The sequence below is a fragment of the Manis pentadactyla genome, chromosome 9, assembly GCF_030020395.1.
Source record: "Manis pentadactyla isolate mManPen7 chromosome 9, mManPen7.hap1, whole genome shotgun sequence".
NCBI classification, from domain to species: domain Eukaryota; kingdom Metazoa; phylum Chordata; class Mammalia; order Pholidota; family Manidae; genus Manis; species Manis pentadactyla.
The window spans coordinates 105,492,538-106,069,253 of record NC_080027.1 but is presented as its reverse complement, the minus strand read 5'-3'; the positions used below and the strand labels follow the sequence as shown (position 1 = coordinate 106,069,253).

General features: G+C 43.6%; 2 protein-coding genes across 5 annotated transcripts; one reads left to right on the top strand and one right to left on the bottom strand.

Moving 5' to 3' along the window:
• Positions 1-173,279: 173,279 nt before the first annotated feature.
• On the bottom strand, positions 173,280-279,341 carry BRINP2 (BMP/retinoic acid inducible neural specific 2). 3 transcript variants are annotated; one of them, XM_036916751.2, is made up of 8 exons: positions 279,282-279,341; positions 220,653-220,999; positions 195,325-195,515; positions 194,011-194,219; positions 182,288-182,393; positions 179,546-179,782; positions 176,909-177,131; positions 173,280-175,326 (listed from the first exon to the last, which is right to left on the bottom strand). In XM_036916751.2, exons 2-8 carry the CDS (start codon positions 220,919-220,921, stop codon positions 174,210-174,212), a joined length of 2,352 nt encoding a protein of 783 aa, XP_036772646.2. In that variant the 5' UTR covers positions 220,922-220,999; positions 279,282-279,341; the 3' UTR covers positions 173,280-174,209. The 3 variants fall into 3 exon arrangements, with proteins under 3 accessions (XP_036772646.2, XP_036772644.2, XP_036772645.2); XM_036916749.2 differs by lacking the exon at positions 279,282-279,341 and adding an exon at positions 271,638-272,445; XM_036916750.2 differs by lacking the exon at positions 279,282-279,341 and adding an exon at positions 272,095-272,445.
• Positions 278,264-561,816, top strand: ASTN1 (astrotactin 1). 2 transcript variants are annotated; one of them, XM_036916747.2, is made up of 23 exons: positions 278,264-278,746; positions 383,092-383,279; positions 410,356-410,749; positions 412,205-412,351; positions 413,431-413,538; positions 417,605-417,754; positions 418,704-418,871; positions 426,300-426,384; positions 465,888-465,962; positions 472,650-472,787; positions 473,297-473,447; positions 481,547-481,713; positions 484,713-484,907; positions 486,306-486,433; positions 492,496-492,600; positions 494,779-494,967; positions 529,380-529,648; positions 534,104-534,237; positions 537,804-537,955; positions 538,982-539,117; positions 545,182-545,282; positions 554,149-554,332; positions 558,260-561,816. In XM_036916747.2, exons 1-23 carry the CDS (start codon positions 278,464-278,466, stop codon positions 558,495-558,497), a joined length of 3,885 nt encoding a protein of 1,294 aa, XP_036772642.2. In that variant the 5' UTR covers positions 278,264-278,463; the 3' UTR covers positions 558,498-561,816. The 2 variants fall into 2 exon arrangements, with proteins under 2 accessions (XP_036772642.2, XP_036772643.2); XM_036916748.2 differs by lacking the exon at positions 278,264-278,746 and adding an exon at positions 324,485-324,682.
• The last annotated feature ends 14,900 nt before the right edge of the window (positions 561,817-576,716 follow it).

Sequence of the window (576,716 nt, the reverse complement as noted above, 5' to 3'; positions counted from 1 at the left end):
CCACAGATGTGCAGTGGGCTAGTCAACCAGGGCCAGGTGAGAATCCTGGCCACAGGAACTCTCATTTTATCCACAATACTTGATTTACTTTAATTCGTTTTAATTCTGAGGACCTAACTTTGGCTTGCTTTCTTCCAGAAAGAACTTCTGTTAACTTCTTCAGAAGCTAGGGGACACTTTTGAGTGGGGCTTTGTTACCCCTCTTAGAGGGTCCTGTCTTAATGCTGGTATCTCAAATTGAGTCCCTCACTTTGTAGCACACCCCAGATGTAGTCCCATAGTTCTGCTATTATTGGCATTTGTCCCCATGATACACCTGAATTTGCCACTGCCTTCTGTTCCCCATTTTAGTTTGTTACCTCTCCATCCTTACTTTTATGAGATCCCAGAAATGCTTTTAAAATAATGTTTGTTACTGTTTCTATGGAGTATAGTCTGTCATAGCAGAAAGGCCTCAGAGAGTCTAGTCCACCAAAACATTAATACAACCATTAAATTTTATTCACTTTACTCACAACACAGTACTTAGACTCTTACTCTGGACTCATTTCCCTTTATTTTATGCTTAATTATATGATTTTCAGAGCAGCAGCTGATTCAATGTTTTAATAAGGGGAGAAGAAGGGTTTCTAGATTTATGAAAGAGAAAAGAGATATAGCAGCTAAACCTAGACAGTAAGAGAAAACCAAAAACAGGGAAAATCAGAATAAGAACTCAAAATGACAGGGACTGGGGCTATTTGGTAAAGGAAAAATAACCCAAGTGCAAATGCAAATGCAAAGACCTGATGGCATGGGTGGGGCTCACATAGGTGGGGCCATACCCTATCATAAGGTGCCCCTTCATCCACTACCCTGGGTTTTCCTGAAATACAAAAGGAGAAAAATTGTATCTGTTGGAAAGATGATAGAACGTCAAATCAGTGAGTGATATGAATTGTGAAACATAGGTCACAATTCTTATTTTCTGAAGTTGTTAAAATTCACAACATTTTTATAGAGGTATAAAGTAAAATACTAGATGCCATCTTTTGAGGAGAACAATAGCTCATATCACTCTGGCTTCTCTCCATAGACCTCATTAGTGCCTTGAAGTCTTCATGTGACTATAGAACAGTGCGATCATTTACTGTCCATTTTGTGACCCTGAAGAAAGGTTAAATCGTGCTGTGTTTTGGTAAAAGAATAGGAAAGTGGATAATGACTTTTAGAAGAATTTCTTCCCAAGATAGCTGAAACACAAAATTCTTATTCTTTTTTTCTGGAAAAATGAGAAAAAAATTTTTTTCTGGATGATACTCTTCTGTAGAAATTCTCAATAATGAATTTATTTTGCACTTTTTTCAACCACCTTTCTGTCTTTGCAGGATTAACACACCACCTTAACATTTAGTGGACTTAAACAACAACTGGTGTTTTAGTTTACAACTTGGGCCAGGATCAGCTGGGGATTTCTGCTGGTCTCAACTGGCTTCACGTCTGCATCTAGAATCAGCTGGAGGTTAATGCCTCACTCACATTGTCTGGTGCTGGGCTGGCTGTTGGTTGAGCAAGTAGGCTGTTTGTCTCATCATCCAGCATGTTAGCTGACTTGGTTCACATGATGATGGTCTCAGGGTTACCAAGGGCTCTTGAACCTGAGGCTCAGAACACACACAGCATCACATTTAGTCAACGCAGGTCACAAGGCCAGCCAGATTGAGGGTTAGGGAAATGGACCTCTCTTTATGGGAGGAGCTACAAAGTACTATGGCCAGTTTCACAACCTGGCATTGCCTCTTTGGTGTATCAGTGCCCGTGAGCCCCCTACCTGCAGGCTCTTTGGTCTGCCGTGGGTTTTTTATTAGCACTCTGTTGTACTGGCTCTGCCAGGGCATCTCGCTCCTGTAACACTGGATCATGTGGAGCCTTGAGGTGAACTCTGCTGCTAGGTCTTGGTGAGTAAGGTGGGGGAAGTTCAGACAGCAGGACCCGATTGTAAAATGTAGCTGGCCTTCTGGCTCTTCAAAATTTTCTCTTGATCCGGAAATGCTTTTCGATTTGGGACCACTGCTCCCTCTGTAATTTGTGAATGTTTGTGGTTCCAGGGATGAGCCAAGGGTATGTGTGCTGTGTGTAAGTTCACTTCTCTGAGCAGGTGCGGTTTGCTGTATGGCATGGGTGCGAGGTGGTGGGGGAGCTGTGAGAACAGAACCTCATCCCGCCTGCGTTCTGCCTCTTGAGATTGCTCTCCCTCTGTTCCCACTCCGGGTAGCACCACATGGTGGAAAATCGCAACTTGTCACGTCTTTGGGTGTGATAGCAAAATCCTGGTTCCTTGAATAGAACAGTTTAATGTTAATTTTTAGTCAAGGAGGAATCGTGTATGTGTGTGTGCATGCACACACGTGCATGTGTGCAAATGTTTGTCAGCATTAACAAATGGGTGTTATTACTGAGACCGATTTGAACTAAATCATGCTGCATCTGTGGCAGAAGCAATCAAAAGCTTCCTAAGTCCTCTTCCCCGTCATGAGTTCCATCAGAATGTCATTCCCTTTGCTCATCACTGGCCTCAAATTTCTTTCCTCTCTCCAGCTGAAATCCAGAGATACTCTTCGAGTTTCCTCAGGCAAATCCCCACTCCCCACCCCACAATGTAATTCTCATTTTCTCTTATAGCCACAAACTCTGCCCTTAGCCTCTTTATTTCTCTCTTTGTCCTACCTCACTTTCCTTTCTTTTTCTCATCCTATGTACATTGTGACACTTTCTTTCTATAATAACACACTTCTAAATAAACAAACTAGAGAGGAAGATACAAGAAATAGCAAAATACTAAGAAATAGTTTTGATGAATTTTTCTTCCATATCAGAGCATTAAGAATCTAGCTACAGGCAATCCTGTTGGAGTGATTTACAAAGCAAGTTACATAGATATGATCCCTATTACTAGAAACGTAACACTTCCAAGGTATGTGCTCCTTGCAGCTTTCTTAAATTCAGAGTAGCTGATGGGCATTGAATTCTAGATCAAACCATATGAAATTGCTGATGTTCAACTATTGTTGACCTACAAAAGTGACAATTTCGTAGGGTTCAAACTATTTTATGTTACCTGCTGATACATATTTTTATTACTTATTTGTTGAGGCTTTCTTCTACTGAGTCTAGATTAAGCCAGGGGGATGAAAGATCACTCCTTTTCTCACCTTGCCTCTACTATAGCTTCCTACATGGTTTCTTTGCCTCCGACTGAACTGCCTGTCTTCCCTCTAATCGAATCACTGCCCTCACTAAAAGCATCAATGGTGCCTCAGGAGAAAAACTAAATTATTCAGCCTGGCATACAAGGCTCTTCCTACATGAGGTCCCAGTCTACTTCTTTAGTCTCATACTCTCTCTCTCTCTCTGACCTGTGTACCTTTGGCTTTAGGGTTTGGACACATTTGCCCAAAAACTGAAGAGATGGAGCATACCAAGGCTGTTCTATATCTGTGAGTTAGTTTGTGGTTCCTTTTGCCAAGAATGCTTGTTCTTCACTTGTCTGCTAGAGAAACCTCTATGTATCCTGGGAGGCCTCACTTCTAACATCACCTATTTTTCTCCATCCTTCATTGACCCACTCCTGGGTGGATTAATTGTTCCTTTCCCTGAATCGCCTGAGTTATATGGTACTCTTATAACTGTTACATTATTTTCCCATGATGTTGCCCATATTTGTGAGTTCTTTTCTGTGGTGATTCTGAGTCCTTTAAAGACTCTACCTGTGTTTTAATCCTCTTTGTATCCCTAGTATTTGCTTGGCCCATGGCAAATGCTCCATAAATGTTGGTGAAATGAATCCCTTGTCTGCAAAATTCACCAACATTTTCTTTTTCTATTCGGGATGGGAGAAGGAAATTCAGAGGCAAGAAAGTTGCTAATATTAAAGTTAATGAGTTTGCAGACATTCCATTTAAATTTGGATAGAAAATATTCAAGGCAATCTTTGTTTTCCCTAAACCTTTTACCTGTCCCAGCTGTGATTAGTTATTTTAGGAAAGATTAATATACCTTTAATCCAACTATATCACATATCTCTCAATTTTAAGCACCAGAGGATGCCTTTCAGATCTAATGTTGAGACATGCAATAATTTCTATTTAAGCATCATTTTGTAACCAATGCATTTTAATTTTCTCCACTGATCAAATTTAACTTAATCCTCACAGTACCTCAAGGGAATGTAGCTGGCCAAGAATATCCTGGGGATTTGTTTGTTTTTGTTTGTTTGTTTGTTTGTTTGTTTTTAGGTGATGAAACTCCTGCTTAGTTCTGAGAGACTGAGATTCTTGAATACAAATTCAAATTCAGTTTAGTTTAGAGTGGGCCCAATATGCTAAACCCTGAATCTCAGGACTCTTTTGCTTTCTTTGACTCCTCAAAATCAAGTCTGTTTCAGAGGTGGAAGTGTTCAGCCATGGGAGGTGCTGACTCCAGTGAGGCTGTGGCTCAGCATCCTCCAGCCCTATGGAGAGCAGCTAGAAGCCCTGGGGCTTGGGATGCGGAAGAGCAGGGGTCTGACCCAGTGGGAGGTTATAGCCTGATTCTGCAGCTTTTTCTAAGCTCGGAGGGTGGGGTGGGCATGTGGGCACACAGTGCGGGAACGGAGCAGTTGCCTCGGGTGGAGTAGCAGCAGGACTGACTGGAGTACCACTGCCAGCAGCTCTGAGCTAATGATGCCCTCTTGGCCCCTGCTCAGCAGTAGCTCTGAGGCAGAAAGCAGCAGAACAAGTGTCCCGAAAGGCATCTGCGTGATCGCTCATTTGGTGCAGTGTTTTTCCATTCCGCCCAATAGATTTTTCTTAAAGGAGTATAGAAACTACTATATTCGGGCTATGGCTCTAGAACTATTTAGGGGTGGGGGGCTAGGGGACAGACTGTGTCCCACCCTACCTGGTATTCAGCCTCATTTCTCACTTACTTGAAGTCATTTGGATTGTCTTTTGCAGAAGGAGGACAGGGGAAAGATGGGGTGTTGGAAGTCATATTGATGGTAGGGCTTCTAAAGCTTGGAGATTTAGACTGATTGCTATTTTGGGCTTGCCCGAGGGACCTGGACATCATATAAGATTGCTCATAACTTCCAGGGTCCTAATGTATTTTTTTATAAATTCACTTAAGCAAAAAAATATGTAAGAATTACAGAATCTCAGTCCACAAATTACAATGTACCCAAATTAAATAAATTCATTTTTTATAACTTTAATTATATCATATTTTCACTGATTAGGAATTTAGTATTGGACCATCAAGACAGACACAGTCAATTCAGAGGCCCCCGCCCCACCCGCCCTGCCCACCTCACCCCTGCTCCTTGGAGGCTTCTAGGTTCTCAGGCTCCTATGTAATGGCAGTGTGGTTGGGGGTCACACCTGGTCTTTGGTCTTTGACACATTTCCCCCTGGCATCCACTGAGAAGTTGCTAAATTTGCATTTTCACGTGGTCTGGAATAAGAATTCCACTTGGGTCATTCTGTCTCTTTCTCATGGAAACTGGGAGCCTCTTTAGAACCACCCGCCTTTCACGGGGTACTTCCTCGGCCCTCTTGGGTACATGGAAGAATTCCATATGCTTCCCAGAAGGCACTCCCAAGGATGGCGAATCTCCAGGGGCCACTTTAGGACCATCCTTCCCGTACACGTCACACCCATTTCTACCCTGATGCCTCTGCCTCATGCAGACATGGGGGTCTGTGGTACCTCAGCGCTTTCCTGGACCCTGCCTGGCTCATAAAGTACAGGTCTTCACTGTCTTGATTCTCAAACTTTTCTTCAGTTTCTAACCTGTCCTTCACTAAAACTTGGTGTAGGTAGGGTACAGGACAGAGCTTTTTCTTAGAGAAGTCTTGGTACCTAAGCTCATTACTTCCTCTTTTTGATTATCTTCCCTCACCCCCACTGATGGACTCTTCACTGAGGAGGGAGGGAGGTAGGATGGTCTTGTTGTTCATTTGTTCTCCCCAAGCCTGTATTTATATGGAAAAAAATTTAGTCCCAGAGTCTTGCAAAACTTTGACTTTTGATCAGAAGTCAAAATTTTGGAACATAAAGCCTTTTTTTCCTCAAATAATTGTCTCTTGCAATCATTTCAAAACAGTGTTTTGAGACTCAAAATCTGTATTGTCCTTTAGTATTTCTGTTGTAATAATCTTCCATTGAGGCAAATGGATTATTTCCACTAACTGGGGGAGGGAAGGGCAATAAGGTCATGTGGGTGAGGAGGAAAGGGCCACAGTTAGTATATCAAATTGTTACCTTGCCACACTTACTCAGTTCTTTCTATGTGTTTATGATAGATGCCATGAAAACCACTCTTCTAGATTATACTTCTGAGCTGATCTAGCAAGCATTGTACACTGTTTTAGCAACCTCAGAGGGCAAGACCATGGAGGGTCAGGTCTCACAAGAATATTGAGTATCTGTTTCAAGCTATAGAATGTAGGTATTGCTTGTTCAAATGAGTTTTACACTGCTTTGGACCGCCTAACTTATTCTCAAAGAAGGCACCAGAAGAAGCTAAGGTATGCCCGCAATATGAGCTAGTACTATCTCACCCATCACTAGGCTTCGTCAGACTATGAGCTGGATCCTATCACTGGGATGGGTGTTTAGGCCACTACTTCTAGTTTCTCTTCATCTTAGTGAATATATAGTTCTCAAAACTTCACATTGAAAGAGACTGACCATTAGGGAGAATTTGGAAAAGCCATTTCCCATATGCATTTAGTTTGCCCTCTGTGACAGGAAGTAATGAGAAGGAAGGTGGTGATTGGAACAGATGACCAGAGAAGGTTAAACAGAATGACAGGAGAGCAGGGCTGAGGATAGAATACCAGCACCAATAATATTTAAGAGGAAGGAAGATCCATAAGGGCCCATGAGGTGAAGCCAGAAATGGTGAAAGTTGCCAGAAACTCAAAGTACTTTTTCAAGGAGGAGGAAGTGACCAACAGTGTAAAATGCCTCAGACAAGTCAAGCAAGAAGACTGCAGGATTTCTTACTGGCCTTAAGAAGGGAAGTTCAGGTGTTGTTGGGGGCAGAACTGTTGAGGAAGGAAGGGCAGGAAAACGAATGATGCGTGTAAGTCAGCATCTCCTGAAGCATGTTCTGTATGGTAATTGGCCCAAGCAATGTGCCTTGAAAAGAGCGCTTCTCTCTGGTTTTGAGTATCTTTGGTTGTAGCAAATACTGAAATGGTGGCCACTTTTCAGAATTCTTAAGAGACCCCCATCACTGGGACCTCCCTAAATGTGCCCGACATGAGGACATGGCTGGTCACTTTCAGTTCTCTCTCAGCCTCGCTGATAGGAATCTGACTTCTGATAACCCATCCCGTATTGATTCTTTATCGTAGTCATTCCTTTAACCCAAGTTGAGAGTGAACTCTTGGATAAGGTCTCAAGTTCAGCCTCTTTCCACAGTACCCATGTGGTCTGTGAAAAACATACATCTTTCTCTGCTGACAGTGGCTTCCAGTGGAGAACTTTTTCTTTGCTTGGAGGTCAGGGGAGGATCTGCTAGCCTTCAGGCTTGTGAAGGAAAAATCTGTACGGGGTTAGGGCTGCGTCAAATGGCTTGAGCCATCAGGACTTCAGTTTCAGGAGAAGTCTGAGTGCTTGAAGCAGACTTCCAGTCAAATCAATTAGGTTTCAAGACAGATATGTGTATGTGTGTATAAACCTTGATCAAATTGTTAACATGACAGGAGTGTGTGTATGTGTATAACTCAATCAAATTATTAATGAAGACATTTATGGTGCAATATCTTTTGATTTTCCTTTTTATTCCCAACTGGTCAAATAATTTATCCCAACCATATAGAAAAGATGGTGGCTTTTGTGGTCATGTTTCCATAGTTAGAGAAGTCTCAGCCTACAATTTAGATATAAACTGTGATGTTGGTGGCTGCCCGTAGTAATTGGGTGGCATATTCTCCATCTTTGGACTTTGGAGGAATCCCAGTATTAATTATTGCTTGTTGTTACTGTGCCCTAAAGATTCCACTTCTCTAAAGTCATCACAATGTGAAATGTCTATTTCAAATCACAATGGAGGAACACAAATCATATAAGAAGTGTGTGCCATTAGAGTTCATAACATTTTTTTTTCAGTCCAGATGCTCCCCAAACTATGCCTTTCATTGCCCACTGAGCATTTGAAAAGTATTTTATGTTCTATCACCACACACTAACCCCAGTTTAGCTTCTCTTTTTAGAAGTCTGACATCTTCGTATCCCCACTTTTCGATAAAATTTATGTATGTGTATTCACCTGTCTGTACTTGTGTTCTCTGTTTCAAGTTTCCAGAGGGTTTTCTGGGTTCAGGAGTTTAAAAGTGTGGGAGAGTATGGGTCACCTGTGCCTGCAGTGCAGTGTTGCCTCCCACAGAGTTCCTGCGTGCTTGGGACCTCCTCTCTTTGTTCCCCAGCAGCCTGTACATACCACCACGGAAGCTCTTCTGACCCTGAGCCTTGTCGTTTGCTGACATACATATGCACCCCTCACCCTGACTGTAGGCTTCTTGAGGACAGTGAGTTCATCCTATTAATTTGTGCATTCCCTGCATCAAGCAGAATCCCTGACACATCGTAGGTGTTCACTGTATGCTTACAAGATGACTGGGTTTCACTTCAGTGGCCCAGTGTCAGGGCTTAGATTGGGAATGCTCCCAGAGCTAAGGGCCTCCCGGGATTTTCACTTAGTATTATTTCAGAGAAAGAGTGCCGTGTTTGCATAGGGGATTGTGTTTAAGAAGGGAGCAAGAGTCTTACTACACTGATGGACAGTGACTGCAATGGGGCATGCGGGGGTGACTCGATAATAAGGGTGAATGTAGAAACCACACTGTTTTTCATGTGAAACCTTCATAAGATTGTATATCAATGATACCTTAATAAATATATATAAAGAAGGGAGCAAGGAGAGATTTCAAGAGCAAAGAGAATAAGACTCCTTGGCCCTCTTTATAAATTGAACTGAGAGAGACACTAACTTTCTCCCTATTTTGAACTCCCTTTGCACTTGCTGCCTGTACCACTCATTTGAGTACTTAATTAGCACATTGCCTTAAATTAAAGTCGCCCAGGATCATAGAGGGGTCTAATCTGCATAGTTACCTCAGGAATTCTGTGATGCCATGGCAGATTATATGGGGGTTCTGTGTTCACAAAGTCTCCTAAGTCACTGAGAAGAACTGTGGTGGGACCTTTGGAGAACCCTGGGAAAGAAGGTGCGGGCAAAGCCAGCCCTCTACTCCCCTGGAAAGGTGTCCCAGGAAGTCAGAACATTTATCCTGAAGTGGAAAAAGTCAGAGGACTGTGGTGGACCTCAGATGCCAGGGTGCGGAGCAAGGTTTCTGGTGGATTCGTCTGGGATTTCACCAACTCTTGTCTGCCCCACTCATCTAGAACACCAGAGGTGTTGCAAGCATTTAGTGATTGGCCAGACCATGAGAGGCATTCCCCTGGGTGGGAAAAAATTCCCCTTTTCACTTGGGGAAAGAGGCTCAGGCACCTTCAGCAGAAATGGATGGACAAGACCATAGTAGGGAGAGGTGGTGGGGTGGATGATGTCGATGGGGCCCAGGGCCTTAGAAAAGGGAGGCTGAAGCCTGGAGACCACGATTTCCTTTTACTACTTTCATGAAGTTGCTCTGACACACAGAGGTGGACATCATTCTGCCTTTTGTAGTCCAAAGGCCCCCAGTGGTGATGTTAGTGCATCTTGAGCCAAGGGAAATTTTGGTATAGGCTTGAGTCAACTCCCTCAGCCTGAAATTAAGATGATATTTCTTACTTAATCAAGACCTTTAAGAAGTCCATAAACCATAAAATATTGAGCAAAAAATGTATTTTAGTGAAGTCATCAGGACCCAGATTACAAGCCTCAGCTTTTATCTGTTGTTCTGTTGATGTTGTGATTATTATCATCATTGTCTCCCTCAGGCTTTCTCTGAACAAGTGACTCCATCACCTGAATTTTTAAAAACCCCAATACAACTGATATATATTAAAAAATAGTTATATCTTTTAACCAACACGTATAATTAAACATACAAAACACTCCCTCACACCAGTTTGCCAAGACAGTTGTGTGATGCAAATTATTGCCCAGCACATCCTCTGTTTCCCTCCATAAGCTTTTTCTGATTGTGTTGCCTGGTGCTACATTTTCTCTCTCCTTTCGCTTCCCACAGCCATGTTAGGAAGCAGGGCATGTATAATTTTCAGATGATCTGTTGCTTTTGATTATCTGCACCATTGCTTTCCAACGTTAGCATATGCATATACAAGCGTTGATTTTGTATTTGTCCATTGTGTGTCTTCAGTCAAGTCTGCAAAGGGCAAAGGTGCTCTTTGATCTGTCGAGTGCCTAGAATGGTGCTGAGCAAACCATGGGTACCTCATACATGCTAATTCGGTGCCAGACTGAACACCAGATGGCAGCTTTTTGATTTGGCTCTTTTCAGGTCCATTAAGCCACAGTTCACATCCACTGGGATTTAGATCCCATTTTATAACCCATTCTTCTGATCTTGGTGTGAAGAATGTGCTGGAACAGCTCTTGACTATGATGTACATTAATATTAGAAATCTCCCACAGTGGACAGAGACAGAGCTGAGCTAGGATTTTCCATCCCAGGCACTGGGACACTTCAAGTATTAGCCAGGTTTCCCTTCTTACCTGCAATTGTAATGCCTGAAGTTTCCAACTAGAGTGTCATTCTTTTTATTTCTTTTTCTTTCTGGAATGTGCTGACTTTTAAGTGTGAATTCCCCTAGATAGGTTACATAGTAAATAATTATTAGCCCTTTAATATAAATAAGCTTGAGTACCAAATTCAAATGGAATTTTTGAGATGGGATTTAGGTAGGGGTTGAAAGTTTGCTTAAGTATCAATGGCCACAGGAAACCAAAAGAAATGAAAGCCACTCAGTGTGGAAGGTCTTTAGGGATGAACATAGCCCATACTTTAAAAGGTAGTCAGTGTGTGTTTGTGCGGAAGGGGGAAGTTAGTAGGCTCCAACTTCAAAAATAAAAACAGGGTTCAGAAATAAAATGTAGTTTTTAGTTACCATCTTAAGGGGAAGCATAATTATAACCTAGAGACCAGTGATGTAGAAACTTTGAGGGGTTCCTTAAGATCTGTAACTTCACTGTATTTATTGTCACTGTTAGTTTTCTCGCTGTTTTTTTTCCCCTGGAGTTATTAAAAATAAATCCTTAAAGCCAAAAGGGCCTTTATGGTTATCTTGGGAAAAACGAGGAGGAAAGAGCTGAGCACAGGGATTCCCACAGCACTGCCAGGTCTTTGAGAGAAAAACCACATATAGGGTAGCAGGCATGAGCCTACAAAACAACTCAGGGCTTAACTATAGAAGGCTTGTTTGGCAGCAGAAGACAAAGCTTGTTATATTCACCAGAGGCGACAACCAAGCCAGTTGGTGAGATGGTACTGAAGGGAACATCAGGGAGCCTAGGCTGGCAGAAAGGGCAGGAAAGGGAATCTAGGCTGCCAGGAACTAGGGGAGGTATCACCTCCCTTGTTGGTCTGTTTAAGGCTGGCCTCCCACAAAGCTCAAAGGAGTAACCTCTGAGGTTAAGGGGATCCAAAGTGGAAAGAAAGCACTTGGTTTCAGTTCTAGGCATGCACTTTTCTTCTTGAAGTGAGTTTAGATCACATTTCAGCAAGTGTCCTCCTGCTGAGAAAGGTCTTCATGTTAAAAATAAAGTTCACTGGAGACATACTTGGTATTTCCAGTGGCATTTCTACCTGTCCAGCCCAGGGAGGTCTCAGCTCCATTGTTCCTCCCTGTGTCCCCATACTCCCTCATGCAATTCAAGTTGCTGGGTTTAATCTACAAAGTCTTATCAGTGTGGAGCCTAATTGTTTCTGAGGTCACCCCTGATGCTATGCATTCCCAGCTGGATGGAACCACATTGCCAGTGCCAATTTGAACTTGAGAAGAATAGAGTCGCAGTGTTTTTGATGTCGGGTAAAAGAATGCTGGGGGCAGTGAAGAAGTATCTTTCAACACCCTTTTGTTTCCCGTGTGTTCAAATTCCTGCTGTGCTGCAAACACATTCCTTGTTCTTAGGCAGTGAAGTCAGAAGCCTGGTATCTCAGTTCATCTGCTTCTCTATAGGATTCATGAGAAGGTTTCTTTAAAAAAAGAAAACCTCCTGAACAGAGTGAAACTATTGTTTGGTTGCCTCAAATCAAACTTACCTGTAGCTGATTGGATAAGCATTTTTCATTTATCTGTGGGTTGGCATGAATATACTGTGACAACTTTTGATAAATATCATCCCCTTTTAACCTGGGTTGGGTAGGTATTTCAGACTTTCATGTTGCAATAAAGTGGTAGCCAATAACAACTTTAAATAGACATACTTTCCAAAATTTGCAATGGACTTTGGAGTTTTATAAAATATGATATATTAACAGAGACTATAAAAATAATGAGTGCCATAATGCCACTCATAGAAGGAATGACGTCCTTTGAAAACGGGCTACCACAGCATCCCACCTTGTTTCTTCCCTGCTTTCTTCTTTCACAAGTCATCCCTGTGAACATAGCTTGTAGATGGCCACCCCTGGTTGGATGGAGGGCACATTTGAATACATTATAGACTCCATGAAGGATACAAATGCCCAATGGCTCCACCCCTAGGTGTGAGAACTGAAACCTTGTAAGATCTATCTACACCAGCAGCAAATTAAATAGAGAGGCAGAGTTATCCAATAAATCCTGCCTGGTAGAAAGTGGGCTCTATGTGAGAGGGAGCGGGAGGCCTGTGGAGGGGCTGAGAGACAGTCAGGCCGATTCAGCAGAGGTGGCGCCATGAAAGGTTTGATGAAGATGCTCTCAGAAGTAATTGTCGCTGTTGCTTTTGAACTCCCTGGAAAAATACCTGAAGCACCAAGAGAAATGAATTTTCCCTCAAGTCACTAAGTGAACATATCCTCCAAATGATGATGTTCTTCCTTGTAGTGGGAGAGAGAGAGAAAGGGAAAGAACAGGAAAGAAGGGGTTTTACTCTCTCCTGCTTGGAATTTTGAATAACGACGCCCACAGGTGGGAAAGGACAATAACTGGGTGCAGGGGATGGACACCAGAAGGAACTGATGGGCTGGTATCTGGAGCCATCTCGTTGTAATTTTCATGAGTGAGAACACAGCCCAGGGCCATCAATCCTAGTCAAAACTACCTCCCGATGCCACCTGCAGAGGCTTCCTGCCTCTTTCACCTCCTCTCTCCTGGTCTTACTCCTATTTGAAAAACAGGTATATTATGTGTGACTAGAAATTTGACCTGTTACTTCAATGCTATGTAATTAATTTTTTTATTGTAGTGGTATTTTCTTCAAACTAGTCCTGAATTGTAGTGCATCTGGGTATGACTACTTCTTTCTCTTGAATTTTAACCCAGAATTCTTGCAGACTCACTTAGCAAACATGCATTGAGCAAGAATATATCGCTATATTAAAACCTGCCTGTGAATCCTCCTTCCTGAGGACTAAGTGGTCACTTGCTTAAAATGCCACCTCCTCTTGGAGATACCTGCATTTGCAAAGAATTTGTGGACTGAAGTTATAGATGGGAAGTTACTACTATCTGAGAGAAGAAAGGCTTCCAGGGCTGATTTTTGCTGGGGAGGGTATTTGACATTAGGACTTGCCCTTGTGATCATGGCAGGAGTCGGGGAGATAAGTGGTCGCCTTCCTTCAGCAAGGTGACCTCTGCCTGCTCCCAAGGGGAGGGGCAGTGGAATGACGAGCCTGCACTGTGGCAGGAAAAGCAAATTACTTGTCTAAGACCGACTGTTTGGGGTTTTTCTTTTTAAATCATTGTTTCATTAGTACATCGCTGTCTGTCTCCTTGATCTTATATTTCAGTTTCTGGCAGGTTAATCAGGAGGCTGTGGCTAAATCATCTATTGTCCATGCGACATTGGCCATGCTCAGATGCAGTGCTGTGTGTGAGAGCTCTTTGGCAACGCCAGTTACTTTCTGCCCAGGTCGTCATATCCCAGAGCCCTGCAGCTGCTGGTTACCACGAACGCCTCCTTTGGTTTTGTTCTCAGAATGTCACAGTGACCAGCTTGCAGGTGGCATCCTGCAGTAGATGCTGGCACAGATTTTCAACCATTATGCTGCCTGTACTGATTTATTCCATTATTTGTTGCCAGTGATAGTCATTTTGATCTTCCTCTCCCCACGCGTTGGACTCCTCCTGAATCACTGAGGCTTAACAATCAGAGAAAGAAGCACCTCCTTTAAGGCTAATCCTAGGATTTCTAGGTTTCTTTGGACTCAAATTCTGCTGTGAGAAGCCTAGGCCCTTGTTGAGTCTTTCCTCACTCTATCTCTGGGCTCATGTCCCCTCTCCACACATCTCTGCATCATGCCAAACACAGACATGATTTGCTAGTCCTTCTTCTTTGTTGAATCTGCTGGTTGTGAAAATCAGGTGGATCCCATGGGTGTCAGATCTTGGATTATAACACAACAGGAAGCAGCAACCTCTGAGCAGTCCCAAGGTCCTTACCTTTCTTGCTGCAGTTCATCAAGAACAAGCTGATTTCATGTTGAAATAAATGAGTTTTTCAAGTGCTGCAAATGAAAGGCAGTTACTTGTTTCAGGGAGTGGAACAGTGATGGAACAGTGGGGAGGCAATGGACAGACAAGCAGAATAAGAGATACACACTGACATTTAACAGTTACATGGGGAGGTACTGTGTATAGTTCTCATAGCACCCAAAGGTGATGCTTACAGCCAGCCTTCATTGGGTACTTATTTAGTACCAGGCAATGTTCTAAGTATTATTCATGCTTTATTTCATTTAATGCTCATAGCCATGCTACAGTGAAATACCAGTAGTATCTCCATTTAAAGTGAAGTCCCTTATCTAAGGGACACAGATAGTGAGTGTTGAAATCAAACTTTGAACCTAGACAGCCTGTTTCCAACTTTCACTTTCAACCTATGCTGACTCCATTTAATATTAATACTTCTCTGTCAGTGCCTTTCACATGCAGTATGCTCAAGGCTGGAAAACATACTTGTTCAAGAAAAAAAATAAACCCAGTTAAAGCTTATCAGAGGAGGGAGGGAAGGATACAGGATGCTGTCAGCAGTGACTGTGTCTCCCGAGGACTATAGTCTCAACCGGGTGGGATGCTCAGGGTGGGGATTTTGCACAGAACTGTGGAAAGGATCAAGATGTTCCCTCCATGTCCCAAAGGGTTAAAATTCAGCTTCTCCACTCTAGCCACTCCATACCCTTTACTGTCATTCCTTAGCCACACCATGCATAGTCATGCTCCACACACTGGCTCTTGTCTCTGTTGCTTGGAATTCACTCTTCTTTTTGTCCACGGGGAAAACGCCTAATCATTGTTCAAGGATCACAACTTTCCTGGAATTTTCTTTGACCCCCTCTCCACCCTCCTGATTTAGAAATCTTCTCACATTTCAGTTTCTATAATTATTTATATCCAACTTTACCATTTTGCAATGTAACTGTTGACCATCTGCTTTCCTCACTCAACAGTGAGCTCTTTGCAGGCAGTCCTGTTTCATTGACCTATATATCCACACCACTAAGCATATCCATACTATCAAGCACAGCACCAGATGCATTATGGGTGCTCATTAATACACGTGGCACCAGGTTGGCTTTCCTGTTTGCTGTACCTTTTTCTAGTGTTCTAAAAGCTCAGTGGGCCTGCATGGGTGCTCAGGGCCAGAATAGGTGCAGGGAAGGTGTTACTTGCACCTGACAGTTACCTGTCCATCAGCCATTTGCCCCATGGCAAGGTCAACTTGACTTAAAGGTATGGAGCTGAGTGGCCAAGAGACACATAAAAAGATGCTCAACAGTGCTATTCATCAGGGAGATGTAAATAAAAACCACAGTGAGATACCACCTCACATGTGTAAGAATGGCTATCATCAGGAAGCCAAGAGAGAAGTGTTGGCAAGGGTGTGAAGAAAAGGGAACCCTTAGGCATTGTGGGTGGGAATGTAAATTGGTCCAACCACTATGGAAAATAATGTAGAGGATCCTCAAAAAATTAATAATAGATCTACCATATGATCCAGCAGTTCCACTTCTGAGTATATACCCAAAGGAAATGAAAATAGGATTTCAGTGAGGTATATGCACACTCATGTTTATCGCAGTATTATTCACAATAGCCAAGATCTGGAAATAACCCAAATGCCCATCAACAGATGAATGGATTTAAAAAAGTGTGATACATATGCACAATAGAACATTATTCAGCCTTGAGAAAGGAGGATATCCTGCTGTTTGTGACAACACAGATTGACCATAAACAGATTATGCTAAGTGAGATAAATTAGACAATGACAAGTACTGTATGATATCACTTGTATATGGAATCTAAAAAAGTCAGACTTGTAAAAACAGTAAAATGGTTGTTACCAGGGGGTGTGGGGTGGATAAACTTGTGGTGTTTATGGGTACAAACTTGTAACGAGTAGCATGTAAGCCACAGAAATCTATGTGTAGTATGATGAGCATAGACAATAGTATTGTACAATAGTGATATGATATAAATAACTGCTTCAAAGGCAATCATATTACAATATACAAATGTGTCAAAGTAATATGCTATACACCTTAAATCTACAAAACATAACACACCAACTTTATCAGATTAGGAAAATAAAGGTACAGGATTGAGGAAAAATATGTCATGAACTCGACCAAATGATTTTCTTGCCCAGTGTCAGCCCATTGAACTGTCCCTTCAATTTTAACAGTTCCATCAGCCAAATGGCTTACTCAGCTTTTCAGAGGCCGATTACTTGATCTGAAGACGTTGGCAACATTTAGGCCTCCAATCTGACTTTAAGCCTGTCATGGGATAATGCGTTTTCTTTGGATTAAGTGATGCATCTTGGTTGTATTGGAGGAACATCAGTTATATCTAGGTCTTGGCTAGTGTCAGCCAGAATTGGGAGTGTGCCAGCTTTCACTGCATCGCTAACAGACTCCTTAATTAACCTGCTAAGTCTAGCACAGGCTTCTCTGTTGTTTTAGAAGAGAGATGAATAGTATGTACACTGTTTCTTCCACTACACTTTTTTTAGAATTTGTTCAGGTTTTCAGATAGTCACATTCTCTTGGGTTATGCACTAAACCTTTTCAACAGTAGTGAGGATTTGAGAAACACTCAATGAGGCTTGGTTTCTTTTGACAAGACTTGCTGTTATGGCATTTACCCCTTGATAATTGAGTTCTTCTTTCCTCTGTATTTAAATACATCAACTCACTTAATGTAAAGTGTCTCCTTTCCTTGTAATGTCTCCATTCTGATAAACTGCTATTTGAAAATAAAAGGCTGGAGAAGCCCCTTTGGGGAGTTTTCCTTATCCAGAGGTCTGTGCAGTAGAAATGGAGGCTATGCCTTTTCATGCTTCGTAGCCTATGCATATGCATGCCTCCTGGTTGTCATGCCTGAAATAAATTTGCTACCTCTGTTTTTACTTCATGCTTTGCACATAGTGCCCCAAATTGCTACTCCTCAGGAGGCTAAACCAAGGACATTGTGTTCCATTTTCGTGATGAAATGCAGATTTCCCATTGAACCTAATCAACCTTCATTTCAAAAGGTTGACAAGGCAGATACTTAAAGAATTCAGTTGGTTAAATTTATGGTACTGAAAAGAGACAGTATATTCTGTGATTCTAGAGCTATAGAATTTTTATTTGATTGTGAATTAAATTACATTTTTATTCACTGCAAGTCCTTGCTTCTCAATTTTGTGTGCCTCAAAGAGAGACAAACTTGTTGACAGTCACATTGGTCTCTATAACATTGTCCCAGATTTAAAAAATACACAATCTTGTAGTCATGCTTCCATCAGATGATTTATAAACCAATTGCTAGATCTTAGAATTTTTCATGATCGAGCATGATCTTTGTAGTCAGGAAGGAGAACTAACATACCTTGAGTTGCTAACTGTGTGCCAGGGACTGTGCTAGATTTTAATAAGTGCTAAATCATTTTCTAGCAGCTCTGGGTGGGTGCTATTGTCCTCGCTTCATGGATGAAGGCATCTGGACTCAGAGGGGCTTTAAGCCTAAAACACAGATTGTAAGCAGAATGGTTAGCATTCAGACCCAGGCTTGCCTTTCTCCAGAGCAGTTGCTTTATCTTCATTCTACCAAACTCTACCTTGAAATTCCTTCTTAGTGTGGGTAGGCCATCAGCACTTGGAGTATCGCAGGAAACAAAACCTGCCTGCTTACCCTCAAAGTGACCTCAGAATCCCTCTCAACATAGATAGCATCTAAGTTGCCACAACCAAGCAATTAGTGTAAAAATGCACATTGAGAGTTATTTGCCATCCCTGGCTCTGAAATTATCTACAAAGCCTGCAAGTGTGGATTTTATTGCTAGACCATAAGTATCATAACCCTTACCCACTATACTGGCAAAGGAGTTCTTAAGAAGAGGGAATGCTAATGCAGAGATCTAAGGTATGAAGCCCCATTGACCTGGAGAATCAAGGTGGGTGTCAGCAGGAGGCATTGGTGACACGAACAAGTGACACATACAAAAAATCATCTTGTTTGTCATTCAGCCAGTTTTGAGTTCCTTCTGGTAAAAGTTTCATTAACTTTGAAACTATCCCAGAAGTATATATCAACCAGATTTCTCTCCCAGTCTAATTTACTCTTTCAGGTTAAACATGATATATGATCGTGTACCTGAATGATTCATACATGATTACATGCTTCTTCTCACATAGTTTGCCCATGATTCTTAACATCATTATTTGGTTACCTACCCAGGATCCATTTTCTCTTTGCTAGACCACATCAGCATCCCCTGCTTACCTCTCCTTCTAACAACTTGAGCATCCTACTCACATCCTGTGCATCAGGCCTTCACCAGCACGGAAGATTTGTCCAGGAGGCAGGATATCATGGGGTATGGGTGGCATATATAACCTGAGTTCCAATGTCAAACAGCACGGTTTGTAGATAACATGAGTAGTAAAAGTATACATGCCTTTCTCCTTCACACACACAGTTTTAGAACATGTGACAAACTATTTCTGTCTATCAGGAAGATTTCTTTTCTATCTATAACTCAGCCTGCTTCGAGGCAGGGTTTATACTGTCAACAGCAAGGCCTTGGGTTTCCTGAAGTCTACAACGAACTTGGCTATACAAGGTTGAGGGTACAGCCCTGGAGCCAAGCACAACTGCTTTGCGTAATGAGGAGAAAGAAAGTTGGAGTTTCTGGGGCAGATCCAGGAGTGAGTGACAGGCAAAAGGGCAGTTGTGCAATTAAATGCAGAGAAACCTCCAGGATTGACATGGCTGAGAAGGGAATTTGAGGTATAATTGTGTTCCAATAGGGGCATTTATGACGTTTGCAGTGGTAAGGTATCCTAGAACTCTTACTCTATCACTTGGTGATGTCAGCCCCTATTTGAGTGTGATTGGATTCCTTTGGTGGAATTTGAAGAGATGCTAAGTTCTACTTGCAGGACAAGGCGAAGACAGAGTAGGTTTGTGTGAAGGAGCTGTAGGGATTGGGGTGGGCGTGGGAGACTCAAATGATCTAAGAGATATTTTAGAGTGACGTGGGATTATTTGAGTCAAGGTATTCTACCCTATTGAGTACAGCTTTTCCCAACCTAGGACTCTTTGTCTGAAGCACAGAACCTAGATGGTGACTTGAGGAACTATTTTCTCTGTTTTCTCAAGGTTGGTATGACTAGTATTATTGTAGATGCCCCAGGAAGGGGTCAAGTTATCAAATGCTGTTGATTCTTTCATTCAAGAGTTGACAAACTACGACTGGGGGCCAGATCCAGCCCACTGCCTGTTTTTATAAACAAAGCTTTACTGCAGCATGACCACTCACATTTTGTTTATGTATTATATATGGCAGCTTTCATGCTATAATTGTAGAATCAAGTGGTTGGAACAGAGAATGTATGGCCTACTCTTTTGCATTCTTTTATGAGATGGTCAGTTCAGGTGCTGCCTGCCTCAAGAGAAGACAGAGTTAAAGGTCAGGAAAATGAAGTTTATAATGCAGGTCCCAGAGATAGGAGGCACAGTGCACCCACAGGGCTGCACAGGGAAGATACCAGCGTGGTCAGGAGACAGAAGGCAGGAGCGGGAGAAGCGCTTGCTCACTGCCTTTATTGGGGTTTTTCCTGGAAAGGCAAAGCAGGGCAGTTTTGGATTGGCTAGTCTGGATAATTTGATCAGGCTTTGGGCTGTTGGGGTGGTCTCTAATTGTCTGGTACCTGGTCCTGGGATAAGTAAAGCAGAGGAATATTGCCTCCCTGGGTGCCATATAGAGGAGGTCTCGCTCAGGAGGGCTTAGTTTATACCTCAAGGCACGCTCTAAGCTGGTCCTTTGACTTTCTCTAAGAATTGGCTATCTCAGGGAGGGGCAGTCTCTCCCTAGCCAGAATGTTTTTTTTTTAATGTCAAAACATCATAAAATGCAGAAAATTAAAAGTATGTACACACCCACAAAGCCTAAAATATTTTCTATCTGGCCCTTTAATAAGGTTTGTCAATGCCTGCTTTAGGGCAGTAAATCTTCATTGGGTCTTAATTTTTTAGTGACCCTTGGTTGAGAAAGCTGACCTATTATATCTAGTAGCATCTTGGATTAAGTGGTCAACTCAAAATTGAGCCAGAAATGTTCTTCACCAAGAGGGCCAAACTCTCAAATACACACTACCAGGGAGCAGTGTCTAGCTATACAGGCGATGCTGGCCCAGCCAAAGACTGTAGTTGAGATGGAGTCCTATCTGGAAGAATCTAAAGAGAGAGAAGCATCATGGCTGCAACTTTGCCAGGATGCCAGTCCGTTTAGGTCATGACCTATGAATTTAAACCCAGCTGGGGAAGCATTCTGTTCAAGGAATCTCTCATGGACTCGGATTTAACAGAGCTGAGGGGAAAGTCAAATATACATGCAGTCCTTTTTCTCAGAAAGACAGGGTTCTCCTAGATAAAGACATGAGCAGTGATGGCAGCCCCAAGCATCAGTTGTCTTTGAGACTCCTCTTAACTCATCCTGCACGTATAAAACCTCTTAGTTTGACTTTTCCCATTGGAGCCCTTGCACCTGGCACCTGAGACCAAGTTGAGTGTGAGCTCTCTTTAGAGATACAACCTTTTTGAGGTTTCTTGGGCAGATGTTTATCAGTCCTGGGTCACCATGGCCCCCCATTGCCTTTTCCTGTGGCGCTGTGTAATCCTAAACAATCTGTCTTTTAAGAAGATTTTCACTCTTGCCTTAACATCCCTTTAAGCTAGAGCATTACCCTCAGAAAACTCCTAAACAGAAGTCGCAGTTGACTTTTCTGAAGTCTGTACCCCTAAGCACATCTGCCACATGATTCCTGTTTTCCCTCTGCATTTAGATGTTAAAATCCTTAAGTAACGTTTCTTTCCATCGTAACTTTTCTCTGAATAATGGGATCAGCCTTTAGTGTTTCATTTTTCTTGCTAGTACCCTGTGCCTTTTATAAAGGCTTAGCTGAGGTTCTGACAGTTTAGCTCTCTTCTTTAGCCATTTCCTTTCTTTCTCTACCACGTGGAGATCTGGCTGTATTTACTGGGCCAAGTGCTCTCTTTCCTCTCTTTTTTGACTTCTGGCATAGGCAGGAATGATACTCAAATATTCAACCTTCATCAAAGCTCAGGAACCAACCAATCAAGAGACGCTGACTGTAAAGAAGGCACGTGGGTGTGTCGTCCGCAGCAGTGCAATCTCCCTGAGTACCAGTCTGGCCCCAGAGGTTGGCTGTTTAAAAATTTGTGCTTGCATATTTTTTCTAATGGGGGCCCTTATCGTGAAGCATGAAAAGTCAGTGCATTCTGGTCAGTAAATATGTATTAGTCAAGCAAATACTCTTAGACTTCCCAACCCTGAATTGGTTGGTTAACCTCACCCAGCAGGGATTATCATAGCAGACCAACGTCTACAGCAGCTCAGGACCTTTCCCAGGTCCCTGTTAGTATGTTCTACATGTTCCTCACAGTCCTTTAGAGGCTGAATTTCACATAATTTTGAGCACACTCCAATAGCTACATGGAGCTGGCTCACACAGGCTCACAAGTGCTGATCGTGCACATCTCTTCCCCAAACCATGGCCGGTGATACTGTATTGAAAGCTCAAAATCAGCCATGGAGTATTCATATCACAGAAATAAGCAAACACTACAATAGGGTTTGTTTTCTTTTTTTTTCTGGAGAATGGGTTGTTAAACATTAACCATCACAATGCTGCATCCCACTTAGGATATCTGTGTCATCTTGAAACTCACCCCAGTAATGCTATGAGTATTTATGCTGGTCTTTACTAAAGTTGTCTGACTTTTTTTTCCCTGATATCCTTTATATAATTATCTCAACTTTCAAGAGTGGTTCCCCAATTTATCTTAAAAGTAGAGACTGTCTTCTGCTTTAAAACAAGCAGTTTCTGGATTCAAGCTCCCTGTAGTAAAGCTGGACTCCTGCACTCTTATTTTGTGGGATTTCTTTGGATTGGAGCAAACCTTTTGCATCTAGAATGAGTAAAACGTACCCTTCCCTTTTAAAGTTACCTGTTTTTGAGCAGTTTGGTCCAGGAACATCTTTTTTACCCTATCACATCTGTTTACTGGCCCCTAAGATTTTATTTTTACATTCAGATGGGTCTGGGCAGTCCTCTAAGATTGCCTAAGGGAGAGATTTTATTTCTTTCTCCCAGAACTCCTGGTATGATAATATGATGATGCATATTTTTAAAACAAATTCAGTTTCTTTCCTGACTAAACTTGGTTCCTCCAGACAGAAGCCTTTCTAGCCTTTGAGTATATAATAACAATCACTGAGATTTTTTTCAGTTCCTTAATCCAAGAAGACACTATATCATTTATAAAATAAGGGTTACCATTCTTTTAAAAATGTCCATTAATAAAATCTACCATCTGGGGATCTGATGTACAACTTGATGATTTACAGTTAATACTGTATCACATAGTTGAAAGTTGCTAAGAGGGTAGTTCTTAAATATTCTCACCACAAAAAAGAAATGGTAGTTATTTGACATGATGTAGGTGTATAGCCAACACTACAGTGGTAATCATCTTGTAATGTATAAATGTACCGAATCAAGACATTATACTCTTTAAACTTACACAATGTTATATGTCATTTATATTTTAATAAATCTGGAAAATAATAAAACGTAATAAAATCCACTACCCTTTTGTGGGTGAAGCCATAGTCAAAACCTATGTAATTAATGAAAATGAAGTCTTAGCAAAAACTTCAGTAATTAATAAATCTGGAGCCAACTGATATGATGACACAGGGGATAACCATTGGAAACCTGTGAAGATACTGTGTGATCTATGAAGTTACCCACTTCTTATACTTGGCCCTGAATGAAATTTGAAATAACATAAAGGAGCTGATTTCTAGAATGCACCTTCACCTCTTTTCTCCTAGTTGTTAAATTTAAGCTGAAGTATCACTTCTATAAAGACTTCTCTGACTCCACTGCAGTCTTTCCTCTGTACTTTGTTCATTTATTTTATTACACTTGTATGATAATTTTTTCCTTCTTCTAAAATACTAGGACTTAATCTTAGACTAGGATACCTTTTATTCTTCTTTATGGTCCCAGGACTTAAGACAATGCCTGTTGCATAGCTGGAACTTTATAATATTTGATTAATGCTAGAATGCAGCATTGTTTTCTAAGACTCATAAAGTTCACATAAAAAGTTAAGTGTCATGGAAAACTAAAGTCATTGGACGTAGTGTTCCATTTGAAAGCTGTTGCTGCTTTAGTCTGACCAAGAGTTGAACAAACTAAAGGTAGTTATGCTACCATTGAGATGAAGCCTTTCATTTTCTTGTCCTCTAATGGCCCAAAAATGTATTTTAAATATTACAATTCTGGTTATAATGGTAGATAGATGCAGAGTAGTGTCTTGCTTTGGTGGTTCAATGGCCAGTCCTTAATCTAACTGGCCGGTACACCCATTCTTATATGGCCTAATAAGCCCAGAATTTGAAGTTAGAAAGTCTGGGTTTCCACTCTTGGCTGTGCCAGGTAACATCTCTGTGTCCTTAGGCAAGTCACTTAATTTTGGTGAGCCTTTGTTTCCTTATTCATAAAATGGGCTGAGTAATATCCACATCCAAGAGATAACTTAAGGGTCATATTTGAGACCTTGTAAACCTTTATTACCTAGAAATCAGTGTTTCAATATAAGTGGTTATTGCTAGAGTCAGCTGAAGTTAACAGTGGGCTTGGACCCTGAGCAACTGAGAAACCCTGTATAATTATGAACCGTGTGCCATTTCGCTTCTGACATTTCAGGATATTTATCTTTCTCATCACAAAAAGAGTCAGCCTGGAAATGGCCATGCTTCATAGCTCCTCCTGAAGTGAGGTTTTTTTCTTTCTCTTTTGAAAGTTTGAACTGATACAATTCTACCAGTTTTTCTGCCTCTAAGTCAGACCATATTGGCTTTTTTGCCTTCCAGTCCCCCTCTCAAATAAAATACTTCAATCTCTTTCTTGTGATTGTGTAACTCAGAAACGTCTAAAGCTATAAGCTTCAAACTGGGCAAGGCTGTCATCTTCGCTAAGGAAGAAAACTCAAGGAAAATTTGAAGGAGAAACCTTTTCACTTTATTTCTTTTCTTTTAAGTTAGTTGAATGTAAAAAAAAAATGTGAAGTTGTTGTTTGCATGTTTTCATTCTTGCTAATAACATCATTGTATTGAGTTCAGAGATTCAATATAGCCATCCTATTGACACAGAGGATAGAGACATATTCCCATTCTAATCCAGGATGATGTGTGAAGCTGGTTTTAGTCTTGCAAACAATAAATGCTTTTCATCTTCTGTTAGAGTAATTAGTATCTAGGTCTAATATTGAAGTCAATTATGGTAAGTAAAAGAGGTGATTGCCTTCAGGGTACCTCTCCCTTCCAGAATTCTCTCCTGCTTTTAACACAGATAAAATTCTAACTTAAGATCTTCCTTTATCTAAACAGCTGTACTTTTTGCATAGACTAATGGTAGTTATTACAGATGGACTGCTCTGAATGAATAAAGAATCTGAAAAGAGTTTTTGAAGAGAGTTGGAGGAGGTTGTTGACTGTGTATGTGTAAGATTAGCAAGAGGCTCAGAAGATAGAACAAAGAGAATGGAGCAGACACCATTTGATTGACCTATTTTATATATGAAGGAAGGGACTTATTTGACTTCAGTTCACTTAGAAGGAGTGAGAACTCCAGAAGCCACCCTCAAAAATATAGGAAAGAAAGGAACAGCAAGAGTCTGGATCAAAAGTCTGGGATGGACAGAGCAACATGGGAATGTGAAATGAAGAGCACAAGGTCCTTGGAGGATTTACATCTTGGTTTGTGTCAAACCGAGAGTGACAAACATGGGAGGCATGGCAAGGTTGGCTGGATGAGGTTTCCTGAAGAATGATGATGCCCAGTGTCCCTGGGCAAATTTAGAGTCAGCAGCCAGATCTCCATGTGCTGAACACAAGAGATAGAGTCCAGGTAGTCAGCCTCCAAGTGACCTTTCCTGGAGCTCCTTATCAGGAGTTATTCAGTTTGTAGTTGGTAGAAAGAAAAAAAAAAAAAGAAAGAAAGATTTAAAAACAATAAAACAGATATAGGTTCACAAGAGACATGACTTAAAAATTCTGGAATTCTAACATTTTGTATGTGAGGAACTCATAGTTGAAAAAGATCCCTAGGCCCTTGGGCTGTAGGAAACTTGCTCAGGTTTTCTTAGTAGTGGAAGTTTCTTGAAAGAGCTCACATGGCAATAGAGAAGGCAGTATTCTCATGGGAATCCTGGAACATCATTACTCTTGTTCCTACATAGTGCTGAGCACTAGAGTCATCTCTGTTGTCCCCTTAGGAGCAAGAATCTGTAGATCTGCTCTGACACCATTAACGAGACTTTGTTATCCTACATCTCTTTGTGCCATTTTCTCTTACTATTTGGACATCCAAAGTGACTAAGACAGTAGATTCTGGAGTTAAAACACCTGGTTTCAAACACTAACTCTACTCCTTATTATCTCTGCAAGTTACTTAACCTGAATCTCTTCTTCTCTAAAATAGGGATAATAATGGTACTTACTTAATTGATTATTTTGTTAACTAATGAGTTCCTATCTTTGAAGCCCTTATTATTAATGTATTCTATCAGTTTCCCCCTGTTCTTACTCCGGAGAAAGATACTGGATGTCTTGGAGAATTATATTACTTCTACTGTGTAGAGCTTTCCTTACGAGAGTATCAGATGGGTGGTGCCCAGCATATAGATTGGCCACACTTGAGTCAGATTTCTGTGTTGTCCAACCAGTGGCCAACACCGCAGGGCCATTTCCCTCAGAAGGCTGTGGGTAGATGGTTTTCCTTAGAAGGGATAAATGTGGCAAGCTTTATGAGTGACAAGCGCATTTTAGGAGGGGATGAGTGTAAAGAGGATGCCTTATGTAATTAACTAAATCCATCCTTCATCCTGCTATTAAAATCCCTGACCCTTCTTTCTTTCTCACTTAACTCGTGTAATTACTTCAATTATGCATTTCTTCAATTATTATAATTATGTATCTTTTATTGAAAACATTCTTAGATGGTGTGATGTTTGCAGGATGATCTCCAAATTTCCTTCCCGTCTTGATGTTGAATTAGGATGTCTTCACAGTGATTCCTGTTAATTTTGAGGACAAGGGCTTTGTTGTCTTGTTTATAGCTGTATTCCCAGCATTAGAATAGTGCCTGATGTGTGATAAGTGCTTGGTAAATATTAGTTGAATGAATGAATAAAAAGGACGTTTGGAAGAGGGAAATGGACAGGCTGAGTGATATTGGGCATACGTTGTTTTGGGTCTTCATCTAATAGTTAATGTCTAATGTTCTTCTATTACAAGATAGAAGAATATCCATCTCTCATTTTTTACTGGTATGTTTTTCTTACCAAAAGATATCCTCTGGAGATCAGTGCAGTGAACTAAGTCACACCTTGAACGGGTAGGAATAGGGGATGGAGTTGTTTACACCCAGAAATCGAACTGGTGTATTGCTGATAACTACAGAAACTATCACCAGATTTGCTGTGCAGTTGCCATGGATATCATTTTGGGTGCTCTGAGGTGTGATTACCCAGTGGAAAGAGTCATACAGTTGGGCTCAAATCCCAAGTCTGCTCTTCATTGGCTTGGTGTCCTTCGACAAGTTATTAAACTCTCTAGAGCATGAGTTTTGTCCTTTTTAAAATGCGTAGTTAGCAGAGTTGGACTGAAGGAGGCAATAATAATATTTACCATATAGTAAACATTTTCCATTAGCCAACACTAATCCTCTGCAGTCATTCTGTAAAGTAGGTGTTATCCCTGTTAACAGATGAGACAACCACGGTGCAGAGAGGCAAGCAAATTTGTTGAGATCCCACAACTAGTAAAAGTTGGAGCTGAGAGTTAAACCCAGGTTTGGCCTGAATCTCCTTTCTTGAATAAAGAAATTTATGTAAAGTGCCTGGCACATAAAGGCATTTAGGTGGAAACATTAAGATTATTTCCCAATATGTACTGCTCTCAGGACTTTCTCATCATTATTTCTCCCTGTGTCAGAGAGCTTTTAAGACCCTCTTTTCCACCCCTCCCCATATCCTAATACCAACTCATGAACTTCAAAACCCTAAAGTGAATTGAGACAATAGCCAACACAACTGGCTGTTTTCTAGTCAGTCAGGAAAGGAGAGCCTTGGTTTGAGGATCTTTTGGGGGTTAATATGTATCTTGCAGCTGTGTGTTCAGATCCCTGATAACTGGGCAAAAATGGGTGAGGTAGGCTTCTCTACCCAGATAAACATGCCGAAGTGGGGATGTTAGACCCTCTCTCCCACTCACCATTGTGCATCAGCATTGCCTTTTCAAGCGTTCTGAACTACAGCCATGAGAGATTCTTTATAAAACTGAATTTGATTCTGTTCTGTGTATCAAAGAAATGATTACACCCTGGAGGGCTAAAACTATTATACAAGAAGAAAGGGAAGAAGAGGATAAATGCTGAGATGGGGAATAATTACTGCCAAAGGTGAAGGAGATTGACTGGGAGAATGATACCTGTATAACTGAGGCAAAGCGAATAGGAAAATCTGTGCAAGCTCGTTCCAGCGTGCACACTCAGAGGGCCTTGGCGACCGGGGTGTACCGCAGGGGCGGCGCTTAAAGGTCTGCTTCTCTTGGATCTTTACTTTTATAATCTGCTTTTACAAGGCCTATTTAAGGAGTCCACTTTACTGCTGGCAGGGGAGTAGAGCACAATAAAGCTATATTTAAAAAACAATTCCAGTTATCTTAAATTCCTTATGGTGTTATTTGGGTATTAAATTTGCCGATGAAGGTAACATGCAAATATCTCCTAACCTCAAAACAAATTTCTAATAATCGTTGAGTTTCCCCACATAAATGCAGCTGGTGGAGTGGAATGGGAAAAGCAGAGAACCTGATCAGGACCTACATGCATCGTTTCCTACCTCTGTGGCTTCTGTTCTTTGTTAGAAGTCAAACTTTTTTTTAGGAAGTTATTTCAGGTTATCCTTCTGGATTCTAGAGAGGAAACAGCCAATCAACTATATTGAATAAGGGGCAAGGCAGGGTTGTGGTTGAGATTTTGTCTAAGATCTTGGCTTCTTCATCTACCTCCACTTTCTAGCTTGCCAGTTTCATTTCCATGATGAGCTCTGGGCTCAGTCTGGATGTGGTATCATTTGTTAAAGGGAATGTGCTGCTCTGCTTGAAGTCAGAGTTCACGTGTTCTTCCCCAGCCCCTTTTCCACTTGCTCCTTTTCTCCCTCCTCCTCTTCCCAGTCCTGCTGCTGCTTTTCATCTGCTTCCCCCACTTTCTCTTATTCTTTCCTCAGTATTCTTGTCCATGCTTTATTTTTCATCCACTTCATTTTTCATTTTCCTTTGTTTTCCTCTCTCCACATTTCAAACCTAACTCATTTTTGGTAGTTTTGTCCTGAATATCTCTTCCTTCCCCTTTGATGATATTTTCTGGTTCTTCAAAATATTACTTATTTATCACCTTTTTAAAAGAACATGTATCTTTAATCATCATGAACCCCCAGGGGACAGAAGTGGAGATGAAAAGCTCTGTTCCTCAATATACAGTTGTGCTGACAGGAGGGGGAAATAGAGCACAACAGACTTGCCCCAGGGCACCAGACACATCAGCCTGGGCTGAGCACTGCCTATTCTGAATGGCTCTGTTGGTCCTTCTCAACAGGAGACCATTTTGTCAACTGTCTGACCATTTATACCAAAGCTTTGAATTTATTTGCTATTTTCCGTTCCCTTCCCCAATAAGCCTGTAATTATTTGCTTTTTGAACACAAACATAAATATTGTTAAAAGGCTCCCATAGGGCTTGCCTACTTACCATGCTCAGAAATACAATGGGAATGACAGCAGAGATCACACTGCAAATCATTATTAAGGAAGACTTTGATCCTGAGAGAATCAGAAAATCAGTGATGAGAGCCACTCATATCTGAGTACCAAACAGCAAGAGAAGAAAGGAGCATGGGGCGCAGACGTTGTGAGAGGTGCCTGAAGTGTACTGCATCCAGAACCAGTGAAGAGGCAGGAGCAAAGCCTGTGTGGGTGGTGAAGGACCACGCAGAGGGATAAAGCAGGAAGCGGGAGGTTGGTGAGTCAGAGCACTCAGCTTAGAGGGCTGCGATGTCGCACTGCCCAGTCCTCCTTCAAAGAAGCCGTTGTTGCCCCGGATGCAGGGAGTGCTGTCAGCAGAAAGCCTTCAGCAGTCAGTTCATGTAGGGCTGGTATCAGCGGCAGAGAGCACCTCGCCAAAAGCCACACCTTTGTGAAGTGACCTACACTTAATGACTGATAGAGCTGGGAGGAAAAAGGCCTCCATCTTTGTCTCCTTCCCAGAGAACACAACCAGCAACAGTGGGTGCCATGTCCAAGAAAGCAGGTATTAAGATGGGGTTTTGGAGCTAGATGACTTACTACCCATTTGGCTTGACAATGAGGACTCCATTACTAGCAAGCACAGATAGCTCCTGACACAAGGAGGAAGTTCAGTTATCAAGACTTTTACCAGCTTTGGATGGTATAGCAGTAGAAGAGAATGCTCTGTATCAAATGTTTGAGAAATATGGGAGAAATGTAGAAGAACAATGGAATTTAGTGGCTGATACTAAGTTCAGTTGATGCAGTAAACTAGGGGATAGAAAACCAGGACCCATGGGTGAAATTCTGCCTACTGCTTACTTTTATAAAGTTTGATTGTCATTTACATATTGTTTATAGCTGTTTTTGCACTACAAAGGCCAAGTTGAAGAGCTGTGATGAGACTTTATAGCCTCAAAGCCTAAAATGTTTACTGTATAGCCCTGTCAAGAAAAAGTTTGCTGACCTCTGCACACACACACTAAGAGATTAACAAGCAATTGCAAAACCAAATATGAAACCCCGAAGACTTTTTTGACAGACTACAAAGAGGTTCTCATCTCATCTCCCACCTGTCCCAATTAAGAGCTACCATACTCCGTTTCTTGCTTAACAAAATGCAGAGACTTCTCCCCTGAGAAGCAACATGTGCTCCTCTCAAGATATGCCCCATCTTCCCTCCTGGCCGCTAGACGTATCATTAGCAGCTAGAAGTGTACAGGGCATGCAAAGGAAGGAAAAATACTATACTTGAAAGATGCTGCAGGACTTGGTCAGCATATACTGGCAGGAGTTGGAGGAATATGTGTGGGACTGAATTCTGAGGGCACTTGATTGAGGAGACTGAAATACATGGTTAGTGAAGGGATAGTTTACTGAATTAGGAGTATTCTTCTGAGACAAAGGATTTAGTGCTATGTCAAGAACAGAGTCTGGAAGCATAAAAAATCAATAGCCCACCCTGAGTGAGGTTTAAATGCCAGAATTTCCATGAAAGAAGATGGAGGAACTTATTAAAAGACTTGGTAAAGCTGGCATGCTGAAATGGATGTATCACGTAAAGCCCAAAACGACACCAGATGGTTATGTTCCATGGGGAGACCCAGAGGATATATAATTTACCAAGGCTACAGGAAAGCTCTGATGAGAGGATCACCAGCATCTAGAGCTTCAGTGATGCCTCTCCTTTAAAGGTCATGGGTACTGATGGGAGGAGGCATCCCACAACAAAGCTCACTGACAGCAATGGGATGATGGGATCCCCATAACAATTAGGCCCGGTGGTAGTACTTACTAGTCAGAAGCCAGGTGAATATAATTTTCATAAAGAACAGTAAGGCTGGAATGGCCGCCAAGAAGATGTGATCTGCAGGGAGTTATGAAACTGTTCACAGACTGTGGCATTCCAAGGGGCAGAATAAGTGTGCATCCAACTAAGCTGTTATTCAACTTGTACCATCAGAGGAAATCAAGGATGGATCATCAAGAGGCTGAGGGTAGTCACCCCAATAAAAGTCATGTTTCTTTGCCCATTTTCTGGGCCCGAGCCAGTGTTTAGATCCTAAACTCATGGATTGAAGAGAGAACGGGACCTCTAGGATTAAAGACTGTAACACCATGGCAAGGTGTACAGTAATGATTCGCCCAGTTCTTCCCCAAAGGGATGTAGAGCCAATTTACTCAGGGACATTGTGGGAAGGGGATACTCAAATATTCCAAGGACTCTTGGACAGTGTTGGGGTTAACATTAATACTTGGAGACATGAAATATTTTTGTGGTCCTTCTGTTAAGATGGAGACTTATGGGGCCCAGGTAAAACACAGACTTTGTCAAAGATCTAGCTCATTGTTAGTTCCTTGGGATTGTGAATCACCCTGTGGTAATTTCCCCAAGCCCCTAAAGTATAATCAAACTAGAAAACTTAGTAACTGGTACAGCCTCCACATTGGGTCCTTGGTCAATGGAGTAAGAACTACCTATAATAATGGGAGAGGTCAATTGCAAGTGCCTAAATTTCCCTACTCCTGGGAAAGACATTATGTTAAAAATAAAAATTGCATTCCAAGGATGTGGAGGACAGAATTTACCAGTAAGTCTCTATCATTAAATCTCTAAAGGAAACAGGAGTGTTGGTCCCCATCATATCCCCATTTAAGTCTCAGTTGAAAAATCAGAGTCATCCTTTAATCCCTATTGCAACTGTCATGCCAAATGCGGTATCTTTTGCTAAAAAAAGTTTCATGTGGCCTCAGGTACATGAAATACAACCATTGATTTGGAGAATGTTTGGTTTTCTGTCCCTGCTGAAAAAGAGAATCAGAAACTGCATTTTTATGGATTGGACAGCAATATATACTTGCATTTTACCCCCAGAGCTATGTTAATATTTTTCTGTCATAATACAAACCAAATAAATTTGGGTTATCTGGGTATCCCAAAGAATATCACGCTGATATATCAAAGAAATTATGCTAATCAAGTTGAATAAGCAAGAAATGGCTAGCATGTTGGAGACCTTGGTAAAACTCATGCTCTCAATAAGATGGAAGATAAACTCTATGAATATTCAGGGACCGGAAGTATCAGTAAAATTTGTAGACTTTATATTAAAAGAAAATGAATAATAGCTGCCATGCCCTAGTAATCAGGGGCATTCTAGGAAGTCCCTTCCAAAACAAATGTAAATTATTGCATCTTGCTCCCCCATTAACAAAGAAGGAAGCACAGGTCTATAAACCTTTTCAGGTCCTGGATACAGCATATTTCACACTTGGAAATACTGTTTCATCCATGTAACAGGTGATACAAAAAGCTGCCCATTTTGAATGGGGCTCAGAGCAGGTAAAGGCCTGTTCAGCAAGTGCAGTCTATGGGCCAAGCAGCCACTTGGGTCATAATGCAGAAGACTTTATGGTATTAGGGATATCAGCGTTGATAAAAGATTCCATGTGGTGTTTATGACAAGATCCAATAAGTGAATCACAAGGTACTTTGGGGCTCTAAAGCTGGGGCCATGCTATCTTCAGTGAAGAATTATACTACTTCTGGAAGATAACATCTGATGTGTTCCTGGGCCCTGGTAGAGACAGAATAGAGATGGAGAGTACCAAGTGATCATTCATCTAGAATTTCCCATCCGGATCTGAATTCAGTCAGGCCTACCAAATCATGAGATTGGATAGGTCGCGCAATAGTTCATTGTAAAATGTAGTTATGCATTGTACATCCGGGATCAAGTACAGGAAGCACAGGAGGGCATGAATAAGAAGTATGAGCAGAAGCCTAAATTCCATGTCATCTACCACTGTTGTACCAGGGCCCCTCTCAGTTCATACCAGTGGCCCATGGGTCATCTTACTGGTTCTTGGAAGGAGAAAGTAACTGACAGGGTGGGTCAGTTCTCGAGGTGGGTGTATGCTGAAAATGTACAACAGTTGCAATATATGGTCTTTTGAGACTGGCTACCAAAGACAGTAGCAAGAAAAATCTTTCCAATAGGCAAAACTTCAGTCTAAGCACAGTCACACAGTTTGTGTTGGGGGAAACGTGGCCCAAAGTCAGAAATTAAATGATGGATTGTTGGGCAGTGAAAAATGGCTTGGATGGCTGATGAAGCACCTGAAAGAAAAAAAAAATGTGAATATTGAGACCAGGGAAGTGTGGGATTGAGGTATGTGGGTAAATACATGGGAGTGGACACAAAGTGGGAAGATCATATTAATCTCCACTGGAGAGCATCCATCATGGAAGAAACTCTAAAAACAAGTAGATATAGTGACCTGCCTACCTGGTGTCAACCAGTCTATGACACTGTTACCTTAGTGCTAATCCAATAGTCCCATGAGTTAAGTGATTGTAGTCACAGAAGGAAATTGGAAAAGTTCACATAGATATACAAATTAAACCACACACTGAGTCAAAGCAGAAATCACAAGGGAAATTAGAAAATAGTTCAAGACTAATGAAAACAAAACCAAAACATACTAAAACTTAGGGCATGCAGCTAAAACAGGATGAAGAGGGGAATAGACCGCTGTAAATACCCATATTAAGCAAGAAGAAAGATTTCAAATCAGTAACCTAATTTTTTACCTTAGAGAGCTAAAAAAAGAAGAGGAAGTAAACCCAAAGCAAATAGAGAAATTAACAAAGACGAGTGGAAAAAAATGAAATAGAGAATGGAGAAACAATATAAAAAATTAATAAAATATAAAGTTGTTTATTTGAAAAGATCAAGAAAATTGACAAACATTTAGTTATACTAAACAAGTAAAAAAAGAAGTAGACTCAAATCACTGAAATCAAGAATGATATAGGAACATCATTAACAACCTCACAGAAGTAAAAAAGATTATAAAGGAATAGTATAAATAATTGTATGCTAAAAAATTAAATAACATAAATGAAATGGGTAAATTCCTAAAAAGATTAAAAATGAATGAAGCTGACTCAGAAGAAATAGAAAATAAAAATGGATGTAAAACAAATAGTAAGATTAAATTAAACTTTTTTAGAAAAGCTCACAATAAATCCCAGGGCAAAGTGGCTTCATTAGTGAATTCTAAAAAGTGTTTAAAGAAGAATTAATACCAAACCTTCAGAAAACCTGCCAAAATTTTGGAGAGGAGGAGTTGCTTTTCAACCCATCTCTGAGGCCAGCATTACTTCAATACAAAAATTATCTCAATATGGAGGAGATACCTGAATATGAGAGCTAAAACTATAAAACTCTTAGAAGAAAAGAAAACCTTGAATTAAGCCATGATTTCTAAGGCATAGCTGCAAAACTAGAGCTACAAAAGAAATAAATAAATTGGGCCTCATTAAAAAAAAACTTTTATGCTTTAAATCATCAGGAAAGTGAAAAGACAACTCTACCAATTATGGTAGACTAATTAGAAAAGACTAATTTCTACCAATTATGGTAGAAAATATTTGCAAATTATATAGGGTCTAGTCTCAATAAGGGAGTAGTCCCCAGCATATATAAAAGACTTTTGTAATTCAATAATTAAAAGACAACTCAATTTAAAAATGGGCAAAGGATTTGAATAGAAGTTTCTCCAGTGAAGATATACAAATAGCCAGTAAGTACATGAAATGGTGTTCAACATCATTAATCATTAAGGAGATGCAAATTCCAACCACCACGAGGTACCACTGCACACTCAGTAGGATGGCTACAATAAAAAAGATGTACAATAACAAGTGTTGGTCAGAATGTGGAAAAATATTGCTTTTGGGAGTGTAAAATGCTTCGGCTGCTTTGGAATATAGTTTGACAGTTCCTCAAAAAGCTAAATTTAGAGTTACTAGATGACCTAGAATTTCCACTCATAGGTCCAAGAAAAATCAAAACACATGTCCACACAAACAATAAAGGCTAAACGCAAAGACTAAAAACCAAAGATGAAGCCTTTGAAAAGTTGCATTTTGTGCTGTGTGAATTATAAATAAAGCTGTCCAAAAATATAGAGGCACTTAGCATGTAAAATTTAAGGGGGCACTTATCTCATGCAAGCGCCCCCTTAAATTTTGTGCCTTAGTTATCTTGCTTGCCTCACCCTGTTCCTGGATCTGACACTAAACTTCCCTGCTCAGTTTCCCTCAGAAAGAAAGGCCCACAGAAATGCTAGAGAAGGTGTTCCACAAAAGCATATGCAAAGTGAGACCCAAGTGAGAACAAGGGGTGGACTCAGGACATGGACATACTCCCTCCAGATTTCCTTTAAGAAGCAACTTGTTGCAGTAGTAACAGAACGCGCGCAGTGGTCAGTCTTCAGCTGTCAGCCTCCTCAGAGGTCACCTTACGGCAGGGCTCTTTTGGAGGTATTCACATCCAACAGTGGAAGAAACAATATAAGGGCTCAGCTTTTCAACCCCGTGTGCCATGTCTCTGATGGGCCGTTTTAGCTGCATAGCTTCCCTAGAGAATAGGCTAAGGTTGTCTAGGTCACCATAAAAGCTCAATTTCTCCCACGTCCAATGCAGCTTTCTTCCCTTCCTCCCACTGTTGTTATCCCATAGACACTGGGCACCAAACTCAATCTCAGAGTTTGATTTCATGAGAACCTAATCTGTGATAGGGTCTAAGGGAAATTATAAGCAAAAAATTGATTAACAACAAAAACACAGAATCCATTAGAGGTAACCACTGTCTTTTTCAGAATTCATTTGAGACTGGATAGGTCTGGAAATAGTTTTTATGGAAATAGGAATGTAACACTTATGGTTCCAGGTCCCGGCATTAGAAAATCATCCCACCTCAGTTGTTCAAAAATCATTGATAGAAATAGCCTAATTTTTTTTCAGAATGAAATGGAGGAAGGAGGAGATCAATATGTAAATATTAGAGCAGTGAGTGCAGCACAGATGCTGGCAGGGGTGGTGTGGTGTAGAAGGCTGAGAAAGGATACACCACCTTTCTTGCCCTGAAGGAGCTCACAGTCTTGATAGATGTGGTGATAATGTAATCATATGCCTTGGGTGCAGGGCTAATGATTACAGTCGGAAACTTCTTTTCTTAGAGTTTTTCAGCTACCTCTTCCTGTTTTTTTTCTCTCTCCGCATCACCACTTACTCTATACCCCCTGGTTCCTGCTGTACATATGCTCGCCCTGCGGGCTAGGGTGGCCTCCCAGCGGACCTGTAGGGCAGACCACTGTGTCATGGACTGAGATGCAGCCTCTGGGAGGAATCTATCTGTGATGAGAAGCCACAGGTTTTTGATGAGCAGGCCACAGACCTCAGGACATCAGCCAATATCTTTAATCAACATACTAATGAGGTTTCGTAGAGTTTCCAGTATCTCTCATTCCAAGAACATTGCTTATAGCCTAGTTCTTTCTTACATATGGAATCAAAGAATCTAGACTCTATTACCTTCTTGCCACTAACTGGCTCTGGTCAGCCGTAGGTGTAGACTGAGAGATAACAATCTGAACAGGATTATTTGGTGGATTTGTAAAGGTCCTTTTGTCTATATTCTATCTCCATGTTTAGTAATGCTTTCCTTTCAGGCTTAAGGTTTTGCTTACCCATCCAAGCATAACCTTTTGAAAAATGAAATGAAAAAAAATTTAGAAGAATTTGAATTGAAGTTTCACTGCTTATTGCTTAAAGATTCTGGCAAAATTACAAAACTTTTGTAAGCTAAAGTTTTCTCAGGTATAAAATGAAATGAGAGTAGCTAAGTGGTTCATCTCACAGGGATTATTAGAAAGACAAAGATAATGGAGGCAAGAGTTTCATAAACTGTAAAGCACTGTCAAACTGAAAGAAGTTATTATTTCCAGCTGTTTCCACTTCATTGTAAATATTGTAAATGATATTACCTGTCAATTTCTTCTCTTTATCTTAGGACACTGAAAAAACGGAGTTTTAAAAGGAAAAGAAAGATGATTTGGGAGAAGTTTCACGATCAACTTGTCAAGGGTTAGTCTGGGTCTGTGTCCAACTGGGAGGCAGAATATGCTGGATAAACCCAAAGGATAGTTAACTGGTGATGGGGAATTGCTGATGGCTCTAAATTAATCATCAGTTTTCCAAGAGAGAGCCCCTGGACCATACTCTGTCTAAAAAGAACCAACTGCAAATAACTTCATTCACTCATTCACTCATTCATTCAAAAACATTTAGCCAGTTTTGGATGTGAGGGCAATCTGGCTGTGACATCTGTCACCCCACTGATTGCAAGGGTTGATTCAGCTGATCTGGCTGGCTAGGCGGGTGTCCTCCCTCACTGCCCATGCCTCCCTTCCAAAGCTGCGCACTCAGTCAAAGAGGATGACCTTCCCTGTTAGAGTAGGGACTGTTCTTCAGTCAAGGGTATATGAGTAACTGTGCTCCCCTGCTGGGACCTCCAAGCAAGCTCTTGAAAAGCACGTGGCCAGCTTTCACTGTGTGTTCAACACCGGAGGAGTTGAACAAAACACAACTGCACAAAGTGGAGGTAGAGTTATGCAAATACATCACACATTTCAGCACAATGTGGCAAAGGTAGGTACCAGACAGAGGCAGCATGGCTACAGAAGGAGCACAGAGGAGGGGCATCTGTATTGGATTAGGAAGCTTGAGCAAGGTTTCTTGGAAGAGGTGATGCTTGAGCAGAATTTAGAAGGATGAGTAAGTCTTAGGCGATGTGGGGGCGGAAAGAGTGTTTTCCTGGAAGAGAGAACAGTATGTGCAAAAACTTGGAAGTCTGAAGCAGCTGTTGGATTTTAAGGAACCACAAGTAGTTTCAAATGACTGTTTCGAAGGTGTGTGGTGAAGGGTAGGTGGGAGGAAGAGAGGTGTGTGCGTGGGTGGGAGAACAGAGAAACAGGAGGGCAGAGCCGAAGTATCTGAACTTGATCCCCAGAGCTGAGTGGACTGAAGACATGGTGAGAGTGACACAGTCAGTGACGCAGTTTAGAAGAAGGTAGAGCTGATGGGACGGAGTTTGGCCAGGGGCAGGAAGCTCAGGTAGGAATCTGAACAGCAGCTGTGGGGGCAGAAAGCAAGGCAGCAGCCTGGCTGTGGGATGGAGAGAAGGGAGCAGGGCCAACAGAATCTGCAGAAGTCCATGTGCAGAGCTCTGTGCCCCAATAGGGGACTCTCAGTGGGTCATGTTAGAAGGCCTCTCAGAAGTTGAAAAGTACAGATAATTTGGGTTTGGTCACGTCTTCTACTAAAACCATCCTTTACTATGGGGAATATAAGTATCTGCTGATGGTCAACCTGCTCTCGGGTTCTGGGAAGGAGACTGAGCATCATCTCCAGCTCCATTCAGTTACACAGAAGACCAATCCCACCATCAGTCATGTTCGGTCCGTTATTTACTATAAGGAACTGTGCTCATGCAAAGCACACTTTCACAGAAGCAGCCTCCAGTTTCTCATGTTCTCTGCAAGAGCCCATACCTCCTGCCCTGCTTCCCCGACAGAGCAGTGGGTGGGGACCCAGAGCAGTTGTCCTCATAGGTCAACCTCCCCGGCTTATTCTCCCCACCCCGCCACGCACGCCGTCCTCTGTCAGAAGTGACAGATGACTATTTTGGTCTTGGGATTTCCTCTTCAGTGTGTGTCTGTCACTTCTCCAGTCTGTGATGGATGTATTCTAAGGAACTCAAAGGCTGTTTGACTGGGGCTGAGGCATCTATTTTAGGTTAAGAATTACTGACATCCAGGAGCATTTTTTTTAAAGAGAAGGAAGAATATTAGAAAGAGGTGCCCTGATCTCTTACATAGTAACCTTTCTCTGCTACCTAGTGATCTGGGATGGTGAGGCACACTTCGGAGTTTATCCATTGTGACCTATGGTGGATCACAGAAATGGCCACAGTGTCCCCCCGGGATCCATGCCTTTGCAACATGACTTAGTCATTCCTCCCATCGAGCAGAGATGCCTCTCTTTTTCTAAGGGCATTGAAAGAATGGGAGTTTTAAAGGGAAGGAAGGGAGTGAGGGAGGGAAGAAGGAAGGAAGGATGGGTGGATTTGGGAGAAATTATTTGATTTATCTGGCACAGCCCTCAGGGAGGAAAGGTCTGGGTCTGTGTCTAGCTGGAGGTAGAATGTACTGGATCAACCTGAGATATAAAAAGCTTTGGGAAGTTGCTGGGGAAAATAAACATATCACTTTGCAACTCTCCAAGAGATACCACACAGTGTCCAAAAAAACCCAAATGCAGTAACTTCACTTATTCATCCACTAATTCATTAACTCATTAATTCAAAAAACATTTACCAACCAGCTTTCTGTTTGTATTCCTGAGCTGAGACTGATTAATAGATCACCCATTTAAATATAGTGTGCAATCCTAGCTGAGATTCACTGAGTGAACCCCAGCCCAGGGCAAAAGAACCACTTAGAATAATCTTAAGTTAAATAAATGGTGATGTTTTTAAGCCTCTAAGTTTTGGGGTGGTTGATTGTGAAGCAAAAGCTAACTGAAGCATGATCTAAATCTAAAGGACAGTATTTTAGTCTTCATTTCTGTAGAAAACTCCTCAGGCCTGCTCCTGAAGATGGGTGATGATAAAGTTTAAAGTAAAACTGTTTCATGCAGTGGAGCAGAGCCAGACAACTTCATGCAAGCAGAGGAAAATGCTTGGACCATCACTGTCCAATTCCAAATTTCAAACATAGAACGCACCCAGGATTAATTTGTAAGGGTATGCAAGGAAGGCTAGACCCCAATAACCTTTAGAATTTAGAAGCTTACAAATGTAATTAAAGGTATTTTTTTAGTTTTTTTTATTGCCCCAGGTAATAATTGATGTGGTAATTTTTTTCTATTACCTTTTTATTAAACATTTTTTGCTCATAAAAGCCTTACACTAAACTTATTTATCACAGGAAAATTACCTTTCCATTTCTTCTGGGTAATCTGCTAATTCTATGCACTTTACCAAAATGAACCATGTGATACCCTGGGACAGTGTGACACTTTTAAAGCTTCTCTTTGAGAATAATAAGAGGAAGTATAAGAATAAAACTATTATTGTAAATTCAGCAGGGGCTGGGCACTCGGCTTACGGCTCTACATTTATATTCTCATTCAATCATTTCATCTGCTCATATGAGGTAGAAACCACCCTAAGGAGTAATTCCACTCAGGTAGTTAAGGCTCAGAGACCTCCCACGAGCAAGGAGGTCAGCAGAAGGCAGGATGGCATCCGAGGGCATCGGCCTTGCTGCCATGCCCCTGACCGTGATTGTGTGTTGCTGTGTGTGAGATGGAATCTGCTCCCTGCCATCGCTCTCCATTATCACCCTTTGCCAGCTACTCAAATTCTCTCCACTTCAGTGTTCTTGACTGCGGTGGTAATGTGGGGTTAACAATATACAGATTTAGAAACTGAGGGCTGGAAAATGCCATTTTATATTAGTGTCCTAGCAGCTCCAGAGGAACGTAAGCTCACAGAAGCTCTCTGAGAATGTAAAACAGTACCTTGTGTGAGGTATAAGTTTTGCTTTTGTCTGTACAAAGATTGTCAGAGCAAGCAGTTAGAAGCTGAATCTCAACAGGTCTCCACATTTTTCTGTGTCTTCCTTCTTTCTCCACACTGTATTTGGAGGGTGTTCCATAAATATGAATGCCTTGAACAATTCCTGGTTCTGATCCACTGGAGAGCCCTAGCCATCTTTGACCCTAACAGAAGACAACCCCCCTGTCTAGAGCCCCGGGACCCCAGATGATCTGCATTGTCCTATGAGAGATGCAGAAGCTGGTAGCAGCAAGGATGTTCAATGAGTGAGCATAGAGGCAAAATGTCTGTGAAGGTAAATGGTACTTACTGAGTGGGAAGGTTCCAGAAACTCAGAAATATGGTCAGTGCATACAGTAGTAGATAGCTGTTCCCTTTGTGCTTCCTGAAGAATGTAAACCTGCTTCAGGTGCACAGTGGATGAATGGGGTGGGTGCTTAGAGGAAATGGAATGTTTTCTTTCTGGGACTAGGATTGTCCCATGTGTTATCTGTCCCAAGTAGTCCCAACCACTCAAACAAACACACAAGCACACACGTACACACAGGTGCGAAAGGAAATATGCACACAGACCTGTGTATAGATCACAACAGATGTGTTTAAGCAGTATTCCTCTTTTTTTTTTAATTTAGCAAATATGGCAGAAGAAAAGGAAAATCAATAAATAATACAAGATAAAATGAATCCTCAGTTCCTTAACAAGGTAAAGGGGAAAATGTATAAAATGTTGACGTCAGGCTGAAAGACAATGTTGAGGGCTGTCCCTCTGGTCTCATAAATCCTATGTAACAAGATACAGATTACCAGCCATAAAGCATCTTGTTCTCATGTGGTGTCATTTCCATAAATATGGTATATAAAGAACACAATGATGAGGGCTAACGCAGGTCACTGGGGAAAAGGCAATTGTCCATAAAGAAGCTTATGTTGCCAAAGCAAGATTCTAGGATTTGTCTCCAAAGGATATTACAAACTGCTATGAAGGAATAAGTACACACACATTGGTGTATAAATTTTAAAAATGTGACTAATTATTTTCCTTCAGTATTTCCCCATCAGCAGGAATCCAGACCGCTGAGTAAGGAGGCCACAGGGACATGATCCTTAAGTTCACAGCAGCATTAACTGTTCTTTTTTCCTTACGTGTGTCCTAAATGATATTACTGATGTCTCTTACCTGTCCTCACCTGGGAACTGATGGAATAGTTTAGGCATATTGGATGATTCCTGCCCGGGTCACCTTCTGGTCAGTGATGGTCATTTTGAATAAGTGAACTTCCATCAATATTCCAGGCCCATGAACAAGAGGAAGGGAAGCCACTCTGCAAAGTCTATTATCTCCTAGTGCTTTCAGCTCCTTGTACCTCAGACAGCTCCTAATATTCCAGTCTCACTTCTGGCTCCCTGGGGGTATTTCTTAACTTTGAACAGCTGATTATCTCTAAGCTAGAAATCTTGAGGATGTGGAGACAGCTCGGTCAAACTCCTGCCTCACCTCCAGAAAGCTGTTGGCTGATCCCCGTGGGCAGCTGCAGAATCACGTAGGTGATGCAAAGAACTGTTTTTTTAAGGAAGTTTTCATGTGGGAAGAAACATCTCTCTCCCCCTTTCCCAAAACCAAAACCAAAAAATTAAAAGCAACTCTGCTTGCCTACTTAACTTTTCTACCTGTCTACCTAATCTGCTATTTTATCCTGTGTCCTATGGCAAGAAGATACACCTCACTGTGGGGCTCAGTTGAGCTCCCACAGTCCCTAAACATCCCTTAAGATAGTCATAGTAGGAGTTATAACCAAATTTGGGTATCTAGGGCATCTGGCAATAGACGTAAGTCACTCTTCACTTAAACCTATGTTCCCTCCCTATTTCCCCGTAACCCCAACCCTTGACATCTGCCATCACACACATAAACAATCCATCCAGCGCACAGAGACACCTAGATGACCTAGGTCTTGATCAGAGTTCCAGAGAACTGGGGTTACACATATTCACTTATTTATTCACTCATCTATCCAGTAGAATTTGTCCCAGGTAATGTGGTGGGTGCATATAGTTTCAAAGATAAAGATAATCTCTCTCTGCCCTCAATGAGCCTTAAACTTCGAATGACTTGGGATTGCATTATACCTGGATTTCCCAGATAATGTTTTCAGGGACTTATTAAAAGGGGGAAAAACTCATTAAAAAGGGACCACTGATTTAAAGGAGGACAGCTGAAATGGAAGGATTGGAAAGTGGGGACTATTACGGAAGGCAAGAGGAAGCACTGTTATTTAGCACAGAAAGAAAATGCTGAAGTGATGACTTAATAAGAATATTTAAGTGTCTAGAGGATGGACTCCATTATGGATCTATCATTCGTGAATTTATCTAAAACCCTTTTTGAACCAAGTTATCTTTTTTTTAGTCTGTGCTATCTGTAGGGGTAATGAGTTCCTTATGTAGACTGCCTGCTGTGTGAAATAACACATACTTCTAAATATCTGCTTTTAAGCTCATAGGAACTCCCACTAAATCTGGGTTTCCTGGATTTGGCGGGTAGGTCTTCATGTTATGTACCCTGCCTGTAGCCTGCATGATTTTGCAGGCTTCTTTCCCATCTACCCTCAAGCCCCGCCCCCACTTATTTTTCCTGAATAGTCCCATTTTTTTCCTTGTAGAGAAGCCTCTCACATTTTGTTATCACATTAGCTATACTATTTCCTGAGATTTTACCACCTCTTGTGTGTCTTTTTAGGGGTATGCTAAAAGCAACAAATTGATCAATTAATCTAAAACACACTCCCCGCTACGATGTTTAATTGGCAGCATTTTTTTCCCTTAGGTAAGAAAAGAGAATGGCGTGTCTTGACTGTCATCTTCAATTTCATGAAATATGGTATTAATATACTGTTGGTCTGTGTGGAACAGTGGTTGCTAGGGCACAATGGTAATGTGCATGAGATGCCTCCTGGATGCCCCAGGATGTAGTTAATATGGGTATTTTTATAATGTTCATTGAGGTGCCTTTTTTCCCACCAACATCTTTGTTGTCTCACAGGGCAAGTCAGCTTCTCTGTTATTTAAAATCTTGGTATAACATCACATAGCTGAACACTTAAATGATACTAACCAGTAAGAGTGGAAGCACTGGGATCTGGCTTCAATTCCTAACCCGGTTCCACAGGCTAACCCCCCAGGAGCCCCCCAGCCTCCCACCCACCCTGCCATCGGATCTCTCTAGAAGTAGAATGTCTGTCCCTCATCTTCCCAACCGGGTTTGAAGGTAAAAGCCAAGACAGTGTCAGGATGCTCCCCTGAGTTCCTTGGGCAAAGGAATTGTAGAAAACAGCATGATATCATCATTATTATCATGTTGACCACGTCCCTTGAAATCTAAGCCATTCAGGAGAATGGATTTTTCAGCTCAAGTAATCGGAGCTTAATTGGAGGCAGAGTCTGTTCAGCAAGCTTCTCGGCATGATTCTCCTTTCTAAGGCGGATTGTATTTCACTTTGCATAATGAGGCAATCTTTCTATTTACTGTTTATTTCCTCATATAACTTGATCACTGGAAAGAAGTCACCACGAATACCACAAACAACTGTCTAATAAACATATTTCCAACTCCTGATGTGCAGGGCACCAAAGATGCCTCTCTTGTTTGCAGATCGAAGTTTATGCACACTGTATGTCAGAAGACACATTTTGCCAAGAGGTGAAGTTTACATTCCTGGCATTTTGTAGAGAAGTCCAGAAGGAAAAGAAAAGGATATCATCTCCATGGCTGGCATTTTGAAGGTATGAGGTAGGATATGAAATTCCTAGGGTTGACCTATTAATAGCCCAACTAACATTTGAATAGCACTTTATAATTTCATTTTAATTTGTTCCCCACCACCATGATAGAAATAAGAAAAACAGGTATCTCATTTTATATATGAGAAAAACAATAATTACAGTAGTTGGTTTGCCCAAAATTATAGTTAACAACTGACAGAACCAATAATTGAGTCCAGGTGTTTTGATTTGTAACCCTGAGTATCTTGCTGCCACCCCATGAAAACTACCTGTATTCTGGGCCTTACCAACACTGGGACAGCCATAGCGGCAGCTATGGGTACTGTGTCTGCAGTGATTCAGATAGGGGGCCAAAAGGCTTGTACCAGTCTCCTTAGATAATTTCCGCAATCATCCAGTTTATTTTAGTAGCATAAGCCAGAAATGTTATCTTTCCCCATTATCCCTGTAACATCTCCTTGCTAGTTTTTGGTATAGAACTTACCTCATACGTAATTTTTCTGTGTACTAATCTGTCTGTTTACTATCTGTCTCCCCTGCACATGGATGTATATCATTACATACCCAGGCCCAGCACAGTGCCTTGCACATAGTAGACATCCAACAAATATTTGTTAAATGAATGAATGAATGAAAAGGTGTTTGAAATGGCTAAATTCCTGAATCAAATCAACACCAAAGTTAGCAGCATGCACGTTTATAAGTGAGCCACTTTGCTATAAGGTTTTATTCCCTTGAATAACAAATCTGTGTTCAAGGTGGTCATGGTATTTTGTAGTATCAGTCCCGCATCTTGAATTGCGCTGCCAGGAATCCCATATCATCTGCATTTAATTATACATCTACTGTATTATAAACCTTGGTTATCTGATTACAACTGGAGGGAAATGAAAAGGAATGCCAAATAGCACACTAGGGACCACTGCAGCGATATAGTCTAGACTTCAGAATAACAGTGGCCCTATTTATGGTCTTCCTTCTGGCTTCAAGTACTTTCATAATTCCTGATATTAACTCAATGAATCCTCCAATTTTCCCAAACTTATGTAAGCAACCTTGGTAATGTGGAAGAAAAAAAAAACCTGTATTCAATGTAGCATATATTTTGTACATTCAGCAAAGCTAGCTTTCTCCTCTGGCCATAAACCATCTCTTGTAAAGCTCAGCAAAGGCTCAGGAAAAATCTCTCTCCTCTTTCAATAGCATCAAGTCCCTCTATGCAGGCACTGCTCTGTTGGTCTATGTACTTGTTAAATTGACCCCATGCTTATGTTTTAGTTAGAACTGATGACACTGACAACATCAATATTACTTATCACTATCCTTGATCTCCTCAGGATAGAACCTGCCTGCATCTGCTTCCAAAAGGTTGGACAAACATCCGTAGTAAATAATAAATTATAAATATAGGTCACCTCCTGTTTGGTCACAGCCACTGACAATTATAAGCTTGTTTCCTGGACACCTGAACCAATCATATCTCCTTCCTGTCTTCTTCCAAACCACCTGCTTTCTAAATGTATTACTTTGTTTTTAAAGAAGCTTACTTATCACCAATATAAAAGCACAAAATCTAAATGTACCCTCATCTGCTTCCAGGAATATGATCCCTAATGCTGAAACATTTTGGGTATATACAGACATGTTTTTGCTAAAAAGTAAAATGGCTTAGGGTCTTTGTTAATAAATATGAATTTATGAGTCAACAGAAATGAAACAACGTATTTGACTTGAGAGTCATAGTGCATTTGAGGAAGAGATGTCTGTGGTCATCCATTATGGACGAGGAAATGGAGACCCAGAGATGTGAGTAGCTTGTGCAAGGTCGTGCAGTCACATAAACACAGGAATGGTGCTTCTTTATGTCTAATTCCCTATGACTTGTAGATGCTAGGAAAGAGGGTACAGCAGGCTTTGTAGACGTGTCAGTCTGTGGCTTGCTTTATTCACTGGGAGTTATATTTCTAAAGTTTCTTTCTGAGTAGCCACTCTCAGTTTTTGTGAGCCTGGTTCACTTGAGTACAAACTCAAAGCTGCCTGGAAGCAAGATAGTCTCTGGGAAGTCTAGAGGGTCTTTGCTGTCTTCCTGGGTTTTATGAGTGCAATGCCTAGGGTTGGTGGGGGATGTGGTAGTGGCTAAGGAATGGAGGGAACGAAAGGAAAATGAAGAGAGAGGAGGCATAACCCACAGTGGCAGAGAATGGCTGTTCCTTATTCCAGCTGTGTTACTAGAACAGGCATGAAGAAGAATCCTTTTGTTATAGCTCCTATTTGGCCTGACCCAGGAGTAGGAATGGCTTAAAAGGAAAAATTGACTGTTACATTCATTTTCAATTTCAGGTTAATTGCAGGGCCTGCCCCTCCTGGTCAGTGCCCTTGGTCTCAAAAAGCAGCTTCTCTCTGTGGGGAAGGAAATTTCTAGACACATCTCCATCGTAATTTGGTTAAATCCTCAGGTCACACTTGATAATTTAATGAAAACTACTCTTCCTCATATTCATCCTTTACAATAAAAATATATATATTATGTACTGTATTCATATGCTAGGCCACCACAAAAATTAAATTTCATTCTCCTATTTAAGGATTATCCTCACTTTTAGCTTTGAGGGTAGGGCAGAGTAGAGTTTTTATGGAGGTGGGTAGATGCCAAAGTTAAAGGGGATGTTTCTGCCCTCTGGTTGGTTCATCTCCATCTGACTCTGGTCTTCCCTTATTTCCTAGAAGGATTATGCCTCCAGTACTTTATACTTCTGCGATTTTAGCTATTCTATCTGATTCACATCTTGAGCCACTTTACAGTAAAAAGTGCCAGTGGGCCAAGTTGCATCATTGACTCTGAAGTTTCTTTAAATGTGAGCATGTAGTGACTTCGGGCAGAATTGTCACCATGAAGTGATAAAACTTGGTGCATTCAGCAACTGTGTGAGTCATCCTTAAAAAACATAAAGAAAAAAATAAAACTGGTCTGCTACCTCATGATATAAAATGTTAGTAATGTTCCAAACCGTGATTATGCTGAGGAGAAGCATGGCCATGTCACCAATTAGTCGTGTGTATGAAAGCACTAGAACATACCAGTTCACACTGATCCAGAACTTTCCAGGGTTACTTTGTTGGGGATGAATGTATAGGGTGTAATGAATTGCTTCAGCGGTGTCCTTCATGGTGGTGGTAGGGACCAGCTAGTCTTTTATTAGCCTGGGGCTGATCCTTTGGACATCCAGAACAGGTGGATTTTTAAGAGAAGCTATAGCAAAGTGGTCAAGAGTTTGGACACTGTAACAAGACTGCCTGAATACGAAGTGTGGACCCACTGCCCATTAGACATATGGCCTTAGACAAGCTATTTGAGCCTCAACCTTCTCATCCATTGTCCATAAAAATAAAAACAATAACATCACTAACCTCAAAGGATATTGAAATAGTTAAATGTATCAATACATGTAAAGCACAAGTGCTCAAAAATATCATACTTAGTGTTAATGATAATTAGGTCAAACTCGAACAGCAATGTTAAAGAAGCAGCAAACCATGAGAATTAATCAATTTTTCTTGGCCTTCATGAAAACTGCGCTACAAGTGCCGTTGAGAAATCATTGATTTGGAAATTACCTCCATCTGCGCTATCTTGGGCTCATTACTCCTCTAAGATGCAGTTTCTCATCTGTAAAATGGAATAGTAATATCTGCCTCATAGGGTTGTTATAAGGATTAAACAGCATCATGTATACGAAGCAATGTGTCTGATGCAGAGTGACTGTCAGTGTGTGTTACTTTCCTTTCCTTGCCCTCCCAGTCAGATTGAGTCAATTGGTAAAGACTGCAATGTCTTTGAGTCAGAGTTTTCAAAATGAGAAGGCAAGTTTATTTAATTACTAGTGCAAAGAGTATTTATTGAGAACCTACAATGTACCAGGCCCTGTGTTACAACGGAGAATAGGCCTCACTATTCTCCCCCACTATTTGGAGCTTGAATTGTACTGGAAATGGTCAGCCTTCATAGGCGGGAGATCCTCACTTTGATATTCAGGGTAGAGAAGGAAATGTTGGTGATTTTCATCTCGGAAAAGATTCAAGGAAATTTTTTGTTTGAGAAGCAAGTTGCCTTGAGAGCCTTCTCTTTCCTTGAATTGGACTGCCAAGCTCCATCACACCGTAGCAGCTGGACGAGTGCTTCACTCTCCATGGAGCACGTAGTCTAAGGGAACTGCATGCCACTGATTAGGCTAACTTCAGTGTCCCATCTGTCTGCATGGCTCAAGATCTTCCATTGTAGTTCCAGAATCCTTCAGAACTCAAGACCAAATATTGGCTCTCACTAAGAGCTTCCTGGCTGATTTAGCAGAAATTCGAAGAGGTGGCTGCAGCCCAAAGTGCTTTATAGAGCTAAGAATCACAAAGTTCTTCCCCTGGGAGCTTAAAGTTCAACTTCATCAAAGTCATCCCAAACCAAATGAGGAATTTATGAGAAGAAAAGCTGATCTGTGGGAGGGAGGAGTATGGTAGTGGGGAAGACATCTGAGCTTGGCATTGGATGGATCTGGAATCAGAAGAGGTAAGTGCTTAGAGATACAGGAGCTGGGGTTAGAAATACCTTGGTTCTAGCATCTTACTAGCAGTGTTAATTTGAGGGTGTTACCAAGCCATTCTGTGCCTCAGTTTCTGCATCTGCAACATGGGGATGATAACATTAACAACTTCATTAGGTTACTGGAGAGTCATAGTGCATGTGATTAAGGTCCATTTGAAAATGTTCAAGGGAAGAGCAGGGAGGTACTGTACCAGGATTATACTGGGCAATGCAGATGGGAAGGATGCTACAGGCAGGGGAAGCCACATGTTCATTATCTAGTATATGTTACGTTCTTTGCTGTGTTCTGGGGAAAGTGGAGCTACAGAGAAAAATGAGTGAGTGCCAGACACCCTCCACACATTATTTAATTAAATCTTCACAATATCCTTAGTTGATGGTAACTTACATGATCAATAGTTTGAGGATGAGGAAACAGAGACTCCAAAAGTTTATACAGCCAATAAACAACAGAGCTAAAACTGCTACACCAGACTTAACTTATTCCCCAAATCTACACTGTACCCACTCTTCAGAAGATGAATGACCACATCTTTCTTCCAAAGAGCTTGCAGTCTAGGTCAGTAAAAAAACACTATGATTATAGAGATGGCATGAATTTCATAGTTAGAAACTCTGATGTGGAAATGAAACTTTATTTCCTTATATCTGAATTTACCTTATTTCTTAAATCTCAAATTCAACCAATGGGAGAAATTTTTATCTTACTTATTTAAGGTAAAATCTCTTCGGTCATTTTTTTCCCCATAAGTTTTTTTGATAAATAGTTTGGGCTTTTTATTTCTCTCCCTTAACCCAAAGGTGGTCTACATTATAAGCATTCAGTTAGTTTTCTGGTGTTTTGTCTATCTTGTTTTCTGATCTTGTTCACCTTTGCTGAGGAGAAATCCATCCACCTCATAGGTACTGTTCCTTTGCTGATGCTAATGGTCCATCCACAGTTCAGACCCCATCCCACCATCATGATGGCCAGCCTCCTTCATGACACTCACATGAGTGCCTTTTTGTCCTCAGGCTTTTCAACACATTGCAATTCTTCAGGAAAATATTGGATTCATCACATACAATTGTTGATGATCAGGTGTATAAAATATCAGTCCCCAGGTTGTGACACTGGGCTTCATTAAAAAGCAAAGAACTGTCTGTATCCCTGTACCAAAGAGTCACTTTATTGTCCTACCACACTTACTGAATAGCACTAACTTTCTCTCTTACATCTTGCTCTCCCCACAGAGAGAAAGAGTCTGGTGGTCAAGGGTTTTGAATGTCTGGCACATAGCTCAGTGCCTAGTACATGGCAGTGAGTGCTCAATAAATGTATGAATCAATTCATGAATACTGAAAAAATGCTTGAAAATCCAAGACAGGTCTTCCTGAGTATATGATAGCGATATCCAAGACTTTTTGGTTATAGTATTTTCACTTTAGTCATCTCAAATAACAGAACACAGGCACTAAGAAGAAGGGTAGAAAATCACAATTGGGGAGATTAATTGGGGAAAGAAGCAAGGAGACTGGTATTAAGCACTGACTACATGTGAGAACCAATGTAACTCATCTGCATGAACTCCGTGAGGAACGCTTTGCCGATGTTGATCAAGTTATGGTTAAAAAAAATATAGCTGCCATTTAAAAAATTCTTAGTTCAGACAAAATAATTTTTGGACTTCTTTTTAAATGGCTTTTTACTAAAACACAGTTGAAAATGTCACAGAAAATTGTCTCACCCAGGTAGGATATATACAAGTTTCCAGAAGATAAATGTTAGATTCAAATCTGGATGAGAGCTAGCTACAAACTAGACTTGATGTGAATCTTTCCAAACTATGGCATTTTGAATCAAACTCCCTAAATCCTGAAGCCCAAAGCAGTAAATTATGGCTGGTTTTTCTGTGGTAAATTGTGACTCTGGTAGGGAATGATGTCAGGGGGTTAGCACGACTAACCACACCTTGAACATTAAGTGAAGACCAGGTAAGACTATCCAGGAAAAAGGAGAAGAGAATAATGTTTATCCAGTTGCTGTTAAAACTGGGCATCTTAGGTCATCTCATTCTTACAACTTTATAAATGTGTACCTTATACCCATTCTACAAAATAGAAAAATAAGGCTCAGACAGTTTAGAAAGTTACTCATTTAGTAAGTGGCAGAGCCAGGTTTTTGTGCCTGAGGTCAGCATGTGGAGGATTTAGACATGCTGGGAGGTGTAGCAGGGGCTGGAGCATGAGTTGGAAGGACGGGCTTTATGCTCAGAGGCCAGTTTGACAGGAAGCACAGGTGAAAACATGGCCAGAGCAGACCTCAATATCCAGAATCACAATTTGTGTACAGATGAAGCCTGATAAAGAGTCAGGCTAAGCACAAAGAAAAAAGGCAGACTCCAGACTTTACTAGCTTGGAATAGAGGGCTTCAGGGCTTAGAAACTCCACAGTAATACCTTTGCACTGAGGATTGACCCTGGGACAGGGACTGTGTGCCTATGCCTGAGTTTGAAGTGGCTTTCTTGGTTGGCAGGAACAGATAAGGCAGGTAGGTAGATGAGGCCAGGGCCTACACATGTTCCTCCTCTGAGCAGACCTCATACCTTTTTGGGTGACCCAAAAATGAATTTGATGATATATAGTAGCTTTCTCATTAGAAATGGAAATTTGGGTAAAAGCCTATCTTCAAGATAGGAAGCAGAAATGTGGAGATCTGAGGCAGGGCAGGGCCCATGCATCTGCCTAACAGTAGGTGGTGAGAGTGAGGCCAGTGAAAGAACTCTTGACCTGGTCGTGGAAATTTTGGGAAAGTTCAGTGATGGTAGAATGTGGGATGTAATTTACCTGTCATATACCTGATAAAAAAGGTAGCATTTATAGCTTGGATTTTGGAGGTATTCTTAGTATTACCTGTAAAAGCTAATAACTCCTACTGTTTGTTTTTCAAGGGTTGGTGGCTAAGTAAAATGAGCTGCCTGCTTCAGTGTGAGCTAGTTATAATTTGGTGTAGTGTTATGATGTGGATCATTTGCTATAGAGATGGGGGTAGAAAAAAGAATAGGTTATGGGTCCAGATGCAGAACGGAATGTTCGCTTCACCCTTTGCTTATGACATAGGGGAGTCTTTAATTTAAAAATGACCTAGTTTTTATAAAAGTCTGAATTCCCTGATTTTGGCTGGACTGCTCCTATTTTCCCATTTGAGAAATGAGATGGTGCCACCTTTTATCCAATTAACAGGTAAAATACAGGAAGCCCATCCACTAGGTCATTTTTCAAAGCCATAGCACATCAGGCTTACCAGGTATCAACAGGCTTACCTGGAACTTCCTACATTGAGCGATGTGAGCATGAGCCTTCCTTTAATGGTAGCAAAGCCATCATCTGAAGAAGAATATACCTTGGCCTGGGGGTGGTGGGATCATCAATTTCCTGTGCCATATCCAACTCACAGTCCGGTTCCTTACTGAGCCAGGTGCTGGAGTGTCGCTGTTGGTTTGAGGGGAGAAGTGACATACTCCTAAGGTGGCGGTTGGCACCACTGCACGGCCTTACTGAATGCCAGGCAGAGCTGCAAGTCCCTGCTCTGGGTCTATACATATACCACCAACATTAGGCTTTATTAACAGGGGAGACAGCTACCTAATGAAATATGGCCCTTAACTTCCTTTTTTATTTGGTAATACCCTGAACTCTTTATCCAAATGAAGCATAAAGCACTTACAACTGTGTTTTGCCATTGCACTGACCAAGGAATATATTCATTTGCAGTAACATGGGATTCAATGGAGTGGAAAATAAGCTCTGAAAATTGCTCTTGCCATGAAATTGTATCAATAAATAGGAAAAGCCCATTTCGATTTCACTGACCAATTTCCCCCCTGTGACAGAAATTAATATGGCCAAGTGGTATGTATTGAAGGTAAGAACCAGCAGGCACCAGAGGCTGAACAACCCATGAATCAAAGACTGCCTGGCATAGCTAACCTGTGTTACTGTTCACAGAGCCAGCTGAGTGTGCTTTTTGGAAGAGGGGAGTAGGGGACAATGAGTGGGAGGTGGGCAGAAACCTCTGGGGGATGAAGCTGGAGGAGAGGCACTGGAGGCTCCCTCGTCTGCCATTGACCATGCTCTTACTATTCCAAAGACAACCAGCCCAAGTTAGGAAAAGGAAAGCAGGCTTGTGTTGTACTTCTTTGAGTTGGTGTGGCTTCTCACTGTTCATTTTAATACACCATATTCTCTTAATAAAATTCTAGCAGACACATCTGAAAGTAAGCACATGGTTGATCTGTGGCTTATCCATGTGTAAATGAATAAAACATCAAGTTTAGGTAGAAAGCAGTCAGGATGTTAAAAATTTGTGGAAAAAAACAAAGACTTCTGATTAATGGCATGGAAGTAAGTAAAGCTAAGAGTCAGACATGACAGTTTCTGTGTGATTTAAGGAAATGAATCTCTTGAACTCAGTTGCCACATTTGTAAAATGGACCTAATAATGACTGTGCTGCTTGCTGCTCAGAGTTAAAGTTAAATGAGATTGTGTATGTGAAATTATCTGTGATGATCTGTAAACATCTTATTTCCCTCGACCATCAGCACTGATGTTGAAGCACAGTAATTGTGAAGGTAAGTAACACCTTTCAGAACAAGTAGAGGTAGAAATTTTGTGGCGAAAGATGATGGACCTGGGAATCTGACGTGCTGGGTTCAAGTACTGCCTCTCCTGCCGCACACAGTGACCCCTCAGACAGCTAACAATGTCTCCGTATTTCACATCTATAATGAGATGGCTTTGCTTGGTTCTAAAATTCCTTTCCAGCACCAAATTTTGTATGTCTTTGATCAAAGAGGTATCATAATGGAAACCCTGGTGATAAGCTAAGAATGAAAGAGTATATGTTGTAATTCCTGAACCAAAAAGATGATAGCTCTCTTGTAATTTGATGTTAAAGTACAAGGTCTTGGAGGAAATTTTTAGGCATATTTTAGAGAGCTGTACTCTCTAGCATAAACTTGTCTTGAACCAAAATACATTACTTTTGCTGCTGAAACCTTCAGATTTCTCTCTTTATCTCCCTTTTGAATCATCTGTCCAGTGTCGATGAAACTTACTAGAGGTGGTGGACTCCTTTGCTTTCCAGGTACCCACTGAGATTCTTAGGTCTTGGCAAAGATCTAAGGACTCTGTTTTCCTGTGCCCATTGCTACCCTAGTAGAAACTGGCTGTAATACTTCCTCTCTTGGCCAACAGAGGTGCTTTAGGAGCCTTCTGTTATTCTAGATATGCAGAATGATGCACAGGAGAACATTCCAAGCCTCTTGCATGTTGCCTAAGCCCCCTCCCAGCTTTCTCAATGCTTGTCAGGAAGCCTTAACAAGCAGTAACTCCATGTGGCACTCAGCATGGCAGAACAAGGCCATCTTCTCCCTCTGTGTGCTCTTACCAGACTGCCCTTCCACCCTGCAGGGTTTCCGCCGCTCTCATTAGTCAGAGTCTAGCAGATGATCACACAGACTTGTAGCAGGTGGAAGATGGAAGGGAACATGAACTTGTAGTCTGTGTCCCATTAGCAACGTGGGTGATGAGAGTCTGTGCTGTGTTTCTGTGGCTCCACTTGCCAGTTATATGCTTGCAGAAAGTGCAGCTCCTCAGTCAAACTTTGAGAAAATGTATCAGTGCAGAGTCAGTGGTGCTCAGCACAGTAGGGTGGGCAGGGTTGACCCCAACTTTGGCTGTCTTGGTTAAACCATTCCTGGTATCTCTATAGTCCAGTCAATATTCTTTTGAATCAATGAGTGAAATACATGAAAACGTTCCCTTTGCAACAATCCAAGTGATATAGACAAACTAAAGCCCATTTACTGCCACTCATCATCCCATGTCCTACCTAGAGGAGAATACTGTCAATCGATTAGTTTTTATGAACATATAGCTGTATGTTCCAGGATGATGAGTGGGAGTGCAGCTGAGGTGTCACTGGGGACCTCTCTGCAGGATTTTCTAAGAAGCAGTAGAACCAGCCCTGCTGCCATCTCCCTACAAGTCCCTCCTCATGTTGTATAAGAAAGGAAGTGGAGATGCCGTCTGTGGGTTTAGAGAGAGGGAGTGCTGTTGGGGCTTCCCTTCCATTTCCTTGGGGAATCAGAAGAGGTGCTTTAGCCTAATCCTCAAACTGAGGGAGGAGGGCTCCAAGAGAACTATTATATTGGGAGGGTGTCTGCAAGAAGGGGAGACTGGCCTCTGATTCCCTGATTGAACATCTGCTTAAGGAGTGGACCTGCTGGTCTTCACTCGGCACCTACTTGAACAAGGTGAAAAGAGAATTGGACAGAGAAGGCACAGTGAAGCAGCTCCATGTTGTCTGGCAAGGAGAAAGGAGTTTTCTATGCCTCACTTAGACACGGAGGAAGGTAGCTTGGATGTTCCTATTGTTATCCTGACCATAAGGGCTGATTTCCAGAAGAGGAGACCCAGCGAGAGAATGTGGTTTAAGCAAGTAGGAAGGTTGGTCAGAAGAGGTCAAATATAAGCTTTTCATCTTAACTCAGGAAGAATTCACTCATGTTCCTCGGGAAAAATGCCTGCTAACTCAATGGCATCAAAGGCCAATGTCAACCCAAAGAGGACCTCAGAAGCAGAGTCCAGTTCCACCTGAGCCCTCTAGTGCACTGGAGGAGATAGGGACCTAGAAGAGGAGGAGGGAGAGGAAAAGAAGCAAGGGAACAGACTGGGCATCCTTGATACCCCAAGACCCTCCAGCTGGGGTCAGGATGAACTGGGTAGGAAGAAGCAGTAAATGGATAAGAGTAGTGCTTAATATGTGAAAGTGATCTGAGAGCCACAGGATCTGTCCTGCACACCATTAAGTGTTTGAAAGGGAGATTCAACATAATTAAAGGCAGTTATTGACAAAAAGTAATAAAACAGTTCCATCTTTGTATCTCAGTGAGTCAGATTTTCAGTGAAACCAGTATGTGCAGGTTAGTGTTGTTTGTGTTATAACATTAATAATGTCGTAATGTATATGTCATACTGCAACTTGCTTTTTCTCAGAAGTTCCTCTCAGATCTTTGAATGTCAGCACAGTTGGGTTTTGTTGTTATAACTGCTGCATAAACTTCAATAGCACAATGTTCCTAGAGTTTATTTCGCCATTCTGTAGCTGGTGGGTACTCAGCTGCTGTGGAATAGCCTGATGATGGCTCACTGTTAGGCTGTCAGAGAGGCCAAGATTTGGCATAGATCTCTAAGGAAGGGCCATGCGTCTGGACTGATTAAGAACTTGTCCAGGATTGCTGAATCCCTGGTGCTAAGGCTGGGTTCTCAGTACATGGAGATTAGGAGGAGCTGCAGAATAGGCTGTCAAAATAGTCTCCTCTTCATCTTCTCATAATTGTTCTTCAAAACACGCATCTTACTAAGGAAGAAGTAAAGTCAGTGACTTCATGTCAACATGCTGTTTTCTCACCTAAAAATTGAAATGAATTCATTCTTTCTCCTTCCAAATTTTGGGTTTTGCGGCAATTAACCAATACTTTCAGAAAAGTACTTTGAAAATCTTGAAATGGAGATTCATTGCAAAGTCAAGGATGTATTAAACAAATTCCTTTACCACTTTTATGTATTATTTCATACACCTTTGTCAGACACATGTATTTTAGTATCTAAGTTTTTAAAGTAATACATGCCCATAATAGCAGGATATTTTTTATTGGCCTTTTACAGTCTCCCTCATGAAGCCATAGAATGAGAGTGTCATACTTTCACCCAAAGGAACTCTCTCTGAAATAGCTCTCCCTTATTTTCTCCCAGGATAGAAGAATCTGGCATTGCCTTCCTTTCTGAGTTAGGGTAGTTTTCATTGATTTTCCCATTGTCTTTGTATTTGGGTTTGTCTACCTTCCAAAATCTTAGTGTTATGGGAACAAATAGATTATTGTTATTATCATGTACCTACCAGGTTGCCTGATGGCATGAACATGTTCCTAGTTAATGTTAGGCCACTCCAGATTTGTTCTCCTGGTTTATTCTTATATTTCAGGCTCTCATTTACAGGTGTCAGCCAAGGCCACAGGATGGCCACTGGGAATTTATCAAGTGTGGAAAGGCCTTCTTTCTCCTGAAAACTAGGACCTCAGACAAGCCAGAGATTTTTAGCTTTTTTTTTTCTCAGAGGAAAGAATAAATATGAATCATTTGGCATATCTGAAAGTCTTCTATTAGAAAGATTCATAGATTTACAGGGCTGGAAAGGAATCAGGGGAACCTGTAGAGTCCAGTCTCCTCACAGGGCGGGTCAACAGTTGCCATCCCAAATAGAATGGCTGTCTTCTCTTTTTTGTAGCTTTTCAGACTAAGAGATTCTATTCTCACTCTAGATGAGTAATTCTAATATTTAGCAATCCTCACTGGAGGATGCTTCTCTTTTAATCTCTCTAAGAAGTAGAGTTGGAAACCGTTGACTTCTTGTCTGTATATATCGCCCCTGGCTGAGACTTGGCATCTGTAGGTGAGATAATTTGCTACATTTGTGGTATCTTTTTGGATACAAATATGTTTGTGGTTTGATCATTTTTGTGGTTTTCTTAGATACTTTCTCCTAGTGCCCAGGGTCACATCCAGAAAGGCTGCCACTGACATGAAGCCCAAAAGCTAAGAGGACCCTCAAGATTCCCTAACAATGGGCATATGTGGAAAAGATAGATGACTTCCTTTGTAACTGATAGATTCCCACTGACCAAACATCTGTGATGGCAATGGAAGGTATTTACTTTGAGGTCCCATTTGTATCAGTGGGAAGTCAAATGTAAACTTCTGAACAGTTTCCACAGAGGGTGAAGGCAGAAGGTTGTGTAAATCTGCTGCCTCATTCTGCCCTCCAGCCACCATTTCCCTCATTGTTTGGTGTTCAGCAAAGCATAACTAGCCACCTAAAACTAGTTAGCCATGGGACGCAGATCAGGCTTATAAAAATCATGTAGGGCCACATGGTCTGTGTCCGGGGGTATGTGCCAAAGTACTTTTCCTTTGACATTTTAGCCTCTCACCTTCATCAGCTCAGCACAGAGTTTTATAACTCAGATTTTCTTTTACAATGAAAAATATGTATTATTAATATTAGGGATGCTTATACCCTCTAGCCTAGATTTCTTTCCAATATCAAGGTAACAGAGTACAGGGATAGTAATTTGAAGTTGCTCAGAGCTTAGAGTAAAAAGGAGTTGAAAAGTTTTGCAAGATATGTCACATACTCTACAAACCAGAATTTTTTTTTATTGACCATATTCCTAAGGAACTGTTATTTTGTGTCACACAAGACATAGCTATCTTTAAGAGCCTAGCCAATTAGAGAGGACCTTTAGGTGATACGTAATGTTAAATAGTGTTGTGGGAAGATACTCCAATTCAGGCGTGTCTGAATTGAGTCTTGAAAGATGCGCAGGATCTAACTAGGTAAAAGGGAAGAGTCAGGGCAGGTGTTGAGAAAAGAATGAGCAGCTTCTCCAGAGACCTGCAAATTATCCAGGCGGTGGACCAGAGTGCGAGGAGTGGGGTGAGAAGATATGAGGTGGGGGAGATAGGTTGTATAGGATGGGGAACAGTTTATATAGCACTGGAGAGTTAGCCTGAAGGCAATAATGAATCACTACAGGGTTAGGGCATCCTCATATTTGTGCGTTTAAAAGTCATTTGAATGGTGGGAAGAGAGGTCTGAAGAAAAGTGAATTAATGAAGACAAAGAGGCAAGGAAAGCATTTAGAAGACTGATGAAATAGTTCATGAGATAGATTTGTACTAAGGTCATAGGATTTGTAATGGAGAGATCCATATTGGAGATGGCATTGGAACCAGGTTACCAGGGAGAATTAGTAGAATTTGATTGATTGGCTGTGGCAGTTGAAAGTTTTGGTCTTAGAGAAGAAGACACCAAATTCAGTTTTAGATTTATGAATTGTGACATATCTGTGAGTTACGTGAGTGGCCATATCCAGAAGGTTGGTCTGGAGCTTGATTTGAGAGTCATCAGCATATATCTATACATGAAACCGTGAGAGTGGGTGAAATTGCTCAGGAAATGTGCTAAGAATGTACACTGACTGCCCTTGCTTTTCCTTAGAGCACAGCAATTCAGGTACCGAATATGGCAATGTGTACAGTGTCATTTTCTCTCAGGCAGTGGTGGACAAACATTCTTATATTGTTATTCTGCTTTTTGGACTCTCCAAGCTGTCACCTTCTGTTATTACAATCTTGTCAATATTTCATGATCCATTCTTGTTTTCAGAATGATGTGGACAGATGTCGTCATCTTGACAGCATAAACAGAGGTCTTGATTTGGGTATTAGCCATGCTCATTCACCAAAGTAAAATGAGATTAAAGAAAAACCCTTTCACTGTATGTTGATCCCTCTGAGGCAGCTTCACTGGTGATGATTTCTTGTTATTAGATATGAAGGTGGATGTTTTCATTCTGTTCCTTGATGACCAAAACTGAATTCTGAAACCTTTATCACTGTGTTGGTGTCCACGGAAGAGTCAGTATATTCATCCATGACCACTTGTGAATTGCTGTGAATGTTTATAGAAATGGGGGTGGGGAGAAGAGGAACTTTCAAAACTGGGTTTTCTAAGGCCAGGCAAAAAAGGGTAAATATTTTTAGATTTAAAAAAACCCAAAGAGTTGAGAGCCTCATGTAAATGCATCTCCATGGTCTGGAGATTTGCATGTTCTGGAGGAGGAGGCACGGCACAGCATGTTGGCTTGTCTGTGCCCGCATCCCTGATTCCCTTTGAGGTGCTGGGGACTGAGATGATGCTGAGCACCAAGTGCTCCCAAATTTCTTCTTCTCTTCTGACATAAGTCTTTGCTAGTGGGTCTCCCAGGATGCAGATGCTGCCTTGGTGAGTCAAAGAACATTCTAAATAGAAGCACTGTGTTCTGGGGACCAGCTTCTGCACTTCTAAAATGGGACTCTGTCGAGCAGCCAGTTATGCTTCCCAAAACTCTGAGATGGATAGGATGTGATTCCACGCTCATTTTTGTGCTTTCTTACCCCCTTGTGCTTGATTTGAAGTTCTGTTGGAGTTACATGCCTACATATGAGAGATGAGCCTTGCCCCAGTTTTCTAGACTATTATACCAGTTCTCTGCCTTCTTTGACTAGTGAACGCTGGACACAGCTCTGTCTGTACATGCGGGGCAGTGGGGGCAGGATGGAATTGCTGATGAGAGCTGGAATTCCATGACTCCACCCTAGCTAGTTAGACACTGGGGACATGGCTTCGGTACTAATAAAAAATGTTGCCAGTCAGGGTGTCATACCAAAGGGTTCAGAATGTAGTCTATTTAGATGGTAAAGTGTTAGAAAAAAAAAGAAATGACCCAAGTCTAATAGGCTGATTGAACTCCAGAGAGAGAGAGAGAGCTAACTAGAAGCAGAAGAGGAGAGGGCAAAGGAACAGTTTCTAGGCAGAATGTGGCAGCCAAGATGAGTTCTGGGGGTGGACCAGCCATTTATCATGGACAAAAGAAGGTCATATGAACTCATTTTGGAGTTCAGAGTGGTGCTGGAGTCAGAAATTAAAGAACTGTAAAAATGACTCCATTTTGGTAGGGTGTGTCTGGTTTGGTTCCTGCACCTGAACAGTTAATGACATAGGCTAAGAAATGGCTGGCTCTCTGGAAACCAGGTGGAGGCTGATCACGCTGCCTGTGAAGATGGCAGGCAGCCTTCTGGGCACTGGCATTGCTGGGCATAGCGTTGGTGCCCATCTGCATAGATTTTTATGTAAGTTGTAGTAGCAGTGGGTCAATGTGGTGACCTGAAGGCTAAAAGCAGTCACAATGAATAACTGTCTTTCCTGACATTATTCCCAGGGTCAGCCTGGCAAATGATTTTTTACTTTAGGTTACATGTACTATGGTTGTATGCACTGCTATAGCAGGGCAGTGTTTCAGGTTCAGCCTCTCTTTCTCTTTACCTCTCTCTCTCCCTCCCTCCCTTCACCGCCACCTCACCTCTACCTCTGCTTTTATCATACACACCCCTGCAGGTCACATGGCTTTGGCAGCTATAAGCTCCTCTGGATGATACAGAATTTTGCTAGTATAGGTCACCACAGTGCATGATGTGGCCTGTCTTAGGATAGATCATGACCATCTAAACAGGGGTAGGGGTCTGGAACACTTCTGTAGCCTGGTAGATAGAGAAAGGTCAGCTCAAATTGGAAGATCCACTACATAAACCAGGACAGGGTACAAAATAATTTCAGGTGCTGGAGTCGGAAATGGGAGGAAAACTACCACAGCTCTTTTACCTCTGAACTTCACCCAATTATGTTCATCCTGGCACACGGGGGCGGCTATTATTCTCTGTCTTAGGTTAAAAAGCAGAGCCCAAGTCAGAGATTTAAGTGCACGTGATTTATACAGGAGATGCTTTCAGGAGAAAGGTATGGGGAGAAGTAAGACAGGGCACACGTGGAAAGAGCTAAGCAAACATTTAGTTTCAGCTTGATCCCATAGCAGCCCTGGAACATAAATTGTACCATGGAGTTGTTCCACCCTGCCCTCCCTTCAGTCAGTCCTTGGCTGCCATGTAGATTACAGGATGGAGGTTGATTCATATTTGCCCTATACTATGCATGCAACTGGGATCTATTAGTTAGTGTACATACCAAAAACAGAAATTAAAGCCCTACATGAATCCTCACTCTGACTAAAGTGAACAACAAGGGGCCAAAATTATTCTATGTTGTTAGGACACCATTCTCTGTGGATCTCTTACATTTCCATATGACTGTGAGAAGCAGCATGTACTGCCTTTTTCCCTAACTATCTTTCAGTGACGTTGTAGAGCCAAAACCTTGGAGGTCATACTATCTCTTGTGCTTGCAAAGGCAGGGATCCTTCCTATCTATTATGTAAGCTTGGGTTTCCTAAGCTCAATTTTCCTCTCCAGTAATGTAACACACTGAGTGTGCAGGTGTCACTTGGCCCTCTGAGCATTGTCTAATGGGAATTGGGGTCAAGGAACTGATGCAAAAATGATGACATTCTGGTTGCTGCTATTGCTGTGAGTAATAAGATATCTTTTGTTTTTGACCCAGGGGTCTCATGTCCTTTGCCAGTTTCCATGAAATTATGGCAGGTTAACTTGTTGACATGCAAGTAAGATAAAAGATTAGACCTGTCAAGTTATTGACCAATATATTACCACCTCTGGTTTATAAAAAAAGGACATTAACTTTGTGATCAGTGATCTGACTCTCTAGGAATGCTTTAGAAGTTTTTCTTCCCCCCAGAAATAAGTATTTATGTCTGTGCCAAACAATGGTATGCCTATGATGTGCTTTTAAAATAATTATTTGCTCTCACAGGAATGAAGAGTCTCTTCATTATATTAGTCAATTAGTTTAATGTAATTAGGTAAACTGCACTAATGGCCCCAGTTCTTCATCTGTTTGGTGAATGGGATGTTAGCAGATGTAACCAAGTGGAACCTTGAAAATGTTGGTGTGACTGGGCTTACACTTGTAGCTCTGCCACCACTATGAGGTGAGCAAGCCTGGGTTAGCCTGCTGGTTCTAGGATCATGATTAGAGACGCATGGAGTGGGTACTCTCCCAGTCTTATCTAGCCTAAGTCAGCTGACTCCAGGCTGGCCTCAGGCATGTGAAGAAGCAAAGGCAAGATGAGCCAAACGTCTCTGCTCAGCCAAATCTAGGTCAAATTTGACAGCTAAATGGCTGTTTTGGTTTTAAGCCATTAATTTTGGGGGTTTATTACACAACAGAAGCTAACTGTCAAAGTTTCCCACTTGAATAGATTGCTTTCATTTTTTTCATTTTCACAGACTTGGGAGAAAGGTGCTCCGAGTGAGCTGCTGCCCTGCCAAAATTCACATCTCTGCTCTCAGAGCAATATGAGCTTGCTTACTCTTCCTGTGTTTTATATGGGCAGACTGGAGTTGCCTGCCTTCCCTTCTTTCATTTGTTGGTTCATTTATTAAAGATTAATAAGCTTTCATTTTTAGTAGATAGGTACTGGGCATACAAAGGTAAAAAACTCAAGAGGGCATAGGTGGAGGGAATTCTCACAGTAGGTATAGTAAGTGCTGATGGGGCTGTGTGCAGTCTTCTGAAAACATAAAGGACAAATCAGCTGCCTCTGACAAATGGGCATGGGTTAGCTCCAGTGAAGGGGCAGGGTTTCAGAAGTATTGAGTTGGCACAGTCACAGTTATTCCCCAGTTCATGCCAGGGCATTCAGGATGGATTTTCCCACTCAGGAAACCTACCCCATGCTATGCACTTTGCTAAGCATGAGAGATACAAAAACTAATTAAATCAGTTCCTTCAAGGCATTTATATTTTTAGCTTAATTCTAGTAGCTTGGCATTTCCCCTCCTTATTTATAACGTAGCCATCTCTAAGAGGAGTTGCAATTTAATCTGATATCAATATTTTAACCTCTTATTAGTATTTCCCTTCTTTCCTTCCTCCTCCTTTCTTCTTCCTTCCCTCCTTTCAGGTGTTGACACAATGAGTTGGACGGATCACTGCAGGATGGTCCCTCATACCAGGGAAAGGCAGAGGCTCAGAGACTAAATTGATTCACTGGGTCTAATTGTAACCAGTAAAGATCTTCACTGTGGACTAGAAGACCTGTTTCTAAGCCCTTTCCCTTCTAAACATTCAAGATGGTATACATACCCTGTAAACTGTCTTGTTAAATTGGTCTCTGTAACCAATGAAATGGCCCTCATTCCCAGCCCTCAGATACTGTGAGATAGCATCTCAGGGGCTCATTGTCCTGATAGCTGGTTCCTCGGCTGATAGGTGTAACCTCAGCTCACACGTTACTCCTTAAACTGTTCTGTGCCCATTAGTAAGGCTACCTCAGGCTGTATCAACAACAGTTAATCTCAGACGTCCTATTCTGTCTCAGCCAATTGCTGACTCTCTTTCTGCACCTTATTTGTTAACATTTGAAAGAATAATTATATGTACAGACCAACCAATTTCTTTTAGTTGTGACAGGATTCTTTTAAACAAACAAGCAAGAGATTTATTTACACATACAACCAAATCATGAGATGATAACTCCGGCCTTAGGAGAAACTGGAACCAGAGTGACAGTGTACATTTGCACATTTTGTGCACAGGTTCCCAGCCCAAGAGGCAAGTAGGAGCTGGAAACCAGCCCTGCTCCATTCATGCCTTGTGCTCTTAGGTATGAGGTTATGTCCAATCAAAGGTGCCTTCTGCTCTCCTTAAGGGCTAGGTGTTGGGGACGGCCTTTGTCTTCTCACATGTTTGCAGGCAGAATGGGAAAGCACCTTCCCCCATGTCTGAACGCAGCATGGGAAAGCACAAGCTTGAGAACAACTGGTGCAGTCCTTGGAAGTTATCTGCCCACAAAAACATATCTTGTCCTCAAAGACGAGCCAAGACTCCTCACTCTGAAAATAGGGAGACCTTGAGGATATGTGAAAGCACTGCCCCTGCTTACCAGGCAGCTTCTAAGAAAATCAACAAGGTGCTCTGGCTTGCCCCCCTCCACAACCCCCGAGAAGGAAAAGATGAGTATAGTACTTGGCTGAGGTCCGAGAAAGGCAGTATAAAAATAAAGGTGCTGCGCCACATTGGGGCTGCAGCCATTGTCTGTCTGTCTGTGTTGTCTGTGTTTTTTGTTCTCTCATTTCACCCAAAGAAGATGAGCGGCACGTTACATCTGACGCCCAACGTGGCACGTCCTCTCAGAGTGAGTTGTACATATATTCAGCTCCATGCCTCCCCTTCGGACTGTTTGACTTCAACGGCAGGCACCATCAGCTGGCCTCTCCCAGAGGCAGTGCATTCCTCTAGTTGGTCCTCTCAGAGGAGATGCCCATCTTCTGCCTTTCCTCTGCTCATTCTTTGCTGTTTTGTTTCAGTAAGAGCCTCACCACAGAGCTTATGTGAAGGCAGTTCTCACAGCTCAGGCATGTTTGCAGGATATACCTCACTAACTAACCAAGTGTGATAACTGAGTTGGCATGCAATAGCATTAGTGTTGGTGTCATTCATAGACATTAGGTGGTCTTTAATACTAGTTTAGATCATTACCATGATCATGAAAAGAAATAATCACAAATATGGTGGGGATGAAGAAGTATAAGTCTAGTAACTATAAGTCAGGGTCTCCTATGGAAAAATTTGTGCATGAGAAGTACTTAGGAACAGAATTGATGCTGAGAGAAAAAAAGAATCACAATTGTCGAGAGTAACTTTAGAAATTCTTCAGATATACAGAGGAAATGGGGGGAAATGAGAAAGAAGATTATGAATGTAGATAGAAAGCAGCAGCTTTACCAGATGGTTAGAATGCTTCTGAAAAGGAAAGCCAAACCATTGGAACCAGATTAAATTAGGAAAGATATTGCTGAAAATGCTTCGACTTGAAAAAAGATCTCACATTGGGATGACCAAAATGGCTCATATTTATAGGTAAAATTAATAAAATGATTCCTATGCCTACATATTTCAGGCAGAATTTTTGCATTATAAAAAAAGGAAAAAAGTTCTATAAGTAGCTCTGACAAAAGGAAGAAAACAGAGAGCTTTTCTACCAAAGCATTGAAATAAGGCTGGTGACAACTTATTTTCTTCAACAATAAATGCTACAAGACAGTGGAGCAACATCTGGAATTTTGGTAACTGAATTTTGGTGAGAAGAACATTTTAAGCCCAAATTTTATACCCAACCAAATAGTTATTTAAAACATTAACATAGGACTAGTATGTATACTACCTATTAGTCTTTTTTGAAGAAGTTAGTTGAAGACATTTTCCAACTGACTAATGAATTTTTAATAATTACATGGGAAATCATCATTAAAATACAAATCTTAATACAAAACTGCACAGGAAACACTTTGGCATTGGTAGATTTCATGTTTATGGTTTTGACTATTTTCATGTAATCCCAAAGACTTATGATATGTAGCAGATTTTTTAAATTATTAATTTTATTTTAAGTTGAAGTAGTTGACATATAATATTACTTTGGTTGCAGGTATACAACAAAGTGATTTGACAATTATATACATTACAAAATGCTCAGTGTAATAAATGTAGTTACAATTTTTCAGTATACAAAGTTATTGCATTATTATTGACTATATTCCCTGTGCTGTACTTTGCATCCCCATGTCATTTATTTTATAACTGGAAGTTTGTACCTCTTATTCTCCACCTATTTTGCCCATCCCACCTTCCCCCTCTCCTCCAGTACCCACCATTTGTTCTCTGTATTAATGAGTCTGTGTAGCAGTTTTTAATTGTGTTGGAATAGAAAGGTAGAGTGAATTGCAGAGCTAGGGAGTTAATCTGATCATTAACTCGGTATCCACGTCTTCATATGTGTAATATCTTCCTTAACTGAATAAATGTTAAACTCTCCTAGAGCAATTAAAAATAAAATTATTTGTTTTATAAAATGACCATGAATTGAGAAAAAATAGCAAAAGTCAAAAAGGCAATTAATGCTGTGAGAATATGCTCAGTTATGTGTCGATTGTTTTATCCTATCGATACATATTGAACATTTACTGTGCACTGGTCTTTGTCCCAAATCTGGGAAAATGGTGGTGAATAAAACATATGATGTTTGCTTTTATGGAACTAATGGAGCAATCAAGCTTTTCTCACAATTAAGCAAACAAATTAGATGATACAAATTGTGAAGGGTGCTTAAAGAATAGGGATTTAACTTTAGACAATGTAGTAAGGAAATGTGGTTGGAAAAGATGATTTTCAAGTTGAGTCTTGAAGGATGAGATGGGTCATCATGGCAGGAGTTGGGGGCCTTTTATACCACAATTCTGCCAGCTCCATGTTTATGGTTGAAGCACTAGCCCCGCTCCCTAATGAAGCCCTGGACTATAGTCAGTTTCTATGGATCTTTGCGGGAGTCCTGCAGGAGATGCTTTCAATCTACCTTCTGATTCCAAAAGGCTGTGTCTGTACACTATGTCTCACTGTCAGAAATCTATAGCATTTGAATCCTGAGAACTGTGAGACTGGTTACTGGCCTTACTTTAAGAGACACTGGAAGATGGCTAGTAATGGTCAACTGACTACCCCCAAGAGGCAGGTTCTTTTCAGCTAAGGCACACAAGGTAGTTCACCCATAAGAACAGCCAGGAGGGGCATATTCTTCAGTCTGGTAACTATAGCTAGGTCAACAGCAGCTGTGACTGTGGTTCAAGAGTTGAGAAAATGCTAAGTAAAATTTTCCCCATTACTCTCAAGCCTCCTCCAATGACTCCTGAAGGAAGAAGAGACATCTTACATGGCTTGTCAGTCTCTAGTCCTATGATTCATTGTGATAGTTTCATTGGTAGGATACTAAGTGGTGTGACTCAGGGGGAAGGGGGTTTCAGAAGGCACCAGAATAGATGACAGGGTTGGTGTTATCAGCACATGCTAAAATGGCTACCAACTCTACCCCAGCACAGCCAGTGCCAAATAGCAAGTCAAGCATCCTGAAAGGTGAGCCGAGGAGGTCACCTGTAAATAACACACTGAAGAACTCAGAATGTCCTAGGTGGCAATTCTTCTGGAAGTACTCAAGTTCAATTATTGTGTCCATTTTCTGTCTCTCATGGTTTCACATGTTTCCTTTGAGTAGGTGAGGGGCTTCTCCTTCTGGAAGTACCCTTACTGTCTGTCCCATACTTGGGGCCCATTATCTTGGTAGAGTTCTAGAGTCATCCCATCACCTACCCACAGCTCCAACACTATTGTGCTGTGATGGTTGAATGCGTACATTTGCATACAAGATGAAAAAAGTAGCATAGTGTACATGGAAGGCACATGGCAAGGTGTCTGGGTCCAAAACTTCAACATCACATGGGATAAGGTGAAACTAATGTAGGTTCCCTGGAGTCACCTGATTGGCTGGACTACCAGTAACCAGTCGGGAGAAGCAGTGCCTTTCAGGGGTGTTTGCCCATTCCTTCCATAGCACAGGGTGCGGTCTGGGCTTCCCAGACTCCTGAAGGAGTCAGGGTAGGCATTCTAGTGTCTCTATAATTAGCACAATCTAGCTGGAAACTGTCTCTTAAGGAAATCTGAAAAAATGGTAATTTAGGCTTTATGCCCCTATGTAGAGAGAATAGCTGAGAATGGTAGCAAAGGTTCAAAGTTTAACAAATGACACCTGGTAGAGTCCACCTCTTTGGATTCTCAGTGTCCAAACACACCCTTCTATCCATATGTAACTCACAAACAGCAGCAGTTTCAACATCATGCACCCACCTCACTGCATGCATTTATATATTGCATGAATAAAAAGTTACTCTTCCTCTCCCTCTAAAAGGAAGATGCAAAATCCCATTATCTGTGCGTGAAGGATGTTCCTTACTTTCCCAGCACAGCCAAAATTCCCTCTGATATTCTGTAGTCTAAAGGTTAAATAATAATTGCTACTAATAATACTGAATGTAAGATAGTAGGGAAAAGAGAGAGTCGTGGAAGTGACATAGGTCATTTTTGCTCACATTCTGTTGGTCAGAACTAGTCATCCAGGCCAGAACCTAGATGTAAGCACCATCCCAGGAGAAACCCAGGAGAAAAGTAATAATCAGTTGGTGAACAATAGCATCATCTCTGTCATACTAATAAACCAGAGTGTTTTAGGAAAGAGGGACTTCTGATTAGACATATGTATTTATTTCCTCAACCTTGGAGTAATCTTCTAAAATGGCTATAAAGTAGTAAAACACAGAAGTCTAGAAGAACAAAGAGAACAGGGGGGTGAAAAACAATGAAAGAGATATTAACCAAATTTGAGCCACAGAAGTCAAATGACTTAAATGGAGAAGTGGTAAATGTTTGAAAAGAAGATGACAAAGAGAAAATATGTGATATTTCCACCCACCCCTCCAGCCCCCTTGAAAACCTTAGGTACTGGAGAACAAGGTGCATTGATCAGGTATAGTCACAATAATCATGTGTAACAATCATAAAACCTGGGTGACACACACCGACCTTTTGGTGTTCCCGCTTTTGAAGATGAGCTGGATCACTCAGACATTCATGAAGCAGCTGGGGGCTTTCCTCATAGCTGGGCTTGGCCGGGACTCTGCTGGGGCAGCTCTGCTCCACGTGTCTCTCGTCTTCTTCCTGAGTGTGCCAGCCCACTTGTGTCTTTTTCACGGTGAGGGCAGAGCTATGGGGGCTCCGGTGAAAAATGTTAGCCCTCTTTGGGACTAGGTCCAGAACTGGCACACTGGCACACCTCAGTGTATTGGCCAAAGCCAGTCACAGGGCTAAGCCTAAATTCAAGGGGTGAGGGAGCAGACTCTGACCCTTTCTAAGGGGAACTGCAGTCATGTGGCAAAGAGGGTGGATGAAGGGAAGCATGAGAAAATGGGTCCATTAATACAATTTACTATAGCAGGACTGAGATGATGAACTGAAAATGAGGTACCTGCAGGGAAGTCCTGTGAAGAGCAGTTAGAACCCCAGATTTCTCACTCCAGTGCCATGAAACAGCAGAGGTAGTGAGGTGGCTGCTACAACAAGGGGAATAATTAGAAGTCTGCATTTTGAAATGTAAAGCCTCAGCCTCTTTTCCCCATTTGTCTCCCAGAACTCTAGCCTGTCTGGAGAAGATGTTGGTGGTCTTTTCTGGAGAAACTAAATGAACCCAGAGAAAAGAGCTACAGATCATGCTCACTGGGGGCTGAATTTGTGGAGTCCATGCAAAATGAAGTAATATTTGAAAGCAAGCAATTATTAATTATTTATGTAGCTATGTAATTAACAAGTACAATTAATAAAATGAATTATTAACAAGTATAAAATTATATGTTACATTTACAGTAATTTAAAAACAGTAATGAATTAGAGATGAAGTGGCATCAATCTTTCAATAGGTGGAGATGAGAAATGAGGTGATAGATGAAAGAATGTGGGCTTAACTAGTATTTTTTAATGCATTCTATAATGCAGAAGAGACGGCATAAATGGAGGCTCAAAATCTTTGAGAAGAATCTGATGTCAACTAGAACACAGGTAATTCTGGAGCCTCAGCAGCAGATATCTCTGTTCAGGAATTTGGAGACTTATAAATGTTTCTGTTTGTTACTTTGCAACAGCATGAATTTATCTCAAGGTGCATACATACACATATATGCATATAGCATGAAACATACATATACACATACACACATATATAAAGCATGAAATGGAAATCTAAAATGATAATGGTTATATTTTTATATTTATGCAGTGTGTTGAGTGATTTTGTTCAATAGGCTTTTCTGTACTTTCCAAATTTTATACATTGAACATGCATTAATTTCAAATCTGGGGAAAATGTTATCTATCCATCTATCTGTTTCTTACAGAAAATGTATGGTCCTGGAAGGGCAGGTAGACTACCAAGGAAGTGGTATTTTAACTAAATAAAATCCCATGTATTTTTGGGACTGATTTGCCTGAGGGGGTGAATGGCTGGTTTGACATAACCCCCCCCCCACCAAGTCCCCTTCCTTTCCTCATGACGGCTGCTCTCTCTGCGTCCTGCCCTTTCTCCACCACATCACAGTTGCTTCAGCCTCCCTTTCGCTGTTTCACATGTTTCATCTCTCACTCCCTCAGGCTGTTTTCTATTCGCCCCTTCCACTGCCTGATCTGTTTTCATGTAAGGAACATGATTTCTGAGAGTTCCTACTTCATTTTCTCTGGTCCCCCTGCGGACTGGCCTGAACGCACGTTGTCAGAGAATTACATTGCACTTGCTGCAGGGAATAAATTAAATTACTAATAGTTCATTCTCTCTGAGGACACAGAAAAAGAATGCAAATAAACCAGCTGTGTCATCTCAACTCCCTGTGATTCTACCTTGGTATGCTAGGACCCCAGAATCTCTCTGACTCTCTGTCCTCCCTCTTGAACCTTAAATCAAAAGGACTTGGATCAGAAACTGCCCCTGACTATCCTTGTGACTTTTGGGATGTTCCTGTGCTCCCTAAGCTTAGGAGTCCTTTGTAAAATGGGTATAATAACACCCATGTCACTGAATGCAAGGCTGGCTAACAGCTGCCCAGCAAATAGCCACTTCTGTCATTTTCTTCCTACTTGAGCTTCCTACTTCTGTTCTGGTTTATTTTAACTAGCAAACTGCAGTGCCCCTGTCACACCATATGCCCTGCCTTCACCTCCACAGTCATGTCTGGGCTGAGTTCAGACACAAGTGGAGACAGAAATCAAGATCTTAGCTATAAGGGAATGACAGCTGAGAGCTTCTCTGTTAAGGAAACTTTTTTCAGTTAAAACAAATAACATATAACAACCTGTCTATCTCCCATACTTCCCTGGCTGATCCTAGGTATTTATTCTGACCAAGGCACTATGATAAGTTCCTTTTATTTTATCCTTGCTTAAGCCTCAAGCAACTCTGTGTGATTTTACCATCCTGATACCATAGAGAAGAAAGTGAAGCTCAGAGAAGTTGCTCAAGGTCACAGTTGCTGATACTTGTTGGCAACAAGAATTGAAATCTGCACTCTATCTGAGCTCTTAGGTAGATTCACCTGCCTTAATGTTACTCTGATTTTTCTGTCCCTGTTGCAAGGAGGAAAATAATAGGACACGGAGTTTAAAGGTATTAATTAAGCCAAAAACACTGACGTCTCTCTAGTTATTAGCCTGTTCTCTTTGAAAAGGCTCTTCCCTCTTTTTTTTCTTATTTGTTACCTTCTTTTTAATATTGTGATGCAGTGGATTGGTTTTTGGAGATTAACAAGATATTCATTCATTCATTCATTCATATTTTCTACATCTGTCAATGTACAGTGCGCTGGGAAATGTGCGAGACAATGAAGATGCACAGGTATGGGTGAGGTCAGTCTTGTGGGGAGAGAGAAATGTAAATGTGCTTTGAGTCCTGGGGAGGGAAGCATCAGGGAATGCTCACTGTCTAGGTAAGTCGGGTGGATATATTAAGTAGGAGGCAGTCAGCTGCAAGCCCTGGAAAACCAAATTCAAACTGAGTTAAGCAATAAGAAATTTATTATCTCGCAAAACACAATATCCAAGTTGTGGCAGGCAAAAGTTACAGTCTGGGCAGAGCACCAGCTGCATTTCTCTGCTATTCTCTCAGCTCTGTCCTCTTTCGTGGGCTGACTTTGACCTCAGCTTCCCTAATGGTGATGGCCAGCAGCTTCTTTGTGTTCAGAAGGAGAAAGAGAGAAAAACCTCTAGTCAAACGTGTGTAGCTGCTGAGGCTGATGTAACAGGTGGTTCTGATGGGTCTGGGACCTGAAGATCAGGTCAATTAGAATATTTCTCAGACAAAACCCAGGGCTAATGGGTAACAGAGAAGAAGTCTCCCATCTACTCCTGACCCATGGTCTAGAGGTACAAGCACTGATGTATGTCTTTGGTGGTGGTCTTTTATTTTAGAATTCTACATCTTCTGGAAAATTTTTTTGGCCATAAGAAATCACTAAGCAAGCCTTACAACTCTACTCTTGGATGGGAATTGAGCTTGGTGGCAAGGAATTTACTAACTGGATGGGAATAGTGGGTGGAAACAGTGTCTCATCCATGGCATAGTATCAGAAGGGGTTCTCTCCTTACTTCCTAAATTTCTCCTATGTGTTGGCTCATTCCTGCCAGCCTATAAAGATGCCACAGTGTCTCACACAGTGAAAACTGCAACCACAACAGGCTTCTTAGACCTCTTGTACTCTCCAGCTTCAGCCCCATTGCTCTTTTCCCTCTACAGTAAAGCAACACAAAAAGGCCCAACTCTGTTTCTGCTTCCTGCCTCCCATCCTCTCCTTAACCCACTCCGATCAGATTTCCTCCACTATATGGGGACTACCCTTATCAAGATATCAATGATCAATGGTCAGTTTTCAATCCTCATTACTTAGCCTTTTGGAACATTTGACAACATTTGGTCATGCCTCCTTTTTTGAAACTTATTTTTCACTTGCTTTTCAGGTCAACAAAATTTTCTGGTCATCTGACTACATCACTGATTACTTCTTGATCTCCTTCACTGTATCCTCTTCTAGGTGAGCTCTGAAACTTGGGGCATCCCATGTCTTAGTCCTTGGACCTCTTTCCTTCTCATACCTACTCACTCCTTGGATGAGCTCATCTAGTTCCGCGGCTTTAAATGCCAGGGACTCAGAGAAATGTACTCCTGCAGTCCCGAGCATCATACTTGTATGTCCAGCTGCCTGCAAGATACCTCCATGTGGATGTCTACCAGGCAACTTGTAATATTGTCTTTCATCTGCTTTATACTACTGTGATACAGAGAGCGCACTCCAAAAGTGTGTATCAGTTCCGTCAAGCTACAGACAGTTGCTCTGATCAGGAATTCGCACTACAGCCGGCTTCGCTGCAGAAAGGCCGTTCTCCAGAGGCAGCTACCACGGGCACTTCAGCTATCTTTAACTCTGATCAGCACCAGACATTTTTCTAATTAGCATGCTGAAGTCAAAGCTGAGTTCTCATTTGTGAAATTAGTGGCTTGTTAATCAGCATAATGGGTGTTAGAAATGGGTTTTCATAGGTCAAATTAGAAGTAATCAAGATATGGTAATTGACTAAATTATTTTAGGGACATTCTCTACCCACATAAAAACAGGACATAAGGACCTAGCAAGGCCAATAGGCTGTACCTTGAGGGATAGTGCGGAAACTTGATTCTTAAATAGTTGTGTTTCTAGCCATTAGGACTAAAGGGTTACTGGAGGCCTGACACTGCCTGGAGTATGATCTTCCGCCGAGTGTTCTCCTTATGCAGGACAGGGGTAGGAACTCTGGAAGACCCATGAGTTGGGACTACATCAGGCTCACAGCCCAGGTGTATGAATTGCCCTGTGCCTACTTGTTTATGACATTGTATCTGCATATGTAGTCAAAACTGATCTGAGACTCACTTTCATTATAACTTGGTAATGAGGTTTTGGGAGCAATAACTGACCTGCTTCAACTTTTTCTGTGGCTGTAGTTGTATACCACAGTGAACCTAAGACTTGTGCATTATCACATTGGCTTATGTGTTTTCAAGACAGGTCACCCATAACGTGGCCAAAATAAAACTCTTTATTCACCAGCCTCCAAAATGTGCTCTCCCCAGGATTCCCCTTTAGGGTAAACAGCATCAGCAGTCACCCAGTTGCTCAGGCCTGAACTTAGCACCTTAACCGAACCTTGCCTTATACCCACAGCCTGTCTACCAACAGGTTGTCTCAGTCCTGTCTTCAAAGGATTATCTTCAGTTTGTGCACTTCCCCCATGTCTGTAGCTCATCTTTCATCTCTGCTAGTACAGTGCCTCCTACCTGCTCTATTTCCATTGTTACTGCTGCCCAGTTCCCACAGAGCTGCCAGAGAGGGTCTATCTACATTGGTAATGAGATCATATTATTCTCCTGCTTTAGCCCCTACAGAGTTTCCTATTATACTCTCAAAAAAAATTCCAACATGTTGCCATGTCCTCTGAGACCCCTGCCGTTGGCCCCCGATCTGCCTCTCCAGTCTCAGCTTCTCTTACTCTTAGCTCATTGCTGTCCTACAGTCTTGAATCTCTTCACCTCCTCAAACTCTTTCCTCTCTTAAGGCCTTTACGCTTGCTGCTCCCTCACCAGAAATACTCTTTTCCTGCATATCTGCTCACATGTCACCTCTTCCAAGAGGGCTTCCTTACCAACCATCTTGTCTAAAATGGCCGGTTCCTGTCATTCTCTATTCTGTTGCCCGTTTTACTTCTTAACATATATCTTGGGGAATGACAAATAACATATCTTTGTTAAATATATTGTGATCTGTTTCTGTCCTGAGAACAAAAGCTCCTTAAGGGCAGAGACTACACCTTGTTAACTGCTGAATCCCCGTGAGCACAAGTGTTGGGCACATAGCAAATACATATTCCTTAAGTATTTGTGGAATGAATGAATGGTTTCAATATTCTGAAGTATTTCTCTGTCTTTCCCATGTTATAATACCCAAACCCAGGGGCACTGAAAAGGTAATTGGGGAGTAAGATGTCTCTCTGTGAGATATGCTTATGTTCGCCCATTCATTCATGTAAACAGTTTTTCTTGTGTGCCTTCTATTGATGATACCCTGTAGTAGGTGGGGCTGCAACTGTGAGCAAGCCAGACACATTTTCTGCCCTCATGGAACTTACCATCTGGTGGAAGTCATAAACATTAAACAGCAAGAAAATAATTACACATTATCATGAGAGGTATAAAGGAAAACATAACCACGACAGAGAATAGTCAGGGAACACTATAGTAGCCAGTGAGAGGCAGCATCACTGAAGAGATAACCTCATCCTGGGGCCTGAAGGATGAGAATGAGCAGGATGTGGTAGAGAGATGGCGAGAGCAAAGACCCAGATGGAAGAGGTCAGCCAGCACTGAAAGGCCTACGTGGCTGGAGAGCTGGAAGTGAGGGTGCAGCCATGTTTGACCTTGAAAAGAAAGGGAGGCTGAGGCACCAGGGCTTACCCAAGGAGGGTATTATAGTTTATTTTAACTGAAAGACAACAGAAATGTTTGGGGCTGTAGTGAAATTATCATATTTTAAAAGTTGCTCTGGCAGCTGGGTTGGGTGTGATTAGGCGTGACTTTCAGGTCAGTGTGAAAGCAAGTAGGTCAGTGAGAAGGTAGTCATGCTGGTTGACCTAGAAATGACGGAGGCTTGAACTGAAGTGGTGGCAGAGGAAAGGGAAAGACACAGTCCCATTAGAGGTATATTTTGGAAGTAGAATCAGTAGAAATTGGAGAAGGATGGAATGTGGGTACACAGGGCTAAATACATGACAGATCTTCAATAATGTGATTATATCAAATCGTGGGAGAAGGAGGAGATATAAGAATATTTTCCAGATTTAGGGCTTTTACAACAGGGAGGAAGAGCAATGTTTTCGGAGAAGATGGGCAAGACTGAGAGATAGCTTTGAAAGAAAAGCTCACTTCTGATTTGAACACGTTAAGTGCAAGCTGCCTGCAGCCCATCTTGTTAAGCAGACAGTTGAATATGCAAGGCCGGAGTAGGAGACAGGACTGCAGATAGCAATTTTGATTCCTTGGGAACATAGGTGGTATTTGAAACTATGAGAATGGGGAACATCAGCCAGGAAAAACTAGAAAGAGAATACATCCCAGAAGAAGGTGCTGGGAAGTCTAACACCCTCAGGCAATTCAAAGAGGAGGGACTTAGAAGGAAATTTGGCAAAGGTGAGTAAAGGGAAATCCAGGATAGCATGGTATCCTGGGGACAAAAGAGGAAAATGTTTCTAGCAGGAAGTTTGTCATTTAGGTTGAATGCTGGTGAAACACTCAGGAAGATGAGGCAAAACAGTGTCGACTGCATTTGGCAACATGGAGGTTGTTCACTTTGACAAGAGCAGTTTCAGTGAGCAATGGAGATGAAAGTCAGACGTTGCTGGATGAAGAGGAAATTGGAGATGCAGAGAGTAGAGACAGCTTGTGTAGAAAAGCCTTTTAGGAAGTTTGACTGTGAAGATGAGCAGAAAAATGTTGCAATAACTAGAAAAGTAAGTGGGTCAAAGGAGAACTTAACAATTATTATTATTATTTTTAAGATGGGAGATTACAGAACTTGTTTGACACTGATGGGACTGTTCCAGCAGACAGGGAGAGGTTGCGCAGAAAAGAGAGCAGAGGATGTTTTTCAAAGTCAACAGGGAATGGGATCCAAAGTAGAAGCAGAGATTGATTGGTTTTTGGTAGGAGGGCTGTTTATTTTACGGAAGTCAGGATGTAAAGAGTACTTACTTTTCCTGTTTCATTGCTGAGTCCTAAAAGCTGGGAGTGACAGATGACCAATATTCCTACATTTGTAACTGGGACACAGCATCATTTCTGTAGGACTGGGAAAGCCGTGGACCAAAACCTGTCTCCCCCATTAGCCCATCAGCCAACTCCAGGCCATGGAGAAGCTGGTAATGAACAGTCCGCTGCTGCCCCGGGTGAGAACAGAGGCGTGGTTTCCCTTCCACTTCAAGCCCAGAGGGAAAGGCTTCATGAACCACTTGGGAAGTTCGATATGTATCTCTTAGAGCTTGGGGGCCCCCAGGGACCCACCTGACTATACTTGGAAGTCTGCAGATGAAAGGCCGTGTGGAATGGTCGGGAGCAGAAGAGCAAAGACGGCTTCCTTGATGGTGGCCTGCACTTCCAGAGTCACCAGGTCCAGACTTTTTTTTTTCCTGTGGGCCATAAATGGACCCCAGAAAAAAGCAGATAGTCTTAGGATTTTTTAAAAGGGACGTTTCCAATAGGACAGTCTGGAGAGATGAGGCACCCTGAGAGAAAGTCTGTGTGGATCCAGGATCCAGAGGATGACAGGGGAATCATAAAATCCCACAGGAGATGGCATTTCCCACATCAGGGGGCTCTGGTGGGGGAATATGGGAAGGTCCCACAAAAGCAACTCCCAAGCGGCAGGCTTACATTTGGGCTTCTGCCGCGCAGAGGAGAGGGCCCCAACAACACGGAGCAGACAGACGCCGGCAGAGGGAGAGCGTGACCTTTCTATGATTGCTGATCTCCTAAGCCCAGCTCATGGGGGCCAGAGACAGGATGTAGAGAGCGGGGAAGAGGTAGAGATGAAAAATAAATGTGGACAAAGGGGGAAGAAACGAATCTCCTCCTTCATTCCAGGCTTCTGGACCCAGGCAGATCTCCTAGTGTGTGGGTTGAACAGTGGGGGCACTTAAATTGTCTAAGAGATTGGAGCTTTAATATCAGACTGGATCAGACTTCCTAAATACTTTGAAAGTCCAATTTTTCATTAATGGCTGAGAATGATGGGAAAAATAAGGATGTGCCCAAGAAACCCCCAGTCATAGGGACGAACAATTCTAGAGAGGAAGAGTAAAGGGGCAGTAAAGAAGAGAGTTGCTTTCTGCCTGCCCTTTTCTCATTCTAGCTTGTTCAAAAAATGGTTTATAGTTTACATTTGTTTCTGTCTTAAGACTTTGTAATGCTTATGCTGTTGTAGTCCAAATAAAACCTGTGTATGACCATTTATAAGCACTGCCATATTTACCATTCCATCATGTTTTAGACCAGGTTTGCACATTGAAAAGCATCCAAAAACATAGCAGGTAGTAAAGATGAATAAGGCAGGCCAGGAGCAGTGTGGTAAAGAAGAATGAGGACTGGAGAACGCATGGTTTCTAAATGCTTTAGAAAGCCTCTGTCAGTCAAATGACATAAAATTGGAGGCAACAGTGTATTGCTTTTGTGTTAGGCGTGTTAGATACAATTCTTCCCCTGCCCTAGACATTGTAAGCCTACACTGCAGTGAGGGTGGCCGTGGGATGGGAGCAGGGGACAAGGCAACATGACATGTCCCCACTTCACATTTGTACATACTAAGTTAATGCCACTGACTGGGTAAGTGTAGAAATATTTTGAGATTTCCCAATCTATAATTTGTAATTTCTTGTCAACATTCTAGGTACAAATAGGAAAGCATCAGCCTGGTCATCTTAACACTAGCAGGAGGGATAGATGAGGGAAGAAACAAAGTGGGCTCATAAAGCTTCTTCTCTATCCTTTGCCCAGTCCTGGGAATGTACACCAACACACGTCATTTGCTTTAGCAAGGAAACCACTTTTTAAAAGGATTCCTTTCAATTCATTCAATATTTACTGAGTAACTACTGTGTGCAAGAAAATAATAGGAGGTCGGCACTGACCAGAAGGATCTGAACTGTCTGGTATATGATCTTGTCATTTGGAATCATGCCTGACTAGCATCATGCTAGCCTCAAGCCAAATATCCTGTCAGCAGAATAAGAGCCTCCTCAACCCAAAACAAAACATACCAGAGGAGTATAAAAACATTATTTTGGAATGAGACTAGTCATATGCCAACAAAAAGAAAAATGTAATTGGATTTCATTAAGTGTTTATTTTTGAAATGATTCCTTATAAAGGAGCTCAGGATTTGTTTCTTTACATGATATCTGAAAATATCACAGAATCTTGGGTGTTGGAAGGGTCCTCAAAGGCCATTCACATCACACTCCCATGTGGGACAGGCATTTTTCCTAGAGTAGTGCTCTTCCCAGGTGTTTCAACCCACCTCCTCTTGGCCACTCATGATTATCACAACCAGGTTCTTGTGCTGAGTTGTCCTAGACCAGAAGCAGCCAAGTGCTGGAATTAGAGAGATCTGTGGTGCTGGACAAAGGTTAGGTTAAGGTCTTACAAGACTTATGGACATGAGTCTGAGAGTTGGTCTATACCAGAATGTAAGCATGGTGAGAGTAGTGGTGAAACAGTGCCAGGAGACCAAGATGGTGGGTGCTGTTGCAAAGCCTGATGGCAGAGTGAGAGCCCAACCTGAGGAGAGAGTCCAGCAATAAGCAAGGAAAAGACCTGAGAGCAAGGCAGGGACCAGCATTAGGGAAAGGGGTCTCTGCAGGTGCTGTAATATCTTTGCCAAGAGTGCCCAGGCCTTGAACACCCAATGAAGGTCTCTACTTCCAAGAAGGGTGATCTTTGCCTGCTGGTGGGGTTAAGGTGTTTCATCGCCAGAAGAAGGGAATTATGGAACAGTAAGGCCTTCACAGGGGACTGTGAGATTCTGTGAGGAAAGTGGAATTTCCTATGGCCAGGATCCTCACCTGACCCTAAACTACTTGATGATGTCATTGGTCTACTGCTAGGCTACTGCTTCCATACCTGTAGGCAATGAGCTGTTATTGACTGAGTCACTACTACAAAGAGCTCTGCCCAGTGCTCCAAGCAGACACAGAGGAGGATTATGAACCTGAAGACTGGGGGATGCAGATGTGATTCTAGTGCTCAACCTATGGCTGTGAGAATAAAGCTGAGTATAAACCTTTTCATCCCAAGAATGTTCTGTTGTCATTTCTCGGTAACCCTGAATCTATAGTGAACTTGCCCAGGGCTGAAACCCTCAGGCAAGACAGATTCCTTCCATGGTAGGAAGAAAAATCTATTTTTTATAGGATTTTCCTTTAATAGGGTATCTTCCTCTTTAAATATTTTCTTCCTCTGATTTTCATTACTCCAGCTTTTCCTGGTTTTTATTCTGTCTCATTAGCTCTCACTTTCAGTCACTCTGCCTCTTCTAATTGATCTCTACATATTAAAAGCTCCCAGTTTTGAGGTGTTTTATATTTCCTTCTATCCCTAGACTTGCCAATGGGTTTCAGCCCCAGGCAAATTCACTATGGATTCAATGTGACCAAAAAAATGTCAGTAGAACGTTTTTGGGGTGAAAGGGTTATACTCAACTTTATTTCCACAGTGGCAGGTCAATCACTAGAATCCCATCCACTCAGAGCGAGTCTGCACGCAGCAAGCCAGTCTCTGCCTCTGGGCCTCTGTCCTCAGCGCTGCCACCACTCCAGCCTCTGCTCTGCTCTCCTGCAGCCTTGCAGCTGTGCCACCGTGTCACCCAGAGCACTGGGCAGAGGTCTTTATATAGAGTCAGTAGCAATGTATTGCCCACATGTGTGTGGTGAGCTAGCCGACCAGGGCCAGGTGAGAATCCTGGTCACAGGAAGCTTCACTTTATCCACACCCTAGTCCCATGACTCATGTCCTGTCTGTGTGTTAATGACTCCCAATCTTTGTTTCACCAAAGAGTCATGACCTCTTCCCTGAGCTCCAGGCTCCTGTATCTAGCTTCTTACATGACATATCCACTTTTGTGAGTCAAATTGGGATTTCAACATAATATATCCAAAGCACAACTCTTAATCGCCTCTGCTGTCCACAGCCTGCCTCTCCATTTTTCCCCATCTTAATAAATGGCAGCACCATTTAACTAAACAGTTGAGCCCAAAATGGAAGAGTAATCCTTAATTTTCCCTTTTCTTCACTGTCCCCACCCACTCAATGTCCAATTCATCAGCAACTCCTGCCATTTCTATTTTTAAAATGTTTCTGGAACCCATTTCTCTCTATCAGAGTATTACCACCCCACTTCAAGCTGCCGTCCTCACCCCTGGAATTCTGCGATAGCATTAACTCCTCTACATTCCATTCTATGCCCAAAGGCCAGTGATTTTTTTAATGTACAATTTAGATAACTTTACTGCCTGAACAAATCCTGTCCAAAATTTACACAAGGGTCTCCCATTATACTTGGAATACAATCCAAAGAGAATTTGAATGAGCCTTTTGTCTACCTAACTTCATCTGACACCGCATTCCCATTTACCTTCCTTTAGTCCCACTGGCCTGTTTTCTAGTCTTCAACAGCCCAGGCCCAATACTGAGTCTGAAGTCAAACCTTTTTACTTGATTTTTACCCTGCTCAGAGAGCTCTTCCTAAACCTGGCTGCTGCTTGTCATTCAGATCTCTGGCCTCCTTGGAAGATGCTCCCCAGGGCCCAATCTAATGAGCTCTGCCTTGCCCTTGTGCTCCTCCCCTTGGTTCTACATTGTCTTTTTGTGCTGTCCGGCTTTCCTGTGGTAATCATCTGTATCAGAAGTCATTAATCTTGATGATTATCTGTCTCCCTATCACTAGAATATGAACTTCAGGAGAACAGAGACTTTATCTGTCTTGTTCCTCATTAGATCTCTGTACCTGAACCTAGAACAGTCAGTGCCTCCTAAATGTGGGTCCTTAATCATTTATTGAGTAAATAAATGTGAACTTGACCTGAATATAGCTTCCATTCATTGATCTGCTCAATCAGATATATTCATTAAGTCCACTGTTTCTTCTGTATGATGGCCCTTTAAATATTTGGAGGAAGTATTTTTTACATATGCAATATGGCTGTATGTTGGTGGAGGGGCAGTGCATGTGTTTCTTCTGATTAAATAGCCACAAGTATTTCAATCAATCTTCATGTGAAAGGATTTCCAGATACTTCACTATCCAGGTCACCTTCCCCTGGATAAACTCCAAGAGAAGATTCTCCAAAGTTAATTCCAGTGGTGTCTAAAAATAAACTGAATGACACCAAAAATAGTTAGTGGAGAAAAATGCTATCAGGCTGGGATGAACAGCCAACTCCTGTCTTCCCCTAAAGTATTTTTTCTGTTATGCAGAATTTAAGGTATAGAAAAATCTTAACAGATTTTCTTTACTCTTCTTTCCTATAGCAAAGAGCTCTCCCTAGTAGCTTCCAAGCAATCAGCCTTAACCATATATTATTTACTTCCCTGCTTGCTATTCTCCAAGCCTGATCTGAGAAAGGAGAACTAGAAGGCAGAGTCTCTGTTGGTATTTCCAGCCCTAGCCTCTCCTCTGAATTTTGGACATACACTTGCAACATCCTACTCAGTGTCTCCCCCGTTGTACCATAGGCACCTCAAATCCAACACATATCCCAAATTGGGCTTTTCCTCTCCTGCCCCTAAGCTTTTATTCTCTTTTATTTCACATGCTTGTAAATTATACCTCCATCCATAAGACATCCAAGCCCCAGACTTCAGTCATTTTAGATGCTTCTTCCTCAATATTCAGTCCCAATCGATTTTCAACTCTGAAATTTTCCCTGCCCTTCATCTTTGTTTTCATAGCTCTTGCTCAGGACTTCGCAGCCTCTTGGGTGTGGTCTCCTGACTGGGCTTTGCATTTTTCTGCCCCTGCCTTGCTTCCTTTTGCCCCATTCCCTGCACTGCAGTCACGGCGACTTACAGGCAGCTCCTTTGTGATGGGGTCTAAGCCTGGAAACACAGTCCCCAAAGCCCCTTAGGTCTGACCTCTCCACCTCTGCCACAGCAGCTACCAGATCTTGACTTGCTCTTGATTCTGAAAGACGAAACTTAAAATTCTCCCAGACACTACACACTTCTATCCTCCATGCCTTTTCTATTCCCTCCCCCTGGATTTCCCTTCACACCTTTCTTCACCTGACAGACACTAACTTTCAAGGCCTAAAGGAGCAGCTGCTGTGTCTTCAGGGAGCCTTCCTTCTGACCCCTCTGCCTGGACTATGCATCCCCTTTTCTGCTAGGCTGGTGCCCTGTGTGATTCTCTGCCTAAGCACCCAACATTACTTCCTGGAATTACCTGGTTTTGTACCCGTCACAGGGCTGAACGATCTTTAACGCAGGAAATGTTTTTTAATTACCTTGGTACCTACTCCCTAGGACCCATCTAAGGGGGCAGCACATAGTAGGTATTCCACAAACATTTGCTGAACTGAAAGACCCTTTTAGAGGCTGAAGTCATGAATTCTGATATGGCACTCTTATAGGCCTAAAATAGCATTAGAATGCCCTGTGTTAAGAATAGGCAGGTCCGTATGTCTCCATCATTTATAGTTTGTGATATTTCAAACCTTCTTCTGATGTGACTCCCATGCCTCAGCAGCAAGATTTAGGGGACTTAGGATGGTTTGTGCCGCAACTACATGTTACCTTTACTTTTGTTAAATGTGACTAAATCTGTGTTAAATGGATGGTAAGATACGTGTTCAAGACCAAGACTGCAGCTTCATGTGATCTAACAGTAGATAATTGTTAAACAGCAGAGACTCCAGTGCACTATTATTATTGATGTACATGTCTTAGTCCCACATCAGGGCTTCCACCTGGGGACAAGGCTTAGGACTCATTCGTGCTTGAAACTCTGAGTGTCTCTAGCACAGTGACCCGCACAGAGAATGACCTCCATAAGTGTGCACTGCACTGAATCGAGGCTGCTAAGTGGAATGGAGCTGCTTTGAGGCACCACTTTTGTTTACAACAATCATGGGAAAATATGTAGTGACCATCTCTTCCTCTTTACACAGAATTTCCTTGTCAAATTTCTCTTTAAAAGGCAGGTAAATATAATTGCAAATCAGCTGGAAGTGCTGCCAAGATATAACCGCTGGGAAGGCCTGGAAGACAAGTGGTGTCATGCAGCTCTGTTAACGTGCAGTATCTAACTGATTCAAAGCAGAGAATCAATTTGAAATTAGGGTGAGTGGTGGCTTCAAGTACTTCTAGTCATGGTGAAGGGCTTTGCCACCAGGCCCCGGGAGAGATGAGGACACCTCTTTCCCATTCTCAGCCTCCCCTGGTCCCATCAGACTCCAGCTGGTTGGACCCTCAAATGCTCAGCTCTTGAAGGCTGTGACCCCCTAAAGGTATTCCCTAAATAAAGCCAGTGTCTGCTATTTTTCAAATTCAATAATACCAATCTTCCTCAACAGTCATTCATTCATTTGGTCAAAAGTCATCCATCACAGAAGTCACAGTGCAAATTTAAGGAATTTATGGCCAGTATTCTTCATGTTATTTCCCATGGATTCTCTGCAGGCACATCAAACATAAAATGAGGTTTCTAGTCTATGAGATAGGGCACACAGTTAACTTTGGGAAAATAGTGACTCTGTATTGAAAAAGTTCTCATTTTCTCAGTCTGCAGGGTCTCCTATAGATCCCTCAAAAAATAAATTCATAGAGAATATGAATATTAATTTACTTGCACCTTCACATAAGGAATTTTCTCAATGTATAGAAGAGGAACAGTGACTATTCTGGATAATAGAGCACAGCAAAAATTCTCTAACTAGCAAAGCCCTATTTATATACCACAAAAACAACCTGGAGTCAGTGCTTCTGGAGCACTTAGGAATCATACCTTTCTTTTCCCTCTTGTCTCTGAAGGCAAAAAGCTCTGTTATCTTGCTGTAACATAATTGAAACAGAGCCGGGTATAGAACCAAAAGCCCTGGTTTTCATCCTCCCTTTGCTACTTGAAATCTGACATTAGAGATATTATTTAACATCCCCTAGCTCGTTTCTCATCTGGAAAGTGGGATTATAAATTATACCTTCCAGGGTAGTTCTGAGGATTAAATGAAATACAAAAATACTTGTTTGGTATTGAATCCTGGTCTGGTCTAGTTATCAGTTAAACTCATTAAGATACAATATTTAGGAATCCACAATTTTTTTCTTTCTTTGCCAAGAAATGAAATTTGAACCCAAACATGGACTAAAACATCTGGAATTTCTGCAAAACTGTTAGGCAATGATAAGCCATTTATAATCTCCGTGTTCACACAGGGGAATCAGACCTCAAACAAACTAGCCAAGGACAGACCTGTGCTCCTGTAGCTTCCATGCTCTCTGACCTCAGGAGCACCTGGTCTCTAGGGACGTGCTCCATGGTGGGCACTTGGCCATGCACTTGATACGCATCCTTTTCTCGCATCCTCATACAGCCCAGAGAAACTTGAGCTCCTCAGCATTGTGCCATGGCCCCCCGTGGAGGCCACACCTGTGGCTAAGGTGGATCACAGATGGAGTGCTTTAGGAAGCCAGGCTTGTCACACCAAGTCTGAACCCTGAAAGATGTTAATGAGCAATCTGTGACCCTCACTACATAGCTTATTTTACTTTAGTCCTTCTCTTGATCTACTGTAACTTCATACAGGAGGCTTTTGGTCGTCTGCTTCTCTCTACTGCCCCTTCACAGCTTCCCGTGTGATCTTCTGAATCTGAGCCACCCATGGTCCTGGGAAGGTGTCTGGAAGCCCAGGCCTTTGGTCAGTCCACCCTCTGAGAGCCCATGGCACTCAGCGAACAGTACTGGGGTAGCTTTCATGATGTCTCTCAGGAGAGTGAGAGATCCTAAAAGATAGGAACTGTGCCTCATTTAGCCTCGCATCTGCTGGGCTGTGTGCAATGGGGGCTCCTTTCCCCTCACTTTCTCTTAGGTGATTCTTAACTCCTGGATGCACATTTAGAATTAGGTAGGGAGTTTTAACAACTGTCCATGCCCCTGCCTGTGCCCAATTTGAGTCCGGTGGAATTAGAATCTCTGGGTTTGGAGACTGGGTCTAGGTTTTGCTAAAGCTTCCAGGTGACTCTAACCTGTAGGCAGAGCTGAGAGCCAGCATAATGGTGTCTGTGTCCTGGTCTCTCTCTGTTGCCCCCTCACTCATCTGACTGAGTTTAAGAGGAAGACTGGCCTGTATCCAGCCCTACCCCTCCTTTCCCTCTCTGAACTACAGGGACGGAGAACTTCCTGCTCTGCCCCTGGCCAGGCTTTGAGATAAACAACCAGTGCTCTGCCCCATGTCTGGGCAGGTTTGCCTGTTAATTCTGGAGTTTAGTACTAGGGAGCTTTTTCTTACCCCAGCTTATTCCTGGAAACTGGAGAATTTGCTTTCAATATAAATTTGACATTTGCATCTCCATTTGCCTGACCCCCACCCCATCAATTGATTTAGAATTTGGGAAGGGAAGACATTTATTATCTCTCTCAAATCAATAGCATCCTCTTTTGCTTGCCTGATACCCAGGCCATAATAGATGCTTAATAAATATTTGTTGAATGAGTCAATTCCCCATGCACTTCTAGTAATATCCATTCTCTAAATTTCAGTCATACTTTCTCTCTGTCTCTTGCTTCCTCCATGAGCTACAGATGGTATAAATGCTGCAGTCCTTGTGAAGACTGAAAAAGCAGACAGATGTGTTGTTCATAGCTCCCTAGTCAGGCATAACTAAACATTTACATTTATTACCAATTAGAGGGGAAACAGACTGTAGTTTTATGCACTGTATGTGGCTGGATATATTTCTTTTTGGGATCTCACTAAAAACTTCAAAATGTATCATTAGATCTCACTCTCTTACCAGCTCAAACCTCACTGAAAATGCCATTTAAATAGAGGTCTACTAATAACAGCACAAATCTGCATGTCGTTCTCCTACCCACCCACAGAGCCCCATAGAGGTGGGAAAACAATGTCACAGAAAGACAGCTGACCCAGTGTGATTCAGCTGAACCCACCCCACTAGGAGTCTGAAGCAGAATTCATGGAGTTATGGTAGGCTTTGTTGAAGGTGGTGCATGTACAATTGTTGATGATACATGTTGTATAACAAAGTATGTGGGCACATTGCTGTACGTACAGCCCTTTTTGCATTTAAGGCAAAGTAGAATGAATGGAATAATACTAGAAGTGGCTCTGGAATCAGCAGTTGCATGGAGCATCAGACCCAGGGCTCAAGAATTCACTGTTTTTAGCTGAGTTCCACCTAAGCGCCTACACATCTGACATATAAAACACTGACCCAACCTCATCAAAAATCAAAGGAAAGCCCTGGCTGAGGTAGAGGCAACCCAGTTCTGGTCTAAGCTCCTGTGAATTCAGCTGCTTCGCCTGCAAACTCAGATGACTGCCCCCAGGAACATTTGCTGAGGGAATAATGAGAGATTTAATGAAAGATGTATGTATTATATAAGGTTTCACCCCATAGGAATTTACAATAGAGACAATTTAAAACAACCTAAATGCCAGCAACAGGATAGGGACTGGTTAATATATTATGACATTAAAAATTGCAGTTTTACTCTAGTGAAGTACCAGTTCACACTCACTGTAATGGATGGCTGTAATGGGGGGTCAGGCAAAAGCAGAAAATAACAAGTGCTGGTGAGAATGTAGAGCATTTGGACCCCTTGTATATTGCTGGTGGAGATGTAAAATGATCCAAAAGCCACGGAAAACAATCTGTTAGTGCTTTGAAAAGTTAAACATAGAATTACCATATGACCCTGCAATTCCTCTTGGTGTACACCCAAAGGAATTGAAAATAGGAACTCAAACAAGTACAGGCACACACATGTTCATAGCAGCACTGTTCACAAGAGCCAGAAGGTGTAAACGGCCCAAATGTCCATTAATGGATGAATAGCTAAACAAACTGTGGCATGTACATGTGGTGAAATGAATGTAGTACTGATGCATGCTACAACATGGGGAGCCTTGACAGAATTATGCTAAATGAAGGAATACAGAGACACAAGGTCACGTATTGTATGACTTAATGTGTATGAAATATTCAGAAGAGGTAAATTTCATAGAGACAGAATGTAGATTGGTTGTTTCCAGGCCCCTGGGGGGAAGGAAGGGGGAGGAGCTGCTTAATGGGTGTGGGTTTCACTTTGAGATGGCAGAAATGTCTTGGAGCGAGATAGAGGTGGATGCACAGCACTGAATGTACGAAATGCCATTGAATTGTTCATTTGACAATAGTCAATTTTACATTGTGTGAATTTCACCTCAGTAAATAATTTTTTTTAATTGTGGTTTTGGAAGGATACTTATTGACATGGGAAAATTCACGTCAGGTACCTGTTGTTAAAGTTGGACTTACTATCTCAATTTTGTAAGCTTAAAAATGTTAGTGTGAATGTGTGCATATATGTGTGTACATATATATGTACACACAAATATACTAAATACATATATACCATCCTCCCCATAAAAAAAAAAGACTAACAAGAAATTCAGAACCCTGATAATTAAATGATAGGTTATTTCATTTTCTTAGTCTTTTCCATATTACTTAAAATGAGTACCTGTCAATCTTAGAATTTGAGGGAAGAAACAATCCCACTGAATAAGAAGGGTGACAAGGTTCCGCTAAGGTTTCTTCCAGCTCTACAATTCTAGGGGTCTGAATATGCTGCGTTTACTTGGGTGCCCATTAAATGTTTGGCAAGAACAGATAAACCTTTTGGGGAGGCACCTCGGAAATGATGATTTAAGATGGTCAGGCAATATTGAGACACAGAGACGTTTTATATACAAACAGTTGTGGAGGTGATCAGCATGCAGAACTTCAGTCTTCATCACGCTTCAGCAGGGGCACCACTAGGAGGACAGAGCTGCCCATTATCCAGCGCCACCGCCCAATCTGTGTGATGGCTCCTGTAAGAATTATGGTAATGTTCATGCCTTCCTGTGGATCTTCTCATAATACATGCATCTGAAAATAAAATAAATGTCCCCATTCTGCACAGCCACCCTAACTGATATCAGACTAGTAAGAGGAAATGAAGTTGCTTGTCTTTCTCTTTCCTTTTCTTTCAAAGTAAAATATTCCAGCTGATGCATTCCAATAGGTGGCTTCCTAAATAACCGTCTGTTGTTTTGCTTGTCATTCACTGTGGGAACCTGAACTTTTTATTCTGCTTAGTTCAACCTGTCTCCTTCTCTCTTCCTATTATTCCACATCAATGTGACTTATTAAGAACACTGAGAGCTGAAAAGGAGAATTTGAATTAATGTTCACACAGTCTGAACATTTTGCTCCATATTCACAGATTGTTTATGTGTCTGTTTTTGATTTTTACCATTTTATTATTTCAGTGATTCTCCCCAAACCCTAATTATCTTTGTGGATTAAGAATCCCCACTCTTCACCTCACTACCTTTGGGTAGGTAGGTAAAACAAAAAAAACTTGGTTATTAAAATATTTGTGCTAAGACATACTCGAAGATTGATTTCTGCTGGTGGGAAATCCTTGTATAGGGAGGAAACATACGCTTGGACCTATGAAGAGAAGTGCAAAACCTCATTTAGTGTTTCCAACACAGAAGATTCGCAAAAAACATGAATTCAGGTGCTGATTCGGAGGGACTGAGTCAAAATGCCTGGAGTAATTCCTAACGGAGGAGGAGGCAGAAAGTTGAGAGGATGTTCACAAAAGCCTGAAAACGCAGATGCTGAAGGGTCATTGTTCTTGTCTCCGTAAAAGAGGAAGAAGTTCGGGGAAGCTCTGTGGATGGAATTTAGAGAGGATGGGAGGTGAGTCATTCTGAGCTCTATCAAGCACTGGTTCTATAAAACTGAGACATAACAGAGTTGGCTCTTCAGTCACTAAGACTGAAACATTGCTCTGGATTCTACCCAGGGAAAAACCTGGAAGAAGAAATGGAGGTGCTGGCAAAAACCTGATGTGTCAGCGTTATGTTTGCATGTACCAAAGCAAAATGGATAATGACTCATTTCTTATGACTATAGACTTGGATGTATTTTTGCCTCAAGTAAGGTGCACACAGCACAGTGGTACGTGCCCTCTGAGTGTGTGTGCATGCTGTCCTGAAAGCCGGCAGTGGCTGCTTCTGGGTAAAGGAAAAGTCTGGAGATTTAATGAACCAAATACACTTGGGTCTGCTTGCCTGATGCGCAGCAGGGCCAGACACGGACATTAGAATGTAGTGAAGGAAAATGGCCATTTATTGCAGGGTGCCATATGCAGAAAATAGGTGACCAATGCTCAAGGACCTGAACTCGCCATTAGGGTTATGAGCAGGAGCTTTAAGGGAAAAAATATGGGGAGGTGAGCAGCAGGGTATGTGATCAGCTGATTGGTCAGTGGTGAGGTGACAGGGGATTGTTTCAGGAATATTAGTTAGCAGTTGTCTGGCTCCACCCCGTCTGCTTGTTGTCAGGAGGTGGCCCATCTGGTGGGGGTCTAAATTCCTGTAAAATACCTCAAGGATAGTGAGTCAAGATTTTATCTGTAGCCTTGAGGAGAAACTGAGTCCTGTGTCTTGAGTTTGCTTTACCTTTGGTTGGCAAACTCCCATTTTCTTTAATCTCTGATTACCCAGTCTGTTTCCCACATTCTGGGCCATGATTAAGGGACACAGGCTTCTCACTGTTAATGAGAAATCTGAGGGGCTTCATCAGAAGGGGGCTACCTCTGCAGTTACAGGGATTTTAGAAGAGACAACATCCCTACCTAACTCCTCCCTCGTTTGACGGCTTTTCTGTTGAATTGTAAAGCTGCGAACCTCAGCTGATAACCTGACACACTGATTCCGTTTCTCTAGCTCTTTCTTTGAAAGGACGCTAATCCAGCCCCAGGGGAAATAAATAGCACTGGGATTAACAAATAAAAGAGATTCCCTCCCATCTTGACTTCGATCTCCAAAGGAGGTCAGCATTTATTGAGAGGATGCTAGGTGTCCTGCCAGCCAAGCAAAGCCTTGGCAGGACTGGCCACCCTGGAGCTGTTGGTTCTCTCACTTACTACTCACACACTGGGCTCCCTGCAGGGGAATTTCTTGCTAAGACAGCACTTCACAATTGTCCACATTTAATTGCCCTTTCTTTTCTCTAGCCTCAAGTCACCCAGAAAAAAAAATTTTTTTAAGTCCCTCTAGATCCAGCACATGGGACAAAATTAGTTGCTCTCTCTCCAAATTTAGTTCTTCAAGAGGAAGATTTGATAGAGTCAATATGTTCGTCCCACACCATCTTCATGTAGAGGTTTGGTGAACTGCTGTGCTACGGGAATGGTATATTGTGTGCTTTAAGCAACATGAAAAGCAGTCCCTGTTGGTGCTTCCAGCATCACAGATGAATACATCTCCCGTTTCTTTACTTAGGGAAGCTCCATTTGAAATCTGGAAGCTCATTAAGGTAAAGAGATGGGAAGTGATGTCACACAGGACAGCTCTGAATGGACATCACCTCAATGCTAACAAAAATCTCTCTTGTTTGCTGGAATTTCCCTTTGTTAGTTAAACCAGGATATATTTCTCCCATGGTGTTGTCTTTACAGAACTACTGGAGGGTGAATAACAAGAGAAATATGAGATTTTCTCCCCCCCAGGAAAGTGCCTTGATTTTAGAAAATGAACTGGGCTGCCCCTCCCATAGAAAGTGAGGCTCCTCCGTCTCCATACAGCGCATCTTGTGTTTTGCTTTTCTAGCAATCAGGATGGGTTAATGTGGAACCAAAAACACAGTCTCTCCTGATCTTCTTGTGACCAGCGCTCTAAGACAGCTGGCTGGAATGAGAATCAGAGTGTGTTATCATCAAAGGAAACAGCAGCTTCTGTGCCTGGCATTACGCAGAGCTAAGATCAACACTGGGGGACATCCAGGGTTGTCCTGGAGAACCAGAAAGAGGTTGAGTTCATTTACTGATCCAGACAGCAGGGTCGGGTGGTGGGAAGGCACTGGGAGGTGGCGAGACAAGCCCAAGCCGACTCCAGATATAACAGGAGCAAAAAGGGGGAAAAGCAGCTGGGATTCTGGGGACAGGGCCCAGGGAGTTCCCAGTGATTCATCCCACAGCATCTCCTTGGCCTGGTGTGGCTTTGATGGGCTGTGTACAACGTGGCGACTGATCGTTTTTCCATGTCAGATGTGATGGTAAAAGCCGAAGTAGCCAGGGGATTGATGGCAACAGTCAGCTCTCTACCGGCAGTGTGGGGTCGTGAGCCCCAGATCCCTGGCTCTCAGTCCAGTGCTTTGATGCAGGGCGGATGGGGGCTTAGGGCAGAGCTCCTCCTCCTGGGGTGGGAGCTCCTGCGATGTGTGGGATCTGCGGAAGTGAGCTGTCTGTTGTCCAGCCCTGGCGGATCTATGCCTCTTTCCTCTTCCCCAAAGGCAGAGTGAAAACGAAGCCTGCTGTTGGGGCAGAAATCTCTAGAAGCACTCTGAAAAGCCAGGGTAGAAAGGACTGCATATGACTCTGGACAAATTTGTCCCCACAGTGAAGCAGGAATGCTGTGGCCCGAGCAGCCCTCTCTGTTCAGAAGCCAAGGTCAAGACCCTTACATCAGACCCTCCCCTTATCTCCTCCCCGCCAGCTCTGTCCTGCTGTCTGTCCCTCTCTGCCCTCCCCCAACCCCAGCACATACATGCTTGTTCTTTCTTTCTATTGATTCTTAGCCAGTTCCCCAAAGCTCTAAATTTATCTTTGGATTTTAGCTTTATCATAATCTTGCATCTTTTACCTTCCACATTTTAATCTCTTGCCTTGATAGCTCTCAGCTCTTTGTTTTCTCATGTTATTTTGCTCTGCCTTATTTTTCAGCTCTCAGTTATTTGAAATGGTTTGTCGAAATGTTAACTCTTTCCTTTATCTTGTTGCTTTCAGTTGTCTGGAACTCATTTGAGAGTTTCTGGCCTTTTATTTTATTTTCTAGTTTATATTTTCTCCATGTTTAAAACTCCCTTTGCTCTCCTCCCTGCAGCCCTTGTTTTTCAGTTGGTTTTAATTTCCACCCCACTATTTGCCATGTTCTGTAATGACTCAGCAGAACACTGGCCTGGAGGGGTTACAGTCTCGAGAAACCATGCGCTGCAAAGGAAACAACAAGGTTTCCTTATTCCCAGCTGCCCCTCTGTGTGTCTTTTCCATTCTCTCCATAGATTTCCTAGCTTAGCTGCAGATGACTGCAGAGAATCTTGCCCTAGGAGACTGGGCAGGCTTATGGGTAGACTTTCCTAAGTGTCACAACCCTACTGTTCAGATAGCATGTTTTACTAGCTGAATATTAGTTATTTACAGTTCATGCTATCCAGGCATTTTCAAAAAAGTCGTGTGTTTTAAACTGTGTTCTCCAAAGGTTGCCTCATTGGCTTGTGAGTACATCGCCTGAGTGGTTTGCCCTGGGAAGCTTGGGAGTGGAGTGGAGTGATGCTTCTAGGCAGTGCTTCGGCCCTGACTTGGTGAAGAGCCAGGTGGGGCTGAGTACAGAGAATAAGGGTGGGATTCCGATACCACAGTGACATCTTTGTGCTCCTTGCTGAGCTATTTCTATGCCCTGTCTGGGCGGGATTACAGGAGAAGCCTGTCTGAAAGTGACCACCACCCCCTACCTTGTTTCCCTCGTGGTGAGAATGAAGAGAAGCCTAGAGCAGAGGCACTGGTGGGCAGGGCTTCTGAATGCAGTCATATGTGCCCTTGCTACGTGCTTCTTTCAAGCCACCAGGCCTGTCCTGGACCATGAAGACCCACCAGAGGGCTGCTCTGACGGCTGTTGTCACTGCCTGATGTGTGATGTGGCTTCCTGGCCCTCACCTCACAATCTCAGGAAATTCACAGTGTGCAGGAGAATAGTTGGGGTGGAGAAGTCTAATTCTCTACAGACTCTCTGAGGAAGAGAGGATGGTGGAACTCCCCACCCAGTGTATGTTATGACCACCTTGTCAACTAAGCCAAGTGAACTAGCAAAATGTCCCACTTGAAAGCTAGCACTTACCTTCAGAATTTCACAACTGCAGTACATCAAAATGGGATTCATAAAGCAGAGCCAGTAGGTATGGAGTGCCTGATATAAACAGGTCTTAGTATCAGGTGCCATGGAAGTGACATGCATATGAGTTTTAGTCTCTGTCTTTGGGTACCTTATAAGGTAGTTGGTGATACAAGAAATATGAGTAAAATAGTCCCATTGCTTACAAGGTGATCCTCTCCCTCTTTCCTCCTGCATCTCACTGAAGACGTGCTGGGCTCAAACTTCAAAGTTACTTTCTTGAGGAAAGCTGCCATTCCTGCCTCTTATCAGCTTTCACCAGAGCCTTTTCTGACTTTTACCTTTGCACTTTGTGATTTCCTGTGTTTCTGCCCACTTTGCTCACTAGCCAGTAAGCTCATTCAGAGCAGAGACTGACTACCTCACTGTTTCATCGCCAGCATCCAGTATAGAGAAACACTCAACAAATATTTTTTAAAGAGTGAATGAATCAACAATAAGAGGTGACGTGTCACATATGAAAAAACAGACAAGACAGCATCTTCTGAATGGACTTGGGAGGAAAGGGAGACTGTGATTCACTGAGGTACCATGGTGAAATCGTGGAGCAGGTGCGGTATGAGTGATCTGGCATATTCGGCGGCCCTGGTCTCCTGGCTACATGCTCAGCCCTTTCTCATCTAGTGTCAGGTTAAGTCACAGAGTCCCTTGATCATAAGGAGGTTAATGTGGGTTGCTTAACAATCCTCTGAAAGAGGAGGCATTGTGATTCTAACTGAGGTCAACGCTTCCATATCTGTGTGTGTGTGTGTGTGTGTGTATGTGAGAGAGACAGACAGACAGACAGACAAAAAAGTCAATAACAACTGGTCCAGATGACCTGTTTCAGCCAGCCTCTGTTACTAGCACTTCCTGAAAACCACTGCACATAGCAGTCTGTGCCATGCTAGCAAGGACCTAATTATGACAACCCTCCAGGTTATGTTCTGGTGGGAAAGCTTGGGCATACATAAAAAAAATACATGTAGGAATACCTCTGAGCTTAAGTGCCACACTCAGTGAAACCTTTACAAACAAGCACAGTGCAAAAGGGACACAGTCACGAAAACAACTGGTGGGCAGTTGGCTTAGGCTGAATAAACAGATCACATGGAAGAGTGGGAGAGAAACGCCTGGAGATGTAAGGACCTTGTAAACCATGTAACTATTTTATACATATTTCTTGTGTCACCAGCTGCATCATAAGGTCCCTGAAGGCAGGAACTAAAACACATGCCTTGTAGTTTTCTTGGCACTTGATGGCAAGACGTGGCTATAGCAGGCACTCAATAACTACTGGCTGTTGCTGAAGAGTATCCCATTTTGACATATAGCACATGGAAGATGATACAGCAAGGGTATCTGGTGGGACTCCTGCTGAAGGGGCCTGTGGGCATAGTTCTAAATGTGAGAAGGGCCTGTTTGCTGAAGAAGACCGGAGAGGGTTGTTCCTTGGGGCTGACAGCATGTATATTGTACAGAGTGGAAAGGGTAGTGGAGGCTTGAGCAGGATTAGTAGGTAAGGGGATTCCTGCTACCAAGCCAAAGATGGTGGGTAGAGGTGGTGAAAGGAGAACAGCTGCTAGTAGACAAAAGGGGAGAAGGAGAAGCAGAAATATGAGCGACCTTCCCTGCTGGAAGGGCTCTCAGTATCAAGGGTCATAGGATGTATTCCATGGAATCTGTGGATGTAGGTATGGCTGGGGATTTGTGAGCTTATGCATTGCAATTGAAAGGGGAAGTTGGAAGGGTGGTTACTTCGTAGGGTTCAATAAAATTCGTCTAATTTAATAAATTTGTATTGAGGATCTAGTGGGGGCTTGGTAGTATGCAGAGCTAGTAGATACAATGATAATGGATATCACCCCATGCCCCGAGTGCGGGCTCTGCAAGAGAGGGAGAGGACATCACCCCATGCAGCTCCATGAGGGGGCTTTTAGGAAAAGAAGCAACAAGAAGCTTCCTGAAGTATCTGAGAAGGGCAGTCACTTGCTTGCATGATGCTTGAGGAAGATGATTTAACACTGGCATCCAGATTGGTCTGTGGCAAGGATGTGAGCTGGGAGGCTGACCAGGTGCTACCAGGTCTTCAGGGAAGAGAAGCAGCATCTGGCCTTGAGTACAGATAGAGACAAGAAATGTGTCCAGTTCCACTTTAATGTTGTGACACTGAACAATGAAAACAGAAGGGGGAAAGGTAACCACAGAGTTTCCAGCTTCACATGACTAATCCGCCAAGGGGCCTTCGAAGAGCTTCTTTGTGGAAGGAGCACGTCCTGAAACATGGCTCTACTCCTGGCTATTGGACCTCGAGAGAAATCATTTTATGTCAACTTTGGCTTATTTATCTTAAGACGAGGTCATTTCAGCCTTAAATGGTCTATGATTTATAACAGTACTTTGGTGGGAAAAGTATGTAATGGATGACGTAAATTTATGATATGCTGAATTACATTATCAGGGCAATAATGATTGAGATTTGCACACTGCTTTACACTTTACAAGACATTTTTGCATGATTAATTTCACTGATTCACCCATACACTTATTCATCACATGTTTACTCATCACCTACTATGTGCCAGGCATAGAGCTAGGCACTGGGGATGCAGAGCACCATCCTTACTCAGAAGGATCCAGTCTAGGGAAGAAGTTAGACTGCCAAGGTAAATAAATATTTACATTACAGTGTGCTAGGTCCTTCTCACTGAAGCACGTGAGCAGCATGCTGTGAACTGTGTGGGGGTAGGTCTGTTTCATCTCAAGCTGGCATCATCTCGCTGCATTTTCCAGACCAAACCTCTGACAGTATCTTGAGGACACCTCCTTGGTCAAGGCTGCTCTGGCTTCAGGTCACCATACTCTGCTCTTCTCAGAACCCTGGCACGCCCTCTGCTCCCTCCCTTTGCTCTATGGTGTTTTAATTTTCATTTTCTGTGCATTTATTTATTATTTACTACATGTTTTCAGTACTCCTGTAGAAGGCTGTGTGGCATATGTGATAGTTTTTGGTGGGTGAGGACCTAGGTGAATTTGCTATTCAGTCATAGCACCAAGTCTGAACATGACAGGCAGTCGGTCAACATTTGTTCGATTAAGATTGCCAGACTGAGAAGCCACATGGCTGGGAGGTGCTCAAATGAATCTCCTGAAAATACTGCCATTAAGCCAGGAGAGAGGAGTCTAGAGCAGCTGAAATACGGAATTTTAATATGATGACTGTAGTATGTAAGCCCACCCTTGGCCCCCTCAGTCCTAGTGCTAGGGGCTCAAACAGTTGCATTCTGAGTGTGCAAAGTCACCATGTCGGGGAGAATGGGAGACTTTGGCTCCTAAAGCTGTTTTGTGAAATTGATCTCAATCCAGTAGGGAAGATGTTAAGCAATAAAAAAAAAAAGGAAAGAAAAGGAAAAACGTATTGTTGTTATTTTTACCTGCATCCTGTCTCTAGCTGCGCCACTGCCTTGTAAAGGGGCCTTGGCACATGTGCTACTTTTGAGTTCCAATTGTCCCATCTGTAGAATAATCCCTGTCCTTGATCCTCATCTCACAGGGGTGTTCAGAAGCCCAAGGAGGTAATGTCTGTGGTGTGCTTGCAGGATCCTGGATAAAAAGCATTGTATAAATAAAGGTGATCACTCCTATTATAGTGTACACAGTGGTTCAGAAGTGTGTTTAATGCCCTGTCCCCTTCCCTTGTGTCTCCTTGCCACCAAATCTCCCCTCTGCTATTACCCAGGTGCACACCTGTTCTGATCTACCTGCAGTTAGATTAATTGGGCAAAATCCTTTGAAATCCCATCTAGTTTTCCCAGCCTGCCTATCTTTCAGGGCTTTCACAAACTCTTTTTATTGAGAAAGGGAAGAGGGTGTTGCTCAGAATGGCAACTCCGTAATTCCTCTATCGGGTCAGCTTTTTTCCTGAAGGGTCCCCTGCTCCTCAAGCAGCCTCATCTGAAGCTCCCTGCACACTGTGAGGGTTGGATGCAGGGCTCTCTGGTTCCGTTGCCTTGGCAACAACTTCTGTTTGCTGGGAGTTCAGTTTAGTGTTGGGTGGTCGTTTTTCCCCTGTGCCTCATCTACAAGATATGCAAATAAACTCTGTGGATTAGGTGAAACAAACGAAGCCTCCCAGTGTGTGCGAAGAGGAATGGGGAAGAGCAGGCACAAGAAACTTCTAGAAGGCCACTGTTCAGCCTTTGGAACTACCAGGTAGTTATACATTTAATAAAAACTTAAAACTAGGAAGGAATATATCTGGAATGATTTAGAGGCAAGTATATAGAGACCTTGACATGATAGATTAGTTCCTACGAGGATCATGAGAACAGGGGACTTCATAAGCAGAGCTAAATATCTCTTCACAGCAGATAGACACATGGGTTTTCCTTTTCCTCAGTGAACTTAGACTCCAGGAACCCACTGACATTCACCGACAGCCAGCTTACTATTCAGCAAAAGTGTGTTTAATTCAGAAGTGTGTTTAATGCCCCGTCCCCTTCCCTTATATCTCCTTGCCCTAAAGTCTCCCTTCTGCTACTACCCAGGTGCTCAATTGTACTGATCTACCTCCAGTTAGATTCATTGACCAAGATCCTTTGAAATCCCATCTAGTTTTCCGAGCCTAGTGTCTGCATAGCACATGTATCCTTAAAGCACAAACATACTATTCAAGAGGTTTTATCCAACTTAGCTCATTATGTATTTCTGTTTGTAATTTTTCTTCACTAGGAAGACTTGGCATAGTCGTACAAGAAAAGACAACTTCAAGACTTGTGAGTCTGAGAGAGGGGCATTCTGAGTCATTTCACAGTGCTGAGCTTTGGTATCTGCATATGTAAGTGACTCTTTATTCTCTGTGTTGTCACCAAGGGCAACTCTTATAACCAGCAAGGTGGGTTTGGTGGGGATGAATTAGCCTGGAGATCAACTACAGGTTTAAAAAATTTACATTTACCAACTTTTCATTCTATTATTCACTTATTTACCCACCAAATATTTACCAGATTACTTGCCAGGGACTGCACTAGGCGTGAGGGGTATAGCAGTGAAAAAAACAACACTTCTGCCCTCATAGATGTCATGTTCCCATTCAGTCTCATAATCAGTGTTGGTGCTCACATAAGTGCTTCTGTATTAGCAGGAAAATTAAATGGAGGCTGTAGAGTTGCCACACGCAGTTTCTCAGACAGTTACACAACTTTAGGTTAAAAGGGCCTTCAGAGACCATAATCTCCAGCTGACACTTAAAGTAAGAATTCCTGTTTCCAGCATCCCTGGGAGCTGGGCACCGCCTCCCACCCATCCCCTCATCTGTCACCTTTAGTCTGGTGGCAGCTCCACCTTGGGAACTCGCCTAAATCCAACTGCCACGTCGCTCACCTGCCTCGCTCCACTGGTCTTCTAGCAGGTCTCCCAGCTTCCATTCTTTCCCTCCTCTGTTATCCTTTCTCCACACAGCTAACAGAGTGATCTTTTAAAAATGCAAATCAGATCATGTCTTTTCTGCTTAAAGACCTCCAAAGGCTCTCTCAGCTCTTAGATTAAAATCTTAACTCTCCAGCCTGCTCCATAAATCCCTGCCATGCTTAGGCCCGTGCCGCCCCTCCGAGATCACTTCCCTGATATGCCAGCACAGCCTCCAACACCACTTGAAACACAGTGGTTTGTTGGTTTATTTTCTATTACCACCAGCAAACTCACACACACACACACACACACACACACACACACACACACACACACACACCACCACCACCACCACCACCACCACCACCACCACCACCACCACCACCACACCACACCGAAAACTAAGCTCCTTGGAGGCCTGTACTTTGATGTATTATTCCCTTCTGCTTACAAATGTGCTTCACACAGTAGGCATTCATAATTACTTGTTGAATTTTTAAAAATCTAGCCTCTTTAACACCTTTTTGAGTGACAAGGGACTGTGTATGGGTCCCCAATGTATATATTGTTCTAGCATTCTGTATCATTTTTTTTCTTATGTTGTGCAAAATTTTCTTTCCCTGTAACATCCACTCATTGGACTTTGTTCTATTACATGGAATTAACTAATTTCTCATCTACAAAGCTTTTTAAATGTCACTGTAGCTGTTAGGCCTCAGCACATCTTCTGTTTTCCAGGCTAAACACTCACAGTTCCTTTAACCATTTGAGCTGGGCTGATTTTCAAGCCCTTCTCTCTCTTGCTTCCTGTTCTGTTGAAAACTGCCAGTTTGCCTAGTTCCCTCTTGAAGAGTAGTGATTGATTTAGATGATATTACAGCTACCTAAGGAAGATAGGATGAGTCGGGTAACAGGAAATGTTTGGCTGGTGAAAAAGAAACTTGATCCAATGTTATAAAACGTTTATCGATCACATACATGAAACTAGTTTAATGTCTGACCTATTAAACCTAATTGAAGGCTCTCCCCTGCCAAGCCAAGTACACCTTCCACTGGATTTTGAGCAACGACTTGATGTGATATTAGTGAGAGTAGCTGAAACGAATTCTCTGCTCTTAATCACTGCTGATGCATGCTGGTCCAATAAATATAATATCAAAATAATTATAATAAGATTATGTACAATCTAAGGCATGGTAATTAATGAAGAAGTATTTGAACTGTCAGTGGTGTCTTGAGCCCTAAAGGGGAAAATAGTAACCTGACAATATAAGTGAAATGTGAGATCAACCAATTAATTAGCAGAATAATTGTAATCTGATGCTTTGAAAGTAGGCCAATTAAAATGCACTGTTACTATTTAACATTGGTTAAGCAAGGTGCTAGATGTTGTTGAATACAGGTTGAAAATAGACCCTATTCCTATCCACAGAAAACTTAAATATAATAAAAGGACAGAGGAACAGGAGGTGTGGTGCTGACTTGATTTACCTTCTGGAGCTCCTTCCTACAGTGTTGTACAGTGGCAGGAGAGGGCTGTTACCACTACACTCTTCCATCCCTCTCCTCTCTCCTCCTTCTAACCTTCACTGGAGGTGGTTGGGGTCAATTTAATGTCAAGAGAAGACAGAAGAAATGGATTTTAAACACAAGCATTCCAGAAAACATGAAGTTTTCTATACTTGCTCTAGTTAGTGGAAAAGAGGAACCCAGATATCATTAGTGAAAGGAAAAGAGGGGATAGATTAAAGAAAAAAGATGGGACGCAAACTCAATAGTCTAAGCAGATTTATTGCCGAACCTGAGAGGGAGCCCCATGTCCTGGGCAGCAGAACAAAGGAAAGAAGGGGTCTCTAACAGGTCTAGAGGCTTTTTATGGCCAGGGTTTTGGGTGGGCTCTTTGAGGGGAGGGGTCAGGGAAAGGTGGGCTTGTGGCTTGCTGACGTGTCCTCTGGAGAATGCTTGTAGCCTAGGGAAGATGAACCTAGGTCTCTCTGTGATCGTGGGTGGGTTTATTCATAAGGTGGTAGTAAGGTCTGGATTCTATCAATTAGTGCCTTAGATAATTCATTTGAAATAATCATTGGTTACCAATGACACACAATAACAACAATAACTACAAAAGCACTACAAAAAACAACCCAAAACTATCCTGCTTTCCAGTGTACTTAAGGGAATGCAAATACCCACCCTCAAATTTAATGATGGTACAAACACACAGTAGCCCATTAGCTGCTCATTTAACTTTAACAATTCTGGTCTCTGCAGTAAATAATAATAACATAAATGTATATGTAACTTGCAAAAAGTTCTTTAACCTCTGGTAAGCCTTCTCCTTGTGAAATGCTTAAATTTCACAGTCTCCCCCCAACACCCTGCTCGCAGTGTTGAATGATTAATATTTGGTGTCATAATGCTGTCCCTGAGAAGATAATGCTCTATTCCTCCCATCTCAGTGGAAGGAAACACGGAGGGCCTCCCTCTCTCTCTTCCGGATTATGTGTTTCCTTTAGCAGTGCCCTTTGAATTGTTTCTCTAGCAATTCAAGTAGATTGTGTCGAGGCCTTCAACCTCTTCTCTTCTCCTTGGGAACCACTGGCACTCTTATAGAAAACACTGGGGAGAATTGCTTCTGGCTGAGCACCAACCATGGCTCTCTGTCTCAAATGAGACTCGCCCTAAGGTTTAAGACTGACAGACACCATGCTTTTGCTGGAGCATTAGCTGTGTAATAGGCAAAAATGCATGATAATAGGCCACAATGTGTTGTAGATTGTTCACACACACTCAATTATTGTGCTTAAGCCCCAAAGAGCTCTGACCTCATCTACTAAAACTATTAGCAACTCACAAAGCAATATTCCCCGCCAGCTTTCTGCATTCTACTTTTGTGTCCATGAGTCTAGGTTAAGAAGCACAAAGTATTTGTCTAAACCAATAGCCTTGTTCATAGCTTAGCTCAATTTCTTGGTGCATACTTACATGAAAACGGAATGTACCACAAATAAAAGCTATGAGTCACTGAGCTCTTACTAACGTTCACTAAAACTTAATGCTTTCCATGTATTATTTCATTTCTCATGAAATCTTCGCAACCTATGAGATAGACATTGTCATCAATTCCCATTTCATAGAGGTAAAGAAATCGAAGCCTAGACATAAAGTAACTTGGTCATTGGCAGAGGAAAAAAACAAAAGCGAAGTCTGTCTGGGGTGAACTTCCCTCCTCTGGACCTCTGTGCTTTATTGTCTCTCCTTGGAAATAACATGCCAGGGATGGAGGCCACAGTCATTGCTTGGACATACATGGTTTTGGTAACTTACATATCATTGCTCTCCCTAGTGTTCACATTACTGTACTTAGTCCTGCATCCACTGATGTAATCTTTCCTTACAATCTTTACACGCATTGGAGGTATACTTGATTTTACAACAATTTTACAACAAATTCCTGAAACCTAAGGGTGGTGACCACTCTTTCTCCTTTGTGTCCATGGTCACATTTGCACTATGTTCCCAATCATCTAATTAATTGAGTTTACTTATTTAAAATTTTACATTACTTTCCTCCTCAGCCCAGTCTGAAATTAGCAATTTGTACCTCTACCTCTACTTGGAAAGAAGGACTAGAAAAGAAAATGAAGTAGGGTCCTGTTTTTTTTGTTTTTGTTTTTTTGACAGATGCAATGCATCACTTTCTCTGTTTCAAGGGCTAAAATAATGTTTGAAATTGCAGCAAATTGGGAACTCAGGGCCAAATCTATCTTCCTCTGTAGAGTTTTCTGCTCCTCCTTGGAATTCCTTGGGTTTCCCATTTGTTTAGTGTTGCAAATTTAAAGTCTGGATCCTCCAAGTGAAATGTACAAGAGCCCCTCTCTCTGTCAGTTCCCAGCCCAGCAACTTCAGGTCAAACAGCTCTAGGGAAGCTTTTGTTTGCTTGTTTTTCACCTGAGACTCTTGAATTTAATATTTCTTACTACTCAAAGGGGAAAGTCTGGGGCACAAATAACATGGAACATGGAGAAGATTATCTGAGTGTTCCTTGGGCTAGTGAGGTAATAGTATATTCAGGTAATACAGGTCTGTCTCTGTTCTGATGCAGTTGCTGTCTCTGTTCTCTGACACTGTTGTTGGAGAGAAGTTAGGAAGAAAGAATCAGAAGGCCTTGATGACTGATGACATGTAGAAGACAAGGGAAAAGGAGGAGTCCAGGATGATGGGAACATTACTGGGAGAATGATGATGCTATTAAGTGAAGTAGAGAAGTCAGAAGGAGGAGCCACAAGGGATGAAGGGAGAAGGGAAACGAAATAATGAATTTGGCCATAAAATTGAGTTTGAGACGATGCTGGAAATTAAGTGCCACTTGTCTGGCAGGCAGTTTGGGTGGTAGGAGTGGAGCTTAGGGAAAAGGTCCAGGTAGGAGATGACAATGTGAAGGCCATGGGCATAAAAATGGATAATGTCTCTCTGGTAGAAAAGAGGAATGAGGCTTGAACCTTGAGAAATAGCCTTAAATAAGCTTCCAACACAGAAAAGCCAGTCAGGGAGTTAGAATAGCAATGGACATCATATGGGAGAATAAACAGGAGAGTGCCACGTGTTAGAAGCCGAGGAGTGATAATGGTGTCTTCTGATAGGGCTGTGAGGGCTCACTCCGATTAAACAGTGGAAGCAGTTCATAAACTCTCAACTGCTGTACCAGTTTGTACTTGTAAAGTTGTTGCTGAAACCAACATTCGATGAGGAAATAGAATGTATTGAAAGGGATTAGCATCAAAACAGTTAAGACTTGTCTAACCAGCCACCCCAACTGGACCCTGTGGCTGAGGCATCAGGACATTCCAGCAAAATAGATTATAACTAAATTGAACCATATGAAACGGCCATTTAGTTTGTCATAGAAGAATGGCCTTTTGATATGATTCATCCTAGTAACTTGAGCATGGTTTCCTGAACCTGTTCTGATGAGCTTGGCCGCCTTTGAGCTGTAGGAACTGGCTTTAGACTCCTTTTCCTTGGCCCTCCCCCTCGTTCCTCTGGTCATTCTCCCTGGGGTCCTCTGAGTGCTGCAGAGGAGACATGACTGATCAGTGTCATGCAGCTAGACAGCCACAAGGCTTAGTTCAAAGACCTGTTCTCCTAACTCCTGCCTCATCCATTCTTTTGTCCTCCCATCTATAGCTTTTCTCTGAGCTAAATTAATGAGTTTATTCAAGAAATCAAGACTGTGGAAAGTAATGACTGACTGTCTTTCCCCGAACCGAACACAAGAGAAAAATTCTCTGCGATGTAACATACCATGCCCCCTTCCCGCCACAGAGACTGGAAGATAGCCTGGAAGTGCAGCCAGGGCAGAGGGCGGTTACAGTGCACCATCATTCTGATTGACTTGCAGACCCTCTTCCAGGGTCTGGTGAGTTTAATGGTGGTAGTAAAGCAGAGCACCAAGGGAATTACTTCAATTATGCAAATCAGCAACCCACAGAGAACTTGCTTTTGTCCATGGAATCCCAGCATCCCAGCATTCACGTGCTTGCTCAGTTGTTCAAATGACCAAATTGTACTTGGTCTCATTAACACATAATCCTTAAAATGCACTTTCCCCCAACTAATGTAACAGCTTGGTCTCTACAAATGGAATTCTTCCCCAAATGTGCAAGTGGCTCTAAGTAGTTTAAAAAGTTTAAAAAGCACAGTAAGTACCTTGAACATAGCCTTTTGATCATTAATAGAAGCTCTGCAAAACGGAAGTCAGCAGAGAGAACCATGGAAGTGCAAATGGGGCAATTATGACTGCCAGCCTGACTCTCCCTGTCACTCTGCATGATTGCTGCCCCTTTGCCAACTCCACGGCAGTTTGAACAAGCCAACAAATATTCTTGATTCTTTGGTGAGGTTTCAGAGAAGGGAGATACTCCAAGCCTCGTCTTTATATCCATACCAACACACAAGAGGTTGAGATAATGACTATTCAGAAAATTAATCCTTGCCTTTTATTTGCCCCTGGAAATGATCACTGGGTTCTGACTTTATATTTGCCTCTTTACTCCAGTTTCTTGTAATGTTCAGCCCCCTCACCTCCCATGGTTGCTGCTTTTCATAAATGCAATTTCATGATAAAAGTTTGAAAATAATGTGGCAGGTGTTGATTGCCAGGGAAGGCAGTTGCCTCTGTCTTTCTCTTCTCAGAGACACTTTAATAAAACACCAGAGAGCTTTTTCATTTTAAATAACTAGAGAGAAAGATGTATGTGTAGATAAATTGATATAATGTCAGATATGTAATATAAATTAGCATAATTATGTTAAAAATTGTAAATAGTTTAAATTTATTACATTTAATATATATGATGCCTATTTTATTTAAACATACAGTCTTAGGAAAACCCAGCAATATATTACAGAAATTGAATGCTAATTTTAAAGAAGCCCTAATTTTTACACCTATGGAATTCTTCAGAAAGTTAATTTTCTCCACAGACTGTGGTAATTTTAACAAGAATATCCTTAATATGACTCAGATGCTCACGAACAACTTCCACGTATTGAAAATTGGGTTTGAAATAGGATTTGAGGCTGTCATTTTCACAAATGAGATTATATTTTTGCATGTAGTTCCATTTTTAATAATTTTAAAATCTGAAATTAATAAACTCCACTGAAACCTTTTTAAAAGGAAAAGGCACTGCTCACCTTTACTGATTTATTCGCTGCATAAAAACCCAGTAGGCCTTCATCTAGGCATTGCACCTTTTCAGCACCCATATTGCTGTTACTTGGTCAACGTATTTTATAAAGACAACAAAAGTAAGTATACAGATTGTCTGTAGGCTGGAAGTTGCCCAGCAAGTTGTCTAGCTAGTCATAGCTTGTTTCTGGAAAACATGGTAGTTATTCTTTGTGAGATGTCCAGAAGTTCTTTTGTCTATATCTGTTTATTAATAATTTAAGCTTTTAAAATTAAATACGTATTTTTGAGGTTTGGGATCAGATGACTAGAGTGCTAGAATAGTAGATGACTGTTCTCTGTTCCTGAAGGTCAAAAACATGATTGTAGACCTGTGTTAGTGTCAGTCATTGTTGCAGGTGAAACAGGATGCATTGAAAGTAACAACCAGACTGGAGGAAGAGAACATTTTTACGTGATTATTCCTTAGTCTTTACCATAACTGCACCCCTTTATCTCAAAACGATGTATGTGAAATGAAGCAGTCCACACAGGGAGCTTGTAAACTATGTATTGTTACTTCCCTCCTTTCTACGTCCCTATTCCTGCAGTGGCCTTCCCTCAGAATGATTTAGGTCTGCCCAGGTTCCGGGTACGCATACTGTTGGATGCATCATGTCAAACAATATCAAACCTGTTTGTGCACTTATTATAAATGTATGAAATGCACATTAAATCACATTTGTACATGATTATAGAAGACTTGACTTGCCATATGGTTGACTATTTGCAGTAGCTTTTGTAGATATTTAAACATTATTTTTTACTTTTCAGTTTTCTTTTCGTATTTTGGAGGGGTGTTCGGTTTGGTTTGGTTTGGTTTGGTTTGGTTTGGTTTGGTTAGGTCTCTAATATTTTTAAAGCCCTTGAAAAGCCTGGGGGTCATAGATCCTGAGCTGAGGGGTTTTCCCTTCTCTCCTGTCTCAGAAGAAAAGCCCTGGCCAAGACTAGCCTTTCTCTTCTGCCTACAGTACTGGCCCTGGCACCCTTCAACAGGCATTTAAAGAATGTCTATTGTGACCAGAAGCAATAGTAATGTAGAGTGAGAATTCCTATAAGAGAGACAGGACTAACTATTCTCAGGGCGTGATTTAGGATGGCTTTACAAAGGAGATGGGCTTTTCCCTGAGCCTCATGGGTGTCTTAGAATTGGCTAGATGGAGAGGTCTGGGGGTGGGAAAGGTATTCCAGACAGAGAAATAGCATTGGCAAAAAGCACAACTTTCTCTAAAATCTTGGTCTGTCAAGTATCTCTACCATCTCCATTATCAAAGGCTTTAGGGACATGGACCAGCTTTGGTTTATTCCTCCCTCTCAGACTGCTCTTTCCTTGGATGTCTTTTCACTCCTACCCTCATGGAATTAGGTGCTGCCCTCAAGAGCCTGTCCTTGCCTCCTTTCCTTTCTTTTTTGTTCTCCGGTAGTAACCTGATGCTTTCTCAAGACTCTCAACCATTGCCTTATGCAGAACTCTTATCCTTTTAAATTTCCAGGGCCAAACTTTCTTCTAGACTGAAGGGTTTTTTTTTTTTCATTTGCATTATGGGCATCTCCATGCATTCCAAACTAAGCATATCAATTCTTCCAGAAAAGTCTGCCCTTTGGTTTATGTTCCTTATTCAGGTTACACCATGAGATTTTCTTAGGTATTACATAAAAAATTTCAGAGTCATCTATGACTCCTCCTCCCTTGGCCCACCTCTCCGGTTAATCGTCCTACAGCTAACTCCTTCCTGCCTTTCATTCCCTTGCCTTCCTGAACCTTCCCCACTAAGCAATTATTCATTACCCGCTCACCTAGATTATCACCTTGCCTACTAAATGGTCTGTCTGCTTCTATCCCCTCTAACACAGGCTACATACCTAAGTTGTGCAAAACACCCATTTCTGATCCTATCTCTCCTCTGCTACGGATGTCAGGGTTGATGGTGGATGGCCACCATCTAGCAGATACAGTTTGAAATGCTCAGGTTGTATTTGTGGTCTCCACTATCAACCTCTCCAATATCAAGTCAAATATGCACTTTTATATACCCTTTGCCCACCAAAACAGACACATTTGCTGCTTCCCACAGGCATGTAGAAGTTTTTGGTCTCCATCTTTTTGTCTAGAAGAGCCTTCTCCCCATGTCGAATCCAACTTCTCCTGAAAGCGTCAACTGGAGGGCTGCCTCCTCACGGAGGCTCTCCTGTGCTCTGCTTTCCTCCCATCATCCTTTCCCCTCTTCCCCAACACCACATAGCATTGGAAGGGAATTCTGCCTCTTTTGAATTCACACTTAATTTTGTAATTAACAAACCTTACTGTTTTTCTGTTTATAATCCCACAGCATTTTGCCCATAGTTCTTAGGACAATTATTGCAGTTTGAATTGATTTTGGAGACATTCCTCCATAAATATCTGGCAGATGAATGAGGGCAGCCTTTATAGATTTTCCTTCCTCTAACAAGTGTACCTTCATGTCCCTAAAGTCAATTGAAGGGATATTATATGTGAAGTGAATTTATGTATGCTTGCAACATGTTATTTTGATAACTTAAAAGGGTGTGGAACTGAAATTCTCTGTATAACTTTAAAAAGAGAAATTAAGCAAGATAAATTAGCTGGATAAATTGGATAATTTTTTTATTCTTCTTTCAGAATATTTGAGTTAAAATTTTGTATAAGAAAGCAGAGGATGAGCCAAGGACAATAAACAATAATAATAATAGTAATTTAATAGCTGTTGTTTATTGAGAACCACATATGTGCCACATACTGTTCCATATGGTATGTCCACATTATTTCTATCCTTACGTTTTATAAATTTGCAAATTGAGGTGTGAAGAGATTAGCTTCAGTTATCTAAGTACTCAAGATTATTAGTTAGAATCCAAAATCCACACTTAGGTCTTTCTCTGGATCAGAATCTATATTTCTAGTTACTTAAACATCATATTCCAGGTACCCACCCCCACCTTCTCTAGTAAAACCTATTCCATTTTTTGTTAACCTATGGTTTGCTTCTGCTCTATTAGCATGAAGTTTTGTTTGTTTTTTTATTTTATTTTTTATTTATTGTTTATTTCGCTATCATTAATGTACATTTACATAAACAACATTATGGTTACTAGACTCCCCCTATGATCAAGTCCCCACCACATACCCCATTACAGTCACTGTGCATCAGCGGAGTAAGATGCCATAGAATCACTACTTATCTTCTCTGTGGTATACTGCCTTCCCTGTGTCCCCATTATACGTGCTAATATGAAGTTGTTTTTTTCCTGACTTTATGCAGTCATGTGATGGTTGTTCCCAGAGGTCTGAAAAAATGAAGTTATCAATGCATGGGCAGTCAGGGTTTTTCCTCACGGTGATTCATCTTAGGATACAGTTCAGCCATTGCCTGCATCTGAAAATGATGTGCATTTCCCCACAGATCTGTGCACCAGGCACAACTTTTTTTTTAATATTGGCATAATTGAGTCTAAAATATTACATCTAAGAAACTTGGCCATTGTCAAAAAAAGAAAATGTCAGCTTTGATGTGTTCCAACAGTGGAAAGTGCCACCACTGGAGCCGCTCCCTGGAGCTGCGGGAGTCCACTCCTCCGTCACAAGGGCTTACTCGCCGGAGTCCCATATGAATGGGGTGGTGAGAGTAAAGAGCATGGGTGTCAGATGCTGGCTCTACTGCTTAGTAGCTGTTTGGCTCCTCAGTGCCTCAGTTTCCTTTTGTGTAGTGGGTGTGGGAGAGGAGATAACACTTCTAAAGAGTGATATGAGGATAGCGGAAAAAATATGGACCTGTGTATAGATGAAATATTCAACCAATGGTAGCCATTATTGTTATTAGTCTCACAGGAAATTCCTATTCCTTAGCAGAAGAAAGAGCCCTATATTAGTTTCCTGTGGCTACAAACTAGGTAGTTTAAAACAATACAATTTATTTTGTCACAGTTCTGGAGGCCAGAAGTCTGAAATCAAGGTGTGGGCAGGGCCACACTCCCTCTGGAGTCCCCAGGGGAAATTCCCATTACTTGCCTCTCCCAGCTTCTGGTGGCTGTTGTCGTTCCCTGACTTCCGGCCACGTCTCTGCATCTGCAGGCACATGGTCTCCTCTTTTGTCTGTGTCTCCTGCCTTTCCCTTCTAAGGACACTTGTCATTGAGTTTAGGGCCCACTTGGATAATCCACAATGATCTCATCTCAAAATCCTTACATCTGCAAAGATCCTTTTCCAAATAAGATAGCATTCACAGGTTCTGAGGATTAGATCATGAATACATGGGGGAGGGAAGGGCACCATTCAACCCACTACCCGTCCTGAAGGGTGGGTGAGGTATTTTGTTTCGTTTGCTTTTGGCAAGTGGAGTATGTGTCACCCACAGAGTGCTTCCTGGGTGAGGTCGTGTATTGATGCTTCCGGCCGCTAGGGGGCAGCATGAGAGGCTGAAATAGCTTCCGCGAAGGGGATAAGACCCAGAGAAACAGCCTAGACCAACGGGGGTGCGGTCTGGCCCCCAATTCACAGAGTAACACAGGGCAAGACACTTCTCCAGGACTCTCAGTTCCCATATCTATAAAGTGAGAGAATATCGAATGAGATAATGAAATCAGCAATTTCAAGTTGATTGTATACAGGATGAATTCAACCTACCCAGGTGTTTTATTTGTATCTTTAAAAAAATCTGACAGCTAACATATAAACATCAGTATAGCTTCTTTTGAAAATAAGGTGTAGCAGCCATAGCGCATTCAGTCTCCTGGGCTGACAACAGGTTGCAGGGAGTGTGGCCCCATCAGAACCACCCGCGCCGCCACCTCCCCCAACACCCTGTTGGCTTCCGACACTGAGTCTGGGTACATGCGGCCTTTTATCACCCTCTCACCCTGCAGATTTCCTGATGGTAGAGAAATATTTGTCTGTATCTCATGCTTCCATCCATTGTGAGATCCACATAAATGTTTTTTCTTATACCTAACTGGGTTCACTCACACGGCCTTGTGGGCCTCCTAGAGCTTTGCTTTTGTGATGACTGCATGAGAAGACTGGGATCACCGCTCACCTCTGTGACACTGCCATCCCAGGTGCCAGAAGGAGAAGCTGGGGTGCCAGAGACCGACTTGGACTTCTTCGTCTGCAGGCAAGCTCTCCACGTGCCTTTCCAGGCACGCCAGTCCAGGTTCCAGGGACTGGTGGAGGGAGCTTCACAGTTCACAGGATCAGGTTCTTGGCCCCCCTCATTGCCCCTTATAACTAGATCCCCCCCTCAGTTTTCTCAGTCCTCAGATTTCTTCTCCTCGTCTTTCTATGCACTTCCAGAACGCTTGCTTCAGGACCTCTTACCTTTTGGCTCCTGCCAATGAGAACCCTTCCTGTGGTTTTGTGGGGGCTGGTACAGCAGCCTCTCCTTCACCTGGACTTCACTGCTCTCTCCTGCAGGATTCGTGACTGAGTTCTGCAAAGCATTTCTAGGGCCTTGTTTGCAATGGGAGAAGGCTAGGAAAACAAAGCAGCCTGGTGTCTTCAACCTGGCCCCTCTCATAAGGGGTCTGCTTAATTTTTAAAATTGTAATCCTCCAGTAATGGACCATCTGAAAAGACAGTCTCTCTCTCAGGCGGAGCCTCCTGGGACTCAGGTAGGAGTCATGAGCCCTGTTGTCAGGGCTGAGCCTTCCTGGCCACCTTTCAGGGAAGCCACCCACACCTGTTCCTCGGCTCTCCAAGTCCCACTGATTTCCTCACTTATTTTCTTCTCTGTCACTTGTAACAGAGAGTCTAGGACATATTAAACATATTAACTTTACTCATATACTGAACAGATATTTCCGAATCATCTGTTACGTGTCAGGCACCATTAGTGAAAGTCAAGATCTAACAGTGGAAAACTATGGACCAAACTGCCCTCATGGAGCTTACACTGTGGTTGAGAAGCCAGAGAGCAAATAATATAAAAAGTAAAACATAATATGTTACATAGTGACAGCATGTGTTAGAGCAAAGGAAAAGCCTGAAGCCACCCAACGGCAGGATCTGAAGGAAATGTTTGTTGAATGAACGACCCGTTCCTTCTCCTTGGGAATTTCACAAAATTCCAAGACAAGGGAAAGGAGGGATACACTAGAGATGAATAAATATGAAAATAACAAATCTAGATACTACCTATTTTTAAAATTAGGTTTTGATCCTCCAGTGATAGGGATTTAAAAGAAACTTTGGTCTCTGAGTGACAGGGTCTGAGCAGATATTTATCTATACAGAAGAAATTATATTGCAAACTGACTTCAATGTCAAATTCTTGCAGCTTCTATCTGAACCATTAACATCTACATCTGTGCATTTCTCCATCTCTGGAATTACAAGCATTTTTTATTTTTGGTGCTGTTCCCCCCACGGGAACCCTTGGAACATTCCCGGGACGGGCTGCCTTAGCTCCTCTCTGCCTCCTCCACCAATAATCTCATAAAGGTGTGAAGGTCACTCCCCAGCATGCACTCATGCTCACACACACACACATACATGCTCACACACACATGCTCACCTGTACACACACATGCTCACTCACACTCACCCCCACATACACCCATACACGCTCACACACACACACATTCACATGTACACACGCTGAGATCCCTGCAGTAGAGCCTCGCTGATGCTTTGCAGCTGTAATTAGCTCTTAAAGCAGAGCCTCTGAAGCAGTCAGATCACCCACTCAGCCTTTTGCAACCTTTCCCTTACATCGAAGGACTGTAGTAACTTAGGCACTGACCTCCGGTCACAGGTCGGTTTTCCGGAAGCCACTTCGGGCTCCCTCTGCTTGTTCTTCTGTGTAGGAGTTCTAGCCTTCCTCAGTTAAGCATCTGTGGTGACATTACCTCTTCCTCACCTATGCTGCCTGCCAGATCCCCTGGCCGCCTCTCTCAGGGTGGTGTCCCCGCATGTGCCCTTCTCCCCAGGAGAATCAATCTCCCAGTGCATGGAAGCCCCATAGTCTGGGTGTGTAGGGCGGCCCTCCCCCAAGTCCCGTGAGGACTTCCGAGCACACTTCTGGCCTCTGACACAGGAATGGCTGTATTCTCCTTGAGTGGTACGCTCACTTCTGGGACCCTTATGCCCCTGCCACAGGCAAGAGCATCGACTAAGTGGGCCCTCCTGGTGTCACCTAGCAAAGCTTCATTTGGCAGGGGGCATTATTGTCCAGTCAAGGAAGAAATGAAATGACTCCAAAGTCAGAAACTGAATCAAAACAATTATGACTGTCATCCCCAGGAATGAGATAGGTTTGTTAGGTAGAGTGGTGCTTTATCCCCTTTGGATAAAAGAAAAATCTTCTTTTTTCTTTCCATTTTTGAGCCTCATAAGTAGAAAAGTAGCTGCACACTTCTAAAGAGGGTTGGAAAATGAGAAAAGAATGATAATTCATTATTCAGTAATCAAATCCTTCTGCAAAAGCAGCAGATTCTGCAAAGAACATAGGGCTGTGGAGAAAGGCAAACCCAGACACGGCCCAGCTCATACCTCTGGGGCGAGGTGCTCCGTAGAGACCTTATTAAGAGCAGAAAGAAGGGGAACCAGCATGGGTTACCACTTTTTGCAGCCTCTCTACCTTTGTACAGCACATTAGCATTCAGAGTCATTGTTTTGTGGGCTAGCACTCCCTCCTCTCCGAACCCCACTCTCAGATTAAGAAGCCACCATGTAATCATCTTCCTTAAGGTTCTAGATTGGCCCCCTCTCTCCTGGAGCCATGCACACAGATGTCAGGCAGAGTTCTAAGATGAGCCCAAGCTCCCCATCCCCAGGTGTGCACACACCTGCCACGGGTGCAAGCTAATGTAGGTGCTGCTCTGAAGGAATTTTGCTGATGTAATTATGATCCCAAATCAGTGACTTTAAGAAAAGGAGAATGTCCTGGATTAAATCCAACCTAATCAGAGGAACCCTTACAAGGGACTGGGTTCTTCCTAAAGAGTTTGAAGTGTGAGGGATATTTAAGACCATTGCTGGCTTTGAAGATGGAGGAGTCAGGGGACAAAGAATATGGGTGACATCGAGGAGCTGAGGGCCGCCCTTGGCTGATAGCCAATGTGAAAACAGGGGCCATAGTTAGTCCTACAACCACAGCGAACTGAATTCTGCCGCAGTCATGTGAGCTTAGAAGCAGACCCTGAAGTCCAGATGAAAGAGTAGCATAGCCGACACCTTGATTTTAGCTTTGGGTGACCCTGAGCAGAAAAGCCAGCCCCACTGTGTGCTAGCACCTCTGACCTACAGAATTGTGAGCTAATAAATGGTTTATTTTAAGCCATTAAGTTTGTGGTTATTTACAATGCAATAAACAGTACTAGTACACTGACCCAGCTCTGCCGAACCCCACAGCACCATGCCAATGGAGCTGGGCAAGGTACACAACCCTCTCTGCAAAATGTTTTCAGGCATATGGGTGTGCTCTGGCTCTCATAGGTTTGAAGCCCCTCAGAGGCAGGGTCTATGAATGCCTCAGTGGTGAGAGGGAGGACTGTGGAGTGGTGGGGAGCACTGAAGTCTACAGACCCTATTTGAATAGCTGTTTTACCAGCCACCTGGGGCAGATTCATCCCTCAACTTCAGTTTTGCCATTTCTAAGATGAGGCTAATGGCATCTACCTCTTGGGATTATTATGAGGATTAAATGAACCAATCCATATGAAACATTGAATACCCTGCTGACATGCAGTAAATGATCAATAAATGTGTGGCAATTTATTATTATTTGCTTGCAATACTTAAATATATATTAAGCAGCTCCTTTGTGCCCAGCTAGGTGCAATGCTAGGTTCTTAGGGATATAAAGACAAATAATACCGACCTCTGGCCATCAAGTATCTTATAGTCAGTACAGTCTCCACAGTGTCTTGCATAGTGTTCTGTCCAGAGAAGGAACTCAGTGTCTTGGACGTGGCAGGCAGGAGGGAGTGGGCTGTGAGCAGACCCATGCCACACCTAGGGTGCCCCAGATTGTACCCCAGAAGAATCTAGACAGTCCCAAGCATGTCCTGGGCAATCATGCTACCAGAACAGAGCCAGTATGAGGGTTAATTGTCACACTTGTGTGATAATGTGAATCACCCGGAGGGCCTTGTTACAGTGCAGATCCAAGGCCCCACCCGTGACAGAGGAGGCACCTAGCTGGTCCATAGTGGAGGACTGAGCCATGTAATAAGAATACCACACTGATTCTATCCTAGTTATTTATTGCTGTGTAGTAAACTACCCCAAAACTTGCAGGCTCAAAATAACAACAATTTTATTATGTGTACAGGTTTTATGGGTCTGGACTTTGGCTTGACTGGACCACTCTGCTCCATGGGATGCTGACTGAGGCCACTTGGTAGTGTGTTCCACTAGCAGATAAGCAGGGCTGGAAGACCCAAGTGACTTCACCTCACACACCAGTCACTTTCCTAAGTATGCATCTCAAAGTGTGCAGAGAGAGTGTCTCAAGAGACAGGAAGAGGAATCTGCCAATTTTTTAAGGCCTGGGCCCCAGCACTGGCCTGGTACACTTTCTTAATATTCTATTGGAAAAGATAACCACAGAGCCCACCTGAAGCCAAGGGCTGGAACACAGAGTCACCCCTCAATGGGAAAAATGTGAAAAACTAAGTGTGGCCATATTTAATCCACCACATTGCCTAAGCAAAGTTAGGAAACAATGATTTACAGAATATTAAATGGCTCAGGGCTCGTTATGGACAGTTTTGGGTACTCCACAACAGAGCTCAGCAAACTTTCTGTAAAGGGCTAGACAGTAAATACATTAGGCTTTGTGAGCAACATATGGTCTCTGTCACATACTCTTCTTTGTTTTATTTACCATTGTTTTACATGTGTAAAAACCAATTTTAGCCTGTGGGCTGTGCAGAAACAAGCTGTAGGCCATATATGGCCCATGGGCCTTAGTTTGTCAATCTCTGTTCAAGAATAATCTTCCATCACACAGAGTCTGGCTGAGCTGTAGCTATGGTGACAGCTTCTGCTTACTGTGTCCCAAGAGTAGTAATGATTCAGAGGATCTTAGAGCTAGGAAGATCCTGGGAGTCACCTATTCCAATCCGTCCATTCTACAGATGTAGAAACCCAGGTCCACAGAGGTTAAGCGACGTAGCAGAAGAACATGGCTCATGAATGGTAGAGCCCCAGGGATCCTTAGGCCTCCTCTCATCTGATCCAGTGTTCTTGCCACTGCATCAGACTGTGTCTCAAAACGCTGCTTTTCTAGTCAGCAGAAATAGCAACAATCTAGGGGCAAGATTAGCCATAGCAGCAGTGAAATATGCCTGTACCTAGGGCCCTAGAGCATGTACACTCCTGGCTGTGGTCCAGGGCATGCAGGGAGGCCAGTTTCATGGCAGCACTGCTTGTCCCATCTCTGGCTACTGGCTGGAAAACCAGAGTAATCTGTCAGTCACATCAAGATGGATCATCAGCATGGTAAGGCTGCAGAACATGTAAAGAAAGGGACTTGGAGACATTACACATGGATCTGCAAGAGGTCAGCCGGGGTTATTCATGTATCCCACCCGAGAAAAGTGATCAGGGCTTTATGAATCACTTCTTGTCTCCTTAGTGCCAGGTGCTGTTTAGGGGAGATTCTCACTTTGCCAAGTTTCTCAAGAGGCCTCCAGTTTACTAGTACTTGCTTATATACATTGATTTCTCATGTCCCCATGCCTATGTGTATGCTGTCTCTTCTACCTGGGAGATTTGTAGTCCTCCATGCCTTTTGGAAAACTTAAATTCTTATCTCTTTTGAAAAGGCTTCCCTCACCTTCCTAGGAAGATTAAGGCACTTGTCCTAGGCTCGCACTCCTGTTTTTGCTTTATGTAAATGATATAGCCTGGTCCTAAGTAACCAAGTGAGCTTGACACAAGTAGTTAACTCTATCTATTATAATCTTTTTTCATAGGTATAATCTAATTGTGTTGTGGTTATTTATTTTTATGTACATCTCCTTATTCAACTGTAAGCTAAGTGATGGCAAGAAATCATGCCCTTTTTTTTGGGCGGGGGTTGGAGGGTCTCACCAGCTCCCGCTAGAGAGCCTGACACAAAGTAGGTGTTCAAATAAATGCTTGCCACATGAGGGAGTACATGCATTCATGAAAGTGGGTAAAGCCACAGTAAATATAATACATTCCTCCTGGGTTGGGTATTGGATGACTGACTGCTTGGTAGTTAATGCCAACATTTTCTTCATTATTGGCTCTGAAGAGTTGGAATCAATTGAAATAGTTACCATGAGAAACTTTGAAGTATTCTCCTTTGGGTCTTAAATGTCAGAAACATTTCTTAAAAGAGTTACTTGGGCATAATTCTACTCAGGTGGCCTTGCAAGGTCTATCATTCAAGTTGTGATTTGGGTCTATCCATCTCTCCTCTCCATCACCCTGGATGCTGGGCCACCAGACGGATCATATATTCCAGCTCTTTCTAAGGAAAACACACATGGTCAACATTTGGCTTTTGATAGTATGGTTTGTGAAATATTTGAGATACTTTGCTTAACATATAACTCATACTTTAGAGGAATATACTTACAAACTCCTACTGGGGTCTTCTCAGATGTGTCCTGACAGTCCCAGCTGTTCTTCCAAAATCATATTTTTTTATTTCAAGTAACCAGACACTGGATAATCATTGTCCCTTTCCACATATCAATTTTATTTTTTTTATTGAATCCTGTCTTTTGTCCACATAATGCAAGCTTTTATTAAACCAATCCTGACCTCTTTGCAATTGCAATGCAGAGCAGTAAGACACTATTGTTTTTCCAGCAGTTCTAATAGACGTGACCAATTGTTTAATACTGATATGGATTCTAGGCCCCTGGAGGGATGAGTTCTCTGTGCAAAGGAAGAAAGCTGTGCTTGTCTGCTTGCAGAGAGAAGGGATGTTTGGTGATTGGTATAGCCCTTCTCAGCTGCCCATCCCTACAGCGATGCTGCTGTTGTTTCGCAGTGGTTAAAAATAACTAGTTGGAGGGAGAGTGCGAGCCTGCAGTGCTATCAGACTGTGTAAAGAGATTTGAAACGTCATGGACATGTTCAGATGTTCACCAGCTCTCAAAAACCTCCCCTTGCTGATGGGTTTCTTTGCAGGCCTGGCTTATTCAGCAGGGAGCATGGATCACTGGGGGAAGGACAACGCCAGAGCAGGGACTAAGATTTTACATTTTTATTTACAATGTGTACTTGTACGTTGTTCTGTAGTTTTGCTTGCTTTAGATCCAGTCAAATTTCTCCCACCCCCAGAACCTGGGGGTAGAAGTGGGAGATGCTTAGAGCATGATATTAATTTTGCTGGTATAGTTGCATTTAGCAAACATTATAGCTGTGGAAACCCCAGGATGCCCACCAAGGATAGACAAAGTAACGCACGCTCACACAGGACTCCTGTAGTAGAAAGAGAAGCTGTTAAAATAGAGAAGTCCGTCTGGATCTCACATTCTGACTATGAACATACTACTTCCTGACTTTGAACCTCAGTGTCCCTCTCTGTAGACTAGGGGGAATATGCCCTTTGCATGGTCTCTCTTGTATTATTTAGTTCTGGTAACTGCTGGGAGCCTATAGAAGTCAAGGCGGGCCTGAAGCGGAATCATACCCCATGCAGTGTTCATATGTGACACTTTTGGAGGCCCACTTCTTTGGAGGCTTTGTGTTCATGGGGTGAGGGACTCACAGATGAAGATGTGGCCTCTGGAAGGCTCCCTCTTGCCTCCAACTCACAAGTGCAGAGTCAGTGTCAAAATGGACTCCGGAGAACACCCAGCAGGGAATTGGTGTGGGGCAGGGGTGCGAGAACCTATGCTATGTGAGACCCTGTTCGGTGGCTGAAATAACTGACCGTGTCCCCTTCCCCCCCCACACTCCTCGGAGGGTTAGCTCCGTTATTTGGGAGGAACGTGTAAAGAAACATCACCAGTGCTAAGGCACTGGCTATGTGGAGGCTTCTGCTTTCTCCTGAACCCTAAACAGAAACAAAGTGCTCATGTCCTCTGTAGGTGAGAAGCAGAAGCGTCTTTGGTATGGGTGTCCAGAAGGGCATTCCTTCGGAGGCATTTTCTAGAGGAAATAACAGAAAGCCCTTCTCTAATCAACAACAACACAAACCCAACCAGGACCCCAGAGATGCAGGGAGAGTGTATCTGGCACATCAGTGAGTCCTTGATAACTCCTGGAGGTGGGGTGGCAGTAGTTGGGACATGGAGCAAGGAAAGAGAGGGAAGGAGGTGGAGAGGAGCAGAGAGAAGGCGGCAGGACTGGGAGGAACTTACAGCATCAGTAAACGCCTGCAGTGAAAGCACTCTAAATCAAGGTCTCCAAACTACTGCTGGTGTGCTCAAGGCAGCTTGTTGCCTGGTTTTGTATGAATGGTTTCTGCATATTTAAGTGGCTGGAAAAAATCAAAAGAAGAACAGTATTTTGTGCCATATGAAAATTACATTAATTTCAAACATCAGTGTCCATAAAGTTTTATTGGAACGCAGTTATATGCGTTAGTTGTTACCTACAACTGCTTTTGCACTTCAACAGCAGAGCTGAGGAGGTGTGACCAAGACCACATGGCCCCCAAAGCCAGAAAACCTTACTATCTGCTGATCCCTGCACCAGATAGAATCTTAAACGCTGGCCTGGCAATTCAATTTGGGAGTCTAGATTTCCCCAAAAAGAAGCACTTAGCAATTATTTGTTATTGTGTATCTTTTCTGGGACATTGAGTGCCACCACTGCAAAGGCAGGTAGGTAAGGTATTCCCTGCTCTCTCTCCGCTGTGCTCTGCCCCTCAGCCGCCTGAACTACACTTTGCACAGATCATGATGCACCTGCTGGAAGCCAGCCTGCTGGTGGAACTCAGCGTACATGAGATTTTCATTTGAGCATTCACACGGCGACTACATCCAACTTTTTGAAATACTACAGAAAAAAAAGTTACATATGGAAACATGTGTGAAATGTGTTCCACTGATTTCCCTTTCTTACAAAGAAACTTTAAGCAAAGCACAGCCATATTTGAATAATCGAATGTGTATTAATCATAGTGCGATATGTGGTGCTATTAAACTCCATCACTGTAGTGAATATTTCATATCATATGGTAGAGATCATCTTGGGCTAATGAATCACACTTGTGACATGTATTTTGTATGGCTGCAATGAATACTGCTTTATTTAACATAGTTGCTATACCTCATGAAGCACATATTAGGTATTCACAGATGCATATTTTCCCCAATGGCGTTTTTTATCCTGTTAATACTTGCAAAATGGCTGGTGGACAAGAAACTAACATTACCCAGCTTAGAATTGCCTTTATTCCCACTACTTTCCACAATCTAGGTCTTCCTTTAATTAGGTTCCTTTATAAATAGCCTTTTTTTTTAAATAGGGTTTTGTATTTTTTTCTGATGGCTTGCTATACTTCTAAGTGACTGGCTGAATCCTCATGTATTCCCCAAGGAACTTGTTACATAATCCAAAGTCAGGTTCTTAACTCAGGGGAATCTAGTTCAGTTGGAAGGACAGGAATGCACTGGAGGAGAGATGGAGCAATAAAATAGTTATGACTGCCTTGGGTAGAAGCTTCCCATGAGTGCCAGGGAGGAGGGCACCGATTTGGCCTCAGAGAGGTGGAAAAAGAAGAGCAACAATGGAGGGTGGAGGGTGGGGTCTAGAGGAGCGGGAGAGACACGGATGTTTTTTCTGAAAGACTGTGAGAAGGTGGAGCAGGTTCACAGTCAGAGAGACAGCATGGCGAATGTGTTTAGAAAGAATGTGGATGGGAAGAAGAATGGCTGGGGTGTAGCTGTGATCTGAGAGGGAGCGTGAGTATGTGCAGCAGGTGTGTGAATTGCTGGTTTCTTTTGCAAGTTGTACTCTGAGAGTCATTGTATAAGGGAGTGTGTGCAGAAGGTGGGTGGGTAGAGAAGAGCTGGTCAAAGAGCATTTCAGTGAAGGCAGGAGGTGGGGCTGGGTTTGTGTGTGTGTGCTGTGTGGATGTGCAAGGAGAGAAAATAGAAGGACAGGGGCAACGGGGAAGGCATGAATTGCTTCCCGCCTGTTTCTGTGACCTGACCATAAACCCCGTTTCCCCATCAGGCTTTTTGATGGGCCGCTTAGGTGAAAGTGTGGCTCTGTGCCGTCAGGAGTGATGGTATTGCGGCAGACAGCCCTGGGGCTCTGCTTCCCCCCTGCAGTTCATCATGTCTGAATTAAAAAGGGAATTGTTTGGACAAGCCTGTTAAGTGAATGTTTTTCCAGCATTAGTGGGAGAGCTTAAGGAGCTCCCATTGGATGGAAACAGCCTCTAACCACCTCAGGCTGTGCTGGCAGAAGAAATTTATGTAACAGTGATGGCATAGCATCATGCCTTTTCTTCCTTGGTCTCCTGTATTCAGATGGTCTAAGACACCTTTCCAAATCTCTGCCTGGGTTGAAACTACCCTGCATCTATCTCCAAAGTTGCCCCCAATCCCTAGGGCTTGTTTGCACACCCTGATTTGGTCTGTTTCAGCAAGATTTGGAATGATCGGGTGTTCATTCTGGACTTGTGTGTGTGTGTGTGTGTGTGTGTGTGTGTGTGCATGTGTGCATACCCAACCATGTTGCACTGAGGAGACAGGAGCCCTAGTTATGGAGACTCTTTCAGGGGCCATTTCTGTGAGAAAGAGTTCAAAGAAAATTATCAGCACAAGTTTTATGTTTCTCTCTGTAGGAGCTGCACAGAGCCACAAGAACCCCAGCTCCTGGGATATTCCCAGTTATTCCATATCCAGGCCATTTCTCGCAGAATGCTCCAGGGAAGCCAAAAGCCAGGAGAATTGTTGAAACTTGTGGTGTGGGAGAAGAAAGTCACATTGTAGTTTTGGGTCTGTATCTAGGAAGGAGAGGCGGGAGCTCATGGGGAAGGAGGGAAGACCCAGCAGCTCAGCGAAGGGAGGACCTGCTGGGGGCCTTGGGGCCTTGGAGCCTGGCCTCTCTGCGGCTGCTTGGCTGCTCGCCTCAGGCTTCTGCACACCTCAGCTGCAGAGAGCCTGGGAAAGAAGCTGACACACAGCAGGAGAGACACCTGCTTCACCAGTAAAGAAGGTGGGGCTGAGGAGGAAAGAGATCGTGCCTGTGGCCAGAAGTCTTCCTGGGTTCTGCTTGCTCCATTAACTCTGCGGAGGGAAAGCGTCGCCCCCGCCGGTGCAGGTGTGAGCACTCCAGTCATCACTTGGAAAATCGGGCCCAGGAGGCGGGCACTGCCAGCTGCTCAGTGATGGGCTCTAATGCCTTCCAAGCCCGGGCTGTGCCCAGCATCCCTACCCTGCTCCCCTCTCCGGCAGTGTGCTTGGCTCCCCGCCGCTCACCTTCTCCCTCCAAGCCTTTGCAGCTTCCCATGTAATTTGCTTGTAACAAGCCTCATAAAGTTTGATCGTGCTTGCTAGGACTGCGGACGGCCGAGCGCAGTGAGCTCGTGCTTCTAGCAGCAAAGCACAGGGTTAACGCAAGTCCCAGAGGGACCGCCTGCCCGGGCTTTTTCAGGAATGGGAGGCCATTAAGCAACCTTCAGCCTCTCAAAGTGTCAGGGACGTAGAACTTGACACACTCTTGGTGGGCTGTACATACATACCTGTGCTCTGAATTCTTATGGTTTATCAGCTTCTCTTTAAAGTACAAGCCCCTTCCCCAACCTCATCTCCTGGGACCTTCAAATCATCGTAAAACAACACTTTCATTGTTATCTCATTCCCCTGGAACCACTGTGCCCCTTCCACGTCTCCCTATCCCTTTGGTCACTCTCCACCCTCCCGACCTCTCCGGTATCCCTTCCCGTCATGGCTGTCCCACCCCTCCTCTGCCTTCTTTCCCGAGATTACCTACCTCTCCTTCCTCTCCCCTTCCCCTGCCCTTCCCCTCCCCTTTTCCCTCTCTCACCCCTGCCCTCCCCCCACCTCTCTCCTCCCTCATCCCCTGTACTTTTCTGAATCTCTGCCATATGGCTTATTGGCTTGGCATCTCAATGGTACATGGGCAGATGGACAGAGACCAGAACAATGAAGTAGGCAGGTTCCCAAGGGGAACTAGAGAGCTTTGCTCTTGAGTCTTCCAACCCACCAAGGCACCTAAGAACCTCACAAGCGTGTGGCGCACCATTACATACCGCCACCCCGTTAAACACTGGGACTCTCCCCGCTGTGTATCTTGGAACCTGAATTACTACAACCATTATTACTGATAGTATCACTCAACTATGTTTTGCAAACAGGAACAGTATTAATAACCACATTTGTGAACTTATTAACTAACTCCTCATATATCATTTGTTCAAATAATCACATCTTTATTGGGTATCTTCTGTATGTCAGTTATTACTCTAGTCACTGTGGACATGAAGTGCCTTGCAGGGACTTAACAAAAATTTCGGGAATGCCCAAGATAGTCACTGGCTAGTCCAAGTTAGCGACCTAGGGAAGGGCCAAGTCAGATACTTTTTTTCACTTGGAGCTCATGTTCGTTCTTCAGCGTGGCTTCCGAAACGTGGCTGTACACCGGAACCACCTGGGAAACTAAAGTATACTGACATCTGGGTCCCACTCCCAGAGATTCTAATTTCACTTATATGGGGTAAGGCCTGGGCTGGAGATTTTTAAAATTTCCCCAAGTGATTCTAATACGTAGCAAAGAACCACCGTCTAGAGCACTTTGTAAGCTGGATCATCTAATGTTGTGTTCTGTTGTTTTCATGCTTGCTCACACACCAAGGAGCCTGGTTTCCTCTGTAAGGCTGTAAACAACTTGGGTACTGAACTGTATCTCCTACACTTTCTACGTGGCCCATAGGCTTGGCATGATGCTGAACGCACCATCAAGACACCCCCACTACTTGGTGGGTTTCTACAAGTATTATACCAAGTTGGAGGGTAGGGTGGTGGCAGAGAAGACTATCAAAGGAGTTCCCAGCCCCTTGTCTAGTGACAGGGACCTAAGCCATTTTCTCTGACAACCCTTAAAAGCACAGCACAACAGAAGGCTTCTACTTTAAACTCCCAACAAGCCCCTTTACTTGCTTCACCATCCCTTCCCCCACCCCGCCACAGTGTTCCTCACTTTTATCTCTCACAGGATTCTTTTCCCCAGAAAACTTCTCTCTCCATTTAAAATTGTTTTCTAAATTGCAAACAGATGCCAAGCTAGGTTTCCAGAACCCTTTCCCCCTTCAAAGCTGGCACCTAGAAGCTGGGCTTGGCCACCCACACAAGGAGTATCCAGGCCTCTGCCCTTCCATGTTGGCCCCGTGCTGCAGACAAAGGACCTCCAGGTAGTAGAGGCACAGCTGTGAGCAGAGCTCAAAGTGTTCAGAAGAAGATGGCCAAACCGGTTGCTTCCCACTGTCTGTGTGCTCGCCAGAATCTCCTTTCACAGGCTTCTGGGGCCATGTCGGCACTCCCCAGCACGCACTCCAAACTCCTCCAGCCTCTGCACACTACCCAGGTCCAAAGCCGCCTCCCCTGCTTCAGGTGTTTGTTAGAGCAGCACCCCGCAGTTAGTACCAGTTTCTGTCTTAGCCTCTCAGGCTGCTGGAACCAAATACCGTAGACTGGGCGGCTTCAACAACAGAAACTTATTTCTCACAGTCCAAGGCTGGGAAGCCTGAGATCAAGGTGTGGCTGGTTCTGTTCAGTGAAGACTTGCTCACGGGGGGCTGTCTTCCTACTGTCCTTGTGTCTCTCCCTCTTTCATAAGGGCATTAATCCCATCATGAGGGCCCCACTCTCATGACCTAATCTAACCCTGATGGATCTAATTTCCAAATGCCATCACGAGGGGGGCTAGGGCTTCAGCATGTGAATGGGGTGGGGGCACACATTCAGTCTGCCGTACCTCTGTGAGTGGGATTAGAGTGTTTAGCTCAGATAAAGTCAGAGGATCATCTGTCAGCAGCCTTCCTCACTCCAAGTATCTCTTGGTTCTAGAAAAATGTAGGGCATGATAGCTCCATCCCCCAAAATGTAGACTTGTGAGACATGAAGGTCTTTACTTAAAAGAAGCTGCTGGAAGGCTTCATTCATTTGCTTCTTCAATTAGACAGTCAGTTGACATTTAGTGAGTCCTTTTGAACTAGTAAGTGCTAGTTCTAGGAACAGAGATGAATAAGGCATGAGCTCTGCCTTCTGGAGCTCCCAGCTTCATGCAGGGGAAAAACGTTGAGGTAAACAAATGCATCTGTGGGTGGGGTGTTAGTTTAGAGTACAGTGGAGAGGGTTCCATCCAGGAGAGCTGGAGTGGCTAGGGAGAGTTCCTGGGAGACAGTGACGTGAATGGTTAGACTGCAAAAAGGCAAGTGTTGGCTCGGTGGGGGTGCAGGGGGACAGGGAGGTGCCCTACTGTGAGCACATAGAACTGTACTTGGTGAGTGAGGGCTTCAGTGAGTTGTGGAGGATGGGTCAGGAAGAAGGGACAAGATGGAGAGAAAGGCCAGTGGCATATCAGGAAAGGTATCCTGTGTCACTCCGGGGAGTGTGGGCTTCTGTCTGCTTACTTGTCATACTCCTAGACTCTGGGAAGTAACTGGCCAGCCTCTGCCACAGGATCTTTTCTGCTACTAAGCATTCGGGATATAAAGGTGGCTTCAGGAGCAACTGCCGGTGTTCCATTGGTTCTCAGTCCCACCACCTTCTGCAGGGACACTGCCCACATCGTGTTGAGCAGGTCTGCACTATAAGGGAATAGTAGGCAGTTTCTGTCTGCATGTCACATTCTGTGCGAGAACTGCAGTGACACCAGTGACAGGTGCACCTACAGATCCACCAACATATGTCCCACAAGGACTCGTCCCCACAAGACAACCTGTGTTCCCAAAGGTAACTGCTCTCGGTCAGTGCAGAGATTTTTATGGATGAAATGTTCTGCAAGTGTCGTTCTTAAAGCCCTGGTACCCACAGCACGGGTCAGCTGTTCTCCCACCTGACACTGAGGCTCCACCGAGCCATTTCCTCCCCTAAGCACCTTAACAGAAGGAGTGCGGAAAATAGTCCAGAGCGAGGCCAGAGAAGACCCCATGAATATACCTTTGTTTGCTTTTGTGACGTTATTACAGGAGCCCCTGGACATACCATGCATTCTGTTTGCTGAAGGGCCTTGAGGTCTCAGTGAAGTTGAGTTTGCAGAAGCTCCAAGAGAATTCTGTGTCCCTTGCCACACACCAGGGATAGGCACCACTGTCTCATTTCTGGATATATATATATATATATATTTTTTTTTTTTTTAATTTGAGGACTCAGTTGAGCTTTTGGAAAAAGTACAAAGTTTCTTTCTATTCATTCTGGGTAAACTTCTACTACGAACCTGATTTTTGGCAAATATGGTGGTGACTCCAGTCTCTGTCACAAGGTGGTCACTTTCAATTGTAGGAGAAGGAAATGGTGAAAGGGGAAGGGAAGGATTTGTGGGTGAGAAGAACCAGGCTTGGGAGCAGGGACTTTATAGGTTTTATCCTCATGGTAACCTGGTGGGGGCAGGTAAAGCAGCATCCCCATTTCACAGATGACGATATAGAAACAGATCATTTGAATAATTTGTCCAAGGTCACAGAGATGGGAAATAGCATAACTGGTTTCTGCAGGTCTGCGGACAGGGCAGGTCCCTAATGAATATCGGTGGATTTTAAATTCCACGAGTAAAATTGCTGGGAGAAGAGAAGGCCTTCTCTGATTAATTTGGAAGAGTGATTAATGGGCGATGTAAAATATGATAAAAAGAATATGCCCTCTGATTTGTAAAGTGCTTTTCTACCTTACAAAACCTTGTGCAGCTCTTATCTCATAGAAGAGAAGGACCACGTGAAGTATGGATTTTTCAGGCAAGGAAGCTGCCACTTGACAGGATCCTTTAATGAATTAGCAGCAGACAAGGGGAAGAACCTGGGCTCCTGGTGCCGGTGTCGGAGGCCCTCATGCTGTGGGTGCTGCTTGGGCCTTGGCACGCTTCAAAATCAATATGGATTTCCGCATTCCACCCCAGATCCTCTGCATCACCATTTCTGGAAATGGGCCACAGGTTCTATATTTTAAACAAAGTCCCCAGATGATTTTTCCTGACACCAGAGTTTGTGAACCCTTGTCCTTTTTTAATATATTTTTTTGGTTATTTTGACTTTGTGAGTTGGAAGTCCCACTTTGTCCCTTACACTGAGGTGGAACTCTCCTGAACGTCCTCTGGTCTCCTGGCATCTTCTAATCTCAAGAAGCTGCTCTGGAAGGGTAACAAGAAAGCACCCCTCATTCTCTCTCATTTTTAACAAGGCTTGCAGCTGGCTAGTTCTTCCTTGTGTCTAACTGTAGCTTTCTTTAAACCTGAATAAGGTTTTTTGTTTTGGTTTGTTTTCTTTTCATTCGGAGTAGAATACAGGATCGCCATCCCTCATGTAATAATAGTCCCTATAATTGAAAGCAACTCTTTTTTTTAGATTTTCTATTAAGGTATGATTAATATACACTCTTATGAAGGTTTCACATGAAAAAACCATGTGGTTACTACATTTACCCATATTATCAAGTCTCCACCCAGACCCCAATGCAGTCACTGTCCATCGGTGCAGCAAGTTGCCGGAGATCCACTATGTGCCTTCTCTGTGATACACTGTTCTCCCCGTGATCCCCCACAGCATGTGTACTAAACATAATACCCCTCAGTCCCCTTCTCCCTCCCTCCCCACGCACCCTCCCACACCCCTCCCCTTTGGTAACCACTAGTTCATTCTTAGAGTCTCTGAGTCTGCTGCCATTTTGTTCCTTCAGTTTTGCTTCATTGTTATACTCCACAAATGAGGGAAATCATTTGGCACTTGTCTTTCTCCTCCTTGCTTATTTCACTGAGCATAATGTCCTCCAGCTCCATGTTGTCCATGTTGTTGCAAATGGTAGGATTTGTTTCTTTCTTATGGCTGAATAGTATTCCATTGTATATATGTACCACGTATTCTTTATCCATTCATCTACTGATGGACACTTAGGTTGCTTCCATATCTTGGCTATTGTAAAAAGTGCTGCAATGAACATAGGGGTGCATATGTCTTTTTGAATCTGAGAAGTTGTATTCTTTGGGTATATTCCAAGAAGTGGGATTCCAGGGTCAAATGGTATTTCTATTTTTAGTTTTTTGAGGAACCTCCATATTGCTTTCCACAATGGTTGAACTAGCTTAAATTCCCACCAGCAGTGTAGGAGGTTCCCCTTTCTCCCCATCCTCACCAACATTTGTTGTTCTTAGTCTTTTCGATGCTGGGCATCCTAACTGGTGTGAGGTGATATCTCATTGTGGTTTTAATTTGCATTTCCCTGATGATTAGTGACGTGGAGCATCTTCTCATGTGTCTGTTGGCCATCTGAATTTTTTCTTTGGAGAACTATCTCTTCATATCCTCTGCCCATTTGTTAATCGGGTTATTTGCTTTTTGGGTGTTGAGGTATGTAAATTGTTTATATATTTTGGATGTTAACCCCTTGTCGGGTAACTAATTTACAAATATAGTCTCCCATACCATAGGATGCCTTTTTGTTTTATTGATGATGTCCTTTGCCGTACAAAAACTTTTTAGTTTGATGTAGTCCCATGAGTTCATTTTTGCTTTTGTTTCCCTTTCTCGAGGAGATGGGTTCAGGAAGAAGTTGCTCATGCTTATATTCAGGAGATGTTTGCCTATGTTGTCTTCTAAGAGTTTTATGGTTTCATGACTTACATTCAAGTCTTTAATCCATTTCGAGTTTACTTTTGTGAATGGGGTTAAACAATAATCCAGTTTCATTCTCTTGCATGTAGCTGTCCAGTTTTGCCAACACCAGCTGTTGAAGAGGCTGTCATTTCCCCATTGTAGGTCCATGGCTCCTCTATCATATATTAATTGACCATATATGGTTGGGTTTATTTCAGGGCTCTCTAGTCTGTTCCATTGGTCTAAGGGTCTGTTCTCGTGCCAGTACCAAATTGTCTTGATTACTGTGGCTTTGTAGTAGAGCTTGAAGTTGGGGAGCATAATTCCCCCTGCTTTATTCTTCTTTCTCAGGATTGCTTTGGCTATTTGGGGTCTTTTGTGTTTCCATATGAATTTTAGAATGATTTTCTCTAGTTTGTTGAAGAATGCTGTTGGTATTTTGATAGAAATTGCATTGAATCTATAGATTGCTTTAGGCAGGATGGCCATTTTGACAATATTAATTCTTCCTATCCATGAGCATGGGATGTGTTTCCATTTATTGGTATCTTCTTTAATTTCTCTCATGAGTGTCTTGTAGTTTTCAGAGTATAGGTCTTTCACTTCCTTGGTTAGGTTCATTCCTAGGTATTTTATTCTTTTTGATGCAATTGTGAATGGAATTGTTTTCCTGATTTCTCTCTCTGCTAGTTCATTGTTAGTGTATAGGAATGCCACAGATTTCTGTGTATTAATTTTGTATCCTGAAACTTGGCTGAATTCAGATATCTAGTAGTTTTGGAGTGGATTCTTTAGGGTTTTTTAAGTACAATTTCATGTCATCTGCAAACAGGGACAGTTTAACTTCTTCCTTGCCAATCTGGATGCCTTATTTCTTTGTGTTGTCTGATTGCCATGGCTAGGACCTCCAGTACTATGCTGAATAGAGGTGGGGAGAATAGGCATCCTTGTCTTGTTTCCAATCTTAAAGGAAAAGCTTTGAAAGCAACTCTTATGTCTTTCTTCAGAAAACCCTACCTCAGACTGAATACTCTACCCTGTAGCATAAGACTTATGAAATATTTTTAGACTGAGGTAGTTCTGAGTTATGGACCCTGAGAATGACATCACAGAGAAGCTCCAAAGATATACTTTCTTCCAATGTAACATATTTTAAGTAAATACGATTTAAGAATGGAAATATACATTTTCAGTTTCCTCTGGTTACCCTACCTTTTATTTTAAAAAACCGCTTAACATCTGATGTTATAAAGCATATAAAAACTGAAACAATGTTTAAAACCACTGATCATAATGATACACTGTTTATGCAAATCAGTGAAAGTTATCAGGCTTCTTGTGTCCATTGCTCAACCAATATTTATAGCTTCTCATTACCTCAGGAAATAGGTTGGTTCAACAGGTTCACATTTTTCCCATCTTTCTGTAGCCTTATATTTCCTTATAAAACAGTGTCAGTAAAACATGGGAAAAAACACCCTCTCTTCCTTCGATCCTTGTTTTTGTCACCACACCCCACCTAAAAAATAAAAACCCAAACTATTTATTTTTCCAAATCTCTGGCAGGCAATTCCAGTTTGGGCTTAAAAAGATAATTCATCTGTATATTTTCTTACGACATAAAAGATCATAGAAATGCCCTAGAGGAAAAATAAGAAAACATTTGGGGAGATATGACAAGGTTAACAGGTCTCCATACACAGTCAAGTCACTGACAAGATGCTCTCCTTCTAGCACTTGGCTAATCTTTCTGCTCACTTATTCCGTGACACTTTTGGTACCATAGGGAGCTTGAGACTTCTGGGCTCTACTGTTGTATCCTAAAAAGTTTGTTCAACATATGCAGTAGGACAAGATGCAATACTCAGGCACATTCTAAATTCTGAAGCCAGTAAAAAAAAAAAGCTGTCTATTTTCTTTTGTTCTACCTTTTTATTTAGCTTTTTTGAAAATTGTAAACATTTAGAAATAACCAAATAAAAATTAAAGTCATTTGAGGTGTTGAGGTCACTGTGCTCTTCCTTCCTAATCGCTACCTAGGGACCTTCCGCAGGCAGAATTATTTAGCAAACAGACCTGGACGACCCACGCAGGAGGTACTGACAGTAACACATGGGACTGGCATGCAGAGAAAGTGCCTGTCGGCAGAAAATATGTATGGACAGCATGCTTTATGACCCGTAGACACCCCACTTCCCATCGCCAGCCAACTTTATCTGGAAAGACCACGCTGCCTGATGTCCTAAATGTCACAATACAAAAGAGCTTTTTTGTTCCTAAAGGATCCTTTCCTTACACAAGGCTTTCGGCAGCCACGGCATAAAATCTACAAAGAAAAACACCCAGCCATGCCTGGGAAAGGCATCCATGGCAACACCCTCCTGTGGCTCAGGGGATGGGGCAGTGGAGGCAGACAAGGCAGGGAGAGCCAACCCCTTCCCCGCACAGCCAGAAGACAAATGCGGTTTGCAGATGCCTTGGACAGAGACAGACATTTGGCTAAGAACTGCCTACATTTGTTTCACACTCAACCTCACACATACTCTGACCGAAAGAGGTGGATAATTCAAAGTGGTTTCTTCATAATAAGACATCCATCCCTGTGCCATCAGGGCCCTGAATGCCCGATCAGATCACGACAACTCAAGGATTGTCCTGGGCTCCTTTAGCTTATAAACTGATGAGTTACTAATGTTTGTGGTGTGTCCATCGGGAGGAAATGCCACGTCTTGAATTTCTGAGGCACGTGTCCTCACAGCAGGATGCCCGGGAGGCACCCCCAAGGATTGGCCTGATACCACACGTTTTCCGTCAGCCCCCTCACCTCCTTTCCGGGTGCTACTGCTTCCTTCCCACCTTCTGTGTCACTGCCCGGGAGCTGACTCGCCCTCCTCAGACCTGCCATTGTTCAAGCCTGAGGAGATCCCCATGGGCATCTAACTACTTGGCTTCCTATTGGCCTAATTGGAATGCAGTTAGCGACGGCATTTATTCTTTAAAAGCTTTTGCAGATGTTCATGATCTGAGGAACTATCAGTGCTGATGTTACACCACAAGTAGGGTGAGGCCCCTAGGAGCCCCCACACAAATCATGGTCTAGGGGTCTCATTCCCACAGAGACTCATGGATGCTAAAGATTTTTTCTGAGAAGACGGTCCCTGTGAGCAATGCCTCCTTTCAGCCCAGTTCAGCAAAGGTGTGCTAGTGGTAACAGAACCGTGTGCTCAGTACGTACGTCACTGACCCAGGTAGCTTGGAAAAACTGAAGAATGTGCCTTATTTTCTTGAGGGTACCTACCTGTTGTTGCATATGAGACTCAACCACACATGAAATGGTCACAAAGCAGCAGGATAAAGCTCCTAACCAGGCGCTGAACTCTGATGCGGGGCTGACATGACCACATGAGTTCAAAGAAGGATAAGCCAAGGTGGATGGCCGACCTGGGGGGCCGAGTGGGGGCTGAGTGGGTTTGGGGTTAGCAAGCAGATGGGAAAACCATCCAGGGTGTGGATAATATGCAATATGCTCAGCAACCAGAGCCAGGTTAATGCTGATGCCCTGAGCCATCTCCAAGTGTGAAGTAAAAGGCCGCCTCTAGGTGAATGTTCTTGCGTCCCTTTGGAAGGCCCTGGAGGTGAAGGGGTGGCAAGATGCCATTTGCGCAGGCACAGGCAGACAAAGCAAACAGTGCAGCGATCTGAAAGCCTGGTTCTCCAAGCAGAACATGGACTATCTGTCAAAAACTTGGGCAGTGAAACATTTCCAAATGATCAAGTGTCCAAGGTCAAGGGTTCAGTAAAATCCTGGACAGGCTGGTTAACTTTGCCTATTTCACTACATGCTGCTAAGCCTGGGCCAAGTGTTCCATGTTAGTCATAAGAAGCCTGGACAAGAACATAAACAGATTATGGTAAATCTGCAACTGCCATTAAAAAAATCCACAGCTTAATACTAGCTGTGTCTACTGATGCTGTGTTAACAGTCCCGGTTTTGTTTTGTTTTGTTTTACGTCTGTTTGTTTTTGTTTTTATAGATCATATCATTAAAATATACTCATATATTTTAGCAGTAGAGCATAGTGGCTGAGTGTGGGCACTAGAAGCAGATTGCTTGGGTTAAAATGTTAGCTCTGCTCCTTAGCTGCATGACTTTGTACAAGCTACTCAAAGTCATTGGGCATTGGTTGTTTTAATTTAAACAATAGAGATGATGATGATGATAATACTTCTATAGGATTGTTTCAAGGAGTAAATAAGGTAATCCATGTAAAAGAATTATAGGAGTGCCCTGGTATGTGCTTGGCATGCAGTAAATATCAAGTCATGGTTTTAATGGGGGTCATTATTGATCCAGAATGGATCTTAGAAGCTATCTAGTTAAATACTACACTTTTACAAATACGGAGCCTGAATTCTTGAGAGGTAAAGTGGTTTGCTGAAGGCCATTAGTAGAATGGGTTCTAGTAGCCTTGCTCCTTACTTATAAAAGAAAAATTTACATTTATGTGTTCTCTTAACCATCAACAAAGCGCATTCACACACATTACCCCCAAACTCTTCCTGTTATGCCATGATGCCTCTCCAAACTGAAGTGCTGCAATGTTTTCCAGGCACCCAAGTATAAGAGTTCCACAGGGAACAATCTCAGTGAGTTCCAGGAAGAGGCACTTGTGCAATGAGATGAGGGAAGGGCAAAGGGAGGGCAACTCCCAACAGTGCAGCAGACAAATGTGAGGTCTTCAGTTCTGTGACAGTCACACCCCATTATTAATTTGATGCTGTGTTAAATTATCCATTTTTATGAGCAGCAGAGAGAATTCCTTCAGGGGGAGCTGCACTATATTCCATGAGTCCAACTGTCCCAACAGGCTGTCAAGACAGTGCCTGTTTCCCTCCAATGATTAGGAGCAGATGACTGTAATGACACCTGATTTGCTGCATTTCTTCTTTCTTAAAGAATTTTGTCTGGCCTTTGGGAAATAATATTTGCTTGTCTTTCGTCACTGAAAGCCCACCTTCTCTTTTCCCTTGTCCCCGGCCTGACTCAGCTGACCCTCCACTAGTGACTAAGCAGCTGGCATGCCACAGTCATCCACTGGGGGGCGTCCTTTTTGACTGGGTGTACCTATCTTGTATAGGCATCAAACTCCTATAACAATTCTATTTTTCTTACAGCAAGATGGAGAAAAGTATGTTTTACTAGAACTTCTATGAAAGAGACCCCTGTGTGTTTGATAAGTAACAGGGATTGATGGGATGGGCCTTCAGATTTATGTTATATTAAATAGCAAAAGCCTGCTGGGCTATTCAGGTTAGGGCAGAATTACTTGGGCTAATAGAGGAACGAGTCGTACTCTGGGTGTGGGAATACTGTATGAGGACTGCAGTAGAAGTATGGGGAAGTTATATTGGTAAGAATACTTGAAAATATTTTGCTATGGGATGTCTTATATAAGCTCTCTTTTCTTTTCTTTTTTATGATTCTTCAGTAAAATCTATTAACAAACCATGAACTGGATTTATTTTGAAAAACAGTGAGGGAGATAGTATTGATATACAATCTGGTAAAGACAAAACAGAGACATTCTATATGGTTAGTAGGTACCAGAAGGCAGGAGGGAAGGTGGATTAAAAGTGTGTTGAGGTACCTGCTAATGACCTGAGCAGTGGAAGAACTCTTCTTTCTACCAATAATGAGCTAATCCTTAGTAGGAATGGCCAACCTTCCACTTCCCTAATTTCGGAGACAGTTTTCTTCTTCTTGTTCACTAGTTGTGTGTTACTCACTGAAGTGTATGTATCCTTCCAAAATATACAGGTTGAAGCCTTAACCCCCAATGTGACTGCATGTGGAGATAGGGACTTGGGGGAAATAATTAAGGTTAAATGAGGTTGTAAGAATAAGACCCTAATCTGATAAGATTGGTGTCCTTACAAGAAGAGGAAGAGATGTCAGAGAGTTCTTTCTCTGTGCACGTGCACAGAGGGAAGGCCGCATGAGGACACAGTGGGAGGTGGCTGCCTCCAAGCCAGGTAGAGAGGCTTCCTCCTGAAACCAGTCCTGCCAGCAGCTTGATCTCGGACTTCTAGCCTCCAGAACTGTGAGAAAATAGATTTCTGTTGTGGAAGCCACTCAGTCTGTGGTATTTCGTTACAGCAGCCCAAGCAGACTGATAAAGTATGTTGTTGCATTAGAAGAACACCAATTTCCTCACTATAGGATGTGGCTTTATATTAATTTTTCCTGCTTGTTCTCCTACCCAGAATGCTGTACCACTCACTGTCTCCACCTCTCGTGGAAAGACAATACTATATACACATATTAGCTGATAGAGAGTGTTGGTGTTCAAATGCACTAAGATTCTACCGTCCCTCAGCAATGGAGGAGCATTGAGCCAGTAGAGATATATATGTGTATGTATACTATGTGTGTATGTATACTATATGTGTGTGTGCGCATGCGTACATGCATGATTTTATTGCAGGGAACACGCTTCTGCAGTGGTAGGAGCTGGCTTCTTAATCCTGAAGCCCACAGGGCTGGCAGTCAGCAGGGAAAGGAGAGAGCGATTGCAGCTCCAGTTGCTGCTTCATGCCAGTGAGGTGAGTTAGCAGATCTGCAGCAATGAGATTAAGTGTAGAGATTTCAAAATGTAGAAATACTTTAAGGTTTACCTTCTCTATTGCTTGGAATCTTTGATATTTAAGGAAGACTTAGTCCCTTTTTAAAGGGCTTTCACCTAATTAAATCAAGCCCATTTAGGGTAATTTCTCTTTTGATTAACTCAAAATCAACTGATTTGAGACTTAAATTGCATTTGATAAAACCCTTTCAGTGTAGCATGTAGACTAGTATTTGATTAAGTAACTGGGAAGGTGTGTGTACATTTCAAAATGGCCACCTTCTCCCTTTGACACTCCAGTTCTCCTGAAAGAATCTGTGTAGTCTTCCCTAATCAGAAACTTAGAAGAAAGGGAATTCCGGGGAATAGAGCTTAGCTTAGCCAAGTCGACCCATCACACAGAGCTGCCACAGTGTTGAATGCATACATGTGTCCTTCTTTTTCACTGTTATGTTTTTATCCCACAACACATCTATAGCTGGTCTGTCCAGAGAAACTTCTTGAATTCCATGGGGAAGACCACCCACCAGGCTTTAGAAAGACACATCCTCCTCTTCTATTCTCCCTTCGTTGTCCTTCTTGATTTAAATCCTGTTCAGTCTCACCATGTCAGTCTTTGGCTCTGTTTGCCAGAATGTTCCAGGAATGAAGGATCTTTACTCTTACCCTTGGAGTTTGCTTGTTTGTAGTCCTTCAGGTTATAAACTGGGGTGAATAATGGCTTTACAACTCACAAGCTGTGTGAAGTTGGACCAATCCCTTACTTCTCCAGGGCTCAAAAATAATCATCTCCTAGGGTTGCTCTGTAGGTTAAATGACCAAATAAGGGGAAAACACTGTATGTTGCCTGCACACTGCAGCAGTTTGATAAATGATAATGCATCATAAACATTATCATCTCAATATTATCTTTTATTATTTTCTTAAAGTCTTTAAAGACAATCAGAGTATAAGTTCTGTACCCAAACCCAAAGCTAAGGACTTATATCAGTTGGTTTTCTCCTCATGCCACCTAGATTTATCTCGAGTTTCTGGTTACTTTAAGACATTTACTCGGAGGGGATTCTAACTGACATCAGCCCTTCATCAATTTCTCAGGGATATTGCCTACAGCATTAGCAGCAGCAATGATAAATATAATCACGATAAATTCCACAAAACCTCAATGTGTGCTAAAGGTTCCAATGACAATCTGAATAGCAGGAAAGTTTCTTCCTACCAATTAATGGGAAGCCAAGACTAATTTGCCACCTGCACAGCACTTTTGAACTTGTCAGGGAAAAAGGAAACCAGTGAACCTTCATCTTGTCACTAGTCTTCTTGACCGCTCTCTCAGCAAATGAAAATAGCATTCATTAGAGTGAAAAATAGAGAGCCTATGTCAGCCCCCTGTGTTCTTTTCTTGGCTACAAGCAAAGTCCATCATTGTCAGCAAGGAAGTTGCTACAAAGCATAGGGACTTACCCACTCATCTCCTGATGCTGGAGAGTGAATATTCCCTTAAATGCTTTAGAAAAGTTGACAGTGTTAAGTCATTAGTTCTCCTGTGACTTACGAGTCAAGGGACATTCTATACATAAAAAGAGTTCCACTGTTCTCAGAGTCCTAAATCTGAGAAAATGCTCTAAAGGCCAGGGTAAATTCCATGTGAAGAAGTGAGGACATCCAAGATGGGTTTTCTTTGACTTTTCTGAATCATCCAGAATAACAATACAAATATTTATACATTCTACTGTTACTGTACTCCTTGATAAACAAACACAAACAAAAGCAAAACAAATAAGCCCATAGATCCTTTCCCAGTAGTATTTACTAATACTTCCAAATCATTAGATTTATTTTCATTTGGCACATGGCTTACAATTAGGGATGCAGCCACTAGATGAAAGTGTGGAATATAAGACCATGAGGTTCAGATATAGATGATAGCTTATTCATTCAGTAATTCATTAAGACAACATATATTTAGTAGAACCTCTCATAACCAGAAACACTGCAATGCAAAACTACTTACAATCTGGCAATTTTGCCTTTGATGAAAATAAACATATTTATTGCTACCTTTATATAGAAACTTTATACTATCAACTTCTAATTTATTGATGATGAACCTAATCAGAAAGACAAGCTCTTACAGAAAATTTCTCACAAATTATGGTAATCTAATTCCCATATTCTCCTTACACCTTGATTAAAATTACTTCCTTCCTTTGTTATGAACTCCACATCCCATCGTGGTGCTGTTTTTCTGAACTGGCATAACACTTTGGAGACTTCTTGGCACAGCAACCTCTCTAGGGGCTTTCCTCAGCTGCCAGAGATCCAGGGACTTTCTGTCCTTTGTCCCAGTTATTATTAATACATTCATGCTTTTTTAAAAATTCATTTTATTATTATTAATCTACAATTACATGAAGAACATTATGGTTACTAGACTCCCCCCTTCACCAACTCCCCCCCACACAAACCCCATTACAGTCACTGTCCATCAGCATAGTAAGATGTTGTAGACTCACTGCTTGTCTTCTCTGTGTTGCACAGCCCTCCCTATGCCTCCACCACCACATAATACATGCTAATTGTAAGGCCCTCTTTCTTTTTCCCTGCCCTTATCCCTCCCCTCCCACCCCTCCTGCCCAGTCCCTTTCCCTTTGGTAACCGTTAGTCCACTCTTGGGTTCTGTGCTTCTGCTGCTGTTTTGTTCCTTCAGTTTTTCTTTGTTCTTATACTCCACATATGAGTGAAATCATTTGATACTTGTCTTTCTCAGCCTGGCTTATTTCACTGAGCATAATACCCTCTAGCTCCATCCATGTTGCTGCAAATGGTAGGATTTGTTTTCTTCTTATGGATGAATAATATTCCATTGTGTATATGTACCACATCTTCTTTATCCATTCATCTACTGATGGACACTTAGGTTGCTTCCATTTCTTGGCTATTGTAAATAGTGCTGCGATAAACATAAGGATGCATCTGTTTTTTTCAAACTGGGCTGCTGCATTCTTAGGGTAAATTCCTAGGAGTGGAATTCCTGGGTCAAATGGTTTTTCTATTTTGAGCTTTTTGAGGAACCTCCATACTGCTTTCCACAATGGTTGAACTAATTTACATACCCACCAGCAGTGTAGGAGGGTTCCCCTTTCTCCACAACCTGGCCAACATTTGTTGTTGTTTGTCTTTTGGATGGTGGCCATCCTTACTGGTGTGAGGTGATATCTCATTGTGGTTTTAATTTGCATTTCTCTGATGACAAGCGATGTGGAGCATCTTTTCATGTGTCTGTTGGCCATCTGAATTTCTTCTTTGGAGAAGTGTCTGTTCAGATCCTCTGCCCATTTTTTAATTGGATTATTTGCTTTTTGTTTGTTGAGGTGTGTGAGCTCTTTATATATTTTGTATGTCAACCCTTTATCGGATCTGTCATTTATGAATATATTCTCCCATACTGTAGGGTAACTTTTTGTTCTATTGATGGTGTCCTTTGCTGTACAGAAGGTTTTCAGCTTGATATAGTCCCACATGTTCATTTTTGCTTTTGTTTTCCTTGCCCGGGGAGATATGTTCATGAAGAAGTCGCTAATGTTTATGTCCAAGAGATTTTTGCCTATGTTTTTTTCTAAGAGTTTTTTGGTTTCATGACTTACATACAGATCTTTGATCCATTTCAAATTTACTTTTGTGTATGGGGTTAGACAATAATCCAGTTTCATTCTCTTACACCTAGCTGTCCAGTTTTGCCAGCACCATCTGTTGAAGAGACTGTCATTTCCCCATTGTATGTCCATGGCTCCTTTATCATATATTAATTGACCATATATGTTTGGGTTAATATCTGGGGTCTCTACTCTGTTCCACTGGTCTGTGGCTCTGTTCTTGTGCCAGTACCAAACTGTCTTGATTACTGTGGCTTTGTAGTAGAGCTTGAATTTGGGGAGCAAGATCACCCCCCCACTTTATTCTTACTTCTCAGGATTGCTTTGGCTATTCGGGGTCTTTGGTGTTTCCATATGAATTTTTGAACTATTTGTTCTAGTTCGTTGAAGAATGTTGTTGGTAATTGGATAGGGATTGCATCAAATCTGTATATTGCTCTGGGCAGGATGGCCATTTTGACGATATTAATTCTTCCTAGCCAGGAGCATGGGATGAGTTCCCATTTGTTAGTGTCCTCTTTAATTTCTCTTAAAAGTGTCTTATAGTTTTCAGGGTTTAGGTCTTTCACTTCCTTGGTAAGGTTTATTCCTAAGTATTTTATTCTTTTTGATGCAATTGTGAATGGAATTGTTTTCCTGATTTCTCTTTCTATTAGTTCATTGTTAGTGTATAGGAAAGTCTCAGATTTTTGTGTGTTAATTTTGTATCCTGCAACTTTGCTGTATTCCTATATCAGTTCTAGTAGTTTTGGAGTGGAGTCTTTAGGGTTTTTTATGTACAATATCATGTCATCTGCAAATAGTGACAGTTTAACTCCTTCTTTACCAATCTGAATTCCTTGTATTTCTTTGTTTTGTCTAATTGCCATGGCTAGGACCTCCAGTACTATGTTGAATAACAGTGGGGAGAGTGGGCATCCCTGGATTGTTTCCGATCTCAAAGGAAAAGCTGTTCAGTATGATGTTGACTGTGGGTTTATCATATATGGCCTTTATTATGTTGAGGTACCTGCCCTCTATACCCATTTTGTTGAGAGTTTTTATCATGAATGGATGTTGAATTTTGTCGAATGCTTTTTCACCGTCTATGGAGATGATCATGTGGTTTTTGTCCTTCTTTTTGTTTATGTTGTGGATGATGTTGATGGATTTTCAGTTGTACCATCCTTGCGTCCCTGGGATGAATCCCACTTGGTCATGGTGTATGATCCTTTTGATGTATTTTTGAATTTAGTTTGCTAATATTTTTTGAGTATTTTTGCATCTATGTTCACCAGGGATATTGGTCTGTAGTTTTCTATTTTGGTGGGGTCTTTGCCTGGTTTTGGTATTAGGGTGATGTTGGCTTCATAGAATGAGTTTGGGAATATTCCCTCCTCTTCTATTTTTTGGAAAACTTTAAGAAGAATGGCTATTATGTCTTCTCTGTATGTCTGATGAAATTCCGAGGTAAATCCATCTGGCCCTGGTGTTTTGTTCTTGGGTAGTTTTTTGATTACCACTTCAATTTCTTTGCTGGTAATTGGTTAATCCAATCCCCATTCATGCTTTTTGAGCTTAGCACTGTGCCCCAGGTTCAGGAGCAAGCCCTCTCTGCCCTCATCTTCTCTGATTTGCCACCACCCCATAGTGAAGATAGGATGATCTAAATGGACCGAAGTCAAGGATATTACTGAACGGAGGTCTAAGACATTCTTTTTATCTCTTTAAGGATGATATTTTTTCTGAGGTCCTCATTTTCTAGGAAGAGAGTTAGAATCTGGCACTGCTCTGGAAGTATGTGGGAAGGCCTGAGTATGTGGCTTTACACCAGCTATAGTTTAGGTACTAGGAGTCCTTAGGATCTCACTGCCTGGACATTTCACAGAGTGGAGTGATTGAGGACAGACTGATGAGTTCTGATTGTGACTCTAGCTGTTTATTACCAGCTACTCAACTTCCTTTGAATTAGAGGGGCCAATTGCATTTCTCTTTTAAATCTCTGAGTCTCAGCTCTATTCTTTCTGACACCCCTGTGTCATCTTTCCTATAGGCTAGGCTGACACAGCAAGAGTGAGAAAAGCCACAAAACAGCCTCAAAACCACTTCTCCTCTACTGACAACAGTTTTCTCTGATATATACACATTTTTTTTCTTTTTCCTTGAGAAGTTCTTCGTTTCTGTCTCTCTGATCAGTACTTTATTCTCAATCAGTAACTCATGTTGCCTCTAGCAACAGCTTTAGCTTGAGCCTATCAGCAGACATACCTTCCCCTTTCAAAATTTGTTTTCTATTTTTTCTCTCACCACGGAGCATTTTCCAACAAGCATAATCAGGAGACTTAATGAGCCTTAATTAATGGGACACTTAAAGTATATTTGTCAGGTCAGACTGTCATGATAGGGTCATTTTATTGGACCCAGGCATTTGTTATAAGATTCTCTCAATTTACACATACACACACACACACACACACATACGTACACAGATATGTGTGTGTGTGTGTATATATATATATATATATATATATATATACATATATTTATATAATATTACATAAGACAATAAAAATCTTACTTTTGCCTGTCTGTAATACTGGACATAATAGAAATATGCTCAGTTCATAAGGTATTAGGATGAAGAAATAACAATTAAGGTAAAATAGGAAAAGAAAAGGTAATTAAATGTACTTATCTTGCTGCAAGTTTTCCCCAGGGGCAAAACATGGACGCAGTCAGTAGCTTAGGATTTCTTAGGTTATCTGGGCATCACTAGATACACCAAGTAGGTCCATTTGTGTGTTAAATCACAGTATTCCATACCAGCATCCATTTAAGCTCTAGGCTGCGCAGATCCAAGGAAGCTCAGAGTAAAAAGAATAAGAATTTATTGAAATCCAGAAAAGTCTGCTGTGAAGTCAGTCTATCCCCAGACCACTCCTCTTACAAAGGAAAAGTCACCCCAAATTAAGTTAGTTCTAATTTGGAATGCCACTTGCAATTGGATATATAAATTTCTATTTTCAAAGGCCATTTACAGTTCTGCCTTAAATTGGTTTCATATATATATATATTCATATATATGCTCATATATATAGCTCTGATTCATAGGCAGAAGGCTTTAAGACAATGAGTCATGATGTGTAAAACCCCTATAAACTTTACAAGTCACACTAGTTCTAGAAAAATCTAAGAATGACTTTGAACTACCTAAGAGTCAAGTATAGATGGGTCAAACTCAAAATCTTATGAGAACCGAACCTCCCATGATTTGCTGTGTCCCTTATCCTTGCCCTGGAGGGACTGTCCAACACAGATGGTCGTAGAGACTTCTGGCTCCAGAGGGAGCCCTTTGACCTCGTTCCTACCTTCCAACTGCAGAGGTTCACTCAGAAGCCCTTCAAGACAGAGCATAGAGTCTTCCTGGAGCTGCAGTTAAAAATTCCAGGGAAGCCACCTAGGCTGTGGATGAGGATTATTTCTGTTAAAATATAAATGTGGTGTCTTCATGACTTTTTAAAATCTTTAAAGTATACTGATATTAATTTTTAAATGCAAAGTGCTGTGAAGTCATAAAGGAAAAATCCCAAGGAAAAAATGATCTCTAGATTGGAGAAGGATTTGAGAGGCAGCCCTTTGGACAGAGAGAGAGTACTTATAAAAGCAGAATTGAATATAGAGTGGACCCAGGGAGAAAGGAGTGAAATGGGAAAAAAACCAAAGGATAGGTTTGAATGGAGTGACATGGCAAATAATAACTAAACCTGTGGCTAGATTGTGTAGAAGCTAAATACAGTCTCCATGAGGACTCATGTCACCATTGAAGAAAAAATATAAATAAGCCAAAATGTCCCAGGTAGGGACCAGGTGCACATGCTGGGCTGGGAAGCCCAGGTGCTGTCAGCTTCCTGTTGACCTACTGGTGAACTAATGAAACAGGAAATGGGATGCCTGAAGGAGAGTCTCAGAAATAACCCTCAGCCACAGTCTAGGTAGCTCTCCTGGAATTTTTAAGTGCAGCTCCAGGAAGATTCTATGCTATCTTTTGAAGGGCTTCTGAGTGAAACTTTGCAGGATTATTTGTTGAGCTGTTTACCAGTACTAGGGACAGAGCTATTCCATGTTTTAATACCTGAGCATTAACTTCATCAATTGATTCAACAAATATTTATCAAGGACTCACTATGTGCAAGGCATTAAGGTAGTGCTGGAAACACAATTTAGAACAGAATAAAGCCCTTGCCCCACAGGGTTTTCGTCATACAGGGAAAATATAATGTAATAAATCAATAAACATATAAGAATATATGGTATAATTAGTGCCATAAAGACTACAAATGGTAAACTGTGACTGAGAAAAATGAGCAGAGATGGACCTACTGTAGATAGCGTGATCTAGGACGGCTTCCCTGAGAGAACTGAAAAGTAGGGAATCAGTGATAAAAAGGGTTGTGGGGAAGGAGCTCCAGCCAGGGAAGGCTAAGGAGACAGCAAGCCCAGAAGGCCAGAGGGTGAAACACTTAGTATGTTCTAAAAACCAACAGCAGGCAGCCTGGTGGGATACTGTTGAAGGGACAGTAGGCAGTAGGAGATCAAAATGGCAGCTTAATTGCCGAGCAAAGCTGGATTAGGGAGTCTGACATAGATTTCTTGGTAAATGGCTTACAAGTGCACCTCAGAATTAAACTTACCCACTTAGGCCTTGTTGGAAGATCAGCCTCCCCAGTTGGACTGCATTTGCAATTTACCCCATGGAGAAACAGAATGAGTCTTCCTAGTGAGCAGGCTGCTGCCACCCCAAAAAGGGAGAGGAAAGAAGGGGCTGGACCATATAACTCCCTTTCCCAAACCCACCAATCGAAGAAGTCATTCCCATGGGGAGCAGAGGCCAGGAGGCTTACTCAAATGGCAGTCCCTTCCTTCGGCAACTGGAAGCCAAAAAAGAAGTTCTTCCATGGCATCCGCTTAGGTTTGGGCCTAATGGTGTGTTTAGACTTGAGAGGGCAGAAGGGAAGAAACAAGAAACATCAGTGGAATGGGAAGGACTGTAGCTTTTTATGCGAGAAATCCCCCAGAATTCTTCCCAACACTTTTTCCCCATGCATGATGCCAACTGACACCGCGCATCAGAGCTTGTGGTCTCAGGAACATTGGAGCTCTGTTTTGGTTTTGATCATTAGTTCCATCTAAACTGGATTTATAAGGGGGAAATGCTGGCCATCAGGATTTAAGCTAGACTAATGTCCAGCTGATCCCTAAGCTTTTAAACTCACATTATTGTGGTTACGCATGCAAGTATGTGCCTGGTGCACATGTATGCCCTGCCCCTTCCATTAATATGGAAACCTCATTGGCTACTTTTACATCTGTCCTCAGTGCCTGGTCCCACTAGAGAAATTCAATTTTTGCAGTTTGACTTACTGATTAATAAAGAAGGTTAAGAACAGAGTTATTCAATATTGTTGGGTACAGGCCAATGAGAAAAGTTACCTCTTCCCCATTTCATTCAAAACCTTTATCCTCCTTCCCTAAATATTGCTCATGCTGGGAAGCAACGTGCACAGAAGAGAAAAAAAAATCCTGGTTAGAATGAAAAGAGCCCGTCATCCTTTGGGAAAGCAGACTGGCCTCGGTCTGATTCACACACAGTGAAATTCTGCTTATCCCAGGGTTTCCTGTTGTGTCCCCTAGGATCCATTAGCAGTGGATTTCTTGGCATTTGTGGCTGGCAGAAATGAGATCACCCGGGCCCAGCAAGCTCCAGCCTGCTGAGCGCTGAATCTCAGCACAGGCAGGCTGAGTACCTACCTTTCTGGGTGACATACCGGGAGCAGCTTCTGCACTAAAGGAGCTGTAATAGTCCCATCAAAGATGCCCCCTTAGTGCCCACTGGATACTGCCTTTCAGCAACACAGAGTTCTTAAAAAAAAAATAATTGTGAGAAGATGTGCCCAGCTCAAAATGTTCAAATGGTTCTATAAGGTTTCTAGTAAAACACTCAGTCCCCTGCCCCACCTAGAGTCTGACTCCTCAGAGTCAATCACTTTTAATTATTTAATCCTTCCCTAGGTAGTTAACTCAATAATTTTAAATAACATGGTTACACTGATAGTTTTCCAATTTTAGGCATAATGTGTTGATTTTCCTACTATGAAGAAATTAAGATTTGGCTCTCTGATGCATTCACACACACGCACACATGTACACACACATATACATACATGCACACATGACTTCTCTCCCCCTCATTCTCCCAGGATAGTTACATCATGATTTTTCACTGTATCAATATACATCATTTACATTACTGTGAAATTATAAATAAGATGATTACACTGCTGAGTTATATGGCCCACTATGATTTTTTTTTTTCTGGTGTAATTTTTCTCCTTAAGTGAATAATTTGTCTAAATTTTCTTTTCATTCAGTTACACAAGCAACTGTTTTTAATTTATCCCCAAACCAGTTCTTCTCTCAATGGCTTCAAAACACATGTGGTAATCTGTTGGTGTCACCCCTTTGCTTGGAAACATCCCTCTGGGGCCTTCACCCTCCTGCCATTTGGTGGTGTCTCACCGGACCCGCTCCCAGCTGCCCTCCTGGCATCCGCTCTAGCTTCCAGAACGCTCAGGAGATACACTCATCTCCATGCTGGGGCCCTGATTTCTTAGATCCATTTTCCCTTCTTTCTTGACTGACTCTCAAATCTTCCAGTAGCTTTCCAGAAAGGGTGCCTGAATTAGAGAAGAATTTTAGATAACTGTATCTGAAAAACACTTTATTCTAATATCCGGAGCGTGGAAATAGTTTTCCCTCCAAACCATGAAGCCATCTGTCCACAGTCTTCTAGCTTCCCATGTGACCATTGAAAAAGTCTCAGATAGTTTGCATCCCAATTTAAAATTTTTATTCTATTGTTTTTCCTCTGCGGAGAGCATTTAAGATTTTATCATTTCCCCAGCATCCTGAAATTTCATAACATTGTGCCTGAATGTCCTTTCATTCTGAACACTCAAGTCGTTCAGTTCTGGGAAATTTTCTCAAACTACTACTTTAGAAATTTCCTCCCCTTCTATCCTCTTCTCTTTTTCTGGAACACATTTTTTTTATGGATGGACTTGCTGCACTGGACCCTCCAGAGCTTTCCGCAGGGGAGTGGGTGTGGTTGGTGGTTTTCATATAGTTTTTCCTTTCCTCTCTCTACTGTTATGCTTTCTGGCATATTGCCTCAACTTTATTTTTCAGTAATGAATGTTTCATTTCTGCAATTGTAGTTTTAATTCCCAGGGCCTCTTTTCCATTCTCGGAATGCTCCTTTTTACGGCCTCGTACTCACTTCAGAGCAGCAGAGTAGAGCTTATAACCTGAAGAAGCAGACTGCCCGGCTGCCGACTACAGCTCAACTGCTTCACCAGCTGTGTGACACTTGACAGGGTACTTAACCCTCTGGGTCTCAGTTTCCTCAACTGTGAAATGGGCTCCCGGCACACACTTCATGCAGGGTTATGGTGAGCCCTCCCTAGGTTACCGTGGAGCCCTTGGAGCAGTGCCTGGAACATAGTAAGTGCTTAGCATGTGTCGACTCTTAGGACTATGTATAGCTATCTTCTCTCAACTTCCTGAAGATACTAATTACAGGGGTCTACCTTGAAAATCATTTTGTGCTTCCTGCTGTCTGGCTCCCTTTTCCTTTTTTTTTTTTTTTTTTTAATGTTTTGATCTCTTTCTTTCCTTAAACATTTCATGATATTTTAACAGGGAGGAACTTCAGTGCCGACTGGGTGCTCTGTATTTGCGCCTGGCTCGCACCCATGGGGGCCGCACTGTGGGCCGTATGCTGGACATTTCATTGTAGAGCCTCCATGTAGTGGAGATCTTGGGCTGCTTAGTCTCTTGCCTGGGGGTCTATACCAGGGCTCTTGGGGCTGAACCAGATGAGGGACCCAGGTCCTCTGGCACGTTATGCCACCTTCTCCTCTGCCCACTGTTTTTGGCACATGCCATTCCCTCTGCAGGGTCTTGTGTCCTTGAGCCCAAAACCTCTCTTCAGAGGTTCCACATCTGAACTTCCACTCAGGGTGGGGCTGACAGTCACCTAGTTTTGCAGAATAATAGAGGGGACCTGGGAACCTGTCTGCTTCTAATGTAGACATTGCACAAATACTTTAGTTTTCAGCCCTGCCTGCACCCCCACTTCTACAGGCATCATTGCCCCCAATTCCTGGGCCTTGCTGGGCTTCCAGGGCAGACACCTGCTTGCTTCTGAAGTTTTCTCACTTCAGGCTTCAGTTTTGGCCTTCTCTGCCATGCTAAGTTTATTAGCACTTGTTCATTTACCCTCTCGAGTGCTAAAATTATGTGGTTGTTTTGGTTTTTTTCTTGACCCTTATAACTGTATGCAGCCTTAGGAATCCTTTTGTCGTCCCACTGGTGGAGTTTCTGGAGGATGTAGGGACACACAAGTGAGTGTACCTCCCACTCCTCACATCATGCTTCTCAATGTATTTCTCATGATTCTGGGTCTGCGTGGTGAATCGCAAATAATGAGGGCCACAGTCCAAATAGTAATAGCTTTCCGTAGCCTGTGAAGATGCTGCTGCAATCCATCAGTAAGGGGTCTGAGCCCTGCGTCCTGAGGGGTGATTTCCCTGCTTTCCCCAGGCAGCCAGCAGTCTGTGAACTGGCTGGCAAGGCTCAGGCGAGCAGTATTTTCCCACGACTACTATTCATTGGCTGTATAACCTTGGACAGATGAAGTCTCTGGCTTCCGTTCTTTCCCTTGTGAAGAATACATACCTCTGCTTCTAAATTTTGTGTCGGGCTTAGAAATGATAAACTATAAAGCTCTGTACCAATAATAGGAAACATTGTAGTTCTCTTGCTCCCCCTTCTTGGCTCCCAGACATATGTCTGTGCCCATCTATTTCACAGCACAAACCATGTTAGAGTTACCTTCATATTTTCCTGTCCTTCTCCCACATTAGACAGAATGGCTTCTAGGCTGGTATTTTGGGCATGATTTAGTCAGCTTAGTATCAAGTCCTGGCACTGGGCATGGAATATAATAGGTGTTCACTAAAATGTTGGCTGAATAAAGAAGAGACAGAGTGGTCTGGCACCAGGATTAAACCTCTAATCTTGACCCCTTTAGTCCTAACTTCCAACCAACTGCTTATATCATTAAGAGAACCCATTTTCATGACTGAGAGGACCCGTTCTTTCAAAGGCTGGTTGACACTGCGGGTCTTGAATACCTTGGGGCAGAACTGAAAAATGATACTCCTGCCGAGCCTGACTTCACATCTTATTACCCATCCCTTGAGCCATATGTTTAGCAACTTATATTTAATAAATATAGCAGCAGAATTCGATTAGAGCGAGCTCAGTGAAAGTTAAACTCGATTGCCAGGGAAATAGAGTTAGAGTCCTGAATTGTTTTTATGTATTGCAATGGGCAATTGAAATGCCTGTTCCATATGGCACTGACTCTTTCTGGATTGCACAGCCCATTCCCTGTCAGATGGTCCCATTTTGGGTCAGTGATGATGGCAGGGAACAATGTTAGGCGCAGGTGATCCCCGAGGGGGTCAATTAGATTTCAATTGTTTCCCCTCAATTGCTGTCCCACTGCAGACCAAGGGACTTTGGCACAGTTGGGCTTGCATCCTTACATTGTTAATCGGCACATTAGTATTTATGAAGCTGACTCTGTTCGGGGCTTCAGAAAGGCAGAGACAATGGTGGGAAGAGAACAAATGCCTCATATAAAGGTTAGCAGAGATTGTTTTCATGCTTCCAAATGCAGGGGTGGGTTCTTTTATCTGCACCAGCTCACCTGTTTCCAGCTGTCACAGTTCTGAGGCGCATCCACAAAGCTACCGAGTGCTCAGTCAGAGGGCAGGGTGTTGCACGCTGCTCAGCCTCCAGAGTGACATTTCTGTGCTCTGACCACCCTGCCAAATCCCAGAATGCGTTCTCCTTCCCTCTTGAGGCTGCCTGGGGTGTTTCCATCCTCTGTCCTGCCAGGAAGAAGTGCCTTCCTCTCTCGTCACTGAATGGAAATGATAGAAACTTTCTTAAAGACGTTCCTTCTGGCTCACCCATTCAACTTCTCAATAAAGCGATTCTGCAGCTTCCGGGGGTGGGCATAAAAATGGCCTGGTATGAACCTGAGGTCACTCTTTGAAATAAAGATTCCATTCAGATCCCAAGAAGAGACACACACCTCTCTTGGTGCCCCTTGCTAAGGCTTTTGTGAATGCTTTAGAGTCTATTACTAGGGAGGCTGGCTCGGTACATCATGAGTATCAATAGAGCTCCCATCACCATTCTCCCTACATAAAGGAGCATTCATATGATATTCACTGGCGCGGTAGAGACAGGAAGTGGGCTTCCCTCCCTGGTCCCCCTTTCGCTTCCTGGTCAAGGGGAATCAGCTCAGTGAGGAGGGTGGGCAGGCTAGCTTTAAGTAATTGCTCTGAAACCTGGCCTCTTGAGCCAGTAGCCAAGTTTTTTGTGTGTCCATCACATGTCCTTTGTGGGTTCCTTCTTTTCTAAACATTCTTTCCACATCGTAGTTATCTTTCTCTCTTCCTTGCTCTCTTTCTGTGTTTTGTTTTGTTTTTTTTTCTAAGAATTCACAGCCTGGCTAACCCACATAGGGCTGTTGAAATGTCGTGTGATGACCCCTTGCTCAAGGGCCAGGACACTATAAGTTCTTTGCCCTCCACAGAAAGACTGCATACTTCTAGCTGGAGTTCATAGATGTCTTGAAGTCATAGAACCTCCTTATTTAAAAATAAAATTAAGCCTCCTTGCCTGAGCGGTAAAGTCTTAACGACCTGCATTAAGGCCAATGGCAGTTAAGCGAAGCAAGTGCTACATTATGGGCAACCATTCATGTGGAAGAGGAGTGCAAAGTAATGGTAATCGTCACAACAACAAGAGATGTTAGGGAAAGAAGGCTGGAAACAGGGCTCTAATAAAATGTGTCCTTCCCATTATTGGGATTATCGCTGTATCTCCTATAAAATACGAGTGATGCATTTCCTTCCTAGGTGGCAGATACCTGCCCTGACCTTGTGCGTTCTTGGTTGACTTGGTTCTTTTTTTTTTTTTTTTTTTTTTTTTTTTTTTTTTTTTTTTTTAGATAATTATTTTTTATTGAAGGGTAGTTGACACACAGTATTACATTACATTAGTTTCAGGTGTACAACACAGTGATTCAACATTTATATACATGATAATTCTAAGTACCAGCTATCACCATACCAAGTTGTTACAATATTTTGACTATATTCCTTATGCTATACATTACATCCCGGTTGCTTATTTATTTTACAATTGGAAGTGTGTACTTTTTCTTGGTTGTTGTTGTTAGGGCATCTCTCATTTTTATTGATCAAATGGTTGTTAACAACAATAAAATTCTGTATAGGGGAGTCAATGCTCAATGCACAATCATTAATCCACCCCAAGCCTAATTTTCGTCAGTCTCCAATCTTCTGAAGCATAACGAACAAGTTCTTACATGGAGAACAAATTCTTACATAGTGAATAAGTTACATGGTGAACAGTACAAGGGCAGTCATCACAGAAACTTTTGGTTTTGCTCATGCATTATGAACTATAAACAGTCAGTTCAAATATGAATACACATTTGATTTTTATACTTGATTTATATGTGGATACCACATTTCTCTCTTTATTATTTTTAATAAGATGCTGAAGTGGTAGGTAGATACAACATAAAGGTAGAAAACATAGTTTAGTGTTGTAAGAGAGCAAATGTATATGATCAGGTGTGTGCCTGTAGACTATGTGTTAATCCAAGCTAGACAAGGGCAATAAAACATCCACATATGCAGAAGATTTCTCTCAGAACAGGGGGGGTGAGGTTCTAAGCCTCACCTCTGTTGATCCCCAATTTCTCACCTGATGACCCCCCAGCGACTGTGCCTGTCTTAGGTTGTTCCTCCCTTGAGGAATCTTACCCGTCTCTGGCTAACCAGTCATCTTCCGGGGCCACACAGGGAAATGTTAAGTTGGTAAGTGAGAGAGAAGCCTTATTGTTTGAAATGGTTAGCTTTTTATTTCTTTGCATATTTATGCCCTGTGGCTTCTATGCCCAGCATTTGTCTTGAGGTATCTTTACCACTTGGAGGAGTTATGATACTCGGTAAATTTGATATGAGGCACGAATTCTATTTAAGAATTCGTTGTAATTAGGAAGGAAGAAGAAAAGCTATAGAAGTAGCAGGCGGGAGAAAACATGGGAAGATTGATTATTTCTTTGACATATCTTCTTGTAGAGTAACTTCAGCATGTATATATTTTAAGCTACTACTTAAATTGCGCACACACATTAACATAATAGGAGTATAGTTACATAACCAAAGCATACCTGTAATTACCAGCCATCTCCAGTGAAACCAAGAAAACCAGTTAGGCACCCTAGGCATTTGTGAAAACTTATCAATGATATGATGGTTATTATCTAACTGAATTTGAATAGTTTGAGAAAAATCAAACAAATTAAAACAACCCATTCCTGGGCACTGTTCACATCCCATATGTTCTTTTAACAGTAAATAGTCTGTAGTTGTAAGATTTTGGAGCGCTACAATTTGCACTTCTCCTAATTCTTGGTTGAGTTCCAACAGTATAGATCCAGTCAAATTTGTTGTTTTACTGTATGCACAGGCCAGCTTAGATATCTCCTTCATTCCCATGGCAAGTCCAGGAGCTGGTGGGATGAGTGCATCTACAGCTGTAGCAGTGCGTGGATCTTTGTTGGGGTTTTTTGATGATCATCTTCTGGCATGAGTCTTCCCGAGAGTGCTGATGTTGGAAGTTCTCTTTCATATCGTTTCTTAGTTCATTTTCGGGGTAGCCAAATTAGGCTTTGATCCTCTGTATAAACACAAACAGACCCTTTGCCTACACTTTTATATGTCCTTTATATTATTGTGTAGAACTCATTAGAGGTCACCGCATAGGAACTGCATTTTTTTTTTTAATCATTAATCTACACTTACATGACGAATACTTACGAATACTTTGTTTACTAGGCTCTCCCCTATACCAGGTCCCCCCTATATACTCCTTTACAGTCACTGTCCATCAGCGTAGCAACCTGTTGTAGAATCACTACTTGTCTTCTCTGTGTTGTACAGCCGACTTGGTTCTTGATTATGCACAGCTATGGTGAGGATGAGGCAGGCATCTGGAACGAGGTAAAAGGTAGAAGTGAGTTTTCTGGCCTTGTACAATATTTATATCTTGCACTGATATCAAGGGACCTCACTGTTGAACACAGTCAGGCACAGTTATTCCTCTGAGGTGCATAGGCCATTGCCCAAGTTTTGGTCATTGCAGAAGAGCCATCTCAGGCAGACTCTTTACACAGACAGGCCTTGCTCTCTAGAGAGAATCCTAGAAGCATTCCAGTATGCTCTAGGGTGTTGATGTTTATAGATGTTTTTGGCCAACTGGCAGTGACTTGGAGTTAGGTATGGCTATAGGTATCCCTGCAGCATGACCCAACGGACCTACCCCAAAAAGTCCTTTGGCAACAGAATCGTCTAGTTTTATGTTTATATCCCTCTTGGCTTTCCTTTTTCATTATCCCCAGCCTTCAGGAAAGTCTTATTTAAATATTCCCCTTGGTCTTAGCTGAGCTACAGAGTTGGCAGGACAGGATCCTTGCTTATGTTTGGTCAGAACATTAAGTAGGAGCAGCTCTGTCCCCAGACGAGCAGTGGTGGCCCTTGTAATTAACAAAAGATTTCCCTCAGGCAGCATTTTCCAAAGTGGGTTGCATACAGTGAGAGTTCTGTTTGGATATTAATAAGCCTTATGGGGAAAGAGTGCCATGATCAGTCAAGTCTGGGGAATGTCGGGTTAAGCATCTTAAAGGAGTTAACTCCTAGCAGGACTTTTCCAAGGTTTTTTACTAGTTTCCTGTGGCTGCTGTAGCAAATTGCCACAAGCTCGGTGACTTGCAGTCACTCATGGTTCTGGAGCCCAGAAGTCTGAAGGCAGTTTCACTGAGCTGAATTCAAGGTGTTGCACAGCTGTGCTCCCTCTTAGCTTTAGTGGAAAATCTGTCCCTTACCTCTTTTAGCTTCTGGTGGCTGTTCACATTTCCTGACCTGTGTCCATATCACTCCAGTCTTCAAGGCCAGCATCTTCAAGTGTCTCTGCTCTGTCTTCACATCACCTTTGTGTGTTTGTGTGTGTGTGTGTGTGTATGAACCTCCCTCTGCCTACCCCTAGCAAGGGTAATGTGATTGCATTTATAGCCCATCTAGATGATCTAGGATAAATGCCTCTTCTCAAGATCCTTAATTTAATCACATATTTTTGGCATATTAGCTAATTTCTCAGGCTTCAGGAATTAGGAAGTGAATATATCTTCTCGCAGGTTTATCATTTAACCTACAACAGCCTTTAATACATTATGAGCAGTGTGCATCTCTGGGATGCGGGAGGAGTTGTGAGGGGTTTCTCAAACTTCTAGGACAGAGCATCCCTCATTTTAGGAAACTTTTGTAGGCTTAGTGTTCAGAGGAACACGGTTTGGGAAATTTCACTAAGGGAAGATGAATCTTGGGGGAAAATCAAAAGATTGTACTCTAGCTGCCCCTTTTCCCAGTAGATTAGGATTTTATTTTTCTAAGGAAGATGGAACTTTCCTGCCTCAGGAAAAAATATTATTACATTGATAAAATATGAAAAAATATTAGCATTTTCACTAGGACATCTAAGCCAAACTCCACAGGTGACGTGTCTCTAGAGAATAATTAATAGCATTGTGTTAGGAGTTTCAAAACCTGGGCTGGTTTCCTGGTCACCCTGAATACCAGCTAAATAACGCTAGGGAAGTAAATAAACTTGTCTAAGCCTTGGTTTTCTCATCTAGGAAATGTAGTTAAATAACCATAATTACCTCATTGTATCATGTAAAAGGCACGTATAAAAGTACCTTATTAAATGTAAAATGTCATGCAGGATTTTTATTCTGTAAAATCCAAAATTAAAAAATAAATTCTTGTCCTGAAGGATGATGGATGATAGTGGGGGTAGATTTCTATTGGCCTTCTCGGAGGTCAAGTAATTTTTGCTCAGTGACAGACCACAGCAAAACGCTATGTTTTCTTATACCCTGTTATGTTTCCAGTACTTGGTGTCCCGTACGGGCTCAGAGACTGTGGGATGACTGAGTTCTCCTTCCCTAGATCACTTTCCTCCAGTGTCAGTTCCACAGACTTGTAGACTCATGCAGCTGGAAGAGCCCTGGTGATACCCTCTAGAACAGTGAGTAGTTCCCAGGGGCTGGTCTGGAGACCCGTGCAGGCTGGCGACCTGAGAATCATCTGGGAGCTCCTTAACACCGTTGCCAGGCACTGCCCTGGGGATTCTGATTCAGTAGATCTGAGATCATGCCTGGGAATCTGTATTTTTAACAAGTTCCTCAGCTGGTCCATGCACTGATCTAGCCTTTCCCACTATCCTAACATAGAACCACTCCTAAAGTATCTCAGTAAATAGTCCCTTTCTTTTTAAAGATCTCCATGGCATTTTGCAACTTCCTTTGTTTGAGTTGTTCTTTGTACCAAGTGGGTGTGTGAGACAGCTCAAGTCAGGGCCCCTTGGTTCATTCATTCCCTCATCCATTTATTTATCTATCGACTAATACAAACATTTATTGTGCGCCCCTGTGTGCCTTGCATTGTGCTAATTTATTCCACTGCATTCCTTCTTAGGAGATCCCTTGTCATCACAAAACGCATGATTTAAAGACTCTCATTTCTCCTTTTTTTGCCTTGAGTAAGTAGAGATATAGGAAGACTTACCTTTCTGCATCACTGTTTGCTCTTCTCTTTTCCAGGGATTATCTTTGAAGTAAGAAAGAAGCTTTTCTTCCCTTAACTGATGAATCCTGAGTGCCTCAGAATCACATTTCATATAGTTGGGTGGGGCCTCAAGAGACCCTGTCCCCAGAAGTGTAAGGTGGCCTCATCCCCATCTCCCCATGTCCATATCAACTGAATAAAAGTCAGGAATATTAAGTGATTTTCCCAGCATCAGAATCAGGAAATGTCAGGTGCACATTTCCTATCTCTCCCCTTTTGTTTCTTAAAATAAATGTTTATTCAGAAGTTTTTATTCTAAAATAATGTGTGTGAGAGCAATACTCTCCCATTAAAAAAAATGCTACCTTTCGAATATTCATCTGGCTGCTTGAGAAATGGGCCTTTCCTTCTGCAGGGTTCCTAATTACTGGTTGCCATCTTCTGCTCTTCACCAGTATATGCTTATAAATAAATATCACAGGCCCCCAAACTGAGCCAGCCAATATCCATTAGATGGTGGATGAATAAAATGTTAGCTGTACTTCATTTTCCTAGACTGCAAAGGAGACTTGAGCTTTGCGCAGAGTATCTCTAGCCCTGCTGAGTGCAAGCGCCTCCCCTCAGCTCTGCTCCTCTGTCTTCACTGTTTCTGTTTCAGGGACGCTCCGTCCATTTGTCACCACCAGCCTCCCCTGTAGGTGGGCATGCAGGTCTCCATGCCATTCTGAGAGCTGTCATGGGGTCTTCTGGAGTTGGGGTACGCAGCGTGGAGCCCTGCTATGCCTTTTCCTCTGGGTCCCTGGCTCTAACTTCACAGAGTCCAGGATGGTGCTGCCTTCCTGCGGCAACTCACATCCTCCAGACTTGGAGGCTTGGGCGGGGGGTCCCATAATCCCTGGCCTGTGTGTCAGGGAATCAGGCTAATCCCAGAATTTAACAGAGTTCTACCATATCTTACTGTTTTCTTTTCAAGGGTTTCCAGAGAGAGGTGCTGCCTGCCTTCCCTCACATCTGTCCAAAAGTCAGCGGAAGGGATGTACAGGCCCCAAAGGAGCCTCAGGACCAACAGCTGGGGACTCAGGCTCTGGGACAGATGAGGGGAATAGAAGTGTGGTGGCCTTCAACAGGTCAGAGGGAGCTTGAGATCTGCTGGGATTCCTGGGCCAAACAAAATCAGATGCCTGGTGGCCCGCTCCAAGGAAAGAGCAAAACACTCTTCCTTCTTTCTTTTTCCCTTGTTTTCTTTTGTGGTGGCGTGCAGAAGAGGCTTTTGATTTAGTAATGTTGGTAGTCTTGTGTTTTCTTTTTCTGTCTTTTACATTGTTGATATTTTTATATACAGTTTTTATCATGAATTTTCACTCCATTTACTGGGAATGAGATCCCTCAGAATAGCCCCTTATGCTGTTGGCAGTGAAATCTGCAGGTCAGAGGATCCAAAGAAATAAACTGTTTGAATGGTAACAAATAGTCCTACTTCAGACATTTGTAAAATTCCCACCTTTTCCTCACTCCCCTCCCACTCTCTCACTGTATCCAGTTGGTCTAAATCACTTGCAAAATGATAAATCTGGTTTGTGTTGCAAATATACAATGCCTTTCTCTTCCTCCCCAACCCCAGCGCACTGCCATCCCTCCTTCCTCACCCCAGGAGAGACTAGATTAGAGAACTTTTGGTTCTATTTGCAAAACTCTGATTTGGGGACTGGCCCAGCAGCAGACCTGACCCTTCTCTCACATGCCATTTGTCCCTCGAGTGTTCAAAAGGGTATTTGCATATTTCCTGAGGAGGCGAGCCATAGAAGCCAGCAGTGTCAGCCACCGCAGCCACCCTTCCAGGGTAACTGGAGTGGAAGGACATGCCTCATTGTGTCTCAGCTTCAGATTTATTTTGATGCTGGGAAATGGGGGGTGGAAGGGGAAAGTGTAGGGCAAAAGGGAGACAGATGAATGGTTAATGGAGGCTGAAGTGGCAGATTGAGAGAGAACACAAACACAATAGACAGATGGATGGATTGATAGATTGGAGCGGGAGATGTAAATAGGATAGTTTATCTAAGCTGTTTAGAGTCTCTCCTTCTTCCCTATCCATCTATTTCTCTATCTGCCTGAAGTAGGGACTGGTACAGGGACAGACTGATTGCTCGAGTAGGATGGATTAGCAGCAGGCATAGGAACCTCCTGGCATCCCAGACTTCAGGAGAGTGAGGTGGCTTCGGGAGCTGGGGGACAGATTCCAGGTGCTTCCCTGGAATTTCCTGCCCCTTCTGTGTCCCAAATAAAAACATGATTGGCACCCAGACAGAGAAGGCTACCCAGTTCTCAGAGTGCTTGCTCGCCTGCCTTCCCACCCCAGACCCCTCCTCTAACATCTGCAGGTGTCCTGCTCTCGGACTGGCAAGTGGACAGATGCCAATCTGAGAAGGAGCAGAGAGAGCAGGGCTTGGTGCTGGCATAATTTTTATCCCAAAGCCTTGCTTTAAATTCCAGTCAGGTCTTCCAGTCTTGCAACAACAGGGTAAAGGAAGAGGAGGGAAAAAAAGAGTGAAAGCTAACCATGTGCCCCTGCTGTTCCCCAAAGCTGCCAGCTGTCGGGTCTGCTTACCTGACACGGGGCGGGGGCTCCAGAGCCCATTGAGCCCAGACCCAGAGAGGCGGGGGCAGGCCTGGGTGTGGGGGCGCTGTTGCTGGCTGCCACACTACCTGGTGAGCTTCCCTCCTGACCCCACCCTGCCTAGGCCTACAGGGGCATAGCCCTGGCCTAATCAGTGCTCTAGGGATGGGCAGAGAGAGCAAGGTGGGCCATGTTCTCTGTCCTGCAAGTCATCTTGGACAAGGAGGGTCACAAGGTAAAAACTCAGCTGTGCTGGACCGTCTTTCCTTGGTTGGGATGGGAGAGGTTCCTGGCTGGGCTCAGGAGGGGTGGAAGTGAAGAAGGAGGAGGGGGAAGTTCTGAGATTTTCTGAGATGCAGGGGACCCACCCTCAGCCCTGGTCACAGTGGGAGTGAGTAACAGCCTTCAGGCTAGCCAGCAGCCTTTCCAGAGACCAGCGGGTCCCCCCCGGCTCGCGTCTTCACAAGCTGGCTTCTAGGATCCCCTTCATTTCTCTTCCCTCTCTTTCTTCTGGGCCCATTCCTAGGTATGAAATTTCTGTGACTCTCAAAATCATCTTTTCAGGATAAACTCTTATGTCAAGTTGGAAAACATAGCTGGACTTAATTCGAATCCCCAGGACTTACTACGCAACTTCAATTCCAGGCCTCACTGCCTCCTCACTGTGACCTTCATCCTAGTGTCCACTACCTAATTATGTGGGATTTTGAGCAAATAATCCTTATTTCTAAAAAGGAAATAATCTTTAATCCACTGATCAAACAAAACTGCACATGGTGGAAACATTTCATAAACTACAGGAGTCCATACAACGTGCCTTCCTGACTTACCTTTGTTTCCTTGACAGCCCCTAACACAGACATACCCAGAGCAGGCACTTAATAATATTCAAATAAAAAATAAATAAAAGTATGAAGGGATATAGTAGAAAAATATTTCTCTATGTTTGGTCATGGAACTTCTAAGCCCCATTGCAGATCTACAGACTCAGAAACTCCGGGATGGGATCTGGGAATCTGTACTTCAGCTGGTTATACAGGCAGTGTTTCAAAACTGGGAAGTTTCTGTTCTAAGTAGGAAAAGGGAGGCACATAACAAGGTTTTGTGGTTTTTTTAAGGGCATGGAATCATTGTTGAGTCCCCAGCACATAGCACAGTGCCTGATGAACGACAGATTGATACCTCAGGACAAAATTTTATTTCATGACTGTCACAGTCAATGTTTTGGTAGAAAGCAGGCTCCTGGAGTTTCACTAATGAATAAAGCATAGTCTCTACCCTCAAAACAATAACATGCAGGGATCATTTGAAGACAGTGCTGAGGTGTAGCCGTAGACTTACACAGGGGCATTACACGGAGAGGGAGAAGCAAGACAGGGCAGGGCCAGGATTTAGGCTGAGGCCCCAGGCACCTGGACCACCAGATTTAAGGAGGCACCACTCGCCTGCAGGGAAGCCTCCTTCAGTTGTGTCCTGTCCGGTAGGGGCCCTGCCTGCCTTTCCCTAGTTCTGGCCCTGGGGCGAGGGGAGGGGTTGAGAAGCCTTCTGGAAGGAGTCAGCGAGTTTGAAAAGGTGAACAGGCAGGAGTTTTCCAGGGGACTTCTGGGGAGAAAGGCATTTCAGGCAGAGGGCAATGCATAAATAAAGCAGAGTTGCTAAGAACATTATGTGTAGCTGAAGAGTCACCCACATGTGGAGGTGGCAGAAGAATAAATCAAACATGGCAGGGGGCAAAGTGAAAAAAAAATGTGGCGAGTTGGGAGACATGAGAGAGATGAGGGACAGAACGTAGAGCATCTTGTCAGCCCTATAGGTATCTTGGGATTTGTCCAACAGGCTGTGGGAAGCAGGAGGGTGACCTGGTCAGTTGGTGCTTCAGACAGAACATTCCGATCAATGTCTAGACACTGCACTTTCCAATTCATAGATACTGGGAACCACAAATGCAAGCCACATGTATAACTTTAAATTTTCTAGTGGTCACACTCAAAAACGAAAAGGAGAAGAAAAACAAATTTGAATAACATAATTTATTTGACTTATATCCAAATATAATCATGATAACCTTTTAAACATGTAAACAATATTAAATAATATTAATGGCATGCTTTATATTTTTTCTCATTGTACTAAAAAATCCAGTGTGTAATGTTTACTTACAGCACATATCAACTCAGTCTAGCCACATTTCAAGTTCTCAGTAGCCACATGTGGCTAATGGCTACAATATTGAACAATGCATGTCTAGAGGAAGGAATCTAGATGCTAAAAAAACAGACCTCTTTATAAGGTTCAAGGGAAGTTGAAAAATTTCTAATACAGGGTGTTGGTAACAGGAATGGAGAGAAGGTGATTGTCCAGTGACTTAGCTTTTCCTGGCTCCTTTGTTTGTGAGATCGGATACAATAGTTACCTTCCTGGGTGATGTAAAGATTCTTTGAGGCCATGTATATAAAGCAACAGCCCAGGCTAGCAGGGAATGTGTGCTCATCAGGCATTCTCCCCACTACTCAAGCTGTTCACTCTCTCTAGAAACAAGAATTGACATCCTGCTCGGATAAGGTGGTATTTACAGCACCGAATGGCATAGATTGTGGACCCTAAAAAAAATCACTGCCTAGTTAGCCGCACCCCACCCCTTTGTAGGCATCCCTCTCAGTGTCACCCACCTAGGTGAAGAGAAGTCAGTCCTGGCCTGTCATGGGGAGGCTGGAGTAGTACAGTGAGGCCAGTCCGTGAGAGGCAGAGAGGCAGCACTGCTGACATTCTGGGCAGAAGCCACTCTGACTGTCTGCAGCCAGCAGTTGCCAGCAGCGGTGCCAGATGATGGAGAGCTGAGCAGCTGACTCAGAGGAGTGGAGCACTGTGGAGCGCCAGGCTGGCATGGGAAAGTGGGAACATGTTTCCTCAGAGCCCACATTCCTTGCCTTGGATTGATGTGCCCATGCTCTCTGGGGGGTACCCCCAGCCAGCCCCCAGTGTGCAGATCAACAGCTTCTGTGTTCCTTGGAAGAAACAAATGCATTTCTGAGTAGATTCGGGATACAGCCTCCCACCCAGTTGCTTGTGGAGAAAGGCTGGGAGTCGTGGGGAGGGAAGAGAGGTCATTCTCTGCTCCATGAGAGCTCCGTGCAGGGAATCCAGGACTAACCGAGGCCACAAGCCTTAACTGCAATAAGGCCCTTCTGATCACAGAGATGTCCTGCCTCCCTCCTACTTCCACCACAGTGACTTTCAGATGAATATTTATTTTCGAAATGATTCTTTTAGCCAAGTGAGGTCATGGGGTAGGTGCTGATAATCTAAAAAAAGTTACTAAGTAATTAGTACCTAGAGCTGCTGAGAAGCACAGTTCACGTTCCATTGGGACCCCTATGACACATTAATTTGCGATCTCTGTACTAGCCTAAGCCAACTGCTGTAACAAACAAGCTATCCCAAAATTGAATTGGGATAAAATAACAAATGACTATTTGTGTAACAGTCTGATTTGTAGGAGCAGCTCCCCTGGACAGCTTTCCTCCAAGCAGACATCCAGAGATCCTGCACCTCACACTGCGGCTCTAACCTTCACTCCTCAGAACCCTTTCTCATCTTCCCATAGGAGAGGAAAGAAAGGAGATTTGCAAGTGGAGCATCCATGGGCCAGGCCTGGAAGGGGGCACCTTATCCCTGTCCAGTTCCCTTGCCCGGAGTTCAGTCGCATGGCTGTGCTGCACTTCAAGAGGCTGGCAAATGCAGACTGTGTGTCAAGGAGAAATAGCAGGTGGCCAAGTAGAACAAGTTGGTCTTTACCATAATCATGCTGTGTCTCTCTGATAAGACTAAGATAGACTGTTTCGGACTCTAACTAGACCTGAGAGGTCTGAAGAGTCAGGAGACTGCAGGAGAGGGGCAACATTCATTAGAGGGTGATGCCCTGGGGTTTCAAGGTGATTATTAATCAGGACAATGTCATGGTCAAGAAGCTGTAATGCCAAACTAAATTTTTTTCTCTCTTATATTTCAGACCTATTTCATGAGCTTGCAGGTCAAAGCAAGAGAAGGTGCTGCAGCCAGGGCGCCATCAGAGCAGAGGGGTGGGCTAGGCTTCCCACCACAGATCGGCACCAGGTTGTCACCCACAGTCCCTGCTTGCCCGACAGGCTCAGAGGATCATTTGTAGTGGTCCTGTGGCAGCAGAATGTTTTCTTTTTGCTTTTGAAAGCAACCCTGAATGTCCAGAATAAGCAACATTATCTGCAAAGGTGTGGAAATTCCAGTCTGGTAAGGTACTGCGAAAGGCAGTGGGATGATAATAGAAACAGTCATTCTGATGGATGTGGGGTGCCACCATGTCCCCTCTTCAGGGCTGATGTGCACATCCCCGAGCCTCCTGGGGTGTCTACCACTGACTGCCCACGGTTCACAGCTATGCTTCTCACTAGGAACTGCCTTGCTCAAAGTTATGCCTTCTCCCATGCATAACTCCTCTCAGGTAGCCTATGGGGTTAAAAGCCCAATTTGGGGTAATTCTGGGGTAATGCCTCGATTTGGTTAATTCTGAAGGGTCACACAGGCTCCAGAACTCCCCATGGAAACTGCTTAGGCCTCCGTTGCAAGCTCTTTACAACTCAGCTTTTCCTTGTGCCCACACTTGCTTTCTTCCCTTCTTTACATACATATAGCTCAACTCTGCCCAATAAGCCTTCTGCATGTAACTTCTCATCTAAGAATTAGTTGATACAAGAAGTACTTGTAGGAAGCTGACTTTTAAATGTACTTTGGAGATGGGCCAATAATCGGCTCTCTGGCAGGACAAACCCCTTCGCTGGTGGCGGGTGGAGTAGAGCTACCCCTGTGGTGGAGGTGCAATTGTTAGAAGCTGGCAGGTTTCTGTACGGTTGTTAAAACTTTCATGGGTGGTAGACTGCTATGGGGTATCCACAAAAGGGGATGCATGGTCTGGTACGGTGTTTCTTAAAATTGAGAGGGACATAGGAAAGGGTGATTATAAACATCAGGGGATTGTGTCTCTGTTTGCTGAGTACCGTTGAGTTTGGAAAGGTAAATAATGACAGGCTCAGATGATTAATCACCATTTCAAGGCAAAATATAAAAGCTACAGGGCCTCCTCAGCAGCATTTGGGGAAACCCTTATCTCCTGTAGCCAGAGTACCAAGAGAACAGAAAACTAGAATCAGGACTTAATCTTTAAAGTAGTACAGCCTCAGATAGGATTGAATTCTCGGCCGCAGTAAGTCTTCTGTGTCAAGTACAGGGCCCTAGTGGGGAAGGAGTAGGACACAGAGACTTGGAGTGGGGCTATCACAGGAGAGGCAGTCGAGTGCCTTGACTTGCTGGGGCTTCAGAAGTCTCTTCTTCCTACTGCCTTGTTAGAAGATCATAGCTCTCCGCTTGCTTGAAGATCATGCAGAAACCTCAAATGAAGCATTTGCTTTACAAGACAATGTTGGTCTACTTCAGGACCTATCCCCCCTCTCCTGGCAAGGAGTCCAGTAAGGAAGATCAAATCCCAGGACAATCAGACTAGAGAGGCACTGAGCCCACTATGGAAGGAGAGAGAGAGCACAGCAAAGGAGCTGCACGGTGTGGTGCATATGAACCTGTATTAGCCAGTGGCATCTGCGTGGGACTGAATCCTGGAGTACTAGGTCAAGAGGGGAGAATGTAATTGGAAAATCAAAAGTTTATCAATATTTTAACAGTCTCTTTTTTATATGATTTGCTACCTTGGCAAAGACCCAGGAGATGATATCAACATGTTGCTCGAATGGCTGTTAGTATCTGGAAAAAGCAAAGGGCCACATTATGGGAGGTAGAAACACCAGAATTGCCATGGTAGATGGGGAAGGAAGAGATCAAGTGGCTCAGAGCAGTTGGCATACTAGACAGGGTACATATGCTATGTGAGGCTGGAAGCCCACTAGCTGAATATGTTCCATGGGAGGGTCTGAAGGACACTCCATATGTCAGACCAGTAAGGAACCAAGCTCTGATTAAGTTGTTTTGACACTTGAGCCATATGACCCCGAAGACCCTGTGAACTAGTGGCGTCAAGGGTGGGAGAAGATCATATGTGGAGTTTATGGCAAGCCCCAGTAGAAGAATCACAACGTAGACCCGAGGGGTTCTGGAGAAAGTCCCTGCCATCTACAACAGAGGGCCATCCCCATTAGAAAGCAGTTACTAGTGTGCTACTTGGCCCTTATAGAGTTTCTGACCATGACACACCAAGGGACCCTGTGGCCAGAACTATCCACTTTGAGCTGGGTCTAGTCAAAGCCACCAAGTCATAAGGTAGGACCAGTCCTGCAGCAATCCATTCTAAGATGGATATGGTACAGAGCTGGAGAGCACAAGACAACCGAGCAGGTGGCCCAGAGCCCCATGCTGTCCATTAGTATCGTGCTAGCATATCTCCCACAGCTCACATCTGTGGCTTAATGGGAGGGCCTTTATGACTTTTGAGGTAACAGAGAAGATAAAAGACCAAGCTTTCCTTATAGGGTGGCTGTGATAGATAATGATGAGGGGAAATCCTCACAGTGGGAGAGTTTTGATGTTAGGTGCAATTAGTCATCAACTTTGTGTAGAAGAGAAGTGGACTGAGGTAAAAATGTAGATGAATTTATGGGCAATGGTGAATGGCATGGCTGACTGGTCAAGGGCCTGGAAGGAGAAAGTTTGGAAGATCACAAACAAGGAGGTCTGGGAAAAAAGACATATAGCTGGATCTATAGAAGTGGACGGGAAGCATGAAGTTTTGAACAGCATATTCACATTAAACTGAGAACATCTACAGTGGAAGATGGACTGAATGACAAGACAGAGTAGTCAGCTGGTAAAGTCAGTATCTGCCACTGGGCACTCTAGTGCTGGCACAACAGCTATGGGGGTAAGTATGGAGGCTCTGCAGGGGCTCCCATTCATTGAGGCTGATCTAATTACAGTAGCCCCCTCCCCACCCTTTATCCAATTTCAGTTCCCTCCACTCAGCTGTGCTCCAGAAGTAGATGATTCTCCTTCTGACATATCGTCTGGTCAATAGTAGTCTAACTGTATGTCACAATACCTACATCATTCACTTCATTTCATCTCATCACATAGGGATTTTATTATCTCACATCTTCACAAGAAGGGTGAATACAGTACAATAAATATTTTGAAAGTGAGAAACCATATTCACATAATTTTATGATAGTATATTGTAATTATTCTGTTTTATTATTAGTTATTGTTAGTCTTTTACTGTTCCTAATTTATAAATTAAGTTTATCATAGGTATGTATGTATGGGAAAAAACCTAGTGTATATAAGGCTCAGTGCCATGCACGGATCCAGGCATCCATATGGGGGTCTTGGAACAAAAACCCATGAATAAGGGGTGCTGCTATACTGCTGCTGGTAAGTGGCCTTTAGAGGCAGCTAAGAACTTCAGAGGTGGGCTAAGAACTTTGAACAAACACCTGGGGTTATTGATTATTCTCACCTTGTCACCATGTTAGCCTTGGGATGCCTTTGTGCACCCATAGATAGTGCTGGGAGTGAAATATGTTTCTGTAGGCCAGTGTGACTCTGCAGTAAAACAATTTTCTCAGATACTCCCAGTAAGAGCACAAAAAAGAAGGCAGTAGGTGCAAAATGCATTGGTTGGAGAACCATTAAGAATAAAGCATGTGGTAAAACTACATTTGAAGACGACATGCTATTGTATATAGAAAATTCTAAGGAATCCTAAAAAATATATTGGAACTAATAAGCAAGTTTGGCAAGGTTGAAAGATGCAAGATCAATAAACAAAAATCAATTGTAGTTCTATGCACAATGAATAACTAAAAAATGAAGTTTATGGAATAATTCCATTTCTAATAGCATCAAAAGTAATAAAATACTTAGGAATAAATTTAGCAAAATACTTGTGAACCTTTAAGAGCAAAAACTACAAAATATCTTCAAAAATTTTTTAATTTAAATAGATGTTTCATGTTTATGAATCAGAAGACTTAATATTGTTAAGATAACAATATTATCTAAATTGATCTATAGACTCAACACAATGCCTATTAAATTGCAGGTACTTTTTTTGCAGAAAATGACAGGCTGAACCTCAAAATCATGTGGAAATGGATGATATTCAGAATAGCCATGACATCTTGACAAAGAAAAGCAAAGTTGAAGGAAGTCCCATTTCCTGATTTCAAAACTTACTATAATGCTATAATAATAAATACAGTGTGTAATTTGCATAAAGATGAGCATACAGATCAATCAAATAGAATTAAGAATCCAGAAATCAAGCCATACAGTTATGGTCAATCAATTTTTGACACATGTGCCAAGACAATTCCATGAGGGAAGAAAAGTCTTTTCATCAAATGTTTCTGGGACAACTGTATATCCACATGCAAAAGAATGAAGTTGGACCCCCATCTTATACAACATAACAAAAATTAACTCAAAATGGATCAGAAGCCTAAATGAAAGAGCTAAAACTGTAAGACCCTTTGAAGAAAACATAGGCATTCATCTGTGCGATCTCAGATGAGACAGTGGAGTTGTAGGTGATATCAAAAGCATAAGCAACAAAAGAAAAAAATAGATGAATTGGATTTCATCAAAATTTTAACCTTTTGTACTTCAAAGGACACTATCAAGAATGTGAAAAGAAAATCCACAAAATGGGAGAAAAGATTTATATTGTAAATCAAATGATTTTTATGCATCATACCTATTATATGATTACATTTATACAAAATGTTCAGAATAGGCAAATCCATAGAGACAGAGAATAAATTAGTTGTTGCCAAGAGCTAAGGGCTGTGTAAGAATGGAGAGTGACCACTAATGGGTACAGGGTTTCTTTTTTTGAGTGATATTAAACATTCTGGAATTAGATCATGGTGATTGACACAATACTTTTTGAATAAGAACTGAATTGTGTATGCTAGAGCTGTGAACTTTATGGTATAAGAATTGTATCTTAATTAAGCTGTTATTTTAAAAATGATAAAAGAATGAAAGACATTGGCCCAAGAAGCTGGATATAGTACATGGACATTAGGCTGGCTTATCGTGTCTATGAATACATACCTAAACATACGATGCTTCCGCTTCTTAAGACATTTTCCCCACCTTTCTGCCTATCCACATCTTACACTTGAAATATAAGTTCTAATACAACTGGAATATAAATGCTGCGTCCCTCATGTCTGTATCTAAAAACCTTATGGCAGTACTGTACCCTGGTTCCTCATCAAAGAATCCAGCCAGGAATTGATTGCAATCCAGTACTTGCTAAAAGTGCACTTAAGATGCTCTACTTGAAAGAGGCAGTCTGTCTAATGGGCACGTTAATTAGCCGTTCTCTTAGCTACTCCAAGCTCTATCACCGTAATAAGTTATATCAGAAACAGTGGACCTGGGCCACATGATCTGCCCAGGCACAGGCATTTTGGTGATGAGTGATGTTATTATACTCTCTGCTTCTGTAGAGGGTCTATGTAAAAATATCCACTTGAATGACTTATCTATGTCTGCAACAAAAGTGTAATTGAAAAACTCCATTTTATTACCCAAAGTAATATATATATATAGTACGGGTGCAAATGATAAATTTCCCTTTGTTTCCAGGAAGAAATTTGCTTCTGCAGAGGAGTAACATGGATATTTCTTTTTTTCCTTTCCTTTTGTTTCCTTTGCTTCTCTTCCCTTCCCTTTTCCCCAAATACAGAAATTACCTACTACAGTAAAAACAACCCGTACTCACTGAGTGTGTACTATGAGCCTGCCCCTGACCTTTATATGCTTCAACTTATTTGACCATCACAACATCCTACGATACAAACACTGTTATTGTCCATCTTTTACATATGCGCAAACTGGTGCTGAAAGAGATTAAATGACATAACCCACACTTCACAACTTGTAAATGGTGTAGATGGAATTTGAACCATGGCAGCCTGCCTCCAGAGAGCATGCTAAGTCTAGCTTTTGCTTTCACTTAGCTGTATAGCCTCCCCCCACCCCAATTTCATTTTCTAAGACATCTGCAAAATTTTTGAATTAAGCAAGTGTGCACACTAAATACATGTTTGCTTTATTCCCCACATCTCCTAGCTGAAAATGCTCAATAAATAACATTGATTGATGCATTCCTCCAAGTTCTGAGATCCTTAGAAGAATGACCCCACATAAATTCTGGTGGCTGTTTTTATTAATGGTGCAAGGGTAGTAATCTCCCAGGCTGGAGGAGAGGAGGACAGAACTGAAAACAAATAATTCATTTTATTGCTTAGATGAGGTGCCTAGAGGTTGCATGGCACCTTAGCAGTGTGAAGTCTGGGGCCTCTGGGTGCTTGCACATTGCTGGTGTGGATTTAATCATCTCATCTGATGTATGTTTCTGTAGAGTGACAGGTACTCCCTGTCCCACTTCTGAACAGATTTACTCTGATAGGCTTGGGGGAAAAGACCTTTACTCAGCCAGTGTGATTCAGCTGTTATCTGTAAACACATTCATAAGCAAGCTGGCTCTCAGCCTGCAGAATTTTGATTTAGTTAAGTACCCTTTCTTTCTGCTCTTTTCTTACATACTGGTATATAGGCCAGACACCTGGCTTCTATGTGTTTGAGAGATTAAAGACCAGTAAAGCACCAAGATTTTCGTGAGAACCTCCCCTCCTCGTCAGCCATTATTGACCTTTTGCTTTCTTAGCCCCTGTATTTCCTGGGAGGCTCTTGTGTTAGAGTCCTGAGCACTGCAGGAAGTTGGCAAGCACATCCTGTATGAACTTGCTCCTCAAAGGATGGCCTGCAGACCAGCAGTAGCATTACCTGGGAGCTTGTTAGACGTGCAGAACCTGGGCCCACCCAGACCTGCTGCATCAGAGTCTGCAGGCAAATCACATCCCCGCGAAAGTCGCGGAAGCACTGGTTTCAGAACACGGCATCCTCAGGAGGTAGGGCAGCTCCTGCCCCAAACATCCCCGTAGCTGTCCTTTAAGTGTGCCTTGGGAGGAGTCGCAGGTCAGGGCACCAACCAGATGCGGGCTGTGCCTTCACGGGGGCTCTGCGGCTGTGTTGCTCTCTTCTGCCTTCTCAGGAGGGATGCATATGATGGATGGTAGCTCTTCACCCCAGTTGACATGTAAAACATCTGGAGACCTGGGGTGTCGCTTCCACAGTCATTAGGAGGTTCTCAGCAAGTGACACTGGTGTCCCTTCCAGGAGCAGTTTGCCCCCTTTGTGTGCATTCCCAGTACTCCTCCCATATCTGCTAGGGAATGCCACTCGGATTTGTTTATTCCTCCTCCTCCCCGCGTTAAACTGTACAGTTCCTCGTGACCCAGAAACATGTTTCATAGAGTTTTGACAATTCCACACCTAGCCTAGTGCCTAGCATTTAACACATGAAAGAAGGAAGGAAGGGAGGGAGGGGAGGACTGGGAAATAGGACTGAGTTGAAGGGAACTACGGTACACATGTGTTCTGGAAGTGAGTATAGAGCAGAAGTATATAGAGAGGTGAATGGTCAGAAAGATAAAAGAAAAAAATCTCAGGGAGGTAGAGGTGAAGCAGTTGGGTTATAGATGAGGGGAGAGATCAAGAACTAGGGTCACTTAAATGTAAGTGTGGAGCCGACGTGCATTGGTCTGGCATGTGGCCTACACCACCTCCTGTACCACCTGCTTTCACCACCCTAAGAGGACGTGCTAGGAGAACTCCCGATCCCTGCATAGGAGGCCCAACTCCCAAGTCCACAGGGACACAAGCTGGGGCTCAGAGAAGTGCAGTGACCTGCTCACAGTTACAGAGATGGCTGGTGGCAGAACCAGAACAAGAAACCGATAGAAAAGGGCACACTCTGGATCTTCTAACCTGTCTTTCCAGGCCAGGAGTGCAGGCCAGTTTTGTGTCTTGGACGTCACCTTTGGTCCGCATTCTTGTTCCACTGCTGGAAGGAGCAGGGACTCCTCGTGCACAGCAGAGCTGGGCCTCGTGGCTCTGCCCTGCCTAGACCTAGACCATATACTTGCCATGGGGACTGAACAGCCTAAGGCCTTCAGGTGTTGGTAGTATCCAAATGCCTGTAGCCTTCACAAGAAAATATTTTTGCCGAAGTTATCAGATTTGTAAAGATAAGCAAACTCTAATCTATAGAAAACATCAAGAAATTGGAGGCAAAATGTTGTAATTAAGAAACAGGGAGCTGATAGAGTTATTAGGAAGCCAGCAAATTGATCCTTCAATCTCCAACCTTAAGTGAGAACAGGTCTACTCTGTGCTCAAAGCTTCTCAAAGAAGAAACTTCAGTCTTTTTCTTTCACTCATTATAGCAGCTGAATACTTTTGCTGGAACCAATCCCAGTAAGAGATGTGTGGATGCTCCTGCCTCTTAGTAGGTCTCTTCTCCTTTCTGAAAAATGGTCTTCTATCCTCCACCCTCTCACTCCCAAGCCCTGAAGTAGGACCCTGTCACCTCACAGGACCCAGACGTTACTTACCAGCAGAGAAGGAAATAGATTAGACTGCTATTCCCGCCCTACTAATGGATATGACCTTGGGTAAGTTCTTTAACCTCTCTTTGCTCATGTCAAAAATAAGAAGCCTGGATAACCTCTAAAAACCTTCCAACTCCAAAAATCTAATCCTCTAATTTGCCAGTGGGATAACTTCTAAGACTTATTTCTTCTTTAGGGCATTATAATTTTTGTACAAAATAAAATGGCAAAAATACCTGTGCAAAAGAACAGACTTACATGATGAAATTACACTTTGGAGGTGGTATTTTGGGGCCAGACATTATATAGGCAATGTATTCTCTCTACTCATAAGGAGCTCTGCTCATCATGACAATTATTTTCATATTTGTGAAAAGAAGCCAAGAACTGGATCTGAACTAATTGTGATACCCAGTATTTGAAGAGATCTTCACTTATGTCATTGACTGTGGATACACGAATATGCTTGCAGAGCATAGCATTATATTATTAGCAGGAGATATTAAATACATCATTTAGTATTAGAGGTATTAGTCTTGAGCATTACGGCAGATTAGTATCAGATGTACTAGTCCTTTGGAGTTATAATTAAGGCTTGAATTCCTGACTCTTATCTTCAGCAACTGAATTGTGATATAGCTTTTAATTCCACAGTGAGTTCACCAACACTGAAGTCACCAACACTGACAATCTGGTGCTAATTAATTAATGACAATTCCTTATTTACAATTGTGTCTGAAAATATGTGGTTTCATTATCTTCTGATTACTATACTCGTAAGGTGGTAATTTTGACTGAACCTTTTTATATCAGGGCATTTCTCGGCCTAAATTTCTGGGAAACTCTATGCTGAATTGATGTTTCAAGTCTTTAGATGTCTCTTAAGGAATCCTGCCCATCCTTTATTCCCCCCACCCCCTTCCTCCATCTGCCTTCTAGAAGCAGTCTTTGGTCTGCTACTTTGACCCAGGCTTTTCAACACCAGACACCCCATCACTGTCTCAGAACAGAGGAGTCCAGCATCCATCATGGATAATGGATGTGTGGGCCAAATATAAACATTTCTACTATGGTCATTAATCAATAATGCCTTTTAGGCCTTCTGTCAATATTGTACTTGCATCTGGGCTCAGAGGGGCAGTCCTAAATATTTGCCAATGTGTTACAGTACTTTCAGATGGAATTGATACACTCAGCTTCACAGTTTAAACCTTCAAGCAGGCAACAAGTGGAAATCTTAAAACTGGATGCATGTATTTCTGAACCCATAACACATCACACGCTCATCTTCCCAGAGCCTTCCTAAGACGAGGAGTCTGAGACAAGGACTCACAACATCCTTCCTGATAACTCTGTAGGTGTGTTTCTCCCCCAGGCCAGATTCTGATTCAGAGCCTGACAGCTGAGGTTCCCCTCCCTTCCGCTGTGGAACTGGCCTAGGTGGGATGTGAGCCCTGATACACTGACTCAGTTCCCACCAGAGCAATTGCCTTCATGCTATTGACGGTCCACACTGCTAACTTCCTGCACAGCATATTACTGACTGCTTTCCTCCCCACTCTGAATGCTGCTGTGCGCGGTGTGCTGTTAATTTGTAGGTGAAAGCCTTTGGCCACCCACTCCTACAGAATGTAGACATGTGCACTCAGAGTGCTAAAATCAGACTCTGACATCTTTCTTACCCCTCTGAAGCCGCATCACTGGGAGGTGTCAAACCCTGGCCACCACTTGCAGCCCCCTTCCCAACAGAAGCACACTCTTAGCACATCAGCACCTGCAGAGGCAAAGAGAACAGCTGGTTCTGTCTCCACAGATGAAGGGCGGGATACAAACTCCCAAAGAAAGCCGTGACTCAACTATAAATGGCCAATACGTGTGTTCATTCCTAGGTCATCCCATCACTCTGGATTTCTACCCTAGAAGCCTTCAGGGAAGTTGTGAAGAAAGAAATGCCTGGGGCTGCATCTACCAAGGATTTCAGGTCCTAGTGGATTGAAAAAGCTGGTACAATGATTAAATGTAATGCTACACTCTTCTCTGTGCAACAATAAACATAGAAGGCTCTTAGGCAGAGAAACATGATCCTCTTTTCTGTCTCCCAGTCCATTTTCTACCAGCTGAGGTGTACCACAGGTAGAAAATGAAGTACTTAGTATTTATGTGGTGACTTTCACCTGAATAAACTGGGGGTTGTCATGTCTATGCTTTGTACTTGGAAAATAAAGAAGTGGTTCTCCAAAAGATTTGCTCTGAAATGTTTCTCATGCCACCTGGAAGAGGCCCTAAGGGGAGAATGATGCATTGTTCTGCATGGTGTACATCAGAACTTCTTAGGCTGGGAAAGTGGTAATCAGACAGAATGGAGAAAGCCAAAGCTATGTCTGCAGCTTTCCCAGATTGCCTCAAAAGACAATCGCAGAGCATAAGATGCAGAATATGGGCAGTTCTCCTGTTGTCCACAGCAGTGTGGGGAAGAGGACTCCCCTTTAGCAGGTATTTGCTCCAGAGCAAAGAAGACAGTTCCTCTTGTCAGCAAGAACTTTCATACTGCCCCCCTGAAAGTGGGAGATCCTGGCTGTAGGACCCGTGTTGGTGATCACACCTGGGAAAGGGGGCAGGTAGCCAGATAATCAGGAGAGTTCTGCCTCTGTCCATTCTTCCTTTCATCCCCCACCTGCCTCTCTCTCCTTTCTGTGTGTGTGAGTGTCTGTCTGTCTCTCTCATATACACACACATGCACACACCCCAGTCTAGCCAGACATTCATCCCCTTGCGGATACACCAGTCAGACAGCCTTCCACACGGCAGTGTGCACCATCCATGGACAGCCACGTACCACACACCAGCCATTAGAAAAAAAAAGGCCAGGCAACCCAGGGACCTGTACTTTTTTTTTCTCTGTTCTCCCTCATTTTTTCCCCTAAAAAAAGCCTTCTTTAAAAAATATATTAAACCAGGTAAATTTTTACTCATGTTCATGTGGTTGGAGCAGATTGACAAGGAAAACAGTCACAAAATAAATATTTTTGTTTGTTTGTTTTTTTAAAAAGAACATTGCCCTATACATTGTCTCTCTCTGATTTGACAGAGCTGCTTTCTAGACAGATCAGGTGCTCTTGGAAGAGGCGCTCTGGCTGGACCAGGGGAATGTGGAGCGAGCCAGGGCCCTGAAACCGGGGAGGACGGGGAAGCAAGTGGCGGCTGGCAGGAGGACGGGGTGATGAGGCAGAGCGTGCCCGCCTGCCCTGAGCGGGGCTCTGTTGGGCTCACTTTTTGAGTTTCCCAAGGGAGCCTGCCTGAGGAGCAGTCAGTGTCTGGGAGGGTTGGGGGTTGTGGGTTGCGGGCCACGGGGGGCAGCACACAAAAAGTAAGACCCAGTGTAGAATATCACGAAACAACGCATTTTAAGAAATCTGGTTAAAAAGAATACAAAAGTGACTCCACAGAGGGAGAGAAAGAGCTCGCACCCCTCCCATTGTTGTCCCCACTTGCTTTCTTGATTGGTAAGAATCGCTTTTAAGGATCTGTTGTTTCATGGTTTGGCTGGCTCTTTTTCCTCGTCTCTCCATCGGTTGGTTCCTCTCCTTCAGTTGCATTCATTTGAGGAAGAACTGACTTTACAGATTCAAGGCTGTGGAGTTGTAGCTTTCCCGGGTGAGTGTGTGTCTGTGTGTGTGTGTGTGTGAGTTCACACGTGTGGTGTGTGCATGTGTGCAGCGGCTGTGTCTTTCTCTCCTACCTGCTCAGTCCAAGCCCCAAGGTCCTGTCGGCTGGGTGCTAGAAGTCTCAAAGGGAGCACCCTGTTGGCACTAGGTGAGGGCTCAAGTGATCTTCACACCCAGATTCATGGATCCCCTCCCTGTCCAGCACTGGAGCAGACCCCCCATTAGCTACAGAGTTTGCCTGTCTCATACTCCACGGGGTTTGGCAGCTTGGAATTGAAAGCCCTCAGAGAGGCCTGGATCCTGCCCACCTCATTGTTGGCCAGCTTGAGCCGATGGCGGAGCAAGCAGGAGAAGAGGTCAAGCCGGACTTTGCCAGGTGGAGAAAGCTGGTTTACCCTGTCCCTAAGCTCTATGAGCTGCAAGAGGGCAGAGTCCTGGGAACCTTGAGTGTACGGGTAGTCTAATTGGAGAATTAAGTCCCGGATAGCATCTGGGTCAAAGGGCAGGCTGTAGCCAAAGACCTGCAGTGTGTTGATTTTCATGTAGCCCAAGTTCTTGGAGGGATCCGTCATCTCCAGGGGCTCATAGTAGATTGTCTCATTGGAGCTGTCATCCAGGGACTTGATTCGGCTCCGTAGGTAAACATGGACTGTCTCAAAGAAGGTCTTCCACCTGTTGCCCAAAGTGATAGTCCAGTTTTGGCACTGGGCAGCTGCATCCACATTAGTCCTTTCCCAGTAGGGGAAGTCAGCCTCGTTCACGGGCATGAACCAGCTCTCAGAGTGGCTGCCCCCAAAGGGGTTGACATAGATGGCCATGACAGGCTCTAGGGTGCTGTTCTTGGTGAGGCAGATCTGCAGGGACAAGGCCAGCATCACGTGCACCAACCCAGGCTTATACTTGTTGCTCTTCAGCGTGAGCAGCATGCGCTTCCTCCAGGAAGGGTCAAACCAGCTGCCCAGGCGCATGTCATTGCTGATGAAGATGGCGTGTACCTCGATGCGGCTGTCCCACTTCTGCAGCAAGTACTTCAGCTCCAGGTCCTGCAGGTCTGTCTCCAGCCCCAGAAAGTTCTCCAGGGACTCGGCCACCTCCGGCCGGCACAGCCCCTGGGCAAGCACGTAGCCCGGGTTGCAGCTCCCACAACGTGTGCTGTTTTCCGCAGCGCAGTGGGCACATGCAGACCCTTCACCCAAGGCACAAGGGATGGGGCCCTGGCAGGAAGCGTGGTCATAGGGGCAGGTGCAGCTGTGGCTCTGTTCCAGGAAGGTGCCAGGGAAGGTGCTTTCTCCACAGTAGAGGAGGGACTGGATTCGGTTCCACCAGTAGGACAGGGACCTTGTGGGCAGAGACAAAAATGAAGCAAGAGTCATAGGATGCCAGACACTGTCATCTTCCCTGAGGGTGGTGGAACTGACTAATAGGCAGAGAGCTGATGAGGAGGATAATGCCTCCGGTTCTCTGAATGCCCCACCGTACCATTGTGGAATGGTGGAGTAGGGCCTGGAGTTCAGCGTCTGATGGATCAGCACCAGAAGTATTTGACATCTTGCACTGCAGGGAGACAGGCTCATCCCTCCCCAGTACCACCTTATTCCCCTATCCGAAGCCCACGGAAAGTCTCCAACACCTTTTGTATCAGATCTAGTTCTCAGCCTGCTAATAGGGTCTCCCAGCAACTGGCTCTCCAAACTTCCCAACGCTGTGCCAGCTTCTTCCCACTTCATGGGCTCTGTCCTTCGCATCCCCTTTGCTTCTGTCACTCTCCCACCAAGAACAGGAGTTTGCTATGCCTGGCTCCCTCGTAAGATTCAGACATCACCCCTGTGACACCTCCTCAAAGAGGTCCTCCCAGACACCTTTTCCAAAAGAACCAGCCAGGCCCTCTCTCACTGTACCCTGCTTTTATGGAATCCACAGCAATGATCAGTATTTGAAAGTACCGTGTTTACTTATTGTGTTCTTGTTCACAGACAGCTTACCCGCAAATGCCGTGAGAGCAGGGACACCGCATTACACACCAGCGGATTTTCAGAAAGTACTATTGCTCCTGGTGCATGGTAAGCATTTAGTAATCATTTGTTGAAAACAAAATAACAACTCCCCATCCAAAGCCTTGCTGGTCTGTCCTGTCCACTCACACTTCCCTTTTCACTGAGGCCTCAGTTAAGAGTCAAACCTCTGGGCTGCTGTGAGGGCAGCCGTCCCCTCCTGGAATGTTCCATCTGACATGCACCAGCCCATTTCCATCTCCTCCCACACAATCTGGCCAAGCCTGCTTTCTTCAACGTGGCTTTGCTCTCTGGCCTTTTCTTTTACTAGACCTTGCTTTTGATTTATGCTCCAGGAACATGAATGTAAGTAGCTACTACATAGTTAAGATTTTATAGTTTTTATGTTTCTGTGTATTTATTTTATCTTCCCAATTAACAAATATCCCCCTGTGCATAATATAGAATGTGCAGTGTGGACTTAATAAAAACTTGTTGAATAAATGAGTGAGGGCGGGCCTAGGACAATATAGGCCCATGTTCCCCAGGGCACAGGGCCCCAGCCTTCTGCCTCTGTGACTCATAGCAGCCGCTTGTTCAAACCAATCCAATGTGTATGTGTCTCATCAGATGCAATGGGTGTATGAGCTTTAACTCCACCCCTTCCTTTCCTAAAAGACTACTAAAGTGAGATTAAAGTATTATTAGAATAACAATGGAATCCAATCTAATTTGTTTAAAAGGAAAATTAGCTTCTTTTCTCTCTCTCACTTCAGACACAACGTGTCACGGAGAATGACACGAATAGGTCAAGAGAACAGGAGGATGTAAAAGGCCACGGGTGGGCCGCCGCTCCCAGATCTCCCAGGTTGGTGGGGGGCGCTCTTGGGGGAGGCGCTGAGCTCCGGCTGCGGCGGCAGCATGCTCACCTCTCCTTGGGCAGGCGGAAGCGCGGCTGCCGGTGGCAGCGCTGGCACAGGCTGAAGAGCCTGCGGACCAGGCGGCGGGTCTTCTTGAACAGCACCTTCAAGCTGGCCGCCAGCTGCCGGTAGCGATGCTGCAGGCCGGCGTCCAGGGCCCAGAACTGGGAGATGGCTGTGGCGTTCAGGAACCTGTCTTCCGGTAGCCTCTTCAGCAGGGCCTGGAATTCCTCTGTGAGCAAGGACACACGGGCTGAGCTGATGGAAGACGTGCAGACCCCCGAGGGCAGAAGGGCACCCCCAGACCCAGCTAGCCCTTCCCAGTCACCTGAGGAGGAAGGAGGCTTCACATCCACTCACCCAGGCCCAGTTATATATTTCTTTTTAAACAGCTTTATGGAGAAATAATTAACACACTATTAAGTATGGTTTCAGGATTCTTCCCTATCCTTCCTGTCCCTAATATGCTTCCAAATTTCAAAACAGATCTTTGTCACCACCTGAGGGGCCATTTCCTGCTTTTGCCAATGGCCTTGGGAAGCGTCTTCTTCTTGAAACCTCCTTATAAGTCAGTCACAATCCTGGCACAGGCCAGTCTTCTCAGTAACACCACAACTTCCTCAGGGAGGATGGGAGGGCACAACAAGGTGAGAGGGTACAGGGCTGGAAGTGTGATCACAGGGAAGACCAGCACCCAGCTCAGAAATCTTAGAACCCTTCCGTGCCAGAGACCAGCCTCTCCCCTCCACATCTTCTGAGCTTCAACTCTTGGCCAGAAACCCGTTCTTTCCTGTAGCTAATCTAAAAGCAACGTGCTTTCTGGTTCTTGGCTCCTACTGCAAGTCTGAGCTCTCCCCAAGTTTCCTGGGCACATATTTTCTGAACTCACTCAGATCTCTGTCCATAGCTTGCCTTTTACTTGGGACTGGCAGCTCCCCAGTCTCTTGGTGGGGGTCCAGACACACTTCATTTACTCTTTAGCAGTAACTATAATGATAAAAGTCTAAAGTCATTCCTCTCATACTTAAGCATTATTGAATGCATCCCACTGCCATTAGTCCAGGGGCTGGGGGCCTGGCATGCGATATTCTCCTTAGCTACTACATGCCTGGTCTAGGCCTTCAGATGGTAATGCCCTGGGCCTCAGCTCATCCTGGTTTCCCCGGCAGCCCCCCACAGTGGCTGCCCCCCACAACCATGATTGGCAAATTATACCTACTAATGACACTGACAACTTGCGTGTGCATAGTTCTTCCTACGAAACATTTAGGTACAAAAAAGAGCATGGAGAATAACAGAATAAACTCCTAAGTACCCACCATCTAGATTTTGCCATTTTGCCATATTGGCTTCAGATTTATTTTTAGAGGTGGGCGTGGATATAAAGCAAAGCAAATATAGTTGAAGGCCTTAAACTTCTCTTCCATCTCCATCTAGATGTAACCGCTCTCTTGGATGTTTTCATTATTATTATCACATAGTTTTTAATGTTTTCTACAAATACATTTATCCTTAAAAATATTAAGTATTGGTGTGTTTTTAAATGTCATATAAATAGTATTAAATATGTATCATATTTAATTAATGAGTATAAGTATGTTTATAATATATAGCCTTTTTCATTTTGCTTTGTTTTATCCAACATTATGCTTTTAAGACATAGTCATGTAACTATCATTCACTAAGTATTGAATATATTCATCATATGAATATACCATGCAGAGTTCTTTATACATTAATTGTCTCTACATTATCACATATAAGCCTTCCATCCACCTATTATCACTTTCCCTCTTTCTCAGATGAGAAAATGGAGGCTTTGAAAAGCTGCATGGCTAATACAAAGTCTTAAAGCTGGTCAGGAACAGTGTCTTTGTCTGGACTACAGTAACAAAATACCACAGAGCAAACAGCCTATTTCTCACAGATCTAGAGGCTGAAAGCCCAAGGTCAGGTGCCAGTGTAGCCAAGTTCTGGTGAAGGACAACGTCGTAGTGAACCTCTTCCAGGCTGCAGATAGTCAACTTCTCACTGTGTCTTCACATGGCAGAAGGGGCAAGGGAGCTCTCTGGGGTCTCTTTTAAAAGAGCACTAATCCCATCTATGCTCATGGCCGAATCACCTCCCAAAGGCCTTACTTCCTCATAGCATCCCCTTTGGCATTAGCTTTTCAACATAACAATTGTGGGGGGACAAAGACATTCAAGCTATAACACAGAGCAAAGATTCAAAATCAAGTCCTTTGAATTTAGGTTACAAGGTAACATTGATGTTGGTCATTCCTGCAACAAACAATGTACTAGGTGCCTTCTAGAACTAGTCTGTGTACCTTATTCAAAAGTACTCACTGTGTGCCTTCTGTGCAGGCACTGGGGAGTCTGTAGAACACAAGACAGACAGGCCTGTGCCCTGGATACCTTAGCTTATTAGGTCCTGAAAACCCATCTCTTTGGTAGGTGTTACACCCATTTGCATACACAACAAGAGAAAGCAACCTAGACTTGGGGTGGTAATACGAGCTTTTGGAGGTCAGACAGACTGCAAGCACCTAAGCTAGGATACAAACTGAGTCCCCACGTTGTGGTGCTGCACCTCGCAGCCACCTTCCATTGCCAAGGAAGAGATCTGGGCTGGTGGACTACTCACCTGACTCTTCAAACTGCCGGTTGTGAGTTGCCCAGGAGTCCTGGATCTGCAGCAGGCTGTCCTCCATGGCCTGGATGTCCGCATCAGGACAGTTGCATTCTGGGAAGGTGGGGCTGCACTTGCACCAACAGTCATTCTCCTTGCAGATGAGCTCACCCTCAGAGCTGCACGTGATGTAGCTGAGTGCGGCGGCCACAAAGCGCTCACGCAGGTACTCTGGCAGCAGCACCTGCAGACCTAGGGACAGGACATGTCAGGGGCTGGCCCAGCAGGGCCTGGTCCCCACACTCAGGGCTGCAGGGTCCCCAGCTGGGCTTCTGCTGATTTGTGCATCCTGGGCCCAAGAGTGGTCACCTCAGGGCCTGACGCTGCTGACTGGTAGGGAGAGAGGGCTACAGCTGCCCCAGTGACAGATGGGGGAGGATCTGAAAATGCAGATGAGGAACATCAAAGCCCAAGGCTTAGTCACACCTCTCACATCAGCCAGACTGAGAGCGTGCATATCATATGAACAGGTTTACTGGCTACAATCAGCATTTCTAGGATGGAAACAGGAAGATGTTTCAGATAAAAGAAGAGCTGACAGCCCTCATGGGGAGGAATCAAGGCTCGATGGGCTTTTTGCTCTGCCTCCAGTAGCCAACCTGTTTCTAGCTTCACTGAGATTAGCAGCAGGCATCCTAGGATGTTACTGAATGCTGACCCTCCTGGGCCTTCCACCCTAGCCCTGACGATCAAGGAGGCTGCCCTGGCTAGGAGGTAAGGACAGGTAGTCTGGGTGGGTAGGGACCACGACACCAAGGACTTTCCATAGATGGTCGCAAGTAACACTGGTCATCATTATTGTGGCTCTTCAAGTCACAGGAATATCACAAATGGCTTGGTGTGAGACTCTGTCCTTGTCCTGTCCAATCATACTGCATAACTCGGGCTGCCACATCTCAATATGATTTAACTCTTAAGGAGATTTGAAAGTAGGATGGTGGTGGATAATGTAAGTTCAGTCAAGCCTATAGATATGTATGGCTTTTAGTTCAATTTTCTAGTTAGCTGCCTCTGATCTTGGATATAATCCATTAAACTGCCCCAAGCTTCAGTTTTCCTACCCATCTGTGGTGGACATGAGTTTCCTAGTAGCAGAATATACTCCTAGATAGCCTCAAGCCCAGCAAAGTGGCTGTTAGAAGCATGTCAAAAGGTGAACAAAGGGTAGGCAAGCCTTTAGACACAGCCTGGGTCAGGTTCAAGGTCAGACCTGCAAGAGGCTCTCCATGCCGGGACTTGGTGAGACACTGTGCCAGGAGCGTATGGGATGCCAGGACTCCTGGATAGGATGAGCTCCCCTTTCCTCAAGTATCTGCCAGTTCTTTATTTTCACACCCTTGGCCTTGTCCTTCATGGGAAATCAGCCCTAAAGGATGTATCCCAGGCTCAGCAGACCTCAGAATTCAACTTAGAATTGCAACAGCGGTGACTGTCATTCTTGCTGGACACCTTCCTTCTATTATGAACTGCTCCCAAATGCTCCTGACTTGATGCTGTGCCCCCAGTAGCACTCGATCTGTCCCCCCCCACACACCCTGTCCACACGCTTGCTTTCAACCCTCCCTCCTTTCCAAGTGCTTTCTTTTCACTCCCCCGTTACCGCCCTCTTCCTCACCATAACATTTCCCATTGCTATAAAATAAGTGCCCCGAGCAATGTTGGCATGAATGATGGGCTATAAAATTAAATGGCATAAACTATTCCAAATGAACCACCCACATTCAGAACTTCACTCATCGCTAATTTCCAGACACATACCCAGCCCGGCCAGGGACACAGGAGAAGGGGATGCTAACTGCATTCAGGTGGCTCTAAGTAGAGGAGTCTTTTACTCCTTTTTATTATATATTCCTTGATTCTTAAAGCATTGATGGATTGCATCTGGCTCAGGTTGCCTGGAATTTGTAATCGTAGATCCTGGGTGAGAGCTATTGATTTTATAATACTAAGACAGTGTCTTAAACAGAGTCCAGTTCAGTTAGGCCTTAAGAACAATGAACCTTTCCCCCTGCTAAACAGCTCTGTCTGAATCAGTTTGCATAGCCCTGTCCCCAGGATGCTTGGGGGATGGAGAGCAGGGCCTGAGTGCCTCCCTTACCTGCCAGCCTCCGACCTGTGTCATTCCCTGTCCTTTCACTTGCCTTTTTTTTTACCTTTTTCTGTTTCCAGCTGAGGCCCCCATTCCTCTCAAACTCTTCTCCTGGCTTTTATCTCCCATGGAGGGTTGCAGACTATTAACATGAAGTTGGGACCATTCTCGGGGTAACCAATGGTCTCACAGTTTGCACAGCTCTCAGTAGAGCTAGAGATGGTGGCCGCATAACCACTCTGCAAAGGGAAGCTGTGCTCGGTGTGTCCTTAGGATAAAGCAGAGGGTTCTTTAGGCCATAAAGACCATCAAACTAGATCAAGACATGTCAGGGTGGATGCACTGTCCTTGGGGGATAGTGACAGAGGGTCTGGGAAGGACTATGAGGTGGAAGGATGTGGGTGACAAGTATGAGCTGTGGTCTTGGGTGAACTGTGTTAGTAGTTTCTCAAAAGAATGATGGAGAGTTAAACATAGGTCTCAGAACTCATGGTAGTTGTCTTAAGGAGGGCTTAGCCAAGGGAGTGGACAGGACTTCTTCTGCTCCTAGGTCTGTCAAAGTTTTCACCTGATACGAAAAGTGCGAAAGTCATCACGGGGTTGCTTACCAAGTAACTGCACTTTGTTCTCCGGACTCTGTACCAGGACAGAGCTGACCGAGTCCAGATTGTCATAATTGCTGCAGCCCAGAGGGCCAGTCCTGGTCTCTGTGACCTAGAGAAGGAAGGGCAGGGGGTGCATTTAGGTGACCATCAGAGACTTGCCCTGTGCACCTCCCTCTTCAGTCGTCCAGTCTCAGGCCTTGGGTCCCATTGTTGAGTAGCCAAAGGAAGGCATGTGGTCCCCTACTCCGGGCGCATGAAGCCACCTCTCTTCCTTGCTCTAAGACAGTGTCAGTGGTGAAGGGCTGGCAGCAGCCGTTGTACTTAAGTGGGGGCCTTTCAGAAGGAGCTGCAGGGGATTTGTGTCTGGGAAGAGAAAATTCCACGTAGGCAGAGAGAGCTGGACCTCAAAGCTGGAGTGCCCCCTTCTCTTCTCCCAGAGGAGGACAGGAGGCAAGATGTGGACCCTGTCAGCCTGCTAGCAAGCCCAGCTGCACCCACTTGATGTGGTGCTCACAGGCTTTAGGGAACCAGAAGATGAAAAGCACTAGAGAAATATGAGTTATGAGTATTATTATTAGTATTAAACATTTAAGTCCCACCTCGGCACTGAGACATCCTTAGAGAAAATCAGCCAGGGGCTCACTGCATATTTTAATAAGTATATTAAATATACATAAACTCTTACAGCCATGTAATATTCCAAAACACCATAGAATCATTTAAAAATATTATAAAGTTGGCCTATCAGTTTTTCCCTGATGTTTAAAGTATAAGATGAAAAATGGGGAGCTTTAAATGCACTGAAATAATTATGTAATAAGAATGATGGAGACCTGAGGCCCTTTTTTCTCAGGGTCTGAAGCTTTGCCAACAATCAATCAACCAATCAGCAAGTATTTATTGAGCAGCCACTGTTCAATTTCATACAATTCATCAAACATTTATAGAGCGCCTCTTCCAGAGTTTCTCAAGGAAGTCTGCCCTGATACCTCTGACTTTCTATCCTAGCTCCAGGCACCTCTGCCCTGCAGCAGCCGTATGAGTTGCAATTTTCCATCCTTTTCTGTGAGTATCTGGTTAAAGTCTGGGTCTTTCACACGCTAAAGGCTCCACAGAGGTAAGTTCATATTTATTTTGCTCTCCATACTGTCAATAGCAGTTATCACAGTGTCTGGCACATAGTGGGTATTCAATAAGTTAGAGAACATGTGAGTGATATGTTCCAGGCTTTGGGCATGGAGAGGAGGGCACGAGATGCACAAGTTACATAGTGTGTTGTCCAGGAGAACATACCTGGGGCAGGTAGGTGCATGCATGACCGACTGCACATCCAACTCGAGGAGAAACAAGACTTCCTAATGAGCATGAGGAAAACACAGCCCTAAACAAAGGGCAAACAAGAAGTAGCAGAGGAAACACCAACTGAGTTGGTCCTTAAAAACAAGCAGGAAGTGGGCAGAAGGGAAGGGAGAGAAACTGCTCTGAGAAAAAGGAGCGGTATGATCTGTAACACGGGGGCTCGGAAGTGTGTATTATGTGTGTCTAGCACCCTGCTGGTTACCATGGTGAGTAAGAAAGTGTAAATGACATCTTTAAAGAGAATTTAGTATACTTAATCTTAAAAGATACACATGGAACAGAGTAATTAAGTGAGAGGTGGTATGATACTGACTATAATACAGTAGAAAAAGAGTCAGGAGAGATCCTTGAAGCTTAAAGTAATCTGAGAAGGCTTCATGGAGGAGGTGAGCCATAAACTCGTTTGAAGAATTTCCTATCCATAGGGATAGGAGAAAAGAAGGAGAGAACAGAGAGAAAAAGAGGTAATTGCAGACAGAGACCAAAGGGCAGCAATAGACATAGTGAAGAGAAGTAGCAAGATGCAGCCGGAATGAGGAGTGGGACCGAGGCCATGGCGGGGCAGGATCAGTCTCTCGTTTGCAAGTTCATCCTCCAAGACCATCCCGTTCAACCTTCACAGACACTCTGAAACAAATCTCACTCCTCTCACTCGCTAAAGAGGGACACCAAGGTTCAGAGTTACAGTTCCCGAGACCAGTGCTGTTGACACAGGGTTTTAACTTTTGAGCCCTCAGACTTCAGTGCAATGCTCTGCGTGTTTCCTGTGAGGTCACATCCAAGCCCTGCAGAAAATACAGTGAGTTACACCCCTTTAGATGACATCACTCTTAAAAACATGTATAAACAGACCAATTCATCCAAAATACTGCAGGGATCTCCCCTGTCCTTGGAATGTGAACATGGGCAAAAAGAAATTGTATAGATTTGAGATTGTATTATCCTAATATTACAGATGAGGAAACAAGGCTGGGTAGGTTGAATGACTTATTCAAAGTTACACGGCTGGTCACTGGCAGGCCAGGGTTCTTTTGACTCATTCATTCATTCTTTCATTCACTCATGTATTCACTTAACACATATTCAAGGAGCATCCAGAACTCACAGTGAGTAAGACCCCATCGTTGCCATAAGGAGTCTGCAGACAAGTGAAGACATGTTTTTATGACCCTGTGTTCAGGCTGTTACACATGGGCCTGCCTCCCTCCACAGGTGGGCATGAGGTGCTGAATACGGCTCTGTGTTGAGTGAGTGGGTGATTAGTTAGTTGTCAGACTGCAGTGGGAAGGCAGAGCAAGGCTTATTTCAAGGGAGAGGTGTCTTTATATGGTATAAAAATCCCTGTAGGAAGAGCCACGGCCAAGGACTAGCCCAGCACTTCTGGGGAAGCCTGCCCTCTTAGAATGGGATGGGATGGTGGGAACAGTATTTGGGAGTCGTGCCTGTCCCCATCTCTGGGTAAGCTGGCCACCACACCGTCACTGAGTTCTGCGCTGGCTTTTCCATCTACCCACCCCTGAGTTGGTCTCTCACCACTGTCAGGCCCAGACAGGGAGGAGCTACATGTGTTCCAGATGAGTAGGACGATCCCCAAGCTACAGAAGAGAGAAGAGCCTCTTTCCTCTCCTTCGTTCTACCACTGCCCGTATCTACATGCCAGCGATCCATCCACTTCCCCAGGCCCACGTCGTGATCAGCATTCTGGGGCCGGCCGGATGCTGTTTTCTGACCTTTGCTTTGCTATTTCCAAAGGTCATTCCACAAGAGGACAATCAGTTAAATTAGATAAGTCACTGTTAGGGTGTGAATAGCTTCACTTTCTCAATTGTGGCACAAGAAAGGAATGCGGCCGACACCAAGACCATGGTCGCCATGCTCGCTTCCTGCTCAGGGAAGGATCCAAGCCAGATCTCCGCGAGCGAGGGAGGCCCGCTCCGGTCTCGCTAGAGCCCGAAGTCCTGGCTCATTCTGCTGCTCTTGTGTGCTGAGCCACCTCTGTCCTCACTGGAGAAGGAAGGAGTGGGAAGGAGAAAGGTTTCTGGACAGGGGTCCTCTGCAGAGATTTCCTGAGCACAGTCTTGAGAAGCAGGATGGCCTGGGCTCCCGTCCCCCAAGTCCCAGGAGCTCTGGAGGACTGGGTCAGTGTATTCGGGGCCTTTCTCCATAGACGAGGCAGACAGCTTGGCAGATTATAAAGGGGCCATAGAGGTAATGGCCAGGGCATTTCACATGGGTGCACATGTTCAAAGAATGTCTCAGATAAGCTTCCAGAAATGCAAAATAATCATGTGCTAATTGGTCTGTTGACAGAGATCATTCTGCCTTCAGAAAGCCCTGCCGGATCTCAGATTCATTAGCACATCCAATTTTCCATAAATACCAGATCGTGCAAACCCTCATTCTAGTGAGCCTGCTCTCCTTCTGCCCTTCACTTCCCAGCAGCTCTTGTCCTACCTGGGGCGGTGGCGGTGGGGTACCTGCGAAACTTGGAGTCAACTGAGCTTCTAATTGTGAGCGATAGTGACGGACAGGGAGAGTGCAGCTGATGGTGTGTGTGGTTAAAAGAGCTGTAAATTGGATTGCAGGCTGCTGCAGGGAGGACGGACAAGTCCTTTTAAGGATGCTTTGGGAGGCCCACTCCCTTTCGCCATTCTGGGATCCACCTGAACTTTGTATGGGTTCTTTTCAGGCAGCTCACAAGTCCTCCCTTCCCCACCAAGTCCTTCCTCAGCCTTTAATTAAGTAGAGGGTGAGCTGCCACTCAGAAACAGGCTCCTCTCCGCCTTTACAGCTCCGAGCCCTCCCTGGGAATTATGGGCAGGCCCTATGTCTCTGCAGCCCTCTATAGCTTGCACAGTGTTTTCATGTGAACTGTATCATTTGGTGACATATCCAACCCTATGGCAGAATAAGGGGAGATAGAATATTTACCAGCCGGTATGACACGAGCGTGCTGACTAATCAGAAGTGCCAGGCTTAGTGCCAAAGTAGGGTTCTCCAGGCCTCCCCAGGTGAATTAGCCCTTTGGCTGCTATCAAGGGGAGACCTGGGGGTTCCCAGGGAGGACTGAAGGTAGTTAGGATAGCACACAGGGGAATGGGTGAAGACTGTTCGTCAGCTGGTATGAAAGTGTTCCAATATTTTAATAATGGGCATCACCATATCAGCTGAATATAAGCCCTGGGTACAGGTGAGTCCAATAGTTGGTAATGCCGTATCAGGGAATCAGTGACTTCTCAAGGTCCTAGAAATAGTAAGCATCAAGGCTGAAACTCAATCCCAAGTCTTCTCACCTGAGTAAGTTTGTTTCTCACTGAGCTGGGAGCCTGCCTTCACCTACTGAGCATGTTATTGAGTGGCTCACCCCATGCCAGCCACCATGAGGGGCCTGGAACTGTAGGCACGCTGCGAGTCCCTTCTGCTCTAAATGCTCCTGTCATGATGGGTGTGGGGGAGAGTGGGCATGCAGACAGCTGCAGTGTGATCTGACAAGTCCCACGATAGAGGGGTGTGCTGATAGGGGTAAACCTTGCAACAGAGGGGGGCAGTCAGTGGGGTCTCAGAGGAATGTGTCAGATACACTGATGGGGGCAGGGTGCCTTTCTCCATGTCCGTGAGAAGAAGTTGCTAATACAAGGTAAAAAGTAAGAGCACATCCGCTTAGAGAAACAAGAAACAGGCAGATGTTCGGGGGGTTCTTCCTTCACCGAGGCCGAGGAGGTGAGCAGAACCCTCAGCCCGCCCACCTCCGTCCGGAGTAATGACAATGCTGGACGCCAGCTCAGCTACGGCACAGTGGTCAGTAGTGGGAAGCAGGGGCCAAGTGCTGCAGCCCCAAGAAGAGCTTTAGCTGGCCAGCATGTGCTGCAGGGCGCACCCAGCCTGCTGGGCCTGCTGTGTGGATCTGTGCATGCTAATCGTGTTAGGGCAGAGCAAATGGGCTGGTGGAACACCTTCACTGTCGGGACAGGATGGGCAGGTCGACCCCCCACCAGGTGAGCAGAGCAGTGGGATGCGACGCCAGCATTTCCCTTTGCTCCTTAGCCTCGGGGTGCGACCTTGCATGGGTCACGCAGGTCTGTAGACCTCACTAAAGTATGTGGAGATGAGGGCTTGGAGGGGTGGAGGTGGAGAAAACCCTTAACTGACCCTTGTTTTCTCATGGTTCTCTGAATCACACCCCCCGGGGGGAACACACTGTACTCCTCAACAGAGAAAACTCCAGGTCAGTCAACTCAGTAGAGGCTGAATAGTCATCTCACATTCTGTGTGCGACTGGGGGAGTTTCAGAGAGAGGCTTCCAAGGATGGTGAGCCCTTTCTTGAGGAGACAGGCGGTGGCTCTAGTTCTGGCAAGTGTGTCCACAGGCACTATAACAGATGTGGTGTTGGGTGCCTGCCCATCTCTCTGTCCACCACCTGCAGACCTTGCTGAAGAGGTGAGTCCAGTTAGCCATGGCTGAGACTGTGTAACCTCCACTCTTTGTATTGAACTAAGGTAGACCTTGAATCAGATTATTTCTCCAGGGAATTTAGAACCTTGATACTGAGAGAAAAAATTTAAAGGTGATGGTGGACACTTAACAAAATTCAGAATAAATAATTATCAAGTGCTACTATGTGCCAGAAACCAAGAATACAACAATGAACAAGAGTGTGGTCCCTACCTGATGGCACTAGCTGAAAAATAAAACAGAAAGATCATGTTCCGTCAAGTCAGCTCTAGAGCAAGGCAATGCTTAATGAGAGGTGGAGTCACTGGCACACAGAAAAGTCTAGAATAAACACAGGATGGAACTTCAGCAAGAGAAGCAGAAAGATGAAGCAGGTGGAGATGGAAAACTAGAGACGTGTTTCAACAAGAAACAGAGACCTGGGAATGCTACCATCCTTTTGCAAGGCCCATATGTCTGGCCTGGATTTAGTGCCTTGTCCTTAGAGATCTGTGATGTTCTTCACCAGAGTCCTCTTAATAAACCATCTCTATACCCAAGCAACCTTGTTTGGATTTGTAAACTAAACAAGATCATCTGCCCTTGCACACACACTGAGAAGAGCCTAACCCGTGTGGAAAGTGGGATCAGTGACTCCTTCATTCATTCACCAAACCTTTACCCATTACCCATAATGTGGTAAGCTCTGCACTCTTACTGGGAACCAAGGATGAATCAGCCCCAGTCAAAGGACCTCAAAGTCTCAGACGTCATCCTATTTCCTAGCAATTATAGTTCTAATGATAAGCCCTATATAAGAGGCATGTGCTTAAAGCACTGAACAGGGGAATTTTACTACTTTGTCAATAAAGTAAAAAAAAATCTTTCACAGAAGAGCTTCTTTTTGAGCAAAGGAAGGTGGGGAAGAGTCCTTCATGTGAACTGACAAGCATTGCAAACAAAACCAGCAGCAGGCGCCAGGGAAGGGAGACACAGGGCATGGCGTATTTGAATGACAGCTGGTAGGCGGGACTAGCTTACGTGATATTTTAAATGGTAAGTGAAGGGCTGAGGTAAACATGGATCGAGAAGAGTGTCAAAGGATTGTTTAGAGATGCAATCAGAGAGATAGCAGGCGTAGATCGTGAGTGGCCTTACAGTTTTGTTAAGAATAGGAATTATCCCTTTTCAAGCTCCAGTTGTACTGCGGTTCATGCTTTCTATATATCTTCTGTGTCTTCCTCACAGAAATCCCTCAAAGTAGAAATTATTCTGATTATTCAACAAGTTTAGGATGAGCAAATGAAGGCTCAGGGAAGTCTGGTAACTTGTTCAAAGACACCTCCCCACCCCCGCCCCCACCCCCATGAGCAGCGGCAGATCTGACTCTTGGATTCGAGCCTAAGTTCTTTGCATTGCATCACCTGCTGTCCTGGCTGGGAGACGGTGGCTTGGGTATGTGCCCTGTACAGTCAGGAGCCGTGAGAGATTTTAAGCAGGGAGGTGATAGGATATGATGGTTTGTACTCATGTGAGCAGCACAGAGGGTGACTCAGAGAGCTGAAAATGGAGACAGTAAGACTAGGTAAAGAGATAATACAAGAAAATCCGGCAAGAGTTGATGGGGTCCTGAATGAGGGAATGGCGGTGGGCATGAAGAGCAGGCAAAGGGCAAGCTCAAGATGGAGACCAGGGGGTGATGATGGTGATGGACCGAGGAGTCCCAGTTCTCCAAAGAGGGAAATGTGGCCACAAAGGGGAGATAGAAAGTGACAGGTGACCACATCAAAGGACAGGGAGGAACATTCATGGGACACTTGCACTGTTGATCCAGGCCTTCCATTCATTTCTGGTTAAGGTTCTTTTCCAGCCTCTACACAGCTCACTACAGGCCTGAAGGGGGAGAGAGGCTTCCATAGAGTTCTATCTTCTTGGTAAAACCCACTCCACACTATTGCAGTCCTCTTTCCTTATTCTAAGCTGCCTCCCAGATGTGCCCCAGTCCCTGGTAAGGCCAGTCATCTTCCTCTCCCACACTCAGTCGGGACACTGTTCATCCCCTAATTTCACCCCTTCTCTTCAGTTAACTTCCGTGACGCTCTCTGGATCTCATGTTCCATCCCCAGTGAGATCTAACCTCAGTCTCTTCTCAGGTGTCTGCCTGACCTTTGTGCGCCAACCACAACATGGTGGGTCCTGAGAACATGGTCTCCCTGCAGCCTCTCTAGCAGCGGCTGTCTGCTTTCCCACACCTCACACCCCGGCGTGGAACTGAGCTGGGCCCTCCTTCATGATATCCTGAGCACTGTTCTGCCTTCCTCCATCCATCTCTGGCTCCTTTGTAGCCAGACTTAGCAGGACTCTGTCACCCACCCCTCCTCCTTGTTGCATCCTATTTTTCTTGTTAGTCGCACCCAGTCATTGAAGATTTTCCATAATAAGCTGGTTCACCACCATCTTTCTTGCCCCTCCCAGGTCTGTACCCTTCCTGTTGACATCACCATTAATGTACATAACCATCTAATACCCTGGCCTCCTCGCCTCACCTCCTCATCTCGTCTCCAACTGCATCCTTGCCACCCACACCCACAGCTGGGCTCTGGACCCTGATATTTTTGGTAATTGCACTCTCTCTATAATCTCAATATTAAGCACCGCACACTTGCCCTCTAACAAGTCATCAAACGTACTAGACTTCCAATATTTTCACCTAGCCACTTCACTTTTTCTCATCCCTTAATGGTTTCAAATCCCTTGGTCTATCACTATAATCACTCCTTTGTATATCCTCTCAACTCTTGCTTCTTTTCTCTTTCATCTTGTATGTACTTGCATATGTACACACACACACACACACACACAAACCCCTTCCTTAAATCCAGCTCTCCATCTAGTCCATGCCTCTCTCTAATTGAAGTGCTGAGTGCAGCTAATCAAACTACATCTGTGCTGACTGGTCTCATGGTATAATTTAGACTGTTCTTCTCAAATGGGCACTCAGTATGCCTCAGTATGGCCCGACAATCCACTGGATGTATCTAGTTCATTGAAATGCCTGACTCCCATTCCCTGAGACCATTTAACAAATTATTTTCTCAACACTTCCTTCTCCTTCCTTTGGGCCAAGGACTTTGCCTCTTGGTTCATGGAGTGAATTGAATTAGTCATAGGAGAATGTCTGTATCCCTAATGCCTCTATCTGCCATTGCACCGCATCTCTCCTTATGTACTGTAACACCTCCTGTGCAAAGTGAGAGGTGTGCGTGCTCCTACATGAGATCCACCCCTCCGTCCACTCCACCCTTCCAAGGAATAGCAACCACCTCCACTGCAATGATCTCCTGTCTCCCCTGCATTGTCACTTTGTCCCTCTCTCCTGAATCATTCCAACCAATGTGCCAATGTTCTTGAATATCTCCCATCTTAAAAACACAACCTCTCTTGACCCTACCTCATTCTCCAGCAATCACCCATTTTTCTGTTTTCCCTTACACAGAACCCTTAAAACATTGTCTCCATGACTGTGAAAGGGTATGTGAGGGGGACTTGGTGAAGGGGGGAACCTAGTAAACATAATGTTCTTTCTGTAATTGTAGATTAATGATACCAAAATAAAAAAATAAATTAAAAAAAAAAACAAAAGACATTGTCTCCACTCCTCTGATTCCTTACTTTGCTTTCTCTCTGGAACCTTCTCCAAGCAGCCTTTTGTACCTTTCATGTCATTGAAACCACTCTTACCCATGTTACTAGTAACCTCCTTATTGCCAAATTGAAGGTCAGCTTTCAATCTGACTGCTTGACAGCATTTAACACAACTGCCTGCTCCCTCTTTTGCAAAATACTTTCTTTACATGGCTTTGTAACATACATTCGGTTCTCTTCATACCTTTCTGCTCTGTCGCAGCACCTTCTGTTGGATACTCTTCCTCTTCCCCATTTCTGAATATTACATGCTTCACAACTTAGTCGCTATATTCACTCCTTAAGTGAGCATGTCTCCAGCTTTCTAATAGTTTTAAACACTTACTACACACACACACACACACACACACACACACACACACACACACACATATTTGTATGCCAAATTTTTATCTCCAATCATGACCTGTCTTTTGAAATCCCGGTGTTGATAACCAACTGCCTATTAGACATCTCTACTTGGATGTCTAATAGGAATTCAAATTCAAACCGAGTTCTTGATTTCTGTCTTTCAATTTGCACCTCCCCCCAGTATTATCCTTCTCACTAAGTGAAATCACTGTTCATCTGGTTGCTCAGATCAAAAATCTTGCAGCTAATTTTGACTCCTCTCTTCTAGTTCATTTTCTAATCCTGTAGGGTCTACCATTGAATATATTGAGTCAGCCAACTTACCACACTACCTCTGCACAGCCAGCTTTGTCCAAGCAAGCCACCATTGTTTCTCACCTTGACCACTGCAGCAGTCGGTGGGCTGGTCTCCAGGACCCCTCTTTCTGCTCTCTTCCCTAATCAGTAATGCCCCTGGGGTCTGACTCCTGCATCTCTCACTTCACCCCTCTTTTGACTCCACTCCATCTGTGCCATGTGGTGTTCCTAGATCATACCAAGCACACTTGGGGGCAACTGCACTGGACTCACTCATCCCTCTGTCTGGAAAGCTCTCACTCAAGAGAGCCAGGTGGCTCACCCCCTTGCTTCATTCAGGTCTCTGCTTAACTGACATTTCTTCAGACAGCTCTTCCCTAAAGTACCCTAAAGTCCTCATCACTCTATCTTCTTCCCTGGCTTCATTTCTTTGTACTATGAATCCCACCTAACATTCTAATTGATTTAATTATGTCTCCACTACTAGAATTTAAGCTTCATGAGGGCAGGGACTTTAAATGCTTCATTCATTCTTGGATCTCCATACCCAGAATAGCCTCTGACACATAATAGATACTCAAGAAATATTTATACAATGAATAAATAAATGAACAAAACTTCCTTGTGAATTTTGGGTGTGATATAAGGATGTGAGACAAGAGTGACTGCTACTCACCACCCTAAATTTTATATTTAGAATAAAAAATTCCAGCATTCTCAAGCATTTCCATTGATCTCTTCTTCCCTAAGACAATATGACCTTTCTGAGAAATCTCTTAGATGTAAGTAGAGAAGTAAGTAGAGAAGGGTATAGTGATTAAAGTTACAGTAACTGTTAGTCTTTTTCAAACATACATGAGATCACATCACTCCTCAGCTTAAAGCTCTCTGGCTGTTTTCCACTGCACTTTGACATATTAAAATTCCTTATCATGGCCATGTCATCCGGTTCCAGGCTACCTCTGAACCTCATCTTGTACCAGCCTCTTTCTGGTTCCCCTTACTGCACTCCCAGCAGTCTCCTCTGTGTTCCAAGGCACCTGGCTGGCTCCTGCCTCAGGGCCTTGGCACATGCTGTTCCCTCCGCCTGCACACTCCTCCCTCGGATCTACACACCACTGGCTTCTTCTCATTCAGATCTCAGCCTCAGAGTCTAAACCCAAAGCACCTTCCTCAACCAATCTGGTTAATATTAGCTGCTCCCTTCTCTCACCCCAGGAAATCTGAACCTTATGACTTGGCCTTTTCTTTTCATCTTTATTTGAAATTACTCTGCTGATATTTACTTTTCTATTATCTTCATCCCCCACTGGAATGTGACCTCTGGAGAGCAGGGACCTTGTCTACCTTTCACAACAGTCCTTTGGCAGAAGCCTACCTCCGAGCAGCTACTACATGACTGCTGGCTGTGGAGTGAAGACTGGGACCGTGTGTTAGGGTTGTTGTGCCAGCACCACAGAGTTTCTTTCCCACTTGCCTCGGTCAGGCCTGGCTGACTGGTAGCTGATCAGGACTCCAGCCTCGCCCTGGGTTTCTCTCTGCCTGTACGCCCTCCCTCTCCCAGAACTTCCCAGGCTGTTACCTTGATGGCCCCCGTGGCTATCTGGATATGGTGCAGCCGCCGCAACGTGCTCTCTCTGTCGATGAAGTAGGAGGCTGCCAGTTGGTGCAGGGTCTCCAGAGACACAGCAGAGCTGTTCCCACCACCCCCAACTACGGGGGCATTTCCTGCTGTCTCTGTCTTTCGGCTCAGTTTCCGCTTGTCCACAAAAATGGTCAGAGACTCTTCTCCTATGGCAAAGAGCATGGGTTCATTGGCGAGGTCTCTGCTCCCTGGTCCCCCACCAGTAAGAACATGAAACCTGTGGCCAGGTAGACAGCTCTCAGGGGGCGTCTGTTGCCCTGCTGACCACCGCCTCCCCATCCCTTACGTCTTTGGAGCAAGCTTATCAGATGCGCCCCAGGAGAGCAGCCCAGCTGCCTGAGAGGCCCTCCTCTTCCCTTAGCCCTTTAAGCCTCCGAAAGCTCATCCCCTCCCCACCGGCTTATCCATTTAACATCCTTTATTGATCTCTCTCTCTCTCTCTCTCTCTCTCTTTCTTGGGCAGTCTCCCTCCACGGGGGAGATAAAATTCCCTCTCCCCAGTTGTTTGTGAGAAGTCACCATGAATATTTCTGCTCCCTCGGAAGGAGTGAAAAGCCTGGAAGCTCTGTCTCCCGCCCCACCAAACACGCAACGGCTACCACCTGCCGGCATCTGGCCCGAACCCTTAGAAAGGTCCTTTTGGCCCATCAGACAGTAAGCTAAATGTTATAATAAATCCTGCTTTCTTCTTCCCAGAGCAGAGAAAACTCATTGTCGCCAAGGCTTTTGGTTCTGCCCTGGGTCCCGGCCACAGGTTGTACTGTCCCCACTCCCAGCCTCACCCCCATCCAGCCCAGAATCACTGGGATTGGTTTGCCAGCTACCAATCTTTATAGAGAGGAAGAGGGGTCAGGGAACCAACAGATATTTCCTTCTTTGCCTGTGGGTCTGACAACTGCAGCCGTAACAAGCAACTGGATGTGGAGAAGCCTGAGGGTAAGAGGGACCAGTCAAAGGAAAAGTGGGAGCGCCCCCTGCTGGCAAGTGCTTAGTAGGCGCCTTTCTGTCCCCAGCCTTACCTGGCACCCTGTCTGCAGAATGCTTATAAGCAAATAGCAAAGTTCTAGGGTGAATTTGGACGTCAAGAGACCATACTGTTCTCAAAGGCACCAGAAAAGAAATATTTCCCAGGCAATGATAGGCCGGGGAGAACAAAGACCCAGGAAGACTGTTGAAGCTATACTCAATGGGTCTTAAAGCTGTTTTCAATGATCTGGCAACCAGTCTTTGCAGGGTCACGACATTGCTTACCTCCAAGCGTGGCAGACAGTAAGAAATGAGTGCCGTACTTTTTGATCAGGTTTTCTGTAACCTGTTGCAGGTTAGGTCTCCTTCCAAGGAGGCGGATGTTCCGGATAAATTCCGGGGCAAGAGGCAATGGCAAACTGAAGAAGTCCTTCCTTTCCAGAGCCAAGTTGTTCACTTTCCAACGGGCAAACTCCCTGGAGAGAAAGACAAGGGATAAGGAAAATCTCATGGTATTTCAGAACAAGAAGCATAAAATCTGAAATAGGTAATGTTCTTCCTCCACTTGTACCTCCTCATCTCCTCTCAGGATTCATCTCTCCAGAGGGAGTCACTGGCTCCTGAAAGAGACCCTTTGCCCCCCTCACCTGGCCTCTCATTCTTAGGCTGTGGGGAAGCCCTATCTCAGCGGACTTCCACCATGACCTACTCACACTCAGCTTTCTCGTCGGAGAGATCAACTTATCTATACACAGGTGGTCATGGCAGTAGTGTCATAGGGGAAACAAATCAACAATGAAAACACTGGAACAGTGGTTGACAGAGATATGATCCAGTCACAATTGCCACTCAGGAGATGAGTGAGTCACCTGTCATGCCTTCAGTTACCCATTTGTGAAGCCAGCAGGTTGGTCTAGCGCTCAACCTTTTTGGTCTCAGGACCCGTCACACTCTTAAAAATGACTAAGTCCCCCTATTTATGTGGCTTACATCTATTGATAACTACTATTTTAGGAATTAAAATGGGGAAGATTTAAATTTACTTATTTCAATTAAAGATAACAGCAATAAATTCATTACATGTAAATAACATTTTTATGATAATAACTATATGTTCTGAAACAAATTAAGCAAGAAGAGAGGCATGACTCTGAATTTTTGTAAATCTCTAATATATGGCTCAGCAGGAGAGAGCCATATTCATGTGTTTGCTTCTGCATTCTGTTGTGATACTGTGGATATTCTCCTGAACTCAACAAATGCAGTTTATTACAGGTTAGTTATAGTGTGGAATCTGAAACCATACCGATGAACTTTTCACACTCTGTTACATTAAAATCCAGCATTCTATATTGTACATTGAATGGATCTTCTTACCCTCCATGATTTTGTAACATCATGAATTGATCACCTGGAAAATATGGGATCAATAAGTTATTCTTCTACATTTTGACACTTTTCATTATATAATATCAAAATACCATCTTCATTAATATCACCACAAATCTCATCAGAGAAGTCTTTAAATATTGGAAAGCTGTCAAGCTCCCGATGACAAATACGAGTTTTCCAAAACTCTGATTTTCATTTGAAAGCTTAAATTTTATCATTGGTAACAAATACTGTCAGTTGTTTTCCTTGAAGAGTCAGGCTTTTCTTTTCTTTTTCTTTTTTTTTTTTTTTTTGAGAAAGTGTCTGGCAGACACTAAAGTCTGAATAACCATAGTTTGTCTATTGGTTTTTCTTTTAAGAAACATTCAGTTCCTGAGGCTAGTTTAGTTCAACTTTCTCCTCAGCCCAATTCTGCTCTTTGGGATAGTGCTGTACCCAGTCTAACCTTCCCCCCAAATCCATGGAGTACACGTGATAGAGCTACATAAGAATAAAGGAATTCAAAATAAATAAATAAGAAGCCATGCCTAATTTGGGACTATAGAATCCCTCATTTTACTCTAGACACTAAGAGAGAGAGAAGGGCCACATGCCAAACATTGCCAACAAAACAAAAGAAAAGGAATGACTAATAATTCATGGTTCCAACAAGGTATTTTAAAATTCCCACTGTGTGGCTTTATTTATCTAAGCAGGAAAGTTTATAATAATACATACCATTTACTTCCTTTGTATCAGAAATGTTAAACTTTAATTAAAGTACAGGGTATTTGTCAACAATGTTCTTTATCCCAAATTCCACTTGCAACTTGAAGAATAGTTGCTTGATCTCATTTCTAATTGGCTAGATAGCCAATCAAAAGACATGAGTGGTTTAATAGATTTAAAAAACAAGACCCAACTATATGCTGCCTGTGGAGACCCAGTTCAGCTGTAAGGACACATACACCAAAAGTGAAAGGATGGAGAATGATTCCATGCAAATGGAAACCAAAAGAAAGCCGGGGTAGCTATTCTTACATCAGACAAAATACACTGAAGCCAAAGACTTTAGCAAGAGACAAAGGTCATCATATGATGAAAAAGGTATCAATTCATCAAGAAGATAAAGCATTTGTCAATATTTACACACCCAACATAGGAACACTTAAATATTTAAAGCAAATATTAACAGATCTGAAGGGAGAAATAGATAGCAATAGAATAATAGAACGGGAATTCAGTAGCCCTTCCAACAATGGATAGGCCATCCAGAGAAAATCAACATGGAAACATTGCACTTACAAGTTAGACCAGGTGGACCTAACAGACATATACAGAACATTCCATCCTATAGCAGCAGAATATACATTCTTCTCAAGTGCACATGGATATTCTCCAGGATAGATCGGATGTTAGGCCACAAAACAAATCTTAATCATCTTAAGAAGACTGAAATCATATCATACATCTTTTCCAAACACAATTGTATGAAACTAAAAATCAATTACAAGGAGGAAACTGGGAAGTTCACAAGTATATAGAGATTAAACAACATGTTCCTGAACAACTAGTCAAAAGGAGAAATTTTTAAGAAATATCTTGAGACAAATTAAAATGGAAATACAAATACCAAAACATATGGGATACAGCAAAGCAGTACTAAGAGGGTAGTTTATAGCTATAAATGCCTACACTGAAAAAAGATAAAGATCTTAAATGAACAACCTAACTTAACATCTAAGGAACTAGAAAAAGAACAATCTAAGTCCAAAATTAGTAGAAGGAAGGAACAGTGATCAGAGTACAAATAAGTCACACAGAGACTAAAAAGATATCAGAAAAGATCAATTAAACTAGATCTGTTTTTTTCTACAGATTAAAAAAACAGATAAATTATTAACTAGACTAACCAAAAAAAAAAAAAAGAAGACATAAAATCAGAAATGAGAAGAGATACTACAACTGATACTACTCAAAGGATCACATGAGACTGTTAAGAACAATTATACACCAAAAAATTGGATAACACAGAAGAAATGGATAAATTCCTAGAAACATATAACCTACCAAGGATGAATTATGAAGAAACAGAAAAATCTGAAGAGACCAATTACCGGTAGAGAGACTGAATCAGTAATCCAAAAACCTCTAACCAAAAAAGTCCAGTATCAGGTGGCTTCACTGGTGAATTCTACCAAACATTTACAGAATTAAAACACATCTTTCTCAAATTATTCTAAAAAATAGAAGAGGAGGGAAAATTTCCAAATTCATTTTATGAAGCCAGCATTACCCTGAAATCAAAACCAGACAAGGGCATTACAAGAAAAGAAAATTACAGGCAAGCCAATATTCCTGATGAACCTAGAAGCAAAATTCTTCAACAAACCATTAGCAAATTGAATTCAACAGTACATTCAAAGGATCATATACCATGATCAAGCGGGGTTTAGTCCAGGGATGCAAAGATGTTTCAACATCTGCCAATTAATGTGATAGACCACATTAAAAAGCTGAAGATAAAAATCATATAATCATAGATGCTAAAACACTTGACAAAATTCAACATCTATTTATGATAAAAACTTTCAACAATGTTTGTAGAGGAGGAACATGAACATCTATGAAATATATGTAAAGGCTGTATTTGATAAGCTCACAGCTAACATCATTCAATAGTGAAAAGCTGAAAGCTTTTTCTCTAAGATCGGGAGTAAGACAAAGTTGCCCATGTTCATCACTTTGGATTTATATAGATTTCATTAATAAAGGATTTATTTCCTATCACTTATATTGCTGAGGAAAGTATGAGAGGCAGGCATTCTTCCACATTCCGTAACTTCTTAGAGTGGTCAAAGCTCATCACTGAAAGGAAAGGCCCCCTTATCATAGAGGTGGCTCCCACCTTAATTAAGTCTAATAAATAAAATTGGTAGTCACTTTGCTTGCTTAGTCATTTCATTCAGGACTGTCAAACAGTACCTCCTCCAAGAAACTTTCCCTCACCATCCCATCCAAAAGAGGAACCCTCTCTCTCACTCTGCTCCGCTTATGTATCTTTTTAGTACTTACCACTACCTGACATAATATAGCTTTTAACTCCCTTTTTCTCCCACTAGAACATAACCTCAGTGAGAACTGGTTCCTTCTGTCTTATTCAATAGCAGTAGAACAATGTTAGGTGTTCTAACAATGGAACAATAGAAGATGTTCAATATATTTTTGTTGAATGGGAGATTTTCATTTGTTTATTTAAAATAGTCACTTATTTTATGTCACAGCTCTCCTAATCCTTTAGTTGTTTGCAAATTATTGACAGTTTGATAAAATGAAGTTACAGGATGAGAATACATAGAAGCTTCAACCAATTAGTGATTGATCTAAAATGAAAGTAAAGCATACTAAATGTGTATACATATCAATGGTAAAATTAGATTCAATCCATGAGAATGTAACTTATGGGCATAATTTTGCACATTAAAAAAGGACAAATCAAGGCACTGATGGTACTTCCTCATGCTGTGGTAAACTGAGTCTGGGCCTCTTCCATTGTCTTCAATGGACATGGACAACTTCCAATCAATGTTACAGTCCACACTCAGAAGCCCATGAGTATAGAGCTCCTATTCAGACTCTGTGTTATATACCCAGTGTTACTGAGCTGTAGCTCCAGTCCTCTACACTGGGTCTAACAATAATTTCTGCCACACACATAGTGTTAAAGATACCCAAAGAAGCAACCGTCTTAGAGTTTTGTACTTCTCCTTAGTCTTCATCTTCCTTTGTCCAAATTCAGACTTGAAAAATCATAGATTTCATCAAACAAAACAGAGTTTTCAGTACATCTTACTTAAATGCACAAGGATACTGAAACTCAGAAAGCTAAGTAATTTGTCTGAAGTCAGACGACTACCAAGAGGGGAATTTGGGCTGTTAGAATTGAAAGAAACATTTGAGTACTATTTGCCAATCTTTTTCATGCTGTCCATGGAAAATTCTCTTTATGTGACACATTGGGATCAATGAATGAGAATTCTCAGACCTGAGGAGGCCATCCCAGGCAGTCCTGCTACTTTGGACCTTGTCCAATTGTCCCAAGGGCTGAGAGGATCAATGTATGGACATACCTGTAATGCATTTGCAGCACCAACAGGTGCCAGCATGCATACCAGTCGAGAAAGTCTATTCCAGTCCTCTTATGTTAAGAGACAACCACGAAACAGAAAGGGAAGCAGTTGGCCTAAAGCAATATAACCAGTTGCTACCAGAACCAGAACAAAAACTAGTGTTCTGACGCTCCCCCAGTGCTATTAACAGTACCTATGATGATGACACCAATAGTAACAATGGGACCCAGAGGAATTAAGAAAACACCTTGTAGGAAGTCACACAGTTAGTAGGCAGCAGAGCTGACATGAAAACCCAGGTCAATGCCATACTGCTATTGCTCTAACACTTTTTTCCCTTGTGTAGCTTAGGTTAAGTGTGTGTTACTGCGTTCTAATTCTTTTTAAATGTTTACTATCTTTTAACAAAAGTATTTTCATTACCTGGAATGTTTCATTCCTTTATCTACACACAACATGAATTTATTGTATATCAAAAACACAGTGCAACAAATACACCAAAGCTAAACCTTTTTGAATTAAGGTGGTTTCAATATAACCATCAGCATGAGGAGAAACTTGAGACCTAGACAAGAAAATCAATTCTATACACAGGGTATCATGGGAGGAATCAGAGGTGAAGGCCTGATTCCAACACCTATGGCTGCTCAGGAAATCATAACAGAGAATAACGAACGACTTAGAAAAATGAGTGATACTGTTTTAGGAAGCTTTTTATGAGCAAATAATAAAAAATAATGGTTAACATTTAATAAATTCTTAGTACGTGCCATGCATTCTAAGCATCTTACAAGTATTAACCTATATAATATTCAAAACACCCCTATACGGCGGAAAATATAATTGTCCTCATTTTACGGATGAGGAAATTGAGGCACAAATAAGTTAATTTGCCCAGTAGGTAACACCCGGTAGGTGGCAGAGTGAGGATTTGAATGCAGGTTGTCTGGCTCCATGAATCCATAGCCTTTCCCACTGTGCTACACCACCTTCCCCTGCGATTCAAAGGGGCAATAATGATCTTGTGAGTTCAAGAGGGTGTGTGTGTCTGTGTGACAGAGAGGAAGAGAATTTCAATGGAGAAAGAATAGATGCATAAGGATGGGAACTCTCTTTGCAAACAAAACACAATAATAAAACCTGCCTCTGTAAACTGTAGTGGGGCATCCACTCGAGCAGGCATAAGGCCTCAGCCGGCTGCAGGAAGGTGCAGGCTCTGCAGGAGCCCAGTGGTTTTCTCTTCTACTTCACTAAGTTTCTTCCTTACTCTTGGGACCCTTCACTGAATCAAAATAATGGGGGAAGCATCTGTGGATGGAGTTTGAGCCAGAAAGTGGTAAAACTGTGCTTACAGAACTTACTAACCTGGTTCTTCCCAGCATCTGAAAACCTCAGAAGGCAATACTGGAAGGCAGCCTGAGCTATTCAGAGAATAAACGTTCATTTCCGATTTTTCATTTAGTAGTTTTTTTTTCTAGTAATAAAACAATCAAGACCATTTTTTCCCCCTAGAAAAAGGATGTTCTCTATACATAAATTATATTAACATATGACTTCAATTAAGTCATCATCTTTGTTTCTATTAAGACATCAAGTAAATCTCCATTTCAATTTGGCCATTTCTCCTAAAATCTTCTACTGTGTTACTCAGTAAACAATCTGAGAAAGCAACCATTTCAAACAGTAGTGGACGCCCTCTGGAAAGTGCCTTTGGAACAGCAGAAACCACTACATAAGGGGCTCACAGGTTCAGCCACAGGATCACCTGAGCTCTCCAAACGTACTGGGCTGCACCTCTCAAAAGGGGGCCTCAGTAGACTACACTTAACAGAAGTTTAGTCCATTTGTCATCGTGTTTTATATTAGCCTAGAGTGAACAACATATGTGTCTGTGAGAGAGTTAATGTACCCGTGAAATCATCAGTAACAACCAAAACAAAGTTTAGGAATGGTGTAAGCCAGATTTGGGGGGTAATATCCAGTGTCCCATGGCAGCCGTACACACCACCACTGGGAATATCGTGGCTGTAACTCGAAGTCTCTCTGTAACAGCTATATTCTGAAGAGGTCATAGTTTCCGTGGTCGCAAACTGCTTAACACCAGTGGTCCAGACTGGCAGTAGATGCTGGCTCTAGTTGTCCAGGAGTTTAGGGATTTTCCTAGAATCCAAAGGGGCCTGCAGTAGGAGAGCTGAACCACAGCCATGCCAGGCCACAGGTGAGAGGAGCTTGAGGAGGGCTTTGGTACTGGGCCTGCTCTGGGTATGAAGCGAGAGGGTCTCTGATGAGAATACTAAATGGCTACAACGTGTTCCTGATTCGAAGGATGTGAATAAAAAGGGATGCCTCCAAGGCCATTGCTACTGACTCTAGGTCACCAGCCACCCTGCAGCATGTATTCCTCCATGTTCCACACCAGGACTCTGCAGGCAAGAGTCCCCTGCAGGGTCCCGTGCTCCAGGTGTTGTAAGGCTCAGAAAGAGCGCAGCCGGGGTTTTTCATCCCAGGTGCCATTTCCAGCAGCTGCATACTGAAACACTGCTTTCGGGCTTGTAAACTGAGAACATTGATCTGACCCCCATGAAGAGTCATTACTTATGAAGCCTCCCTCCCTATGAAGCCTAAAGAGAGAGTGTATTTTCTAAAATTCCATAGTTTAAAAACAAAAACAAAACTCAGTAAATGCTGCCTCAATGAGGCTGACACCTACTTGCGATGGATACTGGACTTACAAAGTGGGTGCTTATGCCCAGACCTTTTACTAACAGTGAGATGATTCTGTTACCAGTCTTCCAACAGACACATCTTTCCATCTCTGTGCAAGCACTTTTGGGCCTATCTCCAAAGCCATCAAGATGGTTGTCATTTGGAAAGTCACATTTCCTGTATCCTGAGTGGCAGCTCTACCCAACTCCTTTGCTGTGGCACCCCTGCTGGCTTGGCACACCCTATTCCAGTGTCAGTGTGCCCTTGAGTGCCAGGAGCCCATTTGTTCCTCCTGAATTAGACTCCAGGCTGGGTTTACTGGGAGGGAATTAATGCTGTTTCCAGCAGAGCCAACCGAGCATCACCTGCTCACTCAGGAGGAGTTCTCACAATAGGTACCGGGACTCCCTGAGAGGTTGCGGAGCAAGAAGTCTTAAGGCAGCCATGAAGCCCAGGATGCCCAGATCCAAACACCACTTTGAAGACCTTGGCGGAGAGTGGGCTGTGGTAGGGAATATTGCCCTTCTCTGTCCTGTGGCCTTCCTGATCCATCTCCCATAATCTTCTTTTGGGGGCATCTTCCTCCAACCTGGAGTGTTCAAAGGGACCACGGTACTGAGTCTGAGCTGTCATTCTCCAAACGTTTGCTTGGCACAGACCATACTTGTAAGGGAAAAAATATGACTGGCTTTCCTTGAAAAATGAAGGAAGACAGAGGACAGGTCATTGAATAAAATATTTAAGAACTTTGGAGCAGAAAAAGATGGATTGGCCTTAAGCCAAGGACACTTTGCTTCCTTGTCATTTTTCCTGTGACTCGACTTTGTCTATGTAAACTGTCAACCAGTGAACATGGGAAAATTTCTCATATACTGACCAGTTCTGGAGAAACACAAATGTCTTTGGTCTCAGAGCCCATCTTTCTCTTGGAGAGCAGCCTCTCTCCAACTTGCCAATTCGACAAAGGAGGCTCAGTAAACACCACGGAGGACTGCACTGCTGACTTTCCTGAAGACACAAAGAAACCTGCTCTTTCTTCATTGATACACCTCACGTTGGGGGCTACTGCTCCCATCACAGAACTCAATCCACCAAGATAAGACATGATCATCTTTTCTTTTCCATAGGGCTCACATTCTTTGCCTTGATAAACTCACATGAATAAGAATAGTCAAAGCCAACATATACACTGAGGATATTTACCCTGGTGCCTCAGCTAAGATAGCTTTATGTTTTCTAGCTGGACACTTTAGAGGCTGAGGGGTATATCATGCTTCGGCTCCTGTAAAGCAGGCGGTATTTCTAGGCCCATCACAACATCGGGATATTTCTATCTCAACAACAGATCACTGTAGTGCACTTGGCCATTAGAGCCAGTACTGCTATAGTGAATAAGACATGATGGAACTGAGCCATAAAAAGAAATGATAATAAAAGTCATAATCTCTTAAGTTAGTGTAGAGCTTTCCTTTAGTTTTTAAAAAAGATTTGTATACAATTTTCACATAAGCTCAACTATTTGACACAAAGACCTCAGGAAAGAGGAAGCAGGAATACCATCACTCTATTATTAATCTTGTACAGGTTAAAAAATATGAAGAGACAGAGAAGCTGAGAGAAGTGACCCAACTCTCAGTGGATCAGTGGTAGAGTTTGATGATATCCGGAGCACACTGAATGATTTTCTGCCTCTTATGACCTGTACTCAAATTCAGAGACCAGTCTACACTTTTGTCACACTTCCCAGGAATTCTTCTTTTGCCTTGTTTACCACCGTGGCTCGGAGAAATCCCCAGGCAAGAAGGCTTCAATCCAGGATCCCTTTGGTTAAAAACCATCTCAGCCCCTGAAAACTGCAGGAGGCACAAGAGCAGAAACAAGGTGAGTTCTCCCCCATGTCGCAGCGCCCCCGGCCTTCCCACGGGAAGAACTCAAGAAGCCTGGTGTGGAGGTAATTTAGCAGCCTGCTGTGTTCTCAGACAACAGCCCGTAAACAATGATTGGCCAATTTCATTCTAATCTTCCCAATTTTGCTCTAATTAAAATCAAGCTGTAGCTTTCAAACAGTTTAATTAAGGCTGATTGGGAGAAATGGGGAGGAGAGACTCAAGCTTACAGGAAGAGGAAGGAGATCACTGTTTGGTGCCTCTCATACTGCCCAGTTGGGACTTGGGGACTTGCAGAGGGCGCTGAGTGTGGTGTGTTGGTAGATTCAACGTGAAATACAGCAGATGCATTAGAATGAAGGACCAGGGAATCTATGAGGCCAGAAGGAACTGAAGAGGGAGGTAAGATCTGTGTTTCCCCAGGCACAGAAACCACGTCTCTGTCCTGACCTCCCAGCTGCTCCCCACAGCTTATCTGCCCAACTGTGGAGAATCTGGCTCTGTTCACTACTCTTCGCCTCCTTGTCTTTGCCCAGCAGGCTTACAGTGCATGCCATGCTCCTCCCCAGCAAATGTCCATGGGTTTCCCATTACCTACTTAACTCCTTGAGAATTCCACAGAATGGCAGTTCCTTCCATTATTCTACAAATGTATTCCTTCTTCAATGAGACAGGCCTTCTGGTATTGGGGTGCATTTACTTTTTATATGGGCCACTCTTCTTTGGCCTACATATGTTTCATTCATTCAGTAGTTTCCATTTCCCTAGGCCCTTAGGCTCAACCTCTCTGCTTGCAATCTAGCTTGGCAATGTATTTCTTTTTAAAGATAGCCACCAAAATTAAACATAATCCTGTAGATGTGTTCTGAGCCACTGAAAGGACATTAGGATAGAATGTCTGAATCCATCATTATCATCAACATTATAATGATCATCAGAGTGTTTGTTGATTGAGCCCCTATGTTGCCAGCCATGGTACTGGATGCTTTACATGTTTTTAAATCGTGACCACAGCCTTAAACGAATGTCAGCATGGTAGATTGAATCCTCATTGTCTTCTGTGTCAGAATCCCTTTGACATGGGACTTTGCGGTTTCCCTCACTCATATGGAGGGAGCTTATTTCCCTCCCCCATTGATATAAGGCTCGGCTATGGGTCTTTGCTTTGGACAAAGGACTATGGACACAGGTGACAGTGTGCCAACTCAGGGCCAAGACCTCAAGGAGCATTGCTTGTTTCTACTCTTTTCCATTGCATATCTGCTCTTCCCATGAAAATGGCTTCCCCCACATAGCTGCGGGTGCTGCCCCTTCAGCCTGAGACCCGTCAATCAGCATCACTGGAGTGAAGACCTAACGGCTCCCTCACAGGTCTGCAGCCCGAAGCATAGCTAACTAACTCTGCCAACCTGCAGAGGCATGAGTAAGAAAACTGATTATTTTTTTAAGCTACTGAGTTTGAGGGTTATTTTTGTACCCATAATTGTGGCAATAGTTAACTGACAACACTGGCACACCACACAAGCTTTAGTCCTCCTTATAGCTGAGCTAGCTGGGCCTCCGATAATTTAAATATCTTAGTCAAGGACACAGAGCTAACCAAAAGTGGAGATGGTCTATGATCTTTCTCCTACACATATTTCCTTTATTAATGTACCTGAACATTGCATTCCTTTTTTAAGATAAAAATTATCCTAACAGTAACCTTATGGTCAGCCAGAATATTTTTTTCCAACCCTATATATATTTTTTTCACAGCTAAGCCAGGTCTATACCCAAATATGTGAAATTGACATTTTGAACTTAAATACAGGGCTTTGCATTCCACCCCTTGGGACAGGGATTGGGCAGTTGTTCCCTATTTCTATTTTCCATCTGGGCTCACAGATAGACAGTTTTTCCAGCTTCCTCTGCATTTAACTGTAGCATGTGACTGAGTTCTGGAGAACATGAACCCAGGCCTAGACCATAAGATCTCCCGTGAAATTCTTCACACTGATTCTCTTTCCTTGTTTACTGGGACCCGGAGGAAGACTGAGGCTCCGAGTGATGACAGAGTGACTAGACAGAAGGAGTCTTGGTGCTCCTGAGTGATTTCATGAAGCAATCGCCTTGTAACCTGCCCATGAACTGCACTGGACATGAGCAAAAATAAATGAATGAATGAATGAGTGAACAAACTTGTACTAAGTCCCTGAGATTTGGGCACCATGTGTTCAAGCAGTTACTACCCTGACCAGTACTACCTTGATCATCTTAACCTCATAGTCCAGCCTGGAAAAGTAATCTTCACTTTTGATTTCATTGCCTGTCTCAATAGGGTTCCCTCTCAATTACCTGATTGGTTAAGCACCCAAGCTCCCATGTCTCCTCAACTCAGTAATATTCCTGTATGGGGTCTCTTGTCTTCTTGATATCTGAGTTTAAATGGAAATGGTGTTGGTCTTGAGGCCTGACTTTTATGCTATGGGATCATAGTGTATGAGTTGTGCTCTACACGGAAAGCACCTGTCATTGTTAAGGATTTATTTTGAACAATCTGTAACTATAAAGTCAATGAATAAATTAACTCAGGCTATAGTTAGGAGAGCAATATGTGGATTTTAAGTGATAAATTTGATTAATGAATGGAGATTGCAGTGGAAAGAGTTTGACAGAGTAAGACTGCCCCTTATTTCTTTCCTCTCTCAATTAATTTCTGCATTTTCTCTTCTATTTCTCAAGATTTCCCACTTCATTGTTTCCCACATTTATTCTCAGAAGTCCCCTCAAAAAATAATAAGTACTTATCTTGAAATAAATAAAAAATTATCTTAGTCATCACCAAATAGTCCTATAAAGAAAGTCCTATCATCCTACACATGCTATTGATGAGAAAAATGAGGCTTAGATATGAATGACTTGTACAAGTTCACACAGGAAGAAGTAGCAGGACTGTAATGTGAACCTCCATAGAATGATTCTAAATCTTGGATCCTCGGCCACTTGCTTTCTGCTTCGTCTAAGTCAGTCCCAGAAAATCCTCTCTTACCAACTGGTTTCCTTCTTTACTATCCTTACCCATGGCAGACATGGTGCTGGACGCTGGAGAAAGAAAGATGAAATAAAATGTGTTCTTTGCCTGAAGGAGCTCAGAGCCAAGAGAATAACAAATAGAGAATAATACATAGGTACATACATACATAAATGTGCAAAATAAGTTATGTAGCAGAAATATGAACAGGTTGATGGGGAATCATAAGGAGGAATAACTAATCCTCCTGCAGGAGCCAAAGAAGGCTTCCTAGGGAGGTGATTGCTAAGTGGGTTGGGAAGGTGAGCAGGAGCTCAGCTGGCAGAGAAAAGGGAAAGAGCTTTGCAGGAAGAGGGTGACCTGGAAAGACACACAGGACCTGAAGGAGCCTTCTGGGTCTGGGGGAGCCTGGAGATACAAACTGAGCCTGGAACAAAGGATAAACAGAGAGAAATGGGGGGACACAATCAGCGGTAAAGGTCGGTATTCACTGAATACTTGTTGAAATAGTGACTGGGTGGATTAGGAAGGTACTTTCATGCTAAGAAAAGACATCTGTTTTATTTTGGGGGCAAAGGGAGACCAACAGAGAACTTTAGGCAGATTAGATCAGAGAAAAGAGAAGAGTTTAAGGGGTAGCAATGAAGCCAGGAGAAGAGAAGAGGCTGACTTTGAAAGACAGCTCCGAGCTGTCAACCACAGAACTCAGTGGGGGTGGGGGTGGGGGTGGGGGTGGGGGTGAGGCGGGAGCCACAGCAGCCTACAGGCTAGTCATCCAGGAAGCGCAGCAGAGAATATAGGAGACACTGTAAGGGTGGTAGGAAACATGATGAGCACAGGTCTGGCTATGATTTCCCCCCAGAAATGAAATCTAGGTGTACATAATCAAATCAAGGGGGAGGTGGCTGGAATTCTTTGAGAAGCTGAGGAAAAAGGTAGGATTTTTCCCCTACATTTATCTTGAATGAAAAACCTATATTCTTTCATCATAAGCTCAGCACATATTTCCAACTTTTCTAGAAGCATCAATGCTTCAATTCTAGCACAGAGTCACCACATTTCCTGACATCTGCTTGTGATCTAGAACCACGGTCACTGACCTTCGAGAACTGCATAGAATGCAAGAAGGTCAAGAAGTCTGTGGAGAGGAAAATGCCTGACTGGAGCCCCCCGGATGGTGAGCTGGTGGTGAGGCATGGCAGAAGCCAGAGAACTGTGTGAGATGAGCAAGCAAGCTCTCCGACAGTCGGAATTGGTCCAGGAGGAAATCTCCTGTCGAAATAGGCTGCTTCTATTTTCTTTATGAAGATGGAAAAGGGAGAGTTAGGAAAAAGACACAAGGACAGCTTGAGAGAGAGACTGTGAGAGGAGGAGAAAGAGCAAAGAACTTCTGGACAGAAGTTACAGAGTGCTGACAAGCCTAGGCTTCAGGGAGAAGAACTCTCTTCAGATATGCAGAGGCCTGTTGTGAAGAAGAGGCATTTAAAGTTCTTCTAGAGAAAAAAAGAGAGCAGTCAGGGCCTATAAGCAGAATTATGGGAAGAAATACTGTGATTCAATTTCAGAAAGGTCTTTGTAGTGTTTTGGACTGTTGAAAGGAAATTGGCTTCAGTGAACACGCAGGACTAGAACTGCCCAAACCAAGCCTGCTTGAGCACTTTCTTGGGGATTTGTAGAGTGGTTATCTACATTGGGTAGGGAATAGGTGACTTTAAGGTTTCCTCTTAACTTACAGATTTGAGCATCACTTGCTTCTGTTCTGCCATCCCATGTCATCAGGCTTCCTCGCACGGCCAGACAGTCCCTGCAGCTCTGGCCTCTTGTCCCAGACCAAACACTGAATTTGTGGTCCCCAGATCTATCTCCTGTCTTGCAGGCACCAACATGGACCCTGCCACACTGAGTTGTAACAGAAGGTAAGAGAATGTATTATCAGTCTCCAGAGCCACGTTTCTTCTATCAAGTCTCATTTGAGTATGAGTTTCTATATGACATTCAGGACTTGTGTGGCCTCTCTTCCTCTCCATGTCATTTTTCTCAGACTCACAATTTAGAACATGCACAGAAGCAGTCAAGCTGAGGCTACAGTTTACCTCCGTTACTAGTAAACCAACTGTGCGGCTCATGTCGAGGGATCGTTAGGTGTTTACATGCCTCTGTGGATCCAGGAGAACCCAATCCCCAAAGAGTTTTCCTTCCTGTCCCTCCTCCGTCACCAGCCTGTCCCCAGGGAAGGCACAGGCTCTCCTGGCACATGAGGGAAAGGAGAACTCTCCCAGGCACGGGCTGGTAATGAAAGGCTTAGCGCAGCACTGGTCTGGCTACCTCATTTTTCTCCCTCCAGGGCCGTGTGCCTGGCCAGTGAGACTTCTTCCTCACTGACTCATTCTGACATCCAGAGTTTGTTTGTTCTTTGTAGGGAGGGGGATAAAGAGACATATCTATGAGCTCAAGGGAGAGCCTGGTGCAGCGGCAGAACCAGGGAACGTTAAACAGGTACAGAGGGGGAAACGTGGCAGGCAGAGGGAGCTCTCCCAGGTTCCTGCACCTTCCCCAAGCCATGTCTCAGGGACAGCAGCCCTCATCTGTCCACTCCTACACCTGCAAATCCTAAAACTGACTCGAGAGTCCCAGCCTCTAGGTCTCTCTTGCTCCTGCAACTGACTCCATGGTGCCCTGTGGATGCAAAGGGTAAATAGAAGTGACCCAGAACACGTACCCATCTTGTCACAGTGAGAAACTCCAAATTTGCAAAGTAGCCCAATAAGCAGGGGTTATTTGCATCACCAAAGGTTTCTTCTGGCTTTATAAAAATAGTCCTTGAAATATAAGACATGTCCAAGTGGATATGCATGTTTATAAATCAGCAGCTACCTAATACTCGAGTTGGGGGCTAGAACAAAGTTAACACTGAATTTTTATAAGTCATTTCCAGGCAAAAAATAAGATACTGCATTTTAGAAATGGCATTAAGTGCCCCTCTAGTAGAGGATTTGATTTACAGAAATTCAATTTACACTGCATGCTTACAGAAATACACTGGCAGCCCAAAGCAGACACAGGCAGAACTTGTGCTGTGGGTGAATTGCTTTAGGAAGATTCATCTGTAACTTCTTGCCACTGAGGGTTCCCCAGAGCCCAAGTGCAGATGGGGAACTCAGGTAGAAACAAAGGATTCTGGGACCTCTAAGTGGGTCAAGCCCCACTCTAGCCCCCTGAGGCCTGTCTGTGCACCTGATCTTCTGAAATGCCAAAAGAAGAATTGGAGGAGCAGAGGAGCACACAGGTGGTTACAACTGGGGGCACCATTTCCCTTGGTGCATTAAGAATCACAGGCTCAGGTTATGTATTTGATTCAGTAATAATCATTTAATGATTAGATCCTCTATTGTGTAGAGTGAGGGCTGGCTCTTCCTTTTACCAATTGTGTGACCCTGTCTCAATCTCAGTGTCTTCATCTGAAATATATGTACACAGAGCATACTTCCCTTGTAGGTTTCTCATAAGAATAATTTTAGCATATATATATATCACTTAGTAAAAATGTTGGGCATATGATGAACACTCAATATATATGGCTATTATTTATTACTTTTATTAGTATTTCAGAGTATAGTGGGAATACTTTTCTTCCTTTCCCAGAGCTAAATAGAAACTGTGGCCAATGCATTTGCCCTCTACGAACTGTCTGTTTTCTTTGTCCCCTTCTTCCTTCTGTCCTGTTGGGAGACTGGGGAGACTGGGGAGAGCTAGCTGTCCTCTGGTCCACACTTTGATACTGTGTAGTTTATGCATTGAGATCACTGTTCACAAAAAGCTCTTGTGTCTTAGACACCCACATCTGCCAGTGGACAGTTCCCCTGCTCATGCTTAGCTCACTTTTGGAGCTCCATCTGAGGCACCTTTCCAGGTTATCTGCAGTGTCCAGAAATGCCTTCTCCAGGTGCTTCTCTTAGGATGGGGAAAATCAGTCTGATGGACCAGAGGGCTCAGTGGTCTTTAATTTGAGTCAGGGAAGGATTATGGTGTTAGGAATCCTTGTCTCACACTCAGGTCCAAACCTTCCTCTCCAGCCCAGCTTCATGGTAACATATCTGTTGCACGTGCCCTCTGCTGCTTGTGAGCACACTTACCTGCCTGTAATCCTGGAAGGGAAATGGATGATTGGCAGGGAACCAAACTCCTCTCACACAGCACCTTTTACCACTTCACAGACCTCAGCCCCCTTCCAACCACTTGCCCCTGTGGGTCTTCCTTAAGGGCAGAGCTCCCTGAGGCTGGGGTGGGGCTCATTCATGGCTGTGTCCCCAGCTCTTGTGGACTGGCCAGCATGCATGGATGCTCAATAAACATGTGCAGAGTGAATAAAGGCTCTCTTAAGCAACATGGACTAAATAAATTTCTTGTAGCAGATGTGGGAAGTCCAGAGGTGGGATAAATGTGGCAGAAGCTGAATAAAGAAAAGAAAAATTGAGAATCCCTGACCCAGAAAAAGACAAGAGCACATGATCAGCCAGTCCCTGTCTGCCTGCATCTGTGTCGTGACAGGTTCTAGATGACGCCTACTTCACTCCTTCCTACATATATGCATCTCCAAGTAGCAGTTCATTCATGAATAAAATTAATTATTTCTTGAGGCAAAAATTAATCCTCTTTTTCTCTGCCTGACTGAGTCAAGATGTCTCTACTAAATCTCATCTGAAAACAAAACTGATCTTGCTTTCTCCCCTTGGTCATCCTCGGTTTTTCCCTTCACTTCTTGCACATTTTTATTTTTATCTTTGCTCTTCACAGGCTATCTTTGCAATTCTATTTCAATCCAGGCTGGATAACATGGGAAATTTGGGGGGCAAGAGTCATTTTGTCCTTGGGGAATTTGCTACTGGCATCCTGAGAATTCATTCGGATATGGTGTCCTTGGACCCAATCTATCCATCAGTCGCTGAGAATGTACCAAATATCTTCTCCCCAGCACCTGAGATGCTCCACTCCAGTGTGCTTTCTGGTGAGTGTGCTGTCACTCAGACTGGACTGCCGAACTCTTGGAAATCATAGAACACTGTTTCTTCTCTTTTGTAGCCTTTGACAGTGCCCAGAATAATGCTTTACACAGAGGAGGAACTCCATAGATACTTGTAAAATGGCTGAGTAAGCAAATACACAGCAAGGCTAGCTTGACTTGAATTCGATTTTCTAAGCATAAATGATACTGGCTTTTCAGGTGAACCAGTAACTTTTAGGAACTTAAAAGCACTGCTTCCCGCTTTCTCACTAGCTGAATAGTCACACCTCAGTTCTCTACGGTAGACATGAAGGGGACTGCCTTTGGCACTCCCTTCTTCGAATAGAGGCAGCTACTTTTACTTCATTTTCCTCGCCCTTCATATGGGAAAATAACATGCCCCTCCAGGTGAGAGATTTTGCAAATGTACCCTGGAAGACATCAGTGTCTAAGAGACCCTTTTGGCACTTTGGAGGGATGCAATATGACAGAAATAGCACAGTGGGGCAGAAGGCACACAATCACATGCCCCTTGACATGGACATTAGACGCCTGGGGCTGGTTCTCAGCTTCCAAACTACCCCTGCCCTCCTGTGCTTTTGTTATAGTGCTCCTGTGCCCGTCACATCATCCCCAACCTCTCCCCCTGGAGAGTTTCCAGTCCTCCATCAGAGTGCGGCTCGTCTATCACCTTTTATGCCAGCTTTCCTTGACCTTCCTGTGCAGAGTGACCAAGCGCTTTCTCCAAATGTACTTGCCTGGAAGTTCCATCAGTTCAAGAACTGTGTTCTTGGTCATGGTTTATTAGCAGGAGCTTATAGAAGCCTAGGCAGAGCTGGCCTTCAGAAGGCCTGATGGAATGAACACTGCCCTTATGCTCTTAAGTTATAGGTTGTAGTTGTTTTTTTACGAGCTATTTCTTGCTCCAGGAGAGCCGGACACTTTTTCACTCAGTTCCTTATAGGTGACGGAAGTGTCAGTTGGGTCTCTTGCACAGGTGTGATATGTTTCCAAGTCAGAGATGGAGACAGGGCTCTGCACACAGATGAGGATATGCAAGGCCTGATGCCTGATCCGAGGGCCTGTGCCCGTGGGGGGCTCACCACCCGGACATTTCTGGACTGTAATTGCTTAGGAAAGCCTTATGCTGGGTCCACAGCCTAGTTAGGCATTATGTGTCCGAGATGCTGAACATTTAGCCAGTACTGAACTCTTGATGAAGGCAATTCCTAAATGTTTTGTTCTGTTCCTTTCCTGCTCCTTTTCTCACTGGACTGAGAAATAGTGCCTGTTAGACCAGATCTGCAGGCTCAGCATTGCCAAGTTGTCTCTAATTTTGCTCTACTCTTTTTATTTTTAGTTTGTGAACCATTCCTGTCCCTCCTTCCATCCCAATGAACTTCCTTGCTATCAAAATATAAACCCAGTGAGAAGTTTAGAGATCAACCTGTTCACTCTAGTGGTGGTCGTTTCTCCAGAAGAGCTCACCTCCCTCCCTGCCTGTCCCACCACTCTTGCAGTTGCTGCGGCCACGTGTTAGCACCGCCTCTACCTGGGAAATCACTGGGATTCACCTGGGCTGACTGAGGTTGCGTTTGGCTGCCATTTAGTGGTGAGGATTGTGACCCCTGAATTGGAGATAGTGCCTCTCCCAGGGTTTGCTGTTTATCCAAATCAGTGTTAGTCGGTGAGACGTGGTCTGCGTGATAAACAGCTCTGGAGCTCCTCCTGCAATTACTTCCGCAGCTGCTCTCTGCTGCTCAACTCTTGTCTCCAGAGAGGCACCCAGAGGCTGGTTCTAGGCCCTTCAACCTTTTCTGCTTTTAAACGCTTCTCCCAGTTGCTGTGTCTGTTCTTAGGAGTTCATGTACCTTGGCACTAATCATTCCTACATTCACCATCCCTTGGCTACTATCCTATTTCATTTCCAACATCTGTAAGTAGTCTCACCTCCTCCAGTGCCTCTCCGGGGATGCCACCATACTGTTACGCCTTCTGTCCTTCTCCACCCTGGTCATTCTTGGTCCCCTCTCAGTCTCCCAAGCACTTAGTGTGATCAAATCCAGAACTCTTCAAGCTTTAATGTTGCTCTGCTCACTGGGGCTCTGGCTCAAATGCAGATTGTGATTCTGTAGGTCTAGGGTGGGGCCTCAAGTTCTGTAGTTTTAATGAGTTCCCAGGGTAGTGCCAATGGCTGCCGGTCCCCGGACCTCACTTGGAACAGTACGGACCACCTATGTGGTTTTTCCTATGTCTCACTTCCCTCCCATGTAAGCTATTGCCAGATCTTATTGTTCATCCTGGTGAGCTGCAGAAAGATTGTCTTTTCTTTGGTTACCGCTCTGGGGCCTGTCCGGGAAGTTCTTTTGCCTTAATTGCCCTCACTGACCACCTCCTCTGACTAGACCCCTCCTTGCCCTAGTGGGTGTTGCCAGAGGCATCTGCTAACCACAGGCCTGCCTCAGCATGGCCTACTTTCAGCTACTATCCCACCCTCTTGGTTTTCCATTGTGTTCTAGTTCAGTTCTCAAAATATGCAAACTTTGCCCAGAAGGTGATTGGAATATAATGCCCCTGTTTGTCAGTGAAGATCTCTATATAGTTTCTTTGTTGTTTGTTTTCCTCCCAAAAGACTTGTAGTGTCTTATATTAGAAAAAGGGAAAAAAATGTTCTTTTGCTTTCCAGATCTTTCCTTTCTAAAAAGGCAAATGGAGAATGACTAAGGCCAATAATTTGGAATTATACCTAAACTTGCTTTTCTCCCAGCCACTGTATTATAGTCATTGTTCTGTATGAGTTCTAACTTTCTCTCTTAATTTTAATTTATTCTTTCCGAGTTTTAAGTGTTTCATCATAGTGGCTTGGATTTTTTCCAATTTCATGATTATCTCTCTATTAAAGCCTTAATACAAAAAGAAATAAAAAAAAAACCAGACTGCTCATTACTTTGATTTGTAGCAAAGAGAGAATGGAACATTACCGCTAGAGTGTTTCAAGAAACCATATTTACATTTGCATCAGCTCAATTTAGGTGCCTGATTAGGTTGCGTGTTATGATGAAGATGCACTTACCAGTCAAAGGGAAGTGGCGTGGTATAGAGTTATGAGCAGGAGACTCCAAGTCAGGAGCCCTGAGTGCTATTTCTGGCTGTGACTGGCCACCTCTCTGACCTTGAATAGGTCTGTCTCATTGCCTTGGACCCTAAAGCTCCCATCTGCCTCACAGGACTGCTGTGAGAGGTTGATCACTTAAGTGTTTATTGTAGTGGGGGCCATAGAGTGGAGCAAAAGAGGAGAGTCAGGGGTCACAGATGGAATTGGAGATGGGATCTCTGTTCTTAGGGCTCTTACCACTAACCTGTTAAGAGTGGCTAGACTGGGCTGAGAAGTGGGCTGATTGTTCAGATCTTTTTCCATCAGGACTTGAGGGCATGCTGAGAGGTTGGTTAATGGAATTTAAAGGCCCAAAATGGAGTGAGAAGAACAAACCCATCCAGTTATTTAGGAAGGCTTAACAAGAGTGCATGTTGTCTCTCTTCTCGTAACGGTGCCATCCTGAGGTTGTTCGTTTCATCCCCGGGACCATAGATCTGGCAGTGACCAGCTTCTGCAGGATGTCCTAAGGCAGGCCTGCTCAGGGGCACTCCCTGCTTCAGGGGAAGGATCATCTGGGGTGGCTCTGAAACATGCTGGAAACCCTCTAGCTCCCTCTGGTCGCCCATGAAGCCAGTAAGAATGTGCCTCAGAGAAGATACATGCATTCTTCAGCTGAGTCCCTCTCTCAGCCCAGAGACAGGGTGAGGGGTAAAGATCAATAAATATGCTTTAAAAAGGAAAGCAAGAGAATATTTTTTCCCTTTTTTCTAATGTAAGTTGTTGAATGCTAAGCCCTCCGCAGACACGATCACAAAATAGCACCCATGGCTCTCACGGCATTTCTGTTCTTGTCTTAGCTAATATTTGTTGAGGAGAACTAATAATAATAGATTGATTTTTATGTATTAAAATTTTTATCTACTAATATATATTTATGTTTGTTAAGCACTGTTCTAAGTGCTTTACATCAATTAACTCTTTTAATTTTGACATCAGTCCCTTAGGTGGGCACTACTATTATCCTGATTTTTACAAATAAGGAAACTGGGAAACAAAGACATTTAATAATTTGCCCAGCAATTTACAGATCGTAAGCTGCAGCTCCAGGATCAGAACCCAGGTCCTCTGGTTCTAGAAGCATCAATATCTACATGAACACAAACTTGATATGGAGAGAGGAACAATCTCCAGGGGCCCACAGTTAGAGAGGCCAGAGCTATTCTAGAGTTATCAGTCATCTTCTCCAAGTAGGAGCACGCTCTGATATCCAGGTGAGAATAGGTGGGATTCAGAGCTTAATATCAGAAGCTTGCTGTGGAATAGTTACTATGTGCTCACACAGCTGCAAGGGAAGGAGGGGTTCTCTCCTGCTCTGTGAGAGAGGGTCGTGTGACCCTGCACCAACTTTTCTAGTCCTCTTGCAAAGTCTTACTCTCCCTCATCACAGTTCACCTCCTTTCTTACACAGAAGGTGAGTGTGGATACCATCTGATTCCTGTGTACCAAAAGCTTTCTTAAAGAACTGCAAGATTAATTCTGTTTGAGACCTAATCAATATTTCACTACACAGCATTTCTGATATTGTCTGTAAGCTTTTACTCCCTCCGCCTTTCTGGACAAAATGCCCTTCTAGTCATTGGGGTATGACCCTCAGTGTATATTTTACCAGTTTTCAGTGACCCACTTCAGTCACAGGAAGCAAGGTCGAATTTGTCAAAGATAATTGCCACTAGAGACAAAAGGGGAAGGGACAAGGGCAAATTCCCATAGCGATAATATAGACCCACAACGAGTACACATGGATCCACCATTTTGCTCAATAATTAAAGGCAAAACTCCCAGAATGCTCTGGGGCAGCCGTGTGTGGCCATTCTCTCAGAGCCCCACCGCTGCCTTCCTGTCAGAAGGACTGGTTACTGTTTCCCCAAGTGTAGGTTCATGTGCAGTAACAGACCCCAGAGAAACGGAATGGGACAGTGGAAGAGCCTGTCCCATGAAATGATCAGAAACCATCACCAACTGCTAGAACGGCTGATGTGATCGCGGGCACTCCCCACAGGCTTGCTCTCAGCTGTCGTCCAGGCTTTCTGTGGCTGCCAGGCTTGGGGCTGGGGCTTGATGAGAAAAAAAAATGATGAGGGGAGAAGGAAGCTCATGGTTTATTCCCTCTAGTTCCTACAGCCCTTTGAAGAAGATGGTAGTGTTGGAATTTCGGCCTGACATGTCAGTTCCAATATACTTAAAGATATATTTTTGGTGATTACAAGTGCTTTTGAAAGATTCAGGGTAAATGGAAATGTCTAAGGTTTAATTAAACCTTGTTTTCCTCGACTGGAGGGACTCACTGCCTAAACACATTCTAGGGTGCATTGTCTCTCTTTGTTGAAGGGATGGAAAAAGGAATTCTTTGATAAAGAGAAACATCACCCTGAATTTAGCTTACAGAAAATCTGTGGGGGCCATATGTCTAGTTTCTTACATATTTGCTGAAAGTCCTTGCCTCTTCTGCATATCAGCTTTCCCCTGAGCAGGTATTAACTCACCCACTCCCAGCCTGGGTTGGCCACGGTCTGCCTCGGTGGCCCTGTGTGGATGTCCACTGAAGTCTCTGGAGGATGGCAAGGAGCAGAGCCACCAAAGCAGGGAGTGGGAACTGCAATCCCTCCCAAGCCCAGGTGACGAGAAATGATCTGAAAGGAGAGCTGGACAGGTTATTCCTGAGAGTGGGTTTTGTTTCTGTATACCCCTGCACCCAGGAAGTGATGTACCAGCTCCTGAAATTCTGATCTTGCCCCAGTCATCAACATCTGCATGCAGGAGTCATGTACTGGAAGAACAGTGTCTATAAGTGGCCGCTCTGACTACTTGGGAGTCTTCCCATCCTAAATACCTTAAAATCTTATTTATGAGGACCCATACTAACCTAAATAGACTACATGGTTATCACGGATGTTAAAACAAACTCTCAGAAACAGGAAAACGTCTCCAAATACATCTTAAGAACTCAGACTCAAGTCTGACTACTTGGAAGCTAATCCTAGCTCCACTCTTTACTAGCTGTGTGCCTTCTGGCAAGTTCCTTAACTTCTCTGGACTTCATTTTCTTCATCTGTAAAAAAGGGAGAATAATTGTTCTTCCACTAGAGTTTTTGGAAGGATTATATGAGTTAATGTATATGAGGCATATAAGGTACTAGGTCTAACAAGAGGGCCAAAAACTTTAGTATGTTCAGAAATGCATGTGCCAAAGGTTTACATTAGCAACCCCTAGATGCTAAAAGAATATGTGATTTTCACTTTAGAGAACCATATATGCAATCTAGCAAAGTTGAAGATGTTATGTATCCTACAACCCATGATCTGCTCCTTAGCATATGTCCTAGACAAGACATGTCCAAGAATATTCACTGTAGAAGAAATAAACTGTTATCTGATAGTATCATCAAAAAAAAAAAAGGAATAGGTAATTTTCTGGGTTTGTTTCTTTTTGTGCCTTTTAATATTTTCTCTCTTTGTTTTGCATTAGAAACTAATTTGTAACTGGAAAAGAAATGTTTTTGATAAGAGAAGAAAATGTCAGCAAAGGTCCCAGGTTTTCTGAAGACCACAGACAAGGTGGAAAAGGGAGTGATGACAAGGGGCCAGGTGGGCAGAGGGATGAAGGGGAAGTTTGAATTCAGGGATGTGTTTACTTGGGGGAGCCCTGAGCCTTGCTGGGTCACCCGAGGTGAGGACTTCGAGGAACTGTTTACTTTTTAAGTGCTGGCCCAGAAGCCAGGAATATGTTTCTCCCTTGTCGGATGGACCAGGCGGGTGTCGTGTTTGACTTTCAGTTCTGATGCTCCCGAGGATGTCCCACAAGATCCAGGATGATCCAGTCCATTTCCACGTGCAGAGCCAGTGGAGGCTGTGGTGTTGACCAGGGTGAGGGCGGGCTCGTCCCTGACCCTGCAGGACTCCCCAGACCCCTCAGCCAGAGTCGGCGCTGCCCTGCCTTCATTTGCATGTCTAGGTAATTACAACTCATAAAAGTATCTAACCCATTAGTTAAAACCCGGCCCCAGCATTTGACTCTGACCTCCTGCTGCAGCGCGGGCTGCACGCTGACTCTGCTGCCTGATTTGTCCTCAATTTATAAGCAGCACAACCTATAAATAGAAACCCTTTTGCTAAGTTCCCCAGGAGGCATCAGCAGGTTTTCCAGCTTGTATGTGTTTTCTTCTTTCTTTTTTTTACAAACCAACATGGTAGGCAGATTTTCCCTGCCTGCTGCTCCCCAGCTCTCACCTCCAGTTCAGCCTGCAGGTGGTCCAGCTGGCTGCGCGGTCAGGGTGGGGGGCCCGCACCCCGGCGGGCGGCCCCCTGGGCTCTGAGGGAAGCCCCTGTCTTGGTGGGTAGCCGCACTCACCTGTAGATCCTGTACCTGGTGGTGAACCCCTGGCGGTAGCGCTCCATGAAGTCAGCATACTCCTGCGCGCGGTGGAACGGGCCCCGGTCCGTGAGCAGCCAGTCCAGGGGCGGCTGGCCAGCCGAGGAGGCATGGGGCTCGGGGGCCGCACCCGCAGCCGTGGCCGAGACTGCCAACACCCAACCGGGGAGGCCCAGCGCCAGCAGGGCTGCCCATGGGGCCGCCGCCGGCCGAAGCCCTCTAAACCGAGTGCCGCACTGCCACCTCATGCTTCTCCCGGGCAGTTGGCTTCTTCATTCTCTCGCCACAGTCTCCCCCTCTGCGCCGCTCCTCTAGGGCTCCTGGAACTGAAATACAACATGGAGCGGTCAGGTGAACACTCGGATCTTACACCACACAGGTGAGCATTTCTAGCGGTTCTTTAACCCAGTAACACACCTTCACTCTAGACGTTGAGCCTAAGTGCTTGATGGTCATTTCAGTTAATTCTTAAAACGATCCTGTAGGAAACATCACTGTCATTTTATAATGAGAAGATGAGGTTTAGCGTATGAAGAAAGTTGCTTAAGTCCACACAGCTTTTAAGTTGAAGAGACCAGAATTCTGAGCTCAGGGGGCCTTTTAACCTTTACAGTTTATTGCTTCCATATTTCCTGTATTAACACCATTGACTTCAGTCTCCTCTCTGGCATATTCCTGGCTGCTGGGCCGGCACTTATAAAACGTTCACTGTGTTTCTGTAATAGCCTCACAGGTGGTATGCTGCCTCGGGAAGCTTGATGGGAGGTGGAGAGCTACCTCATTTTTCAGATGCTGAATTGTGGGGAAGGGCAGTAGTGAAGTCCCATCACTGCTATGAAGCTGGGTGAACCTGGGCAAACAATTCTAATTTCTGGGTTTAGTTTTCTCTTCTAGAAAATAAAAAGGCTTGGCTAGATAGTATCTAAGACTTCTTCTAGCTTTGAACATCTGACCCCTTTTTTACAGAAGGCCTTGCAGGGGTGGAGTTAGGATGGGAAGTCAAGTTGCCCTGCCACCACCATCAGAGAGCAGATCCGCACACACAAGGATGCCTGTTGCGTTCTCTCTCATCACCTCCTCCCCGTGCAGCCTGAAAGCTCCCTGAGGGCATCCTTCTACCTGAGCTCCCAAGAGCACAGAGCAGGCCTCCAGAGACTCTTCTTAAAGGAACAAATGAGTACAGGCCTTGTTTTCTCTGAGTAAAAGGGAAGGTGCCAGGGAAGAGTCTGACCTTCAAAACTCTTGGCTGCCTTGTGACTCATCGCAGTCACAGACTTTGATTTCCGTGTCTGTAGTTTGTGTAAGGATACTAGTCACTTTTATCCCCTAGGGAAGATGCAGACCACTGATTCAATACTGTGGGGGATCCTCCATTCATTCATCTCTTCACTGGTTAACTTCCAGCACATGCCGTCAGTCTCACCCTCCTCCCCTTGCCAGTATCGCCTCAGGTGTGCAAGAATGACTTCCCACCCCCAGCCCCTGCTATTTGTGGCTTTGAGGACTTTCTCTGGGCTGCCAAAACCCAGAGACAGGCTCCCTGGAGATGAAGCAAGGGATGTTGATTCCCTGGCACTTCTAGAATCCTACCAGGGGCATCTGCATTTGATTCATGTCCCTTCCAGTGTCCCCCAGCACGTTCTGGGAAGGTTCCAGTTCAGCAAAACCACCTTTGGACCAGTGAGAACCCTGGAGATGCTGCCCGGAGGCTGGGACCATGTATTAAATCCTGGATACTCCTGACCTCAAGGCTGGCCTGGGCCTGGGAGAGCTGAACCTCAACATTTGTACAGGATGCTTCCACTAAACTCACTTCCCTGCTTGTAAGGATGGATAGACAGAGGCATGAGTGTCTGGACCTTCAGAGTCACTCCTCTACTCCAGCTAGGAGGTTTTGCCCACCTACTACATGCTGGATGGTCCTGAGAAGTCACCCCAGTTAATTCTCATACTAAGTTTGTTACATAGGCATTATTATTACAGGTTTACATTCCAATGGGACTCAGAGGAATCGAGCTAAGAAGATACAGAAGTAGAATATGAACGTAGATCTGGCTGCATGTCCTGACATTGCCAAAGAATGTCATGCTGTCTAAGGGGCTAGAGCAGGCAGCAAGATAGACCTTCACTTACAGAAGAATAGTGAGGCCACACCTGTCCTACCAAATCCTAAAACATTATAAAATTCCAATAACTAAAATAGATAAGATTGGCACACAGATAGGCTGGGCAAATCAGTGATCTAGAAAAGATAGCTCAAAAATAAAGCTTATTGTGCACAATGTGTGTGTGTGTGTGTTTGTGTGTGTAACTAATTGGGTAGGAGGTGGAATAATTTATTCATCATATTGAGAAATTAGTTCTAGATGGATTAAAAAGTTAAATATAAAAAACGAAATCTTGGAGGAAAGGCCCCAAAGTGTTTTATGATAAGCATGAATTACATTTAAGTCAGGAGAAAAGGTGATATAAACTAAAAGGAGGAATCAGCTTTGCACATGGAGGATAGGAATTTTCTTTATGGGATGTAATCTGATGAGGATGCCCCAAATATTTCTCTTCTCAATAAATGAATGCATGGAACTGAGGGCTCCTAAGTGCCCAACACTGTACCAGGCATCAACCATATAGAAGCAAGTGCTTGTTATATTGTCTGAAACTCTGCCAGTAGTGATTAACTCTTCTTACAAAATAGTGTTCCATTTTTAAAGACATCTTGGTGGGAGGAGGGGAGGATGTTCATTGTGGAGACCGTGCTGCCTATTCCGCAAGACAAGGCAGCCAACACAGTAAGGTGGGAAGGCCTCCACCCAGGTGGGAGGATGCTGTGGAAGGCCAGATTCTAAAGTGGCCCCAAGCCCCCATGTCCTTCTGTGCACGCCTTATGTGATCCCCTCACCCCGAGTGCGAGCAGGACCTGTGACTATGATGGGATATTCTCTCACGGTCAGGTTACGAATCCGCTTGCTTTGAGTTAATCAAAAGTATCTGGGCCTGACCTAAACAGAGGAACCTTTAAAAGAAGGTGAATAACCAGTCTCCTGCTGGCCTGGAAGAAAGTAAAAAGCTATGCTGTGAGCAGCCCATGGGCACCATGCAGCAAGGGATTATGCAGTCAGCAGCTAGTAAGAGGATAGGACCCTCAGTCATTCCACCACAGAAAACAAATTCTGCCGACAGCTGTGTGAGCCCAGAAGAGAACCCTGACCCCGGCTGAGAACTGCTTCCTTGGCTGACACTTTGATTTTAGTCTGGTGAGACCTTGGGCAGAGGACCCAGCTAAGCCATACCTGAACTCCTGACCCACAGAAACTGCGAGATAGTAAATTTGCACTGTTTTACACCACTAAGTTTGTGGTAATTCATTCCACAGGAATAGAAAAATAATACAGACTCATAAAAGACAACAGTACTGCCTCCCATTCTGTGTAAGGCCTAGCCTGGTGAGGGTTCTCTGTGCTCTCTGAGGCAGACCAGCTGTTATTCTCGGATTAAGAAAAAACTAGCGTTGCAGTTTTTTGAGCAGAGTGATGCTGATCATCTCCCCTAAACCTCCTCATCTCTGCTGCATCATACCACCTCATTCCCAGCCCCCACTGAGATTATGGACTCCTCAAGGTCAGAGGCCAGGTCTTTGTTTTTGTACTTCTAGCATCAACACATGGTCAGTGCTCAAAAACCTGTGATAAATCCATTCCAAGCATCGTACGGAGCCATCATTGTGAGCCAGAGATATGTGCGAGCCTGTGTGGCCCTGGCCCAGCCACCGAACCTCTGGGTGCCCTGTGTTATAATACAGGGGTGGTAACCACCTCCTCACCTACTAATCGCGGGTTTTCTAAGGACAGGTGAGAGCGTATGCGTGAGAAGCTGTGTGCTCTTTGAAAGAAGCAAGCTATATGAAGTCAATGTGTGCTGCTTGTCTTTCTCTGTTTGTAATTATGCTCTTTCAGAGCTCACAATGTGCTGGAACGTGCCTGGCTGTAGGAGGACCCGCTTTAGAATCAAATGGTTTTGATTGCAGGGCCAGGTCTGCTGAGCACAGCAAGAACGCCTGAATTCAGTGCTGACTTCTCACAAAACCTGGTCTTGGAATCATATGGTTTCCACTTGATGGGCTTTCCTCAGGATCTGAAGACATTCTGACTTAAAAAAAAAAAACTTTTGAGGAAGGAGAAGTTTGAAACAGGTTTCAAAACATGCTTTTAAAAAAATGCCTACAACATGCTCCTTCGCCTTTAAAAAAAAAAAAGGACAAAATAATTCCTTGTGTTGACAGTTGTGTAAAAATTTGGCTTTTTCAAGGAAACAACTTTGGCCATTTCCTATTTATGCTCCACACATAGTATCACTGGGAATTTTGTAACAGCAACCTGACAAGCAAGTTTTAACTGTCTAAATTCTCACCCCTTCCAGCAGGACTGCTAATACGCAGCAGGTTAAAATGATTAGCACCTTCCCCATGATGTTCCCATGCACCCTTTCTGTCCTAAAGCTGACTGTATGAGTAAGGCTCCATATTATATATGAGTGTATTAAGGTAATGGCTAGGCTCGCTTCTTGGTGAAAAAATTATCAAATTACTAGAGAAAGCCAAATAATTTCATTTCCTTAGACCATACTGAAGGCAGAGTTTTATACCTACACAAATACTGAGTTAGCTTTGCACCCAGGGTACAAGTCACAGGTTTTCTTTGGCGAGTATGTTGGCTCAAGTCTGTTCACTAAGCCGTGAATTGCAGGGGCTACCATTTTGCCAGTGGAGAAAATCAAAATATGGACAAAGTCATGTGACAAGTAGACAGTACAGTTTTCAGAAGGGGAAAGCTTGTAAGAATTGGATCTCCAACACTGAGATGACCACCCAGCTGAGGACTTTGGGGACGCTTATATTCTTCTCTCAGTCGCAATCTCCATTTATGCTAGATGTGTCAGCAGACAGAGAAATTAAGATGTAGGTCATCAGCTGCTTATATACTAAATCTTGGCAAGTGCAACAGAAGTAGTGTTTTCTCTTTGCAAATTGCAGAGGCAGGGGGCTACATGCAGAAGTTACAGATATGGTAGGCTGCTGTTAGAGGCCAGAAGAAAAGGAGAAATAGTAATGAAATTGTTATTACTATAATTAACAATACTGTTAATATTAACAATTATTGATAAATACCAGTATAAACCATTTAATCTTTGTGTGGTAATTACTGCTTATGAAGCATGGATAACAAAACCACACTGAATCTTCATCCCCAGATTTTGTTTCCCTTTCAACAGACAAGAATACTGAGGCTGGGAATGGCTATGTAATTGCACAAAGTTAGGATTTCAGTGGTGGATCCAGGAGTATCTACCCTGAATCCAAGAGGATTTACACCTCCTCAACCACTTATATGATTCACAGCTATAAAAACATGAAGACCTGCCACTCTCAAGTCACTACCCTTGAGAACAACTCACTTCCCTCTGAGACTCTCCCTGTAGTCACCAGTAAAATGATCAAAGAGGTCTGGTGACCCCTGTGGTCCTGCCCAGCGCCCAAATTCCCTAACTCTGGGGGAAGAGTAGGGGGACAAATACAAGATAGAGGCGTCAAGATGTCACTCTTCTTTGGGGAGAAGCTCTGTATTTCAGAAAGGGAGTAAAGCATCAGGAAACTAGGTATAAAGCAGAAATTCTTGCCCAATGGAGCAGTGACATTTAATAAAGTGATTAGGCAGTGACATTAAATCAGTTTTCAAGCCATTTGAGTGGTTAATTGGCCAGCTCTATTGAGGAGATGTTTTCTTGAATAAATCTGAGGATGTCATGGTAAAAAAATCACAGAAAGTGTTATTTGTTCTTGTTGTCCACCACATCTTGATGCAAAGCCTCCTATTTTGACCAGAAAGAGAGGGTAGATGGGAAAAGTGGCAGGGCGTTCTGGGGTGGAGATTCCTAAAGGCAAGGGTGGATGTGGGGTGCTGTCCGTCCAGATCAGTGAGCTCTATGCTCCCCCTCTTGTTAGCGTGGTCTGCCAGCCTCAACAGAGACTAAGCATGTTTACCCATATGACTCATGCCTGGTTGCACATCAGAGTGCTTCTGCAGTGCCCACCATTCCCCTGTGTGAACCTAGGCAGGTGCTACAGCCTGGCTGCCTCTGCCCTCCCCAGACTCTCTCTGTGGTAGGACCCTCAGTTCCACCCCCAGACTGGTCTGGAACTGGCAAGCTACCGTTGATGCATTTCCCTACTGCTAAGCAGGAAGGCACAACTTAAAATAGGGTATGGACATCTGCCCAGCAGAGAATCAGGTTAACAGGTACTAATGATTATCTGTGCACAGGTACGAGCTAATTGTGATGACTGTTTCCTAAGTGTTCTCATATTCATCTGAGCCCCCTAAAAGGAGAGGCTGGGCGGGGCAAGGGGGCTTGCTGGGGGTCCTCCCTGAGGAAGCAGAAGTGAAACTCAGATATTCTGATGCCAAGACGTATAACTCAGCAGCCCCATCCTCATACGCCTCTGTCCATTCAACAGTCAATTAGTTACTAAGCCATTTCTGTGCACAAGGAATTTTACTAGGTGATGGTAGTAAATCTGATGAGTAAGACAGACCCAGCACTTGCCCTCATGAAGCAGGAATAACACGTAGGACTGGAGGATCCTGTAAGGAGCGGAACAGGGTGATTGATACACATACCCCTACACACACACACACACACACACACACACACACAGCTTTAATGACACTAGACCTTGTAGGTGCCGTCCCCTCCGGCCCCACATTTATAGGATTCTGCCTTGTGATAACCAGCCCTTCACTTTCCAAGGACAGGCTCATCTGTCAGTTGCAGAGGCTTTGAACTTGCCTGCCAAGTGTCCTTGGCACTTCCCTTGGAGAGACAAGCTAACAGACATGCTTGCCCAGAGCCTCACGTGATAAAGCCCAGGTCACAGTGTTCAGATCAGGGAGGCCCCTCTGACCCCGCGCTTCCCTGGAGGTCACAGGGCTTTCCGAAAAAGAGACAGGAGAAGGAAAACACTGCCGATCAAACAGAACCTCCGAGTGGAAAGCTGCACATTCCAAAGCTTTTAAAACCCGATCTCCATGCTGATTAACCCTCCTCCCAAGTATTTCCATTTCACTCCAAGTTTATGAGACTCCAGCAGCTCCTTGTGGCCCTGAGAACAAATCTGCCTTCCTCTGCCAGGCTCCAAGCGCCCCGATCAGCCGCTCCCCAGCGGAGCGGGTACAAGGTGGGCTAAGGAGTCAGACTGCCTGCTTCTCATGCTGGCTCACCTCTCTTGCCACAGCTTCCTTATCTGTTTAAAAAAAAAAAAGGATAATAATAACCATGCCTCCTCAAAGGGTTGTAGGGATTAAGTGAGTTAATATTTGTAAAGCTCCTAAAAAGGGCCTGGCCTGCGGTGAATGCTGGTGTGTGTTTGCTGTTATATCTTAGAAGACTTCAACATAGGTTATTAGAGCCAAAAGAAGCCATTAGGCACCCCTAATCCAATACTGGTTTTTGGTTGTTTTGTTGTTTATAGGTAAGAAAACTGAAGCGTGAGAAAGTAAAGTCTGCTAAAAATGTGCCATTGGCCTTCGGGGATCCCTGCAGGTCACTGCCAGGGACCTCACCGGTCTCCTCTTGGGCCACCCACAGTTCATGGCTGTAGGGGTGAGAGTCTTTTTGCCTTTATCTGCAGCCTCTGTCACTTGACCCAGATTTTCTGGCTGTGGGCCTTTCCGTTGTATTTACTCCTGCCTTCCTGTCCTCTCTGTGGGTCAATATTTGTCACATCTTTGAAAGACAGAAATAATTGTTATCTTAGATGGGGGTATATTTCTTTATTTTGGAATGTTTTGAAAACACCTCAAGGAGATTTTGGTACAACTCTGCAGTGCAAGCCAGTGATGGAATCCCCTTCCCACTGTACAATAGATGAGAAAACACAGGACCACAGAAGTGCAGTAAGTTATTCAAAGTCACATCACTGATTTGGTGCAAACTAGGCAACTAGGCCTTGGACCTGAGGCTCTCAGTGCTAAGCTTCGAGCTTATTCTGTCTCTTATTTTACATGTGTCAGTGGCAAACTGAAAATTTCAGAATCCAGAATCCTGTGAGTTCCAGAGCTACCATCATCATCATTGCCTGTTAGGTTTAGATATTGGTGACTATGTGCCCGTCTCTGGTCTAAACATTTACCATTTACTGACACATTAAATTCATGTAAAACCTTATGAGATGGATGTTGTTATTATGCCCATTTTACAGAGGAGAAAACTCAGGAACAGAGAAGCCAGTAATGTTCTCCTCAAAAAGCTCCTAGTGTAATCTGAATGCCCTATAAGCCTAAGATCCACAGACTTCACTCTGAAAAGGGAGCTGTTTTCCCAGATCCCTCAAGGTTGCTCTCATTTAATAAAAATTGTTATGGAGTGATGAAGAGTCAAAATCTTGGCGTACAGAGCAGGATCACCTAAAATCGTTTCCTGGCTTGGATAAGGACGTGTAAGCTGTCTGCTTTTGGGGAGCTCTGTGGCTCCTGTTATTAGGCCTGTGAGCATGGCCTTAGGAGAAGGTGGTTATATTTCACTTGTGCTGCCTTACAAACTACAAGGTCAGGCATGTTCCCCTAACCTGGGCCCTGGTGGACAACTCACAACTGCTGGTTTCTGCTGCTCCTCTGAGTTACCACACTCTTCTCTCAGACCCCCAAACCCAGCTGAGCCTGCACCCCAGTTTGCCATCCCTCTCCTTTCTGCCCAGTCCTGGACTATCCACCTGAGGTATGGGGCTTGCACCCTTGCTGGCTCCTGCAACCCCCTACTCTCCATTCCCCTCCTTGCTATTGTAGGGGACAGACCCCCAAGAATTGCCTGCCCTTTTGCCTAATTCTGAATTGCTCCACCAGCTCTTTATGTATTCAGGCCAGAAGGTTGGTCCTCCTGGTACCAAGATTGCCTGAATCATGCCATTTGGACCCTGCCTCTGGGTATGCTCAGCCCCTCTCCCTGGGTCCAGCTACTAAAGCTGGCTTGGTTATCCACTCCACTCCCCTGGCAGACAGCTGGCTCCATCCTCCAGAGAGGAAACCTTCTCTGTCTGTCCTTACCTCCTTCCCACCAGCCTGGCTTCCCCTGCTTATGCCCTAGCTCACTTCCCAGCAGAGCCACTGTATACACACAGGACAGTTCAAGTGTTTCTCTCAGGCTTGCGAAGCCAAGATAAACCTAAGCCGGTCACATAGAAAGTATTCACCACTGTCCAGGCTATAGACCTGAGGTGGGGCTGACAAGCCGCTCTCCATTCGGACCCACAGCCCTCAATGTCACTCTTGCTCTTGGCTTTCTGCCAGGCCTGTCACCGAATTTGAGCTTCTACCCCAAGCTCTGCCCTACTGGGGCCTTGGCCCAGACCAGGATGTAAAATGATAATGCCATGAACTGTGCCAAATGGCACAGAGCTCCCGAGATGTTAGAGAGGCAGCTGTGACCAGCAAGCACATTGTTTCCGGGATGGTGTTTGTAAATATATGCATTGCCCAACAGCTTGTGGAATTAAATATAGATGCTACATCACAAACTCCAGCTAAAATAAACTATATGCTGCTCAATGAATGTCAATAAGTACACTGAAAAGGAATCATTATTCCTTTTTGTAGCATCATCCAAGAAACCCATACCTAAGTGTTTTTTTGTTTTTTGTGTGTGTTTTTTTTGTCCATTTGCTTTTTGGTGAAGGCAACACTTTTCCCCCCACAGGCTTTTGACTGGTACTGGTAGGCAGCTGGGGGTGTGAGTGAGGGGACGAAGCGAGTGCATTCGGTAACACTGCAGCCGTCGAGGTGGTGTGTATGGTGGGGGGGGTGAGAACCAACGTGGAGGTTAACAGGTGGACTAGGAAATCACAGTCAACCTTTTGGGGTTGCTGGCCATGTCTAAAAGTATGGTCGGAGACCCACTGGTGGTTTGGAAAGACTTTCTGATGGTGAGCAAGCTTATCCGTCACCAGGAGTCCTCTGTTCAATTCTTGAGCCAAATGGCTCTCCTTCCCTTACGTTAATTTCTACAGATTATTTGTATACTATCAACCTCTTAAATTTAATAATGGCAGGTTACCAGAAGTTGGAATTCATACACTAAAATTGACACCCTGGAACAGTTTACTGAGCACTCTCATTCAGCTTTTGGCTGAGGCGGCTTGTTGTCGAGCCATCCTGGGCTTTAACACGAAGCCCCCCACTGCCCTGGCCAGACCCCCCAAACCCACATTCTAGGAGATGGTGCAAAATGAAGGAGGCTTTGGATTCAGGGCAACTTGGATGTTGTCCTGAGGAGTTTAGGTTTTGCTTGTATTGATCATTTTGAATTTATGCAATTGCTGTGGTGTTGCCAATTTTGTTTCTGTTCCTCTCTAATTCTTTGACACCAAGTTTTCCCCACTGAAAAGTGGAGCTGTAGACTTAGACTGCAGTGATTTGGACACTGTCTGTTACTCCTTGTGCAAGAAGGTTTAAGAGCCTCCAGGGGAAGAACTGTGTTAATTCTTTAAAAAAGTCCCAGTTCAGACCTGATTCTGGTTCACACTGCTACTGACTAAAACTATTTTGACAGTATTCAACCCTTTGTAATATGTGGCAATGAGTTTTCTACTTCCTTCCTTTTAGGAAAGTTAATAAATATCTACTCATTCATCCAACTAATGTTTATTGTTTAAAGAACATTCTATTTAGCTAGAATGTAAAATGCCGGAGGGGGACAGTGGGAGAAAAGACTAGAAGGTAATGCTTGGATTTATTTGAAAGGAAGTCGAGTGCAAATTCCTGTTATAGCTTTCTTGTGGCAAGCCGTATTAGCCAAAGTCTCAGTGGGAGGGCTCTTTGATGACCACAATTTGCAGGTATCCCCAACTTGGTCATAACTGAGGCTCAAGTCAACTACTCCTGAATCAAACCTAAGATTACTTTAAGCCTAGTTTTGAATTGCATCATTGATTTTCAGTCCAAATCTTCAGAAAAATAGTATAAAGTAACTCTATTAAGAGTTTTAAAAATTAAATATTTCATTCCTCAAATATGGTAACAAAACATACAGATAAGACAGACTAAACCATTTACTCTAGTGGGTCTCAGCTGGGTGTGTATGTGTGATTTTGCCCCCAGGAAGCCTTTGTTAATTTCTAGAGAAATGTTTGGCTGTAATAATTTGGAGAGGGGTGCTACTTCTTGGCAGAAAAGGCCAGCAGGGATTAAACATCTTACTAGGCAGGACAGCTCCCCACAACAAGTACTTCTCTGACCTCAAACATCCGCAGTGCTGAGATTGAGAAGCTCTGACTTATGCCAACAACTTTAATGAGCCCAGACTCATAAAAGGTCTTTGAATAATGAAAGAACAATTTTTAAGGAAAACTTTTCATGCATACCTAGTTTGCCAACACAGGGCATGGTGGCAGACCAAAATTACTCACCTCCAGTCCCTCCTTGTAGGCCTCCTGTTTCATGCTTAACTGGTCCTTGACAACATTAACAATAAAAGCCAGTAAAACATCCTATTTATTGTATATTTGCCCCCTGACACTGTGATAAAAACTTTATTTCCAACAAAGTAGGTATTATTAATCCATGAGCAATCAATATAGGAAAATGAAGTTTTAAGAGATTAAGAAACTCTACAACTTCTTTCTTCCTGGCCTTCCTTCCCAATTCAAGTCAAAAAGCCAATAGGCAGGCCTGTGTGAGGGGGGTGACTTAGTAAAGGTCTGAATCCATGTGAGGTAGGTTGAGTGGGGCGGCAGTCCAGTTGTCAGGAAATTGGTTCCATAAGGGGATTTTTGCCAGTAAGTAAATATATTGAGGATAATGGGAGCTAAGTTTCTGTGGTCAAAGAAGGGAGTTATAAATATGGAAAGGACAAAAGCTAGAATGAACCCTATGGTGTGGCCATGGGATTAGAGGTATGAATTCATGACTCTAAATACAGACAAATAGATGAGTAGAGAGATGAGGATAAAGGAAGGTTGAGAGGTGGATAGGTAGGGAGATAGAGATGAGAGGTAGATAGATAAATAAAAATGTGTGTGCTAAATCCACTATGATATTCTGGATTGGATTCTGGAACAGAAAAAGGGTATTAATGGAAAAACTGATGAAATATAAGTAAAGTTTATAGTTTATTTAATAGTATTATAAAACAATATTATGTCTTAGTTTTGACATATGTACCATGGTTATGTAAGATAATAAAATTAGAGGAAGCTGGGTGAAGGAGACAGAGAAGCCTGTGTTCTTTCTAACTTTTCTGTAAATCTAAAATTATTCCAAAATAAAATATTTATTTAAAATTAAAGTATAAACATGCATAAAGCTACACAATGCATATATTTTCTAGTGTATGTGTATACACCCCCCCACCAGCAAACACACACACACACACACACACACACGTAATCCTTCTCAGTTCTGTCCACTCCAAGTATGTCCAGCAGAGCTCACCTAGCTTCAGGATGTTGCTTTCTAAGTCCTGTTCTCCACTAAAAGGAATCAGGCATCCTTGGAGAAATGGGTGATGACAGCCTATGACAGTTGAGGGATAAAATGAGCTTGGAACATCATTTTGTGACAGAGACATTGGCACACTGTCAAATTGTTAACAACCAGCTCTCTGGGGGAAAAAGGTCTGATTGTAGCATTTGCCAGTTTCCATGGTGTAAATTCTCCCAACATGCTTGATTCCAAGCTGTCAACTCGATGTCCATGACTCACAGATTTCCTGAAAATTTTACAGTGGCTCTTACAAGCCAGTAAGAGCAGCTCTGGAAAGCCCTGGATTAAAAGGGATCCAAGAATGATGAAGTCTGGGACAAGGAGAAGAGCAGAATAAACAATGATAGTAATGGGTTATATTCCTTTGAATAAAATGGGAATCTATGAGGCCACATTTTAGGTAAACATACACACAAAGGAAAGAAAGCTTTTTCTTATAATAGAATGGCAACTAATAAAAGTAGAAAAAAATGATAGAATTAGAAAATCATCATTTAAGATTTATCAGAGTGATGATCGTCCATTCACGGAAAAAAGATGAATCAGCGCTAAATGAGGAGGTAAAATTTGATGAAGAATGTGGTATTTCATAGTCTCAAAATGCCCTTCTCGAAATACTTATTAATTAGACAGAGACAGAAATAACTTTAAGTGGACAGACCTGACAGCCACCATCCTACTCAAGTGATCAAAGTTAATATCACCAGAAATCATGTGCACCTGGCAGGGTCTGTTGAGCTCACATCCCTTCTGTGATGTTCCAGCCAAAAATTCATAACTTGAATTCAGCATGAGGGAACATCAGACAAACCTAAATTGAAGAACATCCTACAAAATAACATGCCTGTAAACTTCAAAATATTAAGGTCACAAAGGTTGAGAAGGCCTGAGGAGCCAATTGTACTGGATTGAAGAACATGAAGAAACATGACAATGTGCAATCCTGGGTTGAATTTTTTGTTATAAAAGACATTATTGGGTCAGTTGCAAACTTAAATGAGGTCTCTGGGCAAAGGGCACATGGAAGTTCTTTTCACTCTTGTATAACGCTTTTTAGAAGATCAAAATTATTACAATGTACAAAGAAAAACAGAAAAGAAAAAAGAAAGCCATACAGGTCCCACCAGTCATGCAGCCACCATTGAAACCCTAGTTGTTCTAACTCTGCCACTAAAGTGATTTACCAATTCATGCTTTAAAATTTGTTCCTCTACTGAAATCAGCAAGGGATGTCTAAGATATAGTTTTAAGACACAGAGGCCCTCATGGTTTGCAGCTTAGAAGATGTAAGTGGAGACTGGCAACGTGGTGTATTCAGTGTTGTCCAATCAAAATATAATGCAAACTATATAGATGTATTAAATTTAAACTTATTAGCAGCTATATTATAAAGGTAAAATGAAATAGACACATTTAGTTTTAATAATATATTTTATTTAACCTAGGGACTCTAAGATACTGTCATTTGAACATGTAATTAATATAAGAAAATTGTTACCAAGAGGTTTTACATTTTTTTCACACAGTCTGAAATCTGGGGTATATTTTGCACGTATAGCACATTGCAGTGTAGATGCTAATTTTTCATCAGAAATACTTGAATCTGTATTGAGACTTCACATAACTTACAGCTGAAAAAATAAGAATACATGCCCAAGCTATTCCAAACATACTTAAAATATTTCTAATGATGGAATTAAGTTTTAAAAAATTAAATTAATTTAGATTAAGTAAAATGTCAAAAGTTAATTTCTTAGTTGCACGAACCACATAGTAAGTGTTCAACAGCCTCATGGGTTTAGCGGCTCCCACATCAGACAATGCAAGGCTGGGCAGACCACAATTCATGAGCTCCTCCATGTTCCTGAGCATGCACACTGCTTACACCATTCCCATAGACGGAGATGCACTGAAACTTGATGTGGAGCAGAGTGCTCTTTTCATTTTGTTGCTGGAAGCATAGAGATTTGCAATGAAGCATGGTTCTACATAAGGGAGGGGAGCAGAGGTTCTGATGCCTGGTTTCCCACCTGCAGCCACCAAGTTAATCTCCCTTCAATCACAGCTGCCTCTGAACTAGAACCTAGTGAACGCATATGGAAGTACCTAGCCAATGACCACAAGGGGAAGTTCTCCAAAAACGAAAAGCACTAGACAAATGGTAGTTGTCCAGGTTATTTATTAGAGGCCAGAACCAGTGGCCCAAAGACAGCGCTGTCACAAAGACTCGGAACTAGTCCGTGAACTTGCTATTTTGACCTCCATAATGATCATCGAAGGAGGCACTACCATCTTCCCTCCAGCCCTCACATACCTGCACTTGCGCTGCAGAATGAATTCGAAAATAGCTGCAAAATGTGGTGTTCTCCCAAGAGAAGGGTGTGGCAAGTGAATTTATGTTGGTAATTATTTCCAAGTGCTGCAATTATGGATTGATTTTATTTCCTTTGTTATGATTTTATGTATTGCATTTTATGCATTGCACAATTTTCTACAAAACAATACACTTTTTTTGTAGTCAGAAAAAACATGCCTTTTTCTAATGGAAAAAAATGAATGTAAGCTTCATTGATTAGGAGTTCTCTCCTGTCTCCATTTCTCTCATCGTCTAGATGACTGAGGGAGACCTGAGTCCTTGCTCTTCCAACTAGAGAGCTTCAGCCACACGTTTGAGCAGCTGGTCAGACAGGCCTTCCATGTGCAACCATCTCAGCGTCTGCCTCACACTTGGTTGTTCCACTTGTGGGAAGCGGAGCTGGGCTTTAGCAGAAACAGAGACAGGTCATCACACTCATTCACCAACATTGCTCCTCCAGCTCTCCTTGGCCCCACCATCCCTGACGTTCGGCCAACTCTACAGCTTTGTGCTGACTCAGTCCTTGGCCAGGCTGCCCGTGGGGATGGCCCACGCAGCTCCTGGACGGGCTCTAGTGATTCAGCTGGATGAGGCCCATCCATCCTTGCTCTCTGCCCTAATGAGCTGCCCAAAGGCCAAAACTGCCTTCCTGACATCACAGCTGGCATGGACGGCCTGGGGAGCAATTACCCATATGCTTTCTGTGCTTATTGTCCCCTGAAGTTTCAATTAAAGAGGATGTCAGTTCTTTCGTTTTGTTTTTGTTTGTGTTTTTTTCTTTTTTTTCCCCATCATGGCTTAGAACCTCTCTCTCCTGTAAGGCCTCTGTATCCTATGGTTCAGACTGTCCTTATACAATCCCAGGAGACACCAATCACACCATAGTCTAATTGATTGACATTCTGTACTGGTGAGCAGAACACAGCCTGTGCAGTCACCTCTGGGGCCCTGCCACATCCTGTGTTTCTCTTAACCTCCAGGATGACAATTAAGCTTTCCTCTTGGTGACGCAGCACAGTTTTAAAGGGGGAGGTAGCCCACGCAAGAAAAGTCCCAAAAGGCAAGGTAAATAATGCAGGTACATTTAATCGGCCATGAACGATGTCTGGGTACCATCAACACACCCCAAGAGTAGAGTCCCATGAGGTGCCCTGACAGGGTTAAAATGTTTGAGATGATGATACAAATACAGGGTGTCATATGGAGGAATGGCCAGAGAACAATGCACACTGTTTATGGGTTCAGTACCTAGGAGATAGTGCTCTGAAGGGCAGTTACCAACAGTTAGCCGGTCATAACTGCCACCACAATGGGGACAGAGGGAATGGTAAGCACACTTCTTAAAATACCTATCTTCCCATTTTCATTGGTTTGGTTTATCTCAGAGACAGGGAACTCCCCAAACTGCCTCTCAGCACTTTTTTTGAACCTACTCACACACAGCCCACCCCCATTCCACAAACTCATTAGGCTTGACTTGTGCAAAACCCATAGCAACTTTCCAATCTCCAAACCAGAGGGACTTTTTAGCACCTGTGGCTAATACCTATTGAGTAATAAGCGGGTGCCAGACATTGTTCTCATTGCTTTTCATAAACTGTCTCATTTGATCTGCAGGACAATAAATAGCATTGTGCTCTACTGTTATTTCCTTTTTATGGATGAGAAAATTAGGAGCTAAAGAGCCTAAGTAATTTCTCAAGGTGCCAGCAGTTTATGGCCAGAGTGGGTTGTCTGGATCCAGAGCCCATGTTCCATATCCTCCATCCACTTCTCCCTTGTCACCCTGACAACTTCAGTTTGGGGCACTGCCAGCCTCTCTTGCCTGCCTTCTCTCTGCCCTTGCTTCTGTATTTCTGCCTTCTCTTGTTTTTCCTGCCTCCTGCCCCAAATACAACGTCGTGAGCCACTGCCGTCATCCTCCCTCCATTCAGTGGGGGCCTGCCTGCTCTAACTCTCAGCCCTGGGAACCAACCTTCTCTGTGGAGTGGGGAAAAGCCAGCAACCAGAACAAACTGTAAATGATACAGATGGACAAAAGTCCCAGGAGGATGGCTACCCCACAGCAACTGACATGGGGAAGTCTAGACTTGGAGAGAGAGGAAGACCCACAGCCTAGAGGTTCACAGAGGAAGAACCAGAGTCCAGAGTATGGTGATAATATTGTCACCATGTGACATGCAGCCAATTAATGGGAAGCCAGCATTAAAACCAAGACAGGTCTTTGCGACCCAGCCCAGAGATGCTGCAGTGCACCCACTCTTCTGACAAATCTGTGGTTCCAGCACAGATCCAAGGGACACCATTAGCCACATAGAACTTCCACATGCACACCCTGACATGTCCTGTCCTAGGACAACACTTATGTCCGGCAACCTCACAATTCCCCTTCAAAGCCTCTCTACCCTACAGTCTACCCTCCCTTGTCTTAGGCTCTGAGACAGCCTGTCTTTTCTCCACCTGTCTTCTGTATACCTGCCCAGCTGTTAGCCACTCAGGCTCTAGGTAACATCTTTCTCCTTCTATAGGGTTGCTTTCAGCAGGATACAAAGGCCATTAGTAAATCAATAACCCTTTATTTAGAAAAGGGGGGAGGTAGGGACCTGGGGTTTTTAATTCAGATCTAGCAGCTCCTGGGGCATTATCAGGAGCATTCTAAAATTAGGCCTTTGAAAAGCTCTCACTGCTGCTGTTGGAATTTTATAGCTTCCTGCCCATAAACAGGAGCAGCTTGCCATGGGTGGGATCATTAGCCGAAATCCCCCTCTCCTGCGGCCATTATGTCTCCCTCTAACTCTAACACCATACGTATTACCTATTGCTTTGGGGCTGTGTATTTCTTTTCTTCTTGCCTCCTCTCTCTTCTCTCCACGAATCTCTTGCCTGTTCTCTGCATCTATCTTTTTTCTTCCATCTAGGAATCTTTGAATTTCCCTCTATCAGTGTGTTTCTAACACACAAAATGCTTCTGCCAGTGCATAATATCTCATTTGTTAATGCAGCCCCACTGAGCATCCATCCATAAACACACATCTTTCTGCCACAGTTACAAAGGTGATCCTTCCAAAGTCAGCACATGTCCTAGGGCCGACCCATCACGGGGCCTGTCAGCGCTCGGGGGTTCCTAATCACTCCGCCCTGACTCCTGTTCCAGTCTAGCTGCCTCCACCCCTAAAACAAAGATCCACTTCTGCAAACAAGTGCGTGAATGGGGCAAGAGTAGGGACGGCCTAACCACACACTTCACGGTCAGGGCCATGGTGTCTAAAATAACACCCTCAAGATTTAACCAAATCACGTTGGCATTCTGCATTTCCTTTAATCTAGCAAGTCTACATCTGGACAATTGTTTTGAAGACGTACACAAAGATCAACTACAAGGATATTTTATTGGTTGGCAGCTGGGAAAGAGAAAGTGCCGTTTATATTTCCAAAGTATACTAATTATCTATTACTGTGTAACAAATTACCACAAACCTTCACATCTGAAAAACAAACACATTTACTACCTCACACAGTTCTGGGGGTCAGGAATGTGGGTGGATCTGGCTCCAAGTCTCTCATGAGGTTGCAGTCGTGGTGTCAGCGAGGTTACAGATATCTAACTGGGGAGAAAGGATCCGTGTCTAAAGGGGTCATTTTCAAGCTGGCAGGTTGGTGCCGGCTCTTGGTAGGAGGTCTGTTTCTCTTCACAGGGACCACTCTGCAGGGCCACTTGAATATCCTCACAACATGGAAGCTGGCGTCCCTCAGAGTGAGCTGTCCAAACGAGAGCCAGGCAGAAGCTGTAATGACTTTTATGACCTAGCCTCGGAATCACTCACCATCATTTCTGCTTTATTTATTGCTCATGTAGACCAACCCTGATACACTGTGGGAGGAGACTGTACAAGGATGTGGATACCTGGAACTGAGAATCACTGGAGGCCAGCTTGAAGGCTGGCTACACTCCTGGGGAGGACTTCAAGCACCCCTGGTGTGGGGAAAATGGAAGTTCCTAGGCCAGGATCCTCACTTGACCCTAAATTACTTGATGAGAGGTAACTGGCTTACTGCTAGGCTAATGCTTCCACACCCATAGGCAATGAGCTGTTATTGACTGAGTCACTATATAAAGAGCTCTGCCCAGTGCTCTGGGCAGAGGCAGAGATGGAGGTGGATCATGGACCTGTAGATGTGATTCTGGTGTGCAACCTGCCGCCCTGAGAACAAAGCCAGGTATAAACCCTTTTACCCCAAGAATGTTCCGTTGTCATTTCTTGGTTTCAGTAAATCCATAGTGAACTTGCCTGGGGTTGAAACCCTCAGGCAAGACACCTGGTCTCTCTCCTCACCCCCAGTACCATTTATACAGTGAGTCTGGGAGAACAGAGCTGGTCTAGCCCTGTTAGTTGTAGATTTCTTTCTCTTTGCCAGCTGTCTGCCTGCAGTGGATGTACATTCCACCTGCTGTCATCCAATAAATGTAGCGCAGTAGGCTCCTCTGTGGCATGGTGGTGGACTTGGAGTGGGAGCAATGGGAAGGCTGGTGGTCTCAGTTTGTTTTAGTCCCAAATCTAGCTCCCATTTTCTACTCATCTCTTTAGAAAATGAAGCTGATCTTCACCTGTGTCTTAATTCCTCACTTAGATCCCAACTTTCTAGTGCTTTCTGTTGACCCCTCACATTCCCAACTATGTTCTATATTTGAAGATGTGATCTTTATAATGGAAATTCAAAATAACTTGAATGTCAAACAATATATTGCTTGAGCAAATTATGTCATATCCATACCTAATTCAGTATAATGCAATCATTTAAAATTATGCTATATAAGAATATTTAATGGTACAGAAAATTGTTTAAGATAAATTAAGTGAAGAATACAGGTTCTAAAACAGTATGCAAGTTATTATTCTGTTAAAAATAACGCATATTTGCTTAAAAAAGAAACCCAAGGATATATGTGTGTGTGCATGTGTATGTGTGTGTATATATAACAAAATATCAATTATAGGTATCATTGGTTGGTTGGTTTATGGGTAGTTCAAATTTCCTTCAAATTTGGCTAATTAGTTTTTCCTAAACTTCCTACATTACCCTTGTAACGAGGGAAAAAAAGGAGAAAAAGTTTGCAGATACTAGTTCAGGGGTTCAAATAAAAGTAATTCAATCTTTCTAATATCCTTTATTGGTGAGAGTCAGGTATTTGAATTCCTCCAGCTCACATCCATTATTAGCTCATTTGACACCATTGACCATTATCTCTTTCATAAATACTCTCTTCTATACCCCACACTCTGTTTTTCTGTTTTCTCTGTGGCCACTCCTTGTAGAGTCATACTCCTATGCCAAGTCATTAGATGCTGGAATTTCTCAAAGCTCAGCTGCAGGCCTTTATCCCTTCCCCTACATACTCTACCCCTAGGTGACCCCACCCACATTCATGGCTGCGGGGCACTTACTCACAGACCAGATGAAATTCATACTTCTAGCCCAGGCTTCCCTCCTGAGCTCATATGATTTGTTCACAGCCTGACCACTTTAAGTGGATGTCTCAAAACTTCCTCAGATTCGCCATACCCAAAACCAGCCTCACGATCTGAATTGGTTCCCTATCAGAGGGAAGAGCTGAATAATTCATCTGCTCTTGTGGTTCTCGAGCCTGGGTGCATATTGGAATCATCTGGAAAACCTGTTAAAAAATACCAAAGCCAGGACCTCCAAAGGTTCTGGTTTAAAAAATCTGGGGTTAGGCCCTAGAGTAGGTATTTTTTAAGAACCTCCCATGGATTTTAGTGAACAGACAGTGTTAAGTGCCACTGATCTACTTATTCAATATAGCAGTCATTTTTGAAATCTTCCTCTTCCTTGCCCCTTAAAATGTAACCCATCACTAAGTTCCATCAGTCTGACCTCTAAAATATTGCCAGAGTTAACCATAGTCCTTGTTCTTACTGTCACCAACCTAACCTAAACTCTCATCTGGACTTTTAAAGCATTCTGCATAGCATGTCAGATCTGAACATGCCATCTGTTTATCCCTCTTGTGGTGGACAGAGCCTAAGGTGGTCCCCAGTGAATCAGACCCTTGGAGAATCCCTCCCTTGAGTACAGGAGAGCCTGTAACTTACTTCTAACCAATAGAATGCAGCAGAGTTGATGGGATGTCACTCTCACAATTATATTACTTAGTATCAGCCTCCATTTTAGCAGACTGGAGAGATGATTCTCCTGCTGACCTTGAAGAAGCAAACAGCCATGCTGTGCACTGCCTATGCAGAGGGCCGTGTGGCAGGGACCTGTGCAGTCTCGAGGACCTGAGGGCAGCCTCTAGCTGACAGCCAGTAAGAAGCTGGGCCCCTCAGACCCATAACTGCAAGGAGAGGAATTCTGCCAAGAGGCTGAAAGAGCTTGGAAGTGGATTCTTCCCTAGTTGAGCTTCCATGTGACAACGAAGTCTGGCCAACACCTTGGTTACAGCCTTGTGAGGCCCTGAGCAAAGGATCTAGCTAAGCCCTGCACAGATTCCTGACTCGTGGAAACCGTGAGATAATTAACGTGAGTTGGTTTAAGTCACTAGGTTTGTGGTAATTTGTTATGCAGCTACAGAAAACTAATATACCGTCTTATTTTCAACCCCCAAACATATCAGTCATTCAATGGCTTCCCATTGCTCTTCAGATATGTATAAAAAATCATCAAAATGACCTATGAAGCTATGAATGGTCTGGCTTCCAGACCAGCCTCATACATTCTACCTTGCTTTGTGTAGCGGCCACACAGACCTTCTTTAAGGGCTTTGGACCAGTCTAAGGCCCTTCAACCACAGGGCATTTGCTCCTGTCTCTGCCTTGAGGACTCAGTTCCCCTAGCCATCTCTTACTCAACCCAATTCTTTAAGGAAGCCTTCCTTGAATCTCCCCGTCAGGGTCAAATTCCCAATTAGAGCTACATGTAAGACTGTGTCTTTTTAACTCATAACACTTGCCAACTATGATTTTACATATTTATTTGGATCACTGTTTGATCACTCTGTCTCCCCTAAAGGTAAATTCTGTGAAGCCTGCAACATTACTTGTTTAGACTCATCATTTTATCCCCAGCGTATTATCTAACACATCACAGGCACTTAGAATGGTCCTTGAATGAATGAAAAGTGAATTGGATATGGCTTTTGTACCCTACTTCATCCCAGTGCACTCAGATTAGAGTGCTGAATCTCACCTCATCTCAATGGATTCTGATTAGATCCTGGTATATAAGGATGACCCTCAATCCATATGCAACCATGGGAGTTCCAGAAATGGCCTAGGCTTTGGGTAAAACAAACAACAGCCAGCCAGATACCCGACAAATTAAAATCTTCAAGCAGAGTATTTTTAATAGCAACTAACTATATGTAAGGCAATGTTAGTTATCATGCAGGCTGCTGAGGGGTACAAGGCAAAAATCTCTGACTTCCCTTAACAAGAAAGGACCATTTTAGGGTTTCAAGAGAAAACTAAAGAAACATTCCACCTTCTCTTTTCTTAAAAAATTAGTCCTTTATCATGCAATTGAATAGGAGTCTTCTGGCAATTTCAAGTTCATCAAGCCCATCCTAATTAAATGAAGGACAAGTTCAGAAAAAATAAACTAAGGGCATGGACGTGCCTTCATAAGTTTAGGCTTCTGAATTGTTGGATGTCCACGTTCTATTCAGTGCCTGTTTTATACACTTTTAGGTACAAAAAATATTATTTTTATGTTTTATATTCCACAAAACATTGACTAATTGCTGCTTGCTAAGCACTAATCAAGAAATTTGCATTCTAGTGGGGGAGGATACAGACAGTAAACAACAACAAATGTATATATAAAGAATAAAACAACAGGGAGGTATGTTGAGTATTCAAGTAATCAGTGCATTTCAGCAAAGACTTGCACAGGTGAGGTGGCACCGTAAGACCCTGCAGGGACTTGAACTTTAATCTGAGTGTAACATGATGATGTAGCAGGCATGTTCTGGCTACTCTGTTGAGAATAGACTCTCGGATGCTAAGGGGGGAACAGAGACATATTCAGAAACCAGGACAATGGACCAGGGTGGTAACTGTAGAGACAGTGAAAAATGGTCAGATGCTCTCTCTATTTTACGTGTAGAGCCACCAGTATGTACCGAGGCATTTGTTGGGCGAATAAGGAAAGAGAGGAGTTTGGCCATCCTCTAGAATTCAGTGCTTTTTTAAAATAAAAACATCCTTCAGTCTTTCTCCTGCTTTGCTTTCATACAAAATCATAGCATCAAGCAAACAATCTGGGGACATGCCTAAATCCCACATTCCTCAATATAAATGCAATTTTTAAAACTGGAATGCTAAGAAGTAGTTTTCACCCTAAAAATGCTGTCTTTTTTGTATCTCCACCAAACAAAGATGAGAGAAAGGGCTTCAGCTGGAATATTGACATGTCCACTTGAATACAAAGGAAATCCAGATCAGATGCTGTAACAAAACGTGGGAATGATGCCTAAAAATAACCCTCCATTCCAATCTGCCTGGGACATTTTGGGGAGGGCTGGTGGCCCTCCAGTTTCCTCCCATGACTGTGACTTGGGCCTCAGAAGAAGCTGATGATCAAATGATTAGATAGTCTTCCTCCATGCTGGTGTCCTGTGCAAAGCTGCCCTCAAAAAGTCAAACAGGAAGTGCTCCAGTGCATGTGGCCAAAGCTGGGACTCAAACCACCACCTGCCACAAATAGATCATTGAGTTTCCACAAGTTTGGCCCCAGCTCCTGTCTCTAAGAGAAGTATCATGCTGTCCAGTTTATAAATTTATGCCTTCAACTACTTGGGAGCAATCAATCAGATATAAAAGGGTGAAAGATCTTTACCTAGGCCTTCTTCCCACCCCTGTCTTGCAATAAGAAAAATATTTTTTTCCTTTCCTAAAATATTACCTTAAGGGGTAAAAATAGAATGTGAAGCTTGTGTGTATGGTGTGTGTTTGTGCATCTATAAGCAGGTAAGGTTTTCAGGATTAGGACGGATGATGTCAAATACAAGAAATGACAGAAGAAAATAAAAAAGGCCTTTCTGTGTACTCTTAGAACTCTCCCAATGGCCTGGTGCAAAGGGCATGTTGCTGGGCTGGCCTGACTTCCTGCAAGCATGTGACACTGATGTCACTCCCCTTCCTAAAATGTGTTCTTTCCTTCCACAACTGCTGAATGACGGAGCATCTGTTACGTATCAAGAGGGACATGGGGTTATGCTAAGTGAGAGAAGTCAGACACAAAAGGCCAGCTATTGCACCGTTCCATTTATGCAAAATGTCCAGTATGTGCAAATCTCCAGAGAAGGAAAGTAGATCAGTGGTCGCCCACTGCTGGGAGGAATGGCAGAATGGGGAGTGACTGCCAATAGGTATGGGGGTTTTTGGGGTGGTGATGAAAATGTCCTAAAATTGATTGTAGTGATGGTCACACAGCCTTGTGAATATACTAAATATAGACTAAAAACCCTTTGAATTGCATACTTTAAATGGGTGAATCGTATGGCATGTGAATTACATCTCAATAAAACTTAAAGAAAAAGGACTCGGGGTACAACGAAGGATGGAGAATCTGTTTCCCCAGGGTCACAGACTTCCTTGTCATGCCCCTCCTTGGGCTAGTCCTGCACTTCCTTCCAAGAGGATGGACCCCGCCTGTCCTCCTTGGGGGTCTTTTCTCCTCATTCCCTAAGGTTTCCCAGCTCCCAGGGCTTAGGCTCTTCACCTGCGGCAACAGCGCCCACAAGCCAAGGCCTCACACCTGAGCTCCAGACCTGTGCACACATGTGTGCACGTGTGAGCATTGTTGGCTTGCTAAAAAATGAAATAGGATCCACATGCTCCTCGCAACAAGTAAAGCAATCCAGGGGTGTGAGGAGAGAGTTCTCTGCCTTCTCCAGTTCCATGGCTGTAAAGAATGAATGGTCTCAGCTTAGTGGGAGCCTCCAAGCAGCTTTCTCCCACCCACACTCATGTGAATTATACATGTGTCTGTTTGTATGTTACATAAGTGTATGCATATATTTCCATATACATATTCTATATAAACTTTCCAAGGGCATCTTAATCTCAGTGCATCTCACATTTAGACTTCAGACCCAAACGTCTGTGGCCTTATTTCATGTTTTCTTTGCTTTGAACTCAGAATCATGCAATAGTTTCCTAACTCATCAATCTACCCTCCAAATCACCACATTCATATCCATCATTTTCTCTCCTGTTAGTTAATATGCTCCAAAATGCAAATATGATCTGCTTAAAATCTGAAGCTGAAACCCCCTTCTCTTGCATACAAGGGCCTTGGGGACCCAACTTCAGTCTCTCGAGCCTCAGGTTTTGTCACACCCCACATTCCACCATGTGCCCTTCCTACAGCGCTGTCTGCCTTTCCCTTAGGTGCAGCCCATGCTTTCTCCCAGTCTTGCTCTTTTGCATGCGCTCTCCTCTCTGCCTGGGTGGGGATGTGTGTTAGCTTGGGCCACCATGATCTTAGGCTGGGTAACTTAAACAACAGACATTCATTTTCTCACAGTTCTGGGGGCTGGAAGTCTGAGATCAGGGTGCCAGCCTGTTGGGTTCTGTTGAGAATTCTCTTCCTCGTTTGCAGATGGCCACCTTCTTGCTGTGTCCTCACATGGCAGAGAGACTTTCTCTTTCTTCTTATAAGGCCACAATCCTATGGTACTGGGGCTCCACCCTTCGGCTTCATTTAATCTTAATTACCTCCTGAAGATCCTAACTCCAGATATGGTCATCTTAGGGGTCAGGGCTTCAATATATAAAGTCAGAGAGCAAACAATTCAGTGCACAGCAGAGTCAAGGATTTTCCATTCCTCTCAGCCAGTAAGTTAAGAGTGGGTATTCTGAGCCGGACTGCCTGGGTTCGATCCCCCTTCTGCCATCTAGTCTCAGAGTAACAATGAGCATCCTACTTCACCTGTCTGCATTTTAGTTTCCCTACTGCCATGGTTCTCAAACATGTGCACTCATTAGAATCAACTAAGGGTTTACCAAAACACAGGCTACTGAAGCCCACCTAAAGGGTCTCCGAGTCAGGAGGTAGAGGGTGGGGACTGGCAACAGGCATTTCTAACCGGGTCCCTAATGATGCTGTTGCTACTCTTGGAGGTGACACGTTTGGAGAACCACTTTCCTCTAATAAAGTGAGGTTAACGTGAGCACCTGCCTCCTAAGTTGTTATTGGAATGATCAGATGAGTCACAGGCGAAGTGGACGGAGCAACGACAGGCCATGCTGACTACCCAATGAATGTCTGCACCATTACTCTCCTTTGCCTGGCAAAAGTGTACATGTCTGGCATCACTTACCTTAAACTTCATATTTGCTAAAATGCTTTCCTGATATTCCCTGGCAGAATTTGAGTCTTATACCTATTGTCTCCTTACCTGTTACAGAACTTCCCATGTGGAATGGTAACTGCTTACACCTTACACAAAAGTTATGCCTTCTGTGGACTGAACTACCTAGAGATGGGAACTTTGGATTATTTGTCTCTGATTTCCCAGAATATGCCTGACACAAAGCAGCTGCCCAATGAATATATTTGATTGAAGAAATTAATTCAGAGAGTTTCATGCATCTGTGTGTGTGTGTATGCAGGGTTGACTGTTCTCAGTAAGGGCAGTTATCTAGTTTTTGCTTAGGTTTCCACCTAAAATCTAACGTATGGGATTTTCTCTGTTGGCAGTGGCTTTCAATTCTGACCACACATTAAAATCACCTTTTACACAAAGCTGATACCTGGGCTCCTGCCCAGACCAATCAGTGCAGAAGCTGGGGATAAGGCTTGGACACTGGTAAGTTTTTAAAGTTCACCAGGTGAATTCTAAGGTATAGCTAAGGTTGAAAACAACTGGGATAGGAGAATGCAACCTATTAAAATGTGCTTTTCATTCGGCATTACCAGCCTTCTACTCCTGACCATGAATTTGTTTCTCTTATCCCAATATAAATTGCAGGGCTTTGAACAGTTTTGAAGAGGGGTAAATAGAGAAATTAGCATTTGTAGAGCACTTTACAGTTTTCAAAGCACTTTCATACTCAGTGTGTCATCAAAACCTAAAAATAACACAGTGAGGAAGGTATCATTATTCTTTACAAATACTTTGAGGCAACAGCCTGGGGAGGGGGGTACACACCAAACCCTTTTAAAAGAAGCAACAAATCAGCAAAATGCCATCTGCCAGGGTTTTTTGCTCTTGGCCTGTTATCACATGCTGCCTGTGGGCCATCTCTGATGCTCATCTAGGACTTGATTGCAGACATTTCTGTCCCCTTTGGGTTTGTCTTTCTCCACGGCTGGCCGGCGACTCCCGCTTGGCCCCTCAGCAGCTCCGGTGGACTTGGCTCTTTGCCAGCTGCTTTTCGGGGACTGACTTGCTCCCCTACTTGCAGGCATTGGTGTTGGTTTGAGTTTGTTCTGCACAGAGTCAGCATCCCACACAATTTTCCCCATCTTATGGTCAAGGAAACCAGTTCAGAGTAGTGAAATGATTTGCTAGAGGTACAAAGTTGGTGAGTGGCAGGGCTGGGATTCAAACCCAGTGAAGTAAGAAATAACTGAGGAGGACTCAGTACTCTGAGATGGGGAGTGGGTGCAGGAGAGGGAGGAGGGTGTGGGAAGGAAAGAGCTTTGGACCCAGGCCCTGCCCGATACATGGCCACCTAGGGTGGTTTATGAGTTTGGACAAAAGATTAAACTATGCAGTTGGAAGAGTGCTATTTTTAAATGAGTGAGGGGTGGTTAAAGGTTAAACAAAAGTCAATTAGCTCACCATCCAACATAATAAAAGAATCAGGATTAAGCCATACACCTAACTTTATTAAATGCTTATTTTGATATAGATGTTAAGTGCTTAAAGAAGATGCCATCAGCCTAAAAATAAATATAGCACAGAGATGGGTTAAAAGCAGAAAGACAAAAGTCATCATGGTGCATTGGCAACCTTTTTTCTGCTTAACAATCAAGAATAGAGTAAAAACAGAGACAGCAGCCACATAAAATAAATATATGTATAAAAGATGTCTTAAAAACCAGTACTTGCGGGATGCTTTAGAAGATTGTTATTTGGGGGAATGGATGAGATAGGTTCTTCTATATTGTGTTTAGGGAAGTGTTTAAACACATGTAATAAAAATAATAATAAAATGACAGGGTCAGACAGAGTGTCCTACACTACAGGCAGGACCCCTTTAGCAGGCCCTGAACTGAGTTAGTGGGCTATGTTAGGGTTTAAAAAAAAAAAAGGAAAAAGTAGCAAGTAACCCTCCTATTAAGGGTGAGGGTTGTCTTAGGACCTGTTGGGATCAGTTGTGAGCCTGTGAGGGTGCAGTGAGCATGGGAAGTTCATCCCACGTGGTGGAAGGGTCAGAAAAGCATGAACACCAGTGGTGTAAATGGATACTTAAAGATATGAAACAGGTTTAAAAAATAACATAGTAACACTAGTTCACTAAATATGCTAGAATTTAAACATCCCTGCAGTCTGTGCTCACCAAAGAACTCCCATAGGTATATTGTTTTATTCCAGGGATTTGGCAATGACTCAAGAGTATTTTTGGAATTGCATCCAAAACCTGAAATTGTGCTCGTAAATAAAATTAATGGTGGCAAGTATTTGTCCTTCGAAGGAATAATTTATGTTTAGATAAATGTCACTTAAAACTAAATATGATGAATAAAAAGAAGACAGTGAAGATGAGTGGGGTTTGTTTAGGAAAACCCTGGGCTGTAAGTTCAAGAATGGGGGAGCATGCCATTTTTTATTTTACACCTGTAGCCTCTGCCATATTGCTTGACATATAATAAGTGACTGGTGTTATTTGATGAAACAATGAGCAAACTAACAAATGAGTGGGAGATGTTTCGCTAGGAGACCCAGAAGGTGATATTTTTAAAAGGATGTTCTAGTGTACCCCAAAACATTCTAATTAGTAGATTATCAGTGGAGAGAGTGGGCTTTCAAGGAGGCTGGAGGCTCTCGGAAGACCAACTCTTATTGGGTAATATAGGTCCTGATGTACATGCTTCAAACCCATGTGTGCATGCACACACACACACACACACAACCACATCACTTTGTAGTCCTACTGTTTTCTATCCATATGCATATATGTGCAAGTCATCCCTATAGGTATGGAAAGAGATAAATCTTCTTAGTCATGGGAAGCTGTTCAGGAGACAGGGAAAAATGAAGGCTTATTAAAATCAAAAGGGGAAAGAAGGAGATTTGATACACTTAAGTGGTCAGACGCAAGCTTTTTGCCTGCAAATTAAGACTGCATCTCATCACTAATGCCTGATACCATGCAAAGGATCTTTGCGATCCTGTCCATTTAAACCTTGGGTATCCTGGTGAGGTGGAGTCTGGGATATAGGACAGTATCATCAGTCTGGACCTGGGTTCTCAGCAACATATTAGTAAGGGAAAGAAACTCATCATCTATCCTCTTTGAATCGTGGATGACAAGGCAATAACAAAGTAAAATATTCTGTTTACAGAAAGAAGCAGGACTAAGATCATATTATAGAGGCATATTTTTAGAGTGTTGGGAGGAATAGAAAATCTGCTTTCCTCCAGCACACCTGAAAAATGTTATTGGGGAAAACAGAAAATAAAAACACCTCCGTGCTTCTCCTATTGAATATAAATGGGACGTAAAGGATGACAGTGTTATTCCTTTCTGCATGGTATGAAAAGTAAGATATGTATCTAACCAGCTCATAAGCATGATCAGCATCTTCTTCACATGTCAATCTCTGTCTAGTCCTAACACAAGCCTTTTTAGTGCAACAGTAGCATATAAAAGTCAGGGTCATGGATTGGGAAGAATGGGATCTGGGTTCCAGCTGCTGCTCTCACCAATAACTAGGTCTGTGACCTTGACCAAGTCACCCCCATGAGCTTTAGTTGCTTCCTGAATAAAATGAGGTGATTGGAGTGGATAACAGCTGCCTCTTTCTTATCACTGGCAAGCTAATACTTTTTTAAACAGTTTCACCATGTGATGGGAGAGACAAGCACAGAAGAACATAATTCTGTAAATGCTCCAACAATGTCTGATGAAAGACCTCACTCTTGTTGAGGGCACAGGCATATGCTGGACACGGCAAGATTCTCACTGTTAAATTCTACCAGAGGGATGCTTTGTGTCACGGCGCAAGTTCAAGAAAGGACGCACTTTTTAAATTCCCTTCCCCATGCAAAGACAGACAGATAAAGATTTTGTTAACTTGCTCAACAAAGGGGAAACTGAGAATTTCATGCAATTATATGGTTCCTGTAGGTTCTTCTAATTGAATTACCAAAGGCACCTGTTGGGCATTTCTGGCTACGTCCCCTATAATTCCATTAGTATTACCTCTGTGGGTCCTATAAATGCCATTAACATAAGGCAGATATTTGCTTTCAATAAGATAGCACAGATGATTGTGTCTAATTGTCTCTCTAATCCCTCCCCCTCACAGCCTGGGAAATCACTTGGAACTGCTCAAATCCAGGCATTCATTATCGCTGATCAAAACTGCTAAACATGACAGTGTTTTTGAGGAGGTTTGGCTCCTTGCCCTCACCCATCACATGCTCTTGTCATCTGACCACGCTCTCGCCTTCCAGGTGGGTGAAAGGAGCCATTTGTGCGAAGATCCCCACATTGATACCTGTAGGGAGGAGGGCGAACAGTGGACAGAGCCTGCTGCAGCCCTCACTGCACTGCCTTGGACATAAGACGGGTCTCACGAGTACTTTGTGCTCACAGCCCAGGTGGGTTTCCTCCTCGGAGGCTCGTCTATCCGGTGTGGGCTGTGGTTTGCTATTGTTGGGTAGTTGTGTCCACTGGAAAGGGCTCAACCTGCAGCCTTTGTAGTCTGGCTCTTACCATTCAGTCTTTGTTATTCTCGGGCTGCTCAATCTTGGATATTCCTAAATCTAGTCTGTTTATAAGTTATTCAGAATCTGCTTGTTTCCAATATGTCTTCAATGACATGATTGCTCATTCACTGATGCACACTGACTGAGCAGGGTAAAATCTGATCTCTCTTGCCCTTGTTGATTGCTTGAGTGACCTATCTGTAGGAAGGCTGGGGTAAAATAAGTTCTAAGTGTTCTATGTATTGCATCTATTCATGTTCTGATCCACCACTATAAATAATCCAAAGGGTAACATAAGGTCTGGCCACTGGTCCATGGTGGTAATAAAAGCTGAAACTCAGTTGTACCAGGGAGATGAGTGATGTTCTTAATAAGAATAGAACTTGGATGGGCTCATTTCCTCTCCATAAACCAGCACATATGCACAGACCCGAGCAGTATAATAAGAGGAAATAATAAGACTTTGAGTTTGGGACCAGACGGCTTTCACAGTGGGTCTCTGTAATCTCACCTGTGTTTCTGCAAATCACTTCCCTCTTAGACTAATCCTTTGATAATTACCAGGCCCATCCACCCACAGCCAGAGTGAGCATGCACCCGGACACTGACAGGCATGATGACAAATGGTGTAGCTGTCAATTAAGGATCCCAGGTCTCTCATCTCACCTGCAAACAGTATACCCTTTCCATGTGAAAGGAGGGCCCAATCAGGACATTCTAAACTTTACTAGATTGGTGAGCAATCTCCGTGAAAGAAGGGAAGCAATGAGAGGAAATGAGGTTCAAAGGAGACCCCTATTATCTCTGCTCATAGCAGAGTAATTGTTGGAATAATTGTGAACACGAATCCTGCACTTACACTTGTTTCCCCATTATTTTCATTATTTCAATTGATCAACACTAATTTTAAACCTATTTGAAGGAAATATGATCTTTCACTATAATCTTTCATTTTAATATAAGATTAAACCAAGATAAGTATTAAAGAACATATAAGAAGAAATACATATTGCTGCGCATCCTTCTAATTGATTACTATACAATGATTTGGATGAATATTCCTGGAAAAAAAGAAGAAATGCATATTTCATATAACAGAAAATAGATTTGATCTTTGTAAGGGTTATTCACTGTATATTTTTGGCTTCAAAATATGCAGCTTGAGACTGCAAATTTTTGGGGCTTCCAGTCTGAGTTTCTTCTGTACACATGAGAGGTGAAAGACAAGTGAATCAAAGGAACCGGATTTGGAAAGGGTCTGCCAGGCCATTGAGTCCTGTGTCCCCAAGGGCTACTGTAGTTTGTTCCCATCCTCATAGTCTCCAGAGTTGTATCCAGTTTAGTTTGAAATGTCTTAAGCAATGCATTCCCCAGAGGAAAAGGTCTAGGTAACAGAGCTTGCTGTCAGAAAGCCTTACTGACACAGCATAGGCTCTACTTTGAAATTTAGCCCCCGAAATGCTCTATGAGCAAATTACTACTTATTCAGTCAGGACACAGATCTTCATAGAGCTTTTTAGCAAGGGGATCCTGGATTATAAACTAGTGCTCTGTGGCTAAGAACCCGATGGAGACATTACACTTTCCTGGGGGACACAGATAATGACATGGCCAGGGCCCCCTGCAGTGTGAAGGTGTTGGGTACTTCTCTGGGCTGTTGAGGGAAATATTGGTCTTTGGCTCATTGGTTTAGGATGATATAATAGTAAAAGCTAACATTTATGGGCCAGGCAACTGTGCTAAGCTCTGAATTATCTCATTTAATCCTCACCAAAGCCCTATGAGGAAAATACAATGATCATCTACATTTGCTATATAAGGAAGCTTAAATCTCTTAAGTGACTCACCCATGATCACATAACTAACTAGCAGAGCGCAGAACTGAAACCAGGCCATCTCACCCTAGAGTCTGTTCTAATCACGCCCTGTGGGCATTGCTTTGCTTGGGTCCAAGTAGACAGACTGGTACCCAAAGCACACTTCCCATCTCATGACACTGCAGTTCATTAGTGAAGAAGGAACCATCCGAGGGGACCAGTTGGCCTCTAGCTGCTTCAAGGGGGATCCACATACTTCCCTTGACTGACTCTCACTAGAGGAAGAAACAGAGGCGAGAACAGGAGCCTGCCAACCTGACAGATGGTGTGTAGGCTGTTTTGGAGATGGGAAGAGAGAGGTTTCTGCTGGCTGACAAAGAACAGGGGGAAGAGATTGGAGAGAAGTGTGACATAAGCAGAAAGAGCTAAACTTGCAATATATATGGAAGAGAAGGCGATTGAGGGATAGCGACTGATCTAGGGGACAGATGGGTGGATTGCCTTGAAAGGGCAGTTTTTGAAATGCCACATGCAGTCTAGTGAGGAGACACTCTCAGAGAGGAGAGGGGCAGTTCCCGTCCACAGTGATTTGTGCGGTCTCCCAGGGGAAGGATTCAGAAGGCCTGTGATGGGTGCCCCCTCAGGGGCTTCAGGATCCACCGTCATGTCCAACGGAAACTGGCCCTAGTCATTCTAGTTTGGAGGGAGCCTTGCAGAAGAGCCAAAAATGGGAACATTCTGAAGAAGCTTAGAATGGTATCAGGCCCCGTACATTGTTAACTGAGTTCCAGAAGGGGGACAGTAAGTTGTAGGAATGTCTGTGCAGTGGAACCTTATGGGTGCACCACCTGTTACCCGGCCCCAAGGACCCTCCCAAATCTCAGCTGAAACACTACCGATGGTGTGATCAGTGTCCCACATACTCTCCTTTCCTTTTCCCTCACAAGCCTAGCCTGAATTATTTATGCACATGACTTAACATTAAAATGGTTTATTTATGAGGTTGCCTTAGGAGACAGGAAAGAGACAATGTGCTTTTGTGAGGGTCTGTCTGGAGAGTGGCAGCCTGCACAATGTGTTACTCCATCAGGCTCTGTGAGGACAAAACATCTCAACGTAGAAGTATCTGTTTAAAATAATGATCAATGCTACATAGGTCCCATGTGGACCGGCATCTATATTGATAAAGTTGCCTGAAGAAAATAATCAGAAGATTCTTGAGCAGCAGACAGGGCAGGTCTGTGTTAAGGAGTTAAAACCCGTACCGCTGACTGGTTGAATCTGTAACAAGCCTGAAGGTAATTCACCCTCCTAAAGGAAATTTACCATTGTTGACCATCATTCCTCTCTGGAAGAGATCGGGGCAACCCAGTTAATCATTCTGCCATCTCTCCACACCACTAACTGTGGGCAGGGGCTTGGCCAGAGGCAGAAGTGTCTTGGACTTGATTCTGGGAGGCTTGGTTACTAAAGAACCTGGCTATCAAATGGACCTTGTTGACAAGCACCTCTCGCCTGTCCAGTAACTCCACGGCACAAAACCTCGCTGACTGCCTTGGAAGAAAATCTGTTTTCAGCTCCCTGAATAGCACTCTTTGGTTATTTGTTTGGATTTTTGGAATCAAATCTAATCCAACTGGAACTATTGCTCTCAGTGAAAGTCACATAATATATAACTGCAATTCTTAATTTTCATTAAGACTTTTTAAATGCTTTGTCACGGTTAGGATTGCACAAAAGGTCAGTTGTCTCTCTCCCTTATTCTCCTAGTACCGTGGACTTTTTCACCTCACCAAGAATTTTCTTGAGCTACAGATTTCCTTATAGTTAATTTGTCCTTTGTCCTGAGTTACTTGAATTAAAAACATCAAGCTAATAAAAGTTAGACAAGATGAGAGTTTTAAAAAGGTAGAGTATTATGGGTGAGTTTTACTGTAAACCTATACACTGTAGTTTCTGCTCTGAAAAAAAGAACTCTCAAGGAAGATAGGTGTGGGTTTATTTTCTATAAACAATTACTGAGTTCTTAACCTATGCATAATCCTGAGGAGGGAGTATCATGAACTGGCACAGATGTAAAGCATAATACTCTAGACTCTCAAGGACTACCGTGGGATAAAGCAGGCATACCTTGGAAGTTAAGAGGTAAGATAAGAGCTAAATAGGTATATCAAACAGTTATTAGACAAAATATATTAATTTCCCACTCTGGGAAAAGTTCTCCAGATAGCCACATGGCTCATTTTCCCACCTTCTTGTAGTCTTTGCTCACGTCACCTCTCTGAGTCCCACTCTGACCATCCCATTCAATCTCATGACCCTCCATGAGCGCTCCAATTTCCCCTGCTTAAATTTCTCCTGTAGCACTTCCCACGTTCTAACACAAATACAATTCACTTATTCATTTTAATTTTTGTTCATTTCTTTCTCCTCCCACCAAAATATAAGCTCCATAAGGGAAAGCTTTTATTTTTTAGTCTACTCTGTTCACTGCTCTATCTCTAGCTCTTAGAAAGTGCCTGGCACTTTAGAGAAGCTCAATAAATATTAGTTGTTCTCATTATATGAGCTTGGAACTGAACTAGATGAAATGAATCTGAAGCTCAATAAGTTACAGAACCTGCTGTAAGGAACTCACAAAATGATACTAATAGCAAAGATAAAAATAATAGCAACAATGATAATTATTTATTGAGAGTGCTTATTATGGGCCTGCCACTACGATATGCTGATTATTTCACTGTTTCATTTAATTTCCACAATAACCCATTCAGATGGATGTTATCTCCATGATATTGATAAGAACACAAAGGCTCAGACTGTTTAAACCATTGGCCCCAGCTGGTACAGCAAAATGTGACTGGAATTTCAGCTCAAGATTCACTTCAGAATCCATGATTTTTTTAATCCTTTTAATTATAGAACATTCCCAAACATATACAAAATTAGAAAGAATCATGTTATACCCCTCTGTACCCATCCCTCAGCTTCAGCTAATGATGATACATCCATCCCACAGTTCATGATCTTAACCACTTGTTACATGGTCAAATAAGTACAAAGGAAATTTTATTCCTTATAAGCCGAAGAAGAGCAAGAGTGGTTAGGAAAGCCTTCCGGAGGTCTGCTTTATTTAAACTCCCCTCCTCTCATTTTCTTCCTCCTCCTTGCCAGCTGATCATCCAGACTTCACTTGCAGCCCCGGGGACAGAATGCTCAGTCCCTGCGCTATTCCTGATCCTGTGCCCAGGATGTGCGATGCCTGATCCAAAGGAAGATTACACGAGAAGAGCTCATTTTGGTAAGTGTACGTGCTTAGTTTGGGAAGGGAGAATCATCTGCTAAGCCTCATTACTGCCAAGTGGTTTCAGGGTTCAGAGGAACAAGTTCAGAAAGAGAGACCTTCGTGGTAGCCGAGGACTAAGACCAGCTGTCTTTACGGGCTTCTGGGGCTGGTGGCTGATGGTCAGTCAGTCAGCCTGGATGTATCCTAAGCATTTTCTGTCAAGGGGTGGGCACAACACCCTGCAACCAGAGACAGTGGGTTTAGGAAAGCCTCAGAACTTGGGGTACAAGTGGGTTGCTGGGAAGGCTTATTTCCAAAGACCCAGATATGACTTTAAGCAGTTTTTTCTAAGTTTCCATCACTGAGGAGCCAGTCCTCAGCTGTCTTTCTGCCTTCCTTCCTCCCACACCTTTTCCAGGTGGTTTAGAGGGAGATCGGCCATCTGGGTTAGACAAGTCAGACTCTGCCTCTCCCACCTTAACCAAGGTTAAGAACAAACTTGCCTGAATCTCAGCTTCCTGATTTAAAAGGGCAACTGTATGGCTTACAGTCACGTAGTATCTAAAACGATGCTTGGCACATGTTAGTTCTTTGGAAATCAGAGCTATGAAATTCTCTGCCATTGTCGGGTGACACTTCTCCAGCTTTCATTGATGACGAAGATGCGGAGTCCCCCAGTGGGATGAGTATTATTCATATTTTTACAAAGAAGGGAATTAAAGTAACCAAGAATCCTAGCATCCTAGCTGGACTGTAAGGCCGGTGACCTACACCCCACATGCATTTTGGAAGAGATCCAGGAGCTGGGAGCCAGGATGTATCTTCCTCACTTCCCTTCCACTCCCTGACAACAGGACCAGAACGTTGACCACCTATTATCTCCTCAGTAACACCTTTGGAGGTTCTGATGAGGGAAGGCCTCCTACCACCATCCTGTCATCCCCAGGCCCTGACAGTACAAGAGGCTAAAGATACTTTCCCTGTGCCAAATATGAGGATGAGCACTATGTGTGTGTGTGTGTGTGTGTGTGTGTGTGTGTGTGTGTGTGTGTGTGTGTATACATTCATGTATTCCTTACGACAATGTAGATCTCACTAGTTTCCCTTCTCCCTTTTTTTGTATTAGCATTAGGAAACAGGGCCAATGAGGTGAAGTAACCTGTCAAAAGCCAAAATTGGAATTCTGTCATCCAGCCCAGCTTGCCCCTTCAGGGACACTTCCCATGCTTAGGAGCAATGAGGGGGTTGGCAGTGGCGTAGAGTGACAAGGGCCAGGCTGTTGCATTTCATATCAAGGTGTCAGCACCATGGCCAGATCTTCAGCCCATTTTGTTATTTGGTAGGCACAGGATTCTGCACCTAATTGCCCTCCATGAATCATCCTTGTCAGGTTGTTTTGCAAAGCATATTTTGTGTTTAAATACAACAACATCTTTCAGAGGTTCAGGTAGTCATTATAATAAATTCTCTGATGAATAGGGGCCAGTGTTTCCAGGCCCTCATATATAGAACAGAATCCCAAGGCACTGAGGCAGCATGACTCTGAACAGGTTGCATCTGTGGGTGCTGTCATTTCTCCCTGGCAGAACTTTCCAGAACCTTGCTACAGGAGGAAAGGATGTCTGATGGAGCAGTTAACAGGGCATGCTCTGGAGGCAGACTGCCTGGATTCAAATCCCAGTCTACCACTTCCTAGCTCTGTGATCTTGGAAAAAATACTAGCTTCCCAGTAATTCATTTCCTTCTCAGTGAAATGGAGATAATAAAAGTACCTTGTCTCATGGTGTTATTTTGAGAAGTAAATGAGTTAATACATATAAAGAGTATAGAATAGTGCCTGGTAAATATTAAATGCTTAACAAATGATGGCTTTTATAAGAAGCACTTCTGCAGACTATAAGATATTCCCATGGTTAGTGATTTCCCCCACCCCTTCCACACTCATTTTCTTCTTTCTGTTCTTTGGAGATTTAATTGTAATAGAGCTGGGCTGCAATATCACCCTGTCCAGTAGGTGCTGCCCACTCCCTTATGGCAATGTTTTCCATACTAAATTCATCAAAATTTAATAGGTTTTTAGCCATAAGATATAGTTACAGACATGAGTTTCAAGGTCATCTCATATGGGAAATATTTGGTTAAATAAAGTTAAAACATGTTTTCTTATTGTAGATCTTTTCAGAACCTCTAACATGCAAAGTGCATTATAAACCTCCAATTGTGTATGAGGTAGGTGGGTGGGAGGGGGAGGATACTATGTTCCCCAATGTTTCCAAACACAGGCCTTTTCTTCCTTCATGACATCTACTAACTACTTAAGGGAAACTAATGTTTTACCAAACTGAGGTCACATTTCACTTGGATGGTCTCAAAATGTTGTTTCTCAAAGTGTGGTCTTCTTATCATCTGCTTGTTGACATGCAATTTTCTGAATTTCACACAAGACCTACAGAATCAGACTCTCTGAAGGAGAGGCTAGAGATTCTGCATTTTAACAAGCCTGCAGGTGACCATTAAAGTTTGGGAACCACTGCATTAAAGAAAAACACTTCCCTAATTTTGGAATTCCATACATTTGAAATCCTGAATACTAAATTTTCTTTAATAGGAAGGATACTTGTTAACTTCCCAGAAACCCATATTTTAATGAAAAGCGGGTGCTGTGGGGATAGATGGTGAGGTTTGCTTAATTGTATAAACATTAAAAGTTTTGCCTGTGCTAGGTATTGGTCAAGGAGCTGGAGACATAATGGCAAATAGGACTCAGCTCCTGCCTTCAAGGTGTTTATAGTCTATAGTGAAGAAGGAAATCACGGACACTGCTTAGCCTCTTGCCTAGCATCTCTGTATGCTGTTGGCTACAGTCACTTTAATAATCAAGTCCATGTGGGATTCAGGGGGCTCATTCTAGGATTCAAAGTAGGAAGAGGAAAAATTAATTTCTCTTCTAAATGACTCAGGCACAAATGAACCACCAAGATACCATTTTGCTTTGGATATCTTGAACAAAGATGCAGTAGGGAATAGGACAAAGAGGCCAAGTGAAGCAAAGGATGAAGAGCAAGGGGAGGGGAAACCTAATAGCTAGATGAATTATGGGAAAAGAAAAAAAGAAAAAACAACCCTGCTGACTCATTTCAGTTTGAGGTGAGACATAACAGGATTAGAATGTCAAATTGCTGAGTCTTGCAGACCTGAACTGTAAACCTTCACGAAGCCGCTCGGCCTTTTTCCCTCTGCAATCACTAATTAATATTGCCTTGGAAGAAATAAAAGAAAGCAAAAATGAAATAAAATAAAATACTTTTTTGAGTCAAGTAGAATGCATATCATTAGTTTATAATGGGGCTGGATATCTGGTTGACCTAGACTAAGAGCTGAAAGTGGGAGGGACCATAGAAGAGACATCAAGATTATAAAGAGCTTGTCTATCTTAGACTTTTCATAATCTTTTCTTATTTCATGTGCAACCTTTGCAGCATCTTATTTTCATATGTAAACTCCTTGCCCTAACTAGCTGTAATCAGAAATATGTGGGCCTCCCCTTTCAGTGTGATTTATGCAGAGCCATAAACCAAAGGATCCTAAAGGATATCATAAGTAGCATTTGTAGTCCAAAAACTCATCCATGTGTCCAACAGGAGAAATGACCAGGCAAAGGTCAAAGGTCACCCCAGATACGGTGGCTCAGAAAGTCCATATTCTTTGCATTATTCTCACCTTTGGTCCAGAGAGTATCTTTATAAACTGGTTCCTTTCCTGCACAGAAAGCATGCTGAATTGGTAGGTTCCTATGTCTCTTCTCACTCATTTCATGAAAACACAGCGTCTGTGACCCTGCTTGGTAGTTGGCATCTTTATGCGTCTGACTCTAGCAGTGAGTCCACTTTCCATTTCACTCCCCTCTCCTATGTGGAGCAGGTATGCCACCAAGAATCAGTATCTAATTGACTAAAGCCCTAATAGAGAGATCACTGGCCCTGCGTTCTGCTGTTTGCCTAAGCAAAATCTATCATTACTCTATATGCATATGGCACGTGTCAACTGTTTTAAAATTAGCCAATTTTCCTAAGGATAAAAATGAATTTTCGTCATTTCATATGAACCACGTATCACAGAAACAAACCAATTTTTGTTGTGGCTTTTTTTTTCTTTCCAAAACGCATTAAGTCTTTTCAAGTCACTGCTAAATCCATTTTGCTCACTGCATTTATGAGATACATTTAAATAAACCAAGCAGAGGAAAAAAGATCTCATACAGTGCTATCACCTGGAAAGAAATCTAGTTCATTACGAGACCAACCATACCTAGGAGGCTGGATTGCTTCAGTTGCTTTTAAATAATTAATACAGCATTATTTACTCTGTCCCTCCCTGAAAGTTTGGAATGGGGCAAAAATGATACCAATAAGATGAGTATGAAAGAGAACTGTCACTTACTGAGCATGCTCTCTGCACCAGACATTATGGGAAGTGCCAGCTCTGCATTTCTTTCATTTCATACACAACACAATCCTGTGATATGACTTTTACGATGCCCATTTTACAGATGTGGAAGCTGAGGCTTACCTTTAATCACTTGGCAAGGTCACCTAGCTGGTACATAGCAGAACCTCCAAAACACCTGAAGCCAAGTGTTCCATCCATGAGCCTACTGACAACTAGATCACCTCATGTGTGACTGAAAGCCCGTTGGACTTCTAGAGGCGTGATATTGTCATCAGGAGGCATTTTTGTCAACTCTTGCATTCCACCTTTCTGCTCTCAGTGAAGGCTACATGGGTGTTTATTGTGTGGGTGAAGGGTACATGGGTGCTAGTTGCCAAAGTCATCTCAGTCAGATAAATACCCAGATAGCTTTGGAGGAGGGGGTGGGAGAGACTGGTCTCCTATGCACTCCCACTGCCAGGACAAACACTGTTTTTAAGGATTGCGTATTGATCTGGCCTTCTTTGGGAAGTTCTGCTTGAACCCCTGAAAAGTGCTGCCAAACACTGCTAAGATTTGGGGTGCTGCAGCATATGCACTCAAGAGGCAGGTGTGTGGTTCCTTTTGAGGAGCCTACAGTTCCTCTCAAAAAGGAAAAACATACGAGTCTCCTACTTGGGTTAAAATCTGTGAATTTCTCTTTCTAAATGCTAGGGTGTTAATTGAGAGGGCAGCGTATTAAAACATTATTAGTCATTAGTACTTCAGCAGAAATTAGTTGATCAGGTTGCTGAGAGGTGTGAAGGGCCCTGAGGGAAAGATATCATTTTACAGGAGGTGGTGGGGAGTCGCCAGGGTGGGCACTCACTTGGGGTGGATGCAGGGGCTGAGCGCGTGTTGGCAGAGGGGCTGATGGCATCACACCCTTGTCCTTGTCCCTTTGGAGCTTGCAGGACTCTACTCACAGGCAACGGTTTTAGGAACGGTACCAGCTACTCAGCAACCTCCTGGTAAGAAAGAGCCTGGATTGCGCCTCCGCGGCCAGGGGTCCTGTAACACAACCTTTTGCCTCTAGGGGTCTCCAGCGCCCCGAGGCTTCAGGAGGCTGCTGACCTTGCTCTGTTATCCCGCAGGACTCAAATCCCAGAGGAGGAAGATTGGGCAAGTGGAGAGAGGCATGCGCAGGCCGCCTCCCTCCCCCAGCACCCCGCCAGAACCCTCCGCATTCTCCTCCCTGCGTCGGCCTGCGGGCGTGTTTATAGATGCTAAATGGCTGAACTCCAGGGAGGCGAGGCCGAAATTAACCCCGACTCCTGACTGAGTGCTTAAGCATTTGCACACCTCAACGGGATTCCAAGGACTTCCCTCTAGGGGGCCCCACCCTACCCTCCACCAGTAAGCCCCATCTCTGGGCCTCTGACCACTGCAGAACAGGAATCTTGGCCCTTGAGCCTGCAGCCTGTGCTGGGGGGGGGGGGGGGGGGGGCTGCTGAAGGCCTGGGAGTGAAGTATACAGCAGGGTACCCCCATCCCATCACCAAGGACCCCTGCCACTGGGGCTGGCCCCTGATGAGCAGACCCTCCCTGAGATTGGGGATGAGGAAGAGAAGGACCAGGGAGGGAGGACCACAGCCTGGGTCCTGGGAGACCCCAGCACCCTAAGAAAGCACAGTCATGGAAGGTTAGAGAGTCCAGAGAGAGTTTTCCCATAAAACCTCAGAACCGAGGAGTTTTGGAAAAAGTAATACACTGTGAGAGAGTCAATATTACTTCCAACTGGTGGCAAGACTCTGGCTTCCTAATCCACCCGGTGACTTGGGTTGGAATCCCAACTCCCCTGCTCACTAGCTGTGAGAGCTTGAATAATTGACTTGCTCTCCCTGTACTTAATTTTTCTCAGCTTCAAAATGGGAATAATAACTACTTCATAGGGAGTTGTTAGAGGGTGACCGTGATCTTAAGCTAGTGACACGGTGTCTAACACTGTGCCGGACATACATTTATTCATAGGCACTGAATTTCAGGCATCCTCAATCATCAAGAACAAAGGGAGAACAGCAGTAATTTGTCCTAGGCTTAGTGAACTTCACAGCTGTGTCAGGGTTGGTGTGAGCTTTATATTTTAAAATCAATTTTAGTTATGTCACCTGCTACTTTCAATGAATCACAAGTCTTGCTTTTTAAAGGAATTTTATAGTGTGGTGGTTTTCAGTGTTTTGAACAGGTTCCCAGGAGGTGCTTCAGGGCCCAGATCTGGGTGAGGAAAGAGAGGTGACAGGTGAAGACCCCCCCAGGGGGCTCCAATTAGGCAGGTCTACTTTTATCTGCGTCCTACATTGGGGCTCTAGCTAAGGGTGTATTTGATTAGAGTCTTCCGCTGCTTTTGTAAAAAGTTAAAAGCCATTGCTAATCTATCCTTGTGTAATTCACGGAAGCCTTTTCCTCCAAGCCTAAGGACACTTCGGCTCTTGTTTTGAAAGCCTGCTCTTTTGAAAATGGAGCACACCTGTGTTCAGACACAGGCACTTGAAATATTCAGCACACACATACTCAGTGCCTAGTCTGTGTACACTTGAAACTTTGTAGCATGTTTGTACTCCAACCCTCTCCTCCGCCCCCAAATCCCTGAGGGTCTCATGGCGCTTTCAGCCCACTCTGCCCACTCCTGACTGATTTTGCCTAAACCCTGGAGCGGTTACCCTTACCGTGAATGCAAAGGTGTCCTTCCCCTAGACATGAACAATGACAGCAATTGCATTGCAAAGCCCAGTATTGAAAAGTTTGGGCTTTAGGATCTGACAGACCTGAGTTCAAATCTGCCCTGTACCACTTCCAAGTTGTATGACCTTGGGTTAGTTATTTAGTCTCTCTGAACTTTATAAGAAGACAGCCTTCCTTCTCAGAGGCTACTTAGATGATTAAAGGAGACAGTGCCTGGAAAGCTCTTAGCATGGTGCCTGGCATATGGTAACCACTGCCAGGAAGCTCCTGCCTCACTGGCATCTAACAGCATATACTGAAGCTACTACCTGACTCTCACGAACCACAGCTAAATACCATTGTTGCTCTCCATGGAAGTCAAAGTGTTATGTCTAATACTTGGGGACACAAAAACAGCAGCTGCCATTTTTTGAATGCCTATTGTGTGACAGGTACTTTGCTGAAATTTTTCAGTCATTGTCTTTCATCTGCATGATGTTTCTGTAAGGTAAGTGTTATCACCTCCATTTTACTAGATTGGGATCCTGAAGCACAGAGAGGTTATATAACATATCTAAGGTCACACAGCTTGTAAGTGACCAAGACTCAACTGAAGCCCCAGTTTGACCCAGAAATAGGGGCTCTTTCTCCCCACCTCCCTGACTCTTAAGGCTTTCCTACATGGAAGACAGAGGGCACAGTTTGGAGACAAAAGAGTCCTGGGTCTGAATGTCAGCTCCTCTATACCTTGTCTTGCTCAATTTCAGTCTGTAAACAGGAATGATACCTACTTCATAAGGTGGTCATAAAGATTACATAAGATAACATAAGCAAAAATGATCCTAGTGCAGTTTTTATCATAAAGTAGGCTTCAGATGTATATTAAATAGGGATGAACTTGCCCCACCCAAGTTTTTTGGCTCTCCAAATCTTATTTCTTAACCTTATTACCAGAAATATTCAGAGAAGACACATGTATGTATGTGCATAGATGTGTGTTACATGTGTGGAAATACATGTGGCTATGTGTATGTGTGTATACATGCATATATATGAAAATCTATAGCACAAACTACTGCACAGGTCAAGAAACTGAACACTGGCAGCATCTCAGAAGCACCCCACCCCCTTACGTGTCCTCCCTGATCAAATTCCCATTTCTCCCTCCAGTCCAATTCACTTCTCATCATGTTAAAAAATAATTTTCTTTCCCCCTTTTGCTCATGCCTCTGGGGTGTCTCCAGCCTTTTTGCTGTGTCCATGCCTGTCACTCAGTAAGGTTCTGAGAGACACATCTTTCACAGGAGAGAAGTGAAATAAAGTGGTTCAGCAGAGCAGACATGTGCACGCATGTATTCACACCTTCCACCTTTGTAGAGAGCAGAAAACCAGATGCTTCAATGAGAATGTCTTAACCGAGAAGAACAGAGGGGACAAGTGGCCTGATGGGAGAGGGGTCTGGGAACCTTTGGACCACTTGCTGCTCCCCAAGACCAGCTGAGACTGAGTCTGCTCCCTCCAGCAGTGAGGGGGACCTCACAGCAACTAGAGGCTTGGTTGGGCAGAGTACACCACTTTTCTTCTTTAGACCCCAGATTCTGCCTTACCCTGGGGTTTCTAGCTTCTGTAGTTGACAACCTGGGTCTCAATTTAAATGTTCCCTTCTGCAAGAGACCCTCCCTGACCTCAATCACTCTTTCCTACAATGGATGCAGGATCTAAACGGGGTTAGAATGCCAGCTACCCACTGCGTATTTGGACAAATTGTTTATCCTCACTGGGCCTCCAACTCACCTATAAAAAGGGAATATAGGATTTATTAAAGTGGGAATTACGGGATCATTAGGTGATGTAAATGAGTTAATGTCGGTAAAGCCTTCAGTATAGTGCCTGTCACATAAGTACTATTGAAGTGTTAGCTATTACCAGCACTGTTAATAATAATCATTATTATAACTATCACCCTATCTTCCCTGTAGAATGTAAGCGACTTGGTGGCAGGACTTTTATGTGTGGTTCACTGCTGAATCCTCAGTCCTAAGAAGAGTACCAGCACGTATTCATAATAATATGCTGGATAAATATTTCCTGAGAAATATGTCTTTGAACCTCAACCCTGCCTGGCCTCTGAGTACAGGAGATAGTCATATAAACAAATCATTACAGTGTGGTGGGGATAGTGCAAAAACAGATTTTATGAGTGTGATGTGGAGGAGTATAGAAGAGGAGGCAATTAATTCTTTCCCAGAGTCTCAGGGAAATCCTCACAGAGAGATCATCTTTACAGTCTTGAAGCTCCGTGACCATCAGGAAACAGAGAACAGGGTAGGAGAATTTTCTGTAGGAAAACAACACTGCACATTTCATTGTGTGTAGCTGGAGTGAGGGGTGGGAAGTAGGCTATTAGACCAGCTTGTGAAAGATCTCCTGTTTGTCAGGCTAAGGAATTTGCCTTTATTCTGACAGTGGTGGGGAGTCACTGGAGAATTCCAATAAGGGGAGTCGAATTTACCCTTTTGGGAGGTCACCCTAGCTGTGAGGACACTGGACTGGCTAGCCTTCGGGAGAGGAAATGTGGAGGCAAAGTACTGGGCGAGTCTGGGTGAGAAGGGATGAGAGCCTGACCCAAGAGGGTGGCAGGAGGCAGGGTGGGGGGTGGGTGGCTTTGAGAAGTCATGAGGAGGTACATACACCTGGCAGGGCCGCGGGACTGACCGCATGTGGGGGGCTGTGTGAGAGAAAGGGGAGCCCAGGACAACCTGCGTTTCTTATGTTTCTGGGGCGTTGGCTGTGCCATTAGTCAAACCAGGGACTGTGGAGAAGGAATCGTTTTATGTGTGCAGTTGTTGCATAATGAATTCGTCTTGGGACATTTTAATCCTGGTGGCAGCAATGTGAAGACCTTTGGGTGGAAAAGATGTTGACATTTGTTGAGCGTCCACCATGTGCCTGGAACTGTGTTTGGCCCCTTATGTATTTTATCTCATTTACCATTTAGAACAACCCTCTGAGAGATGGGGCATTCTTATTTTTTTATTTTATACATGTTGAACCTGAGGCTCAAAGTGGTAATGATCCTTACTTTATATAGTCAACATTGAAGAACAGAAAGTAGGCCAGTTTGATTAAACAAGGTTGATGAAGTGCACTTAAGAAAAGGATTTGAAAATAAAATATAATGCAAGGTTTAGAAAATAAATATAATGTGAGCCACATATATAATTTTAACTTTCCTAGTAGCCATGTTAAAAGTAAAAAGAAATGGGTGCAACTAATCTTAATATATTTAACCCAATATGTCCAGAATATTATCATTTTAACATGTAATCAAGATTGAAAAATGACTGAGATGTTTATATTCCTTTTTTTAAAAACCAAGTCTTCAAAATTCAGTGTGTATTTTACACTTATAACACACATTCAAGTGCTCAAGGACCCCATGTGACTGGTGGCTAAAGCACTGGTATAACAGTGCAGTTAGAGCTCAGTCCTGTGAGGTATCAAACTGCCCACTCCCTTGGCTTGATCCAGCATTCCAGGTATATTTGCCTTTCACGTGAACTTGAGTAAAAGGAATAATGGAACTGATTGGTGAAGATTCCATGCTGTCATGATGTTCTTTGACTTTACCTCCATCTGCATGGCAGAAGGACCGTTTCAAGAAAGATCAACCTGCATCCCCATTGGTCAGGTGAGACCCATCTACTGCAGCCCTCTGTCTGAAGCATGCATGAGGTGCCTGCCTTGAGTTCCTAAGAGAAGCGGCTTTAACCCACCCCTATTAACCCCGTGCCAGTGGGCTGGACCTCTCTCTACCTTAGCCTCCAAACACGGTAGTGGACACTTCTGCATAGTAATGAGAAAAGGTATCAGCCCCACCATGCAAATGCATGGCTATTTACCATGGGAAACAAAAGTGACACAAGGCCGAGGGGAGGATTGTTTCAAAAAAAAGTAAATATCCCTCAGAACTCATCTCCAGAGTGAACTCCTGGAGCTAAGCAGACAAATCAGCTAGGTTCTGAGGGATTTTCCTCCTGACCTGAAAGCGATTATGGTGTGACTTGCAGTAAGCCGTCCTCTTCTCTGTGCCTGATAGGTATTTCTTCCATGTTGGAATGGGGCCCCCAAGCAACCAAGGCCCCCAATGTAGGCTAAGCACATGTCTCAAGCCATCGAAGACCTTAGCTGGTTGTGCCTCCAGTTCTTTCCCAGAACTATGCTTTGCTTTGACCTTCTCTCCAGGAGAGGAGGCTCACTGCTGGAGCAAATGCGTGTGGCTGATAAGTCACAGCCATCTCCTGGTGGTCTGTAGTGCCCCGTGGTACAGCCGCGGGCAGTACCGCACCCAACCCGGCCTGCTTTTTGTGGTCTCCTCCTTTGTGACTGCTATAGCATATGTTTTATTAAAAGGGAAAGAGGAGGGGAGACCAGAGGTTATGTACATGGGCATGCTCAAGAATGTTAAGATTGAAAATCTGCTCAGTGCTAAATGTCTAAAGGCTTTGTCATTTTGCCTGCTGCAAGAAAACCCCAACAGGGACACTTGGGTGGAGAAATAAGAAATGGAAGAAAACCAACGCTTTCTCTTAGGAATTCTGATTCTAAAACAGGAAAAGATTTCCTTGTGTTCTATTGAAATTTGCCTGCTTTCCCCCAACATCTTCAGTCAAACCTTTTGATGTGATATTGATAAGCCCCTGACCTTGAACGGTGTTTTCCCATAATATATGGACTCAACTTGAGAGTGGCGGAAGGCGAGGTAGTTCTCAATGCCTAATGAGATATCCAACATTTCAGAGTCCTCTTCCTGGCACAAGGGAAGCTTCCTCTGCCAATATATGCTTCAAATAATTAACCCAAGTGTATGATATTTCCAGGATCGAAGTGGAGAAGCGGCTCAGGGCAAACCCCAAGGAAACGTGCAAACCTCAAAGTTTCCAGCCCTCTTGGCTGCGCTGTAGTTAGCCTCTCTGTCAGCTGGAATCCTTTCCCCACTTCTCCCTATCCAAACAAATCTCACCCCATCCCCCTTGGCACAATTCTGATTCTGCCTCCTTGGAATACTGATAGATCTCATTATTTGTATAAATCAATCGTAGATTAATTTGGTCAGCCTCATGAATCTCTTGCATTGAACTGCTATTTAGAGTGTATATTGTCATTGACCTCTTCTCCGGATGTAAAGCTATTTTCCTAACTAGACTGTAAGATCATTGAAGGCAAAGGCAGTCTTATAAGACTTTTGTCCCTCACCACCCTTCTGTAAGTGCCAGAGAAGCCCTCTGTCACCAGAACCTCCCATTCCTGTAAAGTACAGAACAACTGAATCATATCACAGCTACTAAGATGAAACCATTTCTTTGGAGAAGTCAGTCGAGTCTGTGGCTGGTTTAAGAGCGATGAGACCCAGGCACCAGCCCCTAGGTTCCCTTCCTTGCTGTGTGACCCAGAGCAAAACAGTTCACCCTTATGAGGTTCTCTTCTCTCCCTTTTCCCAGCAGGAAGCTAAAATCATTCTAGCTCTACCTCTTAGGGTAATCAGAGATAAATGAGACAATAAGCTATGTGAGGATTAGTTAGATGAGCTCCCTAAAATGCCCTCAGCCCTTTGGAGAAGGATACCATTATAGAATGTAAGCAAGGTCTTATTTAAGAGAAAGAGTTGAATCACCAAAAAATACACTGCACAGTGGGGAAAACAAAACACTAACCAGGAAACCTCCACACTAAGCATCCCAGTCAGCAGAAAGTGCCCACGCAGATGGCTCAAGTCCCTCCAGATTACCTCTTGTTTGTGAGCTGGGCAGGGATTTTGGAGCACCGTCTCAAAAGGGATCTTTTTTATCTGATGCTCCCCAGTGGCTAGACTGTGCCCTGGGAAAGGAGATTAGAAGGAGTTGATGACGCAGGGATGTGCTTTGCCCTCTGGCCTTGCTCAGTAAACAACCTGTTAGAAGGCCAGAAAGGAGCGCCCAGAGGATGATCTTAAAGGCCAAATAGGAGCAGACGCCCCCATCCATGAGGCTGGCCAAGCAGGCACCCTCCTCCCTCCTTTCTTGTGCCCACACTGCAGCACACATCACTCCATTCTCAGAGGCAATGCCAGCCCCCCCTTGGTGGGAAGGGAGAAGCAAGAGTCAAGGATGCTTCTATCTTCTCCATGGCTGCAGCTCAGCTGCCCAGCCCTTTGGAATCAGCTCCCCTCCAGCAGGGAGGATCACCGCCTGACATTCACTTCCTTTCCCTCAGACAATTCACAGTAACTGTGCACTGCGCCTACTCAAATCATATCCCCCCTAAAAGAAGCAAAGCATGCCACTTTCCCCAGAGTAGGCAGCAGCTATGATATCAATTGGATTTCAGGATCATTGGGGCAGCATTTCTCGGCCGTGCCCCCAGTGCTGCCAAGCAACTTATTCTGGGTGAGAGGGAGCTCCAGAGGGTCCTGCCTTAAACAAATAACATGCACACAACTGTGTGAAATCAAGAAGGAAAACACACAAACTCCAGCATCACTTTGCTGTTGCCTGATGTCATCAGACTGCCCCCCAGGGGATTTTGTAAAATACTTTAGCTGCTTGGTTAATACTGGAATTGCATGTGTTCTAGAGAGAGTGGTCAGAAAGAGTGTCCCTTCAACATGTACATGTCTGGAGAAGGACAGAGGCAGAAATACTTGACTAACAATGTACCTTTTATTCTCCTGATTGTTCTATGCTGACGTATAATTGTTCCTGCTGGATAGGGCCCTGATTGCCCAGCTAGAAGCATGGCCTGTTAGAATTGCTATCCTTTTAACAAAACATTTGTTCCTGCTCGGGGCACCCGGCTCTCAGGCCTAGGAAGAGCACACACACAGTTCTTTACAGAGGGGTTGTGCAATTACGTTCCAGTGCATTAGCTTGATTATTACTTAATATTTGGTTTAGGTCTATATACCCTGGATAAATATGTACCATGCAGAGGGACCGCTTGGTGAGGAAAAAACTCCTCTGGGCTGGAACAGCAGCTCCCAAGTTCGTGCTCTCACTAGGAAGGAAGACTCCAGACATTTGGGGCCTGGGCAGAGAGCTGCGCATGCATGGTTCTCCTGTCGGCAGCCTGTTTCCTGCATACAGCTGTGAGCACAGGCACACACACACACGTGCACATACACACACACGCACACACATTGTAGGCACCATTAGACTCTACCCAGATGAACACAGAACCAGGGAGAGAGATGGCTAGATAATGTCAGCATGCCCATCGCCCATCCTTCCAGCACAGCAATGCTCTCCCAGGCATCTCCAGTGTGCTGCAGGCTCAACTTAATCACTGGGGCTTCTGCCACCACCCTGGGGAGACTATTTGCAACCTACAGGGTTCACTTCAGAATATTTTTTCTTGGCTACCTGTGCATGGGGAGAGAGACAGGTCTCTACAGATATGCCACAGAGCCCTGTGAATGTATGAATATAGCCCTATGAACATGTGACTATAGATGCATCATGTATCATGACCTCAGCTTTTCGGGGTCCCTCCCAAACATAGCGAACTGAGTACAGTTCAGTCTGGCATCTGGCTCTGCAGGCAAAAGTCCTCGTCATCTTCTGCAATTATGCAGCCCGATTGGATTTTCTGAAGCTAATGGGAGTTGCACTAACTTTGAGGACTCAAACCAGGCAAAAGCAATATAGGTCAGGCAGAGTGCCCAAGCCGTGTGACAGCCATGCAAAACCAGGAGGCAATAAGAGGGCTATCTCTAGCAAACTCCAAAGTCCACCACTCAGTTCCACAAGACAGAAACTAAGAGGGCTGAAGGATCACTCCCTCTGCCTGCATCTGCCAGGCACTAGGGCAAGAGGGTTGCAGGAGGGCAAAACTCTCCCTTTACAAGGGACACACCAAAGGACAACGAAAACGAGATGGAAAAAAATCCCCAAACCCCGCGCGGTTACCTTGAATCCTTGCAAGAGCCCTCCTTGCTGTATCAGCTGCTCCCCAAACCTCCCCCGACTGGGAGGAGTCTCCTAAAAGATCCCAGGTTTTTGTGCAACATCTTCGGTGGCAGCTTTCCAAAGTTTTTACTTCATGATTTCTGGCGGCTCCTTCTCCTTTGGGGAAACGCAAATGCCTCCCCCTCAGCGTGTGAGAGGGAGCGGATGTCTCTTTTCAAATTCTCTAGCTCCCGCTTTGCTGCCGCCGCCGCCGTTAGACCCCTTGCCTGCCGCCTTCCCGCCAGGCAGCAAGGGTCCCTGGCACGCAGAGCATGTTCCAAGGGGTTCTCGGCGCTGGGCCGGGGCACACGCAGCGGGAGAGGGAAGGAAAGTGCAAAGCCCTACTGGGGGAGTCCCCTTTCCCTCCACCGAAGAGAACCCACGATCTTGCCTTTCTTGCAACTCTAAAGAGACTCACCGCCCTCTCCCTCTCCTGGAGTCACCGTGGTGCACAGGGCAGAGACAGGTCCTCCGACTTCACTGCTCGCTCCGCAGCCTGCAGACCTGCCCCTGTGCTCGCCCTGCATGGCAGGTGCACATCCCTGGGCAAGTCCTAGCGGGGCCCTCCGAGCTCAGCGGAGGCGCCGCGGAGGCAGCCGAAGCAGCTTCCGAGGCACAGGGTTTCCATCTCAGGGATGCAGCCAGGCGCGTCCCCGCTCCGACTACGCGCTCCGCACCTAGGCAGTGTCACCTGCAGACTCTGACACCAGATGAGTGTCTTAAGATAACAATGCTGCCCTGCCTGCCTCTCTCTTTCTTATGCACGTACGTTGGCAGCCAATGGGACGCAGCGCCCACAGTCTCCCCGGGCGCCCATTGGCCGGGCGCTAGGCAGGGGGCGGGCTCGGGGTCTCACTGCTGTCTCCTTTGGGGAGCTGGCTGGCTAGGGTGCCGGCTCTGTTAACCCTCACGGCTTGGCAGCAGGGACTTTTTGGTGTGGACTAGAAAGCCTTGGATAAATTCACGGCTGGGGAGTTGGAGAGTGTAAGAAGGCTTGAGGAACAGAAGAAGCCAGGGAGCTAATTGCATTTTCTTCTAATCTTCCTGAGTTACAATAATCATTTATCCCAGACCATTTTGTTTGCTTGCTTAACTAGAACTCCCAGAGATAGGGGCCCATTTGAGCCATTTTCCTTCTAATTGGAGGTTTTATTCAGTTGTTTTGTGCATTTTAGCTTTTTGGTCCTGAATTACTTAATTAGAAATGAGCCCCCAAGTGAGAAATACTTATCTCACAATGTATACACACACACACACACACACACACACACACACACACACACACACACACACACACACACACACACACACACACACAGATACCAGATAGGGAAAAGATAGTAGGAACTCAGAAGAGTAGAAGGGGAGAGAGAGAAGAGAACCAGATTTACAGACTCCGAAGGGCTAAGTCAAGAAACATTTTGTCCACACAGTAGGGTTGTGAAGACAAAGGTGAAGAGATGAAAGGGGGGAAAAATGTCCTGTTTCCAAAAAAGGGAATTGTTTGGCCTGTGGTGTTTTCCTTCTGTGGGTCTCCTTTCACTTCAGGGTGTGTTAGGAAGAAGGACTGTGGGTCTCCACTTGGTTTTGGAGCCCTGGGGAAATCAGAACAGGGCCAGCCTTGTTTCTGTGAAGCAGGTGCTGTTGTGGGGCCTGTGCATTTGGCGGGTGGGGAGAGGAGAGGAGAGAGAAAAAGAAATATTAACTTTGCATCAAAGACTGTGAAATGTATTCTTGATGTCCTAATGAGAATGCAAAACTAAATGACGCCCAGCTAACTAGAATGCTCCACTAAATTTTGGCAAAAGCATGGGAGAGCAATAATTGAAGACAAGTCAGATTCCACAGAAAAGCTAAGGGTTGGAGTTGGCAAAGGAATTTGGGAGTTTATAGTAAATTGTGCGGTGGGGGAAATAGGAGAGGGGAATACATAGAAAGTGAAAGAAATGTTTTGGTTTAGTTTCCTTAAATGGAGAGGAACATCAAAGCTTATTTTGTAAAAAACTGGAAGAAAAATAAAAGCTAAAAAAAGAGAAAAGAATGCAGAGGATTAATGGATGCCAAAGTACTATAAATCAGCATTAGCCAAAAACTATCAGGGAGGCACACGTTCTGAGTGGATGGGGAGAACTTACAAACATTTCTCAGATACATACCCTCAGTGCTTTAGAACACATCTATCCCTTTCACCTTTATCCCCCCTCCATATCTTGTAAGGCTTACCTTCCTTCTCCACACTGTAAGCATCTGCTTGCCTAAGCTATAAAACATATCAGAGAGTGGTGTCTTAGGTCCCCCAGCTCTCCTGTAGTATAAAAACATCCACAGGGACCAGTGACAACCTAAATTGGTGCAACTGCTGAGTTCTTTATTTCTGTGCTTCCTACTAGAGACAGAGACCCCCTGAACTTGTCCCAGCTGATAAGACACCACCTGTTGAGAGTTTGTAAGGGAATAGGAGGGAGTGGATAAATGGAAGTAGTTGAACAAATGATCACCAATTTCAATGGAAAGGAAATAAAAATTTCTAAGATGTCTAAAAGAGAAGGAAAGGGGCTAAAGTTGGGAGATAAGAAAAATCTAAGAAAAGAAAAACTTGCCATGCTTTCTTCTCCTATGGAGTCCTAATCTGTGTTAAAAAAAATTAATGAGTTATAATATACATTAAAAATTCTACAAGTATACAGTTTGATGACTTTTTGCTTAGATAGGCATCCATGTAACCCCAACCTATTATTATTCCCAGCACCTTGGGGAGCTAGTCCAGCCTTTCCACTATCCAGAGATAACTACTGTTCTGACTTTCATCTTCAAAGATTCATGTTAGTTGTTCTTGAATTTCATAAATACAGAATCTTAGAGTATACACTCTTGGGTCAGCTTTCTTTCAGTTATTTAGTCTGTGAGGTTTATCCAGGTAGTTGCATATTTTTCATTGCTATGTACTATTCCACTGCATGCCTATATGCCATTTATTTCTCCTTTTCATGCATATTTGGGTTGTTTCCATTTTTTTTGGTCTATTATGAGTCAACCCACTACAAATGTTCTGTGCACATCTTTTGGGGACACATGTAATCAATTATCTTTCATGTACACCAAAAAGTTTAATTCACCTAATTTGCTTTTGGCTCCTACGTGGAGAAAATCCCCTGAAGAAGATTCTGAAGCCTACTCCCTTTCTGAACGAATTGAATAAAGGGGTAAGGTCAAAGGCTATCACTACTGAGCACCAACTAACTGCTTAAAATGTGTTAGATCCTTCACATACATTATCTCATTTCCTCCTTACTACTCTAAAAAGCATGCATTATTATTATTCCTATTTTGCAAGTAAGAATTTTGAATGTAAGACATTTTACTAGAAAATTGCCTTTGACCTTGTAAGGTGAATGAATGTGTGTGTGTGTGTGTGTGTGTGTGTGTGTGTGTGTGTGTGTGTGTGTTAAGTGCTCTGTGAGAAAAGCTAAGAGAAGAGGAACAGATAAAAGTTCTCACTGCATAGATAAGGCTGGAGATTGGTCTGTGGAGATGGGATGATCTGGAAAATAAGAGTGGTGCCTTCCACATGGATCGAACAGTGGGGGGAGTGAAAATGGAGAATGGGCTTTAATGTAACTGGGATGTGTATGTGTTGTGGGAGGAGGGGCTAGATAGTGTAGTAAGCACTAAATCTAAGAGAATATATAGTGTGAGATTTGGAAGAGTTAAAAAAATTTTAAACCATGCCTAAACTTTATCCTGGAGGAAAAGTAATATTTTAGAATGACAAAAGCAAGATTTCATGAGGATCAACCTGGTAAAGAATAGGTTAATGGCAGGGAAAGCATTCAAAAGATATTACAAGAGGCAAGGAAAGGAGTCCCTGGTACTTGAATCTTGAATAGTTGAGGAAGTTGAACCTGAGGAGAAAAGTCAGGATTGGAAATAACAGAACCTGCTATTTTTTATATAGTGTCTTAGTGAATATAAGTACTTGCACTACTTATATAATCTGTGGCCTGGAGGATGGGCCAAGATCACTGACTCATTTTATTGATGGGGGCACTGAAGATAAGAATGGTCCAGTCTTACCTCCAAATAAGCAAATTATGGAGGTAAAACTGGGATTAAAGTTGGCTGTCTCACTACCTCATTTTGTCTATACACAAAGGTAATAATAGATGCATACAAATTTCTCCCAGTCCCATGTAAAATATCACACAGTAGTTATGGTCTGGTTTCTATGACCTTCAACCTCTCCCCTATCTCTAGGTATTTAATTCTTCAAGAGGATGCCATGTGATGTGACATTGCATCCACGTTTACAGGAGTCCATGCTCTGGCGAAATTTGATCTCTTTTTATTGTACTGTTTTCTGGCTGCACCCTTCCATAGGGTCAGTGGTCTATAAAGGCTTGAGACACCAACTTCCGACATTTCCAACTCAATACACATTTTTCAATGTCCATTTAATCCATACACTTTTCTTGTACATGTGAGTAAGAAAACATGTCAAAATGACTATGGATAGGCAAAGAATTCTAGACAGTGACATTAGAAAACCAACCCCAAATGGTCACTTGGGCTTTCTAAAATGACTCAAGACACTTCAGAAAATTAGAAAGAAAGATTTCAAAATAATAATACAATACATGTTACTCCAAGCAGGAAGAATATTTTTCCTCTAGAATCTGTCCATGCCTTGCTTCATGCCCAGCATATGGTAGGTATGTCAATGTTTACTGAAGGAATTACTGTGACCCATAAAGTCCAATGCTTATCCTTAGGTGTGCCTAGGTGTACTGTAACTGTGGAGTGGACAGATCCTGGGGTAATGAAATCTTGTTTGTGGTCTTAGCTCCACCTCTTCTCAGGAGATGGATCTCAGGTAAATCATCTCACTATTTCAGTGGGTTCAGTTTCCTCATCTGTTAAATGAGAGATTGGACTAACAGTTTCATACCATTTTGACATTATAGGACTAAGTGTGTTTTCCTGGCATCTACTTCAGTTTTAATGGTAAACCTTGCCTAACTAAGTTCACACTGTTTTTTATGCTGGGTAGAGGAGAATAAAAAGTATCGTCCTGTCTTTCTCTTCCTCATTATACCTTCTAGAGAAGTAATGAAGATGAGGATGAGTTTTAGAAAGGTCATTAGCTAATGAATCTTGTTTGCAGTTGTTTGCAAAGCTGCATGTTAAAATACCTCTGGGTTAGTTCTCAGATAGTCACATTCAAATGACTCAACTTCTAACAATTTTTGTTCATTCTTTGTGATAAACAGATCTTTTGCCCCTTCAACATGACCTTAAATATGGCTCATTTTCTCTGTTCCCATCTATCAGCTAGAGTAACCGCCTAAAACATGTGGCAAAACCTTTGTTCTTTTAAAGGACATGCATTCACATATGCTAGAAAATTGACATCAGGTAGAATGAGAATGAAATTGGATCTAAATGGGGGTCCTCTTTTTAATTAAATTCTTAGTAGGAACTACCTACACCAGTCTCATAACACCTGGTATTAAAATTAGCATTGAATAAATGATGTTGGAACAAACTTTGGAATAAGTTATTGGTTATCATGTGAGAGAAAGTTCAGTTAAACATCAGATTCCACAAATGCCACTTTTCTCCTACTGTTTATTGCACATTGTTAGCATTTTGTTAAGGCAACCCTGCCCTGCACTAATGGAAACAAAACATTATTTTTTGTTACTGTTACCTGCCCAGTGCTACTCCTGGTTGGGCTGGGACTGACTTGGTCCATATCCAATATATTCTTTTTTTCCTTTTCCATTTGGTGAGGGTGCTTGAAACTAGTTTTCTCACATTTTCTTTCAGCTCTGTTCTATTGACTAGGTTCTCTAAAAGTAAAGGCTCAGTATTTCTTGGTGCTCACTGTACTTTTTCTATCAATTACAGCATTCCCCAAATCATCTTTGTATTGGCTATGGTAGATGGCATTTGTAACAGAAAGGAAACCGAGAGGCAGAGAGAAGTTGCAAATAAAAGTTCTGGTCTCCTGCTTAATTGTATACAGTACATTGGTTTTGTTCGTTGTTACTATCTACCCCTTGATCTATCTGTATCTATATACCAAATACTTCCTTTAAATATTTCTGCAAAGGTAGTACTGAGTAAAAATACATACGTGCATTTACCCCAGCACCTGCTTGTCCAGTGCACAAATCCAACTAGTGGGTAAAAAAAAGACAAGAAAGGGACCACCTACATCCACATACTAACTGGGGGTGGATTTGCTTCTAGAGAGACCCCCCCACCACCACCTGCTCTGAGGAAGCGCCTTTTAAGGTGGGTGCGTGTGAGCCCATTCCAGGCCATCTGGATGATGATGTGAGAGCAAAGATTTTGCATTGCAAAGATAGATTTTTAAAAAATGCAGTGCAGGTAGCTAATAGCCGAGACTGTGCTCGTGCTGGGGGATGCAAAGGAGGAGAAAGGCGGCAGCCTGCTGGGGGCTGACCTGATTCCCTAGAATCCTGGGCTCTCTTCCTCTTTCCTCCGACGTCCTTCCTCCCCCTTTTTTCCCCCCACCCCACCCCGCCACCACCCCCTTCCCCTTCCCCTTCCCTAGATAAGCAGCTCGGAGAAACAAAGAACGCGGGCTCTCCGGGCACCGGCGCGGAGCCCAGCACCCTGCCCGCCGCGTCTGGTTCCGGGACCAGCTCCCCCGGCCCGCGTGCTCCGCAGCCTCCCCCGCCTCCCGCGCTCGCTCGCTCGCTCCCTCCCGCTCGCTGCCTCCCCCACCTGCCAGGCTGGGAGGACGGCGCCGGGGCTCAAGATGGCTTTAGCCGGGCTCTGCGCCCTGCTCGCCTGCTGCTGGGGGCCGGCGGCGGTGCTGGCCACGGCCGCGGGCGACGTGGACCCATCCAAGGAGCTGGAGTGCAAGCTCAAAAGCATCACTGTGTCGGCGCTGCCCTTTCTGCGCGAGAACGACCTGAGCATCATGCACAGCCCTTCGGCCTCCGAGCCCAAGCTCCTCTTCTCGGTGCGCAACGACTTCCCGGGGGAAATGGTCGTGGTGGACGACCTGGAAAACACGGAGCTGCCCTACTTCGTGCTGGGTGAGTCCCGGGGGAGGTCGCGGCGCCCGAAGCGCGGGCCAGGCGTCCCCACCCCCACCCCGGCTCGCTCTGAACACCCGCTCGCGCCGGCCTCCCCTCCCCCACGCCTGCCGCCCTGGATCCGCCCCACGCCTTGACCGCGCTCCACACCCACTTGCCGGCGAGGGCCGGTGCGCCTGACTTCTCCCCAAATCCGACCGGGATGCAGGGCCCTCAGCCTTCCCTCTGCCGCCCTGGCCCAAGACACAGGTTGCATGGGGCTATCTGACACCTTTCCCAGCCTTGACCTCCCAGCTTTCTTTCAGGAGCACGTTGACAGAGCACTTCTTGTCTGCTTCCAGCTCAGCAACCATAAGCCTTCTCCGTCCGCCCTGCCCACATGTTCAGTTCTTTATTCACACCCCCTGGGCTCCCACCCCAACCCACAGCATCTCCTGGGAGTTAGAACCAGGTAGCCCGTTGTCACCTTGCCAGTCATATGTAGGCCAGATGGCACTGGCCATATCTCTCGTCTTCACTCCTTCAGGATTCTTACCTGTCATCAGGTTACTGACTCTTTGGGGCCCTGCTTCAGAGCAGTGAAGTTTCCTCCACCACTGGTGCCCATCCTGGCAAGCTCTACCCCCAGGCCTACATGTGACAACCTTCTCATTCAACCACCTCCACATCTCCACGTCACTTCATAGTTCTTTGGATAAAGAAATCACCACCCAACTGTAGTCTGTTAACACTGGTGTCTTCTTTGTTCTCAGCGCCCCCTTAGGTAGGCATAGGTGTTCCTGCACACAAATTGACCTTCCTGGGCAAGAGGCCCTTCCTTCCTTCCTTCTTTTCTCTCTCCCTCTTGGTACGCCTATTTTAATGTTCTTGGCCCACAAAACTCCTTCAGATACTAGAACCTCTACATCACTTCTAATCCACTCCTCTTCGTTCACTGCCAAGCTGCAAAGATATTGTGGTCCTGCTCCAGCATCTTGCATAGCACCACAGGGTCCTGTGAATTCCTTAAGCAACATTTCCCTCACTTCCCCATGTGCAGATGGATCTCTCACTATGTTGTGCATGTCCACCATGCAATCCATTTCTTTAGTGATGCCATAAATCCTTCTTGTTTTGCTCAGGAGAGAATTCAAAAATAATCATAAGTTAATCTCTCGACCAAAAAAAAATTATACAGGAGGCTGTTCCATTTACTTAATGACCTATGAACTAGAGTTCACTTTGCAGGAACATGGCTTCCAGATGGCCATCCATATGTAGGCTCGAGCCACAAGTGGAATGTTATCCAACATCTCCCTCATGCTCTTTCTTCATACTGAAAACATGAAGAAGTGGGTGAGTAAACCCCCACTGCCCAACTCCTATGGAAAAGCAATTTCAAAAATTGCCCGGTCCTTTGAAAAGTTGGTTTACCATTCCTGGAGTGCAGCTCAGTTGGCCCCATTAAGCTCAACCTACACTCTTGATGGCACTATTTGTTCTTGCATTAAAAACATACCAATAACAATAAAAACTGGGGGCTGGCTGGGAATGGGGACATTGCAAATACGCTGCTCATTAAAATGTGCGATTGCTGGGTCATTCAGTGCATGTAATTTTGTGTGGAAGTCATGCTGATGTGCAAGTACAATCTGTTCATCATAGTCTATAAAGATGAGTATAGGGAATTACGTGTTTCTAAAGAGCCTGTCTTGGGCTGTATATGTAATGTTGGCTGTGCATGGAGAGGGAAATATGTGGCACATGGAAAAACGGACATTGGGCCAGCAGGTATTCAAAATTCCACTTCCTTTTTGCAGGATCCCCAAGCCAAGGCCTAAAGCCATGATGTGCCTACTAGAATCCAGGGTGCACAGCAAAGCCCAGATGTTAAAGAATGGCTTTTCTGCACCTCTGTGCAAAGCTGCCCACTGCAGTACCCTGTTGGAGTTGCTATGGTAACCTCCTGCAACTTGGCATTCACATGCAGGAACAGACACACTCTCTCACTTCAGGGCCAGATGCATTTACTAAATGCATTGATTGTCCCCTGCCCGGTCAATAGGGGTATGTTTAAAACCAGAGATGGGCTGGTACCTACCCCTTCTGGACCAGTATTCCCAGGGAAAACAGGAGGTAGAGCAGAGTTGAGCAGAAAGAGAAAGCAGTCCAAGTTCATGGAGGGTAGACTCAAGTATAGCTGCTTTTGAAGCTAACTTTTGTGGTCCTGGATTCTCTCTCGTGGCCAATGATAAGGTCTGTAGTGATTTTGATTTGGAACCTAGTTTGCTTAATCCATCCCTTGGATGAATATCAATCAGTCAGGCCCTGGAATTTACTGAGCATTCCCTTGCTTGCTACTCTTAGGCACTCTTAGGGTACAGAAGTTAAAAAATATAAAAGGCTCCTACCCTCAGGTCAGTGGGAACACAGACTGAGACACCTGTAAGGGCTGTAGGTCCTAACACCGGATTGTGCGGTATGGCTGTTGCAGGTGCAGGAATGCTGAGGAAGGAGGTACTTGTGTGGTAAGAGAAGGCTCCATGGAAGACATGGGCCTGACTAGGGACCTTGACCAAAATCAGATCCTTTGGTTTGCCTCCAGGATCATGTCCTGTCATTCAGTGAGGCAAACAAGGGTCTTCTTCTGACTACACCCAACTTCTCCAGGCTGTTATCCCTACAGGCCTGCCGTGGCCATTCAGAACGCTTTCAAGACTTTGCACATGCTGTTCCCTCTGCCTAGATGGCTCTTCCTGCCTTTTCTATTTGGCAGTCATCCATTCTTCCTTCTGACCCCTGCACACGTCATCCATCTCTCTATGAAGCCTTCTCTACCCTCCCTAGGGAGTCTCAGTCCATTCCATTAAAAAAAAAAGACACAAAACATAAATGAATGAAATTAAACATGGATTTGGCTTGGCCTAGGAATGGAGAAGCCAACTGAAGTTGTGAAAAGAAGATGAGCAAAGGATGGTGGCAGAGCGAACGTGAGTGAGCATGGCATGCGTGTGGTGCAGTGTGGAGATCTGCCTTGTGGTATGAGAGTTGAGAACACTGTGTCTGGCTCTGTAGACTGGGGCATGGTTCTCCACTTAAAAGCCAGGCAGGGGAGGGCTGCCTTGACGTAGAAAGCAGTGGAGCCTGACTCCCAGTGACTCTCTCAGCCATCAGTGTTGTCAGTATTGCTTGTAGGATAATCCCGAGGGGCAGGGGAGGGGATGGCAGTGTCTCCCTTTCTCTGAGGTAGGTTTGTAAATTGTGGTGCATGGGCCATATGTGACTTGCAGTTGTATGTTGTTTGGCTAACATGGCTTTAAAATGTTTTGAATTTGAATGTTTGTAGTCAGGGTATATCATCTCTAGATTGACATACATCCCACAAATGTTAATTGTACTATGGCTGACCCTCATTAAGGTATGACATACTTCCCACAAATGTTGATTGTACTATGGCTGATCCTCTTCTTTAAGGTACTTACCTGGCAACTCCAAGTTTTGTAGCCTTAGCCCCTGCCTTCAGAAGTGTTGTAGGACTCTACAATCACAAAATAACTGTAATTTCTAATTTAAAATATTTAGATACATAGGCCCTACTGTCCTCTCAGGAGACTATACAAGGTTTGCTGAATTAGTCAATTAAAATTTCATATCTCAACTAAAATTTTGTCTCTCAACTTCCTAAACAGTGGCATTCCTGCTTTGGAGGTGTATTTGATTTTGAGACAACTGGTTAGCCAAAAGTGTGGCTTCCACACTAAAGTGTGGTTTTCTGTGCTGTGAGCAGAGCATATTTATCAGACTCATTGCTATTTGAAGGGAATGCCTCTGTGTTTCAGACCCAACTATTGAGCTTGTGCATGTTTTGAACTTAGTGAGGAAAGCTGTTTCTCTTGTGCTTGGAATTTAGCTGTAGCTGTCATGGCTTTTGATTGAAGAAGGAACCCCTGAAGATAAATCAATCAGCCTGCCGAGATGTAGTGAGTTCCCACATGCAAGGTGCTGTTTAAAGTGACTGGAGCAGTCCAGTGTGGTGGTTAAAAGAATAGGCTTTAAAGACAGATCTGGCATCAATGCCTGGCTTTGCATTTATTCCAACAGTGGAGAAAAGTAAGGATCAGAGAGGCTAAATAACTTTCTCAGGGTCACATGGCTAACAACTGATGGATTCATCATTCCAGCTCAGATCAATATAACATTTCAGGCTTTCTCTTAGTTGCTGTTTTATATGCCTTACATTTTTTTCAAAATCTGTCCTTTTTCATGGTTGGATAAACGAGCCCTGACAATGGTTAGAAGAGGGCAAGCACACTCACCTGGTTTGTAAAGAGGGGTACTTTATGGTTTCTATGTAAATACCTTTTTGAATATCCTTGCCCATTGAGTGATTTTGACATAAACCCTAAAGCAGAAGAAGATGAACTTCATCAAGAAATATTTACCTAATTTGGTATACTTCCCTAAGCAGAATAATTCTTATTTCATTCATAGTTTCCAGGTGTGGATAGCCATGTTCCATATGTGTCATGGTACCCACAAGATAAATGGGGATGAAGATAACAGGCCCAGCATTCTGCTCAGAAGGCCCCACAGAAGTGCAAGCTGGGAATCCCAAAGAGAAGACTCCACTGTTAAATGGGGCCATCTAGAAGGTGCTGTAGTTTTTCAGCTCTTACCCAAGGCCACTGACCTTTGTGTTAGGCACCCTCATCCTTAGAACCCACTTTCAGAGCCCAGTGGAGCTGTCCGAATAGCAGTTACTGAATGTTCTGATTGCCTTCAAATGTAATGTTGGATATAATTTTCTACTTGTTAGTGAGCTTTTGCCTAATGGGAAGCAGCTCTAACTCTTTTCACACATCCCCCTTCTCCCTATTTGGGAAGAAACTTTATAATTTGTTTCTTTTGTTCTCTGCTGCAGTGAGCTGCCTAGGTTAACGGTAAACAGATTCAGAGAGTGGCAGCCCCACCTAAGACATGGGAGGATGAATGGTGGCAATCTTAAGGTAGGGTCTTCAGCACTTACATAAATTATACTAGCAGAATGCTCTAATTTATAGTATTGGGAGGGTTATTATTTACTGCTTCTTTAGAGAAATGTAGATTTTTACATCAAAGGAATTTTGAATGCAAGAGTGATGAATTTTACAACACTTCAAATGCTCTTCTAGATATACTGATATGGTTTGAATTCAAATCATTGGGGTTTTTTAAGGAAAAATAAAATATAACCTTAATTTCCTTATTCATCTTTGGAGGAAAGATTGGAATTTTGTTTTATAGAGGTTTTATATATATATGTGTGTATATATACATTTTTTTTTTTAAGAAATGTAACTAAACCTAAAAGGCTAGTAGTTTCTCAGCTTAAGGCTAGTTTATAAGAACAGTAGTTGGCACCTTTTCAGTAGGCACATGCCAAGTCTTTATTTTTTCACGTTTATACCAAGTCCAAATATATGCACACAGATGGCAGAAAGAGCTCTATTTTGAGCAAGGTAATGTCCCAGGACAAGTTAAGGCTTATGGTGATTTCTAATGTGCCACAATTTGGCACCTACCACTATTTTTTATTATAAATACAGAGTATTATTTTATTTTTTAATTGCACACAATGTGAAACTTTGAGGAAAAAAAAGTGCTTCTGTTGATTCCAAGGTTTCCAAGGAAAAATTAAATTGTTGCTGATAGTCATCTAAACTGACATGCCAACTTTAGTAAAACAATTTGGTGTTATCTAGTATAGTTGAGAAGGTGCATGCCTTATAACCCAGCAATTCCACTTCTAGGTATTTATTACACAGGGGTTCTTATGTACATACAGAAGAATCCGTGTCGCATCATTGTTGTTCATAGCAAAACCTGGAAGTAAGCCAGCGTCCATTAACAGGAAGCCAGAAGTACACAAGGTATTACAGTCACCCAATGGAATATTATCTAGCCGCGAAAATGAGTTGCTGCTACGTACATCAACATGCGTATATTGCACAAATGTAAGTGTTAAGTGAAAGTAAGCAACTCTTTGAAAAATACATAGAGTTCAATGTAATTGATATAAAATTCCAAATAACATATTGTTTAAAGATACATAAATATGTAAAATTTTATGAAAAGCAAGGAAACAAAAATCACCCAGTAAGGGATGGGCATCACCTCTGGAAGAAAGAGAAGATGATGTGAAGGGAAGGGAAAGAAGGGGAGCTTCAGACATTCTGGCCGTCCTTGATTCTAGTTTTTCTTCCATTTTTAAAAATAAACTTAATTTTTTATAACTTCAAGATTTACAGAAAAATTACAGAGGCAGTCCAGAGTTCCCATAGACTCCACACCCAGTTTATTACCATCTTACATTAATATGATACGTTTGTTACAATTAAAGAACTGATTCGGTACATTACTCTTCTGTCAAAGCCATACTTTATTCAGATTTCCTTAGTTGTTACCTAATATCATTGTCCTGTTCCCAGATCCTGCCCAGCATTCTACTTAGTCGTGTCTTCTTAGGCTCCTCTTGGCTGTGGCAGAATCTCTGACTTGTTTTTTGATGACCTTGACAGTTTTGAGGCGTACTAGTCAGGTATTTTGTAGAATGTCCCTCCATTGGGATTTGTCTGATGTTTTCTCATGATTAGACTGGGGCTATGAGTTTAGGGGAGGAAGCCATAGAGATAAAGTGTCATTTTTATCATGTCATGTAAAGAGTACAGTCTATCAGTATGACTTATCACTGTTGAGTTGACCTCCATCACCTGGGTGCGGTGGAATTTGTCAGATTGCTCTACTGTAAAGTTAACTCTTTTTTTCCCACTCTCTGTACAATAGGAAGTCACTAAGCATAGGCCATACCAGAAGAATGGGGAGTTAGGATCCACCTTTTTGAAAGCTGAGTATCTGCATAAATTAGTTAGAATTATTCTGCATGGGAGAGTTGTCGTCTATCTTCCATTAATTAACTTATTTAACCATTTATTTATATCATATAGTCTCATGAATATTTATTTCATACTTGGGTTATAATCCAGTACTACTTGATTGATCTCATTGCTCAAATTGTTCCTGTGTTGGCTGACAGAATCTCTTTCAGTTGTCTTCTGTGTCCTTTTGACATACCCCCTTAACGTGGGGTTTTGTTTTGTTTGTTTTTTGAATGTTTTGTTACTTTCTGTCACACTACAAGCTGTTCCAAGCTCATTTTGTATATTGCCTGCCCCACTCCCCCCAGTCAGCTATTTCGCCAAAGAGCCCAGATTCTTTTCATTGAAAAATGATATTCGAAACCAAGACCTAGGCACTGTGTGTGCTTCTTTATACTCTGTGTTTTTGCTTCTATGGTCTTTCAGCTGAGAGGAGCAAGGAAATATATGTGTGTCTACTGACTCATATGTATACATATATCTGTAATATCTATAACTTTCTATATGTGTCCATCTGTATTTAATATGACCATCTGTATTTATAGCTAAGCATGAGTTCATACTGGTATCTCCAACTCCAGCCCATTATCTAATTATCATTATTTAATTATCATTATCTAATCCTTATCTAATCCATGGGTCATTCTAGCCTCCTCCCCTTGCTTATCTCACTCCATCAGTGAGAAATCTAGTTTCCACTGTCTTCCATCCATTTATTTTATGCATCTGTAGCAGTATCAAAATTATTTACCCATTCACCATGGGAAAAACTTTATTAGACTACAGTTCTTATGTGCAGCTTCTTTTGTTTTTAATCTTATAGACTCCACTCTTCTCCAAAGTTACTTAGGTCAGCACCCTCCTCCCCTCCCCTCCCCTCCCCCAGTGGGGTTATTTCATACATTTTGGATGCAGTTGGTGTTTTGTCACATTCTGCATTCCATTCTGGGATCACCTCGCCTCCTAAATGATTTCCTTTAATTCGTACACATTAAGATCGGTTCTTTGTTCTCTGAAAGTTCTGTGGGTTTTTAGCAAATATAGAATGTCATATATCCACAATTACTGTGTCACAGAGAATAGTTTACTGCCCTAAAAAATCCCTCACACTTCACCCATTCAGCCCTCTCCTCAATACCCCCAAACTCTGGCAACCAAAGACCTTTACTGTCATTATAGTTTTGCCTTTTCCAGAACATCATATAATTGGAATCATACCGTATGTAGCCTCTTTCACTTACCATTATGCATTTAAGATTCAATCTTGTCTTTTGTTCAGAGCTTGATAGCTCATTTGCTTTTATTGCTGAATAATATTCCATTATGTAGATATATCATAGTTTGTTTATCCATTTACCTTTTTTAAGGGCATTTTATTTGCTTCCAGTCTGGGGCAATTTTAATAAAAGTGAATATGAATATTAGCATACAGGTTCTTGTATGCTTCCTTTTATCTTGCTTTGTTTTTGTAACCTCAGTGCAGAAGTTTGAGTTAATCACACTCCTTAATTCACAATACATTTTATCGTAAGTCTAGGTGGTTCATTTATTTGCCTGTTCATTTCTCTTTATTCCTGATTCCCACCTACCCCTCCCCATAGGCAAACATTCTAGAGCAATTATCTCTTTCTTGCAGTTCTACTTTCTGTAGTTTTAGTTACCCTTCATCAGCCATGGTCTGGAAGCAGATGATCCTCCTTGATCTTCAGAAGGTCAAGAGTTGCCTAATGCTAGGTCACAATGCCTCCGTCATTCATCTCACTTCATCTCATCACATAGGGATTTTCTCATCTCACAGCATCACAAGGGTGAGTACAGTACCATAACATGTTTTAAGGGAGAGAGAGAGAAAGACCACACTCATATAACCTTTATTATTATATATTGTTATAATTATTCTATTTTATAATTAGTTATCATTGTTATTAATCTGTTGCTGTGCCTAATTTATAAATTAAACTCTGTCATAGATATGTATGTATAGGAAAAACATATGTAGTGCTTGGTACTATCTGCAGTTTCAGGGATCCACTGGGGTCTTGGATCATATCCCCCATGGACAAGGAGGGACTAGTGTAATTTTCCTGTGTGTGTATATATGCATGTATGTATGTGTATGTTCTTTGCAAAGTGTGAGTACTTGTTTTGTGTCCAGGTATTTTTAATTTAACTAAATGGTGATGTGATATAATAATACTCTGATTCTCCTGTTTTTCAGTCAACCCTGTATTTTGAGGATTCACTCATGTTACTATGTATGACTATTGCCTGACACTGTCCAATTGAGCTGTCTGCAATAATGATAATGTACTATATCCACCTTATCCAGTAAGGTCATTTTAGGCACATGTGGCTTTTCAGCATTTGAAATGTAGTTTGTGCAGCTTTAAAGAGCTAAATTTTTACTTCTTAAAATTTTTAAATTATTTTATATTAAGTTACCTCCTGTGGCTAATGACTCCCATGTTGAACAGTGCATATATATGTGCACTGCCATCATTGCAGAAAGGTTTATTGGACAGCACAGGTCTAGCCCATTGATTCTGATTGCTGCAGAGTACTCCATGGTGGGCATCCGCCACATTTTACCAGTCCTTTTGGTAATGGAGACCCAGCTTGTGTCCTCTCTCCATTACTATGAACAGTGCCAAAGCTATCATCTTTGTGCATCATTCCTCAAGGACCATTAAAATTTCTCTGGGATATATAAGCAGGAGTAGAACTGCTGGTTCATAAAAGCAATGTAAACTTAATTTGACTAAGTACTGTTGAATCATGCTCAGTATGGCTGTATCACTCTACATTCTCACCAGTGGTGTTGTGGGTTATTGTGTCCCCATACTCTCACCAACAGTTGTCTTTACCCAGTGTTCCAGTATTTGGCAGTCCACCAAGTGTAAAGTGATGCTTCATTTTGTATTTTTGGGAGCACTTTAAATACTAAGGATTATCTCTTTGACTGTACTATGAGTTACAAATAATTTCCAAGATTCTTGTAGGTGTCTTGCTTCTGCCTATGTTTTTGTTTTGTTTGGTTGTTTAATTAGTTTTTCAGAAGCTTTTGAATTTTATGTAATTTAAATTATTTATTATTTATTTTTGACTTCTACATCTTAAGTCTTAGTTGGGAAGTTCTTCCTCACATTAAGATTATAAAGGATGTACCAACTTTTCTTCTTCTACACTAATGGTTTTAATTCCTTTCATTTAAATGTTTGATGTATTTTGAACTTATTATTATATATATATATATATCAGAAGGGATAGCCTTATCCAGATGGTACCGTATGAATGTCTTCTATTATTATATATATATAGTTTAAATGTGAATATATATATTCATGTGCCTATCCATATTGTTTTAATTATTGAAGCTCTGTAATATTTGATAGGACTAGTCACCCTTTACTACTATTCTTTTTCAGAGCTCTCCTAGCTATTCTCTTTTTAACATATATGCATATATATATATATATATATATATATATATATATATATATATATATATATACATCTTCAAAGAAGCTTTTATCTAGTTCTAAGAAAAAATAACAAGAATAAGAAAAACTAGTTGTATTTGTTTGGAATCCTTTAAAATTTTAAATTAACTAAAGGAGAATTAAATCCTCATGATGCTGAGTTTTTCCATTTATGCACCTGGTATATCCGTATTTGTTCCAGTTGGCTATTCTGCTCTTTAGTAGTGTTTTAAAGGCTTTTTTCCCCCTCATATGTAGTTCCTGTACATTTCTTTTATTTTATTTTTTTCCTCGATAATTATTTTTTATTGAAGGGTAGTTGACACACAGTATTACATTAGTTTCAGGTGTACAACACAGTGATTCAACATTTATATACATGATAATTCTAGATACCAGCTATCACCATACCAAGTTGTTGCAATTTTTTGACTATATTCCTTATGCTATACATTACATCCCGGTTACTTATTTATTTTACAATTGGAAGTGTGTTTATATGTATATATATATATATTTTTTTTGTGAGGGCATCTCTCATATTTATTGATCAAATGGTTGTAAACAACAATAAAATTCTGTATAGGGGGGTCAATACTCAATGCACAATCATTAATCGACCCCAAGCCTAATTTTCGTCAGTCTCCAATCTTCTGATGCATAATGAACAAGTTCTTACATGGAGTACAAATTCTTACATAGTGAATAAGTTACGTGGTGAACATTACAAGGGTAGTCATCACAGAAGCTTTCGGTTTTGTTCATGCATTATGAACTATAAACAGTCAGTTCAAATATGAATATTCATTTGATTTTTATACTTGATTTATATGTGGATACCACATTTCTCTCTTTATTATTATTATTTTTAATAAAATGCTGAAGTGGTAGGTAGATACGAGATAAAGGTAGAAAACACAGTTTAGTGTTGTAAGAGAGCAAATGTAGATGATCAGGTGTGTGCCTGTAGACTATGTGATAATCCAAGCTAGACAAGGGCAATAAAACATCCACGTATGCAGAAGATTTCTCTCAGAACAGGGGGGGTGAGGTTCTAAGCCTCACCTCTGTTGATCCCCAATTTCTCACCTGATGGCCCCCCTGCGACTGTGCCTGTCTTAGGTTGTTCCTCCCTTGAGGAATCTTACCCGTCTCTGGCTAACCAGTCATCTTCCGGGGCCATACAGGGAAATGTTAAGTTGGTAAGTGAGAGAGAAGCCTTATTGTTTGAAATGGTTAGCTTTTTACTCTTTGCATATTTATGCCCTGTGGCTTCTATGCCCAGCATTTGTCTTGAGGTGTCTTTACCACTTGGAAGAATTATGATACTCGGTAAATTTGACATGTGGCATGAATTCTATTTAAGGGTTGTAATTAGGTAGGAAGAAGAAAAGCTATAGAAGTAGCAGGTGGAAGAAAACCTGGGAAGATTGATTATTTCTTTGACATATCTTCTTGTAGAGTAACTTCAGCATGGATAGGTTTTAAACTACTAATTAAATTATGCGCACACATTAACATAATAGGAGTACAGTTACGTAACCAAAGCATACCTGTAATTACCAGCCATCTCCAGTGAAACCAAGAAAACCAGTTAGGCACCTTAGGCATTTGTGAAAACTTATCTATGATATGGTGGATATTGTCCAGCTGAACTTGGAACAGTCTGAGAGAAATCAGACAAATTAAAACAACCCATTCCTGGGGACTGTTCACATCCCTTATGTTCTTTTAACAGTAAATAGTCTGTGGTTGTAAGATTTTGGAGCGCTACAATTTGCACTTCTCCTAATTCTTGGTTGAGTTCCAACAGTATAGATCCAGTCAAATTTGTTGTTTTACTGTATGCACAAGCCAGCTTAGATATCTCCTTCCTCATTCCCATGGCAAGTCCAGGAACTGGTGGGATGAGTGCATCTACAGCTGTAGCAGTGCGTGGATCTTTGTTGGGGTTTTTTTTGCTGATCATCTTCTGTCATGAGTCTTCTCGAGAGTGCTGATGTTGGAAGTTCTTTTTCATATCGTATCTTAGTTCATTTTTGGGGTAGCCAAATTAGGCTTTAATCCTCTGTATAAACACAAACAGACCCTTTGCCCACACTTTTATATGCCCTTTATATCATTGTGTAGAACTCATTGGAGGTCACCACACAGGAACTTTTTTTTTTTTTTTTTAACATTAATCTACACTTACATGACGAATACTTTGTTTACTAGGCTCTCCCCTATACCAGGTCACCCCTATATACTCCTTTACAGTCACTGTCCATCAGCATAGCAAAATGTTGTAGAATCACTACTTGTCTTCTCTGTGTTGTACAGCCCTCCCCTTTCTCCTACCCCGCTATGGATGCTAATCTTAATACCCCCCTTTTTCTCCCCCCCTTATCCCTCCCTACCCACCCATCCTCCCCAGTCCCTTTCCCTTTGGTACCTGTTAGTCCATTCTTGAGTTCTGTGATTCTGCTGCTGTTTTGTTCCTTCAGTTTTTCCTTTGTTCTTATACTCCACAGATGAGTGAAATCATTTGGTATTTCTCTTTCTCTGCTTGGCTTGTTTCACTGAGCATAATACCCTCCAGCTCCATCCATGTTGCTGCAAATGGTTGGATTTGCCCTTTTCTTATGGCTGAGTAGTATTCCATTGTGTATATGTACCACATCTTCTTTATCCATTCATCTATCGATGGACATTTAGGTTGCTTCCAATTCTTGGCTATTGTAAATAGTGCTGCGATAAACATAGGGGTACACTGGTCTTTCTCATACTTGATTGCTGCATTCTTAGGGTAAATTCCTAGGAGTGCAATTCCTGGGTCAAATGGTAGGTCTGTTTTGAGCATTTTGATGTACCTCCATACTGCTTTCCACAATGGTTGAACTAATTTACATTCCCACCAGCAGTGTAGGAGGGTTCCCCTTTCTCCACAGCCTCGCCAACATTTGTTGTTGTTTGTCTTTTGGATGGCAGCCATCCTTACTGGTGTGAGGTGATATCTCATTGTAGTTTTAATTTGCATTTCTCTGATAATTAGCGATGTGGAGCATCTTTTCATGTGTCTTTTGGCCATCTGTATTTCTTTTTTGGAGAACCGTCTGTTCAGTTCCTTTGCCCATTTTTTAATTGGGTTATTTGTTTTTTGTTTGTTGAGGCATGTGAGCTCTTTATATATTCTGGACGTCAAGTCTTTATCGGATGTGTCATTTTCAAATATATTCTCCCATACTGTAGGGTTCCTTTTTGTCCTATTGATGGTGTCTTTTGCTGTACAGAAGCTTTTCAGCTTAATATAGTCCCACTTGTTCATTTTTGCTGTTGTTTTCCTTGCCCGGGGAGATATGTTCAAGAAGAGGTCACTCATGTTTATGTCTAAGAGGTTTTTGCCTATGTTTTCTTCCAAGAGTTTAATGGTTTCATGACTTACATTCAGGTCTTTGATCCATTTTGAGTTTACTTTTGTATATGGGGTTAGACAATGGTCCAGTTTCATTCTCCTACATGTAGCTGTCCAGTTTTGCCAGCACCATCTGTTGAAGAGACTGTCATTTCGCCATTGTATGTCCATGGCTCCTTTATCAAATATTAATTGACCATATATGTCTGGGTTAATGTCTGGATTCTCTAGTCCGTTCCATTGGTCTGTGGCTCTGTTCTTGTGCCAGTACCAAATTGTCTTGATTACTATGGCTTTATAATAGAGCTTGAAGTTGGGGAGTGAGATCCCCCCTACTTTATTCTTCTTTCTCAGGATTGCTTTGGCTATTCGGGGTCTTTGGTGGTTCCATATGAATTTTTGAATTATTTGTTCCAGTTCATTGAAGAATGTTGCTGGTAGTTTCATAGGGATTGCATCAAATCTGTATATTGCTTTGGGCAGGATGGCCATTTTGACGATATTAATTCTTCCTAGCCATGAGCATGGGATGCGTTTCCATCTGTTAGTGTCCCCTTTAATTTCTCTTAAGAGTGACTTGTAGTTTTCAGAGTATAAGTCTTTCACTTCTTTGGTTAGGTTTATTCCTAGGTATTTTATTTTTTTTGATGCAATTGTGAATGGAGTTGTTTTCCTGATTTTTCTTTCTGTTGGTTCATTGTTGGTGTATAGGAAAGCCACAGATTTCTGTGTGTTGATTTTGTATCCTGCAACTTTGCTGTATTCCGATATCAGTTCTAGTAGTTCTGGGGTGGAGTCTTTAGGGTTTTTTATGTACAGTATCATGTCATCTGCAAATAGTGACAGTTTAACTTCTTCTTTACCAATCTGGATTCCTTGTATTTCTTTGTTTTGTCTGATTGCCGTGGCTTGGACCTCCAGTACTATGTTAAATAACAGTGGAGAGAGTGGGCATCCCTGTCTAGTTCCCGATCTCAGAGGAAATGCTTTCAGCTTCTCGCTGTTCAATGTAATGTTGGCTGTGGGTTTATCATAGATGGCCTTTATTATGTTGAGGTACTTGCCCTCTATTCCCATTTTGCTGAGAGTTTTTAATATGAATGGATGTTGAACTTTGTCAAATGCTTTTTCAGCATCTATGGAGATGATCATGTGGTTTTTGTCTTTCTTTTGTTGATGTGGTGGATGATGTTGATGGACTTTCAAATGTTGTGCCATCCTTGCATCCCTGGGATGAATCCCACTTGGTCATGGTGTATGATCCTTTTGATGTATTTTTGAATTCGGTTTGCTAAAATTTTGTTGAGTATTTTTGCGTCTACGTTCATCAGGGATATTGGTCTGTAGTTTTCTTTTTTGGTGGGGTCTTTGCCTGGTTTTGGTATTAGGGTGATGTTAGCTTCATAGAATGAGTTTGGGGTATTCCCTCCTCTTCTATTTTTTGGAAAACTTTAAGGAGAATGGGTATTATGCCTTCCCTGTATGTCTGATAAAATTCCGAGGTAAATCCATCTGGCCCGGTGATTTTGTTCTTTGGTAGTTTTTTGATTACCGCTTCAATTTCGTTGGTGGTAATTGGTCTGTTTAGATTTTCTGTTTCTTTCTGGGTCAGTCTTGGAAGGTTGTATTTTTCTAGGAAGTTGTCCATTTCTCTTAGGTTTCCCAGCTTGTTAGCATATAGGTTTTCATAGTATTCTCTAATAATTCTTTGTATTTCTGTGGGGTCCGTCGTGATTTTTCCTTTCTCGTTTCTGATACTGTTGATTTGTGTTGACTCTCTTTTCCTCTTAATAAGTCTGGCTAGAGGCTTATCTATTTTGTTTATTTTCTCGAAGAACCAGCTCTGGGTTTCATTGATTTTTGCTATTGTTTTATTCTTCTCAATTTTATTTATTTCTTCTCTGATCTTTATTATGTCCCTCCTTCTGCTGACCTTAGGCCTCATTTGTTCTTCTTTTTCCAATTTCTATGATTGTGACATTAGACTGTTCATTTGGGCTTGTTCTTCCTTTTTTAAATATGCTTGGATTGCTATATACTTTCCTCTTAAGACTGCTTTTGCTGTGTCCCACAGAAGTTGGGGCTTAGTGTTGTTGTTGTCATTTGTTTCCATATATTGCTGGATCTCCATTTTGATTTGGTCATTGATCCATTGATTATTTAGGAGCGTGTTGTTTAGCCTCCATGTGTTTGTGAGCCTTTTTGCTTTCTTTGAACAGTTTATTTCTTGTTTAATGCCTTTGTGGTCTGAAAAGTTGGTTGGTAGGATTTCAATCTTTTGGAATTTACTGAGGCTCTTTTTGTGTCCTAGTATGTGGTCTATTCTGGAGAATGTTCCATGTGCACTTGAGAAGAATGTGTATCCTGTTGCTTTTGGATGTAGAGTTCTGTAGATGTCTATTAGGTCCATCTGTTCTAGTGTGTTGTTCAGTGCCTCTGTGTCCTTACTTATTTTCTGTCTGGTGGATCTGTCCTTTGGAGTGAGTGGTGTGTTGAAGTCTCCTAGAATGAATGCATTGCATTCTATTTCCTCCTTTAGTTCTGTTAATATTTGTTTCAGGTATGTCGGTGCTCCTGTATTGGGTGCATATATATTTATAATGGTTATATCCTCTTGATGGACTGAGCCCTTTATCATTATGTAATGTCCTTCTTTGTCTTTTGTTACTTTCTTTATTTTGAAGTCTGTTTTGTCTGATACCAGAATTGCAACACCTGCTTTCTTCTCTCTGTTGTTTGCTTGAAATATCTTTTTCCATCCCTTGACTTTAAGTCTGTGCGTGTCTTTGGGTTTGAGGTGAGTCTCTTGTAAGCAGCATATGGATGGATCTTGCTTTTTTATCCATTCTATTACTCTGTGTCTTTTGATTGGTGCATTCAGTCCATTTACATTTAGGGTGATTATTGAAAGGTATGAATTTATTGCCATTGCAGGCTTTAAGTTTGTGGTTACCAAAGGTTCAGGGTTAGCTTCTTTACTATCTTACTGTCTAACTTAACTCACTTGTTGAGCTATTATAAACACGGTCTGATGATTCTTTATTTCTCTCCCTTCTTATTCCTCCTCCTCCCTTCTTCATACGTTGGGTGTTTTGTTCTGTGCTCTTTTTAGGAGTGCTCCCATCTAGAGCAGTCCCTGTAGGACGCCCTGTAGAGGTGGTTTGTGGGAGGCAAATTCCCTCAACTTTTGCTTGTCTGGGAATTGTTTAATCCCTCCTTCATATTTAAATGATATTCGTGCTGGATACAGTAGTCTTGGTTCGAGGCCCTTCTGTTTCATTGCATTAAGTATATCATGCCATTCTCTTCTGGCCTGTAGGGTTTCTGTTGAGAGGTCTGATGATAGCCTGATGGGTTTTCCTTTGTAGGTAACCTTTTTTTTCTCTCTGGCTGCCTTTAATACTTTGTCCTTGTCTTTGATCTTTGCCATTTTAATTATTATGTGTCTTGGTGTTGCCCTCCTTGGATCCCTTGTCATAGTAGTTCTGTGTACCTCTGTGGTCTGAGAGGCCATTTCTTCCCCTAGTTTGGGGAAGTTTTCGGCAATTATTTCTTCAAAGACATTTTCTGTCCCCTTTTCTCTCTCTACTTCTTCTGGTATACCTATAATTTGTATATTGTTCCTTTTCATTTGGTCACTCAGCTCTCTTAAAATTCTTTCATTCCTGGAGATCCTTTTATCTCTCTCTGCATCAGCTTCTCTGCGTTCCTGTTCTCTGTTTTCTAGTCCATTAATGGTCTCTTGCATCTCGTCCATTCTGTTTTGAAGTCCTTCCAGAGCTTGTTTTATTTCTGAATTCTCCTTCCTTAGTTCTTGCATATTTCTCTGCAAGTCCATCAGCATGGTTATGACTTTTGTTTTGAATTCTTTTTCAGGAAGACTGGCTAAATCTATCTCCCCAGGTTCCTTCTCAAGGGAAGATGTAGCAGATGCTGAAGCTGTCTGGGTTAGTCTTGTCTGGATCATATTTTTTTGCCTTTTCATGTTGACAGGTGCTATTGACTGTCAGCTGGGAGGGCCAAAATTTTCACTTGCTACTGGCCTTTCTTTACTGGGACAACTGCGACCCCTAGTGGCTTGTGTTGGGTAATTGCGTGTAGAGTGGGTCTTTGTGTCTTGCCTGGCCGGAAGGGAGGAATTTCCCTTTCTGTGGGCGGAGTTTGTCTCAGGCTGCTTCTCTGCTTTCGCAGCGCCCGGTGGGGTAATGGATGGGGGGGCTGCTTGACTGTTTGCCTCCGTGAGGGGTCTCAGAGCTGTTGCCCATGGGGTTAGTGCACCCGGTTTTCCCTGTAATTTCCAGCTGCTGGACTATGACCTGGGTTGTTTCCGTCAAGCTGTTAAGTCCCTGTCCCTTTAAGACTTTCAAAAAGCCCCCGCTTTTCTTTGTCACAGGGGCATCAGCTTCGGCACCCGCTCAGAGGTCTTACTCCCTGTTCCCCCAGTATCCCGGGCCCCCTGGGCATGTACTGTGTCTGCGCTCTGGCCCGGATGGCTGGGGCTGGGTTTTCGGCAGCCCTGGGCTCCGTCTCCCTCCCGCTCTGCCTGCTCTTCTCCCGCCGGGAGCTGGGGGGAGGGGCGCTCGGCTCCCGCGGGGCCTGGGCTTGTATCTTACCCCTTTCACCAGTCGCTGGGTTCTCACTGGTGTAGCTGCAGTCTGGCCACTGTCCTGCGTCTTCTGGTCTCTCTTTTAGAACTAGTTGTGTTTGTTGTATTTTCAAAAGTATATATGTTTTTGGGAGGAGATTCCCACTGTCCTACTCACACCGCCATGTTGGCTCCGCCTCTCAGTTCCTGTTCATTTCTTGCTATATTTACTTATAGGTATTTTATCTTTTTGTGCTTTTATAAGAAGAGTATTTTCTTTTTACATATTCTTAATGATTGCAATTGTATTTGAAAACTATTATTTGTGTGCTAATTTTCAACCCCAATTGTCTTCCTGAATTCTCTAGCTATAGTCATGTTTCAGGTAGTTCTCATGGTTATTTTAGTTATACAGACATATGATCTGCAAATAATGATCATTTCATATTCTCCCATGAAGTTTTTATACCATTAATTTCATTCTCTTGTCTAATTATACTGGCAGTGACTTCAGTACAATGTCAGATAAAAATGGGATAATGTGAACTCTTGTATTTTCATGATTTTCACAGTACAGCACTTCTGTCAGCATTATGACAATGGCTTTGGGTTAAGGTAAAAATCATGTTAAGGAAGACTTGAATGCCTTTTTATCCTCATCAAGAATGATTTTTTTAATTAGAATATTTTTCAGTATTTATAATCATATGACTTTTCTCCTTAGATTTATTGAAAGGATGCATTATGTAAATGAACTTTCTAATATTGAACCATCCTTGCATTCCTGAAATAACCCTCACTTGGCAAATAATGAGTTATTCGTTTTATGTGCTCTTAGATTCCGTTTATTAATATTTTATTAAGGATATTTTATATCCATATTCCCAAGTGAGGTTAGCCTTAGATTTTCTTTTTCTCTGTGTGTGTATGTACTTAATCTTGGTCAGGATTTGGTATCAATTTTATATTTACTTTTTAAAAATAACTTTTAAGTTTTTTTTCCCTTTTTTGCTCTAGAAGACTTTAAATAACATTGAAATTATTTATAGAGCCTAGAGTCTTAGCCACTGTACTATACAGTAAGATGACTGTAATGACTTAATTAATAACTATTTGCTTTGTTAATAAATAATGGACAACTAAGCCAGACAGAGTAATAGAAATTTTTTTCCAGAGAAATGGTCTAAGTTGAGATAAAAGGGTAGTGGATAACCATGGTGGTTCTGAGTTTTGGGGAGAAATTATAACCTGTAGTTAAGGGAGAAGAAAATAGAAAGTGTAAATATCAAGGATGTGTAGTATAGGAATATCTTAAGTGCCATCTTTGGAACCTGTGTCAAAAGTTGACAACCTTTGGTTGAGGGGTCATGAAGCTAACTAAGCATGTTAAACTGTAGATGTGCCCAGTGAAATTCTTTTACTGTTGTCAGTTTGTAGGTGGCTTTTAAAATTCTAAATAGTGAGGGGATACGCATAGTGAATATGTGAGGCACTGTTCCCAAAGAAACCTGTATACAAATAGCATCATCTGCAGTTGTGCAATGTAAGTCTGTGCAGTTAGTGGTCTGGGTTGGTGGTTTCAGATGGTGCTATCTTCTCCTGTATAGCTACTTTTCCCCAAAATTCTGAAAATTAAAATTCTCTCTCACCCATTTTTCCCCATTGTAATCTCATCCTATGCCTTGATTTTCTTCTTTTCTTCCCCTCTCCTGTCCTCCCCAATGGTCTTTGAGTGGCTTTTTCAGTCTAGCACTAATCAAGGATATAACCTGAAAGGGTAAAATGGCAAATGGTGGCTATTTTATTGAGAAGTTTCTTCTGCATACTTTCTCAGAATGTTCCCCCAAGCACATGGGAGGGGTGCTATATTCCCTATTTTCTTCACTGATGTGTCTCTACCAAGTGTTCTTAGCCTCCAGAGCATGTATGGGGTCCAGAGTCCATTCAGTATAAAGTTTTGAAGTAATTTCCTAGAAAACAAATCAGTGGCTTGAATCAGATTTTAGAGGGGTATTATAAGTAGAAAAGGGATTAACCCTCTGGAATACAGAGACTTTTAAAAAGTGATTCAAAGAAGAAAAGTTCATCCTGACTCACATGACCCTTCCAAAGAGAGTGGTTCATTTTGGAAGTGTAGCTCCACTCTGTGCAGTTGTTCTTAAGTTCAGGATCCTTCCGTGTTGTTGCTCTGCCATCTCCAAGCCATCATCCTCTTCTGCACGGGCAAGCAGGTACACCAGTATGTGTGCCTTTCATGTGAATGCTACAGCACTTGGGTACATATGTTACCACACTTCCCCCATAGTTAATATAATAGTTTGTGTGCCTGCATTTTCTAGTCTATGAGCCAAGTACTGATGCATATCTGGTGCTTGGTACTTCGTTAATGAACAGAAGAATGGATGGATGAATGAATGAAGGTTCCTGGTCTTGTCATTCCACTCCAACTTTGTTTTTTATTAGAGTTTTAATGTGCATCCTGTGGTTCCTTTGGAGCACAGAGCATTACACACCCACGATAACTTCTACCAATTAGACGGACTGTGTTTGGCCTCACCCTGTACAGCAATGTAAGGAATTGCTAACAGTCAGGAAGGAAGAGTGGCTGATTACAAATCTCAGAGTCATGGTACATAGAGTTCCTTTGAGAGGTGTTTTTCTTTAGTCACTTTCTTTAGGATTTCGGATATATGTGAGTCTAGAAGGCACAATGGTAACATTACTTTAAGGTCATAGGAGAGGCTGATAGAGAGACTATAACATTTAAAGCAATTTTGGCTTATTTCCCAGGGGTCTTGAGATTAAAGATGAGGGAGATGTTTTTGTTCTAGACCCGCTTGGAAGAGTCAGAACCACTTTAAGACAGAGACTAAATCCACAGCATTTTCATCTTTATTTGCTGTTAGAAAAACAGAGCTGAAAGCTGATTTCTCCAAGGTTATAGGCTAAAGGAATCTAGTGAATAAACTGAGTTTTGCAAATCAAATTGTGTAGTCCTGGACCACACAATCCTGACAATTAGACGTTTGAAGACTCAGAGATTTGAAGATTTAAGGCACTCTGAAAAGCTTCTAGACTACTGCTTCACAAACTTTCATGGCAGGAGATATCTGAAAATAATGATCTCTCTATGCCTCCTTGGAGTAAACTACATGTCTTTTCATGGCTGGAAGTGGTGGGTTTAGGGACTTTTACACCAGGTCTCATCAGTTACGCCAAGGGTTGGAGGTGAACATCACAGCACATCTGGAGTCCATTTCCAGTGTGCTATGGCATACGTACCAGGGAAGTCTTTTCCAGTTTAAAGAATCTTTGTGGAAGGAGCTAGAATCTTCTTATACCTTGTGTGGATTCCTCATGTGCAGTGAGAGATCAGTAGTTTTTCCAAGTATCTGAAAACTCTGGTACCAGACTGCCCCTGACCCATTGGGTTAAACCAGATCAGAGATAACACCAAACCATCAGGCTCCACTCCTAGCTTCTGACCTGTTTTGGTCTCAGCCTTAGATACTATTCATATTAATTTCAATTGTCTTGCATAGAGAGCATGTTCCAGAATTTCTCATAACCTCATCAATAGCAGATTACAGTCCGTGGACTTGGCAGTAACCATAATGTCCACAGAGACTTGATAAGGTTCTAACGCAAAGAAACTTGACATTTTGTTTACCTTGGTACCTTGTTCAGTGTCATTATTGCCCAATAAATGGTAACTTATTATTTTGAAATAATGTTAGCCTTATAGAAAAGTTGCAAAAAGAATGCAAAGAATGCCCCTGTATCCTCCACCCAGCTTCTTCTAATTGCTGAAAGGGAATGAATGATCAAAACTCAGAAATTAGCATTGGTATGGGATATTTTTAGGTGGTACAAAGCAATCATTTCAAAAATATAATATTTAAACATATCATAGATAATATGTATGTTAGAAAATAACAGGCATGTGAAACTCATAATTTCATTGATTTTGTCACCAAGATTCTGATTAAGCAAAAAGTTGGTTTAAAGTAAACTTTAATTAAAAAAATGTGGAAGTGACTAAAATTTCAGGTGGCATATGGACGGGGCAAAATTAAATTATGAAGGTATTACTTAAATGGGTGACATTTGAGAATCTGTTGAAGTTAATGTGATTTGGAAACTTTAAGAATTTACCTCCTTCTCCTTACTGCCTTGGTAGATGCTCTTTGGAAACTGGCTTCCCAGGGCAGGCTTTATTGCTTCAGAGTGCCACTCCTGAGTGATTTGCACTCTTCATCCAGTAGGTTGATGATGGTCAAGCCTAAGATAACGTCCCTGCGCATGTCCATAGCAAAGCTGACTTCCCTATAATCCTCACATTACAATGTAGATTGATAATTATGGTGGTGATGGTGGAGGTCAATGTTCTTCCGACAACTGGACATTGACAAAAAACCTGAAAATGTTATACTAGAGGGAAATTTGAGAGGGAAATGTAAATTATCCAGTTAATGGGTTTTCCCCAATATAAATGCAAAAACTGCTTTCATCTTCAGGTCACAATGTAAATCACACTGCTGCCTGGCAGTTTTATGTTCTCGCAGGTTCTGGGCAGAGGTGATTGCTAAGAACTCTGGAGCAGGGTAGCTATTTGAGGAGTTTGGATAGCCATGAGTGGTGTGCAGAAGGCCGGGAGGACTTGTGTTTAATCCTTAAGGGAATTTGCTGACCACATCTGTCTTCTGAAGTTCAGCCTTTCTTCCTCCCTCAGGAGTTAAAATCACTTTAAATAATTTTGACTCTTGAAACTTAGCCTTTTTATGCTTCCTCCCTCCTTTCACCTGGCTCAAAATCCTGATTTCCCATGTATGTTCTCATTGCTAGTGCATGAAGCTTGGTGAGACATAGGGCTTAAAGTAAGGTCCCTCAATTTTATTGTCTTTATGGAAGTCAGGAATTTGCTTGATTAAATAACGATTGCCAGCTAAAGCAAAAGTGTTTTTTGTTACAGGGTATACTTTTTGATTTTTTTTTGAACCAGAATCTTTCTCATGAAGAGTAGACTCATCCCCACTGATGTTCAGATGTTCTTGATTTTCCCTGTATTCTTTTTTACATTAAATCTTGGACATGAATAATGACAGTGAAGTATAAATGATGATTTAATTGGTAGTGACTACTTGGCAGTCTTCTGTATTATTCTTTACATTTGCCTGGCTTTCCAGACCATTCCGTATCAGCTGGTACTCCAAAGTGACCAGGTCCTGGGGTGCTCTGCAATAACAGGGGGATTCTGGGTTCTAAATGTCAAGCATTTGTTTTTTATTCTTTCCTTTCCTGGGTTTGCCTATTGTGTAACAACTGCTGGCACTACAAGCATCATTTAAAAAAATACATCAGTGATTTGGCCATTGAGCCACATGCTGACCACCTTGCCTAAAATTTGTAAATTTGCTAACACTGTGTAATTATTATTTTTATTGCCTCAAACAATAACTACAGAATAAATATGACCAAAGGCAGCTGCTGTCAGAGCGTGTCTACATAACCATTAGAGCTGGGTATAATAATGATGTGGACAGCCCCCTGTCACTCTTGTACTGCTAGACACTAATATACCCCTCAGTACATGAGGGGCATCCAGTGAGTTGAGTTATTCATTCATGTTAAGTTGGCAGGTGGGAGCCACTGTATTCATATGCACTGTAGTGTCCTGCTAATCACGGATGCTAATACAAACGAACATGTTGGGTGATTTCATATAGACAAGGTAGACATAGAGCACAAAGCTATACTTTGGTTTTCCCCTGAGGTGCCATGTGTGACCTACTTATTTTGGGGTTGAGTGGAGCCAATGAGTGTCATTGAAATGCAGGACCCCTTGAGAGGCAGACACAGGAGACAGGCAGTCGTAAATGAAAATATCACATTTAGTACTGATAAAACTATGCTGGGAGACATAGCTTGGGTATGGTCAAAGTCTTGCCTAGCATTCTTTTTAACTAAACTTATGTTCCCTAAGTCAGGCCTGCTGGGAAATGGAGCTGGCCCTGCTAAGCCCCTACGGACTGTAGAGAGCAGAGCAGAAGGTGCATGTTACTCAGGTATGCAGACTACAAAACAGGGGGGGCAGCTGAGTCATGCCTGCTCAGCCCCTTTTCCTCATTGCCTCGTGCAAATCACTTTCCTTCCTGCAACAGGCACACAGGGCAGAGAACCCTGCAGTGGTCCCTACAGGAGGCTGCTCTCATGTGGAAGCAGGGGTACAGGGGAAAGGAGGTTCCCCACCACCCCACACTGTTTGCCAGCTCCTGTGCAATGTGCCCGACCTCCAAGATCTCCAGCCCCACAACTGTCCTATGAAATAAGTGCTATTTTATTAATGTAGAAACCAAGGTTTCATAAGGCAAGTAGTTTCCCCCAGGATCACACAACTAGAAAGTGAGTGAACAAAATTCATTCCTCAGTCTATGGGACCCCAAAGCCTGTGGCTTAAACCAGTGCACTGTGAAGTCTCACACATTTTACATTGCCTAGTACTTCTCATCTGAGCATATGCCTAGATGTAGGGCCACATCTCTCCATTTCTTGGTTTCACTATCTGCTCAGTGGGGAGAACCAACCTGACATAGATAAGAAAACTCTTATAAGGGATAGATAGTGAAGAATGGCTGTAAATGACAGTAGACACACATGGATTCTCTATGAATCCACATATGGATGAAGGATACATACTTTAAATGTGAGGAGAGAGTGTGTCCATGCTCTTCTCCACATGTTTTCTGTCTGTGAGCTGAAACATGCTGAGTGGAGGAGGTTAGCCTGGTTTCCCATCAAGTAGTAAACTGGGTTGCATTGTGCTTAGGAGATTCTGTCATTCATTTGTACATGAACACTTTTAAGGTATCCACTCTGCACCAGGAAGCCTGGGACTAACTTAGGGGATACTTTGGTGAGATCGATAATGTTCACATGATCCAGGAATGGGATGTCTTGTGTATAGCCATAAAAAGAAAGGAAATTAAAAGATTATGATATCAGCTTAGCCATGGTGGATTCTTGATGAATCTGTTCTCGGTTAGTATAACTCTCATTCTTCTCAAAAAACTTTTCATTGCATTTGACTGCTAAAAGAAAAACACTTTCTTTTACTCTATTCATGACACTTCTGACACCAAATGTGTGGGAGTTTTCCCCACACTAAACATTCTCCAACTCTCTGGACACCAACTGAGTGCCCTATCATTTAATTATGACACTAATTACCTGGAGTCAGTGCAGACCCCACAGGTTAAAGGCTCAGTCCCACAAAACTACCCCCACTCCCCACAACTTCATATGCCAGTTGCAAGTCACAGGTTGTCACTTGTAATTTTGACCAGCCAGTTATAAATTGGGGTTTCCTCCACGCCCTCCTCAGGTTCGGTAATTTGCTCACAGAATTCAGGGAAACACTTCCTTACATTTACCTCTTTATTTTAAAGGTATACTAAAGGAGGCAGATGAACAGTCAGATGAAGAGGAGCACAGAGTGAGGTCTGGAAGGGTCCCAAGCATGGGAGCTTCTGTTCCTGTGGGGTTGGGTGTTCCACCCTATCCACAGGGGTATGTTCACCAACTCAGAAGCTCTCCAGATTTCATAGGTTGGGCATTTTTAATGGAGGCCTCATCACATAGGCATGATTGGGTATGAACTCAGTCTCCAGCCCCTCTCCTTTCCCAGAGGATGGAGATGAGGCTGCAAGTCCCAAGCATCTAGTCTTGGGGTGGTCTTTCCAGTGACCTGTCCCCATCCAGGACCCCCACCAGAAGCCCCCTCATTAAAAGAAAAGGTGGTGTTTCATTCAGGAAAAACCAAAGGATGAAGAGCTCCACCTGAGACTCTCCTATTATCCTCATTACTCAGGAAATGACAAGGTTTTTAGGAGCTCTTTTCCAGGAACCCGGGGCAGAGACCAAATGCCTATTTCGTATTATGTCACAACCTCCTATAACATCACCACAATGATAGACTTCATCATCATTCAATGACATGTTTGAAGGTAGCTGTGAAGCCATTTACTAATTTCTCAAAATTTTCCTTGATTGGGGTCAATTGGAAAAAAAAAATTGAGCTCAAAATTGTGGTGTTTTGGGGATGATCTCCTTCATTTGGTGGTTTGTGAGATTTGGCTTATTTACAAGTATATCATCATCTTTCTAAGCCAAATGCAAAGAAGCCTTTCCTAAAGTGATTTATTTTGTAGATGATAAACATACCCCGACAAGGACAGCAATGACAGGGTTGGGGTACTGAGATGGGACAGACCAAGGATCTGTGACTCCTCCTGTTGGGAGTGAGACCCCTGAAAGGAGAGGAGAAAGATGAGTGGAGGCTTTTCTGGCGACATCCTGCTCTCTTGCTGTTCTCTGTAGACAAAGTCACAGGTTTCTGTTCACTTTGTCTTCTACTTGTAAAACTAGAATAATAATCCTATCAGATAAATCTTAAAAATGCACTAGGTTTCCCCCCCATTTCTAACAGACTTCCTGACATTCAAGGTTGTCTATCATTTCCACAGTGTCTCTGCCCTGGCAAGGTTGTCCTCGTCAATGCATCCAAAGTGCCCTCCTTGCTGCACGCTGTAAGCTTCTGTTTAGGACAGATGTATTGGACCTAATTTGGTTCATATCATGTCTTTCCTTGTAGAATGTTCTTCTCCCTTTCTCTGCCTCCTGAAATACTGGTCATTCTGCAAAGACCAGCCTGAGACCGTCTCTTTGACAGAGACCTCCCATGATTGCCCTAGCATAGATACTCCTCATCTCCAAAGTCCCACAGTTCTTGTTATCTTACTCACAATTATTTTATATTGCTGAACTTTCTGCTCTGTGGTTTTTTTCCTCCCAGCTATATGGTAACCTCGTGTATAAGAGGTACTATTTCTTTAACTTTCCTTAGAGCCCCTGTCTTTGTTAGAGCCCAGAACAATTGTGTTCATCTCAGATGCTCCATAAATAGTTACAGAATAAATGCAAGAGATTCAGTAAATCCTGAGCTCCCTTGTTGATTCACACTGGGAAGAGATTTTCAATGGATTTCTCTTTTTCTCCCTAGCTTTTTGGCATGGTAGAGTAGAAAGCATGAACTTTGGTATCAGAAAAATCCAACACTTATTCTTTAAATGACCACAGCCAAGTTTTTTGAAAGCCCCTAAACATTGGTTGCCTCATCTATGGAGGAGAGAGAATAGTTTTCTCCTAAGAGTTCAGGAAATCATTTTCTTGGGAAGCTGGCACCATGTTTGGCATTGAGGAGATGCCTCTTCTTGCTGCCCTCTTGGACTCTACCCATGCCTCACTGTCTACTCTGTCTTTAATCAGGTAGCTCCCAAGTGCCCATTCTATTCAGAGGTGTCCTGATTAATGAAAGTTTTCTGTGGAAGCTCAGCTTGGTGCAAACAAACTCACAAAAACCTCCCCTAAATCTTGTGAGGCAGAGCTGTCTGGGACATTTGCATGACAAAACCACCTCAGGACACAGCTCTCCCCAGCCCAGTTGAAGGGGGAGCCATATTGGCTCAGCAAAATCACCAAGTGTTCTCAATATACATAGGGCCACAGCTGCTGCTTTCTATCCTTGTCCCCTTTCTTCTCCTCCTCAGCAAGCAGAGATTCCTCAGTGGCCTCCTCGACCCTGCCACAAAGCTGCAAGAATCTGATATAATTAATGCTCTTTCATTAACTGATCATAGTTGAAGGTGAATGAGTTTCAGCCAGTGTTACCCCAAACAGGAGTTATGTTTTAAGCCTTTTCTATCTGGTGGTATAAGGAACTTTGTCCCAGGAAAAGAGATCTCCAGCATCAGCAAGCAGAGAGATTTTCTGGAGCAGGGAAATTCCGTATTCCCAACCTGCCAGCTCTAAGGTTGACCTTGAACATAAAATTATTTTTTATTTTTAAAGTGATAGGATATGTGTTGGCTCAGAGTGAGCCTCCCTTCTTCCCTGATGGCTCAGCTAGCTGTCTCTGCTCCTGGGGAGGGTTGACCTGGGCTGGGTTCCGGAGTTTCTTCTGGTGACCAACAGGAACTGGATGAAGAAGTGCTGTTTCATGGGCCCCTTCCAGCCTCTGCAGGGTTCTATTCCGTGACATCGGTGCCCTGGAAGGCAGCTCCTCACTCCCTTGAGGGATGGTATCTTACCCTCATTCGAAACCCTATCTGCACTTTCTGTTCTGAGACTCATAGATGAACATTTTATATTTTCCAATACAGTAGATGCTATTTTAGTTAGCATTTCATTAACAGACTTTCCACACTCTAAAAATCCTCATAAATCACAACAGGCAGTGTGGCATAGTAGAACAAATATTAGGCTGAGAGGCAGGAGATCTAGGCCCAGTTTGGCTGCACAATGTCATTAGTCCTCAGTGTCCTCCAGGCTCAGGTCTGGGTGCTCGACAGTCACCGATGGTTAAGGTAGAGCCTAAACCTTCACAGACCCGGAAGATTTGTATTCCTACTCTGTTTCTAGGTCACTGTGACCTTGGACAAGTGCATTTACCTCTGAGCTATGTGTAGAATGATGGCATTAGAGTAGGTGAATCTAGTGCCCATTCCTGTTGTAGATTTCATGAATTTATGTACAGCAGACCTGCCTCTGGGAATTAATACTTCAAAGTGGTATTTTCATACTGTAACAGCCCTTCTCTTCTGACATCCTTGAACTTTTTTCTTTGTCTCTCACATTATTTCCAACTTAGTTAATAATGTCCGTGGCTGAGAAGCAGCCTGTGATGAGGACCTCAGTGCTTCAGTGAGAGACAGTCGCTGAAATTAGAGGTGGCCTGCTCTCCTTGGTCTCTCCTTTCGGAAGTGTGTTTCTCTCCTGATCCTCCCTCTGTCTTACCAGCCCCTTGTCTTGCATGCATTATTCATACCTGTGTGTTTGCTTCACCTATTAATATAATCACTCAGCACTTGTGTCGGGGCTCTGTTAAGTCACACCATCATAGACTTCTTCCTTATGCTTTCCTGATGGTCTGCGCTAGTGTTCCCTAACCCAGTGGTTCTCAGCCAGGGGAGGGTTTATCCCTCCTCCCCTAGGAACATCTGGCAGTGTCTGGAGACGTTCTGACTGCCACAGCTGAGGGATGATGGCCATCCAGTGGTATCGCCAGGGATGCTGTTAAGCTTCCTCCTTAGGGCAGCAGCCCCAAGATCAGAGAATTGTCAGGTCCACAGTGTCATTAGTGCTGACGTTCAGAAACCCTCTGTAACTGTTTTTAATTCCTTAAGTGCAGCAGTCAAAATATGCCCATTTCCATGTGAATAGCCTTCAGTACATGGTGACATAACAAGAAAGGGAGGAATTATTTATAATTGTTTGACTAACAAACCCCTGGGCAGGTGAACAGAGCCACCGTAACTTTAAAATCAATCATGTTACAATCTCACAAGCACATTCAGGAAAGGAGGTCTGTCTGCCACCATGGCTGGGTACATCCTATAACACTTTGAGATGTCTAAAGACTCTCCTATTGGGCTACTTAACCAGATGCAATAAGACTAAAGACCCCCAGGCAATCCAGCTGAGATATATTCAAAAGAGGACACTCTATATGAGACTAGCCACAAGGATTATAGCAGTAACTTCTGAGGCAGGGGCTGCCCGCTGTGCGGGAAAACAGTGAGCAAGAACCTTGAGTCGGATGGGATTTAATTTGATGACAAATTTAACACCTTGTCAGGTGCTCTTAATGGGCAACAGTGATACTTTGCCTAAGAGGAGCGGTCATCTAGTCTGGCATTTGTTTTGCTTTGTTTTATAATTTTCAAGTTATAACTGATTCTTTATAAACCTGTGATAGAATATTCCAGAACAATGCTTGTAAACCTTTAATGTGCATATGAGTCACCTAGGGGTATTATTAAAAGGCAGAGTATCTTTCAGTACTTCTGGGTGGGGGCTAAGATGCCACAGTTCTAACAAGCTATATGTGACTCTGTGTGTGTGTGTGTGTGTGTGTGTGTGTGTATAATATATATATATATATGCTGGTGGGCCATGGGCACATTTAGAATGACAAGGTTTCAGAATGTCAAAGCTGGAAAGCTTTTTAAAGGTCATTTAGTCCAAGCCTGTATTTCACGAATGATGAAAGTGAGACCTGGAGACTCCAGGGCCGTCATGGAGAGAGTGTCCAGACATGGTGACCAGATGTCTTTGCCCAGCCCAGTCCCCTCTCACTTCTTCACTCTGGCCTAACTGCACAATCTTTGGAAAATCACATAGTGTTGGTGGGCCTTGGATTTCGTTTTTTGGAAGCAAGTGGCTGTGGTCCCTGTGAATTCTGTTGCAGCCGGAGCTGACATTCACTCCATGTCTCTGTCATTTGGATGCTGATGGTCACTGCTGCTCGTAACTCTTTTCCTGTTGCCTGCTGCCTCTAGGGAGTGAATCTGGGGAAGGTAGGAGGTAGGGCTGAGTTGTTAGAAGGTGGCTGAGGACTGGTGATGGTGTGCTGGCAGGATAAACAGGTGCCATCTTCATTTGGTGAGCACACCTCTTTGAGATGGGCTCAAACCTTGATCACAAATGTATCCTGGCACTTATCAAACTGGCTCAGGGCCTCTACTGATGAGAGGAGATGCACAGAGCATAAGGTGAACTGCTTGCCTCACTGCGGAGACACAGGCAACAGAGCAAAAGCAGCATGCTGCAGCAGCGAGCACATCTCCTGCCCCTCCACCTGGAGAGAAAGTTCTCTTAGAATCCCAGGGCCCGCACTTCCATTAATATTGCATTGGAGGGCAGCAAGGAGAGGGAAAGAAAGGAGAGAGAGGGAACCTGTGCCTTCATTCACTTGAACCTCTTCATTATTCATTTGCTATAATGTCTTCCCTGGCATCTTGTGCTTTTAGGTCATTGTGATAACTAATCACTATGTAGCTTTGCACATCCCTCTGGGAATTCCTAAGGCATTTCTCACAACTCATTTGAAAATAATGATTATACCTCTTCTCATAGGATGGTTATTATTGCTAGTTTCCCCTCTCTCTTGTATGCATTCTTAACACTTCCTCTTTGCATTCAATAGTAGCATACAGTGAAACCATTTTTAAAACTTGAGGGAAAAAAAAAATCAATACCCAAGCAATAAAAATCCATTGTTTTTCGCAGGATTTTTCTTTGAGGATTCTTGCAGACATCAGACAATAAATCTCCTCTGTAGCCCTTTAAATTATTAAGGAGGGTGGTTCTTTTCATCCCGTTTAGTAAGATGGAAACGCAGCAATTTAGTGTTGACCTGTGTTCACCCTGGTGGGTTGGTGGGGAGTGGACCCACACCAAGAGTAGAACCAGGTAATCTGGTTGAGACCCAGATACCTTGGGCTTCTTAATGCCAGTGAGGTTGCTCCCACTAGTATATTAGGCAGGACTTCAGGGGTGGGAGACTGTGTTCTCTAAGCAGATCAGAAATGTAAGCGCTGATTAGACCTGTGAGATGGAGCAGGAGTGGATAAGTGGTGGAGAGGCCAGTTAGGCGCTGCTGCTTTCCTGGGCCCACGTTTCAGAAGCAAGAAGGCACTCAGTGAAATGAAAATGTAACCCATTTAGTGTTGATGAAATGACATTCTTATGTTTGCAATCCATTACTAATCTGTGGCTCTCCGTGCTCCTGGGAAGCACAGAAGCCAACTCCGTACATGGAATGATGAATTTTGTAGATGTTAGTGTAATAGATTGGGATCTAGATAGATGGTGAATCTAGAGATTGGCGCCCTCGTTTCTGCCGCTGTTACCTGCAATTGATAAATGCTTTCAGCACACATAGCCTGGGTGACTCCTTTGGGCACAGCACAGTGCCAGGTGCAGATGATTTTCTCTCCCTAGCCTCTGGTACGTAGTAGGTACTCAGGATAAGTTTGTTGAATCACTCAATGTGTATGAATTAGTTAATGTATAAACAAAGGCAAGTGAGATCTATTCCTTACACTCATCAGCTTTCAGAAGCCTGTCTTCTATAGCAGATCAGCATGTCCTGTGTCTCGTTTTGTCCACCTCAAAAATAACCTAGACCTTTATAGGGCTAACCTGTGAACTCATCCATTCCTACCCTTTTAGGTAAGTAGAAATACTTGCCTGCAAGTTATTGTTAGTTAAGTCTTTGCATTAGCTGGACTCTAGGTAGAAGGATGGCTTTCATTTTTGTTCTCATGGCATTCAATGTGCAAGTAATATTAATTGCAAGATATAGCCCCTTCTTGCCCCATCATCATGCTTTGGCCGTCTCTGTCTTTGCTTCACTCATCACCGGTTAGAGAGAAGAGAAAGGCAAAGATGAGGCCTTCGGGATTATAGGACATTCATAATTAAATTGCCCATGGGATTTTGTACCATGTGTTTTGTTAGGTAAAGGGGAATTGCTTCAGTCTCAAAAATAAACCTAGTATTTTTTGAGGTAACAGAATGTGTGGGAAAGGAAGAGCTTGGGCTTTGTATCCAGATGGATCCTGTTTTGAATTTTATCTTTGGGTGATTGCTACCTAGTTACTTAATTTCTCTGAGCCTACGTTCTCTTTTGACTGTGGGGAAGTTTAGAAAAAGTCAAGTACCTAGTGCATACGTGTTAATTAATAGCTCTTCTAATTCTGATTATTATTTAGGTCAGTTAAGGAATCTTTGCAGATACCTTAGTTGTACAAGTGAGGTGAGTGATAGGTGTGATAAAAACAAAATCCAACAGGATGGGTACATATGTTCCTGACTCCAGGATGTTAGGGCTACTTTAAAAGCTAACTTTAAAAGTGTATTGTGGATCACTTGTGCTTTATGACGTGACCTGGAAGGATTTATTTTTCCCGGAGCATCTTACAGCAAGCCAGGTACACAGAGAGGAAGAATACCAACAATGGAGCACCTCCTCACCATTTTACCCTTTTCTCACTCTGGATATGAATATCCATTAACACCTGTAATCCTCCTTGGGATCTGCATATGCAAATGCATTTAAGTCCAGGTCTTCAATGAACAGCTCTGTTGGTGTCTTAGCAATTTACACCTGTTAAACACAGGCAGTTTGTTAAGCAAGCACTAGAATATATATACCAAGGCAGGGGAGTTGGCAGAGAGGAGTTACATTGCCTTTGTTTTTCCATCAGGGCCTTTGGAGTCCAGACACCCAGCTGTCCCCCAGCTTGGACTTGAGCCTTGGCAGGATTCTCGATTATTGCTTCCACACAGTCACCTTCCTGGGGACAAGGACTATTTCACTTATATACTCTTCATTCATTATTGCTATTGATTCTAGCTATAGTTCCAGACGACTGTTTTGGATGTTCTGTTGAAAGTACCATCTTAATGAAAAACTGGGCCCCTGAACTTCTCTTGGGATGAGTGGGTTGAGGAGATGTTGGAGTCAGGAGGAGGCATGCAGGACTTTAGCCCCTGACTCACAAAGCCGTCAGCAGGAAGCCACAGGCTGGAGAAGGCAGCCTGTCACCATGCCTCTTTGGTGACTTCATTTGCTCCTGACCCATTTCTGTTTGGTGATTACTAAGTCCAAATGGAAGACAGTACTAGGTAACCTAGAAGGTGAGGCTTCTTGGCCAAGATAAGAATCACATTTCCTCCTCAGAAGAAAAGTGCTTGAGTAGATTACATTTATCTTTGTTTGCATGGTTTTAGAAGTGCAATACTTTCCCCACCCCCTTCAATTATACGGGTAACATATGTTCACAGTATTTGTGTCAGAAAAAATAGGAAACCATAAAGGAGAGAAAAAAGTCACGTTACTTACCCCAACCAGAGGTAACCCCCTTTTAATGTGTATGTGTATTTCCTTTTTTTTAAGCATAGTTTCTACCTACTTGAAATACTATTGTATATGTCATTTAAAATCTTGGGTTTTCTCTCAGATTTTTAATATATACAAATATCCATATTATCAAAATCTGAAAACATTAATTCTAAACTCTGGTCAGGCAGTAGATGGGTGTAAGAAGGTTCACTGTTAAATTCTCAGTATCTAGCAAATAAATATTTGTTGAACAAAATGAATGTAATATTCTAACATATAGGTGTTCAGTATCCTACTTAATACTGGCATTTCCAATTTGTTTACCTTTATAGATAATGCTGCAGCAAACATCTTTGGCAGAATAAAATTCTTTTGTATTTTTGGTTATTTTCTTAAGGTAGATTCCCAGAAGTATAATTACACACTCAGTCAAAGAGGTGTGAGTGTTTTTAAAGTTCTTGGAACATATTACCAAATTGCTTTCCAGAACAGTTGTGTTAATTTATATTTCCAAGATAACTGAGAAGCCCATTTTGTTGTACCCCCAGCAGAAAGCGAGCTCACATAGTCTATTAAGGGCCACTTGGGCAGCTCCATCCTTCTTGGACGACAGACAAGAGCAACTTCTGGTGAATTGAGGGGAAGTTGTGTTTTAATAGGATCTGAAGAGTGAAATGTGTTATGGACTTTAATTAAAAAATGCAGTAAGTGACAACTGGGACTCAGAGTACAGAAAAAAAACGTTTTAGGGAAACTGAAATGAAAATCTTTCTCCTGCTCGGGGGACCTAACAGCCAACTCCGGGGAGCCTCAAAGGGGAGCTTCCGTGTTGAAGAGCTAGCAGTAACCTTGTCTGCCTTCACCACTCAGTGTCAAACCTTTTAAAATGGACCAGGCTCATGCCAAACTCTCTGGGTGACACTAATCCCTGATTTCATTTCCCTCGACAGCTGTGATGGGCCTTAACGAGCCATAGTCCCTAATGAGCTGCATCTGGGTTTTAGAGCATTACCTGGAGGGCGTGGTCCTCACCCAGGCTAACCCTGGTGGGTGCAGAAAACCAGCTCCCAGCTCAGGGACTTCAGTGCAAGTGACAGGGCAGAATCCGGTGACCTTAGAAGCATGATGCTTCTAAGTGGGGATGTGACATATGATCTTTTCCTGGCCCTGAATTATTACAAAGTAGGAACTTCAGGGACAGTTTGAAGAGTGTCGACCTTATGTGGGCTCCATGCCACCTTCCCTTCCACACAGTCATCTTCCTGGGGACAAGGACTATTTTGCTTATATGCTCTTCATTAAAAATCTTCTTACAGACATACATACCATCAGGCTGGGGATAGCCCAGCCTTATAACCAGGATTACATGGGCCATCTTGTCCAGCACTACAAGACTTATCCCTGGTCTTCTTTGCTACCTGAAACAAGGTTACTGTTTTGAAAAAGGAACTTCAACAAGAAGAAATGATAGAAAAAGAGTCCAATGAATTCAGAATAGCAGATGAGTTTACAAAGAAGGGTTAACCACGAATGAGACTATTCACGTTCTATGACCTTGGAGCAAATTACCCTTTGTGAGCCTTTGTTTCTTCATTTGTGAAATGCAGGTAATGGTACTCACATTTCAGGATCTTACAAGCATTAAAAGACAACATGTGCACAGAATAGAATGGAACATAGCTTTTAGCACCTCCTTAGGGCTCAAGAAATGGCAGGTGCTTTTTTGTTGCTGTTGTTAGCTTATTATTATTTGCCTGTTTTTTCTTTATTAAGCCCTTTCCTCATGAACAGTACTATTCAGAGACATTCCAACTCTCAGTCTGAGGAAGATTTGGATTGAGAGTGCTTCTAGATCTCATAGCAGCAAAGATCCTTTGCAACCACCTGCTTCCTTGTCTGGTAAAGTCCTTAGGTCCTATAGAAGCACATCTCAAGTCTTATTTCTGTATGTTCCACCTCCCTGAACCATTCGTCCATCCTTAAATGGTTTTTTTTTTGTTTGTGTTTTGTTTTTTGCTTTTTTTGGGGTTTGGCTTTGAGGCTATAATTATCTCTTCCATTCATGTCTGGTTTTCTCAATGTCCTGGATATGAATTTCTTACTTGGAATTCAGATCAGCTTGTCCTATGAACTCAGTGAACAGCCTTGGAAGTTATACCCTCGTCCCCTGTATCTGTTTACTGGGCATTTTTTACCTTGCCTGAGGGTCACTTGCCTTTTTATTTCCCCAGTAATATTAACCCTACCATTTGATGAAAGGTGGCATCTTCTCCTACGGGGCTAGTCGAACACATTGACCTGGTCTTAAAGCCTGAGCAATCCTGATAGTGGCGCCATCTTTCCTTGGAGCTTGTCTGAACCTTTGATGATTAGAGGCCTGTTCTTTCTCTGTTTTTAGACTGACACTTCTTTTTTGAATGTTTATCGTATTCCTATTTCATGCTGATAAGAAATTCTAACCCTCATATCATACTCAGAGCAGAGATAAGTGATTGTTATATCCTAAGGTCAGTGGCTGACTGGACTTTGTGGGGTTGGGTTGTTAGTTCTTCCCACTTCTCCAGTTTCTCTTCAATCCATTCTATAGGATTAAACAGCACTTTCCCTCAGGTGCCCCACCCCTCCGCCCCACCCCTGCCAAGGAATTAGTCATTTAGGTTCTTGTCTAATACCAAAAGACTGTAAATGCACTGTTGAAATCACAGAAGAGTGATTTTATCACATATGTTTCTTCTAGATTTTTCTGAGGGCTGCTTATGCATCTTGTACTGGGTCCACACACACACACAAACATGTACCAACTTCAAAAATAGCAGTGGTACTATGTTCTCCCCAAACTAAGGGAAAGGATATTTTTAAAATTGTGAGTTTTTTAAAAAGTAACGTTCGATTTTTGAAAGCAATATGTGGAGAATTTGAGAGTAAAAGGTTTAATTTTCTAATAATGTCTGACATCTGGAATTTTATTCAACTGAACAACTATTAAATGTGGTTTGCAGTCCTCGAATTCACCATAGAAAGGCCAGTCCCAGGCATAGTATTGTTTTTGCGCATAATAAAAAAATGAGGGGTGAGATAGCCTGCTTAGGTAAAAGAGACTCTCCAGAGAGGCTTGTAAAAGAGGGAAATGGGCGATACCTTTTTGTTTTCTTTTTTATACAGTATTTACGAGTTATGACTCCTCCTCAGAGATGTATTATTTGCTCAAATCCATCTAATGCCAAGAAATTACATAAATAATCTTAAATCCCCAGGTAGGGCTTAGGGTTGTAATTAAGAAATGATAAAGGCACGCAAACCATTTTTACTATTGAATTGAAACTTACATTTGTATTATTTTTTTTCTTATCACAACTTGGAGATTGCTTTACCAGGGTATTGCAAGTTACTATTTGTAATGAAATTGCATCTCTCTGGAATAAAGGTCATTTTCTGTTGGTGCATAAGTTGACATGAAAAATTACATCTACAGCAAACATTTATGTTTTGAATCATATGCGTACAGGATGGGGTGACCCGACAGACTGTTTAAATAAATCATCAATATGGGATGCCATCCGTCCAACAGTTTTGAAGGAACTTGAGAGTGAAATTGTAAAGCCGTGGGCCAGATGTGTCAGCTGGTTCCTGTAGGAACAACCTGACCTACTGTATTGCCTGTGTAACCCTAAGAGACACTTGGGGAAACAAAGAGGGGACCTCCAGGTCCCCATATCACCCTTCCATTGCAAGAAAGAGGTGAAGTACTTTTACAGAGAGAGTCATTGAATGGATACAAAACCATATCCAGAGTTGAAGGACAGCACAGTGCTTGGCTAGGATCTTGGGCTCCGGACCCAGACAGGGTGGGTCAGATGTGCTGCGCTCTTTGATTAAGGAGAGGGTACTGGTGTGGGTAGATTGGCAGAAAATACTGTGACATGGGTGAAGGCTTAGATGTCAAGGCAAAATGATAAATGGGTCCTTCTCGGAATAAAAAGCATTAACTGTGGGGTCTTCTAGAAACCACTACTTCAAAATTTTTAATTTAACATTTTAGTATTTTTATAGAAGAGAGAGGCCATAATGAAATTTCTTCAGTGTGCAATCGACATTAAAGCTTCCCCCACACAGGAATGTCAAGCCAATAGAAATAAATTTCAGAAATATCAGAGAAGATCAGATGAAGGAGCTGAAAGATAACTTTTTTAAAAAATAAAAGCTTCACTTCTGACCACCCAGATGATTCTGGCCTTCTTGCCCAAGGTTTTGTCTTACGGTTCCAATGAATGTCCACCTCTTAATGCCTTTGATGCTTGTTTTATATATTATTTACTGGGCATGGAGCATGTGTTAACTTTAAAATGTTATTTACCTTTCTTCATATATATCTTGAATCTCCAATCACGTTGTCTTTTTCCTTCTGGCATCACAGGACCCTATCACAGAGCCCAGAATCCATTAGGTCCTTAATGAAAATTTTAATGGTTTTCTTGATACTACCTTAGCCTAGACTGCATAGAATTCAGGCCCTAAAGACTAAGTTCTGGTGCTTTATTTGCAAGGCGAATGTCACAAAAATACAGAGGAAGGATGGTGAGAGAGGAAAGAATGAGAGGGGGTACCCACTGATGCCTTATCGTAATGGCCATGGCTCCATGACCGTGCCACCAGCAAGAAGACACAGCAGGTCACCAGGCACACACTTGGCTCTGCCAAATGGGAAATCTTTGGACAGGGCTGTACCACGCATTGGATCAATAATCCATGGAAAGGAGGAAGGAGAGATCATTTATCTGCCTGGCTCCTTTTGTGCTCCTATTTCCCACTGGTAAAAATCTCCAAAGGAATGAACTCCCCTGTGATTCTGGGTTGCATTCACTGGCCCCCCAGTGGCCACTCAACAAGCCCGATCTCCCCTGAAGTGTGGTGCTAGATCTGATCCGACAGTTGCAGGAGATGCCAAGACTCAAGGGGCACATCTGATCACTTTGGTTGTATATCCCTAGCCAAGGGTGAAGGTCTGTCACTCCCAGGCAGTAACACCCAGGTTGGCCCCCTGCAGGGTTAGGTCAGTTTGTCAGTCACAAAGGCAGCTGAGATGGAGCCAAGCAGCTGGAGGTCTTGGAGGCAGGGAGGCCAAGGGAATCAGGTGAACCTCAGAAGATGTATCTGATAAGACAGTGTTAAAAAGCAAAAAATGCTAGCAGGAAATGGAGCCACGAAAGCACCTGAAGAGGCCAATAAGGATCAACAAAGAAGTAGATGGAAATTTTAATATAAGGATGGGTTCTACACTCTTCCCTTTAGAGAAGTGAAGACCAAGAGAAGTTCTAATGAATATAAATTCGTTCACAACATATTGGAATATTAGAAATAAGGGGCATCCTTTGAAGCTTGAAGGAGAGACTTAATTTGGGAGAAATGAAAGGGGGGTATTATCACTTAATATAGTGGGTAGTGAACACATAGAATGTTTTACCTTCAGAGTGATACTGTCAGAAAATACCAATTGGTTGAAGAATAATTTAGGTAAGTTTGTTTTTTATGGAGCCATAATCGGCTACTAGGAGGAAATTAAGGGTGTTTAGGTACTAGTTCTGACCGTTTGAGATTGAGATCACAAAGGACAGTAATGTCCTTCCTTTAATGTACTTGGTGTCATTTTCAATGAATGAATCCTGGTCTGAATGGACCATTGGTCTGAGCCAATATAGAGTACCTTATATACCTATTTTTATCATTAATATATATGCTAATTTCAGGGACTTGTTCCCTTAGGAGAGGTGTGGGGAGATGTGGACAGTGCCTCCGAACTGGATTCAAATCTAGGTCAGAATCCTGCCTTCTGATAGAAGGACGGTGTTCGCTTTAAGGATTACTCCGCTTTAGTCAATACTAGGTCTAAAAGCATTTACTTCTCTACAAACCAGTGGGGAATTAAATGGGCAATCAAGGCAATCAATCTCCTTGATCTTTGCATAGCCATTTGAAACACAAATGTAGTAAAAGACCCTGGTTTTATCATACCCATTCTGAACTCTAGTTCCCTGCCTAAGTTCATCTCCATACTTGGATTTCCTTCTCAATTTATCCAAATCCATGCACTGAAAGGCTTAGGCCAATTCCCATCTCTCTATAAAACCTTCTCTGACCACTTCATTCCTCATGGCCTTTCACTGCTTTAAATCATCTGACATTTATTTTCTTTATCATAAATACTCAGCTTTATGCTGTATTGAATTGGTTGCTAATCACTTTGTACATAAATCATGTTGCTCTAACTAGACTTTAAACCCTTTTAAGACATGGAGTGAGGTCTTCTAGTACTCTTGGGTTCTCGGAGCACGTAGGCCAATTCAGGCACTTACCTGATGCTCGGGGAACACTTGCTGTATAACAGACAGGTTGGCGGGGGAGAGGAGCGTATGTGCTGCCATCCAGACTTGGGACAGCAGGCAGCTCTTGGTAGCCCCATGTGAAAATGCTTCCACATTGCTTTTGGATGATACAAGCAGCCTTTAATTTTCACGGAGAGTCATAAAAGTTACTGCCCTTGTTAGTGGTGCTAACTCACTCCCACTCCTCCTCCTCCTTTATCCAAACATGCCCAGTGCCTCCTAAAGACATCCTAATTGATAATAAAGAGAGCTTAATCTCCTACCTGAGTTTGAAAAGGAATTTGCCTTCCCTGTCTTTGTCCTGTTGTTCCTCTGGGTGGTGGTTTCTGCAGTAGCTGTTAGCAAAATGCTCCAGGCAGTGTACATCAGGTACGGAAATCCAACATCCTTAAATTCCTTCCAAGCTCAAATCTGAGATAATATTAGTGTAGCCAAAGCAACATCAACCTCACACACACCCTCACCAAATCTGTGATGGGGTCTCAAGGGTATTCTTCATTTTCTCTCTCCTGGAGAGAATTTTGAGGGTGGGGATTCATCTGCCATCTGAGGCAGAGAAAAAAACTTGGAGCCAGATTGACTTGAACATTCTGGCCGGGAACATGCTGCTGACCTTGTATCAGCCTCAGTGTCATGACTTCCCTCCCAGGTGCTTCTTGTGAGGATGAAATGAGATGAAAATACATAAATGCATCAGCACATGAGGATAGACAGGGCAGCTTTGGCAGGTCGAGCCTTGCAACCCTGATCTGGCTACCTGCTTTAAGCTAACATGTTCATCCTAGAGGTAAGGGATGCTGAACCAGTGCCCCGTGCTTCTTAGAAAGAGGACCGTGGTATGCTTAGAAGGAAGAATCAAGCCCTTGGTGGAAAGCAGCTCCCAAAACCCTGTGATAATCAGATGTATGGCTGAAAGGCTTCCTCGAAAACATCTCCATCAGAGAACAAAATTAAATGCCCTTAAATCAAACCTTTTACACAGAGGATCTGTCCCTTCCTAGGCAAGATGGAAATAGACTTGCAACTCTGGAGCTTAATTCTTTTTTTGCTCCTGTCCTGACTCATCAGTCCCTGAATTCGGCTTCCTGCCTGGGGTGAGCTCACAAGTCGATCCCCAGGCCTCCCAGAGGTTTGGCTGTGCCAGTTGCTTGCCGCACCGCTGGCCAAGATGTAATCAGCTCACAGAGCCAGCGTGGGTAAGATGCAGCTTGAAATGAGTAGCTGCTCTCTGCAGAGAAACTCTGCTGTTGAGAACTCCCAACTCCTAATAGAAAGAAAGCAGCAGCCCAGGGGCCACCAGGAGCACGCTGGGTTAGGGTAGGAAGGTGGGGCAGGAATGTGCATGTGTACCTTCCATGATCTGTGATCGCCATCTTTGGGACGTTAGCTTAGGGTTATATTTTGTGGAGCTTCTGTTGCCTACCTAATCTGTGAAAGGGGAAAAATAGTACCTACCCTATTTCCTCCACGGGGTTCTGTTGAAGAGCAGATGCTCCAAAATATTTGCAAAACTCAGTAAGCCACAAAAGGTGTCAGGCAGTTGTCATTAGTGGAAAAGTCCAATGATGGTGATGATTTGGTTAGTTTTCTCCCTTTGTTTTAAATGAATGCTTTGAAAATTTTTGTACATATCTGTGTATCTCCCATTGACTGTTGGAATGAAGCCATGTGCTGTACAGTGAAGGTTTACTTAGGACCACAAATAGAGCATTCTACTCAGCATAGACTAGTTTTCTTGTCTCCTTTGGAACCTTACAGAAGACTGTGCTTCTTCATTTCTGACTGGTACTGACTGACCCTGTGGTCAAGTCCGGCTGCATGTGGCTTATTCGTGGTTTTAAAATAAGCGAGGTGGAACCAGTTGCCGTGGACGTCCCCTGGAGTATTGTATGTGCCCTGGCCTTGGGGCAGAAGGCTGGTGTTTCGGGCATGTTAATCCCTGGAGGGAAGAAGGGCGAGCTGTTCAGAAGAGGCGGTGCAGTTTAGTGTTTTGATTCTGGCTCAGCATCTCAAGGGATCTTCTCTCTCAGCTTTTTCCATAATTTATTGCAAGCCGCTGGGAAGACCTTTCAGCTCCTGGGCATTTCTGCCTCCAGTTCTTTGAAATAATGAGGATAATTCCTATCGCCTCCCTTGCAGGAATGCAGTGAGTCTGAGAACTTAGGTAACATCTGGGCCGGACTCTGGCCATTGTAAAGTAAGGAGGGTAGGGTGGCCAAATGCAAAAACACCCAGTGGTGACAAGAGCAGTCAAGTCACCAGGACAGGGGCTGTGGTCTGAGCCTTGACAGCAGGAGTCTGAGCTGAATGTGAGGTTGGGTGATGTGGAGGAACAGGGAAGGGAGAGATGGGAGGAACCCCATTTTACTCGGTAAAAGTCTTCTTTCTGGCACCCTTGACCATGAGCATTGAAGCTCTTTCCTAATGCCACATCCCAGCCACCAATCAAGTGCTTCGAGCTGTCATTGCTCAGATCCAGTGTCCCCAGCTGTTGTGACAAACCAAACTGCTGGGAAGCAAAGACAGTTCCACCCTCTGAGTTTGGTTTGGTGGCACCGTGCTCTGCCTCTCGAAGCAGGTGCGACGTGGCTCCTGCCACTTCTGGCCCCGTCTCCCTCCTGCACCAAGCAGCTGGCCACCCACAGTCACCCACTGGGTTATGTCTCGGTCCCTCAGTAACACGGAATTTACTCTCACTACCTCCTCCTTGCAACTCATTTTAAAACCACTTGGGCTTGAGGAAGATAGGACGTAGCAGGTAACAGGCCCCATTGAACCTTTTTGACCCAGTAACCCCACACCGTTCCAGATAGCTGCAGTACTTCCTTCTCTCAGCATTTATGGCTCTACCTGCGCCAAGAAATGAAACTGCCAGCTCTGTGCTAAGTGGGTCAAGAGGGCCTCTCGTTTGCTTGCATCTGCTGGGACCCCATTGACAGCATCCTTGGGTGTCTGTTCTCCCACCAGGGCCACCTCTCCAGCTCTTCCCCCAGTCCCTGCTGCGTGACCTCTTGACACATTTAGCCTGCTTCCTGAGTCAATCTGGATCCTCATCACAAAGCCAGACCCTTGAAAAGGACAACAGGGATAGCCCCCATAAACCTGCCTTGTTACCTAATTTCAGGGCCACTCCGATCAAGGACTCGCGTGTAATGTGAGAGCTAATAGAAGCCTGGAGGGGTCGGAGGAGGGGAAAGAGGTGCAGGTAGAAACACTAACTTTTATAGATCACTTCTTTGGTGCTGCGAATAGTAAAATGCCATCTCCCTTAGCTGTTACCCAACCCCAGTAAAGTGTAAGAGCGGGTAGAGGAGAAACTTGAGGCCCCGAGAAGATCATACTAACTTGCCCACCACCGCACACCCTTAAGGGGCGGGACTGCAGACTGCCCACTCAGGTCCCTCTGATTTCCAGGGCCACATTCCTCCGTGCCTGCCCTTTCCTGGCCTTAAACTTCACCTGCGCCCCCCCCCTTCCATTTCCCCACGGAGCCAACAGAGTGTGTATCACACTTGTTCAAGCTCCCTGGACTTTTTTAAGGGCATGGATTTCTCAGTCTTCTACCTGGTATCCTTCCTACAAGGTGCCCAGCACTCCTTTCACCTCCACAGGATTATAATGATGCCAGGTGGGCCTCTCTCTGAGTCACAGGCAGAATTCCAACTCTTTTATCCTCACAGAGCTCACACGCAGTTTATACAGTGCATCGGGTTGACGGGGATCTCCTGGCCCTGACAAGGCTGCTCCGTCTACGAATAAAACAGCAGCAGCAGACATAAATCAAAGCGAAAACCAGCGAAACCTTGCCTACAGAATCACAAACCTGATTCCTCTGGGATGAAAATGCCTAATACATGTAAGCCACCTCCGTTTCCATTTCCGAACTTCAGCTCATAAAACAGCCTAATGCAGGGGCAGTGGGATGAACGGAGGGCATGTTGGCATGAGGCCCACTGAGCTCTGTTCAGAAGAGAAAGGGAGGCCCTTGCTAAGGATTCCTTAGACCCAGGCAGCACCCTGTGCCAGGGAGACGTCTGCTCCTGGGAGCACATCGCCCGGGTAGGGGGAAGGCCTCTTTTTAATGGCTGGATTGTGGCGTGGGCTTCTCCCATCTAATTCCTGCCGCGAAGAGGACAGAGGCTGGGTGGGTAAGATTGGACGGGTAAAACTCATTATAGAAGGAAGCACTGTCTTTTTGCAAGTGAGGACCTCCTTGTGTCTGGGAGCCATGAATATTGCATCAAAGAATAAGCTTATTTAAGAAAAGGAAACAGAAACCCAGATGCTGAGAGAATTAAGTAACTCCTGGGAACTCGCCTTCAGAAGGTGTTTTCAATTTGATGGTGGTGGTGAGTTTCTGTTAGGGTTTTGCCTTGATTTTTAGCCTTGTGTAATCCAGATCAAGAAAACCCCTTCAGGAAGCCTGGGGGGAGAAGAAAGCCCTGAGTGGAAAGGTGGCGGAGGTGGGTGGCCTCACAGCCAGGGGACTCCCAGCGCCCGTCAGGCCTCCCACGGCTTGGTGCCTTATCCTGTGCTGATGTAGAATTTCCCAGTCTTTAAATCTCACCAGGGCAGTTGAGCTCAGCATTTTAATACTTCAATTAAAAATCAAGTAAACAAACACACTTCTAGGGGGCTTTCCAGTGCAAGCTCAGAGACAAGAGCTCTATCTAAGGCAGTTCCATCTCCAGCTCTGAGGCTACGTTGCTGCTGCTTTCTGTGTAGAGAGGAGCAAATAAATGCCAGCAAACGTTACTGCTTCCTGGTGCTGCGTAGAACAGGCAGGGGGATGCTGTTTTCTGGGTTATTTATCCAGTTTGGGACCATGACTCTCCAGTGGGCCATGCACCCAGGCTCTCGGTTTGTGTATGTGGGGTTTGGGTCCTTCCACAACTTTGCCCAGAATCTGCCCTGTTTCTTTCACTGCCACTTTAGGACCAAGGGCCAGCTTCTGCTTGTTGACAGTTATCAAGATGAGGCAGGTTCAATGGACACACTTGGAGCAGTTCTGTGTGATACTGAGAACCAGGCAATGTGGACACAGATGCTGTCAGAACAAAGGGCAGAAGGAAAGGGAAAGAAGCCCAGAGGGCGTTAAAAGTAGTCCAGGGCTAAATCCACCCTGTTCTGTGTGGGCCAGGCCACTCCGGGGCTGCAGGGAATTCTGGGAGAACTGGCTCCCAGAACTCAGCTGTTTCAGCTTTCAAGTTGCTCAAATGAGTGAAAAGTTTGGGAGAAAAGAAGGAGAGGCGGGGAACCAAAACACCCTTTGCATTTCTGCAGCTTCTTTCAAGAAGGACTCTTTAGCCAGAGCCTCCATCCAGAACCTTGTTTCCATGGCAACCCACTTGCAGCCTGCAAAGCTGTGACAGCCCACTCTGGAGCTACTGTTACCGAACCAGAAAATGGAATCGAAGTTTTGTTTCCTGGATTATTAACGTTATATATGTACCCGTGGAGGTATGTACGACTCCGTTTTCAGTAGCCAACGCTGTTTTTCTTCCTTAACCTTAAACGTGAATTCTGCGCATTTATTTAGCATTTACTGTGCCCTGGCCTTGGGTAGGTTCTGGGACTACGAGAGTGAACTTGACATCCATGAGGCTGTTGTCTGTGCTCGGGTCACCTCCACATGAGATCTGTGCCGCCGAGCGCCGGCGTGCTGGGTGTTTCGTTGGCGCCAAGGAGGGGATAGCTACCTTTGGTGGGAGTTGGGAAAGCTGCTCAGTGAAGATGACATTCAAGAACTAATGAAAAAGAGTGAGTGGGAGTTTTCCTGGCAGAGAATGTGAGGAGAAGGGAATTCCTGTGGGAATAATGTCTATTAAGAGGAAAATAAACCAGATCGTGATTCTGTTTGGTGACAGGTGCCTGCGAGCCCTGCCCCCCCGTAGATTCTGCCCTCTCTGGAGCTTCTGACCACCAGCTGTTGAAGGTTCTGACTGCAGCCTTACCATTACCACTCTGGGTTGAGTTAGAATCTGCCGACTGACAGCATTTCCCACACCTTGATGCAGCTTTCATTTACGTACTTGCTTTTTTTAAGGGACAAGTGCATTTCTTGCATTATGTGGAAATGTAATACCAGCAAACTAAATGACATAGGCTCAGAGGGTGGTCAGGGCTGATTTTAAAAACAGCTTGTAATTAAATATTTGAAAACTCTATTTGGGGGGATTAGAATATGTTCTCCCCAAGACATCCCACCATTTGATTCTCCATGTAAGGACTTTTTAAAAGAAGGCCATACCTGTTCTGAACTACCTTAGTGGTCTTTACTTTTACTAGCTGGTTTCTTTATGCTCCTAGAGATATGTGAATTTGCATATTGACACCAAGAATATCAAGATAAATTACTTCTTTCAGAGCACTGAAGAGCAAGGCCCACCTCCGTAATGTTCCACAGAGCCCCCAGGATCAGTGCCAGTCATCCTGTGAACGCTCCAGGCATATTAATTGGTGATAATTGACAAATAACACCCATCATCCTTAAAGAAGAAAATCGCCTTACCTGATTGCACTTTTATACAAAGACTATTTGTATTACCTCAACACACTAAATAATCATATTGTCATTATCACCCTCCATATTACTACTAATATATATTTAAGTCTTTCATTCATTCATTCATTCAACAGCCATGTGCAAAGCAATGTGGTGAGGTTATAAATATGGAAAAGAACAAGGCCTATTCCCAAGATCTTACAATTTACTGTGTTTGTGAAAGGGAAGGTGGAGATGTATAAATAAATATGATACAGAGCAGAATGAAGCAATTGCTTTACATATATATAATACATATATATATATTATATATATGCTGTGCCTCACACATATATATAATGTGTGATGTAAAATGATTGATAGGATAAATAAACATGCTGTAAACATGAATAGAAGAAATGATTCATTTTGATGGGTGTCCAGGGCTTTCAGAAAAGAAAGGCTTTATAGATGAAGTAACGTTTATGTAGAATTTCTGAGAGTGATATTTTGTAGGTGTAGAGGGGAAGAGCAATACAGACTGTGAAACAGCCTGGGTAAAGGCTGGGCTGTGGGATATGCAGGGGTGGGACTGGGAACTGATGAGCAGTCTAGTGAGGAAGGATGAGGTGTGAGACACCTGGAAATTGGGCACGTGATTTTGGAGAATCTTGAACATTGTCACGTGTAGGAGTTTAGGTTTTATTTTTATGGTGGGGAGGACAGAAAATGAGTAGCCATTGGAGATGTTTGAGGAGGGAATCAGCGCTATTATGTTTATTGCTTATGGGCTGTGTCCTCATAATACAGATGCTCCACCAGGTGAGGCTTCTTGTCTGCTTCGTCACACAGACATCCTCAGGGCGTACCCAGGGCCTGGCACACTGTAGATCCTCAGTAGATAACTGCTGAATGGGATCCTACCAGGGTTTTAGGAATTTATTTCTGGAAATGATGTGAAGGTAAGGAAATGGGAAGGATTCCAGGTAGGAGATTCAAGGAAGAAAGCTCTTGCAGAAGGTCCAGAGAATGCCTAGGGGATGGATGCTGAAGTAACACTGAGAAGGGAAACTGGAAGTGGGAGGGCTGAGGAGAGTGCTGGGGAACTTGGTCGCTGCATAAATGTGGGCTGAGGGTTGACTCTGTCCCTTGTAAGTGTGAGATGAAGCCAGTGGCTGTGATGGCCATTAACCAAGGCTCGGAACTCCAAGGGAGAACTTGCCTCCTGGTAGAAGTGGGAGATACTGGCTCTGCCTTTGGAAAGGTAGCATCCCAGGTGCCCTAGGAAATTCCTACAGACGCTCACTTCCAGAGGCTGTTGGCGTGAGGAGCTCAGTATGGGACAGGAGGAGTGAGGGATGTGGGAGTCGATAGGAAGGAGGTGGTAACTGAATGCAGGGCTAGGGCCCTGGGTCTCCCAAGGAGGGAATGGGGAGCAAGGCTGATGAGCCTGGAAGAAGAATCTGAGGAAAGCTTGCATTTAATGGGTAGGAAATGCAAAAGCTTGAGCATTGGTAGGGAAGTCAGGACTAAAATGGAGGGAGCAAAGGTCAAAGAAGTTAGAAGAATGTCTGCTGATTGAGGACGAGACCGAAGAACTCAGGCTGATTAGCAACAAGGCTGGTGACTGCCCACCAGATCAGATAGCCAAGAGGTACTAGTAATGTCGGTAGGACTGCGGAGACAGGAAACATTACAGGACGTGAATAAGGTTGGGCGAGAAAATGGAGCACAAATGTAGACTGCTGCTTTTAGAAGTTTGACCTTGAAGGAAGAGAAAAAAGAGATTTAATTTTGGGGAAAATCAAGTTGATGAAAGGCATTTTATTTTTTGTGAAGGGAAGTATGTTTGTGAGCTAATGGGAAGGAAGCTGTTATGTAAAGATTTAATAATAAACTCTCAGTTTCTATAACATAGGAAGACATTTTTATTTTTTTATTGGAATAAAGTTGATATACAACATTATATTGGCTTCTGATGTACAACATAGTGACTCTATAATTATATACATTACTAGATGCTTGCCACAGTCAGTGTGTTACCCCATCACTATACCAAGGTATTACAATATTATCTCTATGTTGTACTTACATTTCTATGACTAATGTATTTTACAATTTGCAGTTTGTACTTTTCTATCCCCTTTGTCTATTTCACTCATCCCCCTATCCTCTCCCTATGGTAACCATGAGTCTGTTGCCTATGTTTGTGGGTGTGTTTCTTTCTTCTTTCTTTGTTTTGGTTTTTATATTCAACATATAAGTGAAATTATATGGTGTTGTCTTTCTATGCCTGGCTTATTTGACTTAGCATGGTACCCTCTGTGTCCATCCATGTAGTTGCAAATTGCAAGATTTCATCTTTTTTATGGCTGAGAAATATTCCATTGTGTATGTGTCCCACATCTTTAGCCATTCATTAGTCGATGGGCACTTGGATTGCTTCCATATTTTTGCTATTTTAAATAATACTGCAATAGACATAGGTGGGCATATATCTTTCAAATTAGTGATTTTGTTTTCTTTGGGTGAATTCCCAGAAGTGAAATTACTGGGTCATATGGTATTTCTATTTTTAGTTTTCTGAGGAACCTCCATACTGCTTTTCACAGTGGCTGGACCAACTTGTATTACCACCATCAGTGTAGGAGGGTTTCCTCTTCTCCACATCCTCAGCAGCACTTGCTATTTGTTGTTTTTTGAATAGTGGCCATTCTGACTGGTGTGAGGTGATGTCTCTCATTGTGGTTCTGATTTTCATTTAGGAAAATATTCTTGATTATGAGAAAAGAGGCCTGTATAAAACATGTGCTTTCATCTATACATAAAATAATACACATCAGCACAATTTTAATGCAATAATGTCAAATGCAATGCATAAAAATGATATTCAGTCTTACTAATACGATCAAAATCTCAGACTTTGCCTATGGAAAGAAGGCTCCTTTCTGTAAAGGCTGCGAGGTCAAAGAGGTGGTGACATCACCACCTGCCTGCCTCTGTCTCATCATTGGCCGGTGATGGCAGGAAAGTCCTAAGGATGAAAATCCAGTCAGGTGGAGTGAGAACTTGAGTCCCATGTTTGGGTTTCATGAGAATGGTAGGAATGCCAGATATTGAGGTACTTTGGGAGGTTAGTAAATTTTTCACCTTGTCACGCAGAAGATTTTCATGAAAAGTATTCCAGAGTTATAATGTCCTGCTCAATGTTAACGTGCCTGGACCTACAGTGCTAATGGTGTCAGTTCATGTGGGAAAGAATCTAATGGAATTTCATGTGATGGTCCATCTTGACTTGCTAGAGAGCAGAGCTGACACAGAAACAAATGGGGAAACACTTTTCCTTTTTTTTTTCTTAACCTAGTAACATAAACAAATAGAAGCAAGTAGATTTTTTTATTCCTTTCCTGAAAGTAGTAGATTTTGCTTGTCTTCAGAGTGCTAAGACTTATTGTTATAGAAACATAAAGTTGGCTGAAATGTGAGCAGAAAGAAGTCTATGTAATTCAAGACTGTCTTCAGTCCAGAATCTGGAGACCACTGTGTTTGGATGAATGAGTACGTGGGTGTATCAGCTGAATACTCACTCTATACATTCAACACAGAGGTGCTTAGTTTTGTTTTTTTTAACACTATTCAAAAACAAGACTAAAGGACAGCTGCATATCAATACTGAAGGCAACATTGATGAAAGAAAAAGAAGTGGACATGGCATAATATCTAAGGGTAGGGGGCAGTTGATTGAACAAACTATGGTGACTCTCTAAATTCATCATAGGCAGGTTTAGTATATTCCAAAACATGGAGGAAACCCAATAAATTGTTCAAGGGAAAATGCAGGATACAAATCCCTGTGTAGTATAATACAAGTTTTATAAAATTAAATGCTGCCTATACAGATAGATGTGCATGGAAAGAGACCTGAGGGAATATTATATCCCAGAAATGTTAATAACAGTTATCTATGGTGATGGGATTATGAACAATTATTATTTCCCACTTTATATTTTTAAGTAGTCACCAAGTTTTATATAATGATCATATTTTATTTTTATAATCATTAAAATTATTCAAACTTGCACTTAAAATATCACGAAAGTATAACTGCTCATGCGTTCCCTTATATGAGTCTTTTCATTTAATTTTCATCTGAACAGGGTCTGCGTTTGGTGGCCTAGTGTTCTAACTCCTGTGGGCTTGTGTTTACAACCAACATTCAGTATGAATCAGAATAGGCTCTTTTTAGATTCTAGACTAGAGCCAATCAGAGTTGACGTGTGTAGCAGTGATTTCCCTGTGTGTGAATCAGGAGGCTGCAAAGATGGGGAGAAGGGCTGCCATGGCTCCTGCCCCTCCCCTCCTTTCCTTTCCTTCCTCCTCCCAGCTCTCCCTCCCTCCGTCCCTCCTCCCCTCCCTCCCTCCCTCCCTCTCTCCCCCCTCCCCCTCCTCCTTCTCCTCTCCCTCCTCTCCCTCCTCTCCTCTCTTCATTGCACTGCTTCTCTGATGGGCAAGTGTTCTGCTGTTGCGCTTGAGCCACAAGCACTGGAGGATGAAGCGTTGGCTCAGGGAACGTTCATGGGCATTATGGATAAAATGCACCAGGAACAAGAAGAAAGACAAAACAAGCATTTTGACAATGGCCAACCAGATCAGGCTGTTTTAAAAAAAATGATTAAAAACACGCAAATGTTTCTGGTGATGAAACTGTTGTGCATCTTGACGGTGGTAGTGGGTACACGAATCTACACATGTGATGTAATTGCACGATTTAAACACACACGCTGATATAAGTGAAAGAGGAATTCGGAATAGGATTGGTGAATTGTATCATGTCGTTATCCTGGTTGTGACATCGTACTGTAGTTTTGCAAGATGTTGCTAATGGGGGAAACTGAGTAAAGGACACAAGCTCTGACTGTGTTATTGCTTACAACTGTATATGAATCTACAATTATCTCAAAATGAAAAGTATGTGTGAGTTATTCATGTCACATAAGGCCCATTGCCTATGGGCTCAGGATTCTGCTCTGATAGTAAAAACAGAGTTGAAACAAATATCTTCTAAGAAATTATTATGTGTTAGGCACTATGCTAACTAGACACTTCATGTGCATTATTCTCTTTTAATCAGCTCATCAACCTTATTTATGATTGGTATTATTATCCTCATGTGACATATAAGGAAACTGAGGCTCAAAAAAGTTAGGTAGCTGGCCTGTGCTCACGCGGCTAATAATTGCAAAATAAACTAAGCATGGTAGTCTGACTCCAAAGTCTACCCTTTTAATCACTAAGCAATACTCCTTCTGTGCTCTGTCAGGTAACATGTTTGCCTGGAATGATATTTAACTCAGATGGGTAGGGGTGTCTCGTCTCCTCCCGGCCATCATTTCTTTGCATTTGTCCTTTGGGTCTCATTCCCCTATGAGTTTACCTAAACTCTTCCTGCACTTATTTATATGACCAATTTTACAGTGTCTGGTTTACTATCTCAATTTTACTATCAATCAAGTTTATGCCCTACTATGTAGAGAGGTATATCTTTTTAAATTGAACTCTTTCTCTTAGGTTTCTGTGGGAAACTCCCCACTCCCTCTCCATTCACAAATTTAATTATTGAGATTAGATGGGGTTGGTCTATATAATCAGTTAGTGTAGGGCAGGTGACCGAATGCAGGTGAATCCTGTAACTGGAACTGGGAGAGTGTGGCAAGGGGTTGGGAGGGCCTGAAACTGGTATCAGGACAGAGCCCAACTTCTGGGACCAGGGCAGTGATTGAACGCATCTAGATGAGATTCAAGAAGTGACCTGAAAGCAAGTATGTGCACTGAAAGGGGGAAGACAAAGAATAACGGCCAAATAAGGCTTGCTCCAGAATTGGCACATCCAAAGAAAACAAGGTGGTAGTAGAGGAAGGTAAAGAAGAGAATGAGTCTAGGGTCAAGAGGATGACGGTACAGCATGTCTCATTTCGTTGAGTTTTGCTTTATTGCACTTCCCAGATTTTGCTTTTCCTCCCTGCCCCACCCCACCAAAATTGAAGGTTTGTGGCAACCCTGCTTGGAGCAAATCTATTGGTACCATTTTTACAAGAACATTTGCTTACTTTGTGTGTCTGTGCCACATTTGATTAGTTCTCACAATATTTCAAACTTTTTCATTACTATTGTATGTGTTATGGTGATCTGTGATCAGTGACCTTTGAGGTCACCATTATAATTATTTTGGAGCACCATGAACAGTGCCCATATAAGATGGATAACTCAACCCATGAATGGTGGGCATGCTCTGACAGCTCTACCCACCACCATCCCCCACTTGCTCTCCCTCTCCTCAGGCCTTCCTATTCCCTGAAGCACAACAATATTGAAATTAGGCCAATTAATAACCCTAGAGTGGTCTCTGAGTGTTCAAAGGAAGAGCCATACATGTCTCACTTTAAATCAAATGCTAGAAATTATTAAGCTTAGTGGGGAAGGTGTGTCACAAGCCTCAATAGGCTGAAAGCTAGGCCTTTTTGTGCCAAACAGTTAGCCAAATCAAGAAAACAAAGGAAAAGTGCTAGTCCAGTAAACACATGATGATGAGAAAGAGAAACCTCCTTATTGCTGATACTGGGAAAGTTTTAATGTCTGGGTAAAAGATGAAACCAGCCACAACATTCCCTTGAGCCAAGGCCTAACCCAGAGCAAGGCCCTAACTATCCAATTCTGTGAAGGCTGAGGGAGGTGAGGAAGCTGCCGATGAAAAGTTTGAAGCTAGCAGAGGTTGATTCATGAGGTTTAAAAAAGAAGCCATCTCCAGAACATAAAAGTGCGGGTGAGGCAGGAAGGGCTGATGCAGACGATGCTGCAGGGTATCCAGATCTAGCTAAGGTCATTCATGAAGGTGGTCATACCAAACAACAGATCTTCAATGTAGACAAATTGGAGGAAGATGCCATCTGGGAATTTCATAGATAGAGAGGAGAAGTCAATGCCTGACTTCAAATCTTTGAAGGATGGGCTGGCTCTCCTATTAGGGCTTAATACAGCTGGTGACGCTAAGTTGAAGCTAGTGCTCATTTACCATTCTGAAAATCTTTGGGCTCTTAAAAATTATATCTACTCTACCTGAGCTCTAAAATGGAACAACAAATCCTGGATGACAGCACATCTATTTATAAGATGGTTTACTGAGTATTTTAAGCCCACTGTTGAAAACTACTGCTTAAGAAAAAAGATCCCTTTCAAAATATTACTGCTCATTGACAGTGCACCTGGTCACCCAGGAGCTCCAACAGAGATGGACAATGGATTCATGTTGCTTTTATGCCTGCTAACACACCATGCACTCTGTAGCCCATGGATCAGGGAGTAATATCAACTCTCAATTCTTATTATTTAGGAAATATATTTCATAAGGCTATAGCTGCCATAGATAGTATTTCTCTAATGGATCTGAGCAAAGTCAACTGAAAACCTTCTGAAATAGATTCTCCATCCTAGATGTCATTAGTAACATTTGTGATTCATGGGAACAGGTTAAAATGTCAATAGTAACAGGAAGTTTGGAAAATGTCAATAGTAACAGGAAGTTTGGAAAATGTCAATAGTAACAGGAAGTTTGGAAGAAGGTGATTCCAACCCTCATGGATGACCTTGAGGTGTTCAAGACTTCAGTGGAGGAAGTCACTGCAGATGTGGTGGAAAGAGCAAGAGAACTAGAATTAAAATAGAACCCAAGGATGTGACTGAACTGCTGCATCTCATGATGAAATTTGAATGGATGAGGAGTTGCTTCTTATAGATGAGCAAAGAGATAGGTTTCTTGAGATGGAATCTACTGGTGAAGATGCTCTGAGGATTGTTGAAATGGCAATAAGGAATTAAGAATATTACATAAACTTAGTTGATAAAGTAGTGTCAGGGTTTAGGAGGAGTGTCTCCAATTTTGGAAGAAGTTCTACTGTGGGTAAATTGCTGCCCAACAGCATCACATGCTACAGAGAAATATTTTGTGAAAGGAAGAGTCAGCCTGTGGGGCAAACATGGCTGTTGTCTTATTTTAAGAAATTGCTGCAACCACTGTAATGGGGTGTGTGGTGGGGGACTTGATAGTAGGGGAAATCTAGTAACCACAATGTTGCTCATGTAATTGTATATTAATGATACCCCCCAAAAAGAAAAAAGAAATTGCCACAACCACCCCCCTGGTCAGTCAGCACCCGTCAACATCAAAGCAAGACCTTCCGCCAGCAAAAAAAGATTATGACTCACTGAAAGCTCAGATGATGGTTAGCATTTTTTAGCAGTAAAGCATTTTTAAACTAAGATGTGTGCATGTCTTTAAAGACATGATGCTTTTGTACACTTAATAGACTCAGTATAGTGTAAATATAATTTGTATATGTACTGGGGAAAAAATTCACTTGACTCGCTTTATTGCAACAGTCACTTTATTGCAGTGGTCTGGACCCAAACCCACAATATCTCTGAGATGTGTTTGTAGTGGGGAAACCTTCTCTTCAGTTGGAACGGCCGTTTGCTCCCCATAAGAAACAGCAAGCTTCAGGAACTGGACAGCAACCAGTTCCTAACTAACAATGACTCTAGGTTTCTGTAAGACTTTAATCACTGAAACTTGACTGTCTTATCATTACATGTGATTTTTTTTTCTTTTTGCTTCTGGGGTTGGGGGATAGGGGCTGGCTGGGGATGGACTGTTTTCTACCATGTGGAAGCTGGAGACAGCTTTGGGTGTTTATGGCCTGGTTTGGGGCAAGTACATGGTTATGAGTTCTTGTCTCCTCTGCAGATTGACTGCCCTGTACCATTCTGCTCTTGAAGTCCTTGAGATAGAGGCAGTTTCCAGGCGATCACTAGGAAGATGCTGAGCATATGCAGAGAAGGCTGGAGAGTGGGGAGGGGTGCTGGCTCCTGTGGGTCAGTTCTGTGTGCGCTCGCATTTACTTTCCAGTGCGTGCTTTGTACAGGGTTGGGAAAGAATGGGTCAGCTAGTTAAAGTTAGCTCTACAAAGCTTGCCTTACAGGGAGAATGAAAGAGAACCTTCACAACCAGTCACAGGGGAGAGAGGTCATTGCAGAAGGAAGAGCAGGCGAGGCATAGGGAAAGCAAATAATGAGAAGAGCACTGGGCATGATAACAGACTGACTCAAAAATGGGAAAAGAAAAGAGGATTCTGGGCTGCTCTGGGACTGTTTAAGCTGCATGAAACACAGAGATAAAAGGTAATGCAGCTGTCTTATTAGAACTGGGGGCTATCTGCACCTCATGCTTTTCCCCTCCAGCCCCCTTTCCAGGCTGAATCTCAAATCCAGGGGAATTAGAGATGTGAGATGAAGAGAATAGAGGTGCCTAACTGAGAAGGAGCAAAACCCACTTTTTGTGGCAATACTGATCAAGCGCAGTTTGAAACCATTTCCCCCACTGGACCTCATTACCTAGATCTGATTTGGAGTCAGTGTCCCCAGTATGGGTGCCACCCAGGTAGCACCCACACCCACTGGACAGGGGCCGGAGGCAGAGTATCTTCTTGGAACCCTTCCCTGGTGAATAGGGCCTCAGTGGGCCCCCAGAGGAGATGTTGTAGGTAAGAGGCCAGCAATTCTGGAAATTGCTGGTGTGTGTATCACCCACAAATCCCCTCTTCCTTTGATGTGAAAGATACCTTACACAGAAACCAGTGTCAGCTGCAAAAACATGATAGTTAAGTTTTTTTTTTTCCTGCTGAAATAAAGCAATTACCACAGATGATGCAATCACCTACATGACCCCAGTGGTAACCAGAACAATTTTCTGGGAAGTTGGTTTCCATTGAAACAGCAAAACATTCCCTGGAAGCCAGCCGTGATGTTGGGTTGCAGACATGGAGTGACGGAACATGGCAAAGGGTTTCCAAACAACTTTGCACCAAACACCACCAATTTGCCAGTTCCTCCGCTGGCTGAGTTCTGCTGTCACCCCAATAGATGGGGGCCTGTCGGATGGGATTGTGATAATTCGAGAACTGCTGCAGCCTCTGAGATCAGAGGAGATTTGTCAAAATTCCACCTTACAAGTAGGGCTTGCTGACTGCTGCCGTAGACTCCTTCCTTTACGAAGCAGTTATCCAAATGTTTGCAGGATGGAATAAGGTTTGGGGCTGATAGAGAGAGATATGGCTTACCTACAGCCCACATCCTGATCTTCATCCCCACTCTCAATCTTAGCAGCTATATCAGAGAAGATTACCAACCCATTGCTTAGAGTGATAACGGCCTTTTTTAGAAAGCACAAAGTTTCCACTAAAGCCATCTAGCAGAAGAGTGCCATGTTTGGGCACAGCCTTATAGGGCTTGCTTCGTACTTACAGCATTTCTGCTCTCAAGAGTGGGCTGCAGACTAGCGGAATCAGAGAGCTTGTGAGTATTACAGAATCTTAGGCTCCACCCAAGACCTAGTGAATCAGACTGTTGAACAAGATCGCAGGCGGTTCATACCCACCTTGAAGCCAGGGGTGTCCTGGGTGCCACTGCTCTCAATGGCATTATGGTGGGACAAACCTTGTCTTTGGAATTAGCCCTATATCCACATCTTAGCTCCCTTACTTAATGATATTGATGAAGAAATCTGACATCTTTGGGACTGGTTTCTCCACTCTAAAGTCATTATACCACAGGGAGTTAGGAGAATTCACTGAGCTAATGCATATCAAAAGCCTAGCAATGGAAATGAATGAACAGTTTCTCTCCTACCAAGTCTTCTTGTTGAAGGACCTTTGAATAAAAGACTCTGCCCCCTGTCTCTAAAAGACCAGCTTTTATGGAAACTGTTATTTTCAAGTGGTAGAGGAAGGTTACATAGAACTTCACTTTGCTTGATCCATCTCACCCTTCTTAAGCTCAGCCAGGCTTTCGCAACAGTCTTTTCCTAAATCATGTCTACTTCATAATTAAAGGCAAGATACTGCCTTATTTTCTGGTCTATTGAGCCTGAATGAGAGGCAGCCTGGAATCAGAGGTCCTTTCACATCTGCCTTTCTCTCAAGTAGACTGTGGTGCAGCTGCAAGGACTTTGAGGTTTGACAGTCGCGGGTCCAGACTTAGTCTCCACCATTTACTAATGTGTGACCAGGAGTTCCCTAATCTCTGCGACTCTGTTTCCTTAATGTAGAAAATGGAACTGTCAAATCTTTATCTCACAGGGTCATTGTGAAGAGGGAGTGTAAAGTTATACACGGCTGAAAGGGTGAAACCTCACACACAGTAGGTATCCTATACATATTTATTTACTCCTCTTTTGTATCTAGAAACTACTCTTACCATCTTTTGGGATAATTGATACTTATTCTAGAACATCCTGAGAAAGGAAGGTTTGCATGTCAGAGGCACATGCATGACTTTTGATTCCTCACTGGCCACTTCAGAATCAGAGAGAATATTTTGTTAGGCACTGCAGCCAAAATGGCATCATCGTACCTTGACCCTATGACTCATTGTAATAAATTAACTTCGAAATGTTGCTTATTTTTACACTTAGGAGCTCATTCTAACTTTGTCCTTGTTTGATCTTTGTAATGTATTTTAAAGGTCTCTTTGTATGCTGTCTTTCCTCTGTAAGTTTTTTGATGGCCTTTCCAAAGGTGATGAAATTCTGACCTAGTAAAATCCTTATTAATTGTTTTCACATGTCATGTATAGTTTGTATTTACCCAGCAATTCTGAGTTCTCAAAACACTATACTTCAGTGAGAAAAGAAATTAAATGTTAATGTGGTTTATAGGTAGATGAATAAGGTAGGAAAGGCTGGAGAAGGGAGGGCAAATAACAAATGATAGTAAGTAGTATAAGAGGAAAATATTTAAAGTATAATATAATTAAAGATGAAAGATGCCTTCAGCTGAGCTTTTCAAGGAAGTAGAAAAATCAGTGAGTCTGAGAAACTTGTATTTTCAAGGAAGTAGAAAAATCAGTGAGTCTGAGAAACTTGTCTGGGCTATCTATTCGAGTGGATTGGAAATTGGAAAGATGAAAGCTTTTTCACCAAAGAGCAGTAAAACAATGGAGAGAATCATATAATATTTTGAAAGCAAGTGCCCATGAGAGATTTTCAAGTCTGTCTTCTTTATCTTGAGGCATGCCCACACTTAGGCAGTTCTGGAGAGATGAGAACCCGTTTTTCTTCCATAGTCTCTAGATTCTAATCAGCCCCCAACAATTATGAACGTTTTAAACAATTTACAGTCACAGAGAGTTTTTCTTTAAATGAGCCTAAGTCCCATGTTTCTTACTCAACAATGATTTTTATAGATGCTATACTGCTAAGAGCTGGAAATTTAAAATTGCATCTGAGAACATTCACATGTCCAATGTAGTGAAGTTGCCTGTCTCTTGGGATAGAGTGTGTGTGTGTGTGTGTGTGAGAGAGAGAGAGAGAGAGAGACAGACAGACAGAGAGAGAGAGAGAGAGAGAGAGAGAGAGAGAGAGATGGAGAGAAGTATGCTTTATCTCCTTTAAAGTCACTTTGGAAGTTTTATCAGGTCTATCTCAAGCACCTTCTAACTCTTTGTCACAAATCTAACATCAGTGATTTTATACATCCCTTCCTAGTTTTTGAATTTCTGTACTATGGCTTGAACAAATGAGTTTCTTAGATTTACTACCTATTTTCTGCAAGTTTCAGGTAGGTACTTTTAAATGTAGCATACTATATTTGAAAAATCAATATAATTTAATGAATTTCAATTATATCCATTCTCAATTTAAGTTTTTAACCAAAATGAAGAAGCCTGACATCCTCTATCTATATAGATGTTCTTTGGAATAAAATAACCCTCGATTTTTAGAATTTGTTTCTGTTTTTCTATATGCTGTTCTATCTCCTTTTCTAGACCAATGTCTTCCACCTCACCACAAAATCAGAGTTCTTCAGGACTCAGCCCTTGGCCTTCTGTTTGTGCTTTATTTTCCATAAGTGATCTCATTCGCTCTCTTGGTTCCCACTGCTAGCTAAATACCTACCACTGCTAAATCTATGCCTCCAGCCCAGATGTTTTGTGAAGCTCAAGAGCCATATGTATGTTTGTATATTGAAAATGAGCATTTGTGTGTTTCATAGGCACTGAGCACAAACACGCCCCAAACTGGCTTCACTGTTTGTCCCTCTGCCTTCCACACCTCTTCTGTTTTCCCTGCCACAGCAAATGGCACCACTGTTATTCACCTTAGCTGAAAGGTGGAAATGACTCAAGTGCCCATCAACAGGTGAATGGATGACCAAAATGTGGCATATACACACAATGGAATATTACTCAGCCTTTAAAAGGAAGGAGACTGACACAGTCCACAACACGGATGAACTTTGAGGAATATGCTAAACGAAATAAGCCAGTCACAAAAAGACAAATACTGTCTGATTCCACTGACATGAAGGATCTAGAGCAGGCAAATATAGAGGCAGAAAGTAGAGTGGTAGCTGCCAGAGGTTGGAGGGATGGGGATGGGGATAGGGATGGAAAGTTACTGTTTAATGGGTATAGAAGTTCAGTTGGGGAAGATGGTAAAAGCTCTGGAGAAGGATGGTGGTGTGGGATGTACAACGACGTGAATGTACTAAATGCCACTTAACTGTTCACTTAAAAATGGTTAAGATGGTAAATTTCATGGTATGTGTGTCTTATCACAATATGAAAAAGACAAAGTAAGGCAACCTGTTAAAAGACACCACAGGAAGCAATCAACCAAATCCAGAATATGGAGCATTCTATAGGACAAATGATGGAGTTTTTCTAAAAAATCAAAGGCACAAATAAAGGGAGAAGAAAGGAGATGGATTGTTGTGGGATAAATGAGGCTTAAGAGTCAAAAATAAATAATTCAAAAATGAGTAAATACCAGCACCTTCCACCTAGGTTCTTAAGCCAGGAACCTGGAAGTCATGCTTGTCTCTTCCTACCCCATATATCTATATATGTTTGTACATGTGCTGTGCCTACAAGAAACCCCCTGGGTTCTGACTTAGAAGCCCGCAATTTCCAGAGGAGCTGGATATGGGGGAAATGTGTATGTTTTAAAATTGCAAGAAAGATTTTACGATGAAGGTGGGCCTGCTAAGGGCCTTGAAGGCTGGGTAAGGTAGGGTTATTTAAGAACTGGTTGTCGGCGATAAGATCCTAGATGGAGGAATAGAATGGGGATGTGACAGGAAGGGACTTGGTGCATGAGTGGCAGTGACGGGTGGGGAGCCGCAGGAAAGCCCTTTTGCCTGAGCAGTCTGGTCACGCTGACGTCCTGTAGAAGCGGGCTCCCTGGAGTGGTGTGTGCCGTATTCCACTCGGAGCGAGACACATTGTGTTTTGTCGGTCGGCTGGTGAGCGTACACATTTGACATTCTGTGATGCAAGGGAGTCAGAAAGAGATTGATCAGGTTGCATTCTGGAGGCTTCTGGAAAATTGGGGTCATGCTGTGCAAAGGAGTGGGGAGCCTGAGCAAGTTGATTGTGCGAAGACAGATCCTACAGGGAAACCAGTGACTCATCTAATCAACGTTGTACTTCAGGGAGAAAGGGAGAGGCGACATTTTCAGGAGATGTCTTACCTTCTTAGGCTGTTTCATGGAAGGGCACCCTCCTAAGGGAACATTGCTAGAATAACACACAACCAGTATGCACTTGATAAATACAGAGTCTGGATTGAAATGCAATGAAAACCCATTTTGAGAATTAGGATTCCTTAACGGATAAAGGGAAAGCTTACTCTTAACATGTTCAGAGCATGTTTGCTATATTTGACATCTAAGCGTGATGGAGCATCAGCCCTTGGTTAAATCGGTTGCAACCTCTTCCCCCTGGGTCACTATTTTATGTCCCCTCCCCCTGATATAGGTTGTTGCTTTCCATTCTTCTTTCTTCCTTTGAACCTAGAAGTTTTATCTAAAACCATCAATCAGGGTCCCAGCAGAAAACAGGTTATATACTCCAACTGAGTTTTGTAGGATTTACTGAGGGTAACAAGGTACAGGGAGGAACAGTGTAGTACGCAGAGGCTAGTAGCAGCAGGTGCTGTGGCAGCTTTAGGCTGCTGGGGACAAGTGGGGGACAGTTACTGGAACCCAGAGATGGTGAGGCCTGCTTGGAGAGAGTTGTAACCTCCACCGACAGACCCGGCCGGCCCAAGGCCAGCCCATGGGCAATCTGTCCCTCTGCTCTCATACAGACCAGCCTCCCTAGGCACAGAACAAGACAATGAATGGTGGAGGGTGGATCAGAGCAACCAAGACGATGTCCCTGTTGGGTTTCCATGTAGATCTCTTGCCATCCCCACTTTAAGGTCAGCACATTTATCCTGAGCACAGTTGAGAAACATTTTCCCTTTCCTAGTTTTGTTTTTATATTATTGTATGTACTTACTCATCAGACTTTTCACAAAGGCGTCTATTTTATAGCTAGGTCAGGCCTGCCAGTCTTAACCTGAGCTATGAACCCTCTCCCAGGACCTGTCAATATATAATGCACCCAGGAATGACCAGCTCCTAATGCTGATTTTGATTCAGGAGGTCTCAGGAGGATTCTGAGAGCCTTTATTTCTAGCACGTTCCAAGTGATGCCCATGCACTTGGTCTCTGGACCACATTCTGAAGAGCAGGGCAGCACACAATTTGAAAACGGTCTTTAGATAAGCTGCCAGCTGCCCCAAATTAGTTAGGTGCGGTAGTGGGAGCATCTGCCTTTCTGTCGATGGCCTGCCATCTGCTACTTCATTAATTCTTGGTCTTGCCACCAGTTCCCAGGATTCAGGTGCACCATGTACTCCTCCAAGCCCCCAAATTCCTGCCCTTCTTTATGGGATTTAATGTCGTTCTTCTTCCTGGACTTGTGAGGGAAGAATGACAACAAATATCTGTGATCATCTTCTGGAAACAGTATCTCATAAGTCCTGCTGTCTGCCTCCGTGTTGTCATTTGTTTGAACACCCATCAGCTTGACGCTTACCTGAGCCAAATGAACTGATGATTGGATCGGTGAACTGCAGGAAATGAGGAGTCTGTAACCTTAGTGCAAGCTTCCCTTTCACAGGGCAAGGTATCACAGACTAACATTTTGGGACATCTCAACATATCCTTGGCCTGTTATTTAGTGGAATTTCAGCAAAACTTAGAACAATGCTTATAAAATAAGTGCCCAGTTTCTCACAGGCTGAAGTTCTACACATAGTGGGGAAAGACTTGTTCCTCTGAACTTTATTTCCGACACCTATATATTAGTAAGTAGAAGTCTGAAAGGCAGGACCAGGGAAGTTTCATGATGGGATGTAAGGGAGGCTCCCTCTGGGATGGTTGTGGATGCCACTGGGCACAGTGTGCATGGGCTGAGACAGCAGTGACGCCAGTGGAGTTGAAACTGTGGCAAGTTAAGGTAGAGAAGAAGAATGCAAAGGAAGAATTTGTGTCATAATCAACTAGGAAAACCAACAACATGTAAGAAAATAGCTCTTTTAACCTGAGTGATGCAAAAATATTGTTTAGTGAGTGCTTACAATATGGCCAGTCCGTCCACATATTTTTTTAGATCATCATACCAGCTCTGAAGAACAGCATAATTAACAGCCCGTATTCTAAATTGCCTGGGCTTAAGTCTGGTGTGCACCAGTTCCTGGAAATGTGGCAACCTGAGGCTTTTAAGCTCCCTGGACTGCATGTTCTTTATACAATGAAACGGACATGAAAATAGTAACAACCTTATAGGGTTGTCTTGAGGAATAAAGGACTTGATAAGTGAAAATTACTGAGAACAATGCCAGCACAGACTAATTTCTCAATCAGGACTAACAACAATTACTGTTATCATCTAATCAACTTCTATTTTCTGCCTAAATGTGAGTTCTTTTCATGAAGCCATGTTGTCTCTTCCAGCTTTTGGTGAAAGCATACCTAATCGTGGGATGAGCAAGTTAGTTATGAGGGAAGGGGAGTCTGAATAATACTGAAATATCCATAGGATATTTTCCCTTTATGATTATAGGCATCTGTCTAGAAAGGAATATGGGAACAGTAGTTGAGACTGTAAAACATAATGGTCATTATTCTTTAATGGTTCTGAGGAACGAAGGAGAAGGAAATCCATGCTCACAGTGGCACATCAAGGCTCTGAGTTTGTGGCAGTTCTTTTGGGGAATAAAGAGGAACTAAAGCCTCATAAAGAACCATTGAGCCCTTGAATCTGGAAGATATTTCAGGTGAATTCTGTGAGACTCAGAAGGTAATTATTACTGAGTGTCCAGTGTAACATAAAGTGTTAGTGGCTAAGTCCCGCACAAGCGTATGATTTAATCTTCCCCCACTCTTTCTTGGTCGCTAAGTATTGTCATATAATCCCCTATCGGTGAAGAAATGATGGCCCAAGAATTCCCAAGTGAATCTCTGTTCAAGGGCAAACAGCAAGTCAGAGAATGAGAGTGAGCCATCACTTGTCTCTATAAGCCAGTGGGTGTCCATTCTGCCTATTAACTCTGTGAGCCAGGCTAAGTAGTCAAAGAAGAATGCCCTTTGGGGAACAAAGAAATTCATTTCGAAATGAGACTTGATGAAAGATAGTGGTGTTCAAGAAGGATAAAGGTAAGGCCCAGTGGAGCATTATTTCACAGGTGCAAAGCTGAAGTGGACAGGCGCATCATCTCATCTCCATCTCTCCATCTTCCAGATGAGGAAGGAAGGGTACAGACCTCAGGGGCCCTTGCAGTTAGTTTCAGCGCAGAGACAAGAACCCCTTCCTGGACTAACATTCATTCTACTCTGTCACTTCCCAGCAAAGCAGAGTTGCTTTAGCTGGAAATAAAAGGCTGTGGATATAAATATCTGTGGTATTCTTATGGTGGGAAATAGTTAAGCCAAGAAAATCATACTTTTTAATTATTGAAATCATTTATTGATGCTGAAACAGTTTGTTTGGTGAACATATGTGAGGAATATTAATAGATAGTATGTATCATAAAGCTCCCCCTTATTGACTTCTCCATCACTATATAAACATGCTTAGCCCAATAAAACATGACTTTGTCCTAATAGCATTATGAATAAATTATTAAGGATTTTTATTCTTCTGCAGTAATTTTACTAGTTTGGGTTAAAAAAAAAAATCAAACCTTCCATAGGACTGTAATTAAAAGTAAAGGTATGTACAGTAGTTTTAGCCATAATCCTCAGGAGATAAGTAAAAACTATCAAAACTTAAACTAAAGAATATGCTGCTTGCTGAGAGGCTCCTTGAGAGTGGCTTTCAAGGGGGCCCTGACCTCTGTGGCTGCTTACGCATCTCACCAGCTTTGGCTGAGGTCTGCGTGGTGGAGAACTGCCGAGGATGGCGGCCATGCTGTGCTTGCTGGATGCCTAGGAGCACGCCAAGGGCCAGGGAGTGGCCTGCCTCATTCAGGTCTAGCACAAGCCTGGCCCACAGTAGGCCCTCCACAAAGGCCTGTTGCATGAGTCACTGCCCTCCAGGCCATACCCTTTAATGCCAAAGCCACATCACGTTTTGAATTTCTTACCAAGTTGCCCTAGGGATGTGCTGAGAGCTAGTTTACAGCATGAATAAGTGGTAAAAGACAGGAGAACCCAGCTTACTGAGCAAGAGCTCTTGTGTCAGCCAGGCCTGTATGATACCATGGCTTCCCTATCTTAGGCAAATTACTTTGTCTCTTTGATCCTCCCATGTTTAATGACAAGACCCACTTTTCAGGGGCTAGTGGTGAGGGCTGTGTGATAAACATGTAAAATGACCTAACTCAGGGTCTGGGAGATTGTTCTTTTTGTTCACTCTGCTTACCTCCAGATGGATCCTTAGAGGAGAGTCACCTGATCATGAGCCAGCTATGAAGTTTGATTTAATGTTTTGCTATTTTTGTATAACCATCGAGTATCTGCTGCCCCATCTCTGTAGCTCAATGTTTTGTCTTCTCTCTTCTCATATTAAGTCCGTTTTCACTGAAAGAATGTCTGTGGCTGCTTTCTCCTGAGCAGCCCAGTCCTGTCACCCTCTCCAGCAAGTGCAGGGGACCAGTGGGCCATCCTGTGATCTTGTATTTGAGGCAGGCCTTGCTGTTGATCTCCTCTAGCCAGGCACATTTCACTCTACCCTTTTTTCCTGGCTTCTTGATCCATTCAGTCCCCAAATATAACACCACATCATCTGTTTGCCTTCGTGTATCATCATGAGTTAGGAAGTCACTCTCAAAGCTGCTCTGTTGGGAGCTGAGAACATATGCAAACTGTGTAAGACTGACACTGATCTGCACTGCACAAGGTGCCCTGATGGCCACATGATTCTTGGCATTTGTGTGGTACTTCTTTCTGCAGGCATTAGCTAGTTCTTTTAACACCCTTGAGGACAGGAAGGAGTCGTCATCATCCTTTTGCAACCTGGGGAAACTGAGGCATCAAGAGTCAGATGCTTATTCCAGGTCACAGCAGCAGCCGTGGTGGTCAGAGACTAGCTTTCAGGAGCAGTCTGAGTCCTGACACCTCAAAGCAGCATATCTGGCTTATGGTTTCTCTGGAATCTTTTCAGTTGGCACCATTATTTTTTCTTCTTTGGATGTTGGTTGGTTCTCTAGGGCTAGGGATGATTCCTTCTGGGGTCTAAGAGAAGTCAGATGCATTGAAGGTGGACATAGAACCTCTTGAGGCCAGTGATAGCAATTACTATAACTTCTACCCTCACTACCCCAGTTAGTTAAGACTTCTTTTTTTCCAGGCAAAAGGGCGGTAGTGTTTTTCCTTGCACTTGAGATACTTCTACTAGGGTAGAATTGAGGCGGGATTAAAAGACAATCCCTTTGGTTCTCTTCTTTGGGAAATATAGACATTTCATCGAAGGGCTGTTGACCGCTGCAAAGGCTTTGTGATATGGAAAGAGCCTGCTGAGTCGATGGTCCCAAATTTGACCCTTTCTTCCCTCATTTAGGGGCAAAATAAGTTGCATAGGTTTCATCTTCTCTCAGTTTCTTTCCATCTCTGTAAAATGAGGCCAGTCATACCTACCATTGAAAGTGATTGTGAAGATACATAAATGCTTAATGGTGCATTGACTCATAACAGGTACTTAAAAGTTTATTTCCCTTCCTTCCTTTATTAAACCTTGAAGGCAGACCTCTGTAGTCCCTTACAGATGGAACACAAAGGACAAATGTCCAATTCATCCCTGTCCTTAAATGACGTATGTTCCCCAAATGTATCTGATTGCTCTTTGTAATTAGTAGAACACAGCTCTCATACCACAGACTGCCAGCAATCAACTTGAAATGACAGACGTGAACTCACTCATTATCCTAATAGGTCCATTTTTAGTATATGAAAACTGAGACCCAGTCTTGCCTTGGGGCAAAGAGAAGTGAGTACCTTGGCTCCTGCCTAAGAATGTGACACTTCAACATTTGTGCAACTCATTTGCTGGCTGCTGACCAGTTTCATAAGCAATAATGAGGGAAGAACAGGGTAAAGGAGGAAAGGCTGCCTGTGGGTGCAGTCAGTCTTTATCTTATTGACGGGACATCTCTTCCACTACCTTGTCACTCTTGCCCTATCATGTTTTTACAGGAACCTATTTAGGGCTTCAGATTTTTTAAATGACATATACATACACTCCTACAAACTTACAAATCATAAGCACATTGGTCAGTGCATCTTAACAAGTACAGCAACCCTGTATAACCAGCACCCTGATCAAGACACAAAATAGCATCAACCCCCATCCCCCCAAAAAAAACCCCACGCCCCTTCCAGTTACCACCACCACCGGATAAGCACTACCTTGATTTGTAACACCGTCAATTAATTTGATCCTTTTTAAATTTTACATAAACACCTACACCGCAAACTTTTTGCATATGTGGCTTCTTTTACTCCACATTTTTGTGAGCATTTGCACACGTTATTGCAAGTAGCTGTAGTTCACTCATTGGCAATGCAAAATAGTATTCCATTGTGTAAGACTATATCACAATGTATTTATCCAACCTACTATTGATGGCCATTTGGGTAGCTTCCTGTTTAGGACTTTTTTGAATAGGGCTGCAGTGAACATTCTTGTGCACGTTTGTTGGCTCATATATAAAAGCATTTTAGTTAGGTGTCTATCTATGCGTGAAATTTCTGGCTCATAGTGGATACAAGTGCTTAGTGTTCAAAGCTACTGCCAAAGAGTTCTCCAAAGCTAGATCTTTGGTTTTTAAAAGACAAGGTCAAGTCAGTGGTAACATTGGGGAAGGACCCCAAGATCAAACTTGGATTAGTAATTAATTTATCTCTACTTAGGAATGGAATCTTCTTCTGCTAGTTGTAGTTTTTGTGCTCCTCATGGCTGGAGTTTCAGTACTGTTATATTACACTAGTTAGTTGGCCTTGACCAGTGATAATGATTTTCTCTCTTGCTAGACTCCTGAAGGCAAAACATTTTCCGTGGAGGTACCAACCTTTCTCTCCATGTGAAAGCCTCAGCTTGTGCATTTTTATGGTACAATAAAAGCCCACTTTTAAAAATTGGCCAACAGGGGATTAGGGTATCAGTAGGAAAATTCTGTGTGTATGCAGTTTCTGAGCTATCTTTACCCTTCTTATTCTGTTCTGGAAATGTATTACTAGGAGCTGTCACTTGTCTTGAATGTTTTAATGAATGATACTTAGTTGCCTAAGGCTCTTTTTTTAAGCAAAGTATATACATTTTTTTTTAAATGCAGAGAGGTAGAAAATAATAGATGTTCTGTCTTCATAAAAGCATCACTAAATGCCAGCTAACTGACCTCATTTCCCTGTTTCCAGCACAGTGAAATTGCATTATCGTCATCATCTGCATTAACTATTTTTTATTATCTGTCCATAAAGCACTAAGGGGTTTATAGAAGGGTGCAGTGTGATGGAACAAGTGATGGAATTGGAATTAGGTACCTGGGAACAAATCCGTCTGCCATTTTCTAGTTCTGTATCTTTGGGACAATCACTCAACTTCTCTCACCTAAGCTACCACAGTTTTAAAAAAGAGGGGTTAAAGTTCTTCCATGACGTGTAAAAATCCTTCCAGCTTTACACTGTGCTTTGAATCTTAAGCAGTTTGGATATGTTGATCAGAATGTACATAATGACTATTTCCTTGTAATGAAATATATGCTTCTTTTTCAACCTTCATTGCTTAAGAAAATAGATGCCCACACTTCTCTGAGTCCAGTGACCTTTTCCATGGACTTTCTTAAGTAAACAAGATGAGAATGCTTCTTTTAAGTGAATTCAGGCTAATAAGAAGAACCCTCCTGCTTCCCAGTGGTAGTTTCCTTGATAACGTTCTTTCTTTATTCAGCAAAGGGGGAAGTGGAGCAGAGGAGAAGAAACTACAGTAGGCAACTATGTTGGCAAAACATTGAAGTGTCCCACCCTTAAGTATCTCCTTAGTTGTTATTCTTAGTATTAATATTTATTTATTCAGAAAATATTCATTAAGCAACAGCTGTATGTTAGGGACTTATGGTATAGAACTAGGTTCACAGAAACATAGAGTCAATGAAAGTCTGCACAGTCGATGAAAGTCTCTTGTGTCTAACAAACACAACCGATCTGACATCTTTGTGATTTTTCGATTTTAAGATTAAAAAAGAAGAGTAGAAGATAGTACATGTTCTCTGTAGAAAACTTTAGACCTCATTTTTGTTTTAATAGCCTGTGCATATCATCAAATATAAGCTAGGGCTTTAAAGAAAGATTATATGTTGATTTATTCCTTTTTGTCTGCCTGTTTTCCCTAGAATATAATTATACTGAAAAGCTTGTAAGAATGATGTTTTTGGAGGAAAAAGGAGTACATAAAAATCAGATTTGGAATTTCTTCAACATAATATTTCACGTTAATTTTTAATTATAGCAGTATGAGAGTTTATATCCAGTGTGTTGAGAATTGATGTTGCTTAATGGGAATGTGTATTCTTCCCTGGTAGTATATGTATTATTCATAGAAAAAAATGGTCTTTCATGAAAGGGCAGCTGGTCCTTTAAGAGACAGGAACCTCTTGAATTGGAGTAACTGCTAACAGTGGTTTTGATTTGCTGCCCAAAGTGTACTTACAGGCTCATTTAACATTAATAGAAGGAGATCTGGGTTCCTTCATGACCTCTTGGAATCTAAATCACAGACTGGGTCACTTAAGAGATTTGGGATGCGTAGACAGCCAGTTAACAACAGGTCATTGAAGGAGTTTTCTCACCTTTATGTCCCTTGTAGACCTCCTCAGTGATACTCACGTCTTTATCCTGGGGCAGGTGAAGAGAGGGAATGGAGATGTTCATCACAAAAGATTGCAAACAGTGATTCTTAAAAATCACTCTTCTACTTTGTCCTTCTGACTCCCTTTTATTTTCTTCTCTGCATTTCTAATGTTTCTCCCTGCTTCCTTCTCAGCTGTTTGTTTATTCGACCTTGGCTACCACACCTAATACTACATAAGGAAAAGTCATATTATTACTGTAAAGAAAGAGACTATAAGATACAGCAAAGTGACTGAGCTGGAGGATCCAGAGAATAGATAAGAATGAATCAGAATAGCTACCATGCAGGCTTTGCTGAATGACAGGCACTGTATCATTTTGTTTCATCTTTATGACAAACCTTTGATATAGTATCATTATTGTTAAAGGCATCATTATTATAGCCACTTTCGGTGAGGAAGTTGAGGATAGAGTCACTAAATGTGTTGTATAGAGACATACATCTGATAGATGATGGGGCTATGATTTAAACCAGGTTCTAACCCCAAAAACTGTGTTGTGAGATTGTACTTGTCAGGTTGAGCCTATGTTGAGAAATTTCTGTATGAAGTAAGGTAAAGGTATCTGGCAGTTGAGAAAAAAAATACTGAAAGGGCTTTTCTCTGAAAAATCCCACAGGTATTTTCCTAGTGGTGATGATGACTAGAGAAATGATAGTGATGAGTAAAATTGATGTGAGTTTTGTCAATTCTGGGGAAGAAGTGAGGAAACCATTTAAGACCTCTGTATGGGTTGTTCTAAAATGAGTTTACTATTGCAGGTTAGCTATACCAGACTTGAGGTTCTCAAGCAGGCATTGGCTGTCTGGGATTCTTAGAGGTCATCTGGAATACCTCTAAGTTTCCTTGCAGAGCCTTTGGCTAAATAGAGAATGTGTCAGAGACCTGCAAAAATTCCTGCTGTGATCTTGTTAGGAGCTTGTTCTGCAAGAAGCAAGAATGAAAGCACTCACTAAGCTTTGTTCTTCCTTCTCAGGATTGTTTTGGCTATTCAGTATCCTTTGTGGTTCCATATGGATTTTAAGATTTTTTTCCCCATTTCTGAAAAACATGTTATTGGGATTTTTATAGGAATTGAACTGAATCTCTAGATGACTGTAGATAGTAAGGGCATTTTAACAATATTAAGTCTTGAAATCCACGCACAGGGGATGTGTTTCCATTTTGACTCCCAAAATACATTACAAAACTATGGTATTAAAAACAGTGTGGTATTGGCATGATGACAGACATATAGACCAAAGGAACATAATAGAAAGACCAGAAATAAACCAAAGCATACATGGTCAAATGATCTCTGACAAGGTTTCCAAGGAGAGAGTTTCTTAAAACACTAGCTTTCTATGTTCAAAAAAGTAAAGTTGGACCCTTATCTTACACTATACACAAAAATCATCTTAAAATGGATTAAAGACTTAAACATAAAACCTAAATCTGTAAAGCTTCCAGGAGAAAACATAGGGGGAAAATTCATAACAATGGACTTGGCAATGATTTCTTGGGCTTGACCTCAAAAACACAGGCAAGAAGAACAAAAATAGACAAGTAGGCATATGTAAAACCAGAAAGCTTCTGCACAGCAAAGAAACAATCAACAGAATGAAAAGGCAACCTATGCAATGGAAAGAATATTCACAAACCATATATCTGATAAGCATTAATACCCAAAATATAAAGAACTCCAACAACTCAATAGTAAAAATCAAATGACCCATTTTAAAAATGAGCAAAGGACTTGAATAGACATTTCTCCAAAGAAGACATACAAATGGACAGCAGGTAAATGAAAGATGTTCAATATAACTAATCATCAGGGATGTGCAGATCACAATGGGATGTCACCTTATACCTGTAAAGATGGCCATTATCCAAAAAATAGAAAACAATGAGTGTTGGCACAGCTGTGGGGAAATAAGAACCTTTGTACACTGTTGGTGGGAATGTGAAATGGTGCAGTTGCTACAGAAAACATGAAGTTTCCTCAAAAAATCAAAAAGTAGAACTGCTGCATGATCCAGTAATCCCACTTATGGGTATTTAGTCCAAAAAAGTTGAAAATAAGATCATGAAGAGATATTTGCATTCCCATGTTCATTGTGGCATTATTAACAATAGCCAAGATATGGAAACAACCTAAATGTCCACTGTTAAGTGAATGAATAAAGGAAAAAAAAATATATATATATATAATTTAGTCTTCAAAAAGAAGGATATCCTGCCAAATGCTACAACATGGATGAACCTTGAGCACATTATGCTGAGTGAACTAAGTTATCACAGAAGGACAAATAGTGCATGATTCCACTTATATGAGGCATTCAGAGTAGTTAAACTCATAGAAGCAGAAAGTAGAATGGTGGCTGTCAGGGACTTAGGGGAGGAGTAGATAGGAAGTTGCTGTTCAATAGGATAGAGTTTTAGTAATTCATGATAAAAAGTTTTAGAGTTCTGCTGTGCAACAATGCATATATAGTTAACACTACTGAATTGTACTCTTAAATATTTAAGAGGACAGATTTTATGTTTTTTTATCACACATGCACATACAAAAGCATACACTGAGAATGAATGTACACATTGAGAATGTAAGAAGGATTAAACAGGAAAGGTAATAGGCTTGAGATGATGTACACTGGAGCTGGTCATGTCTGGGGCTAGGAGCTGGAGGAAGAGGAGCTGTTGGATTATCCTCATGAGACAATCATGTGCACAGCAGCCTCTCTACATTTAAAACCACCCTCTGCACATTTATGGTGCGTTATATACTTTTGAGAGGCAGGGTATACAGTGGCTAAGAGCATGCAATTTGATGTCAGATGTATGAAACCTGGTACTGGAGATGTAGTTTTTAAAAGCTCCTGCCTTTATGGAGCTTATAGTCTGTGTCATGTCACAGGGTCCTGTCTTATTTAACATTTTCATAACTGACTTCTATAACATTCAGAGACATGTTTGTCCTACAAAGCCACAGAGTGGCTTTAGTAAAGACAGTGTGGTACTGGCATAAGGCTAGCATATAGGAATGGAATAGAATTGAAAGTCCAGACATGAACCCTATGTTTATAGACAATTCATCTTGGACAAGGGTGCCATGGCAATTCAATGGGGACAAAATGGTGTTCGGATAATTGCAAAACTGTGTATCCCATGCAAAAGAATGAAATTGGACCCCACCTCATACCATATACAAAAATAAACTACAGTAGGTCTAATATCTGAATATATGAGTGAAAACTATAAAACCTTTAGAGGAAAACATAGGCATAACTCTTTGTCATCTCTGATTAGGCAGTGGGTGTTAAATGTAACACCAAAAGCAGAAGCAACAAAGGAAAAAATAGATAAATTGGACTTCATCAAACTTTTGAATTATATGTTTCAAAGTACACCTTCAGGAAAGTGAAAATACAGCCCATAAAATATGAATAAATATTTGAAAATCATGTATCTGGTAAAGGGTCTGTATCCGGAATACATATGTGCATACAAAACTCAACAATAAAAAGACAAATAATCCAACTAAAAATTGGGCATAGATCTGAGTAGAAATTTTTTTCAAAGAAGATATACAAATAGCCAATAAGTCCATGAAAAGATATATATATACATCACTAGTTATCTAGTCGTTAGGGAGTTACAAGTAAAAGACACAGTGAAATACTTAGAAGCCACTAGGATGTCTATTGTCAAAAACAAACAATAATAAGTGTTGACACAGATGTGGAGAAATTGAATCTCTCATACATTGCTGATGGGTATGTAAAATGGTTCAGCTGATGTGGAATACAATTTAACATCTTTCAAAAGTTAAATATAGAGTTACCATATGACACAGCCATTCCACTTATAGGTATATACTCAAGAGAATTGAAAATATCTGTCCACACCAAAACTACACATGAATGTTCATGGAAGCATTATTCATAATACTAAAAAAAATATAAACAATCCATGTGTGCATCAACTGATTAATTAATAAGCAAAATGTGCTGTATCTACACAATATACTATTATTTGGCCATAAAAATGAATGAGTATTGACACATCCTACAACATGGTTGAATCCTAAAAACATTATGCTAAGTGAAGGGAACCAGACACAAAGGCCACATATTATATGAGTCTTCTCATATACATTTCAATTGATGTCCATACCAGGCAGATCCATAGAGACAGAAAGTAAATTAGTGGTTGCCAGAGGATGGGGGGAAAAGAGATGGGAACCACTAATGGGAATAGAGTTTCTTACTGGAATGATGAAAATATTCTAGAATTAGGTAGGAGGTTGCACAACTCTGTGAATATATTATGGTGTATGAATTACATCTCAATCAAAAGACATGCTTATCATAATTGTAGGTTTATGAAACTAGCAAAAGGAATATTTGCATTGGGTGGCAAAGATGGTAAAGTCAGTACTCAGAAGAATCTTGACACATTGGAAAGATGGGCCGAATCTGACAAGGTGAAATTTAGTAGGAATTAACAAAGAATCCTTAAAACTGCATTCAAGAAAAACGACTAATAACAGCCCTATAAAAATAATTCTGGGCTTTAGTACACAGGGAGCCTGGTGTGAGTCAACAAAATGTCACAGCCTAAAAGGTTAATTTTATGTTTGCAGCATTAATAGAAGTGTAGCTACTCCAATAAAGAATTAACATTTTTTTGAGAGCTGGTCAAATGACACCCTGACTTTTGAGGTCAGTTTGGCTGCTGTGTTTCATGAAGCATCAAGTTCAATGGGTGAATCTAATTCAAATACACATTATATTTGGCTTTCACAAAGTCTGTTTTCTCATTTGAACGTATTTTGGTAAGACAGGCTTCTGCCTTTACCACCAGCTCCATCACTCCTCATTGCCTTAAGTAGGGCCAGGCTTCTTATTAACATTTGAATTTAGCACCCTGTCTCCACCCAATCTTGAAAACAAAGACATCTAAAAAGAATGGTAAAATTCTTGAATATGTTGAAAGGACATGGAACAATGAATGAACTGGTTATGTTTGATCAAAGAAAGATCTGGGAAACATGGGAGCGGACTTCAAATATTTGAAGATCTTTCATGTAGATGTGGGAAAAGGCAAATGGGTACAGCAAGGGACTGATGTACTGAGGCTTCAGAGGAGATGGTTTAATTCAACATAGAGAACATTTCAATTGAGTGCCCTGTGGTCTTTATCCAAAAGTGGAGTGTTGAGGTTTATTGGCATAAGATGGATGACCATTTGGATGGAATTTACGGTCAGGTGGTTATAGGGTCTAGATGACCTTGGTAATGTTTTCTAGTTTTCAGATTTCATCATGATGCTAATTATCTATTAGATTCTCTACTGGCTTATCTATTAGATTCTCTACTAGAGACTGAAAACATACCTTGTGGATCTTGTCCTTTAGGAAGCTCACAGTCTAAAAAGGATAATAAGATTATCATGGAGTTATTTTGAGGATTAAATGGTATCATGTTTGTAAAGCAAAATCTCTCTACCACATTGTATATACTCAATTAATGTTAGTGATCTTTTAAATTAGGGAAGATAGAGGAAATAAGTGAATATAATAAATGTGATATATATATGTAGGGGATATGAACAGAGTACCGTTATTTGGGTTTACCTATTAGGCTCCACCAGAATCTCTACCAACTCTCTACTGATTGTTGGGACTGTGAGTTTCCTCCATCTATGACATTGCCATCTGCTGATGGTTGGCTCTTATGGTAAGAATGGATTGTAGAGACCGTCAGTTTAACTGGATGAGCCATAACTTCCTAACTTGCTGGGGCCTTTGTAATGTAATGTATCATATCACATTGATGTAGAGGCAGTGACTGATAGGGGTGTGTGCGTATGTGTTTTACCAGTGTGTACTCCTGTATGCTCATGTAAGCAGGAATAAACTAACAAATGGGCAATGCTTTTGATCTCAGAAGTGAAGAGGATGCCCTATTTTTATTAACCAAAGTAAAAGCTTTACTCAATCACTGACTGGTAACACCCAGGAAAGGTGACTGTTTTCAGTGACTTATAATTTCTATTTTAGTGTCTGATTTTGGGCTCTTTTCCAAGGGTCGGTTTTGATGGGGTTTGTAGGGCTGTGGAAGAACCCCAGAGGCCCCAGTGTGTTGCCCGTGCTGGGGAGTGTGGGATACGCTGGTGGAGAGCAGGCTCCGGGGCTCGGGCAGTGCAGGTAGGAGCTGTGGTGTGAGTGACAAAAAGGATGGAACAATCCTCAGGCATGGGTCTGTGTGTGAGCAGTGAGCATGGGTGAGAGAGCGGTACAAGTGGAAGTGTGTTTCCTGGGGGGCTTCGGATATGGTTTCTAGTGTTATGAGAACTGGACTCTGAGAATTGTGGAGCATGTGTACTTGCTGATTTTATTCATCTCGATCGTTTTCAAGATATGGTGCATCTCTTTTTCTTTCTCTACTCTTTCTTTCTCCCTCTCTCCACCCCTCTCCCATCATAGCTGTGGAGCTACAGATCAAAGATTAATGCATTACCCAAATGATAACAAATGGCTTTAACATCACTCCATAGGAGCTTTTGTTATTGGAAGGGTTGAATCTGGTCCCATCCAAAATGATCCAGAAACTCTCCTGGGGCCTTCAAGACTACCTGGTGGTGTGACTTCCCAATGAGCAGGAAGCTCTTGGCCTCAGACCAATCCCAGGGCTGAGGGAGCGCCATGCCTCCACTCTGACACGAATAGGACATGGGCTCTGGGGTCACCTCCAGGTTAAGGACTGTCTGAGGTTAGTTCCGTAAGTGAAGAAAAATCGCCATCATGTCCTGCTTGCCCACTGCCCAGGTATCTGTTAAAGTGTCCTTCATATGAAGCGGGGAGAGTGGTAGGGGAGAGAGAGGAGAAACATATGCAGTGATTTGGTAACTTCCAACTCTGAGCCAGGGGAAATAGTTCATATCTAATGAGGGTTATTACTACTTTCCACCTTAATGGGAGCATTTAAATGATTTTAATACCCCATTTTGTGGAGGAAGGAAGCAAAGAAGGAAGGGAAGAAAGAAGGAGAGAGTAGAAACCCTCCATATGTATTTGTATCCACTCAGATTAGCTTGGAGGAGGGTGTGCAAAGGGACATTTCAAACTTTTGTATTAGTTGCTTCCAGGAGTGGGATTGCAAGGCAGTGGGGCAGACGTTTGCTTCAAAAACCTCTGGGCTGTTTGACTTAGAATGAGCATACTATACTGTAAAGTAGAAATGTTTTAAAATAATTTTTTAAGTAGTGTGATATCAGTGGAGTGTAGCAGTTTTCAGAAAAATTAAAATTGTGTCTCTTGGTTTGTTGATAACTCCAAAAAAACGTGGATTTTTCTCTTGTGAATGTCCTACCTGCCTTGTTGATTTTTCCAATGGTGGCACTACCTATATTCAGCACAGCTTTAATCAGGCCCACAGTGACTGTCACCGCAGTGTCAGCCTCTCTGTCTCTCTGTGTCTTTGGCTTATTGGTCTGATTCCCGAGCTCAAGGGAACTGCCTCCGTTTCCCCCTGTAAAATGTGGAGGCTGGACACTTAGGAGTGAATATTATTCAACTCTGGCAACAGAACTTTGTCTTGGTTCTTGGTGGCAGCAGAAGTGACGGGCAGACGAGCATCTCCATGTCCACCAGTAGGAAGCCTTCCATTCTCTCTCGGCGTTTAAGTAGATTTCCAGCCCAATTCTGTCACGTCTGAGGGGTTCAGATGTATTTTCAGCATCCAGACCTGAGGGCCTGTATTAAATGGAAACTCAGAGGCTCATGAGGTTGGTTCCTCATCACTATTACTGAAGTTGAAGATAGAAAAAGATTAGGTGATAATAATACCTTACAGGTATACAATTTAGTTAATCCAAAGCTCTTTGCAAACAGCTCTGCAAACCCCAGGACCAAAAGCCCAGCTCGGCTGGTGCTGCCACGCCGCCATGCTCTGAATGAAGCTACCTCCAGGGTCAGCGAGCCACCCTCGGAGAGACCACGGCTCCAAACTTCACTTGGGGAGGTGAAAATGCGTCTTACAGCAGCGGCAGGGACACTTGTTTTGAGGGAAAATGTAATTACTAGAGTAGGAGCCAGCCTCGCACATGGGATTAACACTCCCCAGCATCCCCAAGCACCTTGGGCTCCCTGAATAGCTTCAGCAAGATTTGGGGTTTATGCTTCCATCCAAAAGTTGGCTCTGTATGAAACATGGTTGAAGACTAGCAGACTATAGGGACGTTGATTCATTGCAACCAGGGGGAAGGATTTACTCGTATTTCTTGTAAACTTAGGCAGCCTGAAGGTGGAGATGGGGATTAGAGGAGAATCACAGAGTATGAAGGTTGTAAAAGAGGCCATGGTCACCTCCAAATAATAAATAATATCCAGGCTCTTGCTGAACAGGCAGAATCCCACATGTGGCTTGCTGACCATAGTGCCAAGGATGGCGGACTGTTCACGATCAGCAACACAGGCCCTCTTACTAGTCCTGTATCCTGAGAGCATCACCGAAAGATGCTTTCCTCTTTTAGGCAAGTCTCTGATGCAAACATCGTAGGAATCTGAAAATCAGGGTTTTCTGCTTTGCCCTGCTCAGGAAACTTGATGACTCTATGCTAGCCACTGCCCCTCCTCATGCCTGATTTTTCACCCCTGCTTGGAGAGGTTGTATCAAATTGGGATCTTTACAAATTATGCTTCCCAGAGGCCCAGGCATTTCATTAATATGCAACAGCTGCCACCAGGAGGGCAGAACGATGGGAATGATGGGACTCTGGGCCCATTATACCTGCTCGGATGAAAACCACTCTTCTTTTATCTTTGTTGACATAGTAAGCATCTCTTCAAGGTTTCTTTTGAAGAAAGAGTTTTGATATTAAAAAAAATAGTTTGAGAATAGATGTAATTTTCTAGTTCTCTCCAGCTCTAATAGTCTTTGCCCATGCAAATAGCTTTGGCAGTTTTATAAACAAAACACTCAGACTATGCATATTAGTTACCATAGAAGATACCTAACCATCTATGTTGTCAGATGAAAACTATTATTTTCTTTTCATTAAAAACTATGTATTGGTCATAGGAAAGTTAGAAGAAACACACACAAAATGTAATGGAGAGATTTGAAATCACCCCTAACCCCATTCTTCAGAGATGCGCTGAAAACATCAGTTGCGTATTTTGCCAATTTTCTATCCACATAACATTTCTTTATAGAAAGCTGAGCTCATATTTTACACAATTTAAAAAGAAAGTTAAAAAAAACGATTTGACCTTATATTGTGATTTGCCATGTCATTAAATGTTTGTTTAAACATATGATGGTTAATGGCATTTGATATTACACAGTATTTCCTCATATGCCAATACCATCATTTATCCATCCCTTCCTGAAGTGCTGAGCATCAAGATGGATTCCAGTGGCTTTGAGTTAAATTCTAAGAGGACGTTTTTGGAATAACTATTTTTTCACTGTGTATATATATTTAAAACTTAATTATTGATTTTTAAACTTAATTTGTTGATATATGGGGTTATAGCTCTCGTTTCCTTTCTTGAATGTTTGTATTTATGTCTAAAACTAGTTGATGTGAGAAGGAAGCTAAAAGTGGAGACAAGAGTTGGTTGAATGGGTCATCCATGATACTGCAGAGAAGGTACCACTAGAGAGATGAGGAGGAAAAAAAAAACATTAGGGGAAGTTGTATGTGTCAGGGAGAAGGTATTATAAAAGACCAAGACATTGGACAGCCTCAATAATACAGAGAGGTCTTTGTGTCAGATCATAACATGAGTTTGGAAAAAGTTTTTTTGGAGGAACACAAAAATCAGACATGTTGATTCCCCCAAGGAGCATGGTGGGGGTCCTGAATAAGAACCACACATACAGTAACACAACCTGGTTGCTAATGTGGATGTTACCACTAACCCCATGAACTTGGGCTGGTGGCTACACTGTTATTCCATCATATAATAAGTAAGTTATTTCCCAGGAAAGACACCAGCCCACCCAGGAGCCACTGTGAGAGTAGTGTGTCTAAGAGGCATAATTTGCAGTATTTGTTAAGAAATTGAGAGAAACTCTGCCCTTGCTATTGAAGAAAGAGAGAAGGAGAAAACCAGGGAACCTGCATTTATCCCATGCCTCCTCTGTGCCAGTCATTGTGCCCACCAGGTGCTTTATGTTCCCACTGCTCACAATAATCCCGGGAGGCGGGGGTTTGCAGTCACACTTTAGGACCTTAACTGCATGCTGCAAGTGAGGAATCTGAGGCTGGAATCAGTTAGTCGCCTATCCAGCTTCATGTAGCTAGTAAAGGGTAAAGTGGGAACCAAATTCATACTGCCTGGCTTAAAAAACTATGATTTTGTCATGGGGCTAGTTATATGTTTCTTTGAATAAAAAAAGAAAATAGACATTATTATCCAATAAATACAGTTTGGTAAACAGGAGGAAAAATATGATACAAGGCTCCCTGTCAGGTAAAAGAAAAAAAAAAAGATGGCTTAGAACCTCAGGACTGTTTCATCTTTAAGCTCTACTCTAATATATATAACTAGATGCTTTTCCCTCAAATCTTTTATGTGTCAAGGAGCATGAGAAATCCTTTAGTCCACTCATTTTGTTGTACAGGGAAGAAACTCGGGTTCAGAAAAAGGTCATTGACTTGTTCAGTATTGTTTAGATGGTTAGGAGCAAAACTGAATTAGGAACTAGTCACCTGTGATCAAATGAGACAAGTACTTGGAATACTAACACACTGCAGGCCTGGATTGCTACCAGTCATTCAAAAGTAAGTGTATTCGTTCTGCTAACGCACTGCTGTTTTGTCCTTTTCCTGTATCCATTCCTTCAATGTGCACTTGACATGCCCAAGACACATTTTCAAGAGGCTCTGGGCCCAGCTAGAAGTTCATAGTATCTTACACCGGTGCCCTCCTGCTCACACCCTAGATCTTTTCAAGAAGAAGTTGTATGTTAGTGGTTTTAGAAGTAAATGGGAGAAAATGAATCTGTTGGCTCAATTTTTGCAGGGTTGGGCAATTAATGAAAGGGAAAAAAAGGCAGTAAGAAAAGTCACAACCAAGGTCAAAAGTTTTGTTGGAGGAGATGGAGGTGAGAATAACTTCTTAGCCATATTTTTTAGACCAGGAGGAAGAAATGCTGGGAAGACAGACTAAGGGTAAAAGAAACAGGATAGTAGAGCAAAATCTTTAGAGGCAGCAGATGAGGGAGATCGAAGACCCAGGTAGGGGGTGTTGAACTTTGGGAAGAAAGAATAGCTTTTCCTCTAAGACAGAAAGGATATGAAAGGAAAAGTGAATAAATGAAAAATCTTGAAGGGAAAAGCTTTGATGTTAATGGAGTTCACCTTTCCTATAGGTAGATTGGGATTGGGATAATTGGTTTGAGTTATGAAAACGAGAATTGGGCTCCAAATGTTCCCACTCTGGAAGTCTTTATTTGGGGAGGGACATGCTGTTTGGCACCTCTGTGACTGGAGGTCACATAAACCTTGGGGTTGCGTCAGCTCTGTGTTTAGTGGGGGACATGTAGGGCCTGGGATTGTGGTAGAGCACGACTAGGTGGCTCTGTGGTCCTTGGGTAATGCAGTCATTTGCCTTCATCTCCTCCTACGTGGATAAGGTGACACCTCCATCTAGTCACTCCCTGATGGAACTTCAGAAGTAGGACTGTGAGGACTGTGGTGGGGGATCTGGTGCAGCCCTGTGCTTCGCAGTCAGCGGCACGTGGCCCACCAGAGGGCAGTGGTCATGTACTTGCAAATATTATCAGGAGGCTTCAAGGTAGTTATGTTCCATCTCCACACAGGACAAAGCAGAAAGTAACAGGGTTAAATAACAGCAAGGAAGAATTTACTCTGAAAAAGAAGAAAAGCCTCTTAGTAAGGTAGGATGAGCATTCTGTGGGAAATGATTTGGAGAACGTAAAGCATCTGTCTTTAGAGACCCCCCATGCCCCTCATTTGTCTTGATGCCTGAGGTGCAGATGCCCTGCCTGTTGAGGTTTGGTCCAGGAGGTGCTAAGACTCCCTTGCAGTTCTAATTTCTAGATTTTTCTTATTCTAATCTTGATCTTCTGGCCCCAGGTGGTCATCACTGAGAGTGTTTCGCCTGGGAGACTGTTGACAATTGAGGATTGGAGGAAGAGGTCCACAAAAAGCAAGGGAAAAAGAACTCTTCTGTTGCTTTCCTGATATGTAAGTGGGCCTTTGCAAGAGGGAAGTATTTTGTTCCAAGGGTTAGAAACCTAATGCCTAGACATAGTTTTATCCAGGGAAAGCCCAACTGCTGCATTTTCATTAATTTTTTATGTCACACTTGGAACTCTCAATGTCCAATGCCTGAAAACGATGTTTTTATTTTTAAAGATGAGAGGAAGCATCTTTTCTCAGTGACACATGACCTGATTGGGAAAGAAAAGAACAATGCTTTTGGACCTTCAAATTTCCTACAGAAATCATAGAACATCCTTAGGGCCATTATCTCTTGATACGGAATGGTGCCAGAAAGAGGGTGATAGACCACTAGTGTTGAGTTTATACATAATGAGCAATGCATTTTATACAGTCCCCAGACAACCAAAAACATACGGCCCTGGACTCACATAATAAGGAAACTCTTTTGATCCGTGGCCAGTTGCTGTCACCAGGTCACTAAACCTATTTCTCCAGATATAAAATGAGACTATCTTGCCTCTCAGTACAAATGTAATAAAGTCTAGTAATGCAGCCATGAAAATAAGCACTGACCCCTAACCTGGGGGCTTCAGAAGTCAAGGCTAATGAGAAATGAGCAGTATGCAAAAAATAAATTGGATTTCCTCCTCTTTGTCTCGGGTTTAATAGGAATTCGGGTGTATTTTCCACAGAGAACATCTACATGTGTCTCATGCAGGCGGGATGGAGAAAAAATAAAAGGAAACATAGTACTCTGGTAAGCAGAAGGGTGGGTAAAATTATAAATGGGGACATGGCCAAGGAAAATTTTATGGTCCTAAGAATTTTTAAGTCTCCTAGCCCGTCCTGGGGTTCTAGCGCCTTAGGTATCAGTCTGTAGCAGCAGTGCTCCCTCCAGTCCGTGGAGAGAGAGCATTGAAGGGAAGCCAGGAGTATTTAATACAAGGTCCGAGGTTATTCTTCTGGTTTGTATCAAAACCACCTCCCCTGAACCACTGAGGAGTGGGAGGGAAACCCGTGCCATGTGGCTCCTTTGAAGGCACGAGAAGGCACATCCTGGCACGGAGACCGCCCTGCTTCTCGCTTGCATTTTCCTCTGCGAAGTCTCCCCGCTGTATTCTTTGTACGCATGTCCTTAGGACAGAAAGATCAGGGGGCCACTTCAGAGAAGCTTAAACTTCCAGCAGACTTTTCCAAAAGTAACAAAAGTGGAACAAACGGGATCCGTTTGTGAGTGAAAGCCGGATCCAAGTGAAACAGCCCTTGAGGAGGCATTGCTGAGGGGAAAGCAGCCTGAACTCATGCCAGCCCATCTCTTGCGCTGACCTGGAGAGGAGCTGAGGCCCTGAGAAGCCTTTCCCTTCAAGGTGGTGGTGTCCCTGGTACCCCCCGTGGCCCCTGACTTTTGCACACTCATGGGTGAATTCATCCATTGCCACGGCGCCAGCTGACTGTAACTCTGGGAGGACCACAATGGAGAATTTGCCGATGCGCTTCTGATGTGTCCAGTTACATACCTATGGGATGGCCCCACTAGGAGGTCCAACGTGTAGCTCAGACCGAGCACTGGGCCCTCCCCTCCCTCACCCCAATCTCCCCATCCTGGGTTTCACCTGTGGGTGGGTGGCACAGGCCTCACACCGGCCTTTCAGGATCATCCACATGTCTTCCTTCTCCTTGTTCCCACATCCAAGCAGCAACTCCCTTTGTTAATTGCCCCTGTCCTTTTCTCTTTTGCCTTTTCCCTCCTCTTCTTTCCACTGGGCAAGCCCTTAATCCCTATTAAGGCAGCCCTTCCTTAGTTGATTCCCTGCCTTTGATCTTGACTCTTGTGGTCTTTATATTCTGCAGACACCTTTTTAAAAGCACAAATTAAATCCTGTCTTTTGCTCCCTTTTGCCTGGAGAGTAAAGTTGAAATTCTTAAGCATGGAATACAGTGCCGTCTCCAACCTGGCCTCCAATGAGCTCCTCAGCTGCGTACAGCCTGCCAAATGCTATCTTGACATTCTCGGAGGCAGCCTTGCTATTATTACATGGCTCCATCTCATAACCAAGAGCGTGGCTGGAGTGTCTTCCCCTTGCCACACGTACCTACCGGGATAACCACACTTGTCTTTAAACTCACTGCAGATATCACCTCTCCTTTTAAACCTTCCTGATGCTCTCTCCATAGGAACAATGGGCTGTTCGTGCCTCACGTCCTCACTCCACCCACGCATACCTCTTTCACGGCCCCTTTATTGCATTCCTAGTTGTTGTTTTTTCTAGAATGTAAAAAACATTCTAGCATGTAAGCTCTTTATGGGTGATCTGATTCATATGTGTAACCGTTAGTATTTGGCATTAAGTAGGACTAAGTAAAATACTTTTTAAAGAAATGAACAAAAGAATGAACAAATGAATGCAAGTGCACAGCCCACTGATGGCCTGATCAAGCAAGAGATCTTGGTTTTCCTTCTCCCAGTTCATCTTTTCCCTACTCCGTGCTGCCCAGTGAGAGGACCCTGGCATTTGAAGTGGTACAACCAGGGCATTTTCTCCGCAAAATTTATCTTGTTTTCAAGCTGAAATGTTAGAATGCACAAGCTAACTGGAAATAAGTGAGGACAGGACTTCAATTTCTAGAGTTTGTCATCTTTCTCTTGTGGCTCTGTTATATTTTAATTGAGAGAAAATACAGACAGGAAGGATGCATAGATATATTGAGTGCCCACTGTACACTCCACACATGGCCTTGTTTAATCCTAACCCAGCCTGTGAAGAGTGTATTATTATCTGCATCTTACAAATGAAGACACAGAAGCTCCGAGGTTATGTAACTTGGCTAGGATCATATGACTAGCAAATGTCAGAGTTGGGAGTCTAACCACGTCTTTCTGATTCTCCAGTCCTTTCTCTTTCCCCTTCGCTACACTTCCTCCCTAGGGAAACAGAACAGAATTAAGGACATAAAATCTCAAGAAGTTGCACTAAAAGACGTTCCTCTGTGCCTCCAATAACAAATTGGGCTGAACCCTAACTCTAATCCTGTTGCATGGTGTGATTTTGAGAAAGTCAATTAACCTCTTATTTTCCATCTCTTTGTGTTTGCAAATATATGCTACACAGACTTTCCTCATCAATTAATCAACTAATGAATAAATGAGTCTGTCATTGGCTACAGAAATGCCTTTGGTGCAATTACCAACCATAAACGTGACCTTATTTCTCCAAGTAACTAGTATTGGTCTGAAGGAAATAAGACAGCTGGTGAAAAACAAGTAGTGGGTAAAAAAAATTGATGCCTATTTTATTTAAGTTTATATAAGGTCTTTTTGACATAGGTGATGCCTATATTTTTTAATATCTGGTGAAAGGACAAAAAAAATGGAGGGATGAAGAGATGCTTAGGAGAAGAGGAAGGACAGCAGGAGTGTGGCTGTTGAACAATTTACATGCCAAATTGATTTTTTTCCCTTGGTCTAATAACTCCAAGGTGGAAATAGACATTTTTTTTTTTGCTTGAGCGTTAAACACATAACATTCACAGAATTCATTGAACTTGAACAGTTACTGGCTGTTGACAGTAACTTGAATTTTGACAGTGTAGTGTCTAAAATTGAATATACTGGACAGAGAAATAGAGAAAATATTCAAAGTAGAAGTATCATAGAATATAAAACCATAGTATTTTCAGTTTTTTTTCTGGATTTTGAGAGGCAGTATAACAGAAAGAGCCTCAGTGGGAGATTTTTTTCCTCTGGATTTTTTATGAGCCAATGCTCTGTGTGACCTTGGGCAAAAAACTTAACTCTCTAGGCTTTTGTTCTGTTTTAAAGGGGGTGTGTGGCGTTTATGCTGTGGAAGGACTGGGCGTCTGTAAAAGGAGGACATTATCTCTAAGTTCCTTTGTAGTGTCTTTGTGCTTAGCCTTACGATCACTGGGATACTCAGTTCGGTCTCCAGCCATTTTCGGAGCACAGCTGATGACGTGGCAACAGCGAAGCAGGAAGAGCCAAATGTTTGAGGGCCCAGAGAATGGAAAACAGTGGGGAAATGGTGGCTGGGTCTTTGCCATAAAATCATGGCACTTCTTTCACAAAGAACCCTGAATAAAGAGATTTTAAATTGGAAGGGAGAATTAACCCCAACTTCTAGAGGCTACATTCCTAAAAGATGAAATTCCTTGGGACATTTTTATAGTAACCCCCTTATTAAATTCCATGAAGGGCTGAGAGACGCCAAGCCTGGCCCCAACACTTGGCCTTACAAATTGCCCCACACCCTGTGCTGCTATTCTTCTGGCACTTGGGAAAGACACGAACCCCTTCACCAAGGGTGTGTCATTTTTTATAGTCAGAATTCCCCTCCCAGATGTTTAATCCACTCTTCCCTTGTTTTATAAAAAGTGCAACCTTTGTGCACCTAATATGATTGAGTCCTGGTTTAATTTCCTGAATCTTTGTGTTGCTTTTTCTTCCTGGATCTCTTGTCAATGCTGCCAGTTTCTTTGTCCCTGCAGGTGCAGACAAATTAGCATAAAGAGTAAGATGCAGAATTGGAGAACAGCAAATTTGATTTCAAAAGCCATTTCAGATTGAGGTCCATTTGGTGGCATTAGGAGCAAGACTCATAAACTAACCAGGTTTTTCCTACTCAAATTGATTTTTTTTTTTTTTTTTTACATGACAGTATCCCTTTAGAAGTAGAAAATTATATAAAATTCTGATTTTAGCTGTCAGGTACACTGCTTTCTTTGTTTCCTCTCTTATTATTGCTGACTGTTAAGTTGTGTGGGCTGGCAAAGGAAATTCTTTTCTTTTATATAAAGAAGAATGCATTGCCTTTTCAAAGTCATTATCTGCCTGTGTGTTTTACAACCTTACAGACCTAGGGAACTCTAGTTTGACGTTTGTGCTATCGTAACTCCCATTTTGCAGACGGGAAAAAAAAATTACAGATTTCCAGGGCCGTACCTAGACTTCTCAATATGCAGTTGTGAAGAAAACTGGGTCCAGTTTACTCTCTCACTGTCTAACCACTTTTAAATGACTTTTTCTCCTAAATAGTGATATATATTTACCTTTTGTTTGGGAGTGGGGAAAGAATTCTGTCATTGTGACACACCATCAAAGAAGACGCATGCTCAGGGCGGTGATCAAGGCCATCCCATGATGGGCCGGAGTTCATAATTCTCTGAGCATTCCCATCTTCTGAAGGGCATTCACATCTCAGTGGTTGATTGCAAAACACAGTGACCTGCTCAGGTTACTCACGGTGGGAATCCTTGTTAGGACCCACACGTGTCCACAGGAGGCAGTTACCTTGCAGGAATGATGGAATGGGCCCCGTGCCCCTGCCAGGCCTCCAGGCAGCTGGACCCAGATCCAGGACGGCTCTCGGGGCCCTGCTAGGGGCTTGGGTCCATTCCCTGTGCTGTCCTGTGGTGACCTGCCTCTTCTCTGGCCAGGAGTCTGCTCCTTGTCTTCCCCCTGACATCTTGCCTAATGTTTCCCTCTATGCCCATGGCTTTTCTCTACCTCAGAGCTTTGCTTACTCGTGTGTTTTTTTTTTTCCCCATATTTCTTCCTCTCTCCAGCTTGAAGTGGCCCTTATGGCCTGGACTCCCCATCTGTGCTTTTACTAGGCATCTCTCTGAGCTCTGCTTCTGCTAACTTATGCCTGGTTTGTTCTGTATTCCCTGTTTCAGATTCCTAAGGAGAATCTGATTAGCTCATCTTTTTGTGCCGAGCTGTGTCATGGGTCACTGCCTAGTCTGTAGGCGGGCTGCCCTTCAGTGAGGTGCCCACCCTGAGAGGGTCAGGTGGAGGGAAGGGGTGGGGGAGGAGGGGCAGCTGCCCCTAGAAGGAGCTGTGGACGAACAGTAAGAGTGGCATGCGCTGGCCTCCCCATCTCTTCATAAACCTTCCTGCCACTGTTCCTCACCCTGGAGTCATCTGGCAGCCTATGAGAAATGACTGAAAATTAAGTTCTGGGAGCTAAATATTTTTAAGGTCAGAAAAGGAAAATCATTAAAGTGACTGTAGCTACCAAAGACTATGTTAAGAGCTTTACATTTATTATTTTGCTTCCTGCTCTCAACACTTGATAACGTGGACACTGTAATCCTTACTGGACTTAAATAACCTGTTCAAAACAAACCAGTATTTAGTAAAAACCCGGTCTGACTCCCAAATCATGCCCAATTGTACTCCTTTCACAGGTAACTGGGTATCTTTAGCATTTTCTTCACCTGCATCAAATTGAGCAGCTGTGAAATAAGTCCGTTGGTATTGGAGTTGTGATGGGAGCCATCCTAAGCTGGTGCCCAGATGGAGGGGAGCAGCGTGGTGAAGTTAGGGAGATGCTGCACCCTGAATCAGGATCCCTGCTGTCTGTGCTGTGGAGCTGCAGCGCCTCCTTCAGGCCGTTCTCCCAGCAGATGTGAACGCACCATGTAGAAGCCTTCTGTGACGTGTATTATCACGGCTCCATCATTTATATGACAGATATGCACACCTGCAGGCTTAATTGCTTCAATTTTCTCGAGTCCCTGATAGGTTTATGGCCTGCCTCAATTCCAGTAAAACTGAAGCAATCTAGATTGGATGAAAAAGTGTCTTACTCCAATCAATCTCTTGAACAGACCCAGACTCCACTGCTGATGACAGACTTTCTCTCTAGACAGGATAATTAAAGAGGCAGAGCCAGCTACTTTTTAAAGTCCCTTCATCTTGGTTTCATCATCTATAACACAATCTTAGAAACTCTGGGCAGGAGACATCTTTTCTTCTCCGATCCACCCCGCAAATGACTGGCCATCTTGGCAAAAGCTGTATTTCCCTTCTATTCATTTCATTCCAGATGCCAGGCAGCCCAGGCTTCCTGGTTTGCTCCTATGAGGTTAGCGGATGTAGTGAGGGATTTCTCTTGCGGTTTAAGGATCCCTCACCTTGACTGAAAGGTTTGCCCAGAAAAAAGAAAAGCCATCTTTATGCTAGGAGCTCTTTTCCCACCAAATCCAGGTCTGGCTCTTTGTGAAGAACCAAAGATAACACAAAATGGGATAACAATATCCCTTAAATGGTCTAGGAAACTTCTAGCAAAGAAAGTAAAGCTATCTAGCATATGTTTTCTATCAATGGAACATTTTAAATATCAAGTTTTTTAAAAAAGCAAAGGTTTCAAAAACTAATAGATTATTAAATGACTGTAAAATAATGTGTGCTAAACAGAAATAAATCGACTAAAAATAGATTTTTGTAACAATCAGGGGTGCAAGAGATCTTTATAAGACATTAAGAAAAGGTGCCAGTCAAAAAATCCTCAAATACTTTCATTATTATGGAGGAGAAAAATGAGAAAAGTAACTGATGGAATGACTTTTCTTGGTTTTTACTGAAGGATTTGTGAAACTTCAACAAACATGTTACTTCCTGAAATTTAGGAACTTAAACAACTCAGAGTGAGTACTAAGAATACCCCAAACCTGGTAATAAGAAAATTATTGGTGCTGCATAAGATAAGCCCATGTAGAATTTCAGAGATGAAATTAGGGAAAATACTGTCATCATATCTAGTTCAACCTGACCTGGTGAATCATCCCTGTTTGTAAGGACTCTGAGCCATTACTGGGGCAGACTACTGAAGTCACTACAATGGATGAGCTCTTTAAATACTTTAGTATGTGTTGAGCCTAGCTTGAGTGTAAGGGGTGGGAACAGGGGTGACAAGCATGGTGATAGTGGGAGTCTGTAAAAGGAAATCAAGTCTAAATGTCCACTGTCCCATTGGGGTGTACCACCCATGGATCAAGGGATCAGATTTTCAAGCTTTGCTAGGTTCTACCTTTAAAATCTATTTTTTAAAAAAGAAATGCTAAGTTACCACCATATTTGTTGGTCATGGAACCAGAGTTATGAAAGCAGTATAATTAATAGTCTTTATACATGATTTAGGTGCTACTAAACTTTAGATACTAGAAAGTTAAGCTGATGGAGACAGACTGCAAGAAGATCATTAGAACTTATGTCAGAGAATGGAAGAGAGGGGAGATGACTTTCCTGGCATCGACTTCAAGGTAATGCCCTCCCTGATACAGGGTCTAGCAATAGTTATAAAAAAAAAGACTCTGGGTCATGTCATTAATGATTCAAAGATAACCCAGAGCTCATTAAAATCATTCTCTGAAAACATCGACCCAATATGCTGTTCTGCCTACAGAAGGGAAACAAAATGTCATGAAGGGCATGGGAAACACTACAGTATTCTACACTTGCGTAGGACCATTTTGATTTCTTACCAGGAATAAAATAAGTCATTCTTGTCACTAATTTTTAATGATCATATTAGTATTAACAATAACTACAACACCTATTTCTCATAATTTGAATTTTCTCATAATTTCCATGTGCATTTTTATTTTAATAGCCCTGTGAAGTAGACGTTTAATAGCCCTGTTTTCTGGAAGATAGAGAAACGGAGGCATCAAGATTTCAGAGATAATAGGTGCAGGAGCCTTGTCTCAGATTTAGCTTTTATAATATTTGGATCCTTCCTATTTCTGCTATGCTACATTACTCCACTCTAGGGAATGTATTTAATGGACCCCGAGAAAGTGCACAGAAAGGCAGCTATAATGGCCAGTAGGAAATGGGTGTGGCTCTACAAAGGCAGAATAAAAAGCCTGACACATACTAGACACAACAGCCAAATATGGATGAAAGAAATATGAATGAGTCTGCTGATACAAAGGCACAGACTAAGAAAAGAATGTGAGCCATATTTCTCACATAGATATATGTGACCTTGTTCACCAAATACTGCACTGCTAGAATTCAAAGCTCTATTTGAAACCTAAGGAAGGTGAGTTTAGGGCAAATGAAAGGAAGTACCACTTCAGCCAGATGCTATTAGTCATAGTGAACTTATTTCTCAAAGTGTGGTGCAGTCAGAAATATAGATGTAAATAAGACAAAAAAGATACTGAAAATTTCATGAATGAAAAAGACATCATTGCAAAGAGGCTGGGATTGACCTCAGCTTGAAGACTGGTGTCAGAGAGGATACGTGCCCCTGGATACAGCTCTGTGACTCTTTGGCCACCGAATGAGGACTGGATGGAGAAGCTGTCAGCTGTCCCTAACTTTCTATCTTTGCATCCTGACTCCAGTGTTATAACAACTCATTCCTGTTACCATCTCTTGTGTTCATGGTCTGCTGGCTTGATTATGAAAATTATGCTGTAGTCCTTTGGAGAGTGCTCTTAACAACGTCAGAAGCAAAGAGCCCAGCACTTTCTTCATTTTGCAAAACTCAGTTAACACTGCTTTAGTTATAGCCTCTAATTAATGGGCCAGTGCTACTAGGTAGGAAATGGAACTATCAGCGCCATTTCCACCTGTTCATTTCCAGGTCTGTGGTACTATAGGGTATGCTACGACCAGCTAAGAAGGCAAACTAACCATGGCAGGTCATCTTGCAGTGGAAATATGTGTGGAGCATTGGTGAAAATTAAGAATTAACCCCCACAGGAAATGTCATGTCAGTTAGTATATGAGAATAGTAACAAGGATATGGCAGAAAGTCAGGAGAAATGGGGCAAGGAACACAAGAGAGGAACCTGGACAAAGGGGCAGCCTGCCCAGTTTCAGGCTCCCCAGCTATTGGTGAAGTAGGTTGGTTAGAAATTGTATTATAAAAGGGGGTATAGATTAGGGTGGCCCATAGCAAAGAGCCAGGAAAGTATGGTGCTTCAGAACCCAGACTCAGAGCTAGACATCCTGTTTGCAGCCTCCTCCACATGGTAAGTATGTGATGCAGGGAAGTTACTTAGATGTTCTGTTTCTCAGCCCTCTCATGTGTAATTGTTATCTACCTCGTACAATAGCTGTGAGGGTGAAATGAATTAATATATTCAAAAACCCTTAGATAGTGCCTGTCTTACAGTAAATACTTCGTAAACATTAGCCATTATTCTGAACTTGATCAATAGCATTTGTTTGATGGCTGATGTGTATACATGCAGCCATACAATGCCTTCCTACTTTTCACTGAGGTCAAAAGAAGAGCATATATAGACAGATTATTGGGTTCCTATTCATGGGTTCCCACTCCCCATTCTCATGACCTTGGCAGACGACACCAAGGACATTATCTCCCTTATCTTATTATTATGATGTTTCTGCAGCCTCTTCCTTGGTCAGGGTGCAAAAGGTGAAGTCGATTTTTTGGCCTGGATGCCAATAACCCCTCCCTGGATCTGATACTAACTGGCCAGTGAACAGAGCGAGGCTCCTAGAAGAGTGTGTTCCTTTCCTGGAGTCACAAATACGGCGAGTTCACTAACTTCTTGGTGCCTCACTGTCCTTCTCCTGGGATAATAATAGTTCTACCTTACAGGCTGTCAGGTAGCGTAAGGACAGTGTATGTGTCTAGCCCATTACCTACCATGACCTGAGTGCTCAGTACAAGTTAGCTTTCAGGAAAAATTATAATAATTATCAGTTGTCCTACTTTATTCTTGTCATATTTAGCCTGATGATCATATCATCCGGCACTTTATGAACACTAAGCCTGTGCAGAGCATGAATTCAAACTCTTGTATGTGGAGGTCAGAAAAAGAGGAAAACATCCCTAGTGCCCTGGGGTATATATGATAATAAACACACAGACTCCGACACACGCCACAGAGCAGTGGCCAGCGCAGACAAGGGGAAGGACAGTAGACTTGTGGAGTGGTGCCACTGATGAATGCAAAGTGGTGGGCAGGCGTCCCCTGTTCCCTAAAGCCCATCCTTTGTAAAGAACACCAGGCTCCTATTTTTGGTCAGCACCCAAATGTGTGCTTTGTGTAGAGGGCCTGTCGGGGACAAGGGGCTTTAAATTAGTGCAGAATAGAGAGAGGGCTATAATCGAAGAAAGAGAAGAAAAGTGGAAAGACCTTAGTTCGCAACTGGTCGTGTCAGCTGTTCCCAGCTGAGCAGCAACATATTTTAGCAATCAAGTGACCTTGTAAATTATTATCCTTTTAAATCATTATCATTCACCCAGCAGGGACTAGACAGCTAGATCACCATTTCTATGGTGATATCTGTCAGGTCATTTGGAGGTCATCTCGACCCCTTTGGTAATGAGCACTCACACCAATTAGCCTGTAGAAATGGGCTCAAGGCAGAGTCCAGACCAGTGACTGGGAGAGAGGAAGAGGCAGCTCTCCTTACTGGGAAGTCATGTGAGATTGCCATGTGATTTGTGTACTAGTGTGAATTAGCTGATAACTCAATTTCATTCCTGTGTCTACAAGCCTAAATTTCAAACTCTGACAGTGTTTACTATTGATGTATGTCTTCAGTATATTTAATTCATTAAGCTGAAAGACAAGCACAGTGGTTCATAATTTCTCAGTACTTATTTATACATCACTTTGGAAGACAGCACAGTTTGGTAGAAAGAGCACTGTGCTAGGAGTCAGAAGGTTGGATTTGACCGTTAACTCCATCTATTTAGCTCTGGCCCTTGAGAGGGTCTTTGGTCTTGTGATTCAGATTTTGTAAACCTACCATACAGGACTGATGAATGAAAAGGGAAGGGGGCCTGTGAGAAAGGTTTTTGCAAGTTGTAACAGTGATTATAAGAAGGAATGTTTAAGAGATTAGAATATATTTTAGACTTTAATTTCTTTTAAGAATTCTAAACTTGGGACTTCACTTGCAAAGAGAAGAGATTTCAGTTTTGGACCTTAACTTCTTTGGATCTTATAAGAACAAGAGGATTTAATTCGTTTTCGTTTTCCAGCATTTAATATTATATGCAATGGTAATCAAATGCAGCATCTATTGCTCTAATTGTTAACAGGTTTTCAAAAATGGACGCATATATCTTTGTACAACACATCTGATTTTTTCCTCGCTTGGTTTTATTTTCATAATAAATGAAATAGAACATTTTCTTTTTTCTATTTTAAAATAAACATTTTTCCTTGGGAAATCTCTTTTAAAAAGGGAGTTTTTCATGTGCTTGAGTCTTTATAGAATTCCCACTCTCTCCCCTTTCTCAGGCTGAATAACACAACAGAGATACATTAAGGTTATTACCACTTCTCATCTTTTACTTTGTGGGAAATGTAAGGTTCAACCCCAAGAAAGGCAATTACAGACCATAGAAAGATAGAAAATAAACCCAGAGAATTTTAGAGTGAAAGAGAGGCTTTAGAAGTCACATTGACCCTTACCTCCCCCTTTCCCGTAGGAAGAAATGGTTTAGAGAGGAGCCTAGACAAAGGACTGGCCTGCCCAGTTTCAGGCTCCCCAGCTATGTTCATGCAAGAAGGCAATGTCATGTCAGCAAGGTGGGCTCACAAGTCTGTAGCAATGAGGTAGAAAGCTTTGTTCCCCAGGATGAAGATGATAAAGGAAGGTTCCACTTGAGAACATTACCTCTTGGCATTTATGATAACAAGCCTTTACACAGATTAGTCTGCAGAAAAGAACTCAGTTTACCACTGAAGGAAGCTGAGCTGTTATTTTACCACCACCTCCAACTGGTCTTTCTCTCTTTCTTGACCACAGTTACCATTCCCATGTCCCTCTGGAAGGACCTGCCTGTTTTTAATCTATGAGTGTATTGCTGAATGTTTGACAGCAAGCTCCCTGGAGCTAGCTTTGTTTGGTCATGGACAGCATGGCATCCCGCAGTGAAAGCCCCTGTGGCTGGATATGAAAGCAAAAACAGTGTAAAGTAGAGTTTTATCAGAGATAACTAAGAAGTGCTCAATTTGCTAATGAGCATTAGGAAGTGAACCAGTATGACTTAGCCTAGGTTCCTCCCTGGGACTGAGCTGATCTGGACTTGTGGTTCCTGGATAAGAAGATATGAAGACTCTTAGGTACCATTTGTTTAACTCTGTCAAGAAATATTGCTCAATTTTAGAATTTATATGGGTGATACTAATAATGACAACAGAGTGTTAATAATGACAATGATGGTAGTGATGTTGATTGGTGTTGATCATATGCCAGACACTGCTAAATACTTGACGTCTGTTATCCTGGAGTTGCTATTTGCAAAGTGGGAGAATGGGAATTGAAATAGTGGAAAGAAACAGTGCCCTTGAAGCCAGGAGGTCTGGGATTTTTTTCTCCCTAATTTTAGTATTTACAAATTAGGTGAACTTGGCAAGTGGGTTGCTTTATCTGGAACTCATTATCAGTAAAATGGGAGCATAAATACCTACATTGAAAGGGTCATTGAGGATTAAGTTAGCTTGTGAATGTTGAAAGGAATTTTTAGCACAGCCAGTGCATAGTAGGCTCATTATTACTTGCTGAGTAGAATCATAGATGATAAGAACTGAAATACAAGTGGATGAGCATTAGAAACAGAGATGGATCAAGACAGTTTAGGACAAGCGACAGGCTGTTCTCCTTTTGTAAGTCATTTGCAGATGATACTTTGTCAAATATCATTTTCTTTCCCTATCCACATTATAAGGTGAGAACCATCAAGAGAACCTCACTAAAAGAGTTCAGGATCAGAGAATTATACCAAATACTAAGCTCTTTGTTAACGAAAGACCAGAGTACAGAGAAAGGATTTGGGATGAACAGAGCTCTTACTGGGTCTAATGGGCAGTTTCCCGGCAATCACCCTCACCCAGCTCCCTGTTTTCTGAAACCCAGGCGTCCACATTGCTTCCAAGGCCGCACTGCTGGGAAGTGGCCCCCAAGGACTTGCAAAGCTTAAATCAGAATTCCAGTCATGAAACCAGAGGCTTCAAAATGACTTATTCTCATTACAATGTATGAAATGATCCGTAAATACATATTTTAACATTACTGAGTTTAAATATTATTACACTTCTTACTTATGTCAGATTTTGTTAAATGCGTGCCGTTATCTCAATTTACAAAGGTCAGTAGGGTGGCAGTGCAGAATAGAACTAGATATATTTAAAATTTTTCTTAGCAGTACATCTGTGGCTCAGATAACCCTGCCTTTTTCAAAGAGCTTTGGGCTTTTTTTTTTCTCCCTTTAAATGAGACTTTAATGAGTATCATGTGGATAAACTCTTTGCAGAGGATTGAAAAGATCCAGAGAAACACTGTAGTAGGAACAAGCAAACCATTTTGGATGAAATCATAAGCCATTTGAATGCCTCCTCATCTCTCCGGTTGTGTCAGAGCCCTTTGGCTGCATTTTCCCCCACAGGAATGTTTTCATCTCCATGGCTAGGTAAATAGAATGTTCGTGTAGTTGCTCGATTGCTATTCATGCCAGCACAGAGTAGCTTAGATGACCTACTTCCAGCAGCATCCATAGAAAGGTCTGCTGCTTTCCATCAAGTCTGATTTAAAAAGCCACCCTCTGCTTCCCACAGCTCCTGTTCCTTCCCACCCCCAGAGACAGCATGCTGTGGACTCTCAAGAGTCCTTATTTCTTTCTCTCTATACTCCTGCTTCTGTGTTTGGTTCATTTTAGTCCATCTTAGACCCCGTCTAGAAAAAGAGAGGTGGGTGGGCAGCTTTAAAGGAAGTTAACATTTCTGATTTTTAGAATATAGCTCTCTAAAGGGATCTCAGTAGGGCCACAGAGAGAGAGATTGGGTGAAGTTTTGTTTTTAGACCTGTCTGCATAAACATAAAAGGTAAATAACTCATTGGAAGCCATTTAGAGGCATCAATATATGGATGATTCTTGCTTCCTGGGGACCGCCGATTGGAGTGTTCATAGGTCACTATCATGAGTTTCAGTGCAGCCAGTCTTTATTTTGTAAGTTGACAGGTTGGGCGGAGCTTGTAGCATTCCAGACTCCACGAGGAAAGTCTGATTTGAAATAGTCCCAACTTTATCCAGTTGGCATGCAAAAAATATACTCAGCCTGTATCTGACTTGTTGTCTAACTAGAGCCAGGTGTCACGTGTGGTTTTGTGTCACTGAATACCATGATTAGAGCTGGGGAGTCCTTAGAGACCTAGTCCCACATCTCAAGATGAGAAAAGTGAGCTCCAGGGAGATTAGAGCAGCCTCATTCTCCCAGTCCCTGTCCAGGGCTCCCTAACCTGCTGATCCGTTTCTCATCACTGGATCACTTGTGCTTTGAGGCACTCTTGTTTTTAAATTTGAGAGCAAATGTCACTGAGCAGAGGAAATAGAAATTCAATTATCCTTCTCTTTGTTCCAAGTAGATGTTTCTATTCCAAGTCTCAGCAAGTCAGGAATGTTCTAGCTACTTGAAAAAGGAACCTCCTATGCTTCTGTTAGGTGAGCGATTCTTGAAATTTTAAGCCATTTTACTCCAGAGCTTTTGCTCACAGGGCTCTGTGGCCATTGCTCAGCCCTGTTTGGAGGCAAAGGAGCAAGCATGAGATGATAAGGCAGACAGTGCATTGAACAGAGGAAGCCCTAGTGAGAGTTCCGTTCTCTCCATTCAGTGGGACTCTGAACATCTTCACAAAAGAATTTCCTGGCTTTGCTGTCTTGCATTGTTGTTCATGCAGTCAGGCCTATATAGGCATAAATTCCAAGCTAATCATTGGTGCTCCTGGCATCTGTCCTGGTTGAATTCAGACCCAGCAGGGCACCTTATTTTGTGTGGTGCTCACTCTGGAATGTGGAATTGTATCCCTTCAGAACTCCATGCCAGATGGGCCTGGTGGTGCAAGAGCCAGCTCAGCCCAAGGAATGTCATTTCTCTGGCTGGTCTCCTTTGCTCACTTCTCTTGACTTTGTCCTGTCTTTTTGCATCCTTGTTTGTGTTTCATCTGTCCCTCATCCTCCTTCACAGATGGCCAGGACATTAATGTGCTGCTGTCATTATGTCTATGGAACAAGTTAGGGTCTTCAGAGGCTGTCATTCCAGAGACATTAAAGACTGGGGTCACATTGATACCAGGGTAAAGATCTTCAGGATAATTAGTGATCCTTTGCTGTTATTAACCCTTGACTTAAGCACATTAGTTTCTAACACAGGTGTTGAAAGTTAATGCCACTGTTAATAGTCTCAGGTGGAAGACCATAATGAAACCATGTGGGGAGCTAGACCTACCATCAATATCTTTCCAAGTCTGAAACATGGAAAAGAGTTTCAGAGGCGGGAGCTGGGGGGAAGGGAAGCAAAAAGGAATGGAAGAAAAAGAGGAATTTGATCACTGGCCTTTTGGTAAACTTAATGATAGTCACTGATGGACAAGATGCATTTGTTATTCTTAGTGTTGGACAGTTGGCTTATCACTGCCAAAGATCTGAGCTTCATCTTCGTCACATACGGAAACAGAATGGTAGCTGAGCCAGCATAGTAGGGAGGGGTGGCTAGATCCTATTTTTAGAGATGTTCCCTTTTCCTCAAAAGTCTTTTGTAAAGAATATAAAGCTTTCCACAATACTACACTTCATAGAATTCAAAAACAACCCAGCAAAACTGATAACCCTTACCTTACCCCTTCCCATTCCCTAACAGCAGGGAATTCTTTGGTAGTGCATTTTATTTGTCTTCCAGTTGATCCAGTTCCTTTCTAACTCTGCCCCCAGGGAATCCCTGAGAAGCCCTATTAGATTTGGTTTAGAGGAAGGAGTTCTAAGATTAACAGCAAGTTTGAAGATCCTGATCTAAGCAAGGTCTTCTAATAGTAATGGCCATCGGGGAGTGTTATCATCAACCTTGAAGGACAGCCAGGTCAGTTCATCAGGTGTCCTCCACACGAGGCCAAGAATGGATAAGTTAATTCTTCCTCCTGGCTTGGCCTCACCATCTGCGCAACCTCATTACGACCTGGCTGGACTCAGCTTGAAAGCCCACCTTGTCCAGAATGCCAGGACTGCTCTCAGCCACTCTCATTCCTTCAGTTAATTAAAGCATCATTGAGAATTGCTGTGGTTCAGATCCAGATTGGACTTTAAAATGCCCAGTTCTTTGGAAGAGGGCATCATGGATTCGGTCCTCTGTGATGTTATCTCTTGGGGAAATTTTGGTCCTGACTCGGTGTGTTGCCTTAGCAGCTCAGTGTGGGGATTGTCAGCATGAGGGATGCCTAACAAAGGACCAGACACTTGGGTGGTATGAAGAGGTTTTAACACCCTGAAAAGGCATTTCTGTAGTAAGGTTTGGGTACCTAAGCTAGCCCCACAAATAGTGCTACAGGCTCCCCGCATACAAGCTAACATTAGAACGATGACAAGGACTAATTGAAAAGTGATTTCATCTCGCTCTCCATCTCTCTGCCTTTCCCCATCCCAGATTATTCTCTGGCATGACTCTCCCTGGCCCAAAGTCCCATAATCCTTGTTGCCTATGGGTGCAGAAGCTCCAAGGTTTCTTTCTTAGAAACCACATACCTGCATCAGCATGAATGAGAACCTTTCTCAGCAGCCTGAGTTCCCATCTGAAGAAGCCCTGGCTCCTAAAGGCTCTGATCATATCATCCCAAACTGGTCCACCCGTGCTTGGGACAATGAAATGATTGTCTCTAGGTGGCCATGAGAAGCACACCCTTTTGGATTTAGAATCATGGATGTGAAGTTACAAAAGGATCTTGAAACTCATGTTTGCAGCTCCTTCTTATGCAGATGAGAAGACTCAAAGCGAGGCATCTCATTCCAGATTACTGGAGACTTAGGTCTTCTCAGCTCCAGTTCAGTATTCTGGTCCCTGCAAACTATAGGATGAGAGTCACAGTGAGACTGTGATGGAGTCCCATCTGTCTTCTACTCTCTTTCTGCATTCTTGATCTTTCTAAACCATGGCTCTGTTGGCTGTTCTGGTTAATAAAACCATAGGTGACTTTCTGTTAGCTTTGAACTTCTCAAACTGACATTGGTAGCTTTCACAGTTGACATCAATCTGCGTTTTTAGCCTCTGCCCTCCACCCCTCCTCTCCCTAGCCTCACCCTGCAGGGTAGCCAGACCTCCTGCCATTCTGCGAACGCACATCAGCCAGCTGTTCTTTTGTACATGATGCTCTCTTCATCTGGAATTGCCTCCCAACATTTCTCCCCATTTTCTCCCCTCCTGTGAGTTTTCATGCCCAGCCAAGTTCCACCCTGTCACTCAGCATGCTGTTGCCATTTAGAGTACTTCTGCATGGCCACATCTTCAGTTTCTTATTAGATCAAAAGCTCCTTGTGAGCAGGGGCCACGTGGCCCAGTTCGCTGAATAGGGCACAGACAGCGCGCTGCAAAATCTTGGTGGTGTACCGGGAGTAAATGGCACCCTGGTTTCCAGGCAGTTACGCAACTTGGGAGATGGGAGGTGTGTGGTGGGGAAGAAGGGGCATGCTGGACCTCAAGGCGGTCTTACCATTCAGGAGGTGTCGGGCCACAGGGTGGCGTTGCCTGTGGTGTTCACGCGACCTGTGGCATCTTAGGTTGACTGTGTCAGCTCCTGTGTGCTTGCTTTAATCAAACACTAAGTGAAGGCTCAGTCTGAGCCTCATCTGGAGCCCCCAGAAGGCCTCAGACCAGAGCAACTATTTCATCGCCTCCGTATTTGCTCCTTCTGGGTGTCAGGGCAGGCTTGCATTGATCAAGCAGTTTCTGAGAATTTCCTCTTCCTGAGATATTCTGCTGACGTCCAGACCAACGATGTTCCAAGCTCTGCTCTCAGCCTCATCATGATAAAATTCGCATTTACTCTACCCTGTGCAGTTTTTCACTGGTTGACACAGGCCAGATATAGCATAAGTAAGTAAGTACCAGGTTTAGGATTCTGGCTCTCCCATGTCAGATTCTTCCAGGAGAGGAAACAAAGCTGATGAAGAAGCTATCCTATAATTTCTTGAATCTAAAAAATGACAGTCACTTTCACTGGCAGGCCTGGTGCCCTCCTTGCTTCACCCTCTGTGCTGAGCCTGGTCTGGGCAGAATCAGGATACCACACTGTCCAGAGGGATGGGCATGAATAACCCACAGTGAGGTTCAGGGGGCTGGCCTGGAAGCTGAGGCCAGAGATTCTGTGTTCTCAGTCCACCTCCTGTGGGAGCATTTTGTCAAGAGCCCTGCTGCCTCTGTCCTTCCCTTGGTACCATCATTCCTAGAACCCTGGAACAGCACAGCTTCCTCAAAACAAGTCTTAGACTGCCGATGGGTATAGGTTTCTTTGGCAGCTGATGAAAGTGGTCTGGAATTAGAATGATGACGGTGGTGAATATCCTGAAAATGGAACCATACACTTCGAAAGGGTGGATTTTAGGGCATGTGGATTACATCTCAATTTTATAAGAAGTCATGGAATCCTAAGACCTTGTGCAAAAAATTAAAATAGTGCAGCACCAAAACTCCTAAAAGACCATATGAACTTTCTACTCTGGTGTTTCCTCTCTGCATGTTCAAAGGTCATGTCCTCTGATGTGTGTGTTGTGGGTGAGGGGATCTGATAGAAGTCCGTCCATCTTATTCCCTGTTCTGTGTCAGGCTGGGGTGACCTTGTCTGGGTATTTGTTTCCACAGTTAAAGCAGTGGCAATAAGTCTGACCTACTTGATGAAGCTCTCCTAGAAAATAAGAATCTGGTTTAAGAGCTTTAGATGTATGAGGTGCTAGATTCCTTCCGAGAGCTACCGGAAGGGCTGAAGTGGCACCCAGTGCATGTGGAATAAATCCCAGGCTGGGTCAGAGCCGGTGTGGGTAGGAGACTGGAAGCGTGTTGCTCTGGGTGATTTAATTATGCCATTAGGTGCCCTATTAGGAGCCGTTACTGCTTGTGATTTTTATGTCTTGGTGAGAAGAAGAATGTGTTTGGTTATTACTGTGATGGCAGGCGAGGGCCCTGTGGGAGGAGGGGGAGTTTCCCCGGAGGAATCTTCCTGATGCTTTATGTGAAGCCTTGATGAGTGGTTAGAAAGGGTGAGCCTGGGTAGGGGATGTGATCGGAGCGCTTGCAGTAAAGTGTCCAGGGCTGCTGCTGGGCTCAGTGGGCATCCTGGGAGGCACACCCAAGGGCTTCTCTTGACCTGGGAATCTGGAAGAGGAAAGGTGAACCCCGGAAGCCCGTGTCACTCACTGACTCACTTAAGTAGTGAGTAGGGGCTGTGCCTGCAGAAAACCAAGACCCGGATGCAGGGGATCTTCTGTTCCCCCCTCCGCCCTCTGTAGCTTCCTGGATACTGTGTCCATCACATCCCAGAGCATGGACAGTTTCCCATCCCAGTGGGATGTCTGGGTCTCTGGGCTATTAGGGAGAGGGGTTAGGGATGGAGGGGCGCTCTGATCACCCTGTCTTTGCTGCCCTCTCATCCTTCATCACACTCCCAAGTTTCCTCTTCTGCTGGGTCTGTAGGATGGTAGGACAGGATAGAAAATCATATCAGTGTCTTGTTGGGACAGGCTGATGACCTGTGGCTCTACAAACCCTTCTCACTGACCTACCCTGAGAGGACCAGTTGATATTCTTCCTCCTCCCTGATTCTCCTCTTCCCACCTCTCTACCCACTAAATGGAAGTCCATTCACCATTCAAGGTCCAACATCAGTATCATCTTCTGAGGAGGCTGCTTTCTGCCCCTCTTATATTGTCTACCCAGGCAAGATTAGGCTTTCATTCTTCTGTGTCCCCCTAAAACTTAGTTATGCACATGGTGTAACACTTGCCACTCATAGGTTGCTTTGGGAGAACTTGTTGATAGTCTCTTTAAGAGTACTATCCTAGTGCCTAGAACGGTGCCTGGTGAATAATACTTGCCCAATATTTGTCTGTTAAATAAATTAATGAATAAATATATAAATAAATGAAGAAAGAACATCATTTATGCCCTCCCACAAATACTAAAAAGATATTTATAAACTCCATAAATATTTAAAATTGCTTTCCTCTTTATAGTGTAGTACTTGATGAGACTACTATTCTAAATGTGTCTTATTAAATCTTTTTTATGTCTATGGAATTGTTATTATTATTATTATTTTGGTTAAAGGTGATAAATTTTGAGAGAAGAAGCCATGCCTTAAAAAAAAAAAAGAAATATTATAAAGTAATGCTTTGCCAAAGTGTATTCAGCAGAATATTCGTTTCCTAGGATGATAACAGTTGTTAAGGTAAAAATGATGCTGAGACCAAATGAAGTTTAAGAAAGGCCGGCTTGATCAGGTCTCTCTTGTAGGATGTCTCAAAGCTTTGAGATGGGGTTGCTTAGAGATATTCGCAAGAGGGACATGTAGCTTAGCACCTACAGTGTGAAGTGCATAGAGGTTTCTGGTATTTTGTTATTAGTTGTTGATGACAGTTCAGTGCCTTGATCTAGAGACCTGAGAGCAGGTGAGTGCTTGTGCCTGTGATAAGGGCCCACTGCTTCACCATCCTCTCCACTCATACCACCTCTGCTCTGCAAAAGTGAAGACAACAATTAAAGGGAATTAAAACATTACCAGCCATAGCAAGTATCAAACATCTCTAGTGGACTAGGCAGCAATGACTGTGATTTTAGAAATAATCTGCCAGCCCCAGATGCTCTGCAGTAAACTCCCAGGACTGTTCCATAAGTGCCAGTTCTCTGCACAGTAATTACCAACGCTCTCCTTGGTAGATTCACTCATGTCTAGGAGTAATTGCTAGGGGACTGAGATTTTCAAATTTACACGAGGCAAACAACCTTGTATTTACCTCGAGGGGTTATCAGGGTATTCAAACTGTGCTGGGTAAAAGATACTATTGATCATAGAAATATGGGGAAGAACTTGAATTTTCACCTCAGTGTTTTTCTCGATGGGTGAGATCCTGGCTCACTAGATTATAGTGCAAAGAATTGTGGGGGACAATTCTCTTTCTCTTGGCATCTTTTCCTTTCCTTGAGATTTGGAGCAGTCATAAGCCTGATGTAACCCAAGTTGGAATCCTTTGTTGTCTTTAGGTGACACTGGCTAATTGGTACCCATGTCTAGGAAGAAGGTGAATAAGAAAGTTTGGACTGGTGCAGTTGGAATTCTGACCTGTGCCTTTGGTGTCTGTCCTCTAGAGATCTCAGGGAACACAGAGGACATCCCTCTGGTGCGCTGGAGGCAGCAGTGGCTGGAGAATGGTACGCTGCTTTTTCACATCCATCACCAAGATGGTGCCCCGAGCCTCCCTGGACAAGAACCAACCGAAGAACCCCAGCATGAGTCAGCAGAAGAGGAGCTGAGGATCCTGCACATCTCAGTCATGGTAAGAGCAGCTAAGGCCATGGCTTAATGTCACCTTGACATTAAGAGTCTTGGTGCAAAGGTATAGCTGTCTCAGAACCAACTCCATAGTGGTGAGTGGTCATGCTAATAAGTAAATGCCCCATTTATGGGAAATGCCTCCCCTGTGCTCTAAGTAAAAGTTGCAATTATTTCTATAGCACCATTGCCCAACTCTTCTCTCTAGGAACATGCCTAGACATGGAGTAGCTTTTAGAAACCAGAGACAATGTCAGATGGGTGCCATGTCTTGGTAAAACCAATGTATCATCTGCTCCTGTGGAGGGCAGGGGCTATTTCACTGTTTGGAAACCCAATGGAGAACCAATTTAGATGTTGGTCTACACTTTAATTCATCTATTACTCTGGTACCACCACTGAATGCTGCTTCATTTTGTGTGTCAGGCTGGGAAAACACTGAGCACATTCTAGATATATAAAAATTTCCATTATTCAAATATTCGGCCTTGGAAATCTCCCCATTAAATATCTCATAAAATCTCAGAATGTAAGCCTTCCATTGCTTCCTTAACCTGCATCCCCATGGATAACTGGCTTGCTGGATTCCTTGCTTACACACAAGCTACTTTATGTAAACTGTATAGTCAAGAAAAGAGCCGTTGGAGAGCAGATAGTAAACCTCAAGGTCCAGCGATACCAGAAGGCAGACAGGTAAATGAGACTGCTCTGTCTCGCATTTACACATTAATTGAGGTTTATAGCATGGGAGTTATACTTACACATCTTTAATCAAAGACCAGCGTCTCCTCTTTCAGAGAAAGTTGTCTTCTTCAATATCACTTGCAGTTTCCAGGGAGCAGTGACATTAGGCAGATCAGCCGAGTCACAGCCTGGGCGTTGATTGGGGTGAAAGATGTAGAGACCACATTGTCTTCACATTTATAATATGATGTGACTCAAAAGAAGGGCACCATGGTCGACATCCCACCAGCTACCCACAGCTCCCGTCAGTGTGGGAAGCATGGACAGTTTTTGTTTTGTTTTGTTTCTTTTTGTCCAAGATCATTTCAAAGAACCAGTCTTTGGCACACCAAAGACATGTTCAGGGTGAAGAAAATTGTACAGAGAAGCCCAAGAACTAAGTTTGGGTGTGACTGTGTCTGAAAGACCCTGACTACAAGGGGCTCAGACAGGAAATGCATCCAAGGGTATGTCTAATGGGAGCTGGGGGAGAGGGTGAGGATCTGTGGAGAGCCAGTCTAAAGCTTGCCCTGATGACTGTGTCTTATCTTCAGTGCAGCACAGTGCCCACCTTCTATCCTCAGAATGAGGTGCTCCCATGAGTTCTCCAGAGAAGCACGTGTGTGTGCATGGCGGTGGAATTGGAGGGTGTACACACATGTTTTGGGGGTGGATGTCATTGAACATAGAAATGTGCTGACCAAGGATGCCAAAGGATTGGAGGAAATAGATTGTGCCCTTAAAATATAAGAACCCCTATGAAAAGCTGTGCATTACTAGTGCTTTTTTTTTTTTTTGAGACCCCCTTGGGCAGGAATTAATGGACAATGGATGATGAAATGGACAGAGAAAAAAGTTAGTCTTAAAGCTGCCCCTGAGATCTTCCCTTCATTTGCTGCTGGTCACCCAAGGCAGATCAACAAGGATGCTCTGTTTTACAAATAAAACGGAAGAGATTATTCTTCAACTTTATGTTACTTTATTCTATGTTATTTCAACTAAGCTGGAGGGGCAAAGGCTGAAAGGGCATGTGTGAAGGGTGAAGGTGGGCAAGTCTTATGTTTGTTTCTGGATTGAACTCTTGGATGTGGATAGGGTCACATCTCCATGAAAAATTCAGGAGAGCTTTTGACTTCTGCAAGGAAACAGGACTCCAGAGTGAAGATGTGGCCCCTTCCTCCCGTCCTCAACCAAGACGTCAAGTCAGTGGCGTCTCCTGCAGCCCCACCTGCCTTCTCAGCATACTCCATTCCCATTCCGTGCCACACCGCCTCTCCTGTCCTTAACATTCCAGGCTAGAAACAGATTCAAAGGTTGAAGTTGTGTAACTGCCTTCAGCTTAAAAATCAAGCCTGAGGGTATCTCATTTGAAGGTGCCGTTCCTGGAATCTCTGATGGCTTCTTCTTAAGAAACTCAGGGATTGGTAGACTTTATATTATCCTCTTTATACCATATTCTGTGGAGGTAAAGTCGGCAGCCATTTGCGGTATCTGGAATACCAGCGTTATAAATGTCAGAAGACAGCAAAATCCTTCGACTAGCAACAGTGTGTTGGGCAGTGAAATGCACTTAAATGAAATCTTATTACCCAACGCCTGTTAGTTATGAAATAACAATAGCGGGGCTATTGGTCATTAGCTGTAACGATCAATATTGATGCAGTTTTCAGTTTGGATCCAAATAGCATGATTCAAAAAAGAGAAAAGTTAAGGTGATTATGAAAACATGAATACAACCAGCCTTTTTCTCTCTTGTTAAGAAAATGTATATTTAAAAGCTTAACCGATAAGCCTAAATATTTCCAATATGTGCTGAGGGAATTAATGGTTCTGTGAAAACCTTCAAGTTGACATTTCTCTCATTTTGTGTTTACATTTTTCTCATCCATATTGCTTCAACGCAGGGAGCACTGTTTATTTTTATATTTTGCATTTACTATCTTTTGCTTTAAACCCAAAATATAAGTAATGAGAGAATGAAATGCAAAGGAAAACCTTTTTTTGTATCCCTTTGACACTCTATGAATGAGAATTGCTAAGTCCTCTCTTACACTGCGCCCAAGATAAATATACCAGCAGCAAAATCATGGGCCTGCAGAAAACCAATACCTCAGCTGATAACCTGGCAATTTGAAACTTTGAAAACCCTTTTGCTTTTCTTATTTTTCAATCACATCCTAAAATTTGTGAATTATTTTTTCCCAAAGAGGTACTACATCCCTTCCTGAAATCTTATATCATTGCTTTGAGGGTCAAACAATGTATATTAACCTCCTGCACAATCCAAACTTGGCTGAAGAGATTTCAAATTTTGGAAGATAATTGACTTTTAAAACTACAAAAGTCCACAAGGTTATACTTCTGCAAACTCTTGAGTAAGTGAAAGGAAATTCATCAAATGAAAATTGATGCAGGTTTAAACCAGAAATCAAGGAATTCTTCAGTTATAAGCAAATTGTTTACTCCATAGAGGATCAGGTTTTACTATGAATTTAGATTAGATAGTCAGCCTGTGTGGATTTAAATTTCCATATTGTACTTTTGCTAATTTACCATATGATCTGCATTTTTCTTCTTAAAAGTGTGCCAAAGAATTTAATGGTGCATAATAGAATTTTAATGTATCATCTATATTTCACTTTTGTAATTAAAGATGACAATGTTAATAGACTTCCTATATGTATATAGGTTGGTTAAGAACATTTTTCACAGCATGTAGCCTTTCAAAAATGTTTTGGTTTGATGTGTGTGTGTGTGTAATTTTTTTTTTGAAATAGAGATAACTGCCACTGGTAGATGATACCTTTTGTAGTCACCCTTCTTAGGCACACTTCACAATTGTGGGAAAAAATAATCTTTGAGTATTTGTCTTCCCCCGTCAGTATCTTGTGACCAGAACCCATCCACGAAGGCTGAGGGCTGCTCAGGGCGACTAGCCCAGTGGCCAGTGTCTGCAGGTCCTGTGGCCTTCGATTGCTGGCTCCTCAGGTGTCCTCAGGCTCCTTGTTTCTAGGGGCCCAGGTGACAGGTGAGCCCAGGACACAGAGTTTTCTTTCGGGCAAAAAAATGTAGAGAACAAGGTTCAAGGACGAAACTGACCAGAGGTGCTCTTGTAGAATCCCAGGGTCCAGGCAGGAGAATGGGCACACCGGGGCAGCTCCTTCTGGGAGAGTAACACTAGGGGGTAGGCTACTACCAAGCACACAGATCACACCTAGGGCTGCGTTTCCAGGACTGCAGGCAGCTTTGTGCCTGAGGACTGACCCTTCCTTGCTCATCCTTGTCTTACTGATTCGTCCCTGCTCAAGTTCAGTGCAGCTGCCTTCATTTCATTCCTAAAGCTCAGCTACTTCTAGGGCAGGCAAGAGCAGTTCCAAGCCTGGTCATTGCTCTGCACCACCAAGACCATCATCATTCAGTGTCTGTGGATACCAGCAAGTACGCGAGATACTTTTTCTGGCAACATGTTTTGCCTTCAGCAAATTAGTTACAAAAATTCATTAGCAAATTCATTAGTCAAGGCCACTTTTGCATCTTTATTATCAATTGATATTATTTGTTTAGCTCAACTGAGGATGCCCTAGTTTATCAGGGCAATCCCTCTGCTCTTTAAGAACAAATGGAGGGGTTCAGACATGTCTTAGGTAAACACTAAGAACAGAATTACAGTCATAAATGGGGGAGGGACAAAAGACAGGTCCTGATTCAGTTCAGGGAACCTTTCTAGTAGTTCAAACCATCCATCATGGGGCCGGACTGACTTTCTGGCCATCCGGCCTGCTTACCAAAGCCATCATTGTGGACTGGGCCTCCCATTAGGAAAATGGTGGGCAGTGCCTAACACAATCAGCAAGTTCCCTAAAAAAAACCCAAAAGATCTTTGCTCTTGGGGTGTCTGACGGATTGATGTGCAAAAGCCTGGAGATCCCAGCGTCCACTTGGGGGCCATCCCAAGTGCCAAAGGGGGGTTGGCTTGCAAACCTCTCCACACCCCTGGCACTACAGTTTGGCTATGCATTTCTTGCCAAGATGCACTGGGCACAGACAGATACATGTGAGTCTGTTAGCCATTGCAGTTGCTCAGCTAATCTGTTATGCTTCCTGCCTTCCCATATTCCTATAGAGTGGAAGCTAGAGTGTAGTGGGAAGAAACACTGGGGTTAGAGTCAAAAGGTGGCTTCAAATCCTAGCTTGCACTTGAGGTCATCTGCTGACCTTTCTGGCAGCTTCATTATCATCTCATCTGTGAAATGTGTACATCCACTTTTTAGGCTTTTTAGTTTTACAGAAAGGCAATCCACTCAGGCCTTCCCTGTAATGGAGTTAAGGGAGACAGGAATCTTCTGATAAAAAAACAAAACAAAACAAAAAAAAACAACTCCACAAAGCAGAATTCCACAGAGGAACTGGATGGTTGTGCTGGGTGCACGTCATCCCGTGAGCCCAGCCTCAGGAGTGTGTGCCTGGGCTCGTGTGCACCTGTGCCCATTGTCCCTGTTGACCATGGGCTCCTTTGTCCAGTCAACTCTGTAAATCTTCTCCCTTTTGATATTTTTATATATTTGTACTATCCATTTTCTCATCAAATCACCTCACTTATGACCCCTTCTGACTTCTCTCGGCTTCACGGTGTTTCCAACTTTGTTCCTATGGCTTCCAGATTTCCTGCTTGTCCCCTGATTCTAAATCCTTAGGGAGACAAGCAGATGGACCTCACTAGGTACCATAGTACCTGTTTGTCCAGAGCCTTCGTGTCAAGTTACTGCATAGGTGGACGTAACCCAACCTTCTCCTGTTGGCTATGGGGAGGTAGGTCTAGTGGGTGCAGAAAATGACCACACTTGTTCCAGGCCCATCTCAGAGGCAGAGAAGCCATGATTCCACAGTTTACTTGTTCAATGGAGTGGGCATGCGGCAATCTGAGGTGTTGAGATGCCACCATAATTATATCATCATCATCATCATCATCGTCATCTTGTTTTGGATACTATGTACCAGATACTACTCTTAGTACTTCCAATGCATATTAGCTTATTTTGTGTTCTCATCACAACACCATGAGGTAGGGCTTGTTATTATCCCATTTCACTGATGAAGGGACTGAGGGCCTCACAAACTAAGGAACTTGCCTAAAGTTAAACAACTGTGAGGGTGCAGAGCCAGGATGTGAATTGAGACAGCTGGCAGAGTCTAGACCCTATACTCCAAGGAACACCCAGCTCACAGCCTGAACCACGGCGAGTGCCAGTATGTATTTATTAACATATTCTTTTACCTGCTTTTGTGTTCTGTTGACTTTTGACCGCTGAGACACATTCACCATTGTCACTTCAAAGCTAGTAACTCTATGAGCACTAGGACCCCAGCCAAGGTGGAGTACACATCTTTCTTCCTGTGGCTACACCAGGCACCTAGCCCCAGAAACTCAGCTTCTGTTCAGCTTGGCTACACCCACCTGCCGACCTTGGCTGCAGCCGCACCACTTCACAGCTGGCACTGGGTTTATTGGCAGGCAATGGACGAGGGCAGCTGGGGACTTACAACTCTAAAATTGTGAAAGTCATGTAACAATAAGCTTAGGTTTCTCATATACGTACTATTGCACTTCCACAGTAAAATTTAGGAAGCTAAGAAAGCATTTTTAAAGCGTTATTGACCTATCATTGATTTAAAAGAATCATTGACTCATTCAGTCATTTAGGTATTGATTCCTTTAACAGTATCTGTTAGGCTTCAGATTTTTTTTTTTTAGCCACTAAGGAGATAGAAAATTAATAAGACAAGCTTCTGCTTTCAAGGAACATTTAATCGTATTAATACTTAACATTTGAGGATAGCCTTTGGCAGAACAGAGAGCCAGGTGGAATGTCTTTCTTTTCCATTCCTTACATCCTGTTTTCAATTCTGTTCTTCTCTTTCTTGAGGCTTATAGAGGCCTTAAGTGACCCCCTTTCTCCAGACAGCAAGGAAAAAGAAACCACATTTTCACAAGGATAGTAATGGTTCTTAACAAATTGATGTGATGTTCTGTTCATTGGTTTAGTTCACTTGATATAGAAGCCAACAAATTACTTTTAAGTGCTCAGTTCCCCAAATCCTTGAAGATTCTTTTGAAGGCAGAGTCATAATCTCTGTAGGGTTTAAATCAATATGAAGAACTGGTCCTACTCATAGTAAGAAAGCTACCACTATGTCTCTGGCAATGTATGGGATCATTTTTATTCAGAATATAATCAATTCCCATAACAACCTTGAGAAATGAATGGGAATTCCCCCATTTTTCAGATGTGAACACTGAGACTTGGAGAAAGTAAATCACTCTGCAAGGTCACACAGGTGGAGCCAGCATCCACGGCAGGTGTATGAGACTTCAGGCCTCACTCTGCCGTAAGACTGCTGCTTGGTGGCATCAGGCTCGGCCGCCAAGCAGTTTTCCAGGCTGTGGAGTAATTTTGCTTCTTTTTGTTAGCACGGCAGAAACCCTTCCTTGGTGAAAATTAGGAAGGCTCCTATAGAATTGGGCAAGAGGCTGCGACATCTGGGCCAGCTCAAAAGGTGTAGATCTGGGTTGGCAATCAGATCAAGCACTGCAAAGAAGCCTGGGGTCAGCTCTGAGCAAAGGTCACCGAGAAGCCAACAAGTCAAAGGACACTAAGTGATGGCACTGGCCTTCGGTGAGGTAGTTTAGAGCAAGGCCTTTGCTATCAGAGACACCTGTGTGAATCCTAGTTCAACCATTTACTAACTGTTCTAGTGTCCTTGGACAAATGGCTTAATTTCTTTAAACTCACTTTCCTTATTTGTAAAATGGAATAATAATGGCTTCTAGTTCTTAGGGCTGTCTTGATGGTTAAATGAGATTATTCTTATTAAGTGCTTCTTACAATGCCTGGCCCCTGGGAAGTGCTCAGTAACTATTAACGAGGTAAACTCTTGGGGTGCCATGCAAGCTGCCTGTAACCATTCTGTACGCAGTGTATTACCGGAGGGCCCCCTACCTCAGGGAGCCAGTAAAGCAGGTGGGATCATAGCAACCACTTTCAGGAGCCCTAGAGGAACTGTGCTCAGGGAAAATGACTGGGGCAATTAAGGATGTTAGGGCGACAGAATCGGGCCCATTACAAAGCTGGGATGTGGTCATGTACATCCAGGGCATTGTTAAGCCACTTTTGTTTCATTGTTTACAGTGTTTCCTAGAAACTATCTTGCAGTTTAGGATGATAATCCCAGATCCAAGCTTCCTCGGCAGAACTTCGCTAATGTATTTATTTTTTCATCAAACCAAATGACGTCATTATGGGAATTCCTCTTCTGCCCAGGCATCCACCATGCAAGATCGTCTTTGGATCTTTTTCCTTTACCCTGCAGCCTCTATTTGTTGAAAAAAAGTTGCTATTGCAGTATAGTTGGTATAATATTATACTAGTTTCAGATGTACAGTAAGTGTAGTTACCATCTGTCACCATACAAAGTTGTTAACAATATTATTGACTATATTCCCTATGCTGTACTTTTCATCCCTATGACTTATTTATTTTATAACTGAAAGTTTATACCTCTTGATCTCCTTCACCTGTTTCATTCATGCCCCCACTCCCCTCCTTTCTGGCAACCACCAGTTTATTCTCTGTATTTATGAATCTGTTTCTGAGCTATTTATTTATTTATTTTCTGAATTCCACATATGAATGAAATCATATTGCATTTGTCTTTCTCTGCCCAACTATTTCACTTAGCATTATATCCTCTAGGTCCATCCATGTTGTCACAAATGGCAAGAGTTCATTCCTTTTTTGTGGCTGAGTAATATTCCACTGTATATATATAAACCACATCTTTATCCATTCACCTACTGATAAACACTAACTCAAAAAGATATATGCACCCCTGTGTTTATTGCACATTATTAAGAGCCAAGAAATGAAACTAACCTAAGTGTCCATCTATAGGTAAATGATATACAAAGATTGTTATAACTCACATTCACAATAGTAAAAAGTCATGGAATGGTAGGTGATGTTCATGGCCAGCATTGGTGGAAAAACTCAGATATCCTTATTCGTAATGTTATTATCTTTCCACTAGATCATGCTGTCTTCTCCTCACCTTCTACTCATCTCTAAAATTTTAAGATTGACTCACAGACCTGAAATTTGCCTTTAAATATGACTTCAAACCCATCCCCACAGGCCGTGGTTGGAGACAGACTACATTTGGATATAGTAGATGTAGCCAGCCGTATGCCCACAGAGAGAAAACTCTAGCACAGATAATGGAAGAAAATTAGGCTGGGGTCTGTAAAGTGACAAATGGGGAACGTTTTCAGCTTTGCAGGTCATATGAGTTCTATTGCAGCTACCAAGTTCTTGACATTGTAGTGTCAAAGCTGTCACATAATATATAAATAAATTAATGTGGTTGTGTTCTGATAAAACTTTATTTACAAAAACAAGCAGTGGGCTGTATTTCCCCCAGAAGCCATAGTTTGGTGATCCCAATCTAGACTTTCTCCTTATTTTACCTATAGAGCCTAGACAGAGATTAAAATCTAACAACTTGGCAGAAGCAATGGGGTCCTGTTTGCAGAATGGAAGATAAGAGTTTGCTAGCTTTAGTCAAACTCACATAGATTAATTATAATTGTCACCTAAGGCAGGCATTGACAAAGATTATTCTTTTCTACAAATTCAAGGCATATGGTATTCACAAATTCAGGTGAAATACAAGCACATTAGCCTCTCCTGAGATGTATTGATGAGTTTCATGAAGACAAAAATTGATGAAAACATGTGTGGAGACTTGAGAAGTATATACAGGATACTGATTAGCAAATAAGTTATTTTTTCTTCCCTGTGAGCCTCATGGCTCTGGCTTGGTTTCAATTTTGACATATACTGTAGACTTTTATGAAATGCCTTCATATGTTAAATCAGCTCCTTATAGCAAAATACCTAATGGAAGTGTACACACACATGGAATTAGAATTATGCTTCCAGACATCATGATGAAGTTGTATTGTGTGGGGACTGATTTCTGAGGACTCTAAGGGTTAGTGGTGGCTGTCTGCCTTGCTTATGAGGCTGAGGGAGGGCAAAGCATTTTAAGACTTCACCTCATAAAATACCCTCTCGAGTATTTGCCAAAGTTCATTGAAAGTCTTGCCTATACAAGAGGCTGGTGTCAGTAGCCCTCCTCTGGGTCATGTAGTGGTCTCCACAGTCTACCCAAGGAGGTCAGGAGCTTCCTGTTGCTGCCTTGCTATGTACGATTCTTCTGATACCCCTCTCACTGCTGCTGACATCCATGAATAGCCCTAGAGATGAGTCACGTGGCCTTATAACCTGGGATGAATCAGATGCCCAGCTTACTGAGATACTGAACTGAGGCTGACAGCAGTGGCTGCTCATGGAGCAGAAGCTGGGACCTTCTGGGCATGGTTCGCAGTCCCAAAGTTTGCTTAAGGTGGGTGCTGCTGTTCCAAGACCATAAAGAGGACCCCCGTGTGAGATCCCCAAGGGAGATCAGACACCAGGTGTTTAGTAAAAGGTTCAACCTTTGGTTTCCTGCCTGCATAGATCTTGTCTGAAGAAGAAGATGGAAGGCTATGGGACTCAGACACATAACATTTTGAATGTGCAAGAGTGAGCATGTCAGAATTTGTCATTTGTGGGCCTTAGCTACATTTTTATGAAGCAAGGGAAGCTGCCACATAGAACAAACTCCTAAGGGCTCTGCTTCCCAACAGTGATTTAAAACATCCCTCTCTTATTCTCTTTTAATCCCCTCAATGTCATGGAGTGTATACACCCAAGTCACCATGCCTGGACTCTCAGCTGGCTGTGCCAGTCCCCAGGCCCGCTCACCGTCAGGGCTCTGCTGACCAGAGCAAGTGGCCTTGGCACTCAGGGCCTCCAGCCCCCACTAGGACTGCCTTCCTTCAGCCCCACCAACAGGTCCCAGCCAGGTTCTGCTCAGAGCTTCCTAGCAGAGTGATGTAGGCTGAGAACCCAGCTGCGCACACCCTGACTGTGTTTTCTCTCCCTCGCCTCCCTAGTGATCACAGCCAGGCTGCAGAGACAAGCTGCCCAGGGCTGGGAGGGGACCATGCCTTAGACATCAGCAGGCCTTCACTGTAGTCCTTCTCCTCAGGAACCTCTGTGAACTCCCGGCCAAGCTCCATTCCCGCCTGAGCCTGTTTTCCCATCTGCAAATGAGGGCTCTCAAAATTCTAGGCACTCAGACTGTGCTGTATTTTTATACCATCTGTATTAGTGCTTTCCAAATATTTTATTTAAATTGACTGATTTTCTCAGTATGAACTAATTTTAGCCTTACCTTAGATGAAAATGCCAGCAAAATCTTGGGTTTGATATTACAGTTAACTATTTCCATACAGGTTAGGAAAAATAATAGATCACCAATAAATAATGAAATTAACAGGTCCCACACTTTTACCAGCCACTGGTGTGTCATCGACCCTAGCGCAGGTTGGGCTGTGGGTTCTCTGCCTCGGAACCCTTGGCCAGATGGCCTCACAAGTCGCCTCCAGCTCTCACATTCTAGGACTGTGTAAGCGAAGGACAGGTGGGACACTAGCCATCCCTGGTTAGGACAGACTTCCGAATGATCTAGAAAGGAACTTTATTCCCTGTAGCAAGTTCTCTGTGGAAACTTGGTTCTTCTTTTTTCCATGTATGAACATGATGATGGTTTATGGGGGGGAATGGTGGGCTTGGGTGTCCAGGCTGGGTTGAATGGAAGCTGGTCTGTCCTGGGAGGAAGCTGACAGAACTGCCCATACTGACCCATCGGAAGGGGTTTGGTGGCTGTTGCCCCTTTCCCTTGGTCCCCTGGGGCTTCTCTGCAGTCCCCCGCGAATTGCTGAACTGCTAACCCAGGGCACCCTGTGCCCAGCCACTGCTCTCACAGTCTCCATGGCGTCTCCCTAGACATGCCCCCATCTTTGCTGGCAGGAGGTGCTCCCGGAACCTTCTGGGGTTGGCCTCAGGATGGAGTGGGCGCCAGTCCATGTGAGGCAGCAGGTCCAGGGAACAGCATACGGCCTCCAGCTTAGGGGTTTGCTGAGGTGATGTATCCCACAGAGTGCTGTGGGATCCTGTCTAGAGCACTTGGAGCCCTCAGAGAGGACATTTATCCTCCTACCTGGATGACTTCATGAAGCCAGAAGCTGTGGGACTCCCAGCATGCACACCTGAGCCAGTGGTTTTATATTTCTTCCTCACCTGCTTGCTTCAGTTGCCCCGTGTGCCCTGCTTTCAGGACAGCATTTGTATCGTAGGGGAAAAGCCCACTTTAAGTGGAAAATTCCTGACAGGATAGTGGGTTGTACCTTTCCAAAACCAGTTCAGGGACCTACAGGGCACCTCACAGTCTCCTCTCCCAGGTGGGGCCTGCCGGTTCTCAGCGCCCCCTCTGAATGAGGGCAGGGACGGTCGGTGCCTTATTTCTGTCAGGAGCCAGGGCAGCTGCATTGCCTCTGGGGCCCTGGAGATGCAGCTCCCTCCCTGTCCCCTGCCTGCCTCTGCTATGTGCCCTTTGTGAGTTCCTTTGCCTGTTCAATCAAGCTTGGATCTGATGTTCATTTTCACCTGATTTCATCTAATGAAAAAGTTAGAGTGTGAAGTGGGCCATGTGACTCTTCCTGCGTGATACTGTGAGCACATCCGAAGGGCTGTTTGTGCCCCCAGAAATTTTCCCCAGCACCTGTGTTAAGTGCTGCTTTACACAGCTAACATCATTCCAGGTCACTCGGGTTGCAGAGGAGGAAGAGTTGAAAGGAGAAAGTTATTTTACTTGAGAATCATCTGCACAAGCAGCGCCTTTTGTTATTTGGGGGCAGGAGGGCCTCAGTCTCCCGGTTCATTGTTCTTGCCCAGGATCCCCCTTTCTGCACCCTCTGATTTCCTGTCCCTGTAGCTGCCATGGCCATGGAATTGCCCTCCTGGGTCTTCCTTTCCCCTCCATGTGTATGAGTTGCAGTTCTGCGTACCTTTCAGGTCTTATCTCAAACGTGGCCACCTGGCCCCCTTTCCAATCCTTTAACTAGAGATCATGCCGCCTCCTCGGCTTTTTTTGCCTGGACCAACAGGAAGACTTCTCTGAGCCTCTCTCATGGATGGTGTCTGTTTCCATCCAAGGCATTAGTATTTTGACAAGTCTTTTCTTCCCTGGTAGTAGACTCCAGGCTCCTAAATGGCAGGATCTGGTCCGAGTGTGATTCTTCTTCATATTTCTTACAGTTACCAGCAGAATACTTCACACCAGGAACATCCCCAGTTGGTGTTTGTGGAATGAATATAATGTGTTTGTATCATGTTTGCTTCACTCAGTCCTTACACCTGTCTATCTCCAGCTTGGCCTCTCCCCCAGGCTTCTGACTTGACAGATCTGTCTGGATGTACCACATGCTTTTCAAACAACACGGTCAAGTGAACCTCATCATCTGTTCTCCCAACCACCCTCTCCGCCTCTTTGTCTTCCACCTCCCTGGGTGTGAGGACCACCAACATCCAGGCTAGTTCCCTTTTCCTCCTTGTCCCCCTCACTCAATCCAGCACCAACTTCTGTCCTTTTTGTTTTTCGAATGTCACCGGAATCCCTCTCTGCTTTCCCTCTGCACTACCACTGCTGGTACAAGGCCCCATCACCTCTCACCAGACCGCTGCAGGGTTTTCTACCTGTTCCCGCTGCCTTCTGGCTCATTCCTCTCAAAACTTCCCTCTCACTGCCACCAGGCTGTTCCTAGTAAAATGCAGATGGACAATGCCATCTTTCTGGGGAAAAGCCTTGAGTATTTCCCTGTAAGGCTAAAGGGTAAATTCTAAGACACTAAAGCTTTCATGACCTGACCCTCATCTCCTGCTGCTCCTTGGTTTTTACTTTGCAAACCACACTGACCAGTTCAAAATCGTCTTTCTTGGACCACTGTTGCTGTTTAATACTTCTACTTATTTCGCTAATGCTATACTTTTGGTTTAAAACAGCTTTCCTTTCCTGAGCAGAATAGCTACTAATTACTGTCTTTGAAATGTGCTGCTGACTTTGCCTGGGAATGGTTCCTGACCCCCTTCCCTCTCAGTGGGTGGAGTAACACTGTGCAATCTCTGGTGCATATTCTTGCCATCGTCCTCATCTGCCCACAAGGCTGTCTCCCCTGAGGGTGAACTCCTTGCTAGGAGGGATTGTGCATCTCTGTAGCCTATCAGAGGGCCTGGCCTTGTACCCGGAGGCCAAAAGGAGTTTTGGGAATGAACAGACAGTCCCGTGAGGAAGGCTGTGCAAGTCTGAGCAGATAGGAAGCTGAGGCTCAAAGAGGTCAAAAGACTGCATGGCTGGTAAGTGGTGCTCTTGGGACTGGGAGCCAGGTGATCGTCAGGGTACCTCCCTTCGTATTGCCAGATGTTTGCAGAATGTTCTATTGTGGCCTCCTCCCTGACTGCTGTGGCTCTGTTCTCTCTACTAAACCTTCACCTCTCTTTCACCTTCACATAATCATGGAACAGGAACCTTAGTGAAGACTGTTAGACACATCAGAGCTGGCCAGGTCACAAGCCCACTCCTCTCTCGCTCTCTCTTTTTCTCTCTTTTATCCACCTATCTATCTCTTAAAATTGCTTTAGACTTGACACCAAGAAAAATCATTGTGGGAGATTTTCAGAGGGAACATCTCAGTTTTGGGTGTCTCCGAGCATGGCCTAAGGACCGGGGTGGTAGCGCCTGCTCTCTGACAGTGAGGAGAGCGGCTCCCGGGACCTGAGACTGGGCAGTCCCTGACCCAGCCTTCTAGACAAAGCAAATGGCTCCTCATTTTTCCTGTGTTTGGTGGCTACATTCACATCTCTGCAGTTTGCAGCCACAGTGCCATGTCCCCATCAATGGTAAAGTATGGTAAGTGAATTTGACCCTAATGAGAGGTAAAGTGCTGAAATTTGTGACTGGCTTCCTTTTTTCCATTAGAGTGGACTCTGTGCTATAAATGACCTATAATAAGGTCCTTCTCACCCAACTTGCATTCTTGTATGGTTTCTTGACTGAGAGAGAGAGAGAAAAAAAGGAGTTCCAACTGGTGCTGGGCATTAAGCCCTCAGTGTGCCTGTGGGAGCTACTCAGTTTGTAGCCCACATTCGTCGTGGTGTGGCAGCAGGGGAAACAAAAACTGTTGGCCCTGACAACTGTTTGTCCCTCTTGTTCAGTCAAATTTAGTTTCCCTACCCGAGAAAAGAATCAACAAAAACTTGTCCATCCTACGTGCAGCCACTTTGCAGAAACAGTAGTATAAATGGTAAATATATATGTACATAAATACCTGTAATGCATATATTAATCAAACAAAAATTAAAGCTTTCGTTTCTAAGAGACGGGACTTTCTCTACACCGTTGTCTTCATAGAGCCCATAGTACCACTCTTCCTATAATTAGGTGCTAAGTAGTTGTTTTTATAACAGGTCTTATGTGGTGATGCAAATATAAAATCATGTTGTACACCTGAAACTAACACGCTGGTGTATGTCCATTATGCTTGAATTAAAAAAATGTGATGAAAAATTCTTTGACCTCTTTGGTGATGAGACTCTATTGGTGCAGAGCTTTGTGGCACACAGCAAGAACAGGAAGATCCAAGTGCGGGTCAGCTAGTCGTACTAAGAAAAAATTCCCTGTCAATTTAAATGCACAATGACACAAAAAGGTACAAGCTAGAACAAACTTGCCTAAGCCATCATGCTAACATCTGCTGGATAAATGGGTCTGCAGCGCAGACTTCCCATTTGAACATCCTCATGGGTGAGGAAGCGGATACCCTGTCATGAATGACTTCTCCCTGGGAGTCTCAGCTGCTGGGGTGCACCTCAGGGCTGGCCAAGGAGCCAGAGGGCAGGAGCAAAGTCAGGCTTCCAGATGGAAGTCTTAAGTCTGAGCTGACAAACAGTATAAAAGCCATGCTATTTGTGTTTTATCAACCTCGCCAAGCCAGCTGAGTGTCCCTCCCTGTAATTAATCAAGCACTGCACTGTTTATGGAGGGTCAGCTCTGGGTTGAGCCCTCTGCTAAGGCTGGGGCTGCAGCAAGTTTTTAAACGGTGGTTTATGCCTGCAAGTCTACTCAGAGTTATGATAGGAGAAATAGCAGAATTAGGGATTAAAGATTAATTAAAGAGTGTCCTCCTATGCTTTAGGAGTTGGGAGAGAATGACATGTCTGAGGATTGGAGTAATCAAAGTAGGTTTCAGGAAGGAGAGGACTTAGGCTGAGAAGGGTAAGGAGTACTTCAGTAGAGGGACAGTCAGGGAAGGGTGAAGGCTCACAGATCAGGCGTGGACAAGCCCTGTTCCCCTCTGCCTGTTCACTCCCCTCCCCCTTCTTTTTCTCTTTCTCTCTCCCCCTTTCTCCCTTATAATAGTACTAAATGTTAAGAATAGAAAATGTAAATCACCACTATTGAAATGGAGAAAAAAGAAACCCCATGAACACTATGATTTGGGTTAAGTTGTAGTGATGTTGAGAGTTGGCCAGGAATGGCCCTCATGGGGTCAGGAACACATGTCCGCCCCAGGTACAGAATTATGCATTGGTTTGGCCAATGATGTCTGTCTTGTCAGTTGCCTTGGAAGCAAGAACCCCTGACTTTGTATCATGTGCATGTCTCTGGCCGGATCAGGCTGACTTATGGATTCAGTCTGCATGATAAGCCCAGTGAGCAGTAAATCAGAACAATAGCAGGGTTGGGCCTTTTGTCTCTTTCCACAGTGGGTGGGGCAGAACTGGACTCTGCTTGCAGCTTCCCTTTGCTCTGGCCCATCTTTGGCTGGTGAGCATGGGACTGGTGCCCAGGGTCCTGGGACATGTGACGAGCATCTGGCCAGGAACAGCATGAGCCATGGACAGCTAGTGAAGAAATCAAGCTTACTGGTGGCAGCCTCTCTGCTCCACCCCTTCACCTCCCCCTCAAAAGCCACGTGCCAGAGAGAAATCCTGGAAAACCAGAGGAACAAAGCTGACAGCGTGCAGAGCTGGGTGGGTGGGATGCCAGGGAGGGAGGAGGCAGGGCACAGCTTTTTAATTTTTTTAAATTAATGATGGGGAGGATTTGAAGATTTGTACAATGGCTTTGCCAGCAAAAATATAATTAGCTGAAGACAATATGCTGCTGATGTTGGAGCTGGTGGTTTAACGAAGCCTGGCCTAATGAGAGCATCAGTGTCTTGCTCAGAGATTGCCTGCACAAACCAGGACTCTTCTCCAGATTTTGTGCTTGATTAGTTCCAGAGAAAAATTGAATTGCAATCATTTTTTAAGAGAGGGAATAAGAGCCACAGCTCTTAATGCGTGGCCCAAGAGGGGACTCTTTTGATTGTCAGTCCTCCCTGTCCCTCCCCTCTTTGATACCAGACAAAGCTTGCTGGCAAGATTGAGGGGTTTGGAAGCATCTCGGCATGTGAGACGCTAATTGTGTTTGTACATTACCATCTCTGCTCATCCTTAATTTCCTTGCCTGTGCCCTTTGCTACAATTCTTCAGCTCTCATATGCATCTTCCTTGGATACAAGCCTGAATCATAGCTGGAGTGTTATAAGAGAGGTGACCATGGATGCCCACTGTTCCCCTCGGTGCTGCAGGTCAAGGAAGGTACATGTTAGAGGAGCTTTGTGAGTGCAAAGCCATGTAGGGGAGATTTCTAACTTCCATATTGGCTAGCATTGAATGACTTGAATTGGAAGTGACCATTATCATCCTTTAGGGCCTCTTGCAGGGTTTCTCCTACCTTCTCCACATCAACTGGCCATTAATCTTCCAGGTGACTTTCCCTGAAAGTGGCTAAGTCCAACATTTTCTTCCCTGTCTCTTATATATGCTGTTATATATAGTATGCAAACTATCTACTGTTCCTCTTAGGTGTTTCATCACAGAATAAGAGCATACAGACAGCAGAGACCTGAGTTTGCATGCATGTGTGGCAGACTCTTCTGAAGGAAAGGGTTGAGTATCTGTACCTGTTGACCTGCATGATGGTTGATTTCACTTAGAAAATATCTACCCAAGAACAGATAGCTCGCTAGGTTTTCCCTGCCTGTGTTAAACAATAGCCTGAGGAGTATGGCCATCCTGGGCACAATTAAACTATTGCATGAAATGATAACATGTGGTCAACCCAATGAACAAGGATAACAGGAGAAGATTGCTAGCATCGGGAGCAAACAGTGTAGACGGTACCAAGTGTAGACATTCAGGAATCCTCACTGCATAATTCCAAGAGTTAGATGTGGGAAGAAGGCCATCCAGGGCTTAATTTAGAGAAGATGGGAAGTTGGGGAATTGGGGCCTGTGCTACACTGGTGGATCCCATTCTACTCAACCAGGTCATAAAACAACATCATTAAGATCAGTGGTTCAGTGTTAGTTTGGCATCATACTACCACCTAAACTTGGGCAGGTTACTGAACCTCTCTGACCTTCTGTTTCCTCATCTAAAAAGAGAAATAGTAATTTCTCCTCCTTATAGTCATTGGTAAGATGAAATAAAATAGTGAATGTAATTCACCATGTGCTGTGTTTGGCACATGGCAAGCACTTTATAATTCGTGCTCCACTGTGCTGATACTAAAGAAATAAGGGAGTGTGTGCGTAGAACTAGAAAAGAAGGCAGGAATTGAGGTGTGATCAATGGGATTGCTGCAGGAATCTGAGGAATGCTTTCATAATGGCTTGAAGCCTTTGAGATCTTCACAAGTAACCATCAGCTCTGCGGGGTCGCCACCTACCTGAGTACAGACACTGTGCTGTTGGAGATTCCACTGGGCAGGAGAACCCAGGCAGGGCTCCTGAATACTGGACTAGATCCTGGGCCCCCAGACCTCATGGCGATCATGTGGAAGTTGTACCTGTCTGTGGGGTGGAACATGATCAAAGCCCACACCCTGTCACCTGACTGGCAGGCATCTCCGAATATCACAGCCTTTAAGGGTCCATCTGAATTCTTAGCTGGAGAAGAAACAGACATTTTTAATCTACATTGGTTCAGAGAATAAAATGGGTGAATATGTACCAAATTCATCTTGACATCATGACTCCCTCTCTCTTTTATTCCCCACTTTTTCATCTGAAGTCATTGGAATCTCCACAGGACAGTGGACTCCCCATAGGTACCTTGCGTGAGGTCTGCCCTCCGTGACTGGTTTGTTGTAGTTTGCATTTGCTCAGCACCAGCAGCTGCTGCCCGTGGAGCTCCTAGGTCTCCGAGACCTCCTCTCTCCCCTTTGGGCTGGGCTGCCTGACTTTTGAGGAGATGGGAGGAAGAGGAGTTTAACAACGCTGTTATGTCCAGAGAGAAAGAGGGTTAAAGTCTAATGGTCATTAGCACACACTGTTCCAGCTGCCTCTTCTGTTACTTGCTCAGTAATTCCCTTAATGTTGGGCCCTAATGGAGCAGATTATTGTTATTATTTTATTTCATCAAGATCACCTACTGCATAAAAACAAAGAGGAAAGGAGGAAAGAAACATGGCCAAGAATACTCACTGAGCATTACCCAGCCGGAGATATTTATTCATTGGTTTCATGCTTGGCTCGTGACGTTTTGAAGGGCTGGTGCGCACAGCCCACAGAGGGAGCCTGTCTCACGCAGCTCTGCCCAAGGGTTGCTGACACTGTGACCAGGGGCGATTTTGCTTCTGTGCGGATGCTTTTATTTCCCAGTCTCCCTGTCTTGCCCAATACACACATTTGTTCGTACACATACCCACACATGTAGGTTATGTGTGGGGCAGCCTCTCAGCACAGCACTGACTAGGGTCCATACATAATGCCGGACTAGGCAGTGCCATCTCTCTCAAAGCTGCTGCACCTACGTCTAGAGGAATGGGAGCACCTCAGCTTTGCCTAGCTCGCCTGGTTCCCACAGCTCTCCCACTCTGCAGCGGTCTAGGCTGCTCTTTGGAATTAGAAGATCCATTAGGGTAGCCTTTCCCCAGCTCTACTCAGTCGTGGCCTTCTCATTAAGGCAAATGCCAGGTACCAGAAGCCACTAATGATCAGAGAGCTCTGGGCTCCTTATGAGCAAATGCACTCCCTTGCTTTTGCTCTGGGACAGCAAAGTCAAGGTTCTGAGGCAGGAAAAATCCCAAGAACCAAAAATGCAGCTCTATAAAAAGCATCTGAAAGATGACAACTTGAAAGAGCCCAGGCTGACTCCAGCATGCTAGCCTCCAGCCACTTTCCCTGTAGGGCTTCAGGCTCTCATTAGTTGAAACTCCTGAAGTCTCATAAAGAAATGGAAGATAAACTTCCTAGATTAAGGAAAAAAGACAGTGATCACACCTAACAGAATTAACACTTTTAGACCTGGGAAAAGCAAAAAACAGATAACAAATAAATAATGAAAAATTAAAAAACTCTAAAATTGAGTTTCCTCCTGAGAAGAACTTCATGTTCACAGCCTCTGTCGGTTGGAAGGGCCCTCAGATGTCAACCTGCCTAACTTGGAAGACTACTAGTGTTCGAGTTTGTCTCTTGCTTATGGAAGGTTGTCTATCTTTACCCCCCAAAAATGGCATTTTAATGAGAAAAGTTCTTAGAGGACATCGTGTTTCCTCCCTAAGCTATGGCTACGTATACCTAGAAGGGTAGGGAAGGGGTTCTGAAGCATCTTGTGGCAGCATGTTAAAGTAGTGTCATGCCCCAGTGAGAGGCTAACCAGGCAGGTCTGTCCCCTTCCAGAGGGATGCGCGATTCACGTCAGAAGCCCCAGAGGACATATTGAGGCCTCTTAATTAACATGGTGGCCCATGGCAACTGGAAAGCATTTCCACATGATTAAAGACTTCAGAAAACCCCTAAGGGGAGGTAATGTTCCTAATAATTTATAAATTGAACTCACTACTTAATATGCTTAACATGTTTCTCTTGTCTTCCATTTGCGAAGGAGATAGGCAGGGGATAATGGATTTCTATGCACCAGCCACCACAGAAAAGAGAATCTGCCAGAAGAGCAAATCAAGGGGCTTCCTCTTCTAGTTTAGGTGACTCCTTCTGGCAGAAAGGGATCCTCAAGTTCAAGAATGTGTTACTACAATTGGATGACATCATCTGATTTCAAAGCCCTTACTGTGTCTTTGGGGAAAGCGGTGGGTCTGCTTATCCGGTGCTGTGTTGGCTGGAGTGGTAGCCTGTCTCAGAAGGATCAGTTCCACTACTTCCTAGGCCTGTAGTTTGGGGCTTTACTGGGCAAGAAGGGGAAAAGACATTTCCTCTACCATTAGCTTACCAGGTTAGAGCTATTTCCAGTTGGACAGGGATCAGAGTTACAATAAGGAAATTGTCAAGTTGGAAGAGTCGATTCATTTCTTTCAATCATCTCATTTGATAGATGAAGGCCTGGGGGAGGTTCAGAGAGGCTGTGAAACTTGCACAGTCTTTCTGCTGATTGGTCCTGCTGTTCTATAGGTATGACTTTCATGCTATTGGTAATTTAGGTCTAGTTTTCCACTGGGCTCATAGACACAGGATCAGATGAGAACTTGAAAAGTCATCTACTTACTTTGTCCATTTCCTACCCCTGGAACATTTGGATCTAGATGTGAATATGGCCAGTGATGCCATATGGGCTTACACAGTTCTTCTCCTGATCTGTCTCCGTTGAAAGCCAGTGAGAGATGTGAGTGGCCCTGTCATACGTGAGAGAGGCCCTTTGCCCCAGACCTTCGGGCATTGTTTTCTGGAGAAAATAGACAACATGGACCACCAAATTTATCTATCTGGCTCTTATTTTTTGACCACCATTGAATTCCTTTAGGAATATAATTTGAATTCAGTGTGTCCAGTTGCCTTGCAGGGTAATTAATTACGTCCCAGCTTCACTCTTCTGGTTACTCCTGGGGTGAAATGAAGCTTTGAAATGTGAGCTGATTGATTGGCTGCAGTCCCCTGACAGATGGTAGCTGGAAGCATAATCTCAGCTTTTCCATTTCGCTGCCAAGGGTTCACAAAACCCAGGTGATGTCCTAAACTTTGTTGACATTTGATGGATGCAGATCCTTTATTCTGGGAGTTCCTGATCAGATGACACTGATTAGCGATAAGGGCATGATTTCACTGGCCGCTGAGGAGGTACCTAGAGGAGTCTAAGATAGCTTTACCTGTCACACTTTCTTCTGTTATGAGAAAAGGACTAATGACAGGTTATTTCCAGTCCTTGTGATCTGCTTTTGTCTTCCTTTTGTGTCTACATTTATTTACCTTTAAAAACCAGATTTTACAGATTTTCTTCCTCTAAATTAAATATAAATTCCATGAGACCAGGACCTATACCTGTACTGTTCACTGCAGTATCCCCATAACAGTGATCACTAGACAAATGCCTTGCTGGACTAAGCAAATACTTGTTGAATGATTGAGTAAATGAATGGAATGAATGAGTCACATAAGCAACTGACTTAAAGCTTTGGTTGCAGACATGCAGATGATCTCTGTGTTGAAGTACCTTCAAGGTGGGCCTTCCCTCCTTCCCTTCCTTCCTTCTTTCCTTCCTTCTACAATTATTGAACATTTGCTCTGTGCCAGGCACCATGCTGGACCCTGGAGCTTAGTGGGCCCTGTTACATGAAGTCTGTAATCTAATAGATGAGATCAGCAAGAAAACCAAAGGTTAAAGTACTTGCAGTTAGAGCTCTGTGGAGGGGGTCTATGGGCAGTTCTGTGAGACTAGGGATGAACTGTCTGGGGTTATGTCATTCAGCTGACTTTGAAGGATAAGTAGGAGTTAGCTAAGAGAGGGAGGTATGACCCAGACCTAGGAGGAAAAACAGAGCAGATAATGAGATAGCCTTGTGGTTAGCCTGCATGACTGGGATGAGCATAACAGTGAGATCTGCCTGGAATTTTCTATCCCTGGTCAATCACCATCAATGTCATATACAACATTGTTACATAGATATTTCAAGATCTACAAGTTATCTGACAGACCTCATACTACTTTCTCAAGTAAGTGCCGAAAATGTCAGTTTCATAGTAAAATAAAAGCTGATTGCATGTTTTTGATCTCCATGAAAGCCAGTAGAAATGATTTATTGATTTTTTTAAGAGAAAAAATTATTTTTAAATGCCACTTTTTTTTGGATGCAACTTGTTAGTAGATATGGAGTTCTCACATATCCCAAATGTGCTTCTAGTTACAAAATGTTAACAGTTTTGAGGAGAATCAATAGAATAATCAGAAAACTCATGAAAAGATTACAAAAGAGCAATACAATTCCATATCTTGCCATCAGTGTCATTTTTTTTTTAATGTTCCAAATTTGTAACTTGTCCCTTGTTTCTTGAGTTCCCATGTTCCTCAATGGTTTGTTTCTGTTTTGTTTTTAATGCCATAAAAATCGAAGTTAACACACATAAATGAAGAAATATACTCTGAACACAGCTAAGGTAATACAGAAACTCAAAGTGAGGAATGCATGTGTGAGGGGCTTCGGTGTGGTTTCTGTCAACCCATGTGTGGTGACGTCACCATTGTATTTGTGCTCATGCCCACGCTCCAGGAGGAGGTCTGTTTGGGACTGAATGTGTGGAGGATGTTTGCTCCTCCCAACAAACTGCCTTCCTCTCTGTAATGTGGGTATGAGGAAGCTTCTGGCTATAGCCCTTGACCCAGGTTTTCTTTCCATTTCATCTGCCACCTTCTTTCCATTTTGAAAGCAAAATTCCACAGCATCTGTGACTTTCCTGGAAACTGTTTAAAATCCTTTGTGGAAGTAGAAAGGTTAAAAATAATGATAAGAACAAAGAACTATGGTTTATTACAGAAAGGCAAAAGCGATTTAAGTGTGAGCTCTGGATTTCCAAGTCCACCCCGAAGGAGGGAAGCCATCAAGGTGGCTATGCCCATGCCTTTTCCTAGCAATAGTGGAGGGCCTGTGTATATATTTCTTCTACCTGTGACCTTCTCACTGGATAGAGCAGATAAGCAGTTTAGAGGAATTTGTGTGTAGTGATTTTACACAAAATATTATTATTAAGTTATACTACATATTAATATCACCTAACATTATGTATATGATTATTTACATACTAACCCACAACCAGTAAGTCATCACAGAGTGTTGTGATGCCTGCCACCAGTTTGAGTTATAGAAGCAGAAAAACTATACCACAACTTGAGTACCTGAGAATCCTTTTTCATACACCTGTGCTGAGTTTTACCTAATGTCTGGAGCTCATTAATGATAACTGATTATTAAAAAGCTGTGGTCATTGAGAGGCACTGACTCTAAGCAGAGGAAACGTTTCACTAAAGCAAGATTACAGATGCTGAATATAGCCTTGGTCAAATGAAAACTTGTTTTCTAGCCCCCTGTAAATTATTCTTTTTTTGATTAAACATAAAGTCTTCCTACTTGAGTGTCTAGGCCTCACATAATAAAGGGAATGTTAGATTAACCTGACAAAATGGTGTCAGGAATGGAGTGATAGTAGGGAATCTGGGTCTAGAACCAGGTGGGCACTGTCTAATTTTGTAGTTTCTACTGGCCTTGTTTTCTTTATCAGAAAAGGACGGGCTGAACCAAGAGATTTTCAGTGGGTGTTGTTGAAAGTGAACACAAATTTCTCTGTGGAAATTAAACCAAAATTTGAATGGCATCCTCCAGGCATGTAGGGATGCGTGATGTGCATATTTTAGCACAGAGACCTTGAAACGTGAGTGTTCACTACCAACTCATCTTGGGTTTGGACACTTAATGGGTGCTTGGTAAAAGGTCCTTTGTTCCTGATGGTGCCTCTTGGGCCTCCCATCAGCTAGATGCATGCTTTGAATAGCTTCTCTTTTTCCTTTGAGAAGCGAGGATGTATCTAGATGGAATCATCCACACTTGCCTGCACTCTTCTCTTACAGTAGATGCCAGAGTGTGTGTGTATGTCTCCAGTGAGCAGAGCTCTTTCAGGGGGACTGTTGCCTAGTGGTTAAGAGTGTAAGCTCTGAAATGGGAGTCCTTTGGTTCCTATTCTCATACTACTATTCATTTGCTGTGTGACCTCAGGCCAGTCACTTAATCTCTGGACCTTAGCCTTTTCAAATATGAAGTGGAGAAATCCTTGACTCTACCTCCTAATGTTAGAAGTGTAGAGCATTTAGAACAAATGTCTGATACATAGTAAAAGCTCCATAACGAACAACTGTTCTCATTTTATTACTGCGTAATATGGGGAGTGGACCTATGACCTAGATCTCATCATAACCCTGTTGTGACCATCCGAAAGGATAATTTGAGAGGGAAAGTGGAAGGCACTCCCGAAAACCCCTCTGTGCAGGAAAGATGGCGTTTCAACCATTCCTTGGAGACTGATGTTTATGCTACTCTTACAGTTCTTTGGGGAATAAAATTACCTCTCGTTTTCACTAGCCTAATTCAATGTCTGACAACTTCTCTCACTCAGGAAGTTATTCTTTCTGTGTGACTTAATTGCCTATTGCAGTTTCTGTTTGGGGTGAAGGAAAGGATAGTGGATCTGACTCTGAGATAAAGGGTCTGCCGAAAACACTCCAACACTCCCTTTCTGCAAGCTGGTGCAGGGCTCGGCTAGGGTGCTGTGAGACCCCCAGGGGTTCTGTGTGCATGTCTGCAGGGATCCCAGGAGGGATGGCAGATAGCAGCCTGGGGCAGCCAGGACCTGCAAATCCCTGGCTCAGTACTCCCACCCCTACTGTCACCTGAGCTGTGTCATGTGTACACTTCTCTGTACTTGCATGAAAAGTTACACCAGGAACAAGGGTTCAACAGGTACAAGAAACTTTTGAAAACCTGGAGTCCAGTGTACATCCCTGACAAGCCAGCTGACATGACCTGTCCCTTGGCAGCTGACTCTGTTGCTTTTTATGTCGGCCCTTCTACGCTATTCACTTGAAAGCAGCAACATTGTGTGTGTGTGTGTGTGTGTGTGTGTGTGTGTGCATGTGTGCACGTGCATGCATGTGCACTTGTGCTCCCTGGCTCCCAGTGATGGTGGGAGAAGGAGGATAATGGGAAAGTTTGTGGAGAGAGGAACTTTATAAATCCAAGATACAATTATTATGAGGTAGGAAAAAGCCCCCTTTAATGTGTTGGAGGGAATAATCTTGACCCAACCAAATGTGGGTGGGACCCCTGGGGATTAATAGGGGGCTTTCATAGCTAGGCTATAATCTGGGGTGGCTTAGATTGAAGCCTAAGGTTGAGAATGGTACCACTTGGCACACCCTCATCTAATGAAATAGATTTGAGGGGAGATTGGCCAAAATAAAAGGAATGGATACAAAGTGTGCACAAAGATTTATGCCTGCTGAGTGCCATGCAGCAATGGGCTGGCGAGGCCTTCCATCCAGTCCCTGCCCGGGTGGCTGTCAAAGTGAGGTGCTCAGTCCTGCCGAGCATTGTATCGTCACCTCTGATAGACGACCGAGTGGTGTCCTGGTTTTTAAGTAATGGCCTCAGAGGATGGCTTGGAGCATGAGGTTAGGGGATGGGTCTCAGTCCCTTGAGCTGTAGTAAGACTGGGCGCATACTCAGGATGGAGGGACTAGGAAGGAAGCCATCTCCTACAGCAAAAGTGACACAAAAACTCAAATTCAAATGGTGAGATTCCTCTGCATGCTTGGTTGTAAATTCTTGATAGATGTAAACCTTTGGATCTGTCGATGGTCTTCGCCTGCCTGGGGCAGGTCCTCCAAGGAGACATCTAAGGTCAGGCTGAGGGTAGCCTTGATTCCACCTGGCCCACTTATTAGGGACTTGACACAGTTACCCCCTTAGTCCTTACCCCCATCCTGAGAGGCTAAGTGGTATCCTTTCCATTATACAGATGAGGAATCTGAGGTTTCCAGTTTTCAGGACTCACTAATTGTGAGTGGAGCCAGAGTTAGAATTTATACATGATTGACTTTAAGATGTGAGAGAGGAAGAAACCGGATGCCATTCTGCTACTAAAAATTGGCCTGAACCCAGATTTACATGTAGCAGATTTGACTTAACAAACTAACCCTCTCCCGTATTTCTACAGCTGAAATGATATACACATACGCACACACACAAAATCACAAAGGCTTCTTTCTTCAAATTGTTTGCTGAGCCAGAAGCAGCCACGGATCATGGAATTGAAATGATGCGCTGGTCATCCTGGCTCCATTTTTCTCTCACCTTAAACACCAATCCCAGCAGGCAGTCTCCCTGCTGCTGAGTGATGCTTGCTGGAGGTGCTCACTGCCCCTGAATGAGTGAATGAATGAGTGGAGTGGTTGGTGGTAGGGGGAGGGGCAGTGCCTCCCTGGGGGCCAAGCTCTCCGTCTCCCTGCATCCACCTGCTGTCCTCTCTTCCCAGGGCGGCATGATTGCTCTGCTGTTGTCCATCCTGTGCCTGGTGATGATCCTGTACACTCGCCGGCGCTGGTGCAAGCGTCGCCGGGTCCCCCAGCCCCAGAAGAGTGCCAGCGCTGAGGCAGCCAATGAGATTCACTACATTCCGTCTGTGCTGATCGGCGGACACGGGCGGGAGAGTCTGCGCAATGCCCGCGTGCAGGGCCACAACTCCAGCGGCACCCTGAGCATCCGGGAGACACCCATCCTGGATGGCTATGAGTATGATATCACAGACCTGCGCCACCACCTGCAGAGGGAGTGCATGAATGGAGGGGAGGACTTTGCCAGCCAGGCCACTCGCACCCTGGACTCCCTGCAAGGCTGCAACGAGAAGGCTGGGATGGACCTCACACCAGGTGGGCGACTGGATCCTGCCTTGTCTCGGGCAGCTAGGGTATGGGTAGTGCACAGCTCTTTTCTAATTTCATGGCTGGTTGTCACACATAATGGGATATGCCCAGCCCTTTCCCAGGTGGGCAAAGAGCAAGCTTTTTCCTGAGATGTTGGGAGCTGTTTTCCAATATAGGAAATCAGAAGAACTAGTACAAATTGGATCCCTCTCCACTTCCACTTTGCACTGGAAGCAGAGACTTTTACATCCAACGGAAGAGTGGGTTAGAGCCTTTTTCATATATAATGAGCAATCCTCAAGGAAATAAGAAATAGCAAGAAAGATCAAATGTGTGTATGACATTTTTATATATAGTATGTTTGCTTAGGCGATTTAATTTCCCACTGAAGAGGAGGGCATGGAGGTATCTGTTCTTTTTCACGCCTCTGGAGCCTCTGACCTGGGGGTTTTTGTTTTGTTTTGCCCATGCCTCTGTGGTCTTTACAAGGGATGTACTTCTTCAAAGGCAGTGAAGGAATGCAGTCAAGCTCTCGGACTCAGATACTTCGTGTGTCTGTGAGATGCTTGGTGGAAGAAACTTGGGCCTAATTCTGACAAAAAAAGACCAGGGTCCACAAAATGCAGAGAGGAAATGATTGTACTACTCTCTTGCATTAGTGCACTTGTCTCTCTCTCTCAAACTTCTATAAATAAGTAACTGCCCATAGATAAAACCCCAAGGTAGGGATCCTCCAAATAACTTCTTAATTATCTTTGAAGAAGACATTTTTGATACTGAATATTGCTTAAGGTACGTGGACTTTCATTTGGGCTTGAAAAGAGGGAAATCACATCACAGAGGTTTCCATTTTCCATGTTATTTGGAAGAGATCCTGTATGATTTCTACTAGCCACTTCTTAATAGGCTCTAAAATCTGAGAACTCCTTCACAACAGGGAATATTTCATATTCCTCACAACAGCTGGCATAGCGCTAAGCCCACCAAGTAGCCGTATGATACTCAAGGGTGACAGATGCGTTCAGGGAGCAGGCGATAGCACAAGTATCTGAAATACCTGGATACGAGACCTAGGGGATAGTGCAGACTGGGATTGGATCTAAGAGGCCATGTTCTGCCTGAATGCACTCAAATTCCAATTCTTTTAAAACTCTTTGCTGACCCAGAGAAAGAAATCTGCAGTCCATATCTAGCCTAAGGGCCACATGTGGTGACCTTAGTAAATATAGAATTAGCAGAACTAGATTTTCAGTTGTAGTCACTCTTACTTCACCCCTCCCATAACTTTGTAGTCCTCTGGAAATCCATGAGGGATATTTCAGCCTCTGCCAATCTCTCACTGTAAAGGTTCCTTATTTCAATTCTGCAAAACTCCATTTGCTCAGTGCACACAGATTTCTTTGTTCCTGCTTTCTTGGGCCTTCTCTCTGAAAGTTTTGGCCTTGACTTTTCCTCATGCAGGAAGTGACAATGCCAAGCTGTCGCTGATGAACAAGTACAAAGATAACATCATCGCCACCAGCCCTGTGGACTCCAACCACCAGCAGGCCACCCTACTCTCCCACACCTCCAGCAGCCAGAGGAAAAGGGTCAGCAACAAAGCAAGAGGTACCCACGCCTGCTGTTAGCGCTTGAAGGTGGATCCCTTAATATTGAGAGGCAGGGCCATTAACACCCTTAACCCCCACTCACAGGCATGGTGGGGGGTATGATTTCATACAGTCTTTCTGGAGACCTGTTGAGTGTTACTTACCAAAAACCTTAAATATACAAACAAACGTTTTGACCAAGTAATTTCATCAACAAGACTTTATCCTTTGGAAATAATTGGACAAGTGTGCAAAGATATGTGTAAAAGGCTGTTCATCACAACACTGTTTAAAAGAGTGAAAAATTGGAAATAGCTTAAGTGTCCATCAATAGGGAATTGATTAACTACCAGCACATCTGTCTCCTGTCCAGTGGCTTACCATGCAGCCATGTAAGATGATAATGTAGATCTGTTTATTAACATGGAAGGTTGCCCACCCATCTATTAAATGGAAAAAAAATGAGGTTATAAAACAGAAAGGGCAGCAGGATGCCCCCTTTTTTTTTAGAGATTCAAAAACCTTTCTCTGTTTCTGTATCAGAAAATGACAGAGAATATATACGCCAAATGTTAACACAGTTTTTCTCTGATTTAGAAGATATCAGGATGGTTCCTTTTACACATTTTTGTGTATTTTTTTTATTCTTTTATCTTTTTCACATTGAACATATATGGGTTCTAGAACCAGAAAAAACAAACACGTACTATCCTGTAGATATGAAGACATACAGGCACATGCTCCTTAAGACACAATTCCCGTCTCATGTCTGAGGACCTGTAATGAGGGAAATGTCCCTTTCTTCCTTTCCTACTTACCATCCAGAGGGGCCCTCTCTGCTGGTAGCTGCCCGGATTGGCCCTCCTGGGAGGAGCAGGGCTGGATGGAGCTAGGGCCCTGGTGATTGCTGTCATACAAAGACCTACGTCTCCATCAAACCCGTCTATCAGAAGCTCCCGTTCCCTGGGCTACTCCCAGACTGTCAGTCCACCTGCTCTCACTCTGAGGGGTTTTTCTCTTGAATTTGCCGAGTGATGATTTGATGTCACAGATACAACGCTGAAGATATTGTCTTTGCTGTGTTCCTTTTTACTGCAGCTGGTTCTGCCTTCCTGAACCCTGAAGGGGATTCTGGCACAGAGGCAGAAAATGACCCGCAGCTGACCTTTTACACCGACCCCTCAAGGAGCCGGAGGCGCAGCAGAGGTGGGAAGGGTGGAGGGCGGGCGTGGTGAAGGGGCGCTGGGGAGGGGAAGGCAGGGGGCTGTGGAGGAGCTGGTGGCGCAGGGTCTCTGTGAACCAAAGGCAGATTCTGCAGGAAGAATTCTTGGACCACAGTTGGTGTTTCCTCCTAAGGAAGAAAGAAGAACCTAGAGTGGAAGTTTTCAGAGAATCATCTCTCCCAGATAATGGCTCTCTCAAACAAGTTTCCAAATTGTTTGAAAGGCTATTTCTTGGTCAGAAGACTCTCAATTCCTTCTGGAAGCCTCAGGAGTCATATTTTGCTGTTTAGACATAGGAAGTAAAGTTGACAAAGTAGGTTATACATGAAGAAATGGATAGTGTGTATACCCTTGCTTATCCAGCCGTACTGAATTTGAGATTGGGCAAGGCAGGGGCAGGGGGAGGCTGAGAGGTTGAGGAACTGGGTGTGTAATGGTTTTTGGCCTGTGATCCCCTCTTCAGAGAATCACAGGACCACAAGCCGCCAAGGCCCCTCCTTTCTCCTGGCAGGGCCGCATTAGTTAATTCATTCTTCTCATCCGTAGAGTTGTCCTTTCATGCAGCCACTGCCCATGCCACTCCACCCTTACATTTAGTGGCTTCAGGTGCGGCTCTTGTAGCTCTAGCAGCCACTGCCCGTGATTCTGCTGGTATCACCTCCACTGAGCGAGGTCTGGGTTCAAGCACTGATCAGTGTCACCGATTACTTGATCTGTGATATTGGATGAGGACAACAACTTCTCTGAGCCTCAGTTCCCTCACCTACTAAATGGGTTAACAATACCTACACATGGGACTCCTGTCAGGATTATAGTCAATTAAAATGTGCTTCTTTGGTGACTGGCAAAGCACTGCGCAGCCCCTTTTGTTGCCGTTAGAACACCCCACAGTGCGGCCTTAGGTTTCTGTAGCACTCTGTCTTAGAGAATTTTGCACAGGGGCCCTTGAAATATAATGGACAATCTCTGAGTGGCATCACCTTGTGTCCTACTCAGTAGCATTTTCCCAACTAGTAATCCACCAGTGTCCCCAGAAAAGGCACCCATGTTTTGGCTCTCCCCTATCTCCACCTGAGTTCCTTTCATACTGAAGGCATTCACCCCAGAGATGGACAGAAGCCCTCAGAATTCTCCAGCTCCAGTCTCTGTAGGCTTTGCTGCCGTCGGTACAAAAGTTCTTCCCACCATTTTTCTCAAGAGATCAGTGAGGCTCTGGGCAGCCTGATGTCTGAAGATCAGTATCTCTGAGGCGAGAGTGTGGTTCCCTTGATCCTCATTATATATTTTTCTCCAGCAGATAGGTCAGCTAGGCTCATCCAGTCTAGGCCCAGCAAACTAGGGTGTGTTCTGCTTTAATAAAATCCTGTTTAAAAAAATCCATTGTAATGAATTAGAATGAGTTTCTTTGTAGCATTACACTATTCCTTTTGGATTCTATGCTTTCCTAGTACATCGACTGTTTATTGCTGTTAACTAGATACAAGCTTCTTATGGATGGACATGTCTCGTTTATTTTTCCAAAGTGCCTAGTGAAAGATTTTGCCTCCAGTACATGCTTGAAAGTGTTGGTTGAATCCAACTGAATATATCAACCAAGTCAGGAAGAAATTTTATAACCCTCCTGCCATGGGTCAGATTTTGTTGATAGACAGAAACATGAAAATATAGTACGGTGATGAGGCTTAATTTAATAAAATAAATAAAGTAAAATGTGTACTCAGACGGGAGATAGTTAATTCTGTCTGGCAGCCTAAGAGGCAAAAAAGTAGTACAATATTAGACTTGGGCTATAGATCAGTGTATAGAATTTCTGGAAAGAGGAAAATCTAGGGTCAGGTCATTCCAGGAGAGGAAAATAGCATAGAGAAAGTCTTAAAGGCTCAAAAGAACATGGTATTTTCAAGCCAAAAAGTGGTTCAACGCGGCAGCTGTAATCTGGGATATAAATACAAAGGAACATGGTGCTAGTTGAGATGGGGCTGGGTAGCTGGGTAGACCAGCTACCAAAGGGCCATACATGTGCCCTGCTACTGAGTTTGCACGTGGTTCTGCAGGTCTTAGAGAACGCTGGGAGTTTTGAAGCCAGGTAGAGATGCTGAATGATGGGTTGATGATGGCAGAAGGACCAGCAAGAGCAGAGATGGGGAGTAAGTTATTGCAGTCAGGTGACAGAAGTGGCAAGCATCCAAAAACAGTGATGACACTGTGTGATAACAGCTGTACCAGCGGGGAGCACCACAGGCTACAGGAGCAGCAAGGAATGAGTGAGAATCTGTTCTTGAAGGTTCTAGGGAAGTGTTTACAGGGAGATGTTGTTTGAGCCGAGACTTGAAGAGTAGGTGTTCACTGGGCTGACAAGGTGACAAAATGGCATTCTGTGGAGGAGGAAATGAAATGTGCAAAGTCACATAGGTATGAACAATAATGGTCTAGCCAGAGAGCAGTAAATAGTTTACTAGGAGGGAGCTTATGGTGCAGGTTTGCGGTTTGCTTAGGAAATGAGGCTGAGAGATCAGGAGGGAATATGTGGTCTTGACCAAAAGACTAGGAGCAGACACTTCAGCTGGCGTCACTAGGGGCATTTAAGAGATTGCTCTGGTCCCTCTGCTTCCTGTGGATAGGGGAGGATGGGGGAGGGTGGGGGAGGGAGGCTAGGTGGATGCCAACTGCTTCCGTCCAGGTGTGAGATGATGAGCTTAGGGAAGGGTGGAGAGAACGGAGGCAAGATAATATTGGATGCAAAATGAAAAAGGTTTCATGGCATCCGTGGTGGGGAGGCTGTGGCTTATGAAAGATAGGGAAGAGTTAGAAGTGATGGCGTTGGGGACTTGAGGAGCCAAGTAGATGGCCGTGCCATTCATGGGGCAATGGACATAGGAGGGAGCAGGGCCAGGAGGCAGGCTGAGAGGCCAGCCCTGGATATTGCATCTAAGTGCCTGAGGTACCTTCTGGTGGTAAATCTGCTGAGGCCTGGTCTGGGCTGGAGGTAGGGGTTTGTGAGTGTGGGGAAATAGACTCCATGTTGAAAGTTTACTAACATGAACAGGCTGTCTGTAGGTAGCAAGGGACAGAGGAGCCGTAGGCTGCCGGCCAGCTACTGCCAACACACCACTCAGGCAGCCTGCCTCCAGAAAGGATGGGTGCAGCCATGGGCCAAGCACCTTCCCTGTGTTCCTGACAACAGCAGTTCTGCACATTCCACTGGGCCCAAAGATTGAATAGCGCATTGTCTGGGGGCTGTTTTTGCAGCTGCACCTGCACCTTGATCTGGGCTGTACCCCTTAGTAGCTGCTTGACCCTGGACATGCCCTATAGCCTGTCTAACTCACTGTAACTCTGTGGGGGCTGCCTCATCAGACTGTGGTCACCATTAAATGATATGAACCATGTAAAACCCTGAGCAGTGGTGCTCACACATAATCACACTTCATAAGTGCTAACTGTCACTATGATGTTAATCTCTTTGAGACTTACTTTCCTTATTTGTAAAGTGGGTATTGTATAGACATAGAGACTTTTTGTAAGGAAGCAAACATTAAAAATAAAATCATGTATGTGAAACACTGAGCACACCGTCTGATATAATAGATGCTTCTCTCACTATCAGTAATAAATATTGAGAAATACTGGGGGAACTGGCGGGGAGAGTGCCTCTGTGAAAAGTAGTGGGAGATGCAGGCAATTCAAGCTCCTGCTTAAAGCATTCCTGCCACCCTTGGGCAAGAGGATGGAGCTCAGCCAGGCGGGCAGAAGGAGAGCATGCCCCAGGGCCTTTATAATTTTGCCTGTAAACCTGGCCCGAGAAGAGCATGCAAGACTTGCACCCAGCTGCCCATTGTTGACCCTGAAGCCACCTGTGGGCCAGGTCCCCTCAGATTCTAACAATGAAGATGAAGGTCACTGAGGTCAGGTAGCCACAGATGCTTCCGGCCCAGGTAAAGTTTGCAACAGCCTCCCCTGTGTGCTGGGTTGAACAGCAAAAGACCAAGTTGGCCTTTCCCAGCTAAGATTTTTTACCACTATGCGTCTTGCTTTTGTCTTGTTTTCAGTGGGCTCTCCTCGCAGTCCTGTGAATAAAACCACCTTGACCTTGATCAGCATCACCAGCTGCATGATCGGCCTCGTGTGTTCCTCCCACGTCAGCTGCCCTCTCGTTGTCAAAATCACCCTGCACGTCCCTGAGCACCTGATCGCCGACGGTGAGCCCACTTCTGAGGATGCAGCTTCCTCCCCAAAGAGGAAGGCTTCAGGTTGGGCAAGGAAGATACAGAGAGGCAGGGGTCTCTAGTACCTGTTACTGTAAGTGAAGGGAAAAAAGAAACCCAGAGTTGTCTACAGATGAAATCAGAAAGCGGGCTAAAAAACAGCAACTGCAAAGGATCACCTCCTTTTCTCCAGGCCTACTCCCGTTTCGGCTTGTTTTTAAATAAGCCCCTATCTTGTAGAGAAATGCAGAGCATACAGGTCTGTAGACACCAGGATTCTTAGAGCTTTCGGGCGGGAGGAAGCTGAGCGGAGTCGCGGAGGCATCGAAGGACCAGCCAGGCTTCGGTTCGGTGCGCCCACACGAGACATTCCTAATCGCAGTAACTTGCTATGAGCCTAGAACTCTGAAGCAATAATTTACTTTCATCCAGAGGCACCCCAATATAAGGAGGGAGAAACACAGGTTCTGAGAGTCCCTGAATTAGTTAAGCTCAGAGCACCTGATTGGTGTGTTAATGTCTGCTTTCTCAGGTTGCTGTAAGGCTGAAAACAGGTGGAGACTGTCTGAGGTGCTAAAGGCCTGCTATTTCAGGACAAGTGAAGACATGCAGCGGGTCCCTACTCCTGGGATGCGTGCCAGTGGCAGGGTCTGGTGGAGCCATGCCATGGCCATCACAGAGCTGCTCTGTCCCTGTGTCCCTTAGGTCCCCCCTGGTGGAGATGGGATGGGCCAAGGAAGCAGGGGATGATGGCGGGAGGTCCAAGTGCTGGCCAGCCTCCATCTGCTGATCTCCTGCTCAGGGATTCTTGGTGGGCCAGGACAGGTGGGAGTAATGGCCTCGGATCGGGGCTAATCTACAGGGCATCCCTGACTGCATCTTCAGTGACATGTGTGTGTGTTGTATGCACACATGGGCATGCCTTGTTTCTGTCTCCTTGCAGGGAGTCGCTTCATCTTGCTGGAGGGGAGCCAGCTGGATGCCAGTGACTGGCTGAACCCTGCCCAAGTGGTGCTCTTCTCCCAACAGAACTCCAGTGGGCCTTGGGCCATGGACCTCTGTGCCCGGCGGCTCCTGGACCCCTGTGAACACCAGTGTGACCCCGAAACTGGTAGGCAGGAGCACCGGGCAGCGGGGAACTGTCAGAGTTCATGCCGCTTGCAATCACCCCTCGAAACCCAGGCCATTCTTCCAGATTGTCCCATTGTCCCTGGGAGCCTGGATTGCGCAAGCAGCCACCCTGTTCATGTTGGCTTAAATTGTGGAGCCATCTTCTTGCAGAAGCCTTGGAGGCTTCCTAACTATAGCCCCATGCCAGACAGATGAGTTTAGGATGACCTCCACAGCCCATTTGCCATCTAGTCAGGGGATATCAACCATCAGGGCTAGACTTCATGTTTATTGTAGAAAATTTGGAATATTTAGAAGAATTTATAGAAGAAAAGGATAATAATCTATAATTCTATCTCCTGGAGAAATCATTTTAAAACTATAATGTCCTCCTTTCTGATATTTTATCTATAACATGGTTTTTAGAGGCTTATAAACACACTAAGTCCAGTAAAGTTTTCTTGATTTTTTTCACTTAACATTTTATCATGCAAGTTTTCTGGAACCATTAAGTAATCCTCAATAACAGTTTTAAAGGCTATTTGTTATTCCACTGTATGTCTACATAGCTCATTTAAATAGTCCACTATTGTTTGACATTTAGGATGCTTTAAATTTTTAATTTTTACAAAATGCTACTAAAATGACTATCTTCCCACATAAATGCAGGGCACATTTTAAAAGTTATTTTCTTCAGATAAATCTTAGAAGAAAGATTTCTGGGCCAAAGAGTATAGACATCTCCAGGCTGTTAGAGTATCAGATGGGGCTAGGGCTCGTCCGAGAGAGGGTTCCCAACTCAGATGGCATGCACTGGGCCACTCACAATGCTTCTTGGGCTCGAAGACATCCAGGAGAGTGGATTTTTCATTGCATGTGGCTTGGCACTTCCATTGCAGAAGGAGTTCATCTACAATAGTCTTTTTAGGACCTGTTTCCGGTAGATGCAGTACCACAGACAGATCCTTCTCCCAGAAGCAGTACGATGCCTTAGAGCAAAGCCAGAGCAGGCAGTGGCTTCTCAGACCCAAGTGAAAGGTTGCTGGAGCCAGGGACCAACTCCTCCAGCTTTCTGTGCCTCATGTATGGCCTGACTCCACCATATGCACATGCACACGCACACACACCCCTGCAGATGCATCGTCTTCAGGTGCCGGGGTGGAGGGACATCAGTAGAAGTTGAGTCCACGAGGTTATTACTCCTGTTTTAATCCAATACTCTATCTCTCTGGGGGAGGGACAGGTAACTGCCATATCTAAAGTTCACCTTCTTAGGTCTCAAAGTCGTTTCTACCTGGGTCCATCACAGAGATTCTAGACCCCCACATGGAGGAGAAAGTACAGTGTTTTAAACATCTGATGCCTTAGACTGTGCTTACTTGCTGTTTCTCCCACGCTGTCAGGCAAACACCAAACTGAACAGATGGGTTGTGCACCATGCCCAAAGGCAGTGTGCTCGGGAGGAAGAAAAGCGAGCTCATCTCAGAGGCGGGGCCTCTCCGTGCAACTGAGCTAGTCTCTGGTTCCCCGCTGACTTGGCTCAGGAGACCCTGGGACCATCTCAGTTGTTAAATGCACTTCTGAGACAAGTGTGATTTCCAGAGAGCCTTGGAAGCTGCTACTGAGATTTTAAAGGACAGGAAGCACTTGTAATTGCCCATGGAAAGGAGGGATTTGTGTTTCAAGCTTGGAGGAATTACAGAGCTAAACTGCCTCCTTACTTTAGAGCAATGCTCGGATTCCCCGAGGAGTTGCATGACTTACCCAAAGTCCCACAGCTTCCTCAGGCAGAGTAAGCGTCCTGTCCATCATGAAATCAGAGCAAAGGTGGGATAAAGGATTGCTTAATTTCCCCAGACATGGCAGATCCAACACATTTGTCATCTAAAATGATTTAAGCAGCCACCGTTACTGAGCGTCACAACTTCTGGGGCCAAGAGCTGAGGAGGCAGCTGGTTCCCAGTGAAGCTGCCATCACCTCTCCAGTCCCTTCCAGATGTCTCATTTCTAGTCCTTGCTGAAAATGACTTTGAGAAGCCCCTCCCCTATGAGTGACTATCCAATATCTATGACAATTAATGAATTTCCAACTGGAAAACTAAAGGGAGGGAGACTAAAAATAGAACCCAAACCCCACAAAAGAACTAGGGTGCAACATCTTCATTTGAGCTAACAGCTGAGAAATGATGCTGCAGAGACTTATTTTCATTAATGCTGGAATTGGACACCTTCCCCCCTAGCCCTGCTTTTGCACATGGGATGATGTGGTCATCCCACACGCTCATCAGTAAGAAACTTTATCACCTCCCACACTCCATCCTAGAGCCTTTCTCCAAAGAGCTGACTGTGGGAATTGGCTGCAAGTCAAGTAGACGTTATTTTTGCATTCCTCCAGCTAACTCAGTTGGAAATGTCATAGCACTGGGACATGTGCTTTCCCAGCCATGCTGAGGGGTCTGTTCATATGGATATATGGAACTGTGCAAGTGCACGTGTATACTTTTTCACACACACACACACACTCACACACAGTGGCTCCATGACTGCAAAGGAGCAACCTTGGGTGCCCAGCATGCTCCCCAGGCATCCTTCCAAAGTGTTCCATAGTTAAGTGTCATACCTGCAGAGTGGTTGGGATACCAAGTGTGTTAGGCAGAATAATTGGCCCTCCGGAGATGTTCACGTCCTAATCCCCAGGACCTGTGAATATGTTAAGTTATGTGGCAAAGGTGACTTAAATTTGCAGATAGGATTAAGGTTGCTAAATAAGTGGCTTTAAGGTATAGAGATGATCCTGGCTTAACCAGCTGGGCCCAGTGTAATCATAAGTCTCCTTAAATGTGAAAGAGGGAGGCAGAAGAGGTAGCCAGAGTGGTGTGGAAAGAGAAGGACCCCAGCAGCCACTGCCGGCTTTGGGGGTGGAGGAAGGGGGCACAAACCAGCGAATGTGGGTGGCTTCCAGAGGGTGAAAAAAGCCAGGAAATAGATTCTCCCCTCAAGCCTCCAGAAAGGAACATAGCTCTTGTAGACACCATGTTTATAGCCCAGTGAGACTCATGTCAGACTTCTGACCTACAGAACTGCAAGATAATAAATGTATGTTGTTTTAAACCACTAAGTTTGTGGTGGCGTTTTATGGCAGCTGTAGAAGGCTAATACACCAGGGAAGAAAGAAAAGGACAGAGGAAGAACAGGCATTGTTAGGTGACTCTTTATTTCTCCCCAGCCCAGTTTATAGAGGGTATGTGCATAGACCTTCTGAGGATGTGTGAGGAAGCTAGAGACTAACTGCAGCTGGAAGAAACCTTTTGCTCTGTTTTCCATTCCAGCCTCCCTTTTACATGTTTGCACCATGCTCTCTGTGGGGGGGATGTAATGTACCCAAAGCTTTTAGCCGAATGCCTGGAAGCCCTTTGCCAACTGCACACTGATATTGTTTCCCAGATCCTCCCAGGTTTTCAGCCCTAAGTGTGTCTCCCGTCAAGTAGGAGTAACAGCAAACCACTAAGGTTGTATGGTTTAATGCCCCAACTGGGTCCAGCCAGAGGTTGACTTTTCCTAAACTTTCTAAGGTTTTTGTTGTGCTTGCATGTTGGTTTGATTGTTTGGTAGGAACACAGACTAACTAGTTTCAGTAACTTCTGTCTCCACTCCATTCCTGGTCTTTTTCCTGCCAAAGGGGCAGCCGTGGAGGCTGCATAGACCTGCTTCATTTCACAGCCCCCATCAGTCCTGGCCACAGACCCTCACTGCCCTTTTCAAGAAATGTAGCTTTTATGGGTCTACAAGGAGCACAGACTTCCAAGCTAAACCAAATTTTAATTGCCATCCAAGATGTTCACTGAAATTCCTTCTGTCCCACATCTTTCCATAGTCCAATCCCAACTGTGTAGAAATGTGTGAAGTCTGGTGAGCAGCATAGGACCAGTTTTCCAGACATGGTTGAACCTTACTCCCCTTTCCTTGCTCTGAGCCATTACCTCTTTCTCTCTAGCCTTTCCCAGTTTTTCAAACCCTATTTGGCAGCATATCACAGCTCCCATTTTGTTCCTGCCACATGGATTACCCACTCATTCCAAACTTCCCTTTGTGCTTGACTGAAGCACCTTCCTTCAGGATATATTTTTGGCATATTTCCCTCTCTCTGCCCCCACCAGAGTCACATGGGGCTGTTTGACCCTCGGGCCCGCCACTTGCCCAGTACCTCCACAGGGGAGGAGACCAGGCAGTTGGATATTACCCAGGACTGTATGTCTTACAAAGACTTCTCTTTTTCGGTGAAGTGCACCCAATTCCATTTAACAGATGCCAACAGCTACTGAAGGATAGAGATGACTCAGGGCTTTTGGCCTTGATCTGTATTTACCTCATGAAGAACTTCTAAAGAAGTTACCTCATGAGTAAGTCATGTCTGAAGAGCCCTGGCTTCAAGGTCTTTTCTTCCATGAGTTTTGTGCCCTCGGTCCCTCTGCAGAACGGGAGATGACCGAAGGTGCTGCCTACCACACAAGGTCCCTCAAGAAGCCTGCCTTAAGGAAGCCAAGAACTAATGAAGTGTAGCCACCTCTGGGCCCTGCATGGATCACTTCTTGGTGGGCTCCCACTCCCAGGCAGTGTGGCTGTCCCCAAGTGTCTCCTGTAGGGCACACTCCATCCCGGTTGGGCACTTCTCTGTGGCCGTGACACGTCTCTCCATTGGATTCTTACGAACACCACCACAGAATCAGCACGTCATGTGTTCCCCGCCATCTGTCACGGCAGATGCAGAGACTGTAACACTTCTAGCTTAGGAGGGCATCCAACACCCTCGTGGGGTCTTTAAAATTCACAGCTAACAGTCGGAGCCTGTGCTAGCATGAAACCCCTCTTCAAGTCAAGATTTAGCAGTTGGTTGCCATAGCAACTCTCCTCATCAAGGCTGAACTCCTTTCAGTGTAGATGGCCAAACCGGTTTTGAGGAGGAATACAGAAGAGGGAAGTTTAGTAGGTTCTAGAAATGAGGATCATTTGAGAGGCAAATTTCGGAGATCCTAAAGCTCTAGCCTGATATGCTTGAACATTTCTCTGTTGCTCTGACTGTGGGCTGCAGCTGACATTCCATGGGGAAAAGCTTTATCTGTTTCCGGCAGTGTGTCCCCACACAGTAATGAATGATGGAAACCTCATAAGGAGATAATGACTATGAAGGCAATTTGAGAAAGGCAAATGTGCTCTCCAAATGGTAGGTATGGCCATCATTAGGAAAATCAGGCTCTGCTTGAAATCCGAGTTGTTACTGCATTTATTTTTACATATTTTGTGGTAACAAGATATCAAATGTGGAAAAAAGACTCCCTTTTTTTGTCAGTCCTTATTTCTAGGCAAGGCATCCAGCTGAGACCATTCTAAGAATTTGAGTGATGGGTTTGCCAACCTCTTGACGTTACTTCCTGTTTTTTAATATCATACCCATGCTAATGTCCACAAGGACAATCAGGAGACCATCCCTTTAAGGGAGAAGCCTCTCTGGCTCTTGACCCATTAATTGTCTTAGATACCTACATCTTAGAGAGCGGTGGTGGTCGTGCTATCCATAAACTTAGGGCCAACTCTTTAATTGATCATTTATTTTCCATCACACAATATTTATAAAATCCCTACTCCTATGAGGGGAGGAAACCAGCCTTGTTCCTGCCCTTGTGTAGCTGATAGTCTAGAGTCTGTCCATGTTTTCTTTGGAATTGATAAGGTATGAAGCCCGGTCCTAGTGCTTTCCATATTTTGCTTTTCTTTGGTAACTGCCTTCTTTATCTTTCCTTCTATCAGAAAAACAGGCTTCCTCTGAAAGCCTTATCCTGAACTACCTAATTTTAAGCTGTGTTTTCCTGTGTTTGACTGGTAGTTCCCTGATCATTCTTAGACAGTTCGGCCCACAGAAGCCAGTAAATTTGAGTCTATTGGGAATCTAGCCCAGGTGGAAGCCTGAATTTGTCATACAGGAGACAAAGTACTGTTCTAATATTTTCTGTGGCTTCCCCCCACCAAATTAAGAAGTTACTCATGTTCGCTCCCCTCCTTAGTGTATTGAGCTGAGCAGGTGTGGGGGGGAAGAAAAGGAGTGTTACCTGATAGTGAGGCCCTGGTGGGCAGGAGCTTACAAGGTCAGGCCTGAAAGGAATGACTGAACGTGGATCCTCACAAAGAACTCCTGGCTGAGAACCTACCCACTTCCTTCCCCAGTTGTGAGGCTCCTTCACTTCATTTTACTGGTTTTTATCTTTGAAAAAAGAAAAGAGCACTCAGCTATTATTCTGTCTATATCCTTTTTTAAATGTCTCTTCCTAGGAGATAAACTCTATGCCCCTTGTCTCCTTATGGCAGGGCACCTTTGTTATTTACGCATTCCTGGAGGTCACACCCTGTCGCTTCTTCACCACCTACAAATTAAATAACCAGCCAGGGAAAGAGTTAGTACTAGTGCTGTGTGGAACTGGCCTCAGCCGTTCAAGGATACGTAGCGTCACCTAAGGAATTATTGATATAAGGAAGCAGCAACAGTTTTCTTCAATATCAGTGCTAAGTAGAACAATGATTCTTAATCTTTTGGGGGTCTTGGATTTGCTAACTCAGATGAATGTTAGGGAACCCTGCCTTGGAAAGATGCACATACATACATTCGGTTCCAGAGGGGTCATGGACCTCTTAGTATACTAATGGAGTAACTAATGATAATGAAGCATAATAATATTCTAAACAAATATGGAATTGTAGATGATTGTTCAGCTCCAAGATAATTAGCCATTTTCAATTAAAAATGAAAACCCAGAGTTCCTATAAAACTATAATAGGTATAAGTGACCTTCTCTAAATATAGTAGTTGTGCTGTGGGCCAGCAGTATGGCATAGTGGGGAAATGGTCCGGAGCCCAACAGACATAGGTTCAAATACTACCTCTGCCATTTACAAACTGTCCCCAGATGCCTAATTTTTTCTGAGCCTTAGTTTCCCCCATCACCACAGCATAGCTAGTAATACCTGCTTTTCAAGTTTCTTACAAATATTTGATGAAATAACTTCTTATCTGGTCTTTAAACATTTACTGATCACCGGATATGTACCTTGCAGTATACTGGGCACCGAGAAGATGAAGATGAAAAAGTCCCTTTGCTCAAGGACCTCTCGGTCTTTGTGTTTATAAAGCATACATAATACGTGCATTGTAAGGGTTAGCTTCCTCCTCTCATGAAAATTATCCTGTAGTTCGGTGATGTGTTCATACACGTGGGCACTGGAGATGGGAGCGTATGACATAATGGTGTTAATTGTCTCAGCCATGCCATTATTGGAGTTAGAGTTTAATCTGATCATTCATTTCATATTCATTTTCTCAAACACAGACATGTTAATCAACCCTATGTTTCCTGTCCTTCTTCCTTGCCCTCCTTCTAAGGGGAATGCCTCTGCTACGACGGCTACATGAAGGATCCAGTCCACAAGCACCTTTGCATTCGGAATGAATGGGGAACAAACCAGGGGTAAGTGAGGGGATGGCAAGTTGATTGGTTCCCAGATGTCACTGCTTCCTCACACAGACACGATGCAGAGCCGCTGCGCGTAGAGGAACACAGCGAAAGCTCACGGGTGGCTATATTCTGAACAGTGAGTGGGTAAAAATGTCACTGTGCAGTTCCATATTTATATCATTCCAATGACGTCCATATCATCTTTTTCTCCGTTTACGAGTTCAGGGATGATGCCTCTGACTCGCAGCCCCGCAGCCTCCAGCTGGGATCTGAAAATCAAGCTGTCCCTCTCTTCCTTTTCATCCTGCTGCCAGCCACCAGGATTCCACAGGCAGAACTTAGCTCATGATTGTGTTGGGGACACGTGAAGCCACACAGACTCCCATGTAGCACTCCCAGATCTTGATGAGCTTTGTAAGACTGACATGAGCAGATACTTGTTTTCACCAGGGTTGCCGGCAAGGAGACTCGGAGAGTGCTGGGTGCAGAGTAAATCGGATCTCCAATTAGCATTTCTCTGGGAGACCTTTGCTTTCTCCCATGTGCACATGACTGGGATAAAAACAAGTTACCTTGTCTGTTGCTTTTTATTTTTATTTTTTACATTTTTTCTGACTCATGCTGAAATAAAATCATACATGACACATTTACCATTTTAACCCTTTTTAAGTGCATACATAGTTCAGTGACATTAAGTGCATTCACATTATTGTGCAAGCATCACTGCTATCCATCTTTTGTTACTCTTCAAAAGCAGCTTTCTACTTTGCTGTGGGTGCTGAGAGCTTGCTTTCTGCTTTGGCTGGGTCATGGAGGAGGGTGGGAGAAGAAAGGGATCGAAAAACCGTAAGTAGTAATAGCAATCAATGGAACAGGGAAAACTAGAAAGAAATCAAGGCACAGCCATCTTGGAGTGATCGCTTGGACTGCAGATTAGAACTGTATTTGCAGCCTGACAATTTAGAAAAAAGAAAACACCATCATTTCACACATTGCCATGGAGGACTCATATGCCAGGGTCAGTGATCAGCCTTCTGTGTGATTCTGATGAGACCAAGTCTAGAATATTTAATGCAGTTCCGGACTCTCAATGCAATGAATATGGAGACAAATGGGTGAGAGTTTGGAGGAGAGCAATAAAAATGATCGAAGAGCCTACGGGAGTGATTTATGATGAGGGAATTGAAGAACTCAACTTGGCCAGCTGATGACTAAGTCAAGATATGATAGATACTATAGACATTAGAAGAAGAGGGCAGATGTTCTGGAACAGGTTGAGGTTGAGGGATAAGGACAAGAGAGAATGGAGGTTGGGAAAGGAAACCTGAGTCACAGGTCAGAAAACTTGGAGAAGTCAAAATGCCGTGAAATTTTTCTGTTAGTGAAAATGAAAGATTGCTCTGTTTCTGCAGAATTTGAGATCATATCGGAAAGGCAGTCCACAAAATTTAGAGGAAGGTGTTGGTAGAAGGGTAAATACATACGAAGTGGCATATGACAGATTGGTGGGGAGGGCAGAGGACTTGACTAATAGATGTCAACCCAGATCTGAAGAAAGGCCAGCCTCTCGTTAAAGTCAGCTTTGTCTCCTCATTCTCTGACTCCTGAAATGTTTGCATAGTTGATGGGGAACCAGGATTTTAGCTTATGTGATGGCTGAGAATCTCAGTTGACCATGATTCTTTTTGGAGTAAAATATTGGAAAGGGTGATGGATAACCAGCCATCCAGCCTGCAAACTTGCTGCTGAAGAAAACAATGGCAAAATATCATTTCACTTTTTGCCCTGAATGATCCAGGCTGACTCTGCCGTGATTGGATTTGGTGGCTAATCGCTCAAGCCTTCACATCTCTTGCCTTGTAGACAGATCATGCAAGGATGGGCCTGACTTCACTTGGTAATTGCACAAGGCTTTGTCATTCCCTCTGGCTGTGAGTAGAGACAGTCTTAGGATGTAGACAAGAGCCTCCAGGGAAATGTTGGAGGCCCCACGTTGGTGTCATTTAAAATAAGACAGGCTAAAGCACTGAGGTACAGACTGACAGGAACATTAGCCTCAGGAAACAGACGAGGAGGCCTAATCTGTCATTTCCATCTCTAATTTCCATTATTCTCTGATCATCACTGTCTACGAGGTCTCATTTTGGACCCTAATAAAATAATGGAGCAACTGTTAGAAGGAAAAAAATGTGACTATCTTCCGGATAATGGAACCAGGAGTGATAAGCAGCTTGAGTTTATATGTATATAAAAAGTGCCAGACAAATGACTGCATTTTCTAAAATGACAAGATAAATGAAAAGTGGAAGATGCCATACATCTTGGTTTAAATCAGGGATCTGATGCCACGTTGCTTTAAATGATTCTTACAAAATTAATCAAAATTGATTTGAACGTGAAGACTGTCATTTGAATTGGAAACTGCCTGACAGATTGTCAACTAATGATATGTATTGGGGTATTATGGAAAAATCAATGGTAGGCCTGATTTTCCTGAATATTTTATTTCATGTTCCAGAAGGTGGAGGTGATCAGCGAATATGGGTATTTCTGTTTTTCACTTAGTATTCTTGTGTTGCGTACATTAAAAGAGCTGAACATTCTTTTGAAGTAAAACAGCGGAATCCTAGGCCAGTAATAGTTAAAATGAATTCCCTTGTGAAAAATCTAGGTTAACGTACCAAGAGAAAAGTAGTAATAAGCATTCATGACTTTCAGACAAAGCAGAAAATTGACCAAGGACACTGATACAAAAACTTACAAATGGATGATTCTGTGAGGCAGAGGAGTTACACCTGCAATTTTGTCCAGCCTCTGCCCTGTGCTAGTTTCCCTGGCCTAGTGTGTGTGTGTGTGTGTGTGTGTGTGTGTGTGTGTGTGTGTGTGTGTGTGTGCACGTGTACTCTGGTTTGTTTTTAGAAATCCTCTCACCGCTACACTCCATCATTTATTTGTCTCACTTGTTCATGTTTTCCACAAACATTCACTCTATTACCTGTTACAGCCCAGGGTAAGCTAGAGTGCTAATTACCGTAAGAAGATGTAGTCTCTGCTCTAATCATCTACACAGATAAATGGGCACATAACAAAAATCTACCATTAATTCTAAAATCTACTACAATGAAGGCATGAGCAAAGGTCTATGAGATTCCAGTTTAAAGGGTGGTGTGTATGACATCTGAGGATCTAGAATAAGACTTCCTGGAGAAGTTAGGTTTTGAACTGTTCTATTTAACTGGTAGCAAAAGGAATTCTAAGCAAAGGGAACAGCATATGCCAAGGCATGGAGATGTAAAAAGCATGCTTTTTTTCCACAAATGGCAAATAAATAGCTCAGTGTAGCTGAAGAGTGCAATTTACATGCAGGAGTAGAGGCTGTCAAGGTGGGTAAAGACTGTATCTTGCAGGGCTGTTGCTACAAAGGCTTCAGACATTAAAGCTCCATGTATACGCCCCTAAAATTGTTAGAGGAAGGAGAAGTTCCAAGGTATCTGTATATTTTTCAGGATAGTACCTCACAACACATCATTTTTCTGGACCTCTGAAACTAAATTAACCCTAAAAAGAAAACAAAAACCAAACATGCACAAAACCTCTTGAGGCTACCCAAATTATTTTTTTATTAAAGTATCATTGATATACAATCTTTTGAAGGCTTCACATGAACAACATTGTGGTTTCAACGATCACTCACATTATCAAGTCCCCACTCCCCCCATTGCAGTCACTGTCTATCAGCATAGTAAGATGCTGTAGTCATTACTTGTCTTCTCTGTGCTGTACTGCTTTGCCCTTGACATTTCTATATTGTAATTGCTACTTATAGTGCCCCTTAATCCCCTTCTCCCTCCCTCCCCATCGACCTTCCCCAACACCTCCCCTTTGGTAGCCACTTCTTGGAGTCTGTGAGTCTGCTGCTATTTTGTTCCTTCAGTTTTGCTTCATTGTTATACACACAAAGTGGAGTCCTCTGGTACTTGTCTTTCTCCGCCTGACTTACTTCACTGAGCATAATATCCTCTAGCTCCATCCATGTTGTTGCAACTTAGTAGGATTAGTTTTCTTCTTATGGCTGAATAATACTCCATTGTGTATATGCACCACAACTTCTTTATCCATTCATCTACTGATGGACACTTAGGTTGCCTCCATATCTTGGCTCTTGTAAATAATGCTCTGACAAACATAGGGGTGCATCTGTCTTTGAATCTGTGATCTTGTTTTCTTTGGGTAAATTCCTAGGAGTGGAATTACTGGGTCAAATGTCGATGCTGCAAGTAAAACATAGTGCTAAAATCATCCGGTAGAGAAAAGTTTTCAAGTCCAAAGAGCAAAGAATGACAGAGAATTAGGCACCATATATACAAGGTATGTGAATTGAGAGGCTTGTGATAATTTTTTGGCAACTCTGGTTCTGCCAGAAATGCCCAAGGAGAAGTGAGGCAGGTTAGGTAAGTCTTGTTTGGATTTGGGTGGTGAAGCTGGTCAGTGTAGGTCACCCAGGTACAGGATTTGGTGGCAGGTTGTAAAATCCTTGAACTCATTACATAAGAAGCTCCAATTCACTAAAAGTAAAAATAACTTCACAAAGATTTAAACAAAGTCATGGATGACAGATTTCTAATGAGTTATTAAAAGAACACAGATGTTTGAAGTTACATTCTTGTTCTTTGAGGTTCGCAACAAAATCGATCATTCCTGCCATAGCTCCCTGGGGACCTGGTTGCCCAAGACAGGACCCGGGATGGAAGAGTCCTGCCCCAGCATGGGGCTTTCCCACATCTGTCTAACCTGCATGAATTCACTGAAAAACTCCTCAGCTATGGCTGCATAGACACAGGCAAGGACTATTAGATTCTGTATTTGATATTTGTTTGCTAGGACCACAAGGACAAATGGAAAATTTTCACAGACGAGAAATGAAAGCAATAAATGAGGGTGGAGGAGGCAAGAGGGATGATTTATATGAAAATATTAGCGGAGAAAAAAAACAAGTGTATCTAACTACTTTGGAGATGATGAGAAAGGCCGTAATAATGGTTGTTTTGGTCAAATTAAAAGTGTACCCAAGGGTATCTAGAGCCATTTTTTAGAACATCACAATTAGATAAAATTCATGGAATTGAAGCGTCCCAGTAAACAATAGTCTGATTTTTTATTCTGGCATCTCAGATACAGAGGGCAGCATCAAGGAGACTCCCCTCTAGAGAACTGTAACATGTCAGTAGATTTCCGTACTGAAGGGTGGTGGTGGAGCGGTAACTCCTGAGACGGGAAGGCTGGCTGTGGAGGTGTTAGAAGCTGCTGTCAGGAACGGGCCTGCTCATCAGACCTCCTCCTTCTCTCACTGCCTCCTCAGAAGGCCACTCACAGACAATGCCATCCCCAGATTAGTACACACATGTGCATGTGCATGCCCTCAGGACACGCGCGCGCGCGCACACACACACACACACACACACACACACAGAGCCCACTGCCTTAATGCGCCCTGTCCATTGTGCCCGGGGCTGACTCTTCTGTCCTCCAACTCCACCTTGCTGCTCACCCTCCCAGGAATGACTGCCTAGAGATTCTAAATCCAAATAAGGAGCAAATGTCCCACACCAGGAAACCAAGACGGAGGATGCTATTCGTTGCGGTTGGCCCCTGCCTGCCGTGTCTGCCTCTCTGCATGTCCTTGACAGAGGTGATTTTGTCTGGGCCTGCCTCAGTGGTGCCATCCTTAACATTTCCCTAGAGACCACTCACAGACCAATAACCCAATGCCTTTGCTCTGGGTTCTAGTTTTTAAGCAGAGACCCACTTCCATGGATGAGTCAAAGTGACCCCAAACCCATCCTCACCTCCCGGTCACATACTGAGCAAGAACCTCTTCTCAGCTGCTCAGCAATCAAAGGGCATATGCTGCCCCACTGTCAGGCAGCGACTAGAATGCTGGGGTGTGGCTCTGAAGCTAAGCCTGGTCTTGGACGTTTGGCCCTCTTTGGCCACCCAAAATCTCTTCAGTAGTGACTCAAATGGAGTCAGACAGTCCTTTGTGACATAGGACATTTCCCGGCTTTTCTGTGCCCATTTCTAGCTCATCATCTGGCTTCTATTTGCTCACCCACATGCCTGTTGCTGCATCCCTGGTGCCCCCGTCCCCTTCCTCCAACCCCTCAAACAAGATTTGCAGGCCTGCCTGCTCCTGCTCTTTTAGCTCTGGGCTGCCTCCTCCCCTGCCTGACCTCATTGTCTGTGCCCAGGCCCTGCTGGTGCCCTGCCATGCACAAATGGCATTATCTTTCCATTAACTTGCTTTTTATTCCCCTTTTTGGGGTGTGTGTGCATGTGTGTCTTTCTAATTACTCCTAAACCACTCACTTATTCCTAACAAGGGTTCCCATTGTTTTTATTTGCCCCCTTATTTCTCCTTCTTTTCTTCCCTCTCTTTTTCTTTACTTGCACTTCCTCCTTTTGCCCCAGGAACCAATGGAAAGGTGGCTGTCCTTTCTCCCACTCATTTCAGTGTCAAGTGGATCTTCATCTTAGTTCTTAGGATGAAACCTACCCTTGCTAGTTCCTTCTCCAGAAGCCCCACTGTAACCTGATGCCAGCTGAAACTTTGCCCAGGAGGAGAACTGACCTCTCCCTGGGTGAGCAGGCTGGAACTGTTTGAAAGTGGACCTCTACCTACCAGGACCTCCTCAGACGATCTTCCCAGTGAGCTTGGGAATGTCTGTACTTCATTGTGAGGGATTTTCCTAAGTGAACACATGTTTAACTTGATGCATTTGAACAAAAAGTGTGTGGTCAATTGGCTGGTACAGTGATACACTTGATATATTGCAGGCAGACAGCTGGCTGAGAGCAGCTGAGGGCTGAAAACCCATCCATGCTTGCCGAGACAGGCACATGGAGACTGAGACAGACGGGGAGTGTGTCTGTCCAGGTGGATGCCTTCTTCTCACTTGCTTGTATGCACTTGAGGAGCTGGTGCTGACCCTGGCCGGGGTCGTTTTAGGTGATGCCCTTTGCTCCCCTCTTAGAGGCAGCTGTAACCTTCCTGCTTACTTAGGATGCTACAGGAGCAAAATATGCCCTTGTAATTGACTGATGCTCATTCATGGAGCAGATACTTAAGAATCATCCAGAGCTCTTATTTCAAGTATTGATTCCTGATGTCTACCCCCAGAGATTTTAATTCATAGGTCTGGGAGAGGACTCAGAATCTGTACATATGAAAATCTCCCACCAAATGATGTGGAAGCACAGTCATATATAAGAACCCTTTCTCGGCAGCACACGGTGCACCTGGACCCCCCAGGAAGGCATCCTCTTGCCCGTGCCCCACTCCCTCCCGTGGAAAGAAGAATGGGTGTGTAGACTAGGGTGAGTGCATTCTAAAGGATCCTTGCATCTTAGTGATTGGGAGATAGAGGGCCAGAGAGGTGAAGAAACTTGCTCAAGGTCTCTCACAGAGCTGGTGACAGGTGGATATTGGCAATACATCAGTCAGGTAAATACAGATTTCAGAGAGAGCTCAGTGTGAAGAGCATATGGACGCTCTGAAAGTCAGTTGCCAGCTGCAAATGAGCAGTGGACATCCTATGGGCCCACCTGCTTCTCTGCACCCTCCTCCGCCTGCCTGGGATTGAGGGGACTCACGCTATCCCAGCCTTCCCAGACTGAGGAGTGTCTGCAGCCCCCAGCAGTACTGCTGACCCCCGGAGGAGGATGAGACGGCCAGCGGTCTCTCTGACTAGCCCAGTCACGGCACCGAGAGACTTATTCTAAACAGTGCCAGAGCTGAACACTCGTATTTCCACCAACATGGCCACCAGGGTGAAAAAAAAAATCAACCTCAATTTACCCTCCCATCTGCTCAAGAATGGAAGATAAATTGTTTCAATTTTATAGAAATGAATGTTTTATGTCTTGCCCATGCTTTCCAAATAGTGTCCTGAATTTATATATTCTACTGAATGCATGGATATTTTCCACTAGGAATGCTCGCTGGACATTCTGCTTCCTTGGGTTTGGTCTAAGAATACTAGGTTTGAGAGTACTCTTATTTTCTCTGGCTTTGAAGTTCTTGGCTGTTTATCTTCTTCCTTTGAAATAAGTAGAAAAAAGGTCTGCTTATTATCTCATGCTTCGAGAAAACTACTGTTACCATTTTGGGATATTTCTTCTCAATTTCTTTTTCTGTGCATCAAAACCGTTGCTTCCCACTGTCCCCCTCAATTCTGTCCACATTTTTGTTCCCCTTCATAATTGAACAATGAGCATGTATTGTGGTTATAAGCACATTTGGAGGAAAAAGATAAGGAAGAAAGTATCCTTGAAGTACATTATTTTTCTCAAAACTTTTTCCATGCAAAAGTTATTCTTAATGTCTACCTTAAAACTCTCAATTTTAACCTGATTTTGGGGAGGAAAGAAGTTCAGGTTCTGGTGCTAGCATTTAGTTCAAACTCCTCTAATATAAATATCTCCTTAACTCTGTATATAACAAAGGGCTGAGTGAACACCACGCAATGACCCTCACATCTAGCACAATATTGAATGCAGGATAACTTAAGTGTCACTGAAGACTTAGAGCATTCCCACGTATAACGCTGATTAATAGCTATCATTTATTAAGCAGGTAATACTGGCCTAGGTGTTTTGTTTTTTTTTTTAATATCCTCACTCATTTTGATAAAAATCCTACAAACTAGCTGAGGGGTGAGCACTTAGTGGTGTTTGTTCCACCTACAATTTCTGCAAGAACAGTTTCAGTAAAAGTAATCGTAAGGTTTTTCTTCCTAGAGAAGCATTTTGGTTTCTTGTTCAAACATTCACATTACAATTACTTATCTGAAGTTTTAACTTCATGTGATTTCAGAAATTGGAAAGCAAACATTCTGTCATTGCCCATCTTCTGTCGCATCTTATCTTTTTTTCTTTTCATAAAAGAAATGCATGGAATTAGTAGAAAATCTAGAAATAAACACACAGTAAAAAAAAAAAAGTCTAAGTCAACTGAGGTGCCATTCCCTGGAAAGAACTCATTTTGACCTTTTGTTCATTTTGTTTGTTTAGTTGTAATACTTTTTATAACAAAAATCACATCATGTTGTGGTATCTTTTTTTGTCTCATATACATACACACACATGTGTATATAGATACACATATATGTGTGTTATATATGCACACATACACATATATACGTATATATAATGAGAAAGGGGCCTTATTATTATTTGAGTCTCCGTAGTCTAGTGACCAGATTCACAGAGTGGTAAGCAGAACCATCTGATGCCCCCCTCTAGGCAATTTATTGAACCACAAACAGCTCAATAATTAGAATACTCTTTTCCTCCCCTCACAGCCTCCCTCCCTCAAGTTTACTAACCTGGCCACAAGGTGTTTCACACTGACAGTAGCATTGTTGGCTTGAGGAAATAAAGCCTAAACCAGGCTTCCCAGTTGAGGTTGGCCTTAGGGTCTAAGACCCTTGGGTGTAGGAGGGTCGCAGATTTCTGTTGTGCAGGACTGTGAGCCGGCCATGAACAGCTGCTGCAGACCCCGATGCCCCACTAGCCCATTTAGCCCTTTGCAGGATTCCCAAGGGGCTGCCCAGACCACAGTTCTCAGCATGGACTTCCTCCCGTCCTGACATACAGAAGGGACTCCTTGTATATAAGCATTTGAGAAGGGTGACGTTAAGGGGACCATTGTGGGCTGGTCACAAAGGAGAAATAGTCCTCCCAGGAGAAAGTCTGCTGGGGTTGAATTAACATCAATGCCAGTGAGTCATAGTGCTTTGCCTGCATGGTATTATAGCACTGCCCACCTGCTGCCGGTCAGGTGCAGATGTTAATATTAGCAGTAATAATAGCCAACACTTATATACTGCTTGTGATGCACGAGTCACTCTTCTAAGTGCTTTCATATACCAACAAATTTAATTCTCGTTTCATCATTGTGAAATAGAAACTATTATTGTCCCCATTTTACAGGTTAATCTATTGAATATTGCGGCAATATTGAGGGTCTCATAGATAAGGAAGGAGAATCTTGTTCACAAAAGAGAACTTTACTTTGATAAACCCCTCAAGTACTAGTGTTTGAAGAGTCTCAAAAGGAAAGCAGGAGAGAAGCTGCAGTTTAGCCCAGAGGCTCTGGGGGCAGAGATCCCTGAGCTGATGCCTAGATTAAAACAATGACAAGTATTCTGTAGTTAGGCATCTCTTTCAGAATGCTGTAGGGTTCTAGGGAAAGTGACAAGTCCCTAGAGCAACCCAGCTGGAGATCTAAACACAGTAAATGCCACTGGCTGCGGCCCAGTCCAAGGTAAAGAAAGCCCTCCTGGGGCCCCGGGGCTGATAACTCTCTATCAAGGGCAGACATCTGTTGCCAGGGAGCTCTGTGCTTGGGGCTAGTGTCAGATCATCACTGTGGGTTCAAGTCAACATGGCCCATTGTAGCAGAAAGCATGGACAGCCTGCACCATGGACCCTATTCAGGGACTGCATTTGCCCATTTACTGTCACAAATGTGAGAGAAAAAAACACATAGGAAGGTCCTTGCTATATTGGCAAAGCCAATTGGGTGAGGAGTGACATCTTCATGTTTGGAGCTACTTGTCTTAGGAAGAAGGTAGTCGGGGATATGTTTGGGGGTGTTTCTGTCCAGGTATAGGCTTGGTTATAAGAGCCTTGATGAAACTACATCCTAGCCAGGAGGCTGTGGATACCTCACTTCCAAGAGGATTAACATTCACCTGCTTGCATGTTTATCTATACAGGAGGCAGCAGAGAATAATGGGAGGGGGGCACAAAGTTGGAGTCAGACAGACTTGGGCTCAAATCTCATTTTGTCTACTTAAAAGCACTTTATTTTTGGCTAGTTTTATAATTTTCTTGAACCATAACTTCCTCATCAGTAAAAAAAAAAATCTACCTAAAGTTGTTATATGTATTATGAATCAAACCTAAATAAAATATGTTGCACTCAATAATGTTACATAACATATGTAAGTGCTCAGTAAGTGATGGCATGGAGTATCCCACTGATCATGTCTTATATTGGTCATGGCCTCATTTATGTTCTTTTCACTGCCACCAAATGCTGTGATCTTAACATCAATCTGGCAAGTTGGGTTTGAACAACCCATCTCTAGAATGTAAATTCCACAAGGGCATAAACAGTGTCTCTTCCATATCATTGCATTGTCGTACCCTAACACACTGTATCTCTTACCTCATTTAAATACTAATCAGTGACACTAACCGGGGGCTTTCTTCGCGAAGGCATTATCTGTGTCGCTTTATGACTGCTCATGCCATTCCTTCCTCACGCTGTACGGATGAGGACGCCGTGGCAGGGAGGGTCCCAATAACTTGCTTGAGAGCACACAGTAAGAATAGAAGGAGATGGAATGACCCCAGCAGCTTGGCTCTGAGTGCAGGCTCCCAGGGCGGTAGAGGAGGATGATAGCCTGTGCATAGCCTCTCAGGATCAGCCCCTCCCGGCACTGAAGGCGCCCAGCGTTGGTTTCCATCTGACCTTGACCATACTTACTCTTTACTTCACCCCTCCCCACTTTTGCTCAGGGTGCTTCCTTCCCTCCACTTACCCCTCCAGACATCCCTCTGAATTAATTCTACCCTTTCTCCAAGACCCAGCCCAGATATCTGCTCCTCCATAAAGACTTCCCAGATTCTCCATTGGAAGCCTTCTCTTCTTCCTTTGGGCTGCCACAGGCCTTGCGGCAGTTCCCACACTGTGCCTTGTGTTATTTCTAATGCTAGATTTGTCTGGACCCCTTGTGGACCATAAGACTTTTGGAGCAAGGCCTTAATTTTGAGTCTCGTGCTCAAGTATACACAGTGTCTTGCATATAGTAGGTATTCCATGAAAACTGAATAGTTGTTGCTGGTGAGATTTCAAGCATTATGAGATGACAGCTAGCAAGAAGACATTTATGTTGGGGTGCAGGAGGGAATGTTTTGGGAACACAGCACACCACTTCCACCAAGACTTCCTCTGTGCCAAACACCACATTCAGTCCTCACAGTGGTCCTATGAGAGCCAGTCCATTAGGAGCTTAAATACACGAGCCCATAGAACTTAATGGTCAAGACTGTACAAGCAGACCACCTGAATCCAAATCTGACTCTACCCACTTCCCTTAGGTAAATTCCTCGAGTTCTGTGTGCCATAACTTCCTCCCTGTGAGTTAGGGATAATTATACCTAGCTCATAAGGTTGTAGAGAGAAGTAGATGAGACTAGTGGAAAGGAAGAGCCTAGTTTGTGGAGGGTGCTCGCTGAGACCCAGAAGTGGGACTGGATTGCCCTTCCTTTACACACCTGGACCTCGTAATACCTGCTGCGGGAATGGTTTTCAAGCAGAAGGTATTGCTTCCATTATTTAAACCATTCAGTTTTGACCCCTGGCCAGCAGTCCTTGGCCAGGCAGGGGTGTGTGTGGTTTGATTTGGTTTGAACTTTTCTTTCCTCTCTACCAGCATCAAAGCAGTCATTCTGAAGATACACTCCTGCTCTTCAAAAGCTCTGTCTCTCCCTTCCCCAAATCATGCTTGCCACTGAGCAGAAGAGGGTGTTGTCTGACACACTAGCCTAAACTCAAGACTCTTGCCTAATTACAGTGCAGTCGGATATTCCACACAGCCCCTCACGTGGCAGGATGCCCTCTTTGAAGTCATTAGTCTTCACAGCAGGGAGAGCGCATCATCAAAGACTGTTTCCCAGCAACCCCTGCTGTGCGCTTGTGCACCAGAGGATTGCAGAGGGAGAGCAGAGCCTATGAGTGCATTAAGTCCGCTGTGCTCTCCTCTGGCCCTGAACCACTATTCCTTTGAACTGAAGCCCAGGGAGAGGGCTGGTGATGCTATCACAAAACCTCTTCCATTCTTTCAGTTTCAACCAATTTAGCAATTAAGCTTGCTAGGGCCAGGGATACAGAATGTGGGACATGGTGAAGTTCCATTTGGTAATCCAAGGCGCTACGGGATGGGAGTCGGGAAGGGAGAGGAAAGGAAGTGGCTCCGAGGCTCTAGATTCTAGGATATATCTTATAATGACTATAAAGAATCTGCTATGTGTGCAGTTAAATTTGAGTGTGAGTGTGAGTGTGTAAGATAGAGAGGGAGAAAGAGAGTGAGACTGTGTGGCTGGACTTTGATCAAACACACCTGGGTTTAATCCTGATGTGGCCTTGCTGCCATTTACCTGGGTAGCCTCTTTCTCTCTGACTTTCAGTTTCTAGAGCCCTTTGAAGTTGGTAACAATTGTGAATGAAATAATGTTTACCAAAGGCATTTTCTTCAACCCAGAGTTAGATACTGTCCTGTACCTGGGCCTTAGGTTTCAGCACTGAAGTCTGAGGACTCTGGCCAGACTAAACTGCCCTCTTTTTGGGAATCACCTGGTGGAGCTCCATCTGCACCCAGATCTCTGGGGGGCCTTGCTGAGAATCAGGGAATGCCCCTGGTGGGCTCCATCCTGGAGCACCTCCTCTTCTCCCCTGGGATATCCATCAGATTGGCCCCTGGTCCACACCCAGTCTCACCTGCACCACCACTCTCTCCGGCCAGCACTTTACCCTTACCTGTACCACCAGCCATCTCACCTGGCTCCTGCCCCTTGACTTGTCCTCAATCCCTTCCTCTTCAGCTATGAAAAAAATCTACGTAAGCAAGCTTTCCACTTTATACCCTGCCAGAAACCCATCAGTGAAACCTATGACTCCACAGAAGACATTTGGGGCTTTCCAAGGTGACCTGCAGGCTCTTTCTGAGATGGTTCCTGCTGACCCCTATCATCTTCCACTCTGCCCAGAAGTTTATGTTTCAGTGACACTGAATCTTCTGTAGAGCCTGTGTGTGCACCAGGCCATCACACACATCTGGGCATTTGCTTGCCTGGTGTGGCCTTTCCTACTCCCCTCTTTGTCCTACTGCTAGCTTTTCTGGTCGTTTCCTACTGACTGTTTAAGCCTGCATCCAGATAGCCCCCTCTGACTTATCTAACTGAGGCTACCTCTGTAGCCCTTGTGTGTGACCCTGCGACACCCATACAGATCACCAGCATTGATTTCACATCATATTAGAATGATCTGATAACCCTAATCATCTGTTCACTAAACTGCTCCTTACCCCATCCTGGCTTGCAAGTTCCTCAAGTTTAGGACTGTGTCTTACTCACCTTGTAACCCTAAGGCATTTCCTGTCCCTTTCAGTAATAAGCACTAAATTCATGTTTGTTGAATGAGTAAGTGACTAGGTGTGTATGAGGTCATATGTGCATGTTCTAGGCACACCTCTGCATGATTTTCTCAGTGCATTTCTTGGTACTTAAGTCTCTCCATCCACAAAAGAGAAGTTAGTTCAGGTATAACTAATACTTAGCATGGCATCCTTTTCTGAATTAACTCATTTGTCTTCCAAGTGCCACTGAAGTAGGGTACATTCATCATTCATTCATTTGAAAAATATTTACAGATGACCGTCCATGTCTCATGAATTGTGTTAGACCCATTACAAACAGAGATGAATAATAATCACCAAAAAGTACCTAGGGCTTATTGTATGTTAGGCACTGTTCAGAACACTTAATAATAACTCATTTAATTTTCAAACAACTTTATGAAGTAGACACTATTACTATCCACCCTCATTTTACAGTTGAAGAGGAAGGTACATCCCAGGGAAGCAACAATGAAGGGGAAAGACAATGGAGATGGGGAGTAAGGAAAGCAATTCCAGGTGCTCACAGCTTTGCAAAGCCAGCTTTTGAACACACAAGAGGTAGCATAGGTAGGCCTTATGGAAACTTGTACCTGTGAACAGTCCTGGATGGGTGGAAAACAGGCAGGAAAGGAGAGAAATTGATCTGCTGGTTCCCTCCAGCTTCCTAGTTCTCATGGGGCATATTAACTTCCATGAACATCTACAGTATTAGAATGAATGGAGCCTGTGGTATGCGCCTCCTTCACTTACACATGCACACACACAGCTTGTTACCATCCATGTGAAGCTCTGATGGGGTCAACCTCAAGTGAGGAAGTGAGGAATCTCCATCTGAATTATAAGGAAAATACGCGTTGGCATAGATCAATGTATAATGTGCAAGAAATATAGAATACAAAAGATTGAGTATAGGAAAGCTGGAGGCTGACTATAAATATAGTCTACTGAATGGTTGAATGCATGAATGGAGATGAATGAAAGATGGGAGAGGAGCAGCCTGAGGACTGCCTGAGGTAGGTCCAGCAGAGGAAAGTGAGAGTGGTGCTGAAGTGGCTGCACCGATCCCAAGTCCTGACTCCAGTCACCACGGCCAGGTGATAAGCTAACAGAGTCCCCAGCGACCTAGGTTAGGCCACTCAGTGTGTGAGATGGAGGCAGCCACACTTCATAGCTGGTGGTTTTCTGGAAAGAGAGGGTTCCTGGGAGAACTTCTAGATTTTTCTTGATGCAAACGAGGTCGTGGGGTGTTAGTGTTTAGGATAAATATTATCCTGCTCCTATTTACCTAACCCCTATTCCAAGAAAACTTCCAGAAACACCCTTTTTTTTGGTTCTGTTCCTAGTTTCTGTCATAGTGGATTTAAAAGATTCTTCCCCGACGTTCCATAGCACCTATGTACAGCCAAGGGAGAGCTCCATGTGGCATGACCACTGGCTTCTTATCTTCCCACTGGACCGTCCCTTTTCTTGTCTTTTTTGTCTTTTTGTATTTGCTATGTCCAGCCCTCTTAGTCCTACAGTAGGTGTTCAATGAACATTAAATCAATGACAGAACCAGTAAACCAATAGTGCCAGATGGCTGATAGTCCACTCTAGGCATTTTCTGAGCGAGAAGAGTAACAGAAATTTTTCTTGCCCTTATGAGCCTCTCTCTATTCTTGTGTCTGGTACCAAAGTAACACTGATCATAGAGATTGCAGCAAACACCATCTTAGAAGAGATACCCAATCCTAGTGGGGAGAGAGGGAGACACGGCTCCTTCTGCCATTCCTTTCTGGATGGTTAAGAGGGATCCCCTGATCTTCATCGGGCCTGCCTTTCTGTGACAGGACACAAGAGCCCAGCTCAGGGTTCTTAATGGGTCAGGAAGCAGAATTCTCATCCTGTAAAGTCATCTTCAGTGTTCAAGGCATATGTCGTATGATAACCCGGGATGTCACTTGCCAGTTTTCTTCCAGGAGCCTCTCTTTCCTTCATACAATGTCCTCAGTGAGGTTTGGCATTATTTCCTCAAGTTTGTCTCTGAGGACACTGAGGACAAATAAATTATGACAGGTCAATGGCTGATATGTTGCAGAGTCAAGATTTGAACCCAGGACTGCCAGACTTGAAAGCACACATGCCTCCACAAAGTCACTTCTATTGCCCGGTTCATGAAGATCAGATCTTAGACTGTCAGAGCTTAAACGGGCTTCAACAGTGATTCAGCCCAACTCACAATCTGGCCCAACACACCACTGATCAGTAGTAGAATTTAGTCTAGAGATCTGGTCTCTGGACTCAGTTCAGCATTATTTCCTCTCCACTGTACACTTCTTGGCCTTCCCAGCTGTGGGCAACCACCCATATTATTGATGTCAAATTTTCCTGATTGGAATATTGAAGGTGCTTGATTACCTGAACAGCAGAGAAGCCAGGGACTTTGGGGAAGATCACCAAGACTCATTCTGGCAGGGAGGGGTTTGGTGTACAAAGAGATGGAAAGAACAATTATGAATATATAATTTGGGTTAAGCAAATGTAAATGGGATATGGTGTCATCTATTAATATCTAAGTGGCATAAATGTCAGAGGAAAGGGCAGAGAAATTATTTAGGGGATATAACTAGGAAATGAGATAAGAAGGAGAAAGAAGAATTTAGGCTGATAATGTGATGTTGTTGTTTATCAGCCCGTGGAAGGCTCTGCAGGTAAAGTTGTGGTGCCCACACTGCCCCCGGGGGATTGCCTGCGTCTTCCTCCTGATCTGAAACGTCTATAGTTTTTCAACAGCTATAGTTTCTCACTAAGTCCTCTACTCTGTCCTTTACTTTTTCTGTATTTTCCCTTCCCACTCATTTATATCCATTTCAGGCTCTTCTTCCCATTTTTCTTTTTCCCTTTTAGCTCCTTCGCCCCTCACCCTCACAGCCACTTTTGATCTGCTTTTTTCTCCCTCTGGTTACACTCCCTCTGCCCATCTCCCTCCCGGCCTCTCTCATACCTGGCATAGTCCAGGTTTCCAGGCCATTGCTCTTCCTCTTCTTCCAACACAGAAGATGAAATTGGCCACTCTGACAAAGAAAACAAAAACTGCAAGTCCCTGCCCAAGTTACAAGGACAGCAATTTCTCTTTTTAGGGGGTTTTAATTTTAAAAGGGGGAAAAAATACTGCAGCCTCATCTCCCTCCCCCTGCGGTGCATTCACGGCTTTCTGGGTGGTAAGGGAGGCTTGAAGGCTTGAGGGTCGGCGAGATGAAAAGCCACTCCTTGGTTCCGATCATCTCTGCTCTCATGTTCCCTCCCAGCCTCAGCTCCTCCTCACTGCATTTTTTTTAGCTAAAATTCAGGCAGAAAATGGTAGCATTAGCATTTTTAATAAAGGAAACTGGAGACGAGAGAGGCAGCCTCAAAAATGCTGAAGGAGGGATTGAGACCAAATCCGCTGACAGTCGAGACTCCCTTTTGGACCAGAGAGCTCAGGATGGGCTCAGGGGAAGGTGAACAAGAGAAGCAGGAGTCTTAGGAGAGACTTTCAGGCTGGTATAATTGGAGCTCTGAGCCCAAGCACACACAGCTGGGAGGTGGAAAATTGTGGAGTTGGACCGAGGTTGGCTCAACTTGATACTGAGGCCCAGCATTGTGAAATGTTTTCTAATTTATCCCATTTTCTGTCTTCCTGGAATGAGCCATTATTCATCCGTTACTGGCAAAAATCATGGTCCTGGCTAGCCTCTTCTCTTCTTTTCTTTCTTCTCTCCCTGTGCTCCGTGGGAAGGGAGAATAAATAAACAAGGGGAAGGGGGCCACACATATTCTCGATTTAGAAAAAGAAAGTGAACATCGGAGACTCATAGCAGTTGACATCATCTCTCCCTATTTCATTTTTCTAGGGATGTGAATGCAGAAGTTTAATGGAGTTGCTAGGTTTATGTTTTGCCCGTTAGGCCACTGTACCTCTGCAGGATGAAGCTTAATTGGCTCTTTTGCCACCATTGAAAAAGGAGAAAAAATATCTCCTTGCCGAGTTTGCTGTTCTCTAAAGAAAGCAGCAGTGATTAGATCTAATGCCTTTGACAGCTGGATAAAAAGTTGCTAAATAAGAATAAATTGAATGCCTGAAACCTGCAGTCAGTCAGAAGGTAACACAAACCCCAAACACCAAAATGAACTGTTTTGTCACAGTCTCTTGCTCATCACACTTAAAACTGTGCAAGTAAAATCATGGCAAATCTACTTTACTTTGCTAAATCCAATTGCATAGAGGGCCAGAGCAGAGTCAAAGGGGGGGGCACTGTCCCTTTTTACACTTGGGTTTCAGCCCATTAAGTGGTTAAGACCTCTCCTTTGGTGGAGGTCAGCCCAGATAATTGTCGACATTGCATACGTTCAGACGTGGTGTTAATCGCATTGTTCAAAGCCTTGCAATTTTAACAAAAGAGTGACTGTCTCAACCAGTGTTTCCTCATACATGATATCAATCATTTTAGCGTCATCTGCAGACAAAAGAAAGCGTGTATTTGTCGAAGCAATTAGTTGCATCTGGGCTGTACATCTTAAAGCTGAATCTTGATATCCTTCATCAGGTATCCCCCTTGTCCCTGTATGTATCATCATGACTGGTACCAGGTGCCAGGCATTTGAATATCCACTTAATTATTAAACCACAAACCTGACAAATTTCCAAGATCTTTACACCAAAGTATCTTTAAAGAGTACAGAGGGGCATATGGAATTGTATCTCTTAGGTTCCTTCAGGGAATAAATGCGGCCTCCGAGCTTCAAATCCGAGGGTAGAATTAACATCAGTTGGAAACTGAAACACATTTGGATTTGGATAGAATGGAAGTGTATTCCCAGAGCCAAGTTCTTTTGAAGGTGTCAGGAATTAATTTGGAAATTGCTCTGTTACAATACCTAAGGATAAGAGTTTGTTATTTTTTTTTTTAATGTCTATTACTTTGCAAATAACCTGAAGTGACGCCTCAGCCTTAGCTTTCCTCATAGTAAACTTGCTCTGGACAAAGGTCAAACATTTAAGCATCTGAAAGTAAGTTCTTTTTTTCCAGTGACATCTCTGTAATTCCTACCTCACCCTGGAGGTTTTGGCAGGGTAATTGATTCCCCTCTGCTACTCAACTGTCTGTTTTCCTGGGTGATCGCCCGCACCTCCCTGAGTTTCAAACATGATCTATGTGCTTGTGTTGTCCACATCTGTATCTCCAGCCTGAATCTCTTTTCTGGGTTTCAGGCCTCCATTCCCAGCTGCCTTTCAGATATTTTCTCATGGATTTCTTGTAAGTATCTCAAATTAATTTTGTTCAGAATTGAACACAAAACCCACTCTCTCCCTGATACCTGTTCTAACTCCCACAATTCGTGGCCTGGTGTAAATAGCATCAACACACAGTCTCCCAGATGAGAAACTTTGGAGTCGTTCTCCAGAACCCTGTCCCCAACCATACACACTTACCTTCTCCCTCCTGTTCACATTCACCTTGTTAGTCTCCAATCCTCTTTGTTCTCAAAAATGTCTCTTCAACCCAACTGCTCCTCTCTATTCCCAAAGCTATTGCCTTACTGTGGGACAACCCATAACCTTTCATAATTTCTAACATCTTCCTAACTGTGGCCCCTGCCATGAAGCACACCTCTTGAAAGGGAGGGAGAAAGAGAGGGAAAGAAGTTGGGAACTAGAGGGTGTGCACAATAGGGAAGTTACCCTGGGCAAAGTGCAAGTGGAGGAGGAGGCACTGTGGAAAATAATGGGTATGATGGGGCTCTGGATCTGACAGCAGAGGGACAGAGGTGCAGAGACAGGCAGTGTCAGGAGGCTCTGGATTCCAAATAAGGAATCTAGATTTTACCAAGTAGGAAATGGGAAGCTATAGAGTGGATTTTGAGCAGGAGAGGGGTTGAGGAAGATGATATTTCAGGAAGGCAAGGAAGGCGTTAGCTCAGGATTCTAGAAATTACTACTGTCCTGAAGCCAAAGCCAGCCTGCCACCTGTTCTTGTAAATAAAGTTTTATTGGGACACAACCATACTCATCTGTTTGTGTATTGCCTGTAGCTGCTTTCCAGCTTCAAAGGCAGTCGAGTAGTTGCAACAGAGACTATATGGCTGCAAAACCAAAAACATTTACTATCTGGCCCTTCACAGAAATGATTCAATGATTCGTATATTCAGTCAGGGCTTCTGAACATCAGCATCTTGACAGTTTGGACCAGATAATTTTCCTTTTGGTGGGGGGCTGTCCTTGGTGCTGCAGGATATTTATTAATATCCCTGGCCTCCATCCACTTGCACACATGTGGCACCCCCACCCCCAGTTTTGACAATCAAAAAAGTGTCTCCAGACATTGCCCAGTTACGAGAGGGTGTTGTAATCACTCGCCATTGATTGCAGTGAGGCCAGCATTCTAGGGGACAGTTTAGGGGGCAGCTGCAGCAGGTAAGGTTGATGATCAGCAAACATGTGTAGAGAGCTTAGCATGTACCTGCCACTGTAAGCACTTTATGTTTACTAACTCCATTAGTCTTTACAATAATCATATGCGGTGGGTATGGTTTTATCACTAGTATCCTGTAAGGTGAATATAGTTACTATTGTATTACACATGAGAAACTGAGACACAGAGGTAAAGTGGTTTACTCAAGGTCACCCAGCTGAGAAGTGGTAGAGCCAGGTTTTGAACTGAGGTGGTCTGGCTCCTGAATTTACAGGTGTAACCATGAGATTAAACTGAGTGACATGAAAAGAAGAATCGATATGTCCTGATAGTTCAATGGATACAGGAGTGGTTAAAAAACAGACATTTTGAGCTATTTCCTTCCCCCTACTTCCAAACCATTTTTGCTTTACTCTAAACACAAACAGCTGGAGAAACTCTTCAGGTATCACTGAACCTTTAAGGTGCTACATCCAACTACCCTCTTACCTGCCCCAGCAGTGCACACCTGCCCCCTACACACACACAGAGGTACATAGTCAGGCATCACTCACGGGCGTTGGGCTGTCAAGATGGTGATGGTTGCCTTTCTTCTCGATCTTAATATTCTTTATTCTACCGCATTTTTTAAGTAGTGATTTTGTACGCATTCTTATGAAGAGATTACAACCCCTTTCTTATGGTTTGGCACCATCCTTAACTTTCTTTCCTGTTTGGAGTTGGCAACAATTCTGTCATGTTCCTGATTATTCTGTCTGTAGGGAGTGCAAATGTTGTGAAGACAAATGGGCGGAAGATGAGTCTGGGAAAATGAAATAAGCTAGAGAGTGTTCATAGAGGGAGAGAATCCTTCTGGGGACAGGAGAGCAGGTTTGAGCGTTGGCTTCAGAGGCAGTGCTGGGAGCCAGCTCTCAGTTGCCACTTCTGGAAACCTGTCATCCCATCCTTCCTACTCCCGGGCCTGCTGAGTTTATCAGGGCTTCAAGGTGAATGTGGGGGTTGGCCAGCTCTGCAGGGAGAAGAGTAAATGCTGTCTTTCTCAGGCATGTGGATCCTTGTTTTTTCAGAGGATGGCTTGGGTGGAAAGAAAATTGTGTGTGTGTGTGTGTGTGTGTGTGTGTGTGTGTGTTGGAGAGAGAGGGCAGCAATAAAATGACTTGGATTTAAGATTACAGTTTGAAAGTAAAGTAGCCCAGCTAGTGGAGAACAGGGGTCGGATAGCTCTGCCCCGAGGGCCATGACAGAGTGGTCTGCACTCATCCAGGCCCACGAGCTTCTGGCACCTGGCACTGGGGCAGCGGAATGAGGGGCAGGGGAGGGCTCGATGCCCATGAGATGCTTCCTTGGCCTTGGGCAAGTCCAGGGAGCGGCCAGGGAGGGGTAGGCAGCAGAGAGGTGATGCAGGCAGCGCCTTCTCACCCACCCGAACCAGCCCACACCCCTAGTGTGTCAGCTCCAGTTCTTTAAGTGCCAAAGTGTGGAAGTTGTACGGCGACTGTCAGGAGTGGGAAACACACAGCAGAAGCAGGAAGCTGCAGTGATCTTGAGAACTGGGAAGAGGGAAAGGAAGGTGGGGTGTGGGGAGAGAAGCATAGCAGAGCAGGGCACGGGGGATGGCCCAGGACAGAGCAGGGCTGCAGAAGGGGGCCCTCAGCAGTGGGGACGGGAGCCGGGAGTCTGCAGATGAATGGAAAAGGGCTCTGCGTCTTCCTCGCTGAGGTTTCCCTGACCTAGGAGAAGACTTTTTCTGTTGCCTCGGCCTCATTTTACCCCTCGGAGGGGAAAGTGAGAGAGGGCCTTTGGTGCACAGAGAACAGAGTCTCTTCCAGGTGTTCAGAGGGCAAACGCCCCTAGGTTTGAGGCAGAGATGAGAACTTATAGAAGGGAGGGCACAGAGTTACTCTCACCGCTGCCTGGAAGCAGAGTGTGAGGCCTGGGTGGGAGGCAAGGGGTGAGGGGTGCTGGGAGCAGGTCAGCTTCCCAGGATTCAGACGCTGCTGCAGGATGTGCGCACAGGCATACTGGGAGAGTTCCTCTCAGGAGCTACAACTGGGAGGGAGTCTAGGAAACGGGGGAAGCTCCGCTGCCAGGCAGTGACAACAGGGCTCGACCGGTCCCACGGGAACTCTGGAGCTGGGACTGCCCTTACGAGGTGTCCCAAACTGAAGCCAGGGCACGGGGACCAGCCACTGGATGTGAGTGCCCCTGAGAAGGCCTACATTAGGCCAATCACCTCCTGTCTGCTGACGACAGCGTTCACAGGGGATCTCAGCTGTGGTCCATCAGTAGCCTCATTCCCAGTGCCTGGGGGTCCTGAAGGGGGTGTCTGGATCGTGGCCCAGAACATGCACAACAGGGAGCAGAGTCAGGAGAACATGGGGGTTCTTACTGGAATCTGCCCCAGGTGCCAAATTCAGAGCTCCTGTCTGTGCCACGGCTAACAGTGTCTTACCTTGAGTCAATAGGATCAGATGTCCAGGACAGGTGGGGGCAGGGCTGGAGGCTTGTGTGCATCTTGCTCTGGTCTGGTCAATCATAGAGTTCAAGGTTTAGGTCTGAGAAGTTCAGTGACACGGGCTCCAGTTGAGAGCAACCAGAGGCTGGTCAGCCATTTGGCAACCTGGGTTTAAGCACCTGGAGGGGCCTAATCTAGAGGGAAAGTGAGAGAGGACATGATAATTACCATAGTGAGGAGGCTTAACTTGCTCTGTTTTGCCCCAGAAAAGCAGAGCCAAGACTAGTACATACAAATTAGAAGGAAGCAGATTTTAATTCAAATAAGAAAAATGTTGATGTTCAACATCATCTCAAAATAGAATGTTCTGCCCTAGGAGGCAGCGAGCGTCCTGTCTTCTGAAATCTCTGAAATGCAGACACACGCTGGTGGGTTTGCAGTGAAGGATGTAGTCTCTAAGTTCTCTGACTTCATGAGCTCCTGAACTCCAGTTTTTCCCTGGAGGCCGTGATCATCTCAACATTTCCAAAAGGGTCTAGCCTCTCAGCTTTCAGCGTGATGGCAGCCTCACTACCAGACAATGATTTTCATTTCTGGATAGTTCTAAAGGAAGGAAAGGAAAGTCCTTCCATTTCCTTCCCCCAGAGCAATGCTTACCATCCCCCATCACTTAAATTGGAGACAGAGGAAATCAAAAGCCAAATGCTGCTGAATGCAGCACTCTCAAACACTCCATTCTCCTTGCTGTGTGTATTGAACAATGACTGAGCCTCGGCTTTTGTTCCTGGCTGCTGCACCAGCAGTGTGGAGGGAGAATAAAGGCCCCGTGTTGGAGAATGCTAAAAGCCCCAAGACTAGCAAAGCTTTCACAGTAGCAATGAGGCTCGGAGGACAGCCTCTGTCCGCTCTTCTGTCTTTCTCTATCTTGCCTCTGGCTGGGCAGTTACAATCGCTGGACTTCCTGAAGTCTCCACTTGCAGTCTGCTTGACAGAATGGATCAGCCTCTGGCCGGAACATTGTACAGCAGCACAATCCAACGGAGGCAGGCCCCGCAGCTGTCATTTGTATGAGTGGATTTGAGGCTGGTGGGAGCTGCAGGAGAGGCGGCCGCAGGGTTGTGAAACCTTTTGTTAGTCCAGAGGCCCAAGGCTGCCCCACCACTGTGTCCAAGTCCAAGGTCAGAGTGAATACTTCCCAGGCCTGAAAGAGGGAGAAAGAAGCCTGTGTGCACAGCACAAGGGCACTGAGATGCAAAATGTAGAAAACCTATCTTGAGCTGATGAGTAAATTGCCTTCAGCAAAAAACTGGCCTATGCAAGGAAACATCCCCAAACCCAAATCAGGAAAAGTTTGGGGAAAGAACAAAAAATAATGTGCATTCTAACTATGTCTGGGGACATTTTTCATAGGAAAGAGAAGGGCAGCAAGTACAGAGTGAGTTAATGCTGCCAAAGGATTAAGAGGAATAAACATGGTGTTTACGAATATACCAGGGAAAAGAAGCGCTTGGGAAAAACAAGTCCATAAATAAGTAAAGGGGATTGAAATCTCCTGCAAGTCTAACAAGATGGAGGCACTGAATTGCTTTTTCCTATCTGCCTTTTACATGAAAAATAACAAGAAAGGGCAGGGAGATGTGATGGTTGTCAGTGGGAGGCTGTAACTGGGAGGCAGGGCGGGGAGGCCTGTGGGAGTGCCTGGGAAGATCAGGAGGCCTTCAGGGACCCCCAGCACTCCTGATGCCTAGAGCCTCATCTTTCCCTTCCATGGCCCTGGTGCACCTGTCATATTGAACCATTTATATCAGCCAAACAGACCACTTTCTTAGGTTCCCTCCCTTTCCAGGCCTGCAACACCCCCTCTGTCATCGTCAGACTTCACCCAACCTGGCATTATCGCTGCCCTCCTCCCCAGTTGCCAACCTAGAAAAGTCAAGCCTTCTCTCTCTTTTCCATCCTTGCTTCCCACATCAGTCTTCATCAGCTCTGTGGCCTCCCCTGCTTCCACGAACTCCTCACTGTGTTTTCCCAAACCCCCACTGCTCACCTCCCTTAAGTTACGTAAACAGACGCATACATATAATTCTCCCTCTAGACCATGAGCTCCTTATGACTTGGGCCATGTCTTTTCCCTCTGTGTTCCTGGAGGTCTGCATCAGTGCAAGGCTACAGTTCTCTACCCAGGCTACACAAAGCGTCTCCCTGGGTATATTCAAACATATCCATGGCCACGCCCCATGTCAGACCTATTTAATCAGACATCTCTGGGGGCTGAACCCAGCATCAGCATAGCTTAAAGCTTCCCAGGTGAATTTGATGCCCCTTGAGGGTTAATATTACTAGTACAATGATTCTCAAAATGTGGTCCCCAGACCAGCTGCGTCAGCATCCCCTGAGAACCTGTTCAAAATGCCCATCCCCAGACCCCACCCCAGACCAACTGAATCAGAAACTCTGAGGTGGGGCCCGGCAGTTCGCATTTTAGGAAGCTCACCAGGGGATTCTGACGTGCACTGAAAGTTGAGAACAGCTGTCGTCCTCGATGTGTGCCAATCAGCAATCGCTGAATGGGCACACATATATAGAAAGTGCTCTTTCCAACATTGCATACTTTTGCTTATTTATAATCACCAAAGTCATGCATTAAGCAGTTTTTTTTTTTTTTTCCCTGATGGCTTCTCTCTGTATCAGGCTCTGCTGATGCCGTGGGGAAAGAGAGTCAGAGGACTGTCAGAGGACTCCTGCCCCCAACGGATGAGCACTCTGGTCAGGAAGGCACTAAATGAGCAAGAAGACAGACGTGATGGAATATTTACAAGCTGTGACAAGTACAGTGAAGGGAAATAGAGGGCTAACTAAGAGGGCCTAAGTGAGGGGGGGACAGGGTAACAGGACATCTTCTTCTCACTGAGGCTGTGTTTAAGTTGACACCGGATGAGAAAGCACAGACCAGACAGGGGGGAGGATAAGGCTTGCCAGGGCTAGCATGCCCTGGATGGTCCTGGGGGAGGAAAGAGCCGGCATTCTAGGAACTGTCACCCTCCATGACTCTGGCATAATAAGCAGGGAGAGAGGAGTTGTGAGTGAGGCTGGTGAGGTAGGTGGGGGTTAGGTCATGCAGGGGGTCTTGGACAGGAATTTAAAAGAGGCAAGTGATATGATCCAAGTTGTGTGTAAGCAGATTCCCCTAGCCCAGGGCTTACCCCTCACCTCCTCAGACAGGCTGTCCTTGGCCATACACACTCAAGGCCCACATTCCTTTCTTCAGAGCCCTCATCTCTCCTGTGGTACCTATTCCTTAGAATGAACTCCACGAACAGAACCTTACCATCTTGGTGTTTGTTTGCCTCAGAACCCCCAGGACACACAGCTTGACCCGTGCTGAATACGGATTTGCTGAATCAGTGGATGAATGAATACTCTTACCTTGTTTATCTTCTGTAACCTCTCTGAGCCTCAGTGATCTAATCTCTGAAATAGGGATAAATGGGGAGAGTAAATGATTGACCCATGGACTTGTTACTATATCTCTTCTCTAACTGCATGCGGCACATCTTGCTAGATGCTCACAGTGAACACTCAGCCATTTCAGTCACTCCTGCCTGGTAATGTGGAGGGCGTGTCCTCATCTCACTAAGCCCCCAGCCGGTGCGGCTCAGCGGCTCTCCTTTGCTGTCCAGCACAAGGTAGAGGGCATACACGGAGGTTGCAGTGGGGTCTCTGCTGTCCGACAGCACTGGGCTGTAGCCCTGGCTCTGCCACACGTTAGCTGTTAGCTGTGAGTCTTTGCCTAATGTTACTTAACTTTTCTAAGCCTTGCCTTCCCCGTCTAGTAAATGGGAATGATATAAAGCCTATGCCTCAGGGTTTTTATGACAATTAAGCCAAATAATATAAAGCACTGGACTGACTTACTACTAAATAATGGCATTTACTTGCTGTATCATAAAAATTGCCAAACCAGATGCATGCATTGTTTACTCGCCATTCTTAACCCCGTTAGACCATGATCTGGGACAGAGACCCAGGTCTTACCCAGGCTCTCCATTGTGTCTGGCTCACCAGAGGTGCATAATAACTATTTGGAGAATGACTCACTACATTGATGAAGTCCTGGATGGCAGAGAGTATGTATTAATCATTTCTACATCCCTAGACAGCATTTAGCAAAGTGTTTCACTTTTTATATGGCATTTGGTTAATTAATATTTTTCAAGTAAGTAAATAAATAAATGAATAAGTGAATGAGGGCTTGAATTAATAGTGAAACTTGCTAAATATATGTTGAAGTGAAACAAATTAGAAGATAGGAAGGGGCTTTGGGGAACGGGTAAAAGCCCTATGCACAATACAAGTCCTTCATGGATGTTGTGATTCCTTCCTGGTTTGTTTACATTGTCAGTTTTCCTTCATAAACCATCGTAGAAATGGGGGAAGCTGTCTCTTTTCCAGCACATCCTCAGCTCCTTGTCTTTTACTCTTCTCTGGTGTTAGTGCTGTTCACTCTCCTACCTTCTCGCTGAAATTGAGTGTGTGTGGAGGAGGGGGGAGCCCAAGTGGGCATCCTCTTTTGTGTGGGGTGGTCGCACTGAGCAGTGCAGAGGTGCTGAGCTGTTCTTCTTTTAGGGATGGATTTGCGTGGGTGCATTACCAGCCTCAGGCCCTGTTCATTTGTGAGCAGAAACGGGTGTCTAGGGACTCCCAGTGCAGGCTGTGTCCATGGACAGGAAGCGACACTACCCAGCTTTCAGGAGAATTGAACTTGAGACCCTGGCCTCATTAACCCAGGGTGAAAATCAACTAAGCCTTTAAACTCAGAGTCCAGAGAGAAATGGGGAAGGGGACTTACATTTAGAAAGTAACCACTGTATTTCAGTCAGTGTGCTGGAACTGTATCTATCCACTCATTTAATTTTCTTACAGTCCCATAAGTAACAGGCAGCTATTATTAAAAAGAAAAAGAGACTTGGAAAGGTTAAATATCAGGTCAATTTCACACAACTGACAAGGAGCTCTGGTCCAAACCTTAGACTCAAATGGAGATCCATCTGACTCCAGAGCCCACTCACAAAATTGGGGCCATGGGGTGATTTGTGTGACTGACTAAAGGCCCAGTGGTGGCCTGCTGGGGACCTTGCTCTTGAGGCTCTGTTCTGCAGGACCTCAGAGCAGCTGCCAAGAGGTTAGGAGGAGGAGGAGAGCAACCCGTGGGTCCTACCAGCCGTCTGAACCCCTGCCCACAAAGAGTTGTCACAGCTGCAACAACATGCGTGTTTATGCGTGTGGGTCACGTGTGCAGGCACATATGTGTGTGTATGAGGCAGGGGGAGCATCTGAACCTGTGGATGCATTTGTGAATGTATAAAAATTGTAGCTCTGCATAGTACTCTTTTAATGGAAATGTTGATTCACTGAAATCAAAATGACTGACAGTTTTAAAGAAAAACAAATGTACCTCTTATGTAATTGTAATGATATTAGAGCTATCTCAATTCACCAGTAAAGGGGACAGGAAGGAACTCAATATGTTTCATCTCTCATTATTATTCAGAAATTTAAAAAGTGGGTTCCAGCGAATTCGTAGGCTGGGGTTGCAATTTCTCTTTTAATGCCAGACACAATTTATAGGATGCCAAACTTATTCACACAGATTGGCCAGGGTGTGACTGGGCACAGTTTATGGTAGTGGTTCTCAACCTGTGTGTGCCCTAGAATCATCCACTCAACTTTTTAAAAAGTACTGATGCTTGGCCCCAAACCTAGATATGTGGAATGAGAGAGCAACTCAAGTTTAAGAGCCGTTGTGCCCATATGTGGGGTGAATCTGATGTACTCCAAAGCTTGAGAACTATTCTGCTAAATGTCACTTATAAAAGGTGCGAGAATAAATGAGATTCAGTAGCTATGGCAATGAGGGAGCCTTTAAAGAGATAGATAAACAGGTGACTCCAGTACCACATGGTGTATGCCAGCATTGCCATGTGAAAACAGGCAAGGAAGCAGGTACTTCCTCCTGTACACTGTAGGTAACATCTGCCCACCTCAGCACCACCACTCAGCACGGAGGCCAGTGATGGGCAAGCCAGGCCAATAGCTCAGCAACATCCCTCCTGCAGCCTCAGTGCTGTCTTTTTACATTTTATCCAGCATCTCTGTGTCCAAGATGGTGAGAGGTGAGCAAGGTGTGTATGACCCTTGATAATACTCACTTAGATCCCTTACCAGCTGTATGACCTTGGACAACTTACTCAACCTTGCTGAGACTTTGTTTACCTTTGCGACATGGGAGCTCTCCAGGTGGTTATGAGATGCATGTATGGCACTGAGCATAGTGCCAACCTAGCACATGGTAAATGTTCAGTAAATCGCAGTTACTGTTACCAGCCTTTTCTGACCCCTTCAAGAGTTTTTTTCTCTTGCTTTATATAATCCTTGAATCCAGAACAACAGAGTCTCTGGGCCACCTTTCCCCATCTGAGGATGGATGGACTCTGCCTCTCTACCTTCTATGATGACCCCTGAACTTACAGAATTAGATATTTATGCTTTCTCCTCATAAGGCAGGTGTTAGGGATCAAGGCATTAATCTCTCCTGCATAAGTAATGTCTGTGCCTATGTCCCCCCTTTTCCCTTACTCGCTGAACAAGGGAATTAGGCCATTTGTGTTGACAGAAAGGTTAAGCATGGATTCTAGAGTTGTGTATGTATATGTGTGCAGTAGTAAGCATTCTACAGAGATGCAGAACCAATAGGATATAAATATATAAAGAGAAAGAGATTTATAATAGGAACTGGCTCATGTGGTTATGGAGGCTAATGGACCCAAAGTCTGTAGTCAGCAAGATGGAGACCGAGGAGAGCCAACAGTGTAGTTCTGGTCCAAGTCTAAAGGGCTGAGACCTAGGAGAATTGATCATGTAGTTCCAGTTTATAGGTGGGCAGGCTCAAGACCAAGAAAAGCCAATGTTTCAGTTCAAGTACACAGGCAGGAAAAACCTGATGTCTTCTGTCAGGCAGCAAGACTGTGTGATGGAGGGTCAGGTATTTTGCTCTCTTCAGGCCATTCACTGATTGGATGAGGCCCACCCACATTAAGGAAGGCAATCTGTTTTACTCAGTCTGTGGATTCTAATGTTAATCTCATCCAAAACACACTTAACAGAAACATGCAGAATAATGCTTGAGCAGATATCAGGACACCCTGTGGCCCAATTAAGGTGACACATAAAATTAACCATCATAATGTGTGTATTTGTCTTTATTGCTACTTTTTGGGCCAGGTTGTATCCCTGAATCCCAAAATAGGGTGAAAAATACCAATATTTTGTTCATTATGGTCATTTTCAAAATCACTTTATGTGTTTCTAAAACTTCCCCAGAAAAAACCCATTCTCAACATTTAGAACCAGCATTCCAAATGCAAGTCTGGGGAGAGGAAATCTGGGGCAAAATACCTCTAAAAACCGAAGACAGTCAAAGGGAGAAATGAAGTTTAAAATCCGTTTATTGCTTACAAACTGCAGTCCTGGGCCTTCTCTCTTTCCTGCTCCAGCAGAAGCAAAACCGGCCCTCCCCCTCACCTACAAACTGCAGTCCTGGCCATCTCTCTCCTCTGCTCTGGAGGAAGCAAGCAAGCCAGCCCCTCCCTTTAAACCCTCAGGTTCAGACACACCCTTGGCTGCCCAGGTAATTACCCATTTATATGGAGATTACCTTCTCTCCACCCCTGAGGATGGGCAAATGCACTAAAGCCAGGCAAGATATTCTGGAAATGTTACAATTTTACCCACACCGAATAATGTGTGAATAATATCAGCTAACATTTATCCAGAATTTGCTATGTCCATGGTTATTATAAATTTTGCACACAGTAGATCATTTAATCCTGAGGAGTTGTGAGATAAGTGCTATTATTATCCCATTTTATAGATTAAAAAACAACCACAGAGGGGCAGGAGTTGTGTCCATTTTCCACTCTTACATCTTTAAACAAGATAATTTATGTAACATGTATGCATGCACACATACACAAAATATGAATAAAAACTGCAAATCAAAGTTGATTAAAAATGAATAATCAAATATTAAGGATCTGAAATTTACTTATAGACATTTTATTCAGCAATGTATAGTTTGTGTGAAATGTGTTATACCTCATGACTTCCATTCTACAAGTGAAGTTCAGACCCTGAGGCACCCTTATTTGCTTCAGGTCATAGTAGCAGAAGGGAGTTTGGACTTGTAACTTCCATCCAGGGCTCCTTCCCATCTATCCCCCTACCTATAAAACACCAAAGGGTGGAGTTAGGACAGCAACATGCCAGACAGGAATACCGATTGTTCATGCCTAACAGCTGGAAGGAGGGCCAGGTATGGGGTACAGGGAAAGGTGGGGGGGCGGATGTGGCAGTAAAGGCTTTTAATCTGATTGCCTCTGTTTTCTCAATTACATAGGAAGCAGATCCTTAGCTGAGGGTGAGGATCGGGGAGGAGGTGTTGGAGGTTTGAGGAGAAAGAAGAAAGTATGAAATAGTGATCTAGAGAGTGTGGGGTGTGTGCAGAGCCCACTGAAGTCAGCAGTGTGGGATTTCAAATGAGACCAGCCGGGTGGTTGCCAATGCATTCGTGAAGACACAGAAATGGAGCCGTAGGATCCTTGAGCTTAACCAGCATTGGGGTGTTTCAGACAAGTATGATGAGGCCATGGAGGGGGCGAGGGGGTGAGGGGCACATGAAAGGCTGTGATTACAATAACGAATCACAGAATTTAATCTGAGTAAAAGGTGGAGAGAAGAGTGAGGTGGGTAATGTCAATCAAATGGTGATTAGACGAATGGATTTGAGTCTCAGGAGTGTTGTGAAGGAGGTGTAGGGAAGAGTGAGCTGGGCGGTAGGAGGTGACCGTCAGGTATTGGGGTTCTTGAACTGTGCCTGAGGAGGGGTTGAGGAGAGAAGCCAAGGCACTGAGTGGTTTGAGAACTGAAAGGCTCATCTTAGTAACTACTGAAGTCACCAGAAATTATGGGGAGATGCTGGAGAGGATAGTGAGCCAGGCTCTGAGCTGCGGAGGGAAGATGGGAGCAGGGTGGTGTGCATGAATGGGACAAGGAGAGGAAGTGGATAAAACTGTCTGATGAATGACGTTAACCAAGGGCACAGAATTATTAAGTAGTAAAGCCAGGTTTTAAGCTGACTCAGTCTGGCTCCAGAGCCACACTCCTGGCCGCTTGGCAAATTTTTGTCAATACATTATTTTTCTACATAAAAGATTCTAAGTGAATTTGTTTACCTATGAATAGACATTAAAAAATGAATCAAATCCCATCAATATTTAGTTTTTTCATTACATGAGATGCACATGCTTCAAGAAAACACATATTTGTGAAATATACCATGTTTGTCATGATTTATTTCTAAAAGGTAGTATTAGAAATGAATTTTCTGTTCACCAAATGGGCATGTCAGTTATAATGAACAATAATATTTGTTGCATTTGTTCTGTGTGGCAGATACCATGCCAAGTATATCCATGCCCACTTAACAACTCTAGACACTATTTTATACACATTTTATAGATGAAGATACTGCGGGTGAGAGAAGTTAAGTGGCTTACCTGAGATTGTGTAGCACAAGGGGCTGTCTCACCCAGGACTCAACCCATTTGTAGTACAGTCTAGCTTTCTATAGTGTCCCTGCTGTGTGATAGTGTCATGCTAGACAGCAAGGATATGACAAAGATGATGACAGGGTTCTTTACATCTGATGAGGGGACAATATTATCTAAATATATTATATGTTAATTATAGTTACGGGTTCTGTAAAGGAAGCACAGAGCACTTTATATAACAAGGGGACAAAATTGAGTCTTAGAGCACAAGGGCAGGTCTATTTTGGGAAGTAAATTTTAAGCCAGACTTAAAGAATTATGCAAGTTATCCAAGTCAGTGAGAGGGGGAGAAATTCCAGGAAAAGAAATATTTGCAAAGGTCAAGGCCCTAAGGTGTCATGTAGAGACATGGGGCATCATTATCCTTATTATTTAACTTCTAATAAAGCCACAGGTTTACCAGGTAATCTAGACAGCTGTCATTCCAGGACTTATTTCTCTCAGGATTGGTTGTGATTGTGAAGACATAGTAATCACTCCATCTTATTATTAGGGTAAATTGAGGCATAGAATGTTTCAGCCAGCTGCATAGCTGGAAAAGTCATTTTTACCATTTTTTCTCTTCACCTTTTCTACTGTATACTTGCAAACTACGTTTTTCCAGAAGCATTTTATTAATTAACTTCTCTCTTTGTTTCACTGTTTCCTTCCTTGCAAATGCATTCAGGTAATTAAGAAAGGAACTTTTTGCTCAAAAGCTCTCACAGTACATATGGATATGCTATCCTCTGTTAGGACCCCAAAGTGGTGTGGAGAGCTGGGTGGAAACCTTGGAAACCCAGTTTCCACCAAGAACGTTGCCTAATGTGAGCCAGAGGCAAGCTTAAAGGGATGTGCTTTCATTAAACTGTAAACAGATTATTTTGATTTGTAAAATGCTGTCTTTCACAACAGGTGGAAGAATATATCAGTTCAGAAGAAGTCTTAGTCTCCAAAAGCTCATCATGAAATGCCTTATTGCCTGTAGCTGAAACATTCTCCCTTCATTGAACTGTGTTCACAAACATCACACCCCCATGCATATGCTTTCTCTATCACTCTCTATCCCCCTACATGTTCTTTATATCATCTGTCTATCTATCTATCTATCTATCTATCTATCTATCTATCTATCTATCTATCTATCTATCTATCTCTCTATCTATCTCTCATCTATCTCTCTATCATCTATCTATCTATCTATCTATCTATCTCTCATCTATCTCTCTATCATCTATCTATCTTCTATCTATCATCTATCTATCTATCTCTCATCTATCTCTCTATCATCTATCTATCTATCTATCAATCATCTATCTCTCTATCATCTATCTATCATCTATCTATCTATCTATCTATCATCTATCTATCTATCTATCTATCTATCTATCTATCTATCTATCTATCATCTATCTATCTATTATCTATCTATCTATCTATCTATCTATCTATCTATCTATCTATCTATCATCTATCTATCTATCTATCATCTATCTATCCGTCTACTGAATTCCCCCTTCCCACCCCAGGGGATGAGTCTTAAGCTCTCCCTAAGAAGCCCGCCACCAGATGTGCAGGCTGAAAGCTCCCGAGTTCTGCTTACAGGTGCCACAGTCAGGTGGAAAGCTGGTATTAGCACTTAATCAAAAAGCAGCTCTTAAAATACTCTTATTCATAACAGAAGAAGTCCCTTTCTGCCTGGGAGGACCAGTGTGAGGGGGTCGTCCCATCAGGCTAGCCACGCAGGACTTTCACCCATTGGGCTGGACCCAGGTTACACAGTGGGAGAAGTACGACTGGTCAAATCAAGTTATGGCAAGGCCACAGCCAGCTTTTGGCCTGAGCCAACTCCAGGGCTAAAGGGAACCCGCCACAGCTGTTGTGTCCTGGGGAAGAGGACAAGAGCTGAGCAGAGAGCTGAAAGCTTGGAAATTGCCCATGCTTAGGGATGACTCTGCCTAAACTGTGGGTCCTGTGTGAGAGAAAAGAAAAGGCAAATAAAAGATAACCAACAGTTCTCAGCGTATGCAGTAGGCGCGTGTGTCCTGCTGGCCGCTGGTTCCCTTCAGTAGAGCTCCTCTGTGGTACAGACTGTTTGCCTGCTTAAGGCTGTGGTCCTAGGTGCTTCCCCCTGGGTGGGATGCCCCCGGGTCTAGGCCATCTGGAGCTGCCCACAGGGGAGGATAATCTTCAGGGTCTTGATTTGTCAGAATGAAGACATTAACAAACAAACAAGCAAATGAACTTTATTCTGACTTCTGTTTCTGCTAATTTTCCTAAACTAGGAAGATGTGACTGGGGTACCCAGTTCAGGGCAGAGAATATTGGAGGCCACATCATAGCTAAGTTGAAGTCAAGAGACTTAAGGGTTCCTTCCAGTTGCCCGGTTCAGCCTCCGGCCCCACATCTGCCCTTACATTATCCTTGAGCTCCTTGATGGCCACTCTTGCCATAAAATGAGTATCAGCAGGGTCTGCTTAGTAATGCCTCCCACTCCTGATGGAGGCAGCGCTCTCACTGCCATCAGCAGATAGAAACGAATGTGGAAGTTCATGTTTTGTTTGACTTCGCCCTGCTCGCCACAGCTCTAGCCCTGAGAGCCAAGTGGGCCCTGCCATCTGCTTAGATGCCTCTTCTTCCAGGACCCCAGGGTCAGTCCAGGTTGCACGTCTGACCCAGGACGTGTCCAGCCGTTCTTTCATGGATCATGTTTCCCTAATGAGGAGGAGGAAGGTCTCCTCTGTGGTCTGAGCCCATAAAGACGTGAGCTGGAGCTGCAGAGCCATTTTGAGAGAATGGAGCTTATAGAATAAGAAACAGCAAGTACAGAAGAGGGGGAGAGTCTCACAAAGACAATGAATTATAAGGGCCTTTGACCCTTTTCCAGACATCTGCACAGCAACTCTGTTATAAGCCTGGATTTGGGACTCAGTGATGGGTCCCTTTTGGTGAGGCCTGCCCAGCATCCTTACAGGGACTCACACCCAGAGAACCCTAATAGAGGCCTTTCTTCTTTCACTCGGTCTCAGGTAACTCAGCCACAAAGTGTTTCGGGTGCTTGGAGGTGCAGTTTTCCATCACCTGCCCTGGCCCTGTCCTCTTTGGCCCCTGTAGCCTCTTTACTTACGTGCACCAGCTCCCCGCTACTGTCTTTCCGTGCCCTGCCAACACGCAGCCTGTGGGCACCCAGGATGAGCCATCTGCCACTTCACTGCCACTTGGCTTATCCCCTGTAGCTCCATTCTTTTTCCCTTGTCCTCATTCTCTTCTATCTGTCTGCACATGTATGTGTTTCTTCAGAAAGACTATGGATTCTCTTGAGGGCAAGAATCTCTTTATCCCATTTCCTGTTGCCTAGGATCACAGTTTACATACAATAGGCCCTCTGTAAATATTTGCCGAATAAATCGTATAAGATTTCCCATCTCTCTGACTGATCATTCCTGAGTAGTGGTAAGAAAATAAGTAAATTCTCTTTCATCTCTTTACTGGAGCAGTTTGCAGCTCCCTGACTCCCCCTGCCTTTTCATGGTAGGCTCTGCGTCTCTTCCTGTATTTAAAGCTAATGCTGTGCAGTCTCTGCCCTGAGAAGTGTTTGCTGGGTGGGAGGTGGCAGTTGGCGGGGTGCTTCGGTCTTAACTCAACATTAGCAGCTCTCCAGGCAACACAAATCCATTTACAATCTGAGTTAATCCTAGTGTAGCCATGGCATTTACGCCTCGGGGTCAGACACCTCTTCTGCTATAGAAATGTGGGCATCTCTGTGTTTCCGTATTTATGCTGGATTCAGGTAACTAGTAAATTTACTTTATTTAACAAATGCTTGTATGACACTAAGTGCCAGACACTATTATTATGTTATATTATTATATTATCATATAAATGTTAGTATATTAAATAGTTCCTCTTCTTAACAGCCTTGCTAGGTAGATACAATTATTATCGTCACCTCATTTTACAGATGAGGAAATGGGGACACAGAATGATTAAGGGTCTAGCTCAAGATCACACAGCGATTGGTGGCTAAGCGACTGGTGGGATTTGAAATAGGCCCCAGAGCCCACGGCCTAACCACTGTGCTCTGCTGCCTCTGCATGTGATCCTGGCGGGGTCTGCCCTGCACATCTATGCCCTTCAAGCATGAGTTTCCTTTCTTAATGTTCAGGCCCCCGGAGAACACAAAGTCTCTTTGAGCTGACCTCCCTAGCAGCATGCCAATGTGTGCTTAATCACTGGGCTCACTGATTCAGTGCCCATGGCTTGAGTATGTGTTTATTTATGTTACTCTATGTAGTTAATTTTTCATATTGTAATCAACACCCGTCCTAAAACTGGGCTCCTCAAAATACATTTTCAAACAACCTAGGAACCATGCCAAGAATGAACTCTAATTACACATTGTACCAGTTTTCAGTACTAGAGATGACTTGAAGGCAAAATGTGTGTTATTTAAAATTATTAAATTGATAGTAAATAAAATGTGGTTTTGCCCCAAAGAGAGAGAAATAAGTTGCGTGTCCCTCTTTTCTTTGTGTTGCCCTTTCTATGTGTCTAGGCTCATATGGGACACTTTTTCTTCTGATTCCTAGACTTTTTCTTGAATTAATACATATTTTCAGTTGCCTATCAGCCACCACTTACTGTTCAGCAGAAAAGAATCACATTCAAACCCCTCTCTGTGAACCTCCAATGAACAGAGCAAATGTGATGAACACGTGGGGAAAGCTGTTTGAGGCAGGGATTATTCATAACGCAGTGTTTTGGTAATTTTGGAGCCAATTCCAGGTCTCTGAGGGTATTTCTGAGGTGAATTTCTAGAATAAAGTGTTCATAAGTAGCATGAAAAATGAACGCATTCTTCCCAGCCACTCCCACATGTGGTTTCAATGGTTTCCTAGAAGCCTTGGGCTAGTGAATCGGTTAGCTGTTTGAGTGAAATTGGTGGTTCTCAACCCTATCAGACCCAACACCCTGTTTTATAACAAATATTTTTTAACTCCTTTTATAATCCTTTAATGAAATTCATAAATAATAAAAATCTATATGTACATTTCAAAAAATAAATGTAATGCTTTCACAATAATTTAAAAAGAAACAATAAGAAATTTATAATGATATAATAACTATTTTGATGTGTCAATACTTGGTAGTTTCACAACATGAGAAATAATATAGTTGACAGATGTTTGCACCTAATATAGATTCACCACAACGTAATATGTAAAATAACACTTAATACATAATCATGTAAGAGCAATATACACTGATCCAGATGTGCTGAATTGGTGAGTCCAAGACCATGAACAGAAGAGCAGACAAATTTCCCAAAATTATAAACAAACATGGGTAGAATTTTCCAAGTAATCATGTTTTTTCTTCCCTCAATTTACATAGTAGTTAGGCACCTGGAAAATCCATCACATGTTAAAACAGTACAAGCTGATTTGTGCTTATATGTGAATGGAGTTGACACTGAGGCTCGGGTAATTCTAAGCAAGTTGTCACCTATGTAAATGTATAGGAAGACATTCAGCGGTTTGCAGGACATGAGAGAAAGTTTTCTTGTGCAGCACTGTGCTGAGGACTGTACCGCTCCAGCCTTCCCAGGCCTGCTTTCTCAATGCTGGTCATGTCCTCAATCAGCGTGTCATGGAAGAGCAATTTCCCCACACGCACCCTGCTGGGTGGTACCACCTGCATGGAGAACCACTGGGTTAATTCCTAGTATTAGATTCAGCCCCAAATAGTAATTATGTCCATTTATTCTCCTGACCGTCTGCAGTGCTTGAAAGCCAAAGGCACGTCTCCAGTTTTGTCACGAGGCTGTATGTTCTGTGAGGCCAAGGACTCAGTTCATCTAGTGTGCATGACGTCGAGTGACCAGCGCAAGCCCAGCCTTTACTAAGTCTTGTCTGAATGAGTAAATAATTTTTGTGTTGGACATTTGAGTTAATAAAAAGAGAAATATTATTGGAAAGAAATAGTTTTGTTACACACCTAGATGCTCACTAGAGAGACTTGTAGTTAAGGATTATTGAAAAACAGCATTTCGGTTGCTTCTGTTTAAGTGAGTAACATTAAAATGTTGGAAAACATCTGGGGGCCCATCAAAGACCCAGAATCTTCATGTCATCATGTCATTTTGAGTAGGGAAAAGACACACATTGCAGACCCTGAAAGACCTGTGGCCTGGCCTAAGAGATTTGGTTCATCTTTGCAGTGGTCTGTGAGGCAGCTATTATTAACCTTATTTTTGCAAATAAGGAAATTAGGCTCAACAAGGCAAATAATCTGCCCAAAGTGAGATGGTTCAACAACAGAACAGAGTTTGAACCCAGAACTGTGCGGTTCCAGAGGCTTCACTTTTTCTAAGAAATTATGTTGACCTTCTTTTCTTAAGTGAAGCAAAGCTGTTTCTGTTAAGTCTACGGCTGAAAGACCAAGAATTAAGGATATGTGAGATCCTTCCTAATATCATTTTATTTTTTATGTAGTTCCTATAGTTATGTCTTTTAAATTCCACTTTCCTAGAGGTTCAGTGATTTTTACATTGATTCAGTTCTTGGTCAGGTTCCAGTATTCAGGGTCCTGTGTGAACTCACATTAGAGGGATTCTTGAGGGCAGGCTCCTCTTTGTCTTCGGATCTCTAGAACTTAACACAGTGCCTGGCACCAAATGGATGTTCAGGGAGTGTTGGTTGAGCTGACTTTAACTGAACGATGTTTCTCCTTTTAGGCCTTGGCCTTACACAATATTTCAGCGAGGCTTTGACCTGGTTTTGGGAGAACAGCCTTCTGATAAAATATTCAGGTAAGTGGCTGTCTAGGGACTTGCTTATGTATATCTACAAGGCCCATGTCCCACTTCCTCCCACTGAACTTTCTTTCCTAGTGGTAAAGTATAAAACGGGAAACACAGCTAGTCATTCTGCCCTCCTAATAACAAAAGTGCTTGTCCCCTAATCATGCCCAGTGACATCAGGGAGGACTCTGAAGGGGGACAGATTCTGTGCAGGTCCCGGCTTCCTTCCTTGCCTGCTCTGTGAACCCCCTCTTGGAGCCTCTAGTTTCCACATTTGTTAGATGGGGCTGCATGACATCCCCGGCTCTACTGTTGTGAAGAATATATGAGATAATACAGGGAAAGCCCCTGGCACAGAAACTGGCACAGAGCAGGCAATTAATGTCAATTTCTGCATCTCCTTTTTTGCATCTAATTTGCACCTTCTTCATAAAGCCTTAAGTTGTTCAAAATGAATCTCTCTGCCCCTGCCACCCCCTTTTCTCAGCTCTACTTCCTTATTATTGTCTTTTATCTACCACACTCCTGATCAAATTGGATGCTTCTAGTCCCTCCCAAATTTCTACCTGCATACCTGGGAATAGCACATATTAGAAAACCCAACAGCAGAGAGAGAATTTGGGTGCCGGCCACAAGCCATTGGATTTTCATAAAGTTCAATTCACAGCCTTAGCTGGAACTCATGTTTATTTCCAAACTAAGATCTTATCACCCTTTTATTTTGTCTGTCTATCCTTCACTTACTCTGTACTTGCTGAATACCTACAAAGTCAGAGACTGTGCGTGGCCTGGCAGGATGGACATGAGCATGTCTCCCTCCATGAGCAAGCACACAAGCCCACTGGTGGAGAAAGTAAACTGTCCTCACGTGTGTCTGATGGCAAAGAATGCCTTCAGCTACTGCATGCCTCCACTGGAGGAATGGTGGGCAGTGTGGGCAAATGGGGAACTTGCTTCTCTTTTGCTGTGTTCACATGGGGGCTGAGTCTCACCTGTTCACTGCTGCCTTTCCAAACCCCTTCCCTAGATCCTCCTTGTCAGCACGTCCTGGTGCAGCTGTTACTGTTGCTCTTGCATTGCCTCCTAGGGCTGGCTCCTCTGCCCTGGCTTCTCCTGTCCTGCTCTGCTGGCTCAGGATGGGCTGGGCTCGGCTCTTTCAGTGTTCTAAGGCACGCTCCTAGCTAGAGTATGGATTTACAGAACCACTTCCTCACGGGGCCTTCCCTTGGCCCTTTCTCCTCTGAGTGTCTCTCCTGAGGCAAGATGGGTCCCCTTAATGGCATTGGCCAAAGTCTGCTTTTGAAGCCTTGTGCTCTTAGAGTTGTCAGCTTTATTATATAAATAAGTCAGCTTTATTCCTGAGATGATGACTTGGGCATTTAAACTTTCCAATAATGAGTTATAATTTGGCTGACTTTTTTCTCCCTTTTTCCTACTGCTAGTCTGCCAGGACCCTCAAAGGCCGATAAGGATAAGGCAGATGGAGAGCCTGGTGGAGTCTGGCTGATTAACATGGATAAGTTTCCTCTCCCCTGAAAGTCAGAAATGAACACTGAAAAACAGGGATCTTAATGAAATTGCTGTTAGAGCAGAATCTGCATGAAAACTGTTTCTATCCCCACAAGCACCATTTGTTCTTTACAAGTTTGTTAGCTGCCAACTGGTTGTGATATCCAAGCACCACAGCGGGGATCGGTTGACCCATGCAGTCAACTATCATCTAAGAGCCAATGGGTAAATCAATAAGTGATTAATCGTTTCAGTCCCTAACATGACAATAACTAACCTCTTGGATGAAAACAATGGGTCGTGAGCTCCTCATTTCAGGTATTAACAACTTTAATCAAACACTCTGGGATCTGAGTAAACCAACTGCCAATGGCCATTCTGGAGAATTCAAAGACTTGGTTGTATGACCTTCAATTTCTTGAAGAAGTTTCTTGAAGCATGACTATTTACTTGCTACTCCGCTCACCTATGATTTTGTTCCTGATGAATTCCAAGCCATTGCACATTTCCCTGGACTGTGGACTAAAGTTTAAATTCTGACATTTGAATCTTCCCATAGCTGAATGCCAACGTACATCCCTGTTAATAAGCTGCTCTTCTATAGAATCTTCTCTTCTTACTCAAATCTATCTTCTAACCGAGGCACTGCCCCCAACAACTTGAGTACTTCCCATTTCATGCATTTTGCTCAAACTCTTTCCTCTAGCAAGACTGCATATTCTCCTCCTAGTATAAGCACTATCCATTTTCCTGGTCTAGACCAAGTCTCAGCTAAACCCAACATCTGTTGAGCACCTGCTATTGCAAGGCATTGTTTTAGATGCTGTAGATATGACCACACAAATCTGGCCAAAATAGTCCCTGACTTTAAGGAATTTATGGGTTCATCCAATGATTGTTCTCCAATCCTGGCCCTTCTACAAGAATCCCCAGTGTGCTTTAAAAATGACCAATGATCTTACCCGGCACAAACCAATTAATTCAAAAGTTCTGGGAAGTGGGACCAGATGATGAGTATTTTTTTTAAGCACTATGGTAATTCTAATCAGTGCCCAGGATTAAGAAATGCTGCTCCTTCTCCAGTCCACTCTACCCATCTATGATGATGTTTCTCCCTCCAAATTTCTAGAACATGTTGACCATAACATTTAGTTGCCAATCATTTTATTTCATATTTATGTTAAATTTGCCTCATTATTTCCCCAATGAAATGATTGTCTTTTTCGAGGGAAGGGAGAGTGCCCTGTATGGCTTTACTATTTAACATCAAACATGAAAGTCGGAACACAATAGGTCTTCAGTAAATACCTGCAGATGATCATTTCAAGTATTTCCTAAGGACTTGAAGTCAGATTAAGGAAAGACCTGACACCCAGAGTAACTTTGGTAATCTGCAATCCCAGAGAACCTGAAAGGGTCTAAGCTAGACTCAGAGGGTCCCAGGGAACCCTGGACCTCGGGACTGAGTCTTCTCACTAAACCCAGTCTAGTGCTAAAGATGTCCTTTCCACTCTGACTAGGATCCCTCCATTCCACTAGACCCTCTGGTGGCAGGAATTAGTACAGACCAAACTTCTCTTTCGGAGACCTTCCTTCCTAAGTGTGAACCTGTAGCCCTGGGAATAATATCTCATCCTGGAATGGCCTGTTTTGGGAGAGAGTGGAGATGCCAGGCCAAGAGCTGTTGATCAGTTTTCCTACATTCTGTTTCATTCCAAGCCACAGTGGGAGCACAGGGCTGGCTTATTCTGTCCAGTGCTCTCTGGCAAGTGTTTGCCTCTGAACAGAAGTTTCACTCTAGTTCAACAGTGCCACGAGCAGGGCTCAGCCGACAGCTGAGCCATCAACTGTGGTGGTCACCACCAGCTGTCACGAGAGAAGGCCCAACTTGGGCAAGTATCCCGGATGCTTACCCAACTCCTCATTGGTGACTTTTTGAAGTTGTTCCTGCCAAATCGGCATGAATGAGGGACAGATGAGATTTCAGGACACAGCTTTTCTCTGACAGTTTGTTCTATATTTGGTTTTTGGAGTTACTCAGTAGATTTTGCAGATAAAAGAAAACTTTAGAATTTCATAGGCATGAGCCAGCATGGGCTGGAAAGCTGCTGTGATTTATACTTGACAATCAGACCAACCCCCATTTTTCCTGTTAATGGAGAAATGACCTTGGGGAAGTTGCTAAATTTCATGAGATATTAGTTAAAAAATTGGTAAAATGAGGCCAAATGACCAACCTCAGATGACTGTTGTGAGGATAAATAAGGCAGCTCTACAGATCACCTGCCCCTGAAAATTTCCAGTAAAGGTCAGTCTCACACCACACCTGACTGTGCTTTCCCTATAGGCTTTCGCCTTGACCTACCAGATATGGAAGATTACACTGTTTTCTTGTTAACTTGGTACAGCATCATGTCTCAGAGGCTGCTGTACAAGTTTCTCACAATATCAAACACAGATCCATCTTGACCATTAAATCTATCGAAACCCAGATGTTAGCCCATATACTGCTCTAAAGGAAGGATAATCTTTACCATCACTTTTACATTTACATTTGAAAATTGAGGATATATATTTCCTGTAGCCTATGCAACCTAAAAAACATAAGTAAATCTCCATGTTGATCAGTCACTAAATATTTATGGAGTGACCTCTTTGGTCCAGAAATTGTGTTAGGAGGTGGGGATACAAAGATGACCAAGAACTGTCCTGTGCCATCCACAAGAGCACATTCATCAGTGCTGGCAGACACGTGCAAAGACGGACAAGCCTCGGTGTCTCAGGGCACAAGGAACAATGTGCGGGTTGCATTGGGCAGACTCCCTTGCTCAGCCTGAGGGTGGACCCTGAAGGTCCTGGAGGGCTTTCTGGAAGGGGTGGCACCTTAACTGAGTCTTAAAAGGAGTGGAAGTATAGCAAAAACTGAAAGGAAGGAATATTAAGAGCAAAGACAAAGAGGAGAGACTCTAAGGACAACTTTAGGAACCACAGTCACATTGCACTGTAGGAACACAGAGTGTGAAGCACAGTTTGGTGAAAGAAGAAGCTGAAGATGGGGGTGGAAATGACGTCTTTGGAGATGTGGATGTTGCTCTGTAGGCCTGGCCTGCTGTTAAATAGTTTCAGGTGGAGAAAGATGAGGTTTGCTTTTCCCTTCAAATTATTACCGCATGCAGAGGAGGAAAGGGAACCTGTGAGGTGCATGGCATGGCTCTCTCTCTTCCAAGAGAAAAATTAGCCATCAGAAATATGCTGGAACTGCCAGCTGTTTCCTAAATTCTGTTATTTAAATTATAAGCTAGAGGACACAGATTTGCTGCTCTGCATCGACACAAAACATGTCATTTTATGACCAAAATAGAAAACAAAAACTCACCTTTATGTCCAAATAAACTGCCTCCTTTCTGGTACCATTCAAACTTGTATATATTCTCTCTGAAACAATATACTGTATATATTAGTGGTGCCCCCACACTAGCCTGCATGTTATAATGTTGCTTTTTCAAAAATGTCCATTATGAAATCCGGAGTGAACAAAATACTTTTATGTCATTGCCTTCAACCCACATTCATCCTGAAGTTCCAGATTCCAGGCACCTTGGGGCAATCACTTGCTCTGAACCAGCTCCTGAATTTTGCCAGGTGACGTGTGTGTGTGTGTGTGTGTGTGTGTGTGTGTGTGTGTGTGTGTGTGTGTGTGTGTGTGTGTAAAGGGGCTGTGGTGCCTTTGATCTTGACAGCTGTGTTCCTCACCTGGAACAGACCCTTCCCTGCACAGACCTAGCCCCACCTGTTGCCTCACGTCCCTGTGGGTGGGAAGAGGTGAGTGTGCCCTTCAGAGCAAGAAGAGGCTCTGATATTTCACTACTGCTTAATGCAGAAGTCTGCCCAGCAGATCAGAGAAGTAAGGGATCAAGAGTAAAGACGGAAATGGGGGAGAAGTCTCCCAGATCCTGGCCACATCCCACTCACTCAGAGGTTTGCCTTTCCCCTGGGCACCCTATTTCTCATCTTTCAGCTGCTCCAGCACCAAGCGCTGTCATGCAGGGAGTGGGCGGAAATCACACGGGTTGGCTGCTTGTAACTCACGAGCCTCAGTCAGTGGGTATACTCTGTGGCCAGTGTTCTAGAGAGGACTGCATTTCTCATAAAAGACCTCACATCCTCAATCTGGTTTCCGAGTATCTCAGGCAGGCCAGGGAGTGGTGGGGGAATGTGTGGGTTTGGGGAGAGGAAGGAGCAGGTTTCCAAAATGACACTTTGACCAGCATGCTAATGGAGCCGCACTGGGTTCTGTTTAATTGTACCCATCCTTCCATTGTTCCTCCCTCCACATTAAGTTGGAAGAGGACGCCAGACTGCTACATACAGCCTTGTGATATCCCACCCACACTGGCTTTTATTCCGTAGACTATTTTTGACTGTGAACACAGAACAGTTGAATGCCTTTGAAATAAAATGAATGAATAAATAAACAAATAATCTCTCATGGTTTCCTTAAGCTCTCTCTTGAAATGCTGATTGATTCTTTTATTCCTTTTAGGCCTTGTTGCAAGAATTAAAAAAAAAAAACACCTTTCCCTGTCTCCTGAGGTTTAGTGCCATTAGCTAGGCATGTGGATAGTCATGCAGAGAATACATCCAGGCCCTTCTTGTTCATCCCTCTTCTGTCCTCCCTGGAGGCTCCTGGCATCAGTCATCTGTTCCCATTACTCAGAAGCCAGAAAGGAGGAGCTTTTCTCCTTCCCTTGGTAGGGTTCCTCCAGGCATAAAGACGAGCCATCGCTGCCACTGAGGGGGTGCAGCCCAAGGAATGGGGGTGGTGGGAGGCTGGCATGTCTCTTCCATTAAAGTGTTTCTAATTATATCTGACTTAAGATAGGGGAAGCCCCACTTCAGATCTGAAGGAAACTGGAACTTGATTTCTTCTGACTTGATAAAAACCACTTCTAACAGCTGGTGAGTGGGTGCTATAGCCAGTTCTCCAACTGTCTGGGCATGTGAGGGGGAGCTGGCTCTCTGCCTCCCTCAGACTCAGTCGTCTCATCCATAGAATGGAAGTTAAGTTCTCCCTTCTGAAGGGGATGAGAGGGGGTGAGATGGAAGCCGCTGGCAGTAGAGTACCAGGTCCTCCAGTGAGCTGGGTGTCCTCCAGCCACAACCCACCGGTGTTGGGTGTCCTTGCAGATTCACCTACACCCTTGGGGAGGGCATGTGGCTGCCCCTCAGCAAGAGCTTTGTGATTCCACCGGCTGAACTGGCCATCAACCCGTCAGCCAAGTGTAAAACGGACATGACAGTGATGGAAGATGCCGTGGAGGTCAGGTGAGTCTGGCCTCAGGGTGCTGAGGCTGCACTTAGCTTGGGGGGCTGAGTGAGAAACTACCCGAAGGTCCAAGGTGCTGGGAAAAGAATCATGACGAGCTAAAAGGGGAACCTGGCAGGCTGCCTTCATATTCCCCATACACAGTGCCAGGATCTACTCTATCTGGGTCAATATTGCACACCCCAAGGCTCATGCACAGGAAGAGGACATAAAATTAGAGTTTGTAAGCACTTCTCACATCCCCTAAGGACTGACAGGCAATAAAATGTTAATTTCCTTGCCCAAGCTTAGACTCCTTCTTTGACCAGGCGTTACAATCTTGGCTCAATTCCCAGATATGGAAAATACCCATAATTTGTTAGTTCAAGGCTCAGAATATGGTTGATCTTGAATTTTTGTAAGAGAGAGTGAGACATGATCTGGGTGGCCTGATTGGAGCGTGCGACATGATGTTCCTTGTTGCACCTGGAGTCCCCTGACCTCCCCGCCTTCCCGTTTCTTCCCCCAGAGAGGAGCTGATGACCTCGTCGTCCTTTGATAGCCTGGAGGTTCTCTTAGATTCCTTTGGACCAGTACGTGACTGCAGCAAGGATAATGGCGGCTGCAGTAAGAACTTCCGTTGCATCTCAGATCGCAAGCTGGACTCTACTGGCTGTGTGGTATGTGCACCCTGCTAAGCTGGTCATTTAGGGGAGGGGCACACAGGATAAGGCATAAGACACAGTGCAGCTACATAGATGGAAATCCACTGTGAATGCAAGAGAGGGCCTTGAATGACCCCTCCCTCCCCCGTGGTAGCCACTGTCCAGTCTAAATGATGAATTTTTTCTTCACAACGATGGGGAACAATCACCAATCAATCAGGAAATCTTTATGGATTACCTACTGTGTGTGCTCTAACTTTTCAAAGGAAGTGTCATGAATTATAGAACCTGCTTCTGTCCTTCCAATCTTAGAGTCTAGTTGCTAAGATGTACCCCCAAACCATGAGAACTAACTAACTGCTTAATGGTATGATATTGACTATAGTAGAAAATAGACTGTATTTACTGTAATAGGAAATTCTAGAAAGAACTCTCCTCTGTCTAGTCACATTACATTGACTGTATTAGGGTATTTTAGGAGAAACTTACCGAAAGCCAGAATGATGAAAGAAGTTACTCCAAGAATAGTACAGAAAAAATAAAAATAAGTCCCCTTTGAGACCATGGCAATGAACTCCTATTTTGCCAAAGGGGGTTTTCTACTTTGTTATCAACTAAATGGACTTTGGCTACATGTAAGGTATGTAATGTTATGAACTAGAAAGACTGTTTGGGCTAGAGTGGACCCTAGTTATCTGATAACTCCCACGCCATGGGTATGAAGATTGACTGAACCTGCAGGTGACGGAGGCTGGAGCAGACGAAGCCATCATCATCTGCTGGTGCCTTTATATTGGCCATGTTTGTACTTACCAGCACTGTTATCTGTTTCCTGCCCATCCTCCTTTTGAGGGCAGAATGCTGCAATCCTCTCAGAAGGGAGGGGGCATGAGGCAGAGGAAGAAGGCGGAAAAACCATTCATAAAGTGGGCATGAGGGAGCGCGAGGGGCGATCATTGAGGCAGGTAGTTCTGTAGTGTTTCTGTGGCAGCACCAGGAGCTTCCCACTGGGGGGGGGGATAAAGTGACTCATCTTGCCTCCCAATTTGTCATCTGTCCTCTTGTAAGAGGACCCAGAGCAGGCCGGCTTTGAGGACGCTGGGCTGACTCCATCTCTCACACGCCCCTCTTCCCCGTCTCTGCGCACCTGCTCTGTTCAGGGAGCTGTTCTCCATCAAAGATGGATGTGCACCTGGGATCAGCCCTGAGGCCTCCCCAGACTTTCACAGATTAGGTAGCAGTTGACAGCAGCCTGATTCATCTGAGAAAGAAGAAAAAATGAAGAAAAGAAAGGGGAAAGAGAGAGAGAGCTGAGGAGCAGGTAGGCGAATAAGCTGGCAGGTCCATCAAAAGGGAGGGAAAGCAGAACAGATGCGGCTCTCAGGAAGGTACACAGATGCGTGCCCTCTAGGTCAACTTCCAAGGCAGCAAGGAGGGAAGCTGGTGCCCCACGCTGCTCCCCTCCCTCTGGTTGGTCCATTTTCAGATGTCTTACACTGAGTTTCCCAACTGGGTCCCTCAGGGGACAATTTCACTCTCTAATGAAACTCCCAACTGAGACACAGTTTTTAAAAACTATCCAACCTGCATTTCTTCATCCAGATTTCAACCTATTATTCCTTTTTACTCTCTTGGGTCATTCTAAGTACTGAAACCCCATGTATGCACATGCATGATCACCTCTCTCCATCCCCCAAGCCAGCCCCCAAATGAATCTGAGCCTGCTCTCACTGCATGCACATGAACACTGATGTACTCCCCATTTCTTCCCACTTCTCTGCCTCTTTCCTGAGCCTCTAAGAGTTTGCCTGTCAAATGCTGTCTGTTGGTGATCCTAGCCCCTTTTATTTGGCATATAGCCATGCTGATGTATTTTTATACTTTTAGCACTGTAATCTGTGAGACGTAGCTATCAGGAATAGTTCCAATGAATATGCATTTGCAATACGGCTGCTGCATTTTAGAATTAAAGCTACTGCAAAAAGTCACCCAATTATACCAGTGCTTGGTATTAGCATAATACTTTGAAGTCACTGGTCCACGTGGCTCTTGGAGGGTGAGGAGGCCAGGCTGTTCAATTCAACTGGCTCTTTCTCATTGGCTATGAAGCATGTGATCCCTGACGCTGGGCGGCTGACAGGTTGAGAGCTGATCTACCTCATCAGAACTCTTGTGACCCTACTGAGAAATTCATCAGGGGTATTCCTCTGAGCTGTCCTGACTCCACTGGGCATCAGGACGGTGCCAAGGCCCTGCAGTGTTAGCAGAGAGGTTGGTGTAATCTGGAGGTAGACCCTGGTCAGGGACATCAGCGTCACCATCTGCAGTTTGGGGAGGACTGAGATGCCTTTCTTCTCTCCACGTGAACCTGACATTCAGTTCTCTGGGTGCCGAACCAAAAGGCTTCTCAGGAAAGGCATTTTGTATGAAAGAAGAAAGAGAGGAGGAATTCACAACATTCTGGCCCTTCAGGAACCTGGGAACAGGGCAGAGATATGGGAAGACACAGAGCATACTTGTGTATTTCCCTGACTGAGGGTAAACCAGGCAGGTGCAGTGGGTCCACATGGGCTGCTCAACCTTCATTCTTTCGAGGAAGGCAGGGCACATTTCTCAGTTATGCGTGGACTCCCTCAGGGTCAGCTGCTACCAGTCAACTGCCCTATTGTCTATGCACTGTTGGAGAACAGGAACAAGTACCTGTGAAAGGCACAGACCGCTACAAGCCATAATCGCTAGTGCCACACCAGACCACTCTCCAAAAGCCTGGATGGCTGAGCCTCCCAGAGCAGAGCTCAGCTCACCCACCACTGATAACTGGGTCCTAATTCTACCCATTGTCCTTACCGTGCCAGGGTAGGAGCTGTGGTCCCTACCTGGAAGGCGCAAGAGCAGCCGTTCTTGGTTTGTGGAGTCCCATAGGGTCCTGCAGAGTTAACTGTATTAGAGTCCTCTTGCTGCTGTAACAAATTAGCACAGGTCCAGTGCCTTAAAACAGCACTCATTTATTATCTTAGAGCTCTGTAGGTAAGGATCCAGTCGGGTCTCACTGGGCTCAAACCAAGACGTCACAGGGCTGCATCCCTTCCTGGAGGCTCTCAGGGATAATCCATTGCCTCACCTTTTCCAGCTTCTTGAGACCACCCACGTATTTGGGCTTGTGGTCCCTCCTTCCATCTTTAAAGCCAGCTACCTGGCATTTTTCCGACCATTCTCTGGTAACACATCCTCTCTCTTTCTTCTTCTGCTTTCTTTCTACTTTTAAGGACTCTTGTGACTACACGAGGCTTGCCTGAATAATCCAGGGTGCTCTCCCTATGTCAAGAGCCTTCACGTGATCTGAAAAGCCCCTTTCGTCATGTAAGGTGATAAATTACAGGTCCTGGGGTTTATACTGCAGACATCCTTAGGGGGCTGCCAGTGGGAGAATGCAGTGGGGATTGGAGCCATCTTTGGGGGCAGGACTCTAGTCTCTACACCCAGCGTTAACCCAGGCATCTTCATTCTCATCAAGCCTCTCTATTGAGGTTTAATATAAAACTTTGTGTAGAAGTTTTGAAATGATTTCTGATGCTATAAAACAGTGGAAGTTGTTCCTTCCTCATCCTCACACTCATCCTGAAGTTGGCCTTTACTTTGTGAGATGTCTGCATGGGCTTAGGTGAGCTGACTGTAGCCTGGGAAGGTGAGAGGTGGACTGTCCTGCTTCTCAGGTGCTGAACACAAGACCTTCCCTGCCAGATCATTATGCTCCAATGAGCTCTGAATTGCCCGAGGACCCTGCTGCCCTTCTGTCCACCTGCTGTCCACAATGGCTTCCCATGAAATGTGTCATGTCACCTCTACTGGAGCACAGATGTGCAGAGACCATTACAGATGACCATTCCTCTTTCTCTCTGTAGGACAGTAAGCAGAATGGTTTGCCTCAGAGGCTTTCAGAGAAATGGGGGTAGGAAGTCGACACATAAATTTAATCCCATCAAACTTTCCCCTTGGGAGGAGTCCTGCATGGCTTGACCTTGCATGTCAGAGCACATCAAAAAAGTCAGGGAAATCATTACTTGTAAAAGGAATAAGACTGCCACATAGTAACAGGGAACCTATTTCAAGTAGGAATTAGAGTCGCCTTTCTTATGAGTCATCCAGGTAAAGAGAGGCAGGCTCAGCCGCACGAAGTCATTCCACTTCTCCCAGGGGCCCTGAATATGCTCATGTGTCCATCACTCATATTTATCTGCCAGGAGAGCATCTACCTCATAATCTGAAACTGTGGTGTGTGTGTCTCGGGCTCAGTGAGATTTGACTAGACTCCAATGTAATTAATCAACCTAAAGTCATTGGTAGAAAAAGAGGTGAAAGACAGTGAAGAAAAGGAGTTGAATGGGGAAAATCATTTTAATCTCATTAGCAAATTATGCCTTAGACCAGTAATAAGTCAAGGAGCCCTGAGCATTGCAGGAAAGATGATTAACCTTGTGGATTTTAGGGGTCACTGAAGTATGAGTTCATTTATTAAGCCTTCTTGATAGGGAAGAGTTGTCATAAAAATGGAATTTTCTTCTGAAGCCTATAGTTTATAAAGGCCCTCGAACTGCTAAATGGAACATGCAAAGAGGGGTTAATGTGTAACCTTGGGGCTCAATCGGGAACACACAGTTCTCTTTGAAGGAATAAGCGGAGGGATTGTCCACAAGCCAGGAAAAGAGAAGCCACACTTGCAACAAAAAAATACAAGCTCCTTCTGGAGGCAGAATTTCTCTCCTGACACCTGGAGCCTGGCTGCAAATACGTTTAGGAAGAGGGCATGGTTTGCAGCCTGTGGTTTCTTTGTATTTAGACATAGATTTCGAGGAGCCCAGAATGTGACTACCACGGCATAAAGGACATGTAGGTAAAAATAAAAACAAAGTTTTACCCTGGGAATCTTGATTGATTAGACCCCCGGGGGAATGGGTATTCTGGTTCAACAAGGGTTAAAAAGAAAACTCTATTTTTGGTTTCAGCCTTTTTTTTTTTTTTTCCTGGAAATCTTTCAAAAATGTTTTACTCTGAACTGCAGCCCAGGTAAGTTACAGTGCAGTCAAGATAATTGTATCTTTTTCAGTGATTGAGGATCTAGCCTTACCTTCAAGGGCATCACTCCAGACAGTTGGCAGTGTTTGGCCCTATAAATATACTCACCCATAATATGGTGTCTATATGGGTGTGTGTGAAAGAGGAGAGAGAGAGAGAGACTATTAGGGTGAATCTATAAATCCATAATTGATCCCAGAATGCACTGTGGGAGTTGCTTCAAACAGTCAAACAAACAACAAACCTACATGATTGCTTCACCTGTTGACACATTGACTTTGTGTCTTTAGGAAGCCACAGGAAATCAGGTTTTCTCACACTTGAGAAGCAGCGTGGTAGAGTAGAAGGGACACGCACAAGCACTGGGGTCAGATAGATCTAGGTTCAAAGTCTGATTCTGCCATTTTCCATCTCTGACCTTAAACAAGTTACTATTTCATCTTTCTGAATCTAAGTTTGTTCTTCAGTAAAATGAGTGTGGGGGTGGGGAAAGTCTGTGTTGTTGGGATTAAGCATAGCTTATGTAGATAGTATCTGCCCATAGAATCACTTAATTCCTGGTAGCTGTTATTATTTTTAGCTTTGCTTTGTTATTATTTTTGCTTTTGTTATTATTTTTATTTGTCCAACTTGGACAGGGCAGCTAACTCTGTCTTCTCTCCAGACCTCTTAAGAGAGTATAAATATCAGTGGTCCAATTTGGCACAACAGTGACCATCTAGAAAGATATCAGGGCCAGGTGAGACGTGGATATGCCAGGTTTGGGAGTTCTGGAACAAAGCCTACTCGAGTTACATTTGGTGATGTCTTTGTCAAAAATCACGCTTCATGGGGCATTCTGTAAAAAAGCAGGTGTTTGGGATGCTGGGGAGTCCTGGCTGGTGACTGAGAAAGCTGGCTGGTACAAGGATTGAAACACCTGAGGTGGGAGTAATAGGAGGACTGGCTTTGTGTCTACTTTAATGGGTTTTCTCAAGCTTTATAGAAGAAAAAAATATTTTTTATATAAAGGAACTCATGGCAACCAGGGCAGATCACTTAATTCCAATCAAACTTCCATTTTTCAGTACCCACGTCCATGCCTGGACAGCCTCATGGTGGTGAAGCCAGCTCCCTTCTGGCAGCACATCTGGCCTAACAGCTGGGTGACCATGCAAGTGGATGGGTGGGGGGGCTAAGAAAACATGGAGTGCAATCCTCAGTTGCCTCATTTGCTTGTTTACCATCATCTGCAGCATCTGCATCTGCACAGCACGGGGTGGTCCTTAGAAACTTCTTTAAATGCTGTCACCTTCCTGCACTCCAGCTGGCTTCGTGGGGAATAGGGGGATGGACCAGGCTGGGAGCCTGGCAGGCCCGCAGGGGGGCCATTTGTTTGGGAAATTGCAGAATTAGTGTCAGCACACAGTGTACATCCTGCTGTGATCTTGAACGGGGAAGTGGGGAGGGAGGAGAGGTGGGTTTTCAGAGGCACACCTGTGGCGGCTCCAGCTACCAGGCCAAGAGGCAGAGGCAGCGCGGGGAGGCAGATCCCACTGAGTTTTGAAAGTGCTTTTGGTTTGGTTTTCGGTCTTGGAGGAGTGTGTTAGCTAGATGACAGTGTGTGTAGCACAGAGTATTTAAAAGCAAGTCAGATCTAAACAGACTCCCCAACTCTGTCCCTTACAGGGTGCTTGGCCATGAGCAAGTTTTTTGCCCCCTTCCAACCTGCTGGAGAGAATCAGCTGTAATGAAAATGTTCAGGATGTGTTGCACAGGCAGAAGCAGCAGGATAGAAACAAATATCCATTGACTTATAGATGGGGTCCAGGGCAGCAAGACGTGCGTGCAGTATGTGGCAGTTAATGGTCTCCCCACCTCTTAAATGAGGATCATAGAGGGTGCCGTGAGACGGACCACCTAAGGCATGTTGCGTAGCATTCTGCTCCGAGTTAAGTGTTTAGTGAATGGTGACAGCTGTGTGAGACTGATGGCGGTGTACGCTAAGGATGGAGAAGGCTGGGTCATGGACTCCATAGCCAGCCTGCCAAGGTTTCAGGTGTGGCCCTGCCATGATCTGTGATTTTAGTCAACCTAAGCTCCCAGTGACATGGGTTCTTCATATGTAGAATGTAGAATGGGGATGATCACACGACTTCCCTCAACGGGAGTTGTCAGGGTGAGAGGAGTGAGTGAGATGAGTGAGTTGGACCTTGCCTGGTATGTGATGCGTGCTGTGTGAACACACCTGCTGCCCACCAAAGCCCTTTCATCTTCCCCAGTTTCTGGCTGAAATCTCTTCCTGGATTATCTCCTTTGCTCTCATTCCTGGGGAATTTGAGGACATGGTAGTGCAAAAAGCTAATTGTTTCACATTAAGAGCGTCCAGGGCCCTGGGATAAAGTCAAACCCAGTGGGCACCCTGGGTGCTCATGTAGCTGGCACTCTTCTCTATGCACCTTCTGCAGGATGTACTTGAGAAGGTCATGTGCATGGCCACTCCTACCAGCAGAGCAGTCAAACCTCCTTCCAAAGTCAAAAAGTCACAGAAAAGTCCACTTCGTCCTCCCAGTTAGAAGACCAGGTCCACCTGTTCCCTTCAACACTGTTGTCTGGTATCAGCATTGACAAAATGCTTTGGACATTAAAAAAAAATCCTATTAATACTAAATCCCAGCAGCAGCACTCCCTTCCCTCGCCCAAAGGAATCTGCTAATGTGTTTTAATTCTGGCCCATCACTGCCACTCTTCTGCCATCCTGAGGCCCAGTTGGGAGGCCAGCACACCTCGCTCTGTCTTGCTACAACGCTCCCTTCCTGCCTGTTCGGAGGAATCGACTTTAATGAAGATGTGTGTGGTCTGTGTCCAGAGAGAAGAAGCAAGATGTCAAAAAAGGCTACTTGCTTTCAAAGCGTGGCGGGAAATTGATGCATTACTTGCCGGTGTTAATGGTTTCGAGGTTGAGTGCTAAACGTAGGTGTCAGTGGCTACTTACTCCCTGGTTCGCAGAGAACCCAGGGCCCTAGTTCACCCACCTGTGTGCATGTTTTCTGATGTACCAGTGCCCATCCGGACTGAGCCCCATGAAGGACAGCTCTGGCTGCTATGACCGCCACATCGGGGTGGACTGCTCCGACGGCTTCAACGGCGGCTGTGAGCAGCTGTGTCTCCAGCAGATGGCGCCCTTCCCGGACGACCCCGCCTTGTACAACATCCTCATGTTCTGCGGGTGAGTTGAGCTGCCGGTGAGACCCCCCAGCTTGCCTGGACGCTGGACTTGCGGTGCGTAACCCAGGGGAGTAAATCTGAATGGACTGGTCCCCTCGGGCAGCCCTTAGGCTCTGCCGGTCTGGGCCGGGAGCACTTTGCCAAAGTTAGGAGGACCCTTAGGGAGAGTCTAGTCCCACGCCGGGAGGGGAGGAAACCGGCCACGGTTTCCAGCGGAACTTCCCGAACTGTGTTCTGTGGAACGATGTTCATTAGGTGTTTCGAGACAAAAAAGATTCCTTGGTCCGAAACACCTGGGAAAGATTGTGTGAAACTTAACAGTTATCAAAGAAGGAGAGGGGGAAATCTTCGGAGGAGTAGAAGCCCAATTAAATATTGCTTCCAAAGTCCCGGCCTTTCGTGCAGCCACCCTCCCTCAGACACAGTCATTCCTCCGTGGACCTAGAGAGCCCCGGACTGTGGATCAGCCCTTCCACTCAAGTCGTTTCGTGCGTTCCGGGGTAACTGTGCGGGAACAGGGCAGACGATGTTACCCCATTTTGCAGATGAGAAAACTAGTGCTCAGTGCAGTGACCCCCCTCAAGATGGGTGGGGGGGTTGGGAAGTGGGAAGAGTAGGATTAGAAATCAGGCTTTCCCTGGTCTTTCAAGAACTCTGGTTCCCTCAGAATTTAAATTACTGACTGGAATTATATTAAAGACTTCTCATGTTATATTTATAAAGTAAGTAAAAATTTGACCCCTTTCTCTACACCCATAGTCTGCTTGTCTGTCCTTCCCTCCGCCTTCCTTTTCGTCTACCCCCTCCCCCTGCCCCTCCCTTCTCCCTCCCCCCTTCCCCTCCTCTTCCTGCCTGTCCAGGGGCTCTGCTTACTTCATACCACCTGCCATGCTGGCCACTGGGCAGCGAAGACCAATGACAGGTGACTCTTGCCCTCAAGGGTCTCACAATCTAATAGGCTTGCAATGAAAACCAATATTTATAATAATAAAGCTATGCTGGGTTGTTGCTAAAAAACAGTGCCTGTTGAATAATCATGAAAAGATTATTGATGGAGTAGTAACATTATTTTATTGTATTTCACTTTATCTTATTTCTTTGCAATTGAGTAATTTTTATATTCAGTTTCTTATACAATCCCATTTCATAAGTGAAAGCTTGATCTAAATTTTAATGTCTCTATAATATTATCATTATGATTAACCCAGTTCAATTAATAGAGGTAAATTCAGCCAAAGTCTCATAGCTTTATTTATGTAACATACAGTTGAGCACCTAGTGTGTGCAGAGAACCGAGTTAGGTGCTGTGCGTAGGAGACATCGAAGGATACAGACCTAGTCCCTGCCCTCAGAGGAGTTTAGAGTGGGGCGTATGGGTATGAACACAAAGGAGGATAGGGGAGGCGGGGTGGGGTGGAAGGGGGAGCTGTCAAAACTCTACGGATGGACTGAGAGGGAATCAGCCAGCTCCAAAACTTCTTCCAGAAACATTATGTTACGGCTCAAGGAAAGAGACGTCTTGTCCCAGACCTAGGCTGGTGCCTCAGAGTCCTTTGTGGGCCTCGAGTCACATCTGTTATCTGGACTAATGCAGTAGGTCCCTAACTGGACTTTCTTCCCTATTTCCATCAGAATTCAGTACACATGTATATTTAGCACTCTCCAAGCCACTATATATAACCTGCCAATAGAAGTCCTTGATTGGAGATTTTTATATAAAGACTAAATCACATGCACTTATAATTAAAGTGCTCTACTCACACCTGTTCACACAGATATGTAAATGGTAAATAAGGAAAGCAGACAGTTAAAGTTAACATGGGCCTCATTTATACTTTGCTAATAATGGTGAGAGTGACATTTAATGAGTACCTGCTATGTGCTAGGCACAGTGTAAGTTCTTTAAGTTGATTATCTAACTTAATCTTCTCAGCAACTCAGTGAAGCAGCTACTGTTTTTCCGGTTTTTATTGATGTAGAAACTGAAGCTCAGAGAGTTTAATCAATTGGCCCAAGGTCACCCAGTAAAGGACAGCATCATTACCATTACAACATTGCTTCTCACCACTGAAAACTGTGATTATTTGTTCCTCTATATAGAACAGAGGTCTTTATCTTATTACAACAATTACTATAGATAGTAATTAATGATATGTTTTAGTGTTGGGAACATCTATAAATTCTAAATCTGCTATATTTCTAAGGAGAGGCCCAAATTAAATGAATATGCTTTTTAAATGACAGCTTTATCAAAGTAGTTCTTACTTGAACTAACAAATTATATTCTTCTCAATGTAACTACACCTAAGATCATTGACCCATATTTACCAACATCAGTATTGCTTTTCCATTAGAGTCACTGTCTATGCTTAATGGGGAGGGTGCCCAGGAGCTGTTCACACTGCATGCCCTGGCATCCATTTCATTCAGGAAGGCTACTTTGAATGGAGGGGGAGTAAATATGGGTTGTTCTTGTGTTTGGATACATTCAAACAGAACATGATTAATGAATCTGGAAGATGATCAATCTTTGTCATTTCTTAGTTGACTTGTAACAGGACCATATTAGAAGGTTATTAATTTCTTCAGCACAGTGTCATTCCTTCTGCTGCCTAATTACCCTCCAAAGAAATGCACAGTCTGGCCATATAGATGGTTCTAGAGAAAGGCTCTAGAATATCTTGGATTTAAATGCATGAAGTAATTTACAACTTCTCACTCTGACCTATCTGGGAAATCATACACTTAGAGGAGGGAGCATTCCAAAGCTCTGAGAGCTCTTACCTGCAAAGGAAGGTGAGAGATTCTGTATGATTACATAGTGGAAGGAGACTCATTTTATAGGTTTAGAAAGGCTGAGTTATACAGGGTACAGAATCAGATTGGGATCTTTGGCCATGCAACACTCTCCCAAAGGCATTTCTTCCTAATCTGTTGTGTCAAGTTGACTGCATTGCTCTTGATGGAGTAACTTCTTATCTTGAGTTTGCACTCTGTCAGGTGCATTGAAGATTACAGGCTTGGTGTGGATGGACGCTCATGCCAACTCATCGCGGAGACCTGCCCAGAGGGTGGTGACTGTGGGGAAAGCAGGGAGCTTCCCATGAACCAGACCCTCTTTGGGGAGATGTTCTTTGGTTACAACAATCAGTCCAAGGAAGTGGCTGCTGGACAAGTGCTGAAAGGAACATTCAGGTGAACCTCATGTCTATAGTACTGGTTATTCGGGGCTCTTTGATAGATTTTCCCTGAGGAGCCTTAAAGTCAGCATGAAGTTTTAGATCTTGGAATAAGGTAAATGTGACCCTAAAAGGATAAGTTATGTTGTCTACCATGGTCTTCTCCAAGTTTACATTCCTTCTTTCAAAATCCAAGAACTATGCTTCCTCTGGGTGAACATTAAGTGTTAAAAATTTTTTTCTCTCTCCCAGACAAGCACTGCAAGATGTCCATGGAAGCCATCACAAAGTACTCAGTTCTCTTTTCCCTCTTGAGTGGAAGAATCAGTGTGTGAGCCAGTCTAGAATACCAGTCCTCCAGTGTGGCTGAAGGGTCCCTGAGGGTCCCTGAGATCCTTCCAGGGGATATTTGAAGTCCTGCCTTTTCCAACTATATAGAGAGGCTGTATTTTCCTCATATACTTCAACCCAAACAGTATATGGCAATATGTGGCATGCAGAGCTGAGAATTCAGCTGTCTTCTATTAAAACAGACATTTAAAAATGTTGACAAAAAATGTAAAATTATGCCACTCGTCTCATTATTTTTCATTATGTATGTTAATATTTAACGGCTTTATTATTGTCATTTTGAAGTGAATTTGTAAATATTTTTTTAAATTCTCATTCAATTTCTAATATGGTAAATGTTGATAGATATAAGCCACACAAACAAAAGCTGCTTGGCGCCTACAGTTATTTTTAACAGTGTAAAGGGTTCCTGAGAACAAAATGTTTCAAGCCATTGATTTAGAATATTTCTAGGAGATTCTCCATTTGACCCTGATGCCTATTTTGTCTTAGGCTATTTGAATATATCTTCTAGGGGATGGTGGTGGTGATGAAATTCTTATAATACAGACCAACAGTTGATAGCAACTTGGGCCTGGATTCTTATGAGCAAACCGATAGTAAATTTATGAGCTAGTTTTTAGAGTCAGTTACTTTTTCTGTTACAGACAGTAAAGTTTACTAATATTTTCCCTTTTAGCCTGGGACCTCATTTGCCAATGGCAAGTAGTGAGGTGTCATAACTCATCTTTTGGTGGCTGAAATCTTCTCTATACTCTTGATGAGACTGTGTATGTCCATATCTTGTAGAGAAGGGATCCAGAATAGGGCCTGGGATGGAAGGGAGGAATATTCTACCTTTCAAATAGACCTTTCAGCTGATTTATTTCTCATCTCACCCAGTCTGCACCCTACTTTTCATACTCACGTCTTACTCCAGACATCTATATCAAGTCAAGTTCAAGGTGTGGGGACGTTTTTGGTCCAAAAAGAACTTTTTTATTATGGGTTGAGATATAGATTGCCCACCAAGAAGTGGGGTTCCCCTGAACACTCAGAAATGAAGGTATGCCTCTGTTTCCAGGCAAAACAACTTTGCTCGAGGTTTAGACCAGCAGCTGCCAGATGGTCTTGTGGTGGCCACTGTCCCCTTGGAGAACCAGTGCCTGGAGGAAATCTCGGAGCCTACCCCTGACCCTGATTTCCTGACTGGTGAGTGTGCCTTCTGCCCTTACTTAACCAGCAAAACCTACACAGCTCCCTGTGGTCCCATAAAGTCAAGACTCTTGACCTCACTTATTTTTTTTTTCAAAGCTTCTGATTTCCTTGATACACAATAAAAGCTCAGCCCCCAAACTGAATGCTAATAGGATTATCTATCAGTAAAATTGCCAAAATTATTATGTACTCATCTGCAAAATGGTCCTAATAAAAGCTTTCTCTGCTAGCCTAGTGGGGATGCTTGAAAACAAATGGGATAATAGATACGTAAGCGTCCTGAGTTCTCAGTGGCTTAGAGGACATGACCAGGTCCTCGTAGAGGCAGAGAGAAGGCAGATTGTGCTCTAGCCTTAATGTCTGTCACTGGGAGGGCTGGGTTCCCTGGCACGTGCTTATGGAGCAGTGAGAGGGAATAAAAATGACAGAGCTTTGTTGTCCAATGACCCTAAATTTGAATCCTGACTCTGCTACCTTCTAGCTGTGTGACATTAGATAGCACAGTCTCTTGGCCGCTCCTGGCCCTCCTCCTAAGGTGGAGATAAGAATGCCTACTGCTCAAGGCTGTTTTTAGCCCAGTGGCCTTCCTCCCTGGGCTCATCGTGGATCTGAGATGAGGGGTGAATGAAGGGGCAGGAACCTCAGGGCTATGTCTCCTTTATGAGCCTCTGAAGATGCTCAGTTCACACCTTCTGGGCCAAAGGTGACACTGTGAAGGGTTCCGTGGGCCCAGAGAGGCAGCCAACCAGGAACTGAACCTCAGTGGCCAGAAGGCTGGATATGAGCTCAGTTCCTTTGCTGGCTTTGTCCATTTCTCCATTACCTCCCTCCCTTCATCTGTCTTCCTTATTTTGTACCTTTCTCCCCTTTTCCATTCTCTTCTGAAGAATGGATTGTGCTGAAAATAAGCCTTTTCCAAATGGCAGTTTATGTTCAAAACTGTAATTAAGTCCTGACTGGAATTAGAAGTAGGTCTGTCTGAGGTAGGATAACGTAGTGATTAATAGACTCGGGGGCCTGACAGCTGGGCCCAACTCTTCACTGGCTGTGTGATCTTGGACAAGTTACTTACCTTCTTTATGCTCAGTGTTTTTACCTGTAAAACTGGGTATTGTAATACTGTCTTCCTTGTAGGATTGATATAAAGAGTAAGTAAATTAATATTTATAAAGTTTTGGAATAGTTCCTCAGACATAGTGAGATATATGTTTATTAAATAAATACATGTACCAAGGAAGAAAGAAAATATGAACATTCAAAGTACCAAAAAGTGTTTGCCCTGTAGAAGAAGGAGAGGGAGCAAGAGAGATATCAATTGGGTAAATCCAGATGAGATGAATCTTATTAAAATCAGTTACCCTCGGAAAAAGTAACACACACACACATACATCTAAAAAAATAAAATGCAGCCTTTGGGCATATCCTTAAAGCCTACATCTCTAGTGTTAGGGAATCCAGTTTCCTTGTTCCATGTCATGTGCTGAGAAACACTTCCCATGCATGTATAACATGCCTTGTAAAGAAGGTGTGAGGTGGCATGAACAAATAGGACACGTTCCACACCAATGATAAACTGCCTGGCTTCTGTTTATAAAGATCCACACATCCTAACACCCTGTGGTGAGGAGATTTTACTCAGCACGCTGGGGGAACACAGAGCAGTCCCGGATGCTACCTAAAGCTTTCTTGGGAGGAGTGAGCATATAGCTTTGAGAACCATCAGAACATGTTTGAATCTACATCTTTGGAAATCAGGAAAAGATTTAAACTTGGTCCTCATCCACAACAGAAGTTCTTTGTCCCCCCAGTGCCCTCAAACCTCTCCTAATTTGGTGTACTGGAGGCAAAAGGTATAGCGGAGTCCATGTAGATCACTCCCAATTTTTTATAGCCTTGAAAGAGTAAAGTCTAGTATCCTTCATAGTGCAGAGGGATCCCTCTTTGACCTATTGCTTTTCTACCCAACCTTTGTTTTCCACCTGTTTTGATTAAGAAGTGGTACCAGTCAGTCCAAGAGCTTGTGTTTCCTTTGATGCACAAAGGCATTAGTCTGTTTTTTTTAAGTCTGGAATAACTAGAAGAACCAGTTAAAGAGATGGTTGACCAAATTCCTTCTATATTAAATTTCCAGTTCTGTTAACATTTTAATTGTGTCTTTCCTGAGAATCATAGAGAAAATAATAATATCATGCTATGCTATGTGTGATTATGGTCATATTCCCCATAAACCTACAAGCTTAGATTTTAGAGTTAAAGTGATCTTCAGAATTGTCTACATCAGCAGTTACAAGTGTGCTCTTTTTCTTTTTTAATGTAAAACCAGTGCTCTACTGATAAATAGGTTCTTTCTACAAATACGTTTGGGAAGACTATAGTATTTAACTCTTAGCAACTTTCAACACCTTAGCATAGAAAAGATTCCAAGAAACCCTGTTTTAAAGAAATCCCTTCTATTGTACTTAATCCAGCAATTCCCAAACCTATTTTAACTAGAGAATCCTTTTATACGTAACAGCTATTTGCATCTTTCAAAATTACTGGTTTGAAGAACATACTGGGACATACTAACTTAAGTGTTTTTTCTTGCTGATTGTTTCCCTCTTCATGAAAACAGCAGTTAACTCTGAGCCTCACCAGCCTGTTTGGTGTTACAAATTGTATGGAAATAAATGGAGACCAATCAAATGAAAACAGGCAAAGGTTATTTATTCACAGCTTGCTGGAGCAAGGGAGTCAGCCGCCATCACTTGCATTTTGACAGAAACTGAAAAGCGGAGGAGTAGGAAAGCTTTAGAGCAGAAAAAAGGGTGCCTTTGGTTAGAGGCTGTTGGCATGTGGGTGGGCCAGCTAAGCAGGAGTGAGGCAGTCTGTATAGGTGTTTAGTGGTACATTTTGACTTTCTTTGGTTGGACCTACACTGGAAAAAAAAATTAGGGAAGCTGTTAGTTATTAATCAAGTCCTGGTTCTGTTGGGTTGATGTTCGCAGTATTTATTGTTGGGCATCCTGGACTGGTTGCTAAACACAGTATTCTGACTTCCTATGAGTCTGATTTTTAAATGATGGACTAGTTTCTTGGGCTGGTTACTATAGATCCTGGGTTGGCTGCTGGAGATGTTTGCTGCAGATTTGCGGATCAGAGTTCTGTTTTCGTATGTGATCTGGCCATCATCCATTTGTATTTTCTCAGCTGGGAAAAAGAAGAGTCCAGAGGCAGACGAAGGAGGTAGAGGAGGCTGCTGGTCACAGTTTTGGGCCATTGGGTGCCGTGATCACTAAATCTAATGGAGATTTAGAGCTCTGAGTTCTTCGGGTTCATCCAAAGGAAACAGGCTCTTGGCTTTAGAACTTTGGGAATAATGACATTTCAAATAAAATAGCAGGAGAAACCAACCGTCCTTCTTTCCTTTTTTCTTTTCTTTATCTTCTTTTCTTTCTTTCTTTCTTTCTTTCTTTTTTCTTTCTTTCTCCTAAACCTAGTCAGTCATTGTCTTTCCAAGCATAGGTGGGGGGGAAATATTTTTTCTTGAGAAATCATAGTCAGAGGTATTTTGATTGAAGAAAGAGTCATTCAGAAATGTGTCCCAAATAATAATAAATAAAAAAACTAACACTGACTGCATGTCAAGGGTGCACTGAGAAAGAAGCCTATGACTCAGCCAGAAACTGTATGCTTTAAAACATCCCTTTCTTTTTAACTAATGAAAATATTATCTGTAAGTGGGCACAGAACAACATTTCCCCAACACGGACAGTTATGTAATAGTTTCCCTGACTATGGTGTAGTGTAAATGCACTCGGTAGAATTGCTGTTCAGCAGTTAAGTAATGGAGTCCAGGGGCCGCCTCATCCTGGGTGAATGTGGGACACTGTCGTCCCTCCCTACCCTCGACATCCTTGCTTCCTTTACTTTTTTCTCTCCTCTCTTGTTCTGATCTAAAGCCTAGGAATTTATAACAAAAACGTCAGTTAGGAAATGTCAAGTTTACACAATTAGGGGTGATGAGGGAGAGGTAAGGAGGCGGAGGGGGATGACAACATCATGAGAGCCATGTATGCTGCGTTAGCTTCCCTTTTACACCCATAACTTTATTTCGCTCTGACAACCTACCTGGAAAGTAGGTAAGATGAATACTGTTATCCCCACTTTTCAGATATGAAAACTGATACACATGAGTTGCCTTGCCCAAAGTCATATAGTTGGCTGGAATCGCAGACAAGAAAAGGAAGCAAGGAGTCATCTCATCTAAGCCTCTCACTTTATAGATGTAACAGCTGGGAACCGAAAGATCCCCTAGCCAGGTAGCCAAGGACAGGGAGCTCAGGCCGGTGCCTGGCAGTCAGAAACTGCCCCCCTCAGTAGCACAGTCAGCATTAGGTCTCAGGCCTCCTGATTCCTGCCCATTTCTTTTCCCAGTAGGAAACAATTCAATTAAAGGGCATGTTTTCTAATAGATTGAATTTATTGGGCATGCTATTTTTTATTAATAGACTTTTCAGAATAACAGCAAACTGATGAGCTGATGTAGCTAGAGAATGCATGTTTCATTGAACAGTTCTACAAAGCATGTATGTTTTATGTTCTAATGAAACGTGCCTTTGGGGTATGTGACTGGTGTATTAAACTTGTAAACTTAGAGTTTTGTTTATATACTTTTAAAATTAGCATAAAGGTTAAAAACCAGAGTATGTGGCAGTGTGACTCATCACAAAGCTTAGCGCCCTGAAAGAATATTTGGAAGAAAAAAAGGTACTGAAAATCTTCCCTTGGTTACAGTAACTTCTCTTTGATTGCCTGAGATAAAATATAAGCAATCGATTCACTTAGCACCTCTCCTGACCTTTTTTTTTCTTTTTGCCTTACCAATTATTATTCCCATGATTCACACAGAAATGGAAATTCAGCAGTTACTCAGTTAATTTGATCAGAGTTGACAGGCAGCTAATTAATCCTGCCCACTCTTGATCCAGTTTAGGAATTAAATGAGTTGATTTAGCCTGAAGGAAACACAGGTCAAAATGGCAGGATAATTCACTATGTATGTATTATTCCCACTGTATTTATACATACACACTATCTATGTACCTATTTCTCTAAATCTATTGTATGTATTGCCATTATTTTTGCATATATACATACATATACACATATGTATGTGTATATATATACTTATATACATATACACATAGTAAAAATTAGGCATAGAAATGAAGCTAAAATTTGTTTTCTAAACTTAGCAAAGTTATTCTTTTTTATTTCTAGTCACCTAATTGTTGTGTTTCTGTAGTGTTTCATATTCACAGTAATGGCTAGAATGCAAATGGTGTTCATGCAAGAACAACCCATTGCAGTGTCTCTAAGGGGCCGCAAGGATATGCTTACTGAGGAAGGCCTGGGCAAGGAATGTGGCTTCTCAGAGCCCCAGGTCTCCAATTAGTAAAAGGGAGACCCCAAATAAAGCATCTTTCACAGTGTCTGACACAGAGATGGAGCTACAGTCAACACTTGACACAGTCCGTCCTGGTAAAGAAGAAATAAGCATTATCAGCTTCAGAGTAATTAAAACTTAACTACTGAACACAAATCAGTTAAATGGGACAGAAAAATCAATGTTATCAGGTATGTGAGCTGAGTCAATTACTTCAGCTATTAAAAAGAATAGAAATCTGCTGTTACAGTAAGCCAAGAATTTCATATAAATTTATTAAAGGAATATTACAGTAGAATGACTAAGAACCCCAGTCCTGTCTCTGGCATAGCTGGAACTCCATCCTGGCTCAACCTGGTGGCCTAGGGCCATTATGCAAGCACTCTCTCTGAACCTTAGTTTCCCCATTGATAAAATGCAAATAATAACACCTAACTCACAAGGATCAAATGAGTTTATATATGCAAAGTACTTAGCAAAACTTCCGGCACAGAGTAAGTGTTCAATAAATGATAGCCTTCTCTCCATGAAAGAACTCTGTCTCATTTTCTCATAATGACACCCCCTAATAGACTTGGGACTTGGGAATCAGTTGCATACTCTGAGCTCACGTCTCCTCTGTCCCCAGGGATGGTGAACTTCAGTGAGGTGTCGGGGTACCCGGTGCTGCAGCACTGGAAGGTCCGGTCTGTGATGTACCACATCAGACTCAACCAAGCAACCGTCTCTCAGGGTGAGCAGCAAGACATCCCTCCCACCTGCTCCTGGGGTTTGGAATTCTTTTCCAAGGGCACAAGCCTTTTATTCCATTGTCGAAGATACAGTTGAAAATGTAGCCACTCCATGAGATACATAACCTATTCACTGAGGTTCACCCTGAAGGGCAAATACCTGGAATTGGATCCCTTTTTAAGTACAGATTAAATTGCAGGTTTTAACTTAGACTATAGAAGAGATGGAAAGGGCAAGACAGGGACCACTGAAGATAAACGCCTACTTTATCATTTTCCCTGGGGTCACCCAGTGTAAAGGGAGGATATGCAAAAGAAGGCTTTTTGTAGATGGGCAGAATAAAACTCTCCAGATGCAAAGAGTATAACTTAGAAGCTCCATGCAATGGAAGAAAGAAGGGAAGAAAACAAGAAGGCAAGAGGGAAGGGAAATAGAAAACAGCTTATGGTCCCCAAATGGCAAGTAAATAAAAGATTAGCTAGAGATTTATTTATATTTATACCCATATCTACATAAGTATGTTAAGGAGATGTGAATTCTAAATTAGGACAAATTGTTCCAAAACAGAACAGGGAGGAACCCTGTCCAATATCCTTTAAATTTTAGTTGTAAATGCCCAGAATCCAGGTTTTCCTAGCACTTGAGCAATTCCAATGTGCAATTTGCAAATGAGAAAATTTCTACAAATAAGGCCTTACTACAGGTACATATATCTCTATTCTACCTCATCCCCTTGGACTAGGAGAGTGTTTCTCAACTCCTGAACTTTCTCCCATAGAATCTACCTTCACTGGGTTGGATGAAGGGTAACTACAGCCAGATGATACTGGTGGCAGAGGACGACAAGACAAGGAAAGGGATCTTAGGGTCAGCAACAGGAATGCAGAGCCTCAGGGCCAATAGCAGAGTGATAAAGAACAGGGGGCAGACAAAGAATTATAAAGAGATGTGAGAAATACACTCACAAAAGGTTAAGCGTCATGCATAGAGAGAGAAACTGCATTCATGATACAGAACATTTCCATAGGACACAACGGGACTCAGAACTTCTTTTCACATGAAGAAATTCTTGGCAGGAAGGGATTGGGATGAGAATCTTACTGAAGTAAACTCTGCTGGTGCAGAAAACACCGAGACAGAACTAAACTACTCTTCATTTAGGAAAATACAGCAGTGGAGACTATCCTGTTTACGTGCTGCATTTGCACCCAGCACAGGTGCCACGCACATCAGGGGTTGATAATGGGATGTTGCTCTTGCCATGTGATTTTTCAAGCCACACAAGGCAACATGGGTGATGTGGCCATTTCTGTACTTGGGGTGGCCTGTCTGGGCCGGGCTCTGCTTTGTCCTGATGGGAAACAGGCGCATAGAAAGGAAGACTGCATAAAGTCTTGGCCGGGTCCAGAAGGTATTAGATTTGGAAAATTTGCCTTGAAGTATCATTCTGACAAGCATAATTCTCTTAAACAAAGGAAGTAAATCCGTTGTCTTGGGAGGAGGCAAACAGATCTTTTCCTCACTTTGCCATTTCCCAGTCCTTATAATTTTCATTTTCTAAAGTAAATATAAGCAGTGCATATTGCTTTTCTCACCTTTCTTCTTTCATTGTCTCCCCTTTACCAAGTTCTATGTCTGAAAGCAATGTTCAGCAAACCTTTTTGGTCACTACCCACAGTCAGGTTACATTCTACACCTGACCTTGTACATACGCACACTCCCACACACACACACGACAGAAGTTTTGTGAAGCAGTGCTTCGTCTTACAATGTGAAATGTTCTCTGCTAGTATTTGTGTTTCTATTTTTGACTATTCTTTTTCATTTCCTTTCAAATGCTATTATTTGACCTAACTACATTGATTTTAATGTCATGACTTGTGATTTGAAAAAAAAAAAAAAACACATTGACTTAAACAGGGAGTAAGATTTGGCAGTGCTCCCCTTGACTTGCACAAAGTCAACAATATAACCAACTGGCATGAAGAAAAATTCATTTAGGACCTGAAATGCCTCCTTTAGCTAAATGGAAATATTCACCTGGCCATTGCAGCCAGCTCTCCAGCATCACTGTGGGCCATGCAGGCACTTCCTTCCACATGTGAGGCTGAGTGGCCTGGGAATCCAGATACCACGTGGTGAGTTCTCACTCTTGCTTTTGGGTGGTGTTTCTCCATAGCCCTCAGCAATGCACTCCACTCCCTGGATGGGGCTACATCTCGTGGGGACTTTGTGGCGCTGTTGGACCAGTTTGGCAACCATTACATCCAGGAAGCTATCTACGGCTTTGAGGAGTCCTGCTCTATCTGGTACCCAAACAAGCAGGTCCAGCGGCGACTCTGGCTGGATTATGAAGACATCAGCAAAGGTGAGTGGCATGCTCATCAGCCAGTTCTACACCCCACATTGGCACTGGCTGACTCGGTGCCACCCCTAGGAGCAAACTTTGGGATCCTGTTAGCGAAGGGAGCGAAGGGCTAATTTAGATGTTGCCTCAAGGCTCTGCACCCATTCTTAGCACTGCCAAGGTTTGGTTGCTAACATCTTGGGGTGTTTGGGTAAACTTCCATGCAGGACGGGTTCAATGCTATTCTGGTCACTGTGCTAGCTATCATAAAGAGGGTCCTCTGCAAGTTTTTACTAGTCACCATGCTTCTGCTTCCATAGCAAAAGCGAAGTGCTAGACTGTTCTTATGGAGTGCAAGAGAAAGAGACTTGTGGTCTCCCCCACTAGTCCTTCCTCCAGCTATCCCAGCCTACACTGCTGGCCAGCCCTCACAGCAATCACACAGTACACCTCTCATTCTGTTCTGCCCGGTATTTAGGCTCATTTCTCCTACTGATTTGTGCTATGAGTTGCTCTCTGTTGGCCCAAGCATTTGTGTAGCTCTGGATAACAGCCTCCCAAATAAATCCTTGCCCACCATTTGACAGAAAGTTAATATTCAGTTCAAATAAGAATAAGAAATTGGAATTTTCCAAACCTTCTGAATTCACTGTCTGGCATAGGAGGTGCATGCTTTGGTAAATTTGTATTCTGATCAACCAAGACTGGCCTAGAATTGCCATTCATGGAATTTCTTCTCTTGAGTTTATCCTCAGGATATTCTGATGAGACCCAGTTATGGATGTGTGGGTCGCTAAGGGGCAAGTAATGAAATGAGCACAATGAAAATTCAAGAAGTAGGTCATCTAAGATTTAATGATCAAGAGGCCCTCTGAGACTAGGGACCCTCTGCTGTCAGCAGTACTGCAGTGGGGAAAATGTGCCTCTGTGGCTGAGATGCTCCTGGTTCTCTGAGCTCCATACAAATTCCTGTTTTCTCTTGTTCCACAGGCAACAGAGGCATGAGAACCTCTCTTCTGGCTGGGCATTTTCTCCCAGAAGAAGCAAGAGGCTTGTGACTGGGCTGCAGTTGCTCTAGGCATTTCCCCCCAAGCCCTGATTCCCCTAAACTCAGATATCCAATCATAGGTCTCTGATATCCCTTCAAACATCAGCATCTTAAAGTTGTCTGAATCCAATTTGCCTACAAAGGAGTGTAAAGTAATCAATTATAGATTAGACCAGTTCTAGCTGGCAAGGCTGTCTTATGTTTCCATGCCTGAACCTAGTGGTTGAACCAAAGGACAAAATTCTCCTCTATTTCTGTTTGCATGTGGTTCAAGGATTGTCAGGCCCTGGGACTGCTGGGAGTTGAGAGTCTGGCCTTCCCCAGAACTCCTGGTTCTACTTCTTGCTTCTGTCTCAAGCTTATAGTGTCCTTAAAGTTAAACACTGAGCCCAGGAGGGAAATTTGCCCATGACCTTGGCCCTGTGTCCTACCCCTCTGGAACTCAAGCCATTCTTGCCACACAGGAGCTATTTTTGTCATAGTCCTACTATTGACTTTAGTTCTCATAAATATGATGTAGGCAGCTCCTTGCTTGTTATTGATCTTAAAGATTTTCAAACATTTTAAGCATGTCTATTTTGATCTCTCTCAGTTGTCTATTTACACAAGCCCCACTTCTGAGTCTTAACTTTATATCATAAGGTTTATCTCTCATATTGTTTGGTCTGGTTATTACTCTTAAATATTTTTCTCCTCTTTAGGCACTAAGTTCCTTTTATTCCAAAAGTATGAACCATGCTACTGACTAAGAATTATAAGTGCATAAAACAAAGGAAGATTTTCTTCTGCTTCTATGCACTCTGAGAGGATTGCTCCAGAATAAGGTTTATACACTATGGTGAAGTGTTCTGAGTGGGCCATGCCTACCATGACATGAAAGTTACACCTCTTTGGACTTGAGTCCTTTGATTATATGTTCTTGCCGGCTCTAACTTTAAAAACCTTCTAGTGAAAAGGATTTCTCTGTTCTTTCCTTTTGTACCTATGACAAGATACCTAAAATTGCTTATGGATTGAAGAGGATAGGAGGTTTATCATGGTTGAAATGAAATAGAAAGAGCACAGGGCTTAATTAAGGGTTGGGACTATAGAATCAACCAGGTGACTTTTATTTAGTCGGTGCACTATCAAGACCTCACTTGTAATACCCTCTGTGATCCTTGATCCTTTCCAGCTCGGCTAGTTTATGGATCCTTCCTAGGCCTCCCTTTATGTGAGAAGCTTCCTCCAGGTCAGGCATTGAGTAATGATTCTCTTCTCTCTGCAAATCCACCACAAAAATTCTAAACAGCAGCTGCCATTCTTTACTCAACTTTAAATACCCAGGGGCTAACCCAGCGCCAGGGCCACAGGAAGCCCTGAGCAATTGTTCATTGTAGGTGTTCTGCCACTGTCCTTAATGGTGGTGGCGGTAGCAGTGGTGGGAATGGTGGTGGAAGCCCTTCTGATGTGGTGGCTGCCCACGTGGATTGTGTTATCCACACGTAAAGTGCTTTAGCTTCACCTGCCTGATGGATGCCAGAGGTGGATATTTTTGGCCAGATCTTCAGAAGGCACCCTCCCATTCAACAGACACTTGTTTGCCATACTACCGCTATGTGATTTGGCCATCCCAATACTTAGGAACACCTGTTTCTAGATAAGTCTGACTGAAGCCTATGAAAAATAGACTCCCATTTCTCACTGAGATTAGGCTATCCTAATTTTTTTAACAGAGCAAATAAAGATGATCAATTGAAATTTTTCATTTTCCTCTCTCCACTTCTAAACTTATTATATTGTCTCTCGTTGCCCTTTTCCCTTGCACCTCAGAAAGTAAAACGAGTTCCTCCTCTTCAGGCTGACCTTTCCGCCCGTATGCTTGCTCCCACCCCTCTCTGCTTCCTCTAAGAGCTCACTCATTCATCAGTCTCCTCATGTTTAGTCTTTCCAGCCACTTCAACCCTTCCAGCCACTGAGTTATCCTTCCCCAAACTTATATCTTCCAAAAAATATTTTTATGAACATTCAACTCTTTTACCAGTATTTCCTTCCAACATATCACCATCAAATTTCTTGAGTTAGTAGCATATACATCTTTTCTCTCCTTTTTAACTTCTTTCCCTCTTCAAATTATTGCCTTCAACCCCTTCATGCTACAGAAATAGTCCTGGGGAAGGCAATGAAGTGCTTCTTAATTAGGGGCTGACTTTTCTATTCTGTGACCACTTTATCTATCTCATTGAAGACTTTTGTCCCCTCTTGACTAGGTCTGTCTTCTTGAAAATTCACTCTGCCCTTGTGTCCCTGATGCTGTTCTGTCCAGATTCTCTTCACAAACCTTTGGCCTTTCTTTCTTTTTCGCCCTTCCTCTTCTAAAGGAATCATTACATTTTGCTTTCTTTCTAAAACTTCATCCTTCATGTTCTATCTCTTCCTTACTGCTGCTGGGTAATTCTCTTCTGTATCAATCTCTATCTCTACTTTTCCTTGAGATTCAAAACCTCATTTACCCTTCCTTCTTTCTACCTGGATGTTCTACGGGCACCTCAGTGATCAACATCTCTTTCATGCTCTCCCCCATCCTCTGCAATCAACCATTTACAAAGCTCTCTTTTTATCATCTAAATATTTCTTCAGCATGTGTCTTCTCTGTCCATTTCTCAGAATTGTATGAGTCTAGAGTATCAGCTGTCATTAGAACTATTGAAATAGTCTTTTCACACACTCACATTTCTCCTTTTCCTCTGTTTTCTGCCACTCTCATTCTATATTTCACCACCTATTATCCTTTTTAATGCCAGCAAATGATGTGACACTTCTGTTTCAAGGCCTTCACTGACTCCTTACTGCCTTCTCAGCATGAACATGACGTCACCCCTATATTAGTTCCCTCTTGCTACTGCCACAAATTACCACAAACTTGGTGGCTTACAACAACATAAATGTATTCCCTGAAAATTCTGAGGGGTGCAGAGGTCCAAATCAGTTTCAGTGGGCTCAACTCAAGGTATCAGTAAGGCTGGTTCTTTCTGGTGGCTCCAGGGGAGAGCCCCTTTCCTTGCCCTTTCCAACTTCTGGAAGGCCGCCTATATCCCTGGGCTTGTGACCCCTTCCTGCATCTTCAAATTGTATCACCTGTGGGGGCATAGCTCAGGGGTAGAGCATTTGATTGCAAGGTGCATCACTCCAACCTCCGAGTCACATGGTCTTCTCTGACTCCCCCTGCCTCCTCTTATAAGGATGCTTTGATTACACTGGATCCACCCGGATAACCTAATATAATCTCCCCATCTCGAGAGTCTTAATTTAAGTATATCTGCAAAATCCCTTTTGCCATTACAAGTAACATTCACAGGTTCCAGAGATTTGGACCAGGGCACCTTTGAGAGCTGTTATTCAGCCTTCTGCACCCTCTGCCTGTCCAGCTGCTGTGTCACTGACCACCCTCTACCCCAAGCACCCTCTACTCAGATGGTACAGTGGTACTTGCTATCAATACAAAACCCTTGCATTTGCTTCCAGACAGTTTAAATATTCAGAGACACCTTTCTTCCCCTAGACTAGGACCATAAACATGTTTTCTAAAGTCTCCACAACTATTCTGCATCACTTAGAAGTTTTCTATTGGGTCTTTCTCTTCCTCCTTTTGGCACTCCGTTTTTCTCCTTTCCTTGGCGTCTGTTCAGTTACCTTATTTCTGGCAGGATCTCCCTCTTTTCTTAGGCCTTAGGATAAAAAAACTTAGTTCCCCTGGCGATGATTTCTGTTTCTTGCCTGTGTTTTTTAATTGCCCACTTTAGCTCTATAAATTGTCATTTGCAATTAAATGAACTCTGTCCCAAGTGGCAGGCCCCAACTCTGGGTCCAGGTTCACGGGTCCCGCTGGTTTGGAAGGGGGCTTCCACATTGCTCTTCTGTACCCTCAAGTCTTTGTGCGCATGTTGCGTATCTAACCTTGTCCTCTGTTCTACCTCTGTTCTACCACCTCCTCCTTCCTATACTTCAAGAGCCAGCTCAAATGTCATCTCTTCCACCAAGCCATCCTTGATGCTCTAGGCAGAGTTCTTTGCTGCCTGTATTATGCTCTTATAGCTCCTTATATGTATCCTTTGGCAGCACTCTTCACATTTCCCTATATTGTCATTTCCCTGTCATTTCCCTGTATGACTGTCTCCCATGAGACTTGATATAATAGAACCATAGTTCTCTTCTTTTTTTCAGTTTAAAAAGTTTATTTATTTAAGAAATCCAAAAAGTATGAAACAGAATAAAGTGAAAAATAAATCTTCCTCCCATTCTTATTTCCCAGTAATCTAGTTTCACTGCCCAGAGGCAACCAGACAACTATTGTTACCAGTTTACTGTCTATCCATCCAGAGATACTCTATTCCTAGCCATTGAGAAGTAAACAAAGCAAGTTGCAGAAGAGTGGATATATTAGGGTCTCATCTGTTTAAAAAATTTTAATGTATAAATATATGTAATATTTTAATATCTCTAATTATATATGTATATGTATACACATATTTGTATATATACATATAATATAAATAGAGAAACGTGTATAATCTCAAACATATATACATATATGTATATATATATATATATGTGCACACACATACACACACACACACACATACACACAAATTGACTGTTGGCTCCAAGATGAGGGATATGGGGTAGAGACTTTCATTTTTTGGTACTAAAAATGTCTGCATTGCCTTTCTCACAAGAAATATGTGCCATTTTTACAACAATTCTTTTAACACATTGAAAAATACATTCTGAAAAATTTGTGTTACCTTGAGTGAAGACTTTTAAAGTTAACTGAAGAATACAAAATGCACAGCTATATCTATGGAGAGCTGAACTTTGGCTAGCAATCTGGAAAAAAGTGCAAAATGGCCATTTTTTATTAATCTTTGGATCTTCATCCCTGACACAGTGCCTGGCCTATAATTAGCATCCACTGTTTGAATGGATCCTTTATTTTGTTCTAACTTCAGAAAAAAAAAACAGGAAAGAACTGCAGGTCTGTAGATTCTAGAGAAGTCACCAAAAAAAAAAAGCTGAACCTTCTTCAAAAAGACCTACCAAGGGCTTAATTTTAATCCAGCACCTGACACGCTAAGCACAGTACTTTCTCCTTTTTCTTCTTTTTCATGCTCCATTTGGGAGAGGATTTCTGTGGGCTTTCTTCGTTCCCTTTTCCAACATCACATTCATTGTGTCACCTCACATCTGACCTCTGCCATTGCCTTTTCTGCCCCTGCTTTTGGCACCTGTGTGGGTTTTCTGGGTCGAAGATTGGCAGTAGGATTTCCCCTGCACTCCTAGTCCATAACCCACTGTTGGTGTGTGTGTCTTCCTGGCTAGGAAAGCTCCTTTCCTTGAGGAAAGCTAAGGAGCACAGCTTCCTCTTCTTCCAAGACCCAAGCTGAGAGTCTTTCCCTTAAGGTGGCCCTCTAGCTCTGAGATGGCTCAGGTCAGATCAGAGTCAAAGGGCGAAGTAGCCTGGCTGCGCAACACTGTATTTTCACCATGCAGGATGCCGTGTTTTCCACTTTCCATCAATTGTTTTTGGGTGGATAGAGCCCAAGACAGACTCAGTTGGTCCCTCTCCCCAGGATAGTGAACAGATTTCTGCTATGGCTGAACCCAAAATGCTAGCTGCCTCAGCACTCAGCCTGAGATCCTGCTCTGAGAGTGCTGGTCAGCAGAGACCCACTCCTGTGTGTTTGGTGCTGGTAGCAGTTCATAGGCTAAAGTGCATTCCTGTGGTACATGGCATAAAAATCTGGTTAAGTTAAGGATACAACATAGAATTCCAATGCAGAATAATAACTTAAGTTTCTCTAAGGCTTTATGTTTTACAACCCTAGGGTTGCAAACCAGCTCCAAAGGCTTTTTTTTTTTTAACAGCAATAAAATTCTGTATAGGGGACTCAATGCACAATCATTAATCAACCCCAAGCCTAATTCTCAATAGTCTCCAATCTTCTGAAGCATAACGAACAAGTTTTCACATGGTGAACAAGTTCTTACATAGTGAATAAGTTCTTACATGGTGAACAGTGCAAGGGCAGTCATATCACAGAAACTTTCGGTTTTGATCACGCATCATGAACTATAAACAATCAGGTCAAATATGATTATTCGTTTGATTTTTATACTTGATTTATATGTGAATCCTACATTTCTCCCTTATTATTATTATTATTATTTATTTTTTTAATAAAATGCTGAAGTGGTAGGTAGATGCAAGATAAAGGTAGAAAACATAATTTAGTGCTGTAAGAGGGCAAATGTAGATGATCAGGTGTGTGCCTATAGGCTGAGTATTAATTCAAGCTAGACAAGGGCAACAAAACATCCACGGATGCAGAGGATTTCTCTCAAAACAGGGGGGGTGGGGTTCTAAGCCTCACCTCTGTTGATCCCCAGTTTCTCACCTGATGGCCCCCCTGTGACTGTGCCTGTACCAAAGGCTTTTTTTATGCACATTTATTACGATGAAATTAGCACTCAAGTGGCAAATCAATTATGGCATGTAGCCATTTTCTTTAAATGATTGATTAATTAATTCAACAAACATTTGCTGAGGGCCTGCTCCATGCAAAGCCCTGTAGTGAGCAGAGTGGGGATTCAGAGGAGACAGCTGCTCTGTGGCTTTCCCAAGCAGACGGGCCTGATGGAGGGGCTGCTGAAGTTGAGCCTGGTGGTATCATAAACAGAGGCTTTGAAAAGAATCTAAGCTTTCCTAAATGTGTGTGTGAGGTTTTGATATGAATCTTCAGGCCCCTCGGCTCTGATGCAGAGTTCAGAGTAAACTGGATCTTCAGGTTCACGGAGGAAGTTACTGTGGATAATATTACCAAACAGCATATTGCATAGCTTTCCTCACTGAATCCTCAAACATACATATCACTTCAATATTACCTTCTCCATTGTACAGGTAAGGAAATAAAGTCTCAGAAGGCTCAAATAACTTGCATATTGTCACATGATTAGTAAGTAGCAGAGTCAGGATAAGAAGAATCCTTCCCTTACTGAGATATACAATGAATGTGGTCTTTTGTCTGCCAGTGGTACAAGAAGAGATTAAGGTAGGAAGGTGTGTGGATAAAATGGAGGTGTGATCAAGACATAATTGAAGCCAGGCCACGGGTCTCAGGTGAATGTAACAGACATTGACCTTGGTTAGCCTTTATGGTGGACCCACTGCCTTCCACCTGGAGTTTTCTGGATTCTTGATTGTTGTGGAATTTGGGGGCAGTGATCAATAATGACGACAGAGTTGCTGGACAGGTTCTTGTTTTCCTGTCAGCAGTGCTTCTCAAAATGTAATATGCATATGTATCACCTGGGATCTTGTTAAAATGGAGATCCTGATTTAGTAAGTCTGGGTGGGGTCTGAGATTCTGCCTGTTCAACAAACTCTGAGATGACACCACGCTGCTGGTCCCAGGACCACATTTGAAAGAGCAAGGTGTGGTATACTTTGCTCGGAGACCAACAGGGAGTGAGCTCTCTCCTGATCCCTGTTCATCCTGTCCAGTGCAGGAACTTCAACACTGGTGCCACGGCACAGTGGCCTCCAGGGCTGTATCCTGGTGTCATCTCCACAGAGGAGTGTCACAGACGAGAGCTAGCCTGAATGTTTTTTACTTTGGATCAGGACGTTTCTCTGATTAAGCCATTGATCGTTAGGCTTGTGTGCAGAATCGAACAGTCCTAAGCCCTTGGGCACTGAAAGGAAATGGAAACATGCCAACAATCAGGATTAGTGGCAATAGATGTTTTTTTTAAAACTTTGTGCTGTAGGCAGCACTGTCCCCATCGTACCATCTCAAGTATTCTCTCTAGGGTTTTAAAAACAGTGTTCAAGAGGGCCCAGTTTGTTTCCTCTAGAAACCGCTAGTGTTATTGAGTTTCCTTTCTTAACTAGCATTTTAGTTGATGGGACACTCTGGTGGTGATGTCGAACTCCTTTCATATAATTATGGGCCTGACAATAATGACATGTTGTTCTTAATCTACCATTGAGTAGTTGATTGCATAGTATTCTGGATTATTCTTTACCAAACATGTAAGCTTTGCCTTTGCAACTTGTTTGATTGCTTTCTGGGAGTGGGCTTATTCATTCATTTGTTCAACACATTCTATAATTAAACAGTCATCTAGGCACTGGGCCTATAATGGTGAATGACACAGAAAAGTTTCCTGCTTTTACGGAGCTTTATAACAGAAAGTGGAAAGTAACAGGTGAATGTAAGCAATAATTCTAGAAAGTGATCCTATAAAGGATGTAAAACCAGGTGATATACTAGAGGTTGGCTGGAGAACTGGGGGGCTGATGAAGATGGCAGGCACAGAGAAGGCCTTGGTGATGGTGATGAGGGGGTAAGGCTGAGCTGAGACCTGGAAGACAAGGAGGAGCTGGCCGTGCAAAGATTAGGGGGCACAACAATCCAGGCAGAGGAAATAGCAAACACAAAGGCTTCATTATTATTATTATTTTTTGAATTCTCATAGCTTCTAACATAAGGTAAGGCATACAGAAATCACTTGGTAAATATCAGACTGATAACCAACATGACTGTGGAGAGAGGCCTGGATTCTCTGATGGAGCAGGAAGAGAAGAAACTACTTCTGGCCAAACTTACTCTGTTTCCTTAGACTGAGCAAGCTAAGATGAGACCAATTTGTTTAACCCATCCTTTTTTATCTAACATGTAGATCAATGCTCAAGTGGGATGGCCGTGGTGATAGAGATATCCAAGAGAAAGAAGCATATTGTTGCCAGCTTAGTAGAGAAATACATACATGTACCAGGACTTTTATCTTGATCTCAAGTTATGGGCTCCATCCTACAACCAAAAGTTTATCTCTACAAAAAAAAATATGTTGGAAAAAAATTAGAAGATAAATAGTGATTCAAGAGGAAATTCTATATCAGATATGACAATCTGGACTTGACATCACCTGGGGTTTTCACATCTTAGGGGATGATTGTCTTGTGTCTTAGCCACAAATATGTCTATACTGCCAGTCATACTCTGAGGCAGCAGGTTGAGGGAAAGAGCACAGGGAGGGAAGTCAAGAGACCTGGGTTCTTGGTCTCAGTTGAGCCATTAGCCAGTCAGCTGACTCTGGGTAAGTGACTTATACCCCTTCAAAATCATCTCATCTGTATAATAACTAAGTTGAATTAGATGATACTTAGAATTTCTTCTACCTTTAATGTTTTGTGACTTGGTATACTCAGCAAATGATTCCTACTTCTGATAATAGAAGGCAATGTTTAATAATGCCTGGCTCAAGGCTGAGTAGGCTAATTCAGCTGATAGAGCAGTGGGAGGAGTTTAATGCACATATTCATAGTCAGAGAGTCTTATACCAAAATTTCTATTAGCTGTAGTTCTTGAGAAGTTTACTTAATAACCGTGAACCTCAGTTTCCACATCTGTAGAACAGGGCTACTAATCCTTACCTTACAAGTAAGAATTGCATTAAGGACTGAATACAATAATTAGATATAAAGCACAGTGTCTAGCATTCTGTAAGTGTTCAGTGCATTGTGAGTCATTATTGTCACTATAATTATTAGCATTATTTTAATAAAATTTGCAGTTTCTGCTATTTTTGAACAAAATAGCAACTGATAAAAGTGTTAAAGACATGACAGTAAAACTTTCCCTGAGTAAATTGTCTTTCCATAGAAATACTGATGTGTATTTGAAGAGTCACAAATCACCTGCTGACCAGGTTAGTGGAACAGGGTGGTTCAAATCTCCATTCCCCAAACTGGGATCAGCACCACATCTTTGAGCAACCATTTTCAGTCCCAGTTGCAACTAGCTTGCTAGAAGACCAGGAAATGAGCATGACTTCTCCTACCCATATGAGAGGGATTTATTTATTTAGTTATTTGATGTGGGAATGAGAATGTGCTTTCCGTGGAAAAGGATCCCTGGGGGAGCTTTGTTGCTAGTAGCCTTGTTGTTACTGCCTTTTAAGTGCAAAGGAGCTGTCAGGTGCATTTTCCAAAAGGGGAAGAACTCATAAATGTGTCCCTTGTATCAGGCTTCCCTTTTACCTGCGGTTCAAACCCGGCGCCATCTGGTCCCACTGCCTGCATACTGATGCCGACACGTATTCCTCTCGGGCCCCAGAGGTGGGATCCTGGCCCTATTAACAAGCTAAGTTCCAGCCTAAGTGGATGTCAGTGTTCAGAGATAAGTCATTAGTAGTTTTTGCGTATTTTTGTAAGGCTCTTATCATTTCCTGATGTCCATTAGTAATTTGCTTTAGAGGAACACTTTGATATTCCAAAAAGCACAAGGGGGGGTCAACCATTGCTGAAAGGTGAGGGCTACATCCCCAAATCTCTGAGTTCATTGCCTATTCCTCCCCACCTCTTGCAGTGTATAACACCATGCACACAACATCAGGCAGGCAGTATTGGTTGAATGAATACACGAGTGAATGCCATACTCTTTTCTCTTCTGCTTTCTTTTCAAGGGAAATGACAATACTTGTCTAAGACAGCATCTCCTCAGACACACACCCCTCCAGCCCTCTGGCACCAGCCCCCTGTCATCATCCCTCTTCCATATCCCCAGGTTTGATCGTTGTGTATTGGGATCCTGGGGGTGGATAATGTCATGTCCTGAAATTTGGCGTTAGATGAACAGGCTAGATATTAAAACCAAATGACCAGCACAAGGGAGGACTAGGATTAAATGCTAGGAATCGGAGTAGACCCAAGTGTGCACCTCCAGTTGGACACGGATTCCTCTTGGGCCCCAGAGGTGGGACCCTGGCCCTATTAACAACCATACTCTTGGCTGTTAGAGTTTGGCTTGAGTTAGTCCAAGTTTCTGGCTACCAGGTTATGTTGTAGGAGCCAGTAACAGTCTTTCTTTTACCATACTTCATACAATTGCTTTCTTTTTATAGAGCAAGTAGGAAAATTTTCTCTATTGGCAGAGGGCATAAGGGGATACATGTTCAGTGTCACCTACAATTTGTGTTTAAACTGAAACACAAGACATAAAACTACTTTGACCTAAACCAATGAATCAACAAACCCCTTCCATCTTAGTGCATCTGTTTTGGCCTCTACCCACTTCCAGTCCATTGCTAGTTTCCACTTTCTGTTGTCAGAGACATTCTCCTGGAATCTCACGGAATTCTTTGGAAGTTGGTTCAATTATTGGAAGATATAAATTACAGGGAAAACTAAAAATATGTAAGAAAAAACTAATATCAAGGAGAACAGCAAGAAGTGGATTTTTACCAGTAAGGAATTAATTTGGAAAAAATGAGAGTAGTTGACATTATCTCCAAACCTGGCCTCAACTGCCAGCTACACTACAAAATGCCGATGATCAATGCTACAACAGTCAAAGGCTCCAGAATTCATCATTTCTGTCTCTGTTACTGATGAGAGGAAGATGGTTTTCCAATGAGATCAACTTCCTGCTCTTAAAGACTCCCAAGTGCACTCTGACTTTACTGCTGATATATTGCTGCCGGCAGAGTCATGTAGACCTCAGCTGGAAGCACCTTGAGGAAGACTGAGTTCCCTGCAAGGTAATAACATTTGTGAATTCACTCAGGAGTGTATTTTGAGTGTTTACTGTAGATCAGGCACAGTGCTAGGTATCAGGGATGCAATAGTTAATAAAGAGAGCTCCTAACCCATATGCAATTCTAGATATTGAAGTTAATGTGTGACTCTTTCCTTGGCAGCCTTATCTTACTCCTTCTCTCCTTACAATTGACTAGTCAGTGTCTGTGAAGCAGTAAAGTTGAGCCCTCAGGGGGACCCACAAAAGAGGCAAAGAAAGCCACACAAGTTCTGGAACACACTTTCCCCCTTGGGGGTTCATCCCCCTCCTTGGGGGCAGGCTCGTGCATATTCTGTCAACCACCAAAGTGCCTGTACTGAAGGTGGCTGCCCTCAGGAGGAATCTGTGAGCCCCTGCAGGAGGGAAGCAGAGGGCACATGTGGAGAGCTGTAGATGAAGGACCCCTTGCAACATAAAGCATTTCTGGGGAGAGGAGCTGATGGGTGAGACAGAGTCAGCCCTGGGACACGGGTATGCCGACACCACGACCATCCCGCTTTGTGAAAGGCTATCTGTAGATTGCTTGTGGTCTGCCGATGGCACCCAGGCTGGCGAGGGGACAGTACCCGCCTAAACAGAGTTCACTGCCTGGGGCTCCAGAAGGCAGTCGCACTAGTAGCCCGTGAAAGCCCAGCATAAGTAGAAAGGGACAGAGACAGCTCTGCTAAGGCACAAGCCCGTCTATTTGGTTACATCTGGCTGGGCACAGTGTTCATCCTACTTAGCTAGAATGTAATACCACAGGAGCCAGCAGTTTAGAGCAATTGTAAAGACCAAGAAGGTTTAAAAAGACCTTAAAACATTTTTGCTTTTGCTGATTAAAAAAATATCAGGGAAAGAAAGAAAAAGAAAGGTAGAAAGAAGCATTTCTCCAACTCAATTTCCCAATAAATCTGCCAGTTAAAATATGTGCTTTGTAGGTGAAATGTGAGTGCCAGTGACAGGGAAAAACAACCTAATCGGGTAAACCAATAGCCTGGACTCCCTGGACATTTTTGTTTCCTTGGGGTTTTTCTTTCTCCGGGTTGATTCCACAGAATTGGCTTATAAAGTCACTCTTCGTTCATTCCTCCATTGCCTGTGCTGACTTCTCTGGCCCCTCCTGTCAGTTTATTACAAGTTCAGTCGATCACGGTGGTAATTGCCTCTATATATATTGATGTGTTCGGGGCATTTATGACTCTTATGTATTTTTATTCGGGCTGTTTTGCCTCCTCCCTTGAGGAGCAGGGAGTCTTCCCACTTCTCTGCAACTCCCCGTCGGGGTTGTTGTAGAATCTGCTCACAGTGGGTTCACATTCAATATTGATCACAGTGATGTCGATGAGGATAATCAGGAGATGCCAGCCTCTAAGCTTTATTGGTCTCCTTGTGTCACAGAGCTATGCCTCTCTTTCTCCTAAAGGCCAGGAAGCCTCTGGGGACTTGTTCCGCTGCCCAGTGAGTTACTGACTTTTGGTTCTGCCCATAGTACTGACCCTCCCCAGGATAAGCACCCCCACACACACACCAAATAAGGAAACCAGATCTGACATGACATCATCCACTCAACAGTTTTATTATTACCAGGCATTATGAGCATGCAGACAAAATGAAATCATTACTCTGCCTTGCCATCCTGCTCCTGGGGAAAGAGTTCTGTTTCACAAGTTAATAAACACTCACTTAATACCTCCTGCCAACCGTGTGTTCAGTGCCAGGCCCCATGCTAAGTGTTGGGAATACACGAGAGCCAGGCCCTCCCTGTCATCTATAAAATATGTGGGAGGGTGTCCAGGACATGAGAAATTCTAAGAAAGTGTGGTAAGGATTGCAAGAGACCTGAGATCAGGAAGCAGAATTTGAAAAGCCTTCCTGGAGGAAGTGGCACCTGGATGGAGAGCTGGAGGGTGAGTGGACATTAGTGGGTGGCCCCAGGGGAGAGGGCATGCTGACTAAATAGGAATGAGACAAGGCCTGTGAGACAGGGTCATGAGAAAACAGGGGGCACCTGGCGCATGTGGGGAGGGTGCAGACAGCTAGGCTAGAGAGGGCCGGGGACAGGTGTAAGGGCCCTCTGGCCACACCCTATTCTCGTGGTTTTATCTTCAAGTCATTTAAAAGTTACTGCAGGATTTCAACAGAGGAAAGGTGTGCTCCAGTCATGTTTTAGAAGCCACATCAGGTAGCAATATGGAGGATGGTTGGGAGATGGAAGCACTGGAGAGGGCCTGAGGAGTCAGGACACTTGGAGTAGACCACATGGGAACTGCTGAGGGTCTGGGCTAAGGGGGAAGAAACAAGTGTGGGGTGGATGTGACAGTGATTCGGGAAATGTCACCAATAAGTGCCTCTTTGGATGTAATGGGTGGGGATGAGGTGAGGCCATGGCAAGGCTTACCTGCAGAGCTCTCCTAGGTAGGCACAAATGGAAAAACTGTGGTCCCTGCAGTGACTTCCCTAATTAAGGGACAGCAAGAATCTAGAGCTCTTTGGCCCAGACATTAAACTGGGCTGACGTGGATTGCTGAGTAGCAGAAGTTTTGCTTTTAGTGATAATACAGTTTGCTTTGGGATCGACCCGGCTGGGATGACAAAGGCAGCAGACTCACCTTTCTGGGGTGTCCATCCATGCAATCTCTCACTTTTGAGGGGCTCCGAACTGCAGATACACAGTGGAGATGTAAGGCAGGAATGGTGAGTCTACCTACCCACCTGTGTCCTTTTTTCACAGACAGCCTGTGCTTGCCAGGAGCCCCAAGCAGAAGCGCCTGGAACCCAGCACAGACTCAGGCCTCTGCCCCAGGGCAAAGAGGCATCAGGGATCGTCATGCTCTCTGGCTTTCAGATACAAGCTAGTCCATCCATGGTAGGAAGAATTACGGTAGTTGTTCCTTCAGAAGCCATGTGGGCAGAGATGAACTGGGGATGTTGGTGAAGACTGAGAACAGGTCAGGGAGGATTCAGCTTTGTAAAACTGTTAATGTTTCCTTGCAGTAGGTAGAGGTCATATTTCCGTAAACATTCTGATTCTTGCCATTCTGAACTTATGTTGCCTTGCTATCTTTTAATTGGTTTTTATCCTAAATTTAACACTTAACAGTTTGTGCTGGTAGTGAGTGTGAGCATGGGTGTAGCACATGTTAATTCTGGGGACGTGAGAGACATCAGGACCTCACCCGTGCCCTCCCCTCCTCCCCTTATCACACCAGCCTGCATTAAGAAGGTGCAGATTGCTCTTTGTGCCCTGTCCTGCCTGTGTTGTCATGTTTATAGATGTCAGGTTCTGGGGAACAAAGGGAGCGGAGTCATATAAAATCCGAGTGATACCCCAGAAGCTGTGTGTAACAGCAGGCAAATGCCGATAGATTGGAGGCTGGTGTCAGCAGGCCCACAGTGCATGAAGTCCTGCATCCCGGGAAAGGACTTCAGAAATTGTTGAAAACAGACCAGCAAAACACAGTAATTGGGTATTTGAGAAAGCCAGGGAAGTCTGATTTTGAAGATCTCACGTGTCTATGATGTTGAAGGAGGCATGATGCAGAGGGAGGAGGAGAATTGGCAAGTTAGAGACACGGTAGCTGAGCGATGTTAAGACAGATGACTTAAAGCTTCTGAGCCTTGGTGTTTTCATCTGCAAAATGGGATAATGGGAATACTGCACAGGGCTGTGAAGACTAAGAGCCTTCAGGCTGAGCATCTGGCCCATTGTAGGACCTCAACAATGTTAACCATTAAGGAATTTCTCAAAACAGGCTCTGTAGCACTTTAGTCCAACAAGATATTCTACAAGAAAAGAGTTTCCATGTTCAAATTATTTTTGACGGCACTGCATGCTATATTTCTTCCTTGGAGATTTGTTATACATATTGGAATTTTAAAGGCTTTTTGAAGACTTACAAAAAAAAAACCCGCTTAACTTTCACTCAGGTTGTCTTTCACATTAGCGCCTGAAAATCTGTTTGTTTGTCTATTTATTATTTTGAATAATGCTATTAACATATCCTGAAAACAAAAGTTCTCTGAAATCTACTTAGAATAATTCTGAGTTTTTATTATGTAACTTCTAATAAGGTGAAAGCTTTCTGCTTAAGCTCCTTTGTCCAGATTGGGCACCAATTCCTTGTATTTCTTCTGTAATGCTCCCCTGGTGTGCCTCTCCCTCGCTACACATGAGTGTCACTGGTGTGACCCCAGACCTCAAAGCCTGCATTGTTGCAGCAGCCTCCTGGATGGTCCTTATTGCTCCCAGTCTGCCATTCATTCATTCATTCATTCACTCTAAATCAGTCTCTGTTTCACAGCCTGACTCATCTGCTCAGCCATTTCCACCCTCTGGGCCATTTCCTATCGAGTTCCCACAGAGGCTCGCTCCTAACTGTGCTTCACATCTCAAATCCCTGCTCTCGTTCTTCGGCGGCCCATGTAGTGTAGCCCTAGCCTACCTGTGTAACTTGGCCTATTTAAACCTCTGTGTCACAGAGTGAGACTCCAATGACCTCCTCAGTCACCTTCACTTCTATTTCTTAACCTTATTGCCTCGGTCCTGATAATCCACAATGTCCCCCAAAGCCTGGTCAGCTCCCACCCATTATTCAAAACAGTCTTCCGGGGAGCTGCCTGTGACTCCTCCAGGTCTCGCTAATGGCCTTTCTTCTCCAATCTTCTATGACACTTACAGTCTGGACCATATGTTGTAGCCTGGAGTCAGACAGGCTGGAGTATAAGGTCCACCTCTTCTACTCGGAACTTTGTGGCTGTGGGCAGGTGATTAACTGCTCTGTTGCTCAGCCTCATCATCTCTAAACTAGGGACAATTTCAGTACCAACCACTAGGGTCAATACAATATAAAGAATTGACACTGTTGACTCTTACCCGAGGGTTAAGAAATCCAGCTGTCCTTCATGTTCTGAAAAATAGCTTACTATTTTATAAAAATAGCTTACTAAAAATAGCTTACTGCAAAGACCCACCCTGCCCCAGGAGACTTAGATAGCATTCACAGTTGGCACCTCCTTGTTTATTCATAACAAGGCCAGATTCAGACCCCCAAAATTCCCTTTCTTTGCTTTATAAATAATTGCCTGAATTGCTTGTCCTTATTGATCAATCAAAACAAAATGCCTGTTTGTCAAATTTAGGTTAACCTGCTATCTGTCCTCTGAAGGTGTGCCCCTGAACTTTGGCCCACCATCAGCCTGAGCCAGCATACAGCCCCTCCTGAGAACAGGCTGCCCTCCTACCACTTTTCCACACCTGGTTCCTTCTAGGTTTTTTATTTCTGTCTATAAAAGAAAAGTTCTTTTTGCCTAACCCTTGAGATGCTTGCAGACCCTATCAGAGCCTCCTTCCTATTGTAATAACCCCTTCCCTATGTGGCAGTAGCTCTTCCCTGGCCTACCTTGCAATAATCCTTTTGAAATAAGACTCTCCTTACTACTAGGTCTGGATTTGTTTTTTATTTGTATATGTATTCAGTGTTTAGTAGAGTGCTGGGATGTCCTCTAAAAACAGCTGCCACTATTGTTATTATGATGACCATTATTGTATGTTTGTTAGTCTTGCTATCCCAAATAAATTACAAATTCATTAAGGTCAGAATCTTATATTTTAGAGCTCCGCATGGTACCTAGCACAATGCTGGGCACATAACAGATATTTAATAGACATGTACTGACTGGCTGGTGAATCTGTTGGTATTATATCTTGAAGCTGACAATCCAGTGTGATCCTACATTTGTGATAAACCCTACAGATAGTGTAAAGGATACTTCAGGTCTGTTCAGAGATTCTCTGTTCAATCAAAGAAGGATTGAGACCACCTGACGTACTCTTAACAGGTGATGAGAGAAACGGCAACTTCTGTTTTATTTCCATCTTCTCTAGAACATAAAATTGCTTTTAAACAATGAATAGTAAAGAAGCCAAGCAAGAGAGAATTACTGCTCAAAATGGTGAGGGGAGAAGGAAAGAGATAAATTAGCAGCTTTGAGAGAATTATGTCTCCAGGCATACCCATTATCTGCATGGGCTGGCCAGACCTTCCACATGTGGGCTCAGCAACCACGGGAGGACCAGGGGGTGGAGGGGTTAGAACAAATGCTAGAAACCTGTTCCTTTTTCTTCAAGTATTGGGAGAATATTATATTCTGGAAAGTAGAAGATATTCAGCATTACATCCATCCCTGCATGACTTGTGAAAAGAGAGAACATGGTGATAACAGAGACCTAAAATGAGTTTACTATGAGCAAGCCAGGGTAGCAAACCTCATATTCGCTGTTAAAAGTAATTTTTGATTTTTAATGCCTAAAGAAAACATGTTCATTCAACTGTTCTCATGAGTTCCTTACCATTCTGGGGCAGTACTATGGCCTAGTCATTAAAGTGAGGTCTTGGAAATCTGAATGACCTGAGGTCTCTAAGCTTCACTTTGGATATCTATGGAAAGCAGTAATAAAGGTTCTTCAAAAAACTAAAAATAGAAATAGCACATGACCCAGTAACTTCATTTCTAGGAATTTTCCCGAAGAAAACAAAATCTCTAATTCAAAAAGATATATGTATCCCTATATTTTATTGCCACATTTACAATAGTCAAGATATGGGAGAAACTAAAATGTCCATCAATAGATGATAGATAAAGCAGATGTGGTACATATACACAATGGAATATTATTCAGACATAAAGAAGAGAGAAATCCTGCCATTTGTGATAACATGGATGGAGCTAGAGGGTATTATGCTCAGTGAAATAAGCCAGGTGAGAAAAACAAATACCATATGATACTATTTATTTGTGGAATCTAAAAACAAAACAAAACAAAATGAACAAAACAGCAGTAAACTCATAGACACTGAGAAGTGACTGGAGGCTATCATGGGGGTGGGGCTGGGGTGGGTGGGTGAAATAGGTGAAGGGGATAAAGAGGCACAGAATCTCAGTCATAATGTAAATTAGTCATGGAGATGAAGGTACAGCATAGAGAACATAGTCAATAGTTCTGTAAATCTTTCTGTGTTGACAGTAAATAGACTAGTTGGGGAGAATTTAATAATATGTGTTAACTGTTGAATCACTATGTTATATAATTGAAACCAATACAATATTGTGTATCAACTATACTTTAATAAAAATAAATAAATAAATACGTGCAAATGGTAATATCTACCTCACTCAGCAGGTGTAAGAATTTAAGGAGATTAAGGGCAGTAAAGCCTTGTGTTTACAGTGAAAACTCAAGGATCAGGGCTCAGCCACCCATGTATGGCCCACAAGCTGAGAATGGTTTTCCTGCCTCTTTAAATGATTGAAAAGGAAAAGGGAAAATAATATTTTGTGACCCATGAAAATTATATACAATTTAAATTTCAGTATCCATAAATAATGTTTCACTGGAACAGTGCCATGCCCATTTGTTTATGTATTGTCTGTGGCTTCTTTCACACCGCAAAGGCATAGTTGAGTAGTTGCTATAGAGATTACATAACTAAGCCTAAACTATTTACTCTCTGGCCTTTCACAGGAAATGTTTGTCAACCCCCTTGATGACTGGTAGCTGGTATCAAGAAGGACGCTCTTATACCTCAAGGCCTAGCCCCACAGCCCCCTCCTCTGTGAAGCCTCTCCTGGTCTAATCCTGATGTCCTCTGGGCCTTAGTTGATCCTTTTCTTTTTGTTAATGATATTTAAATTCTGTATGTCTGTCTTATCTCATCTATAAGATAATACATCCTTTGAATGTAGAGATGACACATAATTCACTGTGGCATATTCAGAAGACCTGAACAGACCCTTGTAAGCAGACATCCAGTAACTTAGTATTTGCTCTATCAAATTGAATCAAGTTCCAGTTTGAGTCTTCTGACTTTTGCTTGATGTTAGTCAACTTTTTGATGGAATGCAAGTCCCAAGAGGCTGAAGGCAGAGGCACCAGAAGGTTCTAAAAAGATTTGCACTCAAAAAATAGATAAATAAATAATGGTAACAATCTCAAGATGAGTTCTTACCACTACATACACAAAATTTCAGCATCAGTTACTTGTTGACAACATTCACTTGCCTCCCGTTTCTGGAAGTACCATTAGATAGGCCTCATGGATTTAGAAATATTAATGATGAATTTTCTTCTCAACTATTTAAAAAGGGGCTTGTTCTCTCAGGTTTCTTAACACCATTAAGTTCCTGGTATTGGCAGGTGGGACGTTGTATTTAGTTAGAGTTTCTGTGTGTGTGTGTGTGTGTGTGTGTGTGTGTGTGTGTGCATCCACACATGTACATAGGGACAGACCTTCATTCCATTGTGTGGCTTTATGGCTTTATTTGTTGACACTAGACTAGAATAAAGACAATATCCAAATTGTGCTTTAGTAGAGTTGTTACCACAGGAATGAAAAATAAATACAAGTTCCTATAGCTATAAGCTTTAGAAAGAGACAGAATTCATGACTTATCTGAAGTGACTTATTCTGTATTTCTCCATAGGTTTTGATTCCAGGTTGATACAAAGGAAAGATACCCCTGGGGTCTTGCTGATACCTAGGAGGGATTTGCTTTTTCTCTTTTCTGTGAGAATAAAAAAGAATAGAAATCCTAGCACTCTCTTGGTACCAACACCTAAGTATTATAAATAGTAATTCAAGACATGGAATGGAAGTCCTTAAGTGCTGCCATTCATATACCATCCACCCCATGCAAGTACCCTCCCAGCGGTGTTGTATTTCAGGGAGAAATATTTTGTAACTAGAAAGGGTGGCTTGGAGGATCAACATTTAATCTCATTCCACTAATGTAACATTTTTATTTGAAGTAGTTACAGGTAGCATGGTCAATGGCGTCTTTTCTAACCATTTCCCCGCTAAGACTAATTAAAGGATCACCCAACCCCCAGAGAGATTGACTGCCAGCCTTGAGGGTGTCCCTGGAACCACAGGGGTCATGTCACTCTGGACAAACACACCGGCAGCAGCAAGGATACCTGAGAGGCCACCACTGGGCAGACTAGCCACGTCTGACTGATGCCACGAATCAAAACCGTCCATGGAAGCACGCCATCACAACTAATTATGGATTTAGCGTCATCATTTCCTTCCCCTTTCCCATCCCATGGGGCTCTTGGGAACCTTGTGGTTCTAGTACTGAAGCCAGCAGGTCAGGCACATTCCAGCTGTGCCCCTCCTGCCATCTCAGGCGGGCCTGGACCAAGTCATGGCTGCCTCAGGCTCATTTTGGGGGGCAGATGACAGAGTCCTTGCTCAGTCCTTGCTTTCTTTCCTCACACTGTGGGGGACTTCTGATCCCTTTGCTCTATAGGAACTGACCTCACAGACACCTTGGTGGATCAAGTTCCTGCAGACCTGAAGCCCATAGGCTTCATCCTCACTCACTACTGAGTGGTCCTGTTTTGTCTCCAGCTCATGGAGACCCTTGCTTTGTGTTTGAGCGTAGATGTTGTTTTCCATTCATTGTATAGACTGAGCATGTACTGGGTGCCAGGACTGTGCTAGGTCATAGAGATGTGCTGGTCAACAATGGCTGCCATTGAGAACCAAGATACTAGAGGCCACACTGAGGGTTTTACCCTTATCATCCCATTTAACTCCCAGTACAACCATGGGGGGTAAATTCTGTTAAACCATTTTACAGATAAGGAAACTGTAGCCCAAAGAGTTTTAGCGTCTCTGAGATGTATCTCAGAGTTCTGAATTTGAACCCAGGCCTATCTGCTTTGTATCTGGGTGAAGACAGGTCTTTGCCTGCAGAGTGGTGGCTGGGATATGATGTGCTCCTAGTGTCCGCCTCAGCTGCTGAGATACCAGACCAGACAGGGCTGCCGCACCCCTCACTGACCTTGCCCTTCATTTCCAAGACTAGACATCTGCTTTTCTGCTTTCTGGTGGTCCAGCGTCAAGGGCCCCTGAGACTCTGGCCTCCTGGTAGACTATGTCCTCACACACCATTGGGTCTGGGAGGTTCTGCTGCCTCGGTGACTAAGCGGGGCCATGTCGGCTGCCTGGCTGGCATTTGCTGCTCTGACAGCTGCTGCTGGTTACCTTGACTGCTGCCCAGTATTTTCCTCACTGAAAAAATAAACCGTGTGCATGAGAGAGACACTAGAAGAGATCTTGGTGTCAGGGGCTTTAATGGGCAAAGTGACAAGATGGCCATCTTCACTGGTCATCACGGGTGCCAGCTGGGCCCTGCTGCCTAAGTAACAGCCTCCTGCTTTGGCAGGGGCTCATGCAGGAACCACCCAGGGATGCCATTTTAATATTTGTATGTTTTTTTAGTATCTACTGTTACGATCAGTATGCAGGGAAGTAACACGAAATCACAGTGCCACTTTGGTTAGACCTAATAATAAAATTTCCTGTATGGTATTTGAAGGAGATGAGTTAATAATGGAAATTGTTAATACAGACACACCTTTATAATCAGCATCTGAAGAGCATTAAATCTGACTTTTACATCTGCCCCTTGTTTTTTTTTATGTCCTTGTGGAACTGTTTGTGAGCTGTTGCGATCTTCTCGCTTCTCCACGAAGTCCTTTATGAGATGAACTTGTGTGATTGGGTAGATCTGTTCTTGGGCAAGAGTATGAAAGTTTTTCGACTTTTGTTATCACCATCTAAAGCAGGACTGACCATACAAAGCTCTCTGTCTAGCACAATTCAGGGAGCAAAGTGGCTCTAGGTGGTCAGCGACGTACTGCTTGTGCCAGTGCCCTTCTAGGGCCAGCGCATGGTCCTCTTGCTGGGGAGTCGGTCGGTTACTTCTGGAACAGTTCAGGCCAGGCTCATGAGGGTCTAATCAGTAGTTTTCAAATTAGGCTGCTTCTGCCCCGGGGCTCTGAGTAGATGCTTGAATGGCTCCATAAACAATAGAGTTGTTTATTTTTAAACAAACCGTAATGATGCTAAATGCCTAAAGAATTTTTTCCTCCTGTTTTACCTCTTTTACATACTGGGGTTATTTGTAGAATTGTTAAAAAGTATTCTGGCAATATTTATAAAATAAATGACTCTTGGTTCCGGTGGTGAATCCCAAAGTATTATCTGGACTGCCCTGTTATCTGAAGTCAGAATCAGTTATCGTGCCTAATAAAATGCAGCCCCCTAGCTTCACCCCCACTGATTTAGGGAAATACTGAGAAGATCCGGTATCAGAATAATAGAAATTTAATATTTGGCTGTTAAAGTGACATGGAACTCATTCTGCTGAAACAGCTAGCCCTCCTGCTGTGACGGTCAGGCTTCCCCAAGAATACTTCTGACCAAAGCTGACATCACCCCCAGGGCTGACCGTCCTACTTTGTGTCAGTTACATTATTATAGAGATTATCAGAGTCTTCCTTTACCTTCCTTCTGGCCACCAGCGTAGATTTCAAATCTTCCGGGTATGCCCGAAGGCCCTCGCCCATGCCTCTCATGTCACTCCTTATCACATCAGTGTCTGCTTTTCTCTTCACTCTCCCCACTCTGCATATTGGAAAATGAACTTAAAAAAAGTTATCTGACACACAGTAGGTACTCAATGAAGATTTTTGGTTCAATAAACTATTTACCCTGTCATTTCCTCCCTCGGCACTTAATTCTGAACTCCGGATATACAGAATGCATGTGAACCCACTTCCATGTGACAACCCTTCAGACAGAGACAGCTGCCAAGCCCGCTTCCAAGTCCTCTTGTACCCATTCTAAACTCTCCCAGGCCCTTCAGCCATTGTTCATATGACACTGTCTCCAGCTCCTCTGGAATCCTGACCTTTGGTCAGGGTCTCTCTCTCCACTTGAGTCCCCAAGAACTGAACCAACTCAGGGGATATGGCTTGACCTAGCACTGCTTCTCCCCAACACCTTGGTCACCAACAGCCTTAATGCCATCTGAGGTTCTTCACACAGGCGTATATCATCCAGCGTACTCTTGGTCAGACTCTTTAACACGTACCCTTTGCTTCCCCGTGCATCCAGCTGTTTCCACTATTTACACATGGTGTTGCAAGCAGGCTGAGCCCCCGAGTCTCCCTCAGAAACCAGGGTGTGCTGCAGCTCTGGGCGAAACCACATCTCATCATGAGAGCTTTGTTAAGGTTGGACAGGGGTCTGCAGAGACCAGAGTGTCTGAGAACAGAGGGTACAGTCACTGAGAGGTGAGAAGAGCCTGGTCCACTGAATGCATCTTAAAATCAAGAGATGAGGCCTAAGAAGTGAGGACTCACTTAGAATCCTGAATCACCAGTAGGAGCCACAGTCTATGTAAGCTAGTGGCTCCAACAGGCAGGAAAGTGGTATCAATTTCAGTGAGGCAGAGCTAAGTGGTAACGGACTTTAAATTCTGTCATATATAGTTAATTTGCAGAATAAATTGGTCAGGGCAGCAAAAGAATTTAACATCCAAATTCATTTGAAAAACAGAAGCTAGATGGGTATCGAGAGGACAATGGAGACCATTACAAGATTTCCTCTCTGGTTGGAGTAGTAGTATTATTGGATAATATTTTTATTAAAAATTTCTAGTCCATTTGGTAGTTAAAGATATTTATAAGCCAACTTTGCAGCACCTCAGCAAGAATGTATCTGTCACCTTGAAGCCACGTAAGCCCCCAAGAGATGCCCACCTGCCTTATGTTAGCATCCCCGGCCACCACACACACACACACACACACACACACACACACACACACACACACGTGCACACGCACACACATAGACACTGTACACACAATGTACAGCTGAGTTCTTGTAACGTGGAGCCAAGGCAGGTAATGGTCACGTGACAGTTTTAACATTTCAGAAATGTCAAGGGGTTTCCCTAGATCATGTTCCTCTTGCCCAGGTTTGAAGCCAGAAAGAAAAGAGATGACAAGGCGGGGGCTGGAGCCACAGGGAGGAGATGGGGCACACAGAGTACAGGGTGGATGGAGTCACAAGAGAGGGCCCCTGAGCTGGTGGTTCTGGCAAAGCTGGAGGGACGCATGGGTATCCCCTGCTTGAGAAAGAATGCTGAGGGGAGCACAGAGGGAAGCATCAGTGATCCCATCCTGGTAGGGCCAGATGCTCAGAGAGGCCCGGGGATGCCCTCAGCAGCAGCAGAGGCCGCAACTGGTGCCCGGAGCTCCCTTTCTCTGCCTGCTCTGTTTCTCTCTTTTAGTTTTCTCCCTCTGTTTGTGCTTGGGTTGTGCCGCTGAGATTTCCTGGCTCCTTTCTGGGAAGGACCGGGAAAGGGGAGTGTGGGTAAGCTGGGGTTCCTATGGCCAGGATCCTTACTGAACTTAAACCACCTGATGATGTAACTGGCCTGTTGCTAGGCTACCACTTCCACACCTTTAGGCAACAAGCTATTATTGCGCTAAATAGAGAGCTCGGCCCAGTGCTCTGGGCGGAGGCAGAGACGCTGGTGCTCGACCTACCTCCGGGAGAACAAGCTGGGTAATAAACCCTTTCACCCCAAAGAAAGTTTTGCTGTCAATTTCTTTGGTCACACTGAATCTATAGTGAACTTGCCCGGGGCTGAAACCCATTGGCAGGACAGGGAGGTACTGTACCTGAGTCGTCTGGGGGTGCACCCTTGGCTTCTCGGCCTCCCAGACAGAGAAAACAAGACTGAAAAAAAAAAGTGCCTTAATCTCTAGACAAGTGCGTGGGAGGCTGCTTCCCGGCAGCCTGCTGAGCAGGCCTACTCACCCACGTGGTCTTCCTGCTAATGGAGATTTGAAAATAGCAAATCCCGCAGGTGCTCCTCATTTTCACCTCTCTCTCTGCCTCGCCCCCCCATGCCGCTCTGTCTATGACAAATCAGCAGGGCAGCCCACTGCAGCTCTGCGGGTCCCGGACGCTGTGGCTGATCACCTTGTCACGTTTATTTTGCTGTTGACAAGAAGCTGCCCACAGCTGCAACAGGGCTTGGGACACTGATGGAGCTGGAAATTTCTTCCCTCTTCCTGTCACCTGTTGCCCTGGGATGGGGTCCATTTGCTCCTAAGCTGCCAGCAAGTGAATCGTCATCAACTGTGGGTCGGGGGAGGGCTCACTGGTCAGTGTCACAGTTCATGCCCTCCTGGAACCAACCTCAGCAGGTGACCTTATTTGGAAACAGAGGCTTTGCCGGTATAATTAAGTGGAGTTAAGGTTACCCTGGTTAGGGTGTCTTTGTGAGAGCAGGGACACGGACATGCAGAGAAGATGATCGTGTAACGACTGAGGCCAAGGTTGGGGTGATGCAGCTACAAGCCAAGAAACCCCACGAAATGCCAGGAGTCACCAGAAGCTGGAGGAGGCAAGGAAGGAGTCTTCTCTAGCTCCTTCAGGGGAGTGTGGCCCTCTGACACCTTGACGTCAGACTTCAAGCCTCCAGAACTGTACTTTTTTGTTGTTTTAGGGACTTCTCGTTCTGGCAGCCCTCCCACCAAACCCAGTGTGACAGGGTGGTGCGCCTCTGGACACTGGCACGGGTACAGGTGGGATGACAGGAGCAGAGGGGCGCTCAGTAACTATACAGAGGACAGCAGGGAGTGGGAGGGCAGGAGGAAATTTATGCGGGTGTGCAGAGAGAGCAGCATCAGCCCAGCCTCGCACACCCCTCACACGTATGCACTTAATAAGGGCTTCTGGATCATCCCTCTGAGGCACCTCAGGTTTCCTGGCCTTTGTGGCCAATCCTCAGGAGGCCTTGGGTTGCAGCCTTCAGGAGTTATATAGGCAGTCTGAAGTTAGCTCTTTGCTAGGCTGACAGAGTCTGGCAAATCTGATCAATTTGTTATTAAATTAACTGTTCCCATGCCAAAGCTGACTAACAGCTTTTGGCAAAGACAGAGCATAGCACCTTCACCAAAACTGCCATTTAATGTGAATATAATGATCCAGGAACCTTAACCAGGTGATTATTTGTTTGACAACATGCCCATTACGAGGGGCAATCTTAAGAAAATGTAACCTTATGTCATCAATCTGTATTTTTAAAAGCCCTTTGGGATATCTATACCATTTTATTTCTGTCTCCTACAGCTTCCAAACCTGCATAGTCATAACTGATGAACAAAATCACCTGGAGGCGCCTTGGGGAAAGGTTTAATTCTGTTTGGTAGGCAGTGCTTCATGAGGCAGGCAGAAAGTGGGAAAACTGTATTTTTATAGAAGAAAAATGTTAACAAGAATTGGAGGAAGAGTAAGCATTTTCTGGCTAAGTGTCAATTAAACAAAAAGTTCAGTTTTCTAGAAAACACATTTCTTGAACCTTCCAGTTAATGATGCCTTGCTGAGGTGCCCAGTGGATACATGATGACTGCTAATTGTTACACTGGACCTCACCACACCCAGGGATGCTGTTCATGATTAGAACAAAGACCATCTGCTGTTGCCTGAAGAAACTTCCTGAAGAAATGCCAAAGAACTACATCAGAACTGTACAGTAACTTTCCTTTTAGAACCAAAAGGATTATGTCCTGATAGAGTTCTCTTTCTTTTTTTTAAGTTTGCGTTCACTGGTAGGAAAGGACAAGAATGGCAACTCTTTGGAGTTGGGACTGTGTCTGAACATGTTGGGCAGTTGTGAACCGGTAGTTTTCTAGTATTCAATCCCCAAAGAAGGATGTGCTTCCTTTGAGCTAGTGGGTGGTCAGGAATGTGTGGCTGGCAACATGACTGGATGGCCTTCTGTGTGCAGGCAGAGACAGGGCGAAGTGGAAAACTTCAGAAGAGGTGGGTTTTCATGTTTCATCCTTATGGCCACCTTTGAAGGCCAGAATGTGCACCCCCTCTTGCAGCCACAAGCACTGCCCTTTATGCTGGAGAATGTGATGCCGAATCCTGGCACAACTGTTGTCACTCAGCAGCCAGGACTGCCTACACACCCCTACCTCAGCACACCTTACACGTCAGCCGCTGTTTGGTACCTGTCGCCTCACAGGCCCAGGACACCAGTTGCACCCTCTGCTGTGGGTGGCTACCACTCTGCCATGACTTCTAGTCACAAGAGAACTACTATCTGCTTTTCAGCACCACAATTGGCTGGTCCTTTCCTTAAGCTTAAATCCTTAAATCCCAAGGTGATTACCCAGTGCGCATGAACAGCCTTATGCATGTATATGTCTTACAAAATTTGCAACGTGTTCTTTTTGCCTTACTATTGCATTAGTGCTTCCTCAAACCTTTGCAACTAGACCATTTCTGACCAATTCCCTTTGTACCTGAAAGCAGTGGGACTCACTCTGGATTGATGTCCCTCTTCTTAGAGGAAAACCAGAAAATCTCAGAATCTGGGACAGCAAGGCAAGAAATGAATTCAAACGCAGTCTGTCTAGCTAGTACCTGCAGAACGCAGAGTAGTCACTCTGTATACAAGCCATTATAAATGATTTATTAATTCAACAATCATTATTTGTTTAATGAATTGTTGAATGCATTAGTTATGTTACACGTTTGGCACGGCGGGATGTTATAGAGAATAAGGCATAATTTTGTCCCTTAAGGAGCCTACCATTAGATGATGCGACTGGTGGCAGGGTAGATAAACAGACAGGCATCGTGAGAATAATTAACTAGAGAGGATTCACTATGTCTCAGGCACTCTGAAACTCTCTCCATGGGTCATCCCTATTAATCTATACCACAGTCTTACTAAATTATTATCTGTATTTTACATAGGAGAAAGCCCAGGCACAAAAAGGTTAAGAAACTTACCCCAAATCACAGTGAGCCAATGGGAGGGTCAGAAATCAGACCCAGGCAATCTGACTCAGACCTCACACTTTAACCTGCCGTGCCCCCGGGGTAGTAGGGAGCAAGCAGAGAGGTGGATATTTTGGGAAGGCACAGACGTGAACTTAAGAAGGCAAGGCAAGTGATTGGGAGAAGCAGAAACAGAGCCAGAAGGAAGTTGGTGCCCTTTGCAGAGCCAGGACCTGCAAGAGGAGGAATGGGTCTCAGGGGGACATGTGGAGAACAGGGCGATGGCAGAGTGGGACAGGCTGTGATTGAGGGGCCTGCTGGACAGTCCTTGGCTTTTCAAGGAAGTATATTCAGGTTCTGTTATATTTAAGGGAGAGAGCCAGGCTGGATAGGTAGCAATGGCTGTCACCGGAATAGTGCTTCGTTCTTTCTGCTTGATTGTTCAAAGCTTCAGAAAGGGGCTAGAGATGGTTTACAAATGCTTTGGTTTTATTCTTTATGGTTGACTTGTTTTAAAATTTCAAATCTATGGTCACAACTTACCTTATTCAATCCCCTCTCCCCTCCAAAGAGGGAAACACCAATGGGCATGTAGATAGAGATATTGATATATATCTATACCCCAAACTAGGCAAAGGAGTTTCAGAGATGAAGAGTGTAGAGAGAAGTGGCCAATTTATGCTCTTTTCCCTGATTATCATTCCACTGAGTTTGATTCAGGTCTCAAGAAGTGTGTCCCATGGCAGGTCTAAGAGGTCAGTTTAAGTCCATCCTGAGTTTAAGAGTGACCTGAACCTGTCTGTCCAAAGACATGATTAAATATCCTGAGAGACTGATTTGAGCCTGGGCATGTGTACAGGAACATGAATGTGGTTAACTCCCAAGACATCTGGTGCCAAGACACCTAGACCAGGGTGGGGTGGGACCTGGAATACAGGGTGTCGGTGGGCCTCAGTGGAGTTTGCTGTGGGTGTGCTTCATTTGCCCCAGGTCAGGCTTTCTTCCCTGTGGATCCTAATCTGCCTGCAAAAGCTGGGATCTAATTAGTTTGCATTTGATTTCTTTGCTGCCTAATGAACTACCTCTGTAGTTCTAGCTGTGGTGTCATTAGCATCTCACTGCCTTTGGGCACCAACTCTGGAGAGAGATGCTGAAGCAGTCCCAGAATCCTACAGGAACTGTACCAATTTACTTCATAACAAGTAATTCCCCTTCATGATCTGTCTGTTCCCAGCAGTAGAGCAGAGCTGCGTGAAGATGGTCGGTCACTTCTATGATCGCCCTATGCTTCTAAGTCGAGGTGGGTCAGTATGCCCATGCCTAAGGCCGTGGGCACATCCACAGGGGGATTCTGAGCATGGAGGTTGCTCAGAATATTATCATACCATGGTATTCTACTGGGGAACTTCATCCACTGTGTGCTGTATGATACAGATTTAGCCTGAAGCAAATGGCATTTATTTATAGCAAGCTGAATTTGCAAAATGCTTTGCAGTTTGGGGCTTGTTAACTACATTCCAGGTTGGCTGTTCTTCTCCTGTAAGAAAGCTAAGTGTCATGGATGGGCTCCAAAGCCTCCCCTGAGAGCAACGGGGTGAATTTTGCAAACAGAGGTGAGAAGGGGCCGCACCTGGGTGTTCTTGATCAGAAGGCATCTTTGTAAATTATCGTCTTTTGGGACCTTAACTACCCAATTGCTTATGTCAGAGGTTGTGTACTTGTTGAAATGGAATAGACTATCCATTTTTTTCCCTAAAGATAATATAATGTCTGAAAATTGAGGATTTCTACCCAGGTCCTAGAGGGCAGAAGAGGGAAGAAGTACCAAAGGACTGTAATTGGTCTGCACAACGGAGGGGTGAGCAGCGGACAATGGAAACCAGGCGGAGTCTCCTCTGCGTCCCCCACAGACAGAGCTCTCTACCACCCACTCCCTAACTGGGGGGGACTTAAAATCAAGTATCAAAGATAAGACTCTCATGCGTTTAGGATTTGAACTACTCTTTCTCTTGCCACCAGACATGATGGTTATAGGTGCTCTCTTTGGCAAAAGGAGATTTATCTAGGCTTTCACTGCCGGACTCCATCATTTTAAGGAGTATTTCCCAATTGTATCTTTAATGGTGTATGGAAAATGTTTCCTCTGAAAAATCTCTCTCTTTCCCCTGCATCTCTATTCTTTCCTGGAGCTGAAATGGATGGCTTTGGGGACTTCACTGCTCATTACTTCTGTATAAATCCAGGTCTCCTCTAGGCAGCTCCAACCTGCATGATGAGGGGACCGGAGGGACAATTAGATTTGGCCCCCAGCAGGGCCCTCTCACTATGAACACGAATCTTTCCAGAAGAAGGAAAAGATGATTCTCACATAAAACAAGAATTTGGCGACCTCCTGCTGTCTTCTTTTGCAACCTTCCCATGCCTCTCTTCTCCCTAACCTTGCATCTATCCAGGGCTGAAGGATACTGAGAGGGATTTGCTACATCCTGATTTTAATTAGATAACCAGAAACAGCAGCAAGGGGGCCAGCCCCTCAAACGTTTACAGCAATTACAAGCTTTAATGCTGGCACGTTGCGGGAAGCGGGGCTGGGAAACCCGGCGCTCCGGCTTGGGGTTTGCTGTGCCCTCTAGTGGCTGCATTTGTCCGTCAGAACCGTGCGTCCTGAAAGGGCTGGGCTGGGGTTGTGCGTAAGGACCGGTAGAGTAGGTGTTGGGGAGAGTTCCTGGGTATTTGGGGATAAAAAGTGACAGAAAAGGAGTTTGGTGGCATATTATTTCCCCCTTGGAATAAAGTTACTTCACATGAAGGATATTGAAGAGGGCTGTTTATTTTCCCTTCATTATCTTTTGTGTCTCACAATTACCTTATGCCTCTCTGCATTTTTTCTCCTTAGGATAAACTTCATGGCATTGTTTTACTCATTAATTTTTTATTATTGAATTAAAAAAATTGTACCACCACAGATTTTTTTAAGTAGCCAGATGTTACTTTGCTTTAAGTTTATTTTCCATGATGCCGAAGTGGCCACACCGAATTTATGGCACCTTTTCTTTTTGCTCACAGAAGTCATTTTAGACTTGATATCACCATCTAGTGTTCATTTCGTGGAACGCCTTTTTCCAGCCTCACTCTCATCGGGGAGGGCAGTGGGCTGAAAACGAAATGTATCTGACTGTAAGGGGCATCAGGACCCGCTAAGGGAACGTCAAGCTCTCTGGAAAGACTTATGTGGCGAAATTTGTAAAGAAGCACTGTACCTTTACTGATTTTTTTTGGAAGGCCAGTGAATGAAGGCCTGTTTATCAAGAAATCACATCAAAGATCCAAAGATGTCACCTCACCCTCACTCATTCCTGCCCAGTCCATCGGCCTGTTTAAGAAAACTGGAAGCCTGGCCTGGAGCTGGGTGAGGAGAGTCCTGCCATATAGTGGCCACTTTACAAACACTCCCAACCATGGGGTTGACTGAGCTGCATAAGCCTGAATGTCAGTCAAGATTTATGCGTGGCTTGGAGTGACTTTGGGGCTGCCTGGCATGGGCTTCTGGGCCGCCTACCTAACAACATTGCCCTGATTTTGGTGAGTGACAGCTCGGCAATTCTCTTACAACCTAGAAAGGGCTTGTGCTCAACTCTGGGTCTGTTATTAAACAAAATGCAAATGTGAAATAAATTATATCCCATATTTATAGCCACTGAATGAGTCCTTTGCCTTAGTGTGTGGGAGGAGTCCCACAGCCGTGATGCTGTTGGGTAAAGATGCCTTATCCGCATAGTGATGACGCTCATCTGGGAAACAGCAATGCAGAAATGCCTCGTGACATATTAAATAGCAAACAAGAGGGAGAATAGCAGAGCCTCCCTGGACCCCATAAGAGAGAACCCTGTTATAAAGTCATTGAGTTGTATCTCACAATCACCTTCTGGAACCACTTTGCAAATCCTTCCAAGCAGTTTCCCCAAAGATCCGGCCTATCAAGTATTGCATTCTTGATTGTTCCGAGAGGACCAGAATGAATATTCTGTATCTGCCCACTGTTTCCACAAGCCCAGTGGTCCCCAGAAATGCTTTGATGTTCCCAACTACAACTGTGCCCAAAGGGTCAGGGGTCTCTTAAGGAATGGAGGGCTTTTGTCAACCAACTCCACTTCCCTCTTCCTGCAGAATGAGTAAGGTAATGGAGAATCACGAAGGCTTGGAAGAGAAATGTCAAGCAATGCTTTCTTCCATAGGAGACAAACTTATTTCTGGTAGGCATTTTCCATGTTTGTCACCAAAAATAAACCAAGAACTTCTCCAACTGCCCCTTACCCATCAACAAACGATGCTATGAGCTTGTCTCTCAGGCTTTGGAGTGCAAATCCTCCTGAAAATGCCCTCCCCATCTTCTCTGAGCTGATAAATAATGAAGCAGAGAGCTCTTCTTCCCCTGTGACTTCAAGGCTTTGGAGTCAGGTTACACTGGACTCAAACCCTGGCTCTCACAACATCCTAGCAGTGTGATCTTGAGGCTCTTACCCTCACCTTCCTCATCTATAAAATGGGTGTGATGAGAGCACTCCATGCAGAGAGTTCTTGTAAGGGTTAAGGAGGCCTTAAAGAGACCTCACTTTCATCGTACAGCTTGAGAAACCTCTCTAGGAGTTACAATGAAAACCATCATGCTTATGATTCAACATGCGCTAGCCACTTTAAATTTATTGAAGCACAAATTTAAATTTGTTTAAATTTGCCACTTATTCATTACACAGTGCCAGCGCTATTAATATCTTCATTTTACGGGTGAAGAAACTTGAGTCCAAGAACATTCTCACTGTGATTACATTATTGAAGACCATCCTGGATCCTGCATAGACACTGCAGAAGTGTTCCCCTCAGCGTCTCAGGGGAGCTGATGATTCTCAGAAAGGAAACAACCAGCTTGCCCATTTGGAAGGACCATTTTCAACTCTGTGGGTTACTTGACCTCCCCAAGTTTTGAGTGAGATGACAAAAACACATTCTTACCCCCTTGCTACATTTTCTGACCTGGCCAAGATTTGACCCCAGCCCTCAGGGGCCACAAGGTCATGCATGCCCTTGGTCTTTCCTCACTGTCTCTTTTCATTTTGTGTTTGGCAGGCAACTCCCCATCTGACGAGTCAGAGGAGCGGGAAAGAGACCCCAAGGTGCTAACGTTCCCAGAATACATCGCCAGCCTGTCAGAGACTGGCAACAAGCGCATGGCGGCTGGAGTCCACATGGAGTGCCAGAGCAGGGGACGATGCCCCTCCTCCTGCCCCCTGTGTCATGTGACCTCCAGTCCCGACACCCCTGCTGAGCCAGTTCTTCTGGAAGTGACCAGAGCAGCCCCCATCTACGAACTGGTGACCGCCAACCAGACCCAGAGGGTAAGAGGCCCGGGACCCTCAGCCCAGGCAGACATCAGCGACAAAAGAGAGCTTTCCAAATGGCCTGAGGAGGTGATGGTGCAGTTGAGCCCCGTGCTAGAATATGGACAGTCAGGTGTTTTGTTTAGCTACTTCAGGTGCCTCATTTGCTTAGATTTGCATATTTGCATAGTAAATCAAATCAGTGCACCCACAACATGCATGGTGATGACTTGGAGTCACAACTCAGCATCTGTGTAGGTCTTTGAACAACAAGGAAGAAGATAGAGAGGGAGGCATAGCATTTGCAGTCACTGCAGTCATTGTTCAGAACACCCTGAGGGACAGTATGGGGGGAGGCTCAGCTCCACCTCCCCCAGTTGGCAGGGGAGGTGAACCAGCTCCTCTAAGCCCTCCCCAGCCTGGGACCAGCTGCAGCTAGACTGGAAGGGGCACATCAGCCACAGGTCCCAAAGGGACGCCTCTGGCCACCTCTGCCCAGAGGGAGTTGCCTCTAAGAACCAAGCTCCACATCCCTGCAGACCTTCCTGCCTTAGGTTGTGCTGCAAGGCCACGACATTTCCCAGCCCCTCTTGCCTCTGCTGCTGCCTTGCCAAGGGTGCTAGGAGGAAATGAATGGACCCAAAGCATGAGCTGCAAAAATGTGGCCAAGTCAGCGACTAGCTCAGTGATTAGCTGTCCAGTCTCCTCAAGCACATAAAGAACAGAGAGGGTTGAAACACACACAATTGCAACAGCAAGGACAGAAATAAAAACACGGAGGCTCAGGGCATGGGACTTCTGAGGCTATAGGCAAAGGGGACCTTGGGGAGCAAGACAAAGCAGAGTCACAGCATGAGCTCCTTACCTGCCTGAGAGGTGTGCCCATCCAGGTGAGGTGATAATTGCTTTCTCTTTCCTCTTTTAAGGGACACCTGGTGTGTCACAGTTGATTTCGTAGGTAATGCCCAAACCAACAGAAGGGATTTTGCATGTGTGTGTGTTTCTCTTGCCTATCTGCCCTGGCCAAGGATAGTTCATTGAATGTTTGAAAATAAGGTTTTTCACAGGAATAAGAAGATAAAGCCTTCCTCTGGCCTACAAATTCCTTTTCAATCTGCTAGAAGTGACTATGGGAAGAGGAGTGGGAGAGAAGGGCCCATTGAAAGGAGGAGGAGAAAGAGGTGTTTGTGTCACCATGGAGACCCAGGGCTGCCGTGGCTTTCATCCAGTGCCCAGCCCTCCCCTTCCCTGCCACACGTTGTCTTCTGTGCACACCCAAGGCTGCTGCAGCTGGTCCCCCAGGAGCTCCTGGGCACCCACCTGGGAACAGCGGAGTCAGGGAGCTCACCCCAGGCCCGTCCTGCAGTGCAGGGCATGCATCGCTGCAGAGCAGACAATCGCTGGTGGCTTCCTGCAGGGCCAGCCAAGCACAGTGCGGAAGCTGAAGTGAGTTTGTCTTCAGCCTCTGTTCAGGATCCTCTGTTTGCAAAACCTGGGTCCTTTCTTGTCTCCCTACACTGGCCTTAAGAGAGGGGTTGGGAAATATCTTCCCTCTGGCCATAATGTGAGCACTTCAATTTCTAAACACAGAGACGCGGTGTCCCAAGCTGGAATTCAGTCCCTGGTGTGTTTCTTCTCTCTCTTCTTCTTCCTTCTGATTTCTCCCTTTTTCCCTAAGAATGGAGACAAGAAATGAAGAAGCCCAGGACCTGTGGAGGGGTGCTGGGTCATGGCGCTAGGAACTCGGTGTACGTTCCCAGCTCTGCCTCTCTGGTGTATCTTTGGGGCTCTTTTCTAGCCTCTCTTGCCCTCATTAACTAGTGTCTGATGCCATATCTCAGTCTCACCTGTAACTGCAATCTAGAAACAAGTAGGTCAAACCACATAATCAACCAGGTGTCATAAACCCAGCATATTTGAACTCAGCCATCTTCCACCTCAAACCATACCTGTTGTGCTTCCATCTCAGTGAATGGCTTTATTTTCTACCAGGTTGGCCCAAGTGAAGACCAGCTATGCTTCCTAGACTTGTCACTCTCTGGCATTTATTCCATCACCAGGGCCACAGATACCTCAAGTTCATCCTGTTTTTATCATACCCCCATCACAGCCCAACTAGTTCAGTCATCCTTTGTGATATCAGGCCACTGTCTTGTTACAGTAGCCTTCTTACTGTTTTCCCTGTTAGACCAGTCAGAGTCCTCTGTCTAATAATGGAACTCTGATCATGTGGTAGCCAGGTAACTCAGTGGCTCTGCAGAATCTATCGAGTACTCTAAAGTCCTTAGCACACCATTGCAAGAGCAGTCCATTGTCCAGTTTCATCTTCACCTGCCTGATTAGGTTGTACTCTATCCCCCAAAATTTAACTCCTTGCACTCCCTTAAATGCAACACACTTCCCCTCATGCATCTGACCCTTCAGACTTGCAATCTTTCTCACAGGAACACCTCTCCCACATTTCTGTCACTGGCAAACTCCTACTGTTACTTCCAAGTTTCAGCTTAAGCATTGCCTGTCCACAAAAGCCCTCCATTACTGTCCCAGGCCACCAGGCCAACCCTGTGTTCCCTCAAATAGCTTGCACTCTGTGGTACACACATTTTCTAAAACATACATTCTGTGAGAAAAGCGCCTAGCAGTAGTCTACATACAGTTGGTGCTCTACTTGAATAAATGAACGAAATGATGAAGATGTGAATGGACAGATGAACTTGACTTGAAAGTTCAGCTGCTTTCCTTAGAGCAAAATAATAACCAAAATGGGAAAATCCTATTTCTTTTCTAGAATCAGGATTAATTTGAATAACAAATGAGGGTTTCTCATGCAATGTCTGGCACACTGTAGGTACTTAGAAAAATGTAATTTTTCTTCTTTTCCTTTCCAGAAAGGTTCCTTCTTGACTCCTCTCTTCTACCCTCCTCCAACTTCCAAAATTTCCTGGAACCCAGGATTCAGATAGTAGGAACTCTCATAAAATGGTGTGAATCAAAGATGAAAAGTAAAGCTTTTGAAGAAATGGCATTTAAACTGTTTGACATCATCATAAGTGTTGGCGTTTGCTCCTTTGGACTGAACATATGATCATGTTGATTCCCTGTTTAAAACACTTTGTTAGCTTACCATTGCTCTTAAAATATGGCATTCCCCTTTCCCGTGGCCCCCTGCCCTCTGGCACCGGCCCTGCCTCCCTGCCTCCCTCCCTCCCTGAACATCTCTTTGCCCCAGGCTCTGTCTCTTCCAGCCAGAGGAAACACACCTCAGTTGATTTTAGAAATTAAGTTTCATCCAGACTTCAGTCTTCTTAATACTGATTTTTCCACTTGGAACGCTTCCCCAACTTCTGTGATCAGATAGCTCTTGATCTAGCTCTGCAAGTTCAGATGAAAGCACACAGCCTCCTGGAGGCCTCCCTGAACCCCTCTGTAAGATCGTCTCCCCTCGTCCTTCCTGCTACCACTGCCACGCTTTCTTTGGAGGCCTTACCACAGTGGTAATTATTTAGTTATTTATGTAACTTCTGTTTATTTATTAGGTGGCTGCAAGATATGTATGGGCCGTATATGTCTATGTGCCGCTGTGTCCTGAATGCTCAGCACTGGAAATGGCCCCTTATAGGAGTTGAGCCAATAACTGTTGATTGAAGACTGTAAGGTAGTAGCCACCATCTCCTTTTCATTCTGCCTATCTCAAAGAAAGTCTGTTTTGCTTAGTCTAAGAAAATACACCTTCTGCTCTGAATTTGGTTCAGTCGGCACAACATAAAGTGAACACCTGCTACACACCAGGCTTCAGTGCCACATCGTTTCTACCATCTACTAGGAGAGAGAAGCCTAATGCTTAATCACAACCCAGGGCAGAAGTGCATTAGTATTATGAGATATGGGCATGCTGAAGGAATGCAAAGGAAATCCTGGGACATGGTGACAAAGGCAGATAAGGATGCAGAGAGGCATCTGAGGAAGAGCTAAGTACATCTGAGCAGAAGGAAGCGTGGTAAAGGCAGGCCCATGACTAATGTGTACAACTTATATGTGACTAATACATGCATAGGATCTTCTAGGCTCTTTGGCATATATTGTTTCATTTAATCGTCACAACAAGCTTATGAGGAAAGTGCTGGTATGGAGCGTATGGTATCGAGCTCATTGTTCTGGAGCTGAGATCTGGAATGATGGAGTGGAATTGGAGGAAGATAGGAAGTGGAAGAAGGCTTCCTTGCAAGCGACAGTCTTTACCCACAGGGTCGAAATGATATGCTAATGAGAAAGAGCCACTTAAAGGCCCTACAAAGTGTAGGGTTCCCCAAAACAACCTCCAGAGGTAGGAATTTTAGATTAAAAAATGGTGAAGTGGTGCTATGGACTACTGGCCCGACACTCAGGGCCAAGCAAAGCCCTGCTGCTCTGTCTCTCAATTCTGGTGACCCAGCCTCAGATCCCTGACACTCTTTTATTTGCCCTCTCTTCCAGCTCTTGCAAGAGGCCACCATGAGCTCTCTCTGGTGCTCAGGGACTGGAGACGTCATCGAGGACTGGTGTCGATGTGACTCCACTGCTTTCGGAGCCGATGGACTGCCCACCTGTGCGCCTCTCCCACAGCCAGTGTACGAGTTCCTTTCTCTGCCTCTCTTTTGCCCACGTGCCTCCGCATTATCCTGCAGGCACATATTATAGATGGTTTGCTATTTGCAAAACAATAGACTGGGTATTGGGGAGCAGAAAGAAAAACATGATGCAGTACCTGCCTTCAGGGAGCTTTTAATCTTTTAGGGAAGGTAGGCAGACAAATTGAAATCATAGAAGAAATGGTTTGATAAGGGTTCTATGAGACATTTAAAGTAAGTATGGGAAGGGAATGGTCAAGTCTGACTGGAGAATGGTGAAGGGTTCATTCACGAAGGAGCTGGCCCTTGAATTCTCCTTGGAGAGAAAGTTGGACAGTGTGGTTAGAGGATAAAAGCAGGGAAAGTGCTGTTGCAATGGGAGACTTAGAGATCTACAGTGAGACCCTAATGAGGCCCAAAACATAGTGCTGCAAAGTGACTGAGGATGAGCTGGTGCTGTGTGGAGCAGCTAGATATTGTTATCACATGCCTCCACCCTAGTTTAATTTAAGACAAGGAAGTGGATTCAGACGGACTGAAAATGTTTTCCAAGTTGATAGAGCAGGAAGCAGAAGCACGGCTAAGGGGCCCTGATCTTAGCTATTACAGTGTGGAGAGGATATGACTGACACATGACTCCGGGTAGGACCCGCCAGGTGTGGTAGCTGACTGAGAGTGAGAAGGGAGGAGACACTGAGAATGGACTTAGGACTGATGCGCCGAGGGCTGGGAAGATGAAGCAGCCACAGCTGAGAGGAGCAGCATCAGACGAGCAGGTTTGAGGCAGAGGCTGGCTCTGCTTGGACCTGCCTTGGAGTTACCGTGGGGCAGTCCTATACAACGCTCCGTGGTCAGAGGGAAGGATGGGCTGGAGCTCCGTCAAACAGTAAGCACTAGAGATAAGGAGACTGAACTCCAAGGAAATGAGAAATGGAACCACAGCCACGGGGAAGGATGCTCAAGAAGAAGTGTCGGCTGGGGGTAACTGAGGTCAGGGATGAGCATTAGGGGGCATCTGCATTCGAGGGGTGGGCCAAGTATGGAGTGCAAAGGTGACTGAGGATGAACAAGTACAATTTCCTTCTTCTCAGGGAAAGGCTGAATAGAACTGGCTGAACTCATGGGAATCCTGATGGGCCAGGGTCCAAAACAGGAACCACTTTGAGCCTCTAATATGGCATCTGCCATGGGGATGAAACACAGAAATAAGTCTAGTAAAGAGGGTTGGAAGAACAAGCTGGAGGAGAGCAACCCATGGGTTGGTAAGTCTAGGAAAGCCCAAAGTGAGGATCAGGACCCGTGGTAACTGGGGCACTGAGTAAGCAAGAGAAAGGTGGCAGGATGAGACTGGCAAGTGAGGGCCCGTCTTGGTGAACACTGCCCTCTGGCCTTTTTGTGGACATAAGGGTGGCATTAAAGGGCCAGGAATGAGCAGGAAGAACACTGAGGAAGAGGAGAACACAATAACAGAGGGTCATGGCAAGCCAACCCAACGTCTCCTCTTATCTACAGGTCTTCTCTATGCGGGTAGTTTTAGACACACCAGCCATTGGCTTCTTGCTCTTTATAGCCTTGGCTTGGACTTCGAGTCAAAAAAGAATCAAGCTCTATTATTTTTCAAGTTTCTTTCCTATAGTAGAAAGGGAGCCACTAGAAGAAAATCGTCTTCTAGAGAGATTTGCAGTGTAAGAAAGTTGTCTTTGAAACCGCCAGACAGCAGGGGGAACACAAGATCCAGCCATTAATGTCCTGGGGCTGATTGCATTTCGAAACCCGTGTTTACTAAATGTCACAGCTAGCGATCAAATTAAGCTAAATTTCTTTAAACAGGAATATCTATTAAGGACTGCTCTTCTCTTGTCAACTCCAATCACTTCTTTCAGTGGTATATCTTAGTTTCTTGAATTTTTATTGGTAGCTGGAAATAGAAATGCACTCTAGTTACACACAAGTCTGAGTAAATCACGCACATTCCTATTTCTCAGTAGAGGTCAACCTTAGTCCATATTTTCACAGAATCTGAGTTCTCAGAAAGGCTTAGTTACTTACTTCAGCTTCCTAATGCTTTTTCTTCAAAATAGCACTCTGCATATGACTCTAATTAATGAATTTGTCAATATCCGCACTGTTTTGGGGCTATTCCATTTTTAATGTCATAGGCAAACTATGCACTCCTTCATAGTAAGCCACTAAGGAGCATGTGTTTCACATTACTTTCCCACTAGTTGAATTCCCTGCAATTGCTTCCACAGACTCCCGTGATTTCTTGTTAAAGTTCTTATCACACATGATTATAATCACATGTATAATTGTATGTTGGTCTACTGAGCACTCCATAGAAGAAGAGGCTGGAGCCGGATTGTGTACCACTCTATCTTCAGTGCTGAGCACATTCTTATAAGTAATGGGTGCTTCATAAATATGTGTTGAATGTAAATTGAACATTGTTTTGATGTGATCCAGCCACAGTGCCTGTCCAGTGATCTTGGAGACCAGTGGGAGGCATCTGTGAGCTGAGTGGAGGTCCGATGGCCAGGAGTATGGGTGGTCATGACATATGGAAACCAAGGATGGGGGTGAATGGCAGGGATTCCTGTAAGGGAGGGAGGCTGGAATGAGCAGGAACTGGGAAAATTTCCAGAAGCCAGTAGTGTAGGAAGAAACTGGGCAATGGAAGCAAATGAGAAACTGTAGACAGACATGAAGTCAGAACAAGGCAGTGGATCGAAACCACCTGAACCATTAGGAGATCCATACCAGTGACTGTCAGTACTGTTCACTGAATCTCTACAAGATAAAAAGAGTTATGAGATGGGAGGGCGAAAGAATGGCCCAAACAGACAGTTTATGTGGAGTGAGGAGACTGAATTGGGAAAAGACAGAAAAGGCAGGAATTAAGAATCGGGATAGCCATAGAAACCCAAGGGCAAAGGCAAAAACTGAAATCGGAACCTGAATTTGCAGAAACAGGTCATCACCCTGAGGGCTTGACGGGTGGCCAACTTTGTCTTGCTAAGTAAGGTCCCCTCTGAGCATTACCTGCAAACAGCCTATTCCAAGGTCCAGCCAGTAGAAGATAACATTAGTACCCATAGCAAGAGGGGAAGTCAGGCCTCCATCAGCAGGGCAGACCCTGGTAATGCTACAGAAACTGAGCTGTCTGGACTTGTTAATGCAGGGATCTCTAGACATTACCCTCAGTGGGCCTTGGTATGAACATTGCACAAGGAAAGAAGTTATATTTTCAAGCCGCATAAAGGGCTACCCCCAAAAGTCTTCTCCACTGACCCAGTGACATGCAGGCATTCACTCATCTTTGACTCACCTACTTATTTACTTACAAATATATGTTGAGTTCCTAATCTGGAACAGGAACTGAGATTAATAAAATACAGATTTTAAAGATCTTTAGGAACCTTTACTCTCTAGTTAAGGAGACAGGGCCTCCTTAGATCCACGTAGTGGCTGGTTAAGAAATGTTAGGAAGAAGAGTTTCTGGCATAACAATTTAGAAGGCGGCCAGTGGTGGTACCAGAAGGTCCTCACAGGTTCCCGTCTGCCCTCAGGCTGAGACTCTCCACGGTTCACGAGCCCAGCAGCACCCTCGTGGTCCTGGAGTGGGGACACTCAGAGCCTCCCATCGGGGTGCAGATTGTAGATTACCTCATCCGTCAAGAAAAGGTCACTGACAGGATGGACCACTCCAAAGTGGAGACAGGTGAACATCTCCCATTTCACGGGTTTGTTTTGACCCAGGGTGGTAAAAAGAAAACAGAAATGTCCTGCCTCCTGGCTTTGCCCCCGTGTCCCAGGGCAACAATACAGGAGGAATGGGAAAAGAAACAGCAACCATCTTGTCAATTTAAGAGTTTTTGCATGGTGAGCATCTGACAAAGCCTTGTTTTGATTTTGTTTTACTTTTTGTTTATAAAAGAGGTGTCCATTTCATTGCCTCTAGGCACACTCACAAAGGAACAACAATACGGTGCACTAGTTATCCTAGCCCACAATTAGGAAACAATTCTGTGCTAACCACTGCCATGATTACAGAAAAAGATTCCTTTGCTAATAACCCCCTTCCAGGCAAACGCATGTGCAAACAGATGTGCTTACCCCATGTCTTGTCCTAAAGCAAACTCTGCCTTTGCAGGTCCAGCTAGAAGAGGAAAGTCTTAAAGGAGTGGAAACACCCCAGGAAAAATGTTCCATGTCTTACTATTTCACTGCCTACACATAGGGAAGGACAACACAGGTCATCCCTAAAACTTTCACATGCGCCTGGCCACCAAAAGGGTGGTGGTGTCCACAGTCTAACTGAGGGCAACAAGCTTCTGGTAAAATGATCACCAAGGCTTGGACAGATGACTGCCCTCAGGCATGGAGAGCGGTCTACTGCTCCTTCTGAGGTGTGTAGGTACCGTGAAGGTCTGGCACTGACCACTGACCAGGAGAGCTCTCCTCCACCCATGCCAAGAACATTTCATGGAAGAGCTCACAGATGCGGTATGTGCGTCTTCCCTTAGTTACTTCTGAACTAACTGAACAAATGGCTCTAAATTGATAGTTACACATGGAACAGTCAGAGAAGACTATTCCTTCTAGGTCTCCTTTCGCTCCTAGGAATTTGGGCAGACTGAGGGATGGAGCAGGCTTAATGTTAAGTTCACACTGAGTTGATCCCATCTCCTTCCTGCTTGGCCATCACTTTTGCTCAACTCTTTTCCATTCCTTCCCCTCTGGGCAGAAACAGTGCTGAGCTTTGTGGACGACATCATCTCTGGAGCGAAGTCCCCTTGTGCCATGCCCTCTCAGGTGCCAGACAAACAACTCACCACCATCTCTCTGATCATACGATGCCTGGAACCTGACACCATCTACATGTGAGTGACACATGCCTGCTCACTTATTCCTTTACCCTCAACATCCCAAAGCTTTGAGCTGGTTCCATTTTGCTACTCACCTTTGGAGATTTGGAAAAAATATTTTTTTGAGCCTTTCAAGTCTTGTCCTGATCGGCATTATAGAGAAATTTGTAGGCACTGGGAGGGGAGAATAAAGAAAGAGAATATAGTTCCATCCTTCAAAGAGTTTGCAAAATAGAGGGGAAAGAGATAAGTAACTAACTTTAATCTCAGGCAGAATGAAATAAATGCTGGATACAAGAGCAAAGAACATGTAGAAGAGGAAAGAAACACTGAATTCTAAGTAGAGTGGACATCATCTGAATTGGGTTGTGTAGAATTTCAGTAGGTAAAGTAAGGTTGAAAAAAGGCCCGCCAGGCCTAGGAGGCAGCAAGAGTGGAGGCAGAGAGGCATGAAGGTGCAGGTAAGCGGCACGTGGTCCAAGACAGCAGAAGCAGATGGGAGTCGAGGGAACGGAAGAAGAGGCTGGGGAAATAGAGTGAGTGCTGTAAGTCAGAGATACTGCTTTCTTTTGGAGGGAAGAAGTAGAATAGCAAGAACTCATCTTTAGCCCCAGTGGCATTGCAATAGTTTATGGAGGTTAGAGTTGGTCAGCATTTTTCTTCAGAGAAAATCCAGTGAACTCCTATATGGTGGCATTTGGAGCAGCCCTAGTGCCTCTGGGAGCTCTTCCCCATCACTCCTGTGCTCTGGGAACAGTTGTAAAATATCTCTGAAGCCGAGACATAAACGACACCAAAAGAGGAGAGAGATTGATGGACTCCAAGTTGTGATGGGGAAATTGCGGGCTAAGGCAGAATCCATCGTTAATGTAGTTCTGGGACCTTTTGACCCCATCAGTATGAAAAACATTTAACAGTTTACAGATGAGGTCACAAGAATAGAGTCAAGGTTTCCAGAATAAATCATTTCCATTTCCATGGCTATAGAGTTTGAAGATGGAAAGCACTAGAAATGTGAGTGGCATTGATTGCAAGATGAACTTAGATGCTCAGGGCAAATGTCTTCACCAGGAAAAAGAGATTTAACTAGGTGTCCAAGCTGATCAAAGTAACATATATACAGACAAGTGACATTATACAGGAACTGGAAAATATACACAGACATAAACAATAATACTAAGACAAAGGAAAGTCACTCCGCTTAGGATTCTCATCAGTTTGATTGCTGTTGGGCAGTTTTAGCTATTTATTCAGAAGGGGACAGCAGAAGGAACAAAGATTTGGGAGTGTGGACCACCTAACCTGTAAAATGCCTCCAGCTCAGTGAAAGAAGAATTACCATTTATAATAAGGGCTCAATAATTCCTGTCACTAAGTCACAACCATTAATGAGGAATTTCAAAGTTCCCGTGAGCAGGCTGGCTTGGTTGTCTGTTAGGAGTGCCAGCCTTCACCCGGGGAACCTCCTCGTGTTGGCCTGATTTGCCACATTTCCTGATTAAAGACCTGAAGCTGATACCATCTCCCACCCGACTCTGCTATCTTTGGTTAACTTCCAGTATTGTCTTCTTACGTCTTGTAAAACATGGACTTGTGTCTATGTTGATTATTGAAGTTGGACAACGCACGGGCTCAGGGAGAAAACAGCGAGTGCCCACTAGGTGGTGCTGCAGATGCAGGGAGAGGCTTGGGAGTGGCCTGGCGCTGTCCCTCCGTGGAAGGAGCCCGCGGACCCGGAGCTGCAGTCCCTGGCGTAATGGGAGAAGCCCTGGATTATGAGATGAGAACACATGGGCCCCAAGCCTGGTTTTTGTCTTTAACCACTTAGTGACTGTAAGCAAGGCACTTAAATTTTCTGAAACTAAATGTTCTTACCTATAAAATGGAGGAAGGCAGCCTTCACGCATGGAGTGCTTACTATGTGTGGGTGCCCCAGGGAGCCCTCCCAGACCCTGTGAGATTAGGGTTATTGTTACCATTTCACAGCTGAGGAAACTGAAGTTCAGCCACCCTGAGGGGCTTTCCCAGAATCCCAGCTGGTTGTTGGGGGTATGGTGGGTGGTTAAGCACTGAATCAGGGTTTGCATTTTCCTCATGCACTGTGTCTCAGTCCCCAGCAACTCCCAGCTTCTGGAAGGATCTGGCAGCGTGATCCAACCCCCTCACATTAAGGCATAAGAGCTGGCTCTTAGCCTGGGGTCAACAGAGGTAGAACTTCATTTCAGCACAGCTGGCTTACTTTGTCATCCTATATATTCCATCTAATGCGTTTTAAAAACATTATTCTGAGAAGGGTTCATGGTACAAAAACAGTTAAGAATTCCTAGTTGAAAGACATCTTAAATGTGCTTGGTCCAACATCTTCATTTTATAGATGAGGAGACTGAGGCCAGAGTGAGGAGGGGGGTTCCCTGGCCTGCTAGCCCACCATCCCCTCATCACAGAATGTGCTCATGGAAAGCCACTGCCTTTGGCGACATATGACAGCCAACAAATAATTCAAAAAATGGGAGTGGATTCAGGGCAATCAGCAGAAACTGCTTCCAGTGGAGATGCAGACATGAACGTAGCTGACTGTGCTACGAAACAGAGCATAGCCAGGCTGTGTCTGCTCACATGTATGCACACACACACACACACACACACACACACACACTACAATGGCCTCACTCATACGGGCTGTAACTAGAGGTTGAATAGTCTCAGCTGGGCTGTGGTGAAAAGGCCCTAGGAGCTTTGGACCAGGCTGTAAATGTACTTAACACAGTAGTCCCCGGACTGGGAGCAGAGCTCATCTCTTCTGTCCAGTGGGTCCAGCTAGTTCAGTCCTGAGAGTGTTCAGTGGTGGAAACCAGAAGGTGAACAATAAAATAAAGGAGCGGCCTTCTGGAAATGACTGCATGTGCAATTTCTCCCTTTAATGGTAGAAACAAGCTGGCTGCTCCATCGGTGTCCTTCCAGACCAAGGGAACCAGGACCACTGAGGAATGGCTCTTAGGACAAGTGTCATCTCTACTCAGAAGGGTTTGGCAAGCATTTCCTTTCTTAATAGCTTGCTTTACTATTAGACATAGTCGGGGCTTAGGACTGTAAATTTTATACTAGGTGCCCCATCAGCGTGTTGAGAGAATTAATTTAAGCACAGGAGTTTTTCATTCCAGCTCAGGATTCAGTAGAGTTAGTGGGAACTTGCAGCAAGATGGGACACAAAGCCAGCTGCCTGCAGGTTGGGACAAGCTGGGGTGGGGTGACAGGCAGCCCAGCACTGAGAGAGAGGGTCTGTCTGACAGCCAGTTCGGTGCCTGAGGCTTGGTTCATTGCTCACTACAGTCCAAGGAAACTGCTAGAAATTAAGGGTCTAGGGTTAAATAACTGCAAAAATTGGGCTACAAAAGGTGGCTGGAACCCAGTCGCATAGGGCAGGTGACACTTCAACCTGCAGGCAGGCAGGTAGCAGGATCCCAGCCCTGTCCCACAGCTCCAAGGCCATGCCCAGGACCCTGAGGGCAGACAGGAGAGACAAAGCAAGGCCGTCTTGTAGAGGATAGGGTACCAGGCAGGCTGGATCTCATCCAGCAAAACCAAGGCCAGGGCTCAGGAGTAGGGGCCCAGACACACAGCTGGGGAGGAGGCGGTGAGGAGGGGTCCGATGGTGAGAACAGGGGCCCGGGGCCAGGCTCCTGCTAGCAGCCCAGTGGCCATGCTGGCCCGAGGGCAGCAGCCTGGGTGAGGGCGTCTCCTGACAATGATGAGAACTGACCACTGGCAGTGGGGTCATGGCAGATTCTGCAGAAGGAGCAAGAGGCCCCCCCTCTGGGCGGGGAACTGGGCTTCCTGCACATCAGGGGCCCTGTGGTCAGAATCTCCTATGAAAGGAGAGGGCTCACTCAGAGCTGGAGGGCGGCCCCAGGGAGCTGTGCAGGACAGCGGCCATCCTTGGGCCCTCTCTCTCCCCGTCCCAAGACTTCGGCTCTATTGCGGGGACACCGGCGTGTGAGGGGCACTTTGCCTGGGTGTGGAAATCCCACACCCCAAGGTGCAGACCTGCAGTCTGCCCTGGCTACCTCTGAGCCCCTCCTGAGGACGTTCCCTCGAGACGGTCTGGAGCAGGAAGGCAGAGGATGGAGTTGAGACCCAGCCCGGGAGTTGGGCTGTAGGACAGGACTCAGAACACAGCAGGTTCCAGACAGGCTGGTTGGGTGCAACAGCTTCAGCTTTGACGGCCTCCATCACAATTCTAGAAACAGTACCAAGAGGCTGCCATGGAGGGAGGGTGGGACGGGGGCAACTGATGGAAAACTCTGGTGCTGCCATTGCTAGGGATCCAGGCAGCGCAGCTCTGCCACTGGGGCTGGGAGCAGAGCCCGCTCAGATCGGAGGAGGGCAGTGGCGGGGAGAGAAGGGCAGCACTACCCTGGATTTTTACATCAGGGTCAGGGTTTAGTACTAGGCGAGACAGGGGAGCAGGGCCCAAGGCAGAGGTTAGTGGGACAGACGGGGCCTCCTTGCATGGATGGGGAGAGAGCCCCACACCTGGCCCTGGTCTGACAGACAGTGAGGAGGCCAGGCAGTGCCAAGGGAGCCCTCAGTGCAGCTCATCACATCCAGTCCCACCAGCCCAGGGCTCCCGGTGCGATGGCACCTTCCTGTGTGAGGGGCCCGTGATTCCAGCGTGAGGACTGGGGAGGCAGAGGGAGGGACAGTCACATGGGCATGCCGGTTCTCAAGCTCAGGACCTCCCTTCTGGGGGCAGTAGAGGCACCTTCCTCTGCTGAGAGAAAACATATTTCCTGGCAGATTCATTAGGCAATTTCCACTTTTCTACCTCAACATTTCAGCATCTCAGGCCCAGCCGACGCCGACCTGGGCCGCTCAGGCCTGGGCACCTTCCTTATATCTGTGTTCCACCCTGACACTGTGCGGGAGGAAGGAGAATTCAGACGTGGTGATCAGTGTAGCCTCCCGTGGTGACACAGCAAAAGGGAAAGGGATAGGATGGGCTGATCTAATGATTTTTTTTAGGTTCATTAGGTTAGTTACTAGAGGCCCTGAGCAAAGCACCAGAGGTTGTTTTTGTGGTTATATTCAAATTCTCTGAGTAGCAGAACCAGGGCTCTGCCTTTCCTCTCCATCCAGCTCCATCATCCAAGGGAAAATTTCACATTCGGGCTTGCAGACCAGGTCTTCATCCTCTTCCTGGGAGGCTCCTAGAACTACATAGTCTCAGCCTCAGGGGTGGTGCAGCATTTCCCCTCTGGACACCTTGTCCATGGTGGGTAGCATCTCAGTGGGACAAAATGAACTGCGTGTAGGAAACAAAGCCCCTAGCCACAGGCAGGTAAAGACCCCTCAGCTCTGGCTCTTTCACCTCTGACTTTAAAGTCAGTCCTCAGTTCTTTGCATAAAACTTCCCTCCATTCTTTGCATAAAAGTATCAGCTGAGTGCAAGATAAGACAGAACAGAATGCATATAACTTGTGCAATGTCATGGTTTCCAGGTACTACACTCAGACTCCAAGCACATTATTATGGAATTTCATTTTCATGATGACCTATAAGCAGTTTTATTATCATACCCATTTCACGGATGAGGGGAAAAATTAAGTTCGGAGGAGTTAACTATAACTGCACACATGGGGAGTGGAGGTTTCACACCCAAGTTCTGACCATCTGTTTCCATTGATACGTACTCTTTCCCTTTGCTCAGTGGTTGTCAGAGTGTAACTGGTGTCAGAATCACCTGGAAGGCCTGTTACAGCACAGATTTCTTGTCTGCATCCCTAGAGATTCTGATGCAATAGGCCTGGATTTTCGATGCCATCAAGTTCCCAGGTGATTTGCCTGCAGGTCTGGGGTCCCGCTTTGAGAACCGCTGCTATATGTCATGACACTTCCCATCAGATTTACACCCAAGCCCCACTGGGAAGCAGTAGGAGGCTCTAAACTGTACACTCTGACCTGGGTGGTGGCAGCGAGTGCGCTGTGGGAGCAGCTGGGGCGAACCCGCCCGTGCAGGCCGAGCTTGGCTATGAGCCAGGTGCTTCAGGTTCTCTCTGATGACACCCTCCCTCCCTGCCAGGTTCACCTTGTGGGGAGTGGACAACACGGGACGGCGCTCCAGGCCAAGTGACGTGATCGTGAAGACCCCTTGCCCCGTGGTGGATGATGTCAAAGCCCAAGGTAAGAGGCACTGGGCTGGCAGAGGCTGCAGAGGCGTGCCCCGGGGAACTCCATTTGCCATGAGGAAAGTTGGTGCAGGAGAGTCAAACGGAACAACCTGGAGCTCAGCGGGAAGGGGGGACGTTCAAGTCCCAGCACAGGAGCATCTCCTTTCCAGGAATATGCCTCAGCCTCTGCCTCTGCCCGAAATCCTCATTGTCCCTCATGATTCCACACATCCCGTAGGTCAAGGAATGAATCAGAGATGCTTGTGAGAGCTCCAGGCATGTGTAGGAGGCGCTTAGGTCCAAGTGAAGTGCCGTGAGCTCAGCCCTCAGGACTTGGATCAGCTCACTTCCTCTCATTGTATCTTTATGCATGTACATCTGAAAGATGATTTTGAATTAAGAAAGAAAGGCTACAGATTTGGAACTAATTGCTATATCCCTCCCTACCAAAGATGTGTTAAAATCCTTAATGTTATACTGCAGAGTTATTATGGACTGGCTTTTGGTAAGGAATTGTCCCTCTTCAGTGCACCAGGATTGGCCCTTGTCATTAGGAAGAGTTTGTATTCATGCAACATGCATTGCATAAGCAGCACACTTCTTGTGGCCCCTTTCCTCCTGTTGCTGCCTGGCTGGTGTTGATATCATCCCCTGTTCTGAGGTATATCACATCCCCTGCACAACCAGAATTTAGCTGTGCAGGCACCCTTGTACAGGATTCTGGCACTAATTAAAGTGATATGATCAACCACTAATAGGTATTCCGTAGAACTGGACTGATAGCATTTGCACATCAGTAGAGGAGACACTGACTGATGCTAGACGTTGTGCAAGTTTCAGTAAGAGAAATATTGTGGCCAAGCTGATTTTGGTACCCTTCAAATAATCTCACGTATGGCTCCTGACTCCAGCTGTATCAGGATGACCACAAGGTACCCAGTTCCATTACATGCAAGGGTTGACCCCGTGATGATACAAAGGCACAGGGGGAGAGTGACCTAGACCCACTTTAATAAAAATCACTGACATTGTAGCACTTCTAACTTATGAAAGGATCTTCACATTCAGTGCCTCCCTTAACATGTGTGGCACATTCAGGGCACTGTTATTTTCAGCAGAGAAATGTGATCATATTAAGGCCCTTCTTAAAACTCTTCAGTGGATCGCCATTCCTTTTGCAGCAAGGATCAATATATTGAACAAGCACATTAGGACCTAAATGAAGTGGCCCTTCAGGACTAGAGTACTTAGTGTGGGGGAAAGTAACTTGGGCTAGGGTCACAAAGGGAGCATCTAACAGAGCCGGCACTCAGAATCATTATTTGACATCAATTCCCATAGTGCCTACAACATTAAATTAGGTATTTAGAGGGGTATTATGTGCAAGACTGAAAACCATTCTTTGTCTCTGAATACTGATGAAGAAAAGATCTATATTTAAAAAAAGCATAAAAGTTAGAGACCGAAGGAATTCTCCCTTTCAAAATTATTAGTGTTCCCTGGGATGCTACAGTAGAATGAAGGCAGTGCTGCCTGGCTTATAGGGTATGGACTGAATGACTTCTGAAAGTCTCCACAATCCCTTGATGATGAAAGCAGAATCAGAGGTTGAAAACCTTCCAGATGAGAGGGTGTCTAGAAGGATCCATGGCACCCTTATTTTATCATGTTGATTTCTTACTCCCAGCCAGCCAGAGGGGAGCAGGTGATGAGAAGGTGCCTCAGCTATTTCTGTTTTGGAGAATTTCCTGATGTTCTTGCCAGCAGTGGTGGGCACCTTGGACTTGCTTGCTGAGTAGGTAGCAGGCTGGTGGGACATCATGGAGGTGATCATCAGGTAGGAGAGATGCAGCATAATGCTACCTGCAGAACAGGTGAATAGGAAGCAACTCTGGCCCACATAGAATAGTCCACCTGGGCTTGACCACTATACTGTCTCTGTGGGGCTTTCTTGGGTCAATTCTGGCCCCCAAAGTGTATCACAATGTTCTTCTGCCCACTATGCTCCCTGACAAAGATGAGTTTCTGAAATCCCAGCAGACCAACTGGGAGCACAAGAAGTAATTTAATACTGAGAGAAGGAAATAGATTTCCCAGGTCCTGTTATCTCTCAGCCAGGAAGGAGTTCTGGACGGAGCAAATGCAAAAATTAATAAGTTAGGCTAATTGAGGGTATCCTTGCAAAGTAATATGGTTCTAGCAGTTCTATCAAAAAAGCATATGCTTTGCCACCTTCAGTTCAGATGGTGGTTATAAATATAACTCACTTGGGTCTGAGTTTAAACCTAATAACAAATGGGAATTATCTTTTAACTGACCCAGAGCATGACTTCAGCTTCCAATTGTCTAGCTGGAAGCCAGACTCTGTTCCTTATATGAACACTTTTCCTAAAATTAGATGGTTTCTATGAAGAATTTTACCACATCATGACACTGAAGCCACCAGCAAGTAGCTTTCTATCCATGTTTTACTGAAATAACCCTCCCTCAGTAGGGATGTGCTAGTTAGCATTAAGATCAACCTAGTCTCTAGATTGGGCCTGACCTTCCAACTCTTCATGAAGTTTCACTAAGTGAAGGCTAAGCTCTCATCCCTCCCTCTCCCAACACCTGTCTCTCTTGCCTGATGCCAAACACAAAAAATTGCCCCTTCCTTCATTTGCCCCTTCCATAGACATTTATTGAGCTCTGGGATTAGATGCTGAAGAAACAAAATATGGGAATTTTTCACATAGGTGTAATATTAGATTTCACAAATTTGCTAAATCACACGGCATATAGTAAGCCCTTACTAATAATTATTTGGTCTAGGCTTTGGTGGGCAAAATCCCCTGCCTCATGGAGTTTATATTTTAGCAGAGGTGACATACAATAAATAATAGTAAAACAAATAGTATTTCAGATGATGAAATATGTGATAGAGACAAATGAGCAGGGAAATGAGGTAGAAAGTGCAGAGGGTAGAGCTTTAACTGGCATGGTTTGGGAAGAACGTGGAGGAGGAAGACACACAGCTCTCTGAGGGAAGATCGTTACAGGGAGAGCTGAATCACTGTGTAGGGGGATCCCTGGCATGTTTGAGGAAGAGAAAGAAAGCTTCTGCGGTGGAGAGGGACGGCAAGAAGGTAGAAGTTGGAGGGGAGCTCCAAGAGGCTGCGGGGTGCACCTCGGAAGGCTTGGACTCAGGGTAGGGCAAGGGACTCTGCCTGCACTTGGATCGGGAAGTGCTGGAGGACTTTGAGCTGAAGAGTGACACGTTTTACAGGATCTTACTGTTTTACAGGCTAGTTCTGTCTGCTTTATTGAGAATGGACTGCAGAGAGAGGGCCTAAGGTAGAAGTGGGGAGACAAGGGAAAAGGCTATGGCAAGACAGAGGAGAGATGATATTGGTTCAAACTAGGATGCTCATGAGAGACGTGGTGAGAAGTGCTTCCATTCTAAATTATTCTAATGGTAGAACCAAAGGATCAGCTGATGGATTGGATGTGGAGCCAGAGAGAAAGAAGAGCTGTGTCATACTCATCCTGTATGGTGAAAAGTACAGACGGATCTACGGAATGCTGAGGGGCATGGGCAGGTCCAGCTGCTTCAGTGGCTGGTGGGTTTTCCAGCAGCCCCTACCAGCCTGTGTGAAGGCAGAGGAAAGGCAAAAGATGGGGCAGACTCGTGGGGGGCACTGGCAATGGGCCGGGTGGGTTAGGTCAGGGAGAGAGGGGAGTCAGTCCAGGGCTGATGCCCGGGGAAGGGGGAGCCGAAGGACCTCGGTTTCCAGCACTGCAGAACAGTGGTGATCTCGATGGCAGGAGCCTTGAAAGGGGTTGTGTTCACAGAATATCCTATTAGGACTTACTCTTTCAAAAGGGAAGATGTTCTCAGGCATGAGGATTGGCTTCTGGTGGTTGAGGGGCTCTGTTCAGAAAGAGATCTTTCACTTGAGCAGTGAAGTCACCCAAATGGAGATAAGGAATGAGGTGGAGAAGATTACCCCAATGCCAGATGTTTCCATGGATGTAGAGAATGGTCAGGAAGTGAGCAGGGGGAAATAGGAAGAGACAGGTAAGTTTTTTAAATGGAGGGACTTCTGCATATATAAAGAGAAATAATTGTTTGCAAAAGGTCAGGAAAGTCTCAGAGAGTGGTCTTCTCTGGGGCATGGCAGAAGGATCCCCCTGTATTGGGGAAGGCTTCCGGCAGGTGTCAGCCAACACAAGGATATGTGGACAAGGAAGAGTGTCTGCCAAGGTCAAGGGTAAAGGGAGAACCGTTTGCCATATAATAATGCTGGTTCCAGAGGAAGAAAGGAACGCTTGAGAGAATGAATTAGTATAGCACGGTGGTTCTCAAGGACCATCTTGACCAGCAACATCAGCATCGCCTTGGAACTTACTAGAAATGCACGTCCTCAGGTTCCATCTGAGACCTACTGAATCAGAAACTCCCGTGGCAGCCAACAATCTCTGTTCTCACAGGCCTTCCAGGTGGAGAATCAAGCTTGAAAATCATTGATGTGGAGGAAGCACACAGCACAGGGCAGCGTGGGGCGAGAGCGGGAAGGGGACAGGACAGGCAGAGTAGGAGGGTTGGGGGAAGGGGGCCTTGCAGTTTGGACAGTGATAAGAATGCCAAAGATATAAAGCCAACTGGGACCCCTTGTCCTCAAGTCTTCCTGTGGAATTCTCTGGTCAGTTACTCCCATGTGGGGACAGACTAGGTCTCAGGTAGCTCCCAAGGATCTTGAAAGTGCTGACTTCTGACCTCTACTTAGGGGACTTCTGTTATGACAGCCAAGGAAGCCATGAGCAGATGCTTCCCAGGATTCTTACTTCATAGTAAAAGGAGCAGCTGCTACTAGGGGGTGAAAAGTTCACTTCTTCCCCTGGAGTCATTTCCCCCAGTCCTTTGGATTTCTGTGTTTTGATCACTCTCTCTCTGTCTCTCTGGTGGCGTTAGGAAAAGCATGATATAGTGGAGAACCATGAATTAAAAACACCAACCATCTACTACTGTCTAATCATCCCCCCTCACTCACCTTATTTCAGACACTATGGCTTACCTGCTGTTTCCAAACAGGCTGCCCACCATGGTCTGGGGGCCCGTGCACCTGCGATTCCTCTTCCTGGCCTGCTCTTCCCCAGATTCCCCACCACTCACTCCCTGCCCTCCTCCAGGTCTTGGTTCAAATGTCTTCTTTTCCATGAGACCTACTATGTGTATGTGTCCCATTTATTTATTTATTTATAACGATTGTTTATTGAAGTATAGTTGATATACAGTATTATATTGGTTTCAAGTATATGACATAGTGATCTGGCAGTTAATCAACATTGTTAAATGCTCACCCCATCCGTTGAAGTTACTGTCTACGTAGAAAGATGTTACAGCTTTATTGACTATATTCTCTGTGCTGTACTTTCATCCCTGTGACTCATTTCTATTACGGTTGAGACTTTGTGTCTCTTCAGTACTCTTCATCTATCTTACCTCCCCACCCCAACCTCTTCCCCGTGGTGACTACCAGTCTCTTCTCTGTGTCTGTGAGTTTGTTTCTGTTTGGTTCATTGGTTTTGTTTTGTTTTTAGATTGCACAGATAAGTGAAACCATATGGTTATGTCTACCGTATTTAAAATCTCAATGCCTGCCCAGCACTTCCCAATCTTCCTTCTCCTATTTTATTTGTCCCCACATTCTGGCACACGTTTTATTTATTTATTATGTTTATTGCTCAACTGAATCTCTCCTACCTACTGGACTGTAAGCACCATAAGAGTGAGCAATTCTGTCTGAGTTTCTCCCTCACATAGATCAGGTGTCTTAAAAATATGAAGCATGCGATAAGCACTCAGCAAAAAGTTTATTGGTGAATGAATAAATGTATGCTTATTGTGTCCAGACATTGTACCAAAGAAAGGCTTTATATGTAATGTCATTTTTAGTCTCCCAATAATCTTGGAAGGTATATATTATTAACCATCACTGAACAGACAAGGAAACTAAGACCAGAGAGGTTAAGTAACTTTCTAAGGCCACACAGCTAGTGTAGTGGAGCCCAATTCCATTTGAAGCCATGGCGCCTGTTCTTAACCATGCCTCTGGGTCAGAGGGTTCAGTCCCAGCTCTGTTCATTTATTCTGTTCCCTGAGAGACCTTGGCTCCCTTCTGATAACTCAGTTTCCTTCTTTTGTGATGAGGCTGTGTATATAGACTCCAGGCCATCTCTTCATCTGTACTTGATTCCTGAACATCATACATGTGAGGGAGGGAAGACAGATGCTTATTTTGGATAACTCAAGACTTCTGTGAAACTGAAAACTGGATAAAATGATAACTAAAAATGCCTTATATTCTTTTTCATTCTTTGAGTCAGTGAATTCTTGAGATGCTGTGAAAGCTAATGAAATAATATCTCTAAATTTTCTCAGTGGAGATAGAACACCCCTGGTGTATAGATCTTCCTGAATATAGCATCCCATCTCCTGAGGTAGGCTTTTAAGCACAACCTGGAGGTACATCATCTTGGTTTTAGGAGATTTATGATGGAACCCAGGCCTATCCCACCTGGTCTTGGGCACATATGCTGCTGCTCTAGGGAAGCATCAGCCTTCTCTAGCTGGATATTACTGCTGTGTTATGAGAACAGTAAATATGCCAGGAAGCACTTTCTCAGCCATCACGGTTCCTCAGCTGAGACTGTCACAGCTGGCGCCTGGGCCTGGAATGCTATTTCCCATCATCAGAAATAAGAACAGATTGACATCAGGAGAAAGATGGGAGAAGGAACCCCAAACCCCCAGTCTGGACTCTGATCAGCCACATTTTCCTCCCCTGGTCTTTCTTCTCTCAGTACATATGCCCTGCCTCCCCCTGACCAACACAGATCATAGAATAATCCCTCTGCTTCTTTCTATCTCAACTCTAGAAATAACAGGCTACTTGAATACCTACTAGGACTCCCTCATACTTTGCATCTGTGTGCCAGTCCAAAACAATGTCCTTGCATTCCCCAAGACTCAGCTTCCTGTATCTTAAATTGGTTAAACACTACCATGCCCTGAGCATTGGTGCAAAAGAGCAACAAAAGGTAGAAATAATCTTACATCCTGACTCCAGCCCATACTGGCTCTGTGACCGTGAGCAAATAACCTAACTTCTCTCTGAATGTCCTCATTTGTAGGACAGGAACAATCATATCCATTTTGCATGGGCAGTGTGAAGATTAGAATTCACATATGTAAAGTTCTTGGCAATCAGTAAGTCATTAATAAATAACTGGAGATACCATAGATCTTTATATGCTAAATCATTGCTTTATCTCTTGATCCTATTTAGCAACCTGAGAATTTTTAAATCCTGAAAATCTCTGGATTTCTGGACCTAAATTATTTTCAACACAGCTAAAGTTGCTGGTTATAAGAGTTTGGTTGCTAAAGGATTGGTGTTGTCTGCTATGGAGAGGTATCACTGAAACTTCTGCCCCCCAAGTAGATTCAAATTGCTTCCAAAGTCCTGAGTTCCACCATGTAGCTAACATTTTTTGATCTGACATTTGTTTGTCCCTATGCTGATCACTCAGGATGCTAAGGAAGTAAGATGTGGCTCCTGTCCTCAGAGGCAAGAGCAGGATAGAGATGTACAGAAATCATCGCAATGTCTGTGCACAGTAGGGCTAGAAATTGCATTCATTCCAACCCAGGAAACTCCAGCAACTTGACTTTATCATTACCAGCAGCCCTGAATTCACTTGGAATTGTGAGAAGGGATCAGGTTGCTATGCCTTTGGGCTAATGGGGTCAAGCGAGCAAAGTTCTGGCTTAGAAGTCTGCAGACTGAATTTCTTCATGCCCAGATTTAACACTGGGTCCAAGACAAAGCATTGCTCTCCAGACCACCTCTCCCAGCTGTTCCGGAAGGAAATGTAAACACATCTCCTTTCTGACAGGTTTAATGAGAAAACATTAAATGATAAAGTGCTTTGAGCTCCATAGGAAAAAAATGCCAAGGCTATACCAATTCACGGCCGCTTTGCCACATCACCAAGTTTAATCTTAGCAGTGTATGCCTTGGAGGCAGAAACATAAGGAGCATAAATTCAACTGAAAGATTATTCGTTTGGAACTGCAGAGTGTACTGGATTCAGTCTCTATGTCACCACGAATCTGCAAGCTTGTCCTCATATCTGGCCTCTGTGATTCTAGCAAAGGCTCTGATTCCTGCAGTCATGGGGCCAGGTTGACTTTGGTATTTGGGCCACTCCAGGTTCTTCACTTGAAGGTCCATGACAGGACCCCACATCATCCCTGAGCCGGATGCCTGCCCCCCGCTGCCCAGGGCTTCCCTGCTGCTCTTGCAGGACCCCACTTGGTACCCAAGCATATGCAACCTAGAAGTACAGGGGAGTTACTGACTCATGGGGGCAAATGAAAAGAGTCCCCATGGGGCAGTCATGGATGGGGGCTGGAGAGAGAGTCTTCTTCCATTTCCCTGGGATGGATAAGGGACTGGGGGTCCAGTATCCCTCTATCCCCCCTCCTGCTTCCCTGGGATTGCACTTGGCAATATTGTGGTAATTGCCTCAGGCTCTGTATTTTCAAGAAATATGGGTAAAGACAAAGAATACTATGATCAAAGTTGACCTCAGAGATACATGCTGTTTGAAAGCTTTTGTTTTATGGAAGGGAAAACTGAACCTGATAGTGCAGAGGTAAATGAATTACTCAAAGCATGTTCCCCCTAGATCTTCAGTTTTCCTTAAGTAATGTCCTCCACACATGCCTACATAGACATAGGTATAGACACACACATACGTGTGTCTATACATATATATGTGTGCATATACATACGCATATATAAAATTGCATTTGCCTTCCCTGTCCTCCTCAGAAATAGCAGACAAGATCTACAATCTCTTCAACGGCTACACCAGTGGGAAGGAGCAACAGACTGCCTACAATACCCTTCTGGACCTCGGTTCCCCCACGCTGCATCGAGTCCTCTACCACTACAACCAGCACTATGAGAGTTTTGGAGAATTCACCTGGCGGTGTGAGGATGAATTAGGCCCCAGGTAACCAACAAACCTCATTGCCTCTTTTAAAGAGCTCAGCTCTGAAATTTTATACCTCTATGCTATATACTACTGCGTCCACGAAATTGTAGAGATTTCTTTGGTGAGATTATGGGCTTGAAAAAGTAAGTCCTGTGCCTTTAGACAGCTCTGTTCATACAGATCAGTTTAGGATAAGCCATGTTTAAGTAGTCAAGTCATGAATGCATTTTCCTGAGCTCTGGAAAAAACCTTTGCCCTTGACCTGTTTTACACCTCTCTTTTAATGCTGACACACCATTCGAAATGCTAAAACTCGAGAAGCCAAAAGCCTAGTCTTGTGAAGGAAAACTAGGAATTTTATTGAAGTTATCCAAACATATTTATTGCTATGAAGTTTGAATGTATTATATGCATTATACAGACAGACATGTCTTCTTAAGTGCAATTCCACATTCTCTTATAAGACATCGGGGGGTTCACTTTTTACCCACTTGTCATCTATCTTGGCCAAAGTTAGGACAGTATATGGTATTTGCCAACTTTTCCAGGCCTTGAGGCTACAATTTACTAGTACTCCATATCCACAGCTTTTAGGTCAGACAGCCCAGATGGAGTTCTTGGAAAGAAAAGGATGGGGAAAATGTCTGGAGAATCACCTTTCTTTTGTTCCATTCATCATAGCTATATATTGCTGTTTTGAGAAAAACAGATTTCCTTGGAAATATCAGAATTTTCAGATAGATGTGGTGATGAAGCCTTTCATTTGGAATGTTGGTACCTATATGTCCCCAAATTATGTAGGTGTTCATAAAGAAAAAAAAATAGGGCAAGGACTGTAATAATAGAAAAAAGAAAGAAAAATGAAGGTAATCCACACAGTAGAGTCATCTGACGATAAAGAGTTCTTGCACTCCTGCCAACAGGACTGAACAGAAGTATCACCCAAAAGTCCTCCCATCCATCTGAACGCTGACCAAAACTGGAGGAGACCCGGCCTCAGTGTCCTCTTGTGACTTGAAATGATCACTAGAAGACCATGGTTCAGGATATTCCCCCCAGGTTTCTTACTTTTGAAGGAAGGGGGAAATTTAGGATTTTCTTCCTGAAATACAATGATTTTATATGGAATGTCAGGATGAATCTTTCTGCTTGCCAAAAATTATTTCCTGAATTTTTATAAAGGTTGGTAGTCCTCAGGCAAACAGATACCACTGCTATGGATTAGGACACAGAGGAAGATATATAGGGGACTTTTAATTTGTTTTCTCTCAGTTTTGGTAAAAAGCAAACCCTGTGTTAGGAAGTAGATACATATTAAGAAATACCCTCTTTGCTCCATACCATATCATTACTCCTGCCCTTATTATTGCTCATACCTGATGCGGTCCCCTCTCCTCAGCTCTCTCCCCAATTTCGCCTGCCTTCCAGCTCTCCCTCCACACCCTTCTTCCCCTCTGCTAACCACCCCCTTTTCCTCCTTCCTTCCTTCTGACATTTATTGTGTGTGTGTGTGTGTGTGTGTGTGTGTGTGTATATAAATATATACTTCTTTGTTAGGGAACATAAATGTCACAATTTGAATAACACTAACATTGCATATATCATCTTGATTTCCAAGGGTATTTGGGTTGCTTTAAAATTTTCTTTCTTGTAACTCAAGCGTCAGAAGAAAAATTGGTTAATGAAATAAGTAAGTGGGGCAGAAATGTAGATGTCACTGTAAAGTGAGGCCTGCTGCTGACAATACACTCTCTTCCTAAAACTCTCCTCCCTGGAGACTTTTCAGGTATAAACCTTGTTTTCCAAAGCTATATATTAGAAAACGGGGTGTAACTTCATGAGTGCGTGGAAAATAAGTTTTGCTCCTCAGTGTCGTGGATCTCAGGGTGGACCACAGGAAAAGAAGAGTCCTCTGCCTGGAGACGTGTCAGCCTGCTTTGGGATTGGCTGTGAGAAGAAATAGAAAAGAGTCTGTGGGGGGCACACTTCCTGCGAGCAGGCAGAAAGGATGCCCTCCCGTCAGGTCGGTGAAGTCCAATCCATTAAAATTCTTGGAGGCCTCCAGATTGAGTTATGTGTTCAAATACTTTGAGAACAACACTTGTTGCTTTGCTACTAAGAAAAAAAGAGGCCACAGTCTCTGAGAAGGACAAGGCAGACCCAAATTAATTATTAAATATAAAAGTGATCAATGAAGGTAGCCACAGAGATGCCATGGGCTCATCAGATCCTTCCATTGGAAAGGATGGTGAGGATGCACTCCTGTGCCCATTTCTTGATGATGTAGAGGCTGTCTTCACTCTTCCCTCACTCCCCCTTCCCCGACCTTCCAAGAATTTGTCAGCAACTAATGACATGCAGCAGGATAGACTTAGAGGACGGGCCACCTAAGGCCCGGTCGACGAGGACTTTTGGGAAGTTTGCTTGGCTAAACTGCGGGGCTGACGGGCAGAGGGCAGACCACCTGTGTAAGATGCTCTTTAGTCGGCAGGCAGAGTGTTTGATTTCCTCCGACCCACCACGGTAGCTGGAGAAATTATGACCGCCCTACTGATGACCTCATACTCTCTTAGCTCCTTAACTTTGCTGCTGAAGCCGCACCCCTTTCCTCTGGCAGCCATCCCTGCCCCTCTCACAGAGTGCCCTCCTCGGAATGCCGGGCCGTCAGCCCTGTGATGCTCGTTGCCAGGACAGAAGGGGAGGAATGAATGGATGTGGTTACCATTCTTTGAAAGTTCATTCGAAAGGGGGGTGCACAACCTTCCAGTTTCTGGAAAGAATTTCTGATTAGATTAGAAAAGAGAGGTTAATAAATACTGCAAGAGGTGCTGTTCACTGGGCCCTCCAGAGCAGCACTTTACATGAGCTTGTTCAAATAAGGGCAGCTTCCTGGTGTCTGGTCACTTAGGTCTTTGAAGAGTGAGAAGAACGTAGCCAAATGAGGGAACAATGCTCCTCCCCTCATCCTACGTGTTCAGGGTCCCGGCAAGGAGGCTCTGAGAACAGCCTGTCGGGCCGCCCCTGTCTCTGACGCCAGGAATGGGCACCGGGAGGAAGGCCACGAAGCAGTAGATAGACTGTGGTGACAGCCCATTCCCCCACCATGTAGAGAGGTGATCACTCTCTCTTCTTGGGGGGGTCACTCCTTTTCAGTATATGTGCACTTGGGGCTCTCTCGCTCTCCTCAGCCCTGATCAGTGGCAGCTCAGGTGCCCTCCCATCACCTCCTTTCCCGCTCTTTTGGTTAGGGCCCCAGAACAAGGGCCTCCTGACTTTCCACAGGAGATGGTGGGATGGAGCAGGAACTCACCTGGCAGTTCATTAGGTAATCTGTGCCACTGAGAGCCTGTCTTGTCCCCTAAAACCAGGCTGAGCCAGTGGGCACCCAGGGCATATTGTTGTCCTCTCCCCATGACTCTGGAATTACCTCGGTGCAGGCACAATTAGTTACATTTGATATCCCCTGAAGTTCTGTATATAGGCGGCTTCTAGTCAGTTCAGAAATAGCTTTGAAAAAGGAAACATTGTCAAACATATTACCTGTCACTTAATGATGATAAATTACTGGCTTTAAAGAAAATTGATTTGATTTGTCTTACAAAACTGCCAACTCTACAATTTTAAAAGGTGTAAATCCCCACTAAAATATTTTGTTATTTCCTCTTCTTTATTTTTCCTTATTGCATTTTGCTTCTCTGTTCCACTTTGGTGCCCACCCCACTTTGCACAGTCGTCCTACTTATTCATTCATTCATTCATTCATTCATTCACCCAGTTGCCGGACAAGTATTTAAGACAGACTCTGGTTCAAAGTGCCAGAGAGAGAACAGCAAACACACCAGGCTCTGCTCTTTTGAAGTTCAAAGTCTCGCCCTCATGGTGGCTATTTGTCCTTTCCTACCTCTCCTCTTTCTGACCTAAATATCCTCCGTGCTTGATCTGTAGGAAAGCCGGGCTCATCCTTTCCCAGCTTGGGGATCTCAGCAGTTGGTGCAACGGACTCCTTCAGGAACCCAAGATAAGCCTGCGACGCAGCTCCCTCAAGTACCTGGGCTGCCGCTACAGCGAGATCAAGCCCTACGGACTTGACTGGTCAGAGCTCAGCCGGGACCTCAGGAAGACGTGCGAGGAGCAGACGCTGAGCATCCCCTACAACGATTACGGGGACAGCGAAGACATCTAGTACCGTGATACCAGACAGTGGCTGCCAAACCGAAGTAGGAGACAGGAGGGGGATATCTGGGTGTGTGTGTGGATTTTTAATATTTTTTAATGGAACATTAAAACCTCTAAATCAGGGAGAGGTAACATTTAACCCAGGGAGAAATGACCCTTCTCCCTGCAGAACGTTTTTGGTATGATGTTCTCCACCTGTGCAATCAGGAAACCTGCCAGCCAGCAGCTGCATGCAGAGCCATCTGTCTTTAGGGGATGACTCTGAGGTGTGTTTTGCTGCTGATTTGTTTCGTTCATTTCTTTTTTTCCCAAGAGATTCATCAAAATGCTCAAGAGTTCTGTCATGCTTCCCGTGAGAGGTTGAGGGGCCCTGTACTCACCCTGAGGCCATTACAACTGGGGACAGAGATGAGGCCAGAATGTTGGTAGCAGGCTGGCCTCAGGCCCCAAGCCTTAGGAAGCATCTCACTTTGGGAGTCTAACCTCTGCTCACAGAGAAAGACAAGAAAATGGGCAGGTGGTCCCTCTGCAGGGCTGGTGTGTTCCCCTCAGAACTTCTTATTGCTGTCTTCACACCTCACAGTGAATTGGCCCCCCTTATGGGCCCCTTTGGGCCACTGGGATTTTTATGGTTCTCACCTTTTCAAGACTGGACTGGAACGCATTCTCCCTCTGGCAGGTCTCTGCTCTCCCCTCCAAACATTATGATCTGCAAGAGGAAACACAACGCTGCCTGTCAAATGCACCATCAGAGCGGTCTACCTGGGAGACTAGATTCCAGCCCACACTCTAGAGAAGAAGTGGAGTTTATTATTTGTAAAATCTCCTGTGCCTGCAGGATGAACTTCTCCAGACACCAATATGCACCACATGTCTGGATTCTCTTTCATGTTCCAGCCACTTTCTCTGGACGGATAATGGCTGATGTCTGCTCTGATCCAGGTGTTAATATGTCCATGTCAGTGTTTTAATGAACTAAAGCTATTACTGATCACAGAAACCTTCTGTGCATTGCCCCCTTGCTAAATCTGCTTAATTATGTTGCTAGTTTTGCAAATCATTTCTCTGGGCAACCATCAACGGGAGAATGCCACCATTTCACCTCCTGTCTAGTTGCAGGAAAGAGCAGAGATTCTGTGCAGGCAAGCTCCCCTGACTGCAGGTAAGGGCCAGGCCCATTTTTCTGCTCCACTGCCTGAGTGTTGGCATGGGCATATGGTGGCCCAGCTAACAGGAAGCACAGCCTTTCAGACACAGCTTTGCAGGGCCATGTGGACCAGTGATGTCCTTAGCTGCCCACACACACCTCCAAGGCCAGAACACACACTCTCAGCCACTCTGCCTTTGCCCAGGGCTCCTCATTGGAAACATGTGAGAAAGGTCAGGAAGGAGATGCAGGAACTCTAAAGCATGTCACTGAGCTCTATTGGTCTTTTTCTAAATAGTAATGACAGATCACATTCCCCGAGTGCTTACTGTGTACCAGATGCTGCTCTAAGCACAGCATATCATCGAGTTCCTGAGACAAGCTCCCTGCCCCAAGGAAGTGCTATTCTTGGCTCCACTTCAGTGATGAGCAAACTGAGGAAAGAGGTTAGGCAGGCAACTTTCAAAATGCCTCCTTTACTCTCTGCCTGTGCTATGGTGTGCATTCAGGCTGTCAGATTCCAGGGCACAGGATTTTAACCCTCTGCCACCCTCAGCCCTGTTTTCATTATTGCCTGTGACATGCAGCTGTCTGAGCTCTGAGCTCCAGGGGGACCTGCCCAGAAAGATTTCCCTTTCTCCCACCTGCGTGGTATGGAAGTGCCCAAGTGCAGCGGGAGGAGGAGCCATGGTGCGCCCTGACCTCTGCAGCTGGAACACCCTTTGGCACCACCGGGACTGCAGCTCAGGCCTCCCGCTCGGGTGCCTGGAAGCGCGCCTGGGAGAGGGCTGCCCTGCAGACGCTCTCACACCCCTCCCAGCCCCTCCCCGCCCCTTTCCAAAGAAAGACTAAAAGTTCTCTTTGGTGCCCTGGGAGCACATGCTTCATTGCCTCCCCTGCTTGCAGAGCAAAGGCTAGGAGAAAGCTCGGCCATCCCACCTGGGTCCGTGGAGGGCCTCAGGTAAAAGGCCTCAAGGGACATTTCTTGCCATCACCAGAGAGGGAGATGCTAGAGGCAGCTGGCCACTAGCAGATGGGGCTGTCAAGGCCAAGGGAGGAGCATCTGAGCTGCTACTATGTGCCTGTCCTTCGCTCAAGTCTGCACAGAAAATGGTCTACCCAGCATGATGGGAGGTCGAGGCTGTTGCCGCATTCCCGCCCTAGAGGTGGGTGAGATGCGAGCCACTGGGCCAGGGAGGGAATGCAAGGAGCGGCAACAGGGTCACCCTTTTCTGTCCCCTCCTGTTTAATTAAAATAAAAGAGGCTATCTCCTTCTCCCCACCTCCTCCCAGCCCCCAAACCCCTCCGCCCCGTTTTCATCTGCTTTCCCTTTGTCTTCTCCTGTCAGTGACCCTCCCTCCTTTGCCCCTTCGTTCTCCTCGCCTGTCTTTCCCTTCAGTGTCCCCTCATGTCCTCCTCACTGCACCCTTGTGTGCATGCACAGCCACACACATGCACACCCACCCACACGCTATGCAGGCACTTACCCACCCACACAGCACACACTCACACACACACGCACACGCTACCCATATACACTACACACACACACACACACACACACACACACACACACACACACAACCCCAGTGTCTGGGTCCTTCTTCTTTAAAGTTAAGAGGAAGGTCAACATGAATGGGGCAGGAGATAGACTTAAGGTGCCCTGAGGATTTACCTGGAAGATTTTTGCCCTAGGAAGACACTACCCATCACAGTCGGATGACATTTCCCAAGGCTTGCCTGGAGGAACCCACCCTGACTAGAAAGAGTGACGGTACTGGGCCAGCACGAACCTCAAGTTTCCAAGCCGCCAGACAGTCTTAAGGGGTCTGATTTCTACCAATGCTCTCCCAGTGCCAGGGCTCCCTGCAAGCCTGCGGTGTTCCCTCTGGAATGGACCCGACCCCTTCTACTAGGATTAGGTCTTTGACTGAGTGTGCCATCGTTTCCCATGGAGCTGGGTCCATTCGTTATTTTTAGTTAACCACACTTCTTGATATTCAATGTTCTATTAAAAAACTGAGTGTGAAAAAAAAATCCACTTTACTACTATAGAAGGAAGAAACAATATAATGTGACCAACTTCAGGTATAACAGTATTGTTTAAAGACAATTAATGTACGATTATAAAAAAAATGAGATAATCAACTAAGTAATAAACAAAGCTGTTAGTAAGTGTCGGGTGTGTGGATATTCCCTTGTCTCTTTCAATAATCAGAGTGATATGTCTTGGGGAATTGTTACCATTTTAAATGTCTCATCTTAGATTCCAGGTACATGAGCCTCATAACCCATCATCCCAACTAGAAAAAAAATGAGACACTTCACAGAAAATTATAAGCTTGTTGTTATGTAGTAGTGTGTCTCATCTTCTGCCACTTTTGAAATAATCAGCTAATGAAATGTATTAATTGTGTATCTGCTGGATTGCAGACACCATGCACGGGGCAGAGAATATGCTGGGGAGTAAGACAAGCTTGTTCTCCACTGCAGAGCATGGCGTTGTTTGGGGAGAAGTTAGACATTGAACCCGTTGTCACAAGTGTGAAGAGAACTGGGACAGAGAAGTACAGGATGCTATGGGAGTTGCTGAAATTTATCTTCAGGTAGCTCAGAAGAATGCAAATGGCCCTCCCTGACACCTCCTGTCTTGCATTCTGTAGAGGCATTTGGGATAGGCTGGCTATTATAAAATGCTTCTTGGTGGGTAGACCAAACACTCAATCTCTGTTTCTCTCCACAGTGTAACTCTAAATAGATGTTATCTCTGCCTCCACCAAAACATGTGATTCCCTTTATCTTCAATAACCAGATAGTAAGTACCTGTGTGCTTACAGGGCCTCTTGAAAAGGAATGGTGAGAGGTCTTTTCCTGTGCAAGCAGGATCTACAAGAAGAAGGCAAGACTGTGGCAGTTTTAAAACATGGGCAAAATTTCTTTGACGCCTCTTCTGTCCACAAATGTGTTCTACTATCTCTGTCTCTAAATCGGGGCAGGCTTATTATGACTGTTTTAACCAATAGATTATGATGGAAGCGACACTATGAGGCTTCCAAGGCTGAAACCTAAAAGGTCCTGGGATTCCTGCCTTCTCTAGAACTCTTGCTCTTGGAGCTTTGAACCATCACATAAGAAATCTGAGGCTATCATGATGCAGTCACGTGTAAGCTCTGCAGTCCACAGTCCTGGCTGAGCTCAACCTTCTTGATATTCCTGCTGAGATACCAGACATGGAAATGAAGTTGTCTTGGGCCCTCAAGACTAGTCTGTCAATGTCATGTCACAAGGAAGAGAAGAATCACCCTGTCAAGCCCTGCCTGAATTCCTGACCCTCCAAATTATGCAACATAATGCAGTGGTTATTGTCTTAAAGCACTGAGGGGGCCTGCTAAATAAAGGGGATCTGGTCAGGGGCCAACGATGGCTATTCCAGCCACCCAGTGATGAAGCAGCTAGGCAAGCCCTGTCCTGGGCGTGAATTCACCATGAAAAGGAGAGGAAAATGTGTGCAGGCTGAGCTACATATGTATAACATCTCTCTCACCCATAAGGTGTGTCTCTGCTCCAACGGGGGGGGGAGGGCAAAAAAGAAGGGTGAGCACTTTCTGAGTGGGTGACCCTCAGGAGCCTAGATGGAAACCCTGGGAGGGAGACCAGCAAAAGAAAGAGAAGGGAAAAGACAATTTGGGGCAAAGAAGAAATATTGGAAGGGAAGGGCTTCTTCCAATTACTTTTTCTGTCCTTTGCATTTGGAACTTCCTGGATGTGAATGGGCATACCTGACACTTAATGGGTGCCAGGCACCATGTTAAACACTAACTACAAAATATTCCTTGATCTTCACTGCAATTCTGTGCAATTAATACCGTTAAAGAGAAAACTGAGTCTCAGAGACTTTATATAACTTACCCAAGTTCACAGCCAAGTGGCAGTACAAACATTTCACCCAAGGGCTATGTGACTCAAACCATTCTACATTATTGCCACTCCTACTAATAAGCTTGTTTCCCACTGAGTTTGCTAGTGAGGGAAAACTCCTCCCATTGAGATATTTACGAATCACTGGCCAACCACTCTATGTCAGGCAATAAGAGAGAAGATGGCTAGATCAGTGTAAACCTGCCAATGTCACCAAGAAAACAAGTTAGGTGCACAGCTGGTTTCCACGAGCAGAGTGTATTGTCACTTTTGGTTTGCTTGATGGTTTGGCTTGCCTTTTTGTCAGTCACATGAGTATAAAGCAGAACCAAGAACTGTGACCTGGCCATATGGGTTCAACGTGCCCTATGTTAGGCTTTCATGGGCTTTCGGACTGTTCTGCGTTCTGCATGCATCTATGATAACACCCAATACTTGGGGAATAAAAGCCTACTGCCTCTAAGGACAGCACAACTTGGTATGTTGATCCACGACCCAGCCCGGATTTTAACAACCTCCTGTTTCCTAACCCTGCTCCCATCAGGGTCTCCTATTTTATTGTCTTTTCAACTGAACCCATTAATGAGCAGGTTAGTGTCAAATGAAACCTCAGTGTTTTGTAGAATAACTGACAATTACTCTTGATACATATGGGACTCCCAGACTTGACTCATGTCTGCACTATTCCAAAGTGAGAAAAAAAGCAAAAAAAGCAAACCTTTTCTCTGGTACTTTGAACTTTGTAGTGTGTGTGGTAATTGGATTGATTCCTGTAGGGCTGGACAGGTTTTGACATCTGGTTTCTTCACCAAAACTGCCTTTTGTTAGAGTTTATGAATATGCTGGTTCACACAGGGCTATGAATTGGTATAATTGATTCCCTACTACCTTTCCCAGTAGGAGAACCTCAGCCATATTCAGTGCTTAAAATTAGGAGCAAGTTCCTTTATTTGGAATAATTCAAATGTCCTGTGATCCTGAGGCATTGCTGTGTAATGAATCAGACCTGCCAACTCAAGGGATGAAACCACCTCACACCGTGTCCTCGTGATGTCTCAGAATGTCAGGGCCCATGGATTAGGTGAGGATGGACATGCCCTGACTGCATTTTGTCCTAGTGGCTGTGGGATATAGCATGGTAACGTACACACTCCTCAGAAGCCAACTGCCCTTTTATCCTCAGATCCATTTCCCAACCTCTGCGGCTCTGCTCTGTGTCATGGAGAGCTGACTCTTGCAAACTACATTTCCCAGACTCCCTAGTCAACAGGCTTCCAGCCTGGTGGACAGTGGGCGGTGCTTATGGAAGGTAGGAAGACAGGAATAGGGAGGAAGTCAGGGGCCTTCTCGCTCGCTCTCTGGGTTGGGTGGTGTCAAGCATCTCCTCTGGGATTTCAGCTGCCTCTCTGGCCTCAGAACTCCTCCAGCAAGCTCCCAGCATGCTTTCAGCTCCCTTCTGGAGGCACCGACCCCTGAGTGTCAGTAGGACTCTCTCCTCACCTCAAAGCAGTGGCTGCTTCCTGCCACCGATAATCTCTGGGTTACCCCTCACCCCCCACGATTCCCAATTCTCCGATTCTCCATATGTCTTCTCTGTTATTCCAAAGACTTTCTAATTGGCTTTCCATTTTTAATTTCCTCTATTGAATTACCTAAAATGTGCTCTGCTTTCCTGACTGGGTCTTAACTAATACATACTTTAAATTACAAATTACTATATCATTTGGCACAGGAATTTTGTAACCCTTTTGGGTCTGAATGACAATCTGGGAGATGAAATTTTGATGCAAAGTCTGGAAGTTTCTATGAACTCTAAGATTGGTTGCAGGGATGGCAAATAAGTTTCCACCCAAGTGCTAAATTTAATCAAGTGGAATAGGCTGCCTGTGACTTGAAAAGGATTTGTAGGGTGGATCTGTATCTAGTCAGAAAGAATGGTGAGATCCATGATCAGTGCCTGATAGGGTATGGGATTGGTGAATGTGGCCCATGCATTTGTTTTCCCTAATTTATAGGAGTGAAATAGGCTCAGAATACTGGAATCAGGACTGTCCAGGAAAACCTATTATGTGTGCATCATATATATAACTTACATTTTATATAACTTACATATACAAAAGTGAATATAGCTTCATTGTGCATTGATAATGAAAATAGAGGGAGAAAACAATACATATTTCTGAGAACTTCCGGTCCCATTAATTACTACATGATCAATTTCAAAGCATTTCATTATGTTTCTGAACCGTCATTTTCATTTCCAGATTAGTCTTTTAAAATAGTCTTACTGTTGTTAATTTGGTATTTTACATAGCATGAAACAAAGGATTTCAGTCTCTATCTGTTTTTGCAATTTGAAGAGTGTGTCAGGATTTAGTCAAGATTTCGACAGAATTTTAAAGAGGGATTTGATTAAAATATATTGGAGGATTAAAAAACAAAAAACACTTAAAACATTGACATAGTGCAGAGGTGTTAATAACAAGGCAGGAGGCATCTGTTACTCCTGAGCTGGGAGAACAAAGCAAGTTGGCTGAACAGAAAAGGGATGCCCTGGCGGGGGGGAGGCCATTTACCTGTTGCTGGAACTTCTTTGTGGGATCATAATGAGCTGGTTCTTCAAACCCACAAAGATGGAGAGAGTAATGAGCTACTGCCACCGTGGTGAAGCCGTCGTGGATGCTGCTGACAGGAACGCAAGCACAGAGAGGAAGCAATCCCTTCTCCCGCCTTCTTCCGTCCTGCCTCCCTCTAGCGCCCCCTAATGATAAAACCTAACATGGAACTGACTGACAAAAAGTGTTCTGAGGGCAGCACTACAGAGTACTAACAGGTGGGTGTGAGCTGAGCAACAACAGCTTCATAACTGGCACAAGCAGCCTGCAGATTGAAGGATGGTGCTTTTGGAAGCACTTATCCTGGGATGCAACTAGTAGGTATTCAACAATATAGGAGCTCCTGGGCCCTCTTCAGTGTTTCTTAGACCCTGAAACAGATTCAGACTTGTCACTGGTATTACCCAGGTGTTTTCTCTTGACAACATTGTAGGGTTGCAAGAAAACATGTTCTGGGTTCATACTATGCATTCTTTATTATGTGACAAAGATCCTTTCATATCTTTAAAATTGAGTTTGCTTCCTCAAAAAGGTTTTTACCATTTATTTGAGATTGCTTTTGTTGCTGAAGATGCTATTGTTTTTAATAGGAAGTAACATATATTGATTGCTTATAATGTGCCAGATCCCATCCAAGCAATTTTACCTGGCTTTTCTTGTCCAATTCTCCCTGAAACCCGATGTACAAATACTGCTACTATCTACATTTTACAGACAAGAACACTCAGACTTGGAGATCTCTGGTACCTGGCCCAAGGCCGTACATACAGCAGGTAAGGATGGGAGCCAGAGTGTATCGTGTTGCCACTCTACAGTGCTGCCAGGTGGCCTTCATAATCACCTGCCCATCATTCCTGGGACCCAGAACCCATATTAGGTCAACACGGTGATCGAATTGAACTAACAGCAAAGTTTTACCCAACAAGATTTTTTGTCTGTTTGATGTTTTGCTGGGGCAAGGGCGGTGTGCTTCTTGCCTGCAGCAGCACTGAGAAGACAGCACTCCACCTGTCCGAGCCCTACCTCTCCACCCTGGCTATCAGCACAGCCTCAGTCCTGGCTCTGGGGAAGGCGTGACTGTGCACTGGGCCCACACACTTCCACGGCTTCTTGTGACATGGGTTTATTGGCTTGTGTGCAAATGGGACTCCTCCCATCCCTGACCACACTGCTTTGATCTCTACTGGCTTAAGAGTCAAGCCATAAAACCCTCATTCCTACCCTCTAGCTTGGTTGTATTCTCAGACGGAGCAACCCAGCTGGTGAGATGTCTATACGCTTACGGCACAGAAGTGTTCTACCCCGCCATTGACCTACTGTCTCTACACCATGGTGAACCCTGGCCAAGCAGGCCAATCTAATGCACTTCAGATCTCTGGACCTTCCAAACAGTCTCACTCTTGGATATCAGACAGGGGAAGATGTTTTGATCCTCACCCTATAGCCTCTGTGTCCCTGGCATTTGGGAGGGATCTAAGAAGGTCCACAATAGAGGTGTTGGTGATGGAGCTGACAGGAGTGGGCCAAGGAGGGGGAACATAAAGAAAGGGTAATTGGTTGCCTTGGCAATACCAGCAAACAGTCAAAGGAGAGGGTGTGGCTCAGGACTTAACGAAGTGTCACTGGGTTTGAGCAGCAGATTGGAATGTCTGAGAGCAGCTGCATTCCTCTGCACCGAGCCGGGGCCAGGCCACTAGCAAGGACTGCCTGTGCCTCTCAGGAATGCTCAGGATGAAGACACACATGGAAAACACAAGTGGGCCTCCAAGGTGTGGGTTTTCCTGCCTCACCCACAGAATGCGGGTCCCCCAGAGGAAATTTGGAAAACTCTACAAAGAACCAAAAGAGATTTGATCTACAAATTATACCCCACCACCACCACCACCACCAAAGAAAACCCTCTGAGCCTGACATTCTTCAGCATATGAGCAGGCACTGTGAAAGTTCTTCCCTGCGAGAGTTCACTTCTGTCTTTTCTTTTGCTGCCTGCCCTTCTCCAAGGAAGTGTTCTCATTATAGGAGGGGACCTGGGATTTCAAAACCCTCAGGGTTTGATCAAACAGAAAGATTTTTGGTGTTTGTGAGCAAAAGGAATGTGGGTTGAAAAGGCAAGCCTGGGAAGACACTGGAACCAGGAGAGATTGGACCACAGAGGTAGGGAAGGGGTGAGACTGGCATGACAGGAGAGTGGGTTTAGGGAATGCAAATGCCTGAGTTAGACAAGGCTTTCACTAGACAGGAGATACACAGGGAACCTGATAGGAATGCAAGTGAGGTCAGCTACCGGCCTGGAGCTCCCCACTGCCCCTCCAGAGCCTGGAAAGCGGACATTGCCAGGATCTGACCTTGCCTTCACCTCCAGGTCTTGCCAGACTCAACTCTTCCCTTTTCCAAACTCAACTCTTCTCTGCGCTGTTATCGTCTGCTAAGCCTTAACCAGCTTAGAGGAAACTCTTGTCTAAGTCATACCATGAAAAGAAACTGGAAATAAATGATGAGATTTCACTTCATTGAAAAAGAAGAAAGGAAACTCATCTGTTAATAAATATTTATAATTAATAAGTATTCATTGAGCTCCAGCTATGCTGTAGGAAAGGAGCTGACATGCCAAGTGCCTTCAAGGGCTACAGATTTAATGCTCTTAACAACTCAGCAAATACAGACTCTTCCCGACTTTACAAATGGACCCTGAAAGACTCAGTCATCTGCCCAGGGCTTCCCTGATCTGGGCGTCCATACTCGGTCTTGAGTCTGAAGTCTGCACTCTGAATGAGCAGGCGTAAGTGCCTGAAACTTCTACCAAAGTTCACTCTGAGAGAATCAAGACTCGAAATACATGGATTCCTTGATACCTCTGGGGGCTTCACTTAGATCTAGAGAGAAACTTGCTCCTCTCTTGAAGCCATGACCATTGCCTGCGGCCCTCTTTACTGCATGAGGGCAAATTGTCTAACTCTAAAATTATTATGGGTGGATACAGATTGCTCATCAACGAGCATGCTGCCCTGGCAGAACCCTGGGACATGCTCTGGCATTAGTATTACCCTCCAAAATTGTGGATAAATTGCACTGTCTTGGTGACATCATTTTTTTTCTTAGTTTTTCCTTCCCTTAGTACTTGGACTCAGGGTCACATTCTAACTATTTAATCTGGGGCCTCAAACTGGCACACAGCATGGCTTTAAATGAAATTATATTTAAAACACAGCCAAAGGTTCATGGGACACTTAATTGCATGTGAGCGTGTGTGTGTGTGTGTGTATTTGTGTAAGACAAAGAAAGAAATAAAAGAGACGGAGCATACCAACAAGTCCATTAGAATAGCTCATATCCTCAACCAGGAAGTGGATGAAAACTCAAAAGCCAGCCCATCCCCACTCCCATTACTATTTTTTCCTGGCCCCTGCTGTACCAGGGACACTTCTGTTTACCTCAACTAATAATACTCACAGTATTATTATATTAAACTGCCTGCTCCATGGTATGCACTTCACATTCATTAGAGTAAATCTGCATAAAAATTCTTTAAGTTGGGAATTACCATTCCATTGTACAGATGGGAAAATTGAGCCTCGAGCCATCAAGTGACTTCCTCAAGATCACTCAACTTCTAGTCTGATCAGATTACCTCTTAGATCTCTATCTTGCCTGATCAACAGTTGCTACTTCTTCCTAATCCGCATGGACTATATAGCTAAAACTGAAACGGGCACATCTGGGCAAAAAAGCATGCCTCAACATAAAACTGATGGACAAACACTGAATTTAATGGTCAGCTTGAAACTGAATCATTTTGATACTATGCACTCACAACACACAATCTTCTGTGGTGGCCTCATATGACCACCACTTCTTGGACTATTGTTAAAGAAGCAGTTGAAGCATAAAGGTCAAAGTTCCACTCACCCCCAATCCCAAACACAGTATCCTCTTCTCTTTCGGTTTCACATCTCTGACCTTCAGTGTTGTGATGCATTTCAGCAGATTTCAAGGGTTTTATTCAGGCAGGTCTTTGTGCAGGGCGGTGCCAGAGATCCCAAACTGAGTAAGATGGAGTCACCATGTAGAAAGGCAGAACTGCATCTTACGCAGGGTTGCCTTGTCTAGGGCAGGGATGCAGCCAGAAATCCAGCCTCTGCTACATTTACAAGCCCAGGCCTCCGAGGCTGGTTTACCCACACTCAGATGAAGTGCTTCTTTCTACTTCTTGAGAAGAGTATCAAATGTCCTGGTGGAGCCGAGCTCATCTGCCTTCAAAGAGTTTACAGTTGAATAGGGGGGAAAGACAAGAACACATCTCATAAAACTTCCATCAATTTGATTGATTATCTTAGCAGAGGGCAGTGAGGGGTGGAGATAAGGAGTTCCTTAGTACTAGATTGATTTATGATTAGGCAGGATGACCCACAGCAGAAAATGCTAGGGTGAATAATTCAGTTTCTGGAGACCCTTTCAGGCCTGAGAACCTGTAAAACTAAGTTAAAACTAAATGCTGTACTTTTTGTGTATGGTTTTCCTGGAAGGGCAGGGTTCTGTTAGAGCATAATGGGTAAAACACAAACCGCAAAAGTAGGCTCCCAGGGTCCAAATTCTTATCAACTGTGCTACCTGGGCCTCTCTGTATCTCTCTGAATACTTTGCATGTCTCATTTGTGTTAAGAGTTTCCTTGGACACTTGATGTGATTTCCCCAAGTAAAGGTTCCAGGAGCAACTTTATTACTTTCTCTGTTACAAAACTGCCAAGGCTTTATGGCAATTCTATGCCAGTAAAAAGCCCTTTATTTGCTCTTTTATTTCTGATGTGAGGTTTTTGGATGTATGAATTTGTAGATGATTTATTCAATTTGAGTTTTCCAAAACTAGAAATAATATAACCCAACTGAGCATGATGTACCTTTACCATAGCCATGAGACGTAAGTGTCATTACTTAAAAAAATCATATTGCTTTGTAATTTTGTAAACACTAAGCATATTTGAAAAGCAAATGTGAATGATTCATTTGTGTAATATTCTAGATGTGCTGTCTAATATGGTGTTTCCAGTCACATGTAGCTATTTACATTTAAATTTAGGGAATTACATATGATTTAAAATTCAGTTCTTCGGTCATACTGGTCACACTTCAAGGGCTTAATAGCACCATGTGACTAGTAGCTACTGCACTGGACCATATAGATGCAGATCATTTCCATCATAGGAAGTTGTATTTACAGTAAGTAGTCTTCTACAAACTGGGTAAATTCAGCATTTTGTTTATCTTTTGAATAAAATAACCAGCATTTACACAGCTAGTGCATGTTTCTAGATATATTCCAAACATCTGGAGCTAATGGGCATTTTTGTAACTCCAAAACTTTCCACTTTTTTTTTTCTCAGTGCCATTTTCTCTTCTTTCTGAATCTGTAGGCTAGACAATTTCTTGACAGCCAAACTATGGAATTCTCCTACCTGTTCTGTCTTGAGAACATAATAATGATGGCACATGTCTCAGAGGCTCTTGAATGTCTGAGTATAGTGTTCGAGAATTTGAATTTTAGAAGCCATATAAAGGCAATTCCCTTCTCTTTTCCCCTGTCAAACTTCTTGAGAGGGTAGTCTATACTCATTGCTTCCATCAACCACTCCTTAACCTCTTCTTGTCTGACACAGATCAGGTGCTATGCTGGGCAGAGTCCTACAAAGGTAGGTATTTAAGGAAACTAAGGCTCAGAAAGGTTAAGTAACTAAATGACAGATCTAGGGAGTGGCGGAGTCCAAATTCAAAATCAGATATGTCAGACTCAAAAGCCTGCAGATCACTCAAAAGCCTGCTCACAGACTATGTCACTAATACATCTCTCACCTGCTGACTTTCAAGTCACCCTGTGCCCAGCCTCCCTGCAGCAGGTTGCCTATCAAAGTAGAGAAGGCATCAGCAGTGGTTAATAAGAGACTTAATAAGCAGTATTTCCAGAGTGGAGACTACTTAGATATTTTAAGGAGCTCTAGGAATTCTTTTGCAGGTTATTCCAAAGGTTATTGATTAACTACCAACAATATCTTTCTTGGAAATCATTTGTGTCCTCACACAATGGCTTCCTATTGAGAAGGCATACCTAGCTGTACATACTGAGCTATGGTTTGGGAAAATTCTCAAACTTTGACAGCCTTTTGGGAGATTTAAATATATGACTTTTTTATGTATAACCATTGTTTTTATTAAGGTATCATTGATATACAATCTTATGAAGGTTTCACATGAGCAACATTGTGGTTACAACATTCACCCATATTATCAAGTCCCCCAAACACCTGATTCTAGTCACTGTCCATCAGCGTAGTAAGATGCTACAGAGTCACTATTTATCTTCTCTGTGCTATATTGCCTTCCCAGTGACACACCTACATTATATGTACTAATCATAATGCCCCTTAATCCCCTTCTCCCTCCCTTCCCACCCACCCTCCCCAACCCTTCCTTTTGGTAACTGCTGGTCCCTTCTTGGAGTGTTTGAGTCTGCTGCTGTTTTGTTCCTTTAGTTTTGATTTGTTGTTATACTCCACAGATGAATGAAAACATTTGGAACTTGTCTTTCTCCACCTGGCTTATTTCCCTGAGCATAATACCCTCTAGCTCCGTCCATGTTGTTGCAAAGGGTAGGATTTGTTTTCTTCTTATGGCTGAATAATATTCCATTGTGTATATGTACCACATCTTCTTTATCCATTCATCTACTGATGGACACTTAGGTTGCTTCCATATCTTGGCTTTTGTAAATAGTGTTGTGATAAACATAGGGGTGCATATGTCTTTTTGAATCTAGGATCCTGTTTCCTTTGGCTAAATTCCTAGGAATGGAATTCCTGGGTCAAATGGTATTTCTATTTTTAGTTTTTTGAAGAACCTCCATATTGTTTTCCACAATGGTTGAACTAATTTACATTCCCACCAGCACTATAGGAATGTTCCCCTTTCTCCTCATCCTTGTGAGCATTTGTTGTTGCTTGTCTTTTAGGTGTTGGCCATCCTAACTGATGTGAAGTGATATCTCATTGTGGTTTTAATTTACATTTCTCTGATGATTAGCAATGGGGAGCATCTTTTCAAGTGCCTGTTGGCCATCTGAATTTCTTCTTTGGAAAGTGTCTGTTCAGATCCTCTGCCCATTTTTTCATTGGATTATTTGCTTTTTGGGTGTTGAAGTGTGTGAATTCTTTATATATTTTGGATGTTAACCACTTATCAGATATGTCATTTACAAATATAGTCTACCAAATTGTAGGAGTCCTTTTAGTTCTGCTGATTTTGTCCTTTGCTCTACAGAAACTTTTTAGTTTGATATAGTCCCATTTATTCATTTTTGCTTTTATTTCCCATGCCCGAGGAGATATGTTCATGAACAAGTTGCTCATGTTTATATTCAACAGATTTTTGCCTATGTTTTCTTCTAAGAGTCCTATGGTTTCATGACTTACATTTGGGTAATGAATGGGTCTTTGATTCATTTCAAGTTTACTTTTGTGTATGGAGTTAGACAATAATCCAGTTTCATTCTCCTACATGTAGCTGTGCAGTTTGCCACGACCAGTTGTTGAAGAGGCTGTCATTTCCCCATTGTATGTCCATGGCTACTTTATCATATATTAATTGGCTATATATGTGTGGGTTTATATCTGGGTTCTTCTCTGTTCTATTTCATTGATCTATGGCTCTGTTCTTGTGCCAGTACCAAATTGTCTTGATTACTGTCACTTTGTAGGAGAGCTTGAAGTTGGGGAGAATAATCTCCCCCACTTTATTCTTTCTTCTAAGGATTTATTTGGCTATTTGGGGTCTTTTGTGGTTCCATACAAATTTTAGAACTATTCCAGTTCATTGAAGAATGCTTTTGGTATTTTGATAGGGATTGCACTGAATATGTAGATTGCTTTAGGGAGAATGGCCATTTTGACAATAATTCTTCCTGCCCAAGAGCATGGTATATATTTCCATTTATTAGTGTCCTCTTTGATTTCTCTCAAGAGTGTTTTGTAGTTTTCAGGATATAGGTCTTTCACTTCTTTGGTTAGGTTTATTTCTTGGTATTTTACTCTTTTTGATGCAATTGTGAATGGAATTGTTTTCCTGATTTCTCTTTCTGCTAGTTCATTGTTAGTATATACGAACACAACAGATTTCTATGTATTAATTTTGTATCCTGCAACTTTGCTGAATTCAGATATTAGTTCTAGTAGTTTTGGAGTGGATTCTTTAAGATTTTTTATATACAATATCATGTCATCTGCAAACAGTGACAGTTTGACTTCTTACCAATCTGGATGCCTTTTATTTCTTTGTGTTGTCTGTCTGACTGCTGTGGATAGGACGTCCAGTACTATGTGGAATAAAAGTGTTGAGAGTGGGCATCCTTGTCTTTTTCCTGATCCTAGTGGAAAAGCTTTCAGCTTTTCACTGTTAAGTATGATGTTGGCTGTGGGTTTGTCATGTATGGCCTTTATTACTTGCCCTCTATACCCATTTTGTTGAGAGTTATTATCATGAATGCGTGTTGAATTTTGTCAAATGCTTTTTCAGCGTGTTTGGAGATAATCATGTGATTTTTGTCCTTTTTATTGATGTAGTGGATGATGTTGATGGATTTTCAAATGTTGTACCATCCTTTCATCCCTGGAATGAATCCCTCTTGATGATGATGGATGATCTTTTTGATGTATTTTTGGATTTGGTTTGCTAATATTTTGTTGAATGTTTTTCCATCTATGTTCATCATGGATATTGGTCTGTAATTCTTTTTTGTGTGGTGTTTTTGCTTGGTTTTGATATTAAAGTAATGCTGGCTTCATAAAATGAATTTGGAAGTATTCCCTCCTCTTCTACTTTTTGGAAAACTTTAAGGAGGATGGGTATTAGGTCTTCTCTAAATGTCTGATAAATTTCAGCAGTGAAGCCATCTGGTCCAGGGGTTTCATTCTTGGGTAGTTTTTGATTACTGCTTCAATTTCATTGATGGTAATTGGTCTGTTCAGATTTTCTGTTTCTTCCTGGGTCAGTCTTGGAAAGTTGTATTTTTCTAGAAAGTTTTCCATTTCTTGTAGGTTATCCAATTTGTTAGCATATAATTTTTCATAGTATTTTCTACTAATTCTTTGTATTTCTTTGGTGTCCATTGTGATTTTTCCTTTCTCATTCTGATTCTGTTTATGTGTGTAGACTCTTTTTTTCTCAATAAGTCTGGCTAGGGGTTTATCTATTTTGTTTATTTTCTCAAAAAGCCAGCTCTTGCTTTCATTGATTCTTTCTATTGTTTTATTGTTGTCAATTTTATTTTTTTATGCTCTGATCTTTATTATGTCCCTCCTTCTACTGACTTTGGGCCTAATTTTTTCTTCTTTTTCCAGTTTCATTAATTGTGAATTTAGACTGTTCATTTGGGATTGTTCTTCCTTCTTTAAATAGGCCTGAACTGCTATATATTTTCCTTTTAGAACTGCCCTCACTGCATCCCACTGAAGTTGGGGCATTGAGCTGTTGTCTTCATTTGTCTCCATACACTATTTGTTCTCTCTTTTAATTTGGTCATTGATCCACTGGTTATTTAGGAGCATGTTGTTAACCCTCCATGTATTTGTGAGCTTTTTTGTTTTCTTTGTAAAATTTATTTCTAGTTTCATACCTTTGTGGTCTGAGAAGTTGGTTGGTACAATTTCAGTCTTTCTGAATTTGCTGAGACTCTTTTTGTGACATAGTATATTATCTATTCTGGAAAATGTTCCATGTGCAGTTGAGAAGAATCTGTATCCTTTTGCTTTTGGGTGGAGTGTTCTGTAGATGTCTGTTAGGTCCATCTGTTCTAGTGTGTTGTTCAGTGCCTCTGTCTCCTCACTTATTTTCTGTCTGGTTGATCTGTCCTTTGGAGTAAGTGGAGTGTTGAAATCTCCTAAAATGAATGCATTGCATTCTATTTCCCCATTTAATTCTGTTAGTATTTGTTGCACATATTTGGGTGCTCCTATGCTGGGTGCACAGATATTTGTAATGGTTCTATCCTCTGTTGGACCGACTCCTTTATCATTATATAATGTCCTTCTTTGTCTCATTACTTTCTTTGTTTTGCATTCAATTTTATCTGATACAAGTATTGCAACTCATGCTTTTTTTTCTCCCTATTGTTTACATGAAATATCTTTTTCTATCCCTTCACTTTTATTCTGTATGTCTTTGGGTTTAAAGTGAGTCTCTTGTAGGCAGCACTTAGATAGGTCATGCTTTTTTATCCATTCTGTAACTCTCTATTTTTTTATTGGTGCATTCAGTGCATTTACATTTAGGGAGATTATCAATAGATATGTATGTATTGCCATTGCAGGCTTTGGATTTATGGTTACCAAAGGTTCAAGGGAAGCTTATTTACTATCTAACAGTCTAACTTAACTCACCTATTTCACTATTATAAACACAGTCTGAAGGTTCTTTTTTCTCTCCTTTCTTTTTCTTCCTCTTCTACTCTTCATATGTTAAGTGTCATAATCTGTACTTTTTGTGAATCCCTTGACTGACTTTGTG

Excerpts from the sequence above, each read along its gene's own strand:
- BRINP2 (XM_036916751.2), bottom strand. The coding sequence starts at position 220,921 with ATGAGGTGGCAGTGCGGCACTCGGTTTAGAGGGCTTCGGCCGGCGGCG. Across the intron at positions 177,132-179,545 it reads CCGGCAGTTTGAAGAGTCAG|AGGAATTCCAGGCCCTGCTG; the intron begins GTGAGTAGTCCA and ends CCTTGCTCACAG. Across the intron at positions 175,327-176,908 it reads TTCCGCCTGCCCAAGGAGAG|GTCCCTGTCCTACTGGTGGA; the intron begins GTGAGCATGCTG and ends TCTGCCCACAAG.
- ASTN1 (XM_036916747.2), top strand. The coding sequence starts at position 278,464 with ATGGCTTTAGCCGGGCTCTGCGCCCTGCTCGCCTGCTGCTGGGGGCCG. Across the intron at positions 492,601-494,778 it reads CCAAGCAACCGTCTCTCAGG|CCCTCAGCAATGCACTCCAC; the intron begins GTGAGCAGCAAG and ends GTTTCTCCATAG. Across the intron at positions 529,649-534,103 it reads CCGCCAACCAGACCCAGAGG|CTCTTGCAAGAGGCCACCAT; the intron begins GTAAGAGGCCCG and ends CCTCTCTTCCAG.